The sequence below is a fragment of the Chroicocephalus ridibundus genome, chromosome 7 (assembly GCF_963924245.1).
Source record: "Chroicocephalus ridibundus chromosome 7, bChrRid1.1, whole genome shotgun sequence".
NCBI classification, from domain to species: Eukaryota; Metazoa; Chordata; class Aves; order Charadriiformes; family Laridae; genus Chroicocephalus; species Chroicocephalus ridibundus.
In genome coordinates this window covers 18,357,749-18,832,360 of record NC_086290.1, presented here as the reverse complement: position 1 = coordinate 18,832,360, position 474,612 = coordinate 18,357,749, and the positions used below count along the sequence as shown (strand labels likewise).

At 49.8% G+C, this 474,612-nt stretch overlaps 12 protein-coding genes across 26 annotated transcripts; 7 read left to right on the top strand and 5 right to left on the bottom strand.

The window, feature by feature from the left end:
* The first annotated feature begins 26,993 nt into the window (after positions 1 to 26,993).
* Positions 26,994 to 63,295, top strand: ITGB6 (integrin subunit beta 6). 3 transcript variants are annotated; one of them, XM_063341792.1, is made up of 16 exons: positions 26,998 to 27,048; positions 27,153 to 27,229; positions 27,969 to 28,048; positions 30,790 to 30,994; positions 31,896 to 32,142; positions 33,371 to 33,536; positions 34,076 to 34,237; positions 34,978 to 35,073; positions 40,298 to 40,387; positions 45,356 to 45,490; positions 45,978 to 46,395; positions 47,338 to 47,560; positions 50,120 to 50,217; positions 55,063 to 55,182; positions 57,776 to 57,942; positions 59,640 to 63,295. In XM_063341792.1, the coding sequence occupies exons 2-16, from the start codon at positions 27,169 to 27,171 to the stop codon at positions 59,739 to 59,741; spliced, it is 2,370 nt and encodes a 789-aa protein (XP_063197862.1). In that variant the 5' UTR covers positions 26,998 to 27,048; positions 27,153 to 27,168; the 3' UTR covers positions 59,742 to 63,295. The 3 variants fall into 3 exon arrangements, with proteins under 3 accessions (XP_063197861.1, XP_063197862.1, XP_063197863.1); XM_063341791.1 differs by having other exon boundaries at positions 26,994 to 27,229; XM_063341793.1 differs by lacking the exons at positions 26,998 to 27,048; positions 27,969 to 28,048 and having other exon boundaries at positions 27,161 to 27,229.
* Positions 63,296 to 72,577: 9,282 nt separating this feature from the next.
* Positions 72,578 to 116,989, top strand: PLA2R1 (phospholipase A2 receptor 1). Of its 3 annotated transcripts, none has more exons than XM_063341536.1 (30): positions 72,578 to 72,766; positions 76,136 to 76,519; positions 78,770 to 78,937; positions 80,029 to 80,202; positions 81,322 to 81,435; positions 82,119 to 82,262; positions 83,225 to 83,413; positions 84,901 to 85,058; positions 86,409 to 86,516; positions 91,602 to 91,714; positions 93,879 to 94,048; positions 94,546 to 94,748; positions 95,048 to 95,193; positions 95,701 to 95,785; positions 96,706 to 96,838; positions 97,306 to 97,341; positions 97,849 to 98,006; positions 99,104 to 99,168; positions 99,551 to 99,654; positions 101,029 to 101,171; positions 101,942 to 102,059; positions 102,926 to 103,056; positions 103,628 to 103,772; positions 107,556 to 107,794; positions 108,324 to 108,492; positions 109,868 to 110,008; positions 110,438 to 110,554; positions 111,002 to 111,178; positions 111,871 to 111,918; positions 112,146 to 116,989. In XM_063341536.1, exons 1-30 carry the CDS (start codon positions 72,667 to 72,669, stop codon positions 112,361 to 112,363), a joined length of 4,398 nt encoding a protein of 1,465 aa, XP_063197606.1. In that variant the 5' UTR covers positions 72,578 to 72,666; the 3' UTR covers positions 112,364 to 116,989. The 3 variants fall into 3 exon arrangements, with proteins under 3 accessions (XP_063197606.1, XP_063197607.1, XP_063197608.1); XM_063341537.1 differs by having other exon boundaries at positions 111,889 to 111,918; positions 112,146 to 116,988; XM_063341538.1 differs by lacking the exon at positions 111,871 to 111,918.
* An 18,595-nt stretch (positions 116,990 to 135,584) lies between these two features.
* LY75 (lymphocyte antigen 75) lies at positions 135,585 to 187,718 on the top strand. Of its 2 annotated transcripts, XR_010071996.1 has the most exons (36): positions 135,585 to 135,762; positions 138,078 to 138,452; positions 139,441 to 139,614; positions 139,893 to 140,057; positions 140,650 to 140,760; positions 142,517 to 142,657; positions 144,375 to 144,563; positions 145,238 to 145,395; positions 146,299 to 146,409; positions 147,639 to 147,727; positions 148,082 to 148,254; positions 148,434 to 148,630; positions 150,030 to 150,172; positions 155,915 to 155,996; positions 156,576 to 156,647; positions 157,980 to 158,103; positions 158,983 to 159,018; positions 159,289 to 159,464; positions 160,570 to 160,634; positions 161,862 to 161,938; positions 163,028 to 163,164; positions 164,245 to 164,350; positions 166,397 to 166,557; positions 167,236 to 167,365; positions 169,865 to 170,091; positions 171,829 to 171,997; positions 173,220 to 173,381; positions 174,315 to 174,437; positions 174,887 to 175,081; positions 175,453 to 175,673; positions 176,786 to 176,960; positions 177,460 to 177,627; positions 178,908 to 179,030; positions 179,460 to 179,627; positions 180,547 to 184,037; positions 185,788 to 187,718. XR_010071996.1 is itself a non-coding variant. In XM_063341504.1 (35 exons), the coding sequence occupies exons 1-35, from the start codon at positions 135,678 to 135,680 to the stop codon at positions 180,729 to 180,731; spliced, it is 5,193 nt and encodes a 1,730-aa protein (XP_063197574.1). In that variant the 5' UTR covers positions 135,585 to 135,677; the 3' UTR covers positions 180,732 to 184,051. The 2 variants fall into 2 exon arrangements, 1 of the variants encoding a protein (XP_063197574.1); XM_063341504.1 differs by lacking the exon at positions 185,788 to 187,718 and having other exon boundaries at positions 180,547 to 184,051.
* An 84-nt stretch (positions 187,719 to 187,802) lies between these two features.
* Positions 187,803 to 284,771, bottom strand: LOC134518568 (unconventional myosin-X-like). Its single transcript, XM_063341505.1, has 41 exons — positions 284,626 to 284,771; positions 269,935 to 270,033; positions 264,157 to 264,315; positions 259,711 to 259,898; positions 259,339 to 259,473; positions 254,567 to 254,691; positions 253,194 to 253,207; positions 252,463 to 252,547; positions 250,715 to 250,818; positions 249,290 to 249,419; positions 248,348 to 248,466; positions 244,334 to 244,480; positions 243,504 to 243,604; positions 241,226 to 241,292; positions 240,679 to 240,771; positions 236,334 to 236,402; positions 235,397 to 235,479; positions 233,748 to 233,856; positions 232,914 to 232,994; positions 231,756 to 231,880; positions 230,854 to 230,968; positions 224,364 to 224,470; positions 219,778 to 220,083; positions 215,398 to 215,437; positions 213,075 to 213,863; positions 210,855 to 210,978; positions 210,114 to 210,357; positions 209,173 to 209,268; positions 207,424 to 207,517; positions 206,740 to 206,795; positions 204,695 to 204,837; positions 203,248 to 203,442; positions 201,880 to 202,037; positions 200,512 to 200,635; positions 197,726 to 198,023; positions 196,256 to 196,463; positions 195,340 to 195,476; positions 194,356 to 194,479; positions 191,716 to 192,165; positions 190,720 to 190,911; positions 187,803 to 190,138 (listed from the first exon to the last, which is right to left on the bottom strand). The coding sequence occupies exons 1-41, from the start codon at positions 284,644 to 284,646 to the stop codon at positions 190,025 to 190,027; spliced, it is 6,168 nt and encodes a 2,055-aa protein (XP_063197575.1). The 5' UTR covers positions 284,647 to 284,771; the 3' UTR covers positions 187,803 to 190,024.
* A 10,591-nt stretch (positions 284,772 to 295,362) lies between these two features.
* SLC4A3 (solute carrier family 4 member 3) lies at positions 295,363 to 330,827 on the bottom strand. Of its 3 annotated transcripts, none has more exons than XM_063342386.1 (23): positions 330,748 to 330,827; positions 325,177 to 325,317; positions 323,808 to 323,964; positions 320,055 to 320,389; positions 319,451 to 319,593; positions 318,669 to 318,880; positions 312,646 to 312,797; positions 311,827 to 312,007; positions 311,138 to 311,273; positions 310,860 to 311,034; positions 309,814 to 309,910; positions 307,851 to 308,035; positions 305,505 to 305,718; positions 304,966 to 305,187; positions 304,477 to 304,625; positions 302,833 to 303,027; positions 302,176 to 302,382; positions 301,471 to 301,560; positions 299,723 to 299,889; positions 299,080 to 299,333; positions 298,566 to 298,735; positions 297,906 to 298,079; positions 295,363 to 297,143 (listed from the first exon to the last, which is right to left on the bottom strand). In XM_063342386.1, exons 2-23 carry the CDS (start codon positions 325,228 to 325,230, stop codon positions 297,066 to 297,068), a joined length of 3,747 nt encoding a protein of 1,248 aa, XP_063198456.1. In that variant the 5' UTR covers positions 325,231 to 325,317; positions 330,748 to 330,827; the 3' UTR covers positions 295,363 to 297,065. The 3 variants fall into 3 exon arrangements, with proteins under 3 accessions (XP_063198456.1, XP_063198457.1, XP_063198459.1); XM_063342387.1 differs by lacking the exon at positions 330,748 to 330,827 and adding an exon at positions 330,565 to 330,695; XM_063342389.1 differs by lacking the exons at positions 318,669 to 318,880; positions 319,451 to 319,593; positions 320,055 to 320,389; ... (1 more) ...; positions 325,177 to 325,317; positions 330,748 to 330,827 and adding an exon at positions 317,508 to 318,599.
* An 80-nt stretch (positions 330,828 to 330,907) lies between these two features.
* STK11IP (serine/threonine kinase 11 interacting protein) lies at positions 330,908 to 349,941 on the top strand. Of its 2 annotated transcripts, XM_063342390.1 has the most exons (24): positions 330,908 to 331,094; positions 331,188 to 331,390; positions 333,476 to 333,550; positions 333,857 to 333,952; positions 334,910 to 335,017; positions 335,225 to 335,296; positions 336,276 to 336,405; positions 336,587 to 336,690; positions 337,168 to 337,257; positions 338,328 to 338,369; positions 338,877 to 339,044; positions 339,349 to 339,430; positions 339,539 to 339,904; positions 340,086 to 340,276; positions 341,180 to 341,290; positions 342,073 to 342,268; positions 343,782 to 344,276; positions 345,235 to 345,350; positions 345,542 to 345,639; positions 345,829 to 346,007; positions 346,266 to 346,350; positions 346,826 to 346,908; positions 348,434 to 348,660; positions 348,980 to 349,941. In XM_063342390.1, exons 1-24 carry the CDS (start codon positions 331,040 to 331,042, stop codon positions 349,118 to 349,120), a joined length of 3,513 nt encoding a protein of 1,170 aa, XP_063198460.1. In that variant the 5' UTR covers positions 330,908 to 331,039; the 3' UTR covers positions 349,121 to 349,941. The 2 variants fall into 2 exon arrangements, 1 of the variants encoding a protein (XP_063198460.1); XR_010072100.1 differs by lacking the exons at positions 346,826 to 346,908; positions 348,434 to 348,660; positions 348,980 to 349,941 and having other exon boundaries at positions 345,897 to 346,007; positions 346,266 to 346,348.
* A 5,136-nt stretch (positions 349,942 to 355,077) lies between these two features.
* LOC134519058 (gap junction gamma-1 protein-like) lies at positions 355,078 to 361,028 on the top strand. Of its 5 annotated transcripts, none has more exons than XM_063342621.1 (3): positions 355,078 to 355,593; positions 358,724 to 359,931; positions 360,061 to 361,028. In XM_063342621.1, exons 2-3 carry the CDS (start codon positions 358,749 to 358,751, stop codon positions 360,066 to 360,068), a joined length of 1,191 nt encoding a protein of 396 aa, XP_063198691.1. In that variant the 5' UTR covers positions 355,078 to 355,593; positions 358,724 to 358,748; the 3' UTR covers positions 360,069 to 361,028. The 5 variants fall into 5 exon arrangements, with proteins under 5 accessions (XP_063198691.1, XP_063198692.1, XP_063198693.1 ...); XM_063342622.1 differs by lacking the exon at positions 355,078 to 355,593 and adding an exon at positions 355,629 to 355,888; XM_063342623.1 differs by lacking the exon at positions 355,078 to 355,593 and adding an exon at positions 355,999 to 356,016.
* A 1,170-nt stretch (positions 361,029 to 362,198) lies between these two features.
* Positions 362,199 to 363,895, bottom strand: INHA (inhibin subunit alpha). The gene is made up of 2 exons (XM_063342625.1): positions 363,637 to 363,895; positions 362,199 to 362,932 (listed from the first exon to the last, which is right to left on the bottom strand). Exons 1-2 carry the CDS (start codon positions 363,893 to 363,895, stop codon positions 362,199 to 362,201), a joined length of 993 nt encoding a protein of 330 aa, XP_063198695.1.
* Positions 363,896 to 365,313: 1,418 nt separating this feature from the next.
* Positions 365,314 to 382,057, top strand: OBSL1 (obscurin like cytoskeletal adaptor 1). Of its 3 annotated transcripts, XM_063342613.1 has the most exons (27): positions 365,314 to 365,403; positions 366,640 to 367,740; positions 368,491 to 368,760; positions 368,967 to 369,227; positions 369,599 to 369,904; positions 370,026 to 370,313; positions 370,396 to 370,671; positions 370,804 to 371,076; positions 373,605 to 373,877; positions 374,267 to 374,542; positions 374,624 to 374,896; positions 375,217 to 375,492; positions 375,723 to 375,998; positions 376,088 to 376,363; positions 376,605 to 376,886; positions 377,684 to 377,959; positions 378,095 to 378,370; positions 378,461 to 378,727; positions 378,888 to 379,157; positions 379,236 to 379,502; positions 379,773 to 380,039; positions 380,386 to 380,498; positions 380,612 to 380,765; positions 380,869 to 381,030; positions 381,156 to 381,260; positions 381,390 to 381,656; positions 381,901 to 382,057. In XM_063342613.1, the coding sequence occupies exons 2-27, from the start codon at positions 366,699 to 366,701 to the stop codon at positions 381,906 to 381,908; spliced, it is 7,080 nt and encodes a 2,359-aa protein (XP_063198683.1). In that variant the 5' UTR covers positions 365,314 to 365,403; positions 366,640 to 366,698; the 3' UTR covers positions 381,909 to 382,057. The 3 variants fall into 3 exon arrangements, with proteins under 3 accessions (XP_063198683.1, XP_063198684.1, XP_063198685.1); XM_063342614.1 differs by lacking the exon at positions 374,267 to 374,542; XM_063342615.1 differs by lacking the exon at positions 376,605 to 376,886.
* Positions 382,058 to 382,246: 189 nt separating this feature from the next.
* On the bottom strand, positions 382,247 to 387,715 carry TMEM198 (transmembrane protein 198). Its single transcript, XM_063342624.1, has 5 exons — positions 387,598 to 387,715; positions 385,193 to 385,443; positions 384,507 to 385,082; positions 384,089 to 384,279; positions 382,247 to 383,618 (listed from the first exon to the last, which is right to left on the bottom strand). Exons 2-5 carry the CDS (start codon positions 385,380 to 385,382, stop codon positions 383,472 to 383,474), a joined length of 1,104 nt encoding a protein of 367 aa, XP_063198694.1. The 5' UTR covers positions 385,383 to 385,443; positions 387,598 to 387,715; the 3' UTR covers positions 382,247 to 383,471.
* A 3,053-nt stretch (positions 387,716 to 390,768) lies between these two features.
* On the top strand, positions 390,769 to 396,214 carry CHPF (chondroitin polymerizing factor). The gene is made up of 4 exons (XM_063342617.1): positions 390,769 to 391,194; positions 392,618 to 393,182; positions 393,378 to 393,560; positions 394,050 to 396,214. The coding sequence occupies exons 1-4, from the start codon at positions 390,872 to 390,874 to the stop codon at positions 395,310 to 395,312; spliced, it is 2,334 nt and encodes a 777-aa protein (XP_063198687.1). The 5' UTR covers positions 390,769 to 390,871; the 3' UTR covers positions 395,313 to 396,214.
* A 6,031-nt stretch (positions 396,215 to 402,245) lies between these two features.
* On the bottom strand, positions 402,246 to 432,250 carry ASIC4 (acid sensing ion channel subunit family member 4). Its single transcript, XM_063342618.1, has 10 exons — positions 430,911 to 432,250; positions 407,641 to 407,785; positions 407,322 to 407,449; positions 407,071 to 407,230; positions 406,280 to 406,336; positions 406,029 to 406,182; positions 405,544 to 405,635; positions 405,146 to 405,225; positions 404,681 to 404,785; positions 402,246 to 404,425 (listed from the first exon to the last, which is right to left on the bottom strand). Exons 1-10 carry the CDS (start codon positions 431,484 to 431,486, stop codon positions 404,306 to 404,308), a joined length of 1,617 nt encoding a protein of 538 aa, XP_063198688.1. The 5' UTR covers positions 431,487 to 432,250; the 3' UTR covers positions 402,246 to 404,305.
* Between the last annotated feature and the right edge of the window lie 42,362 nt (positions 432,251 to 474,612).

Here is a 474,612-nt window from a genome sequence, read left to right as displayed (position 1 = left end):
CCCAGCGAGGCAGCCGCGGTGGCTTTGCTGGCCAGGCAGGCGTCGGGCGGGAGGGGAAGGGGCTGTCCCTGCAGCTCCCCGGAGCAGACCCTCAGCGTTGCCGTGTTTCCATCCTCTGCCAAGCTCCGTCAGCACCCCTGGCACCGATGGCTTGCCCCAGCAAACCGACCTGATGCCTCCTGACTATTTTGTACCTTTCCGTGTAGCTGCTTTCCCTCCTGAATCCTTGAGCTACTGGCAATCCTGTCCCAACAGCTCTACCTCTGTCTGTAATTTTACCTTTCTTATCTCTCCACAGACTTTCTGACGGTTTTTTTTCAGCATTCTGAGGCCAGGTTGCGCAGCTGGGCCGGGTCAGAGCTGGGCCCTGGTGCACGGGCGGCTACAGCCCTGGGAGAGGGGAGGGAGGTGTATGGCTGCGGCTGCAGCGAGGGGTGACAAACTCCAGGTCTTCCTCCCAAGACACTTCCTTCCAGGTGTCAAGAAAACATCGTTCAAGGGCAGTTGGAGGAGTGGATATTCAGAGAGCTCCAAGTGTTGCTGTCTTTGCCAGAACAGAATGAAAGTTTGGTTTCAAAGAGCTTTAAGAGAGGTCAGTGTAGCTAGGTGGAATAAAATACTCCAGAAGTTACCAGCTGCGTCTGTCGTAAGTTCCTGACCTCCTTCAGCCTGGCTCTGCTCGCTTTCTGTAGTTCCAAGGGGTTCCAGCCGTCGGTAGTCAGAGGGTTCGTACGGGAGTGGGCGGGAGGCAGCTCATCAGCGAGTCGTGGGCTTCACACAGGAAAAAGCCTGTTGCCACTTGTGCAGTCCCGGTGCCATGAGCTCTTGAAGCACAGAAGCTACTGAACAGAGACAGCAGTAGGGGTGTACGCTTGCGTACCAGGGTGGGAACCCTTGGGTTTTAAGTTGTTTCTTAGTGAACTATATTTGTATTTGAGTGGTCTAGCTCCATCTTCACTGTGGTGTCTCTAGAAACAGCAGGGCTTTACCCTCGGTTCTAGGGTAAGTTTTGTACTGATGTGCTGAAAATCCAGATCTCAGTTATTAAAAACAAACAAAAAAAAGAATTAAGCAGTTCCAGGAATTCCTCTCCTGAAAATATTTTGCAGATGAAACTAGCCAGTCATCTCTGGGAAAACAATTCAGGCCAAACCATACCGTTGCGTGTATTACGGTAAGCGTATGTACAGCTCATCTATTCCAGATGCTGATCATCCGATCGGCCCTGCAGTGCGCGGTGCTGCCCCGTTTCAAGGCTGCAGTTAATTTCCTAAGCAACGCTGTGCTCATCAGCAAACCCAACCGTTGGGTTCCATCCTTTTTTAACGCGAGTCGCACAGGTGGGTGAGCGGAGCGGAGCCCTGGGCGCAGGGGGGGACTCTCTGCTGGCCCGGGCTCAGGCTCTCCCTCCTGCAGCCGCCTTTGGCTGCCAGCACAGCTGGGGGGACAGGCTGGGGAGACCCCCGCACCCCAACTGTCCCACTGCTGCTCTTCTTACCCCAGAGCTTAAATAACATCTTATCTTGCAGCCACCAGAGGGCATCTTCCTTAAAAGCTGAAATAATCGAAAAAGGTGAACTCCCATCCATAGTATGTAATTATGGTGCATTTATAGCTACCTATTATTAAAAGCAAAACCTCATCCTGCCTTTGCGCAGTACAGTGCAAGTGCTCACATTTCTAATAATGTGGGTTTAATCATCATTAAGATGGCAACAGTGTTGTCTTCATCAGAGGAAAAAAAAAAGCCGTGATTTCCTTTTGGTTAATGAAATGCGTATGGGTGCCTTCGCTGCGCAGCAGGCAAGGGGAAAGAAAAAAAAAAAAAGAAACTAATCAAAACCACATCACCAAAAACACAAATGCTCCAGGCAGGGTCAGGGAGAAACGACAAGAAGCCTGTATGTGACAGACGAACACAAGAGGAGCCAAACAGCGAGGGAATTCTGGAGAAGTCAAGCAGACTGCAAAGATTCAACCCAGACCAGACCAAGAAACCTTTTTCCCGTTAACTCAAAGCCAGTCTGCATATACTCTTGGGAGCACCCTTTTTATTATTATTATATCTTTGTAAGAGCAAAGACAATTAAAAATATACTCGTTCAAAACAACGCGAAAGAAATACCTTTTCAGGATGTAAACAAAGCTCTGAAAATAAATTGGTATCTTGGGGGCTAAGTGGAAAATCTCTACTGCAGAACAAAACTATGCAAAGTATTTGGGGTGATACAGAAAAGGCTGCTCATTTTTGCAAAGTTCATTCAAGAAGACCTTTCAGTGGTCATTAAAGATGGCTTCTAATGTATCTGTCGAGATTACTAATACGGGTGGGGAAGGCGGGAGGAGGGGACAACAGAAATAGTTATTTTTGCTGCCTTGTCTCTCTCTGTGGTGCCGCTTGAATCTCATGAATAAATTAACCATAACCCACAGCGGATGTTAGTGCTTCGAGTCTCAGAACCTTTTTGTAGCACCCCTTTTTGTTAAGGGGATTTTTGGTTTTGGCTTGCACACGCGTTTCAGACGGTTGTGTTCACCTCTGGTTGCGCTGGACGCTCAGCCTTGTCGCGCACCGTGCGTGCCCCAGGCAGGGGCAGCCGCTCTGACCTACACCATCCTGCTCTCAGATGTGGACTACAAGAAGCGTTTGTTAATCTCTGATGGGGGTTTTGTCACTCTTCAAAGTAATTAGATGAATCACTTCTGGACCAGGCCAAATTGCTGTATCAGGCACAATAAAAGACCCAAAGAGCAACCAGAACAAATAGGGCAGTTCATAGACAGTCATGAATAAAATACTGTAAGTCTGGAAATATAAAGTATTTCTCTGTTTTGCATACGCCCTAGCCTTAGGCTAAACAGTACACAGGCACAGACTTGAATTTCTGGAAAAGGATCTGATCCGGGCTTGTGTTTGCAATTTTTTGAGGATCGCTTTTTGTATTGAATGAGGACCGGGGAGAAAAACACTCAAATCCAAAGTAATTTTTTTTTTTTTTTTTCAAATTTCAGACCTGAAAGCTTTCCTTCTCTGTGAGTTTTTTTTTTTTCCTTTGCAGTCTCGAGTACTTGTGATTATCTTCTTTTGGCATCCACCTCGGTGTCAGCGTGACTATGTTTGTCACAGGTTTTATACGCTGCTGCAAGCAGGACTCAAATTAGGATTGGTGTGACCAAAGGACAATAGCTCTGCCAACAAGACAGACTTTTTTTGATCTAACTAGCAGATGCTCTGCTAGCGTCTCTCGCTTTTTTGCCTCTCTCTCGCCGAAAGGACCGAAACCAGGCTGTCAGTGCGATCCTGCTCAGGGGAACTACAACTGTTTGCACAAGATCTGAGGCTAGCCGAATACCTCCTTTAATAACTGCTTCCAACAGCTACTTGTGAAGGCTCCGGTGGTAAATTCCGTTCAATATATCACAGCTTTAAAAAGCAGAGATTTTTCCAGAAATGGCTACTCTTTTTATAGAGGCTATTTTGCACCCTAGTGGATTATTTTAGATAGTAACAAATTGTTCCTGCATATCCCTGGTCATCAATCACTTGCAAGAATAATATTGCAGGGGGAGGAGGCTAGAAAGAGACCCTGCTGCGATTCAAACCTTGAATTCGGGTTTTTTTCCCCTCCCCTGTTACTCGACAGTAGTTTTGGAAGAAGAAGAAACTACCAGACATATTAAAGACCTGGCATAAAACATTGGACCAGCTTTTCAGGTGTCACTGAGGGGTGGCGGGTCTAGAGGTGTCTCTTCAGTCCAGACTTAAGAAGATCTTAACTAGCTTTAGTTTTTCAAGCAAGTCTGAAGGCTACGGGCTGCCAGTCATCCTGACAAGGTGATGACTAATGGGGACAATTAGCTCCCTCCCCTAACATGCTGTCTGTCATGGCGATTTGAAAGGGAATAGGAACACTTTTCCCTAAGGAAACAGGTTGGCAAATGGGTTTGGGTCTGTTAAAGCTTTAGCATAGTTTCAATTTAACAAAATGTCAAAAAGTTGTTCCAATGAAGGGCAGGTTCAAGTCCGTATTGTCTGCTCTGTAAATTCCTCTTTAATTCATGTTCACATATTGAAAAATTCAGTCTATAGCCAACCTGTGATTCCACAGGAGTAAGCTGCGGAATTTCCATCCTTTCCAAAGGAAGAAAGATACCGTTATGCGTTGTCCACTTCATAAAGTAACAGCTTTTAACATTTTAAGTAGTTACTAGTCAAGCTGTGTAGGATGAGTTAAAAAGTAGCAGGCATCAGTAATGTAACTTGTTTCTATCTCTTTCAGAATGGTATTTCCAGTTTATAGACAAATTTGAGATGCATCTGACTGGTTATTATTCATTATCACCATTATCCAGCTGCTAATCATGAAAGCTGATGCTTTGAGAAGTGTCCTGCATCTCTGACCTATTGATTTTAGCACCCGTAAAATCACAGAACTTTATTTTCAGACCCGCTGAGTGCCCAGAGCACAAAGGTCAGTTTGCGACGCATGTTCCGTGCTGAATTTTAAAAACCAAAGTGCCTTCAGTTGGGCAAGTTAAAATTTTTCCTTGGTTCACGCTTAGTGAGCGAGCTTTAGTAGAGCTGACTGCGTGGATCGCAGCAGAACTTGCCGAAAAGAAAGGAGAAAGGCAAAGCAGTTACCACCACTGAACTAGACTGACTCTTTAGAGGGACCAAGGAGCGATCAGACTATAACCTAAGAGCCACTGGAAACGCTACATGACTAACCTGTATTGTCACTGTGTGACTGGCAGGAGGAAGGAGGATGGAGCACAATTGTCAATTTATTGGAAGAACAATGTAGTCATTCAACAAGGCATTATTCTCCACTAACTTAAATGACAGTAGAGCAGCCCACTCTTGACTTAAGAAAACATGAGTCATTCAAATTCCATATTTAATAATGAAATTGTTCCACTGACTTATTTGTTGACATAAATTACGTATAGCTAATATGTTCCTGTTGCAGACCCTGAGGACTCTTTGTTTATGCTAAACGTGAATGTATTCTAGCACATGAATTACTATCCTCCTGCTTGCTTCTTGGGCGCCTCCAGAATAAGTAATACGTTGGCATAACTTTGCCATTTGTCAGCCAGCAGTCTGGTAGCACATTTGCTCGTCAATCTAATTTTAACCTTTTCTCATACGAGCACTTGGTATTTCATGTAAATCAACCAGACAGTCTGTCATTCAATAGGATACTATCTTCATAGTCTTCTAAACTATGTGCTCTATCGTATGTGCTCATTTTTAAGTAGCAGAGGAAAAGTAAAGCTAATATGTTACTTCTGGTTTCTTAATACCAGAATGCCAGGAATCTCTTTATTACCACAGTAGAGACAAGTGACACGTCTCGCAGGGGTTTGGGACAACGGGCCTGGTAATGCATTCGGCACTTCCTGAATTGAAAGGTCTGTCCTGAATGGTGAGTAGTGCAACGGCTGCCTAAAGGCTTCATAGCACGTATTCCAGGTCTGTTCCTATTATCACTCTAATTGGCAGCTAAGAATACAAAAAATACACGCAAGCGATGAATTAAAAAATTATTTATAAATAATTACTCTGCAGTTACAACACGTTTCTTGATAAAATACTGATGCTGATTGCAAAAGAGAGCATAAATCATTCTGAACTATGGATAAGTTTGTGAATGCTCATTTCTTTTGATAATTTGTGTAAATAACATGGAAGGTTTACTGGCATGTCCTTTATTTCGTAAGGTTTTTCGGAAATTGGTTTGGCTATGAAAATAGTATGCTTGAAGTTTAGCTGTTTTGTCAGCGTTGCTGTAACTATGCATCACTTTAATATATTTTATTTTTTAAACATGAATGAAGGTCATAGTCCATTTATGCGGCCTAAAACCCATTCTGGCTTTTTCAGATATTTTACTGCATTAAGAATGTTTAAAAAAAGCAATTGTAAAGTTGCACTGAAAAGATCTGTGATGTCTGCTAAGAATTCAGTCCCTCACAACACCTGTAATCCTTCACTGCATGAAGGAAGTGAATAGTTCACTCTTTTAATAGTTATGAAAAGTATAGTTTGACCGATCTAAATTTTCCTTATTAGTACTTTGAGACTATTAACGCTGCATTACATTTCACTCCATTCAGGCTTATGACTGATAAAATAAAGCTACATATATTTAATACTAGATCCTGTTCTGTATAGTGATTTTTGACCCTGTACTTGGTCTGGGGCAGAGCCCGCAGGGTGCCTGCCGTTCTCCCCGGCACAGAGCTTGCTAGTCCCCTTGCCAAAGAGCAGGAGCGAAGCTCGGTCGCTCCTGTAGCATCGAGAAGCCCCTCCTCAGCCCATACTCTCTTGTGCTGCTGTTTACTTACAGACTCCATCACACTTGGAGTCTGTCGCCATTGCCATGCCCCCTTTGTAACAACTTCTGTGCGTGGTACACACGCCAAAAATTTACCTCTGTCGCCGCGGAATTAATTCACCTGTGTTGAGTTTCTGGGTATGAGTTGTATCTAATGATAGTTGTGCAATTTCAACGACAAAGTTCTGTTTCTGATTGAGGTAGTAGTGTAATAGAAGCATTAACACTCAAACGGCTTCCACCACCACCTCCAGCGCCTTTTATATCTACAAATCAAGTATAGGCAATATCTGCCCATCATGATCTAAAGCAATACAAGAATTTAGTACTAGTTTGACCCAAGGTCTTAGCCACAGATTAAGTAAATATCTTCAAGAACACAGACCTGAGATTTCTAGTCATAAGTTTTATCTTGAATAAATATACATCAGCAGAATTTGTCCCATAAAATATTCAGGTACTTCTATTACTTAATTTTGCATAGCAGAGTTATACATAGGAGTTTGTTGGGCTTCTGTATCTAGACGTTTTATGCCAGGTTGTGCTCTCAGGGCTGTATCTAGGCAGGTTGAATACGGTCAGTGAGGTGGACTGTCATAAACGGTGACAATGTTTGATCTCATTGAACTTGTCAAAAATAATTTTACAAGTAATTTATTCATTGCAATATTAGATCTGGTTTACTCCCGTTGTTCTTGCAGCTGCGAGCTTTACCTAGTTCAGGGAAACGTATATTGCCAATAAAAGTTTGCTCTAACGAAAAGCAGTGAATTTCGGGGGGTGGGAGGAGGCTGCATTATATCAGAGGAAAAGTATTTTCTGGCCTTACCTATTGTTTGTGCATTAGTGCACATGTAGTTGTGTTTAACAAACATCCTCTTTCCCTTCAAATTTTCCATGACTCTTGATCCTTATGGATTGCTGAAAAAACATAATCTATCCGCACAATCAGAAGTTACAGAATTATATATGAGATGAATCTCGCCTCAGATCTTTATTTAAGAAGGAAATTAATATTTTAATTCTATGCCTGTAAAAAGAAAAAAAAAAAGAAAAAAGGTGGTAAGACAACTTGGGTAATCTTTTTCCCTGGGGTACATATCAAAGGACAAACTGTCCTAGTTATCAGCAATATTTTTGTCCAGGAAACAAAGGCAAAATCCAACCATCTCTGTTGGAAGCACTCAGTCTTTCTCTTTTCATGGGAATTTTGTGTATCATTCCAAAAAAACCTTAAATGCATTTTCAGGTACTGCTAGTGAGACAGCTTTAAAAATTATTTTCCCCAGAGCTGTTAATCACACTAATTCTGTTAATGTCCGTTGCTTTCTTAATCTCGACTCAGTCTCACCTATTAGGTGGCGAGTCTGGATATCAAAGTCTAAATTCGGCTCACTTGATTGTCTGTGTAACGTTTCCTCCAAAAAGGGACAGCAGATGCCACCCGAGGGACAAGTAAAGCTCGCAGGTATCATTTGCAGCAACATCTGTATTAAATTGGTGCACAAAAGGTAACTGCCACGACAATGTACTGTCGACCTGAGTTGCACGTGTTCGGGCCCCGTATGAAAACTAATGAGAAATGTGGATATTCTGTCCTCCCCAGCATGTGTCCATGACCATCATGACATGACCGTGACCATCCTAGCTGGTCAGAGTTTGCATACCTGTCCTCCTTGAGCCTCCAGGTTAAAAAATAAAGTCAATGAATAATGCATGAAAAATGTAGCTAGAAACACTCTACTGAAAGGAGGATTTGGCAAGCTGCACTTAGGAAGAGACTACACTTATTTAAGTAAATAAAAATCCTGAAAACAAGCAAAGAAACCTCTCAGGTCTTATAAATTACCTGGTATCTACAGGTTTTTGGTCCAATACCTTTTGACAAATTAACAGTACTTTTATGCTAAAATTACCATAATGATATATTGTGTTTTTCCACTGTACTGACCATGCCCCAGAAGTGCAGTAGAGAAGTTTATTGCCGATTATTATTAGAAAGTAATTCTGTAGACATTTAAATTCCATTCTCAAGGGCACCTGATAGAATTCGCTAATGTGTCACAGTCCTAGCACCACATTGATGGTGAAAGCCGAGGAAAATGGTCTTTATGGTTTGTATTATATAAATACCTATAAATGCATATCAGCGGTGGTTGCATGGAGCTGGGCTGCTGGGTTTGTGGGAAGTCAGGGGGCGTCTCTGCTCCTTCCGACAGGCTGGGTCTCACCCACCACCTGTGGGGCGGCTCAGTGTCCCCTGGCCTTGCGTTCCCTGACTGCCGCCATCAGATCGTGCTTTCAGCACATTGTGGGCACGCTGCTTGGTGATCCCGTGCTCCGGACACAGCTCGCCAGAGCGATTTATGACTCACTGTATCTGACTAACTGCCCCTGACAGCCAGAAACGGGGGAGAGCAGGGAGGTGCCTCCCACCTCATGCGGCTCCTGGCTGGAGGAACATGGTGGGCTTTCCTGCTGTGTCCTTCCATGTTCTTCTATGTCCACATCCATGTTCCCCAGGCACTTCTGGCCTCCCAATCAACTGCCAATTTACAACTTTAGGCCCTAATTAGCTTCCATGGACATATCAATGAAAAGCCATGATGTGGGTTTACAGAGGGCAACGAGTGTTACTGTTCCTTCGGAGTAAAATTTGTCTTCTGCTAGTTTTTCCATCCAATTCTAAGGGACTTTTTGACAGTACAACCTACTACTACCCTGACCTTACTGCCTCCCCTATCAATTCCACTTTGGGTCCGTGCCCAGCTCTTCTGCTTGTTGTTTGTTTCCTTTCTCCCTCCCCCCTGAAGCACCGCCTTGGATGCTCTCAGAGGAAATTGCCTTCCACCACTGTCCTTTCACACCCCAGCACAGGCTGGAAGGAATGCAGAGCCATCGCAGGCCCAAGGCAACTTTCTGTCAAAAAGCAGACACAGGTGTGGGTGACACTGACATTAAAGAAGTAACCTGCAGAGGTCACCACAGTGTACCTCCCTGAGGTCTGCTCACCAGGCATGGTCCTGCCTGAGCATGGCATTACAGCACAGCTGGTCCCATCTGAGGAGAGGGACACACCGAGTGGGGCAGAGCTTTGCAGGGGTTCCCTGCAGCACCCCACGTCACCCACCCTCTGAGGGGACCCTGCAGCTGCCGCGGGAGCTGTGCCACCAGCTTGCTGGTGGGAGTCACCTGCAGGCACAAGGTGAGTGAAGTTTGCTGAGGGTTCCCATTTCTTTGAAGGCAGGGTGGGGGAGAGGATGATGCAGGGTGTTTATGCTGCAGCCCCACGTCCCACGCGCTTGCAGCACAGGGAGAATCGGCGTGGAACCCCGTTGCCTCCCCACCTGTTTGCACCAGCCTGAAGGGCTGTGCCCCAGGGAGGGACAGGTGGACGTGATGAGGGGAGGAGTGGATCTTCCTGCTTGGGTCTTGCAGGGATGGAGTGGTTGTTTTGTTTATTACTGTAGGCAGAGGGAAAGTGGCAGTACTGGTGGTGAGGGGTCCCCAGCTGGGACTGAGGCCCATGGGGTCTGCATTGGGCTCCTCTGCCCCTGTAGCAGGGCAGTCTGGCCATGGGGAAGTGGTCAGGGGGCTGCTGACCCTGCTGTGCCACCACAGGGTGCCCTGGGCACCATAACTTCTAGCCCTGCTCCAAGTAATGTCCTTTCCCTGCCTCTTCTCCATTTTTTCCAATCCTTCGCTAATTGCTTCCCTGACCCTACATTAGACCCTCATCTCATCCCTGCCTGCTTTCTGTGTGCTTTCCCTTTCCTTACAGTGCTTCCCCCAGCTCTTCGTCTCTTGCCCAGGGAAATGATGTATGCACTGGGATGCTTTTGTTCTTTATGCTCAACTTCCCACTTACTACCTTCAAAGAGACTGTTACAGCTGTTTGCTGATCTGATTTGCAACCCAGCTGGGACTGATGCTTCCTTGCTCATACCTGAAGGTAATTCCGCCTCCCTGCTATTTCTGGTTTGGGCTGGGGCTTGTCTGGGATTCATCTGTTGTTTATCCCAGACTGATTGTATTCTGCTACTCAGCTCAAAGGACCTAATCTTATGTCTAGTAAGATGAACCTGCAAAGTAGTTCATGGGGAAGAAACACCTTCAGAAAATGCGTGTGACCTGGGCAAAAAGCAAGTGTGTGGGAGGTGGAAGCGCTGCATTGCAGAAAGAGAGCGGTTTAGGATTATAAGACATATAAAACTTCTAAAAAATATGAGTAGCTCCAGCATTACTCTTTTAAATAGTGGATTACTTACTCCAGCGACATGCATCCCTGTGCTAAGAGGGCTGTTATTTCTTCCCTCTGGAGTGAGAAAAGAAAGCGCTTGCTTAAATCACTAGTGACGTACAACACATGAATTTCAGTTCTTGATTTTATGAACAGCCTCTATCATCATGTCTCGTGTGGACTGCTCATTGTACTGTGGGTTTAGACACACTGTCACCATTCCTATAAATAGCCTGCTTGCTTATGAAGGACTAATAGTGTTTCCTCTGGGAAGAATAGGACTTTTGACTAATGGCATTTTAGTCCAGTTTTCTTTAAACTTCCCAGAGGAGATAGGCTTTGGGAAGTAGAAAACCTGCTAAAGAAAGACAATAATCAAAGTATTGATGTTGGAAACGCAGACACCTGGTGAGCCTGGAGAATTCGCGGAGAAAACTGAAGTTAGAAGGAGCAGGGCGGTAGTGTGCTTTTAAAAAAAGGAGGCTGGCAAGGAGCAAGGCAGCTGCCATGCGGAGAAAGAGAAGCCGCCCGTGATCCAGCAAAAAGCTGAGCTGCGGCGCAAGGACGGCTGCGATGCCAAGGAGTCTGCTCTGCACCAGAAAAATGCTCAAGTGTACTGGAGAACGGCAGGTAAGGCAACGTGTTTTTCTGTATGTTTGTGGAGCAAAGTAGGAAGTAATTGTGTGTAGAAAATCTTGTATTTCAGCTATCGGCTGTTTAGCCGTTGGTATGATCTTTTAAGTGTGGAGAGCACCTGCAGGCACCACAGGCTGGTTTGGTAGGGATGGATGTTTTTAAGCTTGTGGAGGTAGCACAGATCCCTGCTTCTAAGGCTATAGGTTGTCTGGGCTGCCTGACAGCATTTCTGTGAGTAAATGTGCTGGAAACACCACAGAGAGCACGCGTCCTGCTGGCCACGGTGCGCGGGACGTCTTATTGTATGCACTGCAAGAGGTCAAACACGGCACAGCACTGAATGACAGCTAACGAGGTTTGGGTAGGTGTCTTCTCCTGACTGATAAAAGTAACAAATGCCAAGATATTTGGGGTTTTTCCTTACAATTAGTAACCGATCTGGATCAAGCCCCACCTTCCACAGCCTGGGAAGTTCCCAGGAACGCCTTGAATCGACAGCAGTGCCCTTTGTGCCAGCAGCGGTTCTGTACACAAGAAGATCGCTGTACCCAAAGGAAACGAATAGAGCGTTAAATTTAGGGATATGCCTAACTGACTTCTGAACGGCGCGGAAAGCACTGCACTTGCCAGTTATGTCTTCTGTGCGTTTCCTCAGTTGTGGCTGGGGCCATCTGATGAGTGTTTCCCTTTCGCTCCCAGCGCGGCGCAGTCTGTCTGCTGTCAGCAGTTAATGAAGTCACTCGCAAGACGCCATCCCCTGGGGAAGAGCGCTGCTATGAATAGACCTGTTACTTGCGTCTCTGGTTGCAATGCTCTCAGCGCTTCTTGTGCTGTGCCACCATCTCTGGTGATTGTGCCATTTTTGAACAATGGTCTTTCACTGTAGAGCTACTGCTATTCAGGATGCCAAAAAAAAGGGTCCTCTTCTTTCCAGCAGAGCTGCGGAGCTCTGCGAGTGCTTCTGTGCTGTCCTCAGTGACAGACGCAGGTTCTGAGGTACCACAGGCTCACCAAAAATTTGCAGTAAGTGAATGAGTAATCTTATTGCAGCAAGTACTGTTAAAAATAGTCCGCAGTGAACGTCATCCTCAGATACTTCATCAACGCATATCCTACAATCAGAAGAAAAAAAAATAAAGCTCTTTTTCTGAGAAGAAAATATTTCCATACTACTGAAATAGAAAGGGAAACTGTTAATCTGATGGGGAGTATTAGAGAACATCACCTATTTGCCCAGCTGCGCTTGCAAGTCTAGGTATGATTAAGCTTGTGTTTATAATGAGTTGTGTGTTAGTCTAGACAGAGGTGAGCTTAAAGGAAACAAAATTGGCAACAATAAAGAATGATGAATCATGATAACATATTGTCCAAAGTATGTAAGATCATGTAAATACTTATTACAATTTGTAGGGCATACGGTCCTCGTTAGTGCCCGTGAACTCAAGAACTACTCAATGCAGTAAGTCACTTCAGCGACTGAGTTGTGTGGTTGAGATCCAACCCAAATTAATTTCACAGTTGAACACCTTTGTAACAAACCTTAACTAACAATATCAATAAATGGTCAAAAAGAGAAGAACCGAGTAAAGTAGCATTCAATTTGAATATTACCTGTTCTCTCTTTGGGACGTGTGGTGGACAACGTTTATAAAAGGTCATGGAGGCTTTTTTGCATACATGGTTTTCTTTTTTACCAGACTTGGTGATCTTAACAGGCTCCCCCCAAATCAAGTTGTCAAAATTTTAGTTGTCTGAAAGCTAAGGTGAGGTCTTCAGCAAAATACAAATGTAGATTTTTCTGCGTCGTGATCTAAATGTCTGAACCATTTCTGCATGAGCAGAGTTAAAGTTGCTGTCTCGTATGAACCTCTGTTCAGGTGCCTCATCCTCCTGCTTATATAAAACCAAAACAAAACATCCTTGTTACTCATACTTTTTGTATTAATTCTGGATAGCTGAGTAAGTCTGAGTGATTCATGACCTATGTTAAAATTTAACATCAGCCTTTAATGTATTCTGCCTGACACAGGGTGTGTCTTCTAATATTGATAAATCTCATCGACCTAGCAATCTGTGTCAGCTTGCTGAAGCATGGCATGAAAAGAAAATGATACAGTAGTCCTGATCTACTTCTCTGTCACAGCTTTAATTAAAACATTCACACTATCTGTTGAGAGTGAAGGGGCTTGGGGAAATTCATAAGATGCCTGTCCTGTCATTAGCAACCTTTCCTTTTGAAAGTTTAGGAAGACAGGAATATGCTTCTTAAATCAAACTTCTGTGACCTGGTCAGCATCTCAATGGTATCGAAAACTCTCATCTGACTTGCTTTCTGCTATCCTATATGTAAGAAAATACAAATTAATGCATCAGATTTCCCCTGCACACTCGCTCAGCGCTTTCTTCCAGGAACAACCGAAGCAGCTGGGCCGAGTTGAGCAGAGCGGCAGAGCTGGAGCAGCCCCGCTCTTGCAGCGGTTCTCGCCCTTTTCTCGGGGGTACAGAGATGAAAACCTGGGGCCAGGTTTCTCCTTTAGGGTTTGGTTCCCATTGCTGGCACCCAGGGAGCCTGAAGGCTGGGAGAAGGCAATACTTGGCCATCCGCAGGCCTGTCAGCGGGGAGGTAGAGCCTGACCAAAGGGAGGTGTCATTTAGCACTAGCTGCTCCTGAGATGAGGCCCTGCCAGACTACCCCTAGGGACCGCACTCATGTGATAAAGTCTCCCGGCTGTGTCTGCAGAGGTGTCTTATGAAGGTCACATAGAGATAGGTTTTTTTCCTCCCTCAGCAGAACAGTCTAGAGGGTAGTACTGCAAATGCTGCCGTCTCTCTCCAGGGCAGAAAACCTAGTTGTAATGATGATCCTTATCACCAGAAGATGCTTCTGGCCTGCTTTGGTCCCGCGCTAGCAGCAGTTCCTCTCATCCAGTGGCAATGGGTATTAAAACCACAGCCAGTACCTCAAATGGTTGTTTAAAATCAACTTCAGCAAGCTTTGCTCCCTCTCTGACCTTTTCCTGGCTTCCACACCTCCTGTGCTTGGCTGTCCTCCACCCAGGCTTTCAGGCGCGGATTTGGAAATCCCCTGTTCCCGACACTGGACTGTTATTTTTCTGGCAATATTTACCTGCTGTCCTTGTAGAATCAGATCAAGGGCTCTGGGATGCCTGTGCTGTTATTCAGAGTATTAATAGACACTACAAACAGAAAGAGATTGTCAGATTTATCCCACGAGAGCTGCACTAAGGAATTTCTTCAGCCAGGAAGGCTGCCCAGGTTGGAGCTTGTGATGCTCTGTCTGACCCTGAGCCTGGACCGGTTCTGGTTGCAAGAGAGGAGCAATTTGTTCCAAGAAACAATCTTCCTCAAGCATCGCTATAACAACAGAAGCAGCACAGTACCAGGATCATAAAGAAAACAATATACTATGAAGACTGTGAACTTAGAAGAACGTAAGCAAAAGGCCAAGTCTTGAAAGATTCATTAATATGTAAGTTCAGAAGCACGAGCTAAATCAAACTTATCATTGCTCAACACACAAGCATAGCAAATAAACCTAAGAGAGGGGTTTTTGAAGCAGCAGGGGAAGAAAAGAAAAATACTCCTATAAAAGTGGTAAGGGTGAATCAGATGGTAACACCTGAGAGCACAGATATCAGTTCAGGATGAAGGAAAAAAAGGCTGTATTAGTCCGGGTGAGCAAACTGATGATGAAAGAGACCTAGTAAAGATGAGCATCTTTATCAGTAATGTAACTGTGCAGGCATTGTGGGTAGCTTTGTGTGGCATCACAGTGTGAATAAATAACTGTATTGGTTTTGTTTGCTTTTGTATGTGTTTAAAACCATAAATATTGATCAACTTCCACAAAATGAGGCAGAAAATGCTGACATAATGAGAACATGATAAATACGTACTTTCCACAAGACATTATCAGCAAATTCAGTCTACTGAATTCAGTCACAGTAGGTGAGACACCTACTGTGTGTTAGCCCAAGTCCCGCGCTTGCTGATCCCTGGAGGTTTGCTTAAAGCCACTTTCACGGCTTGTTGGGGTCCCCGGGACAGCCGTAGCACCAGTGTTTGACCTGCTTGAGTTCTCCCTTGATCTCTCCTGTGGCTTGCAGACATTGCAGAGCACAGCTGTCATTCTCTGATGTAAAAGGGCATTCAGATGCCTCTTCCAAATTAACATTAACACGTTAACGTCTTCACCCTTATGTATATTTTTCACACAGTTTTTAAATTTTGTAGTGACCTTATGGTAGTTAGACGCTCGAACGTCTCTCCTGATTAGGAAGGGCAGGGTCTTGCCCTAATTGAGAGAGTCTCGTCCACCAGATCAGTATCTTACTGTAAATCAGAAGCAAGAATTATGTTGGAAAGAATCACATCATAACTGACTGAAATATAATAAAGAGCTGACGGCTATGACTCAATGTCTGCATTTCTTCCGTAACGCAACGCTGTATTGTAGACAGGCTTTGAATGGGTTTTTAACATAGTTTCAGGTAATGATTAACTCCCAATGACTAAAATATCTTCAGGAGAACTGGTGAGACATCTCACGTAGTTACTCAAGTTCAAAAGTATATTCAGGCTTTCACTTTATCTCTTTCATTCAAAACTACATTTATTTTGACTGAAGCTATTTTAAAACTGCCCCATAAATGTAAAGTCAGCAGTACTAGTGCAGCGTAGTTTCAAGTTAAAATGATTGTATTCCAGGCAGATGCACACACAGTATGTGTGTGTAGTTTTATTATTTATTCCATTTATAAAACAGAAGCCATTTTAACATCTGTGGCAATGCAGTCATCTCTGGGATGAAATATAGCTTTGTACCAGCTCACGTTGTAGGATAAAAGACTGAAGGAGGGAGCACAAACCAGGGGAAATCTGTGTGAGTAGGTTTGTCCTGAAGGAAAAGCTCCCGCTGCAATGTTTCATTCCTGAAGAGGGTGTGTTAAAGCATGCAAGACAATAAAGAGCAGCAGATGTCTTAAGAATTGATGTTATGAGGAGTGCTGTGAGGCGTTTAACTTTTGAGAAGAAAGAGGATTTTTTCACACAAACTAGATGAATTCCATTGGAGCAAACGTGGTATTAATTTTCTGGAAACAAGATTGCTAGAGTTGATGTCAGTATAGTGTAATATGTTTGCATCATGTAGCATACTACAAAACAATACATTATAACAATATATATTTATGTATCGGTACAATCAGTAAAAGGATTGTAAGCTAGGATGGAGAGAAGGTTGGAGGTCACTTGTAAGTAACCTCCACACCTAGTTCTGAAAAGCAGAAAGTGGTGACTATATAGGGGAGAAAGAAAGATCAGATGGGAGCAAAACGGACAGGAAAAAATCCGTACTGACACGGGTGGGAATTGACATGGATGGCCTAGATGTCAGCAATAAAAGGGATGTAAACAATGTAATTAAAAAAAAAATGCACATTATCATAGAACACGAGCTGAGATGTTTGTGTACAAAAATCATGTGCAAACAGACGTAGGCTAGAACTGCAGCACCCAGAATGACCCCAAACCCCCCAAGAATACCGCATATGGTGGATGGGTAATCTCTGACTCAAATGCACTTAAACCAATGTGTAAACTGTTAAGAAAACTAGAAACAAAAACAGAGGTAGAGAGGCATCACTCAGTAATACAGAGGCAGAGAGAGGTGGCACGGGCTGAGTGGAATTTGTCAAAATAAAGGTCTTCTGAAGGATCGTTAAAGAACTGTTACACATACATCTAACACAGATGACTACAAGCATGAAAGAGAAACTTCCAAGCATTTTCTCATTGCAAGAGATTTTAACTGCTCAGAAATAGAGTATAAAGCAAATGTTGCTGATAACGGTAGAGCCAGTTATTCCAGGGTGTAATAGCTGGCAGATTTCATCACTAAGCAGTCACTGGACTACCATGATGCTATTCTAGGTGGTCTTTGTTAGGTAGTGATGACATAGAGCAGCTGGTTGTAGAAAATAACCTAGCTAAAGTTATCCTAACTTGATTAAATTGAAAATAAGTGAAAGAATAGACAAGAATAGGCCTGTTGGTTTCTCAAAATTTGTCTTTCTGAAGTGTTGTACTTAAAGAAACTAGTTAGCGATGTCAAGTGGATGAAGGTTCCAAATCAGAGCATTAGAATTTCTTTAATTTAAATCATATCTTTAAAATCTGCACTTTGCACTGTAAGTAGAGAGTGGAGGGTTTTAGCATCTTATTGAATGAATAAATCTTTCAAAAAGAAGTTTTTTGGAGTGAACAAAGAGAGTGAAAGTCATAGGGGAATGAAATCCCACCACACGAGATGATCAACGAAAACAGCGTCTTGGGAACCAAGAAGCAGAGAGTGCAGTCAGATTTGTCAAGTTTATAGACTTACCATCGGTAAATAAAATTAGAAAGACCAAAAGTTTATTTTACCACACAAATAAAAGAGGGTCTGGCAAGGGTTAGACCTTAAAGATTGTGTAGATACTGTCCAAACCAAATAAATTATTTTTCTTCTTTTCTGTGACAGGGATGGTATAGATCATGGAGAAAAATAGAATCAGGATGGGAAGGATCTGTAGAAATAAAAGCTAACATTTACAAACTTGAAAAGTAAATCCAGAGTATAGTAGGCCCATAGTGGAATGATGTCTGTTATCCATCCTAAAATGCTGAAAGAACGAGCAAATTAAATTTCAAGTACAGGAGCAAGCGTCTCTTAAAAGAGCTGTCAAAACAAAGGAGAGAGAAGAGCAGAAGAAAAAGTGACCTCACTTCTACAGCTTCGTTAATCTGACCTTAGTAATATGGAAGTCTTTTACACATTTTTGCCTGAAAGAATAAATAAGGGTGTGGAGACAAAATAGAGAAAATAGAATGAAAGCAATAAATGTTTAATACAATGGATTTGGGCTGAGAAAATTTATGTATGATCCCATCTGCTCTGGAAAGGGAATTATTGGGCTACCTAAAGTTTGGGTAGAGTTTTTCAAGCATCATGGTTTCAGCTACTCTCTGAAGGTATTAATACTTTCATTGCTGCTAGAAGTGGCACGGTCAGATGAGAAAAATATCCATACAGTTCTATATGCATTCTGGGGGCACTTGAGAGCTGGAGGTGTGGGGTAGAATTTAACAGCCCAAGTGCAACATCATACATAAACTGTGGTGGGAACAATTTCTGTTATAAATCGTGGCTTATCAGTTGGGCAAGAGAAAGACCATAGTATCTTGGTCAGTCGTAGGAGGATGCTGAGAGAGCTGGGATGGAGCCATGGGAAAGGCACAAATGATCCGCCTTGGATATGATGCAGGAGACTTAAGGAAGGATACATAAGCAGAGACATGGTCGTGGGAGGCACTGTTCAAAGCTCTTCTGGAGTACTGTGAACAGGCTGTCACCCATAATTAGGAAGGAGCATTGAAAGAAGCGCAGAGAAGTAGCACTGGACAAAACAAAGAACGAGGGATGTACAATTGCTGTCTATAAATACTACATGAAGGGGAGGGGAAAGAAGGGCAGGGCAAATACTAGGAAAGGAAAGAAGTTATTTAAGTTACCAGACAATGTTGTCATTAAAACAAATGGATATAAATTGAAAGTTAGTTCATCCAGGCTGGAGCTGAGGCGGTTTTCAGCCATAAGAAGAGTGAAGTCTCAAACAGTCTTCTAGTAAGAGTGACAGGAACAAACCGCTGTAGGTGAGGCTATCACAGTAAAATGGAACTTATTTGCTTGCAAATTGGATAACACAGAACTCACCTAGTTCTTGCATATACCGTAAAGGTGAGTAGAGCCACTTTCTGTTTGCCTCTCTGCCACGGAGTTAAACAGTCTGAGTAGTCTTATGATGGATTTTTCATAAGTTTATTAACACGGTTGTGTAATGTGAAAGGACACGTCTTCAGTACCTATGAGATCCTTTGCAGTGCTGTGCTTTGTACTACCGTGGCAATAGTATTTTTTGAAATTTCTGTTAATTTATCGGTTCAGATAGTAAGCATGACTCTATGGCCTCCTGTGACATATTAACATGCTACAAAATGTTAAGAATTAATTTTTTAAAATATTGGTTTAAAATTATGGTGATTCTGTGTGCTAAATGTCCAACCAAAGCACAGCAATCCGGTTGCAAACGTATGAGATAAGAAGAACAAGGTATCGATGCATCAAATATTATTGATAGTATTTACCTGATCAATCATTTTGAACTCCTGGAAAACATAGTTAGGGTAAATCTGCCCTGCCATATGCTTTTGGTGTTACTCAGCCAAAATACTTGGAATGGATTTAGTTGATCTTATTTTTATTTAGAGATAGTTCTATTTACATGTTCTTAGTCTTGCATGGTTTTAGTTAGATATATAGTACGAACAGTTCTTAACAGTTCTTTAAGAAGAATTGTAGAAGTACTAAGCGTTCTATAGAAGGTTGTTTTTCCGATGTTTCTGTTTACATGAGAGTGGATGCTGTTGGTTTGAATTTCCTTCCTATTTCCATATGAAAAACACATATAACAATAAGGCAAGATTTTAAAAATACAGTAACAATTTATACTGACAAAGATATTGGAAACAATTTCTGACATTTCAGAATCATGTAACTGAGCTTATAACAAAGACGCTAGAAGTGATGTTCTGTTTACGGTGGCAGATGAGACGGGAATTTGAAAAAAGCATGCTAACAAAAATTATAACTCCAATATAACAGAAACGACCAATTGTTTAACAAAGATATGAACATCTCCAAAGGTTCTTACATATGTAGCAAGGTAAAATATTGCCAAAAGGTAATAGCGCTGTTAGTATCTGAACACCTTTTTTCCTTGCAAGTTTGAAAGTGATCATTTCTCTTCTCCAGAGTAGCCATAAGATGGCAGCACTCTGCACAAAAGGCTCCTGAAGCCCTAAATCCTGTTCTTTCCCCAGAAAGAGCCTGCACCCACTGGCGGGAGCGAGTGGTCTGTAAATAGAAACCGTGCTGGCCAAGTTCAGAATAACTCCTGTAAAGCTTCAGAAACGTAGCTGGTTTCAGGCAGTGCCTGAGCCCATTTTCCTCTGTTTTTAGCAACTGTTGAGCAAAACGCGCTTATCTGTTTTGGTTATTCTAGATTAACCTTATTGAAACCCTGTGTTGCAGCAAAGCACTGACCTGTAGGTTTAAGTGCAGAAAGATCAACTATAAGATAAATTTATTTTCTCTGTGTAAGACCAGAGTGGAATAACCCTTTACAAGCGATATAGATTAGATATCAGGAAGAAATTTTTCACTATGCGGGTAGTGAGACCCTGGAAGGTGTTGCCCAGGGAAGTTGTGGATGTCCCATCCCTGGAAGCGTTCAAGGCCAGGCTGGATGGGGCTTTGAGAAACCTGATCTAGTGGGAGGTGTCCCTGCCCATGGCAGGGGGTTGGAACAAGATGATCTTTAAGGTCCCTTCCAACCCGAACCGTTCTGTGATTCTATGATTTAATCCCAGCTCAGTAGTTCAGAATTCACATCTGGATAAATCACGCCTGAATACATGGTATTTAGACAGCCCTACTGGCTTTTTCAAAAGCAAGTCCTCCCTCTGGGTTGTCTCCCAGCCCAGCCTGCCACAGGACTGTGCTAAACCGTCGTGTTTCTCTTGGGGCCGCTGCAACCCGCCTGTCTCAGGACTCCCTTTGGCCCTTCTGTAATGGGGACAGCAGGTCCAGTTTGCGCTTCACATTAATTGGAAGGGACTAAGTTACAGAAAGCTCTCCAGCTGAAGCGTGGGAGGTCTGAGGTGTTGTGGAGTCTGTGCTCCGCACGGTTCCCACCACCAGCGTGTTCAGCCTTGCACCAGCCCTGAGCAGAGGTGCCTGCTCTGGTGCCCCAGCGCCAGGCTTTTACAGCAGAGGGAGAACAAAGTGTACCATGTAGCTGCAAAAAGCAAAAAAACCCCGAGGCCAGATTTGATAGGCTGTGTGGAAATCCCTGGCACGTTTTGAGTGCTGTGGGATGGCTGGCTGGCTGGCAGTCCTGCTCCAACGCCACATGATTTTTCCCACTGGTTCCACCTGAGCCCTTCTGCAGTTCAGAGGTTATTTCTCTTTGAGTGTGAGAGTGTATTCAAATCTGAAAAGCAAACAAATCTTTCAAGGTGTTCACCCATGTGAAGAAAACCGAGGACAAAGGTTTGCTCACGCCCTCGGCTGGAACCAGACAGGTCAGAGCTGCGGGCAAGGTAAATATGAGTTGAAAACACCCTGGGTTGCCTGCCCGTTCATGGCACAGGTGGTGAGCAATTCCTCCTGCTTCCTCCTTTTCCTCTCTGTTTATTCAGAGGTGGGTTGTTGACTTCACTCTCTGCCCTCGTCTAACAGCAGCGTGCTGCTCCGTAAATGAGAGGAGACCAGAGCATGAATCATGGCCTGAGTCACGAATCCCCAACACCCTGCTTTGCTCGGAGCAGGAGGGGAAAAGTTCCTTTCCTCTGTGTGGCTCTTCGGCTCCCGCAACCCACTGGAAGGAGCTACAGACGCCCCTCATCTTCTAAAACTGCTCTCCATCGTGTGTAGCAAAAACACCTGGAGAGGAGAGTAAGAGAGGGCTTTGCCTTTCCACAAACCTGCCCGCTTGTCGAGTGGGCTCTGCTGGTTACCCCAAACAGCAGCGTTTAGGTCCTAGGCCCCTAATGGGGCGTGATATTAGTACACCCCAAAACACGGGAGCTGGAGTGGAGCAGCTCAGTCACTGCATGCTCAGATCTTTGCTCACTGCAGGTTCCGTATCGTTTATACAGGACCCAAATGCCTGTAGCGGTTTCTTTGGATCAATGCCATTTACTATTGGAGCAATACCCATCTCTCACCATGCCGATAAACAAAGAAAGAGATAGCGAATAGTATCAAGTGGCATTTAAAATGTATAGATCCAGATGCATTTATTTGCTTTACACAGTGATTTGATAGGTGACACTTTTGTTTATATCTATAAAAAATTTCAAGTAAAAAAAAAAAAGTAAAAATTACCAATTAGTTGCATTCACCATCATTGTGGTTTTCCCCATTAAATATAGCTGTTCATTAGGGATTGTTGCTTCCTCTTTAAATGTTTTTGCCAGCACTCCTTAAAGTATTGCCAGCATCTGGGCTGCAGCAGAGGTGGAGACAGAACAGTCCTTCCAGTATTGTTGCAGTATTTGTGTGTGGTTTCTGTCTGTGCTGGACTGTCCTGTTTGCAGGACATTCACATCGCTATGTGGCTACTCAAATCATCTCTAGTTCCTTAGAGATGAATCTAAGTTTCACACTTAGAAACTTTTTTTCAGGCTTTGTTGCTTAGCTAATTGCCAGGCACCCTCTGAAACATCCGTCATTGCCGTTATGTGGAACTGGGTCTGCCAGGCTGCTGAGGGATATATTGCCAGGTAGACTTTTTCCAAAGAAAATGCCTTCCATTTCTGCTGGCCCAAGAGTCTAGAACACTTGACCGTGCAGCTACAGAATGTATGTCTTCTTTGGGAGGAAAGTATTTTAACCACTCATTCTGTAGACTTTTGCATGTTCTTCAGTTACTATCTTTCTGATTGAAAGGTAATAACTTGACCCAAACTTTAAAAATATACTTTGATTCCCCATTAGAGATCATCAGGAACTTTTCAGACAGATTTGATTTGGAAGCCAACCAGGCAGAGAATAAAGTCACCAGATATTTCGAATGCAAAGCAACCTGCCTCTGACGTAAGGAGCGTAGCCCTTTGCCTCTTACAGATGCAGTGAGGAGGTGAGTGTCCCTGTATGTCCTGGAGAGAAGGGAGACCCCACCTCGCTGCTTCCAGTCCCACAAAACTCTCTGATGAAGGGCAAGAAGAGAGAAATGTTTTCTGAAGTGCAGGAGACACTTCTCCCTCCCTACCTTTGCAAATATTCTGAGAATGGTCTCAGCCTGTGGGACATCCAGACTTTAAATTGCTCTGTGTTTTTCCAGGCTTTCAGGGTGAGAGTGTGTATGAGAAGAGCATTGGGGATTAAGAGCTGGGTTGTGCGTGAGGCTGAGAGATCGTTTACAAGAATTTCTCCTCCATATGGATAGCTCTTCAGCTTCTAATTAAAAGAGATTTTCCTTGCTCTGATGAGCTTACTGATCTCTTGTGTTGACCGATAAGCTTTCACCGGAGCTAGCATGCCTCCTCTTCCAGGTTTTGTCCAGCACAAAAGGAACTAATTGTTGTTTTCTCTTGGGCTGGTCTCCCTGTATGTGTAATTATGCTACATCAGTTCATACCCTATTTGCAGGAGAGGCTGGTATTTTTTCAAAAATGAAGTAATATTTAGATTTGAATGAGCCAATGGTGAGGCATGGTCCTGTAGGCAAACACTTCCCATTCTGGAACCTTTACAGACCCACCACCGGACTGACTTGTGGAATCAGCTCAGTGTGCTAGAAAAGAGACACCATTGTTCTAGATGAAAAAAAAACCCTGCTAATATTAATGAAACACAACTTGAGTCTAATGTTTTTTAGTTTATTTCTTATTCCCTGTTCCCAACATTAAAAATTGATTGGGTGAAGAGAATATCTTGCTGTGATCTCTTCATGTATTATAAGTGCCAGGTATGGGGGGAAATACACTAGAGATTTTATCCTATACAAATTTTATTATATTTTAAAGAACCACAGGCTTGCATTGGTCATCTTTGCCCATACTGAAAGATAAACAGATATTTTCTGTTCTAATGTGTCATTATAAAACCGTAACACTGATTTAACTGAGACCAGAATTTGCTCCAAATTAATATGTCGTGGCTGATGAAAACAATAATAATTGTATTCGTTCTGTAGTATAAACTACCTTTTTGTTATATCTCATTGAATTGATGCCTCTAATTTGCGTGAACGAAACAAGACTCTGTCTTAGAAACCTTATAAAGAGGGGAAACCTTGCTGTCAAACCAGGCAATGCCAGGACCCCAGAGGCTTGTACACATCCTTCCCACATCATGGTGGCTACTCTGGATTGCAATTCTGCTCCTCTAGCATGCGTGATAGTTCAAGCCAACAAAGCATTAAATTAGTAGAAGAATTTCCTGGTCAGCTTACCTTCAGATATTACACAAGATATTTGGTGACATTTCAAAACAAAAATCATCTGTCAGCTTCCTGCTTACATTTTCTTGCCTTGCCCAAGATCTACTCTTGGTACTTGCCATCTCCTTCCTGGACCTCTCTGTGCCCTTATCCCTGAATTTTTATTCCCACCTTCGCCCAGTCTTGTGAGCTTCTCATTTTGTGAGTTTTTAAAAATCAAAACTGACCTTGATTTTTCTCCCGTTTTTTTCCCCCAGTTGTTTGTTCTGCTACTTTCTTTTCCTTCTCTGCTCTCTCCAGTCAACGTGAGGAGGTCTGTTCTTAATAATTTGCAGAAACTTAGTTATTTTATCCAGGCAAGACCTATTCAGTGTTTGGCAGCTGTCCCATTCAGAGGCAGGCACTTAGCCTCCAGTCATGCTCTCCTTGCCAAGACCTATATAAAATATTACCACACAAGCAAACGGGGAACTGATAATATCAAACAGAATTAGTAAATTTTATGTAGGCCGTATTATTTGTTCTCTCTACACTAAAAAGTTTGATATCTTGAATCTAAGAATATGTACTTGCTAATTGACAGCTGTTCATCTGGCTGGTCCTTAATCCGTGACACTGCTGGTGTCTGGTGCCTTTTGGTGGCTGCAGGACTGCCACCAAGTCCTCTGAGCCCATGCTTTGAAGTGTTATTATATTACCAGGGGCTAGTAAGAGCTACAAAGTGACATTGAAAGGGAGAACACTGGGTTTTGGAGCTCTGCAAGGCTGTAGACATAGCAACAATACTAAAGGATGCGAACACAGATGTAAATTAAAACCAGGGAAATAAGATGTGTTGGATGGCACTACAGGAGGATTTTTTTCTGAGTAGGAGCTAACATTTTCAGTTGACTCCACTTCTTTCTGACCTTATGTAGTTACAGACGTTGGCCTCACAGAGCTGCATCTTCACCAGCTGAGGGAACGTGATCCAATCGATGCTTTTTTCATGCCACAGGAAATTGCTGTAGCTGAACAAGTGCCTTACAAAGGACACTCCAAGGTAGAGAAAGCAGTTGGAGGAGGCTTAGGAATGTTGTTGTGAATAGAAATGTTAAGATATGGTTCCACAACAGCCTAAGCTGGGCTAAATTCAGCCCAGCGTATGCCCATCCTTCCTGCTAACTCTGCTTGTCTTTCCTGCTCCCTCCCTTGACCCGGCACTCACTCAGGGCTGGGCAGCCACACGCTGGGACCCCCCCACAGCTGAAAAGTAGCTCCCCACCTTCCCCGTGGAAGGTGGTTGGATTATAATTGGCTCAGTTGGAATCAGCCCAGTATTTGTTTGGACGTGAGTACTGGTAGGAGCGAAGGGGTGGGAGCACAAGGAGAGGGCAAAGGTTGGCTTGACGTAACCCAGCTTGAGCTGCTGTGAAACTACCCAGAGACTGCGCAAATACTAGTAAAATCGGATGTGCCTGGGAATATTTCCAGCCACTAGAATGAGATTGTCTATACTATTAAACTGTTAAAATGCTCCTTGGCATGGATTTGACCTCTTCCAATTAACACTCTCTGCAAACAATTTCTGGGCACGATTTGGTTGCTAGAAGGGTCCCAATAGGCCGTTTGCAAGCATAAACTCAGGTATTTCTGTGCCAGTTGGCCTCAATACCCAGGAATGTTTCCAGGCGTGTTGAGTTTAACTAGTATAGACCCATCCCTGCCATCACATCCTGCCCCAAGATTGCAGCTACCACCAGTTTGAAAAGGGAGGTCTGATCCTGCCGGTTCTCTTGGTGAGAGCGACCTAGTCCCTATGAGCTAGCTTTGGTAGGATTTTTGACTGTAGGAAAAAAGAGGATGTGTGTTTTCAGGCTAGCAACACAACTGATGAAACTATAATTTTATGCTGCACTGTGTAGAGTCAGTTGCAAACCCTAATGATAAGAGGGGGCTTGTCCGGAACAAAGGATTTTCAAAACAGACAATAGCAGAGCACAAAGGATGGGAAGAGATGAAATCTACGAATAAGAAATTTTATTTCCTTTAATAAGGTTGTAAGAAATACATATTTTGCCTTCATTCCAGGTGCGGGGAGAAAAAAAAGAGATAGCAATAACTTGTTATATTGTTGTATCTGTGCTGTGGAATATTTGGCCGCTTATTACACAGAGTTAAAGCTGACACGATTTTTTTTTCAAGTCAGTTGCAGAACTGAGAATGCAATTATTCCTCCTTCTGCATATTAAAAAATCCACAACTGCATCATTTCTTTTTTAGTTTGCAATATTAACAAAATAAACATACTCTGTATCTTGAATTACTGAAGCCAGATCCTCAAATCTCGCAAGTGATTGCTTTTTGTTTTTGTTTCACAGTTGCCTTTAGACGTTTCCCTCCACATCAGGAAATCTGAAAAAATGGGATTTTTACATCTCTCCAGGTATGCTCACGTGGCAATCCTGTGACCTGTCAGCCTAATGCGCTTCCTCAGGGAATGATTAAAGGCGTTATTCTAGAGCAGCCTTTTAAAAGTTGCTGTAGACACAAAAACCCGCTCTCTTGTCTGGGCTGCTCTAGGACCCAGAGCGACTGACAGAAATCCTCACCTGAATGAATTTTCCCCTTATACCTTATAAGGAGTCCAGGAAAACAAGGAAGTGATAACCATGTTCACGTTACTTTATGCACAGCTTGTCCTCTTTACCTGCCCAGGTAGCCCTTGTTTTCACTTTTATTCATGGTCTGTCCCGGTAGGGTTGAAGTCTCCTCGCAATCCGGTGTAGGTGACATCTGAAAACATACCCTCTGGGAATGTATGATTTTTACGACATTCTACCCTTACTCGGAAGATAATTAACACGCGGATATTTTTTTGTCACGCAGCCAGCACTGAAAACGAATGGGGATTGAATTGCTTTGCCTCTGTTTCCTATTTCTGCAGAGAAATAACTGTGTGCAAGGTAAGGCTCAGGGGTAGGGAGACCCATTTCAAAATCATCTTTGCATTGTTTCTCGCTTGAAGTTGATACGAAATAGCTTTCTGTCTTCAGTATTTCATCATTTCTTTCAGTTTAATGACTTTCTTTTTTTTTGACAGCCTGCTGTAGGGCTACCCTGCAAATTCATCTAAGATTTATGTGGCCATTACATAGCACAACATGTATGAAAGAGATGGGCGTTTGAGCAATTTTGGTTATACTAATCACTGTTTGATCCGCTGAGAAACTTTAATGCTATACCTGTGACTGAGTGTTTCGCTGGCATTTGCACAATATATTAAAATCGTATCTACAGACCTGAGTGAAGCAATTTTAAGCGTATAGAGTGAACATAAATCTGTTCTTTTAATATCCCTGGCTACATTGGGAATTTCTTACCCGCACCATACCAGAAACACATGTAAGACTTTATCAGGTGCACTGGAGAAAACAAGTAACAAGTTCTCAGTGAATGCCATCCATAAAGAATGCAAAAGTAAGTATGTTAATTGCCAGCAATTGTGGCATTTTAATTTTTATTAGAAAGTTAACCTTCTACCAATAGAAATACCATTATGAAGGAATTTTATCAGTAATCCTAAATATGGATAAATGTGCACATTTTTCGCCTCCCACATTCTCTAAATGACAAGACTCTTCATACATAGAATGATTAAAACACATTATTAATAGTCTTTTATCTTCTTGGATTTAAATTTAGGGACCTGTACTCAGGAAAGCGCAGTGACTTGTGAAGATTGTTTGCTTTCCGGACCACACTGCGCTTGGTGTTTTCAAGAGGTAGAGTAAATGATACAAAAAAAATTTTCAAAGTTAGACTTAAAGTGTTTGTAGTAGCTCTGAGTGGTGAAGTATTGACTTAATTGGGTCAGCCTGTGGTTTTGTAATGCACGCAACGCTTAGTGAAGCCTTCCTGGGGATCAAAAGTGGCATTTGATCTAGACTTTATGGTCTATTATTCATTGTTGGTTTGGGTTGGGTTTTTTTATAAACAACCTTCCTCATCTAAGGCAGAAATAACTGTGCTATTAGAGGGTCTCAGGTCATCAGTCTCAGGGCTGACTCACCCACGGCGCTGATGCTGAAGCACCAGACATCGTCAGGGACCAGACTGCATCTTACGTGCTATATGCCAAGCCAGACAGTGTAAGCAGAAGGTGCTGCAGTCAGTTTGCACATACAAATGATTAATCTGTGGTTGATTTTAAGTATAATGATAGCATCAGTTTTATAATTAGTACGATCTAGGTGTAAGTGTTATGGCTGAAACATTGGGCTTAAAAAAAATAAATCTGGATTTGTTTCCTATATCTCTGCTGCAGACTTTCTGTGTAACCCCAGGCACGTCACTTAACATCTCTGCTTTTAAAACTTTCACCTGTAAATGATGCTGAGTAATATCTCCCTATTTCACAGTAAATATTCTAGGTCTCGGTTCATTAATGCTAGCAAGATATTCAGCTATCACAATTAAAAACTCGCCAGAAATAATAGAGAAATAAAATAAGTCTCTTTCGTAATAGTTTCTGATTTACACCTTTGCTGTTAAAAGTATTTCTTGCTTTTTTGAATAGCAAAATGGTACCTAGGATGGAACTAACATACTGCTTGATGTAGTAGCTGACAAAGACCAAACAGCACTTTTTTAAAAAATAACAAAGCAGTTTGCAAAAATTGTAACCATGGGAAAGAACCTCACCCACGTTAGTGTGTTTGCAGTAGTTTTTATGGTTGTACTTAACAATCAAAACAGGATTTTCTTGAAATGAAATGTGGTCACGTAATTTTGACTACTGCCATGTATTTTCAGAAAACAAAAATGAAACACAATTTATTGATTTTTTTTTTTAAGAAAAAACACCTGTGGAACTATTGAAAACTTCATAGCAGTAAATGATTTTTTTCTTTGTTCATAAACTCATTGACTTGTTTGCCAGAGAACAACACATCAGGAGTGCAAAAGAAGCAGGAGCTTTAGCGACAGGGTAAACACAAATGCCTCCAAAGGAACCACTGTTTTCTGTAGGACAAAAACACACCTTGCAGTTGTATTTGAAATATGAGTTTGCCTCTTCACACACGTTTTGAAAAGCCAGCAACTCAAAGTGTGTAACTAAGGGAGGTGATATGGATCTCCCTGTGAAAGTTTTATAGTGGTACATGATTTTTACGTGCACTGTATTCAAGAAGCAGTCGCTGAGAGTTTTGCCTGAGCAAGGACATCAGATTCTGTCTGACGAATAACAAACCACTGTTCCCATCAGGGGTCTCTGCATTGCTTCCACCAAAAGATATAAGATCCCTGGTAATTTTCAGGCATGAAGGATGATGTTTTGGTGGAAAGAAGGGTCCCAGTTCTGGTTTTAATGGGTTTAAAGTAACTTTGTTTTGCTTTGGATGGAAACTTTTTCCGTGACTGAATTTGGAGAATATTTGTGGCTTAATGGCCGAGCCCCAGGTTGCTTACCCAAACCCAGGAGAAAAGAGCAGCCCCATGGTATGGGCCCATGACCATCAGCCAGGAATTGAATGTTTCGGTGCTGATTCTGCTGGGAATTACCCAAGTTTTTGTCAAAAGTTTTGCAGGCCAGAGCAGTTTCCAGTTCAGGAGGCAGCTGACTGATTTTGAGGGTCTAAACTCTAGTCATAGCTCGAGGAAATAGCAATAAGGCACAGAAGCCTCTTTGTAAAACTAACCATTAACTTCACCCCTATGCGGGGGTAGTACCTGCCCTGCAGCGGTGTTGTGGCAAGGAATACATATCAAGTGCTTTGAAATGAGTAACAAAGACAGACTGCGGGCTGTCCAACTGCTATTGATAGGCCTGTGATTTTCTCCGGATGGGAGAAGGTCAAGTAGGATGCTGGGCCAAACGTAACCAGATAGAGGTGGGCATGGCGGGAGCCCCGCCGGCGCTGGGGAGCGAGGGAGGGAGGCTCTGGTGCTTCTTGGGCACCAGGCAGAGTAACAAGGACTTGCTCCCTGCTTCAGTGAACATGTTAAATGAGCGTTGAGGAGAAAGAGTAGGTGAGAAAAAAACCACTGGGTACTCCACCGTCAGTTTGTCACAAAATTTGTAGGAGTTTATTATCTGTGAGCCCCCTTCTCTTTTAAATGGTGTTCCATCAGCAGTTCAAAACTGTTTAGGAAAGATTGGTGAATTCGTGGTGTAATCCTGTAATAGAAAAACCAGGGGCTTGTAGGGGCTTTGTGTTATCATTCCTGGTACTGTGAGAAGCCAAATGCAGTGAGTGGCACAATTCCCGTTCCCCAACAATAGAGCGGTTTCTCCCAGGATACCAAATCGGTGTAAGTTACATTAATTATACACCTGTGTGACATGATCCATGAAGGGCAAATTTAGATTTCCGTGCCACCTAGGTCTCTTTCTACACTAGTTTGCACTAACTTGCACCTTTGCTTCTGTTCCCTGCATTGGATTGACCTTTCGTCAGGCAGGTGCTGGTGGCTGGTCAGTAAATACATTTAACTCAACCATCCCTTCTCCTGTTTGCTTTAGAATTACACGGACTCGGCTGGAATTCATGGGAGGTGTGATACCCCCGAAAACCTTTTGTCAAAAGGATGCCAGTTGAATTCGATTGAATTTCCCATTTCAGAAGTAGAAATTCACAGAAACAAGCCCCTAACTCTAACGACCCAGAAGAACAATTCTGATGTCACACAGATTTCTCCTCAAAAATTAACTCTCAGGCTACGACCAGGTAAGTCACTCAGATCATAGATGGGGGATGTTTTTTTTCAGTCAATGTGATATATTGAAGCTTCTCGGACTGAATGGTCTATAAAAAAATCTTGATAGGATAAAGATAAAAAAACCCGCGTGTTGAGTCCAAAATCGTCTGTTTACTCATCAGCTAGGTTGGACTGACTTCAAAATACTTTCAGAAGTGCTCGGTACATCAAAAAAGTACGGATATATTTTTTTAGTAGTTCTATTCTCTTGCCATTGAGGTGGCAATGAGAGAGTGGACCCCCCCGACACCTCTCCAGCCCTGCTCCTGTGCCTCGCCCCCGCAGGCCTGGCAAACAGCGTATCTCAGAGGCAGCATAAAATCTGGCTTTGAGGATTTACAAGGTACCAGTGACATTTATGGAAACACTCCAGACCTACTTTGGGGTCCTTGAGATGTGAATTTTTCCTGGAGAGAAATTGGAATAAAGAAACGTAAGAGACACCCAATTAGGTCATATCATAGTGTTGGAACTGAGATTAAAACCTGTGTGTACACCCGGGTTTGCTTCAAATTTCTAATGCAGGTGGTATGTTATCTTTAGTTTTAATTAGCTTCTTGCCTAAATTTTCTAAAGCTGCATAGCGCCAAAGTCATGTTCTCGTATTTTTACATTACAGCAACCAGTCGTAAATCTATGGTTACGGCTTTACTGAAGAACAGTTTAGAAAAATGACAGGAACTACTTTTAATTTTTCAAACCTCCTGTTTGAGATTTTAGTTAACAGAGAATTCTTTTTTTTTAATTCTACTGATGATTTGAAATATTACGTAATTTTCACCATATATAATTTTATGAACAACTTGGTGTTGCTCGTAACTTCTATTTAGAAGTGCTGATATGTATCCTGTTTTCCCACAACCTTCATAGGACATGAAGAAACAATACAGATCAAGGTTCGCCAAACTGAAGATTATCCAATCGATCTCTATTACTTGATGGATCTTTCAGCCTCCATGGATGATGATCTGAATACAATCAAAGAACTGGGTTCAACTCTTTCCAAAGAAATGTCAAAACTGACAAGCAACTTCAGGCTGGGGTTTGGATCTTTTGTTGAAAAACCGGTTTCACCATTTATCAAAACCACAGCTGAAGAAATAAACAATCCTTGCAGGTAGGCTGGGAAAATACCTACCTCAGTTTGCATGCCAACATTAAGTCATAATATTAATCTTTAGGAAAAAATTCAGTTCAGCAGCCTTGCTGGAAACTCTGCCCCCTTCCAGCAGTAGCTGAGTCAGTTTGGGAAGCTTCTTTTTTTCTTTTAAGTTTCTTTTAGTTTCACACTCTGATCATTATTCTGTTCAGGTTTAATGTTTTGAGAGAGGAATCTGGGAGTGATTCTGCATTTTAGCCTTTGCTGCTCGTTACAAATATGCTTAATGGGTTAGCAAACAGCTGTGCAGAATAATAATGTATTTTTCTTTGATTTGCTAGAATATACATACATATAAGAATTTTATGACACTGCTATACCAAGCAGGTGCAAACTCAAGCCCAACACAAAACAGCAGTTTCATTTACCCGTCATTGTTGTTTCCCTGGGTTTTTCCCTCTTAAAACCTAGCAGTATCCCCCAAACCCAGGCTGCCCTAGCCCTTTCTTAACCTACGTGGAGGAGAAGTTCTGTGGCCTGAAGCAGGACTGCAGCAGCTTGGTGGTGCTCTCTGAATGTCATTAAGAGACTCCAGGTCCTAATGTGCTTCTGAGTATGAAAACAAGGCGCAGCAGGGAGCACGGCAAGGACTGTGCGTTGTTAACTGGCTGAAGTACTCTGCTCTAGGAGGCATTTCCCAGGCTTCACACAGACCTGGTTGCGTTGTCCACCTCACTGGATGCTCTATGGTTCTCTTACGTTTTTCACTACATCTGTCTCAGATGCAGAGATACATGACAAAAACCACTAATCCAGACAGGCCTGCAAAGTAGCCATTTTAGTGATGTTTCACTCTGTGTTATAGAACCATAGAATCACAGAATGGTTTGGGTTGGAAGGGACCTTAAAGATCAACTCGTTCCAACCCCCCTGCCATGGGCAGGGACACCTCCCACCAGACCAGGCTGCTCAAAGCCCCATCCAGCCTGGCCTTGAACACTTCCAGGGATGGGGCGGCCACAACTTCTCTGGGCAACCTCTTCCAGTGCCTCACCACCCTCACAGTAAAACATTTCTTCCTAATATCTCATCTAAATCTCCCCTCTTTCAGTTTAAAACTGTTACCCCTCATCCTATCGCTCCTCTCCGTGATAAAGAGTCCCTCCCCAGCTTTCCTGTAGACCCCCTTTAGGTACTGGAAGGGGCTATAATGTCTTCTCCATAAGCTGTCTCACTTATCTTGTAGAAGCGTGCCATACGAGTGCTTACCCACCTTTGGATACAAACATGTTTTGCCACTAACGAATGATGCTGAAAAATTCAATGAAATTGTGAAAGGACAGCGAATCTCTGCTAATATAGACACTCCAGAGGGAGGATTCGATGCAATTATGCAGGCAGCTGTTTGCAAGGTAATTGAAACTTCTAGGTATAACATTATTTTTTCCATATATTACCACTTCTGGTATTACATGGTTATATTTCAGAGAAGCAGATCATTATTTTTCAAGATTTTTTTAACGCAGTCCAAGAGCCCCATTAGATTTGTGTGAAAATACTTTTGGCTGTATCAAGTTAAACATGCATATTGCAATATTTTACTGTTTCTTTTTAACTGCCAGGGATTAAAAAAAAACAAACCCAAAACTATATAATTACTGGGTCTGGTTTTTTGATTGTTTTTTCTTTAACTATTTTTGATTAACTGTATTTAGAGTAGCGAGCAGATTGACACGAACATGGCCAGCCCATGATTAAACACAGGAGTAAGGAGACAAAATGTTAGCCAAAGACAATGGAACGAACATCATCTCTTAAAAGAGATGTTCGGACTCTCCCTTTAAAATGATTCCCTTCATTTATTTTGAGATGCTGTTCTCCAAATCTTCTGCTGCTTTTCTATGTTATGAGTGCAATACAGCCTTCTAAACGAATGTATTTTAAATGACAGGAAAAAATTGGATGGAGGAATGATTCTCTACATTTGCTGGTGTTTGTGAGTGATGCCGATTCTCATTTTGGGATGGACAGTAAACTGGCAGGGATTGTTATTCCTAATGATGGGAACTGTCATTTGGACCACAATAATGAATATTCCATGTCAACAGTTCTGGTAATTTACTATTAATTTTGTACAACTCTGGCATTCCGGAAATTTGAAGACTGACACGAGCAACTTAGAAAATTAATGAAAGTATACCTTCATCACTGAAATGTGTAAGAGTTGGGGAATCTGGATATTTACTGTCATCTATTTTGTTTGTAATCGCACATTTTAGTAAAAAGCGAACAGTGTTTGTACGGAATGATGACAGATTATAGATAGGAAAAAAGAGCGCACAAATCTTATTCCTGCTAACCTGGAAAACACACGGAACAGGACCGACTGGTATTTCCTTTTGCAGGGAAGGCAAATTTTGCATTAATCATGTTCCCTGCAAGGGTGTGAATTCAGGAGGAGTTCAGGAATTTGTAGGACGCTGTTCACGTAGGAGAACTTTATCAGCTTAAGATACAGTGTTCAGAAATACTGAATGTATACACCACAGTGTTAAGTGTAGAACAAATACCCAGTTGCTCTGGCACAGTATTATTCTATGGATTTTATATATCTATCTATATATACATATCTATCTCACAGAGGCTACTGAGCCAAGTGTCCCAAGGGGACAAAAACAAGGGGAGTAAATTATCTATACTGTCTTTTATTTTGTATACATGTAGTGCCTAATTATAGTTTATACTATACAGTATTAATTATGATCATTTGAATGTGTGTTTCATGGGAGATAATTAGCAAGAGGACGCACAGGAAAAAATGGATTGATGTGGCTCTCTTCTGTTTGTTTGCAGGAGTATCCCACAATTGGACAATTAATTGACAAACTTGTGCAAAACAATGTTTTATTAATTTTTGCTGTAACGAATGAGCAAGTTCACACATACGAGGTGAGCAAACTGAAGTGTTCAGTTCTCCAGTATTTGTTTTAAGGTTGACCCTTTTTCACAGCTGATACAGTCAATCTTAATATTAAGGACTGAATTTGTAAGATATTTGTGTAATAAAAATAGATAAGAAATTATATATCAGAGAAAGGCTCTTTTACTTAGGAAGTTCTTCATGTGTTGATTTTGTAGTTCCTAGGTAACTTTTAAATTGGATTTCAAGTTGAATTGCACTAATTTTTTAGGTCAAGGATTGTCAAGCTAAGCATTGCTGAACTATTCAGTGTAATGATTATGATTAGCCCTTTTGTCTTTTATAAGCTTAGAGAGGGACAGTTGAGCCTGTTCCTACGTTTATAAGACAAGAATATATTTTGAAAAATACATTCATCTTCATGCTCAAGTCCGAGATAATCGTGCGTTTTTTCAGCTGACCTGAGAGTTTTATTAATTTGTCTTTGTTTCTGGTCTCTTTCCAATGAGACAAATAGGAAAGCAGTGGCAAGATTAAAAATTAAAAAAATGATAGACAAAATCTATCTTCCCTCATGTATCGTTCCTCATGTCCACTAAGGGAAAACACCTTATTGCAGGAATTTTTGACATTAGGATTTGCAGAATCCCGTTCTGTCAAGTAATTTCCTGCTCTAGGAAATCATGTCCTGGGAAATGGCGGCCAGGAGAGAGGGGAGAGCAGAGGAGCAGTGGTTATGGATATGCAAAATCCATACTTTTAATAAACTGAGTATCATTCATGCCTGCAGCTCCATTAGTCGTCTGTGCAGGCAGGAGTTTTCAGACTCCACTGATACCAGCCCTCCTGAAGCCTCGTGCTGCTTTTGGCCTGTTGGTGTTCCAGCTGTGAGCTGAGGCGAAGCCCCCAACGGCTGCTTAACTGCTTTTTGCAGTGAATGTGAGCAAAAGCCCGCTAAGATAAAATAAGAAGGATATTGGCACTTCTTATTTCCTTTTCTCTACAGTCCTGCTGCTGGGAAGATAATTTAGATCAGCAATAGTAGAAGTCAATCATTTAGAAATGCTGTCATAGCCTAGATTAGTTGAACTTTGTACATTAAAAAACTTCTACTAAATCTCATTATTGCTCAACAATGTCTTAATAGGGGCCTAATTAATGACAAGTGAAATTTTTTCCCTGATTTTAACAGGAGATGCATGAATAAGGGCTGTTCTAGGAGGTAGTTTGGAAGTATCTCTTTGATTTACAGAGCCTTGTCCAAAAAAACTTTTGTCTTACTGATGGCATTATATTTTCCCTTGGAAATTGTTGGCGGTCACCCTCAGAGTTGTCCAACAGTGCTCTTATCAGGGGGTTTCTATTTCAGTATCCCTGTGTCCCTGTTATACCAGCACCAAAGTTATCAAGTGGCACCCTTTGTACACTGGGAACACTAAACGAAGATTTATAGCTAATAAAAAATGCCAGCCATTGTTAACCCAACTGGGGAATGGTTTGTTCTTGTTACTTTGTGTGTTAGGGGAAAAAAAAGAGTACAATTATGTTCTATCTTGTAGGGTATAGAGTAATCCCATTCAATATATTCTATCTGCTGCTTTCATCTTTTCAATACTGCTTTCTGTTGCTTATTTGGACAGTTATAGTTGTTATGGTGGATGTGGAAAATCAGTCAGAGCAAGTGCAAAAATCATACATAAGTCTCGCTGGAGATTTTCCACACTACAGTGTACTTTCCAGGACATGTAGGACCTGCCAATAGGCCAGTAGTGGCATGTTTTCACCTGTGTGATTCAAATTTGTAATATAAATGTAAATAATCAGGTATCTATGCTTAAAAATGTAAAAAGACCAAAGCAAGACAAAATTATTCTTGTGTTAAGGCCGCTGCTTGGGTGGCCTGGAAGAGCTGGGAGAGGGCCCTGAACTGGCACTTGGGCACTGCCATTAAACCACTCTTGTCTTGGTGTTTTACTTCTTTTTAAAAGCCTCAGTGATGGAGATTCTGCAGTCTGCCTCAGAAAAGCCTCCCAAACTTAGTCATCCTTTGAGGTGGAAAACCTCTCCCCAGTCTCATCTCAAATCTACTTGACCTCAGCCTCTAATCCTATCAGACCCCAGAACTGACCACTGCCATTTATCATTCAGTTCTTAGGGAGAAGCGTACACTGCAATGACTGGGAGGACTTAGAAAGTACCTATTTAAATAGACTTCACAGATTCCATTATCTAGTCTATTTAGACAGACTAGATCTATCTAAGTGTTCAGACTGTCAAACATATATTTTATATTTCTAGCCCTGTATAATCCCCAACAATTCAGCCCAAAATAATCCAGTCATTTAATATTCTTGATCCTCTTCAACTGAATTTTCAGTTTATCCACTTGCATGTGTGTGTATTATTACTGAACCCACCAATATTACAGATTGCACAAGCTTGTAATGTGGCTGGGTTTCATTTTGATCCTTCCGTGCAACCAAAGAGCTACCAAGAGCAATCTAAAAGAGGGGGGAGATTTAGGTCTGATGCTCTCCCTGACCACAAGAACTTTAAAAGCAGTCACATGGAGACATTTATAAGGCCACTCAAAATTCAATGCAAAAGAGGAGAGGAAATTCCTTACACTGAGCCCTGATAATTTGAGACTATTTGAAAAAGGATTATTATCTCCACCCCCTGCCCCCCAGTCTTTTAAAATATATTCATATATGTCTAACTTTTTGCATCATTAGTCCCAGCTGAGTCTTACCAAAGCAGCGGGGAATGTTTTTATTCTAGAAAAGGTATTCACTCAAAAAGCATCTGTGAATATTGCAAAAATAATGTTATTTTGACAAATTGTGTAAATCCTACTTTGGTATAAAAGAAAACACCAGTCTTCAATGTTTCATGAAGCAGTTGTTATTATTACTGTTAATATTATCTGTTTTCAAGCAGAATTCTTTAAAAATTTATTCCAACTTAGATGAGGGAATAGACTCCCTCTATAATCCTGACTAAGCACCACTTCTTTTGAAACAGAAATTGCTCTTTTTTGGAGAAATTATTTCTCTTTATATCACAGGAGAATGCGGCTTGAAATTTGTTTTTTTTTTTCAGATTGTATTTCACTGCTGAAAATTGAATTTACAATACTCTAATCTCCACACTTGTACAGAATTTCAAATTATTTTTATGAATTTGGCCTGACATTCTATTTATGATGAAAATTCTTCTGCCACTTACACTGCTAAAAGTCAGACATGACGCCACTGAACTCAAATGCATAATTCTCAAATTTCACATGCTAGTATGAATCAGAGTAACTCCATAAAAAGGAAGTTCATCTTTTGACGAATATTTGCTAAAAGAATAAATTCCATGACATCCTTCGGGTAGTTTTATGACAGTAGGACTCTGAAGGCATTGGTCTGCCTCACCTTGTTAATAATTAAACAGAAATATGTGCTAAAAGGCAGGGTTTAACGAATGGACTGGAGATACACACTTAGACCGCAAAGTCATCCTTGTATCACCATGCAGAAAAGTTTTGTTCAAAGAGGAAAGATAAAACGAAGTCTTCAGAACAGTACATCCCTGCTGTTTGTTTTGCATACCACAGATTAAAGGATGCTATACTTCAAATTCCAGGTTTATCGTCTTTTCTTATAGTTATCTCCTGAAAAGTCCAAGGGTACAAAATGCAGAGTTTCAATATTCTAAGAATCCTTGAGAGAGCCCTAATCACAGGAGAAGTCAGGAATGCGCAGTCACCAGCTGTAACACAAAATGCAGTTAATCCCACTGATTTACAATAGCGCTTTAGAAATCTAATGAATGATAAGTATTCCATACATAATATACAAAGTAATCACAGGGCTTTTGGAGACATAAAGTATAAGAGGGATATAAGGGTATCAAATTATCCATATTTATTAATAGCACTCTGGATTATTTTTTTTTTTTATTAAAATAACAGCATTGATACGATACATTGCAAAGGAAAATGAATGTTACAATTGTCATGGTTTTGGCCAAATCGGCCAATGGCCAGCGACAGATGCTCCCCTCCAGCCTCTCGTGCACAGAGAGGGACAGGAGAGATAAAGAGATTTACGAGTTTAGAAGAAACTAAACTACTTTAATGAAATATTAATAATAAGGTAAAAAGGAAAATAATGAAAAAGATACAGTATATGCAAAATGGTATTAAGCTCCCAGGATGATGTCACCGGCAGGCACTGGGGAAGTCCCAGACTGGACTCAGCAACGGGTGGGAACGGGATTCCACAGATGGAGTCAGGAACATACGGATTGGGATCAAAGGGCCAACTCTCTTCCCTCAATGGCTGACGTCTGAGGAGGACGCTGTCAGTTCATCTGCCCAAGGGTCTGGAGTCAGGAATGCTCAGATCAGGCTTTTTTATGTTTTTTATATTTTTAATGATGAACACTTATAATTTTTCACAGGCATGGGCACAAGCAAAAGAAGTTCATGTACCTAGCCATCAGGAAAGATATATTTGAATTGAGCATATTCAAAGTCTAGCTGCTAGATGTCACGTTAGTGTCACGATGCAATTTAGTGCAAAAAGAAAAGAAAACTTATCGCTGAAATCAATTGTTAAATTGGCACTATGTTATTAACGTAAAGTCAACATACAATCAGTCATATCCGCAGACCACTGGGATGCATGTGGGGTGTCACATCAATCATAAACCAGCAGCATTTTTTTAAGGGCATTTGTTAGAAGTTCTTGTGGCCCATAGTTTAAACTTTTTAACTTCTGTGCCCTCACTAACCGGGAATTCAAGGTGCTCAGTTGCTTGCAAAGATAAAAAAGTGACTGCTGTTATTGAATGTATGGCCCAAGACCCTCGAATAGTACAACAGTAGAGCAGCTGAATCTGGTTTGGGTTATTTTTATTAGAAGAAAACACAAACGTTGACAGAATGTATCTTTATTCTAAATTTGAAAAATTATAGCTGAAAAATACTACAGTATCAAACTTGCAAGCACACGGAAGTGATTTAGCGATATATGTCCCGTTCATTTGCAGTGAAACTAGCGCTTCTCCATGGGACTTTTTTAACAGGACGTGTGTCATTGAATCTGCAATCATCTGAACATCTGAAAATGTCACTATTATTTGTTTTAGTTGGCTCCAATATATTTCGTTCTTCTTCAGATGGTGACTCCTTGTCACCTACCATGTCACCTAGTCTTTTTTCATGTTTTATTTTTTTTTAATTTTTTTTTTTTCCCCCAGAACTATGCAAAGCTTATTCCTGGAGCTACGGTTGGACGACTACAGAAGGATTCTGGAAATATTCTCCAGTTGATCATTGCTGCTTATCAGGTAAGGTGTTTTCTTCCTGCATGTTTATATTTTATTGCAGTTTGGTAAAAACAAGTGTCTTTGATTCTTCTACTGCACTGACTACAAGAACATCACTTTTTATGCTTAGGTGCTGACCTTAAGAGGAAAAGCATTGTTCACTGTGAGGATGAAGTGAGCACAGAAACAAAATTCCTATAACCTTCTGTCATTCCTTAGTTCTGCTGGAATGCTAAATTCACAGCAGTGCCTCATCTGTCTTCCCTTCTTCATAGTCCCGTATTTCATACCTACTCTTAAGTCTTCTTTAATACAGGTATTCAGGTCTTCCCGTTCAATACCTCGACAGGGACCCAACCCTCTTCCCATCCGTAGCTGTCACCGGAGCAGACGTACAGTTGCTCTGCAGGAATATCTGGGCAAAAAAAAGCCCCCCAAAAATCTTGTGCTCAGTGCTCTTCTCTGCTTTAGCAACTTGATGCTGCCCCTGTGAGGCTGTTCTGAGTTTTTTAAAATGCAGAACGCAGGAGATGAAATGGGTTTGTGTAGATAATACCAAGACTTGAATGGGTTTGCTGAGATAATACCAAGAAATACTGTGAAGATGGCACTAAGATAAACACAGCACTGTTTTTCAGAGCTTCATTTGTAAAATGCATCCTGGCTGCCTGGTTCTCTTCTGTCAGGGGAATGTTTTTAGACAGTTTTACATGTCTTCACACAGATATATCAATTTACATATATGCTGATATACCATAGATTTCTCTCTTCCGTCTCAGCCCCTTTTTGTTAAAAACCTGCTCTACCAGTTGGCTACAATGCCAAATAACTCTTTGCAAAGAGCTTCTCTTTCTTTCCCTATTTTTTTTTCTGCTCTTCCTTGTATCACCTGAATGAGATGATCATCATTATGCCAGAAATTATTTTCATTTTGATGACAGGAAGGCAAACCTAATTCTTTTAACTCTGATAACTCTTATGAGAGCAATACAATTGGTGAGTTACAGTTTTTTAAATGAAATACAAGGTACCAGAAGATTGTCTATCCTATGGAAAATTAAATAAGCAAAGAACTTTAAGGTTAATCTTGGGAGTCTACACATCTTAATAAATACGAGGCAAAATTTTTACATGAGCAAAGATATTGCTAACTATTCGGTGGCACCAGGATTTCTCTTCTGGAGTCTGACCTGTTGCTAGTCACATCTGGTTCCTATCAGGACTTCTTGAGGCTGGCACTCTAACGTACAGGCAGAGGTTCCTACATTTAACAGCTGAAATACCATTTTGTTGTCCAGTGAGTAACGGAAAAACAAAAAATAATTGTCCCAGTGCCGTGTCCTGCTGCCTTTGCTGCAACATTGTGTTAAGTGCAGAACGGTTCTTCCTCTAATTGCAGTGTCACGACATCTTCTGCCTTGCTGGAACACTGGAAAGGTGGAGAGTGCATCCTCGCCTCTTCCCCCTAGGGTTACCTGTTGTCTACATTTATTTTTTTTTCCACTCTCCTTTTTGGACTTGCTGATATTTTCAGTCTCCATTGCCTCCTGCCTCAAAAAGGAATTTGTGTCAAGATACATTTTTCTTTTTCATATTTTAAACTACTCCCTGTGCTTTGAAGTTTCACTGAGTGCACCTTAGTTCTGGTGTTGCAGGGTTCGGGGAATAACAGCTCCACCTTCACCTTATCTTCATGTCTTTATGATTTCATAATATTTTATCACTCAGACACCTTCCACCCCTCAACCTTCTCTCCAAGTTGGACAATTCCAGCCTTTTAAGTCTCTGCTCAGCTGTTCCATCCCCTTGGTGACTTTAGCTGACCTTCTCTTTACTCTCCCTGACTGCAATGAGTCCTTCCTGAGCTGTGGAGACCAGAAGAACTTGCAGTACGCAAGACAGGGCACACTAAGGTTTATACAGAGGCAAAACGATGCCCTCTGTCTTATTCTCAGCATCCTTGCTCATGACACCCAGGACATTGTTGGCTTTTTAGCTGCTGCGTGCTGAGCAGATCATCTCCCAGAGCTGTCAGTGGTGATCCTGGTGCAGCTCCTGAGTTGTTTCGGCTGGTCTCGGGTTCAGCCGTGCTGGGTGCAGGGTTTGGAGGGGGCTCTGAGCTGGGTCCTCGCTCCCATCCCACAGCAGCAGGAAGGCTGCTGCAGGAACGGTGCTCCTGCCTTGGGGCCATACCTCGTCGTGTCCTCGTTCAGGCACATCATGTCTGGACCACGCACCAGAGTTACTCATCGGTTCTTAAAATCCCACATGTATTTCAAGATGTACAAAGTATACAAGCAGCAACACGTAGCACACTCAGCATTTCCCGGGGCCCACTTTATTGCTTCATGATTGAAAATCTTCCAAGTAGGAAACACTGAAAACCACCTTATAAGTGAAGTCATCTGAATTTTTTTGCACTGGGAAGGGGGAAATGAGGGTTAAAAATCACACGCAAAACAGAAGATCTAACTCTGCTTTTGCCACAACCCTTTCATGTTACTCCGAGCAGTGTAATTCAATGCCCGGTATCTCTGTTTCTTTACCCACAAGAAAGGAATAAATAACTATTTGCCACCCAAGTGTAGAGTTAGGCTAAATCTTTTAATGCTTTTAAAGTGCTTTTGAGTCTTTGCTTGCTGTACAAACACAAGGTTTGCTAATACCATTCACCATGTGTTGCTGTCTAAAAGCTTCAGAGAGGAAGTAAGCAAGTTAAGAAAGTCTGAGCTGTCAAAATATTTGTTCCAAGGAGTTCTCATGTTCTTTCCAAGTATGATTCATTTTCTTCTGTAAGCATATTTCTGCCTGCTTTGTTTAACATTGAATTCTGCTTAACTTTGTATTGCAGAGCTGTAGGCTAAATTGCATGGTGACAGATATCAGGCCGTTTGATTAAAGTTATTCCAGGATTTTAAAATTCCAGAAGAATTCCACTCTTTTTTTCCAGTGCTTGGTTACCTTTTCACTTCCAGGAAATAAGACCAAAGAAATAATATATTAAAACGGGACAGGTAACACCAGGGCACAAGTTTGTAACGCTGCTTTGTCTGTTGTTTCACTCAGGAAAATTTTTGAACAATAAATGTTTCTCTGTGAATGGCTTAAAGCTCACTAAACTGTCTGCTATTTGTCCCCAAAGTATGGGCAGGCAGCTTAGTAGATTTAAAATACCATTAGAAGTCCTCACAGATATTAAGATCCAAGAAGCTGGAGTTTGTCACGGTTTATACGTTCATTTTCAGTGGTGTAAGGTGCATATTTTGCCGGCTCACAACAGCAAGGCAGGTTCATAATGACCCGGGACAGGCACCAGGATTCAAAGTATTATGACTTGGTCTTCAGCAGCATTTAAGTTTCTCTCACGGTTGCACTCCCTTTGAGCCTTGTACGTTCGCAGCTGGTGGAAGAGGGACTATTTGGTGATATTTCCTGTCACATTAGCGCATACCAACATTCACAGTTTTGTCTAGAGTTTTGCTATATTTTGTCCTTTTGCGAGAGACCAACTACTGGAAACAAATTATTTTCTAAGAATCTCTCAATTGTTTCAATAACAACATAAGCACCTAAACTCTAAAACAAATATGAAGGGAAAACTTGACACATCCAGAGCTACCAAGGTTACCAACCTGGTGCCCAGTGCAGTTTCACTGCTCTGGCTGTCTGCTGGGAAGGCTTCTGGGTGTTGCCTGAATGCATCTTGCACGACATGTTGCCGTTCTTTCTGGAAGTGCTTTGGTTTACTGACAAGGTTTTACAAATGAAAAGACGTTAAAAATACCCCACCAAACACAATGCTAAGACAAATTTCCAGGGAATCCAGGACATGTACAAAGGACGGGGAGTTGCTGGCTATGCAGGTTTATACCTATTCTACTTTTAGTTGGTTTTACCCGACCAGACCTTTACTCCAGTGAGTCATCCTGGTGACTTTACTGGAATGACTCACTGAAGTAAGGTCAGCAAGTGCTCATGCTCTGGTTGAAGTGCAGGGGGTATTTTGTAAAGCAATTAAGCTCGTAAGAGCATGAAGGCAAGTCGGTGAGACTTGTGCTCAGCGATTGCTAAGGTACTTTTGAAAATTTCCATTTACTGGATCCACAATCCGATGAAGTCATAGGGAATTTCCTTATGGTCTGCCATAGGCTTTGGATTAAGGATAAGTTGTGTAAGCGCAGTTGCTATAAAATATTTTAGAGAGTTAAATATAAAACCCTGGGTGTGAGAGAGTTCAGGAAGTAAGTTTTTCGCTTAAGAAAGGAAAGTTTGATTGAACAAATTGATTTAAGAAATCGGTATGTTGCTGTATGCAACTTGAAAGAGAACCGACAGCTCATGAAGCAGGAATTTCCACCGGGAGAAGAAAAGAATGGAGCGAGGCCCCTGGCTGCAGGAGCTCACTGTGGGACTCGGCTCTGGCCCTGGCTCTGGCCCTGGCAATATCAAGCTCAGTCATGAAGGCCCCGCACTGGGGCAGAAGTGGGCTCAACGCCTGCCCTGCCGTGAGAGAAACTGTGAGGTTTGATTCTACCAGCAGAGATAAACGGGGAGCAATATTGCCACAGGCTGGTTAATCAGGAAGAGCCCAGTGTGAGCAATACAGTCAGGGACACAAATCTGTTCCTTGGTAAGACCAGAGCTAAAGGAAAACCTGTATCAGTCAGCAGAGCACTTAGCGATGAAAGATGATTTAATAAAAGACTGAATTTATTCTCCCGCAAGGGCAGGAAATAAGCCCTGTGATAGCGGATATTAAACTGATACCACCATTGCTTTCCACTGAAAGCCGGTTCTGTCGGCACTTTCTTTGTTTTGCCTGTTCTCCATTTTTCTTTCAATACAGAAGTCTGTAAATAAAGTGCTAAACCCATGAATTTACTCCCATTTAGGTTGGAATAAGTTACAATCCGTGTCACACAAACGTGGAGCATTAGCAGTACTTGGTAGTGTTATCATTCCATTCATCTCACGCCTGTTTTCTTTTAGGAGCTGAGGTCTGAGGTGGAGCTGGAGGTTTTGGGAGACACGGAAGGTCTCAATCTCTCTTTCACAGCCATCTGTAACAATGGGACCCTTTTTCCACGTCAGAGGAAATGCTCTCATGTGAAAGTGGGAGACACGGTAAGTAAAGAACAAATTCCCAAAAGACATGAAGTCCAGTGAATTTAGGACACCAAGGTAGAGAGTTTGCTCTTTATTAAATAATCTTCCTCCAAAAAAGTTACAAAAAAAGTAGGATTAGATATTAGGAAGAAATTCTTTACTGTGAGGGTGGTGAGACACTGGAAGAGGTTGCCCAGAGAAGTTGTGGCTGCCCCATCCCTGGAAGTGTTCAAGGCCAGGCTGGATGGGGCTTTGAGCAGCCTGGTCTAGTGGGAGGTGTCCCTGCCCAGGGCAGGGGGGTTGGAACTAGATCATAGAAACACAGAATGGTTCGGGTTGGAAGGGACCTTAAAGATCATCTAGTTCCAACCCCCTTAAAGATGGTCTTTAAGGTCCCTTCCTCTAACCATTCTATGATCTTCTTCTGTCCTCTGCATGTGCTTCCAGAGCACCCTGCAGAGCTACGTGTGCTGCAGCTCTGAACAGACGCCGTTTTCTCCTCCAGGCCTCTTTCAACGTGACTGTGAGCCTCTCCTCTTGTGAAAAAACCAGAAGGCATATTGTGATAAAACCAGTGGGGCTCAGTGACACGCTGGAAATGGAAATTCATCCCCAATGCAGCTGTAGCTGCCAGGCGGAGGCTGAGAAGAACAGCCCAAAATGCAACAAGGGTAAAGGATCGCTGGAGTGCGGGGTGTGCGTCTGCAGCCCGGGGTACGTGGGGCCGCACTGCGAATGCCACGAGAGCTCCCTGGGCACCAGCTCCTGCAAGGGCTCGGCAGAGCAGAGCTCCTGCAGCGGGAGAGGCGACTGCTACTGCGGGCAGTGCGTCTGCCACCCATCCCTCTACGGAAAGGTGTACGGGCCACGCTGCGAGTGCGATGACTTCTCCTGTGTGAGGCACAGAGGGCTCCAGTGTGGAGGTACCATCCATCCCTTGATGCTATTTCTAGTGTCTGCATTTTAGAGCTTTATTGTCTCATTCTTAGCTATCAGCTTGTGAATCTACATTTTCATCATCTTGAATCATCATTTTCATCATCACTCGCAATCAGTTCTGTATAAAGTGTAATTTACTATTTCTGAATGATCTTTAGACTTAAAACAGGAAACAACTTTTAACCCTGTTTTCAAATTTAAAAATGAGGCACCTTGAACCACTCCGTAGCTAGTCTCAGTTGGCATGGCTTTACTGGAGCATATCAGCTGCCATCACCCTGGGGCAGACTTAATGGCTGTAGGTGATTTTAGCTCCAAGGAAGTTTAGGTAAGTATACTGGCGCCAGTGTACAGTTTCACTCTGACATGATTATCAAAGCATAAAAATCTTAATTAATTAATCTCAACTAATCACTTTTAGGATAATTCTGTTATTTTTGTAATTTTAACCCAGTAACCTCAATGATTCTTGGTTTATCTTAGTGAGATACAACCAGAATTTGAGAACTTGTATTTAGAATTTTTACCTGGGCTACACCGTTGTAAGTCAGAAGCAATCCTATTGAAAAAATGGGAATAGCATTAAACTGGCTGGAACCAGCAATGAGAATGTGCTGAATAGACAGGCTGAAATTATGCTGCTATAAATGAAAGAGGACTTACCCATTAGGTTGTGCCCCGTTGGGAGATAAGATCTGTGTGGAGGACTCCGGTGAAGAGAATGGAGCTGCTCTGGCTTACAGCCAGCCTAAGCGAAAATTTGATCCTCCCTTAAATCTGAAAATGTTGGGGGAGGAAGAAGGATGTTTAAGAGTGGGAAGAGTTGGAGAGTGGAAAATATCTGCTGTTAAGGAGAATGATTTTAAAGGCCATCATTCAGGTTCTTATTCAGAGACCGGTTTGAAGTATAATAAATGTTTTTGCAGGCAACGGTGACTGTGACTGTGGGGAATGCCTGTGCCACAGCGGATGGACTGGTGAATACTGTAATTGCACGACTGACACCAGCGCTTGCACTGCTGAGGATGGGACGCTGTGCAGTGGCAGAGGCGAATGCGTCTGCGGGTCGTGCGCTTGCACCCACCCGGGGGCTTCAGGCCAAACGTGTGAAAAATGCCCTCTCTGCGGTGACCCTTGCAGTTCCAGGCGGTAATGTGCTGGTTTTACATCTTTGACGTTTGTGTCGTCCAGGTATCTATTTCCCGTGCTGCCTCAGCAGGGTGCTTACTGCCGCTACCGTAAATGGGATTTACAGACCAGAACCCAAGAGCTTCTTTGCCCTTTGAGAGAGGTAGTTGTACCTCATACATCAACCAGTTATCAGCATTACTCGCGTACAATAGAACTTTATGGAAAACAATTTAATCACCTACAAGCAGCAGAAGTAAAACATCACACTTCCACTGCTGCCCCTGTCTGTACAACTAATCAGAATGGTGGCTGCCTACGATAACGTCAGACAAATACAGATGAATCTCCTTGCAGTCCACAGTACAGAATAAAAACATCCCAGCATAGCTACTACAGCAAAAATGAGGACTCACAGAAAAGTTTGGCATTTGTATTACCATTCTCATGTGTATGAATTCATAAGGTCACACTGTCTGCTCAAGCTTTACACATGTGCAAATTCATAGTCCAAATTCAGTTAAGCTTGGCTGAATTAAAGGGGCCCAACTGTGATAAACTGGCTCATAGTCTGGGGATGAAATCAGTGCGTAGCTGTATGTCACGTATAAGTTGATGATAAATTGATTGTAAATGGTGAAGTGTCTTCTCTTCACTGAGCATACAAAATTTATGTAGCTTTCCTGCCGTGATGCGTGGTGTATGCTACAGGGCATGGTAGGAAAAGCAACCAAAACCACGTGTGACACAAAGCTGACCGCTCTAAGTACATGCATGCTTATGCTTGTGTTATGTGAGCTCTTGCAGGGCTACAGTCAGCCCAAAATGAGCAGGCTTCCGCAGAAATTTAAGAAATTAGAAGTTGAATTAGGCTTCACAGAATACACATTATTAATGACCCTGGTTTTGCTTGCTGAGCTCCGAGTCAGTAAGTTGCATTAAAGTTTCATGACTATATTCATGTCTGCTTATTTAGAGTTGAGGCCCATTCCTCTTCCACACCCGCTCTCCACCACTGTATTTTCATGCCTGTCGTTGCAGTCTACACTGTATCTGAGATGAGAAGCTATTCTATGGCATGCGATTTAATCATCGTTTATGTTAATGCTAAATTGGACCTACAAAACCAAGCCAAACAGTTTGTTCAAAGCTTCAAGCAAAGAGAACTTCGGCATGCAACTGCTCTAAACATGAAAGACAATGTTGCTGCTTTGCTCTGCTCCATTTGTCAGAGAACAAGAAATATAAAGTTACATGATGGGCATTACATTAATCTATTTAAACATGTATATTGTGTGCAGTGTTAGATCTTTTCTCTCTGTTCCAGTGTCTTCGTTTGCTGAAATGCAGGTCAGGGAAAGCCAAAAGAGAGAGAACATTGGGAATCCCAGCTAGGGTAACCAAGAGAGCTGAAAGACCAGGTCAGAGGGGATGGAGATTAATGGCTAGGCAGCTCAGAAGAAGAGTGGCAGTATAAGAAACATGGCAAATATGACAAAACCACCAACAACACTGAATTTGTCTCCATGAGATAGAGGCTATCCCATTACCTACTCGCTTTTACTATTCACCATCTCCAGAGCGAGTGATAAGGTCATCTCCATCCCATGAAGATAATCTTGGCAGCCTCATCATATTCTAATGAATATATGTAATTCAATGCGACAGGAGACGGCCAGTACTTTTGGGGATGCAGTTCTGTTCTTTTCTTTAAGCAGTCGGTCCTTCAGGCTCCTTCACAGAGTCTCAGCCCCTGAATCTGGCTGAAGTTATTTGTGAAGAATCAGCAAGATACATTTCGCATCAAAAATTTTCATATATGAATTGTACTCATTGCTTCCTTTTTCCAGGAATAAACTCTGGATATATTGAAATCCTCATTGAATTTCTGGGAAGAGTTTCAGAGACTTCTAAAGGCATTGATTTAGACTCTGTGTTTTTAAATATTTCAGTCATTCCACCATTAAATAAAGTAAATAATTTTCCGATAAATTGCATTAGTATATTATTATAATTAGGATCCAAGTAAGTAATTCCTGAGACAAGTAATCACATTCAAGAGACATCTGTTGAGACACCTGAATAGTGTTTTAATACATTATTCAATAGACTTTCAACAAAGGAAGACTTAGAGTAGGTGCCCCAGCTTGATCTCTCTGAAGCCGGTTTCAGATATTGTTCATCTGATAGGCATTCCTTTGGCTGGTGTTTCGTGTGAGCTTAGTTACGAATATTTATTTTTGAAAATTAATGTTATGTGTGAGTAACCCCATGTCTTTGATAGACCTACATGAATAATGTTGCCTGGGGTTCTGTCTGGTAGCTAGTAAGCTGGGAGAGAAACGAGGACAAGAGAGAGCTTATCCACAATACCTTTATTCAGGTGTTTGGGGTTTTTTTATGGTTGGGTTGGGGTTTCTTTTGGTGGCCGTACCTATCATATTTCTGAGAACTACTGTATCCATAGCACAAGACCTTTTGTTTAGCTTCTTTTTAAAATGCAGATGCATACGTACTGGCTTTTATGTTGTTGCTTTGTGACAGGCAGAGATTGATGAGCCGCTGAATTATTTTCCACAGGAGCTGTGTGGAATGTCACTTGGCTTCCGATGACAAGTCACCGGGAGAATGCAGTGAAAAATGCAAATTGGTTGATGCAACTGTCAGCACTGCAGAAGGTTTGTACACTTGATCTTCCTTTTCTCTGTGTGCGTGATTAGAGATAGTTTCCACTTTCAGTAGTTTTGTATTTGAAAGTAGCCTTGTTTTTCTGCTGTGGAATTATCTTAGGGATCATAAGGCAATTGCTGCCCGTCTACGGTTCTTCTGTGGTAAGTGGGAAATGCAGATCAGGGCTGGTATTACCCCTCCAGCTTAATTAACTCATTGGATCACACCTACTTTCTAATCAGTTTATGTAAGAAAGGACAGAATTTAATAAATACCGGTCCCTGCAAACGAGTGGCTGATGAAAGCCCCTGAGGTTAAGTCAGCCTGCACCATGAGCTCCAGGGTGGCTTCTTTTACCGTGGAAAAGCAAAACCTGACTCCAGCCCTTATGCAGGCTCCTGATTAGAGTCGGCAACTAGACACAGACCTTTAACCTGCGGCAAAGACATTCAGCTTCTTGTCAGGTTTTATTGAGACACTCCCAGTATCCTAAAGGCTAAGCACCTCTCTCAGTTACTCATTGTAATTCAAAACTGCTCTCCATCAATGGGAATTTCTGGAATAGGAATTATCCTCAGAAAAAAAATACAACATTAAATGAAATACTACATCAAAGTCCTTTTCTTTCCTGTAGAGGAAGGTGCTTGCCTGTGCTGTAGGCAGTCTGTTTATTCTAATGGCAACCCTAGCACCAGTCCTATGGCAAAGCGCGACTGCTAGGTGAGGCAGGACACAGGTGCATTATATCCACACCACAGATGTAAACATAAGCATTAAATCAGGCAAGAGTAAAAGTCAGGACGACAACGCAGACTGCTGTATGGACACCTAAGGATTGTGCCTGCAAACTGATGGGAGCCCATCCAGAGCTGCAAGCTTTCACAAATTTCACTGTTACACATCTTTCCAACAAAGCCTACACCTTTTGGCTTTGATAACGTTATTCCATAATATAGAGCTTAAAAGCTGCAAATATTGCCCTTGTGAGGAAAACTAATTCTAATCTTGTATTTTTATTAAAATTTTTATTATGCTTTCACTTTCCAGACATTAGTGTATGTTTACAAATATAAAAATATATCTTTTCAAGCTTCAAAAACACACGAGCACTTTTATTGTATCTCTGTAGTTAGCGAAATTTTCAGGTTGCTATTGCCATACGGCAGATATCTGTAGCTAGGAATGTATAAGACAGTCTCCTTTCAAATAGTATGAATACTGAACAGGAACAGTGACTTTTGTGGCTCCATTCACACACATAGAGGTCACAGGAATCGGAGAATGACAACATCATCTCCTGTTCCTGCTTATTTCCTTTTTTTCGTGTCCTGTGCTTCCCTGGTTAGGACTGTCAGCTACTTCTTTAGATTTGAAGTTTATTTGCAGCAGTTACAGCCACCGCTATAGTGAAGGCTGGATAACTGTTCCCATCCAAACTCCTCCAAAAAAAATTTAAAAATTAACAAAAACAGAAGATGTTGTAAACTGTGTTTAATCTAAAATGCTTGTGTAATAGCACAAAAGTTTGGTTTTGGCATGGAGGTAGCCTCATTAAGAAGTCCTGAGGGGAAAAAAAAAGTAAATATTGAAAATATTAATAAAAAAAGTAATCTTAAAATCACAACAGTATTACCTCAACAAAAAAAATTTTTGAAAGTGGTATAACTAGACCACCACATAATATTTAAGACAGCTTATTACGCAACTTCATATGGTAGCATACTGCTTCTTTCTGGTTTATATTTCATTTTCTTTAATGCTTCAAGGCTTTTTGAAAGGTAGAAATAGCTCTAGGTTAAATAAGACATTAGCATTCAAAGATTTGCTTTCTCTTTTGCATGCGTATGTTGCAACTCAATGACTGGAACTGTGGAGCAATAAAAAAAGTGCAGGCTTTACCTTTTCGTATTTCCCGGAATGCCTGTTTTAGCCTCTGAGCCTCCTCTGCTTCGGCTCCTGGGGTGCCGGGGCTTTCTCCTCCCGCCGCAGGGTCAGCGGGGCACGCGGCATCCCCGCCTGGGGATCCGTCAGGGATGACACGGCAGCGCTGGAGGTGCTGATGGCTTCACGCCTACTGGGCTCATCTCCATGGCAGGCAACGCTTTTGAATATTTGTTTTCACCCATTTTTAATATTTGACTATTAAATCGAGCTGATTCCCCCTTTGCCAGATGGGACTATGAGGAGCCCTTGTTGCTCTACTGGCTACCCAGGGGGAACTACCGTTCCTAAAAAGCGTCTCCGGCCACCACCCTGGCCACAGGGCACCACAAGCCCAACAGGGACAGTTATACTTTTCTCAGAGGAACAGAGTTTTTTCCTACCCCGTAGTGTTGACACCACAAAAATTCCCAGCACAGCAGCAAAGTGGATGCTGGAGCCTGAATAAGCCTCTGTATCAGCACTGCTCTGTTCTTCTGACCCAAAGTGAGATGAAACTGTTAAGAAAATGCATTGTGTTGAGCAAAAGACAAACAAGAAAGGGCATAACAACCTTTAAATTTACAGACTTTTTTTTTAAAAAAAATCTTTTATCTAAGTATCTGTTAGGAAACAGTCTTTTACACTTCAAGGATCCAGTTTGCCACCGTTATGCAATTCTTCTTCCAGTGTGACTCCAGTGATATCAAATACCATTGAAATTAATGGAATTAGGCTGGAGGCAGAAGCGGAAAAAGTATGATGATTCCCTGCAGAACAGAGAAAATTACTCAGGTGTAAATTACAGGAGTTTATCTACCTAGGCAAATTTTTGTGCTGATGAACTGAAAATAATCTATGCAATAGTTTCTCTTAGTGATCACTCATCCTAAAAATAGCATCAGAGAAATAAAAATACTAAGCATAAGCTGCGTTCGGAATAGCTTGAACTGCCATTTTTGCTGTCATTTCTACATCCTTGCACACCATCAGATTTGTGTTCCACTTGGTCTCAAATTATGACATTAAATTAAAAATTACAATTTAAAAATAACTAATATATTTGCAGTTACTGCCTTCTGGGTGATATTTGGCATATGCCTGCAAATTTTTCTCTGCCTGCAGGACAGCTAACAACTACCATTTTCTTTCTTTTTTTTTTTTTTAAATAGCAAGCCAATTTTCTTTCTTTTTTTTTTTTTTTTTTTAAATAGCAAGCCAATATTCTTCGGGTCTGCTTGCTTAAACGCGTTGGGAAATAACAAATATTGCATAACTTGTGACAGTGTTACTGGAATTGCGACCTGGCACTGAGTGCCATTAATTGAGTACACTCAGTCTGCAGTTTGTAGTCTTTTTAACAAAAACAAATCTCGTTAAATCAGCAAGTCTTGTCTGCCTGTCACCTTGATAGGTAACGTATTGCACTGCCAGCAAGGACAGGCAACAGGTTAAAAGCAAAATTGTCACAAATCAAGAGTGTGTTTCCATTAAAATCCAACCAGATGTGATTCTCACTTTAAAACAAGCAGAGAAAAGGACTGCTGAGCACTCAACTATTTATACTTTTACATTCTCTATGGTCTTTAATAGTCTTTTCCATAAGATCAAACCTACGATAATAAGCAATATGCAAAAAAAAAAAAAAGAAAAAGAAAAAAGAGCGAGCACTTACTTTTTTATGTGCCATGGATTTCTTGAAAATCCGTATTCCTGTGAGATTCCTACTTTATGTTTCATTAGTCTTCTTTAAAGTTTAAGGACTTAAGATTTTTAGCGCAGTTGCTTATGAAATTTCAGTAAGACTTTTGACTGGTAAGAAATAATGGAGAGGTTAAAGCGATGATGGTTTTCAAAGAAATGCTTGAGAAGCTTACTGGTTTTTCTTACCTCTAAAAATAAAAACCTAAGAAGTTTTACTAAAAATGTATTGAAAGCATACCTAGGTTTCCAATGTTCTTTAAAACATGGGTTATATGGAAACTTAACAAGCATTCAGCCACAGAGATATAATTGCACACAGTTATAGGGTTGGATATTTTTGCTCTGTAAAAATATTATATAATGGTCAGGCTCCGAATTACGGTGTTTCTGGCTCCGGACCCGTAGTCTCAATTTTCAGCTGTCTTATTTGTTTTATATCATCCCTCACAGCCAACTTCCTCCTGTCTCCCCATTCCCTTTGAATGAGCTTTTCTCAGCAGAAAAGATTTCCCAGTTAGGAATCATCTGGAAAAAAAAAAATGGATTAAGTTTTTGCTTAGCTCTACATTAAATGGAGAGACAAATAAACTGTGGCAGACTGTCACCTCAGGTCACTTTTTCTCTGCTTCCCCTGGAATCACATTAAAAAGATCCCAGAATCACAGTTTTCTGTTATTAATTTATATTTATTGTTGCGGCAGTACTGGACGCACTAATCTATGACAGGGATATTGTGGAAAAAATAAATGGCAGCCCTTTTAGCAATATCCATTGCTGTTTGATGTATGTATATCTACTTCTGAAACATAATCTAGACACAGTTGGAGTAGCTGTAAACCAAAGAGAACATACTGTTTACTTTGCCCTATAATTGGGGACTATTAAATTTCCTAGACAGCTGGAGGTGAAGTGTCTTGCAAGCACTTCCAATTGATTGAAATTCACAGTACACCAGATTAATAGGGTGCGCTGGGTGGTCAGTGCAGACTGACAACACCTGGATCAGTTCTTGGGAAATATGAGTAAAAAATCTGACACAAAACAAAACTGGGGTGGAAGAAAAGCTGTTAGATTTAGTAGAAATTCTAAGGTATTTCTGCTTTCGTTTTTCACTCCTTACCATCCACAGACAAGGCTGTGACAAACATGATGCCAGCAGTCACTCTTGTTATTACACATTAAATTTCATTTGATCTGACGAATGACTTTTTCTCCCCCTCCTTCTGCAGATTATTCGGAGGATAAATCCATTCCCTGCTCTTTGCAGTGGGAAAATGAATGTATAACCACATTTCTACTGGCTATGGATGAACAGGGGAGGACAGTCATTCATAGCATAGAACAGAAAGGTAAGCAGTAAATATTGCTTTTCCTACATGAAATCTAATTTAAAAATACTGGCAGGCTGAGCTATCTAGAAGCTGAGCAGTTTTAAGCAACACTGCACCTCCTTGTGTTCGTAGCTCTCCTCTGCCCAGCCCAAAGAGCACCTCCTCGAGTATTTATTTTATGTGGTAGTAAGATAAATACTCGGCCCTTCATGAAAGATGAGCAGAATGATCCCTGGGCTGCAAGAGTAAGTTAGTTTTTCTAACACCCTGTGCAGTTCTAAGATGATAATACCGAATGTCCTTTGCATTACACGAGAAAATTGTAATTCACTTTGAAATTTTCACTTTGTATTTCACAGAGGGACAAATATCCAAAAGACTATCCGGTTGGGTAGACCTGATGAAATTCTAAAATATATTTATAATTACACTTAATGTTGTAACATTATTAAGTTTTTAATATTTTGCATAACTGATTTTTCATTAAAGCTCTTAATCACGTAAGACAGGAGAGAACACGGACACCACTTTCCAGCTGCCGGTTTAGTTTCCAAGCAATAAAAACCTTTTTTTTTTTCCTTTTTTTTTTACTTTGGACACACCCTGTTTATTGGTGCTAACTGTAAGGTATATTTTAGGGAAAGCCATGTAGATTTGCAGCCTTGTTCTGTTGGCACAAATGGCGTTTATTTTGTTAACCCTTTGTGTGGCATTTCTCTGTGAGAACAAAAGTGATTTCACTGCACAGGAAAAGCAGCTTCTACCGTAACAACAGTGGTCTGGTTTTATATAGGTTACTATTACAGCAAAGATGGTTGTAACAAAAGGTAGTTTACAAACTACACCCCTAAGACTCAAGAATTTAAGGGTAAACCGCTGAAAAAAATTCTCTTCATTAAATACATTTACTATGCATTTTAAGTAGATCCAAAAAAAAAGTGACAGGAATATTGTAAGCAAGGCACAGTTTGTTAACTTATGTGTAGTGGCCCTCCCACAGCTCTGCAATAACCAGCTCTGCTGTCATCTGCTGTTCTGCTCCTGAGCCTTGAAACTATTGTGCCGTGGTGGTTGTGATGCATGCGAACGTGACCGGAGATGAGACGTCCAATAATGCTCTAGAAATTGGTTTCATTTATGGAACCAAAGTCAAGACAGCATCAGTAGCCAGAGCATTAACTCATAGCTCAAGCCAAATCCTGTCAAGTAGTTAAATGATGACATCAAGCAAAAAAGTAATGTGAAATACAATTCATGTAAGCCAAATGAGACCAAAATGGATTTTCAATGTCCTTAAACCTGATTCAGCAGAAAACTTGGTAAAACAATAGCGTTCAGTGACTTTCATGATCAATACTTCTTCATATTACAAGAATCAAACTTTATGTTTTGGTGAAACAAAAACTTCAGTTTTATTTTTGACTCTGAAATGTTGTGTGATAAAATTTATTGCAGAACTTGAAATGCAAAATTCCGTCAAATGGTTCAGTTCAATCTTTTCAGCAAGTGTAATGGAATTTTTTTTCTCATTGTTTTCATGGGCGAAATGCAGTTTCCTCCTTTTTCTCAGTATCGTTGGTCTCTTCACTCTGGTACAGATCTCACTAGAGTCTTTTCTTCTGCAACACACTGAATATCAGTCAGTTGAAGTACAGCTTCAGCTGTAACATTGTAAAACTTATAATCTTGTCAACTCAGCCCTGCTTTTTAGATGTATAATGACACAAATTTGAAAATAATTTTCTAACTTTTCAGAATCTGGGTCTGTATCCAGCAGCTGCTAATCAACACAGTAGAAGAGCAGTGGAAGAAGTTAGCAACTGATTTTTTAAACATTTTAACGCACTATTTTTCAGCCAGTTTCACAAACCCTTTAGCAGGTGTGGTTTCAGTTGGGATAGAGATAACTTTTTTATTAGCAGCTGGTATAGCGCTGTGTTTTGGATTTGGGATGAGAAATACATTTGACAGTGCACTGGTGGTTTTAGTTTTAGCTAAGCTCTCGAGGCCTTTTCTGCTCCTCACCCCACCCCACCAGCGAGCAGGCTGGGAGGGCACAAGAAGTTGGGAGGGACACAGCTGGGAGAGCTGACCCCAACTGACCAAAGGGATATTCCATACCATGTGACGTCATGGTCAGTATATAAAGCTGGGGGAAGGAGAAGGAAGGGGGGGATGTTTGAAGTTATGGTGTTTGTCTTTCCGAGTAACTGTTAGGTGTGATGGAGCCCTGCTTTCCTGGGGATGGCTGAACACCTGCCTGCTGATGGGAAGCAGGGAATGAATTCCTTGTTTTGCTTTGCTTGTGTGCGCGGCTTTTGCTTTACCTGTGAAACTGTCTTTATCTCAACCCAGGAGTTTTTTCTCATTTTTACTCTTCGATTCTCTCCCTCATCCCAACTTGGGAGTGAGCGAGTGGATGCATGGTTCTAGTTGCTGGCTGGGGTTAAACCACAACAGCAGGTAGCAGGAGGGAAATAATATAGACTTGAAGGAAAAGGCATGCACAGCTCGCACCGTATGAGAAACCTGGCATGCCTCTTGGCTGTTTTTAATTGCCTAAAATTTACTGATTGGATATCCATAGTCATAATTCTTTTTGTTTCCACAGATTGCCCACAGCTTCCAAATATCCCAATGATAATGGTGGGCGTCACCCTTGCCATCCTTCTCATTGGCATTGTTTTACTTTGTATATGGAAATTACTGGTGTCAGTTCAAGACCGAAAAGAGGTGGCCAAGTTTGAAGCAGAAAAATCAAAAGTGAAATGGCAAACGGTATGTGAAATGCATTCATTTTATACGAGGCTCTTTAACTTGGTTGCATGATGCACAATTGCTTTTAAAATTCTATTTGTGTCTTGGTTTCATTCTTTTAAATTGGTAGATTTTACTGGTAGATTTTCACTACTTCTAGTATTCTACAAAATAAAATTAATTTTTTTTAGTGATGAAAAATAGCTAGGGTTCAATCTCCTGGTTTAATTTTCTCCACTTACACAGAGGAACAATGACTGTAAGCTGTCTAAAATGTAGGTAAAAGGACAGAGAAACTGAGAAATTCAGGCCTTATCTTCTATCTATAGCTTGCGTATGTCTGTCTAATGAAATCTTACACCGTTTGTTCCCTTTTTTCTTTCCTTTCTGCCCTTGACTTTTTTGCTCTTCTGCAAAAGTTTTAAGGATTCTGAGGGTCTTTGAAAAAAAAACATGTTGAGTAAGCGTTTCTGGGGGCTGTCAGGAGAACAGGCTGCTGTTCACCCGCTCCATTCTCGTACAAAGCCCTGTGATTGCAACACTTCTGCAAGGATGGACACTGCCAGCCTTTCAGCTTTTGAGACGGGAAAAATCAGTTACTTACAGTCAAGGCCACTTGAGAATGTTTTCTTAATCCTTTGAGAGAGCTACATATGGCAAAAGGGAAGGATAAACTTGATAGAAGCATTTAAATTTTCTTTTCTGTTGCAAGAGGAAATGACGGGAAGGGAATGACGAGAGGCCAGGATAAAAAGCACAGGTGGGACCTGCCCTTCTCCCAGGACATGGTAGTCTGTGGGGCTCAAGCAAGAGGACCATGACAAGTCACACCTCGCCACTGAGACGCTATCTGTTTTTTTAGAATGGCCCAACCACAACATCTGATACACAAATTATATTGGACATATTTGTTTGATGATGCACATTACTCTAATCTGGGAGGCAGACACGAAGGGAAGTGTGTTCCTGACCCTAGACTGGTTGGTGCTGCCCCATGTAGACCTCTCTTAATTTCAGTCGTTTGGAATATAAGTGAGCTGCTGAAGGCTATTCTAAAATGACCAAGGTAGGAAATTACTTCTGTAAAAGAGACTGGAAGTCCCCACTGGGGAAAAGAAATAGCTGGAGGAGAGTGTGATATTGGACATTAAAATTATGACTGGGGAAACTGAAGATGGGACATTTGTTCACTGACTTTTCCCATCCAAGGACGGTGAGATAGCAGGCTCCAAAGGAGCCAAAAAACATCACTGCACAACACTTGGTTAAGGCATAGGATTTATTTCCAAAGGTATTCTAGATGATAAATGTTTGCATGGATTCAAAATGTCTATAGACAAACCCATAGGAGGAGGACATCCTCTCTGAGCCGGGAGGTTTGTGAGATGTGTGTCAGCTTTTCCATGGGCAGCCTGCATCGCCCGCTGTTGGGAATGAATTGCTGGGCCAGGCAGAGGTCTGGAGTGAGATTCTCACAAAGTAGAGCACAAACCATCTTCTCCTGCACATTGGGAAGCCGAGTGGTGCCAGCTGGTGCATGTACGACCTGCATCATAACACTGGGTCAGGAATGATGGATCAAAATGATCCCTTCGCTGAAGAGGTGCGCTCAAGGCAGCAGTCTGTGGCTACATCTGCTTGCAGCTGAAGCAATGGCAAGATGTGTTAAATATTTAAATATTGCATGACTCCATTTCTTCTGTTCTTGTTTTTTTTAGGAAACAAATCCACTGTACAGAGGCTCAACAACCACTTTTAAAAATGTAACTTACAAGAACCAAGAAAAGCAAAAAGGGCCCATGGCTGCAGATTTCTATTAGCACTCCGACACTACAAACTTAGTTTTACCGGCAGGAAGTCTAAAAGCACTTGTTTCTTCTCAGCTGGTTATGTGGTATGTGTTTGCACGTTGCAGTGGTATAATCATCTGTTAGAGAAAATATATCTTGTGTTGGGAAAACTATAGATAGTGGTAAAGTTTACTAGAAATATTACCCCTCCCCCCCAACTTTAATATTAAAGCCCCCCATCTTAAACAAATAGCATCACAAATATTTTTAATTTTCTCATCAATACTGAGGATTAAAAATTATCATATGTAAGCCTATATTTGTGAAATTGGGTACATGCAATGAATTGTATATTGCTTTGTTCATAAATACAATCCCATATATTTGTGTTTAGGAATGTATTTGTACCAGCCTATTTGGTGGGCTGGTTTAAATTTAAAAAGATACCTTTTCATGAATGTTGCTTAAGCTACTGAGGTTAGAGGTTCCGCATATCACCTGTGTCACCAAATACTTTTTCATCAAGACAAGTAGTGTTACTGCCTATCTTCTGTGTATCTAAGGTATAGAGAAACACCTCCTCTCTAACTCTTCTTCCTTGTCCTTTTTCCCCCTCTTTCCTTGTCCTTGTTGCTGTTTGATATTCTTTAAGAACCTGATCCCTGGGGTTATCTCAGGGAAAGCTGGGAAAGTTACACCAATCCCTTACTCACTTGCAGAGTTGTTTTCTGTTACAGGCATAGCCTGCTTTTTTCCCCCCTTTTTTTTTTCTCTTTCCTCTAAATTCTAGTAGAGAGGATCCAGAGCAAAAGAGGAATATTTGTAAATTAGAGACTCTAGTGGAGAAACTTTAAACCAGAGGATTACCAGAACTGCATTTTACCATTTACGTCCTCTTTAGGCACTCAAAATAAACCTCGCATGCTGGACCATTACATGAATTGTTGCAGGAGCTCTTTAGATGAGGGAAAAGTTCATACACAAAGACTTAGTATCACACACAAAGACAGTACTCTTTTGTTGATATATCCAAAATTGTGAGGTTCTTTTAATGCCCAGCAGCCAAACCATTTATTCACGTATGAAATAATGCATTCAGCAATTTTTTTTAAACTAAGCAACAAATAGATGTATGGATTCCATTTCATATTAATTTCTATAACACTAATGAGGATTTTAAAGTCTCAGTTTTAGCTTGTTACTAAAGACTTGCCATAAATTCTTAAATTGTAATGCTGTTGTCATGCACAGCACTAGGAAAAAAAAAAAGCCCTGACAACATCAGCTAACATGCTGGCATGAAAAATTACAACATCAGGCTCTTTTAAGCTAACAATAATTTACTTTACTTTTTAATATCACTTTTCCTCTGCATTTTTTAGTACCCTGGAACAGATGGTCAAAATGTACATATGAATGTACTTAAAAAAGACGACGTAGAAACCAAAGGTACATTGACACAGTCACAGACAAACAATTATGTACATTTTCTACGGTAAATCATGGACTTGATTTGAAAAACTTGATGTCTGTTTTCTAATAAATATTTACAAAGTCTGTGCAACTTCAGTCTCTATATCCTCTGCAGCTCCTGGATGCGAGACTGATCTATTAGCTAGCTCTGACCCATGCCTGTTTTAGGGCCTGATCCAAAGCCTACTGGAGTCAATGGCTACAGATGAGGATCTAGTTTCAATGAAACTATTAGTTTTCGTTTACAAAGATTGTTTTGTTTAAACAAACTGGTTAATGCTGTCTTTTAGTGGATTAGAACCTATAGAATATATTTCTGTGCAAAAAGAAATAAACAGTATCAGATGCCTTTGGGAAGAAGGTGATGCTATAACCACGTTTTACATTCAAAAAGATTGCAGTGTGAAGGAAATGACGGCTGTCGTTAGACTGGAACAGATTAATTACAGGTTCGCATCTGTACTCTTCAGTATTCCTGCACATCTCACAGTGGGAACTGTGCACAGACAAAGGCCTGCATCCGCAGCCCTTCCAGCCCACTTCCAACCCCTTCCAACCACTAGACTCACACAGATGTCAGTGCAAGTTACACGTGGGACCAAATCCTGTTTTCCTGGCACACGGATAAACTCACAGGAGGCAAAGCTGGCCCCCGGATCCTGTCTCAGATTCTACTTAAGTCAGGATTGCCTAAGGGCCCAGGGAAATGTGGATTTAGCCCATGTAAATTATCTGTTACTCTTCTTTGTTTTTCATGTAGAAGTTATCAAATGACAAACTTTCTCTGAAAAAAAATGAAAATATTTAAATTACTTTTAAAGTAATAAAAATCTGTACTGTTTATTAAATACCTTTTAAGTTCTGTTTCTGAGAAGGCTGATTCTCCTGCTTAATATTAGGGTTCTTCTCTAGGTCACCCATTTCAATATTGAACTACATTTCAGTATTCAGATGTTGTTAACAAAGTGGTGTTCATATTTCATATCAAACACTTGGTGGTCTACATTCCCTGTTATTACAGGAGATTTCATTTCACAAAGCTACTCACTCTCTTCCTATCGCTTGCATCCTCTAATCGTCAGCAAAGACCCAATTTGGTATGTAGGCAATGTTTACAGTCCAATTAATCTTCTTAATTGTAAAAGATGTACAGAAATCAGGCAGTATAATTTTCCCATTTCCTTTCTGTGATTGACTGTACTATAAATGTTCTGTGCACCTTCAAAATCGTCAGGATGGAAATCATTCAAATAAGGAAGAATTCATCAGAAGAGAGAAAATAGAAGAGCTTGGTGAGAAAGGTCTCTGTTATTGAGGGACATCCAAGAACCAGGCTCATTCGTACGAGCCATTCTTTTAACAGCATTAATTTAGATCGTAATTTTTGACTAAAGCCCCAGATTTCAAGAACTTTCAAGATCTTACTTGGCATTCACCCTAGAAACAAGAGTTGTGTTCATCTTTTTTTATTAACTGTATCGTTTTTATCTTGTAGCATTTGTACCAAAGTTCATTTTTTTCCTTTTTTTTTTCTCCATAAAATTATGAGTGGGGTTTTGTGTGGTGAGTGGGATGAAAAAGTCTTTCTGCTGATTTCATGAATATTGTTTTGACCTGAGGCTGGACCTTGAGAGTGGCCAAAACATTTTTGATAGTAATGCTTCTATTCACTGAAGAGTTAAACTAAATAAAAGGATAATCATTAGCAAATTTATGGTATTTGTGTATCTTTTACAACCTGTAGAATGGTAATTTCAGTAATGAATGTTAAATGGATAAATTTTAATTTGATTTGTAAAAGTTTCACGTTAACCTGTACTGTATATGTTCAGACTTCATTCAACTTTATTGTGTAATATAAGTTGTGGGTAATGAGCCTGGGAACCAAGGCTCGGATGTCAAGTGCAATACTCTCCACGTGTTGTCTACCTTATACACACATCCAAGTTTGTTTTGCAGTGGGCATAAGGGAACTATTGCCCCACAAAACCTATCACACACAATTTGAAATTAAAGACAGATAATTTTTATCTTTGTCTGTTTGCCACAACTTGTTTCTGTAGAAAAGGAATTGCTTAACTTTGAATAAAGATTGTAAAATTGAATGCATTTTTTCATATACTTTTATTGTTCCTCATTTTCCATTTCAGCATGTGTCTTTATCATTTTTTTCCACATGGTTTGATTAATCTTAGCACATTTCTCATGCTTTGGCATAATCAGAGCTTATTTTGTAACTCCTCTCCCCCCTTTTTAAGACAGCGCATGAGATTTAACGAGTCTGGATTGTCTTCTATTTGTGATCCTTCTCAAGGAAATGAGTTAATGGATGAATGCTGTAAGCAACCCATTTCTGCAACTCTGATTTATTACATGTGGCATTCTTTTTTACAGTGATCCCTAAATTGCACAGCTTGCTTAAAGCTAAAGATCCATTCATTTTGTAAGTGTAACAGCAGTAATATCGTTTCGGAACTACATGGCAAAGTGCTTATTTTCTGTTTAATCTGCAAGTTACCTCTCCTTTTTTTCCTCTAATGAAACGTCGTGTATTTTGATGTCTGCTAATTTCCTGCTCTGAGGAAGGGAATGTTCCTCTGCACCCATGACAGAACTGTATTTTAAGTCTGTTGTATTCTCTGGGCACAAAATAAGATCATGTTCTCCTGCATTTCACAGTGAATTGTGAAAACTAAAACTGATACGATTGCATAATGTATACTCATCGCATGTAATTTGGAATGTATTCTACCCCTAAAAGTCTATACATTTGTTTGTTTTTAGGAATATTCAGCCAATATTGACAGATAGCAACACGAGCACAATAATGACAGGTACTGCAGACAAATACAAAGGCTTTGGCTTTTCAAAGACCTTGGTAGATGAGAACTTTGTTTATTGAAGCTGGCTCAGTCTCTCTCTTCTACCAGTCATCATGCAAAAGCAGAGAGAACAAAAACCTGGATTTCATTGCAACCTCTCCCCTCCTCATGCTATTTACACTAGAATTTATTTATTTTTAATCCAATCAGAACTTTAAAATCATTTCAAGACATTTCTGTATTCGGATAGATGAAGTTCACAAGGCATGATGCATTTTTTCAAATGCCTTTTTCCACACAGTTAACTTTTCTCAACAGTGGGTTTTTTCATTACTCTTTCCACATTTAGAAGAGGTAGGAGTGTAAATAAACCCAAGGCCTTTATGTATGAAGAAACAGGAAATTCCTATTTAGTGTTCAGCAGTTGGATATTAACTGTGTTTGGAAAAGTGTGTACCACCAACTTCAGGCTTTAAAATGAATAAGTCTAGTTCAAACGCAAATTGTATCTCTTGTTGATCTTCTTAGGTGAGGGGTTAAAGCTTGCTTTCTCTAAAACTTTCAACTGACTTTAAAAATCAAACCTATAATTGTAGTATAATTACCGTCTAACAAACCCTCAGTTGCTTCTGTTTTAGGATACGATAGATTTGAAAAAGGACAGATATGAAAAAAAAAAAAGAAGTAAACAACAAAAAAACCACTCCAATCCACACAGGGGGGGAAAAACCCCCAAACCAAACCAAAAAACAAAAACAAAAGCAAATTCCCCAATAATCTCAAAGGTGATGGAGAAATTAAGCCTGAACATATATCAAACCAGAAAAAAAGCAGTTCAGGCTAAGAGTCCTAGAAATCCTTAAAATCAACGAATTGTTACAAAACCATTTGACACACTTCCCCCCTAGCAGCGTATGCAGGGAGAGAAAGTCCTCTGTGGTAATGTGTCATGAGCCAACAAAAGTGGCAATCAAATGAACCACGGTCAAGCAAGAGAATTTGAATTGTTACTGATTTTACAGTGAGCCGTACCTCTCGTGTTCATCCTAGAGTACTTGCAGCTACTGCTTCAAGCTGCCTGGGACAGCAGCTGCAAGAAACCAGTTCAACGTCTCCCTCCCGTAGGCTGCAGGTTTTGGATTCCCCTTCTAACGCTCTCTGAATCCGGCAGATACAGAGCTTTATCACAAAGGGATGCTTGTCACGGAACATAGTATTTACTGTGGATGATTAGTCAGCATCCCAAAAGAGCTTGTGGAATGGCTGTCCCTGGCGTTTGTCCACTACCCGCACTCAGGAAATTCAGTCCAAAATAAATCTAGGAATTTATTGTGAGCTGGATAATCCACAGGAAAGCTGTGTAGACAACGTTCACTTTTAATCTTACTGCTTTTAATCTAGTTAATCTTTATTCCAAAATAAGGGCAAAAGTGTCTGAACGTGTTTAATTCAGTTTATGTGATTTTCTGTGCAGTTACTGATTTAATTAACTTAGATTAAATTTTAAGTTCTTTCATACTGAGACTATAAAGAGATAAAGGAGGAAAAAGATGAATAGCCTGGAACTTTCCTGCCTTTCTGCATGTCAAAGGCCAAGATACCTGGCCTGACTGGTCTGAGACCACCAGTGGCAAGTCATTCCCACTGGTTAGAAAGTCGATAGAGCCTTTCAGTGATTCATAGTCAGAGCATCTCCTCTATTCCAATTAAAGCATTTAAGTTTTTTGACTGCACATTCGCATCTGATGATAAAATCAGCCTGCTGTTAGCAAACAAAATTTCCCTACAGAAAAATGACGCTATTCTCACAAACGTGTCCAGTTCTTTCACAGGAAAACAATCCACCAGCAAATGTTATTCTCCTCCTACCTGAAATGAGTAGTGACTGAAGATCATTGAGTTTTATCAATCTAATTTAATTCCTCACGCTTGTTAACAAATTTTCAATTTGGGCATGGAAGGATGCAAAGGAAAAATATTTTCTCTTTTTTGATTGTCTTACCAGCATAAAATTCAGAGAAGAGAGCAGAAATTTTAACAAGTGGTTCCCTGGTGCTTACCCTTATGTGTGTGTGGATATAATACAAAATATATTTATATAAGTAATGAAGAAAGATTCTACTGATGAAGGCAAAGCAGATAAGATGTTGCTAAGGAAGAAAAGACCTTGGGCAATCAAAGGAAACAGATGTGTTGTATCAGCCTATTGATAGCAAAAAGACACAAGGAACCTCACGCAGGGAAAACTGGGGCATTCTGTTAAAACTGCAAGGTTGCTGGTTGTTACAAAGTGTTGAAAATAAAAAGTATGTGTCCCTTAGGTGAACTTAGCTCATTAGAATGTGAAAACCACACCTCCCAATCTTAAACTGTACATCTCCTAGATGAGACCCCCGCTCACTGAGCATGCAGAGTCATTTAGGAATGTACTATACCTTTAATGTGAAGCAAGAATACAAGTAGCCAACAGGAGTTTATTGTGAAATCGTGAGCCGCGGGTGAGTAGTATGCTAATTAGCCGGTTTTTGTAAAAACTTACAGTGTATAAGCCAAGCTGTGCTAGCTTTGTGGATGAACCACCTACCACCCATCTCTGTGCAGAAGTGAAATAAATACCTCTCCTCTGTGTGTGGATCGGCTCTTTGCTCACCACGGTGATAAAGAACCCAGATTTGGGACAACACTACACTGTCTGAAGCCAAGGGGAGCTCTGGCTTTCAGACTTTCTTAATTCCTGGTTATTAAATCCTCAAACATGAGACCGACTGTATATCAGATTTACCACAAAACAAAATACTGAAGAGAACAAACCCCATAAATGTCTATGCATTTTTATTGAATATAAAGATAATGCAAAAATCATTCCACCTGACCAGAAGCTGGTTAAAGGAAAGAGGCAGAGTAAAATTGCTTTGGGTTTCTCTGTGAGCACACTAAGTGTTTCCATTAGCTGTAGGATTTCTGGGTCTCGATGCGTATGCGTGGCTGGAGATACAGATCTCCTCTGCAGAGAGGAGTGTACAAGGTGCAAAGGCACACCCTCTCCCAGCCTGTCAACTCATGGCAGCGCCGGGTCCACATTATGCCCCAGAATTTCTGCAAGCGTACATCCTTCTTCTGAGTGTTACACCCAGCCAATTATTTTTTTCTGACTAGATTGATGGCACGTTGTTAGTGGTTTTCTATCCTTCCTAAGTTGTTGTTCTTAGTCTCTTAGGTCTATGCCCTACCCTCGCTTCTGCCCACTCCAGTCTACACCAAAGCCAAGCCCCGCTTGTGGACACGCTCCTGTTTCAAGTACCATTAAATCAGCGGCATGCACAGAAAGGCAATGGGACCTGGCAAGGTGTTTTGGTGGTGGCCACTGGAGACCAACAGCTGCAGGTTTGGACTCCTGCTGTGCTGCCTTGCAGCTCTGCTGCCAAACACGCCAGCACGGGCACGCCAGTGTGGGCACGCACACGTGGAGGACTTGTGCTTGAAAGCACCGTTTTTCCTGGAGCTGATAAAAACAGCGTCCTCGATGATTCATCGTCAGAATCAATGTCCACTCCTTTTTTTTTTTTTTTTCCAGTGGGACCTTGTTATTCCCTATTACCCTGATTTAAGAAGCTTTGTTCTCATAAAATGAAGAAGTGTTGTGCTAAAGGAATTGGTCGGTACAGGGCAGAAGACACATCTGGCCAAACAAATCAGGAATAGTTTTGCCTACAAACCTGTTAACATACGATTAAGAAGCACAGAGAAAACTAGCAGTCTTTCAGGTGCATTTAAACCACAGAGCAGAAGTTGTGAAAGCTTTATGGGATTTATATTTACTCTAAAATATCTGCTAAGCAATTAAATGATAGCTTTATTGGTTTGTTTAAAAAATATAACATTTGTTGACTACAGTATGCATAATTCCTGGTATTGCGTACAATGAGTCATAGGTTTGTTTAGTAAAGGAGGCTACAGTCTAATATTAATAGCTTTTCTTGGGAACATACTTAACCACTCCTTTGCAGCAAATCTTTGCAAAAAAAAGTCTCTCATTCTCCTATTGATTTCACTATAATAGTACTAACAATGGAAGTCTCAGCCATGTATATTTTAAGCATGGTGACCCTGGTTAGCATTACCTTGTAGATGTAGGTGGGCATATACAAAAGCTTGAAGTCATTATAAGCACATAAATACTTAAAATTTAAGCGGCAAATTAGCTTCTTTGCCAGAGATGAAGATTTAAGTTAAACACTGAGGTCAGTTACGTGACAAATTCTTGAAACGCTTTAACCCGTGGCTCAGCGGTACGTTATGGCTCTGAGCTCTGCACACCTGCACTAGTTAACAGGAACTAATCTGCAAAACATCTCTAGGCAAAGGCTGCCTAGGCCAACAAATTCAGATGTGGGGCAGCTGGGAGCAGAAGTAGTTAAAAGCTGCATGAAGACGTCGGACAAAGAGATGGTGCTACTGAATGTTTGCTCTTTGCGTGTAATTCCCCTTTCTGCGGTGCCAGTGTGATTTAGTTCAGCTCAACCGATCCAAAGTCCTGACCTAACGCTGGCTTTTCTCAGAAGTTCAGTAAAAGGCGACTGAGGGAAAATCCAAGACCGTTCCTCGCACAATCTGGTAGCGTTCCTACCCTCAAGGAGTGCAAGAGTGCAAAAGGCAAGAGCGAGCCACAGCCGCTTCCCTGCTTTCTTGGAATTCCCTGTAGAGATGCTGACAGCACATTCAGGATGCTGCACAGGACTCTTTTCACCCCCTGTTTTACCCATGTCCTTCTGGCCCCGCTGCTGAGAGGCATTTGGAACTGCAGTGTGTATAATTTATAAGCGTATGTGTATTTTTGTTCTAGTTGCTGGTAGTTACGTGAAACACATTGTATCAGCGTGTATGTATTAGTAAAGCGAGTATTTGCTTAAAAGCCTTGAATATGGGAAAAATACAGGTAAGGCAGGCAGATTTCATATGTAGTACTGCACTGGGTAAGCGTGGAAAGGGAACCCTTGTGAGAAAAGGACAAGAATGGCAAAAAAAATGACTGTGTTACATGGAAGGATGAATGATATGCCAGGTATGGCTGTGCCAAGGATCTCAAAGGGAAAGGATAAGGTGAAGACGGGCTTTGAGAAACTAATGAGGATGGGCCAGAGGCAGTTCTGGCCCCGTCACCCAGTTTTGTTTTATTGTAAGTATTGCTGTATTTGATTTTTTGACTTTAATTCTGCATCAGATGGATTACTAAATGCCTGTCTGCTATTGAATTTGATACTCCTGCCTGTCAACAGCCAGTCTGACATCCTAGATTTACAGTAACAGTAAAATTTCTACCCAATATTAAAGCAACTATATTCTAACCAACCATTCTGGATTTGTGTCAAGTGAGCGCTTACTGGTAGAAGAGGGACAGAGGATTCCCCAAGAGGTGGCTCATGTGGCACAGAAGCAGCCGCGTAGGTAGTTACTCTCTCCACAGCCGTGCAGGAATAGCAGCTACCTAGCAGAGTTTTAGAGGCATAAGGCTTTATTAATGCTCTTGGTGTCACCACTATGAGGGAGTTTTTCATTTTGGAAAAAGACGTTTACAGCCTAAAGCTATGAACACCTAGCTAATAAAACTTAAGGGTCACATTTAGAAAAACACATTCTGACTAGCAAACGTTAAATTGTCAGTTTGCAACGAGGGTTTCCAGTTAACCTGGAACTGGCCAGTGTAAGCTGTCCTGCAGGGTGGTCTATCCGACGCGGGCTGGTGGGGACGGAAACTGCAGAGCCTGGGAGCTGCAGTGATTGCCTGGGAGCACGGGGGGATGGAGTGGTGTAACAGGAACACGCAGGCAGAGCTGCCAAAAGGAAAAGGGGTGTTGCTGGGCATGGCTGGGACATGTCAGAGGAGGTAGGGGAGGTGGAAGCAGCGCCTGTAGTGCCTGTAGCCAGGTGTTAAGTGGAGTGGCAGAACTGAAAAATGAGAGTAGTTCTGTGTCTGGGCTAAACAGGAAAACTTTCAAGTGGTAGGGAAGATGAATACAGACTTGGGAGTTGACCCGAGATGCCTGGGAACTGTCATTTTTCAGGGCTAAACAGGACCGAGGATGGTGCCTTTGAAAAAGATGGAATTGCTGTTTGTGGGGAATGGCTAATGCAAGTGATTTTGGTACTGATTTTTCTTCTTAGCTGTTCTCTGGTTTGGTATTCCCATTCTGGCTGGCAGGAAAAAAAAAGAGAGACCTGCCCTCAGACTTCAGATGATGAACAGAAATTACTGCATGAGAAGATGCTGAGCACACGACCCACTGGATCTGTGTGTGTGCGCCTTGAACAAGCCATGGGTTTGTAAGAAAACAAAATTAGTGTGAATTTGATGAGGACTTGTATTTGTGCATCAGGGCCATGAACGCGCAGTGGGTCCATATTTGTGCAGAGGCCTCTTACAGAAGGCTGAGTTAATGTCTAAGCAAAGACAGGGGAAGGTATTGAGCATCTGTGTAGACTACCTCAATAGCAAAGGCAGATCAGCTCAGACAAGTGCATATATACATATATAAAAATAAATATATATATATGGGTCCAAGTATATACAAAAAGAAAGACAACAGATCACCGACAGAGAAAAGAAGACAAAAATATTTACAAAAAGTTGGTGCCAGACAGAAAATGAAACAAAGGAGCCAAAGCACTCCAGCAAATGCCTTGAAGGAAGACAGGTAAAGCTTCAAATACACGCACAAATAAATAAATAAACAATTAAATTTGGAAAGTTATACAATTTAATGAGCAATGTAATAAAAACTATGTCATCAAGTTTACTTCAGAAAATGTTGCCAACCATGTTGGTTTACAAGCTACCATGCCAGCAAAGATGTCTTATTATTATAATGAAGTAGGTATAGCTTAGCTATAAATACCCAGGCCAGGGTATTTCCAGCTGCACTGGAAAAGATTTACAAGTTTAGCAAGAACAGAAGAGAGTCAAGACAGTAAAAAACTGTTTAGTCAAAGAGGAAGATGTGAATATCAAAGAAAAAAAAAAAGAAGAAAGGAAAACTACTCAGAATTAATAAATTGCTAATTTGCATTTAGTAAAATATTTTAAAAAAATGTTGTTGAGATATTCATTATTAAGAATCTGTAATCACAAGGTGCTTACTTTGATCTTACTGAAATGAGCAGAAAAATCCAGCTGAGGTGGGGCTCATTCCCACAGCTGAGAGCAACCTCATTTTTGTCACTGGCACCTTTTTCTGAAAAAAAAAAATGTAGTACCACGAACACAGCATGATCTCTCAGTGTGACCCAGAAGCAGGTTCTGGAGCAAGAGAGCCCTTTTCTGTAGCTCAGTACTCAAAGCAGTGGCCAAATACTCCTGAAGAGATGTAGACAGTTCTGAGTGCATAGATTTTCATAAACGTCTCATTAAGAAGCTTCTCTTGCAGAATCTGAAATTCTCTGAAAGCTGCAGCTTTCCTGAGAGGTACATTGCAGTTCCTTAAGAGTTACAGCCCTTCTGCCTTGCAAAGTCAGGCCCATTCTAGAACAGCTTGTTCAGCAACGCTTCCTGCCATTTGTTCTCTGCCAGACATGTTTATCATCTGTTAAAGTGGGAGAAACCCCTTCAGTTAGCTCCTTTCTAAGTGCTCGGCTTCGCTTGTTTCTCAATTCCTTCTTCTACCCAACTACCAGGGAGAAGCTTCCCCCAAGCCCAGAGCTTTCTGTTTCCGTCCTTGTGTTGTGATTGAGGGGGACGTGGGGGAACTGAGGCTCAGTTCAGTTCTGCTCCAACACTGTACATTTATTTTTATACATTTATGTATACATTTATATACTTGCCTGCTATGCACAAAGAACAATGCAGGAACTTGCTTATGCAGATTAAAAGCAATCTGTCTTGCTGATTTCCAGTAAAGCTTCTCTATCTTTAACCCGGAGGTTCTGCTTTCGACTTTCCCTCCACTATTCGTAGCTTCCATAAAGATGGAAACTCAGCCCAAGTGGGGCAACTCCTGCGAATATTTGAATGAAAACAGAGATGAATGAAATGGAAGGCGGCAATTATTTTTCCCCGTGCCAAAATGTAAAATGACTTCGAGTTGTGGCATTCATTCAGTGGCCAGTCAACTGGACAAGCTGACCCAGCTGAAAAAAACCCAGTCTCTGGGTGAGGTGTGTAGAAGCGGGGATGCTCAGGGACAGGGCAGCAAAGCTGTGAACACGGGCTGGGCTACCAGTGGTCCCCCACTTCCAGTCCCTTTGTGTAATTTTCTGGTTCTTTTTAGAAGCACCTGGAGAAAGTAAGTGTTTTCAGATGGAGAATAATATTAATACAGAGCTTTTTGTCCGCTTGAATCCACAACCCCGACCCGGGCAGACGACCCGAGCTCCACGAGCGCCGCTTCCAAGCCCCCCCGAGCGGTCCCCGGCGGCGTCCCCCCTCCAGGCCCCCGCGTCCCGGGCACACGGACGGGGGCGGGCGGCTCCGGCGCGATTGCCGCGACCTCCCCCGCGCCCCTCCCGGGCCGGGCCGCCCCTCCTCCTCCTCCTCCTCCTCCTCCTCCTCCTCCTCCTCCTCCTGCCGGGCGCCTCCGGGGTGGGATCGTTCCTCTGCCCTCCCCGGGGCAGGGCTCGGCGGGGCCCGCTCCCCCGGCGCGGCGCGGGGTGGGCGCAGTGCGGCGGCGATGCTGGGCGTGCGGCTGCGGCTCCTGGCCTGCTGCCTGCTGCTCGGCGGGGCGCGGGATGCCGCCGCCCTCCGCCGGGACGAGGTGCCCTCCCTTCGGAGTGAGTGACGCCTCCGGGGGGCGGCCCGGGGAGGGACGGGGACAGGGACCGGGTTGGGGGGGACGCGGGGCGCGCACCCCGGGGGTCCCCGCGGCGGGTCGGGGGGCAGCGGCGGAGTCCCCGCTCCGAGCCGGGCTGAGCCGTTCGCCCCCCAGCCCCGTCCCCGCCCTGCACCGTGAGGGGCTGGCAGCGGCGGGGAAGCCCTCGGGCCTCCCCGCCTGGGGCTCTGTCCCGCCCCGCCGGCTCCCAGCGCTGCCGGGACGCGTCGAGGCGGGGGCGAGTCCCCGGCTGGGGTCAGGCCGACCCTGGCCCGGGGGTTTGGGCAGGGTGAAGGGCTCGCCCCGCACAGGGGTGAGGGGTTTCGAAAGCGTGAACCCTGGCGAATCTGCCCCCCTGGCTGTGCCCTGCGCCCTTTTCGTCTCCCCGCTTATTATTCCACTGCCCGTTGCTTTAGTTGCACCTGGAGGGAGTATAGGTTATGTTTTTCTCATTTCCAATAAATTCCAGTTATTTTCTCTGTTACCACATGAGCAATTCTCACTGCTTTTTTGTCGGGGAAGGAAGTGGGAGGTGAGGAGGAAGGAAGTGGAGATATCTTGTTCTCCTAGTTTTGTTACAGCCATTTATTCCCTATTAGCTATGTTGAACCTAAGTAAACAGGAACTTGGAGGTACTGGTCAGCTGTCAGCTCTTCATCTGCGGCTTCACATCAGCTTGGGCCTTCGCTTTGTTTCTTGTCTCCTTGTCCTTGTATGGAGGGGCCTGGATATAGAAGTGGGATGTTTCCAAAGGCCTCCCTCCACCCTGCCAGTTCCTAACGCATAGGCTATCTCCTTTTCTCCTTGCGTCCTCTAGGGCTTGCAAGTTTATAGACCCCTTGCAGCTCTTCATCTGCGGGATTTTGGGCACAGAATCCTACCCGACCCCAGGAGCTTTGTAACAAAACCCTTCTGTGAGAGCACCTGTAAAATGGACCGTGTGGCTTCGCAAGCTGAAAGGAGGGGAGCCTTGGAGGTGTTCCCATGGCTTGGTGTTGCTCCAGTTGTCTCACTGCCCCACTTGAGGAGAAGGCTGGGCTGGGGCCCATGGAGCTGTCACCGAGCCTGTCACCTCTTGTGTCTTACTTTTGCCTTGGGCTGGCGGTGGCCTGGCAAGCCCTCAGACCAGCACGGCTCTCTTGCCAATTGGATCGTTGTTAGTTGGGGAATGGAAACCACATTCAGAAGGGGCCTGTGTGGCTCAAGAATTATGGTCTGGCTGTTCTTGGCTGCCGAACGAAAAAGGGAAGCGTGCTATTATTCAGAGATCCTCCAGCTGGGTTATTTGTGTATACTGTGTAAGACCCTTATCTTTTCTCAGCAGTCATTGCAACTCTTAAGAGCCTTACAGATAAAGGCATTCAAAGGTTGAGAATCCTTCATCTTTGGGTTGTGGTGTTGCTCCCCTCACCCCCAGGAGCTGCTGCATGGGAGCTGCTGGGTTCTGTCAAGGTGGAGGTACATCGGGAGTTTGCATAAGAAGTTTATTTAAGTGTGAATCCCAGTATCATGGTGAATTAACTTCATTAATCAGTGTTTGCTGGTGCTAACAACATCCCAGCTTCCACTTATCTAGTAAATTAGCAGTGTATTTTCTTGGTCAACTAAGATAAGACTGCTGTGGAAAAGACATAACCTAGCATGAGAGGCAGAACCCTTTCTGGCCACGTAGATAGCGATGCCTGTGTCGCCCATGGAGGATTGGGTTGGATAAGACGGATGAAACCAGCACAAACTGCACAACTTCACAGAAAAGTCAAAAGCAAACGGTCAAGCTGGGTATCTGTCACAGAGTGTTTTCTGATGGTTTTTGAGTGAGCTCAGACACCTGAGGGCTGTGGAAATATGATGGATTAAAGGAACTCTGCCCCAGATGGTTAAGGCCTTGACGTAGGACAGCTGCTAGGTGCTTGGGAGATACAATTACGTGTGATGGGCTGGTTCTCACCTGCTGCTGGTCAGAAAGGCAGTGTGATTCCGTCCTCTCTGTAAGTCAGACTACTTGATGTGCTCTTCGCAGAATCTGTAACCAAAAACCTGTCCGTAGTCTATATCTCTCTTCCACTTGTGTGGTTATTATATTGGTGAGCTGATCTCCCGTCTGCCTGTTACACAGCACTGTCCCACTGCTGCTTGGAAAGACTTTCTTTTCTACAGCTACACCTAAACCGTATGTACTAAATCCAGACGCAGCATCCAGGTGGACCTCTGCATCTCAGACTTTAGATGTGGGCTATGCCAGTTTGAGAGGGGTTTTTTTTATTATAGTTACTGCTTCAAGGTGTTAGGTATAGTGAATTGCAGCAGCTGGAAAGCACACGTGGCAGAAATCATCACAGTAAAATGTCAAGGCAAAATGGAACTGCTGCTCAGGTTTTCAACACATAATCTCCCGAGGCATAAAATAAGTATCTTGCCTATAACGTGAGAGGAACTCAGTGGGTTAACTACCATTGGATTTCAGAGTGAATGAAGTAGCTGAGCTGTTGTAAGTTTGTATTTTGCTGATTTCCAGTTCCTCAGCTGCCCTTAGTTGTTTGGTTTTTTTTTCAGTCTATATGCTCAGTTAAACATTTGTTCCCAAGACATTAAACAGCTGACTTTTTTTCACATACTTATTAAGTGATGTCACATAGTTCAATGAATTTCTACACGATTCCAAGAAAGCCGGGGTGTCAGTCTAACCTCACAACATCTGCTGTGGCCCAGGGTAGTCATGTATGGTTGACCAATATGCATCCAGTAGGGAGGGCATACTTTAACCCTTGCCCACCAGCTCTTATGGTATGGATAAATCCTACCTTTTCTGTATCCTGTTTACAATACAGTGCGAAATATTTTCTTTCTGCCTCTGTAGTTGCAGAGAGTGAAGAATAAACATGGTGGAGAATATGGCAGTCAGCTTTAAACTTCTTAGCGTTTACCTTAATTGCACTCTCTGATCCATCCCCTGAGAATTATTTTACAATTTACGGTATGACTTCTTGTACCACTTAAACCTGTGCTCCATTACTGCGTATTTCTTGGTGACCAGTGTTTTTTTTCTTTGAACGTGACTGATGTTTTTGGGCGCCCCATGTTTTTTTGCTATCTAACTTGAGAAATATTACCCAGCCTTATTTTTGTGATCTTGCAAGTGGTCCACATGTTAAAAACTCAGCTGGCAGTAAATTTAGACCAGTACTCTTATTTTTTGAAGCACCAGTTATTCTGATGGATATTTTCAGTTTTCTTCCTAAATAGCTCCCAACTAAAACATTTGTCTTTTGATCCAATTTGATCAATTGCAGTGTTCTACAGACTGAAACTTTTTTCTTTTATTTCTCTACAGACAAAGGGATATTTATTATCCAAAGTGAAGACACCGACTTGTGCGTTAAAGCAGATGCAGTTGGCCTTGTTCTGGAAGACTGCGGTCGACTCTCAAAAGACATGTTATGGAAATGGGTGTCCAATCGCCGTCTTTTCAACATAGGCAGAAGTACCTGTCTAGGACTGAATGTCAGTAGACCAGAACAGCCGTTAAGTATGCTTGAATGTGATTCAACTCAATACTCGTTATGGTGGAATTGTGATGGAGGAGCGTTAGTTGGTGTATCAGAGTACAAATTGTCCGTTGAAAACAGCAAACGTATTGTGGCCAAAAAAAAATCGACTTCTCAGTGGAAACAGTACATGTCCTATGATGAAGACCTTTGTGAACTACCATTTCAAGGTAAAAATAAAATGTTGTCATAGAAATGTATGTGGGAAAAGTTTTCAAAAGTTCTTTTGAAGCAAGGTCGGGTGCTTATGATCCCTTCCAGCCTCTGTTGTGGTTTGGGACTCAAAGTTTGGGGTTTTTGTATCCAATAGTTGTGGTGAGCATACCACAAAATCGATTTTTTTTTTTTCCTTATCTGCTATGTGGACCCAGAAAAGCACCAGTATCCTTGCAAAACAGGAAATAGTAATTTCAAATCCTCTGTAAAATAAAAGGGGGAACTAAGGATTTGCTGTTGCCGGTCCTGCAGCTTTCGTTATCAGATAAACCCAAAGAGAGATAAGGAAGGATTTGGAATTCCTATCACTGAAAATCAGTCTGTGGTCACAGCGTGCATGAACCGAATGTTTGCAACGTTCAGCGCCTGGACTCTGGACGTGCCAAACTTTGGAGCAGAGATGAGGCTTTTGATTAATCCCGCTGTACAGCTAGTGAAGGCGTAGGAATGTATGTCAAGATCCAGGTCTGCAGACCTGAACGGTTTTCCAGGTATAAGGACCGAGATAAACCCTTTGACTGCCAACAGCAACAGGCAGACTGTACCTTGACCCCTTCCTCGGCATTTCTGTAGAAGGAGAGACCTAATGTTTGCACAGCATGTCCCAGACTGGAGCTGTTGATTCTCCCCATTTGAACTGGGTGTTTGGGTTGCAGATCTGGACTCAGTGGTTTCCTCTGTAGGTGTAGCTGGGCTTGGCCTCTGCTAGCTCCAAAGTCATTCCTTTGGGAGCCGTGTTAACTTGGGAAAGCACTATAGCATCCAGCCTCTTCTTTAAAACCTAGCAGCGGAGTTTATACTTAAGACCAGACAGAAAATATTTAAACCCGCAAAAAGTCTTTACACATGTGCTATGTACGCATAGTGAGATGAAAGTAGACCTGGTTTAGCCCTAGTGCTGCAACGCCTGGGAGAAGAGGATCAGCCTTAGGCAGATACTTCTAGCCTGGTTTCAGGACCAAAGTAATTAATTGTGTTGTCAAAATCTCTTCCACCTCCAATTTCTATTTTTCACCTTCTACCTTAGCTTATGCACATGCAAGTAAACACAAGTCAGCCTGTTAGCCCACCAGGTTGGGGGGGGTGCATCTCTACCTTCAAAGAAATAAATGTATATAACTGTGGTGAGAGGTCTATAGCTGTCAAATTTGGTTTCTTGCCAGGACTGAGATAATCCCTTGCACCTCCGTAGGTAGCAGCATGATAGCGGGCAGACAGAGAAGCAATCCTGATGTTTTTAAACCCGTGTTCTCCGTATCATCTGTTCATATCAGAAGGCTTTAAAGGGGATTTACAATGTGTAAACTGCTTTTTTTTATATGTGCACAGCCAGCCATTAACTCTGGAAAACTCTAGGAACCTGGCAGTACATGCTGATTCTGTAGTTGAAGGACTTTGATCTTTAGGCTATCAACATGGGATATTTGACAAACAATTTCATTCTAAGTGTGATTGTGGTTCTTTGAGCTTTTATAGAAGCTCTGAGGTTAAGGAGACACTCAACTGAGGTGAAGCTTTTATTGCTTTCAGTTGCACTGGATTCTCTCGATATTTTGGTGCTCAAAGGACAATAGAAAATATTTTAAATATTTTATAAGGCATTAATTAATTGTGACAACAATTGTATGTAACGTCAGTTCTTTAGCTAGATTACTATTCCTCATGGTATGAAAACTTATTTTTAAAAGTTTATTTAATATTCCTTTGTCTTTTGCATTTCCTTTCCCATAGAATGACAAAGAGAATGGAAAAAACATTAGAAATCCACTTCATAAAGAGGGGAAATAATGCTAAATTGGTCAGTTGTCATAGACTAACAAATAAAACCTAAGTAGAGTTTGCATCTGAGCGTGTACCAATTCTGATAACTATTGTTTTATGTAGTTGTTCTGAGACGTAAGTGCAGAATTTATATGTTAATTATTCAGGCTTGGCTTGTTGGTTTTTTTGAGTGTAGTAAGTTATGAGAGCGTGCCTTATTTCATGGTGACAGATTTCATAAAGTGTTATTTACAAATTCTGTTCACTGAAGTTATGCTGCTTATATTTGTAATGCTGTGTTATTAATTACAAATTAAAATTAGAAAATAATTTTAGACGTTTTATTTTTGTCATTGCTGCTAAAAATGGGAATAATGAAGTATGGGGGCAAAGAAATTTCTGTGGTCTGCATTCTTTTAATCTCTGCGTTTTATTTATTCCAGAAACGTACACCTTGCTGGGAAATTCTTTTGGTTTCCCATGCATTTTTCCATTTAAATATAACAACAAGTGGTATTATGAGTGTACCAGAGATGGGAAAGAGTTTGACTGGTGTGCCACAACAACTCACTATGAACAGGATGAAAAATGGGGGTTTTGCCCAAATGCTGGTAAGATGTTGCATGTCTTCTCTCTCCCCCCGCCCCCAAGAGCGTCTTTGCTCTTTATTAATAATTCTAGGACGCGCTCTGGTTTGGATTACCTCCCTTCCATCAGAGGGGAATGTCTCTTTAAAAAATACAAAAAGACGACTTTGGCAAATTTTATCATCATTTCTCATGTTTGGCCTTTGGAGACCCACGTCCTCATCCCCAAGGCGAAACTGCGGGGGGTGAGCAAAAGGATGTTGTTCTGCGCAGCCCCTTGACCTCACCCCGCAGCTCAGCCTCTCCCTCCCAGCGATACATCAGGAGCTCCTCTGAAGCGTGTAAAGTAAGGGCTGCTCGTGCTAAGTCACGTCCTGCGTTTGCACATTCCCTTTCTTCTGTGCACTACCTGGGACACGTCTTGGGCCTAACGCACTTAGAAGCGATAGCTTTAAAAATACTTGATATTGGAAAGATTTTGGATGTATAATCTTTGTGAATATTCCAGCTTCTTGCAGAAATAAGCAAAATAGTATCTTCTATCAGCAGATGTGGTTTAGAAAAGCCCTCCCTTCTCAAGCTACGCTTCAGATCTCTGTTCCAAAGCATCTTAAAAACAGCTGTAAATGTGTCTTTGTAATGGGGGTTTCTGGGCAACCATTATAATAGGTGGTATTTTCAGCCTTGCTTATATTTTGTAATTATAGCAAGTCTATTCTCTTGAGTACAAGGTAGAAGGAGATCCAGTCACTGCGCCTCCATAAGTTGGGTGAGGTGTTCATGGTTTGAATATTTCAAACATACAGCTTTAGGAACAAGTGATCAGCTGGTATAAATTAAAACGTAGCTCTCTTGGCTTCATGGCAGCTGTGAAAACCACCACCAGCTGCAGATCAGCTCCTGAGTATTTTATCAACCGTAGGAAATATGGAGCAACGCTTTATTCTGTTATTGCCCTATTTCCGTATGTTCTTTAACAAAGGAACATGGAAGGAGTTTGTAATCGTGCTTCCATTGGGATGCTGCTGTCGTTAATTAATGGAATTGTTCAAAGTGTTGTATTTCTGATTAGCTTGTAGTCTTGGGCTGTTGGTGACGAGTCTGTTTTTGAGCAGAGAGCGGCTGCGGCACTTTTTGGCAGAAGAACCCAAACACGCACCTTTGCTACCAGTTCAACCTGGCGTCTGTGCTGAGCTGGCGCGAGGCACGGGCCGCCTGTCAGCTGCAAGGAGGGGACCTGCTGAGCGTCGCCGACCCCGAAGAGCAGGACTACATAAGTAACTTAAGCAGTGAGTAGACGCATCTCTGGGGCCCTCGTAGGAAACCTGTAGTTAGATTTGCACTTTACCCATGGAAAAGGGGTAGGCTTTGGAGCCTCATGCTGTGCGATGTCTCTCCCATTGCTGCTTGCGAGGCCGCGTCACGTAACGCGCCTCAGTGGAGCTGTTTGGAAAAGCAAGGGTGAAGGTGAGTTACAGCCTTAATGACCCGAGCGCAGAAGTGGCGGTAGGTGTTGTGTGAGGGTGTCATTGTCTTAATTCTCCCTCCCCACAGAGACTCTCATTCATTCTTGGTTATGGAGCGTGTTTGTTTTCTTTGGAGAATTACACAAATATTTACCGTCTCTGCAATGTGCCCTGGCGTCCCTTTCTCCTGTTAAGTCTCCTTTGCGAGCTGGACTTCACCAAATGTGAATGACGAGAACGTTTCTGCAGGCCTGAAGTCAATGTCCTGCTTGGGAAAAATGCCACTTCTGCTTTCATAAATGGATGGCATTCCTTCCCTGATAAGTCTTTTGCTTTCCCCCGTGCAGCAAGCACCTCAGACAAATTTTGCAGAGCCTTCCGACAGCGTGGCTTCCCTGGGTATTTTGGCGTGTGTGGGGAGGACCAAGCGGAGGAACGGGTGGCAGAGCCGTGGTGTGAAAGGCTGCCTCAGGTGTCTTGCCCATTGCTTCCCATCATTGCTGATTTTCAATCACAGGATATAAGCTAGGGGGAAGTTTTTAAAATTATTTCATTAGCTTTTTGATACGCCTGCAGGCTGTAAAGGGACTGCAAGTTGTTTGGTTTACAGAAAGCTGAAACAGGCCACCGTTTATGTCGCTGCTTGTTCTAGATTTAACTTCTGAGGTCAGCAACAGCTTCTGCAGGAAGGGTTTGCGGGATGAGGAGCTTTTGAAGGATGCAGACTTCTGAGTTTATTCCTTTTCATCTCTGTGTTGGTTAACAAAGTAATAGATTTTTTTTCTAAGGACAGGAAAAACAGCCTGAACTTCCTGGAGGCTAATTTGAAGTTTTGTTTTATTCCTATTGTAACAAGTCAGGACAGCAGATCTGTACCTCTAGGTATTTTAAAACACGGGGAAAGCGTGAAGTATTACTTTGTTTATTTTTTTTCTGTTTCAGGGCAGTTAAATGCCACAGACGTGATGCTGTGGACGGGCCTGAATCGCCTGGAGGAAGATGCTGGCTGGCAGTGGTCAGATGGAGCAGCGCTGGCCTTTGTGAACTGGAGAGCAAGTACTTGATGTTCCTCTGGGCTATGTTGTAGCAGTGTCGGTGTATCACTGTACGCCCTCTGGAACTGCAGCTTAGATACAAGAGGGCTGTTCCCACAGCTGCATTTGAAAAGTGAATCAAGTGAACCAGTGTACCTCTTTTCTTTTTTTTTTTAGAAATATTTATTCATATTAATGAACTAAAAGCCCCTTCTAGGGACGTAGCATCGATTGAGATGGATCTGTTCAAAGCATTAATGATCCAGCCCTTTCATCATTTACTTCTAAGGGTGTTTTCAGCATTCCAATTGCATATTTAAAAGCTTTGCTCTGGCTGGTTTCATGGGAGAAAGGAGTTTCAGTTTGTTTACATTAACGTGCTGTAATTAACATTAGCACGTTAACATGAGCTTTGTGACTTGGCTTGCTACATTTTGAGGTCTGTCCACCAGCAGATATAACAAAGACACTAGAGCTTATTTCAGCCTCTCATCTGATAGCAGCAGCCAAGGAGGGATTGCCTCACGTGTAAATCATGGTCAATGTTCAGCTGTCCATAGCATGGGTGTAACATTACTAGAAGTTTGGGTGTGCAGGGATGTTTATATATTCACTCAATAAGGTGCAGAGAGCCTTACAACACCATTTTACAAGTAACCATGTTGAATTTTTGTAACTTTGTGCTTCTCAAAAATGTGCTTGCAGATGTCTCTGATAACCGTTTTAGAGAAAATAATTGTGCAGTGATTAATTCAAAATTGAAGTACGGCTGGCAAAGTTATTTATGTGACTCTGGATTGCCTTTTGTATGCAAAAAATATTTAAATAAGACAGAGCATGAAACATTGGGTAAGTCCATCAATGTTACTGTAGCCTATTTGTGGGTGTGGAAGGAGAACAAGTGGAAGCCACATGAATATAAAGTCATCAGAATAGAGTCCTAGCTGGACTAAATGTATGGATTCACAAGTTTAAGGTGAATAGTTTACATTAACTGAAGTAGTAACACTTCCTTCTGTTTAAATAAAGTCATGTCGAGAGTCTTAAAAATAGCAAATAATGTTAATATACATGGCATTTAATTGGTTCCTTACATGATCAGTGGCTTACACAATACTCATTCTCTTTATATTACAATAGAGCCACACTTTTGAGTTTAAAAATAGGTTTTCATCTTTGAATTGAATTAACCAGTCGCCCAAGAGAAGAAAGTTGCATAAATGCAGCTCAAAGTTTGCAGTTAATTTTATGGCATCCTGTACTTTCCATATACAAAAAAACCCATTGTACAAATATTTTTTTTAAAGTGTTTATATAATGAGTACAGGATACATAGTACATAGAGTGCCTCAGACTCCCATTCTGTGGGAAAGGTAAAGAATTGAGTTTCTTAGAACACTAATTTTTGTTTTGATAAGAACAAGTTATACAGCTTCAACTTCTTCCTGATAACTTAGAAGAAAGTTTCCCTGCTTGTTTCAGATAATGAGGTAATGCATCTGAAAAAGCTTTAGCTGATTTTGAATCAGGTAATAAGGGAGATCTAACATGTTTTAAACTGAATAGCATATCCATTAGTGTGTTTGCACTAGTCCAGCAGCCCAAATAGTTGCATCATAAAATAAAGTGGGAGAAATTTTGTTTTGCTTGGTAGGTGATGCTCCATAGAGCATGTGTTTTGGCCTCCTTAAGTCATCTTGGATGACCGTTTTCAGCATTTGGAGATAAAAATGGGTCTAAATGTGTTGTAAGATAACATAACCTTGGCAGTTCTATCTAATATACACGAACTTTGTATGCTTAATTAAAAGATACATGGAAGTATTATGCCACTCGTTGTGACCCTGGCTGGTACCCACACAATCGCAACTGCTACAGACTTCATAAAGAGGAGAAGAGCTGGAACGATGCTTTCATCTCATGCCAAAGTGACAGTAGCGGGCTCATTAGTATATCCTCCATGGCAGATGCAGAGCTGCTCCTTAACTTGCTTGAAAGTGGTGAGTTTGGGGAGTTAAAGTGTGCAGTGTTTCTTGAAGCGTTTCGTGATGCTCTTTTGTGCAGTCCTTTAACATTGTTAGCCACTTAAGCGCTATATTGCAAGGGACACCCAAATGGTGTTTACAAAGAAGAAAGCATGATGCATGCTCCTTCTAGGAGTCTTAAAAAGGTACAGTGTCACCTTCTCCAATAACCATACTTGAAAAAAATAAATGAATCAACAAAGTAAACACAACGAGGCCGCAGTAAACCTGCTAGCTTTTGTCCTTTCCTGTTCTTGGTTGGTTCCTTGCAAACTGTTGCAAAGCATTCAGTGATCATCTATGCAAGAATTGTGCTTAGAAGCAACAATTCAGAGTATCTTTTGCTTTTTCAAGCTGGCTTTGTCCACACTGCAAAGTTGCTGCTGCTGGTATGTTGGCAGAGTCCCCTTTGATGGCAGCAGGGTGTATCAAAGGAGTTCTGCTAGTCCACGTTGCCCTAAGAAGTAGCATAATTACACAGGAACTTAATGAACAAAAGCTCTTTGGTGCAGTGACGCCAAGACTTTTGTTGTCATAACAGCAGCAAAGAAAAGTGAGTGTTTTGTGCCTCCAGCTGACATCGGTGTGCTGGCAGAGCCGCACAGTTTGGCCATCAGTTTAAGCTTCCCAGAGCTGGGGCACAGTGACGTGTTTTATCAACTCTGTCCCATCAGCTGTGGTTGGAGGACAACGCGTTACACTGGATTTACTGGACATCATCTCCCGTTACCATCCCTCCTGCTGTCCATCCTCTTCGCTGTCCTGTCTGTCTTTCTCCTAGGAGATTAACCACCGTATCATCTTCCTCACCTCTATTAGCATCCTCCATAGATACCAAGTACCATTTTTTCCAGAGGTGCTGTGATGAATGGATGTAATCGTTCTCAGCTTGCATTCAGCTTCCAAATCTGCTGCTTCTGTTTCAGACCTACTCCAGGCTCCTCTTCAGGAGAAGGGCTTTTGTGCCCGAAGGCCCGTATACTTCTAGCTGTAGTAGCCGGTCAAGTAAGGCATCGCATCAAACCCCAAGGCTTGTCTGTCTTATGTTTGCCAGCTCCTGTGGCTACAACTGGAACTTATAAGCATCGCTCAGAGAAATCTAAAGCTGAGCGTGCCATGGAAGACTATAAAAAGAAATCTTTCCCTTCCATGTCAGGCTTTCTGCCCCGTGCAATTCACAAAAGTGCATATGCTCTTGATTTGTATTTTTCAGGATTTCAAAGCTTATTATCACATATGTTGATCTGTTTTTGAAACAATTTAGTCTTCAAGGGCAGCAGAACATTATCTCATCGGTGAGGTTTCCTAAAGTTCATACAGCTACTTTTTTTTTTTTTTGTCCTGAAAGACGGTAATTCTTATGAAAATCGCATGAATAATTTTGAACAGTGGTGTTGACGTTGCAGGAACAACAGGCATTATTTCTTCACCATTGAAATCTGAACTCACTTATTCTTTTACAGAAAATGTAACTGAAACATGGATTGGGTTATACAGCAATAACACGGCGGTTGTTTTTGAGTGGTCAGATGGCACCCCAGTAAAATTCTCTAACTGGCACAGCCAAGAACCTGACGCCTTTCAAAGAACAGGCCAACTCTGTGTTTCAGCACAAGGATCTGTAAGTTTCCTTTTATTTTTGAAAGAATTAGACACATGCTTTTATTTTGGCTCATAATAATTTATTTTCTCAGTGTGCGTACTTTTTTAAACCATGACCTGTAGACTTTGTCTTCCGATTCCTAATAGATTCACGTTATGATAAATACAATGTAGCCTTTGGAAACCAATACGTTTTGCAGTGCTGATGCACAGAAAATTAATCATAGGTTTTGAGCTTATGGTCAAAAAAAATAATGTTACATACATAAAGCTTGCCGAATGGAAGAGAAAAAATATGAGCAGGTATTTTGGTAAAGACAAAGTAATTTAAAATCCAAGTAGTGTATATTCTAATGTATGATGCATCAGTCCCTGTCTTGCAAGCTTCAAATTAAAGTTTTGAAAAACAGTCAGCTGTGCCTATTTTATGTTCTTGTCAATATTTATAAATTTTATGCATCTACTTAAAATTATAGAAGTTGACAGCAGTAAAACTGGGAGTAATGTTCAAATAACACAGTGTCTTGTCAAATCACAACTCATCGCGCTGTCGGGTTTTTTTTAATTTGGACATAAATTTACTTTACTTTTACAATTAACAGTACTTAAATTCACTGGCTTACATGAGCGGCACTATAATCCTTTTTTTTTTGGTAAACTGTGTTTTGCTGAAGTGTGAAAACTGTATACAAAAGGGTTTCTGTTGTTTCTCCAGTCGTGGGTCCAGGTTGCAATCTTTAACTCATGGGAAAGCCAAGACAATTACAGTGACCTGGAAAAGCGGGTTCCCATTGGAAGCAGAAAATAGGACTTTGGTAAAATTTTGGGTTTTACATGCACAAAACCATAGTTTACTTAGTTTGCAAGTGTAAACAAACAAATGAAAATTTAAAATACAAAGGAAAAGGAAGTTCAAGTTATAATTCTTCAAGCATTATTTTTGGTACTTCTCCAGTATATATAGATGTCTGAAAATTACTTCATACAAACTTTCTTATATCTTGAGTAAGGACTGTTCAAATATAAAGATTAATCTTACAAAGAACTATAATAGGAAGAAAGTTCCTATCTATTCTGAAAAGTAAGTGCTCTGGCACAGCCGTAGTGTTAGTTAATTAAAATGCATTACATCCCAAAGAGTGATTCAAAGAGACAAACCCTTTTATATGATTGATTTGAAAAGTCCTGGTGACAGTGTTGGTAGAAATGAATGATCCGTCTAAGGATTAATTAATGAACAGAGTGAGAAAAATTACTTGGTTTTACTGAAAAGTTAAAATAGGAGGAGGGGGTATACTCTAATGTGTGTGTATAGATATGCATGAGAATATGGATATGTACAGAATATACTTCTTTTTCTTTCCCTTAGGAGGGACGTTGGAAAGTTAAAAAATGTGAAGACAGATCTTTCTACATTTGCAAAAAAGTAGGGGAATTTAATCATGTATCTCCTGAGCTGGAATCAAGTTGCCCAGAGGTAAGGGGGTTTGTGGTTTTTGTTTTTTTTTTTTTTTTTAGAGCCTTACTAATAAAATAGAATTATATAGTAAACCTCCTCTAAATATAGCTACGGAACTTAAGGATGTAAATAGATAGATAGTTTTTCACATTAACGACATGCATGTTTTTCTAGGAAAAATCTTATTGTTTGCCTTAAAAGTATGTAAACTAAATTTTAATGTAAGATTAAAAGCTTTCCCAAGATGCCTTTCACGGCTCGTTGCGTTGTCAGCAGTTGTGACCCAAGTTCCTATTTCTTTCTAGATCAAAAGTGAAAACCCTTTTGTCCACCATCTGTGCAAATAATGGCTGTTATATGATGCCTCGTCCCACACATGGTTTTCATACATTGAAATGGAATGTCAGGGTGAAAAACAATCCGTTTCATTGACACAGAGAATGAACTCTTCCACTCATACATTAGCATTCCTTTTACTTTCAAACAAAAATGGGAAGGAGCTCAGCTATCTAAATAGCACATTGCAACAAGTTTTCGGGCTTTTAGGCTCTGCATTCTGGTAGTAAAAGGTAATGTGTTAAAATATGATTTTATTTGCCAGCCATTCCTTTTCACAGTGTGAAGATAACAAACTTTTAGACTTTGTGTTGTGAAAATTTTATTCCAAACTCTGGAGGAGTTTTGTGAACTTTTTTTATTAGGAAAAATCTCTCTTCTCTAGCTTGCTTTATCTTTTAGCTCGTTGCATTCCTTTCTTAATTTACTGTCTTTTTTTCTTGAGAAGTCAAGAAACACCACCAGTTCAGGTGAATTATGAGAAGGTTGAAGCTGTGCTGTTTTGGACTTGGATGCAATTTTTCCCCGGATGTACGGTAGTCAGGTCCAGCGTTCTGGTCATGCCATTATGGAGGCAGAAGTTACTGCTTGGTTTCAGTTTCTGAAAGTTTAGGGTAACTTCGTTTATTTAATTTGGAGTAACGTACTTCATCCGTCAAAAATTCTGTGGGTTATTAGCGTAAGAGAGGTTTGTCACCATCCTGACCATGTGGAAAATGTGCAGAGCATCAAGACTTCCAGTTGTAGTCAGGAGCTTGACAGGACTTCGACTTCTCGTACCTCACAGGATTGAGACTCAAGAGATTGAGTCGCTGGGGGTAGGTAGTTTGGTCTGCTCTGGCAAACTTCCTGCGTGGGATAAATTCCTGCTTGTTGATGTTTCACGCCCTGTAAAAACATATGCTGAACCCTGTTATAGTCCCTTGGTTTTGATAGATAATTTTCTTTCTAAAGTGAAAAAAGTTTCATTCATTTAATCAAAGGAAGTCAGTAGTAGGCTTACTCAAAGCTACTTTTGATTTCAGACACTTTGTCTTGACATCTCACTTTCTTTTAACATTCAGTGTGTATGTCGTTGCTAGTTACTGGCCTCATTTTCCAGGGCTAAGTCTTTATTTCATCCAGATTTACCATTTTTTTTTCCATTTTTCTGTTGCTAACTTACCTTTAAACATACAGAATATCAATCGATGTTTCTCACATTTGATCTTCTGCTTCGTTAACCTCATACTGTCATTCGTGTTGGGTTGCTGGTGGATTCTCAGGGAGTTTTGGCCTCAGGCACAGTTGTTTGCTTTTCTAAAGCTCTATAGTCTTATGTGTTATTACTGAGCTTTCATTTCATGTTGATTTTACGACTTGTGCATCAGATGAACTAGCCTTTAACATTTTCTGTGGTTCTGCTGATTGCAGTTTTTGCAATATGTCCATATCAAGTTACCAGAAACCTGAGCTCTTTTTTTCCTACACTTCTGTCATCCTAAGACATAAAAAGTGCTAAGCGCTTTCTTTCCTTAGCAGGTCAACTGTTCTTTTTTCCCAGTCAGCAGGCTATTACTGAGAAAAATATTCTGTTGCAAAGGTCAGATTCTCTGGGCAGTTTTCCCCAATGCTGAAATAACAGTTTTAAACATTTTCTTTCAACCAGCTTTTGAAACAGGTTGCGGGGCTGTCAGCTGCTTGGTAATTGAGTTGGAGGTTTCTGTGTGCAGAACTGACTGTGTTTGTGCTGGTGACTTTCTCCGGTCTTGAATTTATTTATTTATATGCTGCACTTTAATTAACTTATTTATTTATATGATGCACTTTAATTTGTGCATCAAAAAACAACAGCAGAGTACTAAATCGAGTGTTTGTCTTTATGGCTGTTGTAACAGGAGAGAATTGTACTTAAAAGAAGAGAATTGCTATCAAGGGTACAGAACCTCACGAAGAGCAGAAGGGCAGCTGCTCAGAATAAGAGTCCATTCAGCCTCGTGTTCTGCCTCCCACAGGTGGCTGCAAGTGCTGTTTGGGGAAAAGCAGGACAGGGCAAATGTGGATAAAGCTTGCCCCAGTTTTTCCTTCAGTCCCGACCATTTAGGGGATTTTCTGAGCCTTTTAGGATTTGTGTATCTAACAGTCCCGCGTTGGGTATCCTCTCCAAGTGCTTGATGATTCCCTCTCGAGCTCACGCGAACTCTTTACATTCACAACTTTACTTAGCGAGGAGATGTGTGAATCTGCTACCCGTCGAATGAAAAAACTCCACCTTCTTTCCCCGTTGAACCTTCCTCCTGCTAGCTTAGCTTTGTTTGTCGTCCCCAAGGTCTTGTACTGAAGTAGTCCCCCACCTTCATGGCACTCACCATTTTGTAGACCTGTGTTGTACCCTCCCTAAGGCATCTCCTTTTTCCAGGCTGAAGAGTCCCAGCCAGCTCATCTACTGCTTCAGTGGAAGCAGCACCATACGTTTCATCATCCTTGATGCCTTCCTTTCCTAATATGTTTTTCTGAGATGCAGGGTCAGAACACCAAAAAAGGGCAAAAAGTGAATTTAAAAGGACAGAGTAGCCTCACAATTCTTAAGGTTCGGTTTGACTTTTGGACTAAGCTGATGTTTCATGGAGCTTAAGCATCATAGCCCCCAAATCTTGTTCATGTTTGGTGGGAGTGAGATAGCTGTCCCTTGCTTTATACATGAAATGATTGGGGGATGCAGGGGAGGTCCCCGTGTGCATCACTTCATATTCGTCTGTACAGAATGCCATCTGCCATTTTATTGACCAATTACACAGCCTTTTAAGTTTAGAATTTCTCAACCTGCGCTTGCCCTCAACACAAGTTTACCAGCCTCTAGTTACTCCACAGTTTTATTTATTTATTTATTTTTTAAAGTAAAGATTAGCATCAAATAACTTTCCTCCAGTCTTTAGGCACAAAGGAAGCTTTAAGAGGAAGATTATGCAGTGCCATTTGCTCTAGATTAAAATTTCTGAGAGGTGAGGATGGTTGTGTTTGCCTCACTCGAACCAGTGCATTTTTCACTTGAGAATTCCAGTGGAAGGCAACCAGGCACTTGCTGTTTCTTACCTGCATCCCGATAGAGGGTTTTTTAGTCAATACTTGTCCCTCTTCCAGCCCCCGCTCCCCAAGTTTAAGTGCACATCAAAGTTAAAACGGCGTTGCTGTGTCCCCCGTGGGACTGCCGAGAGCCCGCTGTGTCCCTGGGCTCTGCAGAGCCCTCGGCGCCTGCCACTGCATTGTTCCCATGGGGATGTCCCAGCTCCTTGGTACGGAGATAGGGAAGAGCCTGCACCCGGGTGCTTGTTTCCGTCTGTGAAGCCAACATCTGAGCAACGCGTGCGTGTTGTTCGGGTGGAACCACAGAAATTGATGCTGCAGCTCCTTTGGCTTCTGTGCGTTTCTGTCGTACGAAGGGCTGTGCCCAGCCATCTCCAAGCATCCGAGGGGGATGACAGCAAAAGGCAGCGGAGCTGTCAGCTGCCCTAACAGCAAACACACTCCTAAATAGAAGCTGAAATTTGCCTCCCCAGATTCAGCAGCACTGAAGGATGTGCGTAATGTTTGATTGCCGTCCCGAATAGCTCTGCAGCAGCATCTTGTGCATTTTATTGTACCTGAGGATGGAGAGCAGAAAAAGAGCTTGTCTGTTTCCCGTTTTTTCTCCTTTTGCTGTTGGTGTCTCCATCCAGCAGTGTTTGATGGTGCCAATCTGGGTGCTGTGCCCTCCCTGTTGTGCTGCTTTGTGAGCTCTCCTCCAAGCAGCATCTCCCTCACAGAAGAGGCAAAGCGAGATCGGCTGGTTCTCCTGCCTGTGTGCGGCTTCAAGTTTAGACAGAGATGGTTTATTATCTCTTTATTCTCTTGATTATTTAAAACAGTCAAGCAGGAAGACCAGGCAGGTACCCCGCCTGAACAGGCAGAATTCATACCCATCCTGGTAGCGTCTTCTGGACACCCAGAGATGAATAATAAGAAATAGAAGATTAAGAATAAGAAGAAATGAGGCAGGCTGACCGCTGATTGGTCTGGCTCATCTGATAAACCATGAAAATGTGCCATTTCAATTCTGCATTATTAGAATAGGATGATTGTTAATTTAAATTTTTTGGTTTTTGTTTGGAAGCTCTATTTGAAAATGAGAGAGGGAGCTGAGAGAAGGTAAATAACTAGAGTGCATTGCTGCGTGAAAGGCCAGCAATTTCTGGAATAAGTATTTCTGTTTATGGTTGAAGACAAAGGGCAGCTGTAATCCTTTTTTATAACAACTTAACTGAATCTGACAGTGTTTACCCTGCACGTCAGGTATTAGATATCAGCAATGAGTTAGCACAAGTGGAAACCCAACAAGTGCTACTACACGCTCCATGCAGAGAGGTGGCCGTCGGAGGGGCCTGGCGTTCCTCCCCAGAACTCAGCCCGTGAAACAATATTCAAAGTATAAAATTGAAACAAAAGTATTTTGCGGAGAGAGTGCCTTAACTGTTGCCCACATTTTTGTCGTACCCATTAAAGATGCTATCGTGTGTGCGTGTGTGTGTTAATCCAGTTTTTGCCCAATTTAAGGATTTGAACTTTAAACTTTTGTTAATTTTACCCATGTTTTCCGTGACCTTGAGTATAATTAGTCTTGAACCACAGTAGAAAGGAAAAGGGCTGTAGGGACGTAAGTGACGATCAGACAGAAGGTACAAAAGGGGATTGAGTTTTTTAACGACTATATAATAATTAATAATCTATAAAATAATGTTCGTTTCTTTTAAGGGATGGGAAAGACATGGTGGATATTGTTACAAAATCGACAGTACCCCTCGAAGTTTTGAACATGCTTCCAGTGGTTATTTCTGCCCATCTGCACTTGTATCAGTAACAAACAGGTAGTTAATCCTATTAGACAGCGTGAAGATGCCTCTAACAAGAGCTATTCTAACTTTAGGAAGTGTTGCATGGCAAAAGATATTACCGTTATGAAATAATACTCACATGAGAGGCGAGCATAATTACTAACATTGGCTAAAATCAAAGGTGCGTTTTGCTTTTTTTTTTAAATTGAAAATAAATTTAGTACAAAGCAATTGTTAGGCTAATAAACACTTAGAGCACTGTGCACACATGGGAGCATGCTGAAATCTAAACAAAGTGCTTTCTACAGAGGTATGTAACATCGTTAAGAAATTTTTATTAGTGTACTTGGAAACTCTACTGAAAAATAAAAACATATTTAATTTTTATAATCAAAATATATCCACTTTTAATCCAAATCAATTAATGTCTTATAACTGTTTCTATTTATGTATGCATTTTATGTGAGTTCTCAGCAAATAGGGGGAGAGAGTAAATGTTTGAAAGCGTTTGAAGTCTGTCTTCCCTTCCTTTGCTCCTATTTACCTGTATTCCAGCTTCAGCAAAGGCTTTCTCCTCTGCAGATGTCGAGGTGCTTGGATTTTTTCCGATCTCTTTGTGATTTACGCTGTATGTTGGATTCCCATGAAAGTTTATGACATACTGATAGATATATTACATACATACTTTAACCTCCGTGTATTTATTGTAAAAAACCAAAACAAAACAAAAACCAAACCACCAAAAAAAACCAACCCAAAACCCAAACCAAACCAAAATAAAAAAACAACCACAAGGAGGAAATTTCCTCTCCCTTTAAGTTTAAGGGGGAAGTACGGTAACCACCAGCAGTCAGATGAAGGATAGCTAGAAATGTTCGGAAACCGTGGGCTACCCCACATAAGGATTCACATCGATGGGAGTCTGGCCTGCCGGCTGGTTTCGGAACGGTGCAGAATGCGTGCAGCGCTGTACCGCAGTACAACAGTAATCCTTTCGGGGAGAATAAAGGACAAATTCTCGCAGCTGAGCATTTGCAGCTCAAACGTCACAGGGAGCTGCGGGCGCGCTGCACAGCGCTGGAAGCACGTCTTCTGTCTTTTTCTGCTTATTTCTCTTTATTTGATTTTTGCTGGGTGTAGCCGTCGCTGTTTATTATATTAGTTCCCAGCTCCAATGTTGGCGTGGCAAAGGAGGGTACTTGTTAGTTTAGCCTTTTCTTTTTCAAATTACTGCTGAGGTTTGTTGTTCTGGTGTGAAAAATGCAAAAGCTTTTCATTGTATTGATCCTAAAATATTCATTAAAAAGCAGGTTGTAGAGGACAGAGAGTTGATATAGAAAGAGAACATGCAGAGGAAATGAAAGTTAAATAAAAGTTCTCACTCTCAGTGTGACAGATATATTCAGTTTTTTACATTAATGACATTCTTATGGTATTTAGCCATTCTTGTCAGAATATGTGAAACCAATAAGTGGTATAAGTCTTTAGCAAACTGGGAATTTACTTTGCTGTATATATTTTCGTAGGAAGCTGATTAAGCGTGCTCAAAAACTAAAGCATTTCTTTGTATAGTGCTATACCAATTATATCTGAATAAATTACATTTAAGTGACAAATGGGTTACTGTATGCAACAATTATTACTTGCAAAAAGGTGTAAATCTCTCACATAATTTCAATGAGGAAATTAAAGGAGGAAAAAGTAATTCCTTCTGTAGTCAGATCAGGCAGCGCTTTGAGCCCTTCAGCTCTGGTTTCTCAGTGCTATTTTGTGTGTCCGGTTCTAATAGGATACTTCTGTGCAGAGCTTTTTCTTTTCTTTTCTTCTGTAGTTTTTTTTCAGACCCCGCTATTTTTTCTCCTTCATACCAAGAGTGTCTTATTTTTATCTGTGCATCATTAACATATTCTGTCTTTACGTTGTCTAGTGTAAGCATCGAGTTTATAAAATCTTAATCTACTGTTTTTTCTATGCGCTCAAATGCTTGGGGGGAGGGGGAAATAGTGGGAAAAATTATGGTTTATACTAAAGACTTGTGCTTGAAGTTCCTCACAGCATTCTGTAAAGAAAATCAAGTACCTCTCAACGTATTCTTATCTTCTTGCATTACCTAAATCATTTCATGAGAGCTATTCACGGAGATACCAGTTGACCCATTTTATTCTAATAAGCTTTTTGTCTCGATTATTTTATTAAGGTTTGAACAAGCTTTTATCAACAGCATGGTCCGTGGCGTGGTAAAATCTGAGCGAACTTATTTTTGGATAGGATTGCAAGACCTTAACAACACAGGAGAATACTTTTGGCTAAGTGCAGCGGGGAAGAATCTCTCTGTCAGCTACACAAACTGGAACCGGTACCAGCCACGTGAGTAACGTGCTGATAAACGTGCCCCTTTAGTTTGCTGATACTTGGTTTTCTTGCTTGATTTTGGTTTATATTAATCCCAAGGAAAACATTCCAAGAAAACAAAAATGAAAAAATGAAGTAGTTGTTCATCCTTTGAAGTGTAAACCTCCTTAGCAATACCTGAGAACAGGGATGAAATAATAAAGACACTCCTTTTCAGTAATTGCTTCTGAGTTGTGGACTCCTTTTATTGCTTTACTGCTGCCGTTTGCAAAAGTACTGTTTTAAATTGCATTTGATCTGCGTTTTGTGAGAGGAATCCTTTGTCACGGTTCATTTTACAAGCTCAAGTCAGCCAAGGCAGGCTTATAAACTGGTTGCTGCCCAGAGAATTTGCTACTTTTGTGAGTTCATCGAGGTCTTATCCAGAACCTGATGCCAATAAAACAGTCACTTCACCAAAAATTCACAAAATTTGAATGCTTTATTCTGATAGTCAACACTTGCATGTCTAGGTCATGCTGGAGGCTGCGTGGCTATGCGAGGGCAGCACCCCGTTGGTTACTGGGAGGTGAAAAGCTGTAAGAACTTCAAAGCAATGTCATTGTGCAAGCAAAAAATCAATTCTTATGAAGAACCTGAACTTACTTTTCAAAAACATTTGAGTTCCTGCTATTTTGGATGGGAGTCGGAAGCTAATCTACACAACTGCTACAAGGTACGTGACAAACTTGCTCTGAATTTTTCTGATTCTACATTGACTTAGGAATATGCTGTTCCTAAAATATTTTTTATAAATCATTATTTCTTTTACTCAACAAACAAAAATCAATTGTTACCATCCTTCACTATGCTTTAAAGCGAGTGAACGTCTTAAGATATGAATCAGAACTATACTTGGAATATACACGGCTTTATAGTAGGAAAACCTGCAAATAATACTTGATTTTTATGGGTTTCTGAAACAACTGCTATCCAAAATCAACTGCATTTATGGCAGTGTTTATTTTATTGCAGATATTTCACAATGAGAAAGTTCTGATGAGAAGAACATGGGAGGAAGCAGAAGCGTTATGCCAAGATTTTGGAGCACATCTTGCTAGTTTTAGCCATATCTACGAAGAGACATTTTTAAACAATTTATTATATACAATTTTTGATAGGTAAATATATATATTTTTTTAACACCAACAAGAGTTATCCTAATCATACTAACATGGAAAAATAATCTACAATTTAGGTTCTTCCATCCTCTTTACCTAGCGGTTGAAGCAGTCTCTACTCTCGACTAACACGAACTCAGAAATGGGTGAAAAGAAGTGTCTTAGCAACACTGTAATGTGATTCTTTTTGAAGATGATCTCTGTAGTAGATGTTGAGCAGCTCTTAATGTCAAGGTGATATTTCTGCGAGTTAACATTCCCCGTTGAAATGGAAGTTTGGCAATTTTAATCCTATTTTAACTGGTTTCATCTTTAAAGATATAATTTAGCATTTTAATAGGAAAACCAGAGTTCAAGGATACCAAAAAAGTTAAGAAATGCATTACAGAATATGTATTGAATTCAAGAAGAAATGAATATGGGTATTTGCACTATTTAAAAAATAATCTGTTTAATAGCTACAGAAAAAGTGCTTGAGAAGTGTTATTTCCTTTGTTTCCCTCATAGAACAGAAGAAAGGCAGTTCTGGATTGGATTTAATAAAAGAAACCCGCTTTCAGGAGGGACGTGGCAGTGGTCTGACAGAACACCTGTAACTATCTGTATACTACATATTTCAGTAACCTTTCAAGTCATATCTGAGCATAAGTTCACAAAAATAAGCCTTGTGAGCAAACGTTGGCCAGGAAAACTGTTCTTCATGTCCACATACTTCACTTAAAGTAATTGTTACAATAGGATTAAGAGTACAGTACTATTAAAATAGCAGCCTGTGCAACTGCGGAAGGAATTTGGTAGGGTTATAAAGGTTTGCAGATGTCTGCTCTCCTACAAAGCACTTTGTGGTTAACCCAGGTATGTGCAGAGTGAGCACAGACGTGTGTGTGTGTATATATACACACGCACACATACATTGGAAAGCCTTAGAGCTGTGCTTACGTGCTTTATTTGTTCTATGACTGTTAGGTTCGCGCCTGCGCTCAGAGCTAAGTCTTTCCTTTTTTAATACCACTTTTGATTTTGCATCCTTGAAGGCGTTGGTGCCACGTGCCACACTAATGGTTAGTACCTGGGATTTAAGCATCGAACAACTGAAGAGGGGTCAGCTTTTAAAATTTAATTAGTTTTCAGCCTTCAAGAACAGCGCCAGTTCTGCCAGCGCTATCTAAATGATTTCAGAATGCGAGTGTAAAATCGAGTCGTGCAACGCGTTGAACCCAAGCAAAGGCTGTTAGATGTGGGTAACCACTGATAATCATGTAAAAAACTTGTTATGTTTCATAGCTATTCAATTATCTTTACAAAGGAGGAGTCTGATATAAAATGGGAAATTTGAACAGAACATTGTGGGATAATGGACCCTATTTTTTGGATTTAGGTGGTCCTCTAGTTGTTACTTAGGATGTTCTTACCATAGACGCGTCTCCACATCCTTCCTTTTTCTCCATAATGAGATTTTGAAATGCTTCATCTTGGATTGTTGTTGAAAGATAATGAATGTGCTTTTTTCAGGTTCTGTCTTCATTTTTGGAAAGCAAGTATGTTGAAGATGACTCAAGAAACTGTGGTGCGTTCAAAGTAAACAGAACGGTCTTTCCAGCACACTGCAGTGAAAAGCGTGAATGGATATGCAAAATACCAAAAGGTGACATTTCAATTAACGTACATTTTCTGTCATACCCATTACTTGCAATTCATGAGAGACAAGGAAACAAAATATCTAAAAGCCTACTTTTCAGCCACATCTGGATCTCATTGGTCTTCTGCATGAAATCATGGCACAGCTGTATGTGGCCATTAGGGTTTGTTGGCCAGTTAACGGGTCTGGTATGTGCAGTCAGTTTAAAAATGGATAGCAATGATTAGCACTTAGTTGGCAGGAGTTAGTCAAAGTTCTTATTTATAAAGGTTACTAAAAATGTTGTTTAGTACACGTGGCAATTATTTTATTCAGTTCCACATTTAACTCCTTTCTTTATTGTCCCTGAATGAGAATAGCAATATTCTTCATTATTTTGATTAAATCCTTACCAGGTGAGAAAGCAATTTCAGTGAAATATCTGTCTTGATTCTTAATCAGCAATGTTTTAATTTATTTATGTATTTTTGCAGGTGTTAAACCAAAGAATCCGGATTGGTACATAGCTGGTATGAAAACATTTTCTTTTTTTCACATCTTGAAACATTATCATTTGGAAATATAATTTAAGCTGTTGATAAAAATAAAATAGCTAAAATGTTCTAAGTTAAAAATTTACATGAAGGAACTCTGTAGGAGCTTGTTGCTACAAATCAAAATCTGCCCCTCCTTTTGTTTAGGAACACTGAAACATCAGATACTACTCAGATTAGGTAAAGGAACGTTGCCTGTACTAAGCACAGGACTACACTAACCTCTCCATCGCATTCAAACTGCCTTTTTGCAAAGGCTGGGCAACCCCGTTAACATTACTGCAGTGTCACAGGATAGAATATAAACCCAAAATTTACTTTTTTTTTTTTTTTTTCCGTAATTTGATACGTCAGATATGGTTCTGCTGTGGCATATTTGTCCCGTGACGTGTGGCTGAAGGTGGGCCACGGGGGTCACAAAGAATGAGATTTGAAATGAGCTTTTACCCCTGCACAGCACTGACTCTTTTGCTTGTTTTCTAGAGCTGCCGTGGTTGTATTATCAAGGAGCAGAATATCTTTTCCATGTCAGTCCTACAGACTGGGAAACCTATGAGTTTGTCTGTGGCTGGCTTCGTAGTGGAATGGCAACAATAAATTCTTCTGCTGAGCAAGCCTTTATTCAAAATAAAATTAAGAAGGTAATAAAAACTACCTCTCTGAAAGAAATAAACCCTCGTGCAGTAACTGGTTATTTTCTGAGGCATCTTTTGGAGTATCTGGCTGCCTGTTGCTCCAGGTAAAATCCGAAAGACGTTTTACTTCAGAAATAGTTCTCTCGTTGTCTTCATTTCCCTCATCCCTCCCTGAAGCGCCGTTTAGCGAAGCAAGTCATTTCAGAATCTGCAGCATCATCGCAGCTAACGAGCAGGTCGGTCAGCCTGCCTCAGAATACCCAAGAGGAGCAAAGAGCAGCTTCCTATCCCAAAGTTAGGATAGTAATTAGGAGTAAAGAGAAAGGTTTGTTTCATATGTGGTGGCCATCCTTCTCTGTTTCTGCACTTCAGTTCGTTCTGGAAAAAAATAAGCGCTTCCCAGAGCCAGGGTGGCTTTTCCAGTGTCCTGCACGTTCAGAACTTTGTTGGCTCTTTCCCAAAGACCCCAAAACTGTGACTATGGAGGGGCTGACCCTGACAGTGAAGTCTGTTCATAGTTTAAGGCAGAATCAAGTCAGCACAGCAATAATAACTTTGAATAACATTATTTCTTTGACTTACCATAATACTTCACCCTTCAGGACTGGAGGTCTAGAACCTTTCAGGAGAACGATCAGTCTGGAAAGCATCTCTAGGAAACTCTCGTATGAGCTATACAAAATCAGTAAATGTTAATTTGGAAACATTAAAAGCCAGACATATATTAATGCTAAAAGGAAATACTTGCTGTTGTCTATTTCTAGTAGTTGGGGAAAAACAAATTCTAGCCTAAGACTACAGTCCTTTTCAAGCCAAATAGGCTGTAAATTCCTAAAACTATAAATTCCTACTTTACAGAAGATACCTCATCAATCCAGTGGAAACTGGGGGCTAAATCGTGCTCTACTTACCTGAATAACCTTACTGAAGTGACATAAATTAACATGGGCGGGATTTAGCACCTGTTCTTGCCATTGGAACCCAAGGGAGTTGCTATTCATCTGAAAACCAGCAACCTGATTTTAGGGGTTTGTTGATGCTTTAGGAAGAAGGCAACAACAATTAAATGTGTGGCAAAACTTTTTTTTTTTTTCTTTTAATAGCTATCAAATAGTGACGTTCACTGGTGGATTGGATTGCACGCAGAAAACCTCAGCAATGAATTTCGGTAAGAATATCTATGCTTCAGCTGCTGGGAGTTGTACTTGGCGTGCCCCGTTTACAGGTTGCCGTTCAGTCTGATGGGCTAAAGCGTGTGATGGCTGAGGGGGATACTCAAGAGACAACTTCAGTTCTCATGTAAATATCGTTCAGAATATATTGCCCTGAATTTATCTCCATGTTACAGTATTTCTCCTAAAAGGGGTATAAAAGACACAAGCCCAAGACGTGAACATCAGCCTTGTTGTTGTTGGCTGTCTTTCTTTAAAGCTTAGTTAATAAAGGGGCACTTCCTACCCTGTATCTGCTTACAAACACTTTTAATGGAGGTTGTGTTTTTAGGTAAGGGTAGGAAAAAGTGTAACTATGCTCTTAACATTTCTGCGCAGCTGGAGAGATGAATCACCAGTAACATACCAGAACTGGAATGAAGGGAGGGAGAGAGATCCGCAGAAACCGGGGAAAAGATGCGGCTTCATTTCATCACAAACAGGTTTATTTTGTGTTTCCTTTTGTTGCAGGAGTTGTGACTTGATTCTGTTGTTGGCCAAAGGGCTTATATTTTTTTAATTGCTTTCAAGAAATGCAATCCCTATTACGTGGTACTGCATTACATAGTCCTGTTACATGGTTATAATTTGCATAACTGCTTCTGTGGTTAAAAAAAGAATATTAAAATATCATGAATGTGCTCAGACTAGGTTATAGGATTTAAAAAGTATATTAATAATTCCGGTAGTCTAATGTCAAAATATAAAGATTCCAGCGATACCGAATCTTCAGTTTTGCTTAAGAATCTGTTATGTGGCACAGCAAAAATGTTAATGCACTGCTGCTTTTCGCAGTCAGTTTTCTCATAACCAAATGAGCCAGATGGATGAGCAATAATTTTTCCTACGTTTATAAACTGTTTTTCTATCAGCACACAACTTTAAATACCCAGGTTTCTAGTTTATTTTTGATCCCATAGCCAATCTGCTGAGGGATTTTTGGGTACCATGGTTTTGATGCTGGCTTTATACCGCCACATGGCTCTGTAGTTTGCTAAAGAAATAAAAAAAAATGTACAGTGCTGCTGGTTCCAGTGATTTCTGTCATCTGTCAGTCTCTGTTTTCTGAAGATCTGCAAGTCTTATGGTAAAGTAAACATGTCAGGTTCCATGAAAAGAAAAAACAACCAGCTTGGTATTTGTGACTGAAAAAAATTAATGCAGTTGCACTCTTGTAATCCCACCCTTGAGAGCCAAAACTGAAAAAATGCAAAACCTTCTTTTTTTCCCACACATAATCTCAGGGGTTTGATTCATGACTTTCGAATGCTTGGGTTTTACGTTACTGTAGTTAGTATCGGATAAAAGGAAGGGATGCCCGCCCTCCCCCAGCAGCTGGCCAGCAGATGGGAGCTGGTCAACAACTTGAATGTACTGTGTTCCACTGAGAAATGTATTTTCAGGTCAGCCTGTATTCAGCAGGTCAGCGGTTTATGTCAGTAGCTGGATCTTGCCAACAATTTTCAATGTAAGGAAGTCAAACTATTTTATCTGGAAGGCATCATTTCCATACCTTTCCTTTTTTTTTTTGCATAACAAGTATTTTTTTAAAATACGTGATGATAGAGGCATATGTTATGTGACTCAGCGCAGAGGAATTAGTTTAACTGAATAAAATCAAAGTAGCAATAAAAGTATGAATCCCATGGATGATCAATTCCACTGTCATGCGATATGTCCAAATATATTTGATGCAGAATCTTGTTTTACTCAACCACTAAAGGGTAACTGTCTTAACAATATCTAAGCTAGCTAAGAAAAAAAACTCTTTCCAGTTCTTAAGCCAATATTGAACTGTGATTTTTCTTTTTGCACAGGACTCTGGGGTGATGAAAACTGTACTGTCTCTCTTCCCTGTATTTGTAAGCGTAAATTTGCATGGAAAATAGAGAAAGAGACTCCAAAAGATCAAAACCAACAAGGAATGTGTCCCAAAGGCTGGCTGCACTTTGGATTCAAGGTAAAACATTTTTTCTGTTGTTTGATAATTCAAAATGCATTCCGTACTTCTGACAGAAATTGGGTTTCTTAAGGATTATTCAGCGTTTGAAGATTTTCTTACTTTTTGAAAGCAGAGCCCTTAGGTTTATAACTACTGACAGGTTTACAGCTATTAAGTAGCTTTGCACACAGAAGTTGTCTTAATAAGGTGTCAAAAATTTTACTTCAGTTGAAGGAAATGAATACTCATACATGCAAAATTTATCTAAGTGTATTTGTGCTTTTGCTGTAAAAAGCCTGCTCCGTCTTCTCTTTTCCACTTACGACAATTCTGAGAGTCTTTTATGGTCTCAAAACAGATCTCTGACCCCTTGTTGTACTAAATGGTCCCAAACTGCTGCCATCCTCTGAAAGATGCTGTTTCAGATAGGGTTCATCAAAGATAATTATAAACCAAAGTCTATTTGCAATTGAAGGTTGAAAGGCAATGATTTCATGAAGCTTCTATGAAATACATACGTTCCGTAATAGCAACGTGCATTGAGGTGTCTGGATTTATCCCGGTGCTAAACTGTGGTGAATACAAGGATAAATATAACCCCGATCGTGTTTGCCTTTAAAGAACTGATTTGAATCCGAGCCTGATCCCAGCTGAAAACTGATACTGGCAATGTTGGAGTGGTCCATTGCAGGACAGAAACTAATCCGTGATCACTCTTAGGGATTGATAAATAGTTTTTAAACTGGAGAAAAACAAAACAAGCCTTTTTTTTTTTTTTTTTTAAACAGTGTTTTTTGATACAAATTCCGAAGGATCCAGAGCATCTGAGAAACTGGTACTCTGCACAAGAGTTCTGCAGTAGCTATGAAGGGTCACTCGCGTCCCTTGAAGATGAACTGGAACAAGGTTGACTACTGAAAATATTGATAAATAAATAAAATTTCGTCTTCATTAGATAAGATGCTGTGGTAAAATTTCGTCTTAGATGCAGATTTAGGAAAGAAGATCTCTCAGAACTCATGGTTCCTCTGCTTTAAATAAATTAGTGTTTCTCTTTCCCAATTTCCCAAAATGTAAAGATTCAACTATCCACTGAGCTATATGACAGTTGCGTTTCGAGGAGTAATTATATTTCCATTGTTCTTACTACCAAGCATTAGAAATACAAAAACAAATTATGGAATACCCATTTAAAATTTTGCTATGTACAATTTCTATCTTATGAATGCAACATCACGTTGTTATGAAAGAAATCTGATTTTTATCCTTTAATAGTACTTAAAAATTTGTTCTGTTGTATAGCACATAAGCATAGCACTAGGCTGGAACTGTCAGAGAAATAAGTGCCAGCACATTCAGAAATATTTATAATCCCTATGCATAAAAATCTGTGGCTGAATTTCATCCATGTATAAAACCACTTATTTGGAGGTGGGAGGAATCTCGCTGGCAATCTTTAGGTGAGAAATCTTATTTCCAACTGAAAAAGAGAAAAGCTTTTTCAGTGGGACTGTACCCTGAACTAATACTTAAGGTGTTCTGGAAGACTTACTAGTTAATGGACTAGGTCTGAACCCAAGCAAAGTTAATCAGTTTAACTGAATTTATAGTTAGATGACACTGAAATGCTGCTCATGGTCTTACTTTCTAGTAACTATGTAATGTCATTGATAGTAATTAAATTTTTCAGTGCTTTAGTATATTGGAAGAGACTTCACCTATCTCTAAGTGGTTACCAGTTAATTATATTTTATTTCTCTTTCATTTCGTAGCTTTCATAACTATGAACCTATTTGGACGGAAAACTAATGTTTGGATAGGTTTCCAGAGTGACGATTATGAAAAATGGGTGAATGAAAACCCTCCAACGTATTCCAACTGGTCGCCAGTTGAAGTAGTGGATGTGAGTACTTCCTGGGTGTTTAAGGATGGCGGGAAGTCGTTTTATCCATAAAAATCATGACTTTCACAAAGACAAGGCCTAACTTGTTACAGTAACTTAGTCTTCTCTTGATTTTTGCAACTTCAGACAACTCTGGGCACAGATTTATGGGCGTAACTTGAGGTAGCAAAAAGAGCAGTATTGAAAGAGTTATTTAGGTAATTTGTGGCTATAGTCACGTTCTCTTGCAATTGCTTTTAAGCACCAAAGTTTGAATTATATGGTTAGTATCATATGCTGGGTCTGAGCAAAGCTTAGGGATAAGACTATGAATTTCATATTTTAATATATTGTTTTACGCCAGGTTAGTCCTTATTGGGCTTAGCATTTTAGTTTGTTCAGTGAAAGCTTGTGACTTTTTATTTATGAGGTTGTTGTTCCAAATTGTATTTTTGGGAGTGTTCATTGGTCTACCTAAATGTTTATAATAGTGACTTCCAGGTAATTATTCCTCTAAATTTAATGTAATAATTATGCATTGTTTTTACACAGCGTCTTTTTTAATTAATATAAGGTTCTGTGTTGATTGCAGAGACAGCGTTATAACAGTGCAAACGCTCAAGAACAACTTCCACTATGTACATTGGTATCAAATAACCCTAATTTTTATTTTACGGGAAAATGGTACTTGGAAAACTGTCAGAAAAATTATGGGTTTGTCTGCCAAAAGACACAGGGTAAGGCTTCCTTTTGTTTTGCTTCTGTCCTTTTTTCTTACTATATTGAATTCATCTTACTTTATTCTCATCTGGAAGCAGCTTGTTATAGGCGTTTATAAAACCAGGAGCAGAAAAGATTTCTAAGATGGTTCTACTTTGATATTTAGACAGACTAGCTCTATGGCATTTAATAAATCAATAGCTGTGATGTAGAAGTAATTTCTGAAAAAAAACTTTGTTACTAAATTTTCTTCCTAATGTTAAGCTTTCTGTTGCATATCTTAGATTCTGGAATAGAGATTAAATTTCACATTTTCTGTGAGCGGAGTAGGAGTAACAGCCTGAAATTACAAAAGGCAAAACAGGGTAATTTTGATGAAAATATTGGGTTTTTTTTTTTTTTAAAAAATTGGTTAGGGTGTGGGACTTGCAATATTGATCACTATAGAGTCTAGAAAATGTGTTTCTGTGAGCAGCGCGGACCAACTGGCGGATCGAATAGATAGTTTGGCTTTTCTTTTCACCCTTCTCTAATTCTGTCACCTTAAAGTTGACTTGCCAGAAGCACGAAGCTTTTGCGGGGAACACGCGTGGTTTGCTTTCCTCAAGCCATGTCCCAGCATTGCCTGTCAGCTCGGGAGCCGCTGGCGCCCATCCCCAGGGCACCTGGGCGGCTTCAGAGCCCGTCCCAGAGCTGCGGGAACCTGCCAGAGCTGGTCCTAAAATAGACCAGCAGCAAATTATTAACCCTAAAGCAAAGGGAGGGCTGTAATCTGAGCCTGTAAGGACTGTCCTTGGGTGCTGTACTTACCGGGGGGTGGTTTTAGGTGGCTCAGCTTTATATATCCCCCTGGCTCTAAAGAGACAACGCTCCCCTGCTAGCTGCCAAGGGGGTGAGGGAGGGCGACTGGAGAAGTAGAATAAACAAATACAAGCTTTGGGGAGTGCTCACATGTAGCTCTAGCAAACCATAGCCGTGTTTGACCTAATTTATTGTGAACTACAGTTGCGGGGAGTGCCGGAGTAATCCTGCACTTTGTGTAGAAAAGATGAATAAATGCATTTTCCTGCTGGTTTGTTTCATTTACCTCCCAAACACTTGTATTATAAGCCTTTGCTGCTACTTCAGACAGATGGAAAAGCTGTTAAAAGGCAGGAAGGAAAACTGTTGCCTTGGGGCGGCCACGCTGCAGGGCTCTCGGGATGTTGGGGCTGCAGTGGGTGCTCGGGACCCTCCTCACGTTTCCCAGCTGGGTGAGCATGAGTGGCCCTGGTCAAAGCCTGGTGGGGCTGGGGGGACGCGCTGTGCCCTAGGCTTGGTGCTGCCCACCCGCCCGTGCACTGCAGGGTGCTCCTGGGGGTGAAGGGACCAGTCCTGGAACCAGTGTGACACCCATGGCTCTCTCCCAAACCATCAGGCAGTCCGGCACGCTAATTCAGCAGAAAACTTTCCTCTTTTTTTTTTTGTCTGTCTGTCTTTCCTTTTTTTCCTTTTTTTCCTTTTTTTCCTTTTTTTCCTTTTTTTCCTTTTTTTCCTTTTTTTCCTTTTTTCCTTTTTTTCCTTTTTTTCCTTTTTTCCTTTTTTCCTTTTTTTCCTTTTTTTCCTTTTTTTCCTTTTTTTCCTTTTTTTCCTTTTTTTTTCCTTTTTTTTTCCTTTTTTTTCCCTTTTTTTCCTTTTTTTCCTTTTTTTCCTTTTTTTCTTTTTCCTTTTTTTCCTTTTTTTCCTTTTTTTCCTTTTTTTCCTTTTTTCCTTTTTTTCCTTTTTTTCCTTTTTTTTCCTTTTTTTCCTTTTTTTCCTTTTTTCCTTTTTTCCTTTTTTCCTTTTTTCCTTTTTTCCTTTTTTTCCTTTTTTTCCTTTTTTCCTTTTTTTCTTTTCCTTTTTCCTTTTTCCTTTTTTCCTTTTTTCCTTTTTTCCTTTTTTCCTTTTTTCCTTTTTTCCTTTTTTCCATCTTTTCCATCTTTTCCATCTTTTCCCCTTTTCCCCTTTTCCATCTTTTCCATCTTTTCCATCTTTTCCATCTTTTCCATCTTTTCCATCTTTTCCATCTTTTCCATCTTTTCCCCTTTTCCCCTTTTCCCCTTTTCCCCCTTTCCCCCCTTTCCCCCCTTTCCCCCCTTTCCCCCCTTTCCCCCCTTTCCCCCTTTTCCCCTTTTTTCCCTTTTCCCTCCTTTTTTCCCTTTTCCCTCCTTTTTTCCCTTTTCCCTCCTTTTTTCCCTTTTCCCCCCTCTTTTTTTTTTTTTTTTTTCCTTTTTTTTCTTTCCCCTAATTGATGTCATTTTGTGCAGCTTTTCCAGGCTGCATTGACTCAGTGCAGGGTCAGGCAAAGACCAGGCCCATGCATGGGAATATGCAGCTGGAAGAGCAGAGTAGTAAGGAAGGGAGCAGTGACAGCCTCTCGCTGGTGGTAGTGAACTGCTAGATTTGCTCAAATGTCAAAAAAAATGTGTCAGTTCCTGGAAAGATGAGCTGGTGCTTTGCTTCTGCCACGCTGTCCACATTCCATCTCCCTTTTTTTGAATTATTTTCTGTAGGAGGCTAAAATGAAATAAACCAGCAGGAGATCTGCACTGGGCTCTGATCCCTTAGTGATGTTTGAGTGAGGATTGTGTCAGCGTTTGACTGCATTGCCTGCCTTTTCTTTCTTTAGGCAGTGACACGCACTGAAAGCTGGAACAAAATAGAGTGCTTCACTTAGCTCAAGAGCAGAACTTTTTCTTGCTTAGAAATTTGTAATTTTAAATTATTTGTGAATGACAAATAATAAATCAGTTTACTATTTTAAGATGCCTGTTAACACTCCTCCTCCATTAGTCATAAAAGGAACCAAGTCTAAAAACACTCCACCTCGTAGCAAAGCAACCACTTCATTTTGTAATCACAGAGGAGCTTTACAGACAGAAGCAATTAATCCAAACTGACAAAGAGGATTAAAATTGAGGCATTTTTATAGTCTTGTTTAAACTATATTGTGGGCATTCATACGCATTAGCTAAGGCATTTGCCTCCTGTAGCAAAGCCAGCACAGCAGCATCGCAGACAGGGCAGGGGGGGAGATGGTCTCTGTCTTTTGATTTTTTTCTCATGGGAGATTCTCTCTCTCTTTATTTCTTAAATCTAAAAAGTCGTCTTCTTCCTTTCATGTTCTTTTGGATGTTGCGGTGTTAGTTTATCACCAAAAAGTGATTTAAGTCTCCTGCACAGAGGATTTCTCTTTAAGTGCCAATACTGTGATCTTCCCCACGTTGAGATGAGCTCAAGAAGCTCCCAAGCGTGCACTTGTACCACGAGCCACAGTTTGTCATCTTCTCGGTTGTGCCAGTACAATTATTTGGGAGGCCAGCCTTTGTGCTGCAAACTGATCTTGGAAATTATTAAAAATAACGGGTCAAAAAAAAAGGTAATCTAAATTAGATGCAAGGTATCTAGGATAAGAGTCCTCTGCAGCCCACTGCTATGGGTCACTTGGGATGTGCCCAGATCCCAGGTGATTTCTTACTGACCTTCAAAGATTCAGTCAGTGGAACTAACTCCATCCAGGTTTTCTTTTCTGTATTTTTTGTGTGTTATACATTAAACTCATTGACTCCTGTGATGTTTTGTGCTGTGATGGAATTTCAGATACTGTTGTAGTAGTCATCATCTGTTTCTTTTTAAAGTTCACAGTGTCTTCCTGAAACCAGGGAGCTTGCAATTTTTAGATTTGTTTTTGAGGATGGTTCTGATTTTTTAGGAGCTGTTCTGCTACGTGCAAGCTGTCTGTTTTAAAAAATAAATCAATCCTTTCTTTCTGTTTATAACAGACACATCCAGACATGTCATCAATGCATCTGAAATGTACCCTGTCCCAGATACTTTAGAATATGGAAACAGAACGTATAAACTAATACGTGGGAATTTTACGTGGTCTTCAGCTTTAAAAACCTGCATGGCAAATGGCGCGGAGTTGGTCAGCATTGCAGACCAGTACCACCAGGCTTTCCTCACCGTCATCGTGAATCGGCTGGGATTCAACCACTGGATCGGGCTCTTCACTTCGGATGTACGTAGTGGAACCCCTGGCTATGAATATGATGCTGCAAAGGAATTTTTCCAGTAACAGGCTAATGAGCTGTGTCATTATTTTGAAGTCACAGGAATTTTGCATCTGGAAATGAAACCCTGGAAAGCTTGAGCCCTAACCATTTCTTTGCAACATAATGTATAAATCTAATGAGAGCCAGTTTGGTGCAATAACTGCTGAAAACTAAAAGCCACAGAAAACATTTAAAAACACATACACACAAAATCTCTTGTAGTGTCAACATTGAAATGATGTTGTTTCATTTGTAGTTGCTCAATGGCCCAAATAACCACTTGCTGAAAACAGCAGTTTAGATGTAGTTTGTGGTCTCCCAGAAGTAAGCTGGGAGGATCCTTGGATCTGTCTTTTGTGGATCCTTCTGGATCTACCCAGCCTTTGGAGACATCAAAGACATTCTGTAATACCTGGTGTGGATGCCACCACAAGAAGATGAATTTGTATGGTGCTAAAGCATGTCAGAAAGATAATCTGACATTTGTCTTGGCAGAACGGGCTTCACTTTGAATGGTCGGATGGGACTAGGTCTTTGTTTACCTTCTGGGAAGACGACGAGTCCCAGGCCTTTGGCAGCTGCGTTTACATTGATACTTCGGGGCACTGGAGAAGTGCTAACTGTGAGCGACTTCTGCAAGGAGCAGTTTGCCATGTGCCACCAAGTAAGTCGGAGTGAAGTTTTATATTAAATCTTTGCAGCTGCAAATGGGTGTCTTGACAGTGGAAGTATGTGAAAGGAAATTAATTGGTTTGAGGTTAAGCAATGATGATAGTATTATTTAAAACTGAAGTATATTTCTGGCATTTCCTTGCTGTATCTCCTATTTGTGAAACCATTTTTTCCCCATAAAATATTGGCCATCAGGTCTGGTCCGTAGGAGAATGGAAAGAGAACTTTCATAATGGAAAAGAAACAGTAAAATGACTTACTCTGTCTCTTCAGTGAATGCTATATCATCTGTGAAAAATGATGATTGCTAATAACCTAGCTCGAAGGGAAATAAATTCCGCTCGCTGCAATTAACTGTGGGTTGGGAGAAGGGAAGCATTTAGAGGAAAGTGAAAAATTAGAGTCACATCTTCACTGATTGCACATAAAAGATTTTGCAACCTTTTTCATAAAGATAAGAATATTTTCCTGTACCCTAAAATATGTTGTGTTTCCTGCAGTGCTCTGTCAGTTAACTACCTGGGCTTCACTTGAATCCGGAGTTCAGGTCTGGAACTCCATTCAGTCCAGGACTGCAGAGTCTTTGGCAGCATCCTGTTCTCAAAATAGTTCCTATTCGGTGGCATTGATCACCAGGGGTTCGCCTACAGCTTATTATAGCTTTTGGATCTGTTGTGAAAAAGCTGTTTTGGGATCCTTCGAGACAAAAATTATTCCGTAGCATGCTTTTTTGTATTGAAGCTGAATAATTTTCTAATTTGTTTGCCAAGTTATGTAATCATATGTAGCCTAAGGTTTACTTAATTTTAAAAAAGATGTGTTTTGTAGCAAAGTAGGAGGCATGTGAGGCCGTAGGGAACGCAGGTGAATCTACAGCGCTGCCCAAAAGTGATGCTGAGTATCGCAGAGTGAGCTTGTAGAGTTGCCCTGAGTCAGCGGGACTCTCTGCTGCAGCGGGTTGCTCGCCGGGGACGCTGGAGACTCTCCTCTGTGCCATGGTGTTTGGCCCACGTCACCTTTGCGGCTTAGTGGAGAGAAACTCTGCAGTCCTTGGAAATCCCCAGCCCTCTGGGAGATGCTGGGCAGCCCGGAGGGCTCTGACGTGCCCGTAGTTTGCTCGTAACTCCCTCTGCACATCGGTACCGGTTACATCGTCCCGGTATATTGCTGTTGCAACCCAGCAAGGGTTTTGATCAGAAGTAAAACCAGCTAAAGCAAATATATACAGCCACTAGATTTTCACTTTGAAAAATGGAGGCAGAACGCAGTAACGTGCTTATTAGCATTACTCCAAAACAGCGTGTGGAATGTTATATTAACGTGTATGTTGTTGTGCCAATAAAGCTGTGCTGTTATTTCTATCACAGAAAAGAAACTCCCTGCCCATAAAGGCTTATGTTCAGAAAAAACTGTTCCCTGGATCAAATTCAAAACCAGTTGCTACAGCTTTTCCACGGTTCTGCAGGGCACAAGTTTTGATACTGCATCTGAAGTCTGCAGAAATCAAGGTAAGTAATTATTTTGTAGCTACAAAATGTCATCGTGATATCTTAAGAAAATACATGTTTTCTGAAATGACTGAAATCATGTCATGCATTTTCTCTAGTTCGAGATAATGATAGTGCAGCTCATAAGCCAACTATGAAATTGGAGGCAACGTAGATCAAAAAAGTGTTCCTTTCCACGTGAAAAGATTGATTTCTGGAATAATGCGTAAAATGAATCTTTCTCCCTTCAAACCTGTTTTAAGATCATGTGAGAACAGTTTTATATCAGCCTGAGCATTTTCACATTAATTACAAATTTAAGAACTTATAACGTATAGCCAGACTTTTCAAGCTTTTCAATTAAGGCTCATAATACTAACTTTCTGAAATGCAATGTTACATTTTAATGTTGTGGATTATTTGAAAATTTGTTCTGTGTTTAATTTGTAGGATCACATCTTCTAACTATTGAAGATGAAGACGAAAATGCCTTCATTTTGGAAGAATTGCACAGTTTTGGTTATTCTGTGCAAATGGTTTGGTTGAACGTGCTGATTGTTACAGACAGTAAGTTTTGGGTGGAAGAGAGCTGCATGTAAGAACTTGGTTTGGTTTTTCGTTATCTTAATGCTTCTCGAGCCATCTTCCAAAACACTGTTACCTTTTGAGATCATTTCTTTTTTGCTGCTTATTACCTGATGTAGTAAAACCAGTCAAGCTTTCTGTAATCATTATCTATTAGTATTCTGAATACTCAATATGTATGCATGCATGTCAACGCCTTTATTTTCTTCTTAAGGAAACACTACAGGCTTTCTTCTATGTCAACTACATAGGATGTTTTTAAATCCTTAAAAAAAAAAAAAAAAAAAAAGTAATATAGTGGCCAAACAGACAAAATCCTGGCATTCCATAATACAGTTGTTTTTTCATGTGAGGGTAAGTCCAACTGAAACAGAGCTATTTATCAAAATACTGTGATATTTTATAATGATTTATAACTTCTGCCCTTAGATGAGACAGTCTCCTGGTTTGATGGTTCTCCCTTAAATTATTCTAACTGGGGCATCAGGGAGCCTGAATTTGACCATCTCAAAGGGAATTTCTGTATCAGCCTGAGGACCACAGATGGAGTCTGGCAATTATCTCCATGCAGAGAAAAAAAGGGATTTGTATGTAAAATGGATGCAGGTAAGTGCTTCCATAAAAGAAGGCAGTTGTGTCCTTATAACCATTGTTTTACATGTTCCTTGTTGCTTGATTTACTTGCTCTTAGTTTTCATTTCAATAATTCTGTCCTTTGGTACTAGGAAAAAACAGCTGTAAAAACCACAGCCAGCCAGGGTAACCTCCTTTTGCACAATCTGGGCGGCTGTTGCGTTATTGCCGGCTGCGGTAGACTTTCTGTTGTGGGGGTGCCCATGTGCAGGGCATCAGGCTGAGCTCCACAGACCCCCCAGGAGGGGCAGGCGCAGCCCGGGAGCGCGGCACGGGCATCGCCGCTGTAGGAACACGGCTCTGAGAGAGAGCTGAAGGATCTCCAGAGCCCACGCAAAATGCCCGAGTCACTGTTGGACCCAACAGGTCGATTAATCTGGTCGCTGCACAGTTCTGCTCGTGCTTTTGTACTTTAAAAAGTGGATATATATGGCTGCTCATCCTTGCACAAATGTCAATTAACATATTCCCCCAAATTTAAGGGATTTTAGATAACAGATTAAGTCATATTTAACTTGGCCAGTTGGAATCCCATTGACATGAGTGAAATTAAACAAAGAACAGCCTGCTCTTAGATGGTTTTAGGTAGATTGTCTTCTCGGTGTCAATTTTACACTGAGTATATATAGTAACTTTTGTTAGTTCTGTGGATAATTTTATGACAGTTCTGGATTCTATTTCAGATATTGATGCAACAGAACCCTCTGAAAAAGGCAAGTTGCTTCTGTACTTTCTTAATTTTTTTTATAAGGAGTAATAACACATTTTGAGCCAATATTTTGTGAGGTCACATTTTTCACTGTTAAACCTGTAATTTAAAATGTGTGACATATAAGGAGTAATAATATGTTTTCCATAAAACATCTATATGTTTATATTTAGAATTGTCTGTAATTAGAGCTATATTTGCTTAATAACAATTTCTGTCCTTCTCTTTCAGCATCATACCGTGGGCTCGTAGCTCTGTCTGTTCTCGTGACGTTGGTGATGCTGGCTGCCATTTCCCTTTTCCTGTGGTGCCTGTACAAACAGAATAACCGATTCTTCCGCAGGATACTGTGGGTCAGAAACGCCTATTTGCCACAGATTAACGCTGACGTTCCTGCTTTGGAAGAAAGCATCCTCATTTCTGATTTTGAGAGAAGCGATGGCAATTAATCCATCAGAGGTAGCAAGCGGTCACGTCTTCTGTGTGAAACTCCATGATCTACAGTAGTTTTCTCCTCCCTGGGAGTCCCTCCGGGTACCCGTATCCAGAGAAACCCTCGCAGCCGTCGGTATGAACACTGTAGGGGCTCCCTACCTTGGAGAGCTTTTGCTTTGTGGCAGGATGAGATGAAGGTATAAGGCAGAGCCACGGAGAAATTGGCTCCTTTGGGACAAGCGGGGAACTGAAAATACTCCCACACCATAAACCTCCAGCCGCTCACGTGGAACAGTCGTGTCTGAGGCCCCAGAGCAGCAGGCAATTTTCATACAACTTTTTCCTACGGGAACGTTTGGGCTTTTGTGATTCGTTTTTTACACATTGCAGAATCTGTTCATGAGCCATCGCTAAAATTTGGCCTTGAATTTCAGAACTCTGAAACATATTCCAAAGATAATGGGGTAGATTATTATTATTTTTTTCTTAATAGCCATGCCTTCTGCAAAATGAACAGGTTTTTTTTCAGAGAGTGGATTCTTGCCAGGTGGATTTCCAAGCTTGCAGAGAGGTGAAGTCATTTTTTACTTGGGGGTGCCAGAGTTTTGGTAGTTTGGCCCATGATGCCTAGTTCACGTCATAAAATAAATTAGTCTAGAGCTATAATGGCATATGGGCTTTGTCATCCTGAAGTTAACATATTCATTTGAAGTGTGTCCAGCGTCCTGTTAAAGATTTAACTATGTGATCTCTCACCTAGGTTATTTCAGAAATGGAATCCCATCCCTCTTTTAAAGACATTTTTGGGCAATATCTGTTTGAAGAAAAAAAAAAAAAACCAACCCTGTTACAAATCTTGCTGAAGTTATGGTAATAAATTGCTTTACTGTTCACCTACAGTATTTCCGCAAGCAGTATTTGTGTACGCTCTTCTGAGACGCTACTCTCAACAGCTGAGGACGATACGTGGGGGAGCCACAGTGCTGCTCCCAAAGGGTGCTATAGTCCTATGCCCCCATGTAGCAGACCCTCAGAAGGACAATTTTCGCTTTCAGTGTTCGTACTAAGGTGCTAACGAAGGAGATGAATTTCACAGACCAGTTGGTCTGCAGCCTGATGGTTGTGAAGGACCCAGCTCAGGTCTCTCCACTACCTCAGTTGCAGTGGCCCAGGACAGCAACACTTGCTCTCCGGGGGACTCCTGCCACCCGCCTCTCTCAAAATACCTGGAAGGTTTTCAGGGACTTTATTTTTTTGTTTTTATTGCAGTGTGGAAAAACAAATGGTTAGTCATGAAAAGTTACTTCAGAAGGGCTTTACTGTGCCTTCAGTCATCTCTAAAAGCCGGCGCGAAGAGCTGCATTTATTGTTGGGTTTGTTGGTTTGTTTGTTTTAAGATGACTCATTCTAACAATTTCGCAAGAGCCCTAAGATGGAGGTACGTTCCTCAGAATTAAGCAAGCAGCTAAGGCCAACTGAAATGTTTTTATACAGTGTTTGTGCACATGCACAGGAATGTATGACTGCCTTTTAGTTAGATTTCACATGGCCAATTCTAGCAACAAAAATCGCTTGTTCATGTCCTAATTATGTATAGGGCTATTTTTAAAAATTATTTAGTACATAGACTATTTCAGTGCTTGTTTACAGAACTGTTCAAAAATGTTGTCAAAGAAGCTGCAGGCGGTTTTGATCCCAATATCATTTTCAACTTACTGTTTTCGCTAAATTCTGTGGGTGTACCTATCACAAGTTCTTAATCTGAGATTTTTCCATCATCTAAAATCTAAATAGCTTTTCTGGGTATATTTTATCTAGTGGTTTGATCCCATACATTACTCGTCAGTAATGTTTTAAAAGTTTGGGGTCAGCCCTCTAGATTTATCTGTGGGACTGATTTTATGTGAAGTCCACTATCAGAGTTTGTGGACTGCAACTTTTGAGTACGATTGCCAGATAATCTCCTGCTTATAATGTGTGAACTGCAATAGCTTCTTTACCACCAAAAGAAAAGAAGAAAAAAGGTTGGGACCATCTCTCCCTTTCCCATGAAAATTTCAACTATTTGAACTACAGTTGGAGGAACCTAAACCAACAAATCCCTTCTATCACATTCACTGACAAGTGTGTAAATGCCGCTTTCTTACGGCACAGCAAGCAGAGTGGCTCGCAGGATGGTTTTTTTTGTGAAACTAAGCTCAGTCGCCTCTGAGGACGTGTATTTATCAGGCTACAGTGCTGTTACTAGTTACGCAGACTCCGGTCTGATTTTTCATGTGGTTAATGAAGGTGTATATTTTTTCACAAAACTTGACATAGGCGTTTTATCAGTTTTCCTTGAGGTATCATTTAAATATATTTGAAGGGCAGCGCTGTAAGAAATAACCCTAACCTCAAAACAGGGATCGTTGATTAACATCGACTCTGATGTAGATGATCTTGCATTAAGGGAAAAATAGTTCAAGCAGTGTTTTCTTCCTACTTTGAAATGGTTTTGAGGGAACAGACCCTTAAATATTTATTTTTAAATCTGTCATCATTTAACTTTTGTAATGGAAGGTATTATTCACTCAAGAATATAATCACTGATTGCTTTCTAGTCTTCGCTCTGGATTTTTTTACCCATGGCTTTCATTTGTTTTCCCTTAATCAGAGGTCTTCTGTACTGTTCCTGATCAGGGTATGTGGTGACTATGTTTTTACTGCTGACTTTGATGATATTGGCAGTGAGGTTCACTGTGTTATTTCAACTGGAAAATTAAAGCGTGAATAATTATTTTCTGTGCTGTAACTTTTCTTGAATCTTTCCCCATCTGTAATTAGCTGCCAGGCTTCAGTGTCTCATTACAGCGGTCCCCAGGCTTTGCACCGAGTCATCCTGTGTAGGAGAGGGAGAGCTTGCACCAGCCTCCTCTCTGGCTGCATGGCTGGACCTAGACCTGGGCACTGCAGATGGTCTCCGCACACATGGTGGCCCCAGTGTTTCCCAGGGCACGAATGAGGATGCCCCGGGACATGTGTGCAGGAGGTGGTGGGAGGAGGAAGGAGCCACAGCACCATCAGTAAGGACGATGGATGGGAGCATGGTGCTGATGCACAGATATTCTCCCAGTCTGCAGCCAGTTCCCTGCAGCCCTGGGAGCTGGGGCCACCAGGGATGAGTGATGGCCTGCAGGAATTTTCCTGCTGGACTGCGGAGGCCGTGTTGTGTGGGAGCCCATTCATTTCTGCCACAGACAGGGTGGAGATACATGGACTGCAGCTCAGTAGCTTCCATGGCTAGCACCCAAGTGCTTCCCATGTCCAAGAACTGGGTTCATCAGAGACTGAACAGGCAAATGAATGTTGCATTTTCCTCTGCCATGCCAGCTTCTTTGAATGCGTTTGCTGAAAGGGAAGTGTTAGGTGATTTCATGCCACTCCCTTGCTTGAGGGATGGAAGGGTATCCCCACCACAGAGAGATACACTCAGGCCAACGTATGGTAAACTTTGTCTACTGGATATTAGTGTTTGGGAAAAAATCCATGTGCTTATTTTTGCAAACCCCATTCCAGGAGAAAATTTACCTCCAGGTCCCTTTAGCAGGCCTTGCAGCATGGCTCTGAGGTAAAGACATGCCTGACGTAGCGGTCACATCCCAGCTGGACAGGAGGCTGCAATGGGAACAGACGTGTGCTGGAGATGTCCAGCATGACCAGGCAGAGTGAAGGGCTGTGGCACAAGGCTGGAAGTGGGCAACATAACTCCTAAGCAAAGGCCTTTCCAGCTGTGGGGCTGCTTGAAATCCATGCAGTACACTCTGGAGGGAGTGTGGGGAAAAGGAAGTTTTTTGCACGCTCTGTGAGACTTGACCCACTCTGGTTCTCAGGGCACCGTTGCACAAATTCCCGTTTAATTTAACCCCCTACTTTTTCCGTTCATCATGTTGCCCCTCCCTCAGTGTAGTAACAGGCATCCTCAGTCTCTTGTAATAATAAACCCACTGTAATGAAATCCGTGGCATACCCTTCCTCTAGGGCATTTATACATAAGCAGAATTTTTTGGTTAAAAGCTAAATTGCCCACATTCAGCAACTGGGCTCTAAATCCTCAGCTCAAAAAAAAAAAAAAAAAAAAAGGAGGCCTCTTCTTGAGCTATAATAATATTTCCTTTGGTAATCAGTGGAATGTTGATTTATAACCCCTGCAAGCCAGCGCTGATCTCTTACAATCTGATGCAGCCCTCCTGCGTAAGTAACCGTCAGGAGTAAATTCACAGACGTTACGCTGTTCTGGGATGGTATGAATTCAGGTTGATCTTGGTGCTTGGAAACACAGTCAGTCTCGGTTTAGCCAGTAGATGGTAGTGGTAGACACAAAACTGACAAAATGAGCTGTGCAAGAGAAAAAAAATCAGAGGGATCTGCTCCGGATCCTTTAGAAGTTTAATTAAATGAGCAGCAAAACTCTCAAGTCGCAGAACTGCGAATATCAGCGTCAGGTTTTAGCCGTGTCTGCAACATCACAAAGCTGTGTTAAGAAGGCTTTCCAAGTCTCAGTGTTCATTCTCAACAACTTTAATGGGATGCATTCAAATGTACGGAATGGGATAATGCAAGTCCTTACGTTCGTCTGTGGGTTTTTCTTTTGTTTGGTGAGTGACGGGAAAATCCGCTTGGGTTCCCGAGTATTAAATAAATAAATAAATAAATAAATCTTTGTGGTATGTTTTGATTCTGATCCCTTTGATGGAAAGGTAATTGACTGAAAATGTTCCAGCCAGGTCTCTAGTGAAAATGGATTTGTTTTAATGTTTTCTTTCTTGACTGTATCAATGCAGGCATTTACTTACTAATTTACGTGGGAAAAGGAAAATGAAGACATGGAAATGAAAATTATTAGACATTGTAAGTATCCATTGCATAAGTAATCATTCCACAGCACTGTGGAAAGCAGATTTATTTTCTCCTTCTCTCAATTTATTCTGTAAGTTGCTCAGAGCTTAAAAGTTGCTGATCTCTTTCTATATCCGTTATCTTTATGCAGAATGACTGTGATTTGGATTCTCATCTTAGAAACTTAACCATAAAAAAGGGCATTGAGAATCGTTTTGTAATAAAGCCTCACTTCAAAGCCTTAGTTTTTATAATCTTGTTTCCTATTACTGCAGCTCTTGTAGACTTTCCCGATCTGCCTGTGATGAAGGAACTGCAGTTGTCCAGGGAAGGCCACTAGACCCAGCCTGCTGCCATGCTTGTGGGTAACACCAGGGTCATTTACAGCCACCACAGTGATTCTCAGCTGCAATCATTTCCAAAAGTGCACAGCTAGATAATAGAGAAAAAGCTTCTACTACCATTTCCTTTATTTCTGATGCTTATTTTTGTTCCTCGGCTTGTTGCTATTGTAACAAATCCGACTCTTTTCTTAACCCCAGCCTGCAGACTAATCTCCACTGCGGTTCTCAGAAATAAATGTTTCAAAACATAGTTTTAGTGAGAACAACAGTGAAACTTGTAGATACAAGATAAATCTTGAAATGCACAGTGTGCTAAAAGTTACTCTCCTCTGCATGCTGGCACAGGAAAAATAGGGAAGACGCTTTCTCTGAATCACGCACATAAAGGCCTCACCGACAATCTGCTTTCCGCAGAGGTGGCCAGCCTGCAGCCCATGGTGGCAGTCACTGGGTGCTTGGAGGCCATCCACCACCACTGGGCTGACTGGTAGAATGCAATAGCCGGGTCGATGTCTCGGACCATGCATTGGAACAACAAAACTATCCCTGTATCTTTTCAGATTTTTGTAGATGGATGTTCATCTTAAGAAATTAAAAGTTTCCATTTATGCTGTACAGAAAATCCTCTGTATTTTTTCTTTCATTTTTTTTGTGAACACTGAAAATTATCCCATCGAGTATGTGAAGCTATCTGTGCAGGTCATTTGTTGTAAAGCGTGATCTTAGGCCTTTGAACCCAGTCACAACCTGATTAAATCTGCTTTGCCACTTCTTCCTGCCATAAACTTTGTGTGTGTTGTAGGTGAGAAGCCCCTGGAAAGCCCTTGCTGGAAGCCAAAAGCAAGCTTGCACCCAGCTGATAAGACAGACTCCACCTCATCAGCAGTTTTGGGCTGCGTGGCTTCACTGACGCGGGATTTGGGACTCCATCCCAGAGCTTGATGCTTCCAGGTTCATTCAGGTATGCAAGCAGAATCCCTAACATTGAACACTGACAATGAGATGGAGTACATAGAATATTCTTTCACTGTATATTGAAAGTTTAAGTCGTGTAAGGCTTCATTTGTTATGGTCCTAGCACAGATTACGCATACATTTGCTTTATCTGTACTAGTTTCTTTTGGGAAGTTTCTTCTGATGCTAGCAGGCTTACCTATTATGTATCTGGGATATGACACCTACTGAAATGCTTAGATGATCTAGACATTATATTTTCTGGTATTTAATATTCAAGACTATCAGAAGGATTCTTTCTGAAAAGGTAAGAGGGTAATGTTTCTGCTGCTGCATATTGTGTCCTGCTGGGATGAAAATGATGTTGAGAGACAAATGGAATTACTTTAAGTATTGTTTCAAAAGCAAATATTGAAGATGGAGTTGCACATATGGGACACATTGTGGCTATAAAAAACATAAGGTACCATTCAGTTAAATGTGGAAATGCATCAGAACAGCTCCGGGAGGCTTTCCATCTGGAAAGAACAGATTAATAGAATACCTACGGAAACAGCAGCTACTTCACTATTTAAAATAGCTGTAGTATAAATAGCAGAGTGGTTCTTCCCCACACACCGTACCCAGGAACGCAGCTGACATTGGTTTTCTCGCTGCAGGCTCCTGGAGTCCCTTGCTGCATGGAACACGGCACCTCTGGAGCGTACGCACCACGTGGCTGGGTGTCCCAGTGCAGTTAAGTTATGGAAGAGGGAAGGAAAGCCAATGTAGGCTCCTTTCTCCATCTTGTCCTTGATCATCCATCCTCCCCTGACCTTCCAGAATCTAGTATGGGTTGATGATTTGGATTTGAACTATTGCTGCTTACATATAAATTTTCTTCATTCTTTCCTGATTGAAAGAATGTAAAGAGGAAGTTGGGTGAGTCTCAGCTGCTCTTGCGGGTTGCTTGCCCACTTGCTTTGATGTAGTATAAAGCCAAACCCTCATGGAAGGAAAGATGAAAGGAAGAGCTGATCACCAGTAATTCCTACTAGTTGGGAATACTAGAACAAGAAGTAACTGACTGTGAAACCACAGCAGAAAATATGTGATAACCATGGGAATAGCTGGGCCAAACAATAAGCAGCTGACGTAAGTGGCAGGGTCACTGTCAATGGCAGTGTGGACTGTTAAATTGGACAACTGTGACTTAGAAATAAACAAATCAATCCGCCACCACTGCTGGGGAATAGATTCACAACACTGCCGGATGGCCCTTTCAGCTCAGTCTGGGTAAAGATGAGTAAGCCTTACCCAAAAATACTGGTGTGTATGTTTTTGTGGGACTGCTGATGCGTCATCCCACTGCCTTCTAGACCAAACCTAGCTTCTAGCCTTCTGACCCACACAAGTGCTCAACAGCCAGAATTTAGCATCTCTGTGGACACAAATGCCATGCAGCTGGGTGTGGGAAAGTAACTGAAGATTGGTGTAAAGGGCTGTAAACATGCTCAAGTGACTTGCACATGAGGTGCTGGAAAACACATATATCACATTCATTCTTGTTTAGTCTTATGTACTTGACAAGTAGAACATCCCCACTTAGATAACGCAGGCCTGTGATGGACTCGGGCACCTGAACATGCCTGAGATTCCTACTCTGCTGTTGAAGAAGATCAAGGCACCGTGAAAGTGAAAAACTGTGCCGGCTTGAACCCTTGAAATACAGACAAGAACAGTAAGTCTGAACTCTTATTCTCTTGCTAACTAGGATTGTCTTGGTCTGCGGTGCATGCGTCCTCTGCTTGCATGCCTCTGCCCAGGTGCTGCTTTGGAGATCCCCCGGTCTGCAAGGTATTGAGATTAAATCTGTTCTCTGCCTTTCATCTGTGGTTTTGTGGTTGTTCCCTGCATCCTGCATGTGTCGGCTCTCACGCTGGTTAACCTCCGGTCAAATTTGTGGTCTGCCTCAGGGTAGGAAGAGGTGGTTCCAAAACGAGTAAAGGTGAATCATCCAATTCTATTCCAGCAGCCAGCGGGACACAGGCACCCAGCCTGCCCTGGGTACCTAAAATCCACATCCAGGGTAAAGGAAATGAAGGCCCAGAATCACTACATGAAGAGCACAAAAAAAAAAGGATACATGCAAAAAATACCCCCCCCCTTTTTTTTTTTTAATTTTTGCTATTGTTTCTTTTTCTCTCTTTGGTTTTGGTTTCCCCCAAAGAAGTCACAAACCCAGGTGATGGGACCCCTGATGATCTGTTTACTTGGGTTGTACTTCGAAGATGTCTCTGTGAGGTACCTTTCAGTGGTCCAGTTGCCTCAGCTGGTCTGGAACTGGACCTCAGGTGGGGACAGGCTGCTGGGAGAGGCAGCGGCTCTCACTTCTGCACAGGAGGCAGCAGTGTCCCAGGCTCCCCTTTCTTTCTCTTTTGTAAGATGTTGGTAGGAACAGCAACTTCCTGCACAGCAACTGCCTGGTTCAAAGCACTGAGGTATGACTGACTTACTGGGCAGTTTTTGGCAGACTTACAAATATCTGTTCCCGGCTCCATGTGGGTCTGCTGGAATGTATCTGTGGCCAAATCTGGTTCAAGAGCTGCTGTAAAGGCTGCAAAGCCCATGATGTTCAAAGCAAAGCTATAAGCTGGGAGAAAGGCTAGAATGGTTGACCCCAGTTCTACCAGGGTCATAAAATCATTAAAAATTTCCTTTTTGAAATTGCATGTACTTAATCCATTTGGATAAGAAGACCAGAAAGAAGAAAATTAATTCTCACATGGACATGCTTCAGTGTTTCTGGAAATGCTGTTTAAACAGAGCCCTAGCACAGTGAGGAGGTTTTCTGTCTCCCTCTGGAGACAGAGGAACATTTATGGGATGCTGAAAAAAGCTGGCGCCCCAGAAAGCCCACTTTGGAGCGTGTTCCCAAATACAAGGACACCCAAAGCACATGCAAGCCTTAACCTAAGGTGCACAGGGCTACATCAGTGCTAGTGTTTATTATTTTTATGATTGCATTTTAAAGCAATGGTTCTTTTGATCCATACTAACTGCTGGTCAGGGAAAGAAAAATAAAGCTTACATAGAAAATAACAAAATTTTCTGGCTGGAGGCCAAAACTCCACAAGAGAATACTGAAGCCTAATATGTTTTGTTTGACGTCTTTGTTTCTGATAGATGTTGACTGAATTCAGGAGGATGACGGCACTTTGAACAAAACCAGCTGGGGAAGTCAGCTTGCTAATTATTAACCCTCTAGGGAAGAGATTGACTTGGAAATGTGCATATGAAACATTCTGGGAAAATATAAAAAATAATGTAGACCTCTCTGGTAAAGAAATACTTACACTGTGGCTTGTATTTTTAGCGGAAAGGGAGGATTCAATTTGTGATATATGACTGAATTCCTCAAGATGGATAACAATTCAGTCTTCAACTCATTTTCTCCCTGTAGTACGATTCAGCAGTCCTGAGGTTGAAATAAGTCTAACATTAAGGAATACCTTTAGGGAATGAAGAGAAGTTATACATTTATTGTGACATAAATCATAGAGGAGGAAAAAAAGACTGTTGTCAGCCTCTTGACCACTTTGCAATAAGGGGATTTTCAAAGCTGTAAAGAGAGGAGCGTCAAACTGCATACTGTGCCTTAGAATACATTATTCTAAAGCTACTGTGATAAACATTCAGATATGTAATGTAAAAAATATCAAAAAGGGAAAAAAAGCACATAATAGTCTTTGGACAGTAGGCTCTGCTGTGACATATTTACATCTCACTCTACCTGGATGCTCTGATCCTTCCTCTACAACCTGACCAGAGAGGTGGCTGGTATTTGTCCCCATTTCAGGTGTTTTAGGGGTAGAAAAAAGGAAGAGTTAGATATGGGCAGTACACCAAATTGCAGTGCAGTTCAGTGTTTAACTTGTGGCCAGTCTTAGCTATAATTAGAGCATGAAATTGAAATGCAAAAATGGGATTAAAGAAAAAATTGTCCCAGTACAACATGAACGAAGACGGGGGAAGAAAAGAAATTTAGGAGCAACTTTTACCATTTGCTTGGCATTGGAGCTCTTTTCCTGCTTGATACGTTGGTTGCAGCACAGAGACATCTGCTATTGGCAAGTAAGTGCCAAAATAGATGTAGTAGGATGCATTATTGTTTAAAACAAATAGATCATGTGGGATGCTAAACTGATTTTTGGTTTGTTCCTTGTAATTCAGTGTGTAGTTGTTTTAGGTGTCAGATTGTTAGAGAAAAATATTATTGTTAGGCAAGCTCTTTAAAATTGAATTGCTTGACAATTAATTTACTTTGTTAGTTGTTTTTAATGCTGTAGGTGGTATTACAAGCTTAGCTAAAGTACTATCCAGTAAGCAGTACAGTAGCTAGCAAAGTACCTTCTGAACGTGTTCATTCTCTGATTATTTGCAACTCTCTCTAGTTGCTTTGATATGACGTGTGTGTGTGTGTGCTGACAGCTATTACAAATGATGAACTGGAATAATTATAAAGTGTGCCATTTCCAGAGTGCTGCAACAGTCCCCTGCCCCTCCCAGGACTGATTTAAATTGCAACTGGTTATGTAAAGTGAACACTTATAGTATTTTTGATAGAAAGGATTAAACTCAAGCATCCCAGAGTGACCACAAATGAGAATCTTAGTACGTTGCCATACACTTCAAGATCAGAGGATCAGAAAATCCACACATTTGCACAGGAATGAATGCAAAAGGGACCCAACCCTGACTCCTGCAGGTGAGGTGCCAGCTGTATGAGATGCCTTAGATTGGTCCTGCTGCTTTCATCCTGCCCTTGTGAGAAAAAACCCCAAACCTCCAACCAAGCGAACAAATCCAACAGGTGGAATATTCAAGATGTGTGGGCATGCATCGCTGTTTCTTTGAGTAGGCAATTACAATACTAATAACAAATAAGTAGCCAAATTACAACCGAGCAATGCTCAGTCATGGAGTCTGTGAATCAACCAGTCTTTATTTCTCCATTTCAGAGGAAAACTGGGCAAGGAGAAAGGAAAAGCTGTGCATTTTACTCTTGTGCTGTTTGGTGGTAGGTACAGGCCAATGGATTTGCCTGATGCTAGGAGCTGGGGAGGTCCAGGCTCTGTTTCCTGGCTTTACTACTGTCACTATGTCATCTTGGCCAACTCACCTGCCTTTTGCTTTGAGTATTCCACATATAAAATGGGGGGTGGGGGAAGCTATTCTTTGGCGGTCTTCTCGGGAGAATGATTGCCAAGTACTACACAAGTTGCAAAACCAGCACCTTGTTACTAAGGGGAAAGCCCCTTGCAGGAACAGCGTAAGTACCTCATTCCGTCACTGTTTCCATACTGCTGCTGAGGCCAGGCAGATACATGCCAGAAAATTGTTGGTAAAATTTAATTTCCAAAGTTCTTTTTTCCAACTAAACTTGAAGTAACTTTTGTTCTCAACTCAGGCTAATAGCAGTAACAGGAAGGAGCTAAAATGATATATAATGAAATGGATAAATAAAGTCTATTTTCAGTTATGTGTTGGGTTAAAAACGTGTGATTACCATCCCAAACTTGTTTCATTACAGCGTTGTTATGGTGTTATATTACAACATTAGCAATCTTTCAAAACCCATGGTATTGTTTAGAAAAATAAACTAATTGAAGGCAACTTCTGTTTAAAGTTATCTCTAGCACTATGATTGTGTTTGCTCATGCTTTCTTTTTATGTCCAACGTTTGTGTTTAAACATGTTTTGTTAGATGAATAACATATACTCTGACTTGGAGTCTCCACTAACTTTTGCTTTTAAAGTCAAGAGTCTTGGCTTCCCTTTCGCTTGTTCCTACTTTGCCGTGTGTGTCGCGTCCTCTCTGGCAGGGCTCATGGCTTTAAAAGTGTGTGGGAGTAAAGGTTAAAGATAAATGCTAGGTTTAACAAATATGGTTATTGTTGCCATAAGGATTCGCTTCTGAAGTTAGTGGTTGGATCCTTCTATTTTTAAGGTAGGATTATAATTGCATTCCACACCCATGCCTGAGTTAAAGTTAAAATCAGTAGACTTTTAGCACTTTGTCTTTCTGAAGAGTTCAGGTTGTCAAGTCAAGGGCTGGATTCATAAGGGGAACATAGTCTAACCATCGGACTTTATACTAATAAGTAAACATTCAAAGAGTTCACAATGAGAATATGAGTGAGACTGTTCTGGTAGTAACAGTACTCGTTTGTGGCGAAAGGGAAGTGTGAAACCTAAATTCCACTTTGTGCTCTAATAGTGGTTTAAATAAAGTGGATCAGCTCCAACGGGAGACACTGAGAGCTTGCTTTAGCCTAGTAGTTACTGAATTAATCTGGATTAATGTGGATTCAGATTCCTCTTAGAAAAAGGGATTGCGTTTGAGCCTGTCATAGAAAAAGGGATTGCATTTGAATCTTTCATAGCAAAGATGCCCTAACTGCCCACGTATTTGTTAAAAAGCGGACAACAGCATCTTCTCTTTCTCTGTCTGGGAACTTTCCTGCTGGACTGGTCCATTGCCAAAGTTTAGAGAGAAGTCAGGAGCTGAGTAGATCTGCACTGGCAAGACTTCTGCAAGTGTATCGGCAGCAGAAGGAAGACTAGGGAAAATGTGGGCCTGCTGCGGAGTGGGGTGGTGGTAACAAATGATGTGGAAAAGGCAGAGGTACTCAATCCCTTCTTAACCTCTGTCTTTTCTAGCAAGCTTTGCTTTCAGGAATCCCAGGCTCCTGAGACCAGTGGGAGCATACGGAGCAATGGAGACTTACCCTCAGTAGAGAAGATCAAAATATTTAAGCCAATTTGTTACAGTGATCAGAGGCAGACTGGAAGATCAATGGAAACATCATGCCTAGCTTCAAGAAGAAAAGGAGGGAGGATGTGGGGAAATACAGGCCAGTTAGTCTTACCTCAATACCCAGGAAGGTGATGGAGCAAATAATTCTGGAAATCATTTCTAAGTATATTACGGACATGAAGATGATTGGGAGCCATCAGTATGGGTTTATGAAGGGAAAATCATGCCTGACCAACCTGATAGCCTTCTATGATGAAATCACTCGCTTGGTGGATGAGGAGAGAGCAGAGGACGTTAATCATCTTAACTTTAGCAAGGCTTTCATCACTGGCTGTCACAGTATCCTCATTAACAAAGTGCTGACTAAACAAGTGGACAGTGAGGTGGATTGAAAATTGGCTGAAATGCCAGGCTCAAAAGATTATCATTAGTGGCACAAAGTCCAGCTGGAGGCCAGTCACTAATGGTGTACTCCTGGGGGCAGTACTGGGGCCTATACTGTTTAACATCCTCATTAATGATCCTGAATGATGGGACAGAGAGCACCTTCAGCAAGTTTGCAGAGACTTGAAGACTGGGAGGAGTGGCTGATACACCAGATGCTTTTGCTGCCAGAGGGATCTCAACAAGCTGGAGAGATCAGCCAAGAGGAATCTTGTGGACTTTAACGAAGGGAAATGCCAAATCCTGCACCTGTTGAGTAAGGTCCCCGTACATTACTAGGGGCTGGGGACCAACCGTCTGGGAAGTACCTTTACAGAGAAGGACCTGGGAGTCCTGGTGAACGCCAGCTTGAACGTGAGCCAGCAATGTGCCCTTGTGACAAAGGTGGCCAACAGTATCCTGGACTGGATTAGGAGCAGTGTTGCCAGCAGGTCAAGGCAGGTGATCATTTCCCCCTCCTCAGCACTGGTGAGACACATCTGGAGTACTGGATCCAGTTCTGGAGTTCCCAGTGCAGGGAAGATATGGATTGACTGGAGCAAATCCAGCAAAGAGCCACAAAGGTGATTAAGGGAATGAAGCATTTGTCATATGAGGAGTGGCTGAGAGCTGGAGGAGATCAGTCAGATTTCCTGGAGGAGGATAGCTCAGGGAGATCTTATCAACGTATTTAAAAACTTAAAGTTGGGGAGAGTAAAGAAGATGGAGACAGACTCTTCTCAGTGGCATTCAGTGAAGGGATGAGAAGCAATAGGCACAAACTGACATACAGGAAATTATTTTTAAACATAAGAAAAAGGTTTTTTACTGTGATTGTGGTCAAACACTGGCGCAGATTGCCCAGAGAGATTGTGGAGTCTCCATCAGTGCAGATATTAAAAATTCAACTGGACACAGCCCTGGTCAACCTGCTCTAGCTGACCCTGCGCGAAGCAGGGGGATGCACTAGGCGATCTCTAGAGATCCTGTGATTCTTTGACTTAGTTGGATTCGTTGCAACAGCATCTGAGTATTTCTTCCAGGTTAACTGGTTGTAAAGAGATTTCTGGTGTTTCCAAACTTTGTGCATGCCCATGGGACCTCAATATGGGTCACAGGTTCGTACTGGGACATTTAAATGCTGCTTATGACAGATCCAGACCCAGGTTATTCTGCATGGCCAAACTGTTTCATATAGAGCAGGCTTACTCCTTGACAGCCTCAGCAAAGGACAGAGTGGGCTCAAAGTCAAAGCCAGGAACAGGTTCAGCTTGGACACGACTGATGATCTCTACAACGGGCGTATGTCATACACAGAGATGATCTCTGAAGTGACCAAATCCTGAAGGCTTTACAGCTTAAAATCTAATCTGAAGTTTTGTCTAGAAGCTTATTAATGGTTAGTGCATGTGCAGAGCACTGCAGATCTGAGTCATAAGGGATCTATGCTGTTCTGTATTGTCTTAATCTTTCACATTCTCCCTCATATATTCTGCGTCAAGCACATGAAACCAGATCACCAGCAGTACTTGTGCAGTGATGAAAAGCTGATAGGAATATTCTCATAGTCTCTCCCTGATTTACCCATGGTGTCGAGCACAGAGAGAAATTCTATAAACTCATTTGTATGCAGTGTCCACCCACAAACTTTATCTCAGGTTGTGAGTGTTGAGTCACAGACAGGTAGTTCTTGTTCAAGTCCCAGCTTCATGTAAGCTGTGGGTAATAACAAAAGCTATTTCAGTCTCGCTCTCAGAAATAATAAGATTAAGGTACAAATAATTTCTTTACAACAAAACCCCCTCAAATCAATAGAAAAATGCGAACAGCAAGTTCCAGTTAGGAGTGCCTGATAATTTGTTCACTCAGTAGGAGCTTTCATCCAGATCAAGAAATTACCGGCGGACCATATCAGCCAGATCACTTGTCTGCATGCTTGCTGACCTCGTCCAGAAACTGTCTAGAGACCTAGATTGTAAATACTACACTTAGAGTATCGTATTTATCCAGGTGCACACTAATTCTATCCTTTATCGCAGTTTAGGCTTGCCAGCCTTTAGTATTTTTAGAGGTTGGTGTCACACTGCCACCCTGCAGTCTCCAGGCACAGAGAAAGCCTGAGGAGAAAGGTAGGTCCATTAGTAGATCTGCTATTTCTCATCTGCACTCCCTTAGAAAGCTCAGCTGCCTGGGGATTTGTTGCTCTGCATACTTTGGATTATAGCCTTTCCCAGTTAGCTCACTTCCAGGCAGAGTCTCTGCCAACTCCCTCAGAAAGAAGGGTTCAGGTATGGGGATCATCTGCTTATTCCAGGGAACACATGCAAATACATTGTTCAGCTTCTCTGGATGTTTTGGCCTCTCCTCCTTTTTACTCTGCAGTTGTCATTTGATCTGTCAGACTCCAGCAGGTTTGTTGGTCTTGATGTGTCTAAGGAAAGATTTAACATTAGCTTGGATTCCTTTTGCTAGCTGCTGCTCATACTTTTTATTGTTCTTTCACTGTGCTTTCCTTTAACGTGTCGGATTACAATCCTTTCTGTGTTTTTCATTTGGAGATGAATTCAACTTCTTGCTTCTCGTAATCTACCTTGTGGTGAGATTATCTGTGCCCACTTTTTTTTAACAGTTCTCAAGACTTTAGTAGATGGCATACACTGATGCTGTGCGGTGCATCCTTCAGGAAATTCAGCTCCACCTGTAAGAGTTTTCTGTTCCTAGCTGCTCCTTTTTGTTTCCTCTTCACAAGCTTTCTCATTTCTCTGTCTCTGTCCCTTTTGAAACTGGGTGCAACTGCTGTGAATGCTTGGCCTTTGTCAAGCCTGTGGGAATTTTGAATATAAACAAGGGAACAGCAACCGTGAACCGAAGATGTAGGACAAGATCATGCACATTAATGAGGACCAAATGAAGAGCTGCATCTCTTCTGTGGCTTCCCTGTCCAACCGGTCTGTGAAGCAGTATTGATGGAGTTTAATGTAGTCTGTGTTATATATTCCAGAGCCGTAGTGTCCAGACAACATGGGGGTTACACAAAGTACAGTTTCAGTTATATTTCCCGCTGTCTTTGCCCATCTGATCTCTCTCAGCATACCCTCTCTGTCCTTCTGGTCAGGCAGGCGGTCTGCACACTCCATACTACGCATGTTTGAAGCTGTCCTTTTGGTCCCTGCAGATTCTATGTCACCTGCTGCATCCTTACTTTGTTCATTTGATTTGATTATAAGATCTCATTAATAAATTTCACTGCCCCAACACCAGCAGAGGTGGCTCTTTATCTTTTCTGTATATTTTATGTTCTGGTATTGCAATGTCCTGCTCGTGTCTAGCATGTCATTGTCTTTGCATAAGACTAGGCATTTGATTTCCCTCAACTTATGCACTGGATTTTTAGCATTTGTGTAAAAGCATGTGTTGTTGCAGTGTTTTTTTCCTTCTTCATCTCCCATTTGAAAGGCACTCTGTTTGTTTTCCATTCTTTATCTCTGTTCTCTGGTGTCTCCTGCACTCAAAAAGGCACAATTTCTAAGCCTTTGCTGATGGCACACTGATCTGTGTGCTCCCCACACCTGCTGCTCTTCAGTTTATAGCTTAATCCATGACAACCTTAAAATGCCAGTAGCTTAGTCCGTCCTTTCCACACAGGCTCTTTTTATCTCAGAAGTACTCCTAAATTCAGATCAATCTGAAATTTTGCTCTTTACACCATCCTCTCAGCTGCATATTGAAAGTTCACCTCTTTCTGGTCACACATAAGGCAGTGGGGGCATTTTGGAGAGGGCCGTTGGAGAGGGTCTTATCTTCATCTTCTTTCCAACAAGCTGAATTTTGCCTCCAGAACACCATGTGAGACTCGAAACCACAGGCTCTTCCAAAGCACTTTTAGGCAGCTGTTACGCTTTGCATGTTTAAAGAAGAAAAAAAGCTTTTTCATTTAAATGTAAAAGCTCTTCCACCTGAATTAATTTTTATTTGCTTAAAAACACTTCCCAAATTATAACTGATGTTCTTTTAAACTATTCCTCCAAACTAAGTTTTTTGCAACAGACGTAACGTGGTACAAAATATTATCTGAGTTGCCAGCTCCCACAATCATAATTTGAGTAATAATCCTGCACTGGTACAGTAACAACGGGAAATGGCTTTTAAGGAGATTGAGCATATTAAAGCTGCCAGTGGAACTACTGCACCGAGGCACAATTACTATTAAAATTGCACAGTATAGGTGTCAGAGACCTTTTTTTCAAAAGTGCTACAAAAGACTATCATTTACCACCTACTTCACGATTTTACGCAGTTCTCTGAACATTGAAGTGCTGCTTGTACTATTTTGTTGTTGTTCCAGGAGCACGCAGAGATCCCAGCAGAAGCCAAAGCCAAACCAACACGCAGAGAAAGACGTTCCCTGCTACCAAGAGACAAAGGTGCAGGGTGAATGTGTCCACACTCCTTTCTTTGTCTTATTTCTCAAACCCGTTTCTCGTATTTCAGTAGGCCTTGCCTAATCTGAGTTTGAATACGAAGCAGGACAGAGCCAAAGGCAGCACTACAGAATTTGGCACCGTCACGTTTGAGCAAAAAAGGAGACTGGTATTAGAATAAAGGTTTGTAATTCCTTTTATTATTTCTGGAAGTTACCACCATGTTTCTGTGTAGTGGGAGAAACAGAACAGTCTCTAAAATGCTGTAATAACATCTAGCCTATTTATTATGGAAGATGGCACTTTAAGAGAGTCAAAGGTAAGGATCCCCAACAACAATAAACCCTTCAAACGCAACGAAAAACTCAAAACCTTGGAACTCATGCCAAAGATTCATATAGAGATTGTTAAAGAGATGTACGGAATACATAAAAATTCAGCTGAGAGACTGTGTGGTTTCATCTTAAGTTTACTGTGCAATATGACAGTTTCATAACAGGAAATCTAAAGCAACAACACAGAAAAGCCATTTTCCTTTGTGTTCCCTTTTTGCTAAAAGTGAAATATTCTTTAATGTTTAAAAATAATTAAGTCCTCAACATCCAGTTAAAAAATCAAACCAGCAAATACAGTAAGTGTCCATGAAGAAAAGACCATCCAGGTGGAGTTAATGCAAAACCAAGTCAAAGTTATTGCTTAAAGACCTCTCTGGATACGATCTCTCTGCATCCAAATCAGTTCCTGGACAGGTATGGGATTAACTCAATCAAACCAAACTTGTGTGTGTCAAAAAAGAAGCATTTGGCTTTTAGCCACATCTGTGGTAAAAGTTGCAACTGTCTAGTTTTCTGTTACATTAAACTATCTCTAAACATGTCCAAGGCTGATATTTTAAATGGCTAGAAGGCACTTTACTCAAACCAGAGCCATGTTCTACTATTAAACTTAGCAGCAGAGTCTAAGTACTTGAAAGGCCATTGCAGAGAGGTTGGTGCTGGTCTCTTCTCACAGGTGATTAGTGATAGAACAAGAGGGAATGGCTTCAAGCTGCAGCAGGGTAGGTTTAGGCTGGACATTAGGAAAAAATTCTTCACAGAAAGAGTGGTCAGACACTGGAATAGGCTGCCCAGGGAGGTGGTGGAGTCACCATCCCTGGATGTGTTTAAGACTCGTTTGGATGTGGTGTTAAGGGATATGGTGTAAGGGAGAACTTTGTAGAGTGGAGTTGATGGTTGGACTCGATGATCCCAAGGGTCTTTTCCAACCTAAATGATTCTATGATTCTATTCTATGATTCTATGAAGTAGGGCTGAAATCTTTGTCTGCTGGCTGCTTTGTGGCACCATGATTTTCTTAGAGAAAGTCCTCTTCCTCAGGAAATAACTCTGCTCTTGTAAGAGTAACAACTCTTGTAATAACTCCTGTAAGCCCTCATTTGTTTGCTTGTTTGTGTTTGGTTTTTTTTCTGTAAGAGCCTGGGTATTGCAAGCACTGATGTTGCAAGGTAGAAAAAGTAATAAACAGCTAGTATTCCCTGTTCAGATGTCACCGTTTCAAAGCTACTGCTGGGGGGAGCAGAGAAGAGCAGAAATTACCATCTCCAGAGCCTCCACCCACTCTTGGGAGATGCTGGAGGTAGCAAATCCTTCTCCAGCATTCCCTTTGTGCTCACTGGCACATGGATGCGCTCAACCTAGCCAGAAAAACTGGATTACAGTGTGTTGATTGTAAAAGAGGGAGGAAGGTTGCTCATGCAAAGTATCTATTTCATGTGGTGAGCAAAAGAGAAATGGGGTGGAGGTTTATGGATAGACAGGTGTTGACACTTTCTGCAGGTAATGCTATTGTTACAAACATATGGGCATAAAAGCAAAGAAATTATCTGTTGATGAGTGAGAAAGATTCCTACTAGAAATACACAGCTCTTAGTCATGATGTTGGCACCTCGAAAGGCTTTTTTGACTGGAAAGGCAAAGTGATCTGCAAGAGAAAAGGCTGCTGTGTATTACTGTCAGCTCCGTGGTGGAGTCCCTCCTGTACCTGAAATTCTGTACTTGGTTATCCCTGCAGGCATGGCTGAAGTTTGCTCTGCTATTAGTGCTGCTTTGCAATGAGTAGGTATTTATGGGGACGTGATAACGTTTGTGATTTGTAATACAGAAATTGTTCACCGATTATGCTGTGAGTAATGCTGCTGTGCAGCTCACATTAAACGCAGAAGTATTCTTCGTTGATAAAGCTAGGATAAATCCTTTTAAGAAGTAGGCTTTGGTATTGTTAAGAGTTTGATAAGCTTTGGTACAAACCCACTTTTTCAGTTAACAGAAAACTGTATTAGAGTTCCATAGGTTATCATATGACACACACCGATTTTGATTTTTTCCTGCATTGTTCCTTCCAAAAATACTTGTTTCTTTGGGGTTTTTTTTTTTGTTTGTTTGTTTGTTTGCAGAGTGATTGCTCCCTTTACAATGAGGTACCTTGAGGAAATATTTTCAGCCCTCCTTTTTTAAATCTGGCAATGACAAGAGGAGGACAGGAGTTCTCCACGGGAGAGAGGCACATTGCTTAGGTCAGAGGATCAGCAAATTCAGCAGAGGAAAGGTTGTTTTGAGACACTGCCTTTATAAACTGGCTCCATTAGAAAGAGATGTATGAGGAATTTCTAGTCGTGCAATGGACATGGGGGCTGGCTCTACTGGGTACGTTGTGTGGGTTCCTGGTTGAGCCTTTGGAATACAACTGGCTTTTGGGAGCATCCTTCTTCTGCAAGGAATATTTGGCCTTGCATTTGGATGCCACTTACGCTGCTCTAGCCAAAGGACATTTTCCAGTGCCTAGGTCCTTCTAATTCCTGCAGCACTGGTCTGTGCGTCGCTGTGTCCTACAGAGATCCGTGTTGTCATGGTGGGCTTTGCCCCGCGCAGGCTGCCAGGCTGACCGACAGCCCTTTGCCTCAGTGGGGGGATTGCACAGCATCGGAGTGCACAAAGTTTGGTTAGCCACAGAGACACTGCGCGAGCCCACTGAAGGGTTAACAACCACACTTCGCATATTAGCTTTTAACTGATCGTTTCCACAAATCACAAAACATTGTGCCAACTTATTTTATCTTAGTAGAAGACCCCAAAAATAAAAAAAAAGAAACAGCAAGTCGAAAAACAAGTATTTGTGTTCAGGCTTTTTTTTTTAAATGCTCTTGACATAAATAAGTAATTTTTTTTTAAATAGTGAATAAATAAGGTAAAAATAAAATGTAATTAAATTTTATTTTAAAATAAATTAATAAAAAATTAATAAAAAATAAAGTAAAAAACCCAGTAAAATACCTCCTCATGCATTAACGTATGACGGAGTTTAAATGCAGGGCACGCACACAAAACCGAAACAAAGAGGCACCAGTGCCAACAGAGATCTTCCCTATCCCTGGGCGTTCTTTAATTTTTAAGTCTGGATCAGGGTATTTTATAAACAGACGAACTAAAAAGGACCTCAAACTGGAAGTGCCTATTGGAGAGCATATGTTAGATGCATTAAGATACCTTAAGAGAACCTCCCCTCTATGAATATACATATTTGCTGATACATATTCAGTAAATAGGATGCTGGTGTACGTTCAGGAAATACATGCTGCATGCTATTAGTTTCAAAGTTAAACTCTTTACTGCTCTCCATACCAAAACCGGGATAGTCAGTTATTACACAGAAAATAGCATGCATTCTAAAAGGTTCATGGGGATGGGGGGTTCACACCTACCACTTCTTGTTATGACGTTTCATTTAAAAAGAGACACGCCATCCCACCGCGTATTTAATTTTAGTTTCAATAGCTTGCTTTTGTATCAGGCTCATCAGTAGGGAATTTCTGCTTCCCACTCTCTGCGTGGAGATTTTAAAGCTTTGCTCTTCCAGAAAACAAGCCGTTTCTGGTAGCACAGCTTCAATTTTGCCGCAGCTATGGACCCCTCTCTGCCTGAACCCGATTTCTTGATTTTTCAAACAGCTCCTGCCTTGGCAGCCAGGTCTTGCTCTGTGGTTTCCAGCAGGAGAGAACATTTGCTCACTTACAGATGCCTGGTTTTGTTCACTGTCTTTCCGCCTAATTCCCAGCCCGGCACACCCTCAACTCCCGCGTTCCCTGCTGTCCAGATTCCTACATGATGGGCACATTAGAAACGCATAAAACAGACTGCGCATTGCACTTCCCAGCTTTATGAAAATCTAGCATTTCTTTCCCTGAACCACTGCTCCTCCAAGTCTAATCAAAATAGATTTTCCTAGCCAATTTCTTTTTTTTTTCGTGACTTTGCAAGCACTTTCTTGCACAGCTGGGGTTCGAGCTACGCAGCCTTTCCAGGTCAGCGCCGAATCACCCAACGCGCAGCTATAAACAGGCATAACTTTATTTTACATAGTTTCTGCCAGTTTCCCTTCTTTCCCTTTTCCTCCTTCAGGCCAACTGGTTCTCTGCGCCTTCGTGTTTCTTTTATTTTTGGTTTCTGTAACTTCCTGTAGCCAGCATCATAATTTTCCCAGCAACAGTTATTTCAACCGCTCCCGATCTCATCCCCCCCTCCCCCTTTCCCTGCCAGAAACGGGTCAGACAATTGCAATTTCAGCTGCTGGCTACCAGAAAACTCTTAGAAAGCATGGCAAGGCTGCCGGGCCCGCTTCTGCTCCCTCTTTGGCTTCGCGAAGGTCCAGTCAGCCCCGACAGGCCAATATGGAGGCCAGTCTGTAACGGGGAGGGAGGGAAGGGCTTTGAGGCCTGGCAGTGGGCATCCTGAGAGGGACCTTATGGTGACACCAGGCCTCCTTGGCCACCTCCCCAGCATGGCGGCGAGTCCAGGGACGGCCACCTGGCCTTGGGGATGGCATCGTGCCCCTCACGTGGCCCTGCGGCCACAGAGGGGTGAGCATCATGGGGTAACGTTTAGAAATGCATTATTTGATCCATTTGTAGGTTTTTTACTTCAGTCTGCTGTTATTTATTAATTTTGGTTTATGTTCTCTTCACTTTTTTGCCTTTTCTTCGCTTTTAGCACTTACACTTTCCCTTTCTTTCCCAACTGAACTTTTTTTTTAGCTTTAACTTTAATTACCATGCAACAATTAGGTCTGCTTTTTTTCTTTTTTTTATTTCCTTCATTTACCTCGGGTTTTTCCCTTTTTTTTTTCCTCCTCCCTTTTTTCCCCTCCCCCCCCCCGGCTCCTCATTTCCCCCCCGTTTTCCTCATTTTTATTCTTATTTTCTCCCCTTACGACTCCCCCTCCCTCCCCGGCGTATGACTCCCCTCAGCCCTAACCCCGCTCCCGCCGGGGCCGCCCCGGCCCCGCCCGCCGCCCCGCCCCTCACCGCAAACCCGCCGCCGCTTTTCTCCTGGCAACAAGTGACGCTCCCCGGGGCGGGCCAATCCGCTCGCCCTCCCGGACGGCCGGCGCGACGCTCCGGCAAGAGCGGAGCCCGGCAGCGCGCCCGCTCCGCGCAGCCTGCGCGGCGCTCCGCGGGAGGATGGGGAGGGCGGCGGGGCTCTGCCTGGTCGTCTGCGGCCTCGCCTGGCTCCTCGCCTGCTGCGCCGCCCGCCGGGACCCCTCAGGTAAGCCGGGCGTCCGCCTTGCGAGGGGGGTGGGTGAGGCGCTACGCGGGTGCGCAGCGGCGCAAGGAGTGCGGAGGGCCCTTTACCGTGCCGGTGGGCGGCTGGGGGGCGGAAGGCGGTGCGGTGACGGGCCTTCCGCCCCGCCGGTTCCCGGCACCTCCGGGCGTTGCGCTAGGTGGCAAAGTCCAGCTGCGTGGAAACAACGTGTGAAACTTACAAGGGAGGAGCGAAAAAGTGAGGAAAAAAAACCCCAAACCAAAAAACCAACAAACACAAACCCAACCCAAATCTCCCTCCCCGGAGCGTGCGCTTCGCCTGGGGCGTCGCGAAACCGGCCGCTGCCCCGCCGCCCCCGGCTGCCACGTTCCCGGTGCCCGCGGTGCCGGCGGAGCGGAGGGAGGGAGGCGGGCGGGCCTCCGGCCTCTTACCTCGAAAAGGGAAACAACCCGGGCTCGGGCGGGTCGGTCCCGCTGGCGTTTGTATTCGCAGCTTTATGCTCGGAGAGGTGGGGGGAAAAGGAGGGCTCGCCCCGACTTTCGGAGAGCAGGTGGAAAAGTTTGGCGTTGAGCACATTCTTGCAAGCCAAAGCCGCTGGCTTGGGGAGAGCGGCTGGGAAGCAAGTTTGGCTCCTCGCTAAATAGTTGCGCCTCACGTATTTTTATATCCGGTCACAGTAACAGGCTCGATTTTGCAGATAAAGATGTGAGGCAGAACTTCACGGCAGAGAGGGGTGCGCTGGATTATTGAGCATTGGCAATAATAAGTTGCTGTACAGAGAGATGCGGTGAGACATCGGCAGTTTTTCTGGGGAAGCTTTAAAAAGTGGTTTTCTTCTTGATGTCAGAGTGAGGGTTATGTGGGAAGAAGTGAAAGAAGAATGAGGAAAGGGAAGACCTGAGAAGAGGCAGAGGATGTGTTAGAAGAAATGGAAAAGAAGAAGAAAGTGTGGAGGGGAAGTTAAAAAGCGAAAAGCAGCTGTAGTGCTGAAAAAGCACAGGATGAAAAGATATTATAAAAGCAAATTTGTTTGTTAAAATGTCTTATTTAGTTAATAGAGAGGATGAGAGAGACGGTTGGTTGAAGAGTGCTATTTAGAAAAAGTCACTCTAGTAGGTAGCTGACTTAGAGATTCTTCTTTACAGTTTGACCAGCTCACTACTGTTTAGATACTATTTGGCACTTACACAGTGGAAAATTCACGAGTATACTGGGAAGTAGTGGTAAAATTCACTCCATAACATCACTGAATATTTTCCTTGCTGTTCAGCCAAACCTATTATTAAGTCATATTAAAAAAACGCAGTAGGAATGTGATTGACAGTGCATTACTATTAAATACAAAACACTACTCAGCAGATTCCTTATTTAAACAGCAGAGTAATAGCCTTGTGGGTCTGGGACAGCTGAGGTCCATTTCAGCCTGGTTAGCGAAAGGTTTACACTGTGGAGCCATCTTTATTGGGGCACAGGAATAGTTTTAGGGCATTTTTTTCCTGGTTAACTTAAACCTCCTGTCATTTGTCATAGAGATATTCTTGTACTGGCAGAGGTGTCTGCTTGTATCAGTAGGGTGATCCATATGTTTTTAGAATTGTATGCTATGTTTTGTCACCTTTTTTTTTTCTTTTTAATGAGAAGCTACGTCACAGCTGAAAATGGAACTAGGGTTCCTGTATCATTTTGAAAACAATACTCTAATCTTTGTGTGGCATCTTTGGTGGGATAATCATTCTCAAACTCTCTCCCAAAAGCAGTGCCAGTTATTTTAGTAATACTGTAGTTGCATCCACAAACTGATTCACATATGAGCCTATCATGCCGTGTATCATATATGATGCATAGTTGGGTTTTTTTTAAAGTGTTTACTAAGTGAAGATTATTATTAATTATATTTTATGGTACCTGACGTGTGTCACTGTATTTGCAGATAGGTGTGAAGACAAGATTCTTTACCCAGTGAGCTTGTAAATTAGTCAGGGGTTGATCCAGTCAGTATCTGTTTAAAATTAAAGAAAGAATTCTCATCAATAGGGTTGGACTTAGAAGACAGCTTCATTTTATCTCCCCTCATTTTATAACAACTTTGAAAGAGACCTTTTTTTTTTGCCTCCCCAGAAGTAAAGAATGCTCACTAAAGAGCTGGAAAATGTACTTAACGTGGCGTATACAAAAGACATAGTATAATGTACAAACAGCAGTTGCTGTACTTTTCTGGAAGCACGTCTTGGAATGTGATTACACTTTTAAAAATGAACTTCCTGTGAAAGTGATACTGAATCATACCCATATGTGGATATTTGTTTATTCTTACACAGGCAATGATGCTTTTACCATTCGCCATGACACACTGAACAAGTGCATACAAGTTAAAAACTCACGAATAGTAATAGATGACTGCAAAGAGACAAGTGAAGCTTTATGGAAATGGGTGTCCCAGAATCGCCTCTTTCATTTGGGGTCCAAGCAGTGCCTGGGACTTGATATATTCACCAAATCACTGTCTCGCCTGAAAATGGTTGATTGTAGCTCAGAACTAATGTTGTGGTGGCGATGTGCTGATGCTTCCATCCTTGGTGCATCTCAGTACAAAGTGACTATCAAGAGTACCTATGTGACTGCAAGCATAAATGCAACAGACCAGTGGAGAAGCAACAGTTCCTCCGATGATATATGTCGGTATCCTTACCATGGTAAGTTTGCATAGGGGTTTAGAGAATTGTGGTTTTTTTTTTTGTTAAGGGCTTTGTGCTATATGTCTATGCCAATGAATTCTTAAAATTAATCATATGAAAAGACAGATCAGTAAAGCAGTAGAATGTTTTGCTGTAGAGAGATATTGATATTCAAGTATGAAATTTTAACCACTTTTAGTAAAAAATAAATATGCAGACCTGCAGATTTCTGTTATCGAGTTGCTTTCTTAGCGTGTTTAAATCCCTCCCTCCCTATTTTAGTGAGAGCCTATTTAATTATGAAAATCAACCACCTTCTATCAGAACTGACACTTTCTTCTTCACGGTGATGGGAATTTTGCTGTTGGCAGGGTTTGAGGATATCTTCTTTGCTGGTAGGCTGTACAGTCAAATTCAGTGCATGCTGCTAGCTCGCAGCCTGTTGGACTGTCAGGAGCCATCCGTTTGCTTTGGTCTGGTAGTCTGTCCGCTTGTCATAGAAGCCAGTCTCATCTGAAATCTCATGCTGGCTGGAAGAAGTGGTGAAAACTTGCTTTACCATATTTAAGAGACAAATTTTCTTTGTATTTGAGTTGTTGAAAGTGGCCAGTCTGAAAAGCCCAATAGGCTCCAGTTTAAAATGTTTTCCCTCTCCTGTATGTATTGATTCCTAGAACCTTGTTCTGTAGCGCTCTGCGCAAACCGCCTGGATTTCAACAGGACAATGTATTTATCCCTAGCTTACCAGGAAGGGGGAAACAAGTTTCTGCTGTGTTGTGCCCTACTCAAAAGAAAAAGTACAGAAGAAATATTTTCATCTCATTTCTTTCAGTTCTGGCTTTGCTGTATATTATCTGTAACAACAAGATATGATGTTTTAAGACCACAAGTGTGATTCGCATGCTTTTAAGTTAGCAATATCTGTACAAGAAGTAGCATTGATTTGCTGTCTTTTCCTCCCCTAGACAGCTTGTTTCTACTTCTTTAATTTTTGTTTCCCCTGCAGAGGTTTATACCAAAGATGGGAACTCCTATGGAAAACCCTGCGAGTTCCCCTTTCTGTATAATGAGACGTGGCATCATGACTGCATTCAGGATGACACGCATACGGGTGGGAAATGGTGCGCCACATCTGAAGATTATACTCGCGATGGAAAATGGGGAATCTGCTTACAACCAGGCACGTTGGGTTTCTAAATAAATGTCATAAAAATGTTCTGTCACTAAACGTATGTAAAGCTCCACCTTGGTGTAGCATGTTGCTGTTAAGCTGGGTAAAAGCAGGTCCCTCTTCTGTTGCAGCGTTGACAGGACAATCAGCATCCACTTACTCTGCAGGATATGTGATTACCGATACAAAAATCGATAGACCATCAGTATTACAATTTTTCTTTTCAAACTTTCATGATGTTTCAGTATAGTTGTAGTTACAAGTAACCTTCTGCTTCCTTTAAACAGAGGATGGTTGTCATGATATCTGGGAACATGATCCGGGGGCTGAAAGTTGCTACCAGTTTAATACACAGTCTGCTCTTTCTTGGAAGGAAGCTTATATTTCATGTCAAAGGCAAGGGGGAGATTTACTTAGCATCCAAGATGCATCTGAATTAAGTTACGTACAAGGTAGGTGTAATTATTCACATACGAATGTCATGAAATCTTGAGAAATTAACATAAAGTGAAGACATCATTTTAGTTTCTGTCTTAACATTCTGGGTGAAAACTCGATTGTACTTAAAATGCATTGGTGCTTTCATTTGTGTAGCAAAAATAAGCTGCTAATCTCACTTTAGAATATTTTTTTAAAAATTTATCTGTGGGATTTCATTGTAGTGGTTAGCTGCTGTTCATATTCACGGTGAGGAATGTTCCCAAAATCTCAAATATAGGCCTGGGTGGCAGTTGGTGTTTTAGCAGCATGTTACCCACTTGTTATGAAATTGTCCTCACTGATGTTCAGGCTTGGCCCAGGGGAATTACCAGTGTGCCTTTGGGAATATAAAGCAAAAGGACAAACATCTGAAGGCATTGGGAAGGACGACTTGTGTGGGTGAATTCCTCCTCAGTTCAGGAAAGTTTGCATGTCCGATTATCGTAGCAATCGTTCTTTCCTCAAATGCACACCCTTTCACATCACATTTTTAATTAAAGGAGACCAATAAAGGATGATCATTTTATACTAATTGTTTTCTTAAAAAAATTAATTTATCTCCAGGCAAGGATGACATTGCTGAGATCTTTTGGATTGGCTTAAATCAACTGGACATTTCTGGAGGTTGGCAGTGGTCAGATCACAAACCTTTGAATTTTCTCAACTGGCATCCAGGTAATGATGTTTCTGATGGTATTAGCAATATTCACAACCCTAACTAGTATTTTGCCCCCCCGCCCTGTCCTTTTCTTTTTTTTTTTTTTTTTTTTCCCCGCCCCTTCTCTGTTGGACTTCATCAAAACAATCATTGTTCCGTTTTTGTTAAAGTTTGGAAGCGTTTCTTCCTCCTAGCTAGTGAATCTTTCTGTGCTTGTTTTATATTTATGAATGATTAGGTTAATAAATCTCTAAAAAATTAAAACTTTAAATAGTATTTTTGAGGTCCATTTTAGTAAAGAATCTACAGCTTCCCTAGCTGCTAAATTTCTCCTCCCATTGACAGAATGGCATTAACCTCCCTCAAATATTACAATTATTGATGTACGTGCAAGGACTGACATTACTTAGAAGCCAAACTTGTGTTTTCAGACTTCAAGGTTGCTTAAATTTTGTTTTGAGATGAAGATGAAAGAAGTGTAAAACCTTTGAAAAACCTTTCTTAAGTACTTCCAAGTTCCTAGTAGAATTGGTGAGAGTCTGGTTTGTTTGGAATTTTCAGCATGTATTTGTAATATTCTCACAAATATGCCATGGATATGTATATATGAGAATCCTGGGGGAATAATCATTGGGAATACTGAATCTAATACTGTCCTGTCATTTAAGCTGAATTTGACGTTTTAAAAGGGGAATTCTCTTTTTCCTTCAGTTTCTAGAATAGTCCTGCGACATGAATTCTGTGAAAAGATAAGAAGTGTTATTTCTTTGAAAGCTTTACTAAGAAATTTCTGTGAGATTTTCCAAATGTGGACTGTTTTTTGGAAAGGCTAAGGACTTTTCTGCTGCTTGTACTACTGGCCGCACCTTCCTCTGGAACTGTGATGACACTGTAGGACTGTAACCCAGAGCTAGAGACAAGACTGTCCTGAGTTACGGTGGCATAACTTAGTCTGCATTTGTGGCAGACATACTTTAAAAAACACATACATAAAAAAATATTTACTGGTATGTAACAGGAATTTTGCTAGCTGCAAGTTGTGCCCATTACTTATTGTCCTTACACTGTACGCCTCTGAAAAGAGCCTGGCCCTGTCTCCGCTGTACTGTCCATGAAGAACTAAGATCCACCCTGAGCTTCTATGTGAGACTGAACAAACCCAGTGCAGGGGCAGCTGGGGTGCTCTGTGTGGGGGACACCTCGGGTTGGCATCGGGGCTCAAAGAAAGAGAAAGCCAAAAAGTAACATTGGAAAGGGGCTCCAAGGGAAGCTGGGGACTGAAAAAAAGAGTTCTCCTCTGTACGTTTTTAATTTGGGGCCTTGTCTGGGGTTTCTGTGAAGGAAGGGTTATGGTTAGTGTTGAGAGAAGGAGGGCAGAGCTGTGTTTGGAGTGGGGCTGGAAAGGGGCTGCCAAAGGAAACTGAGGGCTACGAAAAGGGTTCTCCCCTGAGATACTTCTCGTCTGGGAAAGTGCTCAGCCAAGGGTTTGTTGTATTGTAAATAGAACATTCCTCCTGGTTCTATGATTAAACATTGGAAAAGATGTCTGGATTCCTTGATTCTGAAACTTTTCTGTCTTAGGAAAAACTTTCTGTGGGACCTATGGTAGGACAGGTGCCTTCATTCAAAGCAAGTTATGTTCTTCAAATACAAGATGCAGTACTATGCAACATATGTTATTCTTGTATTGAAAAGCAATAGGAAAAAAAAGCAGTCACTGCCTTACTGTTTGATAACTTGTGCTCTTCTATTTTTGTTTGTTCCTGTCTATAGATATGCAGAGTTTGTCCCCGCTGGATGGGACCAGCTGTGTGGTGATGAACGCTGCCTCAGGTCAGTGGCAGAGTTACCACTGTGGGACTCCACTTCCATATGTTTGCAAGAAGTCGCTCAAGGAAGTTTCAAGCCTCCCAGGTAGGACAGCTTGCATTTTTGTTTTTGTATGTTAATATAAGTGTGATGTTCACTTATAGAGACTTCTTTTCCCCTCCTCAAGCCTTCTTAGGCATCTCTGCCAAAACACTTGCACAACAGCTGTGAGTTTTGTAGCAGAGCAGAAGCACACTCTGTATCTTCAGTGTCAAGATGATGCATCACAAACAGCTATCATTTTTTGCAGCTTTCTCATTCATGTGTAAAGCATTTCCCAGCACAGTCCTGTCCTCTTCATGCTTTCCTCCACAGCTTCTGCCTTCTTTGCTGTGCTACTGAAAGTCTGAAACTGGCAGTTGCACTTTGAACCTTTCCATCTCTGCTTTAAGCCCATTTCTTTCACTCTTGGTGTGTACTGACATAAAATGGGACCTGCCTGGGGCTTGGATCAAACTCTGAATTCAAATTGAAGTAGTGAAATGACCTTACTGTCCTTTGAAACCAGGCCCAGCAGTGGAAATTGGAGTGCAAGAGTTCGTAGCTTGCCCAGTGTGTAATCTTTACTGGGTCCATAACAGCTCTTACAAGATATTTATTCTCTCTTCCCTATACACACACATATACAGTTCAGTTTTTACAGGGTCCAGCTGTGATATATAACTGCTTCCATGCTTTTGGCCATTTACCTACACCTGGATGTCCAGCCCTTCCCATATCCATGGCCTGTTCTTCCAAGTGTGCTTTGGCCTTACCCAGTTTCCAGGGCTCATGCTTGTGGGGCTCTTATGGGAAGACTTTTACTGGAAGATGATTGTCCTTGGATGAGGGGAGGACTAGGGAGTAAGAGGCATGAAGCAGCGTCCTGGAGGTGGAAGGTATCCTGGTAGGTCACTGGCTAAGGCACGTTCTCTCCAGCTGCCCCAGGGGAGGTGCGTGTCTTTGGGGGGGGAAAAAATTCGTAGGCAGTTTAAATTTAACTAGAGTCATTAGAGTTTTCAAATGTTCCCTTGAAAACTAGTTGTCAGTTAACCATCTTTACCTGTTCTTTGGCACCTTAGTGGGGTATGTAGAGTTGTTACCAGTGTTTATACAGTGCTTTATTAATTAAAAAACAGAATTCTTTTGGAGTATTTTATAGTGTGTTTTGAACCAGAAAGGCTATTAGCATATACCTTTTTCAGTATGCATTAAAACCAGTTTGAATTATTGAATATCTTAGCTTTCAGAAAAAAAAAAAAAAGGAAAACTAAGCATTTGTTTCATTGTGAGCTATTCGAAATTGGTCTTATGCATGGTACTGCATATAGATAATAATGCCCTGTAAAAGTGCAAATCCCTGCCAGAACAAAACAAGCAACTTTTTGTAAAAGCTGCTGTCCTGCAATGAAGTAACTTGATTTGCCTTTAATTGCTTTTGAAATCTTCTTTCAGCTACTTCTAAACCTTTCACTTACACTAAGACCAGCTTAATGTAATGCATTTCAGCTTTTTACTTTCACTCCCGCTAACTTCTTCTGCCTACCTCATGGCCCCAAAATATTATGAATGCCCATAACGCTGCTCATTCAAGTCTATTTGCTTGACTGAATTATGACTGATTCTTCAAACGTTAGCCCTGAAAAGATGTGAAGGCATTCTGATCGCTGCTTTCTGGCTGTTTTCAAGGTGCTACTGGATTTAAAGCATGAAAAAAATGCCAGCCCGTTGCACTAGCCAATGTAAAACAAAAGCCTCTAATTCCGTTTCTCTTCACTGTTAGAGTTTTGGAGACACTTGGATACTCGCTGTGATTCGGGCTGGCTTCCCCACAATGGGTTTTGCTACATGCTGATAAACAACCAGGTTCCTTGGGGTACGGCGGATGAGTCGTGCAAAGCAAACAGGAGTAACCTCATCAGCATACACTCATTGGCGGACGTCGAACTGATAGTTACAAAGCTTCATAACGGTGAGTTGGGATGTTCGTAAAGGTCAAGCGCCAAGTGCTGGGCACCGTAAATTACAAACCACTTTCCATGTTCTATCATATGATTGTCATAACCCCTAGCTTGTTAAATGAAGGTGCTAAAGCTGGGCTTGTACCCAGGCTAGTGCTGAGTGTTGCTGTTCAGGTCCAGTCCCTCTGTATTAGTTCTTAGTTTGGTTTGATCTATTTTATTTATTTATTTATTGGGCTAACCTACTTCTAGTTGCCTAATACCTTGCGTTTAATTTTCTCATTCAAAGAGAATCGTAGATAGTTGGGTCAGTATTTGACTACTGGGTCACTGAACTAACAAATGTTATCTGTGCTCTGTGGTCTTAGATTTTTGTGTGCACTCTAAAAAATTAAATTTGGTTGAGCTTCTTTTGCTTGAGTGTTCGTTATTTCTGTTTTTTCTTTCCTCTTTGTTATCTTCTCTGTGAAATTTATTCACGTTCATGAATATAAGTTAAGAAACAGGGTGATGAAAATATACTGTACTTGTCCCATATCCCCTTTCTCACTGTAAGAAAAAAAATTGTGGCTTTTATGCTGTGCAGTATAGTGATAAAAACCTAATTTTGCTGATTTCACTTTCCTTTCCAATTCATTTGAATATTATTTTTAAACTACGGTATTGTCCTAAATTTAAATTACAGATGTTAAAGAAGAAATGTGGATGGGTCTCAGGAATGAAGATGTACCAACCTTGTTCAAATGGTCAGATCGCTCAGCTGTGGTTTTTACATATTGGGATCAGAACGAACCAAAAGTTCCTTTTAACAGCACTCCTAACTGTGTGTCATATTCAGGCGAGGTAGGAATACGGTGTTGGAGTTTTTTTCTGTCATAGTAGAGGCAACAGTGATGTATATGAAAGTCAAGGGGAGGGTAAAGGAGAGAACTGATTTTATTTCTGGAATAATGTTTAAAATACAGTTAATCATTTTTCTACAAGCAAATTCCTAAGAATTATTTAGCTGACACTTGGTAGCTGTGTACTGCAAAGAATGGAAGAAGTTGCTCACAGCTCTGAGACTGCTTCTGCTGTTGGCCAGCCAGTTGTCCTTGTCACTCTACATTTTGGGCTACTGTATTCTTGCGTGTCTGTGGCAGAGCGCTAGGAAGGAGGTGGGCTTGAAATATTGAAAGGAAAAGCTGGGTTCAGTCATCTGCAGGACCCGTTTGGGCCACCTTTTCTGAGGATACCTTGGTAAGAGAAGAGGAGAGGACAGACACCGGGGGGATACAGAACAGAAGCAGCAAGGGGTGGGTGGGGGAAGGAGGTCACAAAGATGAGTGGAGAGGGAAGCAGGCTGTACCCCATCTCCCAGATTCAGTAGAAAACTGGGCAAGCGTCTGTTCGCTGTGCTGTCAGGCTGGCAGTGGAGCTGCTGTGCCCTGCTCCTCCGAGCTGCCTCCTCCCCACCTCTGCAATAAGCTGAGCACACTCCCTGCACCCATTCCCTCCCTCATCCAAGACGGTCGGCACCACATTGGCCTTTTCTTCCCTTCTCAGATGTGATCCAGAATCATCCTATCTCCACATTTGTCAGCTTTCTCACTCCCTTCCAAACATGCACCTATGCGTGTAATCCCGCCCCCAGTATTTTTGCTAGAGGCATTTTGGCTTTCCCACTTAGGAAAACTCAGCCCCTGCACTATGGAAATTGAAAAACTTTAGACTTTTAAATACTTTCTTTTCCTTTCCTTGTCACAGTTGGGACAGTGGAGAGTCAAATCCTGTGAAGAAAAATTGAAATATGTGTGCAAGAAAAAAGGAGAGATTTTGAATGAAACAAAATCAGATAAAAGTTGCTCATTGGAAGAGGTAATAGGAAGTCTGTATTTCTTTTACTTTCACTTTTTTCAGAAACCTGCATAAAATTCCTGATTTCCTTCTTGCCTGTACAATAAATAAAATCTATGGAACATTTTAGCTGAAAAAGGACATTCGTATAGCGTGAGCTAAATTTCTGAGTGTCCTAAGCAGGCTCTGGATGCGTTACCACTCTGTTTATCGATGAAAGTATTACGAGCTTGGACCCAGGGGATGTTGTATTTTATTCATTTGTTTAGGGGAAAAAAATTGCTTTTGCTAGGTATGTTATCGCTAATGCCATTTGTTCTGTGGTTTTTGCTTGAAGTATGTTTTATAGTTTAGGATAAGCACTTTGCAACATAAAGATATGCAGAGATTGATAAATGAGATTAGGTTTCTGTTACGCTTTACTTGGCTCATCTTAGTTCTTTGACTTGAATAAATGGGGGGGGGTTGGTTCGTGGTTGTTTTGGTTTTCCTTTCAGTATAACATGTTACAGCATAAATAACCCTTGAAGTCTTTTCTGTTTTGAACAATCTTGGGATGGTATTACTAGGTACTTTGGTTCAGTTTTGTGTGGCATGTTGCCTGCAACAGGAAACATGTTCACTCCTTATCTTTCTTTCTGCACAACCTCGAAGTATTTTTATTCTGTCTCTTCAAAGACTGCCAGGATGTAGAGTTACAGCTTTCTGTGCCGTTCAGACACCAGTGGCATTGGTAGGCTAGCAAAGAGCTAACACATTAATATTCCTTGATATTTTAGTGTAAATATAGGGGGAAAGATTTGAATAATATGGAAATTTTGTATGTTCGCACATTTTCAGTATAAAATTAATTTTTTTCGTAAGTAAAGAAACAGTAGTAATGCCTTCTTTTTACTCCTCTGTTTGAATCCTGGCATTGGTGGAACAGCATCAAAACTTCTATTGTTTTGAACAGGACTAGGCTGTCACCCTTGTGTTTCTCTCTCTAAATGCACATAGCAGTCAGAAGACTCTGCACAGTCAAGCTGCAACAGTGGTGTATTTTATTCCCGTGGTTGCATTATTTCTTAGAACTGTCAATCTGAGAGTTGATGATACTGGACCTTGTATGTGATGCACTGTGTTTCTTTCTTGTACACGCTGTGCCAGCTTGTGGGCACCGACCAACGTTAGCAATGATTTATTTTCTCCTGTAGATAATGCCTAAATTAGACTGTCACGTATAAATGTGCTTTTCATTCTCTAACCAGGGATGGGAGAAACACGGAAACTACTGTTACAAGATTTATAAAACAGAAGTTTCATTTGGAGCACAGTGCAATCTTACAGTGATGAACAGGTAAAACACATCTCTGTAATTTATGGGCACGTTTTACAGTATGATCCTGGAGATATAGTCAGAGATTAAAAATACCTCTGTATGCTAATCAGTGGTTTATACAAAAAAATAGAGATAGAATTGCTTTTGCAGAGAGCTAGCAAACCGTGTTTTCCACAGTGTGACAATGGTAAACCTACAGTGTAAAACTTTCTTAGAAGTTTGTGAATTCCCGGACTCCTGACCCTGGGTTGAATATGGGACTGCCTGGACGACCACTTTAACTAACTCAAATAACAGGCCTGGTTTTCAAATTGACTCAGTTGTTTCAGGTATTTTTCAAATATTGACTCAAATTAATCTGTGAATTTTCAGATTTGAGCAAGAATTTATAAACAGTCTTATTAGAAAACACACCAAAGTTGAAGAAAAATACTTCTGGACCGGTTTGCAGGATATTAGCCAATCAGGAATATATTCCTGGGGTACAGTGGATGGGAGAAATCCTGAAGCTGTGACATTCACTAACTGGAATTCCTTGCAACCAGGTAAATTTAACAATTAAAAAAATACATTAAAATATTATCATTTTACATTGAGCAAGCATAGGAGTACCATATTACAGAACTCCAAGGATGAAATAAAATAGTCATTCAGAAATCTATGGATTTTTTTGGAAAAAAACAGCCAATGGTTTTAAATATGTCTTTGTTGGCTTAAATTGTAGAGTTTTCCGGAGGATGCGTGGCCATGCCCAGTGGAAAGTCTCTTGGAAAGTGGGAAACTAAGGACTGTAAAACCACTAAAGCATTTTCTATCTGCAAAAAATATATCGGTCTGCCCAAGGAGCCAGAAGTGCTCCCAAAGCCAACTGATCCCTGTCCGCCTGGGTGGCACAATGGATCCGGCCTTGCCTGCTACAAGGTAAAACGTTATTCCTATTAGGTGTTAATTGTTTGTTACTGTCTTGCAGCAAGTGTGTGATTAGCCATTTTGTAGCTTGAGCTGCTCTGAAAGGCATTTCAAAGATTTTTTACACTGGGAGGAGGAGTTCACGTTGATTCAGGTTGACTGCCTCCAGATATTCTCATGCGTCATCCTCTGTCGATTGCGGCGTGCCTCTCCTCGCTCGTTCTGTGGCCAGCTCTGCACATCGGAGCTGAGTGGGGTGACAGCATTCGCCCGTGCTGCCATCTCAGGAGCCTGGTGGTGGTGGAGGGTGCCGTGTCTCTATCCGAGCCCACCAGCCATCATCTGGCACACAGAGACACCTGCATAGGGAAGGAAAGCACTTTGCAGTTCCTTCCCTTGCCCTTTTCCTTCCTATACTCTTAAGAGAGTGTAGGTAGGAGAGGTGGTATTTTCTCTGGTTTGAATATGGATATCAAACTTCATCAAAAAAAGTGCAGTCTCAGTTGTATTTTACTGGTTTTGAAGTAAATAGTGGAAGTAAGCAGCCATGCTGTTAGCTGAAATGGCTTAAACAAGTTTGTGTTTAGAAATGCAGGTTTTTTCCCCTCCTGTTAATAATCAAGTTACAACTGAGGCTGCTTATTGAATTATTTATTTATTGTTTGTGGACTCAGTGTCTGTAATGAGCCGTGGCTTGTAAACAGCTCGTGTAGCAAAGTGGGGAAACCCAGCTTGAATAACAAGGCTGTGGGCAAGGATCCCGAAAGGTCTAGCTGAGGTGCAGCGTAACTGTCCCATAGCTCATGGGATGGGACAGCTGGCGCCGGCAGTTTCTCCAAAACTCTTGTTGACCAAGTGCAGCATGTCCGTGCAGAGAGGTCCGGCTGATGGGAATCGGCTTGGCCTGAAGCCAAGGGGATCAAGCGGACATGTGAGCTGAGGTTTATGAGCCAAGTACGCAAGTCTGATACATGCAGGTAGCAAAGCGTGTGACAAAGAACTTTTCTTCACCTGCAGCACTCAAACGGGCCTGGTTGCAGTGAAAACTGGGCTTTGCAGTTCACCATAAATTTGGAAGAACAACATCCCTCAAATCCTACAATTTGGCTTGCAGTTTTGGAGTCAGTTGGGTGTTGTTTTGTAAAATCTTTCTGGTAAAGAAAAACAGAGAAAGCCTGCCATATGGAATACGTTGCATTTGAAACAAATTTTGTCAGCTAAACTTCAGAGTCTGGCTGTTGTCAAGCAAACTGAAAAAAATAAAATAATTGTTAAGAAGTCAAACTCTGTCCCTATGGAAACACCGATTATTCATTCCTACCTAAGGTGCCCATATTTGAGTAGTACAGGAGTGTTTTGAGAATGCTGTCACTTGTGTCGTTTTCTACTCTGATGTTTGGCTGTTGTGAAGTTCTTCCACAGCGAAAGAGTGCTGCGAACCAGGACCTGGGAAGAGGCAGAAAGGTTCTGTGAAGCGCTCGGAGGCCATCTACCTAGTTTTAGTCACTCAGAAGAAATCAAGGCGCTTCATTCTATCCTGAGAAAAATAATCAGGTAACAAACTGGCTATGGGCTAAAATTTTGATTTCGGTCGCATTCTGCAGTAGATCACAAACGCTGCTGCTGACCCCAAATGGCAAGTACGAGATAGTGTACGGTGACTGTGTTTCCCACAGTAAAAATGGCTAGATGTGGCATTTGAACTGCTGGTCATGTCACTGCCTTCCTGGAAAATGTCAAGGGAATACAACTTCAGCAAATGTTTTGCATTGCTAGAGGGAGCGCAGGAAAAGAGAGATTTGCTTTGAGCATCTTCCATTACGTGAATTTAAGTCTGTGTCGTTATAATAAGCATTTCCTTCTTTATGTTGAATTTTGGCACAACTGGGTGATAGTTGTTTCTATTCTTTACTGATACATTCTTTAGAGATGAGTTGTTATTTCAGTTTTTCAGATAGGTCTCATCTTTATTCATGAAATGCCTCCTGACTATACTGGGTGCTATCTTTTGAAAACGTGAATAATGTAGTGTCCAGCAATCTGGTTGGCACGGATCCCGTTTGGCATAACTGCAATAACACTATATGGGCATTAGATGGGTGTGTTGAGTTTTCTGGTATCAACAAATTAAATGCTACATAATTTATGAGTCTAAGGCTCTATTTTTAATCAAAGGAACTGTCACTGCAAAGCTTTATTAGGCACTGGTGTGATGTCAGATCCTTGTGTAACATGTTTTTTTTTGATTGGCAGCGTGGTTTTTCAGAACTTTTGCCAGCTTAAACTCAAATGCTGCCAGTTATATGATCTAAATTTTTTCATCAACAAACTAAATCGGGTTTATTTCAGAAGCTGCCAACGTAGAACACTGTGATTAATTTTTTAAAACCTGATGACTGAAGAGATGCCTTCTTGAAAACCCAGTGAACTTTTTTTAGAAGTGCACAAATCATGAAAATTACTTAGTGTTTATGTTAATAAGAGACAAAAACCAAACTTGTATGTTCTATATATAGAGGTTTAGCTTGTATAAAAGCCACTTATGACTCCTTTGCTAAAGTGACTAGTCCCTAAAATAAAAATTAATGCACAAATTATTTTTAGCTGTAGATCTTATTATACTGTTTTGCAATCATAAATTTTGTTTTAGTGTACCTAATCTACTATGAAACATGAATAGAGAAGTAACTTATCTTCCTACGAGTACTTGGGACTACTTTTCAGCTTGCAGACCATCTGAGGTATTAATTATAGTTAATGGCCATTTTTTTGTTAGGCGTTTAAAGGTGAAGACTTTTCCTGTCTTTCCAGAAAGTCAGCTGACATATGGTGCTACTGCAGTTCCCATATTTCAGAAAACTCAAACTTAGCACAGAGAAAGGAAAGTCCCGGTACTTCAGTAGTATTCTACTAGAACTTAAATAAGGGGCAATATATTGAACCTAGTATAAATTGACTTTGCAGTCAGTGTTACAGCGTAAATGCATGTGTTAAATATAACCCAAAACACAGTATTTTCATCTGAGTTAACCCCTTTTCAAGCATTGCAGAACTTCCTGAACAGAAATAGTATGTATTTGATATTGCCTGAAGTCTTTTAAATAATGATTGTTTGTTTAGATAACATAATGGAGTGTTTAAGTTAGTTACGCTTTGAAATTACTCAGAGGTGGTGATTATATAAAGTATTTTGGAGATCAAGAGTGAAAGGTGACTTGTCTGAAATCAAGTCAATTATTTCACCAAGAACAAATAATTTAGGTAACTGGGAGAAATCATCCTAAGATAATGTTAGCTGTGATTAGCTGCCAGAGTGCACTGGCATGCAGTTTGTCCGTGTTCCCCACATTTACTCAGTGCAAACTCTGACCTAAACTGTTCATTCAGCGCACTCATTTCAGCCTGGGGAAGGAGCCACACCTTGGCTTTTTTGGTTTCGGGTTTTTTCCCCTTGCACAGTTCTCCGGTGACTCATTGAGAACTGTTTGTTTTTAAATGTTAGCAAAAGTCAGTTTGGTTCACCAGGAAAAGGGCAGCTTGCCGAGTCCATTCTGTTCTTTACTCGGATTCCACCTTAGAGGCAAATAAGAGCTAGAGTTGCTCCAGCCAAGTCGAGTGATTGCCATTGGAAAGGAAAATAAAATTTGCCTGCCAACCTTCCTCTGTCTGAGAGAAATAGGAGATAACCTCTTTTCACGTTGAGGGACACGGTACAGGCAGAACAGATCTGGTTCAGTTACTTACAGTTACTGTTTTTGTGAAGGTTTTGCCCCTTATAGCTGGCAGCAACGCCGGATGCAAGCAGAGTAGCAGCCTGGAATAGTTAGAAATAACATTTCAATGAGGACACCTTACTGGAAAGAAATCCGTTGCCTTTTATATGTGCAGCTCTGCTGCTGTAACTGTGCTGAATCTAGAAAGCCTCGCTAACACTTGAGTTTGCAAGAAGAAAAATGGGTCTTATTCTCAACACACTGGCCAAAACAGCAACAAAGCTGAGATGCGAGTTGTAGTAATTGCATTAATACAACTTCTCTTTTATTCTGCTAAAGAGTAGGTGACTAGCAGGATGGGGATTCAGCTTGTGGCAGTAGCCTGTTACGGAGGGAAAAGCGGGGGGTCAAATAAGCTTCATGTATGCTTTTAGGCCAGCACTGCCTAAAATTAAATGGTGCCTTAAATTGCACAATTAGGGAGTTGGCCCAGATGCACACGTGTTGCCTCTTGTCATGAACTAGGTTGAACTACAAGCCACAGTAACTTCACTTAGGCTCTTAATCCTGTGTTGGGGCTGACATAAGGGACAGGAAAAATCCTTTTTCTATTTCAGCAGTTAGAATATGACAGTAGAAAAATTACTAATTTATATTCCCTTCACAGTGATCTAAACTGTATTTATCTACTCCTGCACAACATTGAATTTTATGAAGTTACAGTTCTGTGTGAGAGAAAAGCCACTGGTATTCTGCAGGGGTTGCTGGACATTTAGGGTGTTTCATTGTTAATCAGCATGGAGTCCATCGTGAAGCACGAATTGCGCCTATTTTTTTAGGTTAAAACTTGGGATAATCTAGGTTTTAGAGGCAGTTTAGGGGAGGTAGCTCAAAGAATACTCTAGCACTGATAAATCCATTCTGATGGCAGTCCACAGAATGAATTTTAAATGCTTTGCAACGAGGAGATAGATACCTGGACTACAAGCAAATTTCTTGCTGCAAGCTTAGTTGCAATACAGAGTCGTAATTCATATATGTCTTAAATAGTTGGCAGAGCTCTTTTCTGTGAAGAGGTGATAGTATAACCTATAACTTCAGAGGGCTATCAAAAGGCTTTACTTAAGCTTAAAAGTGCTATCAAGGATAGTGTAGCAGTTACTGACTTACTCATGGTTGTGTCTGAACAGTTCCAAAAGAAGCAAAAAATGTACATTAATGTGTAAATGCCCAGTCAGCTGGAACACATTGTTACATTCGCAGACCAGTAATTGTAAATTGGGAGATAAGCTGGAGAAATTCTTGACCGGGTGCGCTTTCTATCATTTATTTATTTATTTCATAAAAGCCTAATACAAGTTGAAAGACTTTGAAAAATTGCTCTAGTTCCTCAGGTAATTATTGCAGATTCTTTTCAAATGAGTGTCTCAGATTTTCTTTTTAGTAGATATTCCTCTGTGATGATCAATTGCTTAAGCCTGTAGGTGATGGTTAGGAGAGGAGGGTTAAGCAATGTCTGATTCATAATTGGAAAGAACAATCACAGAAAAATAAAATCCTAAAGGCAAATTGCCAAAAGCCGCTTAGCTGCTTGACAGCTGTGAATGTTTGGCTCACAGTTTTCCCTCTGGCGCGATACGGGGCATTTAGGCTCTTTAAAGGCTTCTTAGTGAAATCATTAAAAGACTGAAGACTATTCAGTATGATAAGATTCGCTAGTGTGATCACACTATCACACCAATGTCAGGAAATCAATACTGGAGTTGAGGGGAAAAAAAAAAAAAAAAGAGATTTGTTCGTGGCTGAAGCTTTTCTTCCTAATGGGAAGCCTACCAAATCAAATGTTGTTGCCCATCTTGGATTTCATGTACTTAGCCCACATACTCTGGGGTAAGCTGTGGTTTGTTGGTGCTGCACTGTCAGCCATTTCAGGCTCAATTTAGCATCTTTTTGGTGATATGTGCAGAAAGGTAGTGGCGCAGTCTTACCAAAGAATTTCTTAGCATTGCCCCATGATTTCATAACATTGTTTATGCAGGTAAGCCTGTGTCTGAGTCCATCCCTCCATGTAATAGTTATTTTCATAAACTTTCCAAGTTGTATCCTAAAATAATTTTGTCAGTGCTAGCTTTCTGGGAGCCTTTTCCAAACTCTGACCTCTGCTGGTCAGACATCTCTTCCCAATTTTGAGCCTAAATTTATTTCTGAGTTGTGGTTCCTTCAGACACGATGTTGTTCTTGCTCAAAATAGCTCCTCTTCTTTGGGGGTTTAGTCTTCTGATACGTTGTAAAGAATAATTATATCCTTTTCCTGTCTTTCTTTGTCAAGGCTAGGCAAGAAAATCCTTAATTCTTGTTAATAACTTAAACTCCCATTTCCTCAAATATCCTGTATTCTTTCTCTGTATTTGGTACAACACAAATTTATGGAATAGTACTCCTGATGCACTTTTACAAGAGCCCTGTACTTGTAACATCAATACTTGCCTATCGCTGTCAGACCACGTTGATGAAAGTGCCTTTTCCACAGCTCTATTGCAGTGGGCTTTCACGTAGCATGTGATTTCATAGAAAACTCTTGGTCTTGCTTCAAACTGATGCCATCGTTCAGAAAAGCGTCTGTTGCCTTTCTTGGGCAAGGTAGGGGATTGGAGTGAATTATCATAAACTTCAGTATCTAGCACAAAACTTGATACTTTGAGAAGCAGAGGGTGCAGTACAAAACTAACGTTGCAGTTTGACTAGCACATATTTCATTTTGTTACGGTGTCTTTAGATTCATAAGCAATAGTAAAGAGTATGGTAAAGGTTGTTACTGCAGATTTAAGTATTTATGTTGTAAACCCATTTTTTTGGACAAATTTGTATCTTGGAGCATAGCCGAAATTTTGAATTTAAGCATCCCCTGCTTATGAAAAGTCAAGAAGTAAAATCTAGAAAAAAATACAGTTCTGACTCTAATCCTGTAAAATGGAGTAAAATTTCTATTGCCATTCTTTTATGCAAGCAATGGAGTCAGTGGCGGTATGTGCTCATTTATGTCTATGCCTCTTCTGTAAAGGTGCATAATTGAAATACGTGCCCACGCTTGGTTTGTTTATATTGCTGACAAACTTAAGGGAAATATGAAGCCAGTTATTCTGTATGAGTAGAAGTTTTCTTGTGGTTTGAGGAAGAGTGTATTCGAGCTGATGGTGGAGAGAGAGACAACCTGAGGTGGACAGGAGAAAGCGAAGCAAGCCAAATAAACACTACGTGCATGATTCTGGAAGAAAAGTGTAGAAAAGAGACCTTTATGTTAAGTGGCAACTGATGAAGTGATGATGCAGGGAACAAAGGAATTATCTGATTTAGTTAGTTCTCTCTGTGGTCAGGAAAAGGCAGCCTACAGATCTTCTTGAAGAAGTGTGTAGAAGAGGTCCTAGCCCTCATGCCCATTTTCTCTTTGAACTGCTGCAACTTGCAGTAGTAAGCCTTTGGTTTTGCTGCTTGATGCTAAGTAATACTATGACATTGGTCAGTCATTCTCTTAAATGAGCTGAACCATGTACTTGGCTTAACATTTTATCTTGTTTATTTACAGCAATGACAGATGGGTATGGATTGGAATGAATAAGAGGAGTCCAGACTCTTTGGGAACTTGGCAATGGAGTGATGATAAACCCGTAAGTTAACTTTTAACCAGGAAATGTCATGTCCTGATTTGTTTCAGCTTGGACTGGATTGAAAGTAAATTGTTAAATATTTTAATTAAAATATGGCAGATCCTTCAACAGATGAATAATTCAGAAGAAGATTGCGTACTTAAGAGCTGCCATCCAGGCAGATTTCCAATTAAAAACATATCTTTAATAAGGTTAAACTGATTTCTGTCTCTATTGCATTAAAATATTTTAACACCGATACAGTAGTAAACATGTAAGAACTGGGGGAGAGAACAAGATGTCTTTGTGCCACAACAGAGCAGAGGGTTTACCAGTTCATCTCCTTGGTATCTCAGACTTCTCCAAAAATATCTTCCTCACCGTAATTGATTTATTTGCCTGAAATTGTGAGTTCTTTCCCTCTCTTCTCCCATAATAACAGCTATGTAGACTCAAAACTTGAACCAGTAACTGCCATTTAACACATATTTTAATAGTGATAAACGTAATGGGATCCCAGGTTTGAATGGTTATCTCTGGGGATTAACACAGCAAAAACAGCTGTGAAGTAATGATTCTTTCATCCTGTCCATCCTGTAGGTAACTAGTGTTGTTATGCCACTTGATTATCTGGAAGATGAATATGATACAAGAGACTGTGCTGCATTAAAGGTTAGTTTCAAGGTTTTTAATAACAGCATACATATTTTTACACGGAAGTACTTGGAAAAAACAGTTTTGCCAGCCGTATATTGAATTTATGTTGACTGCTGACATGATTTCTTTGCATAGTGAAAAAGTTGCTCGTGTTCCTTATTATCAGTTTTCCCTTATTCAAGCAGTTTTTTTTATGAACCAAGTGCTGTGCTAATGATAACCTTTCATAAGACTTGCTTTGAACTACAAAATATTCTAGTAACAATGCTACTCTCTATTGCATAATGCTATACTATGTATGTCTTTTATATTACACATAATGTTTAAGGATGTAATGTGGAGTCTAAAACAAAAAAGCAAACAGAGCTCTACCAGTAACTTCTAAAGTCTAGATTAGTTTTTCTGAACTGCAAATTAAGAAGATGTTTGAAACCTAAAGTAAGGGAATGCAGTAGCCAGGAAAGAGCGTGTGTTTGTGTTTATTGTGTGTATTTCCTTGTTTACTTGTGAAATAAACAGTAAGTGCTGTGTCAGTTTAAAAATGTCAGGCCTCTGCTTAATTCCTAATTGTGTTCTTCATTGCTTAACTTAGTCTTGATGGGCATGAGTTTTAAAATGCCCTTTAACTTTCCTGAAGCGTCATCTGGCTTTTTATAAGACTATTCCAGTACCATCCCTTCTTCTAACCTAATTAGGAGCACCTCTGCTTTTAGGATTTACTGAAGGAAAGGATAGGTGCATCCCTTTGCTTCTGTTCACAGCCATTTACGCTCATTCTCTTCTCCTGTGTTCGTGACTCCAGGCTGAGAAGCTGTCCCCGTTAAGCTACTAAAAATTTTAGACAAGAGGAGAGAAGTTCGAAGGGGACACCGAATGATAAAAAATTCTCCTTATTGGAGAGATCAGCAAGAGTGAAGTCAGATTTTAAGCTTGATTGTAAGAAATAATCTTGGATAAGAAAGAATATTTGTGTGAACAGTTCAGATGGTTGCTTCTTTTGAGCAGAAATGAGAATCATTTCAGGGCAACAAGTTGCAACAGATAATTCAATAATAAGCATCAATGGGGTCCTGTGCATTACAAAAAAGGAAAGAAACATTGCAAGAAGGGACTTTTGTTTGGAGACTTAAGTCCTTTACCTAATTGCTTCGCAAATGTGGCTAGCAAGGAGGATTACAGTTGAACAGTTACAATTGTATCTGCTCATTTTCCTCAAAATAAGTTGTGGGACTAAAACCGCAGTAAAATATACTAACTTTGCCAAAGTACCTTTTTAATACAGTTTCATTTCACATTTCAGAGGCCTGTGCCACAGTAACTCAGTTCTCTGTTTCTACTTCTATGCAGACCTCTCAGTTTTCACGGAGATCATTTTGGAGATTTTATTTCCATGAAGGCAGAGACCTGGAATTTTACTTCAAGCCTTTTGATTGTGAAGCTAAACTTGAATGGGTCTGTCAGATAACAAAAGGTAAACTGCAGTTACATCTATTTATTACTATGAAATAGTGTATTATTTTTTACCACTGAGTTGCCATTATAGTCTAATAATAGAAACTTTGCAAACAATATTTTATCACTTCCTTTCTGAACTGTTAAAAGGCCGGAACATGAGATGTCTTGCCTGTGTCACACACAAGCCGACATACACTTAGAATATTCAAAGATGTATCAGAAAATGACCGCGGGGGGGATGCAGTATCACTGCTGCCATATTTTTTTCTTGTCCCACTAAGTGAGAAGTGGCTTCTTGTTAGGTGAGGTGATAAAACCCACCGAGTTGCAGCATTTGTGGACTTTGCTTAATCATTCTTAGTGATATTTGTAACTAAATGACCACACGCATCTCAGTTGTACGGTTTTCTTGAACCTTAGGTGCATTAGCTGCCTTCTGGTAAAACTGGTGTACTAGCTCCTCGTTGTAGTGAGATGGAGGAGTGGGAATACAAAAGAATGGCATGGCATATCTGCACAGATCCAGGCTTTTCCATGCAGTATGTAAAGTGCTGTAATCCAATAGGCTTTTAGGTTTTCGTTGTTCATTAAAAGGCATTTCAGGGGATGAAACTTTGTTGTGGGGAGACACGGGTAGATATACTGCTTTGATGCTTGTATTCTGCTTGGGGGGAAAAAAGCCCCAGTTGTTTGAGACTGAGATATGCAAAACTCTCATTAGTTTTACATCGGCTTATTTTAAACTATTAAATGTGTGTATGATTTCCTTCTCCTTTTATTTTTTCCATCATGCATGCTGAGAAGGTGAGTACAATACATCACTTCCGTTATTAGTGACCACAGTCTTGTTAGAAGGTGAACTTGAAGTGACTATTCCTTTTTTTCCTCTGGACAGGTAGCACTCCAAAGACACCTGAGTGGTACATACCAGGTAAATGGACTTTTTGCATATTCTTCTATTATGTGTATGTAGTTATTAATACTCTATATACTTTCCTTAGTTTTATTCTGTTTCTACTGTAATACCTGTTTGATACCAGCAAAGGTCACAACTGATAGAATTTGATTCTGAGAGAGCTCAGAATGCAAGGAGCGTTGGCTCTTCCCAGTGTCAAACTGACATTCCTCATTACATTCAGAAAAAGAAAGGATGAGTTTTTCTGAATTTCTTTCTTACGTGTGTGATATTTCTTCTGCATAGATGAAATTGGAATTCATGGAGCCCCGCTTGTTGTCGATGGAGCTGAGCTGTGGTTTGTACCAGATAAAAACCTGAGCTTCCAGGAAGCTATTTTCTACTGTCAAAAAAATGATAGTGATTTAGCCTCTGTGGATTCTTACCCAAAACTCAGGACAATACTATCTCAAATAGAAAAGGTAAGAAGGTATAATCTGTCTAACAGATACTTTCCACTATAGGGAAATTTTCTTGCTGGTTTTTCCAATACAAGAAAATGTTAATCCTTAATTTCTTTCTTTTCCTGTTGGCCTTAATGGTTTTTAATTGTACTTAAAAGAAAAAGATGAGTTGAAAGAGAATTATTTTCGTGTCAGTCTTGTAAAAGAATTTTTTAAATTTAGAAGTAGCCTTAACAACATGTAAAAATAAAAAACAACAAAACCCACCTCCAAATGGAGAGAAAGTGTCATAACAGGACCACCATGGGAGCGTCCCGTTGTCTGCAAATACTTCCCTATACTTCCCCCATAATGTCCCTATGCTTTAATTTTATGCACAGGACAGCACAGCATTTTTCACCTGATGAGAGAATTTAGACAGACATGCATGATGGTCTGATAGCCTTTACTGAAAGTGGCTTGTGGTGCTTATAAAATGAAAATACATTCTTTTAAGGAATCTTAACAAAACATTTCAATTCTCAGCACCTCTGTCACTACCTTTCTTCAGTGCTGCTGCTTGTGAGACAACAATACTTTCTGAAATTAGCAGCTTGCAAGCTCTTTTTGTGAAATTTCTCCTGACAAAAAGTTACCTGGAAGGAGAAATTACAAGGCAGGAGAAATTGAGGACTTGACCTGCTAAATCTCTAGCCTTTTTGCGAGCTATTTGTTGTTTGGCTCTTTGCTGGAAGAACGGCATTATTCTGAGGAAGGAACGAACGACACCAGCTTTAGGCAGCTTGCAGCTATGTCCTGGTTGTCTGGTAGAGTTCCTGCTGTGAATTTTGGGGGAATGATGTATCTAGCACACACTTAAAACAGTGCTGCAAGATTTCCTGGAGCTTTATTCAGCAGAGTGGAAAGCTTGGGCTTTTTTTTCTAGTAGGTTCAGGGGTCCGTCTACTTGGCATGTAAGTCTAGAACTGTATCCTTTCCTATTGCGGAAGAGCAGTAATTCCTGCATGTTTTGGAAACATTTTAAATCAAAATTAATTCTGTCATTGATTTATCCTTGATAGAGTCTGGAGCTTTTTCTCTATCGATTGTAAAATGCTGGGTTTTTTGTTCTTTATTTCCGCAGTTATCAAACAGCGAACAGAAGTGGTGGCTGAAGTTTATTGATTATGGCTACAGCTATCATTCACCGTATGTAGAATAATTATGGGATGCTTTATTATAAGCTTTCTTTGATGTGCTTTTTCGGAATATAGTTAATATATTTTTGTTTGGAAACTATTCTAGTTATCCCTGAATTTGTAAAAGGGTGCTTCTTCTGTGTCATCCCAAAGAAGTAAGATAAATAATTTGAACTAAGCTAGAAAACCACACAGCGTTGTTCAGTGTTTTCCGCTTTTGTTCACATGTACCTGCACCTGTTCTTGCCATGCTAAACTTAGACCATAGAGTACCTAAAACAGAGAGAGTGGAACCGTGTCTGTACTCAGACAAAGCAAGTAGTGGTTAAGACAGTATGTGTGTACGATTAGAAAGTGGGTCTGTTTCAAAAGATGGTTGAAATATTGTAATTAGCTGCCAAATTCTGAGTTCTGTTCCCATTACAAGTGTTACCAACATAAAAAATTTAATTCAAATTAACTTAATAATAACTGAATTAATAGTCCGTTCCCTGTGTGTCTATCGGAGCCTCTAGATTTCAGGTTGTTGGGCTTTGACATAGTAGTCTTGTCACGTGAATCGTTGAAATCTGTGGTCCTAATAGCTGATGTATTTCATTGGCCTTTAAAATGCTTTTATTGGATTTTTAAGCTCACTTCTATGTTCTGTTAACAATTGGGAACTGAAAAACAAAAAAAATCTGAAAAAACCCCGTCTGAGGGTAGCTGAGAAATACCTGAGACCAGGGAACGTGAAATCGGTTTAAGACGTCACCCTTCCAGTTAGGTAATGCCAAATCTTGTATAGCCCTGTAGAGCTGAGATGACTCACAGCAAACCTCGCATCGTGCCGTTCATGGCGGCAGCGAAGGATCATGGGATTTTTACAAGGAAAATTCTTCACTTGCCAAAATACTGTAGCAATATACTACTTTGAAAATAGAACAGGGGAGTTGCCCATTCTCCTCGCTAATCCTGACAATGTGCCAGCAATTGCAGCACGGTGATAAATAACCTCTTACCCTCGTTCTGCACATCTCCTTAGTGCAGTTAATTTGGGCAAGGTACGTAACTACTGAACCTACATGTTTGTTCCTTGTCTACTTTCCCCCCGCCTCTGTCCTTCCCAGCATTGTAGGGCATCTCCTAGAAAAAGTTACCAACCCAAATTTTTGTTTGCGCTGGCTCTGTTGCTATCAGAGCTTCCACTTAAAGACCACATTGGATTGGAGACTGATTCTGAAATGTTTGTATCCAGTTTACAGTTATTTTCACGCTTCCATGATCGATTCCTGAGGGATTGTTGGTATGTTTCTAGAAAGAACTGGTACAGAGGTAAGGTTGTTTTTATTTTTTTCACCCCTCTCTGTCATTATATTTTAAAAAAAAAAGTAATTACTGTTCTGCCCAAACTCTTACATTGAATGTAAATTCATGTTCAATTAGGAGTGAATAGCTTCTTGACAATAATCTGATTGAATTTTGACTCAGTTATTTCTTCCTGAGGGTCGAAGCGATGATGGTATTTCTTGATGACCAGAGGCAAACCTGACTTCAGATGACAATTTTTTATGATTGATTGTCATTTATTTTGTGATATAAATTGATAACGGTGAAATCTAGTTTTGGTGGTTACCTTTTTGTGTTTATGCTACATACTCTGAAAATTAAGTGTTAGAGTTGTGTGTGTTAGAGGAGCCTGACTGAATACTTGCAACCACATACGCATCTGGAGATGCAAATTTCATGAAGTAGTGGAGTCATACTGGAGAGGCACACAAAGTCATGGAAATGCCACTGGGTGGTACTCGAAGCTTCTTATTTCCTTTTTTCAATGTTGTTTTGTATTGAGGAAGATGTATAACCCCTGGAGAACAATTAGTTCCTCCTGTCTACTACCATTTTGCTCTTTAAAGCACATTATTCTGTTGTATGCTCCTGCCCTGTTTTCATCACTATTAGCCAAAAATTGCTCTTAACTAGGAAGCCAGTCCAGTTACTGTAGGAGTCATGTAAAGCAGTACAGGCCAGATGCTCTCCATATGGGTGTTAAAGGATTCCTTTTGGCTTTAGTGACCTTCAGGTCACACACCCTCTATGCCAGGATATTAGTCCTTGTATTCAAAATCTTCTTATTTCATGATTTTTCTGTTTGAAGTTTCCTCTGCCTGTGTGAAGTGTTACTACTGGAAGTAAGGGATCAGACTCTGGATCTTTAGGAAATTATATCACTGTCTGTTATAAATCATTTATGTTTGTCTTTTGCTGTTACTTTTAATGCTTTAGATTTCATAGTACTTCACTGTGGTTGCACTGAAAAGGACCTCACTTCAGACTGGTCTTTGTCATGTCATAAAGTATGGATGGCAATCGGAGCGTGATAGGAATTACTGTAACTATTTTTTAAAACTTTTATTTCTGCAGACTACCCAGTTAACTGTAACGTAAAACTGCCCTTCATCTGTGAAAAAAATAATGCCTCCTTACTAGAGAAACATGATCCCAGTTACCGCCCAGTCAGAGGAGGTTGCCCTAAAGATTGGCATCAGTTCCGGAATAAGGTACAGAGATAATACAGAGCAATCCTCCTTACCTATTTTTCATAGTCTGATAAGATGGAGTGCCCCACTGAAAGATGCGAGGAAGTAGCAGCTGTGTTCAGGAGTGGACTGAGAGGTGGCTTTTGAAAATTAAATGCAGTGATTAAAATAATCCACCCCCCCTGACCTTCCCCTTCTCTGTCCCTTATTTAGGATTGATAGTTTCTTAATTTCCAAGCAGTAAATTTCAGGTTTTTTGCTTTCCCATCACCACACGTTTAGGTCCACGAATGTTGGTTGTATTGTCTAATCTTGGACTCTGCGTTGGAGGAAGAGAAGGGATTAGAAAGGGAGAGGATGAGGTTTCTGTGGCAGAAGCATCTTGATTCTCTTGCTGAGTAATCATAGGCAGGCAGCAAGTTGGCAGATGCTTGGCTTCCTAAGCTGCCTTAAGGACTTAACTCACTTAAGCATTAGAAGGAGCTTTTAAGAATGAACCAACAGAGGTCAGAAGCCATATTATAGTATAATCTCAGTACTGTCTTCCAAGGTAGTCACCTAAAGTCTTAGTGAGACTGATTGCTGTTATTTGGCCCGCCATTATTCTGTAGATAAGAAGGAGTGTGCATCAGATCTGCACGTTACATTGTGCCAAGGTTTGCAAATGTACTTCATATCACTGTAGAATGTAGCTTTCGAGTTCCCATGCAGTTTCTCCCGAAAGGTAACAGGTTACAGTACAGGTTCCTGGCCCAACCCTGTCGACTTCAGAATTCAGGTATGAATTCCCATTCTTAAAACCGTACGTGATCCTGGTGTAGCCAATTAAAAATTACTGAATCATAATCCTCAGCAAATGAGGAGCTATCCAGTGGGATTGTTCATCATTTTATATTTAGCTATTCTAGCTATTCTGTTGAATCTAATAAGAAATGCATGCCGCTAGTACCAGTTCCCTTGCTTTCTGAGAAAAATAATTACGTTTTATTGCAGGAAATGAGAAGTGACTTTTTAGGGTTGACTTAAGAACCTTCTCTTACAAGTTATTTCTTAGAAAGCAATGATATGATGAAAACCAGTTTCATTGTGTTTATTTTGCAGTGTTTTATGAAGATGAAACCTGAATATTTAACATTTAATGCAGCTAATGAAAAGTGTGTAACTTTTGGAGGCACTCTTCCATCCATCTCAAATCAAGCTGAGCAAGGTACGATGGTGAACTGGGGGCGCTTCTAGTATGCAGCTTCTCTTCCAAATTCAGTGTTGTTCTGCTGAAGAACTTGAGCATAAAATCACTTAGTTATCTACAGGCATGCTGGGAGCATTCTAGAAATCCAAGGCCAGTTAAAAATGTGTTGTCTGTTGTTGTTTGCGTCCCCAGAAACATTACTTGGAAATGCAGTCAGCAGACATTTGAGTCAGTTCAAAGAGCAGCTTCTCTGTATGATCTTAACTTGTTATAAAAAGAAAAATTTGTAAAACTTTGCATTTAAGGGTTGAGGATTGAATGGTCACCACTGAATGAAGCATTCCCAAGTTAAAACATAGCTGAGACTGTAGACGTTGCACTGGGAAAACCACCTTAGGAGCTGCTCCCAAGACAAGCTCAGCTGTCTGTCTGGGGACGAGATGGCAAACACATTGCCTGCTGGAGCGCATAGGACCCTCTCTGTCTAAGTGTGCTGAGCAGTTTAACGTGGCAGTGTGTCTAAACTGGCCACCTGCAAGCTGTCCAGGACACTGACAGGGGATGGAAGGCAAGGGGACTGCAAAACAGAGCTCTTCCACCCTTGGGACCTGCCTCTCGGCTGTCATATAAACTAGAGTCATCGAGGTAAATGCAGTGAGGAAGAAATGTGTTCGCATTGGCGCTAAGTAATGTTCAGCGGTAAACTGCTGAGTGAGACAGCTGTATTTGCACCTGGATTCTTGTGGATAACTAACAGTGCTCCGTGGGTTTATCTGAAGTAGCTCATTTGAATTCTGTACTGTGCACCGAGCATGTTTTCTTTATAAGCAAATAACCTCTTGCCAAATGGACTGGGAAGTGGTCTAGGGGGGGCCATTAGTGTACCTGCAGGTAGCAGCTGAATGGTGATTTTTTTTTTTTTTTTTTTTTTTTTTTTTTTTTTTGCTATTATTGGGGAGGAATAGGGTTGTAATCATACAGTAATATACATGCCCGAAACCTGTGTGGTTTTGGATGCTTTTAAGATTGCAAAAGAGTAGCCATTCTGAAATCTTACACAGGGGGATCTTCTGTCTGGTTTGGTGCGTATGGAAGTGTTTGTTATTGTTTCTTGTTTGTTTTTCTTCCTTCCCTGTGGGGGAGGCAGTCTATATGGAAGGAAGTCACAGTCCTCTTAAAGAAGCATGGCTCTTTCTGTAGGCTGCTTCTGCCCTTCCCAGTGGCATTAGGCGGCTGGCTAGCTCTGACATGTAATATTCAATGCCTTTGTCTAGCTCAGAAAATAGGCTGAGGCTAGTCTGGCGTGTGGCCAATAGTTAAGACATGTCAGCAGTAGCTAATTATGTAGGTTCAATTTGTGTTCCTAATCTAGACAAGCTCAGTGAATGCCTTTGGTGGCTGAGGGGTTCCCGAAGCCCACTGTTGGGTGCCAGAATGCTCACTAAGAGGGGTCTCATTTAAGGTGTTCCTGGCTGAATTTTTTCAAACTAAACCTCACTTCCTTTGTCCTGTCCTGCTTCCTCTGGTGGTGGGGTGGGCGAACTCTGCCGGAATCCAAGGAATGTCTCTGATTTGTGGTATACATCAGTAGGAGAGGAAGATGGGAGATCAAACTTCCTCAGTCAATTCACAGAATCTTCAGGGTTGGAAAGGACCCTTAAGGTCATCGAGTCCAACCAATTCAGAGAGGGCAGGAGGGAGCTCTTCTAGTATCTCTGCAGGGAGACAATAGAAGATCTTGCAGACCCTGGGGAAAAGCAGCTTCTGAAATTTGGGTGGAAGTGCAAGAATACAAAGTGTTCAGAGAAACAGGTTAAATCCACTCCTTGCTCCTCAGACGAGAATTTGGAGGATGAATACCAATAGTCTGCTCCTTTCAGATAAAATCAACATGAAAGCTGCTATCTTATGGAAGGAAAGGATGATAAGCATTTGGCAATCATAAAGGGCTGGGAAAATGAAGTTAATACAAATGGGGGTTGCATTATTTTACGTGAAGTGTTTTTTCAGATGTTTACCGTTGTTCTGAACCACAATGTGTACATTTACTGTTCTGCTCAACAGATCATATAACGTCCTTGCTTCCTGGTATGCCAAAAGATATTTGGATTGGTTTGCAGTTTCTGTTCAGCACAAGGGAAAACAAATGGATAGATGACAGTAGACTGTTGTATAGTAACTTTCACCCACTCTTGACGGGAAGACTAAGGAAAATTCCACTGGACGTAAGTTCGGACTTTTGACTTCTCTTGACTATAGAGTGATGAAACTTGGAATATTGACTGTATGAAAAAAAAAAAAAAGATCCAAAACGTATGTTAACAGATGACATTCCCCAGTTAGTGGTTTTAATTGGCAAACAGGGTGACTGACAGTAGTGGAGTTCTGTTTACCTTTATTTGGATGACAACGGAACTGAGATATGAAACACTGAAGGGTGAAGGAAAAAAGCTGAAACAACTCTGTAGGGACTCTCTTGGAACTTATATTTGCAATTTAAAGACTGCATGAAAACAGTCATCAAAAAGATGTCGTCAGTAATACTTGGTTCAGTTACACGAAGAATGCATCTGTGAACCATTATACATCGGTATTTTGCTCGCTGCTCTACCCAAGGTGAAACATAACAAATCTAGTCGAATCACACCTTCAAACAAGATATATTTTTAAGTGTTAAATCATTTCATTTAATATTCTCCCCTGTATTTAACTTACAAATTCTTTTTGAGTCCAGGCACCTGATAGTCTTTGTAAAATAGGTAAGCTGTATTGCACCACTCCTTTGAAACTTCTTAAACGAGTTCAGACAGCTCAGGTTTTCCGAGCCTCGTGTTACTTCACCTTCTCTACACAAGTATGTTTATGCATTATTTGAGTCCGATAAGCATTTTCCTGGCTTTCAGCTTTTTGATGAAGAATTCAACAATCAGTGTGGTGTAATCCTCAATGATCCCAAATCACAGTATGTTGGAACATGGAATTTCACTGCTTGTGCTGACAGACACTTCTTGGGTATATGCCAGCGGCCTACAGGTAAGTCTGAAGAGTCAAAATAAATTACAGCCAGAGTCTGCAGTTAAGATACGTGTACCAGGAGACCTTTAATGCATGTAAATTGTTGCACTTGAAGAGCAAAATTCTTGTAGAGACTCAGAAGCTAAATTTTGGAAAAGCAGAGTGTGGAGGATGATCTGGGACCTATTTTATCAGCCTTTTGGAGTTTTTCCCCTTTGTTTTTCATAGCCCGGTTCAAAGGGAATCTGTTTTCCTGAGAGACTCTGTGTGGTTTCAATGGAACCACACTTCAGCAGATGGGGCTTTAATGCTCTGTGGGTATAGAGGTGATGTACATCAAGGGGTGGAACAAGTGACTCATTTTTCCTCTTCAGAACTTTGGAAGTGAGAACCCTGAGAAGGAATCTTGCAATATTTGTATCCTCCTTAAACATATCCTGTGTTTTTTAGCACTACCAGAATATGAGGTATCATATACTCTTAATGTTGAAATCGGTCTCCCCAGAGCAAACCCTGTGGGCATACATGGAGAGTGCTAATTTGGAGTGATGCATCTTTCCCTAGCTTCGTACAGATCCGTTGGTGTGAGTGGGTTTTCTTAATCTGAACTAAAAATAATATTCTGATGTAGCCGTGTGGGTTGGTCGACATTCATTACTGGAATCAGATCAAACGCATATAGCTATTACACGCATTTAATTACTGCTATGAGCTAATGTTCAGCATACCCACTTCTGAGTATGTTCCTCTATGTAAATAATCCTCTTCAGTAACTAACATGCTGTTCTCTAAAATAAAAAACCCAAAAAAACAGGTGTGCAAAGCACCCAAGAATGTGCCCACCTTCATTCTCAAATACTCAGAGATTTCCCCCTCCATTTAACACAAAAAATCTTCTTTACTTCAGTGCCAAATACTTCAGAAATTCCAAGTGTCCAGATTAGAAGTCTGGATGGAAGAGATGTAGTCATGAACATTCGAAAAGGAGGGATTTTATTAATATGAGGTCGACAATGTATCTGTGTAGATCAATATCTTACTAGTCAGGGCTGACTAAAATACTAAGCACTCCTTTCTAACTACAGCTGTAGAAGGTTAATGAGAAGGGGTTTTGGACTGCCAGAGAATGTGTCCTGGTACGGTCTGGTCTTATATCATCATTGTATTAGGGACCTAAGGATAATTCTGGCTGGAAGGGACCTCAGCAGGGTGCAGGGATAGCTATGAGAGAGTCCAGGTTGCCTAAGGCTTTATCCTAGGGAAAAAGATGATTCAGGTTCCTGGGAAATCTTGGCATTATTGTGATTTGCAGAACTTCTTGAGATGTTAATCATCAGCAATTACTTCTTTCAAAAATGGACACTTTCCTTACTACCTTGTTTCCAGTTTGGTACCCCTTGATGTGTGATGGCACCCTTGGTTCCGTGGTTCTTTTTTTGTAGCTGTTGACTAAGTGAAAGCATTTGGCAGCAGACACAAACCACTTCTAACGAAGTTTCAGCCTTGTCACTTTTCTGATCTATTGAGAGCTGTAAATTGCGTATAAATATCAAATTAATACTATGTTTCTGTCTTCTCGTGTTTTGGAAAATGGCCCTGTCAGCCTGTTAATCATCCATTTATATCCTCTTATTTATAGAGTGCTTTTTAATTCCCCCCGCCCCGTGAGCCTTTTTCTGCTTGAGATATTCTAAATGTCAGGGGTTTACTCCCTTTTGAAAAGCCAATTTATTTTTGGTTTTGGATAAAATTTTTGGGCTTCCCAGGTTTGCATGCTTTAATTTACCACCCGTGGGAATGTTCGCCTCTTTTATTAACTGCAGTTGCTATGCATCGCTGAGCTGTATGCCTTCAGTATGATGCTGATAACTGATAACATTCGGTGCTTAGAGCACAAATCGTGAATTATACCCCTCCCTGTGTAAGGTGGATTTTCTGCAATTAGTTAAGCGCACGTGGAGGCAAAATCAATTCCCACTATACCCATGGATGGCAGTAAGGAATTCTGGGACTGTGCTGGACACTGCAAGATCTGCATAGACCATTTTTGTGGCTCATTAGATTCGCGTAAGCGTAAATCCACAGTCTCCACAGAGATAAATGAGTCAAGTTTGGCTGTTGCTATATAGCAGCAGAGCAGTCGCTCTCTCCCATTCTTGTATTTAATTAGAGTTCTAGAATATGTTTTTAATTGAATAAATAGGATTCTTAACATTTACCAGTTAGTTAAAAATAGTAAATATAAAAAGATGTGAACCTAAGTTGAGAGATATATATATATATATATAAAATAGATTTGGTGAAAATAATCCTTCTTATTTTTTTCTTTTATATATTTTCTATATAAAGTGTCAAAGATACTTGCTTCTAACTATAATCACTAGCATAATCTACTGTCTAAGAGTTATTTTGGGGGGAATTCAAGCAGGTTTTTGTGTTTGTTACAGAGAAATTGGGAGTTTAAAATATATTCCAGTGTCTAACCACCTAATAACTGGATTTCTTTCTTATGTATAGGAACTGCTGATAACCAGGCAGAGCAAGTCTTTAATGAAACATTGACCTATCAAGATGTTCAATACATGGTCATTCTGAAGAATTTGTCCTGGAATGATGCCATGGCTGCATGCATAAGTAACAAGATGCAGCTGGTGAGCATCACAGATCAGTTCCAGCAGGCTTTTCTTGCTGTTCAGGCTGCCCTTCGTAATCACCCACTGTGGATTGGACTCTTCAGCAGAGACGTAAGTTTTATTTTCCCCTCACCCTGTGGCTTAAGGTAATTTTTAGAGCTGTGTGAAACGGAAACTGGGATAAAAAAAATTGCAATGAAAATATAACTTCTGGAGTGACTGTTTTCACTTAGGGATAACCATCTGGAAGGTCTCAAGATTAATATTCTAAATCTTCAGTTTTCCAAGTTATGTAGTTGTTGAACTCCACTGGACAGATTGATGATGAGTAGACAATTCTTTTAAAAGATTATAGAATCAAGGGGGATATATTGTAGGGTACCAGCATCACAGATCACTGAATCATCTTTGTGTCTCTTGCTAATGAACATCGTTGCCACTGTTTACAGTACCACTCTAGAAAGACAGCCCAAAATCTGTTTTAAAAGGAAGAAACTAGAAGTGGCAAGTAAAATCTAAAATGAATCATTGAGCACTTCTGGAGATAACATTTCTAAAGCTTAACTTAGACTCTGTTGTTACTTCATGTTATTTGTGCCTTCATTTTGAGTTAGAGGGAGATGTCTCTGAGATAGATCAGTGGATTATTATTTTTTTTTTCCTGTTTGTTTTGTCTTCAGAAAAGTCAATACAGGAGGTACTACTTAGCCTTTATTAGCCAGAGGACCTCTTGAAGATCCTCATTGTGGATCGAGAGCTTTCTCAGCTGTTAATGAAATGGCTTGGGTTTGCTTGCAGGGTTTATCTTTTTTGTCAAGCATGTGAGTCTTGAGATAATTGGAAGAAAAAAGGTAAAATTTATTTGAGAAGTGCCTTAGCTACAAAGGCTGATGGTGCGCGCTCAGCCTCTGTGGTGTTGTGATCTTCCTAAGTCAGGAATGGGCACCGAGTATTCTAGGCAAAGTAGCAGGGGGGAAATAGAAATTTGGGTGTATACTTTATCGATAATACATTTTAAAGGAAACAAGCATTTAATCTTAGTGAACACAGGGAAACCAGAACAACCTATTTTCACTCCTCTTTTGAATCTTTATCTGTAAGTGAAAATCAAATGATTCATTTTGCTGCGTGCAACTCAGGCATGCACTAGCTTTTCACTATTGCAACACTTTGTTATTTGGGCAGAATTAAAAAGTCACATGAAAGGAAATTATAATGATACTGGTCAACAGAACTTGTTATTCCAGTGTTGGAATTATAGACGCAAGAGAAAGATACAAGATAAATTAAATTAAAAAGCGTCAGGGGGATTTCCTGAAGAAAACGTTTAAATATTAGATTCTTAAAGGATGGTGTGCTTGTTGTATGTAGGGTTTTTCTTACTAGCCCTGCATCCTCCAGGGCAGGAACACGTCTGATTTATTAAATCAGTTAAGTATTTAATAGATTATTTTCAACTCAGCGTGGAGTAACTGAGACTGGGCCTTATTTTCAGATATTATCAGTTTTCCAGGACCAGATAATTATATCCACCATTGATTTGCAGATGAAAACGAGGTAATACAGACACCTCATTGCCAGGCCTTCCTCCATAAGCACAGTAGTTAAGTAGCAACATTGGATAATTTGCCATCCGCTTCAGCTAAATCATATTTTTTGCAACTGCAAAACTTAACGAAGCTTGTTTTGTTGTGAGCGGCAGATCAGAACGCGAGGGCAGTGAAACACTTGTGGTTCTCACCAGAGACACTCTAAATGTGTAGGCAATGTAAATATATTACCGTGTCGTTTTCTGTACCTAATATTTTTTACTATGTAAGCTCATCCCTCTTACTTACACAATGTTAGGGTGGAAAACATTATGGCTGGCTGGATGGGAAACATGTTAGTTTTAGTCGCTGGTCTGATGATGATGAAGAAACAAGCGAAGAGTGTGTGTTTTTGGATACTGATGGCTTCTGGAAAACTTCTGACTGTTCCTCTGAAAATCGAGGTGCTATTTGCTACGCGTCAGAAAGTATGTATCCTAGCATAATACATACAAAAGCTGAACGTTGTTTTATTATGAAGCATATTTGCTAATTGCAGATTGTAACTTCAAAATTACAACTTTTTTTAACTTACGTTTCCTCGGACAAGCAGGTTTGCATGCCAGGAAAAAAAGAAGCAAACTTCAAATAGGGGGAGCATGCACCTGTTTGGTTTTAATCCACGTGTTCCTTAGAAATTAATTTGGCATGGGTGCTTTGGGCCAGGCTGTACCCTTTATATCGTCAGCTGATTCTACCTTTGCGCTGTTTCTGTAAGATTGTTGCATACTAATCTCTCCCGCTTGCATGCGGAAGAGGATTCAGCTACCTCTCTACATCTTAACATCGGGACCTCCTGAAATCCCTTCAGACATGGAAGTCTGTACGGGGAGGAGGTACATGACTACCTGGAGAAGAAAGAGAGCAGGTAGTCACTGCTCTTTCTACACTGAAAGGTGTAAATTAGAGTCACCTGCAGTTCACAAAACCCTTCTAAATATATACCAATTACAGCAAGTCAGGTAGGAATACAGCAGGACATCTTTTTTTGAGGGGGATACATACATGGCACAGCCCCCTTCTGAAAAATAAACAAGATCTTTCTGAGAGATCATCACAGATTTCTTCCCTGTGAGACCATTATAATTTGTTTGGTTTTGGTTTTTGTTTTTTTTTTTCCCGTAAGAGGACGCAGTTAAGCTATTGTTGTACATACTGAGTCACAGTGAAGCGTGCACTTGGCATTACGACATCCTTAACTATTTTGTGCTTGCACTGTGAGCAACTGCAGGAAGAGTCCTTCTCGCTTCCCAAGTATTACATAAAGCCACGGAACTGAGAAGTGTTGCCAGCTACGAAGTATTAATTTTTTAATGGTGATCTGACTTCCTACAATAGGCAATAAGACCAATTTATTTATTGGTCCACACTTAGCACTTTTATGCAAGGATTTTATTCTTAAACCTGTATAATGCACTAATTACGAAAAGTTGTAAGCATCTGTATTCTTTGATAATGCTTACTGCTGGTTTTGTACTTAAAAAAATCACCGTTATGAGGAAACTGAAAGCAGCAATGTGTTATGCATTTAGAGGATGACGCTTAATTTGTCTTGCATGTTTCTGAATGGTACCTGAAAGAGTTCTGTGGTGTGTAAGGTTAAACATTGTTATTAAATCGTGTCCTGGATGTCATCTTTCCCTTCTTCAGAGAAGACTGAAAAAGAACAAGTTACACAAGTGAAGTGCCCACATAAGATTAAAAATACGCCCTGGATATCATTTAGAAACAATTGTTACACTTTTATGATAACAAAAAATAGATGGAGAGAACTGAAGTCTCAAGAAGCTCATCATTTATGCAAGAAAATGAGTAAGTACTTTGTCATATTACAGGTATTTATGGACTTATATCAGCTTGAGGGAGATGAGTTTTAGATCTGAGTCACTGTCTTACAATGACAGCAAAGTGAGTGTTGAGAAAGGTTGTAGCATTTGGAAATGTGCGTTAGCGTAGCGCTGCCTAATGCCGTTTGCCCTTGCACTGCTCTCATAAAAATTGCCAGAGCCATCGGTAGGAGAAATTGAGAGAGAGATGGCTAGGAGTTCTCAGATCTCTGAAAAATTGGAAAGCTGTGTTTGTGGTTTTTTTCCCCTTTTAATTTTAAATAGGTTGGGTAGCTGTTATCCCCTTGGCAACATTCTGGCTTTACAGTCACATTTAGTTCCTGGGGGTTCCCCCCCTGCCTCTCTTGCTTAGGTGAACACAATGAACAGTCTGAGAATAGTCAAATTCAGAAAAGCACGTGGGCTTTTCCTCTCCCTCCTGAACAAAGCGTAAGCTTAGGAACAGCTTCCCTCATATTAAACCATTGCTCATGCCACTTCAGACGTGCATCTTCCCAGAAGCTGTTTTTACTTTTCATGAACTGATTTCAAGTCAGTCTTTTTCGTAATACCGTTTCTCCACTAGGCAGTTCAAGAAAATCAGGGAAGGTTGCTGATATTTTTGTGTTCTATGCAGAGACTTTTTACTACATAGAACTTGAAGTGATAGTAGAACCCAAAAATATTTCTGGAGCTAATGTCTTTCATTTATCCACAAGACCGGGGAGGCACTGTTGGTAATACCTTTGAAAATTGTTTTTGCACTATTCGTTTAGTTATTATGTTATAAAGGTCTAGCCTTTACACATTCTTGACCTATCTGTAATAATCATTAACAACAATAGCAAAAAAATATTTAATTTATTTTATAACTGAAAGGTGAATTTGTAAGCAAGTAATTTTAAAAAATTTCCAACAGACCCAGAAGCATTTGTTCTGAGCGTTCGAGACGAAGAAGAGAATAACTTTGTTACTGAGCAGCTTCGTTCATTCAGCGGTCTGGCTATGTGGGTCTGGCTGGGTGTGATTTATGATGACAATGGTAAGATTTAAGTGTGTGTTGTTTTTCTTTTTCTTAACTGAATACTGAATTGGAGGCAAAGTTTGCAGCATTTTAAGTGTACGTTTCTTGCACGTTTCAGTATACAACTAAAGCCTAACCGAATGCAAACCTATAATAATGGTTTACATTTGTATTTATCTTCTAGCAGAAAATAACTGGACGTGCTTTCTGTTTGAGTGATAATTAGATCCACTATGTTCTGTTTAGTCTAGGTTTGATTTTGGGGGAAAGTGGGACTTAAAAGGGCCTGGATGGGTAATGCTAACATATATAGCATTGTATATGTACCTGATTTAGAGTAACTTAAGAGTGTTGCTGCATTTTTTTCCCAAAGTGAATATCTGTTAATGTGATTAATATATTCAAAGTGAAGTGGTATTTGTACACATAATGCCAATGTTTTCATAAATACGTAATGTTTTCCACAGATAAAGTTCTCAAGTGGTATGATGAAACTCATCTGACTTACAATAACTGGAGGCTGGGAAGGCCTGACATAAAGAAGAACAGCTTTTTTGCTGGTGTAAATCTTGATGGTTTTTGGGATATTTATAATTATTCTCAAAGTTGGCATGCTCATCACTACAATGTGTACAGTATTCTCGCCTGCAAAATCGAAAGGGGTGAGTAGTGGAGAAGACTTTGTGTAGTGCTGGATGAGGGTTGTAATTTAAGTCCTGGTTCTGCAGTACCTGCTATCTAAGGCTTTGGTTTTGCTCCCTGTGAAACGCATGGCACGGCAGGGGTGGGCTTCTGGGGTTATACGGTCAGTCTGTGCATCGCTGCTGTAATGCTCTCATCAGAGGAATAGCTTTGCTGTTCTCCCCCATCAACTGCTCTCAGTGTTCAAAGTAGCAAAAGATAACTTGCTTGCTTGTACCAAACACTTGAATGCTTGACTTGCATTGACGTAGGTGGATTTTAATGCTTTCCGTATGTTCCTAGTAACATGAATGAATTGCACAGAACTTCTCGTCTTATTCTTTGAAATTAGGACCCCAACAGCACAAGCCTCCATTGCCTGAGTCTATTCCACACGGAAACAGGACATACAGGATCCTTCAGAAAAAGTTAACATGGTATGAGGCATTGAGAGAATGCAAACACAATAGGAGTGATTTAGCAAGCGTACACAGCGAATCACAACAGTTATTTCTAGAAGACATTGTCAAGCAGGATGGCTATCCTCTGTGGCTTGGGCTGTCCATTCATGATGTAAGTATATGCTGTTGGTAACCTCAGTAACAGAGCTTGTAAATAGTTTTCTGCACAGGATAGGAAATATTTTCTGATGCTTTTTTCCAGTTTCTCATAATTTCTGTTCCATGTACTAAATTACCTACTTTTTCAACCCCATGTAACGTGTTAAAGAATATTACATTTTAGTGTATGTAGCCACACTGAGATATTTTTCCGAATCCTTGAAATTTTAAATAACGTAAAGGTCTCACATCGTGCCTTGTGGCACAAGGAAGTGCAGTTTGCAACAGTACCTTTGGGGCCTCCAGACTTATGGCCCTCTGTAGGATCGGATTCCATCAGCAAATAGAGTCAGACAAGGCTGTATGGAGCCTGTTGAGTCCGGCTCAGGACTGGCTCTCCAAGGCAGTTCAGGAACTGGCTCTCTAGCAAGTTACGTGTCCCTTCTCCCAGGAGGCAAAGCCGGAGGCAGCTGCAGATCTTCCTCCTCCTCTGTCTGCTTAACCTTGGAGCCAAAAGCTTGTGGCCCCAGCCCTGCTCCCCAGACCTGGCCATGGCAGTTAAATGGGAAAAATATCCCTCTGTGTGATTTCTACGCATACCTTTGCTACCTCTGCCCCTCCTTTGGTCTGAATGGGTCCCTCTGCTTCTCACAACTTGACCTTTCATTGTCTCGAGTTTCCAGCAGTGACTCTGAAGTAGGAGCTAGCACAGCAAACCGTTCCCGAGCTGGCCAGCTTTACTCAGCGAGGCCGTCTCGACAGTTTAGCAGTTTGCAACGTATCTAATAACGTTCCTAGCAAGGAAGACAGACTGCTTAAATGAAACAGCAGGATGAAGTTGAGAGACATGTTCCCTGTAGAATAAAACAAGGCACATCGCAGGTTTACAGACACGCTGCACCACTTTCTCAGTTCCCACAAATAAGCAGGATTTCTATGTTAAGAATTGATTGGACGTGATTGGAAAATGCACACTATGTTGTACATTTATTTAGTATGGATTTAGAAAATGAGGCCACCTGCATTTTAATTTATCACTCTACAAGAGATAAATGTTGCTACATGACTTACTAATGACTGACAAGATTTAAACCACAACTGTATGTGTGGTTTTTCTTTAATTAGGGAAGTAAAGCTAATTTTGAATGGTCAGATGGAAGCGACTTTGACTATTATCCTTGGGAATTAGAGAACTCAAATACTACTGAGAACTGTGTTCTGTTGGATACTAAAGGATCTTGGAACCGTACAAAATGTACAAGTGTTGCTGAAGGTGCCATTTGCTATAGCACTCCAAACAGTAAGTGTTATTTTTAATATTTTGCATATTTTGTCTCTACATGTTGCATTTAGAACTAGAAATGAAGGCTGAAATACAACACATGATTCCCTCTTTAAGAAGAGTTGTCTATCAGGAACAATAAACCGCTTTTTAATACTTAAGGGAGATTAATTCTCTCCATTCCGGTAGTGAAAATCTGAACCAATCCTGGTCACTTTTTGCTCACCTGTGATACCAATATCAAACTATATGCATCCTTTCTGAACAGTAATCCTTATCAAACACATGCACCAAACTTCAAAACCCCCTAAAAGGCAAGAAAAAATGGCTCCCGAGCCTTTGGGACTTGTCTTATGCTCGCCTGCAAATAAATTCATCTGACACATGAAGAAGGAATTGAATCACGGTTGTTGGGAGAAGTAGTCAGTAAGTTAATACTTACTGTCCTGTTACTACAAAGAGACTGTGCGCAAACTGCTGCGGCAGAAATAACATCAATTTTTTTTTTTCTTTGCAGAGAGACAATTACAGCCAAAGCAAGTGAGCAGAGCTCCAGGGTGCCCACAAACTGGCGGTACCCTACAATGGATACAGTATAAGGATCACTGTTATGCATTTGACATGGCGTTCTACAATTTCTCAGTATATAACGTGGAAGATGCTAAGAAAGTCTGCCAGAAACTGAGTATGTTTAGACTCGTTATCACATTGCAACTTGTAATCAATTCATTATTTGAAAAGAAGAAAGAAAAAAAACCAACAAACCCCAACCAAAAAACCTATACTGGTTATACTTCAGTTTTCATGCTTCTTTAGTTTAGGAAAAGTAATAGCGAGCTTCATTTTTGAACATCTGATTAAGGTTCTTGATAAAACTCTACAATGTGCTGATTGTTTGGCACATGGATATCTGCCTGTAAAATGCAGAGAGCCATTGATAGAGGATTCAGGAACGTAAGGCTTACAGTTTGGAGGAAACCATTTTATTTGCATACAATTAACTTTATTGTATTTTGAAGTTAGTGGTATTAGCAGTGCTTTCTTATTATATGCTTGCATTATCTGCTTGCTAATAGTGAGCTTGCTAACCTATCAAATGGTTCAAAGTACATACTTCATAGATACTATTATTAAAGCATATAACATCACTAAAAATTTTATGTCAAATTAAAGGATTTTCTCTCTTCTTTGGTAAGCTATGTGGGGTATTGTGGAAGATGATGTTAAGCAGTCTCACAGGATTTTTAATCACCTTCTTAGCGTAGAAGCTAGTGACTGTCATAACTTTTATTGAATTATGTTATGACGTGAAGTTGAACTCGCTCTGTAGGATGAAAAAGAAGAATGCAAGGAGTCCCAGTCCTGGATGCAGTTTTCTATTGAGTCCTACTGGCCTGGTAGTTGAAAGAGAAAGTGATCTTTCTCTAAATTTAAGCTTCTGGCATATATTTGTATGTACTTTTAAAGAATGGGTACACTCTGAGCCTGTCTCCAGTATACACTTTCCTCCCTCTTATTCCTTATAATACTCTGTATAAAGACCCAAGGCACAATGAGGGACTGATTTAGAAATTGACTTGACTCAGCAGAATGCTGAGCTTTTGTTCAACTATATTTTTGAAAAGGGCTTATTACTTGGGCAAGTCTAGTAATTCTGAATGTGCCATATCTTTTGATACCTTCCATGTATGAAGTCCACAGCTGCAGTAAGTTTATTCCCACTTTATTTTGTATGACCTGCTTGAGTAACCAGTCATGTGAAGCAGTCTTGTATAACGTGCTGTATTTTAGGAAATAGGGGGGGGGTTATGTCTCTATTCTGCAGATTACCTCAAGCTAATTTCACAAGCCCAGATCAGCAAATCTTTTCTCATAATAATTGTTCCCACAGAAAACTCAATGTACAAGCGCAATGAAAAAAATCTCTGAAGTTATAATTCCTGACCAGTTTCCTCTTCCCCGTAGATCCCTCATCAACCCTGCTGACTATAGGGGATGCTGAAGAAAATGCATTTGTGAGCACACACATAAAGGAAAACGATCTCATCACCAAGAACGTGTGGCTTGGCCTCGCTCAGAGCTCCAAGGGTAATAAATAGCAACTGTGTACGAGCATGAGTGTTTCATGTGGTAAATAAACCCACATAAATCCTCAAATAAGAATACAGTTTTGTAGTGTTGATAACCTACAGTCACTGCTGCCTGAGGTTGGAATCCCTCATTTAGCATTATGAAGCCTTTTGGACTTCATTGTAGATTAAGTCTTTTCTGTTGCACGCCGAAGATAATCAGGAGGCACTGAAATTTGTTTTCCCCAGTGCTGTCATTGGTGCCTAATAGTTAAGCTGCAAATGCATCAAAGCCATGTGTTCCTATTTACTGCTCTTAATATACAGGATAGTCAGTCAGCCCTGTTCCTTTTCACAATGTAAAGAAGTGAATAGATTGTGAATGAGATTGTGTAGCATTACAGCGTGTTTTGGTGATATAAACTAAGCAAATTTTTTTTCCTAACAGATCAGTCCCTGAACTGGCTTGACGGCTCATCAGTTAATTACGCCAACTGGGAAAACAGAACTGCAGAAGTCAATGAAAAATGCAGCGTTATCCTGTCCACAACTGGCACGTGGTCCAAAGTTGACTGCAGTCAGAGTCAAAGCAGGGTGGTTTGTAAAGCTCCTTTAGGTATGGAAGCATTGATTTTAGCAGAGACTGAATTTTGCAGTGACTATATTCAGGATTTTCTTTTTTTGGTGAGGAGGGTCTGTGTTGAAATAGTGAAAGTGCAATTCACTATCAAGTATCTCTGCTTAAGCAAGAGCCTTCTTTTGCTGTTTTGCTGTGAAATTGCATTCAGGGACAAATTCTCTAGGAATTTACTCCTCCTGCCCTCACTATCTGCTTAAAGGGTAAGGGAGAGAACAGAAATTTCCACTTAAAAGAGAGCATAGAGTAGTTGCTGTCGCTTCTTACCAGAGGGTATCTCTCATGGGTGAATCTGCGTAGGTGGGAACAGAAAGACTTTGGAAACGGGCGCCCACAGCTCCAGGAAAAACTCAGGCCTCGTGTTGCTTCCTCATGCTCTGCCGTGGCCAGGAGAGAAAGCGCTTACCTGGGTTCCTGAGCAGCAGTGGAATCTGCCTGATCTTGTGTACATCTTCACGGAAGCGGAAAGGCAGGAATAGATTTAACATCACGCAGCTAAGGAAGACCTCAACAAGATATTTTCAGTCCAAGGGAAGCATAATTCCCTTCCACTCCAAGAGAGTCCAGGAACTCGTTAGATTTCTGAAGAATACAAACCTTGAAATGAGTGCAGCATTTGCTAGTAGTGGGGTTTTTTTCAATCTCCAGAGGTCCCTTGCAACCTAAATATGATTAGGAAATTAACAACAGAACGATCAAAACAAGCTGGTAGATGCTGACTCATATGGGAACCTAACTTCCCACTTGATGAAGGCTATTACTATGACGAAGCAGTTTGCCTTAATTTCAACTAAGCGTGTGCGGTGTTCGTGTAGGGCTACCTAAGCATCAAAGCCCTGACAAAATATTCTTATCAAAACTCTGAAAGAATAACTATTTGTGTTTTGTTCTGTTACAGGTTCTAATCATACTGGGGTGGCTGTAGCATTTGCCCTGCTAATTATCTTAGTCTTCATCATCGGATTAGTGTGGTATCTCTATAAAAAGAAGCGCCTTCACTGGAGTGCCTTCTCTTCTGTACGCTATCAAAGAGGGATGAATGACGATGAAACTGAGGATGTGTTCACAAAAGACAGCTATTGAGAAACTTCTCGGCAATTGAGCATGAACTTCACCGTGTGAAGCCATAAGGAATGAACTACTTGATGTTTTATTACTTCTTGGAAAAGTAATAAGAAGGTTATTAATGTGGGCTAAATTTTGTTCTTTTATACAAGTGCAATTTTTCTTCAAGTCCTTGGTAATTATTTACACTTGGCCTCAGCCATTTACGGTGCAAGGTTTCTAGAGTTCTGTGATATTTTTTTAATTTACAGTATTTTCTTTTTACTGGAAAGAGTTTTTAATGGAGTAATTAATGCCAACAGTACTTCATGCAACGTCACCTTAATGAATGCACTTAAAATTGCTGCATGAATTCCGTAACTTTGTGCAATTATCAATCAATAACTTTACGCCAAATGATGTACCGTTCTGATACACTGTAAGGGTCGTGCTGCTAGCATTGGGTTACCCCGTAGAAGCTAACACAAAGGCGATAAATAGGAGACAAACTGTCTTCGTGTAACAACTTGTGTAATAAGCAGTTATAAATTTTGACATAGCAGGGGAGAAGGGAGTTATCAGACAGCTAAGCTTTCATTCCCATCCAACTAGAATTTAAATTTTCTTCCTATAGCGGAGGAAGATCGTATTGATACTCACCTCCCTCCCCTCAAAGACACACAAAAAAAATCACGTTATAGCGGGGAGAGAAGAATCTTCCTTAGAACGTAGAATGTACATTTTGAACAGAGCGTTAATGGGGAATACCCCGAACTAAGCCCACACCATCTAGGAGTAAATTTAATAAACATAGAATATTTGAAGCCTGAGACAAGCTGTAGATAACTACTCTTACCGCCTGAAGGTGGTAGCAGGGCTAACAAAAATACCCATTAAGGGCTAACGACAAAAATAACCAGAACTCAAGACACAGTGAAAGCCTCAGCCCTATAAAAACTTCAAGCTACTCTGAAATTAGACCTGAGTGATTTTCTTGTAGATCAAAACGCAGAAAAGAGCTGCTCCGTTTCATGATCTGTTGCACTGTGACACCCAGGGACAGGAGTGTTGCAGTGACAGCGTTCCTTCTTCTGTAACGAGATCCTCCTGACTCTTACTTCCCCTAATACTCTTATTTATACTAGGGTTAAGTGCCTAACTCCGTAGGTGAAATACGTCATCTGTCCAAGAATCAAGAGAAAGAGATATCTAAGGAAAGAGTGAGAAAAGAATGTATGGTAAATAAACTTGTGTACATAAATGCTAAAAATACTTGAGTATTTTACATAAAACTTAAACTTGATTTTTGTATGTGATGTGTCACTGTGGCCTTTTCTATGCACTCCAGAGAAAGCTATAAAGAGAAAAAGGGAAGACAGAATTGTATCATATCAATTACTCTCTAACGATTTGGTCAACTAGTGTTTTGAAAAAGTCTTTAGACTTTTTTAATGCGCAGTGCAAGGAAGAGGCACGCTTACGTTTATGAAGGAGGGTACGTAAAAGACCAGATCCCATCCCCGCGTCGCGGTGGCACGACGTGAGCAATAGGAAGAGGCTTGGTCTGACGCGCTGAGAAAAGTACTACTGATCTCTCCGAGGCAGCGCTGCCAGGTCGTCATGTTCAACCGCCTTTTTCCTCCCCCCCTCCCCCAACCCCCTGCAGTTTACTTAACGTTGACGACGGCACTTTTCTTTGTTCCTGTTTGCACTATTTTGATAAGCAGGTGTTTTATCATTTGTATTGAGAAATAGAGAACTTCTTGTAGATACTGCTTTAAAGCAGCAGCCTGAAGGGGCACCGTAAAGGAACCGCTGTGGTAGTTCGCTGATCAAAGAAGTAAGCACTTTTGTTGTTTGTTTGGTACTTCGGGCACAATTGTGAACGTTTTCTTTCTTTCTTGAGGTAGCTTGTAGGAAAAAAAGAAAAAAAAAAGTAGTTCTGATGTTAGTTACGGTGTGATGAAAATCATCCTCACCCACCTTAAACTTCCCCTGGTATGAGAAGTCTTTGAAACGTACCAAAGCCGGGTTCCTGTCGTCTTCACGTCTTCAGGGTGAGCTTATATGCCAAAGTGCTTCGCCGAATGACTCCTAACATAATGGACTAAAAAAAAAAAAAAAAAAAAAGAAGAAAAGTAGTAGTGTTGTTTATTGTCCTTTTTCTAACAGCAGTAAGTGGGGAAAATTATTTACAAATTCTCGTGTTTTAAGATTTACTAGTTTTATAAGATGTTTATACTTTGAGCATTTTTAGGTGTGAGTCTGAAATGGGAAAAGGAAATGAGTAGTAAAATCCTAATTCTCCAACGCACATGAATATATACTTTTTATAAAAAAAGAAGTCGTATATTTTAATCTTATGAGCGATGTAAATAATTTTTTAAGGCCCCGTTTCGCATGTTTGTTTCATCATGCCCGAGTTGTCTAATCACTGGTAATTCTTCTTTGAGTAAGCACAACTGCCTGGGTGCAGGTGAGTAACCCACTTCCTTGGAAATACATAGGAAGATTATTTAGCAGTATTGCTGTTGAAAGAATAAAGTTAAATAAAACACTAAACTGCTTACACTGGTTTTATTTCCGTGGAAGCAGTTACCACAGCTGAGGTACAGCTCATTAATCACTGGGTAAAGAAAGCACCCAGCACAGGGGCTGCCGTCGCAATTAGCCCAGATAAGCAAGCCTTGCCATGATAAGAAAACTTTAGAGGTAATAAAAATCTTTGATGTGTTTAAACAAAGAATGCCAGTAACTTTCTTTTTGCAGTTGAAAACGTACTTTACCATGGCACATGTTGTACCTAGCCTTTATCAAGCTGCTGTGGGGTTTGCAGAGAAAGGGAACGTTATTCTCTGCCTTTCTTTCCCTCCATTCACGGTGTAGTTCATCCGCACCTTGTGGCCCATTATAGCTCCAAAGCAGTTTTTAAGGGCTCCCAGCATAACTCCTCATAAAATATGGGCAAAGTTAAATTACTTTCAGCCATGTAACATTTGCAATTAAAGCATGCGATGTGTTCTTTTTGAGCATCATCTGAACTCTGAATTCCAGACCTCCGCAGTCGGCGGCCGCTGGTCGAAGGGCAGTGTTATTTTTGTCTACAGTAACGGCTCGCTGGGAGAAACATCCTGTTGTGCAAGAACCATGAACGAGGTCATCTCTTTCAAAAACATTAATTAAAAGCTGAAGATGATTTGCAGGGAAACAGAAGTACAGAAACGAAGTGCTTTTCCCCGGTCACGGAGCGATGGAGTTGGGGAGTCATCCTAAAGCTCCTTCAGCTCAGAGCACGGATGGGCTGCTGGGCGCTGGTAGCTGCAGGCGAAAACTGTCCAACTTCAGGTAAATGCGCAAAGGTTTTTTGCGCTCTTACAACTCGATGGGTGCCTCTGCCTCATTGGCCTCCCTCCTGTCAGGACAGAGCTCCTCCCAGGGCGAGCGGAGCAGCCTGGGCTTTGGTTCCCCTGCCTCAATCCTGCCCAGTCTCTGAAGACTCTCTGGCAGGGAAAGGTTTGTCCACGTCTGCCACCAGACGAGCCCGCATTTTTATCTTAACACCGCTTCTGCATCAATAACTGACATAGAAGTGAACCACAAGTCCTATGCATGAGCACCATTTGGGCCTGAGGCATTACTTGTATTTCTTACCTTTTTTTTTTTTTCTCTCCTTTAAACCAAATGCACCGTCTGCTCATTGCTCTGGCCATATGTTACACATCTAAACATTTTTGAAAGGAGGAAGTACATTGCACGGCCCATCAGTGATATTGGGTTTTTTTTTGGTGTGGTTGCAAATAAACAAAAGACCCAAACATCACAATTTTTGTTGCTAAAAGTCAGAATCAGCATTCGTACCCTTTGCGTGGCCGCTGGTGCTGTGTGTACGGAGCACAGCGGGGGATGTAACACCCGGCTTCATAACAGTTAGTTGGATTCATTCTGTTGTCGAGAAGCACATCAAGTTCTTGCGGACCAAATTAAGCAGACTGCACAGTTTTAAAGCGGGAACTATGAACAATATTAAAGAAGTAAGATGAGGAAAACCAGGAGATTAACTACCAGAGAGAAAAACCCAGTTGTCACTCTGATGGACCTTCCCCATTTACTTCTGACAAGTTTTAAGATGAGAGTTGACAAAGCACTAGAAAAGGTAATTTTCTGTTGGTAGGAAATTAACTTGCAAATGGCACGTAGCATAAATGCCAGGATAAAATGCTGTTATCTTGGTTTTATTCCTTTACGTTATTTTCACATTGAAACCTCCTGTGCTCTCTGTTGTACTATCTGCTGGTAGCAACTAAGATTTTTTTAAGAGGTTTGAGGGGGTGGGGGAGGATACCAGATGAGGTTTTTATTGTGATTACACACGGTAATGCAACACAGACCGTAAGACCGTTAAGTCCTTCTGGATTTCCATCTGAATGCAGAAGGGACTATAATTATAAACAGAACAACAGTTGTCTGTGAGCTTTGCTCCTTTTCAGCATAAATAGAATAATTTACTCCAAGGTGGCTTTTAAGAAAGTGGAATTTCAGCGACACAAAATAATTCCTGCAGAATGTGCTCGCTTCGTTATGCTGGCCCCTTATGGGCGCCTTTTTTTTTTTTGTTGTTAGAACAAAGATCGTTCTCTGCAGGCTGTGTCTCAGGACACTCATGTGGGTAGTGAGCGTTCTGCTCCTTTCTATTCAACTTATCTTTTCAAATGTCATGTGTCACAGTTCCTCTTTAACAGATGATACAGAACAGATAATTATACAAAAACGTGGTGCTTAGATCTGTTAAAACTAGCAAGCCTTGTATGCATATTCAAATCAAACTTACAAAGTAGTTGGTTGAGATGATTTCACAAATATGCATGATTGAATGTCATCCCCATTAGCAACCGAACTGCTTTCTGTTTCGTTGAAGTGTCTTTATTTTCATAAACATGATCTAGGTATTTAAAGAGCATCTTGTGTCAAGTGAGAGTATGAATTATACGTGTCTGGGGATAATGCGAGGGCACATTCACCCAGGGCTTGGCTCCTGAGCTACTTTGAGGACAAGGGCTGGGTTCCTGACACTTCCATCTTGTGTCTTCTCCTGCAGCCACCGTTCCGCTTTGTGCCTGTTCTCTCGTACCAGCTTCACAGCGGCGATGAATAAGCCACCAAATGACAAAGGTGCCACCTCAGACACAAGAGCCAACTAGGTGAACTGCTCTGGAAAGGACATCAGAAAATACCACTTCCTAAAGACCAGCAGCCAGCCCAGCACCACCGCCAGCCCTGCCGCACCGGCACAGGGGGCTGGGAAAGGGCTGGAACAGCCGGGATGGACAGCTAGAGGGTTCCGTAGCAGCAGGACACCCCAGCCTGGGCAGGGGTGGGTCTGTTCCCTCCTCAGCAAGCAGTAAGTCTTCAGCAGCCAGGGAGAGAGCAGCTGTTTCCATCTGGGCCCAAGCACTTGCAACACAACACAGGGGATTTTGCTGTGGGCAAGAGCCAACACTCCAACCACTCCTCTTCCAGCCCCCCCAGGACTCCCTCCAGCCACCCCTCGCTCTGCAACCGGGGCTTCTCCTACCATGAAGACTCGTCCCCGTCATACCTCACACCAGTCTCACCTTGCAGGACCAGCTCTGCTTCCAAGCCCTGGAGCACATGCCTTCCCTCTGCATCGCTGCAGCTCAGGGAGGACCATCAGCCGAGACACAACCACCCCGGGGGAGCTGGGAGGAGAAGGCTCCTGGTTTAAATACTGCTGTGCCCATGGGCACACCCTGACGAGGCACAACCGGCGACAGCTGAGGCTCCTCTCACTTTCTCAGCTTGGGGCTGCAGCAGGAGAAAGAAGGCAGACAGGTGAGCTGCTCCTGTGGGCACACACGCTCCATTGCACTAACCGTGCCAGTGCTAACCCAGCACAGGACCAGCTGAGTTTATACGGACAGGCTGTCACTTTTTGATCCGGCGTTGCACGGGATTGACTGGTGCTTGGTTTTGCAGGAAGGACATGTGTTTGGGATGGTAATCCTGAGCCATCATAGCATTTCAGGGAAGGCCCGGGGCTCTGCGAACTGCAGGTGGCCACAGACGTGTCCCCGGGTGCAGCATTGGGAGGGGATGGAGCTGGGCTCCCTCCAGCCCGATGTGCCCTCCAGCTGGCCGGGCTGCCCCAGCCCCGGGGCAGCGGGTGGTGGCGCTGCCAAGAACCAGAACCACCCAAAACAATGCATTTGCTCTTGGTGGTGTCTAGAGCAAAACCTTGGTGCGGAGCCTGGGCATGGGGTGAGACGGAGCCTGGTTTGGGAAGTGCACAGAAAGGAACACAACAGCCAAGGAAAAAAAAGCAACTGCTGATGTAAGCAGAGGCAGTTCCAGCCTCAAATAAAGACCCGGCAAGACTGTGCAAGGTGATAAGGATGAAGAAACAAAGAATCTGTGAACAGCTGGAGACTAAATTGCACAGACCCATCTCCAGGGTCCCACGCCGCTCAGAGCATCCGACCAAGGGATGTATGAGAGCACATTGATGGCGATTACACATCACTGCTTGGCTTCCATACCTCTGCATGGGCTGAGGGCACTTTTGTCTGCTCGAGGACAGTCTGTCTGTGCTGCCGACAGCTCAGCTGCCCCCACTCCAGATTTACCACTTTGGTGACACACGCTCTTAGGTGAGCACCGTGCCTGGGTCAGGCTGCAGTCAGAGAAGAGCAGCTGGCAGCTCACTGGAGCTGCCCGTGATTTTCTGTTATTAGTGACTTTGGAGGTGCCGACGAGAAGGGATGGAGCTGATCCTGCAGCATGCGACTTTGGAGATGATTCATGCATCGCTCTGCTTTCACCACAGTAACCGCCTGGGAACCTGTCCCTTGGGCTCGCACGGGACATCTCCCACTGACCAAAGGTGCGACCCAGCCCCAGCGTGTGCAGCAGGAGCTGCAAACAAACCTTCCCCATCGTAGCTGCAAACTCTTCTCTATAATCTGCCACAAAGGCAAAACTTCGCTTCTGAGAGGCAGGGCCGTTGTCTCCTCCTGCCAATGATGCCAACTTTTCACTTACACGTTCTGAGCAGTAGATCTCCGAGTAAACATCTTAACATGAGCACACAATGTCTGTGAGTGAATACAGCCTGTGCAATCCAATAATTTATTAAACTTTCATCTTGTAAAGCCAGTTACAAATTAAAAAAGACAGCAGAAGGAATTCTGTAATAGAAATGAGCAAAATTACAACAAATAGTAACGGGAGTTACATTCCCAGTTGGGTTCAAGCTGCCTGCAGCAACCCAAGAGCCAGAACGCAGAGACAGTGCAGAGTTAGGACAGGGATAACCAAGGCTATTCGGGTACATAAAGATCTAGTCAGTGTACGGACCGATACAAAGTGTTACTGCTCAGCTTGCCTCTGCATTCCTGTTCTCTCTCACTTGTGACCTGCCCATCTTTTTATTCTTTGTGACAAAAAGGGGATGTTTGTAGGATCCTTCAGTAAAGCTATTTAAGGCAAAACTCCAGCTGAACGTACGACAGGCAGTAGTGGCTGCCCTCTTCGGCTGGTGGTGTGGCAGGTGGACACAGTGTTTGCACATGCTGCAGCGTAGTGGAAACGAGAGAAAAGCAGGGATTATGTACAGTGTTTTTTTCTTGTACTGTCAACCTCAAACCTACAGTGTTCTGCGACACAGTATTAGTGACATGGCACAATTTGACGGTCAATCGGAACAGAACCCGTTGCATACTGACTCCTAGTTTTCTTTTCTATGAAATTTCTATTTCATAGCTCACAGGCCTCAGCCACCACTTCTTCAGAAATGGAGACATCTGATTTTAAACAAACATGCAGCGAGGCCCACATTAGATACACCTCTTCAATTTCATTATGAAACTGAACGTGCCTTTGCATTCTGAGATCCCAAGACTAGACAGGGGTCATAGGAATTGGCTAGCCACCGGGGTTCTTGATTGTTAATGCAGCCAATTTATGATGTGACTGATACTAAGTAATTGTTTTAAAAAATGAAATCAGAGACTGAAGATGACTGTCATCCTTCACTGAGAAGAAAAAAAATTTTGCTTCTTCAAATTGCAAGTCGCTATAAAAACCTCCCAGAAGCAGTTGTTTTGGCAAAATAGCATTGTTTTCAAGTTTTGCTGATGACTGGGGACCTGGAGGAGACTGGAAGGGGATTTGGGGATTCAGTGACGGGAGCAGCTCCAGTTAGAATTTGGAGGAGGATGAAGGGTTTGGTATCTGCTTACAGTAGTACAGAGGAAGTGAAATGCTTGCCTATAGCCACTTATCCGGGCACCTACACACTCCGTAGGAAACAATTCACTTACTTAAAACTAAAGGTCAGGGATGCAAGTCCTCCTAAAATCCTGTACAGAGAAAGAAGGATCTTAAGGCGGGTAGGCTGCTCACCATAGGACTCCCTGACCTCCACCTAAACCCTGGAGTTTGTGAAGAACAGCTCTTCTGGGAACACAACTAAATCACTCTCCCCCCCGGGCTGTACAGGGGAAAGGCAGTCATTAATTTTCAGGCAACCGGTGCTGCTTGGAATGTACCCAGAATGGCACCTGCTGATCTATTTCAGTGATGCTGCTCCCAAAGATTTTCTCCTATGTTGGAGTATTTATAATTTTAACTTAAAGTGCCGCTTTTAGTCATGTACCTGTGAACTTCTATTGGAAGGTAAAGAATCACCTCGGGTGTTTTTATTTGTTTGTTTGTTTAATGCTCTCTCATGTAGGGTTTGACCTCTTAGTTGGACCACTTGGCTTCAATGATACAAAGGCATTTTCTTTTCAGACCAGATCAGATCATTAGTATATCCTGAAGAAAAACCCACAGTGACTTTAGAGTTGCTCGCAAAATAAATAAGATATCCTTTTAGCAGACCATGCTACAGTCCCACAATCCCAGATGTCTGCACATTGGAAATTCCTAAGGAAGCTTAAGTCTGCCTCCTGTAGTGCAGAAATGATTCTTGTGAATTTTTCTGCCAGTACGACAGGTAACGGTGAAAGCAGCAGAGAAGACAGGCAGGAGGAGGAGGATGCTTCTGACTTTGCTTCTTTAAGGTACATTGTTCATCAAACAAGCAAAGGGAAAACAAGTTTTGGGTGATTAACGTCTAACAACAGTTCTTACTGTTTAATGTCTTTGGGCAGAGGTGCAAATCCTATGGTACTGTAGATGTCACTTCAGTTTTTAAATACAGCAGTCAGTCAAGTGGAGATCTTAAAAAAACATCTTTGCTACACTTGTGCTGGCAAGTTGCAAACACTGATCCTTAAACAACGGCCTCTCTCTCTCGTGGCAGTTCATTCCTATCACCTAGTCCAGATGCTAGCGTGACTGTCCACACTGGTGGCTGATTTGACGCTGCAGCGTTTCTTCACAATCATGTTGATGTATGCTTTCATGATCTTTATTATCTCGCCCACCTAGAGAGAGAACACAATAACAACGGATAAGCACATTAAAGACCTGATTCATTGAGGCACGGCAGACATTTTGCAGAAAAAGATTCCCCTTGTCCAAAGTCACGGCACTATAAATTTTGTGTGTAATACTAAATGTGAACATGACCGTAAGGAACAACATGCTTGACAAGTCTGCGCTGTGTGGTAGTGAGACTTAAAAGACTTGTAGCTCAAAGAAAAGCAACTTTAATGCTACTCAACTTCTTTATTTTTTGAGTTTGTGAACTCCCCGTTCATATACTGGAAGGGAATGAAAACAAACGAGCGCATTCATGAACACCCAGAATTTGAAATTCACAGCGCATTGGAAGACCATTCAACCTCCTTTGCTTTCTAACCAGCATCATTTTTTTCTGTCTATCCCTGTATTCAAGAAGAGGTCCCGTGCCACCTTAGGCGTAAGCTCCCTTCATCTTTTTCCTCGGCTGTCCAGTCCATTCGCAAGCGTTCATGCATATACATTTGTCTAGCCCATGGAAATTAGAGCTTTACTGGAGTGCTAGTAAAACTGCACATACAACAAGTCTTGTGCTTTCATATACCTGGGATGTTTCAAAGAACATTTCTCTCTCATCCACTGTAATTTTGAAGGTGTTAGGCTGTGGTGCTCCGAAGAAAACAATGTGCTCGTACTGGAAAGTTTCTAGCGGCTTAGGATCCCCTCGTTTGTAGACAGACACGTTCTCTGTGCTGACTCCAAGCCAAAGATCATTTGGAAAGCCACCCTCCTTGCACTGCAGAAAGAGAAACATGAAATTTTGCATAAACGCAGGGGAGGATCAAAGCCTCTTTGATTCACGGAAAAGCCCTCCATTTCTGGCTCCCGTAGGACATTTCAACCCTTCACCCCAATATTAAAAATAGGATGTCTGCAGGAGGAATCTTGTAGGCACTGCTGCTGCAAAGGTTCTGAGTGACACAGCTGTGAATCAAACACTAGTTGAGTAAAAAATAATTGTAATACCTAACAGCTCTCATCAGATTTTAAAGTGATTTAGGAAGTCAATATTCCACTTACTATTTTACAGATGATATAGTGACTGCAAGCAACTGCCCATGGTAATCCACCTGGGCAGCAACAAAACTGCCAAAACTGGAACTGGGGACTCCTACTCTCTCAGGCCAAGCACAGTGGTCTGAGTGACCCAGTCTGAGCAGGTTCTGTTGCACTGCTGCAGAACAGCAGCGCACGTTTTGCCAGTAAGGACATTTTACTTTCATTTTACTTTCACTTTCACTAGCTGTCACCTTCTAAAGCTCAGAAAAGTTTCCCAAATTCTATTGCTCTTCTAACGAAGTAGGAATTTGTCATCTCCCTTTACTTCCCAGGATGCACCAGCTTGCTTGCTCTGTGCTCCCTGCGTCACACCTCTTTGGGTACATGGTACTGCAGGCTTACCCTAAGCTTACTGAGGCAAAACGCAGCCATTTCCTGAAATTCCCTTCTGCTGCCGAGCGTGTAACACACACAGATCTATCTGTTCCCCAGAATGATGCCTTTCCTTGCCAGTAGTTACATGAGTTTATACATCACTCACCTCAACATCAAAGAGGGTTGACCCATAACCGGGCCACTCCTTTACAATGGACATGTATTTCACCATGGCCTGATGCTGAGAGAGTCCCTGCAGCTTGGTCCATTTCTGTGCTATGCTTGCCCGAGCAGCTGAAAGCTCTTCCTTTACCCACATCTCCATCATCTGTTCTTCTTCTACCTTCTGCTTCTTCACAGAGCCTGTCTTGAAGCTACGTTTCAACGTCCCCTCAAGGAAGCTGGTCCGTCTCCTCTCCAGCGTATGACTTGTAGTGCCGCTGCTCTTTGTTGAGTGCAGTATTTTGGATTTTAGTCTGTTAACTGGGTAGATTCCATCAAGGGTCCAACTTATTTTAGAATAATCTCCATGAAGATACTGCAGCCGTAGAGCTGCTAGGCGCTGCAGAGTGTCCTCTGGTGCAGGAAAATGACCATCTATGAGGCTTTCATGAGCCTACAAACAAACAAAAAGTCCCCTAAACTCATTAGAAAGCAGAAGTACACTTTATTCACAGCTGGGCCCATGTACAGATTCCTATGGCATCCGCCCATCCCAGAAGGAAAGGCAGCCCCAGCAGGAAAGACGTAATTCAGGAAGTCAGAGTACACATATTAAAGAAGTCAAAGTCTGTAACTGGTCAATGCACGGCAAACACCTCTTTCTGCAAGCTTGGACAGGACAGAGATCTCTGAGGGGCCCCTATCCTGTACCGAAAGTCTTACAATAAGGACTTTTTAGGTCTAGAACAAATGGGAGGATTGGAATTGCGGTAAGTTGTTTTGTGTTGTACCAGCTACAACTCCTGTGTGGTATTAAACACAAGTGAGTTAGATCTAATAAACTCAAGACTCAACCTCAGTCTCGCTGCACACCGGCACCTCCCGCCTCCTCCTCTTCTACCCCATCTCTGCCCCAATCTTCTGGCTTCTCTTTGCCTGTTTTTCTGTGAAATATATTTATGGGTTTTTTTGCTACATCCATCTAATGTCTGGATAACATCTGCTCTCCTACTGTTACTTCTCTTTCACCACTCTCTGCTAGTGAAAACTGTGTACACTGAAAGCCTTGTCAACAGGGAGTTTGGTACAATTGAGTTTCTAGAGTACTGTGATGTCTTGTTCCTGACTGTTCCCTAGAGATTCTGTAGTTAACAATACAGAATCATAGGGTTGGAAGGGACCTCTGGAGATCATCTAGTCCAACCCCCCTGCCAGAGCAGGGTCACCTAGAGCAGGCTGCACAGGAATGCGTCCAGGAGGGTTTTGAATGTCTCCAGAGACGGAGACTCCATCACCTCTCTGGGCAGCCTGTGCCAGTGCTCTGCCACCCTCAAGGTAAAGAAGTTCTTCCTCATGTTTAGATGGAACTTCCTATGTTCAGGTTTGTGCCTTGTCCTATCACTGGGCACCACTGAAAAGAGCCTGGCCCCATCCTCCTGACACCCACCCTTTAAGTATTTATAAGCATTGATAAGATTCCCCCTCAGTCGTCTTTTTTCCAGACTGAAAAGACCCAAGTCCCTCAGCCTTTCCTCATAAGAGAGATGTTCCAGTCCCCTAATCATCTTCGTAGCCCCTTGCTGTCCCCTCTCCAGCAGTTCCTGTCCTTCTTGAACCAGGGCGCCCAGAACCGGACCCAGTACTCCAGATGCGGCCTCACCAGGGCAGAGTAGAGTGGGAGGACAACCTTCCTCGATCTGCTTGCCACACTCTTAATGCACCCCAGGATGCCATTGGCCTTTTTGGTCACAAGGGCATGTTGCTGGCTCATGGTCATCCATGAATACTCAATATTCATTTCAAGAAAGCCCTCTTAGGGAACCGTTGTCTGTGTGATGTACATGCTGTCCATTTGACTCTCAATGAGTTTCAATCTTCATGACACTGACTCCCTTTAACACGTATCAATTAATTTTCAACAGCTATGGTTTTCTGAGGCAAGAACAAAGTGTGCATTAGAAGTAAGAAAGATGGGATGGGTCATGCAGCTGCGTACTCCAGTCAGCTTAGTTTTGCATCCCTAATTGCAAGGTTACTTCATACTGGTGTGATCTCTGGCTTAACCAGCATCATTGTGCTATGGATTATAGTGACTTAAAAACAATTACTCAGCAGATAAATATTGTGAACTACATTCTCGTTTCTTTTTCTGCAGTACTCTTTTAGTGCCTCTCTGTTAATAAGAAACTGGCCAGAAGGTAGGTTTGCCTAGGCAATTCCTGTAACGCCTCAAGGATGCACTGCTCTTGTAAACCGATATGCAGACAGCTAGATTCTCCAGTTTTCTTTACACCTGTGCTCTGCAAGCAGCTACTTTTAATGATTCTTCTTGAATAATTATCCAAATTTCTATATCTTTTAAAATTAAAGATAAATTTTAAAAGCATTTTATTACCATTGCTCTTCCAGTTTTTTGAAGCCTTTGTTTATTTATTTTTGTTGCTTTTGTTCTAATACTCCTATTCCCTACAGAACCTGGCAGTGTATCCGCTTGGTAGATTCTAGACAAAAATCCAACACACTAAATTCTTCCGTTCAAACCAGCATTCCTGCTTCTATTGCAAAGGCAAGCGCCAGTTTTCTGTATATTCTCGTGTGCTTCTGCCGCCCTGGAAACCAAATCATTCTCCCAGAGCGAGCTTACCTGCTCAAACATGAAGGCAAACTCCACCCCATCTTTGGGAACATTCTCAATATCTAAGAAGCAATAAAGCTTAAAATACAGCTGCCACTGTCCTTCCTCCTCTTCTTCTTCAGAGCCGGCAAGTCTGCAAGATAGGAAAAAGAATGAGAGGGGAAAAAGGCAGTTAAGCAGAAGCACCACGGTACTGGGATGTCCACAGCGCAACTCATGATGTGAAGGTACCCCTGGATTTCTGAAACGGAGAGCATACAGAACTACCTGTTTTACCAGGACAATCTCAGTGCAGCAGACTTTCTGGTAAATTCCATCTTTTCCTCTGAATCACAGGAAATTTTGATTCAGAAGGACCCAAAGTTCTTATCAGATATTCTTGGTCAAAAAATTAGTGGTTCTAGATAAACGCAAGAGTTGGGGGCAGGACACAAACTATTCCCCATTTTCAAGATACTGTTTCTATGTAACCTTGTGACTCCGAAAAGCATCAGCCTTGCCACCATTTGGAACAATTTTATTTTTGTCTTTAGAACAGATATAAAATAGACAATGGCACTGCCAGATTCTTTCACAATTTATTGCTTTCTTTATATATCTGACCGCAGTCCACAGTAAGAAATTAGAGCTGCATTTCTGTGCCCAAATCTTGCCCTCTCTTCTGATATAGCTATCATGATGTAAATTGACAAGATCACTATCAGACTTAAGCAAACCGTCCCTGAGCTCTGCTCGTAAACCGTTAGTCTTTGATAAAGGCACTGCTAATTTTGTCCTGACGAGCCTGATAAAGAATGCTTCTTTGTCACCGAAATAGATGTGAACATGGTTTTCCACAGTGAGAAAGAGCATTCGAACCTTACCAAAAGGAAGTTCAAACTAAAGTGAATGAATCACTGTGGCCGCTTTGGATAGAACTACACGACTGTACTATCACTTAGTCCAGTGTCACATCCAACTAGGAGTTAAGGATTTTATGAAACATTCTTGTACCTCTCAAACTTGGCCAAGATATCAGCCACAATCACCCGACTCTCCACAGCACGGTCCACCTGCTGATTATGTTCAAAGAGCGCGAACATGTTACGGCTGTCCTCCATCGCCAAACCTCGGATCAGCTTTTCAACCACCTGCAAAATCAGGGAGGGACAGATCACAGAGGAGATCACACACACTTTCACAATGAAGAATCAGTATCATAGACCTCCATCACATTTCTCCCCTGGTTATCTCATTTTCAGATTAAGGAATTCTAACCCTAAAAAATCATTCCCTGCAAGGAAGTTGTTGCTTCTATTTGATCATCCTCGCTGTTCCTTCTCTGAACCTTTTCGGTCTCCACTACCCTTTTGGAGATGGGGGAATTGGAACTCTGCACAAGATACAGGCACGTAATGGATTTAGATGTCATGATGATATTCTTGGTTCCTCTGGTAACAATTCCACTCTACTACTATTTTTACCTGTTTAGCACTAATGTTTTCACAGTCGTGCCTACTATAAGCTGGAATCTTGCTTATGACCTGCTAATGATTAAGTTACTGGTAGAATATCCCTTCCAGAAGGATTACATTATGAACTGAAATTTCAACTCGTCCAGAAAACTGTGTTTAGCAAATCATCAGAATTATTACCTTTCCAGTTGGCAGAACACCAAAAGAGTTCAGATTTTCCAACACTGTTGTTAAGTGATATTTTACAACCTGGTCACAGGCCCTGCATAATTCTGAACCTGCAGAATAAGCAGAGCTTTCCCTACAGACTTTGCAGTTACAGCAAAAAAGTTGTAATTAAAAAAAATAAATAAGTGAGAAATTGGAGATGAATGGGAAAAAGGAGTCCCTTCAACAGACCCAGTGCCCAGACACAGAGATGTGCTTACACCCGACTAACGCTACTAATGCATTACCTCCCCAGCGCTTGTGTGGGAATTGATGGTTATTTTACAGGAGCCACCGCCATGGCAATACACTGTTGTGGTCATTTCTTCACGGGTGAGAAGAGCCTGTATTTCCTCCTGGGAGGGCACAAACTCCCTCGTCTTTGTCCTCTTCAGGGAATCACTTATGAATTGCGCATACCTGTCTATTTCTGAGCCTGGAAAGAGGTCTTTTACCCTAATGGCAAAGAGAAGCAAAAAACCCCATTACACAGTGAACCAGAAAGCACGTGCATTACCATACAACTTGGGACTACTGTACCTAAAGAGTTCCGGAGAGACAGCGATGTCAAGTGCAACCTTGAAGAATGAGCCTGCTTATTTCCTAAACCATACAACCTGCTTTTACCAGTCATTCCAAAGTCACTTCAGTGGCATTTCTCAGCAACATATGAAATAAGCAGTTCAAACTTTCAGGAGCGTAGTACCAGCTGAAGACAGTGGGATTAACTATCTTAATTTCCAAAATTGAGATTAAGAGCTACGAAATCAAACGTAGCCCTTTTTCATTGAGTCTTAATTGTTTTTTTAAGTTGCTGATCGTGCCTGAGCCACTTTTAGAGTATTTTCCAGAATCAAGAAGGTAGAAAGTAGATGCTTATACACGGTTCTCTTCCCTCCAAGGGCAGCAGTTCTAAGTACAACATTATCTGCAACTCCAGTGATAAAAACATGAAATGGCAACATGGAGTATTCCTCAGCGTCTCTTAGAACGAGGCCCTGGATGTAGATATTTGGTGTATTGGCACAAATTTCACCACACTCTTTCCTAGCTTGGAAGGAATCAAATAGATTTTATCAATCTTTCTCATCATTTGTGAATGGAGTGCGGCTACATGGCTGCGCAGCTCAGCCCCAATGCAGACTGCTTTGGAAGGCTGCATTAGATGCTGAACGTGAATTGGGAAGAAATGTAAATGATCGAATTCATAAAAATTGGAGGTTAAAGCAGATCAGAAATACAAAATGTAAGGATTACGTGCCTAGTTAAACAAACAAATATTGAAAAATTATAGATTGGATTTACAATATATCTACTGCTCCACAGTACACATTTTGCCTGTGGCAGCTGCAAGGTGGTACTTATTTCACGGTGTATGAAAGTACAGTCCTCACCTTTCCTGCAGGTTGAGAACGTTTATATGGACATTAGTAAGCAGTAGGTCATCAGCTGTAAATCCACTTTTAACACAGTCTCACGGTATTCTGTTTGGGCAGCCTTACTTTCCACATCCTTTTGACACAACAGATGGGTGTCAAGGGGGGAGTTTGAATACAAGAGAATGGCTGTTAGCACAATTCTTAATTGTGCACAAAGGTAGGAGGCTGCAACACCACAGGAAGATGTTTGCACAGGAGGAGGGCGACAAAGCTAAGTACAACAGGAGTGGACAATCAGGAGAGAGGAAGGAAACAGGCTGCAAATGAAGAGGACGGTACCTTCTAAGGTGGAACTTGAGGTAGCGCAGGATCCCTCTACTGGGCAGAAAGGTGCAGCTCATACATGACATCAGCTGCCAGTGGTGCAGGTTCCCAGTACTGTTGGGATGCGGCATGTGGTTAGTTTGTTTGATGAGCTGACAGTACACTTCATCGCGGAGGGGCTTTAAATCATGGCAGGTCTGCAGGATGCCTTGGATAATGGGTATGGGGTCAGACACTGTCTCAATTTCCTGAAGGGAGTTAAAGATCTTCACCGCTTCATCCTGTAAGCTGCTGTAACCCTTCTCTTGTTGCACTGGGGAACGATCACAAAGGTGACAAGAAGTGAGCATCTCCCTCATTCTCTACCAGCCCAGCAACGCTACTAGCAACTGTACTCGTCTGTCACAGAAGGACGGCAACCCGAGCATTAGCTCATCTCCTGAACTTAAATGTAATTGGCACTGGTGAGGCCTCACCTCGAGTACTGCGTTCAGTTTTGGGCCCCTCACTACAGGAAAGACACTGAAGTGCTGGAGCGTGTCCAGAGGAGAGCCACCAGGCTGGTGAGGGGTCTGGAGAACAAGTCCTATGAGGAGAGGCTGAGGGAACTGGGCATGTTTAGTTTGGAGAAGAGGAGGCTGAGGGGAGACCTCATTGCCCTCTACAACTACCTGAAAGGAAACTGTAGAGAGGCAGGGGTTGGGCTCTTCTCCCAAGGGAATAACGACAGGACCAGGGGAAATGGTATGAAGCTGCGACAAGGGAGATTTAGATTAGATATTAGGAAGAATTACTTTACTGAAAGAGTGGTCAGGCCCTGGAACAGCCTGCCCAGGGAGGTGGTGGAGTCACCATCCCTGGAGGTATTTAAGAAACGTGTAGACATGGCTCTTCAGGGCATGCTCTAGTGCCCAGGATTATTGTTTGTGGTGGGGTGTTGTGTGTGGGGTTGTGGGTGTGGAGTTTAGTAGGTGGGTGCTTTTTTTTTTTTTTTTTGTGGTTGGACTTGATGATCTCAGAGGTCCCTTCCAACCACTAAGATTCTGTGATTCTGTGATTCTGTAATGCTTCCCCTTTAAATGTGTAAATGCAGTTTTAATTAGTATTTGCCAACATCTAACTTGTCAACACTGTAAATCCATTTTTGGATATCCTGTGCAGAAAAGCAGAGTAATGTTTTTAAAAGAAACTAGCTTTGAAATCTAGTCCAGGCTTCAGTGTCTGCAGATGAGGTGCCAAGAGACAGCTTTTGGTGCCTCATCTGCAGACACAGGTGAAGGGGTGGCAGAAAGTCATCTCCTCACCTGAGAGCAGCTATAAAGCAGAGGGTCACTAATGCAATTAAGCCTTTATGTGCCTGAATGCACACACCGAAGCCTGGCTTACGTACTTCCAAAATTCTCTGTTGTGCCCATGTCAGCTTTGACCCCCGAGCCAACACAGAATTTTGGCAAATTGGTGTACTGCAGATGCAGCTTTTACCTATTGTATAGATTTAAAATGCCTACACCAACACTCGCTATGTCTTTTAAGCACCTAAATGTCTGCTTTGAATTGCTCAGAAGTATGTGATACTACCATGCTGCTGCAGGCTTGCATTCTCCCGTGCGCATCTCTGGGGCTATAGGTCCTTCTGAATCTCCTATGCAGCCATTGCTTCTCCAGTGGCCATGCATTAATTGTACAATACAAATACACATCCCTACAGCAGTAAGTCCCACAGCGTAAGTACTTGCTCTGCAACTTTTCTGTATTTCAGAATTATTTTTTTTTCTGGGCTTTTAACCTGTCACTTAATTTAATCCTTGTATTATGAGAGACAGTGTGCAGTTACTCCCCTTTCACCTTCTCCATGATAGTCCTCTAAGCCCTAAAAACTTCTATTTGAGGCTGAAGAGTCCTGCTCTATTTAGTCTCTTAATTGTAGGCAATTCTTTCTGTGCCTTTGATCATCTTTGGGTAGGTTTTTACTTCTCCTGTATCTTTGTTAAGATGCAGAAGGCCAAGCTGTATCCTGTATTCAAGGTGCAGGTGCATGATACATCAATACAGCCACACAAAGACTTTATTTTTCCTTTTCTAAGCTTTCAAAACCTTGCATTAGCTGTTTTGTTTCTGTGCTTGGTACAAGAGCTGCCATTTTCATAAAGCTATGTAAATTTGTGTTCACTTTCCTAAGCAGAAGTAGATCACTCAGACCCATCGCTGCTTTTCCCATATACATTGCTTTGCATATCCAGATGGAAATTAATTTCTGAAAAGGTTTTGTGGCCCAGTCACTCTGCATTAGAGATTCTTCTATAGGTCTTCAGCAGCAGCTTTCAGTTTTTGTATGCCTGTCTGGAGTCATCAGCAAATCACTTTGGTTTTCTGGTACCCTATCAGACAGTCTAGCTCTTTCATGTTCCTGAAGCGTTTGAAGAAAGGATTAATTCAGCCTGGTTTTACAGCAGCTTCTGTATGAATACTATCCCACTGCCAGTTGCGTGATGGAATCCTGTTGTAGGATTTCCACTGAGCCATTTGCAACCCAGTTGCAGCTCAAGGATGACAGGCCGCACATCCCCCAGCTGGATGATAAACTATCTGCCCCCATTTACTTTAAGATTCAGTGTTCCTAAGACAGAATACATTTCAGGTAGAGAAATGGACTGCTCCCTCTCTCTGAACCCTGCGGGCTACACTGCCCCAGCTGGACTTCACCTGCATAAAGAGAGCTTACAGACCACTTCTGTGGTGCTCAGGCTCAACACTGATCCTCTAAATGCGAGCAGATTCTGTCCCACAGGTAAAATACTTACAGCTGACACTAACATCTCCATACGGTAGTGGGAGCAATGGGGAATGCAAAGGGTGCTGGGTATATCGCAAGATTGGGTTCCTCCTATATGTCTGTTCCACTACTTCAAAGTTTGTGCTGTTTTCCTGGGGGGAAAAAAAAAGAAAAAAGAAAAAAAAAGAATTATCCTCAAATGGGGACAGTCTTTCACAGGATATCCTTATATATTTAGGTTCGAGCTCAACCATGTTTATCGAAGTTTCTGGAGGTCCATAAAGGGACTAGGTGACCAAAGCATAGTTCACATATAAAAATTACTCTACATTATTTCTGTAAATAAAACATAAGAACGGCCGTGCTGGGTCGTACGAAAGGTGACCAAGCACAGGATCTTGACTTCAAATGTGGCTTGTGGCTGATACCTAATACAGGCATGTAATGGGCATGTATGGCACGATTCCTCCCTGGTATATACTTCAAGCTTTCAACAGCAAATGGTTAATGACTTTCTGACCACAGATCCTCCATGAGCCTGTCCTCCCTGAATTTATCTGGTTGTACTACATGTGTTTACAGAACAGACAACCAAAATGCACACGGTGTTCAAAATCTGGGCCCGTCACTATCATACACACTGGCATCAAATTCTTCCACATTTTGTCCTATATTCCTTCCCTAACAGTACTTAATGTTCCATTTGTCCTTGAATCCTGCACTGAAGTTTTCCAATATTCTCCACAGTCACTCCCAGCTCTTCCTTCCTGAATAGTTACTATCTAATGGCATTTAGTTTACAGCTCATCACAATGTGTATGTTTACATATACCTTTCTTCTGAAATATGCTTTGGTGTGTCTTCTAACATGATTCTACATTTAATTTGCCACAGTTTCTGGAACGAAGCCTTTTCAAAAATTACTCCTGCTACAGTGGCACAATTTCTGCTATTTTGAAGGGCATTTTCTTTCCACTCTGTACTCTGCTATTTAACCATGCAAGCCTTAGGTATGAAGAGGACTTCAGGTTACAGCAAAGTCATATGGCTGGTAGGAATGGAAATTTTTATATTTGTGTCCGGAGGATGCCCAGGAGAGGAAAGGATGAAGCAAGGATTTGCAAATACTTGATGGTGTAATCCTGCATGCAATTTGTAATTGCATAGCAGTGGTAGCCTAGACTTATGCAGATCAGTTAACATGCTAATTCAAAATAAATTTCACCTAAGATTTGATTATTTAGTTGCACAGTCATTTAGGTTTCTTTTCTTTTCTTTTTTCCCCCCCCTAAGACAGCAACCCCGTTTGTTGCCACATTCTCAGCAATGACTGGGTAAGGCCAGTGGTGATCTGGCTGCTCCCAGCTCACTTGGGAATGAGCATGATGCCACCTACCCTGATGTCACGAATGAGTTGCTGTGTAGGTGTTTCTATGGGAACTTTGCTGTCAATGACACCTTGAATGGCAGAGGCCCAGCGCATAGCTTCATTCAACAGCTTCGTGTACAGTCTGTAGGAGTGCTTTCGCCCATGGACAATGATGTTCCAATAGCCTGTGGAGAAACAAAGAAGCTGGAAGGTGAAACTTGCTTCCATGTTATCTTCTTTTTTTGTCTGTAGCACTTGGCTGAGGAAAACCGTCGCTGCTTTGATAGCAACATATAGTGTGTCTGGTTAAAATTGACTAGGTAGACATTAATGTCCCCCGTTCCCAAAACATATTTATCAGCAGGAAGGTCCCAACCCAGGTTTTGGTACAAAGACAGCTTTCCAAGACACAAGTATCTTGTAGTGTAACATGAATACTCCTGTGCCAACCAGGCAGCTCACTTTCACTGGCAGGGTTAGCCAACACTGTGCTATTTGTCACTCAGGAAATGACCACTCTAAGCACAGCACCCGGTCAGATTGCCAAATCAGTTCTCATAACTTTTAAAAATAATGTGTTTGACATAAACTGAGAGAACAGGTCAGGGTGATGACAACTCACTCTGATAAAGGCAGCCCTACACATCTGTTGAGGTAAAAAAAGTTAATGATTTCTTGCAAATGAACAGAATAAATTTCTTCTCATCTCACTTTAATAAACACTTCCAGCTTTCAGCCTTTTTAAAAAATATTCCAAGTAACTTCACTACTCAAATGTCCAGTATTTCAAGTCTTCGTCTTCTTTGCCGGGGGGATTCACCCTTTGCCTCATAACTCGAGCTCCCTCCCAAACTCCTAAGGCAAGCAATGCAGGATCATGCCACATCCTGCCTTCTCAGAACTGCACAGAAAGCAAACATAGGCCCTTGTCATCTTTTGTTTCTAACAACTTGAGTGATGCTACAAACAAGACTTACAGTGTATGCCATTGCTCTTATTTACGAGAATAACATTGACCCCAGAGACAAATGTGGGGCATGCCACAAAATGACAGTTATTTACAGAGATGGACTGATAATTACAGTGTCAGCTATAAGAACTCATACCCCTTTCCCTATCCGGGAAACACTTAGTGACACTACTCAGTGAAAAAACATCAGCACTGTGTATCTCTGTCAGGTGTGAGGGATTTTCTGTCACTTGCACCCTACTCTCTGGCCCTTTGCAAGTCTCTTAGAGTTTCTGTGGGGAAAGATGTTTGCAGCCAGACACAGAGCCTCAGATAACATCAAGTCTACCTCCTCAATATGACGCACCATTACATTCCTGCACCATCCCCTCTTCAGGCAACTCCACACATGGAAATTCTACTCACTACTGCTTGCTTCTTCTTACCTGTGTCTTTAAAAACCCTCTCATCGGGCTGCACTACGGAGCAGAGGCTATTGAGCACGAGTGTGCCAAGCTTGGCAGCTGTGCGCTCAGATGACTTGTAGTAATCGAGGGCAGTGTTTGTCAGAACAAACCAGCGTTTCTTCATCTTCAGAGAGGACATCTTGTTGCTGCTCTGAACCTCTTTGTGAAGCCAGCCTAGCACAGGAACACAAACATGTCAATGGTTTCACCACTACAACAGTCCTGTCTCTTGCCTGGTGGGTCTCTAACTCTGGGATCGGAAATCCACCTCTCTGGAAAAGGCTCTTGCTGGGAGCTACCGGCCCTACCCATGAGCCCAGAGGTTCCATATAAAGAAAAGACAAAGAGACAGACCTTCCCGAACACATGCCTTTGTGGCTACACCACTGTCACACACGTATCTTACTGTGAAGTGCAGAGCACACATTGACTTTGCAAAGGAGCATTCCTTTTTTTCTTTCACTAATGAACAATACGCGATAAAAGGAACCGTTGCCTTGCAATTAAGTATTTTGAATTTAAGGTACTTGAACTGTTGTCTCATAACCTGCTTTATATCATTCAGTCTCCTTGAAATGTTTAAGATTAGGATGGAATGCTTATGCCCCTTTTTGGTGACCCTTTTCTTCCCATCCTCCTGCCTTGCCATAACCACTTTCAGACCTTTATTCCCGCATAGACACTTTCTGGAAGATGTAAGGCAATTTGCTCATGCATTTGCTTTCCACAGATTGGATCAGGAGTGTCTCCGTACATTTAAGAGCATGTGATAGGCTGAAAGTACTAGGGAAATTTAAAAATATTTGAGACAAATGGGAGACTAGTTTGTAATATGTGTGTGATCACTACTCATGCATCAGCTCCTCCATCTCCAACTAACTAGAGATACAATTTAAATCTTTTGCTCAGCCTCAGAGAATTATTCTTACCTCACTATGTCTACCATAATCAGGTTGGTTTGTTTAGCTGAGGACAGCAGACAAAGATCTCTCTCCCTCTCACTCTACATGACAGGTGTCAGAAGGAACAGAGCTTTCTGAACACAAAAGCTGCAGTGTCATGTTATAGTCAGACTAAGCCAGCTGCTCCTAAACGGCAGCCATGCTCCTATTCCCTGACGGCATTTGCTGGACGTGTTGAAATAGGCTACAGAACCAACATCAGAAAACTGAATGCACAAAAGAAGGCCTTATTTTTTTCCAGCTTTAGCTTTCTGAATCCACCTAACAAGGAATTTGTTAAAAGCCAGTGCCAGCACAACACAGGACATGGCAAGCAGCAGGCAGGGAGGTGGAGAGGGGCAGAGAATGACAGGTTTTGGGGAGCAGCTAAACCCTAGATTGGATGAGCTACAATCAAACCTCCCCCTCAGATTATAAACAGAAGATGAGTTTCACATGCTGTAATTGCATGCATTTCCTTTTACCTCTCACAAGGAACTCCTGGCCATCAACCTTAGATTCGCCTTTTGGTTTCTGCAGCAGGGAGATCCAGTGATGCATCTCCTCGGGGGTGTCGCTGTTGCAGTGAATCACTCGGTTTGCTGTGATGATCACAAAAGAATTTGGTCTGCCAGAAAATAAAAGCATGAAAACTGATCATAGCCATGCAAATATTTCAACTCACAGCACACCCAAAGCCATGTCCTCTACCTTCTCATAAACAATGCAGAAAGATTCTCTGAATACAAGCTACAGAGAAGTGTAGAACCACTTAAGAGTAACTACTGTGCAGTTGGTCTGCAAGCTGATGAACGCAGAGACCAGATAAATGGAATTAAACATCTTTCAAAAGCTATTTCCAAAGACTAGAAAACATTAATTAGCTAATGACCAGCTGTAAAATGTCTGGGTTCATAAGCAAAGGACTTTGTTCTACTTTCTGATCGGACTGAGTTAGTGCTAGTACCACTGGGCTGAGCTAGTACGGCCATTCTCCTCGTACTTATTAAAAACCAGTGATGCAGTAGCAAATGTAGGTCCCAGCAGAGTCAGCTAAGGTGGGTTTGAGATTTGTTTTAAAAAGGATGATCCTGACAAAACAGAGGAAAAACTGTTATGTTCCTCTTAGATGACTTTGTCCTTCTCTTGCAACAGACAAATGTGGACTACGAAAAGAATATTGACAATTATGCACAGAACTGATGCTTTACAGGAAAATGGAAGAATAAAAATGACCAGTTCCAAGAGGACAGACTCAGAAAACTTTGAAAGCAAACACAGATTTCTATGAGAAAACAAAGAAATTGAAAAGTAAAACGCAAGTATGAAACAAAAGGTAAAAGGTGCAAATCAAGCAACTGTCTGGCCATTGCATAAACTTAAAAATAGGCTGCATAAAAACCATAGTTGAAAATGAAGCATTCTCCTCAAAATTTGTTTAATGTTGATTCAAACACTTATACTCCAGAAGAGTGTACCTCAGCAGATACATGAACAAATTTAGATTGGATATCGGGAAGAAATTCTTTGCTGTGAGGGTGGTGAGGCACCGAAACAGGTTGCCCAGAGAAGTTGTGTCTGCCCCATCCCTGCAAGTGTCCAAGCCCAGGCTGGATGGGGCTTTGAGCAACCTGGTCTAGTGGGAGGTGTCCCTGCCCATGGCAAGGGGGTTGGAACTGGATGATCTTTAAGGTCCCTTCCAACGCGAACCATTCTGCGATTCTGTGAAATTTTGGCTGTTCAGCTTACTATTTGTGCCTAGTTTTTTACTGGGATACAGATTAACTATGAGGAGCCCAGGCTGAGAACTGGCTAAAACATTTTGATCAATGAAATCTTAAGTCTGCTACCAAGATGTGCATTTCCTATACTAGTAACCCGAAGTCCCGGCAACCTGTGTGCAAAAAAAAGCAGATCACAGAGGTAAATAACTTAATAACTAACGTTTTACTTCAGCACTGTAGTAAGAATCTTTGCCCTGGCTGAACCTGTTAACACTGTAGGAAATAATTAAATGTTAACATAAAGTGATATGAAATGTCCCGTAGTCTCTTCTCTGAAACTAACCAGTCTGTGAACTAAAGGTCTGTGCTCTGTTGTAAAGATTTCAAGAGTACAAATGTCTAAATTCATCCATTACTCTTCCACAATGCTGTTTCTGTCCCCTAAATTTACAAGATTAACTCAAAATTATTCTGTTGAAAAGCTCAAAGTTCTGGTTTTGCTAGAAATTTTTGTTTAGTATTAATAGGTAAGACTGTAATTTCTTGCCATTGATATTACGCTGTTTCCACTTCTAAGAGGAAAAGGAGAAACTTTCGCTCAAAGAAAATACACATGGGAACTTCATGCCTGTGAAGTGACATAGCTTGAAACAAGCTAAAGACTTCAGTTTCAGTTATGTTTATTTGTTTGGAGATAAATTCTTAGGAGTTTAAACAAATGCAACCCGCAAAGAAAACCTGGGCCTACCCACAAAAATATGTTAGAGAGTTTCTGATCTAGGAGATGGTGAAGTTGCTGTACCTACCTATCAGGATTGTCTGAGGCACAGACAGAGTCAATAAGCCCCACGTCCAGCGTTCCCTGTACAGTGAGAAAGACACAGATAACAGGAACGGCTTACATCTTAAATTACAGACATTCTCTTTTGTGAATAGGAACGGAACTGAAAACATTCTTCTGAATTCCAACAGCTTGAGTAGCAATGAACATACGGGAAAGGCACGAGTGAGTCATCTTTGCTCCCTAAACAGCATAAGATGTGCAAGGGCTCCACAGCATTGGAGAAAAAAAAAGCTACAAATTTCCAGAAAGCATTAGGAAGGTCTGAAATAACCTTTTGCTAGCATCTCAATACTAGCAAAATACATAAATGCATAGCTCTTCCCAACTGCATATCTTCTCTCCGGAGTAACTGTGACCCAGCCTAGTCCCATAATCCCATCCAAAGACGTTTTATCTGCACAACGCAGCCCTCCTCTTCCACACAAAGAGAGCTATTGGTGATCAATCTGAGCCACCCACCACAACCACCACATTCCCCACGACTTACCCTCTTTTCTATCAGCTTTGCTGTTTCGTTATAATAATTGTCCAACTTTCTTATACTGCTCATGAACTACAGCACTGCATGTGCTGGAAAAACATGCACAAAACAGTTAAACACAGAGGGTTCTAAGCATGCCCGCAGACTGGTTGCACAGTAACTCACCACAGCATTCTTTGGATTGGCCTGTTCATCTTGCATTTCCCTCAGCTGCTGTGCCGTAGCACTGTGTACTCGGCTCAGGACATTAAACCAACCACTGGCAATCGAAACAGACTCAAAGTTAGGATTTGGGTAGTGAAGCTAGCTCTAGAATATGATCAAGGAACCTGAAAAGCAGCCTGTGGGAATATTTCTTCATTCACAATTTCCTGAGGACTATGCTACAAAATACCTCTTGGGCTGATCATACCAGACCCTAACGTCTTCCTCCTTATTTATCCATGAAAATTCTGCACATGTTCTTCAACCCACTGACAGCTGCTCCCACAAAAACCAGTCTTCTACTTGCTATTCAAGGAACTGTAAGCAGGCAGTGGCCTTACCAGGCAGCACATGTCAGCAGACTGAGAAGAGCATATAGATGTTGTAAAGACAGGGTCAGTTGGGAATCTTCCTGGACTAGAGTCCTAGAGACGCCTGGGAGCCTTCTTAACTAGCCTCTCTCTGATCTGCTCATAAACTTGAAAGTCATATGGCTGTCAATTAATCATGAGTTTTATTATAAGTTAATTTGGAGTTAAGTTATTTCTCTGTGAAAGGGCTTCTCATTACAGACATATCTGGAGGCTAATCTCTGTTGCAGAACAAGCGGATTCTTATCTGCAGCTTCCAGTGAGATCTGCAAACATCTAGACTTCATGGAGGATTCTCAAATTGGATAGTCTACGACATCTGCTGATCTGCCCTTTGCTAGTGCAAGTGTTGGTGTTTTCTTCTCCTTCAGAACAGAGACTGACAGGGCATTGACAGAGGCCACATTTGTTTTACACTTGCCCTAGCAATTCTGCAGTGTTATCCTGGGGCATGACTACTCCAGTTGTGTACGTTCTGGGCTAAGAAGTTATTGTTTCTTCAGCTGCTGCCCCTTGAATTTGCCTGTTTCTTGTTCATGTGTCTGTTCTTTAGTCTATTTCTGTTAATCTATTTGTGTCCAAACACTTTCCCCCTTCCTCTCTCTACATCCAAATGAAATAACAGACCCTATAACTTCACAGAATCAGATTAAAGTAGATCAGAGAAACAGTTACACTGGCTGGGCTGAGAGAGCAGAAGCCTTGGTAAGAATGGGAAAAGTGGCAGGACATGAGCAGCTAGGGACAGTAACCTCTTAACTTGGCTTTGCGTAGCCAGAACAGGTTGTCCAACCTGCCCTTAAACAACTGATTCCCACTGCCAGGCCAGGCCGCCAAGAAGGAAGGACATGAGTCATTTGTTTGCTTTGCACTGGGAAGATTTTATCAGATGACACTACAGACTCTGATAAGCTGCAGCCTTTTCTCTGTCTCCTGGATAAAACCCAGCTGCTCTCGCAATCATTTACAGACAACATGAATAGACTTTTTGTTTGATTCAAGATTCCATTTAATAAATAAATCAGCTATTAGACGTTCCAGTTTATATTAAGGTTTTGTGTGTCTCCTGAAGTAACCCTTGAATTCAGCATGCTCACAGCCACATAAGAAGGTGGCAGTCCTGTGACTGAGCAATAGGCTGAACCACCACCTCGGTAGCCATAACTGAGAGTCCCCAAAGTAGGTGTGGTACCTCCCAGTAAGCACGAAATGACACTCGGGAATGAATTCCCTCTTTTCTCCAGCAAAAAGGATGTGATTATGTTTCCCAGGCTCTCCCACGAGTAGCTGCGCCAGACCTGCACCAAATGAACAAACCTAACAAAACTCTTTCTTATACCTGGCATCTTCAGGCGACTCTGCAACGATGTGATAAACTCTGTCTTCTGTCACAACGTCCAAGGCATTCTCCTTTTCATGAATGTCCACAATCTCCCTGCAACACAGCAAATCAAAAGAGCCAAAACTGAAAACGTTTCACAGGCATAAATTCCATCTGGCCAATTTTTTTCACATCGTACCATTCACCATACGGAAGGGAAATCACTGGTTTAGATGGCTTGTACCTCCAACAGAAATACAAAATTCCTCTAATACATATTAAGACTTTTAGGCTCCCCTTAAAAAGATTTGTACAGTTAACCTACTACAAGAGCAAAGCTTAAAGTGTTAAATGGATTTTCTTCAAGCCACCAGCAGAGCAGATGGAAGAAGAGACAACAGGGAGGTTGATACAGAGGGCTGTTTACAAAGTGGGGCGTGCCACTACTCTTTTTGACACTTTACAGGCCCATATAATGCTAATAGGTGACTAGTCTCTCTTTCTTACAGCAGGAGCTGAGGATTTGGCTATGGCAGCAAAAACAGCATTCAGAGCTCAGGAAAAGGCATAGCATGTGCTGCCAAACTCAAATCCTGCTGTGAGCTTCATACCACCTCTGTGAAATGCCTGGAGAAGCCAGGAAACAGATGGAGTCAGGGTAGGGGAGCATGCATGGGGTATGCACTTAATTAGCCCCTCCTGGTCTGGCTCCAGCCATGGCTTGGAAAGAGCTTCTGCCAGATTATGAAACGCAAGGCTGGAAAAAGAACTTGTAATCCTTTTCCAGCCTCCCTCCAGAGTAAAACTAGAAACTCTAATTGTCTTTTCCTTCCCTTATGTTTCTGATTCTCCTAGCCCTATGGAAGATACATAGACCGATGAACTGGCAGCACTGGGCACTTTATTATTGATTTAGAGACTGAATACTAGGGATCAAAAGGATTTATTTCTTCACTCACTTTGCCCTTCTGATATCAATTGTCCCCTTCAGCTTTTCCTCACTATCATTCTCAAAGTACATCAGCTTGGACTCTCGAAGCACAAACCAACGGCGTTTCCAGTTGCGGCGTGAAAGTGTTGACATGCCTCCACCTTTTTTATAGAGCCAGCCTGACTTCAGTGCCTCTTGCTTGGTGCGGAACCACATGAAGGCCTCGTTCTTCAAAACACACCAGCGCCGCCTCCACGGGTTCATGAGACCTCCTGCAAAGTGAGGGAGCAAGATTTCATCAGACACGCAACAAGTGCCATGTTTCCATTCTGATCCAGCTTCCTGGACACTGAGTTGCCACTTCAGCTCCTACATGAAGCGAAGGAGCTGAGGGAGAGAAACAAGATTATGCTTAAGTTTGGACTGAGAAAAAAACAGAACAAACTACTGAAACAAACACAAAATACAGAAATATATGCACTACACCAAATTTTTTAGTATTGTCTTCAGGTTTGTAGCTCAGAATGAGTCATTTAAGCCCATACTAAGTGGACATAATTAGGTCCTAGTGGCAAAGACATCCAGACTAATTCCCTGACATCCACCTCCTAGCTCTTCTTTTTATTTGCTTGTTTTAATTAAAACAATAAGGAAAAAAAAGAGAGTAAACTGAGAACTAAGAGCAGATGAAGACGATTCTGGAGAAACAGAAGAAGAAAGCGGGTTTTCTAGATTCCATCCTTCCACGCTTTTGGCTAAAGCCGCTTACCCTTCATGTAGAGATAGCTGTGAAAATAGGGTGGTCCCGAGCCATTGAAGATAGTGACTCGTCCATTACAAAACTCTTCGTCTGTATCAATGTAAACATCCACTTCTTCTTCACTGTCCAGAAACTAAAAGAAAATGAAGAAATACAGGCTACTTGGGTTTTCCCGGTCACAGGAGGAGTGGAGCCAAGTAACAAGGCTAGAGAAGTCACATGATCAGAAGGTGCAAAACTACACATGCTCCCTTTACAAAAAAAGCAATACAGTAAAACTAGAGGCTTGACAGCTTACCCATTAATGCCTAAAGCAAGAGTCTCCAGAGCATGGAATTTTCATACCAGAAAGGAGAGTGACATTCGGCAGTGGACATGGCTAGAAAACTCCAGTTACCCGCAGTAACAAACCTTCCTGCTCCAAGGCAGAGGCCACAGTCCAAAATCTGATTTAACGGGATTAAGAGAGAATTTTTCATTTTGGAGGACTTTTCTGATTTTTTTGGCAGACATGCCAAGATGCTGGACAAGATGGAGCACTAATCTATCCCCAGCAAGGAAATGTCTTGCTTTGGGTTGATTAGGATGAAAAACACGTTCCAGGATAACTGAGCCCTAAAAACAAAGATCTAAATTACTGAAATAATAGTACAGCATTTAATCAACCCTGTTCTCCAACTAGATAATGGCCCTCAGCCATAAGAAAGTACTTCACACATGAAATCGCAAACTATCCTATCATTTCCTTTACCTTAAATACAACTTCCTTAGATTTGCTTTATTAATTTAATACTAATGAATTCAGCTCCTTAGATTTTTCCTTCCTCAGATACATGTTGCTTCTTTTCATTTTTCCTTCTGTCCTCTCTCTGTGATCCCTTTACGTTTCTCTTTTGTCTCCTTCCTGTTCCACTCATCCATTCTCCCTTTCTTGCCATTACGTTTCAAAAAGCAGGTATTCTTGGATCAGCAGCTACTGATGGGATCTTGACCCAGCTGCAGTTATCTCTTCCTGTGGCTCATGCCATGACATAGTATCAACCGCATTTTTAGTGAGTCTTATTCACTGAGGAGCCCAATAAAATCCTCCACTTCTATTTACATTTTAAGAAGAATGGTAGAAACTGGCCGAGGCTGTGACAGAATGATTCATGACTTGAAGGTTACGTGACAGTGATCTGTGGGTACCCGCCCGCATAGAAGGTACCTTTACTCAAGCAGATCACATCATAAAAAATTCTGATGGCTGGCAGCTGACATTAGGGAAATGCAAACAGGAAAAATCATGCAACTTTTTAGGAAGGGTCACAATTTGCCTATTGGAAAAGAACAGAAAAGGAAATAAATTGAGTTCCTAAAAAAATATTAAAAAATCATGTTTTCTAAAGATATTTTGTAACTCAAGTCTCTACTCTCAGGGACTTCATTTATCTAAAATATTTTTATGGCTGTCATTGGCTTCACACCTGAACTCATCACAATCTTACGCGGGCTTATCTGACATCCTGTTCTGTCAGGGGATTTATCCTTTCATTATTAAGGAACTCGCCTGAGGGCACTCAGGAAGTCCAGAGCCTAGTGTGGGATCTAAGCGGAGATGCTTCAAATGCGAGGCTAATGGCCCAGTTTACTACCCTGTCATTGTCCCTGCGGTAGGAATGAAAAGGTTCAGTGGTCTTGGTTGTGTGCCCCGGGACCCAGCCTAGTTCAGCACAGTAATTTCTTCAAGCCTTAGAATAACTTAACTTGCACATAGTGGCTGAAAATAAACCCTTCGCTCTGAACAGTAACAGGACTAGAACAAGAGAAGTTTTAGTGACGGAAACAAATCAAACTTCAGCCTTTCCCATTTCCTTTAGTGACTGTCCACTAGAAGCTCAGGCTACTTCTGTGAAATCCCTCTAAGGTAAAACATATACCTACAAGATACTAGTTGCCTGCTTTCAGTCTTCCTAACGGGTGTTACATTAGTATACGGTGTGGTGATTGAAACAATCTGAAATAGCCTAGGTACATACGTGCTAGATTGTGTACCAGTAATACCGGACAGTCACAAGCCCTCCAGTGCTCAGCCTGACTCTTTTTTTCTATCTGATTATTGATGCAAGGGAGAGTTATATGTTAGTAACAATACCTAGAGCAAACGGGCATATGTTAAGAAGGCAAGGATGTTATAAATATCAACAAAGTCACACTAATGTCCAGAAAGGTGAAGGGAGGGATTCTTACCGAGTCCAAGCTGCCACGGTTGGAGTCCAGGCTGGTACCATGGGAGTGTCTCAGACCTTCCTCACCATTCAGGGGCTCAGCTGAGGCGCTGCCTGCATCTCCACAGCCATCAAACTCCTCATGGTCGTAGTCAGACTCCACATCTGGGGGGGAAGTATAAATCGGCTCTCCCACCTCTCCGCTGTTACTCCGTGTATCTGAGACAGTGCTGTGAATGCTTTCTGCTGGGTCAGATAGGAGTCTCTGCTCTTTGGGGCTAGTGGTTCTTTCCAGAGGTTGTCCTGGAGCAGCGACAGCCTCTCCCACTTCCCTTTGGAGAATTGGAAAGCTTGTGTCCGCACCTTTCTCTGAGCAGTTATTGCTGTTTCTTGTGCCATGCTGATTCAAGACCACCAAACTGGAAGCTGGCCGTCCTTCGTCATCAGCATGAAAACCCTCATCCACTTCTTCTTCAGCCAGTGGTGCCACCAGGCTGCAGTCAATGTTGAGTGTCCCCTCACTAGAAAGTGAGTGCTCTAAGTTCTGCACACTTTCATCCAGATTGCCAAAATCCAGCAGCTCCAAGAACTCCTGGGCAACCCTAGATGCCTCCTTTTCCAGCCTCTGGATCTCTTCTTCTCGCTGACGATTGATTTCATTCCTGGTATTGTCACAGATGATAGACATGTGATCCTCTTTCTGTTGCTGCAACTTCTCAATCTCCTTCTCCAGTCTTAAGATCTCCTCCATCTGACGTCTCTCTTCTTCTTGCAGGGGAATATCTACCTCCTCAGTCTTTACTGCTTCCACCTTAGAGAATTTATAAGAGTGTTAAAGCAGTTTCTTCAACCTGTATGTGTTCCTTGCCTGGACCTTTAATTCTTCCTATCTCCTGTGCTTGCCTTGTACCTCCCACGTGCAAAAAGACGATTCTAAGCATCCTCTCCTTTTCTGATCAGCATCTGACATCACCCACGGTGTAAATACTAAAGGCAGAACTACTAGATCTTCGGGTACCTCCTTTTTTTCAGCAGCCTACCTCCTTTCTGAATCGTACAAAGTAGTTCGCTGGGATGGGTGAACTTTTGGAAGAGCCTCTCTGTCTGCTGTTCATGTTACAGCCCTTTGTACACTACAACTTGTATAAAAGCATTCTGAAAGTCCATCCTCTCTTTTTGATCTCACACACATACACGCATATAGGAGAAAGCAACTATATACGAATACATATACGCATAGCCTGCTTAAGAGCTCAAGATTCCCAGAAATTCATTAAAAGATTTGGGGATTTCATTGCTTCCTGGGTGGGGGGTCTGACCATTAGCATCTAGGTCTGGAAGGGATATTTGCAATGAAGCAGGACTGTATCCACCCCAGCCCCACCCCACCAAAATTCCACCCAGAATTTCTTGGCATTCTTTAGCATCATTGGATGAATGATGGCTGGCTGGCTGCTGAAGACTCTTGTCTTCCTCTATTCTCCACGTTGAAGTAACAGGAAATTTCCAGCAAGCATACAATAATTAGAAGACGGAAGATACTGGTAACTTTCACTGATGTTTAGCTATAAGATAAAAGTCACTCTCCCCTCCATGGAGGATGTTGAAAACATACACACACAAGAAAAAGCAAAAATAAGTTCCAAAAGGATTTCATGTACTTCCTGATAAGAGTATGACAATGCAGCCAATGAATTGGCTCACTTAAGCCACATTCTTTGTTTTCTTTGCAGTTACCCTGTTGCTTGTTCTCTACTTCACTCTTACTTGTGGACAAATGCATTTTTATACTCTAATCTGTCATCTCTCCTAAACAGAGCATGCCTGAAACTGGGGAACAAGTGGTTTGGGAAAAGCAATAAGATATACAGCTGTTTTCACACACCTCAGGGTAGGTGGTCTGCTCTTTGATATATCAAGTACCAACAATTAGATCAGTTACAGGGGGTTTATTTTAGCCATGGTAGCAGCCGTCTGCACTCTTATTTTGGCTGTTACAGGCAACAACCCAGCAAAACAGACTGTGTCACAGTGTAGCGCATCACAAGGTCATGTAATGAGCTCAAGCAGTAGAGATAAAAAAGGATGCTGCACACTCAATACAGAAATTTTCAAATAGGAACTATGCAAGCTGGTACACGAGCCTCGAGGGGAAAAAACTCCATCTTATTAACTCTATGCACCCTTGACAAAGCCAAACACCTGCAGGTTTTGAGTGAACAAAGTCCATTTTTTAAGTAGTGCTGCCACAATAACAATAGTAGCCCCAGGCAAAGCGTAGGCAATGAAGGACCCTTCACAGATACTCAGAGAAGACACATGAAGAGAATAACTGTGAAACTTACCTGAGCCACCTGAAGTAGTGTATTCAGTTGCTCCTTTTCTCTGTTAAAAAACAAGAGATGACAGAAATAGACCCAGCTCTCTACATGAGGCTTTGAGAATTACATGGACACATCATCCCTCCATGGATAAGGTTAAAATAAGGTACCTGTTGTAAGATTGATTTAAAAGCTTTTGTAATTTAGTAAAAATCCAATTCTCTGTGGTTGGCATGACCTTTGTGGATACAACAGATTTTCCCCATGCACTTAACTTTCAGATCAATCAGGAAATTGGATTAGTTGGAACACACTAGGAAGGACATTGGAAACAGTGACAGAAAGACACATCAGTTAGACTCATAATAAATATAAATAGAATTTTCTGAAGTACTATACATCCGTGGCTATTACATGAGGTTGCACATGCATAATTGACAGATATCAGGAAACTGTGTTTGTTTTTTTTAAAAAATAGAACAAAATTACTGCAATACCAGCATTGAATTTGTGTTTTGTTTTGCTTTTACTATATTAAAGTCCCCCCAAAGTTATCAAATTTTTGTCCTTTATTAAATGACTAAGCTGAGGACTTTCTGTTCTGAAGACCCTGGTACTCCAGCTTGCATAACTTCTCAGTGGCATGTGAAATGTAGTTTACTAGCAAAGGCTGTAAGAGTCAGAGTTTGTTAGTAAACATGAGTAGAGGAAAAAAACTATCACACGGTGCTGCATCTCAACCCAGATCAAAAAGATTGTACTCCAAGGGAAAGCTGTCGCTATAGTTTTTCCATAGCAAGCACGCTACAAGCAACTGAACTACTAGACAGACAAATGCCAGGGTCATGCACAGGGAGCAAGGTTAGGATGTGGCAGGACAGAAGAGTCTGCCTGTAGGAACCACCGCGCAGCTAAATTCAGACTGGCAGTGGTAGCTTTCAAAACTACAATTCAATCTCATGCAGAACAGGAGGGCAACAATATTTATTTCCCAGGCCCTGCAGCTTTTCCCAGCCAAATTCTAAATTGCAGCTGCAAGTCACAAAGTCCTTAAAACTCTCACTCTCGGGCGTGCTCTCTCTCTCAAAAAAATCCGGGAAATGTTTATAAATGATAGCTGACATAAGTGAGATCCAGATGGTTCCAACTCTACTGAAAGATGTCTAACAGTAGTCATGAGTTAAACAACTGCCTTAAATGATACAAGGGTTCAAGAAGCAGAGCCATTTTAAAACAAATCAGGAATACCACCTACAATCTACACACCAAGTCCCGCAACTGTTCTTCACATTTTTTAGACCTCTGGTATTTCTTGTTGCTTTCCATCCATCTCCAACTGATCCACACTCTTCCTGAAATGTGACACCCAAAACTAGGGACAGCGCTCCCAACTGAAGCCTTACCAGCGCCAAGCGGAACAGGAGAATCACTCCCACATCTTACAGAAACAATTCTGTTTATAGACGGCATTTGCTTTCTCCTCTCACACAGCATGACACTGGTGACTAATACTCAACTTAGCCTCCAGACCTTCTTCCTGCTGTTGAAGCAGGCAGTCCTCCTTCTCTTTCTCTGCATTTGATTATTCCTAACTGTAGATCTGCATATGTCTCTACTGAATGTTATCCTATGCTTTTCATGTCATTTCTTTAATTTGCCAACATTATTCGAATTGTAATCCTGTCTAGCTATACACTTACTCACCAGATGGTTTTATCTGCAAATTTCATAAGGATACTCGTATTTCCTCATCCAACTTATTATGAAAACATTGCACTAGTACCATATCCAGCACAGACCATGGAAGAATCCCATCCAAGAGTTCTCTCCTATTTAACAAAAAACTACTATTGTTTACTAATTAAAATGCAATAATACAATGCAGTAAAACCATAAATCCTAGTCTTGTTTCATTTACTTTGTTTCCAAACCACATTCCTTATAGTGTCTTAGAGTATTGTCATAACATGTTAAAGCCCTTACCTACTCTCTACCTACCCAAGGTCAAGTTACCCACCCTCCAGGGCTTTTCCCTATCCACAAGGCATGTCATAAGCTATCACAGAAGGAAACAGATAACTTTAATGCTGTTTGCTCTTCAGAAGTCCACGTTGGCTCTTAACTCCTTTATCACGCATTTACAACTGTTTGGCTATTTGTTTCAGCATGTTCCTGAAATTGGGGTTAGGCTGCCTGGTGCACAATTCCCTCGTTCTACCTTTTCCCATTTTAAAAGGGGGTCATTATGTTTGGAATTTTCCAGTTATATGGAAACTCCATTGCTATCCAGAAAGGAGGAGAAAGAGAATAGCTAGCGATTCAAACTGCTTCATCTGGTTCTCCAAGTACCTGAACATTAATTTCACCAAGTCTGGATGACTTCTTTGTAATCTGATTTACCTGAGCATTCTCTAACATTTTATTCCCCTGCTAGGTTCTGAATTCTTTCACATCTGTACTAATTGTATTTAGTGTGCAATAGCTAAGCCTTACGGAGAAGACCAAAAAAAAAAAAAGAAGTTCCTGTTGAACAGTAGACCAAATTGCTTCATGTCTCCCTTTCACTACCAGCGTATGCACAATAACTGCATGCCAGCTTCATAGAATCATAGAATGGTTTGGGTCAGAAGAGACCTTAAAGATCATCTAGTTCCAACCCCCCTGCCATGGGCAGGGACACCTCTCACTAGACCAGGCTGCTCAAAGCCCCATCCAGCCTGGCCTTGAACGCTTCCAGGGATGGGGCAGCCACAACTTCTCTGGGCAACCTCTTCCAGTGCCTCACCACCCTCACAGTAAAGAATTTCTTCCTAATATCTAATATAAATCTCCCCTCTTTCAGTTTAAAACCATTACCCCTCATCCTATCACCACAAACTCAAAGTTTGTTACAGCTCAGTTTGCATCTCAGTCTTTCTAATTTTTTGTCTGCTGTGTGCTGGGTTTTTTTGGTTGTTCTCAGTAGATTAGCTGATTTACAATTTCTGCGGACTTCCACCTCATTTTTGAGGTCAAATGGAAGTTCAGGATTTAGCCAAGTTGGTCTGATAGTACCTTTTTGGCTACTCACTCTGAATGAAGCCATTTGACATCAAGTAGAAAATGAAAGCAAAACGAGCAGTCCACCTGATTCCTAGAAACACTGACGCTTCTTTACACTGACACTGAGTTCAACTCATCTTTCATGGGCTGGGAACTGGGGGGGGCGGGCAGAAACACTCTAGAACGAATAAGCTAAATAGATCCTTTTATCTAAAACTAGGTAGGGACAAGCTCCACTTAGCACAATGAGGACCGTAGACCTGAGAGAGTGACTGTGGCATTTGATATCTGCAAACTAGGTAATGACATTCCGAACTTGTACAGCTTCGTGTTGCTGATGAGGCTGTTGTTGAAAATTGGCACATTGATAAAATGGAGCCTTCAGTGTTGCTCAACAAATTCCTTGACCAAACTGTTCACCACTGGTGTCACTGATTCCATGTCTTGTCCCAGCAGATCCATCACCTGACAGTCTCCACGGGCAATCTCTTTTCCTTGTGACAGGATTTTAACCTTAGAATTTTCTGATGCTTGTCACACGTTAGTCTGCCAAGTATGTAACAAAAGCCTATTAAGAAATGTAACCAGCTATTTATGAAAAACTTAAAATGTCACAGGATTATTTTTTCAAATTTATAGAATAATCTCATAGTTGAAGTTTTATGCTTCTTAAAACAAAAGACTTTAAAGAGAGACACCCAGTTTGGCTAGGATGTAGGTAACCATAGAGTGAACAGTAAATGAGGCATGAGGTGCAGGATTCTCAACAGGTGTACTGTCACTGGTCACAGATTGCCTCTTTTTGTCACATTAGCTTTTCCTTTCCCCTCCTGATCTCTTGATATATCCATATCCCTGATGAGAGATAAACAGCAGCAGGAACAGGGAGAGCACGTGTATTCTCATGAGTGTAAGAAGTGCAGTAGCAGCACAGGTGCGCTGCCCACCTTGCTCTCTGACCCAGCTTACTGGACACACCACGACCCATGAACTCTGGTACCTTCTCACACTGTTAATCCCTCCAGATTTTGGAAGACTGCATAAAACTTCCTTTACCACTGCAAAGGCAACAAGAAAATTATGCATCTCTGCCCAGTCAGTGAAACTGCCTCCTTTCATGTATATTCCAAAGTAGAAAAACATTAAAAAACAGAGGTAAAAATACACCATAATTAGCTTTCCTAAAGGAAGCAGGACACTCCTTTTCCTCTCTGCTTTTCTATTCTGAGTTGCCCACAGTTCACCCCACCTCTGCCCCTTGGCACTGGGACACTGTTCCAGTGTTACCATCACGTCGGTGCCCCAGACCCGCTTTTACACATCAGTGCCAAGGAACTATGAGTGCAAGACACCATCTTGTACCTTTCCTTCACCTCTTCCTCCTCCTGTTTCCTCCTACGCTCCTCCTCTTCTTGCCATTGTCTTTCCTCTTCCTCTCTTCTGATCTGTTCTTCCTCTTCTTGCCTCCTTCTCTCCTCCGCTTCCTGCTTCCGCCTGAGTTCCTGCTGCAGCAGGTGCTGGTAGAGGCTGCGAGCCAGGCGGCCACGCCAGTGCTTCTGCAGGGTGACTGCAGAGGCCTTCAGTTGCAGCAGGCTCTTCTTCCAGAAGTATGCTCGGTAGTTCTTTTGGATTATAACAACACTGGCTAGCACCTTTTGATACTTCTTCCTAAAAACAGAACCAGACACTTAATGCACCAAGAGGCCAATACATGCTTTGCATTTCCCATGCCCTGGTATATTGACCAATCTTACCACATCCACACAAAAATGAATTTGGGAAAATACTGCTCAGAAATGACACAATTTCTGTTCCTCTACTGCCACTACTCATAAATCATATTCTCCTCACAGTTCTCACTCCTATATCTACCACTGGGTTGTTTCCGTGGGCACCTACTTTCGTGAAGACCCTAAGAGGATGAAGAACAGGTATTTGGCACATGGAAAGAGAAGGTCCACTGGCCCAAAGTCTCCTTGCATTGCACACACACACATACACTGTGCAGTTGGCTTAATCACTCAGTGTGGATTTATTATAATAAAAACATACAAATGGCCTTACTATACAAGAAAAAAGTCCCATATTGCCCCATCTTTTAAGTGATCAAAAGCAAACTACTCCAGGAAAAGCAAAAACAAGGCAAAAATAGATCTGGCCACAGTAATCTTGTATGGTTTGGGGCAAAACACAATGATACTACAATTGCTGAATGTAACATTGTAACAGGCTCCTATAAACATATACTGCACAACATTTTGCTTAAACAATAATGGTATCAAAATCAACTCTGCAGCACTTAAAGACCAAAAAACATGGTAGAGCCCCAAAAGAAAAGAATCATCATTTAAGTATTTTTGTAGTCTAGTGAGGTTCTAGAAAAGTCCGTTCTTGCCTCTGCATTACAGAATATTTTTATCAAGGACCAAAAAAAAAAGTGACCAGTAGAAGTTAGTACATGATAGACAAACTGGGCAAATAACAAAAGGGTTACTATTACACGGTAATCTGGATCAATTTGTAAGCTAGATTCAAGCAAACATTAAACAATTCAAAAGCGCCAAACATAAAGTCTTGTATTGAAGAACCAAAGGCCAAACACACCTGATGTGGGATTATGTTAGGAAGCAGCAAGTCAAAAGAGGATTTAGGGGTGACAGGGATCATCAGGTGAATGCAAACTCCCAACACAATCTTATACTTGCAAGCAGAAATACTGTTTAGAAGATGATTGCACTGCAACTTTTATCCTCTGTTCAGTGTTTGCATCTCCATTTCAAGAACAACGTTAGAGGCTCAAGTGATTTCTGAGGAAGCAGGACTGGAACCAGAAATCCTGGCTTATAGAAAGAAAGCGTTTGCTCCACGACCTTAAGAAAGAGAAGGCTAAGGAAAGGCTTGATCCCAGTCAAAGTACCCACAGTTTTGGGTGGCATTTCTATTTATTCAACAGAGGACATAACAAGATTTAAGTGGCCTGAAGCTGAAGTCTATTCAGGCTGGAAATAAGTAGACATTTTTAAAAGTAATTTAATATATTTAGAAACCTTAGTATCTTGCTGTAGGGAAATAATAACTGATACTATTCAAATCAAAACCTTCTTTACTCCCAAGCAGAATTTGCAGAGGGAAATTCTATGGGGCTGTTACCCAGGATCATGGGCCAACAGGCTACAGTAATCCTGTGAAATCTTACAGTCCTAGAAAGCATGCTGGAAACAGCACAGTATTCTCACACATCCTTCACACAGAATTTCTGCAACCCCCTGAGGAAAGGACACACCTCAAAATCCCCTTCCTGGCAATCAAACCCCCTTCAAATGGCTACAGGGACCCATGCTGACAGCTTGCCACCTCCCTGCACATCAGATACGTCAGCCTAGTCAAGAAAATCAGGCGAGGGATGCTCATAGCAGTAGTGTGCAGGGGTCACGCTCTTTTCCGTAAGTATTAAGTCAAAGGGAGGAAGCACAGAGAAAAGACGAGGAAAGGGAAGAGGTGATAAGAAGTGGGAGGTTTTAGATGAATTGCTCCCGGGCTGCAGTCCCCGCACCCCTGCTCCCGCTGTCCTCCCTGCGCCCTGCACACGGGGTGTGAACAGCTGCACACGCACCTTCTGCCAAGGCAGATATAAGTGCATCAAAAAGGGCACTCTGACTTTTACAAAATGCATCTGCCAGAAACTCTCTCAAGTGCAACATGTGCCAAGCCCTGCCCAGCTACAGGCCGGCTCTGCCTCCTAATCTGCCAGGCTGAAGTGCCCCCTCATTCCTCATGACCGCAGCCAAGCCTGCAGATGCCCTTCAGCCAAATTGCTGCACACAGGCCGTGAATTTCATTCCCCTTGTTCAGCCTTCCACTCACCCTCTTGCACTGGCCAAAGAAATTCAACCTGCAGCCCACGCCGAGGAGTTGGGAGACGTCCTGACCATATATCACAAGAGAAGGTGGGGTGGCTGCAAAGGCTCCAATGCTGCATTTAGAATTTGGTTAATTATTTGTTATGTGAGCTGTAGTTAGCAGTTATGCCTCCAAGGACTAGAGAAAACAGGGCTATGGAGTAATTTCCTACTGTCTTTTCCTCTAAGCAGTAAGGTCCTACAGAAACCAGGGACACAGCCAAATTTGTACATGGATCCCGTGAGCCTGGGAACAGTTACATTACCTGCAGCTCAGAGTTGCGCAGATTAGCTACGAAAAATGGGGTCATTTGAATGGGCTTGATTTTCTTGTCTCATATTTTAGTGACCCATCAGAGATAGTAGGCTGCAGGGAATGAGAGCAAAGAAAATATTCTCACCCTTAGGACTGGTCCTCCAGGCTCAAAGAACAAGTTCGCAAAGGGGGCGAAAGCAGTAAAATCCTTCCTGTGGTATATGTACTCTTCTTCCCCAACCTACTTTGCATGAGACCAAATGAATCTAAGTATGCTTTCCTTGCAAAACTAACAGAAACGGTATCAAACTCAGAGCAGCACACGCTGGCACTGCTGACCTCTGCCCAGGTCTTCAGAGACCATTCACTACTTGCCCAGATGAACTCCCTCTTTCTGGACCTTCTGCAATACAGGTGCAGTGCAACTGGAAACTCTTCACAGAAAAGTTTTCCGGTCCCCCTCCCTAGCTCTTTCTGCACTCCCTGCTCTCCTCCCCTGCAAAGTCCACTACCTCCAGCCGCTTGTGAGGATCTCCATTCTGGCTGCAGAAGCAAGCTTATTCTTAAAGATGAGACTCAGAAGGGCAACATGTGGGACAAGGAATTCAGATCTATGGAGACTGGAGGACCACAAGATTTCTAGCCAGGAAGAACACTACTGCAACACTGTCTCCATCACAGCCCTGCAGGGCAGCAGCTACCTTCCCAGGAACTCAGAAAAGCAGTAATCCAGTTTGCCTGCGGTGATGTTTCCCAGAAAAATCAATTTTCCTGTGCTAATCCCTACCCCTCTCTCCAACTGCTAGACACAAAGTAAAACAGAGCAGAGGCCCTGACACAAAGAACTTGCAATCTCATGTACAAACAATAGAGCTAGCTCATTTGTCTTCCAAGAGGGAAATAAATAAATGAATAAAAGCCCCTGAGACCAAATGTGTATTTTGGTGATATTCCACATTGGCAAGGCAGGGTACAACCCTTGCACACATTTCCCAATGCAAAATGAGCTACCTGGTGTAACTGGAGCTCTAATAAGACTGCCTGCTCAAACAGCTCTGCTGGCCAGGGATTTCACCTCCTCACACGCCTGACTGACAGGTGTCTGGAGCGGAGACCAGCCAGGAAAGAGCATCTTACTGGGATTAAGCGTGCATGCCACAGCCATTAAGGAGTCAGCTGTTACACTGACTGCGAGGGGCAGAGGAGGGGCCGTTTGTCTGCAGTTGGTTCTCCCAACCCTCCTCTGGTCAGGTGCAAAAGGGAGCGGCAAGAGGAGATTACTGGTGCAAAGCTGGCGAAAAACCAATTCTGAAGAGTTAATTAAAAGGAGAGGGAGATCACGAGGCAAACAGGCAGGGCGAGGAAAGAGGGTGAGCAAAGGCAGAGCTGCAAGTGAGGAAGAACCGATTTGCAGGGGGAGCAGAAAGCAGAGTTGACAGGCATAAGGAAAAGGAGGGGACCCAAAGCATAGGTGGGGCCCAGCCAGGAGAGCCCTGAAGGCAAGGAAAAGGTGTCATTAGAGGCAAGCAATGGGTACAGAGGTGCCTACAGAAGCCTGCTGAGCAGCACTGAGGGGAGGGTGCAAGTGTGTACAGAATTGGAGAAGAGGTGACAAAGGTGCAGAACGGTTTCAGCAGAACAGATGCCAGCAGGGAGGGCAGATACTGCAGCTCTCCCTTAGAATACAGGAGGGGAAGAAGGGAGGGATGCGAGGGGACTAGAGAGCAAAGCAGGGGGTCGGGGCAACCCAGGCACGCAAGCACAGGGATGGTGGGGCAGCCCCCAGCACTGACCTTGCCATGTAGCCCAAGACGTGGGCTCGGATGACTATAGCTGCTTTCCTCAACTCCTCTTCCCGATCCTTCTCCAGCTTCTGCTCAAGAGCTTCCTTCAGGAAAACCTGACGCCACGGGGAGGAGTTTCAATAAACACAAAGAGAGGAAAGAAGTCAGTTCCCGGGAGAGCCGGGAGATTTCATCCCCGGCTGACCAGCACGGGGTGCGCGCCGCGCCGTGCCGTGCCGTGCCGTGCCGTGCCGTGCCCGGCCGCTCCAGCGCCAGCCCGGGCGCCTGGCCCCGGGGTGCCCGTACTCACAGCACCAGGAAAAAGTTTTGCAGCGACATGAGCCAAACTCTGCGCCCAACCCCCGCCTCCCTCACTCTGTGGTCAAGACTTAAAAGAGAGAGAGAGAGAGAGGGAGGGAGGGAGCAGAGGAAGGAGGGAAAGAGGAGGGAGGAGGAGGAGGAGAGCCCGTGCTTGCGCCTGTGATTAACTCTTTCCCAGCTGACAGCTTGCCCTGCACAATCCGGTACCTCCCTGCAGCAGGCACTGATACCTACTTGGGTGATTAAATATTTGGCAAAGAAACTCCTCCGCATTTCAAGGAAAGGGAGGCACATTTAGGTTTCCAGACTCCAGGAAGCAATTTTAACAGCAATCCTAATAATGGAAGACAGTCAAAAGCTAAAATCCCAGTTGAAGTGCGAAGCTGAGCACCCAGGCCACTGGGTCTGGGTGGAAGCTGAAGCCCTCCACCAACCTCCAGAAACTCTGAGATGGAGATGCTTCCTTGATGAAGAGGTTCAGCAGTGCAGCACGCATTGAGGGGAACTGAGCCCCAACGGGAGAGGTCTCCAAATATTACTGATTGCACTTCAGTGTCCAGTATTTTAATTCTCAAGCTTCTTCCATCACCTGTACTTTAAACCTCTGCTTATTGCTAAGTGGTTGTGTGAGGGATGACGATGCTCTCTCAGAGACAAAAGGACTGAGATACAAGCAAGATAAGGGGATGTTTACAGGAATTGCGATGACTTATCTCAGCTACTTTAACTCAGCTGGCTTGCATTATCTTTGCACAGAGTTCAGTACAAATTGCTGAAATAAATGCTTTGCTTTTTGAGATGGACTGCAGCCTGCACGGAGCTCCACAGTGCTGTGGGCACACTGCTAGCACTACCCAGCCTAGATTAAAGTTGGCAAAGGTATGTCCACACAAGCTGCAGTCACAGCAGCAACTGCCATATGGCTACGCTCGTGTGACCTGCTGCCTGACACGGGCTAAATCACTGCCAGCAGAACAGACTACACTAGGAAAGTGCTGCCCCACTTGTTAAAGCACTGCTGTGAACACAGGCTGCGAGCTGACACTCATCGATTTGCAGAACTAAACAGTAAAAACTCTTTACAAATTTATTGGATCCTTGTGGCTATGCTGAGAGGCCAGAGGGATGTTCAGAGATTTGAACAGTCATTTAGTCCAGTGTTCTGCACAAACCCTCCTTCTCCCCATTTACCTCCCCTTATGTCTCTGTATACCTTCCCTTCCATCACTGCTTTTGGCCTGATTACTTATGTAGGCTGTTTTTTCCCTCTGCAAAGACCACCATGTACTGAAATCTCTTCCTGAGTTAGTACCCATTGCCAGTTGCTTCCCTGGACTCTAATTTCTCCTGGGGAGCCATTTACACTGAGATGGCTTTAAGAAATGAGCTGTTTTGTAATGACTAAGCAACCATGGGTAGCCTTAAGAGAAAGTTCATTATCAAGGTACTGCCAACCATGAAGCTGGCATCCTTCCCTGCAAGTTGTACATCCACTCCCTCTGTCAACTCAACGATCTTTTAAAGACTTCTTTGAGGCAGGGATTGCTCTTTCCATTACATTCCAGAACCAAGCAGCAGTCACCCATTTCAAGAATGCAACCAGCAAAACACTATCTCAGTCCATTATCTTAATCAAATTGAAAAAAATATTCAAATATTCAGTCCATCAGTATTTCGCTAGTGAGCACAGACTTTGCTGTGCCAGTGAGAAGGGGGAAAGAACCTAACTTTGAGGCATGGAGAGTTCAACAAGACCCAGTCCTAATCCAATAGGGTTTTCTATATATGCTTGAGAGTGAGGGGTTAATCTCAAATAACATAACGATATCTAGTTATGAGCTATTGGCATTTTGAGGGTTTTCTTAGACTCCCCCAGATGACAAAGAAGAGTAAAATTTATTCAAATCCAGAAATATTTTTGATGCCTTGTGGAAATAACTTGGAAGGTGGCCATTTCTTTGTCATAATTCATAGTCACTTTCTGAAAACATGAGATCACTTTCATCTGAGGAAGGAATGATTAAACAAAACATACAAGGTTACTTCTATCATATCTGCTCCTATTAGACACTGGCCAAGTTTTAAACCACAGTGCAGCACCACAGTGCTCCTCACACAACCTCAATGCCTGCATGCACCATCAGTGCAATGGTGCACGTGTTACGGTTACGTGTAGATCAGCAGACACAAATGTAACTGTGTGTGCACCCACGTGTACATAAGTGGGATCATATGATTCTGGGGGACAACACTGGGAAAGCCGGAAGTGGGTCACTGTGACCTGGATGCCAAATAGTCTACAGAAACCTCCTCCTTCAAACAGGCCCTGCAAAACAGCAGGTTGAAATGTGGAAATTAATGCTTTCTAACAGCAAGGATTACTGTGTTAAATAGCTTTAGGAAATCTGTGTTGTGGGTATGGGCAAGTACGGCAGAAGGTCAGCATCCTAGGATCAGCATCCTGGCCTGTATCAGGAATAGTGTGGTGAGCCGGACTAGGGAAGTGATCATCCCCCTGTACTCGGCACTGGTGAGGCCCCACCTCGAATACTGCGTTCAGTTTTGGGCCCCTCGCTACAGGAAGGACATTGAGGTGTTGGAGCGTGTCCAGAGAAGGGCTACAAAGCTGGTGAGGGGTCTGGAGGACAAACCTTATGAGGAACGACTGAGGGAGCTGAGGTTGTTTAGCCTGGAGAAGAGGAGGCTGAGGGGAGACCTTATCACCCTCTACAGCTACCTGAAAGGAGGTTGCAGAGAGATGGGGGCTGACCTCTTCTCCCTGGTGACAAGTGATAGGACGAGAGGAAACGGGTTCAAGTTACGTCAGGGGAGGTTTAGATTGGATATTAGGAAACATTTTTTCACTGAAAGGGTTATTAAACATTGGAATAGGCTGCCCAGGGAGGTGGTGGATTCACCATCCCTGGAGGTGTTTAAAAAAAGGGCAGATGTGGTACTTAGGGACATGGTTTAGAAGTGGTTTTTGTCAGGGTAGGTTAATGGTTGGACTTGATGATCTTAAAGGTCCCTTCCAACCTCAGCAATTCCATGATTCTATGATTCTGTGATTCTAAGGTCCAGGTGCACTGAGGATAGGGGCACAGAAGCTGGTGCTCCATCCCAGCATGACCCCAGTAAAGACAAAGGCACCTTAGCACAAGCTCTTCCATCATCACGCTGCTTGTTTGCGTCCAAGCCCTCATCTCTGACATGCCACCGGATAAAACCTGCCTTATATACATTAATACCTCTTATAAACATTAATTTGACAATTGCCAGCACAGCAGCTGCTCTATTCTTAATGAAAAACACAAAGATCATCCTGCCCTTCCTCCCCCATTTCCTTTCCCAAGCTTCACAATCCCCTGCACTAATTCACAGAGTCTTTTCCTTCCTCTTCCAAACAATTGCTAGGGATATAATTATCCTTCCATTCATTTTGCAGGAAGTATTCCCCCTTCTATAAGCTTTGCTCTTCACCCACCCCTTATACTTCTTCCTAGGTTACATCCCCGTTTGTGTGTCACACCCTTTTCAGTAGCTACTCCTGACTCCATAAGCCAAGGTTAGTTCTCACCTGGTGCTGAGAATCTCTGCCTGGGTACCCAGAACTGCACCTGTAGCAGCAAGAGTGGCAGCAAGGGGACTTCCTCTCCAGGACAATGTCTTACACTCTGTGCTCAGCTGGTAGCTTCACTTCACCCTTACCTGAAAGCCTCTGGAAAAACTAGGGCTTTTTTCATTAACCCAAGTCTTCTAGCCTGTGTTACCCAGCACCATAGCCATAGCACTCTGTAATCCAGACCCAAGACACAACAGCTGGATACAGGCAGCAGGGAAGGGGCTGGGAGGAAGCACCACTGCTCTGCACAGCCTCACCTTGGCATCTGCTTTCCTAGGGACAGGCTTTCTGGAGGCACTGTCAGAAATAGGCCAAGACAGCCTTGGAGTGATATATTCTTTAGAATAAACAGAACTGCTCCCCTCTACCAGGACACACATCTCTAATCCAAACCATGCTGGATGTAAAATAACTTCTACAACCAGACAAGGTGTCTTAACCTCTCCCCAACTCCTTTCAATTTTCCTTCTCAGTCATAAAGAAATACAAAGACTACCATTCTTAATCATTTCTTTCTTCCCACAATAGTCAGACCAGACAGCAACCAGTGCCCTAGCAGAGAGTCTGCTGTTTACCAACAAGCCGTGTACAGCTCTTCAGCCAAGTTTTAGTTTATAGGACAGAATTGTGAAAAAAAAATGATGTTGGCGCGCATCCAACGTTTTGGCAAAACACAAACACATTTTGTTTGCCACAATTTACTACCTGTATTGTTTTTCCTAAAGAATTTGTTTGTGCAGGTCAAGGAGTGAGCGAAAACAGACAGATGGACTCAGTCCTCCAGGATGCACAGTGGGGACTAAAGAGAAGAGGGATCCTATTGCTTCCAAGAGCTCAAAGCAGCCTGGATTTCCTGCTTGTCGTCACTCTGTTATAGTCCCTGGACTCACGCTATATAGCTTACAACCTTTTATACTCTAAAAGGTGAGTATGTGCATGTGAGTTTGGTCCTCCCATGCATTTCCCTGCTGCCCTTGCTGTAGCCCAGCAATCTTCCATCTCTTGTCGAGCTAGGAAGAAAGTTCAAACTCCATGTTTACCAGCTCTAACCACCCCTTTCTAAAGCTTCCCAGGCACAAGCAGCTCTGCAACACACACACGCATACACACACGCCACACAGGCTTTAACACTAGAATGCAGTGAGACTGGCAGCCACCCAAGCAGTGTGGGTTATCTAGGGACAAGAGTGACTGAAATGGTTTCCTGGTTTGCTGGGACCAGTGAGGAGACACCAGATTCCCAAATCAAAAATGGGGAACACTTTAATCCTAGAGCAGAAATACAGATAAGTGATAAAACCTTCTTTCTTGAACACCAGTGCAGGCATGTGAAGGAAGGCCTTGGAAACTTCAGGTTAACACAGCTCCTTCCCACAGCAATGGCCAACATTTTCCTTGTTAGTCACACAGAGTTCATAGCCCACACTAACAATTGGGCTATTACCACTCCTCTAAGAAAGGGAGAGAGAGATCTCACTCTCTGAGAAACATCATAGTCTATCCACTCATTATGAAATGATAGCTCAAAGTAACAAATATCATTATCTGATCTCCTGGACAAATTAAATATGAATATTCACTAGCATTACTTCTAGTTCCATGGTGGAAATACTCTGAACTACTTTTTTGAAGGCTTAAGGGCAAAAAATGCAAGAAAAGTTGCTTTGATAGACCACCACCTACTCTGGATATGGACTGCATACCCACTCCTTAGAAATGCTGTCTGCACTAGACACCATCCATCATGAAATATTCTTTGAAGAATTTCCTGGAGTACGTGGAAAGTTGTGATACAGACAGTTTCCCAGTCCCAGATTTCTATAGCAATATACCTCACAATGCTCACATCTATTTCTGTGTGAAGCTGTCTCAAAGCTTGAAAAAATTCAGACTGAAAGACCCAGCTCCCTCCCCATTAAATGAAAGATAATGGTACATTTCCATCTGGATGTCTGGAGAAAAAAAACAAGACCATACCAGCCAAGAGAGAAGTTTTAAACATTCATCAAAACAGAAGCAAAATCTGTATTATTCAAGTGGGGAGACGCATTTGGATACCTTTTCCTAGAAAACGTATGCTAGCATCTGGGCTAACTGCACAAACCCTCAGCTGAAGGCTGTCACACGTCTGGTGATCTAGCTACCTATTCACAGTTTAGATATATACCAAGCAGCAGCTCATTGCCTCCTGCAAGAATTTCGTTAGCCAAGCAGAGCAAAATAGCTGGCACAAGAGGCAAGAGTTAATGACACACATTGCAATTGCATACAATGACACCCATGCTTCCCCATGGATCCCTATTATTGGATCAGACATAACAAAATCAATCTGGCTTGGTCAATGAGAAGGAGTTCAGACAAAATCGAAAAGCCTTTCACATCTCTAGGTATATAACATGGGAAATATTTGAGATGCTACAGGTCAGTGGCACAGTCCAATGTATTTAAAGGGTCGTTACTACTTTGCCCTTTCCACTGGCTTGAATCTCACCACATGCAATCGCATCCCCTTGCAGCTGGAACAAAGCCATTCCCTGCCCCACACCGATGGAGTACCTTGGTTTTACCCAACTGCCATTCTTTCTTGCTGCTGTCATAGGTCTGAAGAAAGCCTGCACATACAGCTTTGCTGTTGTCTGAGAAACTTGGCCCCTTCACAAGCATCTTGTACCTAAGAACCAAACAAAATCTCATGAGATTATGTATGACAGTAACCCACCCCGCCCCCGGCCCCAATCTTTTAACTCTAATTATCCTCCTCCCGTTAGTTCTTCCTCCTCTGGGACCTCCCTTCTTCACGTTTGCCTTCCAATTTGGAAATTTCCATCCCCCAGCCTTTATCTTCCTACCACACTGGCAATTATTGTTGCAATCCCAGTAATAAAATACAAACTCAACAGCATTTTTCAGTAAAGAACAACTGTCTTTCTGAAACATGCGCTTTCATCAGACACAAGTTATTTTGTTCAGTATAGGGGTGGCATTTAATGGTCCAAGAGACAAAGGAAGCAATGTTCAATGGTCTCTTCTAGCCTTAAACTTCAAGAAATCCTTTTGATGCAGCTAATTAAAAGAAATAATCACTCTTTCCAATATTGATCATCAACTATACAGTACATGCTTCACTCTGCCAGATTAAAGGTTTTAAGTATATTTTCTTTTTACGTATTATGACCAGCTGGGTTTCACAGTATCACACAAGCAAATCTGTGGCAAAGCTAAAAAAAAAAATAAATTAAAAAATGGACCATCTGGCTATTTTTCCATTCTGACTTTTACCCTAAAGGCAAGTCTCCAAAAGGTCTTCCAAATCAGTCATGATATGGGCAATAAGGGCATGTTTAGAAAAAACATCCCACAAATGATCTACACCAGTAACAGCAGTTATAGAGGGAACAAATATATAGAATCATATACCTTGGGGCTGTTACAGCATGTGGTACAATGATAGCAATTACCTGCTGAGAAAGTCCTGGTAAAGGCGTCGTATAGGGAAACCTGCTCTCCGAACTTTCACTGTCTCCAGCATCCCTGAATAACGGAGCTGATTTAGCACCACATCTGGATTGAAGAGGTTTGGCGCCTACATAATGATCCGGATTCAAAAACAAATAAGAAGAGAGACAGAGTAAGTGTTGATCTTAGTATTACTTCTTTGCTGACTTGAACAGTGACTGTTTCTCTGAGCACAGGCAGTCACAGGTTGTGTATCCGTTTCTCTGTAGAAAGTCAACCCTGCATATTTGGGCATGCCAGGGGAAAAGGGGGAAATTTGGGTCAAGGGGAAAGCAACCTCACAACACCGCTTGGTGCAGAAAAAGGGATGAAAGGGAGCTGGGCAGATCCTGGAAGAAAACAGTCTGCAGACTGCTGTCGTAGTCAGATCACTGCAGTAAAGCAATGATATAATGCATTAACACGTACAAAATGCAGAACTCTGACTCAGTTCTCTTTGCAGTCTCTCTCCAGTCAAACTGGAGGCAAAGTGCAGAATTCTTTTCTTGGCATAAAACCCCCAGCAGGCGTTCCTCTGCTATATCATACACGGTTTCAAAACACACAAGGAAAATGATGGGTTCAGAGCTCCCCACCCAATCTAGTCAGCAGCATATCCTCCCATCACTGTTCACAACACAAGCGAGAGCCAGCCTGTCTCTAAGCACTGTGACTTGCTCACGAAGCGTCCACCTCCTTTGCCTCAGAGACAGGGATCTGCAGGAGACTCTTCCTACAGCACAAGCCCTGCATTCCAGAACGCATTGTCTACAGGCACCACAAACAGGAGCAATTGCATCTTCTACCGCAGCTCTGGGTTCTGCACAAGCCTGGTTCATCTTCCGGGCTTCATAAGCACATAAAGAGATGGGAATGGCTATATGTACTGTAATGGCTATATATATATCACACTCAGCATGCAGTCTTTTCACCTGATACCAGGAGGAGGGTGTATTTTTTCCTCAACTATAAAACAAATAGAAGGAAAAAAGGAAGGTGAGGGGGAACTGCTCTTATCCTCAGTTTGGACCCTGACAGAGGCACCTGTCAGGCATTTGTGCAAGTGAGTGCTCATGAAGGCCTGTGTTGCATGCATACATTTTGCTGGAAGACAGACTTGCCTTTTCTGTGTTTGGTTTGATGCAGCGGATGAAGAATGGGTTGGATGTACTAAGCGTGGCCATCAGGGAATGGAGAGAATCCTAAAAAGCAGCAAGACAAAACCGTAAGGATCAGTCACTACAATAGGGAAAGGGTCTACATTTGATGCTATAGGGTCTTCATGCAGCCCTCCCATTCCTAAAGTCCTTTGACTCTGCCTACCAAAACCTCAGCAACCCAGGAGACCCCTTCCTGTCCAAAACACACCTACAGTTAGTTTAGTTAGTTACTCTACACAGTAGAGTAACTAACCTACAGTTAGTTTACTCTACTTAGTTTACTCTGTTTACATGACTATCCTTGTTCTCAGAGCTGTGTAGCTGATATGAGTTATTGTTACAAGTCTCTCAGAATTTAAATCTAGGAAACTAAAACTGTGAAACTAACAGAACGCTTGCAGACAATTTAGAGCAGTGAGATTCATACCTGCAAGGTCCCCCCCATAAAGTTTTATCGGAATTGCCACTATGCCTGTAAAAGATGTGGCCTAAAAGGACACATACACTTCGCTGAAACACCAAAACAACACGAAAGATCAAAGAACCTCAAGAACTTCATATACTTAGCAAAGTATTCTTTTCCTCTGCCACCCTGCTCAGTCTTAGAATCTCACATTTTACACCACACAGAAATCCTTGGGGCAGTGGCACTGTCTTTTTTTAGCACTACAACATTCCTGCACATTTTCAGTGCTGGACACAAAACAAGGATGAATGACTCCTCTTGGCTGCAGGCCTTGCTTTACCCATCTGCTCCTCCCCAGAAGCCTGCTGCTCTCTTGGAAAACATCCTACCCTGAACTGGGAACTGACAGTCGGTCTGCGCCTCTGGGTGCCCATCTTCAGTGTCTCTTCACTGCAACGACTACAGACTTTTTCAAAAAGGTCATAGATGAAGTCCAGCCTAAGGGAGAAGAAAAGAATTAAAGAAGATGCAATACACCCACCACCCGTGAGAAGATGGCTCTCATTCTCAGCTACTGCCTTGTCCCAGTGTGAAACACCTTATTTTTATTCCTGCTGTTCCCCAGAGTGGCTGCAGGAGGCAGTTCAGCTGGACACAGCGAGGAAATTAATACTTTCCATGTGGCTGCCCAGGCCCTGTGGGCTGCCCTGTATGCCACACTCAGCTGCAAAGCCAGAAACCCCGTCTCACACTGTCAAGCATTGGTGCAAGCATTGGTGGATATTACACAATAGAAGATCTCCATTCTGCACTGCCTAGGACACCTCCCCAAGAGCTATATGCCCCCAGGGAAGACTACCTTGAAGGTACTCTAGCTAGACCGTGCGCTGTCATGCCCCTCCCGACCTAGCTCTCATGGCTAGCATCCATGACATGCTCATGCAAGCGCAACCACAGCCCTTCTGTGGCCAGAGGATTTCTAGAGCTACCTTCAGTATAGGTCAGCTCTGGGGAATCTTCCCTTCTTTTGCCACTCCTTAGACAGTGGTGGTGGTTCTTAGGAAGTGGCACAAAGTTCTCCAGCACTTCTTGTGCCTGTTTATTGTTATGACTGCTTCTAGCAGAATTTCCCTTTCTGGATTGTTGAAAAACTCTGAGTCCTTCTATTATGTTGGACAATGATGACCATAATTCTGGCTTCAAGCCGTGTGTAAGATGTTCCCCAGATGCCACTGTCCGAGTAAGGCAGCTACGAACAGCTCATATCCTCAACTCCCTCAGGTTGTTTCAAGGCTGCTCACACTTCCAACTCTGCAGCAGGCTTCAGAGAAGACGAAATTCTGAAACAGTCTCCTCAGGCTGGAGCCCAAAGGCAATACATGGATTGTGGTAAGAGGCATGTGGTAGAGTTGCTACTCAAAAACTTCTAGGGTCTGCCATGTTATTAGATGCCTCTCTCCTTCTACTAGACCCCACCTCTGTCTTCCAGACCTTGCTGAAGGTCAAATTCAGCTAATTTCTCTAGGGTCATATTGCAGCACTGGGATATAATGTTAGAGGCCATGCCCAGTCCCACAGCGAGGGCTCAGTCTAAGGATAAGAACGAAAGCTCTCCACTAACAAGCAGGCTGGAAAACAAGCAGCCTCTGTACAAAGGCTGGGATTTGACAGCACAGCAGAGCGCCTTGACTCATTCAGGGGCAAATTTGCCATTGTTGGGACAGGGAGGTAAGAAGAAAAAGAGGAAAAGGAGAAGAGAGGAGGGAGAAAAACACCACAGCCTAGAGGGATTTCTGTCACACTTTTATAGCTCTTTTCAAAACTGGGACAAGAGTACTGATTAAATCTGTGCCTCAACTTGACTTCTCCAGCTCTCCTTTCTTTTGCCAGGACACTTAAGCACAAGGAGAAGAATGATAGAGAATGATGCCTGATGCTCAGACAAAAGCAATTGCTTTCCTTGGTCTGATTATTAAATGAACATGGCTTAGTCTGGCACAATAGATGCGGCTTCCTCACAAGCATAAGGGAGGCATACCTGCTGTCTTTCAGCATGTTTAAAATGTCATCTCGAAAGGTGTCTCTGTTCTTCTCCAGAAAGCCTCTCACATCATATAGCACCTGCAACACAGACAGAGCTACTAGAACAGTGCAGTACAAATCATTAAGCACTTTATATTAACATGCCAATGTACAAGACCTCCAGCAGACATACACAGTAACACTGCAGGCATGTGCCAAGAACCGAACTTCTGGGGTCGAAGAGCTCCAGAGCTCTTCAGTTACCGGCAAGAAAGTGGTTTTCAGCCACCAATTAAAAAAAAAACAAAACAACAAAACAGAAAGCCCTCAAAAACAGGAGCCAAGTGAATCAGCTGCAGAGATTTGCCTGGGGTGTGTATGTGGGGAAGTCCTCTGCAAGGTGTGAGGTACTCCATTCACATCAGGAAATACTAACTACGCAACCCAGTGCCCTGACCTCCCAACCACTAGTGCTCAGCAGATATGATTCGAGGAGGAGGTTAGCCCGTCTTTAATGTGACACACCTCCATCTGCTCCATATCTCTCCACAATAAAAAGCAGCATTTAACCTTGAATGCTTGGAGACCTTTTCCTTTTTTGCAATAGGTATTTAGCCTTTTCTCCTCCTCTACAAAAGTCAAATTTTCCTTGTCACTTTTACTTTGGGTTTTGTCTGTTTCTGAACGTCCAAGAAAAGGCAACAGGAATAACAGAAGTCAGGAGGAGTTTATCCCTGAAACCAAAAGTTGCCTCAGAAACTCAAACAAACATCCAAGCTGGAGAATATAGTACCGGAGAATGACACGATATTTTAAGCCCGTCGCACTCCCTGCACTCTGGTACAGGGCACTAACTGTGCAGAAACACACAGTTCAGAGATATTATTGATTTTTGGAATCTAAAATCCAGGACCTCAAGCCCAAGTGCAAGCTTCTCACAGATGAACACCTACCTCCCCAGCATAATGTCTTATGCCAAACTGATGGTCTGTAACCCGAGGCTTCACATAGTAGTGGTTGCTCTGAAATGAAAGAAAAATAGGTCTTATAATGCCAGTGTAAGAATAAATAGGCTCAGTCAGGAATTCTGCCATATGACAGTGCTGGGATGGGTAAAGACTTTAGCTGTTGCAGAGCCTGACCACATCTGCTGCAGATATCTGCAGCTATATTACAAATATGTTATTCCAGTAAGATGGAAAAATCCAACCCTTCAAGGCATTCCTCATGTAAGCAAGGGCTTGCAGAATCAAGGTTGGGCAGGCATCCCATGGATGAAATGTTAATTCTGGTGTGTCTGACACCTGAGGAAACTGGGGTCCACACAAACCATGTGGTGCAGGACATGGGATCAGGATGCAGGGAAGATGGCAGCTTGGCAGAACACCTACACATCTTTTCTGTGTCAAAGGAAATATCAAACCAATCTCCTGTCTTCCTCTATATTTCATCTTTCTTTGCACCTCTCTTCCCCTTTTTCAATATTCATTTTTCCTTTCTCTTGCTAGGTATTCTACTCTCTCATTTTTCCCCACCTTTCTTTGTTCTGTGAAAACCATTAACTGTGTAAGAACTGCCATGCCACTTGAGATCAACGGTCCATCCAGCTGAGTATTCTGCCTCCAGCTGTGGTTATGTAGGGTAGAGTAAGAACAAGGCAAGTTAATGACACTTTCACCCTAATACTCTCTCAAAATCCAATTATTTTCATGAGGTTTATCTAACTTGTAATCCCAAGTGGATTTCTCTTTGAAATACTTGCCCATTCCACACCTGAACGCATGCAGACTCCTTGCATTCAGAGTGTCCTTTCACAGGGAGCTCTCAACCAACCGCACAGGGAACTACTGCGAGTAGGTTTTAAGCCTGGCTCCCATTGCTGCCGTTTGTCTTCTATGGGCCATGTGTGACTTTTAAAGCCATCACATCCCCCCTTAGTCATCTTTTCTCCACACTGCAGGGTTCCTACTACATAGGGTTCCATACACAGTGTTCTGTAACACTGAAGCTGTCCCAGACCTGTTGTTTAGCAGGTCTGATATAACCCCTTCTTGAGCGTAGCAGCCCAGTGATGTACACTGTTCAAAGTGCAGGTGATCCATGGATTCTACAGTGCCATAACAATGTTTTCTGCTCTTATTCTGTTTCTTTCCTAGGAATTTCTAATACTTGATCTGAGTTTTTTATCACTACTGAGCACTGTGCTGATGTTTCCATGGAACTATCCATCACGACATCTGTCTGCGTCTTGCTCCTGAAGAGCAGCAATCAGATCAGGGCCCATCATTTCAAATGTGAAACTGGGACTGTTTTCCTTCAGGCATACCATATTTCATTTACCCGCACTGCTTTTCTTCTTCATTTTACAACCCAATCAGTCTCATAAGGCCCCTCAAAGTGCAGCCTTGCCCCGGGAATCATCAGAAAACTGCCACCTCAGTGCTCATATGGGAAGAGCCTTGCAGGACTCCCTCCATTGACGTAATTGACCATTTACATTCTGAGAATTTACCCAATAGTGAAATAAGGATTACAAGCCTATAATTTCCCAGAATACTTCCTAAAAATTAAAATAATTTCCCACCTTCTCAGATACAAGTACTAAGAAAATTTTAAGTAAGATATTGCACAATACTGTTAGTAATTCAGTTCTTTCATCTTCTAGTTCTCTTAGCAATATTGGGTGGGTGGCTTCTGACCCTGATAATTTGTTAGTGCCATTGAAAACTTCTTCATTGCCTTTTTTTTCCTTTTCATATTGACCCCATTTCTTTGCTCTTCCCTTTTCCCAATCCAGTCATCTTTTTCCAGCCACAAACTTCCCTCTCCAGACATGACTGTTACTGACTCTCTCATGTGAATTGGCACCCTCCTCTCCTCTCCCTCTCTACCAATGCCTTATATTTCATCCACATTTACTACACTTCTGGTTCCTTCTCCCATCTCCCCTTATTGCTCCTCTCCCCAGTTGTATCAGAGGCCATATTCTCTTAAATCCCAGCTCTATGCTTTTTCTCCTTAAGCCTATTGCACTCCACAGAAAACACGGAGAAGAGGGCCTGTTCTGTTATCATGTCCTTGAGGCTTTCCAGCGACGCCGGCTGGATGACTTCCAGCACTCTTCCAGCCAGAACTAGAGACTTCAACTGGTACAAAAAACACTTTTGCCTTCAAAAATGCAAACCTAGAACACTGTCTACTTCATCATTTCTCCCTGCACTCCAACTCCGCAGCCTCTTCCATCTCTCATAAGCTCCCTAGAGTTCCACGTTAACTGCTATCCCCTCAAAGCAGACAGAGGTGACACTATGAACAGCTTAATTAAAAGACTAGTCAATGCACAGAAATCACCAGGAATAACAACCAAAATGTTGTGGGGCATAGAGGAATGCAAAATAATACTGATAGTCTCATGCTGCTGTACGATAAACTACAGGTACTTTCTTACCAAGGGAAATGCATCCTGGTCTGATTATTTATCTCAGAAAAGAACAGAGAAAAGATGTAGAAGACTTCAGAGACAAGTGACAGAAAGAAAGAGGAGCTTTGAAATTTGTCTATTTGGAGACAAACTGAAGAGGCTGGGACAGTTCAGAAAGAAAATTCAAAAGAAGTGGTGTATTAAAAATACTCATAAGTTTTATATTAAAAGTTAATAAAATACCAACAACAATAAAAAAGGTAAATTAGGGATTCTCATATACCTTGACCTATAATACAAGGGACAGATGCAGCAGAGTAAATTGAAGGCATCAATTTAAGTGTAAAGAAAGGAAATATTTCCACAAAACTGCATAAATAGCCAACCAGAAGTCATTGCTATTGTATCCAACTTGTAGTTATGAGTATTACTAGCAGAGTTAGATGCAATTATGAAAAATGAGAATATCTGCATCTATGCCAATTTAAAAAAAACCTGCCAGATAAAGGATACAAATTTGTATGTGTCATGGTTTCAGCTAGGATGGAGTTAATTTTCTTGCTAGCAGCTGGTATGGTGCTATGTTTTGGATTTGGGATGAGAAACAGTGATGACAGTGCACTACTGGTTTTGGTTGTTGCTAAGCAGTCAAGGCCTTTTCTGCTTCTCATGCTGCCCTACCAATGAGCAGGCTGGGAGGGCACAAGAAGTTGGGAGGGACACAACTGGGAGAGCTGACCCCAACTGACCAAAGGGATATTCCATACCATGTGACGTCACGGTCAGTATATAAAGCTGGGGGAAGGAGAAGGAAGGGGGGGATGTTTGAAGTTATGGTGTTTGTCTTTCCGAGTAACTGTTAGGTGTGATGGAGCCCTGCTTTCCTGGGGATGGCTGAACACCTGCCTGCCGATGGGAAGCAGGGAATGAATTCCTTGTTTTGCTTTGCTTGTGTGCGCGGCTTTTGCTTTACCTGTGAAACTGTCTTTATCTCAACCCAGGAGTTTTTTCTCATTTTTACTCTTCGATTCTCTTCGCCATCCCAACTTGGGAGTGAGTGAGTGGATGCGTGGTTCTAGTTGCTGGCTGGGGTTAAACCACGACATTGTGTTTTCAGGCTTGGATGAAGCCTGAATTGGATGACTAGGAAACATATTAGCTGACAATGTTCTTACTAAGCAGTAAATTATTCCATAATTCCCTGCTACAGGGTTTAATTTGCTTTGTTTTCAGTCTATTTACTATTAAGAACAGAGTGTTGGCTGCACCAGAGACAGGGTAAGAGATTGCTATGGTGATCTCACTGTGGTTTCTGTGTCCCCAGGATAACTTTCTGACCTGCATGAAAAAGCCCTTCTACTCCTGTGTCCAGAATACAAGGAAGAGAAGGAAAGAATTTAATTAATTAGGAACAATGAGAGTGCTTTCATTAAAAGTCATGAGGCAAAAGCTATCCCCAGCCCCAGGAGACAGAGATTTGACATGCTCTGGAGCAGACTCCTGTGAGTCAGCTGGCAGGAGAAACTCATGCAGACTGTGCAGCCGCATCCTGTGCCTGGGGTGCTGCCTCATGTCCCGTCGCAGAGCAGCAGAACCTGACCTGAACCCATGCTACAAATTCAAATATCCTCTACCCACAGCCTGTGGAATGCACCCTCCCTCTTTCTATGTGCGCAAGAAGCTATTTGCAGGTTTCTTCACGTATAACTTTTGTTCAGTGCAGCCTTATTAAACACTCGCAGGTTCGGGCCTAAGGCATTTCAAATTTCCTGCACAAAGCACGTATTTTACATCAACAAAGCCTTCACTTTCAGTTTTGAAATGCTGATGGGGCTAGCATACTGATCATTTGCCTGCCGGGTTATTTTCTTACTTACCATATGCTGGCTGTGAAGTTTTTCCAGAAGGGTGTTGTCTGTGCCTTTGGGGAATCGACTCTCTTCATTCACCAACGCCAGTAGACCCAGTTTCTACAGCCAGACAAGAGACAGGCTTTTACAGTCAGCTAAAGCTCTAACTACACAGTACCATGCCAAGAACGGGAGATCCGGACAGCAAGCACACTGACCAATAACCCCTGAGTTACACCCAGAAAAGCTCGAGCTGAAGCAGAAAATCAATGCATTCAGGAAGCAGAACATAAGTGGAGATTATTTATTAAAAAAATCACATTAAGGTTTTACTTTAATGCTGCTCCCTGTCAAAAACTATGACACCCTCCCTAAGCTTACTCTCAACACTGAGCAGAGATCTGCTTTCTTGAGCTGGGATATGGCTAGAACAGCTCATACTTTTTCCAGGACATGTTGGGAAGTGGATCTAAGCAACTACCTGTTTTTAAAATCAGAAGACCCCAGGGAAGGTCTCAAGGCAATCAGCAGTTCCAGTTGTGATCCCTGGAAACTGTCACAGATAACTGCTCACCTTCTCGATAAGGTCCAGGCACTCTGCATTATCCATCCAGTCAATGGCTTCCCAGTTTATCCCTTCCCTGAGAGTCAAGAACAAACAGAAGAAAGATGTGAAATGCAGGATCCAACCCCCTGAAGTACAGAAGAACAGAAACAGCTGAGCGTGGCAGCTGTCTAAGAACTCAAAACAATGTGCCGGAATTGGGTTTTGCCATGGCTGAGGAAAAAGAATCGGACACACAATGCACTGTTAACATAAGGAGATGGAAGTAGGAAATGGCCTTTCTTATCCATCCTGGTGATTCAGACTGATACATCTTACAGACATTGAGCAAATTCCACACCAAACTCTAAGAAATTGTAGTTGCTCTCAGTTGCTTTTTCAGGAGTGATGAGCATCAGCTGAAGCAGTGGTGATGACGGACAGTTTGCTACACAGCTTCAAGAGTCAACTGCTGACCCACCAATCTGGAAAGCAGGTCTGAAGCACATCTGCCAGAAGACTGAACCACAATTCATAGGTCCATCAGAAGAAGAGACAGGAGCAACTTTTGAGGGAGAGTTTTGAAGGGGTTGACACACATAAGCTTTGGCCTGACACACAGGGGACCTACAGGGTGGTCCTGCATCTTTCAGAACGGGAGCTGATGTAGGTACAGCAGTGCAATAAATGTGTTTTGAAAATCATCTATGAAATTCTGTAAATCTGTGATGAATGTGTTTCTCCCTGCCCCCTCCCGCCTTATCATCTTTTTATACTCCCATAATACAGGCTGTTTCTGTTTTCAGAATTCAGAGAAGCCTGGGAATAACTCTTGCTCAGGAATACAAGGAAGACTACAGGCTAAGTGTGAAGCTACTTACTGACATTCTGATACAGCCACCTTCCAGGTGAAGGGTAACGTTTTGTCTACAAACCCTTCAGCCTAGGCTTCATACTTTCAGGTTCAAAGCATTCAGAAACCTGTGGGCAATAGTTGGGAGCAACAAACTGGAATAATTTCTGACATATGCAAAGAACTATCTAACCCCCACAGAAAACAGAATATCTTATCTATTTAATGACAAAAAAATATCAGTTCACGGTGTCTCAGATTTTTGCAACAATGGGTGCCAGATAGGTCATATAGTTTTACAAAAAGACCTCTTGGATTCCTTCTAAGAGCATGAAGTTCTTCCAGAATTGAAGGGAGCAGAGTTTTCTGAAATAAATCACAAATGAATCAAGTTGTTTCTAGTGCCACAGACCTCTTTTCTAATTGAATGACGAAATACATGGAGCTATTTACTAAACCTGAGGAAGCAGAGCTGATACTGTGAAAGATGAGCTTTAATCACATCACCCTAGAATAACTTCATGAGTAGTCAACGATAAAATTCTCTTGTTCTTTCCAAAGTTCAGCCACAGAACTTACACTCCTACATAATCATGAGGAAAAAATCTTTTGTCACGATGATACCATTCTTAACACAAGCTTCCTGCAATGGTGGAATTGGCCTGAGAAGTGAGTGCATAAATAGCCTTGCAGTTTTGTAATCTTTAGAATTTCATGAATTGCCTATTCAACTGTCTCCCTTTACAAGGCTGCTCTCATTTGCCCTCACTGACCCTATTCAATTGCTTCATTCACAAACATAAAGGCTTCTGTTTCAGAGCAAGAACTGAAGTATTTGTCTAGCAGCCTTCTCTAGAAGCGGAAATACTCTAGAACATCCCAGGTACTTCGCAAAATACAATCCAATATGAAGCTCACAGAAGAGAAACAGCTGTGCAGAAGGCCCCATGCTCTTTAAGCTCAGGAAGCAGCCTGATGTAAATCTCCTTGCTGAGGAAAAGAGACATTTTCACAGCATAGGAACTCTAGGACAGAAAAGAGCTGTTGGATATCTATTCATCTATCTTAAGGGACTTTATTTTTTGGACACCAAGATTCCATCTGCATAACACCACCACTACCTTTGGTAAATCATTGCTCAAGTCAGTAATAAGGCCAGCGATCAAGTGTTCTAATTGCTGAAAGCCCAAGATATCCCTATTCAGCTGAGAGACAGAAGGGAATCTGGACTTTCTAAATACTACAGGGCAGAAAGTTTTTGCTTGAAGACAAGTGACCTATGCTGGCAAAGCACATGGAAGGTGCTTGCAGAGACACATCCACAGTCAGGGTTGCACTAAGGCCCAGCTGCCTGTCCTGCTTTAGTGGTAGGGACTGGAGAGCACAAAGGAGGAATGATGTCCTCCGTTCTACCACCCATGAAAGCAATAGGGGGCCACTCCCTCCATTTGTCACCTGTTGTACTCCAGCTGCTCCAAAGAGAAGATGTGTTTGTTGAAATATTCCTGGAGTTTCTCGTTTGCATAGTTAATGTTAAACTGCTCAAAACGATTCACCTGTAAGAAGAAACAAAGATGATAAAACTTTACATTATTTTCCCTGGGCTCTAAAAGAACGTGTAACAGTGATGGGGAAGGTGGCCGGCTGGAATAAAGCCAGAGAGCGTAGAGGCAAGGGGTGTCAGATGGACATGAGGAGGACAGTACGGGGAGATCCAGTAGGAGAGCAGCTTTTGTAGCTCATGCAAGGTTAATTCAGTAGGCCTAAGTGGTAGTAAAAAATGCTAAAGACAATCACATTTCTCTTTTTCTTAGGAAGAAAGAAATGTAATTCCCTAAGTGTTAGGTCACTGGGCTTTCTCTTCTGTGAAATATCTGAGCAGTTACTATATGGCTGCTCAACATACATGCCTTATCAGTTGCAACCAGAAGCATTATGCACAGGATTCTCGACACAAGGCAAAACAGATGTAAACAAAACAAACAATGTGCACATAGGAGTTGGACATTTAATTTGTATACAAGTCACAAATTCAATATTATCTATCACAGCACATCTGTTTAGGGTCTGTGTCACAAACCAGACCTTGAACATCAGCCTACGTGAATACAGGTGTCAAAAATGGACAGCTAAATATATCTTGCTGCTCCCAGAGGGAAGCGACAGTGGAGAAATCCCAGAATGCCCTATGCTAACCTAAACAGGATACAATCCTACCAAAACTCCTTCCTATATGCACTGACATCTCCAAAACCAACCCACCCTGCAAAAGACAAAATCCTGACCTGAAAGTTCTCGAAGCCAAAGATATCCAGGATGCCCACAGACTTAAAGTTTTCCTTGCCTTTGATCTTCGTATTAATCTTGCTAATGAGCCATGAAAAACACTGGGAATACAGCGCCATAGAGAGGGAGTCCCTGGAGTCAGCTGCCTGTAAATGCAGAGAGAAAAAATGAGTCACAGGGAGAAGAGAAGGCATAAGGGGCACCACAGATCTCTATGGGACTTCAGGTTCCCCCACTCCTCTTTAGATGTCTCAGCCTCTGTACTGCTTGTGCATGCTGTAGTATTTATATGTACAGTCAACATTCGAGTTCACAAACAGCCCAGCCACCACAGATGTGCCATGTCTGACCTTTGGGTAACTGAACTTGAGAAGCTGAATGAAGTAGCAAAATCCTTGACATCTTTTGGAACGAGTGCTGGGGCAGGGAAGGTCACAAAATACCTCATGACTAAGCCCGCACCAGTCATTTGCATCACCTGAGCCAAGACTTGCAGTGACAGGCAAGGTATCTCGGTTCAGTACTCCTAGTAGAGCTGTCAAATGGGTGTCCACGCAGTTTTTCAAAAACTGGTAGGGCAGAATTTAATAGAGTAGTCTATCACCAAGTTAGCCTCAAAAATCACCTCTCCCAAACTTTCCTGCAAACAGCATTATCTTATTGGAAGACAGGATAGGACGGCCAGGATACATACCCCAGAAAAACATGGGTTGAGAGACCTTTCTGGAGCTGACCCGACATACCGTGTGTCATAACCAAGTGTCAGATGTGGAAAAAATAACGTAAATTGTCGATCACTAACAGGCAGTAGATAATAAGGTGTATGTAAGCGTGTGGATGAATGTCCGAAATTGAACTTTTGAAATCTCAAGCAAAAGCCTGCTACTGGATAGCTGTAACGGGAATGGGCTGGTTGTAAGTTTTGATAACACTTGGACTAAACAAAAGTGGCATGCCCGAAATCTTCCAATTAATCAAAAGACATGAGACAGAACCACAAAGTAAGAAATTAAGAGGCTGATCACATGCTGTCCTGCACATACACTATTTAGACTACAAAACCAGGGTTTATGGTTCTGGAAAGAAGAGGAGGCCAAAAATAAAGGTTCCCAAAAAGAAGGCATGATCCCAGAGAGTAGAAAAAAGAGACAGGAAAGAAGGTGGAAAAGATCTTGACTGGAAGAAAGATGCTGGAAGTGGGGAAAGATCCCGGAGATCAGAGACATGTGGAGACAAATGTCAGGGTATGCCCAAGGACCTTGGCTGGTAGTTCGTGAGACTCATAAGGAGCTACACAACATGATCAAACACAACTTTCTGCCCAGTCCTCCTGGACAAGCAGCGATCTCCCTACTGGGAAAAGCTGACATCTAGTGAACATAATTCTGAGGGGTGCGTGAGCAAGTGTGTGAAATAATCAAGTAGGGTAAAAGCTATAATCTTCTAATTTCATAAATAAACTGCAGCATCTAGATCAACTACAGGTTTTCTCGCCTCTGACACCAGGGTAATTCCTTCAGCAGGCCTGACAGCAATGACAGACATCTTCTAAATGCACCTTCATCCTCTGTAGTTTTACAAGCCTGAATAACATGACCTCTCCTGTCCTGCTTTGCTGATGGCACAGGCCAGCTGCCTCCGAATCCTCCCAGCCCCTCTCAGCAAGCTTCTGAGGTCCAGCCTGCAAGATTTTGCTTTTCACCCAATGTCACTGTTTTTCTCCTCCTTTCTCTTCCTGGTTAGTATCTCCTCTCCAGCAACCCAAGGCCTAAGACACATAGCAACCTCCCTTCTCCACAGAAGAGAACATTTCAAAGCATGGGCACACGCGCCTTTTCTGGCTATTTCTTCTCTCCATCAGATAAACTGTCTTATTAGTTGGGACTGAGAATGCCCTGAAGGCCATGGCTCTGCAGTGTCTCTGGCCACACAGTAAGTTGGACTCATTTTCCAGGAACAGGACCTCCCCGTCCAGCTGTAAGCAAAGCTGCTTTCCCCACAATATGGCTCAAATGAGATTCTGAAAGGATCCTTTCATCCTCCCAGCTTTGCCCGCCTTCAGGCCAGTTCATCCATTCAGCCCACTGAAATGTCAAAGCTCAGACGGGCAACGAGCCCGTTACACAATGAGAAATCCCTGGCAGCTCTATCAATGTGTTCCTGCAACAACGAGTGGGAATAGGTGGGCACAGTACACGAGGGCTTAAGCAGTACACGAGGGCTGAAGCAGGAATAGGTGGGCACAGTACACGAGGGCTTAAGCAGTACACGAGGGCTGAAGCAGGAATAGGTGGGCACAGTACATGAGGGCTGAAGCGGGAACAGTCTTTACAGGCCCAGTGTTCGGTGCAACAGGCTCACCTAGTGAAAACAGCTAAGTAGCAGCATCCACTTGCTATAACAATTTTCTTGCAGCCTTAGTACTTCCCCGGGCTGCAAGCAGTAAACATGAGGTTGAACATGCACAAATGTCAGGAATAGCTATACTATCGGGGAAAGCTCTGTTCAGGGAGACGCTACATCCTACAACTGCGTGCTGTTGCTCTGGATTGCATGGAGTGTCTCTCTGGCATTACTTGTTATCCAGCCTTTTGCACTGATACAGAAAGGTGCGGCTTATTTAGGACAGACAGATGAGAAAAGAAACTGTGGTACTGGATACTGAGGATATCTACCACAGACTATAGGCTGAAAAATAATTTTCACAGAATTTCATTGCAAAGAAAGGTCACAAACTATGAAAAAAAAAGATACCATTTCTTAAGGGCAAAGCTTAGTTTGTGATACACTAAGCAGGTGTGTTTGCAGCAAGAAAAGAAGGAACTACTCTGCTGTAATGAGCACTGCTGAGACTTCAGCTTGAATATGGTGTCCAGTTACAGGCACTCCACTTCTTGAAAGGTGTGGGAAAACAGAGACAGATGAAGAAGATGAGATTTAGAAAATTACTTACAAGGAAACACTGAAGGAACTGGATTGTTTAGCTTAGAAAAGAGAACACCGCGTGAAAAACTTCACAGAAGCGGAAGCTTATAAGGTGGACAGCTGGGATGTCAAAGGTAATCTAAATACGAGGAAAATCTTTTCAGCTCCAGACTCCACTGCAGCTAAGAGCAGGATACTTAAAGAGGCTGTGAAATTCCTTCCATGGGAAATCTGAAGGAAAGTTAGACAGACATCCATCACAGAACACCTAGTAACTCTGGTTTCTCTGCCAACGTAGAGGTTGGATTGATAAGGCTCTGCAGTCTGTGCCAGCACAAGATTTCCATTACAAATGTTCATTTTGCTATAACATTATGCTTCTTCCACCATAGTAATATTGCTCGTTGTTTCCCAGAGTCTTGCATTTTACCCACGAGAGAAGATTTTCTACAGTTATCTGTGCATGGACCTAAAACACCAAGAGTGCCCTCAAGTGATCGGCAACACCACAAGTTAAAGTTAGCAGGCACAATACTGTGATGAACCAAAGAGAAATGTAATAGATAACCAGGACTGCCTCCAGCACACAGTACAAGTTCAGAAGATGAGAACTACATATCAGTTCATTTGTCCTCTTTGCGGTTGTATGGATACACAAAGAAGCTACTGTGGGGTAACAACCTACCATCTGCTGGATGTTTTGTGGCAACTGTGTGCAAGCTTTTATCTGTGTGCAAGCAGCATCGCAGCGTAACCTGGGAGTTCTGCAAGGTAAAAGCACGCACACGTGAATTACCACAAAGCATCTGGTGTACCTTCTGCATGACACAAGTACAACCAATTCCTGGTGAGTGAAAGTGACTTAAAACCGGCATTGTCATTTGCAAATGAACTCCCTTGTAAAGCCTAAAAAGCAGAGTCAACATTGGGACGTGAACTGCCAACAAGGGCAATATACTTGAGGACACAGCTGAGCACCAAGGGGGTGTAACAGGAAACCCTAAACTTGAATGGATGATAGGAGTGGGAGACAGAGGGCCTGGAAATGCAGAAGTGGCAGAAGCAGGAGCACACACTAGGACACTTACCTGCTCCACAGTGAGAGGGGAGCTGATCTCTTCCCCACGCAGAATCATGGACCTCTGCGTCAGTACTTCAGATAGCTGGAAGGCGTCTAAGCCCAGGAGGTCACTGGCAATGTTCAGCACTAATAACAAAGGAGGACACACTTTTTTCTCCTGCATGGATCCCCATCACTCATGGGGGATCCATATTCTGTAGCTCAGTGAGGAAATCCCAGGGTCTCCTACAAGGCAAGTGACTAAGCCCCACCACAAAACACACTCCCCTTTACTTAATTCTCTTAAAATCACATATCCAGTGTGAGGCAGGGTCAGCACCTGTTATGGGCCACAGTCAGACACTCATATAAGTCAGCCTTTCTGCTGACAACAGGAAGAGCAAAGCACTGTGTAAAGCTCAGCACCAGCAAAATATTTATTGAATGAGAAGATACGTTTTCCTAAAGGCACAATAGTGCAGTCTGGGCATGGGATACTAAATTTGGATGTCAAGAAGAGAGACAATTAACTTGAGACTTGAAGCAGTTGTAATATATATTTATTGCTTCTGTCTGTTTAGGGATTCACTTTACCAGACCAGCTCAGATTGGATAACTGTAACAGAGTGCATGCTAACAGATGCTTCAAAGGAAGATGTGGGAAAGCCTGTTAACAGACTACTTTTATCTCAAACTCCTCCCTGCTCCTATTTCTTACTGCTCTTTCAACACAAAAGAGAAACTATGAGACTGTGGACTCAGTCTCAGACTACCCAGGAGAACAAATGGATCGCAGGGCCACAGCCCAACAAAATCATACTGATGCTCTGGAGCCATGCATCCTGTGGCAATCCTTTTGCAGGGTTAAACTGCAGGGCACCTGCTGGCAAAGGCACTGCAGCCCAGCATAACAGAGGGAGAAAGAATGATGGAGTGAGCTTTACTGGGGGCCTTCTGGGGTCCCACTTACCCGCTTTCGTTGTAACCTGGGCCCCGCCAGCTGTCATGAATTCAACATTTCCCAGATGAAGTGTGCCAGAAAGAAGTTTGAAGATGTCTCTGATTTCTTCAGTGCTGAAGTCCACCACCTTCATGGCAGTCTATGCAAAACCATACAGCTAATGTTGGCTGTACATACAGCCACAGTACAATGGAACTACCACACTCATGCCCAGCCCGTATAACATGTAAAACTCAGAATTATAGTCACCAGGAATCAAAGTGAAATGGGATGGCACAGCCCCTGTCAGTGATCTTCACTGTCTCCCATTCTCTCCTTCATTTACGCTATCCCCACCTGAGGCAGGTGGGCATTTGCCCTATCCTCAGGTTGGACGTTGCTGTCTGTCATAGGGACATGACATGCCTGTGTGAGCGAATCCTTCCCTGAACACCGGCAGTACCGGCTACAGATGCCACTGGACTGCTTCCATGTTCTGCCTTATTGTCTTCCCTGAAGGACGGATCCATGCAATATACTTAATTTACTCTGATCCATGTAACCCCCTTAATTTACCCTAGCTTAAAACAGTAGATGTATGCAGCAAGATTTAAAATCAGGCTTTCAGCACTAACTGCTAGAGGGTTAGAAACAGGTTACCAGGTAATAAGGAAATATGGCACTTTCCCTCTGTCTTAGTGCATGCATGCGAGGCAGGGTTCTTGGGGCATAAATTGACTTTGAGGTGCAGATCCTAGTTTTCAAGCATTTGGCCTTGTCAGCGTTCTAGTTCCCTTTTTACCTCCAGGCTTCTCCTCAACTGAAGTATAAGTACCACGTCACCATTGAAACCTCTGCTGTACAGGAGATATTTCCTTCCCTTAAATCCCACCTAAGCAGGCGCTATTGAAATCCTAAACTGACTCCTCTCACCTTGCCTATCTGGTTTCATCTACGTTATTAAAGCCCTCAGGCCAATAACTGCTTATCAAGCAAAACATGAATCGCATATTCATCCGGTTAAACCCATAATCTCTGGTAAAGTTACAGAAATCTGTGTGGTACTTCAGAACACACCATTTGCACAGGTGATACAAATTTACCAGCACATTTTTGGAGAACACTACCTTCAGACCTAACTGTTCCCCTTCTAATGGTCAATGTGAGATTTCCTGCATCAGGCCATTTAGAGGGCTCCCAGGAAGCATTATGGGCTGGGGTTCATGCTCTCCAAAGTCTCCATGATTCTGAATTATTATTCATCCTTGACTGTTTCCCAAAAACACTCTTTGAGCCTTGTTTTTACCATAAACAGTTAGAGCTGAGTTTCAGTCTTGTCGAACATCAAATTTTGGCTTAGGACAAATAAATTCTGCCTGTGAGATCTAGACCCTGCAGCATGATTAGCCCTGAGATTGTGCCCAGAAGTTCAGGAGGAGTTAGAAAAGGACTCACCATGACCTTACTGAACATCTCTACGTCATTGAGGTTCTCATCAGTCACACAACCAGACTGGTTCAAGTAGCGATAAGTCTCTGGCTCAGAGAGGGAGAGGCTCTCTGCAAAAGAGGAAAAAGAGGCAGGGAGGAGAAAGACAACAATTTATTTACCAATCAGCCTTTTCGTTTCATGATCTTGGTCCCCCAAAACAGTGTGTATGTTTACCATAGGGAGAGTTCATTTGAACAGATTCCATACCCCTCAAAAGCCACACCTAGACACTGAATGTACTGGGGAAAGGGAAGAGAAGGGTGTGTGGTAACAAAGCTTGCAGATAGTATGCAAAATGATTTAGAACAGTCAAATCCCAAGCTGCAGATTCACAGAGGAATATTTCAATACTGAATTGACACAGCAAAAAAACCCCCAGAACATGAAATTCAATCTCATGAAGTATACGGAAAAATAGTCTTAACTATACGCATACAGTAATGAACTCTAAATTAGGTATCGCCACTTGAGACAGAGTTCAGAGAGTCACAGTAAGATGTCTGAAGACATGATCTCAGTGCTGAGCAGCAGTCAAAAACTGAACACAGTTCAGTTCCTTCAATTTTAGAAGGAACACAAAAACTACACATGAGAATTAGGTCTCTGTACATATCTGTAGCACAACCACATCTTAAATACTATCTGCAGGTTTGATTCCACATTTCAAAAAGGACAGAAGAGAACTAAAAAATCTATGGAGAAAGGAGACAAGGATGATCAAGAGACAGAAACACATTACAGATGGGAGAAGTGAAGTAGCCTGGCACACCAGGTTGGAAAGGAAAATGGGCAAGAATAGCAGAGATCTGCTGAAAAAAATAATCTGGTTTTTATGCTTTCCTTAAGTACTTGCTGATAACCATGGTCCCCACTATTTCCTTTTGCTTTAGATGGATGTCTGAATTGACCCACATGGCCATTACTGCATGAACGCCCTAGAACTGAAGCCCTAATTCCTTTCACTCTGTGTCAGGCCCAGTTCTTCCATTTGATTATTCTAACACACACAAAACAAAGACATAAAGAAATTCCCCAGTCCCTCAAAACCAGAGTGCAACTGTAACATGTTTCTGCCTATCTGACCTCTTCAGCAAGACCATCAGTGCTCAGCAGTGCCCGGGGCAGGTACACACAAACGTTGTTAAGGGGGTGATGCACTACAAAGAGGATTCTTCCACAGCTGCCACTTTCTCTGCAGGCCATCTTACAGACCCACCACTCCCTTGCCGATGTACAGAACTATAAACTCTTTGTTCAGATACTACACAAGTTTTCACTCTAGTCCTGCCACTGCATCACTGGTCTTTCTAATTCTTATCTCTCCTATTACCTATACTGAAGGTTTGTTGTAAAAGTATTTCTGTCAGTCCAGCCTTTGCAATCCTGGAACAGCTTCCATCAGCATCTGAATCAAGACTCTTCCTTTGCCTCTAGCCAGTTTCGTTACCTCATCTATCTGTATCCCCTCTTCACTTTGCACAGACTTTTCCCTCCAACTCAGAATGCCTGAAGTGTCTTTTCTTATATAGCATTTCTGTCATCCTCAGCCTCTTTCTCTCAACTCCCCTTTCTGTTTCCATGAAATCACTATATGGCCTTCAAGAAAGTTTTAAATCAAATACCTGAAATGTCCATGCTCTAGTTGACTTGTACCTGCTTCATATGCTGGACTGGAAAGAGGATAGAGACGTATCCTAAAAAAATGAAATTACCTTTCTGCTCCCCACTCACGCCAGCTAGCAGAGCATAAAAGATGTGATAATTCCTCTCTCCAGGGTTCTGGTGCACCACTCTGTTCTGAAATAAAGAATACAGGAGTAGCCAGTAGAAAGAGATCACACTTGTGGTTGCAAAGGCAAAGAGAGGACCAGGATACAGGTAAATCCCCAGGGCCAATGCACAAGAGGAGCAGTTTAGTGATGGTGGTGTTTAAATAAGCTCTACATCAAGATCTCATGATGTGTGGCTGTGCAACTGAGCACATACAGACTTCTCTGAACTCACTTAAGAGAGTGTGCGCACGGAGAAACTGAACCTTGTCAGCTCTGGCCCTGCTGCTCAGTGAGTTCCTGAGTCCAAAGTAAACCACATCAGAGCAGAGATATCTGTATTTGGAGTTGTACCCCCATATTCCTCTCTATGGAATTGACTTTCCAGTTATTTGTTTTCTCTCCCTTTCCCCTTGGTAAACAGCTTTTTCTTGGAGTCTCTTTGTAATGCACAGCATTTATCAAAGACAGGAGAACAGGCTCTAATAGATATAGAACAAACATTGTTCCTCCACCATCCTCTTCCTCAGTTGGGAAAGATGCAGTAGTAACACCTAAAGAGTTAATGTTTCTGTGCTGTAATGGAGGCAGCATCATCCAGGAGGAGATCTGTCACTGCCCCACCGCACTATGAGGAGGGGGCTCACCCAGCAGCCAGTAGTGGTGATACCTACCTTTTCCAGTAAATCTGAACAGCGTGTTAAGGAGAAAACATTCAAATGGCATATGGACAGACCTCCTGACAACAGGCAAAGAATCTTCTAGACACATTGGGATGAACTCTGTAACAAGCAACAAATTATCAAAGAATTGACGCTTTGGAAAGTGGACAAAGAGTAGTCCCAAACATGATCTCAGATCCGCCTTTCCACTCATTGTCCATGGAGGTATTATGTGGCAAAGAGATATTTAAAAAGGCAGGATCAGATAGACCACGGGATCTGCACAATGGTGAGGTAACTTAACAAAAGATGAGCCACATTAGGGACACCTAGCAAGATTAGAGAGGTCACTCTAATCTGAAAGTCCGTATTGCACACAGCAAGTCTTGCATCATTTCTCATTGCTTCTGCAAGACACCACTATCTTTAATCTACCGACAACACAAAGGGCAGAGACTGAACAGTCCAAGCCTGTTATTTACAACAGTAGTAAATTCATCTGGCTGCTACTCCAGCGGAAATTGGTGTGGTTTGCAGTCAGCAGCAGCTTTGAACATCAACATCAAGAAATGTAGCTAGGGCGGCTTTAGCTGCCTCATGTAGACAAAAGATATGTCATAGCCTTTGGGAGAGGGGTACATGGGCATACAGGAAAGAAAGCAGTCATGGCACAATATAATTTCACTATATCCAGTCTTCCCCGTCCTTGTTGTCACTGGAACAGGCTCCCCAGAGAAGTGGTCACAGCACCAAGCCTGTCAGAGTTCAAGTAGCGTCTGGACGACTCTCTTAATCATATGATTTAATTTTAGGTAGGCTTGGAAGGAGCAGGGAGTTGGACTCAATGATCTTTACAGGTCCCTTCCAACTTGAGATGTTCTATGATTCTATGCTTAGGGTTCCAAGGTCTGCTGGAGATGGGCAGCGCGAAACAGGGAGTCATAATTGGCCTTTAAATTCCTGTTCTCCTCTGCATACAAACAGTGTGCAGAATATATTGATTCTTAGCTTGGTCTCACTTTTCTAAATCATGAATTCATTGGCAGAACTAACATAAGGGAACAATCTTCTGGGAAAAACAGAATGCAATCAACATGAGGGATCTTCCTAGGCAGCAAATTCTAGGAATGTAAGTATCAAGTGTTGTGACTGCCAAAGTGAAAAGTCAAACTATGTCCCTACCTAATGTAGTACCTAGACAAAAGGTTTCCAGAGTTAGGTGCTGCAGAGCCAAAAACCAAACACTTCTATCTTTAAGTTGCAAATTTACCCACAGTTACAAACAGGATTTGAGAAAGTGTGATGAGGGATTTCCTGACCCACTCTGAGCTCTTCCTCATCTTCACTCACTCCATCCATTTCTGGTCCACTGAAGAAAAGGATACAATCAGTTACTCGTCCTCCCTGGATGTGTCCATGTTGAGAGAAGTGCAGCTGGATGAACTTGCCAAAGCGGCTGGAGTTGTTGTTATAAACTGTCTTGGCATTTCCAAAGGCCTCCAGAATAGGGCTGCAGAAACAAGGCGATGGAGATACGATCGGTGATGGGATACCATTACAGCAAAGCGTGTGCCCAGCCTTTTGCCATTTGCACAGTGTGCGCTGCCATGCGAGATTAATTTGTTACAGCACCAGACTGGCCAAGCAGGAAGGGCTCAAGGGCGAGGAAGAATGGCAAGAGCAATTTAACAAACTGCTAGATGAATCTTAAACCTTTGGGACTGGAGTTAATTAAATCAGTCCCAAATCAGTATGGGCAGCTGGCGTTCACACTGTCACGGGCATTCCCCACCAATGTGGCTTCAGGAAATGAAAGGTGGCAAGGCCCAGACAGGTTGTATGCTTAACACAGCAGCATCCCATGAAACGGGTAAATTAATTTGTATTTTTTTTTCAGGATTTTCAGAAGCATCAGTCATATAGGGCAAGCACCCTGTACCTTTAAACCACATATTTTTTTGTTTCTGTTTCTGTCTTTGAAAGAGAAGACAGTATAAGCCATCTCTTAAAATTACAGGTAAATATTTTCAAACTAACAGACTAACATAGTACTAAACTGATTTGTTTGGTACCGAAATTTGATACCGGAACACACAAACCCTTGTTGTTACTTAAATCTGGCTTAGGTTGATACAAGCCACGTGGTTTCCAAGCAGAGGGGATATACACACATTATAGATTTGAAAACTTCATTCTAAGACAGCCACATCACCCACTTCAGGAAAAAAAAAAGTTGCAAGAAAAAAAAAAATCTATCACCAAACTTCAGACAGGTGATGAATTAAAGAATTTTGTATCCTGGTCACCTTCCTGTCTTCAGGAGGTTCATACAACATGGAAAATAGTGAGTTAAAATATGGTTTGGTTCTTGCTCCACAGAACAGTACAAGGGAAAAGCCTAAAGCATTCAAACTGACATGCTGAATCCATGATTAAAATATTCATGTTTGCAATTTAGCCAATTCTAAAATAATCTGAAGGCCTGACAAACAAGGAGTCACAGAGATGCTACAAGAACAGCCTGTGTGCGGTCACGTTTAATCTAAAACATACATAATTTTTAACAAAAGTTAATGCAGTTATTGCCCTGAGAAATATTGGCTTTTTAAACATCTCCATCGATCTACTGTGCAGTTCCCCTTGAGACAGGGGCAGATACAGGATTATTCACAAGTTAATAATTATAACAGGACAAATAATCACAACTACAGATACCGCTGGGCTTTGCTTCAGGTCTTGCAAGTGTTAGCTAAGTGAGAGCTGCTGTTGTGGGAAAGGTCCAACAACCTGCATGAAACTACAGGCAGTATTTTCCTAATGTATCTCTTGAAAATATCACTTTAAACAAACAAAAGCACAGAAATGAAATCGCTGTGTTACAATACATTACAACCATAGAACACCCAGTCACAGAAATCTGTGTGCACAGATGAGGAGGTAAATTCCTTGCCCTGGAGAATTCAAACTCCAAGGCCCTCGCCTCTGAAACAAGTATGTAAATAAGGACATTGCACCGGAATATCCCACGGAGCACGCCAACGCCATGAATCAACAAAAATTAATGGGGACAACCAGAAAAAGGGAGGACAGGGTTATGTTATATGACCATCACGGTTGCAGTGAGAGTGCAGTAGTCAGCCAGCCAATCTTTATGGCTCTAAATCATGTTAAATTAGATAAGCAAAGCACAAGGAAGTATCTTTATAGTTTAGTTTGGCAATGGGCTCACGCACATGAGCGTGGAAGTCTTCCAGGGATGGGGGAGGAAATAGGCACGTGGGTGTCTGAGGCTGGCGGCAGCTGCAAGGCAGAGGGGTGGGTGATTCCTGAGCTGATACAGCCAGGAATCAGGGCAGGTCCCTGGGCCAGGCAACTGCTGGCACCAGCAAGTCACATCACAACACGGCATTTGAGGCAACGGAGAACTGTGCGAGGAGGAGCGTCTGCATCAGGAAGGTGATGCTGGATGTGGGCAGGGTGTGCTGCAGGACTCAAAATGATGGGAAGCGGTTTCAGCAGGGCAGCAGAAAGTGAAGCCTGGATTTTAGAAATATTGCAACACATGCAGCTCCAGGATTCAGACGCATAGCTGAAGACAAAAAGAAGTTTCAAAGATTAGAGTGATGAATAACAGGAAAGGTGGCTATGCTGTCAGCAGTGGCACCCGACATGGAGAAGATGGGTGCTTCAGAGTCAAGCAAGCAAGAAAAAAAGCTGAGACGAAAGTCAGCAGGTTTTTTAATGGACTGATGGATATTTTCAAGAAGGAAAACAGACCAAAGCAACGGTGCCAAGGGAGTTTTCAACACATGATTTCTGAGAAATACATCAAGCACGAATGTTACAACGTACAAGTAAATGATAGAAAGCTGACGTAACGCTTTGTTTATAATGCTGTCTGAAATGAAGAAAGAATCCAGCATGTGCTGGGGTGCAAGGATGAGAATCCGCCATAAGCTAACCCAAGGAGCACCACTGGCAGAGCAAGTGAAGTTGAACTGCAAACATGTGAGGCAGACTCATTAGGAGTGGCAGCAGCTTCTGGCTCTGAGCCAGGTCTTCAGCTTCTCTTCTTCAGGGAAAAGGTGAGAAATGAAATTCTCTTGCGCTTACATTGCAGTAGCTCATGTAGCACACTAGAGATGTACACAAAATGGGTCGCGAGCTCTTACTCCACCTCACATCCTCACAGCTGTGGGATCTCACAGACTCAGGAATCACCTACCTACCATCATAAGCTTTCTGGATCGCAGTCAAGTTACCACTTAACTGCTAAGCGGGCTTGAGCTTTCTAAGCCACTTGCCTCAAAGCGGATTTTGCAGATCGTGAGTTGTGACTGTATCGCACTTAAAGGGCTTTTTCCAATTTGCCAACGTCCCTGGTAAAATCTGCGCACCTGCAAAGGATAAATCATCCAACAACTGCCTCGCGAGCAGCAGGTCCAAAGGAAGCAACCCTTCTGCTCAATGCTGCTCTGCTCGTAAGGAGCCTAAACCCGCGCTGCTCTGCAGCTGCCACGTTAGACACTGCATGTCTGCTTGGGCTGTTTGCACCACAGTTGCTGGTAACTTTTTGAGTCACTGTCTTCCAGGAAACGTTCCTTCTCTCTCCTCTCTAGGCCCTGAAATGTGCCACTTTCACACAGATGGTTCAAAGGACTCCAGCTTATTACACAACTAGATCCTGTTGCAGATTTACTCCTTTGGAGGTTTCTGCCACTATCACAGGCTCAAACTGGGACCAGCCTGCAGCCTTGCCCTTGACAGTACCAAACTGCAAGACCCCCAGTCACCGGCAAGACAGTCTTGTGTTGGGAAGTTTTTGTTTAATTAAATTCAATTTATTAATAGAATTCAGATGTTAAGAAAAAGCGTCAATAAAACAGACGCTTAAATAAACATCTTTCCTCCCTCTTCCCAAGGCTTACCTGAAATTAAACAACTATTGTCCTCCTTTTCTTAGCCTCAGCTTCCATTTTTACCTCAGGTTAAAACCAGCCCCTCACAACTCCCCCCGCAAGGCAGCGGGCAGCACAGGAGGCTGGGGTCACGCACGAACTCTTTCTGTCGCTCTTTGCTTCCTCGTTTTCTCAGCTGCTCTTTGCCTCTTACTGCTTTTCCTCAGCTGCCCTTTGCTTCTTCAGGATTTCCTGACATTTTTTCCCGTGATGTCCATCCAGCATGGGTCACCCATGGGCATCCCTGCCCTGGTGTGGGCCACAGACCCTCAGGGGTGTCAGGACCTCCTTTGGCGTGGAGGATCCCCCCATGGCTGCCGGTTTCTTTCCCAAACACTTTTGATCCGGGCACTGCGCACTTCCCTGCCTGCCTGACGCCTTGGCAAGGTTTTGGCGGGTGATGGTTATTCCCCGGTGCTGGCTGCAGCCAAGACCAGCTCTGGCCAGCCCTGGGGGCCTCCTCCCACACAGGTCGCGCCGCAGCCCCCAGGCAGACCTCCTCGCTCCTGCCCTTTACAGCTCCCATGGATGTTTCTCCACGAAATCACCTGCTTGGACAGCAAGACAGCTGCAAGGTGGCCCACAGGACCTTCTGGGAGCAAGATGTACCACTGACCTGAAACAATGGTGGCCAGGGGAGAGCAGGGGCTAAAGGAGGAGATGAGGAGTGAGAGCGTGATGGAGACTCACCATGAGCACAGCCACAACCGAGAGCTGTGGGAGATGGAGACGACCTGCCTGGACCGGCAGAGAGGGACGTTACCCTTGTCCCCTCTAGCCACTGCCAAGAGGGACGTGGGCCTGAGAGCCAGGAAGAGGGATGGCGCAGTGATGTGAGGCTGAGCTCCAGGGCACAGCCGGGTGGGTACGGAGGGTGAGGTACTGGGGGAAGGAGAAATCCCAGCCTTGGCTAGTGCATGAATTCTCCGGCTGCCACACACACACCCAGTGCTGCTATTGGAAAGAAGCCGAATTCATCCACAAGCAGCCGGGAGAGCAGCCACTGTGAGGTGTTCCGCTGAGACCGCGACCTCCCCATCTCCCTGACACGACGCCGTTCAGCTGCACGAGCCTCACCGACCAGGTTTGGCTCCATCGGCGGCCCAAATGCAGGTGCTGCCCCGAAAGCATGCCCCTGACAAAGGCAGACCGCCCCAGCACGCCGGCATCCACAGGGACAGAGCCCATGGTGCCCATACCTGCTTTCCAGGATTGCTTCTTCCACGCAAGTGCTCTTCTCAGATGCAGGGGCCCCGAGGGAGGTCTGGCTCATGGCTGACAGAAATTTCAGCAGCAGCTTGGTGCTCTCAGTCTTTCCAGCTCCACTTTCTCCACTGTTAAGGAAAAGACATAGGTTCCATTCACAAATCCAGGACAGAACGAGCTAAAGACCATCCCACCCATAGCAGAGAAGTGATCTCCAGGAATAAACACATGGCATTTCCAAGCAGGAGTCGGGCACAGGGTAGGGTAGGATGGTGTGGATATTTAGGCAGATGTCATTGCAAATGGAGCAGCAGGAGCAAGGCGTGTAATGCGGTCAGGGAGTATCCGGTTCTCCCATTTCTAACCTTATCAGAACACACTGGCTGTCATGACGCTTCCACAAGCAGCAGTAGCACTCGTTAGCGGTGGCGAAGATATGGGGAGGCAGCTCACCCAGGCGGTGCTGTCTGTACAGGTCTATGGCATCCACACTGTACAGACCAGGGATGGGTTTGTAGGGATTTACTGATGCCAAGATGGAACCAATGTTTGTCTAGGGGGAGAAAACAAAACACAGCAAGAAAATAAAGCTCCTGAAAAAAAGAAAAAAAATCATGACAAACCTGGACCCTGAAATAACTCATGATGAAGGGAGAAAGTCTAAATAAGGAAGCTGGGCTTCAGCAGAGAGCTCCCCAATTTGGCAAAGAATGTCAAATCCCAGGGCAGGAGCTGCATGACTGCGTATGGATGAGGCAGTTTGAATTTCGCTGCTTTACAATAAAATGTTCTTAGTCTGTTGTCTTTGCTATATTAAGCTTACACAATTTGAAAACATGAAGCCACCTTCATACCCAGCTACCTTGCACTGTGCTTGAAGCTGAAAAGCAGAGCCAGGACTGAAGGAGTGTCAGGAGATGCCTTCAATGCCCCTATCCACAGCCTTAAGCCCTGAGGAGGGGGCTCAGCAGGGTTCAAGCACCTCTTGAACAAAGAGGTGGGACACAGAGACATGCACACATATGTGCAAAGAGCCACTAAAGCATATCGTTTTTCTTCTACTGAAAAATGCTGTTTGGAGCAGCTTAAGTCATTTGATAAGCCAAATCAAAACTGACAGCTGAAGTTGAGGCTCAGGATTTCAAGTCAAAACATTTCTACTTTTTCTAAACATTTTATTTTGAAAATATTTATTTTGAAAATCTCACAGCTCAAGAAAAGAGTTAGTAAGGTTTAAAATAAAATGCCCAAAGCCCAATATTGAATTTCAAATGTATTCTTTTTGTGAAGTCAGAAGGAAATTAATTTTGGTTTTTGGGGCACGATTTTTTCGGTTCAGCCATCCAGCTCAAATCTAGTTATTCTCAGAGCTGCAGTTCAGAGCAATGGTGCCACCTCTCTCGTAACAATGGCTTTGTAATATGGTCAACATCCAGCTTAAATCCTGCGGCTGGTGCAGTGGCCTCCTTCACAGGGACATCTTGGGCTGCTCTACTCCAGCAATACCCATTCTCAGCAGGGGTGACAGAGGAAACATTTAAGATTGCCAAGGTGCCAAGCTTTGTGGCCAGGGACAATATCTAGTATTATTTCCAAACCATGAACTACGAGTCACCGCACACATTTATGAGGATTTGCATGCATCCATTGGAGAAGCTGTAAACAAAACACTTGGTGACAAGAAAGGTGTATGCTTTCTCCCTGCCAAATGAAATCTGGGGCCATACTGCAATGCCGAGCTCTGAAGCCAGACTAAGATGTTCTAGTCACCAAAATATTTAAAAATCATTTATTAAAGCGGCAGTCATAGATCATCAGGGGAAAAAAAAAATCACCTAGGCCTAATTGCATTATCGGTATGAACAGGCTAGCGTGGAGCAAGTCCTGAGGACCCTCTGACATGGACCTTTGTGGACAGAAATATAATTCATTGGTGATGAAAGCAATAAGCAAGCAGATGATCTTTGGCAAGACAGGTGGGAGGAAATGGGAAAGCATTGAGATAGGAAAATATGGATTGGGAAAAGGCACTGTACAACCAGTTGAGCAACAGACATTGTCCAGAGACTGCAAGACAGTTTTGTCCATCCTAACACTTCTCCCAGACCTTCACAGCATTTTTTCCTCTCAGATGTTTCATTTTGCATTTCCCACTCTAGTTCCAGCTCTCCCAAGGAACAAAGCTCCCACCACAGTCCTTTCTAGAATTTCTTCCAGTACAGCCATCTTTTTCAAAGGTGTTTCTAGGAAGCTTTTACATCTGCCAGTTGTGGTCTCCTCATCACCTGCCAACCCTTATAGACAATTTCTATCCACAAGTTTTATTAGTAGCATTTGTGCATCAACCATGAACACACCTGCCACTCTCTCAGCAAGGAGTGATCATCCCCAGAGAACTCTGAAGAGCAGGACAAGCCACTCATGGCATGTCTGCTTCTCAAGAAAATAGATCCTACTTGGGTGGTTAGGCATGGCAGAGCTAGGGACAGCACAAAACGTGGCAGTACATCCCCTGGCTCATTTATACATCACTCACATTATGTTGGGTCTACTTTATTAAGGGACACAGGAATGTCAGGAATGAAGGGGGAAGATACACTTAAATGCTGCAGGCTGTTGCTGCGCTCACATGATTTCCTTAGTTTGGTAGAGCTTGAATAGCATTTCTTTGTAAAACAAAAGATACTGTTGAGATTTTCAGTATTCCTGTAGCACGTTAATTATGGGTACCACACCAGTACTGCTACCTACACTCCCTGACCAGAAAGGATCCCCTTTAGGAGCTCATGGTAGGATTCCTCCAGGCATACAGCTCACATCTGCACTGCCCTTTTTCACAGCAGTTGTCCACTTAATGTTCTCAGTTTTCCATGCCCTCATTATTTATTTTAATTATTATTTATTTATTATTATTTTTAATATTAGTTACCAGTAATCCAGGTTACCCGTTCCTTCAGGTGAATTTGTTTTCCAGAAAATTATGGTATCTCTCACCCGTTTCTGATCTCTGCGATTTCCTTCCAAATATTTTTGGCCCTGACTGATAGGCATAACTCAGCACAGCTTCATCTGCAGCTTTAGCCTGCTATGCTCTATCTGTGGAGACCATGGACAACGATACTAAATGAACTCGAACGCCTGTAACATTCATGTTATTCACAGATCACGGCAAGTCATTAGGGGGCACTACAGCTGACCTTCTCAATTTCTGCTTAACTGAAAACTATACGCAGCAGGGCCGCGGCAAAAACTAATAGTTAGTGATAAGGTAACTGTAATATTAATATCTGCACTGCAGAAATACAAAATGGCACTTGTCTGGTTTGGTGTCCTCCAGGTCAGACATTGCACAAATATATACCCAGATACGGTCCCACTCAAGAAGTGGCTTACAATCCCTCACCAAGGGTTTCTTCCCAGTGCTCAGAGTATTACAGAAGTCAGACCCCTTTACAAATCTCCCAAAAACTCAGATCTGAGGGGCACCACTGACATTCATGCACAGACAAAAAAATGACATCATATTTAAACTTTAAACACCTTTACATGCAGAGGGAGCAGCCAAAGAACTAATGCTGAAGAGGAGAAGGAATGACATACCAGAGCTAGAGGAAAGGCTTAAGGAGATACACCTGCTGTGACACTGTCACAGCGCTGGTGTTGAGGCATTTCTGGTGCGAGGCACAGGCTGAAAAGGGAGAGACTCCTGCCTCGCATTTCAAAGTGCGAGGAAGAGGTAACAGGAGGAAGATACCCAAATGGGCGAAGGGCTGCACAAACACATAGCATGCGTCAAACGCAGGTCAGGATGAGCAGCAAGGACAAGGGCCATCAAAAGAGTGTGTGCACGTGGGTACTGCCACAGGGTCACAAGGCTATGTTCCTAGACAACAGGCAACAACAAAAAAAGAGAATTTGCGGTCTCCTCTGCATCCCAGCGCAGGAGATGGTTCAGAAACGGGGTCACTTTATTGATCATTTCCTGGAATACAGGTGCATATGGTTTGGTTGTCCTGGTAACAGTTGCTGTGCAACACAGATAGAGATTTACATTTTTCCTGTCATAATCTGAAACACTCTGGGAGCACATAGCATGGACAAGCAAGGTAAGAGTAAAGCAAGGTAAGGCAGTCTGTGTAATATATCCTCCTAGTCCTCTCCAAGTCTCAGCAGAGCGCGCTGCCATCCCAGCACTCCAGGGATGCCTCGTCCCAGCTGTGCTTTTCCTCACAAGTCCCTTTTCTGACACTTGCCTCCTTCCTGAGGGCCCGAGAGGGAAATCAGGAGATGCTTTGAGTATTCATCTGTGCAAGGAGAGCAGAGGAACTCAAAAAAAGGCACAACTGCATGTAAAAGCAGAAGGATTAGGCAACAGGTTTGCTCTCCTAGCTTTTTTGAGCGGTAGCTTTATTAGGATCAGGAGAGATACGCAACAAAAAACTGTGTGCACTGCACTTTCCAGTCTGCTTGGCCATATAAACCTCTGAACAGCAATAATGGGGAATCTGGGGAACGGGAATGCCAGCTTGTAGAACATGCTGGTTCTGGTGATGGTGATGGAGGATACAGAGCTGCACAATTACCACAAAGACTAGAGGTGAATGTTCATGTTTTGGAAGTTCTATAGAAGCAAAGAGGCCCCTCTGGTAAGGGTAGGATCTCACAGGGCTGAGGGAGCTGGCAAGGCAGAAAAAACGTCTGTTTCTATCCACATGAAACAATGGTAAAATCAGCATTTCACATGCAAAGTGTCAGCCCCGAAGCTAAACAAAAATCATTAGCCAGGGACGTGACCCAGCTTGAGCACTTACATAGATGTTACCCTGTTGGTAGCGCTGGTGCAGGTTAAGCAGGATGGCAGCTTCATGCAGATCTCCCAGCATGGACATGTCTTCTACCCCATCAACGCTGGTCTGGTGCATTGGCAAGACCTTTTCTCTGGAAAGGGAGGCCCTGGGGTACTGGAATACCTGAAAGAATGGGGAGAAGTCAAATAAGCTCACGACACCTGGGCACGTGGTCTGATTTCCTACCAGAAACATGCCCCTTTCCACAGCTTTATACTTCAGCACCAGAAAAGGAAACAAGGCACAGATCTGCTCCCTATTTTTATAGTCATTCTTCTGTTCCTGTTCTTACCTATTTGAGCTCTCCGGACAGAAACCATACAGCACACTCCCTTCTTTTGCTACAGAGTCAATCTCTCACCTTCACTACTGACAGGGACAGGTCACTGCAAGGTCACTTGATTTTTACCGAAATCCCCTTAGCAGGAGCAGGGCACCAGCCTCCAGCTGCACTAGGCTGGACAGGTATTACACACTGCTCTTGTGAGTGTGAATAATGATGGCAGCTGCTCCCAAGAGACCAGAAACAGTCTTTTACAAAAACACAGGTGGGATCATATCTCTGACTGTGGGGAGGTCGAGGTAAAGCTTATTCACTTTCCAGGATTGGCCCTGCACTCTCATAGGAGCAGCCAGAGAGCATCTGGGAGAGGGTGTCATGTCAAGAGCAAGGGAAAGCAAAGCAGATGAGAAGGCAAATAAAGTAGTGACATGCTGTGTGCGTACTGGCATGTATGTATATGATGCAGCTTTCAAAATATTTGTACAGTGACAGCTATTAACTTCTATCACTGCTCTGGGAAGTGCCCATTTCTCTCTCTATGCAGCTGCACTCCTCTCGCCTCAATTACCGCATCCTTCTTCCTGCTAGAGCTTCCTCCTCCTCAATAACCCACTCTTCAGCTATCAGGTCATCTTCTTCACCCCCTTTCAACACAGCTGAGATTATGTGACTGTTCCCCTCCGCCATAGCTACATCCCATCCCTCCTTTCCTCCTCCTCAAGCACGATGCTGGCATTTCACAAAAGTTATTTCAGTTGCTTCCCACTCTTGGATTCAACCATGCGCCATCTCCCACCCAGCATCCCAAGCTGAGCTAGATGGTAAGACCCAAGAAAGACAGATGGGAGACTTCATACAGGCAGCCTGGAGAAGCAAACTGGCCTGCAATAACCCTTCTGAAGAAATTTGGGCTTTTCCTTCCTTCCTGGGGCTCTGGTCTCTACCTCATTTCCATCCCTGCTTGTCAGCCCTCCCAGGTGCCAGCAAGAAACTGCCAGACTCCATAGGGAATGTACCATGATCTATAGTGTTGATCTAACTGGTTTCTCCTGCCTGCTTTCCTGGAGTCCTCGGGCTGCTGTAACTGCTAGGGAGAGGCCATCCACGCAGCTGCAGGCTGAAGACAGAATGAGGTCACCCTGCCCCCTCCAGCGAGCCACCCTTGCGAGTCCCTTGCTGGGAGCTCACTGCCGCAGCGCCTTGCAGGTGCCCATAAGCACCCCTTCTCAGCTCTGACCTGCACCCTTGCCAGCAAGGGGAAGGAATACCCTGGCACAGGATCCCTTTACGAGACCCCCCGTGATGCCTGCAAAAGCGTGCGCAATCGAAACAGCGGCTCCGTTCCTGGAGGCAGCTGGAGGGCAGAAGCAGGCTCATTTCCCCAGATGTGTTCACCCCAGGTTTGACCAGTCAGACCTAATGTGACGAGGACTTGGTCTCTTCCACCGGGAAACTGCCCCATAGCCCAGTTTTGTCGCCAGCCGGGAGGCTTTAAAAAAATACACAGCTCAGGTTTATGAATACAGTAGAATGAAGGCCACACCAGCACGCAGGCTCTCTCCAGGCTGCTCTGGTCTTCCCTGCACCCCTGGGTATCAGAGAGGTATGACTCTGCCAGCAGCAGGACCCCCACTCTGCAAGCATGGCCCAAAAAACCCAAATCAATTTATTTTTTCTTCTTCAGAGCAGAGGCCTCGGGCACTTCCACAAGAGAACCGAGGGAGCAGGAAGGGAAGAATGGGACAACTAAATTCAGGGGAGAGCACAAGCTGCAGATGCACAACATGAACTGGACTCTCTCAGGAGCAAAACCACTACAGCACTTTCAAACCATGAGACAGCAAACCACCCTGGCTCTCTCTTCTCTGCTGACTTGGACAAATTTTGGAAGGGGACAAGTCCAAAACGGTATGACGTGATCTTTCCTTACATCTGCCTGGCACTTACTCATTTACCACAGTGTCAGCACTTGTGGCCATTTGGGCCAGAAGAGAAATACTAAGAAAACAGCTAGGGGAAAAAGCTGAGTGGACAAATGTCCCAAAAGATACCAGGTGGTTGGCAGCACCTATGCCAAGAGGCTGCAACGTGTAGAAAATAACTGTGTGATGGGTCAGAGCTTGTTTACTCGCTCTTGTAGACAACACAGGAGAAAATGGGACCCTGAAGAGCAACAAGGGCCCTAAATACACAAATAAATGATTAGCGAGGATTAGATCATCACCTGTCTTGAGCGGCCTCATTGGGGTTATTCAGTCATCCCTCTCTGAATAAAATCTGGTCCAAGATCCTCAAAGACTTAAGCAGATGCTCTGGCAGGACTGCAGGAAAGGTGGATTGGGAGCATTGTCTCTGGTACTATCTGAAGAGAAACACTGCATAGGTGAAATATACTCCCTGGGGAAGCAGTCTGGTGCTGCATTGACACCCTAGCCAAGGCCAAGATGTCACTTGTCCCTGAGGGTGGGGAGGTTCACCAAATACTCTTGCCCATCACTGCACCCCTAGCAGCTAATCCTTCCTCAGGCAGAGGCTGGGAACTCCAGCCCTACTGAGATTTTGGGGGGGGGAGGTCTCTGTGCCTCTGGAAGGTGCTTGTGGAACGCAGGAGGGGTTTCAGGCCTTTCCTGGCACTGAGAGAGAGTTGGCTTTTAATCTGTCCTCTGCCCTTCAGGGTAGAGAGAAGTTTCCAGTCTCTGTATCACCACCAGGCTGCAGGGATCATCCAGGGTCCTGAAGATAAACATGTGGTGGTTTTTTGTTCTCAAGATTGTGTCAAAGGGGCTTTTCCTGAGGAGCTCTGAGGTGGTTCCCAAACATGACCCAGACATGGTGACCCTTCAACCTTTAGAGCTTGCAAAGTGCTGCGCTGATCCAGGCCAGCCAGGCCCTTTCCAATCTCCAGCCACCCCAGTAAAGATGTTCTTGTTACCCCACTGCTCACTTTTGGACTGCTATGGCAATGTGCTGGGAGAGCAGTTTGGAGGAACATCCTCCCCTCCATCCTGCTCCAGGTAAGGTGAGCCAGTCTGGCTTCAACAGCTTGCACTACTGAGCTGAATATCCTGGCTGATTTTGTCCGAAGCAAGTGAGAACACAGACAAACTCATTTCTCAGCAGAGCTGCCTCTGGAATATCCCTTTCCCAACAAGTTAATACTTAAACAGAAAGTTATAGATATTAATAAGCAGATCTTCATTACTTGGGAAGAAAACCCATCAGTTTTCAGTGTAACTACAAACAAGACAGCAAATACCACACAGGCAGCTCACAACACAGCCAAAGATTTCTACTTTTTCCAAAGTGATGAGCTGATTGTTTCAGATTTAGCCCACAGTCAGAACAAAACGAGCAGGACTCTCTCCAAGCTCCTGCGATGGTCAGAAATAAAGCAAAACCTGGCTGGCAGACAAGCCAATACAGGGATTGCCAAGCGCACCGGGCTGAGCAGGGGAGAAATGATTCCTTCTCGAGCTCAGATCCATCCATTAGTGCAACCCTGAGCACGTGAGCAAAGCTCCCACCCAGCATCTAAGTTATGTTTATCCATAAAGCATTCAGCTGGTCTGTCTGGACTGCGGTTTCCAATCTTGTGTTTCATAAGTGTCGGCTCCTCCTTTCCTCCCAGGAAGTCACATTTCTGATGGATTTGTTGCTTGAGGTGTTTTTAAGGAAGTGGAAAAAATGGCAAAAGCTCTGAAGAATGACTGGCCTTCTTACCTCAGAGCTGCAGGAGCTGCAGGGATGCTGGGCCACAGCAAACATGAGGACACTAGATTTAGGGATCATAAAGTAAAGTGAAGATGTTTTCATCTGAGTTTTCACCTGGGGTAAGACAGCCAGTCCTTCCTACAGTTATGAAGCAACAAAGGCACTAGGCAAGGGAAGCACATAGGACGGCTATTGAAGAGAGCACTGAATAAAGCAAGCCCTTTAATGATCACCATGTGCTTTTTCTGCATAAGCCATAAAGCACACGCTCCTTCAGCCTAGCGGTTTCTTCTTTCATGGAGGAAAAAAACAAATCCAGCTTTTTCAGACCTGTGACTCTACCCGGCATTATCCTGTGCACTTTTTCTAGCATGGACACAGGCTGGCGGTGGGTGCAGCCACTCAGCTGGCTCTATGGCGGGATTTCTGGTGTCCTTTCAGAGGTGCCAGGTGGGTTTGGAGGATTCTCCAAGGCCACAGCAGCATATCAGAAGAGTCAGGAGCAAGCCTGAGAGAGTCACAGAAGTACTCACCATTTGTTGGTGCTCTGCAGGCTGCTGCGTTACCTGTGATGAATGCCTCTGTGATCTCTTAAAATGCGTTAGTGACTATCCAGCACTCCCAACACAAGGCAGCTCCTCCAGAAAGGATTTGAGAGGCTTGAGGAACGAGATGGAAAACCTATGTGCCTGCTAGGTGAGTTTCTGTCTCTGAGAAACAAATCAGGCTCTTTAAAAAGGAATGACGATTTGAAATCTAGCCCTTTCAAAGCACGAGTGAAAAATATGACAGTCCTACCATTGACTCTCCACAAGCTGGAGTCCTAAATCTCCTTTTTCTCTGCTCCCTCCTTTGCCAGGTAAGAGGCTGAAAAAAACCTGTCCAATTTTCTGTAACAAAGAAGCTGCCTGCAGCTTTTGTTCATCAAAACAGCTGAGCAGATCTAATTGCTCACTGCTGGAAGGCACAGTCCTGCCCATTTCCCCATCCTCCTCCCAGCCCAGGCACCAGTTTGACTCAATAAGAACCTCAGTGAAGGCAATGAATAGATTTCCCAGGGTCAGGGAGCCGAGCTGACTCACTGAGGACTTGGATGATCCCCAGAGGTCCCTTCCTACCAATATTACTCCACGAGCATTGCAGCAGGCATGCCAGGGAACCACAAGGAACACAGGGCTGGAAGTAAGGCAGGGAAAAGACCCGATTCCTATTGCCAGCAGCGAGGTCTGCTCTCAGAGGAGCTCAGCTGCCTTGCTGAACTGCCCTAGGCATAGCAGCTGCACTTACACGGGGAGTTCATTTCCACGTGCCCCCGACCTAAAGGGCTGATGGCAAAAGTCACTGAAGCAGAGGGTGGTGAGAGCAACAGCCCTTGCAGCAGCATGGCTTGCAAGAAACACATCCTGGCAGAAATGGCTGCTCAGCTGGTGGAGCTGCCTCCTTCCTAGGAGCATTTCGCCAATATAATGGTTTTGCTAGGTTGTTAATGCAAGTCCTTCAAAGATGGCACAAGAAAAACCAACCAGAGTGAGGTGGGCAGCCAAAGGAACAGAAGAAAGAGAACAATCTTATCTTTTTAACCTTCGTTAGACCTTTGGCATGGTGTGTAAAAGAAAGCAGGGTCAATTTTCAGACACTATTGTGGCATTTCAATTGATAAATTTCCTTTTAACATTAAGGTCACACAAGACCAAGAAGTCCATCTTGCAACTTGGCTCAGGCGGCAGCCTCATGCAAACTTCACTTACCGTGCCATAATCTGAGGTGAAGAGCACGTTTCCGTCGGCACATGAGCCAACAGTGCATGGCTGCAGCTGGTCGTGCTCCCGCAGCCATACCCTGGCACCCTGCAAAAACCAGAAGACCTCCTGTTAGAAAGAACTGGAACTTGCAAGACCCATACCCAAGGTGCAAACACCCATGGAAAGATGGGGGAAACAGCAGTATTCAGAGGCTACTTCCAAGCTACAGCTGCTTAAAATTTTTAAGCAAGTCCTACTTACATTTTCAAGGAAAGTGGTTTTGACTTTTTTAACATACCATGAGAAGAAGAAAAAGCAGTTTTAATCAGCTTCATGCAGAAACCAATGTAAGGAAACAGTGGTTTTTATAGGGAGAGTCATGGAAAGATACAAACATGCAGAATAGTGGGTTCGACTGTCTAAATATTTTCAAACTTGGAATAGCTGGTCATCAAGAGTCATGCTATAATAATAATAGAAATGTAAATAAAGCATGTTTAGAGTTTCATACACCCACACATCATTGTAAATCAAAATGCTTCCAGAAGTCATCAGCAACAGCTAAGTAGACTTCACAGAGCTTTGTTTCCCTCTCTTGCAAAAGTTTCCCTGGGTAAATGACATGACTTGAGTGTTTTTCTGATGTGTATATACACTGATGTATATACACTCTGATGTTTATATGATGGCCCTGATGTATATATAGTTTCACACACCCCACAACATCTTAAATTGCTCATTGTCTCTCAAGACAAGCCTGCGCACAAAGGCAGACCTCTGCTAACACGTATGCAAGGATCTGCAGGGCAAGCAGATCTCATATCTTACCTACCAAAAACAATGCTGGGGAAATCAGTTTGCTGGATTGGCCTCTTCTGCTCTGCCCGACTTTGGGACCCGGTACAAGAGAAAGAGCAGGAGCACGAAGGCAAATCAGGGAGAGCGTGACCCACAATTACGCAGAATTAGGCATAACGTCACACCGCATTTCAGTTATTGCAAACTAATCTGTTCCATGTCTTCCCAGAGAAATCACATAAACTCTGCTTAGGTAAGTATTGAGAAAAAGCCAAAGTGCTGAACTGTTGAGTAACGTTAAGGCCATCCTGCTTTTCATCGATTCATAGACCTACTTTCTTCCTAATTTGTCTTCTGCCCCTAAGTTATTGATCATAAAAGCCCTTCCTATCCTCTTAAACCCGTCAGCACCATTAGCTCCTTGCTTATAGGCTTATTGTGCTTGAAGAGGTGCAATAGTATTTCTATATTACATTATACAGAATGTGGAACACTAATTCTATTTTTAATGATTTATTGTAGTTTAGGTGGGGGGTTTTAAACTACTTTAGTCCCTTTAAACACTTTGGTACCCTAGATTTTCTTTCTTGTAGAAGATACATCTATTGGCCAACCTCTGGTCCTCAGAATAAAGAAACTAGTTCTAATGACATAAAAAAAAGGCCTACATAATCCTAGCTTTGCTGCTGTGTTCTGCTCTAGAGTTTCCACAGCAGGCAGATTAATTTCCCCTCATTAAGTGAATGAAAAGCACAAGTGCATCTGATTAGTACCTAAACCCAAGGATGGTGTGCAAAGATCACCTTCATGGCCAGCAAGCAATAGAAAGAAATGTTTTCTTACGTTGCAGATTCAAGTTTCAAGATCCCAGAGAGGTGGTAAGCAATGCACTGAATGCAGATTTTGAGGAACTATACAGAGGTCTTCATGACATCCTCTTACATTTTCTGATAATCTCAATGCTTGAGACAAAGTGTCCTGAGGCATCTGGGCAAGACATTGCTGTTGAGAAATCATCCATTTCCCAAATCACACTCTGACTGTTCCGCATGAACGTATGAACAGCAACATGCATTAGTACAAGATCTGTAAGCTGTTTTCACCAAAGGCTCCTATCACCATCATGGCGTCAAGAGCAAAGAGTCAGAAAACAGCGAAGTCGTGTCTGGAGTTCTCAACAGTGGGATGAAAGAAAACCTTTTCTAATATACTTATCGTAAACACTCATTCCCAACAGTGCATTTCAATGCCTTCAGCCACCAGTAACCCAGGAGCACACAGATGGGAGCCTGCAGGCAAGTGCAGTTTAATCAGGAGCCAGGCCTGCACCCTCCCACACACACTGCACCCCGATGCCGTGGCACACACACACACAAGAACACACACACCAGCATGAGGAGTGTGCCGTGCTCACAGAACCCTACATGGTCTGCAGAACCCTGCAGACCAGCTAGATCTGGGTTGCACACACTTTCCACTCCCTGAGCTCAGAAATTAGTTTGGCGACAGAGGCAGTTGATAATCTGATACTCAAAAGACACTCCATGGGCACAAACGCTGTTATTTATTAGGTTTCCACATCCCACCATTTAGAGGGAAAAAGAAGGGAGATGGACAATGAGATCCCTCTGGTATCTTCAACACCCAGAAATTATCAGAAAGTCCAGACTGACCCAGACCCCTTTCCCAGCAGAAGTCCACGTGCAAAACTAGTAACAAATACTCCTAAAAGGAGACCTAATTCTTTTGTACAATATTGCACCATTTCATAGAATCATAGAATCATTTAGGTTGGAAAAGACCCTTGGGATCATCGAGTCCAACCATCAACTCCACTCTACAAAGTTCTCCCTTACACCATATCCCTTAACACCACATCCAAATGAGTCTTAAACACATCCAGGGATGGTGACTCCACCACCTCCCTAGGCAGCCTATTCCAGTGTCTGACCACTCTTTCTGTGAAGAACTTTTTCCTAATGTCCAGCCTAAACCTACCCTGCTGCAGCTTGAAGCCATTCCCTCTTGTTCTATCACTAATCACCTGTGAGAAGAGACCAGCACCAACCTCTCTACAATGGCCTTTCAAGTAGTTGTAGAGAGCGATGAGGTCTCCCCTCAGCCTCCTCTTCCTCAAACTGAACAGTCCCAGCTCCTTCAATCGCTCCTCATAAGATTTATTCTCTAGGCAATTTCCTACGGACTTACGGCAGATCCTGCTGTGTGCTGCTAAGGAGGAGAAGGCAACAGATGAAACTCCCAGGCGCTTGGCATTTCAGCTGCCCAGAACTACTTACTTCAGTTTACTTTGATGTTGTAGCTGTTTTTACAACAGCAATTGCCTCTGCCCAGTAGAATAACTGCACCCATTTATGTTGTTTCCAAAAGGAACATCATGCTGAGACAGCCAGAAGTAGGAACCACAGAGCAAATAATTATTGTAACTTCTGCCCAGCATAGCCCCCGTTTCCTGAAAGGCCGAGTTTGTTTTAGTGCATCTCCTTCCATCAGCCCTTTTTTCTAAACATGAATTTCCCCAAGGAGCCTTGACTAAATACAGAAACAGATGGTGACACCAAAGAAACTGCCCTCACATCACTCTCCTCTCCCTCAATACCACACATTTCATTGATCAGTTGAAAGGATTAAATTGAGCAGAAAACTCCCAGGAACCGCCAGGCAGCAAGGCTGAACTTCCATGGGAGAAGCAAGGGCAGCAAAGCAGAGCACAGCCCAGCACTGCAGAGCGTCGACCTGCCGGCTCTGGTGGGTCCCAGCTCCTGCTGGGAGATCACAGATGATGGGAAAACCCCTGCTCTCCTAGCGCTAGAGTGAAAACCCTTCAGTTTTCAAACTGGGATATAGAAGGTCTCACCCACGTCCAGAGGCAAAACAAAATGAAGCAACAAGCAATTGTGAATTTGAAGAGAACACCTTAAAACACAGCTAAGGAACAGCAGGGTGATGATTTTGTGTAACTGCTTTCCATTGAATAAAGCTGGCCAATACTGACCATACAGTTAACTTGAGCCCCTTGTATAATGAGAATAGCTCATCCCCTCCCAATTCTTCTTTTAACTAGGTGTTTATTAGGGGTGTTGTTTTGTTTTTAAGTGGGGCAACAACAGCAGGTACTGAAAGAAAGAATAAAGTAGTAATGTACCAGGGTTCCTGTATCAAGGGTAGGTCACTCAGATGTTAAGTGAACTCTCAGAGACCAGCATCCTCATTCCTATGGTCTCGGTGACAATCTGTCCATGAACTGGCCTCACCACAAAGTGCATAGCAAAGCACAATCCTGAAAACTGATCCCATAACAGGGGGTTATACTTTAGAAAATCAAGTTGCTTGCATACCAAGAGTACCGTTTCATCAGTACTGCCTCACTCTCACGCCATGCTGTCTTCCACTTTTGACAGTAAACTATAAAATATCATTTTTCTCTGTTCACATAACACTTGGCACTTTGGGACCCTAGACTTAAAAATAAATAACATTTCCTGGTATTCATGATAGCGAAAAATCAATCGAAGCCACAGATTTCTTTGGCCTTCTGTGCCTTTTTTAGAGTGACTGATACCAGGCGTTATCTCTTGGATTCACGTGCCTGTACCTGCGTCTCAGGAGAGGCAGCACGCTGTGTCGGCGGGGAAAGGATGAAGGAGATCTCGTATGCTGGACCCCAGGGAAAGGGCGCAGAGGCAGACAAGCAGGGCACAACCCTGACTGCAGAAGTAAAGCACCCAGGTGTTAAAGCAGCGTGTGTAGCTACCAGCGGGTGCACCTTCCTCACCAGCTACCCAGCTACTGAAGGCAGAGAGAGGCCAGAGACACAGAGTACCTGCCTTTGCCTCTCCACAGCCTCCCAGCCCAGCAGGGGACACATTCATGGACTGACATGAGCAAGCCACTGCTCTGCCACCGTACCATGCTTCAGAAACAAGTCATCATATCCTGCTCTCCTCTTATTTACGTACTCTGGACTACCCTTGGTTGTTTCCCCAGGACTTCCACTCTTCTAGAAATGGCTTCTTCCCAGGTGCAAGAATGAGCTGCCCCAGCTGCACAGGATTTGAGGAGAGTTGGCAGTGCTGCCTCCCTCTGACAGCATTCACATACCCCATTCCTCCTTGTGCACAAACCTGCACAACTCTCACGAGTAACGTGCTTGGCAGGGGCTACAACCGTGACAGATGCATCAATTTTCCAGGAGTTATTCACAGTAGAAAAGTGCTTTTGGTTGGAAGACGCCCTACAGGGTATAAAACATGCACACAGTTGTCCACTCGGTTACCATTAGGGGAGGGTTGTGTGATGTTTTCTTTGTGACTGAGTCCTCAGGATCCAGAACAACCTGCAAATACGATACTAAAGAGGCTCTTGCAGTGCCTTGGTTTGGGTAACTAACCCCCATCATGTTCTGCAAAGGGCAGGATATCTCAAGAACGGACCCCTCCACACTGTGAGTCCAAGTCAAAAATTGCTGTTGGTGCTCTAAGTTTTTCAGCTCTAAAGTATTGTGTGTATAGATACCTTTGTCCTCCTAGCACACTGAGGCTGTTCAGTGGGTATTAGGCATCCAAGCCTTGTGTTTTTCCTGGCGATGGATCCAGATGCTCCTAGGCTTGGAAGCAGCATTGCGCTAAGCCAGCTTTCTTCCCAGCCTCAATGGGCTTTGTGGTTGGAAACCACGCAGCAGAGATTGGGTTAGAAAGGCCCTTGCAGTCCAGACAAAGCCAGGATCAGGTTTCAATAAATGCACTTTTCAACAGATTGATCTAGATGATCATGAATAAGTGATAGGACAGATACAAAGAGACTTAGCTAATGGATACAAGATTGGTGGGGAGGGGGAGTCCCTGACACCCTAGACCCTTATGGGAAGGAATGCAACCTTGCTGTTTTTCTGTTGTCAGTCTGAAATGAAGTCATACAGCCAGTCCCTGGGTTATATCTGATCAGCAAAACCCGGATCAGCTGCTGGAAGGGAGGTGGCAGCCCAGGAGGCCACAGGTAAGGAGAGAGACAGAAGCAGGAATAGCTGAGCTGGCAGCAGCCAACATGGAGCAGCTGGCACAAGGGATGATACCTGCAACAGCAGCAGGGACAACAGAAACAGAAGTCTACCTCTTGCAAGGCACAAGAACGACACGCTGCAGAGCAAGAAGGGACTGGATTTCACCCATGGCTCCCACACAGAAGCCCACTGAGCCCAGGCAGCCCTCTGCGGGCCAGCACAGCTCCGAGCTGAGCACAAAGCTGCAGCCATGGGTCCTGCTGCTCCGGAGCTGCAGCCCAGGCTGAGCCCATGACTCAGACTAGTTCTGCCAATTAGCAGCCCCATTCCTTGCTAATTAAGGAGCAAAGCCCTCACTCTGCCAGCAGCTTTGCAGAATAGCAGTATCAGGAAAAGGTTTGTGCATTTTAAATTGTCTAATCTAAGAGCAGTTTGTCACTTCTGGTCACTGATGTACGTGCACTGCTTCCCACCCCTCTTTCGCCTCCCCCTCCCATCTGTTCTGTTCCTCTCTCCTCCCCCAGTTTGGCTGCTATACAGCTTCTCTTCGCCCCGCTCTCCTGCACACCTCCCAGCTTCAGATATCCCACAGGAAATGCCTGGTCCTTGAAGGTAATTCTTGCTCTTCTCAAAGGAGCAACTCCCCACAACAGCAACCACCCCAGCTCTTCCCCGTTAGAGTGGAGGGAGCGAACCCCCCGCTGTTTCCCCATGCTGCAGGGCTGCCCTTTGCCCCGAGCACAAGGTGCACAGAAAGGAGGCAGGTGTGCATCCTTCCAGACTTCACTGCAAGCTCTCTCCAGGCTCAGTTTAAGGTGACCTGCCCCTTCAATTCCACCACGAGCAGTACAGTCACTGCGCGCCTTGGGTGAAGCAGCAGTCCTACAGAGTTTGCAACCACGAGGTTGCAAACCATCAGTTCTCTCCAGCCTCGAAAATGCATACTAAAGCTCAGTTCGTAAAAACCAGCACTACTTCCATGCCTTCTCTACGAGCTCTTCCCCACCTAAAACCTGAATTAAAACAAGTAATTCCCTAGGGCACAATACTCACATGGATACCTACAGATGCGTATTTCCTGTCTCTGAATATCCCTGACGCATCACAACAACTCTGGCTTTCCCACATCTTCTCTGTAGCCCTGAAAGGAAGGAAGCAATGTGGCACATGCAAAAGCCCAGCCTGGCCCTAACAAAGCCTTCACTGACCTGCTACCAGCTCCAAACAGAGCAAGCGAAGAGCTATCCCTGCCCTGCCCTCAACTTGGACATTGCTTTGGGTCTCCTCTCCTTCTTGCCACCAAGTATATAGTGAGGAAGCGTCCTTGCAGCTCCCATTCTCTCTCAAATTTGGCCAATGGCTTCAAGACTGAAGCTGGGCTGATGGACAACTGAGTGGCATTCCGGGTCCACAGAGGAGAGCTCAGGGCCTCAGGAAGCCACGAGGATACAGCAGTCTGTCACAGAGACGGCAGCTCCAGCATCCTGCCTCCGAGCTGCCACAATGCAACGCGTTTTGTGAAAATCTCAGGTGAGAGCCCCGAAACAGTGTTTGTTCTGCAGTGTTTATTATGCATCATTTGGGATTATGTCCAATACCTTTTTGCATCTTGCCACATCCTTGACTTCAGTAATTCCCTGCCATGTGGAGTTCTACCATCTACTCACACATTATATGGAAATGTACACTTTTTAATCAATCATCAGTCTTATTGCTGGGAAGCACAAAATCCCTTTTTCTCGCCGTCAGAGGTGGAGGAACAGAGGAATCCAATCCACCTTCTATGTCTCATCCATTATTTTCTGCTCTTTTGCCACGTCTCCCCCTATTTGTCATTTCACTAATAAAGTATTCTCAGGGTTTTTAAGCTCTTCACGAGACATTTTCCTGATGTTTGATAGTCCTCAGTGTCCTTCCCCCAAACACACGCAGAGAGCAAGTGGAGTCCCTCTGAGCTGGGATGCGCTGTCAGCCAATCTGAAATAAGAAAGAACGTGGGGAAAATGGGGAAAACAACCCATGCAAGTAAGAAGCTGGGGAACAGTAAAGACAGTAGAGTCCATGTTTCACTATTTTCTCTTCTAAAATCATTGGGGACAAAGACATGTGCTAGTAGCAGCATCCAACTACTAGATGGGGATGGCAGCATTGTGAATAACGACAGAGACATGCAGAAGTTTTTAATAAACATCCCTGGAAAGCACCCCTCGTGCATCACACTGAGATGCTGAAGTGCTTTCCTGTATATTCATAAATGGAAAGGACGTAAAACATTTTAAAAGTCAGCAGGCCCAAGAGTTCCCAACATCTGGCCAATAAAGTTTCTCACCAGCTGATTTTCATTTTTGATAAGCCTGGACATTATGAGGAAATTCCAAGAGGCTGGAACTAAAGAGACTAAACAAGGGCGATGGCAGGATTATCCAAGTAACCATGGGTTGCTTATTCTGACGACCTCAGGGAAAATACAGAGTTTTTCCCTTCAGCTTTTCCAACTTAAAGAGACCCTAGCTTTAATCATTGTCCAGTGCCAGTCAACATGTGGAAAGAAGCTCTAGTCGAAAAGACGTCTTCGTTCTTTGCATCCAAGCATAAGAGATAAATAGGACAGTAATAGATTCTCATGGCATTGATCATATAGAACACAGTATTCTGATAAAAGTCAGACCTTGAGCAGCAAAGGGATCTCAAAACAGTTGTTATGAATGGGGAAAACCAGGAGTAATTGAGGGAGTTTCTAACAAAACTCTGCAGAGGCAGAGGCAGTGGTATTTTGTACTCTCATCAAGAACCTAAAGTCAAAAGTAGTGCTGACAGTACAAGCAGATGCCAACATCTGGTAGATCAGCAAGTACCCACCAGGATGAGACCATCAGAGCAGTGTGGATTCCACAGTCCGCTTGTTTGAACAAAATGGGATTAAAATACAGCCAAACTGAAAGGTCAGCTTCAGGGTAGGAGGAATGCAAAGAGCACTTCAAACAGAGGAATGTCTTCTGGAAAGTCACAGGCCCGAAGAGGATTGCAAATTGCTGAACAGAAATTCCCAGAACGTTTGGTTGCAACAAAAGCTGATGCGTGTCTGGGGTGTATAAACAGGAGTAAGGAAGTTTACTGCTTACTTGTGCTTTGAGGTGTGAGAGAAGCCTTCCAGAGAAAATCTAAAAAACTCAGTCAATTCTGCTCTTCAGAAAGATCCCTTGTAATGCAAAAGTACTTGTGAAAATGTTAATGTCATTATGTAGATTCGCCAGAGCAAGGGCTGCCCTATCTAGGCCAGACACTGATAGCAGGGGCATGGCAGCAGCATGTGGCCCAGCGTGGGCTGCAAACCTCACCTCGGTCCCTGCGTACTCAACTAATTAAACCCTGGTGCGAAGATGCCGCTGCCAGCAGTACCGAGCCCCCTGCCCTGCTACCTGCTGCCTCACCTTTGTCAGCAGCCCGGTGCCGGAGGATCATTTCTCGCAGACAGAAAAGTTATCTGGGACGAAACAACTCTCGCGAAGCAGAAGAAAAGTAGGACCCAAAAACGGATGGAGCTGCCAGACACTTTAGAAATGAAGCAGGATTTATTTTAAAACAAGGTTGTGTAACCACTTGAAGAAACTGCAAAAGGCGGGGGATCCTCCAGAAATAAGAAGCCTTCCCAGAAAGTGATTCAGCCAAATCTTAATCATTGGCTCAAGATGCAGGTAGCAGGAATCAACAGGACTAATCAACAGCCCTGGTCCTAACCTGAATTTCTCCCCTTCTCATCAAATACGCTGATCACTGTATCTACGAGAGGCCCCGCCACTGGTTCAGTTGTTACGATAATTATTGCGTTTATAATGACAGGACCCAAGAGACCCCAGATGCTATGCCAAGCGGTACATGGCAGACAGGCTCTCCGTAGGTGTTTTTCCTGGGACTCGGCTCTACGGCACTGCTGAACTGTGTGCCATCTCGGATGGAAATGAGGAGACAGAACCACAGAGCTTGGGGTAACTGGAGGGTAACCAGGAAACCCAGACTCGCAGAAGTTTCAGTCTTAATGATCACATTTAAATAGCTAGCACATTCTCCTCAAAGCAAAATGGGAAATAAGAAATTGCGAAACATTTGCGATTATTATGTTAAAAAAAAAAAAAAAGGAGGCAAGAAGTGAAACCAGAGTGGTGCGAGATGGTTTTGGAGGCAGTGATGGGGCTGCTGCAGGCTGGCCCAGGGGAGACCCGGCTTGCCTTCACGTGGGGGCTCCCACCCAGCGCCTGTGCCCGCCCAGCCTCCCACCGCTGATAGGATCTGACAAGGTCGCAGCTCACGCAGCCCGGCTCCAGAAGAATGCCCTAAGGAGGGAGCTAACAGGACTCCCTCTCTTCCACCAGACACTTCTTCATGTCACCTTTGGCACAAGAGCTTTCTTCCCCGCAACTGCTGCTCCACAACAGGGCAGCCAGGCCCTTTCGCCCTACATCTGCCCCTTTATCACTCTGAATGGTTTTGGGGAGATGCAGCTGGGATGGACGATTCTGCATCTAGCCCCATCTTTAGCTGAGCTACACAGACTAATTAAACAGAGAGGGTTTGCTCTCTTTGGTATTGACTCAGAAAGCATTACATTCACAGCATGGATGTAATACTCAGCATTTCTCTGTCTCTTCCCAATCTCTCCAGGTCCTCTTTTCTAAGAGGTCACCATATTCTTGGTAAACTGAGAGGATGTTATCAGGGAAAGTAGGCGAAGCACGTGGAGCTCAGGGGAGGAGAGAGACTTGGTGGGAATACTCCTTCATGGAGCAGCCCCACTGCTGAAAAAGACAATGCTCTGTCTACCGTTTCTTTCGGAGACGGCATTTTCCTAAGTCAAGGGTTGTTAACACACAGGCACTCAGCTCCCTGTTATCTGGAAAGACAGCACATCGCTTATGGTCAGCGTCACCCAAGTCAGCTGAACCATTTCCCTCCGCTCAGACAGGAGTCTCTGGAAGGATTCTCTGGGACATCCAGCCACGCTCTTCTCTCACAGGAACTCCCATCTTCTCCCAACTGCAGGGAGTGGGGAGGGCAAGCTGTTGAGAAACCTAATCCAGGATGCCATGTATGAGACCTCCCACCCAGCACAACCTGGGCTTCCCGGAGACACTGATCTCTGAATGATGCAGCCAGACAGCTTCAACTGAGAGCTCAAAGCTGGTGAGAATGTCGTGTGCAACCGAAAATCAGAGCAGTCCTGTACCTGCTGCAGGAGGCAGGCTCCACGCTGCAAAGATGCATTCGCAGACAAGTCCCTTCAGCTCTTCTCCTTACCTGTGTACTCTGCCTGCGAATGCTTACACGCATGAGTTTACACCAGCACTACAGACACCTGGAGGACAGTGTGTACAGCTGAATATCACGTGGCCACCACAGGGCCACACTCTGCAGACTAGCTGATGGCTTTGTGGAGTAGTCAGACACCTTCCAGTTGCATCAAGCAGTCAGCACGCCTGCACAGCAGCCAGGGCAAAGCTGCCACAGCAAATGAGACCCAGCAGAGCTGTTTCCTTGCTCCACACCATGATGCCTCAGTCTGGGGCCGAGAAAGCAGCTCAGATGCATACACGGTGGCAACTCAGGCAGCCCTTGTACTCCTCCATGGGCTTGACCCTGAGGCTCTATGCTGGTCTGCATGTGTCCCTGGGGGAGGTGGCTCCTCTGCCTACTTCCATGGCCGATGTCCCAGGCCACAAAGAAGAGACGAGCTGTAGCCAGGGGAGGATGGGGAAACAGTGAAGACCAGACTACTGTAGGGAGGACAGCTCAGACAACCATAGCCACGCGGGACATGAGCACAGGATCCCCCCTGCCTTTCTCTCTCAATGTCAGAAAGCTTAATGTCTTTGGGGGATTTATTTTACAGCACAGATGAAAAGCATTGCACTTCACCAAAAGAGCAATGAGGAAAAACTGTTTAACACTTAAAATGCCAGCATTTCTAGGCCAGTGGCACATGAGCAGGAGAACAGCATCTATGACTCCACTGGATGCTGCTGCTCAGTTCAGGCTGACCATGGGGCCGTGCCGGCTGGTCACTCCAACTGGAGAGCAGAAAGGGACGGGATGGGAGAAGTGTCTCCTTTAACCCTGGCCACGACATTCCTGCTCCTAGGGGAGAATTGGAGAGCGAGTCACATCCTCTGTGTCACCCCCACATCCTGCCCGCACTCCAGACGTGCAGGGAAACTATCATCCGTCACCGTGCCACAGCCCTGGCCTCCAGGGCCCCTCCTCCCTGTCTGGGCACAGGACTTGCTGCAGCAGCCAAGAAAGGAGACGGCGGAGCGCACATACCGTCTCGGCTCCTCTGCTCATGCCCGGCTGGAGCAAAGGCATCATCCATCACATCTCTGAGCCAGACCTCAGATGACAGAGGCACACATCCTTGTGCTGTACCGCTTGCTGGGGATGAAGGCTTTCTAATCTGCCCCGCTTGGGACTCTGTAGGGTAGGAGCGGTGGCAGCACGCACCCCGCCAGCCCGCTGTCCCCCGAGTCAGCAGTCAGAGGGCACCGCACATGGGAAGCCCCTCAGCAGTGTCAAGCTGACACAACTGGCCAAAACCATTCCCCCCTTGGCAGAGCCAGGACGATAGGTAGGTTGAAACCATCACTAAGCCACTTATCATAGATAAACTTCAAAGAATAGGAACTCCTTTGGTCTCCAGCATGCCAAAGGAGGAACCAGGGAAGCTGGGAAGACCCACGGCATCCCCACCTAGCCCCAGACACTGACCACATTGCTGAGCGTAGTAACTAAATGCTGCAAGCACAGCATGGGAGCCTGCTAAGGCAAGACCAAGAACATGCTGGGGTTTAAGCTATTCATTGTAAGGGAAGACATGCATCCCCTGGGACAAGCTTGGCTTCTGCTGCAGCAGAAAGAGGTGGAGCAACTCCCTTCTGCTCAGGCGTTGCCCTCCCACCAAATACCCCCCATGGAGAAGGAGGAAGAGTGGCTGGGGTGCAGCAAATGCCAAACATTCCCGCTCCAGGGAAGCCACATCCCCCCCTCCCACCCCTACTGCCTTTCCTGCAAAGCAAAGCTTGATGCTTTCCCACGCACGCTTGCTCTGGCTCTCCAGCCTTGGCCACCTCGCCTCACTAGGTTTTAAGCCTGTGATTTACAAGAGATGTAAGACCCCTAGAGAGTCGCTGGCTCCAGGGCTGCCCCTCAACCCTTCCCTGGAAATCCTTGTTTCTCCAGATGACAGCAGAATCATGCCTGGACAAGTGAAGCTGGACAAAGCAGGCAGTTCTCTGCTGGGTGCTACTTGCTGAGACACGCACCTCTGGGCATCCCCTCTCCAGCCTCCCATTCCCATCAGGCGCTTCAGGCTCCTCGGTGGCTACTGCTCTTGCAAGAGGCTTGAGTTTCCTCGTGACAGAGGGGTGGGCATAAAGGCTCTGGTGAAATGGCCCTTTGGGAAACCCTGGCCTCTATCTGATTAGATACAGGCGGCCCAGGCCTCCAGGAGCAGCAGGTTAATCAGTTAATGGCTGAAAGGAGCCTGGGCGATGTGCTGTGCATGCCGCAGGGCAGCCCCAGCCGCACAGCCCCCAGGGCAGCCACTCCTTCCTCGCTGGGGCCGGATCTGGGAAAACATCTGTTCTGATAAAGAAAGTGCTTCACCGGGGAGGGGGCAGGCCCGAGCCCACCAGCTGCTCCAGCCCATGGACAACGGGCTGCTCCCTGGGGTCTGCCAGTTCCCCCACCGCACCCAGGACACGGCAAGGGCCAGACACTGCGTTCAAATGTCTGAAAACCAACCAGCGGTTGGAGAGATGGGGGAGGTCTGATGCCCCTGTCCCCAGACAGGAGGCTTTCAGGGCTCAGATGCAGACCTCAGGGTGGCCCTGTCACCTGACAGTGCCTGCCGTGCCCGCTGCCAGTGCCACGGGCACCCACTGCCACCCATAGGGTCAGCAAGGACTGCCCCAGCCTTGCACTCACCTGCCTCTCATGACCAAAGGCAGCATCAGGCTGGGTTGGAAACCTGTGTGTGATCAGGCAAGGAAAGAGGCAGAATGAATTTTGGGAGGACTGGGATGTGCACGGCATCGGACCACGTGCGTTAAGGCTGCACATCACTTTCCCCCTCCGGGGCAGCGTGATGCTGGTGTAAACCCCCAAGGAATGGGCACAGCAGGCACACATGGGATCCAGAGCCCACGTCTAGCAGGTACGAACCTGGCTCCAGAGGAGCCCGTTCTGCCCACCAGCGTGAAGGTGACTGGGCAGAGGCACGGTGGAGGCAGCGGACTGAGGCGAACGCTCCCTCCCTTTCCAACGCTTCCCGGTTCCTTACCGGCAGGGCTCTGGCCCGGTGCCCCGTGCGGCGAGCCGAGCTGTGACATGCACACACAGGCAGGAGCAGGCTCCGGACCCTTAAGTCGCTCCAGGGGATTAAAGCAGCATGCGAGCCGTCTCTGGGCAGCCATGACTATCATGCGACAAATCCTCTCCTCCTGCAAGCAGCCTGAGTCGCTGGAACCGCGCATCGCTCGGGCTCCCGTAACCCGTTCAGCTCCTCACAAGGGCTGCCCGGTGCCGCGCTGGGCCTGGGCAGCGCTCGGGGACAAACCCCGCCGCCTTCTCAGGAAAAGTGCAACCGGGACGCTGCCCTGGGGAGGGGGCAGCGGGGGCGCGGCGGGCTCCGCGGGGAGCGCAGCATCCCGCCGCTCCCGGGGCGCGGAGCATCCCCCCGCTCCCGGGGCAGCGCTCGGCGGCCCCGAGCTTGGCCACGGCACCCCCTCGATGCTCGTCCCACCCCGGGACCTCACCCTGCCGGTCGGCCTCCCCCCACCTCCCCCGGACGAGGGCCAGCCGCCGCCCCCCTCCCCGTCCCCGCCGCTGCCCACCTGGCGGAGAGCGGCGTCCATCGGCGGTCTGGCCCCGCACGGAGCGCTGCCGGCCGGCTCTCAAAGCCGCATCGCCGGGGCCGGGCGAGCACGACTCGCCGGCCCCCCTCGCTGCGCTGGCTCCGCCTCGCCGGCCACGGGCAGCGGGGAGCGGCCGGGCCGCCCCGCTCCGCCCCGCCCCGCACCGCCCCGCTCCGCCCCGCACCGCCCCGGGGCGCGGGGAGCGCGGCCGCGGCGGCCGGGGCTTGGGCATTGAGGAGCCGGGGAGGTGGTCACGGTGGGTGGGGAGGAGGCAGCGTGTCGAAAGGGGGATGCTGGAAAGGGTTCGGGGTGCGGGAGGCGCCGGCTGAGCCCGGGCGGCCACTGCCACCCACGGACACGCAGCGGGAGGAGGGACGGCCTGCGTGGGGTCTGGAAGGACAGCTGACCTCTTCTGGAACAGCAAACGTTTTGGGGTCGGGGTCCCTTCAGCGGGTCGGCGGAGCGTGATACCGTGAGAGAGAGCGTTAACAGGAATCCTGACAGCGCTTCAGAGTTGTATCTCGCAGATCTGGAGCAGTTTGCGTAGAGCAACAGGCTGGGTGAAGTTTGTCAAAAAAGTGTGGCCAGATCACAGTCCATGAGTACCTACACTGTGGGGGGTGTTTCCTGCAGTAGGAAGAAATCATTTCTTTATTCTGAAAGAAAGGAGACCAAACAACTGGGGGGCGGGGGGGGAGTTTTGAGGACTGGGACTTTTTCCAGTGAATAAGGTGCTTCTTGAACTATTTAAAAGACACAGGGTTCTGAGGGAGGTGCCAGTGTCTTGTCCGACCTCTGACACAAGACAGAGTCACACCTAGGCCACTGCAACAGTTGCCTATGATGACCACCGCCACCAGCCTCTTCCACCTTCACTATCTGGACCTTTTGGTAAGGTTTCCAAATATGTGTCACTGTCACGTGTCCTTCCATTTTGATATCAAGTCATTGAGAGCTACTCGTGCTGGATTAGCTTAATCTACACCACTTTCCCCGTCTTATGAAAACATCGTGCAAGACGGCGCCAGAAGCCTAACTACAGTCCTTATCTCCCATCTAATACTTCTATCCACAAGGCCAATTACCCTGTTAGTGAAGAGGATTAGATCAACTCAACAGCGATGTGTCCTTGAAAGTCCCCTCTGCAGCCACGCGTTTGTCATCGGGCTTTTTCCGCCACAGCCAGCTTTCTCCCTGCGGGAGGACAGTTCCTCCTCTGCTATTGCTGCTTCGGCAGACCATTTTGGCTGTCCAGCTTCAACCTTTTGGCGGTGGAGCTCCTCACAGCCATGGGAAAGTCGAGGAGGAGCACACATCTCCTCTACCTCTTCTGCCTGCCTGCCAAGGTTCTCCACCAGCAGGCATCTCCAGCACCAGATGTCCGCTCCCAGACTTCTCCAGTGGAGAACTTCGGCCATGATTCATGCTATCCAGGGCTGGGTTGCCCACCAAGGCATGAATCTCACATCTGCGTGTCAAGGGAGATCTGACAAAGAAGTGGCAAGCCAGCAGCAAACCTATTCCCAGCAAACACACCAAGCAACCCAAATGCACTCATCAGAAGCTCAGGGCCTTACCCTTGTCTCCCAGGCCAGGGTCCTTGTGAGCTCCCTTTTCCTTTTCTATTTGTCAGCTCCCAGAGAGTGCTGCAAGGTTGTGTTTCCACACACACTGTGGAAAAAACTTCTATGCCGGTAACTGCGGCACTTTTCAGCACGGTGACAGCCAGTGCAGCCCATGTACTGCTGGGCTGTAAGGGAGCAGTTGCTGTTCCAGCCTGGTAGGTCTCCCTGCAGCTCTGAGCCAGGGGGCTAACGGGGCTTGGAAAGCCCAGGGCGAGGCAAGGAACCAACCTTTCAAAAGACAAGGTTTTTGGTATTAACAAAACCATCAAATGACACCTTCTTGGAAGGAAGAAGAAGGTGGCTTGACCCGGTCCTCAGAACAAAGTAGCTTTCCAAACTGTCCAGGCACTAAACGTTGGATTCCTGAAATGTAGCAGCAGTGACTGATGCTGTCAGCCCTGTGCTCCATCTGCCTGAGAGGAAAAGTGGCAAGAATCTTGATAAGAAACTTATGCCTGATATCTGCTCCTTTCAGTTACAGGATTAAATTGTTAGTCCTACATTTATGCAGCCCAGCTGGAACCAAGGATTTCTGAACTGTCTCATAAATCTCTTTAGGTGCTGCTTGCCGGGAAGGGGTGGCTACCATGATCTGCTTCTTTGCAGAACTTTGATAAGCAGGCAACTGCTGGCCACCTGGATGCTGCCACCACCAAGTGTCTGGCACCTCACCTCTGCACCCCAGCAGCTCTGGGGATGGCCGCCACATCAGTGATGCGATGAACATGAAGCAGACAACGAGGGCAGGCATGGACCCCACCGCCCAGGGCAAGCCTGGGACCCCTCTCCAGCCCATCAGTCCCCCTCCCTGCCTTGGGGCTGCCTCCTGCCCCAAGCCCGGTGCAGCGGCGCCGCTCGCATGTTCGGCAGCGATGCCGGCAACCCGGCGAGCTCCCAGCTCTCCAACCAGCCCAGCTGCAGATGGCATAGAAACCAGGGCGCCATGGCTGTTCTCCTCTGCTTGTCGGCAGAGAGCCAGGCTCTGGCAGAGGAGAGCCAGGGCAGGCGAGTGCCGGGGGGGTCTGGGCAATGAGCTATTCCTGCATCCGTGATAGGAGCAGCCCTCCAGTGCTGCAGGCAGCAGAGCCCCGCACCCAGCCGTGGCGGCAGCAGACAGTGAGTCAGCTTCCTGCTGGGCTTTCCACACCAAGGGAAGGTCGGCGGAGGACTGGCAGGAACAAGCCGAGGCAGGAATTCCTTCTGGACACCAGACAATATCCTGATTTCCTCCTCTGCCACAGGTCTGGCACACGGCTGGAAGGCAGGCAGGCCAACGTGCCCCCGCCACGGGTGGTGAGCATCTGCCAGGCTTGCTCTCCATCACCTGTGAGGGAACGAGCTGTGACACCTTGGCCACGGGTGCCACCTCCCCAGTGGCTTATCGGAGCTGCGCTTGTGGGGTGGGGAACTGATCTCATCTGCCGATGATCTCACTCGGGAGCGCTGACAGCAGAGGCAGGAGACCTTGGACCCAGACCGGGGCACAGGGAGCAACGCATGCAGGACGAGGGCACCCAGGCTCTGTCGTGTGTCGCCACCATCGCAGCCCCCGCCGGCAGGCCCTGCTGCTTTGCCAGGGCCACCAAATCCCCTCTTGCCCAAAGCACAGGGCAGCCAGGAGAGGGTTCTCAAAAAGGGGGAGAACTGTTGAGAAGCATCGACCGAAAATCAAGCGTGTCCCTTTGCAGGAGTGGCCTGACCCTGGCAGAGCACGAGACACCGAGGTGCTCTCCTGCCACAGACCGCACGTGTGCGAGGGGAAGGGGACACACAGCAGGGCACATGCTGTCCCCACAGCCTTGGCCCCCTCCCCACTCCAGTTTCACAATTGCTTGAAATCAGCTTAAAAAAAGGGCAGTTCCTCTCTCCTCCAGCTCCCAGACTGTGGGGAGCCCGTCCACAGCTCAGACCAGGGCAGGGTCCGGCCAGTCCAGCTCAGGCTTGGATTGCCCCAACTCATCAGGAAGCTGTGGACCTTCCCTCCTGCCCCGCTGCTCTCAAGCCAGCCCCGTCCCCGCAAGGTGAGGATGGTGGCGATCAAAGCTGCGCCGAAGCTCCCCCTGCCCGGAGCTGCTCTGGGGCTCCGCGGCAGGAATTAGCCCAGGCTCCTTGGGGACAGGATCATGTTTGTACCAGATGTGTCCCTGCTCTGGAGGAATGTGATTAAGGCCGCCTGGAGAGGCTTTCACAGCGTTACACCAAGCACTGCGGCACCTGCTCCCCCAGAGAGTGGCAGCGTGAGGGCGAGCCCTCCTGGCAAGGGGGAACAGCGTGGGGTGGGGGGTGTTTATCTGTCCTGGGCACCCCCCTGGTTCCCATTTCACTTCAGACACCATGAGCAGCAAGCTTGTCTCACCACAGTGCTGAGTGCTGCCTTTGCAAGCTACAGAGCCCAGGCCCAGGGCGGCTGCACCCCTGCTTAGACTGACCACAGCGGGAAAAGCTTTTTATCCCGTCCAGGCGGAGGAATGCCCTCCAGGGCTGCCCTTTCTCCACAGGTCAGGAAAACAGGATGTCTTCTTCATTTTCAGCCTGAGCGCAAGAGCAGAGAGCCAGAGCAGATGGGCCCAGAGGGCGGATGCTGGGAAGGTCCAGCCCACTGTCACTGCGTGCCACCCTGTGTCCTCTGCAGCCTCTTCCCGAGCTCTGCCACTGGGGCCAGCACCAGCTGTGACTTTCTACCAGCCCCACCTGCACTTGATCGTGCTGGACGGACCAAACCCATAGTCAGGTATCTCCAGCTTTCTCTGCAGATAGGGGTCCCGGTCTTGTTCCCCCAGCCCAACCCGTCCCTCTGTTCCCTGCCACATCCCGGGCCACACGTCCGTCTCCCGGCAGTGACGAGCCGAGGTTCCCTGACACGGCTCCTTTCGTGCTGCTGCAGGTTTTCTTGGGGCCAAAACGTATCCATTTGCGGCTTTTACACCTCGGTCACGAGAAATGCAGTCCTGGCGGCGAGATCGCTGAATAAGAGAGCTGAGCCGCACAAGGCTATAATTACAGCAGGAACACGCAGGGATGAGGCCAGCCAAGCATATCCACCTAATTTCCTCTCCTATTAAGCCTGCCCTGCTTTTGTTTGACCCAGACCAAGCCTTGCTATTAATGGCATGATGCTGTGGAGGTCACAGATGGGGCTCTGTTACAAACAGCCTTACGGATTCTGCTTAACGGAGTGTATAAGCAGGGCTTTGCTCCCAGATGCCGTGACTGCGGGATTCATGCTGTAGAAAGTGTGTCAGCCAGCTGCGGTGCACTCGCTTCCCAGACTCGGGCTGTTTTACCAGACACGGGGAGCTCTCTGTCTTTGTCTCTGGCTGCACGATAAAGCCAGGCAAACAAGCGAGGAGGTTAAATCGTGTCATATCACTACCCCTGGCCGTGGCCAAGGTCTGCTGATGGGTGCTGGGAGCCGGAGCTCGGTACATTTCCTCTTCCTGATCTCGCCTGTGCAGCTTCTGCCTGCAAAATCGTAGGATCATAGAATCACAGAATGTGTTGGGTTGGAAGGGACCTTTAAAGGCCATCTAGTCCAACCCCCTGCAGTAAGCAGGGATCTCTTCAACTAGATCAGGTTGCTCAGAGCCTCATCAAGCCTGGCCTTGAATGTCTCCAGGGATGGGGCCTCCACCACCTCTCTGGGCAACCTGTTCCAGTGTCTCACCACCCTCACAGTAAAGAATTTCTTCCTAATGTCTAATCTAAACCCACCCTGCTCTAGTTTAAAACCATTGCCCCTCGTCCTATCACTACATGCGCTTGCAAACAGCCCCTCCCCAGCTTTCCTGTAGGCCCCCTTCAGGTACTGGAAGGGGCTATAAGGTCTCCCCGGAGCCTTCTCTTCTCCAGGCTGAACAACCCCAACTCTCTCAGCCTGTCCTCACAGCAGAGGTGCTCCAGCCCTTTGATCATCTTTGTGGCCCTCCTCTGGACCCTCTCCAACAAGTCCATGTCCTTCTTGTGCTGAGGGTTCCAGGGCTGGACGCAGTACTCCAGGTGGGGTCTCACGAGAGTGGAGTAGAGGGGGAGAATCACCTCTCTCAATCTGCTGGCCACGGTTCATTTCTATGAAAAAAACCATTTCTATGCTAAAACAGAGGGCTCTTCTCCTCACTGTGCACCTGCAGATCTCTGCCCTGTTTTGGTGGACGTGTCCCTTGTAAGTCCCCAGGAGGCAGCCCGCAACGCTGGGCTACTAAGTTAGCAAACCCAGGGAGCAGGGGAGGCTGCGCTAACACCTCCTGTCTGCTGGAGCCCCCGGTTTCGAGGTCCGTTTCAGAGCTGAAAAGTGAGTGCAGCCCCAGTTCAGAGCACCAGGAACCGGCCCCAGCAGCTGGCCGTCTGTCCTTGCTGGGGACGAGAGCCTGTCACAGCAGGAGCCAGCCACTGCCCAACCTCTCCCACCCCCGGTGACGTTGCTGCACCCTGCATGCTGGAGCGGGGCACATCCTCTGGGGACACTGGGCTGATAGATGAAGGCAAACATCCAGCTGGGCTCCTGCAGCAGGGACCACAAGGTCCTCCCTCTCTGCAGAGATCTACAGAGGGAAACTACTTCTCCGTCCTGCTCAGCGGCAAGGTCACCTCTGGCAGCCCGTGGCCTGGGAGGTCGCAGAGCAATGTGGCAGGAGCGATGGGGGATGCTGTGCAGCACCGGTGCTCAGCGCTTCACCTTGCTCCACCTCCTGCGTGGCCCCCCCTGAGGGAGACAGGACACCCATGGGTGCCAGCCCACCTCTCTGCTGCTCCCTGCAGGGAAAAGCTTTGGCAGCCACATTTCAGAGCTCGGGCTGAGCCTTCCCATCCCCGCCTTACGCCAGCATGGCCCCTCTCTGCTGGGGAGCTCATGTGAGCCACCTCTGCACAGCGAGACGCAGCGGCTCGTCGGTAGGTGCAGCCCAGCTAAAAACGTGCACCTGGATGGGGGAAGCTTGTACAGGCAAAGGACAAGTGTCCCAGCGTTGTCCCCGGTGAAGAGCTCCCAGCCCGGGGCCCCTGGGACCCTCCCCGGAGTCCCGACGCCAGGCAGGAGGGCTGGGCACAGCCAGCTCTCCGAGCAGGCAGGACTGGCTCGCTGAGCCCTCTGAAACATGGTGGGCAAGGCTCCCACTCCCATGGGCAGCCAGGTGGAAGTGGAAGGGAAACAGTCAGGTTTTCCAGGGATGCTGTCCCCATCAGAGGTTTCTAACAGAGGGTTTGCTCCCATTCCCCATTCTCACTCCCTTGAGAGATCATTTACTTCTAAGAGTCCCTTTGGGGAGCAGTCCCAGCACAGGCACCTCAGAAACTGGGAGGGCTGAAGAGCCTTGGAAGGACAATTCACTGGGAGGGACAGGGCAGGGGCACAAGGCAGCAGGCAGGCAGCGAACTGCCCAAGGCTAAGGAGCCCCCCTCTTGCCAAGGCCAGACAAGCCTCTGGGACAAATTCAGGGCCGTGCATACTTGTACTCACTTGTATCGAAGAAAAGTGCTATCCAAGCCCGTGCCCAGGATTCGGGCGTCCCTGCGAGAGAAGCGTCCTTTGCAAAGCCCTGTGTGAGGCAGAGGGACTGGAGGAAGCTGCATCTCTCCCCTGTAGCTCCAAGGCAATGCCTATGGGGCTGGCAACCGGCTCCGGAAAAGGCTGGCTCCAGCACGAGGGACGTGTCCGAACCTGCCGTTCCCATGGGGAGGAAGGTTTGTGTCCATGCCTGAGGATGGCATGTTCCTCTCCTGGCAGGCAGCAGGGCCCAGCTCAGCCCTTTCTCCTCTCCCCAGTGCTTCTCCTGGGGCTGGTGAGTCCCTTCTTGCGAGGCGGAGGGGAGGTGGATGGGGGGCAGAAGGGGGCAGAGAGCGTGGGGCTGGTGCCACAGCAGGGATGTGCCGGGTCACGGGTGCTCGGCAGCACTCGCTGGCGGTCCTCAGCATCTGCAAGAGCGACCCGGACCCTGGCGCCCATCAGCTGGGGCCGATCTTTAGGTGGTCTCTGGGACTTGACGCGCAGGCATCGTCCCCCTCAGCATCAGCTCTGCTGCCCCCAGACTGGTGCAACTCACGTTTAAACAAACCCACTTGCAGACATTTGTTGGGGAAGGTGAATGCAACTGAAACCGCTCTTGCCCCCACCAGCCTGCACTGCGAGGACCGCACCGTGCTGCCACCTCCTGCCATTTTTACCTGCCCTCCCACCCCCGGGTGCAGGGCTTGCAAATCCCCTCCTCAACAAGAAGAGGAAAAAGGATTTTTTAATTTATTTTAATGAGGTTTAAGCACCTGAAAAGCAGCCACCAAAGCCCAGGCAAGGACTTAGAGGTATACAGGGGAAAGGGGAAACTTTGCCAGTGGCACTGGTTCCCAGTTTTGTCATGGGTCTTCGCCAGCAATTTCCTCAACTTCCCAGCCACACAGCCGTGTGAACCGGTGCCAGTGGTATCTCACAACAGAGATGTGCCAGCCCCTCCTGGCTGCAGAGAATAAAAATAGCTGGAGAAGATAGCTTGAGTGTACTTGAACCCGGGTGGCAGAAACAGAAACCGGAATAGTTTGCCTAAACACACAATGGCTTAAAATAATATGTTGGTAGTTTTGGGAGCAGGCCTCCTGTTGTCAGTTCTCCAGACAGGCGAGGGTGGCTGCTTACTTTTGTAAAGACAAACAACTTCTCAAACAGCAAAGAGGTGGGAGAAAGTGCTGGTCAGAGGGCAGTCCTCGTCTGGCACGACCGAGTCCCCTTCCAGGGAGCAGGAGGACACTTGGCCCATCCCAGAGCATCCCCTGGGTAGCTGGGGGGCTGTGGGCACCCAGGCTGTTCTCCCCCCACCTGCAGCATCCCCTGGGGCTGCAGGCAGCCTCTCCACTCCTTTCCCCACACTATGATGGCATTTTGTGGTCCAGCGTCCTCCTGGTGCAGCATCACCCAGCAGCCTTTCCCTTCTCTGGTCCCGCAGAAGTGGGGGTATCCCTCTGAGCTCACCCCTTGCAGCTCCCTCACTCCTCCTGGCCCACCCCATCCCTGTTGCCCTCCTCCCCACCCTTGTGTCTTCTCCTGTCCAACAGAGCAACCAGGACCGACTCATCTGAGCTGGCCAGATGACCCATCCTTCGAAGGAGGACACCAGCCTTTGGTAGCACTGTCTGCTGGCTGAGAGCACGTGCATGACCCAAGCCAGAGCCCTGTGGCAACCCTGCCTGTACCACCCCATGAATTGCATCCTGGTGCAGTGTGTTTTCCAGCGCATCCAGGGCCCAGGACCGTGTTGGTGAGCTGTGATCCCAGCTGTCTCCTCTCCATCACCGTGGCTGCCCATGGAGGGCCTCTACTCTGCCCTCGAAGGGGAGCTCAGCGCCTTTGTCGGGCACATGCAGCAGTGCCAGCAGGGCTTCGACCTGTGCAGCCTGTACCAGGTGCTGCTGCTGGTGCTGCCACGAAGCCCCTCGGGGCAGGTGGAGAGCTGGCAGCACCTGCAGAAGCTTGCCCAGTGCTGGCCTGACTCGGCCAGCCCCAACGTGGCCAGCTATGTGGGCTGGCTGGCCTCTTACCTGCAGCACCTGAGCACGCTGAAGGAGAGGTTTGACTCCAGGGTGGTGGTCCCACTCTGCGAGTACTTGTATATGCACGAGGAACCGGCTGCTGACCCCACCCGGCAGTCCTCCCCGGCATCCATCCCACACCTGGCCGCACAGCTCTTCGCCCACCGGCGTAATTGGGGGCTGCTGCTGCAAGGGGGGTCCCTCAGCGAGGGGGTCTTCAGCCCCCAGAGCCTGTGTGACCTGCGTGGCTTTGCTGGTGTGGAGCCCTTTGTGAAGGTCTTGCGGCTGGTCCCTGATGTCTTTCACCAGAGCTTGGCCATGGCGGAGCTTGCCCGACGGTGGATCCATCTCCACCGCAGCAGGTACAGCCTCCCCCTGCCACCATCGCCATCACCATCGCCATCGCCATCACCATCGCCATCACCGCCACAACAGCCACTAGCGTGGGGCAGAGCAGGGCTGGATCCCGGCACCATGCAGCCCTCGCTGCACAGCAGGACCCCCCCGCAGCCCGGCTCTCCTCTGGGCTTGCCCGACCTCTTGGTCCCTCTGCAGCCCCCCGATGCAGGTGGCAGTGCTGGGGTGCTGCGAGCCCAGCTGCGGGAGAGCCGGGAGGAGCTGCTGGCCCTGCTGCACCGCAGGGAGCGGGCAGCTGCCCTGCGCACCCAGGTCCGTCACGTCGCCCAGCGCATCCAGGTCCTGCGCCTGCAGCAGCAGGGTGAGGGGACAGAGCTGACCCGGCCCCAGCAGACCCTGGGCACGGGGAGTCATCGGCACAAGGCTGCCCTGACCGAGGAGCTGCAGAAGAGCCTGGAGCTGGAGGAGTACCACCACAGCATCCTGGAGGCCGACTGGCTGCTGGAGCTGGAGGTCAGGCCCGTCCTCATCCGGAGGATCGATGCGGTAAGGGGCACGTGCTGGCTCTCCTTGCGCTCCCCGCCCTTGTCCCAGGGCAGGAGCGGGGGCACTGCCATGGGTAGGGGAGCTGCGTGGAACGAGCTGAACATCCAGGCGGAGACATGGATTTTGTGGGACTGGGTAGAGCCACATCCTCACCAATCCAAACCGATGGCCCCACTGGGCACTGAGGTGTGAGGAGGGAGAGCCGTGAAGTGGGGAATGGGAGAGGGACCTTTTCCTAACGTGGTGGAGCAGCTTATGGGAAGAATTTGTGGATACTCCCATCCAGCCCACCTGGATGCTGAGGATCCGGGCACCTGCGCTGCCTTCTCTCCCGCAGGTTCAGCAGCACTGCCGGGATCTGGAGAGGATGCTGCGAGGCCAGGCACTGCCCACCCCACAGCGGGCCGGCTCAGAAGCGGGACAGCCACCATCCCTGCAGCCGGGCGGGCTCAGCCCTCTGCCATGTGTCCCACGGCAGTGACCAGCCCCAGGAGCAGCCAGCGACCTTGACCGTGGGAGGTGGGACCACTGCCTAATCTCAGCAACAGCACCCAGGAGAGCACAACTGGCTGGGGGTCGCTCCCTCACTGGCTGCTGTTGTGGGCAAGGAAGTTTTGTGTCAGGGAATTTCCATCAATTTAATGTATTGCCAATTAACAAACAAAAGCAGAGAGGCAGACACGGTTCCTGTGAAGAGTTTATTGGTGTAGCTGTTTCCACTACAGTCAGAGGAGTCACAATGCACAGCGACAACAGGCCTCCTACACTACACGGGGAGGACAGGACACACACGGCCACAGACACACAGAGACACTCGTCTCTCCGCCCCAGGCCCTGCAGGGGGGCCAGGCTGTGGGGCAGGAACCTGTCGCGGGGGGAGGTTTCTCTCTCTGGTGGGATATTTCTGCAGCCTCCCAGGGAAGGTGCTGGACCCTCCAGGTAATGAAGCACCCACCATCTCTCGCAGGAGCCAGGCTGAGAAGGGGGAACTGGGGCAGCAGCTTGTCCCACATCCAATGGTGAAGCGAGCATCCCAGCCTCCTCCACAAGGCCACTCTGGCTCCAACCATCAGGGAGAGGCTGGGGTGCCCGTCTGCTCTGGCACTGCCCTCAGAGCTGCCACGGGCAGCAAGGGCACTGTCAGCGGTTTCCGAGGCAGCTCTGAACAGGGGCTGCCAGCCCGGGGAAATGCCAGGAGACAGCCCTGCCAAGTGCAAAGGTGCTCAGAGCTGCCCAGAGGCGACAGGGACTGAGTGCTGGGCACACTGAATGCTGCCCCTTCCCACTTGGAGGGCACCCCTGGACGTGAAAGGTCATCCTGGTATGGCGGCAGAATTGGGGATGGGGGTTTCAGTGACTTCCTTGTAGGGCTGCAGGGAGCTAGACCCAGTAGCACAGGGAAAGGGAGGGCACCCAAAGGACTGTTTTGTGCTCCAGCACTGTGCCTCTTTTATAGCTTCTTAAATATAGTTTGTTCTCAGGAACAGGAACATGGGGATCAGGAACTGGGATGTAGCCCTGTGATGAGTTTTCACCCCTGCAACCTTTGTGTAGGTGCAGAATGGCACAGGACTCCTCCTAGTCCCTGCAAGAGGGCAAGCACTTGAGGCTTCAGGATACCTGCTTGTTCCCTAGCCTCCCTGTGTGGTTTTTCTTTGGGAAGAGGGTTGGGAAAATTGTGAAGAAGCAAATGGCCTCCCCAATGCTGAACAAGAGTTGAAAACAGTCCTGTGGGAGGGTGACTGGACAGATGATGGTCTGGAGGACCGGGCCAGGGTGCTGGTCCCTCCTTGCCCATCTACCAGGCTCCTGCAGCCCCGTGGGCCAGGGGCTGTGGCACAGGCCCAGCATGAGCACTCCTGGAAGGGGGCAGAGGGAGTGGGAGCAAGGCATCTGCCAGCCGAGCAAGGAGGCTGCTGGCCTGGGAGAAGCCCAGTGCTCATCCGCAGGCAGCTTCCAGCCCATCCCTGTGACTGCTCGGTGGCACTGGGTGCTGAGACACCCAAGCTTCCTGGTAGTGGAGGGGGACACAGTGGCACCAGCTGGCACGGCCCCCCTTCACCACCTGGAAATCAGGCACAGGCTGCCTCCAGCCGGGAGGGGGCAGACCCCTGACCCATGGGCACTCGGGACCCCATGCAGCTTCGGGATGTGAGAGGCACCTCTCAGCCCACCAGGTCCAAGAGGAGAGAGACTCACAGCCTCTGCTGAGCGAGCGACGGGGCAGCAGGAGCCGGGGCTGCCTCCTGCAGGGCTATGGAACAGCCATTCGTTGGTCCGGGCAAGAGATTGCATGACTCACGGCAAGTCTCCAGTTAGTCCTTGGGAGGGATGAGCAGGCACAAGCAGCCTGTCCCATAAGTGGGGAGGGCAGCTCCCAGCTCACACGGGCATGTGCAGCTCATTGTACTCATCCCGGCCGTCCTCATCAAAGTTCGGTTCTGCATCCTCCGAGTCCAACTGGGGAGAGGCAGAGACGGGGCTCTGAAGGCCACAGCCAACCCCAGCGCAGGGTCAAGCCTGGCACGGAGGGATCAGCATGCAGCGAGCCAAGCAGCTGGGCTGCACTGGGAAGAGCAAAGCTCTTGCTCCTTCCCCTCCCAACAGGCTCCTTTTTTTGCCCCTCATGCCTGTCTGTGCATCCCCAGCCTGATGCCCGTTCCTAGAAGTGTACTTGTTTGGCAGTGCCCCATCACTGGAGCTTTGGTCCAGCACAGCAGGTCCTCCCTCCTCCCCTGCTGGCAGCACCCACTTGTGGGTGCTGCTCCAGGCTGCTTTCTAACGGGAGCTCAGGATGTTGGCAGCATTTGAGGAGCTGCCATCAACCTGGCACTGCGGTTATGTGCTCCTGTGCCAAGCAGCCGCAGGCTCTGGTGTGCTGCTGGGCTGTCCTTGCTGCTGTCTCAGAGGGGAAATGGCGTGTCTCTTAATGAATGAGCCAGAAACAGGGAGGAGGATGGAAGAGGAAGCTCTTATTCCAGGCCTCTGCATGGTAGGATCCTCTGTTTCCTTGCCCTAGGGTGCCCACCCATCTGACACTGCACTCCCAGGGCTGAGGAAGCCATCCACCCACCTATTGCTGTTGAACAAAGACCCCCCCGACAACAGCAGGGAAAGCCAAGGCTTTGCCAGCCCAGGATCTCCCAGCCTTTCAGTCTCCCAAATCTCCTCAACCTCACTCCCCTGTTGCAAGCTGAACTGTGAGGACGGTTATCTGCTTACCGCTTTGAGCTCCCTGTCATGGAAGAAGCGGGGCAGCACGAAGCGTCGCAATGGCACTGTCATGATCAGGACGAAGGGGAAGGCCAGGGAGGCCACCGTAGATTTCACCACCCAGAGCAGCACAATGCAGGCCAGTTGAATGCAGGTGAAGAGATTCATTCTCCAGGTCTTCACCTAGGGAGGTAAATCCAGTCTAAGAACGCATTATCCTTCCACACAGGTTAACGAAGACCCAACTGGCCAAACATAACCCTTCTGCATAGCATAGTACGGTAACGCAATACTGCTGCACGCTCTACCTGCCTGTACTCTACAGCAAGGCAGAACTTCATAACACATCAGCCTCTGTGCAACCCAGCAGCAATACCCACCTGGCAGTGCGGTGTCCCTACAGCCACTCAAGCAATGCATCGCTCCTATAAACAGTCCATCCATACAGCATCCTGGCAATACCCTCCTGCGTGCAGCCTACCAGCAGGCTATCCTAGTGTTGTACCACCTCTCTGCATGGCTTGCGCTTACTTCTCGGCACAAACTTGCAGCCAAGGGGGACGGGTCACCAAGCCAAGCATCACTCTAGCAAAGCACCATCCTCCTCTCACCTGCCTCTTCTTCCTCTGCTCCTCATTACCTGGTTCCCCGCAACCCGCCTTCGCTCACCTTGACAACATAGATGTGGTCAGGGTGGTGTTTGGACGGCATGAAGATCAGGAGCAGCCGCTCGTAGAGCTGGATGCCGGTGAGCGACGTAACTCCCATGTAGAGGAAGATGCCAAAGAGCACAGCCAGAGGGATCTGCCGCAGCATGTTCCCCATCACAATGGACAGACCTGCACAGACAGAGCTCAGGGCACGGCGTGTCCCACGTCAGCCCCTCCGCAGGGCACCTTGGCCTCCGTCCCTCTCCTGCCTCCGTCCCTCTCCTGCCTCCTCTCTGTCTGTCCCAGGCTGCCAGGGAAAGGAAGCTCAGGAGGGGTCTAGCTGGAAAGGCTGCAGAGATGGACTGACCATGGCGGGTACGAAGGCTGCCAGAGGAGAGCTGAGTGTAGGCGGGGGCAGACCTGCAGCGAGTGGGCAGAGCGCAGGCTGGCCCCTGGGGCAGGGGCGCTGCCAGGAGATTCAAGTGGTTGGCCCTGACCTCCCCCCTCACTCCTTCACCCGAGCAGAGGCTCACCGACGAGGGCAGCAATGAGCACTCCGGTCACACGCTGTTCCTTCACCTCCTCGATTTTGGGCTTCTCTCCTGGCGCGATGGCCTTGCTCATGACCGTGAGGGCATTGACGTGGGTGACGGAGCGCACTGTCGCTGCGGTCAGCCAGGGCAGCCCGAAGAGCGCACAAAGGCCCCCCATAGTGCCTATGAGCAGCAGGTCCAGGTGGAAGCCAGAGCCTTTCAGCAGCTTCCTCTCCTTCTTGCTCACAATCAGCCTGGGAGGAAAAAGAGCCCAGGTCAGCGCCAAGCCCAGCCCAGTGCCCAGGGACAGCACTGTGGCTGGGGAGAACGTTCACTCCTTGGAGAGGGCAGACTTGGGGACAACAAGGAGGTGGCTGAGGAGAGGGATGGTGGCTGTCACCCTCAGGTTAGAGGTTTCCTCCTGTACTTGGTTGAGGCAGGTCTCCACCACACTGTATGCCAGGAGGGGAACCAAGAGACAATGGGAAAACCCAAGAAAGCAGAGTCTGAAATGGCCAAGATCCTGTCCTTGCTGTCCCGCTGGGACGCCAGGCACATCTCTACACCAATGCCACCAGCACCCATCCCAGCCTTGCCTGCCCAGGGATTCATCATGGTTGGTGTTGATGAGGGAGGTACTCACGTAGTGATCTGTGTCTCCATGAAGATAAGAATGAAGACCAGGAGGGCTGGGATGGCAGAGGCAAACATCATCCACATCGGAAAGGTCCCACTGCTGCCCATGGGATGAATGAACCAGCCACGCTTGTGAGGAGATGTGACCGACAGGCCAGAGGGGACATTCAGCTTCTGGTGGTGTAGCCACAAAACCCAGCAGTTACTCATCAATACACATGTGACACGGCCTCACACAGGACTAACCTTGATCCTCCTGGTCTCCCTGGTCTGAACGCCTCAGATGATGGGACAGCCACCCTGGCCCAAGCGGGACTTTCTCACAGATAATCCCCTTCAGTGCAAAAAATCCCATGTCCCCTAACATGGGCCTGTCTCATTTCCTTTCAGCTACTGGAATTCCCTTTGTTTTTGTCCAAGAGACCAAAGAAATATGTTCCCTCAGGAACCTCACCCCCATGTCAGTGCTTGCATGGCTAAAATGCTCCTTGACCTCTGCCTGGACAAATCAAGTGTCCTGAACTGCTGGCTCTTCTCTGAGACAGCTTTCCAGACTTTCCAAGACTTTTCTGAGACGTGTTTCCAATATTGTTTTTGCAGTGTGGACTCCAGAACTGGCCACATTCTCTGGAAATGACCTCACTGATTCTGTTCAGAGGGAATATCATGTTTGTGCTCCCACCAGAGACCACACAGAGACGCCTAGCTGTACATTGTCCCGACCTTGCGTTCATCAGCCTTTGAACTCTGCTCTACAGCAGTTCTTGCTATCTGCCTGCGTGAGCACTGCAGGAAGAGTTTATGATTTGCATTTATGTTAATCAGCATAAGTATGAATAATATTCCTGGAATGCTTGTGCTTGAGCTAAGCTGTGTAACTAAGTACCATTTTCTCAGAAAGCTCTGTACATATGCTGAGTTAATACTGCAACGATAATGCTTTTGATATTAATTGTACAAGTGTAGAAGGGTATGAAAAGGATGTAACAAAGTGCATAATTTTACTAACGTCTGATAAAACCTGATTTTTCATTGAAATTTAAATGAATAAAAATGCATTTGGATTCCATTAAGCCTTAGGCTGTCTTGATAAAAAGCTTGCATGCTGAACAGGAACTACCTTTCACCCTCTCCCCGATGTCAGTTGAAAAAAATACCAAAACAAAGAGATATAACTACACACCTACTAAAAAAGGCGGGAAAAAAGGAAACCTGTGAGACGGGTTTGTTTGAGAACAGTCAAGTTTGTGCATAAATTGGGAAAGACATCATTGTGTTTTAGATAAAGTGATCAAAATATTCAGTAGCCTATAATCAAGGAGAGTATAAATATGTTATTAAAATATAAATATGGTATTAAACCCCAAACAAGTATCCCACTGAAACCACTCTCTACGCCACCCCCTTCAGCGTGCATAACCGGTGTATGTCTTGTTGATTGACTGCAAGTCTTTAGAGTTACAAACAAGGAATAAACTGCACTGAATCCCTCTGGTCCTCTAGAGCCTCCCCTACTAACAGCTGGAATACCAGAGCACTCCAGTGCCTGTACTTCTGGTCTCAGCCTCAGCAAGACCCTTGGTGCTTGCCTTCAGCGTGGGAGTGAGGACGAGGGGAGCATCTCGGTTTGCTTTGCGCTGTTATGACTAAAGAGGCAGGAAATACAAATCCCGCGTTGCAGGAGAGCAGGCCACAGCGCCACAGGGATCGCTGCTGGGCTGCAGGAGGGGCTCTGAGGGCAGTGCTGGCGCCTACCTGCGTGTATGTGTCAGTGATGGTGTAATCCACCAGCACCATGACCAGGATGGAGATGGGGATCCCGAAGTCTCCGATGATCCGCCGAGCCTGCAGAACAAAGACCCTCACTGGCAAAGGGAATGGGCTGGCTCCGTGCAGGCACCGTGCTACAGGGAACCTGGGACAAAGCGAAGCCCCAGGTGGGGCCAGGCACCACTGCAAACCTGAGCACTGCTGATGAGCAGGGCAAGGGAACACAGCCTTGACCCATGGGGCTGCACATCCCACTGCCCACATAGCCACACTCCCCCAGCCACTCTTAAGCGACTGGCTAATTGTTCCTCCTGGCCTATTCAGCTGGTGCTCCAGGTGTTACCCACATGCCCTGCATGTACAGAGATGTCCAAAGGGAGAAAGTTGTAAGCTCTCCCTCCTATATTCTAGTTTAACAGACTTCTATCCAGCCAAAGGAGCTTTCCCAAGGCCCAGGGGACTTCTCAGCATAGCTGACTGGAGCAGGACCCTGCAGATACCACCGTCAACAGCCAGTTCTGGTCTGCAGCCTAGGTCAGCCTGCCATCCCTTCCACATGGTATCTAAGGACTGCTGGTGTTTCTTTAGGGGACAGCCCAGATGCTCTGGAGAACAAAGCGCTGTAGCAAGAAGCATTATTTGTCTGTTACGTCTCTTGTCCTTAACACCTGGGTCCCACAAATTTCTCACCTTTCCTCCCAAGAAACGGCTGTTCTTGAACTTGCGCATAAAGAAGGCAATGAAGAAGGTGCCTAGCATGAGGATGAGGGAGAGGAGAGCAGTGTTGGGCTGCATCCTGATTCCCAGTGACACTGCATCCGCAGAGAGCATGCTGGCATTCAGGCCGCTCTGCACATTCGGTGGGTAGAACTTCAGCAGAGGATGTTCTGCAAACACCTGGGCAGGTGAGAGAAGCAGTGGGCACTGTCACCACAAGGAGGGGCAGGGGGCACTGTCACTACTGGGGGCAGGGGGATGCGGACGTGTCCTGCTCTGTGGAGAGGTGAGGGCAGTAGATGGTGGGCGCAGACAGTCCCAGCATCCATCACCTCGCCTCACAACCTACCCAGCTGGAGAGGGCTGGGGAGAGAAAAGTGGCCCCTCTTTAATGCCTCCTGCAGGAAGAGAAGGGGAGACAGACATTAGGGCTTGTCCTGCCAGCAGGACAAGTGGTGGCACAGGGGCCAGCTGGGCTGGGGCGTGAGAGGCCAGCAAAGAACTGCTCTACAGAGCACCTAGGAAAGCTGTGGCTGTGCTGGCCCTGTTCCCTTGCCTCCTGTACGCTAAAGCAGCAGGTTCCCTGGGGACCGAGAGATGTGGCAGCCCATCTCCCTGGGGAAGGTTCACCTTGTACAGTTTGTAGAAGGTCTCGTAGATAAAGATGAGGGAGATGAGGAAAGCAAAGATCTCCTGGGTGAAGGGCGAGATGTAACGCACCAAGAAGCTTCCCTCAGCTGCCACGATAATGAAGATGAAGACGATGAGCCACAAACCAATCCACACTCTGCCTGTCAGATACTCAATGCCTTGTGTCTGGCAGAACTGAAATGGAAAGGGAAAGGAGTTACTCATGGCTCCTCAGGCTGCCTCCCACATCTCCTCCCCATTAAGATCACAGACTCCCCTGTAAAAAAGCATCCTTGTCTGCTCGGGCATCCAGCACAGACAGTGAATTCAAGGCTGGAGTCACAGGTAAACTTGCAGACTTTGCATTAACACCAGCCAGCTCACACCACCCAGGTCTTTACCGCTCCAGTCTTTGTAACAGTACCTCCTTCTCTCTCTGCTGAAGCCATTCCACGCATGACGCTCCCCATTCCACCCATGTTGAGGGGCCATTACTCAAACACAGCTCTCCATTGCTCCACGCACTCAAGAGCACAAGCCTGTTTCCCGCAAAGGAGAGCCTGAGCAGCCTGCTATGTGCTGTTGCATAAAAGATACACTAGCTGGGGCATGATCCCAGACAGTGCCCTGCCTACACACACAGTTGTATGTGTGTGTAGAAAAGCCCCCAGACCGTCACTAGAGAACAGACCAACTCCACTGCCTCTGCTCATCCACACACACCAGCACCAACTACTTCCAGCACAAACCACATCCCTCCCTTCGCAGCCTTCCTCGGTACCACAGCAGACAGTGTCCCCACACAGGGCAGAGGTACACCTTTGTACACCATGACTGGGCAAAGCCAAAGCTGTCAGTCAGAAGTGCAGACACAGGAGAGCAGAGAAATTCCCACTGTGCAATGGCATCACCAGCTCCAAACTCTTGACACACCACGGTGAAAACGTAGGTGTAGGAAAAACCATGCTTTAAAAGCCCAGACATGCTAGCAGTCAGAAAAAAGGAGAAGGATTAGACCCACTGCTTGGAGGTATGGTGACACAGGGATGTTTTTAACAGTGAAGAGATCGTGCTACTTAAGAAAGAAACACGTCCATCCTGGCTGCCCAGGATACCTCTGCACACACTCTTGGGCTCCTCCTGAGAGGTGGGAGTAATGTACGTGGGACATCCCTAATGGGGGTGGAACACTGAATGTTGTTGGGTTCCCATACAAGCAAACCCGTAGACAGGTAACAGGTGTGAAATTGTCTTCAAAGGATGCCCCAGGAAGAAGAAAGTATTATGGACCAGTATTTTAAGATGCAGCTACAAGTGCTCATTGTGCCAGGATGGGCTGCAGCACAGGGCTTGGGGACGATGCTCCCCTCCCAGTCAGCAGGTAGAGCAGTGCTGATACCACTGTCACACCTCAACGGGGGCAGCCCATGGGATACAGCAACAGGAGGCAGAAGTCCCTACAATGTGACCTCCAAAGGGTCAGCACAGCACGGGCCAGCCCCAGCCGAGCTGAAGGCAGCCTGGCAGGACCCAGGCACTCCACACCACCACAAACCCTTTGGAGAGCTGAGGAACGCCAGCTGCCCTCTCCAGCACAAGGGCAGAGCGAGCGGGTGCCAAGCACGGACACTGCCTCACGTGTACCTTGTAAAAAGCTTCTTCAAACACCAGCAGAGGCCCTGAGAAGCCAATGACCAGAAGCGGCTGGGCTCCGAGCAGGGAGAAGAGGATCCCTAAAACCGAGGTGGAGATTATCAGCTCGGAGACCCCCATGAGACCCTCAGTTTTCTCTCCTGGGAAAGAGAACAACGTGTGAGTGTTATCACCCGGACACAGGCACCGTCGCCGCAGGCAGGCAGGCTGCAGACACAGCTCCAGACGGAGGAGGCAGGTCCCCGTCCCATCAGTCAGAGGTTCCCTGCGTCGGGCAGGGAGCGCAGAGGGAGCCAGAGGGAGCCCGGGGAGCCGAGGCTGGAGATGCCGAGGGGCAGGGAGGGGACAAGGCAGCAGCCGAGGCGCAGCGCCACCGCTCTCCCCGAGCGAGCAGCGCCAAAGCCCACCCCAGCACAGCATCACACAGACACAGCCAGTGTCCCAGCGTGCAAAGAGCAGACCAGAAAGCAGGCCCATTACCTAGGAGTCCCCCGAAGGTGATGGCAGGAGAGAGAGCAGCAAAGTAGATGAAGAGAACGGCCGCGAGACACTGGCTGTGCAAGGCGTCTCTGATGTCACTGAGGTATTTGGGGTACCTGCGCTTTATGTCCCGAACCAGACCTCCAAAAAATATCCCGGTCCGCTTCAAAGGGTCGTCCTCAGCTTCCTCCTCTTCTTCCTCAGCTTTCACTTCACACAGCTCTGGAGGTGCACGGAGGGCAGGGCTTAAGCAGGGGAACGCAGGTCTGCCCTTGGGCTGTCCCTCTCCCCCATACGCCGTGGAGACCTTCCTCCAGCAGCACTATCCTGATGGGTCCCCTGAGACTGCACATCCCACTGCCTCCAGCTGCCAGAGCTGCCCACAGCCACTGTCCTGCCTCCCCTTGCCCCCCTCCCCGCTGCCCACTGCAGGAGCCAGGCCACCCTCATCCCTCTGCCAGGCTCTCTGAGGGGAGGGCCCACAGGGGCACGCGGGGCACTAGGCACAAACTCTTTTGCCCAAATGCGAGTGGAGAGACCTTTGGCTTCCTGGACAGTCCCCTCCTTCATGGACTTCTGCTCCCTCTCCTTCCTCTTCCTCAGCAGCAACTTCTGGAAGGTGGCAATGGATTTGAGCAAGTCTTTTCCCTCCACCTCCGATGGGGGGATGACAATGCTGCAGTCCAAGAACTCGTTGATTGCATTGAGGAGGTCTTGACGGTCATCTGCCATGTATGCAGCCTCATGGAAGTGCTAGGAGGGGCAAAGAAAAAGAGAGAGGAAGAAGGCTCAGGAGGGGCAGGGAAAAAGAGAGAGGAAGAAGGCTCAGACGGAGACTGCACCCACCTGTCTACAGCCTGGAAACACAATGCTTGCTGTGACCATACAGTAATGTCCCACTCCCTCAACCCACTACTTGTCTCACTACTGCCACTCTGTGACCCTAACTGCTGAATCCCTCTTGTCCAACTATCCAATGTCCCACCTAATCCCATGTCTGTCCTCCCTACTCTTACCCATCCTTTTCAGTGACCTCCTTGCTCCTGCTTTTCTCCCCCAAGCCCCACTGCTCTTGCCCAAGATCATGCTCCTGCAGCATCTGCCAGCTGTACGCTCCACCAGCCCGCAGGCTGCACCTTGTAGACCTCTCCACCAAACTAAATCAGATCTGTGCTTCCCAGCTAGCCTGGTGCCTCTCTTCGCCTGTGCCACTGCTCACACCAGACCACTGTGGCTGCATCAGGCCAAGATCCTTGTCCTCACAAGCTCTGCATGCCATCGCTTGGTCTTGCAAGGGCTCTCATTCAGAGTTCAGCTCAGAGATGTACCAGAAGCCAGAGACTAGAGAGATTAAAGACTTTCCCTGTCCCTGCAGCTTAAAATTAGGACTCCTCAACAGAGTGATGTCCTCCTGGTCTGATCTTGGGTTGGGTTTGACAGAGAATCTAGTGGAGCCCTAAAGCACTGCAGATAAAGCACAAAAACCAGACACGTGAGCAGGGAGTATAAGACTCTTGAGAGTCTTGGACATAAAAATGTAAAACACGGGAGAGCAAAGGAAAATACAAGTCTACAGTATGAGGGAAGTCATGCAAGGGAAACCAGGCAGAAAAGGGGAGATAGATACTCCTGCCAGCAAGGGCAAGATGACAAGGAAGGACTCCAAGGAAACCATGAGGAGACAGCACTACTGCAGATAGGAGGGGAAGTGCTGACAAACGGGTAGAAGTGGTGCGTTGCCTCTGGAATGTTCCTGCAGAGAAAAGGCTGGAGGAAGATGAACAAGTGAACAGCCTGTAAAGCAGGTAGGGGACAGCTAAGGTTCCTGCAGCACAGAGACTCTCTGGAGCCACAGCTTGAAACTGTAAATGATACCGTACTCCCTTCACGGCGCCAGCCACTGTGTCACCTTGCTATGGCCAGCCCCGTCTGCGGCAGCTGGCTCCCTTCTTCCAGCAACAGAAAAGCAGAGGCTCAGATGAGCGAGACCAGCCCATAAACACAGCACTGAAGCTGGAATATGGCACTTCAACTCTGCTGGCTCAAAACATGGTGTCAGCTGAGCCCTGTGCAACTCCTGGGAAGGGACCTTTCAGCCGGGAGCCCTTGCTGCCCACAACCCACCTGCTCTGAGTGGACTTTTTAGTCCCCAGTTGAGGGAGAGTTGTGCACTGGTGGCAGGACAGGCAGGTTCGTTACTCCATTATAACTATGTGGCACCAGCCAGGAGGAGCCTGTGAGCCTCTGATTCTCCTGTCCTGGATGTAAGCAGTAGATGTTCAGATTGGCTTTTCTTTGCCTTTAATTCCGTACCAGGATAATGAATTTCACTTTCCTGCCATCTATCCAGATGGTGGACTTCTAGCAGTGCACATGCTTGGCAGAAAAACCTTTCTGCCTCCTCATTTCTCCTCCTGCATGGATGTGCTCCTCTGCATGGATGCCCCAGCTATGGGACTCGTCTGAAAGCTTCATCCAAACTGCTGACAGTCCCCAGGCATTGCTGGGTCTTCTCGTCAGTGTGGCCTGGGTCAGTCATCATGGTTACAGGCACCGCTCAGCCTCCCCTCCTCTCTGTGAAACGTGAACCGAGCACAACTCCTCTAGCCTTGGGCAGTCCTCTGCTCCTGCTTTTACGTACAGCCCTCTTCTTCACCCAGCCTAGCCACTTTCTGTCCCACCCAAGTGTCTGTCCTACTCTTCCCTCTGTACTGGAGCATCTTACCTTGGTCAAGTCAGGCTGCTCTTAAAAATCCCAGGTGCTCACACCTGCCTGCCCCACCTGAGCCTTAGCATCTCTCAGCCCTCTTGTCCGAGGACTGACTTCTGAGGAGCTACTAAAGCTCCCTCGCCTGGGCCAGCATCACCACCCGTCAGCTCCTCACCTTGTCAGACATGAGGGTGGAGATTGAGCGGCCAATTTCATGGTAGTCCATGTTGGCCTGGCTCGGTCCCAGCAGCACAAAGATGAATCTGACAGGAATCGGGACCTCCAAGACAGATTCCAGGAAGACGGCCTCATTTAGTCGGACAAAGGCCATAGTTGGCTGCTCCAGGAACTGCACACAACCTACCAGGAGGCAATGTTTTGAGCAGAGTTAATCACTGGGGTGGGTTGTACTGGGCTGCCTTTGACAGTGGAAACAGGGATTTTGGGGGTTTCCGTGGGCCCTCCTGTCCCATACTTGTCTCCAGAGCAGTGACACAGCGTTGAGCTTCATGCTGAGGACTGCTCCAAGTCCCCTGTTCACTGATCATTCCCAAGCAGTGCTATTTTCTTTAGCTGTCCCAGTTAGCTCATTCTTAATCCCTTACAGATGGGCTCTACTTACACTATGAGGGGCCAATTTTAAATCAGAAGGTTGTTTTCCACTAAGCCACTGCCTTATGGAAGGAAAGTTACTTTTATCAAACAAACCTCTAATCTCATCAAAGAATGAAATCAGGTTTGCTTGACATGACCTATTTCCCCTAAACCTCACGGCTTGGCAATAATTACATTCTTATCCTTTAGCTCTTTATTAATTGAATCCCGTATTAGCCTTGCCATTATTTTGGCTAGGAAGGATGTCAGGTTAAACAACCTATAGGTTGTCCTTTCCTTCTTGAGCACTGATGCTATGAGCTTTCTTCTGTTTTTCTTGTGTGTTCCCTGCATTCCTAGACTTTTTTTTTTCAGATGAAAATGAGCCAGTTCTCTAAAGATCCATAGGTGCAAACTGCACAGTTTGTTTTACAATGTCCGCATCTCATCAATGTTTGGCAGCCTCCTCAATTCCTAACAGATTGGGAAGTACTCCTGCATCCTCCGGCACACCAGCCGCTTCCTTCCCATACCGAACACAAATGCTTATTGAATACTTGTATTTCTCTGGGATTAGTACTGATCTTTCTGCCATCTGCATCCAGCAAAGAGCTGCATTCTGTGTTAGGCTGGCAAATCTGGGCCATCCCAGAGGACAAACAAATTCCAAGATACAGCCTTACCTCAGCAATGGCCAGTGTTTAGTTGTCTGAGTATTCAAAATGTGTTTATGAAGCTGATTTGGCCTCATCATGGTAAAGCATCAGCTTGGTTGAGCTGCCAAGCCTCTTTGCCCAAGCTTTTCACCTACTGGATAGGCAATGACATTTACTTTGCTTGTAGTGTAGCTACATTTGATGAGATGTTAATGCCAGCCAAGTGCTGAGAGGACTACTCTGGTGGTCAGAAGGCACCAAGCCCACTGATGCTCAAGCCTGCCTGCCCACAGCCCTCTTGTACAGAGAAATATCTCCTGGCAGCGCCACGGCTGATACCCAAGACCTTGCCACCAGCCAGGCCCTGCTCCCATAAACTCAGAGCTCCTTGCCACACACAGCTGGCAACCAACACTGGCCAGGGCAGGGCCCAGTGGCTGGCGAGGTGTTAAGAGGCTAGACAGAGGACAGCGAAGGTCAGAGGACAGCATGAAGCCCGACACCAGTCAGTGCCTGGCTATCAGTCCCTTGGGCACCACTTACTCACTTCTGAGCTGCAAAATGGGATGTTCTGGTGAGCCTGTTGGGACTTTCTCCTCTAAGCTGGGTCCCAGCTCCCAGCAGCAGTGTCTGTTAACCACTTCACATTCAGTACTTCTTAAATTAAGAAAATAACTACCCTGGCATCCCTTATATTTACTATAGACAGAGAAAATGTGTGCCGTCACCAAAGGAGAGAGTGTACAAGGCTCCCTCCCCAGTTGAACTTTGGGAACATGTACAAGATGTCCAAATGTCCCTCAGGAGGGAGGGCACAGACAGCGGGGTTGGACCAGGATCTGAACTGGTCTCGTTTGGCCCTGGGGGTCTCTACATGCCACCTCTTACCCACGAGGACCACTGTGGCTTCTGCATCTTCAGGGATCTTCTCCATCAGCTTTAGGTATTTACGGTGGCCCTCAGAGTTATGGAGATGCAGGTTTTTCTGCCGAGGAAGAATACAAACAAGTAAGGACAGAGTCCCCATGCCTTGGGCTCCCTACACGGCCTTGCAGCGCACTGGCATATGTCATGGTTTCAGCTGGGATAGAGTTAATTTTCTTTCTAGTAGCTGCTGTGTTTGGATTTAGTATGAGAAGAATGTTGATAACACATACTGATTTAGTTGTTGCTAAGTAATGTTTGTATTAGTCAAAGACTTTTTCAGCTTCCCACAGAAGCTGAGAGGGAGCACAGAGAGGACAAGCTGGCCAAAGGAATATTCCATACCATACATGTCATGCCCAGTATATAAGTGGGGGTTGGCTGGGGGGGGGCAGAGATCTGCGATCACTGCTCAGGATGGGCTGGGCAACTGATCATTGGGTGATGAGAGTGACTTGTGTTGTACCACTTTATTTTGTATATTCTTTTTCCATTCTTATTGTTATTTTCCTCTTCCATTACTGTTCTATTAAATTATCTTTATCTCATCCCATAAGATTTTTTTCCTTTCTCCTGCTTTTATCCCTTTTCTCCCTACCCTACTGGGGTGGGGGGAGTGAGCAAGCGGCTGAGTGGTCCGAGTTGCTGGCTGGGGTTAAACCATGACGGCACATCCACAGCTGGGCTTTCCTCGGCTGCATGCCTGACACCCTCCTTCACAGGCAAGGCACCCGCACAGCAAACGGTCACCCTGCAAGCGCCAGGGCTGTTGCTGCCATTGCGTGCTCACGCAGACATCTGCATACAGCACGAGGCTAAAACTAGGTCCCAAAATCATAATGCAGCGACCTGATTTCCAGTGCTCCCAGTGATCCAGGGGAGCTCAGCCTTTGCAAGTACAAGGCCTCCCCATGAAGGGGCCCAGAGGTGGGCGCCAAGGGCTGCTGCTGGCCAACAGTTGTCCCCAGGGTATGGAAAAAGAAGCAGTAACCCCCTCCTGTCACCCTCACCTCCTTGCACTCAGTCTCATTGGCCTTGGGGTCAGCCATCTCAATACGCTCTTCCCCCATGAGGGGCACGCAGGTGTCGGTGGTGTGGTTGTGGTGGTGGTTCCCCACGATGGAGTTCATGCTGGAGCTGGAGTGGTTCCTTGGGAAGAAGCCCTCTTTCTCATCGTTGGGGTGGCTGAGGGGGAGAGTGGTGGCCATGAGAGGAACCGTCTCCCTTCCTGCCTGGGGCTCGCAGACAACCCCCGAGCCTTGGCAGCCCTCAGTCACATGCCACCCACCTGTGCTTCAGCAGCAGGGCACGCAGCACGTTGGCTCGGTCTTCTGCTCTGATCTGGTCAGAGATGATCATGGTCTCCACCATCAGGTGAGCGATGCCGGGCAGCGTGGTCTGCTCCAGGTCAAGGAGGACAGCACCTGACAGCAGGAGGGGAAGAGCCCTGCTCCTAGTGTGCAGCGCTCCCCGCTGCATGCACGCTCTGGGGACACAGAGCCATCCCACCAGGAGCAAGGCTTTGGTTGGGGTACAGATTCTATCAGTTGAAAAATGCACCAAGTCCATGTCTCATGTCCTCTGCATAAACCCTTGTCCCAGCAGAACCCAAAAGCTCCAAGATGCACTAGTAGCTTTGGTATCTTCCTCTCATCTTGGTCTCGAACCCTGACCGAACTTGCCCTTTCACACCAAAGTTGGGTCAAAGACCTGCTGTCCCAGGCACAGCTGGGTGTCGCAGCTGCCACATGCCTGAGAGCAGCAAAGCAGAGCAAGGAACCAACACAGGTGTCCTCGGGCTAATGCAAACCCTGGCAAATGGGCTGCAGGACAGTCTGTCTCTACAGATCCTACATGGAGCCTGGACACAAACACTGTTTGAATGTCTCCAGTGAGGGGCCAAGCAGCAACAGAAGCTGTTCAGCAAAACCTGTCCCAGAGCGAGACGCAAACCCTGGCCCACAGTTTCTGACTCACCGTGGGCAATCGTCTTCCTGAGCTCCAACAGGCTGCGGAAGGACAGTGAAGCCACGTGGGGTTTCCCCCACCTTGCTGTGTCCTCCTCCACATCCTCCTCAAACTTGATCCAGCGGGCCGTCTCCCTCCAGTGCATCTCCTGGTTCTTATCCACCACCAGCTCATTCAGCTCCACAAACACCTAGTGTGAATTACAGCGAGGACATTAGACTTCCCCTGATGCATACAGCTCTATCAACAATACATGGAAAGCCTTGTGTTTGTTCTTAAGGTACCACTTGATCTAGAGCACTGCCTGAGCAAACCCGTCTTAGTTAACCACAGGTTTGGTGAACAGAAGCAGCCAGGAGAAATATCACTGGCAGCACGGCAGGAGCTTCCATCAGCACATGGAGTACCAGAAAGCTCCAGGTCAGATGGCGTGGGCAGAGGAAAGAGAATGATGCAATGCTGCACAGCTCTACCAAACTGTCACAATTTTGTCCTCTGCCTGCTTTGTGGTTTCCCCCATTTCCCACGCTTACCAGAGATGGTGATGTGACCGTGCTGCCAACTTCCACAACAGCACTACCATTTTTGTGACTTTTTACCATCTTTCCTAAGGTTGAAACTTCGTGATTTCAGAGAAATCTCTGCTTTTATAAAAAAAAAAATATGTATTTTCAGCCCCATGATAATGGATAAGAGCTTGAAACGTCACCTCTAAGGTCATGTAAAGAGTTAATTCTACTGAAACCACATTTATCACTTTATAAAGTGCCTGTTTCTAGTCCTGATTTATGGCTTCTGAACAAGTGTAGGAAGACAGCACATGGATACCTCATGGGGCTTTCTATCCAACTTCTTCTTCTTCTTCTTTTTCTTGACAGATGGAGTTGACGCTAATTTTTTGCTTGTCCTGGTGATCTGACTACGAGATGGTTTTTTCATCAGATGCCTCCTCACACCAGGATTATCTTCAAAACGGTGGCCTGAAAACATGGGAAAGGAAGAAAGACCACCAGTTTGTCTTGTGGAAACACACTGTCTGGCAGAGAAACACATCCAAGGCCACCCTTCGCTCATTAGCTTACGCTAGCAAAGCCCTGGCAGCTGGAGCACACTCACCACCATCCTCCAGACCTCTGAAGAACCTTCCTGCCTCATCTGCCCACTTTCAGCTCTTCCAGACACCTGTGAGCTGATTCCTTCAAGAAGGCAGCTTCCTCCCAGGCTATGCGTACACATGAGCATCATTGCAAAACCTTTTATCCATGGTACCCAAATAAGCGGTGCCTGAACCCCCCCTATACTCCCTCAACGAAAAGCAACCTGAAACCTTGGCGGCCCAGCTCTGCACCCAGACAGCACAGGCAAGCATCTGGCTGGGGCTCATTCCTCCCACTGGAGGAAGGCCTGGTGCTCAGCAAGCGTAAAGGGCAGTGAAGGGGAAGGATATTTAGCTGCTGGTCTGGGAGAGACATGGAAATATCAATGACTGTTTTATTTAATTGTGTGATGAAACTGTAGGATAACAGCGCAGACCGGGGCTGGCATGGAGGCTGGGCAGTTAAGTCCAGGTATTGCTGTTTCGGGATGATCTGCAGTGTCGCTGTAATGCCCTATGAAAGGTCTGCGTTACAGAGTTCGGCTGGCCAAATCAAAGCCTCCTGAAGCCTCCAGAGAGGCTGCTGAGGCTGCATTACAGAGCCACCACCAAGCTAACAGTGTTGTTGGCTAGCCAGCACCCACCAAAACCTGGCCACAACCGTGCCAGCCCCTTTTGCAATGCCAGAGAAACAACACCTGGGCAACTGCCTGCCACGGAGAGTAGTTTCCCTGGACACCACCCAAAGACAGCAAGTGTAGCTTCCTCAGCACAGACAGCCCGTGAGGCTGGGGAAAGCCTCAGCCTGGCTCCAGGATGGGCAGGCTCCCCCAGGTAGATCACGGAGTCAGGGGTTTTGCTCAGCTTTGGTCCATCAAGGCTTGCTGGCTCTACTGGTAAGGCAAAGCCAAGATCTTCTCCCTGGAGGACCAGGGGCAGCTCTCTGTTAGCTGGGATGAATGTTCAGGCTTCATGTACCTTTCTGCACTTGGTTTCAAGACCTGCAGCTCTCAGGGCATGAGAGATAGCAAAAAGCACTGGGCTTGAAGGCCAGGTGGTCTCTTTGATGTTGCAGGAAAATATCCGTGCATCTCTGGCATGGAAAGACCCAGCCCAGCATCAGGCCAGGCATACCATGGCCTTGCTCCTTGGAAATCTGGGTCGCTAGATTAAATATAAAATGAATCAATAATGAGCCTCAGGGCATTTTCCCCCATTGGCTGCCCTGCTGATGCACGTCCCGCGGACGGCTGGACTCCTCCCTGCTCCATTTACTGCACTGCAATGTCGATAGGAGCCAAAAACTGCCCACCGCTACGAATGTTTCTGGGAGCTGTGCACGTGTGGGGCTTCCTCAGACTTTTGCATGGATTTCTCAATTCCTGCATGGTCAGCAGCCACTTCGTTGCACTTGGTGTGGATTCGTTCATAAACAAACAGGTCACCAGCCAGATGATCTTGGTATCTGGCACGTTTGTTCCAATCCTTGTAGCTTCTGATTCCCCCATGCGCCCTGGGGCTCATTCTCATCGTGTCCCTAGAAGAACACGGCCAGAGGACACTCTGCCCAGCAAGACAGAGTGCTCACCCAGAGCACAGCAAACCTCCCCCATGGCGATGCCAACCCGCCATGCAGCGCTCTTCAGCAACAGCCCTAGAAAGCACACACAGGCGTTCAGCCTCAGACACCAAACGGCTGGAGGACAGATAAAATGACAGGAGCCAAGTTTCCTGCCAGCATCTCCAGTGACTCCCACACTTGCTGACTGGGACAAGAGCTGGAGTGCTGCAGGCTCAGAGCAAGCTGGTGAAGGCACACCTCCGGAGCCTTACAGAAGGAGGGAGTGATCCACTTGCTGCCCTCCCTTGGCAGTGCTTGTGGCCACTGAGATGCTGGTTGGGAAGGCAACTCATAGGAGCACGGTAGACACGTGGGCTTAATTTTGGAAGAAGCCACTGGCTTTGGGAGTCCCATGCAGAGCCCAGCTCAGGTGCTCCAGACTGCTCTACAGAGAGCTTTTCTGTGTCCCATCAGGTTGGTGCTTCCCCCAAATGAAAGTCAGGCTCAAGTGAGCACCTGAAGTCCAGGGTCCTTACTCAGGACAGGATCCTGGACTGAGACCAAAGGCTGAAGTGCCCGGGGCATAGCTCTGCCCTCCTTGCTTGAAGCCAAACTCCCCAGGGTGAGATGAAGCAGCCAAGGACAGCTCTTGCTGTACCTCCTCTCCAGCGCTCCCCAGGAGCAGAGCATGGCACGGCAACAATGTCTGAGGAAAGAACGTGACTCCCGTGGTGGCTCCACTACAACAAACTGGTATGGCACCCTCCCACACAGCATCTCCTACAGTCTCCTTCAGAAGATCTTCTTGCTACATGGGCCTCTGTCAGTCACATTTCTTGGGATGACCAAGTTCCTTTTCTGCCAGCTTAAATCTGAAGGCAACAAATACGACTTTGCACTGGTAAAAATCTTCCCCCAGAGTGCCTGTGCGAGTCAGTCCAACTCAAAGGGTGACTGGCTTCAATCTGTGTGTTAGCTCCTGCATCCCTCCTTTCACTACCCTCTATCCACAAGCAGGAAGCCCAGAAAGAGGCATCAAGGTGGTTGTACCAGTACTAGAGAGCAACTTGCTAGCCCAGCACCACAGGGATGGTGCACACTTCCCGTGCACCCCAGTGGTTAAGTTATAGCAAGGAAAAAGGGATTGAAACACCCTCTCTTGGAATATTCCAAATTGGACTAAACAAAATGCTAATCAACAAACAGTAAGTCACAACCCTATGCTGGCTTCTGGAAAAAGCTCCTGCCCTGCCCTGCGCAGAGCCCACGTCTCTCCTGGCTGCTGCCGATTTCAATGTGATAGGGATGGCTGGACCCCAGCTCATCCCTGCTGCCATCCAGGTGTCCCTGGATTCCTTTAATTCCTCCTGGATCTCAGGTGGTGCGGGAAGAGGTACTGCCATGGAGTAAGTAGCTGAGCAAACGGCACTGGCTGGACACTAGCTGGCTCTGCACAGAACTGACTCTGGTGCCTCTGCCATCTCTGTCTCCACCATATCCCTCTGCAGGATTAATCCACAGTGTGGGTTCATTGTGCAGAAATAATTAAGCGTTGACTGTGCAGCACATCCTATTTCAAGCACCTGCAGTATTAGCTGTAGCAATCAATGAACGTGTTAACTGCTAGCAAGCCAAATTTCCCCGCTTTATAAGTGACGCATATCACACCTTGCAGAAGCAATCTGCCCCTTCTACCTTCCCAAGAATAGCCACCCTTTCCCGGGTGAACCTGGGGCAACTTCTCACACTTTTAATGTACAGCTTGCTCAGCTCAGGACAGCTGATGGAGCCAATTTGCTCCAGGTTTCTATTTTGAACTTCGCTGTCTATCAATTTACAGTAACAAGTAGAGATGCAGACAGAAGCAAATCCCCACTTGCTGGTCCCTGCAGAAGAACACAGGCAGACATTTCTTCCCCAAAGGCTTGTAAAGATGGGCCAGCTGAGACAGAGATCATGATGCTGGGACTGGGAGCCAGGGGAAGTTAAGTGTTGAGATCCCACAGAGAGGCTGTGGCAGAGCCAGAACCTGAAGCAAGGCATCCTGAGTCCCTGTTGCAAACGCTTTGCTTCCCCATCCCTGTGTGCAAAGTCGGTAAATGGGCTAGTTCTGGGACCACATCACTCTCCTAAAATCCCTTGAAAAATTAACACACGACCTGGATGAGGACATTTGGGCATCTGCCACGGAGGTATGGCTACGAACAGTGTCACTCCCAAGGTGACACACAAAGCCGCCTTTATCTGTGAGTTACCACCATCTGCCGAGGAAGGACCGCCTGCGCGAGGTGAGAGCATGGCTTTGGTTTCTGCGCAGTCCCTGGGAGGGCTCAGACATCCAGCTCTCCGCAAGGGGTGTGTGGGTACGGAAACAGATGTGGAGAACAGAAAGACACTCTTCGCTCTCACAATTCCTATTCTTTCCTTCCCTGCTTTTCCCACTCTTGCTTCCTTCCTCTTTTCCCCATTCCAGGCACCCCAGACAGTCTACCATCAGTTAGTTTCACAGCCACGCTCAAGCCTGCAGACATAGGACTAGGTTATTTTTTTCCTTGGGGCATTAGGCTACGGTGCAGAGCCAAGAACCTGATACCCACCGCTGCTGTCGGATCCACAGCTCAGCTCGAATTCCAGCAAACAGAGAGCAGCGGCACACTGTCACCTTGTGCCACAGATGGAAGGGAAAATGTCTCTGTCCTTATACACACCTTGGAGAGCTGCTTTTTCTCTGGCCACAGCATGGGCCCCATCCTGATAAGCACAAACAGCAAGATGCAGCTGCCTCCGGAGCCGCTCGAGCGAGACACACACAGGGAAGCACCTCAGCACTACAACACAGATCTGTGCAAGGACCTTGGACAGACATACAGACAGCAGGCAGCTCCTCCAGTGTCTCCAGTTACCTCCTCTAACCCAGGAGACCACTCTGACACAGAGGGGGTACAGACAGCAAATACAGGGTGGGGGATACGCACTTTAGCTGGGGGCTCTGATCTACAGCTGCAACCGTGGGGTCACTGCTCCGGTACTTACAGGTGGGCTCCCCGCCTGGGTAGCCCAGATGGTTTCTGATGGCCTCCCATAAATCATAGTCTTCAAAATTGAAGGCAAATTCATCAAAGTCTTCATAGCCGAGCGAGTTGCGAATGCAGGTGCTTATCGCTATCTCCGGGCTGCTGCCCCCTTCCGATTCCTTCGCTGCCTCTTCTCTCTCTCGAAGGGTTGTCATTTTGTCCTTGCGAAGTTCAGGGGTCAGGTGCCATGAGCCACTCACCTTCAGAGGAGGGGCCGGGGTAGCCAGGCTGACGGGTAGAAATCAAGCTGCCCCTGGGGGGGCTTCACTGCAGCCCCGGGGCCAGCCCTGGTGCCTCGCTCCCCTCCTCACGGGGCATGAAGATGCCGGCTGCTGCAGCCCCTGGGGACTGATGAGGTCCCAGGAAGGCTGGCTCCACCGGGGGATGCTTCCGTGGGGGGCTGCCCCACCAACTCCTCAGGAGCAGGATCCTTGCTCTGCCGTAGGGTCTCGTGCCGGCTGCCCAGGGACACGGTGCCTGTGGCCCGGGGACGGCCAGGCTGTGCGTGCAGCACCGCTTCTCTCCCTCGCTCCCCTCTGGTGTCTCCCTCCCTCTCCAGCCTGCAGAGCAACCTATTGAATTCTCCATGTCCTCAGGCCCGGAGCGTGCATTTCCATGACGTCTCTTCTGTCTGCCCTCGCACCGCGCACAGGGGCAGTCCCCCTCTGAGGCGCTCCAGAGGGGGCAGCTGCCTCCCCCTCCACCAGGAGAGCGGAGGAGAGGGGAGGCTCCTCACCTCAGGTTTTCTGCGATGCCAGAGCTGGCGTGTCGCACAGACGGCTGATCGCCGGGAAAGTGTGTCAGGAGAGGAGAGAGCTGGGTCTCAGGGAAACACAGGGAGCCCTGAAGTGGAGGGGGTAGTGGGGTGGGTGGAGGACCAAGCAGCCATGGGGTGGATGTAAGTAGAGGTGCTGGAAACATGGGGACCGGTGCTGTGGACATTGCAAAGCTGACAGAGAGGAGCCAGGGCTGGAAAAGCAGGGGCTGGGGGACAGGGGGGTGAAGACCAGGTCCTGCGGCACACTAAAGACCATGCCTGGAGCTGCTAGGGAAGAGAGCAAAGCAGGGAGAAGCGAGGGACACATGCACTAGTAGCATAGGTAGTGTAGCAAAGCCTCACTTTTCATGCCATCCAAGTCAGCAGACGCCAGCATCTGGGCCTCAGCCTCATCCGTGGGGACGCGCTGGTATGCTGCACTCTCCAGCGTGGTCATGCTGCCGATGCACATCCTCTCCTTCAAGTCATAGGTAACCCGCTGTCCACTCGCCACCTGGCCCCAGGGCTTGCGCTTCTCCCACCCGCGAGACAGACGTTCCCGAGGCCCAGGGAGGCTGTAGGAACCAAAGAGACTGATGGTTGCAAATGGGGTGAGTGAGGATGGGCACTAGTCCCTCTCAGGGTTGAGGTCCCTCAGCCCAGCCCTGACCAACAAGTCCCTGAGAAGGAGCAGAGCCAGCAGTCACCTGGCCCAACACCTAAGGATTGCCCCTTCCCACCACAGAACGGGATCAGCTTGTGGTCCGTGTTGGGGACCCACCTCTGAGTCAATGGCCTCACGGTCCCCTAACTCAGCCAAACCTCCAGGGGCTTCCCAGCCTGCAGGTCAGCACGACAGCACAAGTTAACTGGGAGGAGGAGTACTCCACGTGTGCAGCCCAGTGCCTCCAAACCCGCACCATAGGGATTCCACAGACCCGAGGAGGTCACAAGAGTCCCGGGGAGTGACCGTCCCACCAGGAAGCAGCTGTGCTGCTCACAGCCATTGTCCCTCTGGGACCCATGGCCCCTCTGGCTCAGCAGGTGACTTCAGGCTGGGCACAGCTGCTGCCCCCGGGGACAGGGTCTGTGCAGAGACCCCGAGCCAAGCACAGTGGCAGGCAGCTCGGCACACATTTGCCTACCTGCGAAGGGAGGGAGGGCCCTTCTCCTGCAACAGGTCGGTGAAGCGTGGCACGGGGGACAGGATGCCACACTCCTCCTCCACGTGGAACTGTGCGGGGGCCAGAGCGTTGCCAGACTCCTCCTCATCGCTGCCGATGGTGAACTGCAGAGACGACAGTCCTGACAGCAAGAGCCAGGCAGCCTTCGCCCCAGTCCCTGACATGCAGACCCTCCCCACTTCCCCACAGCCTAGAAAGGGACACACCGACTTTCCTCATGTGCCCCATACCCTGGGACTGCCCATACTAAGCCCCCCCATATCCTATACACCCTAAGAACAGCCCCTCTGATCTTCCCTCATGGGTCTTACACCCCCAAAATGATCATGCACACTCTCCTCAGCACCCACCTCAAGCAATGGCTTACATATCACTGTCCTCCAGTGCCCACCTCTGCTAGTGAGGGACAAAACCACTCTTCACACAATACTGCACAGACACAACCTTTTCCCCCTGAGCAGCACACTCCCATGACCATACAGCCTGGCACCCTCCCAGCATCAACCCTCCCTCCACCTTCCCCCAGCCTCCAAGCCCCGTCCAGGTAGGGATGTCCTAGCCTTGCCTTTGGTTTGCTTGAGGGCTCCAGCTTAGGGGACGTGTCCTTCCCACGAGCTTCGCCCTCAGACTCTGCAGAGATCTCTTTCACCTGGGCCTCCTCTGCCTCAGACTCTCCTTCTTCCTCTTCTTCTTCTTCCTCTTCTTCCTCCTCTTCTCCCCCCTCCTCGTCCTCTTCCTGGATGGTGGGAGTCACCTCCGAAGGGGGTAACGAGGTTTTCTTCTTTTTCCTCCTCCTTTTTTTCCTCCTGCTGGCACGGGGAGGCCTCTTTTGGAACTTGAGGGCAGAAGGGAGGTGAGTGGAAAGGGGATGATGGATGTGGTGCGAGGTTTGGCGGTGGACTGAGAGAGAAAAAGAGAGTCAGGGGCAGGAAGAGGCTGGGAGGAACCTGCCAGGCGCCCCTCCAGGAAACAGCATGGTTTGGAGATCAAGGGCCAGGAAGGGCAAGGAGAGCCACCAGCCCGCAGGGACGTAGCAAAGCTCTTTCAGTGATGCGGCAATCTGGGGTGGCTGGGGAGGCAGCCCCAATGCAGTGCCAAACCACCCAAGGCAGCTTCACTGCCCTGGGGAAGGCAGGACTCCTCTCCCAGCATCACTGAAAGCCATTCACATGGCTACACAGAGCTGCGGTTGCCTGCCAGAGGCACCATCCCCTTCCTAAACGTGGGGAAACGTTTCTCACATTCTCAAACAAGCGTGATTTGGGCCCTTTACAAACTTTTTCTTTCCTGCCTAGTGGTTTTTGAGTTAAATAGATGCGCCTTATTTATCCCCCAGGCTTTGACAGAAAGTCCCTCCTGCATGCCCGCAGGAACCACAGACCAAGCCTTTTAGTGCAGATGCAACCTGCGTCCACATCCCAGGTGCTGTGGGGGCTTATGCCTACCAGCCTCTGAAATGCAAGTTCAATTAGGAGGCTGTCTTTTAAAAACCAGGGTAAGAAACAGGGCAGAACGACTTATCTTTAAACTAATCTACAAAGAGAAATTCATACAGGCTTGACCTGGGTGTCGTGGGAATTACAGAGTGAGAAGAAATTAATGGCATTTCTGAGCCTTCACTCAAAAACAATGATAAGGCACCATGCAGGGAACAGGGTAAGCTCAGCATCTCCCTGCAAGAGAGAGGAAAGCCATTCCTGCGAGGTCGATCTGCAGGCACAAAGCCTCCCATAGACAGTCTGCAGGATGCACAGATCCTGGGGCTGCACCCGGAACAGCTGAAATGACGGGGGCACCAGCCACTTCGCAAGGGGTTTTTGCTCAGCAGCTCTTCCTGAGGAATTGTTTCCAGTCTGTTTTGATTTGGTTCCTTCCCAGCTTTCCTGTGACATGGCAGCAAAATCTGTTTATAGTGAAAACTACCTTCAAAGGACATTTTCAATGGAAGCTGTAACCTTCTCCCTGGGAGAGCCAGGCAGGTTCATTGTTCTGCTGTCATGTTTCCTTTCCTTTGGTTCCTCAAGTCTTTTCTCCCTTGTTTCCCCCCTTGGGAACAGCAGGGATATTTCACACACCCTCCTGGTTCAGCAGGAGAGGCTTGTGGCAAGATTAGAGGAGATTAGGAATGGTCAGACATCTGCAAATTGGAAAGAGTTTGGGCTCGATTTATAAGCACTTTTTCCTCCAAAGTGTTCTCTAGTTCTTTGACTTAACTAGATGTACCCTGTTTCACTCATGGGTTTTGGCAGAAAGACCCTCCTGCCCCGCTGCTGCACTCCCGCAGCACTGCTCTGCGTGCCACCGATAGGTCAGGAATGAATTTCTCACGTAAGAAGAAGCAAGGAAGGCCCCAACTGTACATTTGTTGCTCCTTCTACAGCACAAAGCTGCTGGTGAGGACACGGCCCATCTTTCCCTTCTGGCTTGTTCACATCAGCCCAGGACAGAAACGTTTACGTTTTGGATCAGAAGGATCCTTGGGCTGCAGGGAAGGGTAAGTGGCTCGTCTGGCGCAGAAAAGGGTAGCACTGCTCTTCACCCCTGCACTCAGCACTCCTTGTGTCAACTGATCATGTCTCCACAGATGTGGCCGTGGGAAAAACATACCTCTCCCAGACACAAAAGGCTTCGTGCCTCCCTCTTCTTGCTCCCTGTCCCCCTGCAACTCCTGCATGCCCAGCCCTGCCCTCCTTCCCTGCTCCTTTCCTTGCACTGCCTGCCGGAATGGAAAGTTATTGCCAAACCAGTGTCCTAGATGTCTGATTACATTTCTCAGTGAATTTGATACAAGAGACATGAAAAAGTAATTTGGATAGGGAGCCCAGAAGGAAGAGCCTACATATTAGGAATTCCTGGCTTTGAATAGGGCAGGAAACATTTCTAAACCCAGAGAGCATTCACCTCCATGGGCTCGTATATTGTCTTTCAAAGTCTAATGACCTAACCAGACCTTCCAGCTTTATGAATATGAACTGCATAAAACTTATAACCAGGGTTGACGTAGCCCTAGATAACAGGGACACACCAGGAGCTCAGAGGAAAACAAGCTTGATTCTAACAAAGAAAAAAAGGACTCTCCTATAAAGAAAAAAAAAAAACCCAAACAGTACAAATCTCTAGTCAAATTTTCAAAGAAGCTTCTGCCATGCATGCTCAAGCAGATCGTCCGTGTCCTCCCAGCCAACCCGCGCACCTGTGCGCACAGGCAGAGCTTCTGAGCAGGGAAGTCCTACCAGCACAGAACAGGTATTCAACCCACAGCAAAGCTATTAGCACCTTGCAGCCATGTGCGCGAGTGACTGTGTGCTCAGGTGGAAAGTGTTGTTTGAATGGAGCCTCCGTAGAGAAATGACACAAGCAGAAAGTAGCAGCTGGGGTGCACTACAGTAAGAGACTTTTACCAGCAAACTTTTACAACAGCCATTGGAAATGAATGGCCAAGCAGAAAACAGCCTGGTGATGTACTTGGAACATAATGTTCCCGACGTTGTATCCCATCAAATCTAAGCTGGAAAATAATCAGTATCCGACTGTGGAGAGCCAGAGAGTGGGAAACTCTCCCAATCATTGCTACTTGTCCGCCACACAATGAAGCTGCTGGCTGGGGGCCTCTTCTTCCTGCCCTTCACTGCTGTTGTTACAAGCCAACGCGACCCACCTATACCAGGCAATTGCTTATGGCCAATCTTTTGGGCACACTCCCATTTTACAGCCAAAGTGGGTTTGCGCAGACTGTTTGCCTCCATCATGGAAAGGCAGTCAGAGGAATAAATAGGCTGATCAGAGGAGTTCAGGTGAGATAGCTACAGCATTTTAAATTCACACCCCATTTTTATTTTGCAGTCCTTTCTTTGAGCAGATAAGCCTGATGGTTTCATGGTTGCTATTTAGAAATACATAGGCATGTCTGACTGGAGCCATCTGCTTTCAGACTGGGGAGGACAGCCTGGCTTCTGGCCATATTTGGATGTTTCTTTGCAGCCATATGGGAGAAAAATAGTTTCAAACTGGAAATTTCAACGTGAGGGAAGTGGCTGCAGAGGTCCCCAACACTGGGCGAGGAGGTGAGCAAACACCCCAGCCTGGGCCGTAGCTACGCCACTGGAGATGGGGAAAAGAGGGAACAGACTAAGAAGAGGCCATGGGCACTGGTGCTAAACTGGGTGTACGTAGCACTTTGGGAATGCTCTGAAGGGAGGGAGTGAATAGCAGGCTATCAAGATCTGCAGGGTCCCGGCACAAGGCTGCAGAGCACATGGGGCTGAGCGAGGGTTGGCAGCGAGGGTGGAAGAGGGTACAACAGTTCAAACCTACATACATTCAAAATCTCTCTCACTGTAGCTGCGTCTTTGCTTCTCCAGGTTGCTTGATGCTGACTTGCTTATCAGGTCCCCAAATCTCTCGATTGACAAAGTCTTATCCAAGTCCTCATCGTCCTCGGCACCAGGAGAGGCTTTCTCTGCGCGATCTCTGCCCTGCACAGAAATCGCCAGACAAGAATCAAACACTGCAGACCCCTGGAGCCCTCTGGATCCTCACGCCCTGCAAATGGTGCTGGGCTTGCTGGTGAGCAGCAGGCTCCAGACGACAGGGCTGGGGCACAGTTTCTCACTTAGAGCCACAGCTTCACTCAAAACCAAGAACCAAAATGGACCAGCAAGCCTCCAAGCCACACTCTGCAGAGATACCTTAGCAGTCCTCCACACTTCCCTTGAGTGGCAGATATCAATGGACTATGTCTTTCCTACCAGCGGAGATGCGTAGCTTTTGTTTAGCTGGAATTTCTCTCCACATCTAACTGCTGTCCTCTGGCCTTTCCTTTGCCCAGTCCACCATCCCTCCCTTTCTTAGACCTCCTCTGTATTTCCCCCTGGGAAGCAGCATCCCTGCTCTGGTGAGCTGTCCTTGTCTCAGTGACCACCCTGTGCCTTCCCACCCCTCCTCTGCATTCCTAGGGCCCCCCCGTTCCTCTTTGGCATGCCTTCTTCAAGCTTTTCTGCTTGTTTTACTCCTGTTTCAGGCTATGGGCCCTTCTCTGCCTTTTGCTGGTGGAGACGTTTTGAGAAGAGCATCGCCAGGTGACTCGTGTCCTTTCTGCCTCCCGAGCAGCTGCATCTGGTAAAATTTTCCGTCAATATAGCCGAAATGCCAGCGCGGAGCTGTTGTGGACTCCCGTGTTTCCATGGAAACAGGAGGAGGCCCAACTGTGACAAATCTGTCTATGCTGGGCGGAAAGAGGGAGCAAGGCGGCTTTAGCCGAGCTGTGCCTCTCCTAAGATCCCCCAGCTGTTCCCAGCTGTGCGTCGGGAGCGGCTTTGTATCTGTGGGTGAGATTCTCCTCTCACCTTAGCACGGATGTCCCAAGCCCAGCCTAAATGGGGAGAATCTAATTGCAAGCTGCCCAGCTCCTCCTGCCGCTTGCCTACCCCACCCAAGGGCATGTGAAGCCACAGGGACCCCACAGAGCAACCACTGGCCTTTTCTGGACCACAATTTGCCATCTGCATGGGGAGGGGCTCTGCGTGGGCTCATGGGCTGCCTTGGGGCACCCTTCGTGCAGACCTGTCCCCAGTGAATGGAGGCTGTGTCTCCTACTGGCTGCCAGGACATGGGTCCCACGCTCAGCCTGGCAGGAGCACCATGCCTGGGGAAGAGAGAGCCCCGCTGCTGCTGGATTCCCACCTCACCTGCTGCAGGTCGATGAAGACATCTCCTACGGGAGGGGACTCTCCAGCTGCCATTTTGGTTCAGGACCTAAGGGCCTGGGCAAAATATCAACCCTTCTCTTTCACCGGCAGGCACCCAGCAAACCTGGAGAGTGGCATAACCTGTGGAGAGAGGGCAGGACAAGGGAATGTCGTGGGAGACTGCTGGCCACTGCCCTCAACCCCCCTGGCTCCTAACCCGGAGAGGTCACCTCACCGGCCCTCGGGGAACCTCCCCGGCATCATTGGGACATGCCTGTCCCCTGCCACACTGCAGCGAGGGGGCGAGAATGGCCCATCCCACGCTGCTTCATGCATTGGCTCCAACAGTTCCAGGGCAGGTGGGATCCTGACCTCCTCCAAAGGACCAGATGCATGGAGGCGCAGGGGCCGACCAAGACAGTGGCTACATGTGGCTCCTGCACGGGCTGTGCAAGAGAAGGAAAGGGTTCCTGGTCATGCACCTCTGCGTCAGCACATCTGTGCAAAGCTGGGGCACGACTGACCACCAGGGAAGGATAAAATCAGAGAGATCGGGAGCTGGGAGGGCATGCCAGGAGCAGGAGCAGAGTGGTCCTGTGCCACTTAGCTTCAATTGGGCAGGTCCCAAAACGGCCAGAAGGAACCTCAGAGAGATCTGTGCAGGCCAGAGAGATGGCACAATGACAAACAACAGTTCAGCATTGAAACACCAAACACAAAACAACACGTTACGGGGAAAGAGGACAACCTTCAGGCTGGAGATCTGTGCCCTGTCTTTACCAGCACGGCTGAGGGGTGCAAAAGACCCTGCGGGCAGCCCGAGGGAGTGCCCTGCTCAAAAAGCAAGTGAAGAAGGCAATGAGGTGCCATGGTTGACAAGGATTGGGATGGAGACCAACACAGAAACAGCTGCAGTCATACCATCTACAGCAACAGCACAGGCTGAGCTCAGCATGGGCTACACCCCAGGAAGAACTGGAGATGGCACGGAGACTGGCATTGGGAAGATAGCGACCTCCAAAACCTCATCTGAACTCATACAGAGAAGGCATTGGGAAGATGTAAGCACACGCACAGTGCTTTGGACGCAGGCATAAACAAAGTGTTCTCATCTCAGCACAAGAAAAGGGACATTCGTTAAAACTACAAGGGTAGAATACAAATGAATTACAAACTGGCAAAAGAAAACACTTTTTTCAGTGATGTCATCACGGAGGAAAAAACTGCAAAGTCAGAGGATAGCTTGGCCATCTCTCTGAGTAACAAGCTGTCATATTTATGGCAAAGAAAATTAAGAAAAGTTAACCCCACCTTTCAGAACAAGCTATTCTCCAGCTATGAAAGCTTTGGAAGAAGTATTATAGGTTATATCCTGGTGATCTGCTGAGGGGTTTCTTACTATCTCATCTGAAGTACCTAGTATGGGCCACTGTTCAAGACAAGCCATTAAAACACTAAAACAGATGCTCTAAAGGTGACATCAGTAAGGACACTTCATCATCCCTCCTTCTATCTTCGAAGAACTCCAGAAGGTACTGATACAGTCTTTGCTTACTCTGCCTATCTGAAGAGCTTATTCAAACCAAAAAATTAGCTTATTCAAACTAAAAAAAAAAAAAAAAAAAAAAGCTTATTCAAACCAAAACTCCCAGGGCCATCTATCAGACAAGTTTTTGAGGAGCTGATCTGCCCACTGATGAAGCATGCTCCCTGGGTCCACCCTCCTAATTATCAGGAACAAGGCAAAGCTTAATGGAAGAATCTCCTCAAACACACCTCATCAAACTCTTCAGTAACTGAATTCCTCAACGAGACCTGAACAGCTCAACAGAAATATGCTGCCAAGACGGACGTCTAAAAAGCAAATGCAGAGTCCAGGCCATAAGGAACAGGACAGAAAAGAATGAAAACACCCAGTCCACTCTGTAGATCTTAAGCTGTAATCTTCAACTTCACACCCTGTTTTCCAAGAAAGACAGAGTAAAAGGGTTCCAAGAGAGAAAGCAGAAAAAAGGAGAAAGGTCTGGAAATCATCTGTAAGCAGAGACCGATGTGCTTTTTAGTAGGAGACATGATAGAGAAAAGGGTAATAACATGGCTTTTATTTCCTTTCACATTTAACTCAAGAAGAGGGTATCATTCCATGAAAACAAACAGCAGCACATTTGAAACTAGAGGCAGGCAACGCTTTATGCCAGCGGGAATTGCTGGCAGGGGAACCTGGCTCTGCAGTCCTGCAGGGCTACGGCATCACCACTGAGAATTGGGTATTTGTAGGGGACATAACATCCACAGCTACAGACTGCCTGCAGAAACATGTGGCAAGCGCAACTACTTCCTAAATAATATATAATACATAATAAAACGACGATGGGGCTTTGGATGGCAGCTCCTATAGTGGCAGAATCCCTAAAAACAAGCAAAACAGTAAAGACAATTCAACAAAAAATTGCTAATGCTCAGCTCCAACTCTGTGCCACTAATGTGCCTTGTGGGGCCTCCAAAGGAAACTGTAAACTATCAGCAATGTTGTGAAACAATGTGCTTTGTTTCAGGTCAAGCTCAGGTTTGTCTGGAGCTAGGCAGAGGCTTTGCAGGGGTATTCACGTTCCGGGCAGGAGGAAACCTACAGCCAGGAGAACTGTTGGATGCAACGAACGCTGCGGGCTCCAGCTTTGCGAGATGTTACACTGAGTTTAAAACTACAGCCTGACTGCCTAAACAAAGTTAAAAGGGAGGGAAAATCCAGCACTTATTCTTTCTTTACTCACTGAAGCAGCATATTCTGAAATATGCTGAAAATGTGTCACTCTAATGATGCTGCTGAACAGCTAAAAGCAAGACAGTTGTACTAGCAGTAAAATAAGAGAGCCCCTGGGACTTGCTTTGAAATTTCAGAGGGACTGCGAGGTGCCCACGGGGTTTTTGTCAATCCCCCACCCACCATCCTGCGCAGTCAGGATGCAATGCCTGGGTACCCCGAGCCGGCAGGGCTTGGGCACAGAGCTGCTGGAGGGGTCTCCTGCTTTGGGGGCGAGAGGAGGGTGAGGATGGGAGGCACGTTCTCCTTTCTCGGATCCTACCCCTACCGTCTCTCCTGCCTCCTCGAGAAGGGAGAGCCCATGGCCTGGGAGCACCGGTGCTCCCTTTCGGTGCATTAATTGATGGTTGGCCACTAGAGGCCACTTGCCCCTTAGTCTGTGCAACCTCTGGGAGAAAGTCTGGACAGACACCTACGCGGATCTGGCCTGGATTTTCTATTATCCGAAACAGACGGAGTTCAGAGAAGAGCAACAAAAAATTGATAGTAGGCCAGAGGGATTGATTTATAAGGAAAGGTTAGGAGCTAAATTTGTCTAGCGCAATATGAGATGACTAAGATGGGGAGGGGACAAGCCAGCAGTCTGGAAAGATCTCAAGGGTGTAAAACACGACTAAAGACTACGTTTTTTTTTCAGGGGGCCCTGCAGAAAGAGACTTAGAAACGTGTTAAAATTTAAAAGAGAAACTTAAAATGAATATCAAGGAGAATTCTGCTAATGAGCATCATGCTGAAGCATCCAACCTGCTGGCATCACTGCCTGGGCTGCCGTAAGAAAAACACAAGACAAAAGGGGAAAGAAAAAAAAACAGTAAAGAAAATGGAATGAATGATACCTTCATCCTACTGTATCTCCTGGTTGTCGGGAGTACGTGATTCAGCATTCCCGTTAGAAGTAATTTTCAGTAATAGAAGCGTCATGCCAGCAGGGCAGATTCGAAGGCAGGCCAGAAAAATCCACAGCCTGCCAACCTGCACACACTCACACCTCCCTGCTCTCTCCACACACACATCAGCAACCAGAACTGGCTCACCTAAATCACCGTGCCTCGTATCGACCATCTAGGCTACACGAGCGCTGAAGGCAGGCGAGCAGGCATGTCCCTGCGATGCCGGCAGCTACGGCATCTCCCACATGTTGCTGACAGGGACTCCAGCGGGGCTTCCCCCGACCCCAAAGGCTGCTTCACAGTGCCAGGGCAGGAGATTTCCTGTTTGGCTGAGAAAAACACATCTGGCACATCTTCGAGGGGCAGAGGCCAGCAGTTCACACTGTTCTTTTGCAATAAGGACGATCCAGGAGGGCTACAGCAGGCTGTCCCAGCTCTGTGGGCAAGGGGCTGCACAGAGACAGCCATCAGGCCCCCCTTCCATCTCCTCAGCTCTTCCCTAATCCCCTGGCCATCGGGCTGAGAATAATTTTGACGTGGAGTGTCTAGACAAGGAGTGGATGTTAAGAAAGGGATAAAGCCAGAGGGGCAAAGCTGGTTTGGGGGTAGAGAGGGAGAAAGAGTCTGTCTGATAGAAACAGACGGGAAGAGCTCAAAAAGGAGAAAAAGGAGGATTAGAGGCCTGGAAAGATTTTCCTGGGAAGACAGGATGAGCCTGTCCACAGAGGAGAGGAGCAGGAGGGGTGCTGCTGCATACGCCGAAGCATTTGGATGCTGCTGTGACAGTCACAGCCTCAAAGCCGAACAAAAGAGGAGTGGGCTGCACAGCCCCTGCTTCTCCCCTGCCACGACAGAGGAACGGGGACACACACACCAGAATGAAAAGGCAACACAAAAGACAGTAAACACACAAAGTTTTCGGGCACAAAGGGCTTAACCTGTGGATCTCTCTAACACATAGCTACGCTGAAACTAAGAATACAGAAGTATTTTATAGGGCTTAAATATTTCAGTGAATCCTGTAACCTACTGAACTGGCCTGGATAAGCCACCACAGCCCTTCACTTCTGAAGCACCTGCTCCGTTCCCTGGCTCTCCCTTCACAGGCCCTTCACAGAGGTACCGGACGGGACGGAGCTCACACGGCCGACAGACACATACATGAACACACGGGAACAAAACCCACTCCAGAACCGGAGTACCAACACCAGACAGGGACAAGGAGACACCCCTCCACCGGACGGACGGACAGACAGCTCTGACAGACACACGTACAGCCGTGGGAGCGAAGGGACGTAGGCAGGCACTGGGGATGCACTGCACCACGCACCGCACAGTGCGTGGGACCACATCGCGCTGGGAGGCATCCAGCGCCGGGCACCGCGCCGTGACGGGGACTGCGCTGCTGCCTGCGGTGCCATGCGCCATGCCCCATGCCATATCCCATGCCACGTCCTGTGCCATGCATCATGCCATGCCCCACGCCATGCCACGCACCCCGCACACAGGGCCGGGGAAGGGGCGGCCAAGCGGGGCTGCCCCGGGCTCTGCGGGGCAGCGGCGCCCGCCACGCGTGTCCGCGGGGCCCGTGGGCTGCCACAGCCGGTGGCGGCGGAGGGGGGAGCAAGCCCCAGGACCCGCCTCCCCCCTCCCCTCAGCCCCCCGCCCGGCCCGTACCTCGCACCGCCGGAGCAGCAGAGCCGCCCGCCGCCGCCGCGCCGCGCCCCGGCCCCGCCACCGCGCTCCGCCCGACACGTGCCGCGCCGCGACGGCGGCGGGCGGCGCTGCCGCCCCGGCCTCCTCCCGCCGGCCCTGCGCAAGGCGGGCCCGCCGTCCCCTCCCCGGGCCGCCGCCGCTTACCGGTGTGGCGGGCGCTTCCCCGGCGGCGGCGGCGGCGGCGGGGCGGGGGCCGGGGGGCGCGGGCCCCGCCGGGCGGGAGGGGGACGCTGGGGCGGGCTCCATGGCAACCGGATGTAAGCGGCGGCGCTCTAGCCGCGGCTGCCGCCTCGCTGGTGCGGCGGAAGGGCGCGTCTCTGTGGTAACGCGGAAGTGAGAGGGGCCGGCGGAGCGGGACGAGCCGGGCCGGGCAGAGCCGAGTCGGGCCGCGGTCACCTCGGCCTCCGCCGCCTCCGTCTCTCCTCTCCCCCTGCAGATGGCGGCGGCGGAGACGCTGGTGCACGGCCTGGCGCGGCTGCTGCAGGACGCGGGTGAGTGGCGGGCCCCGCCGGGCCGGGGTGAAGGCGCCGGTGTTGGGGGGCAGCAGCGCTCACGGCCTGTCCCGTCCTTCCCCTTCCCTGCAGGGGATCTGGTCCTGGACGGCTCCAGCACGCTGACTCTGCTCACCCCCACCCTGCAGCACCTCACGCAGGTCTTCGAGCAGCACCTGGGCTCCCGCAACCAGAACCGGGGCTTCGTGGCCCTGCCCTCGCACCCCGCCGAGACCGCCGCCATCCTTCAGGCGCAGTTCCTCTTCGACGTCCTGCAGAAGACACACTCCCTGAAGGTCCGTACCTGCCGTGGCCGGGGATGCGAGGGGCCAAGGGGTACTGCAAGGCCGGCCAGTGGAGGTGGCAGGCACAGTTGCCTGCTTCAGAGTGACCCCCTTTGATGCCCATTGGCCCCTTCTTTTGTGCATGCTGCATGGGTTGGGTACCTCTCGCAGGACTGTCACATGGAGTCCTAGTTCAGCGGGATCGTGTGTAGCTACTTCATCTAGGATCAGACACACAACTCAGCAGAAAGTTTTTCACAGTTAAAAACGGGCAGCAGGGGTTAACTATGTTCTGACCTTGGTAAGGTGTTGACGTTGTTGGGAAAACGATTATTTCCTGAAATGCTTGAGCAATTCAGGCAGTATCTGGCAGCTGAGCACAGTTGAGTGCTCCTTGAGTGATGACTGACCTGCACAAAGCAGCAGAGCCAGGGTATTTGAGCAGAGCACTTGGACGTTGTATACACCCACTACTCTGAGACCTCTGCTGCTTATTTCTACGTCTTACATGCTCCTGCCTGGGCAGTGGTTCTGGTTGATTTGTTTCACAGCATGGGGCATTACTAGTCATGTGTTCTCGTTAATTTTTAAGAAGGCCGTAATAAAGATAAAAGTACAGAGCTAGGGATTCTTCAGAGGGCTTTTTGAAAGGTGGCATGTGTTACGAGGCTGAACATGATTATACTTGGCACTGGGGCACAGCTAGGAGGGTAGTAGAGGTGAAATGGGCCTGAAAGGGGAAGGGGAATTAGCAGGTGTTCCACAGTGGTGCTCAGGAGGTGGTGTGACTGAGCACTGTGATGTCTTTAAAAGTGTTTTCAGAATGAGATGGATTGCAGAGATTATCTGAATGTTGTTGGGAGGGTTTTGTGGCGGTGTGCTGAGGATGGAGATTGGAGTGGGGCTTGGAGCCTGTGGAGAAACATGGGTCCCCTGGCAGGAGGATGCAAGGAGGGACGCTGCAGTCAGGAGGATGTTGTGGTGAGTGCTTGTGTTAACCAAAAAATTTTTGGTTTTTCTGTAACAAGCCGGTAAAAAAGGGGAAGCTGCCCATTGTGGTGCAGTAACTGATTTGCTTGGAGGAACTAATAATTTATATCAGCCTGATCAGGTTCTTAAGACAGGGGAGGGAGAGGAGACAGTCAGGACACAGAGCAAGGACGGCATCTGAAATAAACTTTGCTAAAACTGATCATCAGATCTTCCCAGTGCAAGCTTCCCCTACAAATGGTCCTGTTCAACATGCCGCATTAGTGCTGGCAGGCACTGGGCAGTGATTCATCGCCGCCCAGGCTGTAACTGTGGGAGCGGTAGCGGTGACGAGGCCTTGGGATGTCTGTTCTGCACCTTATGAGTCACTTCTGCATGAACGTGGATGTAGCTGGCAGAGAGGGTCTCTCCTGTTGTACTCTGGTGTCCACAGTGGAAGTATTAACTACTTCATTACCCACTTTATCTGAAATACTGTTTATGCACTGTCTGTAGAAAGTATAAGAAGCTGGATTTCATAAGCTGCTTTGTGGTACATGAACACAGCCTAACTACCCTGTGGCTGAACTACAGCATGCAGAGAGGAGGTTTGCAGGTACCCCAGTCTAATACTAACAGCGTCTTGGAGACCAACTCTGTTTTCCATTGTATCTGCTTGTGATTTGCCTTATTTGGCCTGTTCTAGTGAAATGCACGTGCACATCTCCCACCAGTTGCTGTGAGTTCATCTCAGTTGCTCAATAAACACAGCTCCAGCATTAGATTTGTCTTTATTTAGTAGATTTGTTAGTGGTGGCTGATGAGGAATCCAGCTGTCAGACCTTCCTGTGGTTCTGTAAGGGGTGAAGCCATGTGGGCAAGGAGAAGAAAAGGAGCTCTATGGTCTGGCATACTGTGGTCTTATGCTAGCTAACATGCTTTTTTCTTTGACCTCTATGGAAATGTGGGTCCAGGAGACAGTGCTGGTACCAGCATTGGGGGAGAGCTTGTTAGCAAACATTTGAGCTGGAGGGGGGCCTGTTGAAGGTGCTGCAGTTGGTGCATCAGGAGGGCGGTATTGCAGCACAAATTGAGCTTGATGTGAGACTTCTTTTCTGATTTCTCTAGCTTGTTCATGTTCCAAACTGTGTTTTACAATCTGCTGTGAAGATCTTCCCTTTCAAGTCCCTTCGGCATCTGGAAGTAAGTATAGGAGGCAGAACTGGCTTTGAGTCTTGCTGTTTGGCTTTTCTTGACTTAGTTTTGGGGTTGCAGAATGCCTCTACTCCTAAAAACTGGGGAGGCTTTTGTGGCTTTCCTAGAAGGCTAAGTCTAAACTCCTGCAACTCTTGTGTGGGGTGAAACTCCAAGCAAAGGTTGGAGTGTTAGGGAGGGAGGCTCCAGCAGGGAAGTGGGAGATCCCTTGCAGAGATGGGCCTGGGATGACAGCTGCTCTTATGCTATAATATTTTGATGTATGTTGTCCATTCTTTCTCATCACTGCTGCAGTTGAGGTCTGTCCCTCCACACTGCCTCCGGGGACTGCGATTTGTCTATTCTCAGCTGGAATCTCTAACCTGTTGCAAATGTATCAGTACACTGGAGGTGAGTGTCTCTACACAGCTCATGGGGAAAATTGCAGGAGAAAGTCTGTCTTGATCCTACAGCCCTTCATACATGGAAGAAGTAGGAGATGGTGTTAACTGTCTTATCAATCCATGTTGTATATGGCTTTTTCTCCTTTTCCCATTCTGGGGTCCTACTCCTGACTCAAACAGTGTTGAAGTATTCCCTGGTTAGACACACATGTGCTCTGTAGTCTCCTTTTTAGCTGCTTGAGAATTTCTGGCTCCAGCCAATATTTGTATCAGCTACGTCTGATTGTTCTGTGTCTCTGAGCGTTTCCCCTTTCAAAGGCCTGCAGCTGATGGAGGTTTATTTCATTGTACTTCAGCAGTCTTAAATTAGAGCTGATTGTCAGAGGGAATGCTGTGCCCCAGTGTCTTATCTGCACTTGTGCCCAGCAGGTTTCTGGGACGTGAAGGCAAGCTCCAGTTGTGGAGAACTGAGTAGCGTGGGCTGTGCTAGCTGTGGGGCCCTGGGCTTCTGTCTGTGGCACAGAAGCAGCTGCCTGCTGGGGAACAGGAGTTGCTGGTAGGGAGCGCTTTGAGAGCTTCTTTTGTCTGCCAGAGCACAGGTTGTTTGGCCAGGGTATGTGTATCTTAATTCTGCTTTGATGGAGGTCTGAAAAAGGTTTTGTTAGCATGAGTCTTTGTGCTCACTGTCCAAAGCCTACGAATTGTAATGTGTTAGGTTAACTATCGCCACTTGAGTGTAGGAAGCAAAAGCATCTCACCTTCTTTCTAAATATCTAGCCGTTGAGTTCCCACCACCTCCAAATACTTGAATTAGTGACATGAAAGTCATTGCCATTCTAGACAAGGCAAGGTCTGTAAGGCACAATATGCCAGCCTTGTTCTAGACTAGCTGTTCTCCTGCGTCCATCTGCTGTTACTGTAACAGCTAGTACTCACCAAGGAATGGCTCCTCGCTTCTTCCTAGGAAATCATTTCAGCTTGTGGTGGAGATCTGAGCTGTGCTCTCCCGTGGTTGGAATTGCAGACTGTGAACTTCAGCTATAACTCAATCACTGCCTTGGATGATTCACTGGTGAGTGGGGCATCCTTCCTGTGTGACTGAGGGGAAGACAGGAGATGATCACAGGTAGGAACTGGGCACTCCTTTACTGATGCTGCTACGTCTGGGTGGGAGGGAATGGGCACTGTTAATTTTGCTGGCCTCTCTCAGCAGGACAGGGTTTCCATGCTGCAGTGGAGACGTTTGTAGGATCTGATCTAGTATCTTTTTGTCCTTCAGCAATTACTAAATGCTCTGAGAGTCTTGGATTTGAGTCACAACAAGATCCAGGATTGTGAGCACTATTTAACGGTGAGTATCTTAGGCTGAGCATTGGAATTTCCTCATGTGGAGAGGACACTGCTAAAGTGCTGTCATGGTTGACCATGTGCCTGCTAGGTGAAGTATAACACAAGAAATTGGAGATGTGGCCCAGCAGACATGTGATTTAGAGCTAGTACTTGCAGCCTTGAAACTGTTGTCCTATATGTGCAGCCCCTGTGCCACCGAGGCAGAGAAGGCAGTGTTCCTCATCCACTCTGAGACAGGAAAGTTCGCTGTATGTATCACTTGGCACTCCAGGGGCCAAGTGCTAAATACAGTGATACTTACGGTGTACGCTGTATGTACAGTTGCACATGCAGTGTGCACTCCATTGTGGCCAAGACTTCGCTGCAATACGTGCAGCAGGTGGGAATTATGTAGCCAGGCACGGGGCTGTAGAGACTTGCTTTGGTTTGTCCAGACTGCCAGTAGCGTTTCCTTCTCACTCTCAGAAATCTCCTGTCAGTTACTTAGAAAGGTGGTAGTCCATCACAGTGGCATGTGCGTCTCTGGGGTATGGCACTGAAATCCACGCTAGATCTGCTTCTTTTAAGAGAAGCGATGAAAGAGAAGCAACTCCAGCTTTTCATGGAGTTGGTGGGGTTCACAATATATCATTCACCATCATGTTTGGAAAGGTAAGAAAGGGCTTCTTTTGGTAGTTCAGTCCTTTTGCTGAGCCAGGGTGTCCAGTCCCTTCCTGTGCTCCGTGGAAGTTGATAAGGAAGGAGAAAGCTACTCCTAGCAAATTTTGTAAAGCAGTTAGATTGTGCTGAGTGCCACTAGACAAACCACTCCAAATATGAATGTTGAGGACTTGCTGCAGAAATAGACTTGAGAAACTCACTTGTTAGGTGATGTTGGTGGGGTGGAGAGAATGGTGGGGGCTAATGCCCTGGTTTGAGTCCAGCGTCAGGCTTTGAGCTAAGGTCCCAATTGATCCACTGCTGCTCTTCTCTCTGAACAGACCCTTACAGAACTAGAGTACCTCAATCTGGCTTACAACTTCCTGTCCAAGGTGCCAAACCTTGGCATCTTCAGCCGATCCAAGCTGGTGACCCTGATCCTGCGCAACAATGAACTTGACAGCATTAACGGTGAGCCCACAAGGGAGGAGCATTTCCGAGTTTGAGGCCTTTCTCTCTTCCTTGAGGAACAGAACTTGAAATCTTGGGTGCAGCTATTTTTACTAGGGTTCAATTTTCGGGCAGAGGGGTAGGTGGGAGGTTTCTAAGTTATATCTTCTAGTGTGTTGATGGCTTCTTGCTGTGTTTGCAGGGGTTGAACAGCTAGTGAATCTGCAGCACCTGGATGTAGCCTATAACCTGCTGCTGGAACATGCCCAGTTGGCACCATTGTCCACTCTGCACTATGTAAAAAAAGTAAGTATGAAACCCGATGGGTTGGTAGATTAGAGATGTCATGGTCAGGAGGTGCAAGGTGGAGACTGTGTGGTAAGAAGAGAGTTTTAAAAGATCAGTTCAACTCTTGAGTGTTTAGTTCTAATGTGGGAAGCTGTTGGGGGAGCGTTGGAGAGACACCTGTATTTCAGCCTTCGTTTTTGGTGACCCCTGCTTAAGCAAACCTTTTTCCATATATTCATCCCCACCTCCTTGCTTCCGCTTTCTAATCTTAACACTTTCAAGTTCAGTAAAGATCCTCCCCTAATCCTGTTATGGATTTGTGTGTTAAGAGAAATCTTAAGGAGAATAACTGCAGTCACTATAGTGCTTGTAAAGGAAGACAGCCTGCAAAGGACTGTTCTTGCAACACTTCTCAGAGAGAAAGCTTGAAGCCTGCAGGCAGATTGGGTCAGGGTATAGAATATTGTTTCTAATAACGCTTTCTCTATTTTCCAGCTGCATTTAGAGGGAAACCCATTATGGTTCCATCAAAACCACCGATCTGCAACCCTTGTACATGTGTCTCCCAGGGCAGCCTCCTCCAATGTGAGTATTAGCCACGTGCCTTCTGCTCCTGCTGTTGAAGGTGCATGGTGTTCTGATACTCAGGGGCAAATGAGAGGAAAGAATTTCATAAACCTGAAAATTTATTCCAGTGCTGTAACAGTGGTCATTGTTTCATGGTGTTTTTTTTTCCGGGTAGAGTATTTTTTCCTTAAATTTTTAAGTGGTGTGCTGTCCAGGGCAGATCGAGTTGAATGCTGATCTCAGGTTTGCAAGACCTCAGATCTTGATACGTCTTCACTGTCTACTTCGTCAGCTTTGTTCACTGATGGTCCCAAAACTTTACTGTGTTCCTGCTAGATAGCGACTGTGTAGCTGGACTTTGCAAAGAAGGAACTCACCGTCTTAGCCCAACTTGCCTAATTACATACTCCTTTGGCAGCCGTGGCCAAAGCCGTGGCCGCCTTTCTCCCCATCTCTCTGCTCTCAGCTAGGTGTCATCAATGTTTCGCTTGCACTCCAGTGCTTAGGTCAGTTCTTGGTGATGTTATCTTAAATAAAGAAGCCAGCGAAGACAGCGTTCTGGCAATTTAGCAAAGTAAACTTACTTGCTAAGGGTCATAGGTGTTCCAGAGCGGGTCTGGCCTTCAGATTAGTGGCAAATGGCTGGTTTTATTGTCTTCAAACTGCGTCTTCGAACAAGGATTTGCTGAACTCAAGTTACTGGAAGCTAGGGAGACTCAGGGTAAAAGTAGGGTACAAGCTTTGAGGTGAAAGTGAGTACCGTTCAAAACAATTCATGCGTTGCTGCAGGGTAATCTATTGTATCTCTTCTGCGAACTGTCTTGGGTACTTTTCTGGGAGTCGTGAAGTCTGTAAACAGGAAAACCACAATGGTCCCTGCTGGCCTTATATGCTCTTAGGTCAGGTAGCTGCAACTAAAGGAGTGATGATGGATAGGCAGGAACAGGGTTGTTTCTGGTAATCTTTGCAGTTTTGTGCCAGGGATCCCAAGGCTAGGGAGGCCCGAAGGGGAATAGGAGTCAGCAGATGTTGTCCTGAGTATGTGCCAGCCAAGTGGAATCTGACTGCAAATGGGTCTCTAATTACAGTTCCTCTTGGATGGGGAGCCACTTTCTTCCTCGGACCTAATGGTAAGTACAGTTGCTGTAAACTCATCTAACTGGCTTTGGGGTGGGAACTCTGACAGGTTTTTTGCATTGTCATGTGTCCCGTTGAATCTGTATGGGCTGCCTTGACTCTTTGACACAGTTCATTTTGGCTCAGTCCATGATGATTCCTAGTAATTGTTGGGATTGGCCAGTGTAACTTTTTCTGTCCTATGTAGCCTTGCAGAATGTGTAGCCTTGCCTGTTTCCTTTTCAGGTGCTATCTGGGACTTGGCACTTGAATTAGGTGCCAGCAGAACAAACAGTTGTCAGTTTCCCACCTGGTGCTTTTAAGGAAGGCCGAGATTGAGTTAAATTGGAGTGGTCCTGATAAACAGTCCAATCAACCAGGCAGGACCTGTTGTCACCACTTTGACTGAGATGGTTAAAGTTTGGGGTGAGGGGCAGGGAAGTTGTCAGCCTGAGTTGTGGCTTGGTTACCTTGTCCCCCCTTCGCACTCAGCAGGCAGTGTTCTCTTTTTTTGGCTTTAGCACCTTCCAAGACTTGTGCAAAGTGCATCACAGTCCATCCACACTTCTACCTCAGAGAAGACAGCACTGGACCGCAGTGCGCTGGACAGTTCTTGTGCTGCAGACTTCAGTGACAGTCCGTCCCCAGCGGAGAACGTGGCTGTCAGGCATCCTCGGAAGAAAAGCAAGGTCTGTGACTGAGATAGCTTCTTAAGCGTGTAGCTGGCATGTTAGGTGAAGGGGCTGCCTCGGCGTGAAAGCCTCCTGCTGTGGGATGTGGTCTTCTACTGACTGCGTGGTGCTGAGCATCTACGCTGCCGCGTGTCAGGAAGGGGCTGGGCTTAACGTCAGTCTTGATATACTGAGACAAATGTTTCATGGTGTGCTTCTGCACTGTAACAGCCATGAACCCTTCAGCTTGGCAGAGCCCCTCATCAGATGCTGGTTTTATTGTTCTGGTGCTTCCCAACTATTCTTATGCTGTTTGTTCCAGGGAAAAGTCAAAGTGCGCAGAGCGAGCATTTCGGAGCCCAGTGACACAGAACACGAGCCCCAGGCTTTATCTCTCTCTGCTGGTGAGGCTTGTCTTCTTCCTCAGTGACACAGCCGCTGAACTGTGCACAGTCAGAGAAGTGCTCTGGCATGGTGACTGTTTTCATACTTCCCAAGTTTTCTCTCTGCAGGCCTGGTCCTGCAGCATCAGAAGGAGATGAAGCGCTTGGACAGCTTCAGAGATCGCTTTGGTGTTGACTGGCTTCAGTACAAGAGACAGCTGGAGGAGCGTGATGAAGTACCCGTCCTCTGCCGTAGCCGTTCTGCAGATGAGATTGCAAGCAGAGCTGCTGCAACAGACTTGCAGAGTGAGAGCTCTGATCCAGAGCAAGGAAAACCCCAAGTATCCCAGAAAGAATATTCTCCTCCTTTGGATGATACTGAGAAGGGGGAAGAGCCTGAAGTACAGCTGGATGAGCCTGTGGAAGGAGAACAGATAGGAGAAGAGGAGGCAGATGAGCTGATGCTGGGGGAGGAAGAAGAGGAGAAGCCAGAAGGTAAACAGGTCCTTTCACTGCTGTGTTTGAGGGCTTGGGTCATGATAGAATAGATGTTTTAAATGTGGTATCCCTGAAGCTTAATCATGCTGCCCAGTATTGTGGGAGTTCTAAGGACTTGGGCCAAGCAGGCCTGAAAAGCTGCTATGTGTACTGACCTGTACTGTGTCTTGTTCGGCAGTGGACCTTTGCCAGCCAGTGCTGGTAAGCCAAATAGAAGGTGAAGGGGACCCAGAGCCAGACTGGATCTTCCTGCGAGTCACAGCTAGGCATGTGCTTGAGGTGGAACTGAAGGCTGCCAGAGTTCTCCACAAGCTGGAGCTGAAATGCCTCCAAAAGGTGGAGACCTCCGAGATGAATTGGAAGAGGATGGTAAGTTATGCTTCTATGTGAGCCTTTGTCATCTTACTCCCTGTGTGGGACAGCATTCTGGATTTGGGTCTCTGTCAGAGTACCCTGCAGGTCTTTTCCTAGCTCCTGCAAAGCCTGATTGCTTGAGCGTCTCTTCCACTCAATGCATGGGTATCTAACAGAATCTGTATTGCTTAGAGTACCTGTGATGGTGCAGCGGAAGCCAGCATCCATTCTGTTCCAAAGCTGGAGTTAAAAAGAAAATGGCTGGACTTGTTCCAGTATGCAGGAATGAGAGACTTCTCAAGAGGAGCCTAAATGAAATGGAGACCTCCTTCCTATCCATTCCTCACTGGGATATCACCCTGGCCTTGGAGGAATGTTTGTGGATTGCACTTTTTCTTAGACAGTGCAGCACCGAGCCTAGTGTGACATTTAGAAAGCTGCTGGTATCTCAGCGGGCAGTTTTCCATCCACTCTAGGTACATGCTTTAGCACTACAATTTTTTATTTTGCTTTTGTGGTCCTTCAGAAAGGGAGTTTGGAAATCTCTTTTTCCTCGTGGTAGGATTTTAACATTCAGTGTGTGCGTAGACATGTTTGCAGGCTCTTCTAATACCTCTTGAATGTTTGTGGCTTGATATTCTTCTGAAATACCTTAGTGAAAAAGTGTTTTGTTTGAGATGCTTTGTTCCGGGCCTTGAAACTTACTGCTCTCCTCAGCACTTATGAGCTTTGGGTTTGTTTGTTTATTTATTTATTTATTTATGCCCATTTTACCAGGCTCCCAAATGCTATCAGCTATGAAGGGCTACTCAAGGTTCACTAAAATTAGGTGCCTGTATGGCCAGTTGCAAACTAATGTAGTCTGGATGCTGGATGCTGAACCTTCTTTCTAGAGCTGGTGTTTTCTGTCTCCTGCAGGACCTGGAGCGAGTTTTCCCTGTCCTTACGTTGTACTTCAGCTACATTCGCAAGGACCGGCAGAAGCGCAAATATGTGGTGATTGATGACTGCCCGGAGCAGTGTCTACAGGTAGGGGAGGCTAGAGGGGAAGGTGCTGAATTCTTCTAGCCAGCACAGGGCCTCTGTTCTTGGAGCACGTGTACATCTGCTGCCCTGTGGCAGCCCATGTCTGGCTTGTAAGCTCAGGATTTCTTCTGCTGCACAAATAACCTGTGGAGGGCCCTGTGACCATGGCCATGGGCAGTGGAGCTCCTGGAGCATAAAGGGTGCTCTCAAGGAGAAAAGCCTTGCAGCTTTCTCCCTCTTGGGGAGAAAAGTTAGTAGTCAAGTTAGTGATCCTTATTTGTTACGCATGTTTCCTGGGTGGCAAACATAATGTTTCCTGGGTGGCAGCGAGTGATGCACTGTGCTTAGCCCTCCGCAGAGCGAGAGTGTCAATGCTATGGTAGCTCTGGTCTGCACAGCTGCTACAGGGGCTCTGGTCTCAAATCCAAGTATTTTTCTCAAGGTACTGTTGTTTAAGTACATTTAAACAAGTTGTTACGGAGAAGGCACAAATAGATGGGACTTTTGAGACCAAAGTTCCAGGGAGAGCCTGTCAATATGTAGATACAAGGCACAGACCTGCAAAACCATGTTCTTCTGGTATTCTGCAGTGAAACTCCGTGCCCTTGGCAAGTCTTGCACAAACTGGCTGTTGTACTGTTAGATGGGAAATGGCCCTGCACCCCTTGCACTCAGAAATGCTCTAATGAGGCATGTGAGGAGATCTGCTGATGTCAGAGGCTTGCTTTTATTAGGATGGTTATAGCTGCCTGCTAGCACTCTTTTCCCTGTGCTTCTACTTTTAGTGTGTCCTTGAAGTGTTGTCCCCAGCTGTTGAGGAGAATCGGCGAAATCAGGACCAGGAGAAGGGATCCACGAAGCTCCAGTGCCTGAAATGCAAGCAGGAGTTTTCTCAGTCCCTGGCTCCCTGGCATCAAGGTCCCTACCCTTCAGAGGTTGGAGACGCCAAAATCCTGGAGACCCTAGTTGCCTTAAATCAAGGTAGGATGTAGTTGCTCAGAAAAAAGATTCTTGCTAATGCCCAGGCTGACTGCCAGAATGGCAGCTGTGGTGCAGAGCATGGAATGTATAGGAGAGAGCGATGTCTTGGCTGTACTGGAATTAAAACCGGTTGTGGGATGTGCTCCCACTTGGCCCACTTGGACTGGGAAGAACCTGTCTTGTTCGCTAGCAGGAATAAGTCACTGTTCTAAGGTTAAGCAAAAAGCACCCCTGTTGTGGGTGGCCTGGGGTCTGGGAGGACATAAGGGTGCTGGAAACTGCAGATGGTCCACAGAAATCTGAAGTCTGGGAGAGGCCTTAAAGGTCATGTAGTCTCTCATACTATTGAAACCATGGTCAGTTCTGCCACAGAGACTAATTTGTTCTAAAGGGCTTTTGCTGACAGAGGCTTTTGGGGAATCTGTTGCAGTATTTCAGGTAAAACTTTGGCTGTTAGACATCAGAAAAATAACCAGAACCCTAACCTAAGTCTCCCTGGCTGTGATCTTATGCCCACTCTTGCTTACCTTATAGGGAATGATTTATTCCTTCCTTCGTACTTGAGAGCCATTGTTCTCCCCCTGTGACTAGTCCTGTCTTCTGTCCTTTAGACTAAATAAGCTCAACTCCCTAGATAATTTGCTTGTCAGTCATATCTCATACAATGCAGTTATTCTTGCTGGTCTCCTTTGTACTCTTTCCCATTTGTCCACATTTTTCTTTGGGTGTCTGAAACTAGATGCGGTATTTTGGCTGAGACGTGGCTAGTGCTGAATAGGCAACTTCTGATTGTTGAGTTTTTTCAAAACTCAGTTTATATTTGAAGTGGGGAGTGCCCAGCCTTAGCTCTGAAGATACTGCTCATTTGACGAAGTATCCTGGGATCTAAGTACTGCAGTGAGGGCAGAGGTGCTGTCCTGGCTGCAGCACTTTTTTCCACCATGGGACACTTTCTTTCGCCCTGGAAGGGTAGTGAGAGTCCCAAGATCTAGCTGGGAGTCTGGTGTGGTGTGGGGGAAGGGAGCATCGGGAACTGGGGTCGGGACGGATGAGGAGAGCTGGAGAAGAGACATGGCATGCTTGTGGTTTGGCTGGCTGGAGGATAAACCAAGCTGGGGATGGATGTGGCTAAGGAAGGTTGGATTGAGTGGTCATGAGCTTGGGCTTCAAAGACTACGTGAGCACTTTTGGATATGAAGTGGAGGAAAGTCATGAGCCAAAGCCCTGATGTAGTTTCGGTTGCAAATACAGCACATGCTGGTCACCCTCAATCTGAGCAGACCTATTTCAGGTGGGTGTTGGCACTGATCCGGAATTTCTCGGTGATTTGTGAGGGAAGGTGTGTAGGTTATGATTCTGAGCAGAGTTGCTCAACAAGCTGCTCGAGTCGGACTGTAACTATTGTCTACTTTGAAAGGGATGGTTTGTGGTTTGCGGGGGGGGGGGGGGGGGGGAATCTTGTTGCGGGAGAGGTGTTCTGTTTTTTCTTTATCCCCGATGAAATCTTCCACAGATGCCTCAGCGGCTGGTGAGCCCATAGTCTGTCCCAGTTGTTCCAGTGACCATGTGGTCATCCTGCCTTCAGAGGTGTGCTCTAGCACGCCTTTGCCACCTGGCCCTGATAGCACGAGTGAGGACCTGTCAGACTCTATCCTGGAGGGAGGCAGCCAGCAGGAGGGCCCAGAGGAAGCGCCCACCCTGGCCAACGAGAGTGGGAAGTTCTACATTGGTGGGGAGGACAGCTCGGAGATGGATACCAGCAACAGCACCAGGACACCAGACCTGAGTGGTGAGCATGATGGCACTCTCCATTCCAGCTCCCGCAATTCAGATGGGGGCTGCGGGAAGAAGGAGATGGGCATGAAGAGCCACTACTTGTCCCTCAGCCACACAGACACCAATGGGGGCAGCTTGATGGGGAGCTACCGTTACAGCGTTTCTCGTGGGCCCACTCCTTCCCAGCTCTCTTTGAACTCCGAGTCTGAAGAAACATGGAATCTCAGTCCCTGTGAGTATATAGGAACTGTGCAGGGTTTAGAGGTGTGCACAGCTTGGTATTGGGCTTTATCACTGGTGCTTTCAGGGAGCACTGCCTCCTGTTCAATGGGGATGGGGGGGTCATCAAGCACAAGCAGCAGTGACCATGGTTTTTGTGAGCAGAGTTTTTTCCTTCCCCTCTCTGTCCTCATGTCTGAAGGTAGCGAAAACTGAGTCAGCTCCTAATCCGTAGTTATTGCTCAGATTCGTGAGTAATGGGGATTTGTTCTGGGAGCTGCACTGGTCAGTTACAGACACTGGGTTCCTGTGGCACCAGTGAGCTGCTAGCTGGAGCATTACATTTGGGGTCAAATCGCAAGGTCCCAATTTAAAACTGAGCCCGTTAAAAAGTTGCTGCTGAGGAAAAGTTGATTAGTGTGGTGTTTGTGGTAGAGGACCAGCTCAGCTGGGAAGTGTGTACTCTCTGGCAGTATTGCGGCTATTGTATAAATTATTTGGTTATACAATTGCATGACAAACCTAATTATGTTCTTAAGCAGTTTTATTGGTGTCTTCCTCAGCCCCCTTTAACCTTACCACAGTCGAAGTCAAGAGTTTAAAAAGTTGACCTGGGCTGACACCAGCTGAAATGAGAAAGGTCTTTCTGGCGTTGTGATAAAGAATTGCTCTCCAGCCAAATCTGGCAGTAAAGCAGTGTCCTCCTGTGACTAAACAGCTGAGCATAGGTTGAAGATGGGTTAGACCAAAGCTTTGTATATCTGAAAAAGCAAGTGTTGGAGTCCCCTCATGTCTCCACATTGAGATCTGTGGCCTGGAAAGCCCTGGCTTTGGCTTTTTGTCTTGAGGAGAGACTTGCTGGATGCAGGTATGCAGAGGCAGGTGACACTGCTGCCCTGATGCCAATCTGCATGCTTGGGCAGCACCTGGTCAGTGGGCAGAGTGTGAATCCTACCCTTTACTCTCCTCAGCTGTAAACGGCATCCTGAACACAAGAGACTTCCGTTCTGTGGATCATCGCTTGAAGCTGTACTTGGACATGGAGGTTTTTGAGGAGAACACTGAGGAGTTCCAGTGCTTCCTCAAGGTGAGCTCCCACAGCACCACTTGTACAGCTCCTTGGCTGTCCTTCTTGCCACCCTATAAGTTCTGCTCTGGGGTGGCATCCCAGAGACTGTGGGGCGTGAAAGGAGCTGAGGTATGTTTGAGTTGGCCCTTTCCATGGGTGGGCTGGCAAGGGACAGGCCAGTCTTATGGCCCACGCTCTTTGTGCTCTAGGTGGTCATGGTGAAATTTGGTCGACAAGGAGAGTTCCTTTCAATCCTGGTTGCCTCTGATCTCAAGATTTATGTGCTGGAAGTCACTGGGGCTATCAGGTGAGGAGAAAGGTGGCAAATGACACCCTGTAGCAAGGCTGTGAGGCTGGGTAGTGCCAGCCTATGCTAGCCTTACCCTGGAGGTGTGGTGACATGCAAAGGCTCTTCTGCCAAATCCCCTGCTGCAATCTGATGTGGGAGAGGAGATGGGGCAGCCTGCTGCAGCTGAGGGCCGTGCTCTGTGATTAGGGGACAACCTGCAGACTGGCTGAAGAAGAATGACTCTCACTACCTGTCTGATATTTCCCATCTGGAAGTGGGACTCCGCCACCAGAGCTTGAGAATGGAGTTTGAGAACCCAAAAGCCTCCTACAATCTGCTGATCCGGAACCAAAGCTGCTGTGACCAGTTCCTGCAGACCCTGACATGTAAGAGTAGAGCTGTAGTGGGGGTGGGGTGGGCGCGGAAGAGGATTGGGAAGATTTGCTCTTGGAGAGCTACCAGGAGAGCTGTAGTTGAATGTATGTTGGAAATCCACTTCATGCCAGCTCAGAAAAAAGTTGGGGGAGAACCCCACTGGCATCATAACTTCCAGACCCTCTTTGTAGACTAGAGAACCATCCTGTGCTGTTATATACTGCCCTTGGGCTTGCAATAAAAGGTATCTACCTTCTCTTCCTCTTTAGATCTCATGCAAGAGCTGCCTGCTAAGCACAGGAGTAAGGTGAAGGAAATCCCCACTGTGGAAATGAATCCACAGCATTGGCTATGGTAAGAACAGCCTCTGGGAGGTTGGGGTTTTGGATAGAAGAGGATGTCTGCTTGTCCAGCAGTGCCTGGGAAGCGTAGTGCTCAAAACCGGGTGGCAGAGGAGGAGGCACCACTGGAGTGGCAGCCAGGCCTATGTCATAGGTTTAAGGCAGCTGGCTCAGGTGCCTGCTGCACAGGGTGAGGAGGCAAAGGGGTGTCATGGACTGAGCCAGGCAGAGCAACTCCAGCCCTTCTGGAGGAGCCTGAGAGGGGGTAAAAGGGGGAAGCATAGGGCAGCCTCCTCCTTTGCAAGAAGCATTTGGTTCCTAACTGGCAAGGTGGTGGGCAGAGTAACAGGAGAGAGGAATTTTGCGACATCTGGAAGAGATGGGTCCCTCCCTTCCCCGAGAGGACAGTGCATAGTAGCTAGCTCACAGCAAACCTAGACTGGAAATGGAGTGCTTCCTTGATGACCCTGCTGTTGTATCTCCCCCAGGCCTCTGCTGGACTCCAAGACCACAGATTCTGCAGCTGCAGATGACACTTGTTTCTTCTATCTGCTGGCCTACCTGATCCAAGGTACAGGAGATCTCGGTGCCAGGGTGTCCCACACCTGTGCTGTCCGCTTACATGGTTTTTAGTGTACGGTCTGTAGGAAAGAGCTGGGCCATTTGGTCCAGCAGTGAGACGGGGTGGGCGTGTGGGTGAGGGCTCTTTTTGCTGTTGAGATATGTAGGATAGCAGCATGCTTCTTCCTATATGTCCAGTGAGTCTCCCAGCCCGTTTCTGCGCGGAAGTCCAGACTCTAGGGAGCAGTTGGTCTTGCACACAAGGTTTGGTGACAGCTCAGGATGGTTTCTGAGAAGCTGGAGATTATCTAAGGGCTGGATCATTGCCCTGAGCTGAGGGAAAGCTGAGGGGTCATCCTTACAGCTGGTTTGCATGAGGAGCTGAAAGGCTCCTCGGTTTGGGAAAACCGAAGCAGGTGTCCAGAACCCGAGACAGTAGGACAGGAGCAGCCTGCTGGAGCCCATCAAGTTCTGTTCCAGGACTTGCTGAGGGTGAAATGTGCTAAACCTGGGATTTGAGTCTTCAGTGAACAATTCCAGTGTCTTCTCAGCTTGGGATGCTGGAAAAAGCAACGTAGCTGTTAATCACATTCTGACCAGTTTGTTACTGTTCTTGCACCCTCATTCGCCATTGGTCATTGGGGAGGTATAAGAGAATGAGAATCACAAGGAATCTGTGGGAAGTATGTTTATTGGTCTCCTCAAGCTGAACAAATAGCCTGTGGGAGGGAGAACTTAAAGTGTGTTTTTCTTACTCTACAGTTTTCTCCTTTTTTAGAGTACGGTGCCCAAAACTGGACACGGTTCCAGCTGAGGCCTCATTGCCAAGTAGACAGGACTAATTAAACATCCTATTTCTGATATTCCTGCTAATTCCCAAGAGCGAGATGTGATGAGAAAAGCAACATGTTGCTGTAGCAGCATGTGATCCCCTGTGACCTCAGACCTCTCTGCTAGTGGTTCCCTATTTCTGTGCATCTGCCTTATTCACAAATTCTAGTGCTTTTCATTGGCATCCACTGAAATCAGCGGGATGATGCTTATGTTCCCTACGGTTTATCAAAACTACTTTGCTTCCTGCCATACTTAAGACACATCCCAACTTGGTATTGAACTTTGTGTGTGCTCTCTGTTCTAACCATCAGATATCTGCAGCCAGACAAATTCAAGCCAAAAAAGGCGGCCTTTTAGCCGAAGCTGCTGACTGTTAGCTAAGGAGTAGCAAAGTGTTTTTTAAGAGGTCAAAGGACTCGAGCGTCTTTTCCTGCCTCACATGAGGCCATAGGCTGGACAAGGCTTGCTGGGTGGTGGTCTTTCATATTGCATGCTCCTGCAATGAGTTTGGGTAAGCTGGTTAAGCCCAGACGCATTTAGCTACCCTGCTCCCGCTCTTCAGGCAGGAAGCTGGATAAGGCTGTTCACCCAGTTACTGTTGCTGGAAAGGATTTCCCTAGGGGAGGAATGGAAAGCAAAGCTGGTTCTGTGGTGACTCAGGCTCTCAGCAAAGCCTCTCCTATTCCCTCGTATCCTTTTAGGGGCATCTGCTTTCCCTGTGACCCTGCTGAGCACCCGAAGCATGCTGTTTCTGCTGGAGGAGAATCACCAGTGGCAGGTGCAGCCCTCCTTGGATGAAGACCATGAGGCAGAAACGCCTCCTAGGAGCAACATCCAGTTGAAGGAGAAGCAGCCGATCAGCAGCATTAGCAATGTCATAACCTATCGCCTCTGTCCTTGTGACATCAAGCTGATGCTTTATGATGAGGTAACCAGGAGGTGGTCATGGGGCACACAAGATGCTGGGGGCAGGACTGTGCTCAGATCCTGCTCCTGCCAAGGGGGTCTTGGGGCTGCCATCTCCCATCCTAACCTAGGGCCTTGCACCACAGAGGTGGGGGAGCACAGCGAACTGTTGCTGTACAAATGTCAGGCAGGGACACTTCCACAGCTGGCAGCAGGAGAGGGATGTTTCTTAGGAACTGGGAGGAGCTGGCAGCTGTGCTGGGGAATAGCAGTTCAGGGCTGATCAGTGCCTTTGAGGCTAGGCCCTGCTCATCTGCCTCCCTCTTTTTCCTCCCTCCCAGGTGCTGAAGGTGGAGAGCACTTGGCACATCCGCACAGAGTGCCCTGAGCTCCTGGTAGAGCTGGTGGAGTGGATCCGTGGGCCCTGGGAGGAGATGTTCTCAATCGAACTGCGGAAGGCTGTGTACGAGGGACTGGAGTGAGCTTGCTGGCTATAGGCAGGCGGGACTTGGAGTCAAGAGTGCTGCTGCGCTGGCAGTGGTGCAGAAGTGTCTCCCACTCCCATCTGACCTTTTCTGTCCTGTGGCCTCTGTTTTCTACCCTACTCTTGCCCCTGGCCCTTTTTGGTGAGGAGGAGGGGAGCACACAATGGTCCAGGCTGCACAGTCACTCACTTGCACTGGGCTGGCCATGGAAGGAGGAGGTGGAGGGTGTTCCCTGTAATACTGCATAAGCTACACAGAGTTTTAAGTTGGCAGTGTCTGCTAGTCTCCTTCAGGGTCGTATGGAGTGTCACTGAAGGAAGAGGGGAGCCAGGCCAGAGCATGTTCAGCGGGACATGCAGTGGTACTAGGCAAACAGCAGGCCAGAGGCAGTTGGGCACTGTGGTCTTTCTAGCAGGTGTACTTGCTGCCTTCTTAGCTGTCTCGGAACAGCTGCCATTACCTGCTGCTGATGTTATTTTTTTTTCCTCCCCCTCCCTCTTGTCCATGGCTTCCCTAAAGCTGTCTGCTTCAAACAGGAGCCTGATTGCACAAGGGGATGAGGCATGTTGTATTCATAACCCCACAGAGAGCCCTTACCTGCCTGCCTGGCAGGACACGGCTCAGTCTGCTGCTGTAGTCTTTTCACTGTCACTGGGCGGGGAGGAGCTGTGAGGCTCTTAGCACAGAAATGTGTTGCTCATCGCTTAGGGGTCAGGACCCTGGTGGGCACTGGCAGGTAAAAGTGAGGCTTAGGCTTTTCTGAGCAGTCCAAAAGCAAGAGTCTATTTTAACATGAGTTTTACTATTTTCTATTATAATAAAAGCTTATATTTATTGAATTGTCACACTTTCCTTGTTGCGTCCTCTTTCACTGCTGTAATGTCTTTGTAAGGTCTTGCATACTAGCCTTGCAGCAGCCTCAAGGGTTTCCCAGCATCTCGCAGGGTTCGAGCCATTTTCCCCTTCCTGTTCAGGTGCTGATGGGCTGCTGGACTTATCTTCTCCACCTGCCTGGCTCCCAAGCGGCAGCCAAAGAACAAGGCCCAAACAGGATTAGACTGACAGAAGGTACTGGTTGTGGTGTTCTGTGATAGTTGTCTTCAGGTGAGCATCCTGTGGGCTTCCAGCCCCAGCAAGTTGCTTACTGTCCGTACAGGCTCTCGGAGGATGCCTCTCACAGGAGCTGTTGCTGCTGTGGCTGTAGAGGTGGGACTGCCCGCCCCTAGGTTCTTCCCTGTACCGGGCTTTACTTGTCTCCACCTTTCCTGCACAGAGTTACATGCCACCTCAAAAAATGCTGCTGCCTGGCCTGGGCTTGCTGTGGCACAGGGTCTCTGCACCCTGCCCAGTGAAGAGCAAGTGGAGATGCCTCCTGTGGTGTTTTGATGCAGCTGAAGCTGCCCTTGGGGGGGAGCAGAAATGGACTTTTTACATTAAGGTGCTGCAGGTGGGATCTGATAACCCCAAGCAAGGGACCTTTAATGAAGGTTGCTTTTCCCAGAGCAGTGTCTCTGTCTTGCTGTGAGTGTTCAACCCACAGTTTCAGGGTGAGTGTTCCAACTGCTGAATCCTTAGTGACAAAACCTCTATTTTATGTCAAGGTGATCTTGATTTCTTTGAAGACATGTATTTGTCATTCAGCGACTTGATGCCTGTTTTCTTTGGATGCTGAGTGTGGCAGCTCTTTGCAGCAGTCTCTATGACATCCAAACTTTCCACATACCCAAAACTGGTGTCTGTGACTCCGGTTTCTGTCATCTAGAACGCAGCAGTGGCTGAGTCCCGCAGCATCCCACTCTTCTAGTCTCACCTGGGCAGGTGAGATAAAGTTTTTCTCCCTGCTTAAACCCAGCTGTGCCATCCTCACAGCCTTAGGAGTGTGGGAAGTTCAGTTTCCATACTTTGTAGCGGCCTGAAGGCCACCTCGCAGTGCACTGTTGGATGCTTTCTTGGAATTGCTGTAGGATTAGACTTTCTCCTGTCACTTCCAGCAGTTGAGATGCTGAAGGCCTGCGGTGGCTGATATTTTTATCTAGCCTTCTATAGGCTTGATTGACAAGATCTATACTGTCTTGAGGCAGATGTCACAATGCATTCCACTTTCTCCCCTCTTCCTAAACGGGCATATGGCTGCTGCTCTCTGTTCCTTTGGAGCGATCTCAGACCGCAAGTGGGAATGAGCTCAGTGGAAGCGCTGCCAGCACCTAGCACTTTGTCCGGGGGAAGGAGTCTGAGGGAGCTGAGCTGGTAAAGACCAGTAAGGCTTTTCTGTCTTCATCTTGCCATTTACGGAGCTTGTGTGACTGCTGTCTTCATCTTCTATAGCTGTGTTTTTCACAAAGGGCAAGAGGCAAAATTGGAGTTATTGGACCAGCTCATTGATGTCTCTTTGGCGTAAGCTGATCCTGTGAGAAAGCCCATCCCTGGAGCTTGCTTTTTCCATGTTAATCGAGCTGCACACTTGCTCTGCCATGCCTGTGTCTGGGAATGTGTTGAGGGGCCTGACAAAGTGTGAACTGCCCAAACCAAACGTTTCAGCGGTGTGCCTGGCCATAGCTCTTCTCAAGCTCTTCCCGGATTTTACTGCAAAAGTGGCTGCTCATTTGCTTCTGCTCCTTGCCTTGTCTCTGTGGGTCTGTGCCCTCAGCTCAGCACTAGCCTCTTGGTCCCGCTAACAGCTCCCTGCTCTTCTGCATTCCTCCAGCCACAGACAGGGAAGCTCACATGGCTGCCACAACCTGTCTCTTGCCTCTTCATGAAACACTTGCTTTGTTTTCCCTTAGGGTTTTGTCCTGGTTGCTACCAAATTAACCCCTTTGTGGTTTATTTGTGATCGTGAACGCTTTGCTGTGGAGCTGCTCGCACTAGGCATAGTGTTAGGATTAACTGGTGGCATTGCATCAGCTGGGTGTGTGCAAGGGCTTCCCCCACGTGCTCCTTTGCTCCCGCACTGCAGGCAGCCCCGGCTGATGGCTGTGCAGGAACAGGGGTTGCGTAGGAAATCCAGGGTTTGCGGAAAGGTGTGGTATCTTTGAATTAACTGCAGATGTCTTCTGCCTGTCATAACCCTGACCATGCAATCCCCCTGCTGTGCTCTTAGACACTCTTGATTTTCCCCGTCTTTCCCCTCTCCTTTTCTGGATGTGCTTGGTTCCAGTGCTCAGCTGCTAGCACAGAGCAAGGCTGGTCTGAATCTCAGCATTTCCCTGCTGTATCTGCCTGGAGCAGGCTCTTCTCAAGGTGTATGTGTGCGTGTAGCTGCAGGGATGCCCAGGCCTGGAATGGCCACAGGGCCCTGGAGACAGGCTGCAGGCAGCTGTGGCCTCAGGCTGGCTGTTGCCACAAGCCTGAAGCCAGCACTACCTTTCCACAGGCACATACCAGCCCTGTCTTACTTTGTTCAACTCATCGATGAAAATGATGCCTCAGCCATGAGTTTGGCTATTTCAGTGCTCCCTACTCTGTGTCTCTGCCCTCTAAAGCAGTATTGCGTTGAGCATATGTAGCCAGGGGTTTAGCTGTCAGCCCCCTTGCCCTGTGTCTACCTAACGAAGCCTTGTTTCTAATCAGACTGGGTGACTGGAGGGACTGGTCATTTACTTTGAGCAGAATATCCCTGCTGGCCTCATCTCGAGGGGACTGGAGATGTAGCAGCAAAGGGCATGCATTCCCCGCAGCTGGCGGACCTGCCTGGCCAGCTTCACCCCTCCTGCGTGTGCCAACGCTCCTTACCCAACTTACAGAGCGATGGCCCAGGGCTGTGTAAACCCCTTCCCTTTGGGCTGCCATCCAGCTTGGCTGGCAGGGGAAGAGCAGCGAGCACACGCTGGGCTTGAGTGCCACACGTGGGACCGGCAGAAGTTGGTAGCTGGGAACTGGGAAGGAGACCCTGGCAGGAGGGAGGAGAGCAGGGGCAGTGGTGCCATACGCCCCCCCACTGTGCTGTGTGATCGAGCAGGGGGAAAAGGGAAGGGGACTTCATTTTGGAGCCATCTCAGCCTTCTCTTGCCTTCTGTTACAGGGGCTGGTCATTGCCCTTTGTGCTCCTGTGACAGAGCGTGCCTCTGCCTGTTATCAGACGGTTATTAAGCTAATTGTGGAGCTGTCCTGTATCAGGACAAACAGTCCCTAATGGAGCCGTCTGCTCCCTGTCCCAGTGCCACACGAGTTGTTTGATCTGGGAAGAGTGTGTTTGCTGCTGAGGACTCACCCTGCCCACCTGCAGCCCTGCCCCACTGCGGCCCACCTCGGGGAGGGTGGAGGCAGCAGCTCACCCCTTCCTCGCCCCTTCCCCATCCTGCTGCCGAGCACCAGCCGGGCAGGATCCATGCCGCCCCGCAGCAAACACGCCTGGGGGGCCCGGCCCCACCATCTGCCATGCTGCCACCGTCCCCGGAAGCAGAGACAGTCATGGCAGGGCCCAACCCGTCCTGCCCTATTGATTAGAGCAGGAACTAAGGCTGCTATCGAGAGCCAGACTGGCCCCAGCACCCTCCCTGGCACCCCGTGTCTGGCAGCTGAGGCAAGGTCTGGTGGTGGAGTCCCTGAGGCTGCCTCCATCGCAGTGCTGCGGCTGTAGCGTTTGTCCCAGAAGTAGATATTCTCCTTATCCCTGCACTTAATGCTCCCCCTCAGCCATATCTCCTCGAATACTGTCTCCCCTCGCTCTCGCCAGGCCGTGCAGCTACCCTGCCGTGTTCCACATACTTGCTCCAGCTCTGCCCTCTGTCCCACAGGCATAGCGGTTTGGGGCTGATCCTGCTTTGTGGCTGGTGACGGTGCTCCTGTTTCCTCTGCGAAGCTCGTCTCTGAGGCAGACCACGCAAAGCTGCTGGTCTTGCACATCCTTCCTGCCCACGATGGGCCCGGGCTCCGTCAGCCTCAGCTGATGCGGGGAAGGGATGAGGGTGGGCAACACCCTTCGCCCGCCACCTTCCTTTCCCGGCTGTTGTGGGTTTGCCCTCTGCCCCAGGCGCAAAGGGTGATGCCTCTTCAGGCGCTCGGGTGTTGCAAGCTCAAAATGAGGGTAGAGCCCGGGGACATGCAGGGCACTGTGTTTGGGGAAACAGGGGGGGGCTCTGACACCGCTGGCCAGATGCTGACAAGCACAGTAACGCCTGTCCATGGGGTTGTCCAACACCAGGATCTGTGTTTGGCCTCCCAAGGCAAGCTCTGCCCTGCAGCCCAGGCGTGGGCTGGCTTGTGCTGCACAAAAATGCTGCCGCGGCTGTACCTGGCCCCAGCCCAACAAGCGGCTTCGTTCTGGGTGCAACGGCCTCGGTTTGCAGCGCCCCAGTGGGTCACGCTCTGCGGTTTAACGCGAGGCTGCTGTGGGGGCTTGTTCTTAATGCGCCAAGTACCAGAGTCAAAGGGTCATGTAGGTTGCTGGCAAACTGCTCAGCTGCCTGGGGCTGAAACCAGGCTGGAGGCAAGACCTGGGAGAACTTGAAAACTAGCGGTGACTGTGGAGAAAGAAGCCCCCAAGCAGCTTTAACCGCCTGGCAAGAGCTGGAGGTTCAACAGCTGGCTGTGTGCTGCTGGCCCTCCCCAGCCCTCCGGGATGAGGTCCTTGTGCCAACAGCCTCCTGCTCTGCTCCCACCTCTCTGTGCCACACTGTGGGTGTCACACGGCTGCAGCCCCAGGCTCCCTCCCTGCCCTGGACACTTCCCTGCATCCTTCCAAAAGCCCAAGTTTCTGTGCTTGGCTTGCTGTCTCCCTGAATCTGCCTCCGCCTGTTGCTCCTGGCCTGGGATGGAGGGGGTGCCCAGGGGTTGCTCCCAGAGCATCCGTTGCTGGATCTGCAACAGCCATTTCCCCTTCCAGAAATGTTAACGACGCAGTTTGCGTGCGTGGGGGCGGGATTCAACGGAAAGTGTTTATTCATAGCCAGGTCAAATCCCCTTCCTTCTGCTGCAGCTCTCCCTCCGTGGGGCTGAAGCCGTCACCTGGGAAGGACCCATCCATGGGCAGGGGAGAAGGATTGGGCAAGAGACCCTGAAGTGTGGCCCTTTCCCACTTCCCCCGTGCACACACCCATGTCGGGGTGCAGCACACCGCTCTGGGGGGCTCCAGTTGCCCTCCCACATGAGAGCACCGGGCTGTGTGGGTGCTGGGGCAGCGCCGTGGTGGCTCTTGCTGACTTAAGGAAGCGTCAGGGAAAATGTCAGGGCTGCCATTACTCAGCGAGCCCAGAATAACCAAAAACCCACACCGGATGCGGCAGCCACGCTTCACACCCTGCTCCTTGCCCCCGGCGCTACCCGCAGGGGGTGGGCAGAGGGGCCGTACCCACCCGTGCCGGCTGGTGGAAACCCTCCTGGAGGAGGAAGCATGTGTTTCAGTGGGAAGAACCAGCTTACGCAGACACCAGCTTCCCCTTGGATATTTGGGTTGCACAAGGCAGCCCGGCATCCCTCCCCATCCCCATGCAAGGGCACAAGGATGAGGTGCTCTGCCCAGGATGTCACAGGTATGGTTGGCCCAGTGAGGGGACTCGGCCCTGACAAAAAACCCCAGAGCCAATTTTAGCAGTGCAGAAAGTGAGTGGCCGCGGCCCGTGGCTCCGGAGTGGTGACTCAAAGCCATCACTCCATCGCTCTGGCCTTGGGGCAGCAGTGCTATTGCCCAGGAAGAGCAGCGGTGACTCTCCAAGGGCACACCTGGAGGTGCCAGGTGCTCAGCCCCAGCCCTGCTCAGGGACCTGGCCGGGGGCAGGAGATGCGGCACAGGCTTCAAAAGATTTGAAGCGCATCGCCACCACACAGGTGAGAATTTTGCTCCATGTTCACTCCATGCCTGTGGCCACCTGCCTGCCGGTGCTACCCGGTTCTTCCATCCTCTCCCTTTCTCCTCACCGGGAGAGGAACAATTTGCTGTCGGGGTCGTTGTCCAGGTGAGTCTCATGGCCGGGGCGCTGGCTCCCTCCTCTCCCCCTGCGGCCGGGCAGGGGCCGGACCCCGCCCGCAGCCCTGCGCGGCCGTCTGGGCCGGGACCGGGACCGGGACCGGGACCGGGACCGGGACCGGGGGCGGCAGCGCCCCGCCCCGCCCGGCGGCTGAGTCACCCGGCGGGCCCGGGACCGGCCGGGAGGGAGCGGGACGGGACGAGTCCGGACGGGACGGGACGGGACAGGACAGCAGCACCGCGCCAAGCGCCGCGGCCGGTGGGTCGTTGCGGAGCGGTGGGCGCGCACCGGCGGGCGGTGCGGTGCGGGGCGGGCGGTGCGCGGGGCGGGGCGGCCCCGGGCCCCTTTGTTCGGCGGGAGGCGGCCGCGCGCCGCCCCACCGCTTTGTCCGCCGCCGCCGGCGGGAGCCGCTCGCCCCGGCCTGCCGTGAGTGGGGCCGGCGAGAGGGGTGCTGCGGGAGGGCGCGGGGCCGGGGGGCTGGGGCAGGCGCCGGTACCGGTACGCCGGGAGGACTGGGGGCGGCGGGGCGGGAGCCCCGGGCGTGGGCTGCGGTCGGAGAGGCTGGGGGCCGCGGGCAAGGGGGATCGCGGGGGCCGGGATTCCCCGCGGTGGGCTGGAATCGGCGGGGCTGGGGACCCCGGGGAGGCCGGGGCTGGGGGGGGGGGGCGGGTCGCCAGGCTGGCAGGGACCCAGCGGGGGCTGGCCGGGGTCAGCGGGACGGAGGTCGCCGGGCGGGCAGGGGCTGGCGAGCCCCGGGTGGGCTGTGGCGCAGGGGGACCCTGATGTGGGCTGGGGAGATCGAGGTCCCTGGGCAGGACGGGCTGGGCCAGAGGGGGCCGGGGGGGCCAGGCTGCGGGGGTCGGTGGGGCCGGGGCTGTAGGTGTAGGGCCCAGCCGAGGCACATGGTGCTGATCCTGACTCACGGCGTGGCCGGGAGTCGGCGGGCGGCTTGTCGCCCTCGGCAGAGAGCTGGGCTCTGGCTGCCTGCCCGGGGGGACCCTGTCCCAGGCGGGGGCAAGGGGTGTGGGGAGCTCTGTGCTGCCCCGACTGTGCCCGCCCCAGCTCCAGACCCACGCTGAGGTCTGTCCCTGTGTCACCCGTCCTTGGCCACCATGGCAGTGCCCACGTGTGTGCCTTTGCTTTCCCTGGGCTTGCCACCTCCCGGGGCTGCCCTCCTGCCTGGTGCCCTCACCTTGTCCCCTGCCCCAGGTGAGGGCTAAAGGGGGACACAAAGCATTCGTCTTCCAGTGGGGTGGTGGAGATGAGGACCTCGCACTGGGGAGACCGGGCAGCAGTGAGACCTCGCAAGGTGCTCGACCACAGGAGGATGGTGGCCCTGATGGACTGGGTTTGGGTCCTTGGTGCCAGCCTGTGCCACCTCCCGCAGCTCAGCAGGCTCTGCCGAGCACCAGGCTGTCAGTGAGAGCGTGTCCCCTGCAAGGGTGCTTGTGCTGGCTTTTCTGTTGAGGCGAGGTTGCTCGGGAAGCAGGCTGAGCTGAGCCAAAAAGATCCTCTTATTCTGGACAATAGTGGCGTGAGTGCAGCCGGAGCCATCGTCCGCAGGGACGTGCCCTGGCCAGAGGTGATGGGACAGAGCTGGCCAGAGAGCAGGCGAGGTGTAGGGGAAGCTGAGGGCTCTGTGGGGAGATGTCCCCTCTGCTCACTCGGGCAGCCCTGACACCTGCTGACCTTGCATCAGCTCGTGTGCAAGCTGCCGAAACCAGGGGTGGTGGTGGGGTGTCTCCTCTTGTGTCTTCTCCTTTGGCCTGGAGCTGTGGCGTGGTCCTCGCAATTTCCTCCCTGACCTCCGGTGTCAGCTGCTTCGCCAGGACTTTGTGCAATTCCTTGTCCGCCTCACGCGGCCCCTCGCCATTGCTCTCCTCCTCCTCTCCCCCCGCCAGCTCTTGCTGTGGGATGCGCTGAGCGCTGGCCACCGCGGGCTTTGGGGGCTTGTAAGGACTGGGAGGGTGGGGGTCCTGCAGGAGGGAGGGTGCAGCATGGAGGTTTGCTGGGGCAGAGCGATGCTGTATCTCTGCTGGCCCTAGAGGAAGAGCTCTGTGGGGTGCGGAGGACCTGGCTTGTGGGCATGTGGTGGGGGAGATGCCCCTCAGGGGACCCCCCTCGGCCAGGGCTCAGGGCTGGCAGTGGCAGCGGGCCAGAGGGGCTGCCATGGAGGGCCTGCGGCCCCCCGTGGGAGGGTGTGGGTGCTGACACAGGGTGCGGCACTGATTGGGGACCTGCCCAAGACCAGGTGGCAAATGGGTGCTGCATTGGGGAACACTGGGGACAGAACAGGGTGGTTCTGGCCCCTTCCTGTCCCCTCACAGTCCCCAGCTGGTGCTGCCCCGTGCTGCCGTGTTTACCCTGGCTGTGCTGACTCTTGCCCCAGATGCGTCCTGGGGGAACGGGGATGTCCCAGCCTTTCCCCGGGTTCCCTCCACCCACCTGGCTGGTGGCGGGGTGGGAGCAGGATGCGGATGGGAGCGTGGGGAGGAGGCACTGGGCAGGGGATGTCTTTCTGGGGAGATGGCCACCCCGCACAGGGCTGTATTTGTGGATCTGTGGGTAAGAGAGGGGCCGTCAGTGCCAGGAGAGGTAGAGTGGCAGAACAGGGGTGGCAGCTGGTGGTTTGGGGGGTCCCAGTGAGGCTTGTGCTGTTTTACTCAGTGCCTGTTTGCGTGTCCCTTCCCCGCAGGGTTTGAGCCAACTGCCTGGCCAGGATGAGCTGGAGTTTCCTGACGCGGCTCCTGGAGGAGATCAACAACCACTCAACCTTCGTCGGCAAGATCTGGCTGACCGTCCTCATCGTCTTCCGCATCGTGCTGACAGCCGTGGGGGGCGAGTCCATCTACTACGACGAGCAGAGCAAATTCGTCTGCAACACGCAGCAGCCCGGCTGCGAGAATGTCTGCTACGACGCCTTCGCTCCGCTCTCCCACGTCCGCTTCTGGATCTTCCAGATCATCATGGTGGCGACGCCGTCGGTCCTCTACCTGGGCTTCGCCATGCACCGCATAGCCCGCATGCCCGAGTCCTCACGGCGACGGGCACCAGCAGCCCGGCGGGCACGCATGCCGGTAGTGCGCCGGGGAGCCGGGCGGGACTACGAGGAGGCAGAGGATGATAACGAAGAAGACCCCATGATCTTTGAGGAGATCGAGGTGGAGAAGGAGAAGAGCCCGGAGGGCGGAGAGAAGCACGACGGCCGGCGCCGCATCAAGCAGGACGGGCTGATGCGCGCCTACGTCCTGCACCTGCTGTGCCGCTCGCTGCTGGAGATGGCGTTTCTCTTTGGGCAGTACCTGCTGTACCGCTTCGAGGTGAGCGCCTCCTATGTCTGCAGCCGCAGCCCCTGCCCGCACATCGTCGACTGCTTCGTCTCCCGCCCCACCGAGAAGACCATCTTCCTCCTCATCATGTACGCCGTCAGCGGGCTCTGCCTCTTCCTCAACCTCTGCGAGCTCGTGCACCTCGGCGTGGGGCGCATCCGCGACGCCCTGAGCCAGTCCGACGGCCCCCCGCTCCCGGCCGGCGGCAGCCCCGCGCCGCAGTACCCCAAGAAAGCCCCCGGCGCACCCCCCACCTACCACTCGCTGAAGAAGGAGCCACCGCGAGCCCCGCTGCCCGATGGCAAGCTGGACTACCGGGAGAGCCTGGCCCAGGCGGCAGTGGCGGGTCGCTTCGCCCTGGCCGGGGCTCCCCCGGCGCACGAGCTGGACCGTCTGCGGGAGCACCTGCGGCTGGCCCAGGAGCACCTGGAGGTGGCCTTCCACCTCCAGCCCCCCCCGCGCCCCCCCAGCCCTGCCCGCAGCAGCAGCCCTGAGGCCAATGGCATCGCCGCCGAGCAGAACCGCCTCAACCTCGCACATGAGAAGGGGACGGCCACCTGCGACAGGACCACGGGTGAGACAGGGAGGGGGACCGGTCCGGCTGACCGGGGTGGGGGTACAGGGGGGTTGACCGTCGGTGCCCCTGGGGAGGGGATGCCATTCCCCCTGCGGCGGGTGCTAACCTGCTTCTTGCTCCCCGCAGGGCTGTGAGTGCCACCAGGGACGATGGCGGTGTCTGCCGGAGCGGCTGCCGCCACCACCGCGGGACAGGCAGCCTGCCAGGGGCACGGGACGGAGGGTGCCACACATCTGCCTGGTGGGGCTGGCCGGGCAGCCCTGCCCCGGTGGGCAGCGGCAGGGATGGGGGCCTTGGGGGACATTCCTACTTAATTTTCGAAAAGGGAATATCTTATTTTTGTACGTTTTTATACACTCGTCAGCGTGTGCACCCTGGCATTTTTATACTCTGCTCTCGGTCCCTGCTCTGGGCCTGCGCCCCCCCCATCTCCCGTTTCACCCCCTTTTCCTCCTCCCGCACCCGTTTCCTGCAGCATCTTCTCCGCACACCTCCCTTTGCCCTCCCGTGCCCACTGCCACCCACTGCTGCGCTGGCCACCAAGCCAACAGGCGATGCCGATATTGCCCCCGTGACGTGGGGGTTTCGGGGAGCCGAGCCTGGGGGTCCGGCTGGCCGGGCTGAACCATGGGGCGCGGTGCTGGGCTGGCATTGCACTTGAGGTGGAGGGGACAGCGGGGACCGGACGGGAGGGAGGGGTTCCTGGCGGTGCCAGTGCTGGAAGGTGCCGGGGGGGCCGTCCTGCGCAGCGTCCTGGCAGGGGGTGTGCGATGCGTGGGGCTGTCCTGCTGGGAAATGTCTGTGCAGAGGGCAGGGGCTGTCCTTCTCGCCGCCTCCGCTCCTGGCCAGCCGCCCTTGGACCAAATCCCATCCCCTCCCACTCTGGCCGTGGGGCCGGGACCCCCTGTGTGGGGGCCAGGCCCTGGTCCCATGGCGGGGGGGACACGGCACCCCGAGCCAGGCTCAGCCGGGAGCCAGCGGGGCATTTCTCATCATCTCACCCTGGGTCACGCGGGGATTTTTGTAGTGTTGTTTTGTACTCAGAAATGATTGTCACTCTGGTTTTTTTTTCCTTCTTTTTTTTTCTTTTTTTTTTTTTTTTTTAAATATCTATATTAGTAAAGGCTGGAGACGTTTTGTACTGAACTGCTGCATCCGGTCCTTTGGGAGGAAGGGGTGGGAAGGGAATCCTGCCCAGCTGGGCTGGGGCGGGCAGCGCTGCTGGCTTGCCCTGGGTCCTCCCCGCTCGGCCCGGGGTGACTCAGTCGTTCCGGCCGTGCGGGACCTCCTCCGTCGGCCTGGCGGAGCAGGATTGCTGCGGCCCGCATTCCTACGTGGTCCCGTCCTCAGCGAGGGGCCCTGTGAGGGGCTTCCCCATGCCTCCCCATCCCACTGCCGCCCCCACGCCTCCCCATCCCACTGCAACCGGGAGCAGAAGGGATGCTGCCCCACGCTCCCCTGCCCCAGGGCCAGATCAAACCCAGCCACGCCATGCCCTGGCTTTGGCCAAGGCACCCCAATCCCCTCTCTGAGACCCCAGGTTGCGGCCGGACCCCTCTTGCAGCACTCGCCTGTCCCCTCCCTCCTCTGGCCAAAAGCCCCCGAGGAGCTCGCATTCCACTGTGTGCCACCTCTGTGGCTGCCTCCGGTGGAAGCTGGCGTTTCCAGGCTGTTTTGTTAAAAGGAACATCTTTATTTCACTCATCCCGTTAAGCTTTCCAACAGACTGTGCCGCCGGGAGAGGGCTCGCTTGCAGCGCCGTGCGTGCCACCAGCCCTGCCACCGGTGCGAGGTCCTGGCACAGGCTCGCCCTGGCACATCCCGGTCCCTGCCGCGGCAGCCTGGCCGTGCCGGGGAGCACAGGGAGGCTGTGGCACTCCGCAGCAGGAGCAGGACCCCAGTCCTTTTTTGGGGGGAGGGTAAAAATTGCTTGGGGGGGAGCAGGTGGGGAGAAACAGGGGGCTGAGCTGGTTGCAGACAGCGGGCTGGCTTTGGCAGGGGGTCGGTACCTCTGCCCCAGGCTGTGCCTGTCCCAGACCTGCCGTATCGCGGCTTGCTCCAGGCTGGGGATGGCTGCGGGGCAGGTCTGGCAGCGTGACTGTACCAGGGGCAACCCAAAACTCTGGCTTGCGCAGGGGAGGGTGACACAGCCCAACCCCCCCCAAGTGGATCCCTCTGGTCCTGGTGGCATGGGGCTGGGGGTCCCCTGGGCGAGCAGTGACTCCTGGGTGGGATCACTGTCCGGGGCCGGGCTGCGGGATGCCCTAGACGCAGGTGCAGTCCTGGGCCAGGATGTTGGGCACCGTCTCGTACTTGAAGGAGTACCCGCCGTCGGAGGTGGTGCGGACGCGCAGGGAGCGCATGGTGCCAGGCAGGGCGGTGCAGCAGAGCTGCACGCCCAGGCGGTGGCTCAGCCCGTGGCCCTCGGCGCAGCTCCCGTGGCAGTAGTGGAAAACGAAGCTGCTGGGATGCACAATCCACTTGTCCCAGCCCAGCTCCTCGAAGGAAATGTTGAGGGAAGCTCGTCGGCAGTTGGTATGGGCAGCCAGGTCCTCAGACGGGCGCTGCAGCAGGCTCAGGGCGGCCGGGGACCAAGGCACGGCGGAGCGGCGAGCCCTCTCACTGCCCTTCGCCCGGGTGGTGGCCACCAAGAAGGGCATCTTGTCCCCCTCGGCCAGGCAAGGGCAGCTGGGGCAGCGCACCAGGAGGACGAAGAGCGGCTGCGACAGCTGGGGCAGCAGCGCCGGGGCGAAGTGAAACACTGTCCAGTGCTCGGGCGTCCGCACCACCGTGGCCGTCACCGGCATGCGGCCCTGCGGTGACAGGGTCAGCACGTCAGGGGCTGAGTGGTTGGGGGCGGCCGAGGGGCCGGTGTAAAACCAGAGCTGGGCAGAGGTCACAGCGCGGCTCAGGGTGTGTGCCGAGGGCTGGAAGAGGTAGGTGAAAATCCCTTCTTCCTCCAGCAGCTTGTCCGGCTGCATGGGCTCGCAGGGCACGTCTGCGGGGAGGGGGTAGAAAGATGCTCAGGGTGCGCACCCAAACCCGGGGAGGGTCTCCGATGCTAGGCGGGAGGTGAGGTGTTGCAGAGGGTCCCCAGGGTGCTGGCATGGCACCCAGCTGCCGGCGCGGGCTGTGGCAGGCTGTGGGGGAGCTTATGTCTAGCGCTGTGCAGCAGCCACTACACTGCGCCTGGCAGCTGAGCCCCGTTGTGCCTCATGCTGGTCCATTTCTGCTGCCCCTGTCCCCCAGGGTCCTGCCTCGTCCCCCAGCATCCTGCCTTATAGCTGGGCATGCTGCCTCATAGCTGGGCATGCTGCCCTGTTCCTTAGTATCCTATCCTGTTACCCAGCATCCTGCCCCGTTCCTGAGCATCCCACTCTATCCCACCCTGCTTTCTCCTCAGCACTCCCCATCTCTCCACATCCCACTTGGCCCAGCTGTTCCCCAGCCTGTCGGCACCCTCTTGTGCCACCTGCCCCTCCCCCTGCCTGTGTCCTGGGCTGCTCTGCCTGTCCCTGCCTGCCACCCCTTTCCACCTCCTGGCTCTCCAACACACCTCACCCATGCCCCAGCCTGGTGTATCCTCTTTCTCTTCTCCCACAGACCCCCATGGCAGCCCCTCCATCCCGCTGCATCCCCATTGTCCAAACCCCGACCCTGCTTCACCCCTCCGCCCTCTCCATCCCACCAGGGCATTCTCACCTGTGGAAGGGAAGAGGATCACCTGGGAGGTGTCCTCCAGCTCCGTGGGCTCGACTTTGGTGTTTTCAAGGATGTCTCTCCGGTGCACCCTCCTCGCTTCCTTCTGGGGCTCCTCCTGGAGAAGCGGGGGGCTCAGATGCTCCAGCACCCGAGCCCGCACCTTGTCCAGGATGAGCTGCCGATCGGCACCAGACCCGGTGCAGCCGGCCAGGACGGCGGTGGGCAGCATGGCAGGCAGCAGGTGCAGGAGGAGCAGCATGACCATGGGGCGTGCGGGGGGCTGGTGGATCGTGGGGCTCTGCTGCAGGCTGCTGCCTGCCTGCCCAGCCCGTCTGCCCGCTGCGCTCCCCCCGGGGCAGGGTGGCATTGAGACCTATCTGACACTGACGCAAACGTCTGCTCGCCGTGAATATTATCTCTGGGCAGCGAAAGCGCTGAGACGTCTGGAATGCGAGAACTGCAAGGACAGTGTGGTCTGGGGGGGGGAACGGCGCTCGCGCAGCGGGGGGATGCTGCCGGAGGCAGTGGGTGCGTGGGGCTGAGGAGACCGGGCTGCAGGCAGGGTGCTGCCAGGAAGGTTTTCCTGTGCTGGCAGGGATGAAGGGGGCACCCTGGGTGACCTTTGCAGCTGCCAATGCTGGGTGCCCCCCACGGTGGAGGAGCTGCAGATTTGGAGCTTCTGGAGGGACAGTGGGAGATGGCAGCGGCTGTGCAGAACAGGGACATCTGGGCAGGGACCTGATGGGGTCCAGAGCCCTAAAAGCCCCCAGTGTGGGGAGGCACTTTGGGGGTGGCAGGCAGGGCACCCTCCTGCCTGCTGGACACATCAGGGTCACGGGGCAGCCGGGATGTGAGGACGGGACCGTGGGGAGGGCAGGCTGGAGGGTGGGGGGCTGTGGCATCTCCAGGGCAGCCTGGAGGCTGGCGAGGTCCTGGGGACATGAAGCAGGAGGGATGGCAAGAGGTTCCTATGCTGCCTGGGGTTGGGGAAGGCTGGACCAACTTCAGGAGAGGAGGAGGAAGGAGGAAGAGATGAGGCAGAGCCCGGCCAGCTCGAGACCCTGCAGCAATGCCGGGAGAAGGATGCTCCCTTTTGGCTTAGGCTGGCTGGCCAAAGGCTGGCTCCTGGGCCAGAAGGGGCACAGGCTGTGAGGGGACCCAGCATGTCCTGCCCTTCCTCCCGCCACTGCCTGTGGGGACAGTGCCAGGCGTGCCCCATCTGGCAGCCTTGCGGGGTGGTGGGCAGCCTCCACACCCCTCCGCTCCTCCTGCAGGCCCATGTCCCACACAGCATGGCCGGTATGGCACACCCCGTCCCCTGCAGCCTGGCATCTCGTGCAGCATCTGGTGTGGCACATCCCACCCTGTGCAGCATGGCATGTCCTGTCCTACTGCAGCCTGGTGTCCCATGCCATGCTCCCATGATTTGGTTGTGTTGCTTCCTGCCACAGGCTGACCCATCACGGAGGCATGGCCGGGTTTGTGGCACACCAGGACTCCGGAGGTGGAGCGCTGCCTGCCTGCTCCGGGCCGGGTGGCTCCCACCAGGCTGCTATACATAGTCCAGCCCTGCCCCGGCGAGGCGCTGAATGGAGCAGGCTCAGTCTTATCAACCCAGCGTGTCATCAGAGGGTATTTTTGGGGACAGCAGCTGCAGGCATTTGTAACGTTTGGTCCCTGCGTGCTGACACCCGGGAGCGGAGCTGGGGGAAGTGGCAGGAGCTGGTGCCGGCGCTGGGAGACGCGGGGGAGAGGCGGCGGAGCGAGGTGTGTGCGTGGGGCACGGGAGTGGGCTGTGGGGCTGTATGGGGCAGGGTGATGGGGGAAGGGGGTGGTTGAAAGGGGCAGTGGGACGGCTGAGCCATTAGGGCGGTGTGAGTCTGCGGGCGCTGCCATGGGGTGGCCCTTGTGCCTGGGAATGTGGCCGGGGAGGTGGCTCTGAATAGATGCACCATCCTCAGGGTTGGGGTCTGGGAGGAGAAGCTGGCTCTGGTCCCTGCCACTCCTCGGGGACCGGCCCTCTCCCACCATCCCCTCTGGCTCTTTCAGGGAGTATTTTGGTTTCTCTTCCCCCTGCCCTGCCTGAGGGAGGCCAGCGCCTCCGCACCGGCCCCAGCCGTGGTGCGGGCAGAGGCCGGGGTGCGCTCGCCCAGGGGAGGCACGGAGCACCCTGCCCCACTCCTGGCCATGACCATGGGCACAGCTCGCTGGGGACAGAGGCAGCGCCCTCTGAAACCAGGACGCCCCTTCCCAGCCTTCCTTCTGCCCCTGGGGCTGATTATATCCAGCCAAGGCTCTCAGTAGCCAAGGGCTGGATCCTGCCTGCGGGACCACACTCTGGAGAGGGATCTGCTCCCGGGAGAGCCCCACTTTTCCCCATGGCAGAGCCCCACGGGGTGACCTCGGGTGCAGGGCGGGGGGGTCCCTTGCCCCTCTGAGCCCAGGAGGACGCGCCTGGATGGGGCCGGGTGCCTCCTGCCTGCGACAGCCCCGTATCAGCACCTGCCCGCTGAGCCAGCCCAGATGCTGCAGGAATGCGGCTCCGCCACCACCCGATACCGCAGGAATGCCCCGCGGGTGGTGGGGAAGGGGCGGGCTGGGGCCGTCCCGCCTTGGCCATCCCTGTCCCCAGCAGCCAGCGAGCAGCTGCCTCTGCTCCCTGTCTAGGCAGGGGGTTCCCCTCCCCGGAGATGGGGTCCCCTCTGCGATCCTGGGGCAGGCAGCCTGGGCTGTGGGCACCCCGGCCCCTCGGGGTGCAAGGAGTCACCTTTTGTCACCTCTTATGTTGCTGCTGGGCTGGGAAATGGGTGATTCGAGTTGAGACAGGAGCGTATCCAGCAGGGCAGGGGTGCTCAGAGGTGATGCTCCCTCTACACAGGCTCAGTGCTGGGGGCTTCGCTCTGGGAAGGCGGGGGGGGGGGTGCCTCCTCCCAGCAGTGGTCCATGCCAGTTCCTTCGCCAAAGATTGAGCCCCCACCCCCATTGCTCTGTGCATACCCCCAGGCTGATGATCCCCGCTGCTGCCCTGGCCAGCCTCCTGCCGTGACCCTGGGAAGGTGGCGATGGAGGGGTTCAGGGGAGCCCCCAGGTTCCTGGCCTATCCACGTGCCTTCACGGTACAAAGTGGCGCTGACGCGGTCCTGAGCTGCCAGATCACGGGCGACCCCCAGCCAAGCATCCTCTGGGAGAAAGACAAAACCCCGATCGAGCCCTCAGACCGCTTCCACGTGGAGGCCAAGGGGGACCTGTACAGCCTGCTGGTGTCCCATGCCACCCCCCAGGACAGCGGCCTCTACATCTGCAAGGCCAGGAACAGTGTTGGCGAGACCTACGCCGCCGCCACGCTCAAGGTGGAGGTGGGGGAGCCCCTGCAGGAGGATGGATGCTCGGGTGGCGAGGCACCCACCTTCCTTGTGGCCCCCTCATCCACACGGGTGTGCCGAGGGGAGGACGTGATGTTCACCTGCAGGGTGTCCGGCCAGCCCTGCCCGGTGCTGGAGTGGGAGAAGGATGGGCGCAAGCTCTCCGACCTCTTTGAGAGCAGCCACTTTGAGGTGGGGAAGGAGCCGGAGGACTGGCACTTTCTGAAGCTGTTCGGCACCCGGCCCCCGGACGGGGGGGTCTACGTGTGCCGGGCACGCAGCGGTTCCCGGGAGGCCCTGGCTGCTGCCGTGCTCCTGGTTGAACCACGGGCACCACCGGAGGGGCTCCCCAACGGCTGTCCTGCTGATGGCCCCCAGCTGCTGGTGGAGCGGCAGCAGCGGCGACGGTGGCACGTGGTGGGACGGCACACAGGACCGGAGACCCAGGTGCCCAACGGCATGGTGCCAGCCGGGGTGCCGGGGGCTAAGGTGTTCGCCGTGAGTGCGGGAAAGCATGCCAAATTTCGCTGCTACGTCACCGGCAAGCCCAAGCCAGAGATCATCTGGCAGAAGGATGGTGAGCCCCTCATCCCCGGACGCAGGCACCTTGTCTACGAGGACCGGGAGGGCTACTTCATCCTCAAGGTGCTGTACTGCAAACCCCAGGACCAGGGGCTGTACATCTGCACCGCATCCAACACTGCCGGCCAGACTCTCAGCGCGGTGCAGCTCCAGGTGAAAGGTAGGAGTGTGGCCAAGGGCTGCCAGGGGCCACCAGGCACTGGGGGGATCCAGGGGTTTTCATCCGGCAGGGGTGCATCTGCGTATGAGCCCAGCATCCCTGGGCTCCCTCCTGCCCCATGCAGCTGGGGTCACCCCAGGCTCCTCCAGATGGAGCTATGGGCCGGAAGCCGGGGATGCTGGGCTCCCCCGGGGAGCTGTGTCCCCCTCCCTGGCCCTCTCTCCTCGCAAGCAGAGAGGTGGTATCTCTGGAGGGCTGCGGGTGTCCAGCCGTGAGCAGGGAGCGGGGACAGTGCCTTGGTGACAAATTCCCCTGGAGTGCCGAGTGGTTTTGGCGGGCAGCCCTGCAGGGCACAGCTCCAAGCGTCTGCACTGGCGGCAGCCCCGTCCCCCAGAGCTGCCCTCCCAGCTGGGGACAGCCCATGGCTGGGGTGACCCAGCACCTTGCTGCTCCCCTCCGCTGAGCCACCTGTCACATCGCACCGGTGTACATGTTCCTGCACCCCCAAAAACTGCCTGCTGAGATGCTGTGGGCATCGCTGGGTGTCCCCAGCCCCTGCACTGGTTCCCCCCATTCTGGGGGACGTGCATCCCAGGGGCAGTGCTGTTCCCACATGGACCGAAGAGGAAAGGGGCAGAGAAGGGCCAAGGGCTCGGTGCTATTTGTGAGCTGGGAGAGCCCCCAGCAAAGGGCTGCCGGTGGGTGCCGTGCCCCACGCACCCCCTCAGCACCCATCTCTCCCGGTGGCAGAGCACCGGCTGCGGTTCCAGGTGCAGCTGGCAGACGTGGAGGTGGCGGAGCGGGAGGACGCCGTGCTGGAGTGCCAGGTGCCGCTGGAGACCATCCCCACCGCCTGGTACCTGGAGGACAGGGAGCTGCAGCCCAGCCACAAGTACGTGATGGAGGAGCGAGGCGTGGTACGACGCCTGACCATCCGTGACGCCCGCACCGATGACGATGGCATCTACCTCTGCCAGATGAAGGACAAGGGGCGCAGCATCGCTGAGGTCTCCGTCCGAGGTGGGGGGAAGGTCTCCAGCTTTGCCTTCCTGTGCCCCTCCCCGCCATGCTCCCCACCACCCCCAGCATCTGCCCTTCCACTCTTTGGCCGTGGTGTCTGCTGCTGCCCCTCCTCGACCTCCTCCTCCTCCTCCTCTCTCCCACCCCAGGGAGCCCAGCCCCCTCCCCAGCATCCCTCCCCAGCCCTCACACATCTCTTCTCGTAGGGGTGATCACGAAGCGGCTGCCACGGAAGTTGGACGTGATGGAGGGGGAGAATGCCGTCTTCTGTGTGGAGACGCGGGAGGTGTCGGAGGGGATCTGCTGGAGCCGGGACGGGCTGCAGCTGCGGGAGTCGCCCCGCACTGTGCTGAAGAGCTTCGGCAGGACACACCTCCTGGTGCTGGTGCACGTCACTCGCCAGGACGCTGGCATCATCTCCTTCGCCGTCGGGGAATCACAGTCGTGCTCCCAGCTCCGGGTCAAGTGTAAGCCGCAGGCTTGGGAGGGCCCTGCATCCTCCATCCTGCCCTTCCACAGGGGGCTGACACGGGGGGAGAGATGGGGTGGGCACCCACCATGCTGGGGACGTGATGCTGTGATGGGTTTTTGGGGAAGTGGGCTTTTAGCAGGGTTCCAGGCCCCGAGTCTCACTGGCACTCACAAATCCCCGTAACCAGCACCATGCTACACCAGAGCAAGACCATCCTCTCCATCCTCTTCTTCCTCTCCATCAGACAGTGCCTGTTTCTCTGTTCCCCCAGAGAAACAGGCTGTGTAGCCCCACTCAGCCCTAATGCCACCCCGCTGGGGGCCTCGCTGCTGTCCCCAAGCAGGCAACACAGGCTGTGACTTGCAGGTGTGAAGCGTGACCCCCCAAGCGCGCCGGTGGCAGCCCAGATGAGCGTGGCGGAGAGCAATGCTGCCCTGCTGACCTGGTGCCCAGCTCCCGATGCCCACCTCCGCCCCCCTGGCCGCTACCTGCTGGAGCGGCGGGAGGTGGCCGGGGGCGAGTGGGTGCAGTGCCTCGCCACCGACCTGCCCGGCCACGTACGGGTGCTGGGCGACAGCGTGCCCCGCGAGGCCGACTACTGCTTCCGCGTCTGCGCCGCCAACAAGCATGGCCGGAGCTGCCCCGTGGAGTTCCCTGGCTCCGTGCATCTCGGTGAGGGTACCAAGCTGGGGACACTCCCCACTGCCCAGGACCTGGCTCTTTCCAGCTGGGACATCATGCCACAGCACGCTGCTGGCCGGTGCCAGTGGGGCTGAGTCTGGCTGTGCTCCAGCCCCAGCAGCTCACCTGGAGAAGGGTCTGCAGGACGTGTGGGTGCGGGATGGCGAGGACGCGCGGTTCTCCCTGGAGCTGTCGGCCGCGGTGCTGGGCGCTTGGTTCCTCAACGGCGCCAGGCTGGGCGAGGAGGAGGAGGAGGATGCTGTGGGAGGCCGGTGCAGCGTGCAGCGCCATGGGACCGAGCACTCGCTGCTGATCCGGGGAGTGCGGGTGGCTGAGAGCGGGGCCCAGGTCACCTTCATGTCCGGCAGCGTGCGGGACTCAGCCACACTGCACGTGGAAGGTGAGCAGCGTCCTGCTGGGAGGAGGGCAGCAGCGGCTCTCGTGCTGGAGGATGCTTCTCACCCCTCTGCGATGTCTCTCAGCCCCGCAGGTCTGCATCACTCCACTGCCTGAGGCCGAGCGTCTCCGGGAGGTGTCATCGGGGCTGCCCGTGCTGCTGGAGTGCCAGGTGTCCCCCCCGGGTGCCCCCGTCCGCTGGCTGAAGGATGGCGAGGCCGTGCCCCTGGATGACGTTATCGCAGTGCAGGCAGAGGGCTGCGTGCGCAGGCTGCTCCTCCGCTCGGCAGGTCCCACCGACACCGGCGTGTACACCTGCGACGCTGGGGACGATGCTGTGAACTTCGTGGTGACCGTGACCGGTGAGCTGGGGATCCCATGCAACACCCCACCTCCTGACAGCAGTGCCCCTGCCCCTCTTCTTGTCCCCATGGTGGGGCAAAAAGCTGCCATCAGTTGAGTGCCCGTGCTGAGCCCCGTGTTACCCCTGGCAGAGGCACCGGTGAGAATCCTTGGCTCCAACGAGGAGGCCCCCCATGCTTACACGGCCGGGCAGCGCGTGGAGCTGTGGTGCCAGCTGTCCCGTCCGGCGGCCCCGGTGCGCTGGTACAAGGATGGGGAGGAGGTGGAGGAAGGCGAGAGTCTGGTGCTGGAGCAGGAGGGGCCGCGGTGCCGGCTGGTGCTGCCCTGCGCCCGGCCGCAGGACGCCGGGGAGTTTGTCTGCGATGCTGGCGGGGACTCCGTCTTCTACACTGTCACCGTGGCAGGTGGGTGAGATGCAGGCGAACTCATGGGATCACCTCTTGGGGGATTTTTTTCCGTGGTGTGGGGTGCCGCAGCATGGGTCACTGTCGACGTCGCTGCTGTGGGGTTGGGGATGTTTGTTCAGAGCTGCTCTTGCCGGGTCCTCACCAGCAGGTCGGTCAGTCGGGTTCTTTGTGGCAGCTCTGGTGCGTGAAACCACCCGGACTGACTGGCAAAGGGGACAGCTCGTTCTGCCAGTCCAAAACGCTCAGGCACCTGAGGGCACCCAACCCCTCCATGCCAGGGTGTTTGCCGGACCTCTGCCACGGCCAGTAAACAAGCCCTCCTCCCAGGTCCTAAAAATAGTGGGCCCAGCACCTGGCGTGGAGTGACTTGCAGTCAGACATCGTTCTGATGGACAGTGTTAATTACTGACCTGAAAATTAGTGGTTGCCTGGATACCGATGGTCGGGTGGTGTTTGCTGGGTGTGAGGGGGGGACGGCGTCCCACAGTGGCTGCCCTGGCCATGGAGCGGCTGCTGGCGTCGCCGGCTGGCAGAGGATAATGAAAGCTGAAAGCGAGTGAAAGACTTCCCCTTGCTGGCCCCGAAACCCACAATCCCGCAACCACAGGAAGGTGACCAGGGCAGAGGTAAAGGCCGGTTAAAAGGCTGTGTGACGGCAGCGGTAAAGCCTCTCCATGGTGTTAATACATGGCAACGTGCCGAAGTTGATGGCAGAGGATGTAGGAGTGAAGATGGGATGAGTGATAAGAGATACTTGAAGAGTCAGTGAAGTGGTGACCGCCGAGTGGGTGAAGAAGGCAGGGTTTTAGTGTGATGAAGGCAAAATGGCCAGCGGGAAGGACAGGCAGCGCGTGCTGTGGGCAGAGGCAGGAGGCACCGTATGGCCCGCGGGGGTGCGGGGCACGGAGAGCTCGGCTTCCCTCGGGTGGGAGGGGGAGACACCATCTGCTGAAGCTCAGCCTTTCAGCTGAGCAGCTTTGCATAGCTTAGATGGAAGGGTCTTTAGAGAGACTGGCTCGGTTCGATCAGGACTCCGCCATTGGTGTCACCGGTGGGGCTCGGTGTGGGTGCCAGGAGGCTCCCGCTGGCACCCCCCTGGCAGGAGTGCTGGGCTGGCTGCTGCGGTCAGCGCTGCTGTGGCACGCTTGGGTTTCCCCGAGGCATCCCAGCTATCCCCAGGGGCGGCTGCAGCGTGGAGCCCGGCTGCCTCAAGCCCGGCCGCCCCCACACGCCTCTGGGTTTTCCGGCAGCTGCTGAGTGCCGGGGCTCCCTTGGAGCTGGCGGTGGGGCTGGGGCCAGAGCAATGCTGCCCGCCGAGGGCTGGCACATGGCCCCCTCCTCGCTTGGGTTCCCGTTCAACATCTCCAGCCGCACTTCAGCGACGTGATTGCTTTTAGCAGGTCCAGGGAGACAGGCGGCCGCCGAGCGTTTGATCAGGGAGCCGGGCGGACGCAGGCTCAGCGTGGTGCAGGTTGAATGCTGCAAACTGGCGCCGCGCCGCTCGGGCACGCTGCGGGGCTGCGGTGTGCTGCTGGGCCTGGGCATCGCAGCTGGAGACTGTCTGGGAAGTTTGCAGCCCGGATGCCCAGCATGGACACCCAGCACGGGGCAGCTGCGGGCCGTGAGAAGGGCAGGTCGCTGCTCGGCCACCAGCGTGCTCTGGTGACGGCTGTGCCCCATGCCTGCCTGGAGCTATGGGCTGGCTGAGCAGCATGGCACAGTCTGGGCCAGCTACAGCCTGCTGCTAAGCATGTGGCCGGGCGGGCGGTGATGGCTGCTGCGGGCAGGGGATGCATCTCCCAGGAAAGAGCAGGGCTGGTCACTTCATGCTTGTACTGGGAGCCCCTCTGGCTTTCGAGGTCCGGATTCAAGTCAGCTGGGAGATGTAAGCAGTGGGACACATTTTGTGTGTAACCCTTTAAAGGTGGCGTTCAGCGAGCACCGCCATCTGGCATGGTGTCCCGGGTCCAGGCGAGCCGGAGGGATGGGGACTCTGGCCACAAGCAAGCCACGTGCCTGTGCTGCAGTGTGAGCAAATGCCAAGGGCTGAGCCGGGACAGAAGCACCAGGCAGGGACCCAGCAGCTTCTGAAACAGGGACACGGGTGAAGGGATGGTCATCCCCTGGCAGGGCAACCACGGGGGCTGGTGCTGGCATCACAGATGGCAATTAGCAGTGCTGGGGCTCTCTAATGAGGCATTTGCCTACCTGCATCCCCCACTCCTTGTCTCTCAGCTCTGCCCCAGGGCAGAGCAGGGCAGGTACTGTGGGAGCTGGGCCATGGCAGAGGTTGACAGCTAGGCGGGAAGCCGGGTGCTCCTGCCGGGTGCGACGGGTGAGGAGCAGCGGAAGCACCAGGCAGGGCAGCCCAGCCGGTTGTGCTATGCGGGATTCGGATGAGGTGGTGCCCTCCAGCCTTAAAACAATGAGCCAGTGGAGCCATCGCTCCACACAGGGCTGTGATTGCCACCGTCACCTGCTCCGGTCTTTATATCCTGGCTGAGCCCCGTGTCTCTCCCTGGCAGAGGCACCGGTGAGAATCCTTGGCTCCAACGAGGAGGCCCCCCATGCTTACACGGCCGGGCAGCGCGTGGAGCTGTGGTGCCAGCTGTCCCGTCCGGCAGCCCCGGTGCGCTGGTACAAGGACGGGGAGGAGGTGGAGGAAGGCGAGAGTCTGGTGCTGGAGCAGGAGGGGCCGCGGTGCCGGCTGGTGCTGCCCTGCGCCCGGCCGCAGGACGCCGGGGAGTTTGTCTGCGATGCTGGCGGGGACTCCGTCTTCTACACTGTCACTGTGGCAGGTGGGTGCGATGCACAGCTATGGCCCTCTCCCCCTTCTCCCTCTGCCCTGTCTCCCAGCTCATCCTGCCATCCCACTGGTGGCTGCAGCATCTCAGCTGCCCCTCACATCTGTGCGAGTGGCTCCTTGCCCGTGCCCCTGGGCTGGAGGGGGATGCGGGCAGGGGCAGGTCAGCTGCTCTGCCTCCTCCCAGAGCCCTGTGCCACACTGTCCCTCCGCACCCCAGGGCACAGCCACACTGCCTGCCCATGGGTTATGCCACCTCGAACCCCAGTCCTTGTTCTCCCTCACCTTTCAGCTGCCAGTGCCGCAGGGCAGGGATGACCCGGGCCACTGGCCCCAGAGCAGGTAGGATGGAGGCCGAGTGACACAGGGTCTTGGTCCTCTCAGCCCCACAGGTCCGCATCGCCCCTGTGCCTGAGGCACAGCAGCTCCAGGAGGTGCTGGCAGGGCTGCCCGTGCTGCTGGAGTGCCACGTGTCGCCCCCAGAGGCCCCCGTCCACTGGCTGAAGGACGGTGAGGCTGTGGTCCCCACCAAGGTCCTGGCCATTTGCTCAGAGGGATGCTCGCGGAGGCTGCACATCCCTGCAGCCGCGCCGTCTGACTCAGGGACGTACACCTGTGATGCCGGGGACGATGCCACCAGCTTTAGGGTGACCGTGAGCGGTGAGCTGCCCGGGGGGTGCCTGTCCTCCTGCGGGGCTCACCCACCACCACGGCTGAGCCCCGCCATGTGCCCCCCAACAGAGGCACCCGTGAGGATCGTTGGCTCCAACAAGGAGGCCCCCCACACCTACGTGGCTGGGCAGCACGTGGAGCTGTGGTGCCAGCTGTCCCACCTTGTGGCCCCCGTGCACTGGTACAAGGACGGGGAGGAGGTGGAGGAGGGCGAGAACCTGGTGCTGGAACAGGAGAGGCTGCGGTGCCGGCTGGTGCTGCCCTGCGCCCGGCTGCAGGACACGGGGGAGTTCATCTGCGATGCCGGGGATGCGTCTGTCTCCTACCACGTCTTGGTGGCAGGTTGGTGGCACAGCAGGGATGTCCTGCCGGGAAGGGCGGCACTGCCCCGGCTGTGTGCCATGGGGTCACCAGTGCTGGTCCCTGCCCTGAACATCACAGAGGAGGGGATGCGGCTGCATCACCCTGGGGGTGGTGGGTGCCCCCCTCCAGCTGGGCTGGGCTGGCACTGTGTGCCCATTGCCCCTGCCCCTTTGCACTGGGGCAAGAGGCTCCCCCGCAGCCTCACGGGGACAGGGATGCAGGTGACAGTAAGCAGGGACAGCAGAGCCAGGAGCGGTACAGAGACCAGGTCTCACACCATTCCTCTGCGTGCCCGGCAGAGCCGCCGGTGAGGATCCTGCACCCTCCCCAGCGCTCGCTGGAGCTGCTGGCACAGGCGCCAGGGCGCGTGGAGCTGCGGTGCGAGCTCTCCGTGCCGGACGCTCCCGTGCGCTGGTTCAAGGACGGGCTGGAGGTGGATGAGACCAACAACCTGCTGCTGCTGGCGGAGGGGGCCTGGCGCTGCCTCCTCATCCCCAGGAGCAGCGCGGAGGACATGGGCGAGTACATCTGCGAGACCAAGGATGAGGCCGTCTCCTTCGACGTCAGGGTGTCAGGTCAGGGGGGACCCGGGAGCTGGGACACACTGGCAGGGCTCTGGCTGCAGGGTCTTTCCCAGCCTGGGCGAGGGGGACCAGCTCCTCTGTAGCGACGGTGGCAGTGAGTGCCCACCCCCTGGATGCTGGGCCACCCACCATGGGTTCTCACCTTGGGCTGGCAGCAGAGGTATCCCCAGGACCATATTGTCCCTGCACTGCTTTGCATCACGGCCACACTGTCCCCACAGAGCTGCCGGTGAGGATCCTGCAGCCCCTTAGACCTCCCCCTGTCGTGACGGTGTCCCCGGGGGAGACGGTGATGCTGGGCTGTGAGCTGTCCTGTGCGGATGCGCCCGTGCGCTGGGACAAGGAGGGCGTCAGGCTGGAGGCTGGGGGCAGCCTGGTCCTGGAGGAGGAGGGTGCCCACCGCCGCCTGGTCATCCCTGCCGCTCGAGCCGAGCACTCTGGAAAATACATCTGCGCCGCCGCCGATGATACAGTGACCTTCACTGTCCAAGTGTTGGGTGAGCAAGAGGCTGGGGGAGAGCCTGGTGGGGGGTGCTGGGTGCACGGACCCTGGAGACCCCACCTCTGCTGGTGTTGGGTGCTGCAGACCCGCTGGTCAGGATCCTGGAGAGGGACGTCCTGCCGACCCACCGGCATTGCCAGGCCATGGAGGACCTGGTGCTGGAGGTGCACCTCTCGCACGCCCACGGGGAGGTGAAGTGGTACAAGGATGGGGAGAAGCTGCAGGACACGGGGCGCGTGCGGCTGGAGGAGGACGGGACACGCCGCTCCCTCGTCATCCTGGGCGCCACAGGCAGGGACGCGGGGGAGTATCTCTGCGACACCGGGGATGACAGCATCGTCTTCTTTGTCACCGTGGAAGGTGAGTGGGAGGTCCTGGGAGGGATGGCCAGCAGGGTGAGGACCAAGTTGAGTCGCTGGCTGGTGGCAGCAAGCGTGGGGAGGCTGGTGGGGGGAACACAGGGAGTGGGCAGCACCCACGCGGGGGCTTCATGGAAACCCCTGTGCTGCCCAGCTGCAGCCAGAGGAGGTCTGGACAGCATCCAGCCATTGAAGCACCCAGCACAGGCTGCTGCTCCTGTGGTGACAGACCATTTTTCCAGTCCCAGAGCCACCTGTGACCATCGTGGGCAGCACAGGCACTGTGGAGCATCGCTGCCTGGTGGCTGGGGAGGACTTGGTGCTGGCTTGTGAGCTCTCCCGGCCTGATGCCACCGTGTGCTGGCTCCGGGAGGGCCAGGAGGTGCAGCCGGGTGAGCGGGTACAGGTCGAGGCCCGTGGGGTGCTGCGGCAGCTCACCATCCATGGGGCACAGCCCAGCGACTCGGGGTGCTACATTTGCGACGCTGCCAGCGACCGCGTGGTGACGAGCGTGGAGGTGTCGGGTGAGCTGGCAGGAGCTCAGCGCCCCAGGGACACCCAGCACGGTGGGATGGTGCCACAGCCCTGGGCGAGGGGAGGGGACGCCTCTGTGACCCCGCTGATGGCAGAGGCCAGGGTGGCAACGTGGCAGGGGAGGGCGGGAGTCCTCTCCCCATCCCCGCAGGAGCTGCTGGTCAGAAAGGGACATGTCAGGGTCGTGGCGAGACATGTCCCTCCTGCCTCCCCCAGCCAGGGGCTGGTTAAATTTAGCCTTGGCCGGCTCCCAGGCGCCGCTCCTCCTGCTTCGGCTGCCAAGGGCTGAGCTCAGCCCGGACCCTTATCAGCTGGAGATGGAGGACTGGGCAGGGTGGGAGAGGGCCTGGCACAGGCCGGTGTCCTGGCTCGCCAGCAAGGTGCTCAGGATGGGAAACACACCGAAATTAATGGCCCCAACCCGGCAGCCGAGCTGCCTGGGCAGGGAGGGATGCAGGAGTGATAGGCTCTGCTGCCATCCCAGCCTGGGTCCCCTTACACGAGGGGTCCCTGAGCTGCCAGACCCCACCAGCCTGCACACCTGCCCCACCGGGACCCCTGGCTGGTCCCAGGTGGGGACCCCCAGCCAGCCCCACAGCAACCCCCACCCACTCATAGCATCCTGCAGCTGGATGCACCATGACCTCCGTCAGCCCCACAGCCCTCCTTGCCCCACGGTGACCCACGGTGGGCATCACCACCTCTCCACTCACAACCGTCCTGTCCCCGCATTGCCCTGTGCTGCGGGGTCACCCCTGAGCCCTGCCTTGTCCCCCATGCCCCCCAGCCAGGCCCGTGCGCATTGTCAACAAGGAGGAGGCGCAGAGCCCGCTGGAGGTGCTGGAGGGGGACAGCGTGACGCTGGTGGCCCGGCTGTCCCCGGAGACGGCGGTGGTGCAGTGGCAGAAGGACGGGCAGACGCTGCGCTCGGGTGGGCGGCTGCTGGTGTGCAGCGAGGGCCCCGCACGCAGCCTCACCATCAAGCAAGCGGAGCTGGGCGACGGCGGCATCTTCCTCTGCGATGCTGGTGATGACGAGGTGTATTTCACGCTGCACGTGAAAGGTGAGCCTAGAGGTGTCCCTCACCCACGCTGGGCACGGGAGTGGTTCCCTGCCCTGCGCCAAGAGCTTCGTGCCCCCATACCATACTGGTGCCGCCAGTGGAGGCATGGCTGATCCTGGTGCTCCCCTGGCACAGAGGCACCCGTGCTGTTTGTGAACAAACGGGAGGAACGGGAGAAGCTGCTGGTGCTGGAGGGCAGCAGTGCTGTGCTCTCCGCCGTTACCTCCTCAGAGCGAGCCGATGTCACCTGGCTGGGCCCGCAGCAGGCAGTGGTGGCCAGCGACCGCTGCGAGCTGCGGCGGGACGGCCGCGTGCACAGCCTTGTCCTCTGCAACGTGGCCAAGGAGGACGCTGGCGTCTACACCTGCCTCTCCCCCCATGACCAGATGCAGTTTGACGTGAGCGTCCGAGGTGGGTGGCACGGGGGGGAACAGTTGGGGATGCCTGGGGTCCCCCCCCATGGTGGCAGCGGGTGCTGACGTGGGGGGTTTGGCCGTGCAGAGCTGCGGGTGAAGTTCCTGCGGGGGCTGTCGGACGTGCGAGCGCGGCAGGGCGAGCGGGCGGTGCTGTGGTGCGAGCTCTGCAAGGCACGGGGCGACGTGGTGTGGCGGAAGGACGGGCGGGCGCTGGCGCCCGGCCCCCGCCGGCAGATGGTGGCGGAGGGGCGAGAGCGCTCGCTGGTGCTGAGCCGCGTGGAGCCTGAGGACGCCGGCGAGTACTGCTGCGAGTCCAATGACGACCGGACGCTGGCGATGCTGACGGTGCAGGGTGAGCCGTGCCCGAGGCTTGGCAACCACCCCGGGGACTGCTGTGCCATGGGGGTGGTGGGGAAGCTGGGCATGGCGATGGCAGGGGGGTGTGGGGATGCTCAGCAGCTCTGCAGGATCGGGGGGTCCCCAGTGCTGTGCCCCGACACCCCTGGCTGTAGTTCCCAGGGTAGTGGAGATCATCACGGAGCTGCAGAACCTGACGGTGCTGGAGGGGGAGGACGCCACCTTCAAGTGCCTGGTGTCCCCCGAGGATGTGGCTGTGACCTGGCAGCTGAACGGCCAGCCCGTGGTCCCTGGCAGGCGGCTGCTGGTGACAAGGAGCGGGCTGTGCCACAGCCTTACCCTCCAGCAGTGCCAGCTGGGCGACGCGGGCACTGTGATGGCCAATGCCGAGGGGCTGGTGACCACGGCTCGGCTGAACGTGCAAGGTGAGGGGGAAGAAGCCTGCATGGGCACAGCCCAGGGCACAGCCCTGGGGCCAGACACTGACCCGGCACACCGTACAGAGGCGCAGGTGCTGTTCGTGCGGAAGCTGCAGGACGTGGTGGCAGAGGAGCAGGGGGACGCGTGCCTGGAGGTGGAGGTGAGCCACGAGGCCGCCGAGGTGCAGTGGCTGAAGCAGGGCGTCCTTCTCCAGCCGGGCAGCAAGTACCAGCTGGAGGAGTCGGGGTGCCGGCGCACCCTCACCATCCGCTGCCTCGGCCTCGCCGACCGCGGCACCTACCGCTGCGAGAGCCTGCACGACCGCACGCAGGCCAAGCTCTGCGTGGAGCGTGAGTACCATGACGGAGACGGGGATGGATGGGGTTGGGGACGGGGAGGGCACCCGCCTGCTGCAACTGCCCTGCAGGCTGGAGGAGAGAGTGTGGGCAGAGCTGGTACGTGGGGGAACAGAGAAGTGAGTGTCGGGGTCAGGGATGGGCAGGGGTGGGAGCCTGGTAAAACAGGCTGGATTTAGGGGATTGCTCCAGCAAGCACAGACTGGGGAGCCGAGGGCTCTGAGGTGGAGCAGGCACCCGCTCGCGGACACAGGTCTCTTGCAGCCCGGAAGGTGTCGATCCGGACACCATTGGTAGACGTGGAGACCTTCGAGAAGGAGACGGCCACCTTCCACCTGGAGCTGTCTCACCCCAGCGTGCCTGGGGTCTGGACGCGGGATGGCATCCGGGTGAAGCCCAGCAGCACGTGCCGGATCAGCGCCACGGGCTGCGGGCACAGCTTGACGCTGGAGCGGCTGGCGCTGGAGGACTCGGGCACCGTCACCTTCACTGCTGACACCCTGCGCTGCAGCGCCCGCCTGCTTGTGCGGGGTACGGTCACCGGGGCAGGCTCGGGGGGGCACGTGGCACCGGCGCTGCCCATCCTGCAGCCGTTCGGTCCCAGCGTCTGAGCTGGGCTGCTCTAGGCACACGCTGGGCAGTCTCCCCCTGACCCCAGGGAGGAGATGTGAGCTCAGCAGTGGGGAACCCCCAGCCGGGGTCTGGGTCCAGAGCCAGCTGGGACACTAGAGATGAGTGCTTGCCCATGGTGGTGCCCTGGGAAGTGCCACCCTCGCCCCATGCTGAGGTGCCCCGGGCACAGCTCCCCATCCCCGCAGCTCCAGGCCCGTCTCTTTCCCCTACCAAACCTTCCTTGCCCTCTGTCCTCCCCCCTTAGAGCCTCCAGTCACTATGGTGAGGGTCCCACGGGACCTGGGGGTCCCAGAGACAGGGGTCGCCAGCTTCGAGTGCGAGCTGTCTCGCCCCAGCGCGGAGGTGAAGTGGTTCAAGGTGAGGGTTCACCCCAACCGTCTCCAGCAGCACCCAGCCATGTCCTCCTCCCTGCTTCCCCCAGGGGATGGGAGGGCAAAGCAGCAGGGTGCTGAGCGCGCTCTCCCCAGCAGGACGGGCAGGAGCTGCGGCCGGGGCCCCACTGCCGCATCTACTCAGCGGGTCGGCGCCGCGTCCTGCAGCTGAGCCGCTGCGAGCTGGCCGATGCCGGCACCTACACCTGCGACGCGGGCGACTGCTGGGCCTCCGCCACACTGCACGTCCAGGGTACAGCCACCCAGCTCCCACGGGGGCAGGCGCACCCCCAAACCCCGCGCTGCCCACTCCCCCTTGCCCTCGGCCACCCTGGCACCCTGCCTCTCGCCCACAGAGCGCCAGGTCCGCATCGTGCAGGACCTGCAGGATGCCCAGGTGCGGGAGGGTGACAACGCCATCTTCACCTGCGAGGCGTCGCATGGAGACGTGAAGGGCGAGTGGTTCCAGGACGGGGAGAAAATCAAGGTCTCCAGCATGGTGAAGATACGTCAAGAAGGTGGGCGTGCACGTGGCCCCACAACTTGTTTGGGGCTGGGAGTGGACAAATTCAAGCAAGGGGAGTTTGTGTGGACACCATGGGTGCCTGTCACCGTCCCCTTGAGCCAGCCTCTCCCTGCCCAGGGACCCGGCATTTCCTGCTGCTCTGCAGTGTGCGCCCCGAGGATGCAGGACTCATCCGCTTCTCGGCCGGGACGGCCACCTCGGAGGCCAGCCTGCGGGTGGAAGGTACCAGTGTGGGGTGTGAGGGCTGGCCGGGCTCCAGCACCAGGGCTGGGGTGCAGCAGGGTCAACTCATGGGGTCCCCACGGGAGCCTGCTCACCCCACGATGCCGACGGCTCCCCCCTGCCCGCCAGCGCTGCCCATCCGCATTGTGAAGCCGCTGCGGGACAAGACAGTGCTGGCGCGGCACAAGGCGACGCTGGAGTGCACCGTGTCCCACGCCCGGGGCCGGGTGCGCTGGCTCCGTGGGGACACCGAGATCTTTGCCGGTGACAAGTACGAGATCTGCAACCTGGACTGCTACCGCACGCTCATCATCCACCGCGTGGGCCCCGAGGACGAGGACTCGTACACCTGCGATGCCTTCGATGACCGCTCCACCGCCCGGCTCCTCGTGGAGGGTGAGGGGGTACCTGGGGGGGACACCACTGGGGGCTGGCGGTGCTGCTGTGCCTCACAGCAGAGGGACATCAGGGGCCCTGTCCCCATGCCATTCTGCTTGCAAGGGTCTGAGTGGTGGGGTAGGGGGAGCAGGCTGGATATGGGACCAGGAGTCTGTGCTCGCCTTGGCTGGGACACCCTTTTTGGGTGGCCTGCCAGCTCTAGGGATGCTGCAGCTCCCCATGATTCCCATTGTCCCCACAGGGAGCTAGGAGCCAGCATGTGGCACCCAGGGACTGCACACACATGGATGGATGCTGCTGCTGGGAGATGGGGCTCATGCTTCCACTGGGATGTATGGACACACAGACATCACCCCTAGCCTGCTCTGGCGTCAGGGCTCTGCATTAAACAGCATTTTTTTCTGACTTGGCTTCTTCTGCCCCAGCGAGCCGCGGTCCCGTTAAGGGTTGGTGGCACCGCTCTGCATCCCGCCCAGCATCCCCGGGGAGCCCAGCCCTCAGGGTCCCCCCTTGTCCCTGCCCCCATCCCTGCACGCAGGGCTCCGAAAGGCTCTTTACTGTGTGGCCGTGGCCTCAGCAGCGTTTGGCACATTTACAAAAGAGACTGAAAAGGGGGATGGCGGCGCGGCGCTGCGGGGACAGGGCGCCTGGCAGAAACATGCAGTTCCCGGGGCAGCGGGGCCGGCTGGGCTGGGCTGGAGGGGGCTCCCAAAGCAGGGGGGCACCCCAGTCCAGTCTCGGCACCATCCTGCCTGCCTGGCCGTGGGGAATTCCTGGCTCACTCCGTAATAAATTAATACAAATCACAGCAAGAGAAATATATACAAGGCGGGAGCCTCTGTCCACAGCCGTGCTCTGGGCGGGGGCTCCTGCCCTGCCCTGCCCCGGCCAGAGGCTCAGCTCGACCCCAGGATCCCCCCTGGCCACTATAAAATCCAGTCGCCAACAAAACGGCGACGGCCTCTGACGCTGCAGGGGTCCCCGCGTCCCTGAGGCAGTCCAGCCTCTGCCCAAAGGCTGGTCCAGTGTCCTGTCTCCCATTAAAACATTGTGGGGTGGATGGTGCATCCCGCCAACGCAGCTCCCGTGGGACAGGCACCACTTGCCAGCATCACCCCAGGAACCACCTGGCGCTGGCAGCCTCTGCCCCACGACCACCCCGGTCCAGCTCGGAAAACAGGGGGGAGGCGAGCCGCTCTGGGGGGCAGGGAGGGTGGCTAGGGCAGGGGGATCTTCTGAGGAGGCAAGTTTTGGGAAGCGCTACCTGGGAGCTGCTCTCGGGGCCAGGGTGGGACGGGGCGCACATGCTCAGGGGAGTCCCTGGGGGGGGGCAAGGGCTGTGGGACCTGCTCATTGAGGAAGGGACGTGGGGCACAGGCACTTGGGGAGTTGCTGGGGGGTGCGATGGGGTGGGGGCAGGCGCAGGGAGCTGCTTTCGGGGAAGGGGGACTCAAATATGGGGAGGGCAATGTTGGGATGCAGGATGAGAATGCCCGGGACGTGGGGAAACACGCAGCAGTGGGGGCTCAGGGACCCCCCAACCCAGCAGAGCCGTTCGCACCACATGTCCACAGGTGCTGGTGTCCCCAGTCCTTGGTCTGAGGCCTTCCCGGAGGGCTCCCCCCAGCACCTCTGGACCCGGCGGGCAGCCGGGCCTTGCCCAGCCAAGTCCCACACGTCCCCAGGAAGGGTCTCCATCCGCATCCCTGAGGATGCATGGCTGCCCGGGGCTGAGGGCACAGCCCCGCCTGTCCCAGGGGGTCTGTCGGAGCAGGCTGGGGTGCTGGTGTCACTCGAGGTCACTGGGTTGGCTTATACCCGCACGGCGGGGCCGGAGCCCGTGGTGAGGGGCACGGTGGAGCTGCAGTCATAGTCCAGGTCCACCACAGCGTGGGAGCTGGCGATGAGGCTGTTCAGGGAGGGTCCCGTCTGCCGCTCTCGGAAACTCTGGATGTAGCTCTGCTTGAGAAAGGGGGAACAGAAAGTGAGGGGGGCTCTGCTCCTGGCCCACTCCATCCCACCCCACCCTGAGCTCTGCCGCAGCCCCCCAGCACCAGCCCTCTGCAATCCCACCCGCCCCAGCACTCGGGCCCTCCGGGGGTGGGCCACAGCAGGGCGCACAGCCCCATCTCTTCCCTGGGCGCACACTTCGCACCTTGCCCAACACCCGTTTCTACTGCGGCCGCAGCGCTTTTGGCCACCAGTTTACATTTGCTTGCAAAGGCTGAAGTGCTCCATGGTGGGCACATCCCAGCTCAGCTCCTTCTGAGCTGCCCGGTCCCCGGGACACCCCAGCCTTGTCCCTCGAGGAGCTCGGATGGCGGCTGGCACCCAGGCACCTCTCCCCTCTCCGCGCCCCAGCCCACCCACATGGAGAAGGAAGGGCCGCGGAGGCCGGGGGAGATCTCTACCCTGGGCGCGGGACTCACGGGGGAGAGCACGTCCCCATCGAAGCGGCGCACGGGGTTGGGCTTGCGGCGGTAGGCGGGCTCGGGCGGGTGGGCTTTGTGCTGGTGGGGTGGTGGGTGGTGGGGCCTCCGCTTCTTCTTCTTCTCCTTTCGGTCTTCCCGCTGCTTGATGCGCATCAGCTGCACGCGGCGCTGCTGCCGGCTGATGATCACTGAAGGGTAGAGGGGCCTGTGAGCACCGGGGAGCACCCCAAACCCCTCCCTGCACCCAAACCAGCCCCAGCTTTGCACGCCCAGGCCTCCCCTTGAGCGCTGTGCCTCCATAGAATCCCAACCCCTTATCTGTGCACGCAAACCAGGTGCTGGGAACCTCCGCCCCAGGCCCCCCAGTTCCCCCCTCCACCCCGTGCCATGTCCATCTCCGCCAGCCCACACACACCTTCTGTGTGGGAGTAGCCCTCAGCTGTGACTTTCCACTGGACCAGGACACCCAGCATGGTGAGGAGCGGCCAGACGCCCAGGATGACCCAGCTGTACCAGCACACGGGGCGAGCGGGGGCCACCTTGATGCGCTCGTAGATGTACTGCACCAGGAGGAAGAGCTCGATGAAGTAGTCGACGGTGACGGTCATGATGGCGCTGCCGAAGACGGCGGTGGAGAGGGTGGTGAAGAAGCGCTGCCACTGCAGGGTGAGGACGGCGAAGAGCATCCCCACACCCAGGAGCAGCGCGATGGGGATCCACACCGTTGGTGGGTGGTAGAACTGCTCCATCACCACCAGCGTGGCCACCGCCAGCAGTAGCCCCAGGAGCAGCCCCACCATGAAGAGGCCGACGCTGCGCACCAGCATGGTGACCAGCCCGCACAGGACCCCAATGCCCAGCCCGATGCCCACCGAGGCCTCCACGCTCAGCTGCGTGTCCAGCACCCGCTCCTTGTAGCACAGCATGAAGATGATGATGGAGCCAAACATCAGCCCCGTCAGGAACATGACGGCCTTGAAGCAGCGGTAGCCTGTGGAGAGACCACCGCAGTCAGGGGGTGGATGGCCAGCACCCCCCCCCCGGCTCCCCCTTGCCCTTCTCCCCACTTGCCCCACCAACCGCCGGCCTGGCCTGGCTCACCGAAGAAGCAGTAGATGATGCCGAAGAGGCAGCACATGGCGCACACCACCGAGGGCACCACCTGGTAGCGACGCTCAATTTCCTGCTGGCAGTTGTGCCCCCACTCCTGGCCCGGCTCGTGCGGCAGCAGCTTGAACCGCAGCGTCTGCACAGTTGCAGTCATGGCTCTGGGGACTCCCGGGAGAGGCATCAAAATCTCCGCTCCTGCCCCATGGCTCGCTGGCAAAACTGCACCCTGGCACCCGCCCCGGCTGGCGAGAGAGAGAAAAGGGGGTTGGAGGCACCGCTGGCACGTGCTCGATGACGATGCCCACCACTCAGCACCCAGACGCTGAAAAACTCGCTCCGGGCCCTCGCTACCCGGGTGGGAAGGGAGAGAATGGGGGAACAGCCTCATCCGCGGGGGCTGTGGGGGCACAGATTGTCACCCAACGGGTGGCTGCAGGGATGCACTGTCCCCAGGGAGCCCGCCTGCACCCCCGGGGAGCTTTGCTGACGGGATGCGGCACTTTATAATTTGTCTGCGGCTTCAATTCCCTGCCCCTGGCTCTCCGGCGCCCTTTCCCTGCTCGATTAAAGGGAGACTTCCACTACCGGGTATTTTCTGCCTGTGAAGTAATTATGCTTGGTAATTAAGTCACCCCTCAGTCTTCTATTTTTATAGGCTAAACAGATTGAGCTCTTAAAGCTTGTACTCCAAGGCATTTTCTCCAATCCTCTAATCATATTTCTGGCTATTTTTCATCCCTGCTCTAGCTCCCAGTGTCCTTGTAAAAACAAAGCAGGCCCCCACACTGGATCCAGCTCTCCCACGCTGACCCACAAGGCCGGAGGGGGACCAGCCCTGGCTGGCGCTGCCCCTTCCCCAAGGGCTCACCTGTAATGCCACAGCCGTGCCGGGACGCCGAGCAGGCAGTGGCCGGGCCCCCTGCAGTGCCTACGCAGACAGAGGGGTCATAATCCCCCGCAAAGACTGATCCAGCTCCAGCTTAAGCCTAATTACAGCGGCCGTCTGCCCACTCCCACCTGGAGCCAGTTCCAGCATCCCTTTGCTCCCCTGGTCCCTTTCCAGGCTCGGTTGGTTTAAGGATGTGTTTATTGTCACCATGCCAGCGCCAGTCCTTCCAAGTGCCACATTAAAGCAGCCGGCTCAGGACGGCTAACAAAACCAGAGCACCGAGAAGGGGACGGAAAGAAGGGCTGCGGTCATGGCTCCCCATTGCCCGGCACCTCACTGCTGCCCGGGACGGGCTCCACTGGCACTTCTTCCCCCACCACCAGCCTCCTCCCTCCCTCTGGCTGGGGAAGGAAACACCGGCCAGGCCAAATCCCCCGGGGAAGCCAAGCACGGTGCCTAATCCTGGGAAAGCAGGCGGGCACGGAGCAGGCAGCTGGGCGCTGGGCCCCTGCCCGCCTGTCCTGAGCCCCCCCGGGGGAGGAGGGGGATGCTAAGCAGGATTGGACTTTAACCTGGGAGCCCGGGAGCGACACACTGGCCCTGGCTGCCCCAACAGGGACGGGGGATGCTATGTGGGGCGAAAGCACAGCTTTGCTGGCCGGCTGGGCTGAGGGGGATGCGGATGGGGCATGGCACGGCCGGCTGGCCAGTGTGGGCATTGTGTGGCATGGCATGGTGTGGCATGGCATGGTGTGGCATGGCACCACATGGCATGGCATGGCACCACATGGCGTGGGATGGGATGGCATGGCGTAGGATGGCTGGCAGACCAGCGAGGCGCTGCTCTCTGCCCCTCAACCCACGCCATGCGTGTGCCGGGGCAGCAGGGAAGGGTCGCCTGGGAAAACCCGGTCTCCGGCGGGGTTGCAGGCAGCGTTGCAGGCAGCTGCCGGCGCCCATTGGCGCGGGCACTGTTGCTAGGGGAGCCCAGCGCCTGCTCATTGGCGCCGGGACTTACCCACCTGCTGCCGCCCTCCCCGTCGCCCCGGGCCCCCCGCCGCCGCCTGCCCCGGGCCCCCCGCCCTGTCCCGTAGTGCACAGCGCGGCGGGGACCCGGGGGGCAGCGCTCGGGGCCCGGCCCCACCGGGTCGCGCTCCCCCCCGCCCCGCGCCGGGCCGTCCCCATCGCCCCCCGCCGGGGCTGCCGGGCCCGGGGCCGGCGGGGCGGGCGCGGCGTTGCTAAGCGACGGCCGCAAGGGCCGCCGGGCCGCGGGGCCGCTCCGCCCCTCTCTTTGTTCGGGGCGGGGGTCCCGGGGGCTCCCCGCCGGGCCCCGCACGCCCGTCCCGGCCATCGCGCTCTCTCCCCGGGACGCGGGGGGAGCCCGGGAGCCGAGTGCCCGACCGCTTCCCCTCGGGGGGACCGGAGCGCCCCCCGCCCGCCGGACCCCCCACGTGGTGCCCCCGCCCCCCCGCAGAGCCCCGCCCCGCCCCGCCCCGCCCGCTCCCACCTGCGCTCCCGGCCCCGCAGCGGCGGCGGCCCCGCGGCGGCGCCCGGCGCTCCCGGCCCCGGCCCCCGCGCATGCCGGCGGGGCGGCCCCGCCGCCCGGTGCTGAGCGGACAGCTCCGCCTGACGTCACCGCGACGCGTCACCGCGACGCTCGGGAGGGGGCGGGGCCTCTCAGGGAGAGGGGGCGTGGCCTTACCGGGAGGGGGGGGGCTTACCGAGGGGGCGGGGCCTGCACCGGGCCGTGCACCCGGTGTGCAGCGGGGCGGCACGGCGTGCACCGGGCCGGGCACCGGGGTGTGCAGCAGGGGGTGCAGCAGAGCAGCACCGTGCTCCAGGCCCTGCGCGGAGCCAGGCACTGGGGGTGCACCGGGCTGTGTACGGGGGTGGGCGCCGGGCAAGCACCGGAGTAGCCACTGGAGTGTGCAGCAGGGCAGCATGGCATGCACCGGGCCACGCGCTGAGCCATGCACTGAGCCATGCACCGGGGGTGCACGGGGCCATGCACCGGGGAGCCCGGACAAGGCCACGTGTGCAGCATGTGGCACAGCGTGCGCCGGGGAAAGGTGCTGCAGGGGCTGCGGGCCCCTGGGCACCGTGCCCAGGGGACGGAAGGGGTATGGGGTGCGGGCGTGAAACCCACCGGAGCATGGTGTGGACCGGGTTGTGCTGCCGGTACACACCTGAGAGCACACTTCAAGAGAGCACACAGGGGCTTGTGCCGTGGCCACGGGGACGGCAGCATCTGCACTCGGAGGGGGCAACCACATGCACGTATGTGGCACCTATAGAGGCTGCCTGCCCATCCCCCTGCCAGCTGCCAGGAGATGCAGGCGCAGTGGGTAGGTGGGAGGACGTGGCGCGCTCTGCAGAGCTCCCCAGAGCTGGCACCTCCTGGCTGTGGCACCCAGAGACCCCCGGGAAATGCTGGCAGGAAAAAGTCTCTTGGCAGCAGCAGCCGTTCCCCTGGCAGCCCCTTCCCAGCCCCACGCCAATGCGGGGAGACAAAGGCGGGAGCTGCAGCTGGTGGGGGGCTGTGAGGGGGCTGCCGGAGGAACGGCGCTGCTGCCCACTGCCTGCTTCCTGCATGGGACCTCCTGAGCCCGGGGGCCCCCGTGCCCGGCCACTGCCCCAGTGAGCCCTGGGGAGGTGTTTGGTGTTCCCACAGTTTCATCTCCATGCAGTTTTCCTGAGCTCAGAATCTTATTTCTGAAGTCTTATTTCTGAAAACTTCAGTACTTTCTCCCATCTGCATCTCTATCTAAACACAAGCTCAAATCAACAGGGTCATTTCAGAGTGAAACCTCTCTTATCACTCCTGTAAAATCACCTGGGCTTGTATAAGGTGACCAATATCAAATATTCCAACCCGTAAAGGAAATCAAATGCATCTATTTGTAACACGTTTCTCTGCATACATAAAACAGGCGACTTTGGTTGTTTACGATCACGCCTGCTTTTTGGCCCTTGTCCATGGAAAATCTCTGCTCATTTCTTACTTCTGCATCTCTTCCCTTCTGGCATCTCCTCGTCCCATCGCGTTCCTTCTGTTTCTAGTTTTTATATGTTCTTCATTAAACTGCCGTCCACGTGACCGCCTTTGCCTATTGCTCGCCTTGGCCTATTGAGGAGAAAAAGGCCTATGAAAATGAGCTGAGTTTGGATGATGGTCCTGTATCTCTGGGGGGTGGGATGCTGCCAACCGCTTCCTGATGAAAACAGGCTGCTTTGTTCCAGAAAATGAAAGAGACCCTGGAGCCAAGCGGGCTCCCGCCTGCTCTCGCTGCCCTGCCGTGCTCTGTGGCTGTCGGTGCTCCCCGGGACAGGAGGGCTGTGTTTCACAGGGAGGGTGGAATGGGCTCCCCACCGGCCAGAGTAAATCCAGGGGCATTTGAGAGCCCCAACGGCTGGGAGGCTGCTGGAAGTGGAGCCACAGGCTGGGAATGGGCGGAAAGGCTGGGTCCTCCTCCTTGTCCTTATTCAGTAACGCCTGGCGCCGAGTGGCTGTGTAGGGCTGCTGGCTTTGGGGCTTCTGGGTTGGATCATTCCCACGCCGGAGGCTCCGTGCGTGTGGCAAACTCTGTCCTGAGCCGGTTCCTCCAGCTCGGTCTGCCCAGGGGCTCTCTCTGGTGGCCACGGTGGCTCTGTGCTGCAGACAGCCCATAGTGGGACAGTGACCCGGCCCCAGCTGGAGGAGCTCTTTGGTCCCATTTTAGAATCATAGAATGGTTTGGCTTGCAAGGGACCTTAAAGACCATCTAGTTCCAACCCCCCTGCCATAGGCAGGGACACCTCCCACTAGACCAGGCTGCTCAAAGCCCCATCCAGCCTGGCCTTGAACACTTCCAGGGATGGGGCATCCACAGTTTCTCTCGGCAACCTCTTCCAGTGCCTCCCCACCCTCACAGCAAAGAATTTCTTCCTAATATCTAATCTAAATCTACCCTCCTTCTGTTTAAAACCATTACCCCTCATCCTATTGCTACACTCCCTCATACAGTCCCTCCCCAGCTTTCCTGTAGGCCCCCTTCAGGTACTGGAAGGGGCTATAAGGTCTCCCTGGAGCCTTCTCTTCTCCAGGCTGAACAACCCCAACCCTCTCAGCCTGTCCTCACAGCAGAGGTGCTCCAGCCCTCCCATCATCTCCGTGGACCTCCTCTGGACCCGCTCCAACTGGTCCGTGTCCATCTTTTGACTGGCAGGATAAGGGTCCCTGCTGTCGGGAACTCCTTCTTCCCCGGGGCGGGGTGGCGGGGTGGGTTTGCTGCCCTGCGTCCAAAGGTCTTCGAGCCGCGATTTACTGGAATAAGACTAGATAATTAACATTAATGATACTAAAGAAGGAATTCACGGAGTTGCCCTGGGCGGGGGGGGGGGGGGGGGCGAGGAGGGGGGCGGCGGGGCCCCGCCGCCCCCCTCCTCGCCCCCCCCCCCCCCCCCCCCCCGCCCAGGGAGGACAACGTGCCAGGGCCACCGGGCCACCTCGGAGGGTCTCGCCCCCCGCCCCACATGGAGGAGGGCGGGGGACCGGAGTGGGGAGGGGGGGGGGTACCCCGTCCCCGTCGTCTCCTAGCAACCTCGCCCCGCCCCCCCCCCCAGCCCCGTGACGCGCCGCTGCGAGCGCGGCCCATTGGCCGAGGGCGGGCCGCCCGCCGTGACGCCTCGACGGGGCGGGGCTCAGGGGTGACACGTCGGACGGCGGCGCCGCCAGCGGCAGCGGCAGCCGGAGCCGCCTCCATCCCCCGGTCCCGTCCCCCGCTCCCCGGTCGGTGCCGGCCATGCGGCTCTCGCTGGTGCTGTCGGTGCTGCGGCCCGCCGGGCCGGTGGCCATCGGCGTCTCGCTGGGCTTCACCCTCAGCCTGCTCAGCGTCACCTGGGTGGAGGAGCCCTGCGGGCCTCCGCCGCGCTCCGACGCCCGCCCGCGCCCCGACGGCGGCGGCGGCGGCGGCCCCGCTCTTCCCCCCGGCCCCGCCAACACCAACGGCAACGCGGTGCGCAGGCCCAACGCCGTGCCCGCCGGCCTGGGCGCCGACAGCTGGGAGCCCCGCGTCGTGCCCTACCGCCCGCCCAGCCCCGGCAGGGCCGCCAAGAAGGCCGTCAGGTGCGGGGGGGGGCCGCGGCGGGACGGGACGGGGGGAGCTGGGCCTCCGCGGTACCGGCGGAGGACGGGCCGACGGCGCTCACGGGGCTTTAGACGGGAGTAGCTGCGCCCGAGCCTTGGGGTGGTCGGATGTGGGTGTGTGGCTGCCAGGCCGGTGCTGGGGGGCTGCTTGCCCCTGCCTGCCCCCTGGTCCGGAGCTGGGGGGCTGCCTGCCCGCTGGTCCGGAGCTGGGGCGCTCCCTGCCTGTCTTTTGGGCCCGTGCTGGGGGGCTGCCTGTCCCTGCCTGCCCGCTGGTCCGGTGCTGGGGGGCTCCCTGTCTGCCCCTGCCTGCTGGTCCAGTGCTGGGGGGCTTTACAAGTGACCCGGCAGTGTGCTTTCCCACCCCCCCTTACAGCCACCCAGGGCTGCAGCTGGATTTTTCTCACTGCAAGCGCCTTTCCCTGCTGCTCCCCTTCCTCCCCGCCACCCTTCTTTCTCCTTACCCGCCCTTCCCACCTCAGGAGCCCCCGGAAGAGCCTTATGCCCTCGCTGCTGCCTGCTGTGCAAAGGTTGCCTGCTGCAGCATGTGCTGACGGGCACCCTGCCCCGGCCCCTCTCCTGTCCTGCCCTAGCAGGGACCCTTCCTGCGGTGGCATGTCCCCCCCACTCAACACTGCAAACTCCAGCCTGCTCTGGGGCCGGCCGTGGCCTGTCCCGGCGGCCCCGGGATGACGGGGAGCAGGCAGTGAAAGGGCTTCCTTGTCCCAGCGAGGCGGTGGGCGGATGGAGGGGGCTGAATGGGGCCAGTGTGTGCCAGGCGGCGGCTGGGGGCCGGGGGGGAGTCGCTTCCTGCTGCTGCGCCGGGCTGGAAGAATTGAACCTGGAAGTCATTGTGAGGGGGGCAGCTGGGGGCTGTGGCGGGGAGGGGGACATGGCTGGCCCCATGCTGGCTTCAGGCCCTGCTGGGGTGGGTGGCTTCCTTGGGGAAGGCAGCACGGTCTCTCCTGCCTGCCTGCCTGAGAGCGGCGCGGTGGGAAGGTGCTTCCCAGCTCAGCTGTCCTGGCCGGGGCTGGCTGCATGGTGGTGTGCCTGGCAGGTGGTGGCCCCGCTAGGGCTGGGACACGCAGCCCTGTTCCCCTCTTCTGGCTGCACCCAGCCTTTGTCAAGCCTCTGATTTGAGCTGGGCTGGCCAGCTTACGGGAAGACAAGGTCTCCCTTGGTCTCAGAATTGGGGAGGACCTCAGCGGGGTGCTCTGCTGTGCCTCTGGCCCAGGGGTGCTGCTGGCAGCTGGTGCTGCTGGGGCAATGTCTTGTGTGTGTGGTTGCAAGCCCAGGAGTGGTTCCTGCAGAGGAACTGAGGTTGGCACAACTCGGGGGGGCAGGGAGGGTCCGGGCCACGGTGGGGTGCAGAGCCCCGGGGCCAGACGTCCTCTCCTTCCTGCAGGACCCGGTACATCAGCACGGAGCTGGGGATGCGGCAGCGGCTCTTCGTCGGTGTGCTGACCTCCAAAAGCACGCTGAACACGCTGGGGGTGGCCGTCAACCGCACACTGGCCCACCGCCTGGAGCGCCTGGTGTACTTCACGGGCACGCGGGGCCGCAAGGTGCCCCACGGCATGACAGTGGTGACGCACAGTGACGAGCGGCCCATCTGGAACATGTACCAGACCATCAGGTACCTTCTGGACCACTATGTGAATGACTTCGACTGGTTCTTCCTGGTGCAGGACGATACCTACACAGAGGCACACCGCATCAGCCGCCTGGTCGCCCACCTCAGCATCGACACCCATCTTTACCTGGGCCGTCCCGAGGAATTCATTGGTGGGGACACGGAGGGACGCTACTGCTATGGGGGTTTCGGCTACCTGCTATCCCGAAGCCTCCTCCTGCTCCTGCAGCACCACCTGGAGAGCTGTCGCAACGACATCCTCAGCGCCCGGCCAGATGAGTGGCTGGGCCGCTGCATCATCGACTACACGGGCATCAACTGTGCCGAGGAGCACGAGGTAGGTCCTGTGGTGGAGATGGACTCCAGGAGACCGGTCCTGCCCCAGTGTGTTTCCCTGCCTTCTCAGGGGCTCCTAGGGCCTGGGGGACCAGCCCTTGTGCTCTGTCTTCCTTTGGACTTGCTGTGCTGGCAGCTGGTGGGGTGGGAGCATGGGTCAGGGCTGGCTGTGACCTGTTTCTTCTGGCTGGTGCAGGGCCTCCGTTACCACTACTTCGAGCTCGGGAAGAACGTGGACCCTGAGCGGGAGACCGACCTCCGTTTCCAGAGTGCCTTCACTGTCCATCCCGTGCTGGATCCCCTTCAGATGTACCGGCTGCACAAGTACTTCGCACAGGTGGAGCTGGAGAGGACGTACCAGGAGATCCAGCAGCTCCAGGTGAGACCTTGCTTAGCTGGGAGGGTCTGGGCTCCTTCTGTCATCCCCGTAGGCTTTCTGGTCGTTCCGTGTCACCTCACTGCTCTAAAATGAGGGTTTCTCACCTGGAGCTGCTGCGGAATGGCATCATCTGAGCTCATGTGGCTGCTCAGGGTATGAGCAGCTTCGGTCCTGGATGGATCCTGGAGCTGCAGTGATGGTTCAGAGTGATGGAGCCAGCAAGGTGCTGAGGTCCACCAGCGAAGGCCGGGCAGGGTGGGAGAGGGTGTGGATCCTGCTGATGGAGGTGGTGTGCTGCATTCAGGGTGCTGTTAGGAGGAAACCTGAGGTGCTGACTGGAGTCGGGCTGAAAGTAGAGTTGTTCTGGTGCTGCTCTTTGGGCCAGGAGTGGCCAGTCTTTGAGTATTGGGAGGCAGCGTGATGCTACCAGAGCTGGAAGACCTACCTGTACCCGCCTTGACTCTCACTCCTCCGTCTCTCCTCTTGCAGCTGGAGATCCAGAATGCCAGCAGCCTGTCTGCCGACGGGGACCATGGTGCCACATGGCCTATTGGTATACCACCCCCCTTCCAGCCCAAAACCCGCTTCGAGGTGCTGCGCTGGGACTATTTCACAGAGGAGCAGGTCTACGCCTGCGTGGATGGCTCGCCCAAGTGTGAGCTGCGTGGCGCAGACCTGGCTGACGTGGCCGACGTGGTGGCGACGGCCATGGAGGAGCTGAACCGCAAGTACCAGCCAGTCCTCCACGTCCGCAAGCAGCAGCTGGTGAATGGGTACCGGCGCTTCGACCCGACACGTGGCATGGAGTACACACTGGACCTCCAAGTGGAGGTGGTCACCCAGAAGGGTCACAGCCGCTCCGTCACCAAGCGCGTGCACCTGGTGCGGCCCCTCAGCGAGGTGGAGATCATCCCCATGCCCTATGTGACCGAGGCCAGCCGCATCAACGTCATCCTGCCACTGACTGCCCATGACCGGGACCATGCTGCCCGCTTTTTGGAGGCTTACGCGGCGGCTGCCTTTGAGAGCAGCGAGAACGCAGTACTCACCTTCCTGTTCATCTATGACCCCTTTGAGGCCCAGCAGGTAACCCAGAATGACATCTTTGCCTCTGTGAAGGCCCAGATCACTGAGTACGAGCACAAGTATGCAGAGGTGAAGATCCCGTGGATCAGCGTCAAGACAGACGCACCCTCCCAAATCAAGGTCATGGACATCATCTCCAAGAAGCATCCCGTAGACACACTTTTCTTTGTGGCCGGTGTGGGGACAGAGGTCACTGTTGACTTCCTGAACCGCTGCCGGATGAACACCATCAACAACTGGCAGGTCTTCTTCCCCATCCACTTCCAGGGCTACAACCCAGCCATTGCCTACCACAACCAGGTGCCGCCCCCTACACTGGACCTGCTGCGGGACGCGGGGCGCTTTGACCGCGACGTCTTCCACGAAGCCTGCTTCTACAATGCCGACTACATGGCGGCACGCACCCGCATGGCGGGTGATGTGCAGGAGAATGAGGACATCCTGGAGACCCTGGACATCTACGACATGTTCATCAAGTACTCCAACCTGCACGTCTTCCGGGCTGTGGAGCCTGCCTTGCTGCAGCGTTACCGGCACCAGGCCTGCAACCCCCGGCTCAGTGAGGAGATCTACCACCGCTGCATGCAGAGCAGCCTGGAGGGCGTAGGCTCTCGCTCTCAGCTGGCCATGGTGCTTTTTGAGCAGGAACAAGGGAACAGCACCTGAGCTCTGGGGTGCGGAGGGGCTGGTCCTGCTGTGCCCTGCCTGCCTGCCCGTCCCACCTTTTCTGCTGCCCAAATTTGTCTTCCTCTTCCTGGCGTCTGCAGGGATTGCTGGTGCCCGAGCTCCTGACTCATCCCGCTGGGGCTGCTTGGGCCGGGGTCTGCCAGCTTGGGGTGCCCAGGTCCTTCCAGAGCGGCCATGGCTGTGCAGACCCCGGGATGAGGTGGGACACCCAGCTTCTCACCCCAGAGCTGCTGCCACTGGCCCCATCCCTCCGTCCTTGCTCCGCTGCCCAGTGGGGAGGCGATGGGCTGCCCTGTCCTTTGCTGTCCCCCCTCAACCGGGAGCACGCAGAGCCCAAGGCCCCCCTGGTGTGGGGCTGTGACTGCCATGGGGCTGGGGGTGATCCCACGTGGTTCCCCCAGCGCCCCAGGACAGGGCTGTGCCCCTTGTTCCTTCGGTGCATTGACCCGGTCGCGCAGGGACAGTGGGATGGGACACGTCCCACCCCAAAAGAGCAATAAGGAGATTGGTTTTGGGGTTTTGCCACTTGGCAACGAGCTGGAGCACTCCCAGCGAGTCAGGGTGGGGGGTCCTGGCCCCTGGGGCCGGTGGGCACAGGGGGTGCCGGAGGGGATCCTGCTGTATTCACGTACCGTGAGCTGCTCCCCATGGGAACCGTGACCCAGGCCGCTTTGGCCTTTGCAGTATCGATAGGACGTCGGAGGTCGCAGCCCTCGGACGAGACCCTCCTGACAGAGGTGCGAGCCCTCCTTGACATGGGGCCACCCTTGGGGGTGGGGGACGCGGTGCCCGGCTTGGTGGGCACGGCAGAGGGTTTGGCTGTGCATCTCCTAAGGAGAAAGCGACTGAGGAGCCGCTCTCTGCTCCTGGTGTGTATTTAATAGTGGGGAGAGGAGGGAGGGGGATGGGGGGGTGTTTACACTAATAAAACAGAGAGATGAGCCCATGGGTCTGGCTGATTCTTCCAGGGGGGGTCTGCATGGGCGTAGGTGCTGGCTGCTTGTACGAAACCTGGCTGCAACTGGCTGCACCGCTTCCTCACGGGGATGCCGCATTCCCCAAGCTGCCTGCAGCATCCTCTACCTGAGCTGGGAGACGACTGTCCCTCCTTAGCGAGGTCAGCGGGGGAGTATATCGGCTTAGGGACAGGCTAGGAGGCACCGGGCCAAGCAGACACATGGAAATACCAGCTTGAACCCCCAGGGGCTCACAGCAGGGGTTCTGCATCTCCTCCGGGGCCATCATGCCGTCACCAGCTGCTACCAGCCACGGGTGGTGCAGCAGGATGCTGAGCCCCTTGCCTCGGGAAGCCCCGGTGCCCGCTGCAGCGTGCTGAGCTCTGGGCGATGCCCTATCTTTCCTGGTGCCGTAAATTTGTGGTCCTGCTGACCAAGATTTCCCTGGCTGTGGATGGAAAAACACTGCGGTGAGGGGCTGGTGCATCCGTGCGTGTCCCCCACACGTGCTGTCCCCTTTGTGGGCTGTACGTGAGTAACGGGAGACCCCTGGCTGACATTGGAGCAGAGGTCGGGTGCCCAAGCGGGGTGAGCTCTGCCCTCCAGGATCTGGGATCAGCTCTGAAGGAAATTCCTGGGCCAGAAACCGCATCTGAGCACTGTGTAGAATCATTAGGGCTCGACCTGCCCTCTTTGCATTTATTTCATCCTTTTTGGGGCTCTTTTGCATCTCAGGCCTTCTCACCGTCTTGTGGTTTCTGGGTTGGGCAGAGCACCATGGTCCTGCCCTGGACTGTCTCGCCACCTGCAGCTCCTATTTGCGGTGTGGGAAGCAGGGACTGTGTCCCCTGCCCGGGCGATTTTCACGGCTCTGCCTGCTCTTCCCACCAGTCCTTTGGTCATCACATTTTACTTGTTCATGAAACACCCGTGTCAAAGAGACACCCCCCCAGAAAATTAACTGCACCTACTCGCTGTTAGTTAACCAGGCCGTTAGCGCTCAGCGAGACTCATGGACCGCCCCTGGGTGGTGTGACATGCCTTCCCCAAAGATTCATTCATATGTTCCTGCTCCGGTCTTCATATCCACAGTGTAGGAGCATCTATGTTTAAATATAATTTTATTGTATTTCAGGCGATAACTGTTAGCTCGCTCTGAGTATTTCTATTTTTGATCTTCCCCAAGCACATCCTTAATTCCCTTTAAGTGCGAATCTGGGACAGAGGGAGCGAGGCGGATGCAGGTGCGTTACGGATACATTTCTCCACCGAAAAGCAGACCTAGGAGTCGGATGTGGTGCGGTCGAAGAGTATCCAAATGGTAATAAAGCAAACCGGCTTTGAATCAAATTGGCTGCAAAAAATAAATGCTGCATTGTCATTTAATCATCGCAAGGCAGTCTAGATAGAGTTGCTCTTGTCTCCTCATTGCTGTTTGCCCAGACTGAGTTAGAGCTATTTGCATACCTAACGCTCCACGCTGTCAACACCAGTCAAGTTCCCCCCCCCCGACATACATAGAAGCAAATGACAGTGCTCATGGCACTCCCAGCACGGTTATTGCTCCCTTTTAAAAGGAGCTGGCAGGGTTTGAAGCCGCTTTGGTGTTTGCCAGGTTATTTGCAGCATCAAAACATACCGAAACCCCATGGGAGGGTGCGCAAAGGTTTGGGAAGGGGTTTGGTGACGGGAGCAGGCTGGCCAGCTTGGCCAGGGCCCAGAGCAACCTCCCTGTACGTGGGTGAAGTAAATGGGCTCACTGGGCAATGGCAGAGACCTGTGACAATGGCGACACGGGGCACAACCGCTCTCTGCCTGCCTCTTGCCCGCGCGGGGCTGGCAGGCGCAGGCAGGGCGCCGGAGCGGGACGGTGACACCCTTGAGAGAGGCAGGGAGGAGCGGTGCCCCGGGTACGGACGTGGGCGGCTGAGCAGACAGGGACTTTCTGCAATCCCTGTTCAGGTTTGACCAGTACTTCCACACGACGTGTGGATTTTTGCACGGATGCAGAGCACAGCAAAAGGGCAATTTTCCCAAGGGGGCAGGAGGAAACACATATCTGCCGCCTGCAGACTTCTGCTTCCCCCCGAGAAAATTTTCTAAAAGCGTTACTGGCTCACCGTTACGGCCTTCGAGAAGAGCAGCGCAACTTCCTCTTGGGGCATTTTTTGGAGGAGGGTGTGAAGGGCTGGCTCAGAGCAAAGCACTTAGAGGCGTGAGGGCTCCGGCTGTCTGCACCAGGGCTGGGCGGGCGCTGCCTCCCCGCTCCTTCCTGACCCGTGGCAAGGAAAGGGACTTAAACTGGGAAAAACCCAAGCCACTGCTCTGCTCTTCTCCTCCCCCTGCACCAATTTGTTTCCCCGTGCCGTCATGCAGGTGCCTCTGTGCAAAAGCAGCAGCGAGCCTGGGGGCAGGGAAGGCAAAATCTGCTTCTTCGGCCCTGCTTGGGTCACTTCTGGCAGCGGTAAAGCCCGCGGCAGTGTTACTTCAGCCCCGGCAATGTTAATCAGCTCGATGGCTGACCTTTGGGAGGATGTAGGAAGCGCGGTCATGCCAGGAGAGGGCTGGAGGGCAAGGGGAAGCGCAGTGCCCTTTCATCCCTGTGCTTTCCTTGGGAAGGGGCCAGCGGTGCCTCCCTGCCTGCCCACAGGATCGGCTCTGTCGGCCGCAGAGCGGGACCTGACCCTGGCAAACATTTCCTCCTGGCCACAAGCAAAGGCAGGAGAAGCTCCTGCTGCTTAAGGAGGAGCAGGCAGGGAGATGCCGGGCTTTGCATGTGCCCAATGCCACGGGCCACAGCCCAAGGCGCTGCCGAGCCCCTCTGGAGGGTGCTGGGGGGCTTTGGCCAGGGGCTTTTCTGCCCAAAGTCGGGGAAATCAGAGCCTTTTGATGAAGAGGGAAACAGCCGTGAGCTGTCAGTGCAGGCAGGGCTGCTGCTGGCTGTGCCTGCCTGCGGGCATTGCCCTGCACGGGGCTGTCAGCGCACCCAGCTGTGCCTGGGGACGTCCCCTCTGGGGACACACAGCCCCGGCGCGGGCAGACTGCAGGAACCCAAAGCTCTGGGGCTGGGAGGATTGACAGACAGCTCGGTTGGATTTTGATTTTAATTGCTTCCTTGGTTTCTCCAGCCTGCTTGCCCACTGTCAGGGGCTGAGCGTTGGAAAGCGAGGGCTGTGTCCTCTGCCTGGCCCCACCAGTGGGTGCCACCGGTCCTTTTTCCCAGGTTGTGGGGAAACATCCAGGAGTGAAGCAGCGAGCTTGGCATGCTCGGGTCACCAGGAGATGCTGAGGATCATTCCTTTCTCCAGGTGTTGCCTCCTACCACCAGCATCTCTGGGCAGGAGGTGATGGGGAGGTGACAGCAGCGAGGCCATGTGTCCCATGGTTGCACCCCAGGGCTCACTTCCAGCCCCTCCGCTCCCAAGCCGGATGGTTTGTTTTCTTTGAAACACAGCTTTTCCCCAGGACCAGCCGTAATTGCGGTGTGGGGCCGTAGATGCATGGTGGGAAGTGCCCAGAGATGCACATCCCATGGGCAGAAGGGATCCTCGCCAGCTGCTCCATCCCATTGCTCCCTCCCTGGGGCCGGCACTGCATCCCCCAGGAGCTGCCTGCCAGGGATGTCCCATCCATGGTGGCAGGAGCCGTCACCAGCGCAGACAGTCCTGCCGTGGTCAGGTGCCTGGCATTTGTCCAGAGGACTGCGCTTGTTAAAATTAAGGGCCTGTTTCACCGTAGTGGATCCCCTTCTAATTATGCCCCAGCTATTTCATGTGGCTCATTACGGGCGATTCCAGCAGCGCTGGGCTGGGCTGGTGTCGCCTTGCAGCCCGGCGAGCCCTGGGTGGCAGCAGCCCCGTCCCTGGGGAGGACCCGACCCCTGGTGGCTCTTGGATGGGCACAGCGTGGGAGGGGGGAGTTGGGGACCACAGCACTGAGGTTTGGGGCTGGGCCTGGGCTCCTAAACATGGGTTGTCCTGCTGGTCCTCCTCAGCCCAGCGCCTGCTGCACCGGGACATCAGGCATGGTGCAGGTGTGTGTGGGGGTCACCTCACCTGCCTGTCCTGTTTGGAGGTGGTGGGAGACCCTACAGGAGGTGTCACCTCCAGGTGCCACCGGGATCTTGCCAAATTAACAGACAGAGATGCTGACAGCAACAGATAAAAATAACTTTATGTTGAATCTTCATTAAGTCACCACTACAGGGCTCCCGGGATCTGTCCTGAGGCCACTTTGCCGGCAGCCTCAGGGAACTGAGATGGGCCACCCATGAAGCTCAGCCTTTCCTTTGGCTGTGCTTCACTCCTGCTCCTCCAAAATCACCTTTATTTTCTCGTAGGTGTAGGATCTGGCTTTGCAGGGTGTTTTCTGGAAAGCTGCTTGCTGGAGATGGGAAATGAGATGCCAGAGCAGCATCTCTGTGACCATGGCGCAGTGCTACACCCAGTTCTCACCCCCCTGCCCTCCCCATGCACCACCATGACCTTCAGGTTTTGTATCAGGACCTGGTCCTTCCTCAGCCTGTCCTCCTGCATTTCCATTGCTGCGCGCTGGGCTTGCTGCCTGATTCTGCTCTCCTCCTCGCTCAGCCCCTCCAGCTCACCTTCGCAGCAGAGCAGGAGGCAGTACGAGCTCCCAGTCATGGCCTTGGTGTGGATGAAGGTGGCTTTGTGGCAGGGCAGATGGTTCAGGAGCCAGTGGCAGGGACAGCCTCATCCCAAGGGACCCCAAAGGGACCTGATCCTCTTACCAGGGGATGAAAAGATGTGGTGGATGTAGCTATTTCCCCACTTTTCCCTTTAGGACCCAGCCCTGGTGCTCCCCTCAACAGGGCATGGTGTGAGCTGTGTGATGGGGTCCTGTGCCCCAGCTGCACCCAGTTAACCTGGGTATCTTCAGCCATCACTGGTTTAGAGGGAAACCTGCAGTGCCCTGTGCTGGCAGCCCCCACCATGAGGCCAGCCCCTGTCTCCTGCTTTGTCCCCTTTCTCTGTGCCGCAGGGTGGTCAGGACGGATGGAGCAGGGTCCAGAGGAGCAGGAGCTGGAGGAGCACCTCTGCCAGGGAAAGCCCCAGGGCCTTGCCCCAGCAGGGTCCCCCTTGGCTCCCCCCCATTCTCCGCCTCCCCCATTTCGGTTTCACCCTGCACCCCTTGCCCACGGCACCTGCAAGGCTCCTGCTGGAGGTCTCGCTGTGGGATGGCTGATGGTAGCCCTGGCACCTCATGTGCCATCCTGCCCCATGCGGGGGACAGGGCGCATGGCCCACAGCGGGTGTTGGATGAGCAGGCAGCTGCTGGCACTGTGCTGGCGATGCCGTGTGAGGGCAGTGCCAGTGTAACCACTGACCTTTAACTGATAGGGGCTGTGCCTGGTGCTGATAACAGCCGTGGGAGTGGAGGGGCCCTGGGTACCACGGGGCCATCCCATGGGCAAATGTGTCCTGTGGGGGGGCCTGTCTGTGGGCAGGGGTGCGGGGTATCACTGTGACACATGGTGTCCATGTAGTAGCCCCCATGGCACTCCCAGGTTGAAGGTCCTCAGGTCTGCTCCCCACCCTGCGGCTGCCCCCAGGTGGATGGAGCCCGTCCTCCCCACCACACCGCCTGCCCGGGGCCGATAGAGCAGGCAGGGCACTGGTGGGGTGCCCACCCTGCCTCACGGAGCGATCTGGGGGTCGTGGCATGGCTCTGGTGCCCAGCCAGCACGAATTGCTGGGCAGTGGGCAGGACTTTCTGCAGGCAGCGATGCAGAGATGCTCGCCTTGGGTCCACTGGGCATGCTGGCTCTCGTGGTGCCCAGCATGAATGCAGAGCTGCAAAATGCTCCCCAGGTCCCACCGCCACCTCCCCCCAGGGGTGGGACTGCCACCTTCCCTCTCTGTCCCATCCCCCCCCACCAGCCCTGCCTGCTCCCCCCAGCCCCCGCATGCAGCTCCACACCTACTTGTGCCTCTTTATTAGGGAGCGTTTGTACATTTATAAAATAGTGACGCACATCTCTCACCTTCACCAGCACGAGGGCATCCGTGCCGGCCCTCCCACCGCGGTGCCCGTGCCCACCCCGCTCAGGGCTTGCTGCTCCCGCTGGCAGGGAGGGGGCCACATCCTGCACCCCCACTGCCTGCCACAGGAGACCGTGGTGTAAGGCTGGCTGGCACGGCCATGGCACCCCTCGGGGACATCCCTGCTTGGTCCTGGGTGGTGGGTGCAGGGGGACCCTGTGGGGAGCTGGCATGGGGTGCTCTGGAGGGTCTCCCTGGGGAGCAGCACTGTGGAACATGCCCTGCTGGCATGCTCACTGTGTCCCCCTGTGCAGGGGACACCACACAGCCAGGTGTTTGCACCAACGGGGGACACATTTCCACACAGGTGCATATTTTGGGGGGCTGTTGGGCTGCACAGACCCAGAGCCAAGGCGGCCGAGCATGTCACCAGGCCGGTGCTCCGGTCCCTGCCCTGCATCTTCCTCATGTGGGGCTGCAAGGACGATGGCTCCTCCTGCATCTATGGCTTTGGCCACGGCGCATCATGGCCATGTTCCGTCTGCGGGGACCGAGGATGGGCACCAAACTGGCAGGGTCAGGGACCACTTGGCTCAACCTCAGCCTCCCCCTGGGGTCCCAAATTCCTGCCCCAGCGTCCCCCTCTGCTGCGTGTGTGTGTCAAGGGGGGCTTTGCCAGCCCGCCCCCCGCCTCCTGAGATATTTTTGGGGCGGTTTGCCCTGCGCTGGTGTCTGCTACAATGGAGGGGGAGGAGGCAATGTCTGACAGGACAGGGGGAGCGCTGTGGGTCCTGACATGGGTCCTGCCGTGGGTCCTGCTATCTCGGGGCTGGCAGGAGGGCTGTGGGTGCCGGTCCCGGCTGGGGGTCCAGACGGTGGGTTGGGCTGTGGCTGTCTGGGCGGTGCTGGGCACGGGGCACCCTCCTAACCGTGTACAGTCTGGGGGAGGCACAGCGGGTGCTCAGCACCCGGGGTGGGGGGGTGGGATTGGGGGGGTGGGAGCGTGGCAAGGGGTACGTGCACGGTGCAAAAGAGAGGCGACAGGCAGGGGAGCAAGGACAGGACCTCCCCTCCACGTCACCTGGGCTATGCCAGGCGGCTGCAACCACGGGATGAGCCACTTTGAGCAATACCTGGGCAAGGAGAGGATGGGGAGGGCCGGGGGGGGGGAGTGAGTACGGTGGCACTGGGGGCAGGCCACGGGGAAAGTGGTAGGTTTGCAGTGCCGCAATGACCAGGGGCTATCGGGGATCAACACTGGAGTGAGGAGGGGGGGGTCACAGTGCAGGGGTCTGGCTGGGAACAGCAATGGGGGGAGGCTGCAGCCCTGGCAGGCTGCATGGGTTTGGGGAAGGGTGGGCAGATGTTTGGGAGGTGGGGGTGTCACAGTGGTGGTGGTGCCAGGGGTCAGGGTGGTGCCATGCAGGTGTGTCTGCAGGTGGGGTGTCCCTGGGCTGGCCGGGGGGGGCCACGCTGCTCAGAGGGGTGCCCTGCAATGCTGCCCTGCCCTGCAGCAGGAAGGTGGGGGGGTAGTGGTCCCTGTGCCGGGGGGGAAGCTGTTCCAGGCATGTCTCTCTCCTGGGGGAGACCATGCAGGGCAGAGACCCCCACCCAGGAGGGTTCAGCAGGGGAGGGCTTGGAGGGGCTCGCAGAAACCCCAGCTCTCCCCCTGCACGCTCCGCATTGCCAGAGCCCCTCTGCCCCACGCCCCGCTGCTCCCCCAAACCCCCACGGCGTGCCCGTCCCCCTCCATGCCGTGTGCTTGAGACGGGGCCGAGCCCTCGCGCCGGGGGCAAGCGGAGGGGACGGGCGAAAGGGCTGGGGGGCCGCTCCAGTGCTGGTGCTGCGGCAGCTCCGGTGGCATCCCCGGGGGCGAGCGGCGCGGCCGGTGCTGGCAGTGGGGTGGGGGAGGCGGGGGGCCTGCGCCCACTGCACCCAGTGCCGAGGTCCCTCTCCATGCGAACCGTGGGGAGGGGGGTGGCGGGGGGCTGCCTCCCCCCAGTCCCGAGCTGGCCTAGCAGGCGAAGTCCTCAAAGACGCCCTGGTGAGGGTAGTGGTGGCGGTGGTGGTGGTTGGGCAGGATGCCCGCGTTGTAGGCTCCCTCCACGTGCCGGCCCAGCGTCTCGCAGGGACTCTGTGGGGATGGCAGTCAGTGGGGTGGGCACAGACCCCATGCACCCTGTCCCCTCCAGCCCCCTGCCCAGCACAGCCCGTCCCCAGGAGCCCTCCCAGGGGCACCCAGCTCCCTGTCACCCAGCCTGAGGGCACCAAACATGAAGCCCTGCTGTCCCTCTTTCTTGGGACAATGCCCCTTCCCCCAGGATAGATGTGGATGCTGCCCAGGCCCTGTCCTCGCAGCCCCCCAGGCAGTCGAACCCCCCAGGGTTACCTGGTCCTTGAGCTCCTCCAGTCCCAGCGTGGCGATGCTGCCCGAGGGCTTCTTCAGGGGCTGCTTGGAGCGGCGCAGGACCCGGCTCACCCTGTCCCGGATCACCTGGGTGCAGACGGGGCCGGGGTCAGCCCCAGACCCACACGCAGGTGGCACTCTCGTGTGTGGACATCCCAGTCGGCACAGACCTGCCACCCGCTCCCCTGCCCAGCCCAGGGACACGGTGGGGACAGCACCTCTGCCCACCACCTGCCCTGTCTTCAGGCCACTGAGGGATGCCAGGGGACCCGTCCTCCTCTCACTGCCTCCTGCTGGCAGTTCCCTGGTTTGGGGGCTGTAATGACCCTGTGGGATGGCCACGCACAACACCCCCTCCCCGGGGAGCCTGACCCCCGCTCTGCACCTCGCCTGTGTGCAATGGCCCCGCTTCTACTGCTGAGCCACAGCCCCGAGGGCTCAGCGCACCTCATAGACATAGTCCAGGATCTCCAGGATGGTGAGGATGCTGGCGCCAATGAACAGGCCCATCTGTCCCCCGATGTCCCCTGGGGAGGAGGAGGGGGAGATGGTCACCAGGAGCTGCCGTGCATCCCTCAGGGAGCCCAGGGTGGGCCAGCGGGGCTGCGGGCAGTGCCAGGGCTGCCAGACAGAGGGGGACAGAGCCGTCATAGGGGTAGGGGCAGCAGGACGGAGGGAGCAGGGGACATGCGGGACAGGGGACGGCCAGCAGCATGCCACCCTTCAGCCAGTCTGGGGCTGGCTCCTGCCCTGTGTGGTCCCTCCTCAACCAGCCCCACATCGTCCCGGGGCTGGGACATAGAGCTCCACGCATCCGGGTCCCACGGGAAGCCGGAGGGAGTCACCGAGAAGCCCGGCAAGGTCGTAGGCTTTCTTCTGCTCAATGGCCTCGTAGTTGAGCGCCTCGAAGAAGATGTCCAGCACCAGGAAGTTCTCCCTGTGGGGACACTGCAGTGCTCGACAAGGAGGGCTGGTCCCCAACCCTCCCACCTCCATTGCTCCCCAACCTCACCACCCTGTCCCCCCCCACCCAGGTGCTCCCAGGGCCCTGGTGAGTTATTCAGGTCGGTGCGGTGGGGACATGGAAGGGGCACGTCCCAGGCTGGAAGGGACCGTGGGGTGGGGAGATGTTGGCAGGAGGGCTGGGAGGACACAGCTGGGTTGGGGAGATGATCTTGTGGCAGCCACCCCTGGGCAGAGGATGCTGCAGGGACCGTGTATGCCAGGACCTGCTTCCTGCACGCTGCCAGGAGTGGGGTGGGGGGTCCCCAGGTCCCCAGCCCCCTGCCCACCCCACTCCCCCCAGAACACCCCATCAATGGCAACTCACCGAATGTAGGTCTCGTTCTTGTTGTACTTGCGGGCGAGGTAGCGCGCTGAGCCCTTGTTGGGGATGCGCACCATGGAGATCTCCTTGCCGTAGCGCGTCAGGTTGCACGGCGTGGGGCAGCTGCAGCGCTCCTGGCTGTCGTCCACCGCTGCATCTGGGGGCACACACCCATCGGCATGGCTGCACCCCTCTGGCCCCCACCCTGGGGGCACCCGGTGGGCCCCCAGCCGCCCGCCCGGCACTGCACCTACCCAGCGTGTGGTCAGCACACTCGATGTACACGTTGGGGGAGCAGATGGACTCATTGCCTACGGAGAAGCAGCTCATTGGGGGTGGGGGTGGGAGTCTGGCCAGCTTTTGCCCCCCACCCTCGACTCACTCCCTTAAAGGCAGTGGGGCAGCGGTGGCCCCTTAGTGCAGAGGGGATGGGGACAGTGGCCCTTGGGTGCAGGATGGCCAGGACAGGGGTGGCCCCTTGGTACAAAGCAGACAGGGAAGGGGCTGATCGGGGGTGTAAGGAGGGTAGGACAGGGGCTGGACCCAGCGCGCAGAGGGGATGGGGTGGTCCTTGGGTGCAGAGGGACGGTCAGGGGTCACCCTGGGGTGCAGAGAGATGCTGCAGGAGGGACCCTTGGGTGCAGAGGGATGGGCTAGGGGTGGTCCTTGGATGCAGAGGAGTGGGGCAGGGACACACAGTTGGATGCAGAGGGATGAGCAGGGGGGGAAACTTGGATGCAAACGGATGGGCAGGGGGGACACTAAGGTGCAGAGGGATGGGGTAAGTGGTGGTCATTGGATGCAGAGTGGTGGGGTAGGGGGACACACTTGGGTGCAGAGAGATGGGGCAGGGGGGACTCTTGGGTGCAGAGGGGTGGAGCAGGGGGGACTCTTGGGTGCAGAGGGACGGGCAGGCAGGTACCCTCGGGTGCAGAAGGACAGGGCAGGGGTGATCTTAGGGTGCAGGCTGTAGGGGGCCAGGGCAGCCCTGGGCAGGACTGTCAGGGCAGTGGGGTGCCCACACGCTGTCATACACATCCCTCACCTGGCATGTGGACCATGCGGCAGTGGCAGCTCCGCACCACGGCCTCCTTCTCGCACTGCAGGCGGCAGGCGGCGATGCTGTAGGTGTCGTAGCCGGGCAGCGTCTGCTCCCCCTGCACGCTGGCCCGGCAGTTCCCCCAGGGCTGCGGCAGGTAGGTGAGCTGCCAGGGTGAGAAGGACATCGCTGCAGGGCCATGCCAGGCTGGGTGCCCACGGGCACCTCCCCGGGGGCTGTGGGGCATCTCGCCTTACCCGCTGCTCCTGGCAGGACACGAAGGTCTGGAAGCCGGGCGAGACACCGAAGCCCAGCTGATGGATGTAGGGCGGCTCGTCCTGGCTGTGGATCTGGACCCGGATGCCAGCTTCGAATGACGTCTCGTCTGCGGGAGAAGGACACAGGGACAGCCCTCAGTCTTATCCCTGCATCCACCCAGGACCTGCACCCTGGGGCCCAGCACCCCTCCGGTGCCCCACTTGCCCCATAGCCCACCCCGGGGTGCCCTGCTTGCCCAGCAGCCCTCCCTCCCAGCACCCCTCACTCGTCCCCTGTCCACGCTGCAGCCCCACTCACTGGTCTCTCTCCAGATGGGCAGGTATTCTTCCTGCTGGATGTCCAGCATGATCTCCAGCCCGTTGCCCATGCCACCCTGGCGGGTCACCCGCGGGTTCCTCCGGTCCCCGTTGAAGGTGTAACACTTACCGTAGCGTGTGTAGACCTGGGGATGGAGAAAGCGGGGGTTGAGGGGGGCAGGCAGGGATCTGGCCGGGTGTTCTGCAAGCAGGGTGAGGTCCAGGGAGACCCCTTCCCGATCCCATGGAGGTGATGGAAGGGGGGAACAGTCTTGCATGGTCCTTAGAAGGGCTCAACTAAGCTTCCCCTCACTATGCTGCCACCCCTCCCTCTTGCTGGGTGTGGGTGGGGTGTGAAGCATCTCTCCCAGCACCCATGGGGAAGCCCAGCTGTCCTGCCCCTGCCAGGAGGAGACTCACGGGGGTGAAGTGCTGGGGGCCGCAGCGCTCTCCCTGAAAGCGGCACTCCACCAGCATGTCCTCGATCTGGTGGCCCAGGCGGTGGAAGAAGCTCTGCATGGTGCGCTCGGAGTGGCGGGGCGGCAAGAAGCGCGAGTAGTTGGCGAGACGCGTCAGCCAGGCGCGCCGGTCCTCCCCCAGCACGTCCAGCATCTCGGGCACCAGCGAGCGGTTCTCCTGGGCCAGGCCCAGCCACTGCCCCACCGAGTAGAGGTCGGGCTTGGTGAGGCGCAGGAAACGTGCCCGGTTGGGGTTGCAGAGGGTGACAGCTGGGAAGCGGAGCTGGGGGGCCCGAGTGAGGCGTGCCCGGGTGTGCACGGGGTGCGAGAGCAGGTGGTGCAGGCGGTCGGCAGTGCCCGTGGCCAGTAGCCCGGCAGAGGCCAGGAAGGCCAGGCTCCAGAGCAGGCGGCGCAGGCGGGACTGCGGCCGGGTGCACATGTAGTGCAGCCCGGGGATCCTGGTGGCTCGCAGGACGCCGACAGCGAGCTGGGCAGCCCCATCATCCTGAGCCTCTGCTTCCTCGTCCCGGCAGCAGGCAAGGGGCAGCGGCATGGCTGTAGGCAGGGTGGCTCCTCTGAAAAGTGGGGTGCAGGCTGTCCCCAAGGCCACCCGAGGTCCCTGGTCCCCTCCAGGGAGCTCTCTCTCCCGGGAGGCTTTTGCTCCGCACCTTCCTGGAGACGAACGTGGCAGACGCCTTCCTGAGCCGCTCCAGTGACGGGCGAGGGGAGGGAGAGGAGGGGGCTGCCGCAAACACACGCCTTCCCCCAACCTCCATTCGGGAATGGAAAATTCCTCCCGGAGCCAGGCTGGGACAGAGGGGTGTGTTGCATTGCCCCAGGCAGGGTGAATGGGCAGCACCCCAGCATGGTGGGCACCTGTGTCTGGACGGTGATGTCCTGTCCCAGCCAGGCTGTATGATCCCTGTGCCTAGGGATGCTGCGCCCTGGCTTGTCCCCATTGTCCCCTGCTGAGGCACTGCAGAGCCTCCAGATCCCTACCTGGGCGTCCAGGGTGGCAAACACGGCTGCTCTGGGGCTGGGGTCCTTGGCCCACAGAGGCAGGACAGTGCCAGGCCTGGGTGGCCATCACCTCCTGCCAGCACTGCTCGGGACCACATGTGTACCTCGGTCCCCAATGCTGTACTCTGGTATCCCCTGCCCTGGAGCTGGGGACTCCAGTGGATCTGGGCCCTGTGGGGCAGGAGAAGTGGGGCCATGGGGCAGGAGGAATAGAGCCATGGGACAGGGGACTGCGTGGGAGCCCACCTGAGCCCCGTGGGCGCTTTGAAGTGACGGTGAGGCTGTGATCAGAGCGCGGCGGCGGCAGCCGGGGGGTGTCTCTGCACCAGGCTGTCAGCGCGGCTGGCAGGGCCCCGACAGCCTGTCAGGGTGCCTTCAAAGCTCAGCACTGCGCTCCCCGGCATCCTCTCATCTCCCGCTGCCGCTGCTCCCAGGCACCCGCCTTTGTCACCAGCCCTGACGAGGAGGGCGTCCCGCAGCTTCCACAGCCCTGGGACCAAGTAGGGCTACGGTGTCCCCCCGAAGGGCAGCAACCCTGCTGCTCCATGGCAGCTGGGCAGGAGGATGCAGCCCAGGAAAGGGAGGAGTGGAAAGAGGGGAGCTGCAGTGACTCCCAGCACCATCCACGCTGCCAGCCTTGCTGCCTGAGCAAGGAGTGACTCTGTAGCCATCCCGGGGACCCGGCCAGGACCCAAGCTGGCAGCTTGGTGACGGGCACAGGAAGACGCCAGGCAGGTCAGGAGTGGGGTTTGGGAATGGGATGGACGCCAAGGGAGGCGAGCTGAGGGAGGCAGCATCTCCGGTACCCAGGGGTGGCAGGCCACTTCCCTCCCACCCCACCTCCATCGCACGCCCTGCCCTGCAGCTGGGAGAAGCCCAGCCCGAAGGCACCCAAAGCCCACCCCACTGGCCAGGGCCAAGCCCCGGCACCCCGGCTCCCCGGCACCCCGGCTCCCCGGTACTCCGGCTCCCGGCTGCCGGCAGCCGCAGGCAGGGGGCAGCAGGGCCCCGCGTTTGGGATGCAGAGGGTGCGCAGCGCCGGCCCCGCCGGACACATTCCCACCGTCCTTCCATCCCCAGCACCCGTTCTCCCAGCCCAGCCCGGTGTGTCCTGGGGATGGACGGTCCCCATCCCGCCCGCCGCGGGATTCCTGTGCCGCTGCTCGCTTTGCTGGAGGGGCAAACGCTCCTGCGGGGCTGCGGTGCTTCCCCGGGGCAGAGCTCATCTCCCTGGGGACACAATGCCCTCGCCACCCACATGGCCCCACGCCCCAGAGCTGTCACCGCTCCTGGCACCGTCCCCACCACGGCACAGTGCCGGAGTGAGCAGGAGCACTGCCGTGGGCTCTCTGCACCCCCGGGGCCAGCCCAGTGGGTCACCCCATCCCACACTGAGCTGTCCCCTCCAGCCTGCGTGTCCCTGCACCATCCCCAGGACACGCTCAGCCCCCCCCCCTCTGTCCCCCGCCATGCCGGCGTGTCTGCGTGGGGCTGCTGGAGGTGGCGCGGCTCCTTGCTGAGATTTATTGAGGCTCCGAGAGCCGGAGGCTGCCAGCCTGATACCATCATCCCCTTGCACACCAGAGCAGCTTTTATATTAGTTTTCTTTAAACGGAGGATGAGCTTCCCAGGCTGGAGGAAATGTCATTTCTCTGAACGCTTCCATCTCATGTCGGTTCAGACATCTCCAGGCAGCATCGCAATCACCCTGGAGCGGGGCAAAGGATAGGGACGGGATGCAGAGGCTGGGGCACGTAAGGACAGGCAGCTTAGGGACAGGGATCGGCGTAGGACAGGGCTGGAGGAAAAGGTCCAGTGGTGGCAGTGGCCTTGTCCCCTGTCCCTTGCAGCCCCAGGCACGGGGGCCCGGTGGCAGGGGCACATAGGGAAGGCAGAGGTGCCTGTGGCGCCCAGCTGAGTTACTCACTTGTCGGCAGCCAGGGTGCCGAGGCCAGCTGTGAAATCACACTGGCGAGAGCACAGCACAGTCCTGAAGGGTTTTGCCTTTCCAGCATGACAAACCCAATTAGATAACAGGGAGTGCGTGAGGAGGAGGAGGAAGACCAGAGGAGAGCCTGCCTGTGCCGGGAACATGATTTCCTCTCTGTAGCTGACCCAGAAAAGCGCCTTGAAGGGCTGAAGCAAACATGTCTAGCTGGGAACGGCGCCTGGGGCATGGGCCCCTGCGCACCCTGCTCTGCTCACCGTGCACCCATGGGTGCTGTAGCCTCGGGGCTGGGGCAGCAGGATTCCCGCACCGCCTGCCGGTCTCCTCGCTCAGCCGCCGCATGCCGGCATCCCCGCGCCGCGCTCACGTGCAGGGGAGACCCCATTAGGGAGGTAATTTCTCGACATGATTCCTCATTTCCCTGCTCTCTGCCGTGGAGACACACTGACCTTGACAGAAATAGCTGCTCCCGCCTTGGCAGGAGGTTCCCAGCCAGAGATCAATGGGGTCCTGACATCCTCCTCCTCACCCCACACAGCTCCAGGCCCCTCCCTGGGTCCCCTTTACCCCCCCAGGGCCTTGCCATCCTGCCCTCCTGATGTGGGGCAGCTCTTGAGAACTGGGTGCCGGCCTCCAGCTTCCTCACCCCAGCTCACACCAGCCCACCCACAAGAACCGGGGGCACAAGGACCAGCACCACACACCCCCAGTCCCCCATCCACGCCGCTGCCAGCCCATTGTGCCAGCCTCCGGCTGATCCCAGCTCACGCAGGTATTTCCGCGGCTTACAGAGCTCCCCACGGTATTTAGCCTCTGGAAGACGACATTAAACATTGCAAGCAGCGACAAATCCTAGTTGCTCCGAGGAGACAAGAGGCCACGCTAAGCTTCCAGCCAAACATTTTCATGTGAGGGAAACGAGCTGTGGCATGTGCGGGGCTGGCGGGTCCTGCTCCTGCACGCCCAGGGCACCCAGCCCTGCTCCCATGTCCCCGCTGGGAGACCCAGCCCTGGTCCAACATCCCCTCTGAGACACCCAGCCTTGCTCCCACATCCCTGCTGTCAGGCAGGACCTGGGCACAGGCACACCATGCAGGAGCGAGCACCCCAGCACAGAGACACCCCTGAGAAGAGTCGTCACTGGGGCGTAATGGGCATGGGGACAGGGATGGGAAGACACTGGAGTGCCGCCCACCCTGGGCTTGGTGGGGATGCCAGTCCAGGGGTAACCTCAAGGGTGATGTCCAGGTACCCCAACCCCGAGAGCAAATTAGCATGGCCAGGGCTGTGGTATGAAGGAAAGTAGCCTCCAAAATTGGAAATGCCTCTTCCTGAGTGGGCACAGGCAGCTGGAGGCCCAGGGATGCCCCTGGCACAGGAACTGGGGCCAAACTGGGATGACACTGGCAGAGCTGGGGCAATGACGCACACGTGCTGCCCCCCCTTCCCCGTCCCGGCCCTGGAGCCCAGCTCTGCTGGAGCCCCTCACCATGCCCCTGGTCCCCCCCAGCAACCCCCGGCTGCGCCCCCAGCAGCCTGCTCCCCCCATGTGGCACGGCCAGGCCCCGCCTGGGTGCCCCGGGAGGGAAGCCGCAGCGCTGACGCCAGCATTGCAACTGCCCGGGATATGAGATCCGCTTGGATTCAGCAATTTCAACTCATTTCAAGCCCGATTCTGCAGCAATTTTCTGAGCCAGTGGGATGTTTTCGCCTCTGCAAACGTCCTCTCTCACGCACGGTCGCACCATTTCCCTTCTCCACTCCCAGGAGGGCTTGGGGAACGGTGCCAGTTTGGCTCAACCCCAGCTCCGGCGGCGGCAAGAGCATCCCCCACACCAGCAGTCCCTCAGCGCAGCCCCCTGCCCCACGCAGAGCTGCTGGGATGGCTCCTATGGGATGCAGCTCCTGCCTCCACGGGGCACCGGGCTCTGCAGCCCCAGTCCTGGCAGAGCAGGGCACCAGTGCAGGGCTGGGCTCCTTTTTTCCCCCATCCTGCAAAGGGACAAGGAGGAAGGAGAGCAGTGGGGTGGCAGTGCGGCTGGGGGATGCTGCAGGCACATCCCAGAGGGGCCGAGACCCCTCCTGCCACTGCAGATGTGCCTCTCTCTGTGCCACAGGCCAGTCCATGCCAGCTGAGCCCCCTTGGCCAGGCCTGAGCCGGCAGGGGAGACGTGGGCGTGTGGGGCCAAGCAGGCTCGCTGCCGGAATACCAAGTGCTCAGCTGTGCCGCGGGCTCTGCCACCAGGCGGGCAGAGCGGCGGGAGACACCCGAGCCCCAGCACCAGGCACGGCGAGCAGGTCACTGCCAAGACGCTGCATCGGGACCAGTGTGCAGCCCAGTGCCCCCCAGGAGCAGGCGGGATCCGGATCTCCCTGCTCCTGGCAGGTCAGGAGCAGAGGGATGCAATGCCCGGCAGAGGGATGCACTGCACGCATGGGCAAGGACACCTTCCCAGCACATCTGCCCCGGTGCTGCCAGGGGGACAGTGGCACCATCCTGCTTTCAGAAGCCACATCTGTGACAGCACACCCAAATTTGCGTGCCAGGGAAGGAGCTCTCCCTGCAAGCCGTCACCCCAGGAGTCCTACACTCACCAAGCCAGGAGCCAGCAGGGGCCATGCCACTGGTACCACACGGAGCCAGGATGTCTGTGACACGGAGGTGAGGGGCTGGGGACCCCAGGTCCTCACCTCTCGGCCCCGCTGCACAGGCATGGCAGCATACAGGTGCCTCCGGTAGCAGAACGAGCACCATCAGAGAGTCGTGCTCTCCCCTCCCACTGCTCCTGGGGGGAATTCGTCACTCAGCTCCTCATTTCCAACCTCAATTTATTCATGGCCAGTTTGTAGCATTTGTTCTCATGCCAGCATTGTCCCTTAGCTTAAACAGCTCTCTTCCCTCCCTTGTGTTTACTCCCTTGATGTATTTATAAACAGCAATCCCATCCCCTCGTAGCCTCCAGCCTGCCAGCCTGCACGTGCCAGTCGCTCCTGGTTTCCTCTCCCGATGCAGGCTCTGCTCGCCTGGGCAGCCTGGCTGCCTGGCACGGCGTCTGCTCCCGCTCCCCGGTAGCTTCCTCAGCCTCAGCTGCCCAGGGCTCGCACACTGCTCCAGTGAGGCCTCCGACCCATGCAAGGCTCTGCCCTCTCCATCCCACGGCAGCCGTGGGGCAGCATCCCACCCAGGTCGGGACCACTGCCCTGGCCAGGGCTAACCTGCTCCCTGCTTTCATACAGTTTGCTTGCACTAAACACTTTAAAGCATCCACCAAAAGGGTCACCTGGGCAGGTGAAGGAGGCAACACCAAGGGAATTACAGAAGATGAAGTGCTGGGGCTGCTGGTGGAGGGGGGAGGCGCGCTGCAGGTCAGGGCAGGGGTGCAGAGAGGCAGGGGAGCAGGAGCTGAGGAAGCCCACTTCAGGTTGTTCCCAGCCAGCAAACCTCTCCGAGATGTTGACTGTGTTGCTTGGTCTCTCCCTAAGCACCTGGGTCGGGTGCTGGGGCTGCAGAAGGTTTCTGTCCCGCGTTCCTGCCTCCTGCTTCCCCTGGGAGGGAGATGGGGAAAGCCCTGGGGGAGAGCCAGGAGGTGCTCAGGGTCCCCATAGGAAAGGGGCGCTAAAGCTGCACCCCCAAACATGCCAGAGACAGCTTGCCGAGCTGCTAACGTGCTCCCTGGCCTAGGTTTGGTCTGTGCTGAGCGGTACTCCTGCTATCACTCCATGCACCCTCTGGCATCCTCCAGCCAGCTTCCCACCCTCAGATATCGCCGTGCCGGGCACGCTGCCCCCGGGCACACAGCACAGCACGCTATGGATAAGCACTGGGATGGGCTGTAGCTCTGTCTTGCTACTGCAAACCTAACAAAACACACGCATACACAGAGAGCAATAATCATGGTTTTGGGTAGCAGGCTCCTCCTGGAAGCCGGAGGAGACCCAGCGCCTTGTACGGTGCTGTGCAGACAAAGGTGGTCAGTGTCACTTGACCCCAGGACCGGGGAAGGATCCCCAGCCCTCTGGTTTCATGCAGAGATGTAGCGCTGAGCCCATCCATCCTGCAGGCTGGAGGAAGCAAGGAACATCCAGGATACCCAAAAGCGGGGTACCCAGGCTCCCCGGGGCTCCTTTGTGGAGCACAAGCAGCCTCTGCCCTCTGTCTGCTGTCACCCCACAAGGACCCCAGCGCTGCAGGATGTCCCCTGCCCTGCAGGTACATCAGTGCCTCTGCACGGTGCCGGTTAGATGCTGGTGGCTTTTGGCTGAGAGACGACATCCTGAGCAGACCCTGGGTGCCACCGCCCCTTCCTCGCTCCCCTGCTCACGCCGGGGCACTGCGGGGAGGCAGCGCGCAGCACCGCAGTCCCACTGCCCTCTTGCCCGGCGCAAGCAGAGCTCTTCGGGTCCCCGGGGACTGCTTCGCTTTGAAAGCAGCCGTGCAGGGACTGCTGCGCCGCCCGTCCCCAAAGGGTTAACAAGCAATTTCCTTTGCTGACAGCTCGGAGACCGTTCACTATCGACTGCGGGAGAATAAGAGGGGAGAAGCAGCGAGATAAAAAGGCAGCAGAGCTGGCACCGCCTGCTTAATCCCAGCGTTTAATCTGCTGGGGCAGCGCAGGCAGCCTTATCTCGCCGTCCTTCTGCTGCTCCATCTCATTACTGCTCCCACGGCTGCGCGGGCCCCGCTGCCGGGAGATGTTGAGCTGAGCCGGGGAGCGCTGGCCTGGGGCAGCGGCTGCTGCCAGCCCGCCTCGCTCCGCAGCCTCCGCCGGGCCCGCTGCGCTGGCGGGCACACGCCTGGCACCCCACGCCTGGCACACACGCATCCCCCCCACCCCCCGCTCCCCAGCGTGCCCAGCTGGAGTGGGGCGGCCGCACAGGAACACACACGCACACACACAGAGGGATGTGCACACTCGTGGAGCGTGCTGTCGCACACACGGCACTGTCACACAGCCTCGGGGACACACGCTGCCAGTGTCACACGCGCACGCACAGGTTTCCTGGTCTTTGCCCCCGCACGCGTGCTCTGGTGGCCCAGCCTGCGCGACACCCATGCCCCCACGGGTGGATGGAGGTTGCAGGGCTCCGTGGGACAGTGCACGTAGGACACAGCAGGGACAGAACAGCAGTGACAGCAGTGACAACAATGCCACCTTGTCCTGGATGTCCCCTTCCCTCCATCCTCACCTATCCAGGTGCTCCCCTGCCAGGTGCCAGACCAGCCCCACTCTGTGTGCTCATCCCACCAGGCACACCATGGCCAATGTCACTGGGTCACCCCCAGTGTGGCCCTGGCAGCTCCCACAGCCGCAGGGCATGGGTGGGCAGGAGCAGGGGCCACCTCCTGGGAGCCGTCAGGTGCTGTCACAGACATGGTCCCTCCATCGTGGCACTTATCTGTAAATCCACAGCACTGACACGGTGTAGATGAAGCCTCCGCGCTAGCTGGGTTGTCACGGGGGTTATCCTGCTGCGTACGGATGGGTTTATACTGAGAAGATTTATTGTCACCCTGGCTGAGGTGCTGCCAGCATCTCGCTGCCTGCTCCTCTCACAAGGCTGTGCCACCTGCCTGGGGGTGCCATGAGAGCTACGAGTGGCACCTTGCCAAGCCACTGCCGGCAGAGCGGGTCCCCGGATGGAGGAAAGCAGGGCACAACCCTCTGGTCCCCACTGCAGGGCTGAGGGGTCCCCTGCCCGGCTGTCCTGGGGTGCCTCACCCAGCCTCTCACCATTGCAGCGGGATGCGGGGGGACGCTGGTCGCTGAGCTGGACCAGGCTGAGCAGAGCGCACATCTGTGCTGCCAGAGATTTGCTGACAGTGCTGGCAGAGCGGCTTCTGCCACAGCTCGGCGGCTTGGCGGCTCTCCTGCGTGGTGCAGGGCAGCCGGGACTCGCAGGGCTGCCGGGGCGGCCGTGCGTGGAGCCACCTCAAGCAGGATGGCCTGGGCAGGGAACGGGAGGAAGCCCAAAACCTGCAGCCTGACCCCAGCACCATGCGGGAGCTGGCAGGACAGCAGTAGGAGCCGGGGCCTCATGCACCCCCTGCCCCAGGGTGACATGGGGTGGGCAGGAATACGCCAAAAAAGGGGAATATTTCTCCAAGGCTTCCTACTCTGCCCTGGTCCCTCACCCACACCCTCCTGCCTGCATCCCCCGCACACACTCCCCAGCACTGATTTCCCTGGGGACAGCAGGGATTGCCCTGAGCCACCTGGTGCAGCCAGGCAGGGGCTGACCTGGGCTAAATCCCTGAGCAGCGGGAGGGGGAGCCGCCTGCCAGCATCCCCCCTCCCTGTCCCCAAAGTCACCGCATAAGCCCTGCATAGCTCCCCCACCACCCTGCTCCATCCCGCCTCTTCCCCTTCTCCTCCCCTCCACCCGCTGACCCCCCCGACCATGCTGGGGGCTCCGCTCTCTCCGCCAACACGAATTTAACCCCAGCATATCAGAGACAAGAAGGAAACAACATGAAAACAAACAGCCTGAGCCCTGGCTGCACCCTCCTCCCCAGGGCCAGCTCCGGGGGGTCGGGGGGGCTGTTTGGGGTGATGGTGTAACCCGCCAGCACAACGGGAACCCGAGTGAAGTGGGGTGATCACAGCCCAGCGGGAAAGGGCTCGTTAATAGCTGAGCCCTTTTAGTAGAGATTAGGGAGCTGCACGGCTTTGATCTTTGATTGCCAATTTGCATCTTGAAGGCGCTGGGACCTCATCCAGCCTCAGCGCAACCCTTTGTGGTTATCTCGTGGCTAATGGATTTGTTCTTAATGCTGGAGCGTGCAGGCTAAAGGCTGATTAAACCCTCTCCGCGGCGCTAAATCAATGGAACAAACATGATAGGGGTTGGCTTTCCCCAGCCCGCGCGCTCCCAGGCGGAGGGGCCGATCGACAGAGCCCCCGCACCCTGGCGCTGGCAGGGGCTCCCTCCTTGGGGCACTGGTGGGCAAGGACAACCCCACGGCCCATTATCCCCCTACCCCTGTATCCCCATCCTCTGCTCACCATGCAGGCAGCAATGGGCTGGGGGGATCTCAGGACTCTTGGGGTGCTTGGGCCTCATTGTCCTTGTCCTGGTCCTCGGTGTCAGCAGGAGCTCCCCAATCCCATCCCTCCCGTCTCTTCCTGGCTCCCAGGGCTTGTTATGGGAGCAAGGACATGTCCTGGCAGGGATGGGATGGGATGGGATGGGATGGGATGGGATGGGATGGGATGGGACGAGATGGGACAACCTGCCCCCTGTAGCTGGGGGACTCCTTCCTCCTCCTCATGCACCCTTTGCCTCCCACACACTGGTGAGCAGCACTCGGCAGCTCCCATCTCTGTCCTTCAGACCATCTCCCCTTCCCCCGGCTCGGAGCCAACGCCGTGCTCCCAGGACCGTGTGGTGCCTGCAGCAGCCCATACATCACGTGCTGTGAGCAGCAGTATCTTTACACGCTTTCCATAATGCCCGTGGTCTCCACTGCATGCCCAGCGCTTCAGGAAAATGCAATTCCCACTGCATCTGCAGGCAGCATTAGCAGAGTGGACAAACTGCGCCCTGTCCATGGATCCCCCAGGAAAAACCGGGCCCCCCCTCCTACCCACTGCCTGGACAGGGGCTTGTGAATGGGAGCTGAGCACCTGAGACAGGCAGGACTAAGGTTTTGGGGACTAGGAGCTGTGGAGAGGACGGTAGTGTAGCTGCAAGCCAGGAGCAGACCAGCTGAGAGCATATTGCACCCTTTGCTTTTTGCAGGGCTCATGGCATCACCCTGGATGCCGCCAGGACAGAGCTGCCGACGGGTCTGGTGGCATTTGAGTGACGGGACCCCCAAGCAGGGACCCTGCCTCCAGGGCCCTCTGCCTGTGCCAGAGGATGAGACAGGAGCTGCAACACAGAGAAACTCAGATCAATGCCTTAGTGGGAACCAGTGTGTGGGGAAAAGGCACTGGGAGCAGCCCGTGCCGGGCTCGCCCCCGGTGAGCAGCGGCTGCTGCAGAGGCAGCCGGGCTGCCTCACGGCACGGAGCCGGCGGGATCACACACGCCGAGATTCCCATCTGCAAACCTCGCTATTGAATCATCTCCCCTCTGCCAATATTTGCCAAGTGCGGGAGATAAAGTGGCTACAAAAGTCATTGGTGCCGGCATTTCAATCCGCCCGGGCTGGCAGCAGCCAGGCAGGCTGGCAGCCCCCCAGGGTGCTCAGCCACCCCCCCGCCCCGAGCCTCAAGCCCCAGCTCCCGTGGGACCGAGGGACCACGCAGCCCCCGTGCCCTGCCTGCAGCAGTGCGAGGAGAGCCAGGACCCCTCCACGCTGCCACGCAGCACCTCTGCCTGCCTGGGACGGGTGTTGCCGCCATGGGCACCACTGCCCGTGCCACCCTGACCTGGACATCAGCACAGCCCCCCCCCCAGCTCCTACCTTCACCCCCACCTCTGCACCAGGACAGCCATCTCTACCCGGTCAACGTCTTCCCTGCAACCCTCAACACAGCATCAGACCAGCCCCTCCAGTAATGCCTCATCCCCTCCACGTCAGCCCGGTGTCCCCGGCTATCTCTGCCCTGCCTGCACCACTCAGCCCTCTCTCTCCCTTGCTCCTGGCTGCCTGTGCAGTCTCTGCCACCGTCCCTGAGTGGGTGAGGCAGGACATGATGCCGAGATACAGCTCCTGGAGGAGAAGCCCAGAGCGTTATCAGCCCAGGGAGTTAATTAAGGTCATGTCAGGCGATAAGGAAACAGGATGTCAGAGCAGCAGCGGCGCAGGGGGGTCAGAGCCTGAAAAACTCCCTCTGAAAAGCAACTCCAGCGAGATGTGACCAGCCAGGTGCTTGGGGACGGAGTAGCTGTCACAGCTACATGAGCGAGGGCTCCAAGGGTGGCACCACACACGCTGGACCTGTGTCCATATGGGATGGGATGGGGATGGGGATGGGATGGGGATGGAATGGGGATGGCATGGGATGGGATGGGGATGGCATGGGATGAGATGAGATGAGAGGAGGGGAGATGGGATGGGATGGGATGGGATGGGATGGGATGGGATGGCATGGGATGGGATGGGATGGGATGGGATGGGATGGGATGGCATGGGGGCCTGGCTGTGATATGCCATGCCTGGGCAGGGAGACCCTGATGAGCAGCCCTGGTCATCTGCTCCTGTCCTTGTGCAGGAGCAACGCGCCTCAGTGCGACCAGCACCATGCCGGCAGGGCAGGAATCGCTGTGAACCTCTGCCCGTAATTAGCACATGTAATTGCAGACACTCTCTGATTAGCAGGACCTCAGAACCAGGCACGCCAGCCTGCTTGACAGCGCTCACGCTGCTCCAGCTTCGAACTGTTCACCTCGCTGCTTGGTGACGGCTTCAGCCCCCGGGCCGGGCAGTGCCACAGGGCTGGGCGAGCAGGGTTGGCCTGGCACCCCACGGCACGGTGCACGGAGGAGTGGGATCAGGCTGGGGACAGGGATAGGGGACACACTGGCAGCACAAACCCATCTCTCGTGCGCGAGCAGAGGCAGTACCCGGTGCCCTGCCTGGCCGGGCGGGAGCTGAGCTGCTGGGACATAATTAATACTTGCATCAGTCTCGGCTGGATTTGCATAGTGCCCCCAGTTCCCGTGCTGCCCGGGAAGGCTGCTCCGTGCCCTTCCCGAGGGCAGCAGCAGCAGAAGCCATGCCGGCCCTGCCTCCTCCATGGGGGTCACAGCCCCAGGGCGGCCCCTGGCTTGCCTCCACATGCCCCCCACCCCTCCTCACCCCATCGCCCCCGCAGCTGGGGCACCCGCAGGCCCCTGCCCTGCCCAGCTCCAGCTGCTGGAGCGTGGAAGACAGATGGATACACTTCCCTCTGCCGCACCGTCCCTCCCTCCCTCCTCGGGCTGCGAAGAAATTGCGGGGACGGCAGCTCAGGAGTGAAGGGCAGAGCAGGGTTTGGAGGGCAAAGCCGGGGCAGCCGAGCTGCAAACACCCCCCTGCAGCTGGGAGGCATGGCGGTGCCCACCTCTGCATGCCCAGGATGGGGTACAAGGTCCGTGGGCAGCATCCACGGCTGGTGCCTGCTCTCTTGGGGCACCCATCTCCCTTGCGCCCCTGCTCTGCTCTCCGGGAGCAGGTAAGCACCCTCAGCCCATCCCCAGAGGGGTCCCCCAGGCTGAGCCCCAGCACAGAAGGAAGAAGAACTGGGGCAGGAAAGGTCCTGGGGTGGTGGCAGAGACACCAGAGTGCAGGCAGGGACATGGATTCTACCTGCAGCCACCCTGTGGGTGCAGGTGGAGGTGGTGGAGGGGCAGGACAGCACTGGGACATGCAGGGTGCCAGGGCCACTGCCCCCCAGGGGTGACAGACTGGTGAGATACCCTTGTGCAGCTGAGCGCAGCTCCTCGACACGGCTGCTGACACCGCTGACAGCCACTCCTGGCCCCGTGACACTGCAGGGACCGCAACGGTCCGGGCACAGCCGGATACAGGAGGAGACATGGGCACATCTCCTGCCCCCGGAGCTGCCCGCCAGCCCTCCGCAGCCACTGTCACCGATGGCCCTCAACCCTGTCTGGGTTGAGGACCACAGCACCCGCAGCATCACCCGCAGCACCTGCAGCACCTGCGGCACCCACAGCAGCTGCAGCACCTGCAGCACCTGCTGCCCAGCCCACTCCGGGGACACGGGGGACGTGGCCACTAATTGTGCCTGTGACCGGGGCGGGGGGGCCGTGGCCTGATTGCGGCTGCCCGGATGAGTGTGGCCGGCTCAATCAGAGCCACGCGGCCCTCCAGCGCGCTGGGCAGCAGGAATTAAACTGCTAATGAGCTGCGGGCTGGAGGGCCAGCAGTTAGCGATTAATCAGGGGCTCTGCTCTGACGAGGCGTGTGCCACCTCTCCCCCTGCACATCCCAGGGGCTGGTGGCCAGCAGCTGGTGGCCAGCAGCGGGCCAGTGGGTCCCCCCAGCTCCCTGCCTGCCCAGCCACCGTGGCCAGGGGCCAGCCCAACTCTCCAGCCCAGCTGAGCTCCCCGACACGGAGAGGTGTCCCCAGCCCCCGTGCCACTGTGACACAGCACCCGCAGGGCCTCTCAGCCTCCCCCTCTCCTCCTGCGCTCGCCTTCCCGGCGCTGCAATCAGGAGGGAACCTTTTGTTCTGCTGGAAGAAAACCTGTTGAGTCCGGCTGAGCTCCGGCTTCCATCTGCGCCCAGAGAGGGGCATGGGGAGCTGGGGGTGCCTCCACCGAGGGGCTCTCCCCCCTGTGTGAGGATGGCTGGGTGCCACGTTCCCCGGCTCATCGCCTGCTGCCGGCAGCACCCTGCCTGTCCCCGCTGCTGGCGCAGCATACCGGGGCACGGCTCAGAGCACAGAGGGAAGGTTTTGCAGCGTAAGCAGGGGACGGCCACCCGCAGAACGGCGCGGGGAGCTGCAGGGGAGCTGCTCAAGCACGAGCCTGACTCTGCTTCCCCGCCGCGAAGCCCTGGCTGGCTTTCCCCACCCTTCACAGCCTTTGCAGGGGTAGGATGTGGCAGAGGTGTTGGCACCCTCCTGCCCTCCCACCCGCAGGGAGCGCGCCCTGGGGACCAGCTCGCCGCCTCCTCCCCTGCTGCCTGTCGGGGCAGCGCCTGGGAGAAAAGGCCAGCGACCGGCAAGGAGCAGGTTAGAGAGCTGCACGTTCTCCCCTAGTGCACAATTAATCACGAGAAGTTTTTCCTCCTTTCGTGCATGAAACAAAATTTGGCAGGGCGCTCTGACCACAGGGACTCGCTGCTTGCTCTCCAGTAAAAACCCAGCCACATCTGGCAAAGAAATAACCTTGGAGCATCCCTGTGCGCGCAGGCGGGGAGATGCAACGCCGGGCCGAGAAGGAAAACCCAGTGGGGCTCGGTCCGCAGCCCCCCGTGCTGCGAGCACCTTCAGCCATATGCTTCTGGTGTTTGCCTTCCCCCCTCCAGCCCCCAGAACGCACATGGCCATGCTGCTCTGCCGGCGCCATCATCCCCGCCTGCAGGCCCTGTTATTCCAGTCCTGGACATATAAATGGCAGGCAGGGGTGTCCATCCCCCTGCCAACTGCCTGGGTGCTGGCAGCAGCCCCTGCATGCCCTGCCTGGGCTCTCTCCTCCCACCCCTGGCTGCCCCCCCTGCCTGCTCCATCCCCCAGCCTGGCTGGAGCCTCAGTCCATCCTTTCCCGGAGCAAGCCCAAGCCTCCCCAGCAGCGTTCCAGCTACTTGTTATCGGAAAAAGGGGGAAATACGTTTTTCAACAATTATTGTTTTTTCCACCTGACTGGCTGCAAACTTGTTAATTTTTTTCTTTAATGTGTGAACAGTGTCGACGGCAGCTGCATGTGAAATGACTCGACGCCCTATCTGCGGGTCCCTGGCTGGCTTTCAGCGCTCGCCCGCAAACATTGCCTTCTATAAATAAAGGCCTATATCTCATCAATGGCAGAACAGCGGAGCTTTATATAGTCGTCTTACATAAAACCGTCTCTCTTTATGGGCTTCAAACCATTTGCGTCACTTAGTGCAGCTCCGTAAACCTCCTGCTCCAGCCGCTCCCCCACGGAGGGAGACCCGGCATGGCTGCCCCGTGCCGCTGCCGGGGAGCCCCGGGTCCCCGCTCTGCCTGGGGCTGCCACCCCCCGGCACTCTCCCCTCAGGGCCAGGTGGCAGCTGTGTCCTCGTCCCCCCGCCCCGCTGCCTTGGCACGCCACATGCCTCTCTCCAGCCCGCCTGGCCTTGGCACCGCGCGCCGGCAGAGCAGCCGGCACCACCAGGCACCCCGGCGCCTGGAGATGGCCGGCTGTGGGCCAGCACCACGCACCCTGCCCTTGTCACCCTCCCTGTCCCCTGCCGTGGGTCCTGAGGCAGTGCAGGCAGCCATGCTGGGAGGTGCCACTCCATCCTCTGTCACTTGGGAATCAGGGACCCAAGGGTGTGGGGTGACGGGGGACGTGGTGCCAGGCTGGGGGGACCAGCTGTCTCCCAGCAGCTCCAGCTCTGACGTGTGGAGGACACAAGCCCAGCCGGTGGCTTTCCACCCTGCTGCCCGTGGAGTGCCTGGTGCAGGAGATGCTGGGGGCTGCCCCCATGGCCACGGGGCACAGGTCCCAGCCCCAGCCCACACACAGGCTCCCACAGTCCCCAGGGTCCCTGGCGCCATATGGCAGAGCCTCCCCCTCCGGCTCGCCGCAGGCACTCGTGTGCACGCACTGATGGGTCGTGGGGGGGACAGGGACTCCTGCTGGGGCTGCCTGCAGGGAAGCAGCCAGCACCCCGGCTGGCAGCGCAGGAGCCAGGGGTCAAAACTGTAAACCATGGTGACAAGCCTTTGTTTTCTCCCCTTGCCACCCGAGCTGGCAACTCCAGGTGGGCTGCTGGCCAGAGCCGGAGGGACACAGGGAGCCAACAGCATCGTGGCACTGTGACCCGCGGTGCACTCTACCCCGTGGCTGCCCCCAGTGCCGCCTGGCTGTGGGACGCCTGCCACAGGTGACACCAGCACCAAGCATGGGGTCACTGCAATGCCCTGCCAGCTATGGTGCCACGTGGCATCCAACCATGGCCAACCGGCACAGGGCACCAGCACCCCAGCCAGCCCTGCCCCCTGGCCAGAGCACCCGTGCCCAGACAGACACATTGCACCCCATGAACCCCACCTGTCCCCCAGCCAGTCACCCTGCACCCCGTCAGCCCCACAGCCCTGTGTCCCCACCGTCCCATGGCCCCACAGCCCTGCGGCCCCATGCACCGGCAAGCACCCGCTCCCAGGGCGAGCTCCCATGGGTGCCCCGGTCCCATCAGCAGTTGCCCGAAGTGCCCACCCCACTCTGCAGCCAGCGGTGCTGGAGGGCACTGCCCCACAGACCCCCATGGGTGCCCCAGCCCCACGGGATGGCAGTGCCCCCGATCCACCCAGCCCGGCATGTGGGACCGGCCTCGTGGCACGTCCCGCGTCCCCCGGGAGCCACAACAGGCGCGGGCGTCCTGGCCGCTGGCTCCCCCCTGTATCAGAGACAGGCTTATTAAGTGTGTGATATTAAATTACCCAGATAAGAGCGTAAGAGCTTTTAAAGTCAATTCATTAAATATAATTATGAAGAGAGCTTTTTTATGCTCGCAGTGATCCGATCTCAATCAGGGAGACGGTGGGAAAGCCGCTGGCTCCTCCAGCATCTCCGCTCCCCCACTGTGTCGCCTCCGCACCCCCCTGCTCCCCCGCCTCGGCCCCCACCTGCGGGGAGCCGGCACCCGTGGCCACGGCCCTCCCTGCCCGCCCCGCTGCTCCAGCACCCCCTCCCCAGTGTTGCTGCTGGCGCCGGTGCCACCCCACTGGAATGGGGGTGGCAGGGGGGGTTCTGCCCAGCAAAGGGGTGGGAGAGGGGAGGCGATGGGGGCGAGCTGTAAAGGGCTGGTGGGGTTGAGGAGGAGGGCAGTGGGGCATGGAGATGTTCTAGGGCCAGGATGGAGGATGGAGATGAGCCGGGGGGTGTGGGGAGCTGAGCATGGGCTCTTCCCAGCCACGGGTCCACGTCCCTGCAGGATCCGTCCCCCTCCCCACTCCCTCCTCGGGGACCTACTGGTGCATCCCCGCTCCCCAGGCAGGCGGGGCGGCCGCTTCCCTCCGCTCCCACATTCATTAACGGCGCTTTGCGACCAATTAACACCTGCCAGCCAGGCGGAGGCTGCCCCGACCCACCGCCGGACCCACCCCCACCCCCCCCCCAGCCCGGGTGGCCCCACGCCAGCCCTTTGCACCGGGGCCCCCCCGCTTGCTCTGTGCATCCCCACCCGCAGCCCGGGGTACGGCTGCATGCGGGGCTGAGCCCCTCTTTCCTGGAGGACAGACACCACGGGGGAAGGGGGGTCCCAAAGACACCTTGGAGCCCCGCGCCCCTCACACCTCCCCAGCCATCCGAAAGGCAGTTGGCTTCCAGGACAACTGGTGTCCCCTTCCCACACGAGCCACCATGCTGGGGGGCTTCGCAGTGACACCCCAGCCAGCCAGCAGGTTCAGCCAGCCCCTCGCTGTCCCACCTGGGCACCCCAAATCCTCATCACCCCAATATCCCCCCACGTGCTGCTGCAGCCGGGCACCTCGGGGCGAGGAGCAGCAGCTCGGGTGGTCGGGAGCAGGGTGGGCTCCGGGCTGGGGTCCCCACGCAAGGCTTTGGTGGGGACTGGTGGGAGCAGCTACCCGCTGCTGGGAGCTGCTGGACTGACATTTATTTTTAGACGTGAATTGTATAAATTAGCATTTCTCAGTGGATTAAGCAGCAGGAATTGTGTAAAATTAAATGGCAACGAATTGCATTAAAGTCCCCCGTTTTCTGGCATAAGCAGCGCCTCGAGCTGTGCCCGGGCGGCTCATGTGTACCAGTGCTGGAGCTGCTGCCACCACTGCTCTGGACAGGAGCACAACCAACACACGGCGTGTCTGCACCACCCAGGACACAGACCTGGGGACACACAAGCATGGTGGCCAGGCTGTGAGGACGGGGGGCTCTGGACAAGCTGTGAGCCCCTGGGGAAGTGGCTCGGGAGCTGGGCTGGGGCTGCAGGACGTGGATCCGATGAGCAGAGCGTGGTGACCCAGATGGGCATGGCTGGGCTTGGCTGAGCAGCTCACAGGCATGGGATGGGAGAGGGATGTTCCAGGATGTTCTGTGCATCAACATTGCCAGTTCCAGCCCAGCCTGGGCACAGCAGGGCACCCACCACAGCCACAGCCATGCCACCCTCCAGTGGGGATGACGTTGCGTTGGGACCAGTACAGCACTGCCTGGCCCCAGAGCCTCTCTGAGCCCTGGCCAGGGCAGGTCCTACAGTGCCTGGAGCCCAGTGAGCAGCTGGGGGGTCCCTGGTGAGCCCCCCACACCCTGGGGCACACTCAGCCCTGCAGAGGGGGAGAGGGAAAAGAGGGAAAATGGGGTGGGCAAACGCCGGGGGCTGAGCAGGCACCAGGACAGGCAGGGGAGCTGAGGAGCAACGAGTCCAGCTTTTTTACTGAGCATAAAAATAGGTTGAAAATGTGACATTAAGTACGGTTCTGGCGGAAAGGTCAGAGAGGGTCCCCGCATTGGAAGCAGCACGGGTTGCAGGGGGACGGTGGCAGAGCCTTGCTGGGAGGTGGCAGGGGTGACAGTCTGCTATGCCCTGCCTGCCCCACAGTCCCAGCTGGGATCACTCGGGGTGCACACGGGGTGCAGCCAAGGATGCTCCCTCTGTCTCAGCACAGGGACTTCCCCCCCTCCGTGGTGCACACAGGGGAGACCCCCCGCACCACGCACGTCCTGGGCAGGTGGGAGGCCCTGCCTGGAGAGCCGGGGCCGGTGACAGCTCGGAGGAGCTCTGCCAGCTCTCGGCAACCTCCCCGCTCCCCCCCCCAACCTCCAGCCCTGGCAGGACTGGCTTTGGCAGCCACAGATCAGAAACAAAAGGCTTTTGACAGGGAAGGCGGTTTTGAGAAAGGCACCGGGCTCCCACCCGGCCATAAGCGGAGCCTCCTGCCACAGCCGTTGCAGGCGACCAGGCTCCCGCCAGCCGGAGGGAACCACCTCCATGCACCTCCTCCTGCAGCCCCCAGACCCGTGCCCACCCCAGCTGCCTTCCCCCTCAGTCCCCAAAGCACCGCTGGGAGGGCTCTCCCTTCCCATGGCACCCCCGACATGGCCAGCACTGGCCTCAGGGTGCCAGGCGCGGGGGCGAGGGTGGGCATGAGCCACCTGCCGCAGCTGAGCCCCAGCCCCGTGGCGGGGGGACGCTTCCCAACCTCCCCGCTTAATGGCACGTAAAGAGCGCTATTGATTTCCCGCGCTGGCGCCCCACGCTTCGCACCCTGGGCACCGCAGCTGCGCTCACCCAGCCGGCAGCACTCCGCACCCACTGCCCTCCCCGAGGCACCGGGCAGCAGCAGGGGCAGCCCAGACCCGTATCCCCGGGAAGAGAGGGGATCGGGGGGGGCTGTGGAGCAAGGCAAGGCATGGCGGGGCGTCGGAAAAGGCTCCGGCACGGCCCCCCGGCAGCTGATGCGGGGGTCACATTTGTCAGCGGGGCTGCAGGGGAGCCTTGCTGCTGCTCAGGGCTGTCCCTGCTGCTGGGGGAGATTTACAGCCCAGCCGGGCTTTATTGCACTGAAGATGCTTACGCTGGGGATTTTTCCGCCCCCCCCCCATAGTTTCTTAATTTGCTATCCCATAAAGAATGTGGATTTGTGACGTTAAATAGGGGAAGATCATTTACCACTCGCAGCTCTTACTTAAAGGATCCGCACGAGTTATTATTTATCGTGTGAGCACAGGCTGCAAGCGGCAGCGTGAGGGGACATGCTCCAGCCTGGGCGCTGCTCCTGCTCCCAAACAGGCAGCTGGCCGGTGGCAGCCCCACGGCTTGGCCACCCTCGTGCTGTAAAACTTCCAGCCTCTGGATAAAGTCCACCTCATGCCCAGAGGGAAGGAAAGATGGACTCCAGCACTCATGCAAGAATGGCTCCTTCCCTACTCCAGCATCCCTGGGGGATGTGACCTCTGCTCCAGGAGTTGCTCACCACGGGCTGGGTGCCCTGGGACCCCAGTTCATTTGCCCCATTGAGATGTGCCGCAGTCTGGGAGCCCTCCATCCCCGCTGGGACATGCTGTGACTCACGTATCCACCCACCGCAGCAAGGGTACAAGAGCTTTCCGAACATAAAGGCACACAAGGGGATCCAGCACCAGGACCGGTGAAGCCTGGAGCCCCCTGACACATCAGGGGCTGGGTGCAGGGCAGCCCGGGTGCCCCTGTGTGAGGACCACAGCTGGGGGCCACGGGAGCACCCAAGCCCACATGTCACAGCTGGGACTCACCCTGCTGCCAGGCAGCTCGCGCTGTGTTCAGCCACTCCCAAGAGGCGCGAGGGACGGATGCGGCTCGGGGAACGGGAGTAGGAGGCTCCAGCTACAGTGTGATGACTTGATAGGTCCCACTGCTGCCTGGCAAGGCTTTGGGACATGGTATGTGGCACAGAGAGCTCACACCTTCCCCCATCCCTCCCCACACCCATGCCCTGCAGCCTCTCCTGTCCCAGGTTCAGCCTTTTGCTCCAGGCAAGCGAGAGGTGACAGGGACACCCCTTTCTGCAGACAGCCACCGATGCCTCAAAGGCTGGGCTGGAGGGCTGAGCTGGGGACAGGGGGGTAGAAGCTGCAGGAGCTCTGGGCTCCCTTTCTTTGGGCCAAGGGCCAGGGGTCAGCTGGCACTAACCATCCTCATGCCTGAAGTCTGCTCCAGTGCATGGCGCTGGCACACCAGAGCGCGGCTGCCCGGGCATCCCGAGGGCAGACCTGCAAGCAGCCGAGGCAGGCAGGCCAGCTGGTCCTGCATGGCCACCCGCTGAGAAACCAGGTCCCGGTGACTGTCCTGGCGGTCACCCTCCGCTGCCACGCGGCGTGGCACATGCCACACACCGTGTCCACGCTGTGGGAAGCTTGTACCCAGCCCCAATCCGCCGGAGCTCTGCCCTGCCAGCCTCGCAACGCAGCTCAGCACACGCCAAATCCCACTGCCGTGCTGTGCCGCTGCCCGGCACAAAGCTGGGCTCGCTGCCTCCCCTGCAAGCCAAAGCTGTGCAGGACCCCCCAGGAGGACCCCGGGGCTGGAGCCATGTGCAGGACTCTCCAGCACCAGAGCTCCCGGCTCCCAGCCCAGTGCTTCTCCCCGGCAAACTCAGGCAGCCGGCGTAGAGCAGGCACAGAACCCAGCAAAACCCCCTCCTCCCCACCCCACTGCAATGCCCCATGCCACCACCCCAGCACAGGGTAGCCCCCCCCGAAACAGCGCTTTCCCGGGGACAGCATCACCCTGTGCAGCGAGCAGGCGTTGTACCGATGGGCACGAAGTGAAACAGGACATGCTGCATCAGCCATTTCCAGCCCCACCGAGCCTCCTTTCCCCCCCTCCCAGCATCCCGCACAGCCCGTGGCATCGCATCCCCCTCCCTGGTGCGGAGCGGGCTCCGGCTGGCAGCGCTGCTCCCGGGAGCGCAGCAAGCCAGCCGAGCAGTAGCCCCTGGCAGCCGTAGGAGAGAGGCGGCTCATTTCCAGAGTCATTACGGTCTGAAAAGGGTCCCATCAGGTATTCCGCCCGTTCAGCACATTTATTTTCCCAAACCACAGCGGGGATTTGTGATTCCAGGCTCAATATTAGCGAGAGCTGCACGCTGGCGGCGTCCGGCCGGGAGCTCGCTGCCTGGGCAAGGAGGGCCTTGCTAGCCAGCCCCTGGCAGCCCCCCACCGCTCGCCTGGCCTTAGCCGTGCCCCCAGAGCAGAGCCACTGGGAGCTCTGTGTGTGTGTGTGTGTGTGTGTACACACACGGGTGCGTATGAAATGCTGACACCCTCCAGATTCACACATATCCCAGCGCCAACCCCCGCCAAATGCAGGAAGGATCCCCTATGTGTAAAGGGGTCTCTGTGCTCCCCCTTCTGCAGCCACCCACGCTGTGCAACGCGTCCTGCGACAGGGTGCTTCATCCCAGGGGGAAGCACAGGCTGGAGCGGAGCTCTACACCACAGCTCTCCCCCTGCCCGCTGCACACTCACCCTGGGGACCGCTGAGCCCCGCTCCCCCCTGGCCCCAGCTCCTGCCTGTGAGCCCCCCCAGCACGGACCTGCTGGCAGCCCGCTCCTGTGGCGCACAGCCCTACCGAGAGCTCCCACGGAGGATCCTCTCTCTCTCTCTGTGTGAAACTTGGAGGGAAACTCAAACAGAGAGAGATGCAAACTTCAGCAGCCGGAGCGAGCCAGGGAGCCTTGCTCCAGCGAGGCATGGCAGGGTGGGTGCCCCCCGCGCCGGCCTGGGTCCCCGGGGAGGCTGAGCCAGGCGTGCACTCACCACAGTGAAATCACGGGAGGAGCAGTTCTCGCCGCTGAAGTTGCAGCTCTTGAGCATGTCGTCGAGCTGGTGGCCGGTGCGGTTGACGATGTCAGCCATGTCGGGGTCCGGGTAGAGCAGGTCCGTGGCCTTGTGGCCATCCCGGTCCTTGGGGGGCAGCCCGGTCATGTTGGCCAAGTGGAAGATGTCAGCGTCGGTGAGCGCCGAGTGGCGGTAGCGGTTGATGTTGCAGATGGTGATGGCGGGGAAGACCATCTCGCGGATGGCCTCCTCATCCAGGGCCATGACGTGGGGGTGCTCCAGGTAGAGCAGTGCCGACTTGGCTGCCTGGTAGAGGAAGAAGGCGAGCGAGGCCAGGAAGGCGAATGCCCAGAGGGTCTGGCGCACGCCCAGCTGCCCCGACCGGCAGATGTGTCCCAGGCCGTGCAACGTGCTGGTGCTGGCGAAGGCGGCCAGGTCCCGGGAACGGGGCCGGGCGGGCTCCTCGATCAGGCTCTCCTTATCCCCTTCTTCTTTTTCCTTCTGCTTCTCATCCTCCTCGGCAAATTTGATTTTACACACGATCTCAATCGGCATCTGCCCCGCGCGGCCGGCGTGCCCAGCCAGCGAGCTGCCCCCCGGCACGGGCACCGGCCGAGAGCCCAGCCAGGCGCTGGGAGGGGGCTCGGGTTCCCCCCAAGCCCCAGCACGGCGCCGGGAGGGCCGAGCCGTCTCGGGAGGGAAGCGCAGCCCCTCTCAGCAGCTCCGAGCCGCCGCTTCCCTCTTGTCTCACTAGTCGATCGTCTCCTTGTGCCTTCGCTTATCAGCACAAATACAGCTGTCAAAAACCCCTCTCTCTCCTCTCCCTTGCTCGCTCTCTCTGCCTCTCTCCTTCGCTCCTCTCTGGTTAAGACCCCAGCAGATACAGGCAGCATTTAGGCATCATGTGCTAATAAAATCCAGGGAATACTTAATAATTCAAGACATGTCAACATTATTTCATCGTCAAATAAAGAGCGAGCGCCAGAGAAAAGAGGCAGTGTGAAGGGCCCGGCGCCTCCGGGGCAGGGAGCCGCGCTGCGCCCTTTCCCCAGCCCCGGCTCCCAAGTGCTGCCGGAGCCACTTGTTTGAATGGCTCGGGAGCTGCCGGAGCCGTGCCGAGCCGTGCCGTGCCGAGGGGAGCCGAGCCGCGCCGAGGGGAACCGATCCGCGCCGCGCCTCGCCGCGCCGTGCCGTGCGATGCCGCGCCGCTCCGTGCGATGCCGAGCCGCGCCGCTCCGCGCCCTGCCGTGCGATGCCGAGCCGTGCCGAGCCGTGCCGTTCCGTGCCGTGCCGAGGCGGGCGGGGCACGGAGCCTGCCCCCCCGCCGCCGCCGCCGCCGCCGCCGCTGTCGCCGCCTCGCCCCGCCGTGCCCCGCCGGCCGGTGCGCCCCGGGGCAGAGCGCGGCTCGGCGCGGCTCGGCTCGGCTCGGCGCGGCTCGGCGGGGGCGGGCAGCCTGCGGGCAGCTCGCCCGGCGGCCCCCTCCTGCTCGCCCGCCTGCGGACTCCTCCTGCCTCGGCGGCTCCCTGGCCGTTAACCGCCTCCCTGCCACGGCCCGCCGCGCCCCGCGTCGGGCGGGCGCCGAGCCCCGTCGGTCCCGGTCCCGGTCCCCGCCACGCCGGGACGCGGCCGGCAAGCCGCCGCCGGAGCGCGGCTGAAGACGGGGCGCCGGGGGTGCACCTCCCCGCGTCCCCCGCGCCCCGTGCTCCTCGGTGCCCCGGAGCCGGGAGGGCGGCAGCGCCGTCACCCACCCCCCGTGTCCGCCGTCCCCCTTCCCCACCGCGCTTGCTGTGCGTCCGGGGGGGGACGCTCCCCCAGCTTCATTTCTGCCCCCCACCCCGCTGTGTGCTGCCCGCTGGGCTCCGCATTTCCCCGCGGCAGTGCACAAGAAGTGGGGGTCACCGCAGGCGACCAGCTGTTGGAAAAGCTGAGCCGGGGTCACCCTCACCCTCTCCGGCCCTGCTGAGCCCCTGCCCCTCCTCTGGGGGGCTGGGGGTCTCCACGGCACGCTGTGCACAGCCCCACGCAGGACCCAGTTCCCGTGGCAGCGCTGCCCCGCGCGCAATGGGGTAAGCAAGGTGTCCTCCTGCCCCATCCTGCCCACAGCAGTGGGGAACTGCTCATCGCTCAGCGGGGTCAGAAATGTGTCGAGGTTATGGGTTCACCAACCCCACAGCCACACGGCGTCTGGATCTGGCTGCTCCTTCTGCCTTGCTGTCATGATCTCTCCCAGCTTCCTGCCTCAGTTTCCCCAGCTGATGACAGAGGGTGAGCTCTGCTAGAAAGGCTGAGCTGGACCCCTCACCCACAAGTCAAACAACCCCCTGCAACCCTGCTTAGTGTCACAGTGATGGAGGAAACACCATCTCCTTGCTTCCAGAACAAGCCCAGCACTTGGTAACCCCCCCCAGGAGACATGGCTCTGCTGAGGAGGTGCGTGCCTGGCTGAGAAACCAGGGTCCCCGGAGGACAAATGATGAGACAGCCGCCCATGAGCTCGACAAGAGGCTTCGCCTCTCCCCGGGGACTGCGCCGCAGGTCAGCGTGACCTTCACTGTGCTGCCGATGCCAACGGCAAAGCTTTCCCTCAGTCGTCCGGCGAGCGCACACGCATCTTCAATCTTCCCATCGATCTGTGCATGGCACACATGTTCCTGCCTCTGTGCGGGTCAATACGGCATGATAGGCTGCCTCCGGCAGGGAGCACGCACAGCCCCGGCGCCCGCTCCACCCTGCCCGGGGGGATGCGGTGTGCACGTGCCAGCCCCGCATCCCCAGCTCCGAGAGGCACGGCAAGGAGCAGGCTGGGCAGGTGGCCCGAGCACCGCCACCACCACAGGTGGCCCCAGCCACACAGCCACAAGCCCCAAGCTGCTTCCGCAGGGGTGCTTGGCCCTGCAGGGGATGCTTGGCCCTGCAAAGACAGAGGGCAGCAAGGGCCTGATCCTGTGTCCAGGATGTTCTGCGGTGCAAGGCAATGGCTGGCATTGGGTCTTTGGTCTGCGGAGTCCTTGCCCATGTCTTTCAGTGTCATGGTGGCAAGGGACGAGAGGAAGGTCCACCCCGTAAGCACAGATCCTGAGGTACAGGGCAAACCAAGCTGTGTGAATGTGAAACTGGCAGGAGCCCAGTGTCTGTGTGCTGGGCAGTCATGGCACAGGAACAAGACCATCTCTCCACTCCCTGCACGGCCCTGGCCCCCACACCATGGGGACCACAGACCCTTCTCTCTCTGGGCATCTTCTGCTCCATTGGCAGCTGCCACCTGGGCTGGGGACACCTCTCAGCACCCCCTCCACAGCATGGTCCCCTCCTGTGCGGCCAAAGAGATGTGTCCTCTCCTCCCTCCTCTCCTCTCTCCTCCCCAGCTGTGCCCTGGTCCTGCCTGGCCACCCGGCAAGGGCAGATGGCTGCTGGGGGCTCATCCCCTTGCAGGATGACCCAAGGCATGGGGCTGAAGTTGGGCCAGGCTGGGTTGGGATCAAGCTGTGCCCAATTGAGTGGCACCCAAGGCACAAGTCCCATCCCCAGCTGTGGCTGCAGGTCTCCTGCAAGCCACGGAGTGGGGAGGGCTGTGGGTTCATGGCCATCAGCACCCGGGGAGAGGGCACAGTGGGAGGCTCACTGGGCTGGAGGGGCAGGGAGCGGGGAAGCGGCATGGCTGGGAGGGGAGGCAGCAGGGCTCAGGCACTGCTTTCTCCTGGGACCAGACATGGCAGCGAGCACAGCACCAGCTGGGAACGGCCAGTGCTGCCCCTTGGCAGCATGTCTGCAGCTCACGGTTCTGCACCGGAGCCTCCCACCTGTGGCTGAGCACCGCATGCCTGTGCTTGGGGGGTATGAGGTCACAATGAGGGACTCTGCAGCATGCAGAGGGGCTCGTCTGCCCCTCCACCCAGCCATGAGCAGCTGCAGAGCCTGTCTGCCCACTGATGCTCCCACATCCAGACCTTGGGTTTGAGGCTGACAGCTGGGAGAAGCCCAATGGCCCGGGCTCTGGAGTGCCGACTTTACTAGCCACCATACAAGCAAGGCAACAGGACAGGAGAGCCAGCCAAGGGCTCACTGGCAGATCGGGAAAGGGGGGTCCCCCCCTGTTCGCCCCTGCACCCCCCGGCCCGCGGGGATGCTGAGCAGTGGGGGCTTGGCGCAGGGCCCACGCGCTACGCTCAGATGACAGAGCAGGGGGGGAAGGCTGCGGGCGCCGGGGAAGACAGGACCGGAATTCGAAATGATGTTGACAAATCGGAGAAATGGCCTGAAAACAATCAGATACAATTCAAAAGGACAAGCGCCAAGAGCTGGGCTGGGGCGGGAAGCAAATCTGCCCAGCGAGCGGAGGGCGAGCGGCTGGAGGGCAGAGCTGCCGAGCGGGCAGGAGGACAGGGCAGAGCCCCGGATCAGCAGTCGGCAGCAGCTTCGGCTTGTCCGAGTTTCACACCGACACCCAGGACAGTCCCAGTTGGATAAACAAGGCATGCAAGAGGGTTCGCCCCCCGCCCCAGGCAGGATGTGCTGTGCAGGTGCGGTCATCTGTGCATGCAGAGGCTGCGCTTCCACATGCCCGGCAGCCAGGCAGCTGTTTGGAAAAGCATCCAGGAGCTAGGGAAAAAACAGGAGGAGCCTCGTTCATTTGGGATATGGGATCTGATGGTTTAATGTGGGATGTCTGGCTGCCCTGCAACTGCACTGAGCTCGGTGGAAAGGAGGATGTTGCTCAGGGCTGCGTGAGAAGGAGCATCACTCGCAAGGCTGCTGAAGCACTTGCTGGCGGCGAGGCCTCTGTGTGAGCCCTGTGCCTGGTCCGGGACCACACGTCAAGAAAAATCCAAACTAATTGGAAAGAGTAGAGAGGATGGCAATAACGGAGAGCAGAATGGCTGGAGGCACTGGGGGTTTGGGTGAGAGCGGAGGAGGCTAAGAGGCTGCATCCGTAGACAAAATAACTAAAATAACTGCTGTGAGCACAGAAGGAGGGGGCTTTCTAGAGCATCAGGACCCTGGCACACCGTAGAAGGCAGCAGGGGTGAGGAGGACTCTCCACGTGGGAGAAGCTGGCCCGCAGTCTGGAGGGCTGCTTGGTGGGACCGATGCTGTTGTGGTGCCCTCCAGCACCCTCCTGATGATTCATCCCCCCCAAGAGACAGACACTGTCCATTTCTATTCTTAGGGCGATCTGGATGAGGTTTTGGTTGTGATTTCCCTATCTTGCCACCCATCTGATGGATTGACTCTTTGCTGTACCAGCACCCGGCCTCCCACAGCGCTCCGGCACCAGCGCTGTGCGGCTGCGTTGAGCCCACCCTCCTGGGCGCCCTGTGGGGCTGCAGCTCCTCAGCACGGGCACAGGGCATCAGCCTGGGGCACTGAAAGGTGCTGTGGCTGAGGCAGCCCGGGCAGGTGGGAACACAGGTGATGGGACAGATACCCCCAGCAGGGAGCCCCCACCTGATTCCCTGCTAGTCCGAGCTGTCCGGGACGCAGATCCCACTTGCTGGACGCTTCTGTTGCCAGCCCAAGCCCGTGAGCCGGCTGCTGTGTCTCCCTCGCCAGCTCCACACGCTCTTGGAGCTGACGCTGGCCGTGGCCCCGCGCCCAGAGGGAAGTGGATCTGGGGCGATCATTAATTTTGATCTAATTGAAGGAAACGTGACTGCCGAGCCCAGCTGGCCGCAGCGCTCGGCTCTGCCTCGCGCCGGTCGAGTCCTCCGAGACCCTTGCTAACACGTCGGCTTTAACAAGCTCAGCCGCCTCCCCTGGCCTCCCCGGCACGCAGCCGGCGCCTGCCAGGCAGGTCCGGCTCTGTGGCGAGGGCAGTGAGCGCCTGGGCTGTGGGGAGATGTGGGATGACAAGACGTCCACTCCAATTATGGGAGAGCAGGGCTGGTGACGGTGTGATGAGCACGCCGGGCATCACCACCCGCCGTGGAGCCAGCCATGAGGCGGCCACGGGAGCAGTAATGCTGCTTGCACCCCACTCACCGAGACCTCCGCACAGTCCTCCTGCGCTCGCAGGGAGCAGCGGGGCTGGGAATGGCAGGAGGGAGCCGTACACGCCAGGGCAGGGAGAAGAGACATGGCTATGAACACCATTACCAGCTGCGTGGTGCTGGGATGGGGAGGATGACAGTTCCGGCACCGCAGACCAGCCTCGCTGGTGGCACCGGTCCCCTGAGCAGGAGATGGCTGGGCTGAGGTCCCCCACACTGGGGGAAGCTGCTCCCCAGTTTAGCCCACGGTGGCAAACGACACTTCTGCCAGGGCCGGCAGATGCATGGGTGATGCAGCACCCCATTAACGCACTGACCCCATTTACGTAAACTATCCCCATTAACCACAATACCTTATTAAATGCTTTACCCCAATTAAGTGTGATACCTTAATTAATGCAACACCCCAATTAAGGACAACACTCCCATTCAATTTATTCCTTCATTAAGCGCAAAACCTCAATTACAAAGTCTCTTTTGTAAGCTGTGTGCACGGGCTTGCACAAAGTGCCCTGGACACCTTTTGCTGTTGCCAGAAAAACAACGTTGGGTTTATGCAGCTTTTGGGGTCCTGCCTCCGGGAATTTAACGGGTGGATTTCAGTAGGATCTGGGTGTAGGATCATCCACCACAGCGGAGAGGACAACGTCTGCCCGCATCAGAGCCGGGCTAGATCCCATGGACTCTCAATGGGATAATGGGTCAAATCCCAGCCCACTTTGTAGGAGAAAAGGGTCTGTGCTGGGCCCAGGGTGATTCCATGGTATTTAACCCCTGGGAAGCAGCTAAGACCTTGCTGGTTGCCCTCCTTATTTCCTCTACCCAGAGGTGCTCATCCGTGCCCTCTTCCCAGCCAGCTCCTGCCCCTGTCCCCGGGGAGAGGCAGCGGCTGCCCTGTGCTGCCCACCCGTGCGCAGGAGCCCCTGCTCCCAATCTCCATGTGGGACACCCAATGTGCCACGGACCTGCACCACCCTGGCTCTGCTGGGCTGAAAGCAAAAGGAGCAGCAGCGACCATCATCCCTTACCCGTGTTCTGCTCTGACCCCATCGGTACAAGCCACCCCCAAACTGAGCTAGCCACTTGATCACTCCGCACACACATCCTCACTCAGAGAAAACACATCTAAAAGCCTCCCAAATCCACAGAGAAGAGCAAAGCAAAGCCCCTCCCGTCTCCTTCCCAGCAGGATGAGCACATGTTTCAGCACAGAGGATGTTCAGCATCCCCAGGAGGATGCTCAGCCTAGCACCTATCTCCAGGCTCCGGGTCCGGCGGTGCTCGCTGGCCCGTGACCGGCAGGAGGTCAGGCTCGGCTAATGCTTCCCTCCAGTCCAGAGCAGGAGGAGTGGAGGAAATGGCCTCGCCGCCCTCCGAGCATCCCTCACGTCTGGAAAGGCCATCACAGACGTGACCGGAGAGCGGCTGCGTGGCAGCAGGAGCACGGGGCGCTGGGGTGAGTGCGGTCCCTGCTGCCCTCGGCGCTGTTAGGGAGGAGAAGGCGTCCTGGGAGCCATCGCTGCGGCGCGCAGAGACACTCGTTTGGTTTTATAGCCTTTTATTGCTGCAGCTGGTTGATGCTCCCTGGTCTCTGCCATCTTGAGGAGGGCAGCCGGGCAGGCTGGCATGTGGCCGCGCTGTGCCGAGCAGCTCGGAAGCAGGGCACATGCCTGGGCTGCCCCTGGGCTTGCACCAGTAGCGAAAGCACCAGCACAGCAAGGAAACTGGGCTCAGCACCCTGCTGGGACAGTCCCCAGCGCTATCCCCGCACAGCCCCTCTGCCCGCAGCGTGAGCCCCCCCCACCTCCACCACTTGTCACCTGCCTGGTGGTTTATAAAACTTTAAAGCTAATGGTGTAATAAACTCCAATAATGATATTGCAGCTGCACCAGGGCACCCTGGGATGAATACATTACGGGAGCTGCAGCAGTTAGGCAGGGAGGGCAGTATTGGGGCTGGGAGATGCTCCGGCCAGCACTGTGGGAGATGCCAACCCCTGCTGGGACCTTCTGTGGGCCAGGCACTCCCCTGCTTTGCTCCCTCCCAAGTGACAACCAAGCAAAGGCGACTGGAGGGCGGGCAGCCCACCTTGGACATAGTCCTCCCCGATCGTAAGCCAGACCAGGAGACCTCCAGGGGAAAAGGAGATGGGGGAGCATGGCCCCCTAAGGCAGCCTACCAGCAGTTTCTGACTCATGGGCAGGGGATCCTCAGGTGGATGAAATGGGCTGAGCCTGGGGGACCACCCTGCTTCCAGCGGTGGGAGGCTCCCACAGCACTGGGATGAGCCCCAGCCACCCTGTGCAGCCCCTGAGCACCGTCCGAGTGTCCCTGTCCTGCCTCGACAGTGTCAGCCCCGGCACACACCCGTCAGGGCTGGCATGCCAGCGTGCACAGCTGCATGCGTGGGTAGGGGTGCTGCTGAACACAGCTGTACGGGCACAGCTGGCACAGCTGGGAGGGCATCTCATAGCCAAGGGGACATGCCCAGAGCTGTGCCTTGCTGGAGGGGCACGGTACAGATGGGTGCAGCCTTGCTGCGACATGCAGGGAGGATGAGAGCCTCATCCCACCCCAAACAGCCCTGATCCTGCAGCAGGGAGCAGGTTTCTGCTGCGCTGGCATGGGAGCAGAAGGGTGATGAATGCCACAGGGATGGAGCACGGCACAGCAGCAGCAGGGAGCCCATCACCAGGCTCTCTAGGCACCTTTGGAGAGGTGCAGCTTGTGAATAGCCCCGGTGCAGGGCACAGGCAACGCTGGCACCCCAGCAGCACCCATACTGGGTAGGGGGGCTGGTACGCACCCACTGCAGCTCCTCCATCCCGGCCCTGGCCCTGAGGGATGCGAGGAGCCGGATGGGAGCGTGCCCAGCCAGCAGAGCATGCGGATCCACTCTTCATGCTCTGAGAGACATCGCTCAACTGCTCTCTCACACTCGGCTGTGCCCACAGGCTCTCTCCTGCCTTGTTCCCCGCAGCCACCGGCACCCGATGCCTGGGCAGCACCCTGCGGCTCTTCCTGCCCCTGGACTGCTCCTCCTGCCCCATCCGCAGCCCTTTGCCCAGGCGGCTCCCACTTGCCTTTCCTAAAAACAACAGTCATAAACAGCCAGCAGAGCTGCCTCAGCGCAGCAATAGGGCTGAGGTTTTAAATGCACCCAAGTCAGGAGATTGGAAGTTATGGGTCCCCGAGCAGCCGTAGCTCAGCCGCGTGGTGCCCATGATGGCCCAGTGCTTGCACAGCCGCCGCGCCGCGGGCAAGGGGCAGAGTTAGCGTTACCATGGGAACCATCACTCCCCTTCTCCTGACATCTGTGTGATTAAAACCCCGACCTTAATGCCACGGCCCCACCAACGGCATGTGCGGCGGGGGGCACCCTGCCTGCCCCCCCTGGGCTGCTGGGTGAAGGGGCTGGGAGCCAAGCCCGGGACTGCCCCTGCCCCTCGGCGGCTGATGGAGAGGCGACGGAGGGACCGCGTCTGTGGGGGGGAGTGGGGATTCGGAGGAGGCCACTGGGAAGTCTCAATGCCAGCTCCACAGCCCAACTCCTGGGGCTGGGATTCATCCTGGCGACAAGCCCTGGAGCCAAGCGCACCATGGGCACGGCGCACAGCTGGCCACCGAGCACACCGCATCCATCAGCCCCATCACAGGCCCGTGAGCGCTGATGGCACAGCGGGCACCGCCTGCTGTGGAGCACATGGCTAACAGCAAACACACTGCGTGTGCTGTGCCAGGCACGGCGGAGCCGGGTGCCCTCATTGCCCCATGTGCCACAAACCCCCGGCACGCTGCTGGCACCAAGTGTGGATCACGCTGCAAACGCCAAACACCACGCTGGGCTCCATCCTGAGCACGCCGGGAAAAGGGAAAGCATCCGACTGCTGAGCATCCTGGAAGTGTTGACCCCAAACGTGACACCTTCAAGCACTGAGTGCCAGCTCCCGGCAAACAGGTGGCTGACACCGAGCTGAGGGCAACGACGGTGCCATGGGCGCTGCAAACTGCGCTGTGAGCACGGGATGCACGTCAGGCTGTGAGCGCGGAGTGCGCTGCAGAGCGAGCCTCGGCAGGGAAAGCACGGGCTGATGGCACCGCTAATGTGAGAGCCAGCGCTAGCAGCGCACACAGAGGACGCTGCAACTCCGAAGCGAGCTGGCATCTGGCACTGAGCACAGGCGAAACAGCAGAAGCACCGCTAACGCTGTGCAACAAGCTCCGTAAATAGAGAAAGCATCAGGAAGCTTGTACCGACCGCACCACGGGCTGCGATCGCAAAGCACGCAGCAAGCGAGCAGGGCGAGCAGGCACACCTCTGAGAGCCAGCCGGGAGCTGCAGGCACCGCAGGCTGAGCCCACCCCAAGCACCGCACACGGCGCTGGCGCTGAGCGCCGGCCGCAGTGCCAGAGGTCTGCTGTGAACACCGATCACACCACGGGGACCAAAACACTGAACACACCGCAGAGAGCAGGCCGGAGTGAGCGCCGACTACTCTGCAAATGCCAAATCTAGCAGGCGCCGGGCGCACCTTGAATACGAAATGCTGCCTGCGGAGGTGGCTGAGGGCTTGGCAAACACGAAACCACAGCTGACACCAAATGCCGAAGGGGCTGCAAACATCAGCGGCGGCGGGTCCCATACCCCAAGCACACGGCGTGTGCCGAGCACTGCGGACACAGTGCCAGCACTGTGCAAATAATGACGGTGCCACAGGTATTAAGTGCTGAGCACTCTGCAATTATCAAGCAAACCATGGGCATCAAGCGCTGCGCACACCACGAATGCAAACACACCGCAGGCACCAATTTGACAAATACACTCCTGATAACAAGCGTGTAGCTGGTGCTGGGGGCACCAAAAAGAGCCATGCGAGTGTGGGTACCGAGTGCCACAGGCTAGTGCAGACACCAAAGCTGGCGTGGGGACCGGGGATGCTGCCTACATCAGCTCAGGCGTTGTGTGCTTTGCAAATGCCCGACAGAGTATGGGCACTGAGCGCCAACCAAATGCTTCGCTGGCTCCTTGTTGTGTGCTGCGCTCTGAATCGGAAAGGTGCCAAATGCATTGCAAACACCAAACAGATGCAGACACCAAACACCCCACGCTGACCGCCGAGAGCTGGGCACGCCGCGCACACCATCCCTCTTCCGACGCCCGCTTCGAAGCCCGCTCTGCAAGCACCAGGCTTGGCGGTGGCACCCAGCCCTGGCACGCCGAGTGCCACAAACCTGCCCTGGGGTGCCCAACAGCTGCCCAGCAAGCTGCTTTCAGACAGCGCTGAAGGATGGGGGGGGTGAAGGCAGCCCTGCTGGCCCCATGGGTCCCCCACCGCGGGGTGTGGGGGGTCCCGTCTGTCTCTCGGGGAGCGACAGCCGTGCAGGAGGGCTGGTGGTGCGGCGCGTGCCGGTGTGCTCGGGGCCTGTTATTTCATTTTCACTTGTCCCATCCCATTAGCACAGCTGTCTGCCACCAGAGAAGGGAAAATTGATGCTAAACGGGATATCAATTTATCATGGAGTGTGTCACCCGCCGCACGGCTCTGCCAGCCGAGCAGCAGAGACGCGCTGCACCAGCCAAGCAGCACCTGTAATTAACAGCTCGTCAGCCTCCCCCGCGCGCTGCAGCCTGGGCACACCAGCCGGTGGGTGCGGCGCGGGGAATCCCAGCTGGGTGCCACCCTCCACCCCCGGCTGGGTCCCCAGCATCCTTCTTGCGGGGGGGGCTGCCTGTGCCCACTTCCCACCCCGCTGCCAGGGATGGAGGCAGCCGGCGGGTCGCATGTGGCTGTACCAGCCCATGGGATGCTTGGAGAGATGTTTGGCCCCTGTCCCAACCCTGCCTCAGTCGTGTCTCCCTCCTGCATTGATGCCTGGCTGCTGAGGTGTCCCGGCGCAAGGCAGAGCCGTAACTCACAGGGTGACGGTGCCCGGTGAGTAACGAGCTGGGAGCCAGGCTCCTGGGCGTGAGTTACGGCTACTGCCTGCGCTCAGTGAGACATCAATCCCGGCGGGCTGCAGGGATAGAAACGTAGCGTTCGGCGTGCTGGGAAGGGGCCGCAGGACAGGCCGTCAATCCTGGGCAGCGGGGTGGGATGCCAGCACAGGTAGGGAGCGGGCATGGCCAGAGGGGACCCAATGGGGACACCCCTGCCCATGTCCCCATGTCCAGCCCCCGTCCCACTGAGTGTCCCCGGCCCCAGGGTGAAAGCAGGATGTCATGCCCAGACCACAGCAGGAGGGATGTGTCAGATGTGGCTTCTCCCAGCCCTGGGGATGCCAGTGGCTGTTCTCTGGGAAAGGCAGGAGCAGGAGGGAGGGAAGGGGCGACTGGGAAAGACTGTCAGAGCCCGTTACAAGGTCCCAACTCGGCACTGGTCAAAATCTCCAAGGGTTTTTCCACGAGCGAGATCTCCAACCCTGCTTGCTACTCCAGGCTGCTCAATGGTGCCCCCACCATCCTCCAGTGCCATACTGGGGTGCTGCCGCCGCGCCACCCCTTCCCCACCTTGTCCTAGTAGGAGAGGGACCGAACCCCTCAACCCAGCTGCGGTGGGGCACTGCCACCCCCCTACCCTGCCTGGGCGGTGCGGCAGCGGAGTGGCAGGCAGCGGGAGAGCAGGGCAGCCGTCGGAGCTCAGGCTGTTTTTTGCTTTGATGTTAAACACCCAGAGATGAAATGCGTGCCCTGGGGCTGGGTCCCTTGCAGCCAGCCGGGCTGGCCAGCCTCTGGCTGCGGAGCCGTGCCAGCGCTGGGGCCGATAATTGGATGCATGTTTCTTCCAATGAGTTTGTATCATTTTTATGTAAATTTGACATTTTCCTGATGTTCTGTAATGTGCACAAAGCAAGTGCCGCTCCTGCCGTCGGCAAAGCCTATTTCCTTCCTGTCTGAAGTGCTGTGTTGATTTAAGGGCCTGCTAATACGCGCAGCCGGGGCCCCCCCGTGCACATGCACGTGCCCGCACGTGGCTCACCAGCTCCGATCTCTCTCCATCAGCCTGGCATGCAGCTCCCGGCTGCCCAACCCCAATGTCCCAGCCAGGGCTGGGACCGTCCTGCACCGGCACAGCATGGAGCTGAGCTCCCCGGGATGGCAGAGCACCTTCTTTCTCCATCTCATGTGCCACCAAATCCCTCAGCCGGACACCTCTCGGCTGTTTGGCTCATCCTGGAGGAGGTGAAGAGGTGACTCCGTACCCTGGCATGGTGGGGGCACCACCAGCAGCCCCCTCAGGGCTCTTTCATCTCCTGGAAGACGGTGGGAGGAGATCAGAGCCCTGAAGACAGAAGAAGAAGGAAGCAGACGGCAACCCGAGGGGCACCTTTCTGGCGGCGCGGGGAGGTGCTGCTAATTAATTGCACACCCAGGGCTGCAGGGGACTGTGCAGGGGGAGCTTTGAACTCTGCCGCTCCAAGAGCTGCCGGAGGAACCGGGATGGATCTGCCCAGGCATCCCGGACCGCTCCTGGGTAGGGGTCCATGCATCCCAGGCTGCAGCGGTGGCACTCGGGAGCCCTTCCCAGGGGTGAGGATACCCACGCTCCCGTGTCTCCCAGCTTTTTGTGCCGCACAATTTTCCCGGGCTCTGTCTGCGGCGCAGGCGAGCGGGTTTCAAAGGCAGCGCTGCTATTTAAAGCCCTTATTGTTCGCGTCCTTGACACCGGCAGCTACATCCTGCTGTCGTTCGATGCGAGCGCATCCTGGCCCGGCCAGCCAGAGGAAGGCAGCTAATGAAGAGCAAGTGCAAAGACGCCTCTTCTTTGTCCTGATCACAAAGCGGCTTCCCAAACAGTCCCCCTCCACCCTCCGCTGGGCGGTTATTTATAGCTCCCCTTCCCCAGGGCACGCCGGGAGTTTCCTCCAGACGGCGATGCCCTGGGATCCCTTCAATGGGCTGCAGGGATGAAGGCTCTCCAGCCCCGTGGCCCTGGGTGCCGCTCACAAAGATGCCCTGTCCCTGTCTGCCCCCACAGCCGGGTCAGCCAGGGCCATGGAGAGGGTGGGCTCCCCCCGGGGTCAGCTCCCTGCCCAGCCGGCAGCCCTGGGGGGCTTCTCCATCGCTGCCTCCCTCCTTTTCCTCCCCACGGGAGGCAGACGCATCTGCCTCCGCCGCTCCCCTGCCCGCCTCGGGTGCAGGGATGCGCAGCTGCGGGACACAGCGGAGGGCTGGGTGACCCAGCTGAGCCCCCGGCGCCCAGGGGCAACCTGCCTGCCGGCCCCCCCCCCAATCGCAACGGGCATCTGCTGCACCCCTGTGCCAGGCGCTGCTCTCTCCGGCAAGAGGCTTTGACAGGAAATTAAAGATTAATGTTCCCCGCGGCACCTGTGCCAGCGGCACCCACGGTGCCGAGGACGTGCCCAGCATGGCAACCCGGGCTGGGGGGACCGGGGCAGGGGTGCCTGGGGCATGTGGGAAGGGAGTGGGGGGGCTTGCTGCATGGGAGGCAGGAGTGGGGATGTGGAGGGAAGGAACGTGTCCCCTGGGCACTAAGCCACTGTCACTGCATCCGGCATCCAGAGCCAGGCAGGGAAATGCCACCCGCAGGCAGGGCAGTGCCATGGCTGACGGGGATAGAGAGGTGGCTGTGGAGGAGAGCAAGTCTGAAAGCTCTGTGCAGAGCCCTCAGCCCCTTCCCTGCCTCCTTCAGCACGGGTGCTGGCATCATTGGGGAGCCACCAGCCCCTCGAGGGGACACTCTGTGACAGGCCAGGGGACGCCAGCGCCTGGCTAACTGGCCGCCTGGCACGGCAAGCAGAGGCGTGCAGCTGAGCAGGCAGCATGATGCCAGGAGCATTCCCTCCCTTCTTCCCTCCCTCCCTCCTGCCGGGAGGGGATTAGGCTCAGCCCGGCTCTGGCTGGCAGTGGCCGTGCCCGCATGGCTGCAGCTGCCAACTCCCTGCCCGCTGCACCCACCGCCCGCTCCCGTGACACCGCCACCCCACTCCCAGGGCTGTGTCAGACCCCCTTGTGCCCTGCACCAACTCCCCTGGGCACGCGTTGAACCCCACGAGGGCGGTGGGACCCGTTTCCCCACTGCCTGGCCCTGGGCATGCGCCCGCCATCACCACGGGACTCTCCTCTGGCTCCCCGGGGGCACTGGGTGCCTTGGCATGCGGGACTGTGGTTTTGTGAAATATGGCCCCTATAAATCCCGCCGGGTGCAAGCCGTAATTCTCAATATATTTTCAAATATAGTTCAATTATTTTTCCCATATATCATGGGGAAATTGCATTGGCGAGTGGCGGCGCTAAGCAGGGAGCGCGTGGCGGGGCGGCGTTAATAGGATTGTGCATGGTATTATGCATGAGGTCGTTCAGGACACAGTGGGGAACCTCGCGTGCTCCGGAGAGACGGGAAGGAATAAATCAGGCTATTAGCCCAGCACCTTGCTCAGGTCTGCAGGGGATTAATCTCTGCAGCGTGTGGGGATCCCAGCCGGGCTCCTCCCAGCAGCTCCGTCCTGCTCCGTGCCCACATCTGCCCAAAGCACCGGGGAGCGGAGGCAGCACTGACCGTGCCAGGGTCACCCAAGCAGGTGTGACATGCCACGGGGGAGCGGGCATCCCAGGATTGCGCTCAGTTGCTGGGTGGCGAGGCTGGCGGGGCACACCGGGAAAGCCCTGGGTGTCTTGGAACCTTCTCTGGAAAAGCCTCATCCTTGGTTTGAGCTTGCAGAAGGGCTGAGGATGAGCGTGTCCCCAGACCACGGCCCTTGTTCCAGCAGCTCTGTGCCCAGTGCCACACTGGGTGGGCACTGCGGTGCTGGCACCCACCGCCCCGGCGGCAGGTGGGCAGAGTGGGGGGCCCTCGCCGCCTCTCACCATGTGGCAGGCGCTCGGCCAGCAGTACCTGGGGAGCTGCCGCAGCCTTCAGGACGGGCGCGTGTAATCAGCCGGGACAGTCACATTTCCTTCAGTTCGCCATGAATATTTATGCAATTTGTGCAGAGCTGCCGGAGCCGAGCTGCTGAGCCAGAGGGGAGATGGCAACCTGGCCCCCCAGCTCCCCCCCAGCCAGGTCCCGTCGGACCTCGTCAGGGCTGGTCCAGCTCGGCCGTGCCATGGCACACACCTCCGCACCGCAGCTGGCCGGCAGCACGACTGGGATCGTGCTTGGGTCTTGCTAGGGCCTTGGGAGCAGCGACCTTGGGGATGGACACCAGGGAGGGCAGCGTGTCCAAGGCGGGTCTGGGCACTGCTGTGCTGGGTGTGCAGTGGGGACATCTGCACTGGCCACAGGTAGCACCAAAAGCAGGTCCCGGACACTGGGCTCGTGGGCTGCTGGCCGTGCTGCAGCTGGAGGCTGCCTGCCCGCCTGGGAGAGCCTGGCAGCCTGGGCACCAGCAGGGCTGGTACCAGCAGAGATGGAGCCCAGCATGCAAGCAGCAGGAGGACTTGGTTGCCTGTCTCCAGGGTGTTTCTATTTGTGGGGTAACTGGAATTACTCCAGGACCCACCACCATGGGCCTGTGCCTGCACCCAGCCCAGGGCACAGGAGGGCTCAAGGGACAACACTGCTGCGGGCTGCAGACCCCTCGCTGGGGTGGCCCATGCAGGATCCCCGGGGCTCCTGTGCGGAGGCTGGGCAGCCAGGGCTGCCTCCGCAGGCAGGAGCAGGCAGGATGCTCACTCCCCTTCCACAGGGCTTGGCCTTCTTGGAGCAATGAAGAGGTTCCTGGTGCTTTGGAGGTGCCACTGACCCCTTGGCTGGGTCCCTGGGGGGCTCCCCAGCCCGCAGTGGGTGTCCCGCAGCAGGCAGGGAGGTGAAGGACCCACTGGGCAAGGACGTGGGTGCTCCCCGGCAGCAAGGGGGCTGTTGGTGCCAGAGCAAGCAGTGAGTGCAGGTGAGGTTTACAGTATAGGGAAAAACAAATTATTAATCATGAGAGCAGCCCCAGCCGGGCTGTCAGGGCCGCATGGGCTCATGAATATTCAGCATCGGGCTGAGCACTAAATCTCATTTAAATGTCAGGGACCATTAGGCAGACAGGGAGGGGGCTGGGATGGCAGCTCCCCACTCCGTGCCAAGTCCCCGCACCAGCCGGACAGGTCGAGACCAGGGTGCTGGCACCCCCCTGGCACGGCTGGGCAGGGGCCACCCTGGTACTCTGGGTGTCCCTGTCCCAGTGCCTGGGCGCTGCTTGGGGGTGTCTGGGACTCCCGGGCACCTCTGCCAACCCAGAACATCTTCTGATTGCTGACGGATGCTGAAAACACACACCGAGCACCCTACAGATCCAGACATCGCCAGCCACATGTCCCGCTTCCCCCAGGCAGGGGAACGAATCTGTCTGGATCATCCGCCCAGGCAGGCTCATCCCAGCAGGACACAGAGGCTCGTCCGGCACCTGGCATCCCATCGAACCCTCCTCATTCCTCAAAGCACTGACAGGAGAAGCCCCACGTCCTTCCCTGGGTGCAAGGCTGGTGGGTGTCAGCGGGATGCCCGGAGGGGTGCCTGGGAGGACTGAGTCCATGCTGGGGAGCTGTGGGCAGCACACCCAGGGCCCCGCACGCTTGGACTCCTCCTTTGGAGCACACCGCGGGCACCGTTCCCTGGTGGTGCCCGGGCACCAGCCTTTTCCATGCCAAGCACCCTCTCCTCTTGAGCCGCTCACCTACTCCCAGCCGTCCATCACGCTCAGGGTGGTGGCTCCCAGTGGTGCCCACGGCAGCGGCGGCAGCAGCAGGCAGCGGCAGGCAGCAGGGGGGGGTAGGCATGCCTGGGCGCTGCCTCCCCGTGCTGGCACTCACACTCTCTCCAGCTCAGCAGGGGCCTGGCAATTACACGGATACGTTTAAGCTCTTAATCCTACTGAAGATTATTCCAAGGTCAGGGCGCGAGGCAGGTCCCCATGCGCTGCCAGGCTGCAACGTGTCCCTGCTGCCATCTGCCGGGACAGGCCAGCTGAGGGGACACTGGCACCCCAGCGCATAATGGCCCTCCCCGTGCCTGGGCCACCGGCATCCTTCCACCCATGGCATGGCCACAGCCATGAGCCTGCTGGCATCTCCTGAAGGCTTGAGCCTGGCATGGGGGACCCCGCCTGCAACTTTTCCCAGGTGCCAGTGCCAGCCCCTGGAACCTCCCCTGGCTCTCCCACCTCCCAGACCCATCAGCTCCCTGTGGTTGCCCCACACTGCTCTGTGGGAAGTGTGATGGGTAGCTTGAGCCATCCAGGGGGATGAGGAGACCTTTGAAGAGGAGACTCTCTCCAGCAGGGCACAGAGAACATCTTGGACTTGCCATGGATGTGGCCGGGGGTCCAGGACTGCTGCATGCCCATCCAGGAGGACACCAAAGCTCAGAGCTGCAGAGGAATGTCTTCACCAGGGTCTGAGGGACCCTGGTGACCAAAGAGGTGGCTCACAAGCTTTAAAACTTGCATCATCACTTGCACCGGTGGGTTATGGTCTAAGAGCAATAAGTGGCTCGAAGATGGTGCAAACCAACCTGGGGGCAGGTCTGAAGCCCTCTGGAGAGTGAGACCATTAACTGAGGGGGCTCATCCCCTGGGCCATGCTGGGGTTTCCTCCAGGCATCTCCAGACGAGCATGGGTGCTTTATGGGGCTCTTGCCCCTGCTGGGATGTGTGTAACTAAAAGGAGGGAAGGTGCCCAAGAGAGGGAAGAACACTTGGGCTGGGCGGTGGCACTCAGGATTCCCCCTCCCGCCTTCTGCATCGCTCATCAGAAATCGGCACCCACTCCCCGGCACGGCCGAGGTCCTGCTCTGCCCACTGCCGACAGCTGACGGAGCCCTGCAGGACCTGGCATTTCCTCCCCAAGAACGTGTGTAAGTGCTGCAATCCATCACTGTCCTGTCTCCTGTGGCCGGCCAGCTGGGCCGGGGGCTGGGGCTCAGCCGGGGGGTCTGGCTTTACCAGCCGGAGGGAGCAGGGCTCCCCGGGGCTGGTGCCAGGGGATGGCGAGAGGGTGATGCGCGCTGAACCCTTGGGTGCGGTCTAGGACCACGCTGCACCATTTGCATCCACGACCAGCCCCAGGCTCACCCCACTGGGCAGGGGCAGTGCCCAGGGCAGCACCGCAAATGATCTTCCCCCCCAGAGTCCCCACATCCCCCAATCCCCTTGGGAGGATGCTCCTCCAGCCCGGCACACACTCCCTCCTGCTGCGGGATGCGCTGTGGACCATACGCCATACGCTGGGTGTCCTGCTTTCCCCTGGTCCAGCTCCCTGGCAGCGCAGCCGTCCCGCACACAAGCACGCCGACATGCTAGCCTCCGCACCCCATCCCACTGCCCCACCGTGGCCCCCCCCATCCCCTCACACCCCCCCAAGCCCCCCAGCGCTGCCCGCACCCCAGACCCCTGCGTCTCCTCCTGCTACCGGTTGGGAAGGTAAAAAAAAAAAATAAAAAAATTAATGATTATTAGGAAGAGCTAAAGCGGAATTGCAAATGTTATTTCTCCAGTAGATGGATGATAGCGGGGTGGATGATAGATAGCTGGATGGATGGATCTCTCTCCCTCCAAGCTGTAACCCCCTTCCAATCGCTCCCTCCGGAGCGCTGCTGTCACCTTGTCTCTGCTCAGAAGGGCTTTTACTGGCTCACTGGGGGATGCACGAGAACAGGTTATTAATACATGGAGAGGGGGATGGAATCCATTTGACTTGAAAATAGCTGAGAAACTGAACTGCACTTTTAAAATCTGCTTTTAATCAGAAGGAAAAGAAGAGAAGTTTGAACAATTAAGGAGTAATGAAGAGCTTCAGAAAAAAAAAAAAAAAAAACCACCTCTCTGAAGATTAGCTAAGATTTTTACAGCACTTGGAGAATTTAAAGAGCTATGCTGGTATCAGGCAAAACGATACAAATATTCCCTGTTGAAAAATCACAGGCGGTGGGAGCGACGGCGAGTGCCGGAGCCTGGGTTGTCCGCAGGCAGGCACGGCGTTGGCTCGCTGTGAGCAGTGATGCTGCGCTGCGGGCAGACAGCTGGCAGCAGCGGGGCTCACCCCGCGGCCCCTGCCCGCCAGAGGTGGCCAGGAGGGATCCCCCGGCTCGGCTGTGGATGGAGAGCCGTGGGAGAGGCTCGCTCCGGGCACTCGGCTGCCGTGGCAAGGCCGGACCCATCCCAGCCACTCCAAGCTCTCAGTGAGGGGAGCAATCCCCCATGGATTTGGGTTTCAGTGGGTTGGGGATGCCCATGGGGGCACGGGCAGGGACAGCTGAAGGCGCATCCCTGGAGGAGAGAGCATGGAAAACCCTCCTTTTGGTAATCCCATGGCATACCCACGGGACAGGCAGCCCCGACATCGGCATCTCCCACCCCGAGCTGGCCCCTGGACCCCGAAGCCCAGAGACGGGCCTGTCCATCCCCGGTGCGCCGGCGGTGCTCCCTACCGGTACCTGCCGGGGGCCCGTCACCGGGAGGGGAGCGCGGGGGCTGCACAGCCGCGCACAGCAGCAGCTGGGTAATTTTCATGCTAAGTGAAAAGTAAAGTGCACAGACTCTTTATTAGAGCGAGCACGGTGCGGGGAACAATGAAGGCAGTGATGATCGTTAACTTTCTAATCGGAGGAGAAAAGTCCTCAATGCAATTTTTATGGTAATAACATCGACACTAAAGATAATTGCTCCCCGCGTCGCGCTTAGCGCCGGGAAACTGTTTGGGAAAAAAACATTAATTTGCAGGAACTGAGCCAAAGTTTCCTTAAGGCAGCTGTTCCCTGTGCCACCCTGCCCCCAGCCTGGGCTGGCACCACCCGACGGCCGACCCCCTGCCCACGCCAGCACTCCTCGTCCCTCTTGCTGGCCAGACTGGGCTTGCACCACGCCGCTGCTGGCTGGTGGCATGGGGCTCTCCCGGCTTCGGTGCCCGGGGCTGGGCTCAGCTCAGCAGGAGATACCGGAGACGGTGCAGCCCACCGCTGCGGTGGTGGAAGAGGGCCAGGAACATTTCGGGCGACGTGATGGAGCAGCCATCGTGCTGCGGCAAAGGGGGACGGGCAGGGCTGCCCCGCATGCCGGGACTGCCGCCGTCAGGGAGGGATGGGAGCGCTCGCGCTCCCCGGGGAATAATAAACGCAGGAGAAATTACAGCCAGGTGACATTTTAACGAGCCGGCGTCCTGCGTGGCATTAATATTCCAGGGGCTGCAATTCCCTGGTGGGCATTTGAGAGATGAAAAAAAAAAAAAAAAAAAAAAAATCCCAGCCCAGTAAAATCAAATAAATAAATCTCTGCCTAAGCGTGGCGTCTCCCCCGCCCCCGGCACGGAGCGGGCGGCACGCGGTGTGATTTCCCCTGTGATCCCCTGCCGCCGAGCAAGCAATCGGCTCGTCTTTGAGCGCGGCGGCAGGATGATTTATCCCGGCTCCCGGTGCCCCGGCTGGGGCGAGAGCGTGGGGCCAGGGATGATGCATTGGGCAGGAGCAGAGGTGGCGGCAGGGGGAAGGCGGCGGAGCAGGGCGCGCACACAGGCCACCACTCAATCCTAAATTAATTTTAATATTTGACAAATCAAATCTACTTAGGTGAGCCATGGGCCGTGTGAGGGAGATTTATGAGGGTTTGGGGCTGCCGGCTGCGCGTGTAACCCGTGTTCACTGCTGGCCGGCGGGGCTTCAGCACTCACGGCATCACTAATTCCCCCCTCCCCAGGGGCAGGGATACAGCCGGGCTGTCCAAGCGGCATGACAGCGGCAAGAAAAATGTCCTGGCCTCTAAGTCCTGGCTTATTAGGCTGGCAGGAGTGATGGACCCTTTGCCCGCCCCAGCTCTGAGCCCACCGGCAGAGCTGGCAGCCATGGCACGGCACGGGGCGTGCCTGGAGGTGGTACCCACTGCCCGGGATGTCCCTGTGGGAGCTCCAGCTGAGCCAGGGAACAACAGCCAGTTCCAGCGTGATGGAGGCTGCTCTCCTCCCTGCAGGGCTGGAGCAGTTTCCCGTGGGCTGGGGGGCAATTATAAACCCGTGGGCCGAGGAGCCGCGCTGGGAGCTGGAGGGGGTGCGCGGGGTGCGCAGAGCAGTTCCCCCGCAGGGTCATTTCAGTCCCAGCTCCACCACCCGCCCGCAGATTCATGGGCCCCCGGAGGTGACAGGAAACCTGATAGGTTTTAAGACAGCAACATGCCCTGAATCTGCAAGGTGCCTGCGCAGGCAAGGCAGGGAATCCAAAATGTTTACAGCCTCGGGGGACGCGGCAAATGTGGAGCGGGGAAGGCAGGCTGGGCTGCCAGGGATGAGCCGGCCATTCCGGGGAGAGACCATCGGCATCCCTGATGTGCCATTGGAAACCCTTCTCTCAGCACGGGCATCTCCCCAGCAGCTCTGTGGGACTGGTGAGGGGGGGAACTCAGGGAAGCCCAGTGCCCCCCGTGCCGGACCTGCTCCTGTGGCAAAGCGGTGATGCTGGAGAAAGGTCTTCAACGCTTTCTGCCCCGGTGCCGCTCACTCTCGCCCATGGGTGAGGACCAGATTGTAGTTTTTTCTTCTTGCTGACTCCTTTATTCGGCACAGGCGGGTTGGCTGTGCCTGAGAGCTGCAGCAGGTCAGGCAGCCTGTCCAACTCCTCCGGTAGCCAAGAGGCAAGCTGTGTGCAAAGCCCGGGCCAGCCCAGAGCCCTGTCTGGCTCTGCTGCCTGCCCTGCCTGTGCCTCCCCCAGCTCCCGCTCTGCCAATGGCAGGGTCCTCTGTCTGTCCCAGGAGAGCCGGAGAATTGGCTCCCAAGGGCCACGGGAGGGATGTGAGATACAGGAGAGACATCCTGTCCACAGGGATCACACGCACGCCTATGCCCAACAATTCTTACACTATAAAACAGAGACCTCAGAGGTCTCAAAGGACTTTAAGGAACATCTACCAGTTGTCTGGGACAGGAGGGACAGGCTGTGAGAGGTGGTTGAGGTTTCCAGCCCTTGCCTGCCCCTGTGCTTGGCCAGGCTCCTGGCTGGGTGCTGGGGCCAACCGCTGCATCCCAGCATGTCCCTGCGGCGTGGGAAGCAGCAGGATGGATGGAGGGCTGTGCATCCAGGGCTGTGAGTCCATGGCAGTGCTTCATCCCCGAGAATCTTATGCGATTCCTGGTGGCTCTCTCCAGCCCAGCTCTGGCCCCACGGGTGCCCCATCCCCAGCAGAAGCAAACCAGCACGAATCCCCGGCGAAACACGGTCCATGGGAAGGTGGGCTGACCGGTTTGCGGGCACCGTGCTACGGCTGCAGATCTCAGCAGAAGCGTATGCTCTCGTAAAATATCTACATTTGGATGCAGAGATTTCCAGGGATCCGAGAACGCTGTGCCGATAATTAAACATCTGCTCTGCATTTGTCTGTCTTCCTGCCGTGACGTCGCTCCAGCCCTGGCTCTCCCCTCCCTGTCCTCCGGCAAACACTCTGGACCAGGATGGCATCCCCTGCTCACTTCTCTGCCCCAGCGCGGGGGCACAGCATCCTGGGCCGTGGGTGCTGGGAGAGAGAGGGCAGCTCTGGGCACCCTTGGGAGCAAATAGCAGCTCCACTGCCAGCACCCGCAGCCTTCATGGGGCTGCGAAGCTGACAGCCTGCCCTGTGGCTCGTACCAGCCCAAACGGTTTCACCTAGCCCCACCGTGCATCGCCAGGCAGTGCTTGTCCATGCACGGTCCCTTGGGCTGAGCAAGTAGCTGCCACCGCCATCCTGCAACCAGGAGAGCATCAAAACAACCTCCGAATTGATCTCTGAGACTCTTCTGCAAGCCCCAGTCACGTCCTGCTAGGAGCAAACGTCCGCTCTAGTTACTGTCTCCTAGGAGAGCACTGAGGGCTTCAGACTGTCACAGGAGGAGCAGACCCAAACATGACATCTCCATGGAGCCCAGGGTACAGCAGGCAGGGCCACAGCGCTGCCGAGCAGATGGCACCGGGGCCCGGATCGATGGAACCTGGCTGGGCCCCATGGGGGCTCTCACAGCTCACACAGGGCTGGGCTGGCGGTGGGATGAGCGGGGACAGGAGTGCGTCCAGCTGTGGTCCCCCTGGCCCCAGATGTGCGTGCACCCCTGCCCAAGTGCCCAGCAGGGCTGAGTTGAGGTGGCTGCATGCTGCCCGCGTGGTTGGCCCCGAGGGGCCACATTGTGCCCATCTTGCCCTCCCTGCCTGGCCACTGGCAGCGAGCTTGGGCACCCTTGGTGCTGTGCCAGCCAGCCGGGCACTGCTAGCTGCTCTGCCCCGGGGCCCACAGCCTGGCGGGGTGTCAGCATCCCTGGGGACAACATCCTTCCAGGTGCCACCCTGAGGTGGGCACAAGGATGGGGGATGCTCCTGGGGTGCACTGCAGAACCTGGGGTGCAGCACCCCAGCACGCCCCAGCCACCCGTCCCCGTTCGCCAGCACTGCCCTTTGTGTCAGCAGGGCAGCCCCATCCCTTGTCACCTGCCTGCTCCCTGCCCTCGCCTCCCGGCCCCCACGCTGTTTTGTCACACCTGTCACCACGGCAAGGGAGAGATTAGCCAGAGACCCTCCGCTCCCGCCCCAAGCCACTGATTCATATTCATGAGACTTCAAAGCATCTCGCCCGGCTCCCCTGCACCAAACCTAATCCTCTGCTGCAGCACCGTGCCAGCCGCCCTCACTCGCAACGCAGGGCCAGCAGCTGGCAGCCCCGGAGCCCTTCTGCCCTGGCCAGTGGTGGCCACACACCCACACACCCACTGCTCCCGGTCCCCCACGGCAAGCCTGGCCCACTGTCTTGGGGGGATGCTCTGTGCCATGGGGGTGCTGCCATGGGATACAGGAAAAAGCAGGGGTTGGCAGCGCGGAGGTGATGGATTGTGTGTCCTCACCTGCACCCATCCATCCCTCCGCCCCTCCAGAGGAGAGGGCTGTGCCTGGATCGCCAGCCCAGCAGCATCCCCGTATGGATCCTGGAGATAACGGCCAGCAGCCTTTTGTCGGGGCTAATTGGTGCTGGCGCCCCACGGTTCCCCCGCCATGTCCCCTCCGCAATCAGCAGCCAGCAGGCATCAGGCAGGGGCTATTCAGGGGCGGTCGGGCGTGCAGAGCACGGCCTCGCCGGGCAGCCTGCCTGCTCCCGACAGGGACGGATCCTGCAGCACTGCTCCGCCGGAGAAGTGGCCGGGAGCATGATGAATGCCATGGCGTTTGGAGGCACGGGCAGGACCAAAGCAAGCATCTACCCCCAGCCTGCCCCTGGAGAGCGGTGGAGCAGAGGAGGGGAGGAGGAGGCACCCAGGGGTGTCCTCCCATCACCCTGCTGCACTGTGGGTGCAGGCAGGGCTGCGGATCCCCACAAGCGCTGGCGTTAGCCGGGCCACCTCCACATCCAGCTCATCTGCTCCATGGCAGGATGACGCCGGGCTCAAACACAGCCCGGAGAGCCGGGAGCATCGTGCCACCCGCTGGTGCTGGTGCCGGGAAGGTGCTGGCTCGGCACAGGGGTCCTGGCGGTGGGCGGGCGGGCGGGCGGCAGGTCCCCCATGGAGCCGTCTCCTCCAGATGGCGAAGGCCATTAGAGCCGCTCTCGCGCACACGGAGCCATAAAGTTTATGGGCCTCATCATTTAGCTGTAATGGAAATAGTTAAATCTGTCTCTGTTTAAGCAAACTCTGCCCTCACGGGAGCGTTTGGCGCAGGCAGGCGGGGGACTCCAGCGGGTGGCGGGCGCCTTTTCTCGCCACCCGCCTCCAGGGCAGTCAGATCACCCAGCCCTGGCATGTCCCGTCATGCCAGGATGAGGACAGGCACGTGGCTCAGGCGTGGGGGCTCTCCCTGCACTGCTGTCCCCAGTGCCTCAGTTTCCCCTCGTTGCAGGGTAGGTGAAAATCACATTTAGGGCAACCAGGCAGGATTTGGGACAATGCAAATTCCCTGCCAGCGGGAGCCGAGAGGCGATGTGTCGGCAGACGGGCAGAGAGCACAGGGAGCCGCGGGCAGGATGATCCCTGCCTGCTTCAGGGCACCTCCGCAGGGACTGGGATCACGCAGGTGCTTTGGCCCAGCAGCCCCCAGGCAGGACCCAGCCTGGAGCCTGACGGAGCCCGTTGCAGGGGGCAGAAGAGGATGTGACGCCTTGAAAGCCACTGTTGATCCCTCACCAGGCGCTCCCAGGAGCTGGGTATGGGCGGGATATGATCCCAGCACTGCCCAGGCTGTCCCCAGCTCCGGAAGGAGGACCGGAGCAGGGAGCAGGGGGAGAGCAGCACCCCACTGTGCCTCGCAGCAGCACCCCTCAGCCCCAGCCTGGGGATGAATGGAAGGCTGGACCCCTGGGCTGGGAGACTGCCAGCGTGTTTATGGAGGGCCAGTTTCTCCCCATCATCACCAGGAGCAGATAGGGGTGCTGACCCCAAAGCAGTAGGACAGGGTGGCAGCGCCTGCCCCACAGGCAGGGTCTCAGCTCCGCACCCCGTGCGACCTACCCCCGGCCCTGCGTCTCAGCCGGGATGGGGTGAGACCCGGGGGCTGCCCCCACTGCCGGCGCGGGCCTCCCCACCCGCGCTTTGCCATGGTGGTGGTGGGAGCTACCCCCTCCCCAGCATGCAAAGCATGATTAATTACAGAGTAAGTCATTAATATTCACAGCTAATTAAAGATCCTTATCATGAATAATGGAGCTCACTCTCCGAATTATGGGACAAGGATGGAGGAGGGGGGGAAAAAGGCCGGTGGGGAGAGGGGGCTGCAGAGGGGCAAAGCTCTGGGGCAGGGGCACAAGGGGGAGTGGAGGCACCCTCCGTGCAGGGTGCCTGGGTCTGGCGCTGCCCTGGTGGGGGATGCAGTGATGGGCAGGAGACGGGGAAGCAGGCATCGGGAAAGACATGGGATCTGGTCACGCTGGAGCAGGGGCCAGGCAGCCCTGGGGACTCCAGGCAGCCCTGCCCGTGGGTCTCTAACCTGCTACCACAGCTTGCGGGGATCGCCTTTGTGCTGTCCCATTCTCCCCATGGAGCAGGGACTGTCCTAACCAGGCTGGCACGCAGCCCCCAAACCAAGCTAATCCCAGCACGGGGCTGGCATGGGGCTGCCTGGTCCCCAGGGATCAGGCAGGAAGGGAGGGCACCGGCACTTTGCCTGAGCTCCTGTTATACAAATGAAAGGTTTTTAGTGGGAAAGACTCCGGGAGAGTAATACATCTCCCATATTGATCGCAGGCCAGGGACCAAGGCACGGCTTAAACAGTAATTGATTTCTAGCCGCCGAGATGTGTTGGGGAGCATTGATTTAACAGCACTGCAGACACACTGCTACTAATCTGATTAAAGTATTTAGCAGAAATGTTATTCTTTTAAAAAAAAACAGAGAGAGGTGATGGTGCTGCCTAGGGCCGGGGGGCCGAGGCAGGGTTGTGGAGTGGGGGCAACCGAGCACCCCGCCAGTGGGGGTATGGGGACGGCTCTGCGCCCACACCTCGGCGAGGGTCCCGCTGCTTTGGGACATGTCTCCAGCCAGCTGTGCTTGCAGCCATTCCTGCCGGAGCTGCCAAGGACACGTGTGAGCCCGGCAGGACATGGCCGAGGCAGGGCCAAGGACATGTGCCCAGGAGCATAGGCGACACGTGGGCAAGTGCCCAGCCAGCTGAGGCAGCCACCAGCTGCTCTGGGGACAGAGCAGATGTGGGAGGTGGTGGAGGCAGCCCGCAGAGGTGGCCCCGGTTGGAGGCTGGCTCGGCTGATGGAGTGGGCACGTGGCCCACACCGGTGCCGCAGCAGCCGGGGAGGTGCAGGAGCCGAGGTCCGGCAATGCCCGCAGCCCCAGGGCCCTGCTCCCCGCAGCCTCCCAGGGCAGGGAGGAGATGCTGAGCCAGGGGACCATGTGCACTGCTGGCCCCATGGCCATGCAGCATCCCATGCAGTCCCCTTCCCTGCCTTGTGCCCTGCCATGGGCGGTCAGGCTGTTGTGGGGAGCTCTCACATGCCATCCCCTCCTGTCCCCGTCTGCCCTACTGCTGAGACATGGGATGGATGCTGCGCTGGTGGGGACGGGACTCCCCCACGCCTTTCCCAGCCCCCACAGAGAAGCACCAGCTAAGCAGGTGGAGGGGTTCCTGCCCCTCCCCATCACACACATCAGCCCAGTTAATTAACAGGCAATATCAAACAAATAAATTATTCCTGCTTCCTATTGATTCTAATTTACTGGCCCCTGGAGAGCCCGGGCTCGTTTATCCCACCTGTCACCCCTGCTTAGCAGCTGCACTAACATCTGCCCCACTCCCTTCACCTCTCCCACTCCTCCATCTTCAGGGCAGAGCTGGGCATGGCCGTGGGGTCCACACTGCCCCATGCTGCTGCCCATCATCCCCTGGGATACAGCTCCATCCCTGTCCACCTCTTTTCCTGGGGATGGCGGATGCCCCAGTGCCGGCAGCACAGAGAGGGAGCCTGCCTGCCCATCCTCGTGGCACCCCTTGTCTCTAGGATAAGCTTCATCCAGGGATGCCCTGGCCCTGCCAGCTCTTCCCGCTTCTCAGTGCTGCCAGAAAGCATGGAAGTGCCAGTTCTGGCTGCCCAAGCCCATCCCCGGCTTCCCTTGGGCAGCCGGGTGCCCAGCCCAGGCCGTGCCCAGCAGGACAGCAGCCGGATTTCCCTGCTGTCCTGGAGAGAGGCCACCACTGCCCATGCACCAGCCTTTGATGTCTGTCTCATCTGCAGGAGGCTGATCAAAGCCCGAGCCCCTCCCAGCTCCCGCCCCTATGGATGCCAGATCAATAAATCAATCCCAGCTCAGCTGCTGACTGCACAGCCCTTTGCTCCTGAGCAGGCTTGGCTGGGAGATCCCAGGGAGGCACAGGGTCCCAACATCCCCCCCCACCCGCTTTGGGGACTCAGCTCATGGCTGATGCCACACTGGGCTAGTGACATGTCACCCACATCAGCCCAGGCTCTCAGGCATGATGATGGCAGCTGCCAGCCCTTGGCAGCCAGGATTGCCTCCTGCTTGGGTCTGGCCAGTGCCCAGTGATGGGTCCTGGTCCTCTCCCAGCCAGGGCACCACTGCCCGGTGTTGCCTGCACCCAGCTGGGCTTTGCCTGGCAGGAGCCCCCGGGCTTGCAGGCAGCGTGAATGCCCTCCTCTGGGAGCAGGGACCTTGTCTGGCTCAGCTGGGGGATGCTCTGGGCAGCAGCCTGCCGGCACAGAGCTGGGGGTGAGCTGGATGCAGCCAGAGCAGCTCTGGCCTCACCTCAACTCCAGCGACCCACCAGCCATGCTGTGCTGGGGCGGCTGGAGGCTGCCCAGGGCCGTGGGATGGGGTTGCATGCATAGCTTTCCTGCCTGCCTGCTGCTCCGGATGCTGGTGCTTTCCAGAACCGGCTGAGCTGGATTTCCTTGTGTTGAAGGGATGAAATCAATCCCGGCCAGATGCCAGTGGCAGGCTGTTTGCCATGTGCCCTTGGTCTGAGCCTGCCCGGAACCTTTGGTGCTCGGATAATGATCGGCCAACATCTGGCTTGGGAAGGGACACGCAGAGCACTGGAGTCACTCCTGGAGACCCTTCCAAGCCCTCGGTGCTGTCTGTCCCTCCCCAAGCCCTCAGACACCCCCCAGGCTGCTCTTCCCTTGCAGAAAGCTGAGCAGCAATAGCCCCACTGCTGTGTTGAGGGGTGGGTGAGGAAGAGCAGCAGATGCTGCCAAACCCTGCTGCCAAGGTGGCCGGGTCGGGGGCGGGGGGGCTGGCAGGTGACTCACCCCCCTGGATGATTCATCCCAGGCGGCTGGCAGGAGCAGCGGAGAGCCAGGGCGGCTTCAGCTGGGCCGGGATATCTCGCCTGGAGCCAGCCCATCACCCCGGCCACCAGCCTGGGCGCTCCCCGTGGACGCAGCCCGGCCATACGTGTGCCAGGGAGCCACCAGCTTGCCCACCACTGACCCACCGTGCGCCCTGCGGAGGCCGTGGGGTGCCGGGCGAGGTGGGAGGCTGCAGCGTCCCATGGCACGGCGGGGCCGGGCGCCTGTGGGAGGAGCGGCTGGCAGCGCCGCAGCCGGGAGATAAGCTTCCCTCTCATCCCCATCGCCTGTGACGGGAGGGAGATTTATGGCTCCGAGCTGCGATTTGTGCGCAGCTCCAGCACACGGTATTGATCACTCCTGGTTGCTCCCGCTGCTCCCTCGCCTCCCAGCCCCTCCTTTCTGGTGAGGCGGGCAAGCCGGCCCTGCCTGTTAACTCTTCCTGACCTGGGGACCCCCCCGGAGCCGGCACCCCTCTGTGCTGCAGCAGCCGGGGCGACAAGGAGAACCCCAGGTCCAGGCTGGCTGGGATGCCATGTCTCAGAAGAGCAGGGTTTTTCTCAGCTGGGGCTCAGAGCAGGGCAAGCAGGGGCCGTTTGGCTGGGCTGGCAGCGGGGAGCATCCCTTGGCAAGGGGAGGGGCCACGGAGGCACTGGAGGAGCCAAGGGGACAGGGATGGCAGGCAATGATAAGGGGAGAGCGTGGAGGGGATGGGGCATGGTGCCAGGGATTAGCACTGAGCGTACGGGTGGTGACAAAGGGACGGTGCCCAGGGGACAGCGTGTGATGGCCATGGGCAGTGCCAAGGGCACTGGGCAGCAGTGTGCACCAAGTGATCCTGGGACCAGCCAAGGGGCTGGCACTTAGGGGATGGGATGGGATGGGATGGGATGGGATGGGATGGGATGGGGGGCAGCCGAGGGGGGACGGGGACTGCGGGTGTCTCTGCAGCAGCAGCAGCAGGAAACGATGTGTGAAATGAAGAGTTCCTGCCCAGTGCCCAGAGGGAGCGTGCAGCATACTGAGCAGGGACTGGGGACGGGGAGGGGGCTGCAGGGGGGGGTGCACGGCCAAGGGGGTCCCCAGCATGGGGGGACCCTGACTGGTGGTGGGGGGGGCTGTTCCGCAGCACCGGGCTGTGCCTCTCCTGGAGGGGAGGAGGGAGAGGGGGCTCTTGGCACGGGAGCGGTGGGTGGCTGCCATGGGGCTGGAGGCTGTGGGGGGCACAGCCCTGCTAGATCAAGCCCTCGCTGCCCCCCTCCCTCTGAGACGCCCCAACTCCCTTTACTCACAGCCCCTCCCCGCTTGCTGGTTTCCCGCTGCTCTGCGGAGATAATTAAATCCGCTATTTCGGCAGGTTCCGCGTCCCCTGCCAGGCGGATCCGCAATCAGCGTCGAGAGGGCCCGGGGCCCCCCCACCTGCACACCCTCCCCTCCACCCCACCACCCCCGCACCGGGGGCACCTTGCCTGGCCCTGCCACCTCCGCCTGCCTCGACTCCCAGTCCACCCATGTCACCTGCCTGCCTGCACCTTTGGGGACAATCCTGGGTGCTGGAGGGAGGGGTGGCACACTCCTGTGTCGGGCATGCCTTCCCCACCAGCTTCAGGGTTGCAGCCCCAAACTGGCTCCTCTGGAGGGGTCAGCCCCATCCCCAACACCTGGCTGGGGAGTGGCACAGACCCCGAGTGCGGGCAAGAGCATCCTCACAGCCCCAGCTACCCATCCACCCCCGGTTCCGACGTTATCATCTTCCCGCGGCACCCGGGGGAACTTTAAATAATTCACGGAGGTGAGCTGGAGCACAGATGCTCCCGCAGGCAGCTGGGTGCGAGCAGCCAGGCAGCGGCTGGGTGGCAGAGATAGCAGTGCCGTCCCCGTCGGCTGCCCAGGGCCTGCTGGCACCTGCCAGCTGGGAAGGAAGGGCCTGGGCTCAGCGTTCACAGAGGAAAAGCACGGAGAGCATCATCCGGAGACAGCTCAGCAGAGGCGGGAGGGGAGCAGGGTGCCCAGGGAGCCCCACACCGTGCTGTCCCCCATGCCCAGCCCTGCGCTGTGCCCCCAGCCCAGCCAGCTCTCCCCCCACCCCCATCCCCTGTGCCCACAGTCTCTTGTGCCAGATCCCAGATTGATTCCCGAGAAAGCCTGTTGTTAAGCTGGCAGCTCTGGCTGTAAATTTGGATCAATAATTTAAGGGGGTAAAACTATTCACAGAACATGAAAATATCCATGAAGGTGAGGGCGCCTGGATGACCTGCACAGACACCTCCTGGTCCTGCCAGAAGCCCCAGTACCACCAGTGCCAGCATGGTGGGGAGAGTGGCAAGCGATGCTGTAACTAATGGCTGGCTGTGCCAGGAGAGGGGAGGGTGGCATCCATCAGGGAGCGGGGTTATTGATGGACTCCAAGGCTGCTATTACCCGCCAGCCCTGCTATTACACACACCATCACTCAGCGCGTGGCCACGGCCACCACTTGGACTGCGCTGGCCAGGAACCCCGCTGGAAACAGGTATAATTACACGAGACGGCGCACACCAGGGGTGTTTCGGCTGCAGCCCCGTTACCTGTGCTGCTGGCCACACATTGCACTGATGCCGTTCAGTGCTGCCTGGGTCGTCCTCCAAGTCCCATGTCCTCAGCCCCACAGCACTGAGCGAACCCCGTGGCTCATCCCTGCTCCACCCCAGCACCTTCTCCATCCTCTGCAGCCAGCCCAGCCCCATCCAGGAGGCAGGAGGCAACCCCTGCCAGGCCGGGAGCGGGGAGATGTCCTTCCCCACCCGCAGGTGATGCTCTTCTGAGCCGCTGCGCTGTGACACTGAGAGCCCGCTGCAGCCCGACTCATTTCGGAAGGATTAGTCCATGATCCCCTGCTGCCCAGCCTCAGGGAGGGCGGCTCCGGGAAACGGGGGAGGTGAATTTCAGGGAGATTAACCCCGCTCCCCAGCGGGATGGGAAATGGAGGTACATCTGCTCATCCGAATGGAAGGAACAGCCGCCCCATGGGGGAGCAGATAAAAATAGGCTGACATTTACCTGCCAGCTGCGAGCGGGGCGGGTGGAGGGCACCATGGCCAGGCCGTGCCCACTGAGGGATGCAGGCATCTGCGCAAGTGCCAGGCACTCACTGCCCACCGTCCTGCTCAGGCTGTAGGGACAGCGTGTGGCATGCAGCAGTGTGGCTGTGTGCGTGCAGGGTAGTGCCCTGGTGTGGCACGGGTGATGGGGAGTCCCACCGCGGCAGGGGTGCGTGCAGGGCACACGCAGGCATTGCCGCCAGGGTGACGGTATGGCCATCTGTGTGTGCCGGGGCTGTGGCATGCTCAGGGCTGCTTGTGCGTGGAGGTGAGCAACGAGGCGGGCAGCCATGGCATGGGCAGGGGGGTGAGCTCCGGACAGGGCTGGCGCCTGAGTCTGGATCCCGCTCGGGGACTCATTCCTCCCGGTGGAATGGTAGTGATGAGAACAGGCAGGGCTGGGATCCCTGGTAGAGATGCCCTGAGAAGTGCGCAAGAATGGTGAAGGAAATGCTTCTCTGCCCACCTGGCGCCGTCCCCTGCAACCAGCAGAATGAAGCATCTTCACCTGCCTGAAGCCCAGCAGCCCAGGCTGCCGGGAAGGGCTGGCAGCACGTTCTGTCCTGCTCGGGAGCCAGGGGATGCTGCAGTGACTGCTCCCACCTCTCCATCTGCCCACCGCAGCCCCTGTCTTCAAATGCACCATGGACCAGAGATGAGCATCCTTCTACAATGGCATTAACATTTCCCATCAGTGCTGGCAGCTCTTCCTTGAGATGGCACTTGCCTCTTCACAGCCATCTCCGAGCCGCACAGACCAGCCGCCCCGCAGCCACAGAGGTCAGGACGCCTCCTCCAGCATCGCTGGCTTGGCATCCCACCACTGAGCAGACCTTGACCTTGCTGTGTGCCCAGCAGTTCAGCGTGCCTGCCCAAGCCAAGGCACAGCAGTCTAGCCTGCAGCCGGTCACTCAGGTCCCCGGGCCTGCAATAGTGCCACTGCCACTCCTGTCCCCAGGGCACGGCAGCACACAGCCCTCACCAGGCCTGGGGCACCCAGCCCAGCCCCAGTAAGCCCGAGCCCAAGCCCTCGCCACGGAGAAGCCAGCGCATGGCTGCGGGTGGGAAGGGTTAACAGCGGTGAGAGCAGAGCCTCCCCTTCCTCCCCCCTTCCCTGTGTTTTACAGGCCGGAGCTATTACCAGGAAATGTTCCCATCAGCACCATTGATCCCCTTGTTTACAGCCCTGTAATCCTCAGCTGTTGACTCAGGAGCAAAGAGGAGAAGAGGGAGGAGGTGGCTCTCTCTTGGCCACCGCCTTTGCCCTGCCTGCGTCCCTGGGCATCGCCTCTGCCCTGCCTGCATCCCTGTGCAATGCCCGCCTGGCTCCGGCGCAGCGGGGTGACACGCACCCACACACCTGGCTGGGCACCAGGGTCTCTGCAGCCAGTGGGGAGACGATGGAGGGTGGCAGGAGCCCGGCTGTGGCAGTGGCCACCTCCCTGCATGAGCTGGCCCGCGCAGGCGGCTGCAGGTCCCCCATCACCGTCGGCGCTCTCCCGGCACGGCTGTGCCTCCCGCCAGCTGCCTGACACCTGGTCGCAGGGCCCCGCGCCGCAGTCCCGCTTTGTTCTCATTAGTGCGATGAGCGGAGCCGTCACGCTAAATTAGGGATCCTCCCGACTCGCAGCTCTGCATCTGCCAGCCCGCAGCAGCTGCCAGCTGGGAGAGCCTGGCACGGTGGCGGTGGGAGCCCGCTGGGTGCCCCAAGGGGGCTGCAGGAAGGGGTAGGCAGTCCCCGAGGCTGCCCCCCAGCCAGCAGCACGGCAGGGCTGGGGTGCCGGCGTCCGGCGTGGGGCACCGTCCTTGCAGGGCCTTGCCTGCCCCTTTCCCTGCGTGTCACCTCTCCCCACCCCAGCGGGGCACGGGTGGCTCCCTGGACCCCTGCGCCGGGGCCACAGCTCTGCCTTACCCCTGGCTGAGCTGGGATGGTGCAAACCTGCGAAGGTGCTCGTGTGGCATCCGTCACTGGGACTTTCATGAGCTTTTGTAATTCTCCAGCTCTGGTAGCACTGGAGTTTGGCCACCTCCCTGTGCTGGTGCCCGCAGGCACGTCCCCATGCTGGCTGGGAGGGCAGGATTGTGCCTCCCTCTGCTCATTTACGCTACTGCCTGGGTGCAGCCCATCCCCTGGCCCCTGCTCTGCTAGGACAAGATATATGATATGTTTTGCTCCCTTCCAAAGCCCTCCAGGCAGGGGTTTGCCTTCCCTCCCTCCGCAAGCCCTCGGGAGCCTGGCTCTCCCCCAGAGCTCGCGAGAGGGATAAGGAGCCATGCTTCCCAGTCGGGCTGGAGGAAGGCTGCGGGAGTCACAGGGCTGGGCTCCCCATTCCGTCCTTTCCCCGTGTCTCTCAGCCTGGCTTCACAGCACAAGCCCTGCCGGAGCATCTGCTTCCCAGCCCAGCACACCCCGGCCAGCCCCAACAAACCCCACATCAAACCAGGCAGCCTTAAAGCCTCTGGAAACTGGCCCCTAGAAGCTTTCCCGTTTCCCGATCCCTGGTCACGGGGGGGTAGGATCCCCATGCCAGCACCCCAGCAGTGCCCTGTGCCCGGCACATCCCGTCACTGGACACTTACCATCTGGAAGTCGCTGCCGTTGCACTCCTCGTTGCCAAAGGTGCAGCGGACGAGCATCTCGCCCAGGTCCAGCTGATGGCCCACGCGCCTATAAAACTCCTCCAGGTGGAAGGGGCGGCTCTTCTCCTCCTCACTCAGTGCTGTCGTCCCCAGCAGAGCCTCCAGCCTGCTCCTCTCCATGCTCTCTGGCACCAGGGGCCGGCCAGCCCCATCCAGGAGACCCAGCATCTCCCCTGCCCAGTACAGGTCATGGCCGGAGAGCCGTGAGAAGCGAGCAGGGTTGAGGTTGCAGACTGTGACGGCCGGGAAGGTCTTGTTGCGGGCCACCTCCTCCTCCAGCTGGGTGCTGTGGGGGTATTGGAAGTACAAGCCCATGCACTTGGCGTAGGCGTGGATGAGGAGGGCCAGCGAGCCCAGGAAGGCCAGCAGCCACAGCAGGTTGCGGGTGGTGTAGCGCTGGTGCCGGAAGATGTGCTGGATGCCATGGAGAGTGGAGCGGCCGGCAAACTCCTCCAGGCTGCACGGGCGCCGCTGCAGGGACGGGGCATCGGGCGTCGGGTGCCTGGAGGGGCAGCCCCCCATGGCAAGGGCTGCCGAGGGTTGGGGGGGACCCCAGGGATGCGGGGGGGGCCTCCGGGCTTCCTCCAGCCACATGCTGCCTCCTGGCTCTGCCTCTCCCAGGGCGCTGGAGGAGGTTCAAGGAGGCGATGACAGGCGCAGTGATGAGTGGTGGCCGGGTTGGGCTGCGCGGCCGTCGGCGTGCGCCAGTGCCGGGGTGGGATCGGTGTGGCGTGGCTCTGCCCGAGCCGGGAGCTCGCTGAGTGCCGAGACCACAGCCGTACTTAGCGATCGCCACATCCTGCAGGAACCGGAGCCAGAGGCTGAAACGTCCTGGAAAGCTCGGGGCACTCTCACCGCCTGTCCCCCGGGGGTGAGGGCAATTAGCTGGAGTCCTGCTCGCTTCCGCCATCTCAGTGCACTTAGCGTGGGCTCCCTGGGGGGGGGAGAGGCGGGCAAACTCCTCACATCCCCCTGGCAAGGAATGTGGGAGCTGCCCTGGCAGGGCTGCGCCGGCCCCGGGCTCGGGAGAGGTGAGGTGTGTGGGCAGGAGTGAATTGGGCGGCAACAGCTCTTTGGCCATGGGGATGGGGGGGACCCCAAGCTCTGCAGCAGCCTTGCAGGAGCACAGCTCCAAGACATCAGGCTGGCCAAGGAGATGAGGTCCCTCTTGTCACCTCTCCCACACTCTTGGGCTCAAGCACCTCTTCAAGGCTCCCCAAAAGCTGCGAGGGCTCAGGCTCCCACGAGCACAGGGCGAGGATGGGGGGAGGCAGGACACTCGGGGGGCAGTGACGCAGACCCCAGGGGGTTGCTGGGTGCTGGTACCACCTGCGTGCCACCGTGGGGATGCTGACGGCTCTCAAGCTTGGTGCTACCGCAAGGCTGGGAGCTCTGGCACGGTGCTGGAGTCGGCACAGCTCAGCATCCCTCGCCCTCGAGGTGCGCAGGAAGAGGCAATACCTGTTATGAGGCCCGCGATGTAGCTGAGGAAAACAGTTGTTTGTGAGCACTGAGAAGCACCCGTGTGCCCAAAAGCTTATCTCCCTTTCTGAACCATCTCAGTTGGTCTAATAAAAGATATTGCCTTTCCCTCCTGGGCTCACCACGCATGCATCCGTCTGGGCAGATCCCGCAGCGCTGTTTCGCTGGCAGTGGGAGCAGAGCGGAGACAGAGCAAAGCCGTGTCCGTGGGGATGGGGAGGACAGGTCGGGACTGGAGAGGACACCCAAGCTGGGAGGGGGGGGCTGCGTTCCCCCACCCTGCTCCCCACATCGGGCACGGCAACCTCCCAGGAAGGAAGATGGGGAAACCATAGGTGAGGATGCCCAGGCACAGGGAGGAGGTGGTGCCCATGCCCAGCGGGGCTGGAGGGAGGTGAGAGAGCTGGGGTCTCTCCTGAGGATGCTCAGACCTGGCAGGGCGCCCTGCAGGGACCCAGAGTGGAGCGAAAGGCACTGCAAGGCCCGGCGGTAGCTACAGCCACGGGCCGGGGATGCTGGCCCTGCCCAGCTGCGCTCCCCTGGCCTGTGCTCCCCAGCACAGCTCTAAATCCATTAGCTTTGCATAATTAGATTTTTCTCAATTACCAGATTATGATAATTAACAGCTCATTTGTAGGAGGCAGTGCCTAATCCCGGCATCGCGCTTGGCTTGGCGCCAGCCTGGCTCGCAGGGCTGCCGGCACAGGGACGGGGACAAACACTGGCACAGGGGTTAGCCCTGCCGGGGGGACAGGCAGCCTCGGGGATGCTCCCGAGACCCCCCTGAAGCTCTCCACCTCTGGGGACATAGACCTCCCCTGCACTGCCTGGCCAACACAGCCCGCGCGGAGGGGTCAGTCCCCAAAATCGTGGGGGATGAGAGCCCATGGAGGGACAGCATCCACCGGTGAGGGGAGTCAGCAGGGATTTAGGAGTGGCTCAGGCACCCACACAGCTCCGGAGATGCAGAAAACGTCCTGCAACGTCTCCTCCTGTCAGCTGCCACCAAGGGAAACCACAGGAGAGGTTAGCGTTGTGGGCTGGGCTGGGCTGGCGCGGCTGCAGTCATTAAGGGGCTTGTTAATGAACTTTCCTAGTCAATAATGTTGCCGAGGAAGGACAGGAGAGCAGGGTAGTGGGAGGTAGCCGTCGGTAAGGTACCAATCTTCATCACGGGAAGGCAGGGCAGTCCAGGCAATTACTGCCCATCAACCGAGCTTCATCCCTACTAAAATAATAGAACAAATATTAAGAGAAAAATGCTGCTGAGGACCTCGAGGGCAGGGAAACGGGGAGCAATAAAGATGTGCTCGGAGCTCACGCAGAATAAATCTGCCCGGTCTGACTTGATTGCCTTTTTTGGGTAAAATTGCTAAATGAATCGATGGAGAGGAGACAAGAGGTATGATATATCAGGCTTTTATTAAAGCATTTGATATAGCATCTCAAGGAATTAATTCCAGTTGGCGGGGACCACCATCCCCTGCCTTGGCCAGGTGCAGCCGAGGAGGTGAGGGTGATGGGGTGGCCCTGGGGCGCAAGGGGAGCACGGTGGCATCCTGTGACACCAGTGTATGCAGCGCCGGCGGGGGCAGCCCCTCTTCTGCCACCCCAGGCGAACGTGCCACAGCTCCCGCTCCATGACCTGGCTCCCAGGGCGGCTGTGCTGGCATCACCAGGGTTGTATCCGGACAAGCTGGATGCAGCCTCATGCCCCGTCCCCATGGGGCAGTGCCCGTAGCTAGCCCTATGCCCCCACTGCACCCATTTGGGGCCATCACCTCCACGTGTCCTGCAACTTCAAGGCTCTTCTGCTCCTGCCATGGGCTCTGCCTGCAGACCTCTGGCTGGCAAGCGGCACCCAGCGTGGGCAGCGGTCATGCCCAGCCAGGCACGACCGGCTGGGACGTCTCAAGCCGTTCCCGTGTGTCTCCTTTGCCCAGCATTTCTGATCTCCTGCCATGAGCGTCTCCAGGCGGGGGATCTGGTCCTGCCTCTCTTCCCAGCATGGGTGGCAATTTCGGCTCATACAGGCAATAAATCAGCCTGCTTGCCCGGAGGTGGCTGCGCGGCCCCTGCTGCTTCAGCTCGAATTTCCCAGTCTCAAATTATCCCGGGCTGACGGAGAGCCGGCTGGTTTTGTGCTGCTTGTCCGAACTACCCCCAGCTCCGTTATGGTCGCCAGATTTTGCCAAAGGCCCTTGAGTGTCCCCCTCGAGCAGCATCTCCCAGCACCCCGGTCCCCGCCGGGGAGCAGAGCTGTGCCAGCCCCGGCTGCCTGACGCTGCGGAGAGCCAGGCGAGCCTCGGCAAGGCGGCTTCGCTCAACCGCAATGGCATTTGCTCCTCAGCCAGATCAGCGCAGGGTCAGAGGTCCCAGGCCAAATTTCAACACATTTGGCTCAGCGGGGGAGCAACCCAGAGTGTGTTTTTTGCTGGAAACCACCTGGAGCGTTTCTCCTTGAAAACAGTTTCTCCCGACAGGGTTCCTTTGATGCTCACGCCGGGAGCACCACAGGCAGCAGTTACACTCTCCCGGCTGGAGCCTCCTCTCCCCTCACCAAGGGGTCCCTCTTGCTGTCCCCTTCGTCCCCGACAGCCCCTTCCCCTGTCCCGGTGGTGCCAAGGAGCCGGGGGCTGGAGGTGCCGGTGGCAATGGCAGCACCGTCATGGTAACAGCCCGGCCACGGGGCAGCGAGCGGGGGAGTTCTGCTGCTGCCAGCATCCACAACGTGACGGTGTCGCCGGCAGCCCTGAGACACCAGGGGAAGCTGGTGGAGAACGGGCTGGCAAAGGCACAGCTCGCCCCAGCGCCCCGCCAGCCATACTCCTCCCTGTAAAGGCACTAAATATCCGTGAGACCATTCAGACATCCCGAGGGGGTGAGATGAGCAAAGCACCAGTAGTTCGGGGTGCCGAGCAGAGGGAAAAGGTCTGTGTTTCTGTGGCATCAGGAGGTTCCCCCCCTACGCTCCCCCACTTTTGGGGTGACAGAGGAAGCTGCTAAATGAGGCGCCTCCACAGCGGTCCTAGCAGCAGCCTCTGCCGTTCCCGCTTCTCCTCTCTCCCTGCAGCCTGGCTCCTTCCCACAACGGCCTCTTTCCAGCTCGTTGCGCTGGTGCTAATCCCCTAATCTGTGCAAAGCAACAATTTCCTTCGCAGCACAGCGGCTGGTTTGAGATCTGCATCCCTCCTCCCCCCAGGAGCCATCTCCCTTATCAGCAGCAGGTATCAGGTGAGCCAGGCACCATCTACCGTCGATAAACCCATGTTTTATTTTTGCCCTATTTCCATTTATCTCCGAGCCCGTAATTATCCCTCCTCTTGCAACGTGTTGTGCTGCCTCTTGTGCTGAGGAGCGGAGGGGATGCGTACTTTGCCGGGCAGCCCTGGACCACAGCTTCCTGCGGTTCAAGGAGCCGGCGGGGCGATGCTCAGGGACGAATTCCTGCCCATCGCGCTGGCTGCCGATCTGTCCCTCCTCTCTCCACACCCGGGCTGCGTTCCCTTTAATCTCGCACAGCGGCGGAGATGGATTTTCTCCCTGTGAGCCAGATGTGTTGCATGGAGCATAAACACCCGCGACAGTTGTTGTGCTCCTCGGTGCGAAGGCATCAGATGTCTGCGTTAAAACAAAGCTCTCCACTTAATTACTCAGGCTGATAATTCAGCGCGTGGAGGCGGCTCTGGCTGAGAGCAGAGGGCTGGATCACAGCTGGGACTGGAGAGCCTTGGAGTGCACATTAATCCCGGCTCTTGCAGCCCTGATTAACGGTGCTGGAAACCTGCCCACCTTGCTCATTCCCAGGGGAAGGGTCCATCCCGGCACCCACTCCCTGTCCCACTGGAAAGGGCCCAGGCTGGTGCCTGAGGGGCTCTGCTGACCCCTCGCTGGGCCAACGCACCCTCTTCCCAGAATTTTTGGGATGGGATGGTCCGGAATGTGGGACCATCACTTGGAGGGTGCTGTGCCGCCCTGGGAACACCCGTCCATTACATCTGGAGCCCAAGGGAGCTGCACACAGGATGGGGATGGCAGAGTCCCAGGGTCACCCCATGCAGGGACCCACTGCCGGATCACGGCTGGCGGGAGCTGGAGCCAGCCCCGTGGCCAGGCTCAGAGCAGGACAAGGCAGACCACGGAAGGCTTTCTCCTTGGCTCCCAAGCTGCCTGCTCCTGCTAACCTGCATTTCTCCTTCTGCGGACCAGCAAACACCTCCTGCAAATTTGCCTCGCTCCCCTCAGCCAGCACCGGGGTGCAGGGCCCTTCCTGGGGGAGCCCCTCACTCTGCTGTCGAGGCAGGTGTATGCCCTCGGCCCTGGAGCGCGCACCCTGCTCTGCCAGTCTCTCCGGGGTGGGGTGCTCCCTTGGACCCATCTCCCCTGCCCTCTCCCCCAGCCTGGCCCCTAGCCCCTCCCCTCTCCCTATCCCTCCCCCGACCCCAGTGCCTGGGCATCCCTGGATCTGTGGATCCCTGGATCTGTGGCATCCCTGGATCTGTGGCATCCCTGGATCTGGGCCATCCCTCTCCCAGCAGAGCCCCCATCCCTGGGCACCCTGCGGTCTGGCGCTGCCACGGATCTGCCTGTGGGGTCCTGTCTGTCCAGGGAGACTGACTTCCTCCAGCTCTGTTCCTGCCCTCTTATCTCTCCTCCCTGGGCTGCACGCCTTGCTCCATGGCCCGGGCAAGTGGGAGCGATGGACCCCATCCTGCCTGGTGCTGGGCAGGCAGGGCAGCTGGGCCCAATGCAGGCAGGCAGGCAGCAGTGGGCAGCACTGTCCCAGCGGGGCCCCAAGGGTTAAGTTGTCATGTATTCAAGGCCACACGCTGGCCAGGAATTACACTTTTATCGGCACGCAGTGCTGCCGCCGCTTGAATTGGGACTGGGAACTCTATTTCCGAGCTCACCCAAATTATTCTTGAAGAGATAAAGCGCGGTGCAGAGCAGCGCCGGCGCTTCATTAACATTCCCCAGCCCATTCAGCTTTAAACGAAGATTGCCTGCCTCGGAAAATGATAAAATTGAACATGTGAAGCAGGGCATTATGTTCCATCAGCCGATATTATTTCCCACGCAGGGGCCGAGCGGAGACACAAACAGCTATTTATGCAGCGCCCGGCCAAGCTGGGGTGGCTTGGGAGGGGGGGAGCAGGCAGGGGAGGGGGGAGCAGGGTGGGTGGTGAGTGCCCCCTACCTGTCCCTGGGCATTAAAGGGGCTGCCCGCCTGATACCAGGGTGGCTCTGCCCACCTGGCTGCTCCCAGGCTTGTGCCCAGGGTGCAGGGTGGGTGCAGGAGCCACAAACTTGCCCCGTGCATGGGGTAAGGGAAGGGGCTCAGGGGTGCATAGGGTCCCCTGGGCAGCGCTGGCTCTGTCCTGCATGGCTGGAGGCAGCTCCATCTGCCACCCTGTCCTGAGGGATATGTGTCCCTTGCCAGGGCTGAGTGAGCAAGGAGCTGGCTCCATGTCCAGCATCGGGTCTCACCTCCCAGGGCTGGGTGCTGGGCCAGCAGGCACTGGGGACCACCAGCAGCCGGGGATTGCGTGCCTCCCCGGAGGTGAGCAGGCAGCGGAAGGCTGAGCAGACAGGAGGGCTGAGCAGGCAGGGAAGGCTTAAGCAGGCAGGAGGGCTAAGCAGGCAGGAGGGCTAAGCAGGCAAGAGGGCTGAGCAGGCGGGGGGGGCTGAGTAGGCAGGGGGGGCTGAGCAGGCAGGCCCCCGGGGCTGCGAATGGATTTTGCTTGGCCGTGCTGAGCCAATCGATCCAGCAGTAATTAAAGTCGCTCCAAAACCTGACTCATATTCAACCTTGGGAAGAAGGAGCTTCTCTGACAAACACCCTCTACCCCGGCACAGCGTGGAGCTCAGCCCCACTGGGGTGCTGCCAGCCCGTCCCAGCCCCCTGCCAGGCTCTGTCCCCAAGGGGGGACCCTGTCCCAGCAGCACCCCATCAGCCAGTGTCCCAGCTGGTGTCCCCAGCACTGCGCAGCCCCGCAGTGACCCTGATGATGTTCAGCCCTTGTGGTGGGGTCCATGCCACCCAGAGCCTACAGCCCAGGAGAAATTCAGGCTATTTTCTCAGTAAGCACCTCAGACACATCCCTGGGATGTGGGGGTGCTCCCCCATGCCCCTTGCTTGTCACTGTGCAGTACCCGTGCAGTTGACCCTGCAGCCACTCTGAGGGGCACCAGGGCGCTGGGGGGACCCGCTGCCATATGTCCATGGGGTGCAAAAACCCCTTCTCTAGGTCAGAGGCATGGAGGAGGTGTGAAGGCAGGCGAGGGGCTTGCCAGTGTGTATTGTGTATGTGTGTGCGTATGTGTGTGTGTGTGTGTGCAGGGGCTTGCACGCCCAGCCCTGCCTCTAGCCCCGCTGCTATTCCCGGTATTCGCAGCAGGTCGGGACAAGCACCGAGGAGGGGCAGCTGCCGTTCATCGGCGCCCCCCGCGAACCCGCCCGGAGCCCCCGCGGCAACGCAGGACCACCAGGACCTGGGGGCTGCGGCAGGGAAGGGATGCCGGGGGCTGCGCCGGGGACCCCCTGGGCAGGGGACTCCGGAGGGGGCAGCGCTGGGCAACGGCTGGGCTTTGAGGCGGGGAGGTGGCTCCATCTGCAGGACACGGCCCCGGCCGGGAGTCCCGGTGCTGGGGGGGGTCCTCACCGTCCCAAGCAGGCGACGGCTGCCTCCCCGCCGCCCCCGCCCGCCGCCAGCCGCTTAGCATGCGGGGCACAGCGGTGGGGGACGGCGGACAAGGACATCGGCTCCTCCAGCTCCTCCGGCTCCCGGGAAGCACGGCT

Excerpts from the sequence above, each read along its gene's own strand:
- CHPF (XM_063342617.1), top strand. The coding sequence starts at position 390,872 with ATGCGGCTCTCGCTGGTGCTGTCGGTGCTGCGGCCCGCCGGGCCGGTG. Across the intron at positions 391,195-392,617 it reads GCCGCCAAGAAGGCCGTCAG|GACCCGGTACATCAGCACGG; the intron begins GTGCGGGGGGGG and ends TCCTTCCTGCAG. Across the intron at positions 393,561-394,049 it reads AGGAGATCCAGCAGCTCCAG|CTGGAGATCCAGAATGCCAG; the intron begins GTGAGACCTTGC and ends CTCCTCTTGCAG.
- OBSL1 (XM_063342613.1), top strand. The coding sequence starts at position 366,699 with ATGGAGGGGTTCAGGGGAGCCCCCAGGTTCCTGGCCTATCCACGTGCC. Across the intron at positions 371,077-373,604 it reads CTACACTGTCACCGTGGCAG|AGGCACCGGTGAGAATCCTT; the intron begins GTGGGTGAGATG and ends TCTCCCTGGCAG. Across the intron at positions 377,960-378,094 it reads TTTCACGCTGCACGTGAAAG|AGGCACCCGTGCTGTTTGTG; the intron begins GTGAGCCTAGAG and ends CCCCTGGCACAG.
- PLA2R1 (XM_063341536.1), top strand. The coding sequence starts at position 72,667 with ATGCTGGGCGTGCGGCTGCGGCTCCTGGCCTGCTGCCTGCTGCTCGGC. Across the intron at positions 72,767-76,135 it reads CGAGGTGCCCTCCCTTCGGA|ACAAAGGGATATTTATTATC; the intron begins GTGAGTGACGCC and ends ATTTCTCTACAG. Across the intron at positions 78,938-80,028 it reads GGGGTTTTGCCCAAATGCTG|AGAGCGGCTGCGGCACTTTT; the intron begins GTAAGATGTTGC and ends GTTTTTGAGCAG.
- INHA (XM_063342625.1), bottom strand. The coding sequence starts at position 363,895 with ATGCTGCTCCTCCTGCACCTGCTGCCTGCCATGCTGCCCACCGCCGTC. Across the intron at positions 362,933-363,636 it reads GATCCTCTTCCCTTCCACAG|ACGTGCCCTGCGAGCCCATG; the intron begins GTGAGAATGCCC and ends CCCTCCCCGCAG.
- LY75 (XM_063341504.1), top strand. The coding sequence starts at position 135,678 with ATGGGGAGGGCGGCGGGGCTCTGCCTGGTCGTCTGCGGCCTCGCCTGG. Across the intron at positions 146,410-147,638 it reads AAAGTTGCTCATTGGAAGAG|GGATGGGAGAAACACGGAAA; the intron begins GTAATAGGAAGT and ends TTCTCTAACCAG. Across the intron at positions 155,997-156,575 it reads AATGGAGTGATGATAAACCC|GTAACTAGTGTTGTTATGCC; the intron begins GTAAGTTAACTT and ends TCCATCCTGTAG.
- STK11IP (XM_063342390.1), top strand. The coding sequence starts at position 331,040 with ATGGCGGCGGCGGAGACGCTGGTGCACGGCCTGGCGCGGCTGCTGCAG. Across the intron at positions 333,953-334,909 it reads AATGTATCAGTACACTGGAG|GAAATCATTTCAGCTTGTGG; the intron begins GTGAGTGTCTCT and ends GCTTCTTCCTAG. Across the intron at positions 339,905-340,085 it reads AGAAGAGGAGAAGCCAGAAG|TGGACCTTTGCCAGCCAGTG; the intron begins GTAAACAGGTCC and ends CTTGTTCGGCAG.
- LOC134519058 (XM_063342621.1), top strand. The coding sequence starts at position 358,749 with ATGAGCTGGAGTTTCCTGACGCGGCTCCTGGAGGAGATCAACAACCAC.
- ITGB6 (XM_063341791.1), top strand. The coding sequence starts at position 27,169 with ATGGGGATTGAATTGCTTTGCCTCTGTTTCCTATTTCTGCAGAGAAAT. Across the intron at positions 27,230-27,968 it reads GAGAAATAACTGTGTGCAAG|GGACCTGTACTCAGGAAAGC; the intron begins GTAAGGCTCAGG and ends ATTTAAATTTAG. Across the intron at positions 47,561-50,119 it reads GACCCTTGCAGTTCCAGGCG|GAGCTGTGTGGAATGTCACT; the intron begins GTAATGTGCTGG and ends TATTTTCCACAG.
- ASIC4 (XM_063342618.1), bottom strand. The coding sequence starts at position 431,486 with ATGCCGATTGAGATCGTGTGTAAAATCAAATTTGCCGAGGAGGATGAG. Across the intron at positions 407,450-407,640 it reads GCCCATCTGGAGAGAGACCA|ACGAGACGTCATTCGAAGCT; the intron begins GTGAGTGGGGCT and ends CTTCTCCCGCAG. Across the intron at positions 406,183-406,279 it reads GTGTGCTGACCACACGCTGG|ATGCAGCGGTGGACGACAGC; the intron begins GTAGGTGCAGTG and ends GTGTGCCCCCAG.
- TMEM198 (XM_063342624.1), bottom strand. The coding sequence starts at position 385,382 with ATGCCTCTCCCGGGAGTCCCCAGAGCCATGACTGCAACTGTGCAGACG. Across the intron at positions 384,280-384,506 it reads GGGCTACTCCCACACAGAAG|TGATCATCAGCCGGCAGCAG; the intron begins GTGTGTGTGGGC and ends TCTACCCTTCAG. Across the intron at positions 383,619-384,088 it reads ATGGGGACGTGCTCTCCCCC|AGCTACATCCAGAGTTTCCG; the intron begins GTGAGTCCCGCG and ends TTTCTCAAGCAG.
- LOC134518568 (XM_063341505.1), bottom strand. The coding sequence starts at position 284,646 with ATGGACGCCGCTCTCCGCCAG. Across the intron at positions 231,881-232,913 it reads TCAAACCAAACACAGAAAAG|GCGCCAAACCTCTTCAATCC; the intron begins GCAAGTCTGTCT and ends ATCATTATGTAG. Across the intron at positions 213,864-215,397 it reads CACTACTTCAGGTGGCTCAG|GTGGAAGCAGTAAAGACTGA; the intron begins GTAAGTTTCACA and ends AAATTCTCTAAG.
- SLC4A3 (XM_063342386.1), bottom strand. The coding sequence starts at position 325,230 with ATGGCAGCTGGAGAGTCCCCTCCCGTAGGAGATGTCTTCATCGACCTG. Across the intron at positions 311,274-311,826 it reads CAGGAAGACGATTGCCCACG|GTGCTGTCCTCCTTGACCTG; the intron begins GTGAGTCAGAAA and ends TCCTGCTGTCAG. Across the intron at positions 299,890-301,470 it reads TCACTGACACATACACGCAG|AAGCTGAATGTCCCCTCTGG; the intron begins GTAGGCGCCAGC and ends CTACACCACCAG.